The sequence below is a fragment of the Ambystoma mexicanum genome, chromosome 4q (assembly GCF_040938575.1).
Source record: "Ambystoma mexicanum isolate Mex_15411 chromosome 4q, UKY_AmexF1_1, whole genome shotgun sequence".
Taxonomy (NCBI): Eukaryota; Metazoa; Chordata; class Amphibia; order Caudata; family Ambystomatidae; genus Ambystoma; species Ambystoma mexicanum.
The window spans coordinates 1,260,387,137-1,260,963,852 of record NC_090928.1 but is presented as its reverse complement, the minus strand read 5'-3'; the positions used below and the strand labels follow the sequence as shown (position 1 = coordinate 1,260,963,852).

The window sequence follows — 576,716 nt, the reverse complement described above, 5'->3', positions numbered from 1 at the left end:
AAGTCTCACACGCGATTTCAGCAGGGTACGTGCATCACAGGGGTTCGCGTGAAGTCATTCACGCGATCGGGCCTGGGGGAGCGGGCTACGTGTATTTCAGGGGTTCGCGTGAAGTTTCTCACGCGATCGGGCCTGGGGGAGCGTGCTACGTGTATTTCAGGGGTTCGCGTGAAGTTTCACACGCGATCGGGCCTGGGGGAGCGGGCTACATGTATTACAGGGGTTCGCGTGAAGTTCCTCACGCGATCGGGCCTGGGGGAGAGTGCTACGTGTATTTCAGGGGTTCGCGTGAAGTTTCACACGCGATCGGGCCTGGGGGAGCGGGCTACGTGTATTACAGGGGTTCGCGTGAAGTTCCTCACGCGATCGGGCCTGGGGGAGCGGGCTACGTGTATCCCAGGGGTGCGTGAGAAGTTCCACACGCGAATAGCCTGGGCGCCTGTATTTGAGGGGTGCGCGGGAAGTTCCACACGCGAATAGCCTGGGCGCGTGTATTTGAGGGGTGCGCGGGAAGTTCCACACGCGAATAGCCTGGGCGCGTGTATTTCAGGGGTGCGCGGGAAGTTCCACACGCGAATAGCCTGGGCGCGTGTATTTCAGGGGTGCGCGGGAAGTTCCACACGCGAATAGCCTGGGCGCGTGTATTTCAGGGGTGCGCGTGAAGTTCCTCACGCGATCGGGCCTGGGGGAGCGGGCTACGTGTATTCCAGGGGTGCGTGAGAAGTTCCACACGCGAATAGCCTGGGCGCGTGTATTTCAGGGGTGCGCGGGAAGTTCCACACGCGAATAGCCTGGGCGCGTGTATTTCAGGTGTGCGCGGGAAGTTCCACACGCGAATAGCCTGGGCGCATGTATTTCAGGTGTGCGCGGGAAGTTCCACACGCGAATAGCCTGGGCGCGTGTATTTCAGGGGTGCGCGGGAAGTTCCACACGCGAATAGCCTGGGCGCGTGTATTTCAGGGGTGCGCGGGAAGTTCCACACGCGAATAGCCTGGGCGCGTGTATTTCAGGGGTGCGCGGGAAGTTCCACACGCGAATAGCCTGGGCGCGTGTATTTCAGGGGTGCGCGGGAAGTTTTACACGCGAATAGCCTGGGCGCGTGTATTTCAGGGGTGCGCGGGAAGTTCCACACGCGAATAGCCTGTGCGCGTGTATTTCAGGGGTGCGCGGGAAGTTTTACACGCGATTTCTGCACGGTACGTGTATTTCAGGGGTGCCGGGGAGTCCCACATGTGATTTGACAGTGTGGGTCCTCCCAGGTGTACCCTGTACACCCTCCACGGCCCCTGCAGGCAGCCCACACCACAGGGGACTACCCTGCATCCCTGGTCATGTCCCGCAGGCAGCCCACCCAACATGGGCATGCCCCCCAGCAAAGGCACATGTCTCCTTGAACTAATGAACACCAACTCATGTCCCCTTGCACCCCCACCCCCCAGCACTGTGGGGCACCTGCCAGCAGGCCCCCACCCATGTCCAACTCATGTCCCCCACCACCCCCACCCCCCAGCACTGTGGGGCACCTGCCAGCAGGCCCCCACCCATGTCCAACTCATGTCTCCCACCACCCCCACCCCCCAGCCACCAGGGTCACCCTCCACCAGGCCCCCACTCATGTCACCCACCACCCCCACCCCCCAGCCACCAGGGTCACCCTCCACCAGGCCCCCACTCATGTCTCCCACCACCCCCACACCCCAGCAGTGCAGGGGCACCCTCCACCAGGCCCCCACTCATGTCTCCCACCACCCCCACCCCCCAGCAGTGCAGGGGCAGCCTCCACCAGGCCCCCACTCATGTCACCCACCACCCCCACCCCCCAGCCACCAGGGTCACCCTCCACCAGGCTCCCACTCATGTCACCCACCCCCCAGCCACCAGGGTCACCCTCCACCAGGCCCCCACTCATGTCTCCCACCACCCCCACACCCCAGCAGTGCAGGGGCACCCTCCACCAGGCCCCCACTCATGTCTCCCACCACCCCAACCCCCCAGCAGTGCAGGGGCAGCCTCCACCAGGCCCCCACTCATGTCACCCACCACCCCCACCCCCCAGCAGTGCAGGGGCAGCCTCCACCAGGCCCCCACTCATGTCTCCCACCACCCCCACCCCCCAGCAGTGCAGGGGCAGCCTCCACCAGGCCCCCACTCATGTCACCCACCACCCCCACCCCCCAGCCACCAGGGTCACCCTCCACCAGGCCCCCACCCATGTCTCCCACCACCCCCACCCCCCAGCCACCAGGGTCACCCTCCACCAGGCCCCCACTCATGTCTCCCACCACCCCCACCCCCCAGCAGTGCAGGGGCAGCCTCCACCAGGCCCCCACTCATGTCTCCCACCCCCCCCACCCCCCAGCAGTGCAGGGGCATCCTCCACCAGGCACCCACACATGCCCCCCTGCCCCCAGGTCCTGACGATACTCAATCATGGCAGTAATGGCCAGCATACCCAGCACAAACACCCAGGCAAGGATTGCATCCACCCACATAGTGAATGCAATTACATGATACAACCCCAATGGCAAGTCTTTTATAGAACACATGTCCGTCACACACACATACACAATGGGTGCAAGTGAATGTCAAAACCCATATCATGACATGTATGAAACCAATGAGAAAATACCACAAGTGAAAGTCAAAAAAACATGTATTAAAGATGAAAAATAAGTAAAAAAATCAAACATACAACAATGGGGATAACAAAATAAATGGTCCATGTCCGAGAACAAATGTAAAAATAAAAAAAACAAAGTAATCCAAAAACAAATGTTGTCCAAAGCAAAATCATGTGGAAGTAAAATAATGAAAAACCATTTCCTCATGGTGAACACAATAATTAATAAAAAAAATGTTTCTTCAAAAAGCAAACTATATACATGAAAATTCCAGGGTCCATGAGCCCAACACCATAAATGAAACCTACTACTACCTAATGAAAATAATATATACAAAAAAGTGGCCATTGTCCGAGCGGTCCAAAAAAACAAAAATTAATAAAGGAAACCTAACACTAACTAACTAAATAACTATATACAAAGGCAGCGGGCAAGTCCTGCGGCTCACTCGGTGATGTTGCTGGCCAGGGCATCATCGAACTCCATGTCGATGTCCTGGAGGCGGGACTCTGTCCTGGCCCCGAGGTCTCGCAGGGATAACCCCATGTCCAGCTCAAACTCCCTGCGAGCTTCCTCGAGGCACTCAGCCCGCCTCAACGCCCGACGCATGGAGAACTCCGCCCTGACCATGGTGAGCCGCTCCTCTTCCGCCCGCTGCCGCTCCGCACCTATCCGCTGGACCAACTGCTCCCACACGGAAGACACCACCATCCCAGGGTTGCCCTGCCCTCCGGCCGATGCCTGCCCCTCTGATCTTGAAGGCCCCGAGCCATGATGCCTCCCACGTCGAGCCTGCTGCTGCCTCCGACACCACTGCCTCTGCCAGCACGACGGCATCCAGGCTGATGGAAACCACCGACGCCGTCGTGCAAGTGCCCTGCCTGATGCTGTCACATCTTCCATCTGCTGGGGTCCAGTTGCTGTGTTGTCCACCCCTGCTGGACCTCCGACTCCCAACTGTGGCAGGGATGGGATCCCCACCGAGCTGGCTGCATTGGTCGGGGCAGGTCCACAGGGGGCCCTGGTGGCATCTGGGCCGGAAGACGGCAAGGAGAACGACTGGTGTATAGCCTGCACAGAGGAGGAGAGGGCCGCCAGATTGGACAACACATGCAGGAAACCTGGTGGCTGGGGGGTGGGGGTGATAGGGGACATGGGTGGGGGCCTGGTGGAGGGTGCCCCGGGATGCTGGGGGGTGGGGGTGGTGGGAGACATGAGTGGGGGCCTGGTGGAGGGTGCCCCTGCACTGCTGGGGGGTGGGGGTGATAGGGGACATGGGTGGGGGCCTGGTGGAGGGTGCCCCTGCACTGCTGGGGGGTGGGGGTGATAGGGGACATGGGTGGGGGCCTGGTGGAGGGTGCCCCTGGTGGCGGGGGGGTGGGGGTGATAGGGGACATGAGTGGGGGCCTGGTGGAGGGTGCCCCTGGTGGCTGGGGGGTGGGGGTGATAGGGGACATGGGTGGGGGCCTGGTGGAGGGTGCCCCTGGATGCTGGGGGGTGGGGGTGTTGGGAGACATGGGTGGGGGCCTGGTGGAGGGTGCCCCTGCACTGCTGGGGGGTGGGGGTGATAGGGGACATGAGTGGGGGCCTGGTGGAGGGTGCCCCTGCACTGCTGGGGGGTGGGGGTGATAGGGGACATGAGTGGGGGCCTGGTGGAGGGTGCCCCTGCACTGCTGGGGGGTGGGGGTGATAGGGGACATGGGTGGGGGCCTGGTGGAGGGTGCCCCTGGTGGCGGGGGGGTGGGGGTGATAGGGGACATGAGTGGGGGCCTGGTGGAGGGTGCCCCTGCACTGCTGGGGGGTGGGGGTGACAGGGGACATCGGTGGGGGCCTGGTGGAGGGTGCCCCTGGTGGCTGGGGGGTGGGGGTGGTGGGAGACATGAGTGGGGGCCTGGTGGAGGGTGCCCCTGCACTGCTGGGGGGTGGGGGTGATAGGGGACATGGGTGGGGGCCTGGTGGAGGGTGCCCCTGGTGGCGGGGGGGTGGGGGTGATAGGGGACATGGGTGGGGGCCTGGTGGAGGGTGCCCCTGGTGGCGGGGGGGTGGGGGTGATAGGGGACATGAGTGGGGGCCTGGTGGAGGGTGCCCCTGGTGGCTGGGGGGTGGGGGTGATAGGGGACATGGGTGGGGGCCTGGTGGAGGGTGCCCCTGCACTGCTGGGGGGTGGGGGTGATAGGGGACATGGGTGGGGGCCTGGTGGAGGGTGCCCCTGGTGGCGGGGGGTGGGGGTGATAGGGGACATGAGTGGGGGCCTGGTGGAGGGTGCCCCTGCACTGCTGGGGGGTGGGGGTGATAGGGGACATCGGTGGGGGCCTGGTGGAGGGTGCCCCTGGTGGCTGGGGGGTGGGGGTGGTGGGAGACATGAGTGGGGGCCTGGTGGAGGGTGCCCCTGCACTGCTGGGGGGTGGGGGTGATAGGGGACATGGGTGGGGGCCTGGTGGAGGGTGCCCCTGGTGGCGGGGGGGTGGGGGTGATAGGGGACATGGGTGGGGGCCTGGTGGAGGGTGCCCCTGGTGGCGGGGGGGTGGGGGTGATAGGGGACATGAGTGGGGGCCTGGTGGAGGGTGCCCCTGGTGGCTGGGGGGTGGGGGTGATAGGGGACATGGGTGGGGGCCTGGTGGAGGGTGCCCCTGCACTGCTGGGGGGTGGGGGTGATAGGGGACATGGGTGGGGGCCTGGTGGAGGGTGCCCCTGGTGGCGGGGGGTGGGGGTGATAGGGGACATGAGTGGGGGCCTGGTGGAGGGTGCCCCTGGTGGCTGGGGGGTGGGGGTGGTGGGAGACATGAGTGGGGGCCTGGTGGAGGGTGCCCCTGCACTGCTGGGGGGTGGGGGTGATAGGGGACATGGGTGGGGGCCTGGTGGAGGGTGCCCCTGGTGGCGGGGGGGTGGGGGTGATAGGGGACATGAGTGGGGGCCTGGTGGAGGGTGCCCCTGGTGGCTGGGGGGTGGGGGTGGTGGGAGACATGAGTGGGGGCCTGGTGGAGGGTGCCCCTGCACTGCTGGGGGGTGGGGGTGATAGGGGACATGGGTGGGGGCCTGGTGGAGGGTGCCCCTGGTGGCGGGGGGGTGGGGGTGATAGGGGACATGAGTGGGGGCCTGGTGGAGGGTGCCCCTGGTGGCTGGGGGGTGGGGGTGGTGGGAGACATGAGTGGGGGCCTGGTGGAGGGTGCCCCTGCACTGCTGGGGGGTGGGGGTGATAGGGGACATGGGTGGGGGCCTGGTGGAGGGTGCCCCTGGATGCTGGGGGGTGGGGGTGTTGGGAGACATGGGTGGGGGCCTGGTGGAGGGTGCCCCTGGTGGCGGGGGGGTGGGTGTGATAGGGGACATGGGTGGGGGCCTGGTGGAGGGTGCCCCTGCACTGCTGGGGGGTGGGGGTGATAGGGGAAATGGGTGGGGGCCTGGTGGAGGGTGCCCCTGGTGGCGGGGGGGTGGGGGTGATAGGGGACATGAGTGGGGGCCTGGTGGAGGCTGCCCCTGCACTGCTGGGGGGTGGGGGTGCAGGGGGACATGAGCAGGTGTGCAGGGTAGTCCCCTGTTTTGTGGGCTGCCTGCAGGGGCCGTGGAGGGTGTACAGGGAACACCTGTGAGGACCCACCCAGCCTAATTGCGTGTGATAATTCCCGCACACCCCTGTAATACACGTACCTGGCCAAATCGCGTGTGATAATTCCCGCGCACCCCTGTAATACACGTACCTGGCCAAATCGCATGTGAGAATTCCCGCGCACCCCTGTAATACACGTACCCAGCCGAATCGCGTGTAGAACTTCCCGCACACCCCTGTAATACACGTACCCTGGCCAATCGCGTGTAGAACTTCCCACGCACCCCTGTAATACACGTACCAAGCCAAATCGCGTGTGATAATTCCCGCGCACCCCTGTAATTCACGTACCCTGGCCAATCGCGTGTAGAACTTCCCACGCACCCCTGTAATACACGTACCAGGCCAAATCGCGTGTGATAATTCCCGCGCACCCCTGTAATACACGTACCCAGCCGAATCGCGTGTAGAACTTCCCGCACACCCCTGTAATACACGTACCTGGCCAAATCGCATGTGAGAATTACCGCGCACCCCTGTAATACACGTACCCAGCCGAATCGCGTGTGATAATTCCCGCGCACCCCTGTAATACACGTACCTGGCCAAATCGCATGTGAGAATTACCGCGCACCCCTGTAATACACGTACCCAGCCGAATCGCGTGTAGAACTTCCCGCACACCCCTGTAATACACGTACCCTGGCCAACCGCGTGTAGAACTTCCCGCGTACCCCTGTAATACACGTACCCTGGCTAATCGCGTGTATGACTTCACGCGTACCCCTGATATGCACGTTACCCGCTTTGCGTTCCTTGTTTGGCAGCCCTGTAGACTGGTCCAGGGTTAGCGCAGCCCTTTGCGATGATTTAGCGATTTTGATGGCTTTTCCTTGCGCGAGGGCGTTCTTGGGGGCGTTACTGGCACTGCTGCAGGGTCGCTGCGATACTCTGCACCACGGCTGGTTTGGGAGCCTGAAATCCATGAATACGCTGTGCGCGGAAATCGGTTTTAGCGCACGTGCCTGGCGCAGTCAATCGCACGCGGACACTCTGCGCCAGCCGCTTGCGACACTTTTCTGCGAAATTCTATGAATTACCCTGTCAATATGGTATTTGACACTCAAACCCTATCTCGATCATGGTGTGCCGCTACAATCATTCCAATATATAAAAAGGGCCCCATTAACGATCCAAATCATTTTAGACCAATAGCTCTCACGGATGCCTCCTCAAAAGTATTCTGTCATCTTATCTTAGAGGAGCTCTTGGAGTTCATGAATGTCAATGTTACCTTATCAAAATACCAAACTGGTTTTCGTCGCTCAATGGGATGTTCTCTAAATGCGACAATAATATCTCATATTCAATGGAACACCAAACACAATCACACGGGTGATGTCTATATGGCTTCTCTCGACCTGAGTGCAGCTTTTGACTCAGTGGTGAGAGAATTATTGTGGAAAAAAATGCTACACATGGGTTTTCCTTCGTACTTGGTGTCGCTTATTGCCCTTCTGCATACATCAACTTATTATAGGGTTAGATTAAATCGAGCGGGCGCTACCACCGATGTCATCCCAACTAACATCGGACTTAAACAAGGCTGCACTCTTGCTGCAGTACTATTTAATTAATATATCTGCGATATTGAGGATTGTTGGACAGAGGTCATCAATTTCCCTGTGAATCTGGGGGTGCTGAAGCTCAATTACATGGGCTTTGCTGATGATTTACTATTAGTTGATAAAACACCCTTTGGTCTCCAAAACAAGTTGAACTCCTTTTCCTTATATGCTGCAGAGAATAACTTAAAAGTTAATGGGGGTCATTCCGAGGTTGGAGGTAAGGAATTACCGCACCGGTAAGGGTGCCGATGCCGGTAATCCCTTACCTCTGTATTCCGAGGTCCCTTTGCGGGTCCTTCCTTACCTCCTGCTTTTAGCAGGAGTAAAGTACGGGATCTGCAAAGGTACTTCAGAGGTAATTACGGTACCGTAATTTACGGTGCCTTAATTACCTCCTTCCCATTCCCATTGAGCCCTATGGGGCAGAAATGGGAGTGGGGAAGGGCAAAAGGTGAATGGGGAATTACCGGTCCCTCCAACCCTGTAATGGACCGGTAATTACTCCATTCACCATGCCGGATTTGGGACAGTTTCGGAGGCAACCATGGAGCTAATTACTCCATGGTTAGCTCCAAACCCGGAATGAGGCCCAATCAGTCCAAATCTAACATACTTGTTTTTACAGACGGTAAAAAAAGGCATACCGATTTAATTAGTCTATGAATGGTATCCTTATTGAGTCAGTAAAATCAGTTAAATATCTTGGTTACACTTTGTCCGATATGTACTCAGCGCAATGGTGGAAAAACAAACTGTATGAAAAATCTAGGCCCCTAATCTCTCAGATGAAAATTATCATGAGAAAATATTGTGGCTTTTCCTTACTACCTGTGCTACAATTTTACCTACTTAAGGTGGAACCATGTATACTATATTTTTTGGATATATGTCTTTATGAAATTGAAGATGTTCTTGATGCCTTACAAGGTGGCATATGGAAGCAAGTATTGGGTTTAGCTACCTCAATTCCAAACGACATGAAATTGGACTCCTTCCTCTGTCTGTAAAATGGCATTGGCGGATGCTTAATAACTATGTCAAGTTTCTAAAACCACCTGCCAACGGTCTCTATGAAGATCTAAGATCTAAGAAATCAGGTGCTGCTTAAATACCCACCGTCCATTTTAGCATTCGTGGAAAAAATGAAGGATATTATGTCCTTTACGCTTATCCCAGAAGATCATCTAATTTTGGGTTTACCTAGCTGCAAAGGGAAAATGCAGCTATATTGTTGGTGCTGTCAATCGGACAGAATAAGCAGATATATCACGTATCAAGAATATGCTCAGATTAGAAGGAAATGTGGTACTTGTCCGAGCTACCTTATACAATTTCCATCAGCTTCTGGTAGAAATCTATACCTCTGCTTCAGACTGAGCCAATTTCATACGAATGAAAGATTAGCCCAATGGGCAAGATGCAATGAATCAACAAAACCAGGTGCCTGTAGATTCTGTCAGAAGGTTACTATGGTTGAATCCCTACAACATCTAGTTATTTTTTGTGACTATTTTGAAATTTTAAGACTTAGTACCCTTGGATCTTATTTCGATCCCTCTTCATTGCTGGCGAGAATGACCCTATGGTCTAGGTGTATGATGGGCAATAGTATTAAATTGACTATGAAACTGACTATGCTATTGTGTGAAATAGACAAGAAATTCAAAGAAATGATTTCTTTATGTACATAGCATTAAATGACCAACAATTAAGGTCAAAAAATGATATCAGGATCTGGATAAATGCATTTCTTAGCTCTGCCATGTCCATGATTATTCTATTCTAAAAAGGAAATGTGACTTACCACATAGGAATTGCAGCAAAGGAGTTGTGTTTATTCGTAAAGGAAAACAAAAAAGGTTTTAATACTGTATGTAAAAATGTGTCTATAATTTTGTAATTTTTTACGGTTCGTTTTTGTAAATTGTAAAGGTTTGTAATCTTACCAAATACAATAAAAACATTTTTTTTTAAAAAACAACACAAGTAGCTCTTTATACATGAACTAAAATCTGCATCACGCACAAAGCGTTCAACTTTCAAGCCCCTCCATATCTCACTGACAGGTTTTCATGGAAAGTGTCTAATAGAATCACCAGATCATCCAACATACCATGTCTGGTGGTGCCCAGATACAACCTAAAAAGAGCCGGTGGCGCCAGCTTCCCGGTACTAGCCGCCCAGCTCTGGAACACTCTCCCTCAGAACATTCAATCTATTCAAGTATTTGACAAATTCAAAAGCCATGTTACTATATGGTTACTCAACAAAACATAAACGCCTCAGCTATTAGCCACCATTGACCCTATGGTGGGACTGCATATCTTGCTCATACATTGCCTGTACTATTACTATGACCCAGTGCTCTGACTGTGTAATATGTATAATATGTATATATCTCCTGTTGTAATCTCACCTTAACTGCTCATATGCCATGAAACCATTAATGTTTTTACCAGCGCCCAATTACCTTTGGGTCAGGTGCGCATTATAAATAAAATAAACAAACAAACAAACAAAGCTATAGCTGGTGTTTGCATTGGTTACCCCGAGCAGGACAGGTATGCCCTGATGTGGGTCCCAAGGCTGCTGGGCCTAGAAACCCAAGCTACTCCTCACTGATGATGCCCTACAAAGTTGAAACATGTCTGGGGATGCTTGTGGTCTCGAGTAGAAGAGATGTGACCTAGCAGTTTGGGCTGGACTTCCCCTTTTGGGGTGGGACCAAGCCTGATTTGCATATGGTCTTTCCCTTTTTGTAATGGCTTGGCAGACTGAACAATGATGGTCTGGAGGGTTGCCCAGAGCTTTGCCTGTGGTTATGATTTATTCAAAATCTTTCAGCCATAAGCTTTTGGTTTTGCTGCAGCCAGTGTTTGTGATCTGCTCTGCTCCTGCCCTGCCTCCCAGCTGCCCTCTGCACAGACGTTCGTTTTGGGGATTTCTGAGGTGACAAAAGCCATCACAAACCTCTAGTCAGTTCCCACCTGTGCAAAAATCGTGTTTCCTTTGGGTAGGGTTTTTTTCTTCGTCCCCTGCAGCTGCTTCACAAACATAGTTGCAGTTCATCGCAGTTCATCTGTGATCAGCAACAAGATGATTATCAAACTAGGTGTGTGGCTTAATCCTCCAAAACTTTAAATACATGCCAAGGAGACTGTTTATTACTCAATTACTCAATCCTGAAATGGTGGATTTCTACTATCTGAGTAGATGAACTATTGGGCAGACACAATACTAGGGGCTGGTTCTTTGCCATGGCAGGCACTACATTTAGGAAGACTATTTTGCCAAAAGGTTGGCATATGCCAGCAGGCTCTGCTTGATGCGCAGAAGGGGGCATAAGTAAGGTTTTCTCCCTTTGATGATCTGCACCTGTTGATTAAGGGGCCTCTCTGGAGGTGCCAGTGTTTCCTTATGGCACATCGTTCCATGAATCCCTGAAAGACACTCCGGAATCCACTCCATGTTTTGGATCTCTACACCTGATGCAATCTTGGGAGATGCAGTCCTAAATACCCTGTTTCTTTGGAACCTGGTAGTTGTGAGCCAGTTTCACGCTCAGGGGGTTTGGGAATAATTTAGGGCCGTCCTTTCAGTCCTACTCTCAGGCAGAGCGGGGTTTGATTGTGGTTTCTGCACTGTGACTTTCCCACACTACCCAACACATGATGTGAGTACAGTGTAGTACTGCACTCCCCTTAGATCAGAATACAAAGCTTATGAGGTGCGTACAATGCAGTAGTGCCCTCCTCTTGGATCAGAATACAAAGCATGTGATGTGAGTATAGTGCAGTACTGAACTCCTCTTGGATCAGAATACCAAGCTTGTGATGTGAGTACAGTGCAGTATTGCCCTCCACTTGGATCAGAATACCAAGCTTGTTATGTAAGTACAGTGCAGTACTGCCCTCCACTTGGATCAGAATACCAAGCTCGTGATGTAAGTACAGTGCAGTACTGAACTCCACTTGGATCAGAATGCTTCATGTGATGTGGGTACAATGCAGTTCTGCACTCTACTCGGGATCATAATACAAAGCATATAATGTGATGACACTGCAGTTTTGCACCCCACTTGGATCAAAATGTCATGCTTATGACGTGAGTACTGCACTCGGTTTAGATCAGAATACCAAGCATATGATGTGAGCACAGTGCAGTGCTGCACTCCACTTGGATCAGAATACTGCATATGAGGTGAACACAGTGCAGTACTGCACTCCACTTGGGATCAGAATACCAAGCTTATCATGTGAGTACGGCGCAGTACTGCAATCCACTTGGATGAGAATACTAAGCTTATGATGTGAGCACAGTGCAGTTCTACACTTGAATCAGAATACCAAGCTTATGATGTGAGCACAGTGTATTACTGCACGCCACCTGGATCAGAATACCATGCTTATGATATGAGCGCAGTGCAGTGCTTCACTCCACTTGGATCAGAATACTGCATATGTTGTGAGTACAGTGTAGTACTGCACTCCACTTGGGATCAGAATACCAAGCTTATGATATGTGTACACTGTAGTACTGCACTCCAATTGTATCAGATAACCAAGCTCATGATGTGAGCACAGTGCAATACTGCACTCCACTCGGATAAGAATACCAAGTTTATGATGTGAGCATAGTGCAGTACTGCACTTGGATCAGAATACCAAGCATATGATATGAGCACAGTGAAGTACTGCACTCCACTTGGGATCAGAATACCAAGTATATGATGTGAGTACAGTGTAGTACTGCACTCCACTTGGGATCAGAATACCACGTATATGATGTGAATACAGTGTAGTACTGCACTCCAGTTGGATCAGAGTACCAAGCATATGGTGTGAGGACAGTGCAGAACTGCACCCCACTTGAATTAGATTACCAAGTTTATGATGTGAGTACAGTGCCGTACTGCACTCCACTTGGATCCTCTCCCCTGCTGATGTCCCGACTGCTCCACGCACTGGTCTCATGGCCACGCTCTAAGTTTGGGCCCAGGTCCTGCATGTCCAGTTGCACCTGCCACTGCCTCTTGGCACCCCAGCACTTGTGGTCTGTATCTGCAACCCTACAGCCCCTTCTCTCTGCACTTATGAGCCACCCGTGGCTGCACTTTCTGATTTACCTGCACTGTGACACCCACTGGCTGCACTTTGAGCTGCTGCACTTCTCTGCCCCCCAAACCCCTCAGCACTTCTGCCCTTCTTCTTCCCTGCACTTGTGCGATCTGAATGACACAATGCCTAGTAAGATGGATGTTTTGCCCTCCCTCTGTTTGCCCCTCCTTGTCTTGTCACGCCTAGAAACACTTGTGTATAGGCGCATTATAAATGCCACATCATATCACATCATATCACATCATATCATATCATATCATATCATATCATATCATATCATCAGCAGGGGAGAGGAAGAGAGAAAGCGGAAGCGAAAAGGAAGGCCTTGAGTTGCTTCCGGAACCGAAGGTGGTTCTGCTCAAGTTTGAGAGAGGCCGGGAGGCTCTTCCAGAGGGAGGCCCCAGCTGAGGAGATAAATCTGCCAACAACTGTCAGCTAGGAGAAGCATCGGACCCTCAGAGAGTTGGTGGTGGATGAGTGGAGTGCTCGACAAGGAAGATGGTTTGGAAGAGAAAGTTGCAGGTAGAACGGTCCAGGCCCCAGAAAGCCTTGTGGACGATGCAGAGGGTCTTGAACTTGATCCTTGCAGTCACATGATATGATATGATATGATATGATATGGCATTAATAACACGCCTATACACAAGTGTTTCAAACTACACAGTTAGAACTCCTGACTCTTGTCCTGCAACCTGGAACTCTAAGCTGACCTTTATTGGAACCTGCTTCTATGCTCTAAAAAGTGCATTTTGAACGCTCTCCAGTACATGCACCAACCCGGACCCAACGCGACCCTCTTGCCGATCGGGTTTACCTACCTATACTAACTTCCCAGTTTGTTATTTTCTCCTGTCGTTGTATCCTAATTACTCCAGATAACTCTTACTCTGCGACTTCAGGTTAGCATCTTCTCATACTCATCTCATAGATAGTACTGAATCCTCAACCAAAGCTCACCTTGGTCTTTCGATTGTTTAGGTACAAGATTGAGTTCAGTCCCTAATTACCTCCGCCTAATTCAGGGATCTGTTGTTCCAATTAGATCTGTGGTTAAACTTGATTTCATTTGTCTAATCATCTTTATATTTCCTTACAGCATTGGGTTGGCGGTGCGAGCATTCCCCGCTCTTTTATGCGATAGACGGCTCTGACTGTATACACCTAAACAGCAGAGTGGTCCATCGCGAAGAAGAGCCCCTCACCAAGAGGAAGCCTGACTCTTTGAGATCAGGGGATCCAGGGTGGTGTTCGAGACTGATTATTGCTTCTTCGCATCCATTGCTCACCTTTGGCAGTCACAAACTATCTATCAACGTGATGAGTAACAACTGCACTCCACTTGAATCAGAATTCCAAGCTTATGATGTGAGCACAGTGCAGTCCTACACTTCACTTGGATCAGAATACTGCAGACGATGTGAGTACAGTGCAGTACTGCACTCCACTTGGGTCAGAATATCAAGCTTATGATGTGAGCACAGTGCAGTACTGCACTCCACTTGGATCAGAATACCAAGCATGTGATGTGAGCACAGTACAGTACTGCACTCCACTTGGATCAGAATACTGCAGACGATGTGAGTACAGTGCAGTACTGCACTCTACTTGGGTCAGAATACCAAGCATATGATGTCAGCACAGTGCGGTACTGCACTCCACTTGGATCAGAATATCAAGCTATGATGTGAGTATAGTGTGGTACTGCACTCCACTTGGATCAGAATATCAAGCTATGATGTGAGTATAGTGTGGTACTGCACTCCACTTGGATCAGAATATCAAGCTATGATGTGAGTACATGGATCAGAAGCAGCAGCGTATGATGTAAGTGCAGTACCACACTCCCAGTAGATCAGAATATCAAGAATGCGATAGGAGTACCCACAGAACTGCACTCTACCCAGCAATTGATCTGAGAATCCAGCATGTAATGCAATGGCACGAATTTGTTTTTTTTTTTTTACCTGGGCGTAGGATTGGAACACTTGCAATGACACATGATGCCTGCCTTTACTTGGCCTTACCTGCCATTGCCTGGCGATACCTGGCATACGGTTTGATCATCTGGACCTTTAATGGCAGTACATGCCATGTGAAATGAGTACCTGGCATACTATGGCAACACATGGCATCTCATTTCAGTTCATGGCATTGGTTGCAAAAACCTGCCTTGTGATGTTAGTATCTGGTAGTTTATGCAAATGCCTGCCAGTGTCTGGATATCTGGGCATTTGGTGGGAATACAGTCCCTGGCTTATGATACAAGGCTCTTTTACTTCATGGTAATATCTGGCATGAGGTGTGAGTAGTAAGTGCTTAGAACATGATGTACGAATATGGCATTTCCGGGCGATACCTGACATGTGACTGGAATATTTGATATCTTGTGGCTTTGTATTCAATGTGATGATATACAGGCATCTGTGCTTTCGATGGCAACCCCTCTCTTGGGATGTTAACAACTTCTCCAATCAAGAGTTGGATACTATGCTTCCAAAAACGATGCCTGCTGATTTTCCTTGGCAGCTGTGCCCAGTTAAACTGGCTAAGTCTATCTGCCTTCTTTTTGTCAAGGACCACGTCTCTCAGGTGCCACATACTAGTTTCTGGCTTGGCGGGACGTGGTAGCTGAATGGCCGTCCAGCACGAGGCAGGGTGCAGACTGGAAGCACCCCTCAAACAGGAACCTGTGTCGGCGTGGGGTCCACTTCCTGGTCTAAGCTATAAAGGTAATTTAACGTGGGACAAGGACAGTGCAATGACTGCTGACCCCATATGCATGCATTAGTATTGGCCGACCCCTAAACCACACCCGTAATAATTTGGCTCACAACTTTTGTCATGTGTTAGCAATAAAAGGCTGTAGGATTTTATTGTACAGATATGGTTATGGAGATAAACAATAATCACATATCATAATAGTATCATACTTTTGGGCACCGGGTCCTGAGGTTACCCCCTCGGGCCCGTGCCGCCACACGCGGGCAGGTTGGCGGCTGGCCGCGTTCCTCCGAAAGTATCCCCTAAAGACAACCCCTGGAGGCTAGAGTAGCTGAGATTTCTCGAAAGAAATGATCCATGCACTGGTTAGATAAATGGGTGCCATCATTGAGAAAAAGATCTGGGTCACCTACTGTAATGGCCAGGTGCTTTATGAAACCCAGTCCTCTTGCTGTACAGAAGTTTTCTAGCCCCTTGTTGAATTTTCTTCTAGAGATTTCTACAGATTTGTAGCAGTTGGCCCCTAGGAATTTCTTTCTGGGCAAGATGGCCGAGAAGTATATTTCTGTACCCCTCCAATTGTGTGAAATGCCAGCAAGTGAGGAGCAGATGTCCTCGAATAAAATTCTCCTACCAATGGAGACCAGGTCATTGCCCCCTAGATGTATGATTAAAAATTCTGGCGGGTCTCTGTATGCGACCAGCTCAGCTAGCATTTCGTGGATGTCGGCCCACCGTAGGCCTCTGTATCCCCACCATGAAGCAATGGTGTTTCTGAAGGGTGGCCCTTCTTTGGTCTGCCCATCTGCCCGTCCTGAAGACAAATGAGTGGCTGACTATCCACGCTGATCAGAGAGTGGTCCTCCCTTCGCCGATTGTTTCTGCGGGGGGGAGAAAATGAGGGAGGGTGGCTATATCAGCTGTGGTCTGATGTATCTTTTGTAGCAATCTGACTTCCATCCCCTTATGTTTTTTAGCTGTTGAGGTTCTAGGCCTCCTTGCCATGCTGAGGTGGTGGCACCTATCCTGAAAGAGTGGGTGCCGAAACCCTTGGGGTCCCACCCTGCTTTGCTGATTGCTTTCATCAGCACCCCTTTAAATTGGTAGCGGCTTAGCGCCGAGGTGCCCTTGTGGATTAGGAACCTCCCCTCTACCTTGGGCCTTTGCGTGTAATAAAGGTTGGTGATACATACCGGACAGTTAGTTGCCTCATCAATACAACAAATGTTGATGGTTCTTTTGGCCCCCGTTTTTGACTGTTGGATTTCTATGCTAACACTCTCCTGTCTAACCCTGACCTCCATGACTCCCAAGCCAACATTTGTGGCCTTGGTGCTGGAGGCAATAAGTTCTCCAACCCGGAAAGCCCCGAACTAGGCTAGAAAAAATGCTGTTTTGAATAGTATTATCTCGTACGGATGCCAGCATATGGCTTCCAGCTGGCTTGCTATTTGTACTAGTTTGCTGAAGTCAAGGGGACGGCGGGTGTCCACCTGGGGGCCCTCTATTCTGCCCCATCCTTTCATTGCATAGGAAATTAGGGCGTTCTGGGTGGGGTCTGAATCACCCTGTATTTTTGAAAAATCTGAGCTTGCAACTAGGTGTCTTTTTGCCCAGTCTCTCTTAAAGCCCTGCTCACGTGCCCATTTTAAAAATACTTCTATGTCTTTAATCGTTATTAACTCTACATGGCTTAAACCTGTGGCTCTAAATACTGTTTGTAGGCACTTACTGTACTGTGCTGCGGTAGTGCTTGCCAATGCTTTCTCTGCCATCTGTGTTAGGAAACCTGTAAGATTGTTGGCACCCGTTTTTGATGTGCCTGGTTCTTGTTGGGCATCCCGGCCTGGGCTCTCTGGCGCTGGCGTTGATGCCGATGTGTTGTTGGCAACTGTAAAGAGGGGCCTGATTTTTGTGGGACATCCCGGCCTGGGCTCTCTGGCGCTGGCGTTGATGCTGTTATTCTTGGTTTCCCATTATTGCCCAGCATTCCGCTGGTATTGGCGTCATCTGGTCTTGGGCGTGTGGTGCTAGCTCCCGCAATCTTGGCCACCTAAACCGAGATAAAGCATCTGAAATGTTATTATCCGTCCCCGAAATATGCTTTGCTTTGACCACAATGTTTTCCTGTAGTTTGACTGCTGTAATGGCTCGTAGAACTTTCAGCACTAAAGAGCATTTGGTAGACCTTCTGTTTATGGAGCCTACTACAGCCATGTTGTCGCACCAGACCAAGTGTTCTGTGTTAGCTAGCTGCCTGCTCCAGATGTGTAAAGTTAGCCAGATGGGAAATATTTCTAGGAGGGCTATGTTTTTTGTCCACCCTGCCAGTTGCCATGAGTTGGGTCAGTGACTAGCCACCCATTCTGAGTCTAGTATGGCTCCAAACCACTTGCTCCCGGCTACATCGGTGAGCAGGACCCTTTTTGTCCAAGTGTTCAAAGGCGTTCGCTAAAGTGAGGTCCCGTTGAAATCTCTAAGGAAATTCCCCCAAGTTTCCAGATCCTGTTTGACCTCCGTGCCTAGCCGGATGTGTAGGTGGGGTTTGGTGAATGATTTGAGTTTTAGCTCCAGGCTTCTGTAAAATATCCTCCCTTGGGGAATTACTCTGGATGCGAAGTTGAGACTACCTGCTAATGATTGTATTTCTTTTACTGTCCCCTTGTCTTTTGTTGTCAGGCCTTGTATTTTTTCCAAAAGTTCTGTTATTTTTGGTTTCGGGATTTTGCATAGACCCCTTGCAGAGTCTATTTCAATCCCCAGGAAAATTATGTTGGTGTCTGGTTTGGTTGTTTTTTCCATTGCCAGGGGGATGCCCCACTGTGCGTCCATCTGTTCTAATTTTTTCAGGGCCTTTCTGCATTCTTCAGAATTCGGTGGTCCCATTACCATGAAGTCATCGAGGTAATGCACTATTTTGGTCCCTGTTCTATGTTTTTGGAAAGCCCATTGGAAGAAAGAGCTGTATTCCTCGAATAGGGCACAGGATACTGCGCACCCCATTGGGAGACATCTGTCTACATAGAATTTGTTATTAAAAGTGAAACCTAGCCATTGTTGTGAATCTGGGTGGACTGGTAAGAGTCTGAAAGTGGATTCGATGTCCAGTTTGGCCATCGGGGCGTTCCTGCCACATTCCTGTATGAGTCTTACCGCCTCTTGGAAGTGTGTGTAGGATACCACGGATTCCGTGTGTGGGATGCCGTCGTTTAGCGATCGGCCTTTGGGGTAGGATAGGTGATGGATTAGCCTCATTTTCCTGGGTTCTTTTTTGGGGACCAAATCTAGTGGAGATATTATGTCGTTTTTTAGGGGCATGTGGTCCCAGGGTCCTGCAATCCTGCCCAGTAGATTTTGCTCTCCACCATCGGAGGGTTGTCCCTGGCTGATTTCAGGTTCATAGGGACATTCTGTGACCCTGTGCCCTTGAAGGGGATGATGAAACCCTTGGTGAAACCCTGCCATATCGCCTCGCTGGTTTCCTTGTCTGGGTAATTGTTGAGTGCTTCTCTAAAATTGCCTGGGTTGATGGGAGTTCTGCCTGGTGCTAAAACTGGGGTGGGTTGGGGTGGGTGTTAGACTTTTTTGGCTGGCAGTTTGGTGCAACTGCTTGCTGCATGGTCACCATTGCAGTTTGTGCAACAGTGCTTGTACCAACATTCTTTGCCCCATGTGCACAGGTTTTTTCAAAAATTCCTGCATGGAATGTTGGCCTTGGGGGAGTGGTTTTTGTTCTGCCTGTGGGCATTAAACTAAGCCACCCATGGCTGGTTCTTCCGAAAGGGCTGTTCCCCCTTTTTTAGTTTATCGTTGTCATTAAATCTGGGACCCTGTGCATTTTTGTTATTTTTGGAGGTTGTTTGTGAGGCCTCTTCATCTGATGGAGGCTCAGCGTTCAGCGTGTATAAGTCATTCTGGACCTCGTCCCACTCTATGGCTGGCCTCTCTGACATGCTTCTCCTAAATCTGATATCATATGCTAGCCAGGTCTTCCCTCTCTGGGTGATTTTCACTTCTCTTATTTTATCCATATACGCCCATAGTTTTCTGCCATCATTGGGGAATTTTTCTTCATATATTGTTGCCAGGATAGCAAAGGCCTGTAACCAGTCGTCCCAGATCTGTTCTACCTGGGCGTTTCTGGCTATGGCTTTCTCCTCTATCTTTTTGGGATCCCTAAAAGCATCTTTTCCTTTGTGTTGGGCTTCTATCAGTGAAAAGATTTCAATGAACTCTTTGGCCCATGTGGCTTCTTTGATTGTGGTGTCAATGTTCCAGGCTAGGCATCTTTTGTATCTATTTAGTATTTCGGTCTAGAAGGATTTAATTTTTAAATCTAATTGGGCATTGCAGATCATTACTATGTCTGTTGGGTTGTTGCTGCTTGCCGCTGACTGTCTGTTGGGTTGTTGCTGCTTGCCGCTGACTGGCCCAGGGGGTTGCCCGTGCTTTTGAGGTACCTGCTGGGTCTGTTGTTGCTGTTGTTGGGGCAATTGTGGTGGCTGTTGTTGGTGTTACTGGCACCTGTGGTCGTGGTGTTGCAGGGACTGGTGTTGTAGGGATGTTGGCCACCGTTATAGCGGGTTCTAGAGGTATGATAGGATTCGTGGCCCCAGGTTCCCCTGTGGGAGGTAGTTGTTTTCCCCTGATTTCGAGCAATAATTGCTGTAATTCAGACATATTTTCGCATAATTTTGTCAGTTTTTTGTTACCTTTTTTGGCGCTTTCTGTTAATTTCCTTTTTTTTGACGGTGTTGTGCCCTCGTCTTGGCTGGGTGGTATGGGTGTTCCTTCCTTTGGCAGGCCATACACGTTTTCCCTAACCCATGCCCATCCATAGGGCTCTGCTGCCTCGATGACTGCTAAAAGATGAGATTTGGGTTTTTGTGCCGGTGTTGTGGGTTCCTGTGTTTTCCGTTTGGGACCCATGTTCCTTTTTGGTCTGTTTACAGAAAAGGAAGAAAGTTTACTACAATTGGCTGGGTGTTGTAATAGTAAACAGTGAACCTCCTGTTTGTTTGGGTCCCCGTTCAGGGTCCACGAACAGATTGTGTTTTCTTAGAGCATGCTGCTCTCATTTATAAGACCCAGCGGAGCCCTGAGTCTTTGTTATGTATAGTAGTGGGGGCTGCTGTGTCACAGCCCCCGACCGGATAGCCGACTGTCTGGCCCCCTGGGGGGGCAGGTCTTTAAACCTGGGCCCTGCCTGACTGTTGGTTTCCTTAGGTGCTTAGCACCTTGCTGTTTGGAGGAAGGGTGAGGTGACTGTTCACACCTCACCCTTCCTTGGCTTTGTGTTACAGAGACTGCATGTCTCTGCAGCTGGGGGGAGGAGAGGAGCAGAACAGGGAAAGGGTTGGGCTGCCCCTCTCCCAGGCTTCTGATGGTAACAGCAGTTACCCTGCCTCGCTTTGGGCAGCCCTGCTTTATTGCCCAGCACTGAGATGGACAGCCTGGTGGGCACTGGTGCGGCACATGCTGGGCAGCGGGCGCCTTGAAGGGTCTTGCAAAGATAGCAGCCAGCAGAACTGCCTCTGTGTAAGTTCCTCTGTGCCCAGCAACAGAGGAAGGCTAGCAAGGGGGCCGCATCAGAGGAGCAAAGCCCCTCCATCACGACAATCAGGGAAGAGGAGAGCGTGTCCTGTGTGTTATATCCTGCAGGGACTTGCCTCGTCGTGTAGCCGAGGAAGTCTTCCCTGCAATGTAGCCCTCTAGCTTGGTAAGGTAAACAGACAAGCTGAGCGGTTCATTGACTGAAAGACAGGATGCGAGATGAGACACAGGAAGCGCAGGCCTGGATCACGGGATACTGAAGATCCGCTGTTCAGAAGGTAATACAAGAAACTATCAATAGACAGTTGCAGCCACGGAGTACAACAAGGCTAACAGAGATAGTATAACCACACAGTACAATGATATAGAACAGGAAAGTATCCACTGACCTGATACAAGACTGGCACACCACGGACTGTAAAACCAGGTTGATAGACAGCTCTGTGTTGATTCCTGTCAGGATTGTTTATAAGAACAAATACGGGAAACTCATTGAAGAAGGAAAAGCAAAGTCCAAAATAATACCAAGCCCTAATCACCTATTCCCGACGGCACGAGGACGCCTCTGGGTTTCAGCACATCATAAGGGAGTCTCTAGTCCATGTGCCGTAACCCGAATAATCACGGAAAGGACTTCGTAACCGGAGCTGGGATCCGTGTAACAATGTCCAAAAGGCAATCCTTTAAGAATTCCGTAGTCAGCAGGATGCGGGCAGCCAAGAAGCCAAACGTGTCCAATAACAATCCGTTAAGAGTTCCGTAGTCAGCAGGATGCAGGCAGCAGTCGAACCAGACGTGTCCGAAAACACTGCGTGAAGCAGACCGGATCACAGAGGCAACAAACACTGGAAAGGGAGGAGGCAAGGTCACAGAAGGGGAAAGGGACGGACAAAATAGGGAAACAAGGGAGCAAGGATATCCGAAGATTCAGAAGCGAGATAGGGCTAACTAATCGAGCGTGTCACGTGATGGTAAACAGGTCGCCAGCGTTGCCATGCTAACTTCCAGGCGCCTGGCTGAGACCTGATTGAAGAACGCAGGATACTTTGTTTTGTGTACACAGGAAAGTCATGATGACGGTATCTAGTGGGACAACCCCTGCATGTCATGACGCCGGAGCGGGACCTGACACTATGGGCTCCTCCTGACCATTGTAATTGTTTATTTGTAAAGCACTTATACACAAGTGAAGTGCTTCAAAGCTCTTCACGGTGGGAAGGGAACAAGGGAATACCGTCATCATTCTTAGGCTGTGAAAATTCAGAATAATCTAACAATAATAGCATACTAGTCCAGAGGCATTTCTACGAGTGTAAGTGCGTGACAGAGAGTGGGGAGAGAAGGGGGAAGGAGAGGGAAAAGGACATACAGACCAATAAACGACCGTAGTAGCCTGGTGACATTTCAGATTGATTTGTGGTTGGACGTCTAATGCACCTATGCATGACTATTTCAGGCAACAACCAAGCTACGGAGGGGAGACAGAGTCAGAACAGGACAGAAAACTTGCTGGGCCTAGTAAATTCATGGTTGTGCAAGTGCGTAGACAGGATTTGAGAGGGAGGGGGGACACAGTGCACCCAGTCCAGTAGGGGCCTGGGTTAAGTGCAGATTGGTTGCCCCTCTCATGGAAAGTAGTCCGAGTGCAGTAGTGCCAAGGAGAGTGCAGAGGCCCGTAAGCAAGTGCAGGACTGGCAGGGGAGCCTGGGACGTGTGAGGCTCTAGAGGTGCACCAGGCGACCAGTCGGCGAACTGCAGTTGGGGAAGAGAAGGAAAAAGGGAAGCCGCAGAGAAGAGAAAGGAGGTTAGCAGGGTAGAGGAAGAGAGAAAAAGGAAGAGAAGGGGAAGGTCTTGGGGAGTTTCCGAAACTTAAGGAGGTCTGGCTCAAGACAGACAAAGGCAGGGAGGCTGTTCCAGAGGGAGGCACCTACAAAGGATAAGGATCTACCCCCAAATGTCTGGAAAAACGTCTCACCCGCAGAGAGTTGGAGGAGGCCGAATGGAGGACTCTAGAAGGAGAGTATTTAGAAAAAGAGTGCTGTAGATAGTAGGCACCCGGCCTCAGAAAGCCTTGTGGACTATGCAGAGGGACTTGAACTTGATCCTTGCAGCCAAAGGGAGCCAGTGGAGGGATTTCAGTGCCAGAGAGATGTGGTCCCTGGGCATGAGGCCAAGGATAAATCTTGCAGTTCTGTTCTGGATAAGTTGAAGAGGATCTATGTGATAACTGTGCCACCCATAACTGTGACGGCTGAAATGCCGACACCAGTTACGGCGTGGCGCAGTGATCATATAGATCACTGTGCACGCTTCCCTGGCCTGCTTTTCCCTTCACACCCCCACCCCCAAATTACCTTTTATGGCGGCACACTTCTGTGTGTGCCGTCTGCACCCTGCTATACCTGCGGCGTCAGCTCCTCCCACTAACGTGGATTAGAGCTGATGCCGCAGGGTGCTTTTCTTTTTTTTCTTTCGTGTCCCTTGCTTACCAAAATGGTAAGCGAGGGACACCCCCGCAACCCCCGGCTCCTGTTATGGCACCCAAGCAGAGCGGGGGAAACCCCCGCAACACCTGCTGTGCTTGGGCGCAGTAAATGTCACCCTCATTTTGTGCGCCCCCAAAGTCACAGTAACTGCGGGGGCGAATAAATGAGGGTGACATTTTTGTACGAATCCGTTGAAGAAGTCGGAGAGTAGAAGCCGGAAGATTGAGAAAGAGACTGTTGCAGTAGTCCAGTCTGGAGAGAACCGGGGCTCAGGAGACAGTGAGCCTCTGGGGGAAGATGAGAAAAGGTAGAATACCTCTTTGGAGGTGCAGCTGGTAGTGGGGCTTTTTGGATATGTCCGAGTTGTGAGAAGAGAAGGAGAGAGTAGAGTCGAAGATAACCCCCAGATTTATTGCCTTACTGGTGGGTGAGGGCGCAGGACCAAGGGAGGCTGGCCAGAGTGAAAGTGGGAAAGCAGGAGCAGGGGTCCCAATGAGGATGATCTCTGTCTTACTGGCATTAAGGTAGAGATCATTAGCAGCACAACAGGACTGAATTGCAGACAGTCAGTAATGAGCGAGGAGGAGGAAGAGGCAGAGGGTAGCCTGACAGAGAGCTCTGTGTCATCCCCATAACAATGAAAGTTGATGGTGAAGGCAGAGACCTTGTGGGCGAAGGGGGCCATGTAGACATTGAAAAACCAGGGAAATAGATTAGATCTCTGAGGGACACCACAAGTAGAGAGAGTGATAGCGGTGAGAAAGGACGTAGGTTGCACCTGGGAAGGACAGTCAGAGAGAAAGGACACTAGCCACGCCAGGGCCTGATCTGTGATGCCCAGGGTATCTCGGAGACGGGTGATCGGGATGTTGTGGTTAACCGTATTGAAAGCAGACCCTTATTGATTGTACCAAACATGGGTCCATATGAATGTTATGAGGGCCAATAATGTACCCTTGAAAATTGAGGGAGGTAATGAGATAATATCTATGGGGCCACCCAAGCCAACGCACTGCCCATTAAATTTTTGAGTATGAATCCAATCTTTGACTTCTCACTCATAAAATGAGAGGTCCTGAACCGGAACAGGATATTACAGTGATTTTGTTGAGATTATTTGGTTGAATTCGAATTTGTCTATTATTTTGTCTATTCTTTTTTTTCTTCACACACTTTTGGCCAAATTCGATTAAAAAATGCAACAAATTTGAATTTGACAAAATCTACTATATTGTAATCTTGTAATCTTAATATCAGATCATACAGTGATTACAAAATGTGCTCATCTTGCACTGAATTTCATTGAGCGTCCATGAGTGAGGGTATATTCTGAGAGTATCCAGTGATATTAACGAAAACAATAACACTGAATCACATCGAAAGTGATTTGATCTTTTTTTAAAGGCACTATCCAACACTTTCCCCAAATATTCTAGGATTGGAGTTTGATTATATAATTGCACCAGTCCTAAAATACGTTGGGGAGGGTGTTTAGTGCCTTGCCTTTAAAAAAAATATCGAAACTTTCGATGTGATTTGGTGTTATTGTTTTCATTACTATCACATAGATTGGATTCTGAGAGGGCTCCAGGGATATCTTGGCTCAATGACTCATTTAGGCTCCTGTGTTCCTTCTTAAGCACTGTAATTTCTTGCCGCAGAGTATGGAGTTTATTCCTGTTCATTCCTGAGCTCCTGCATGGCGGACATGGCACCTGCTTATGAACCAATATATGGTTGTCTCAAACTGTCAAGCAGCGCATCTCACTGGCTTGGTGAAACGTGGCATCTGAAAGGGAAGCAAGCCTCATACAGACCTGGTAATGTACATGTGGGTATGCATGGGGTCCACTTCCTGCTCCACGCCACAAAGGTCACCCAGTATTAACATGGAACAAGTACAGTGCAATCTCTGAGATGGCTGGCCTGACGTTCACTAGTCCGGTGTGTTTGCGAGGCAGCCTCCTTGAAGGGTCTTGCGAAGCATCGAGCAGAATGCGTAGCAAGCACCGCAAAGCAGGCAGCAGGCTGTAGTAAAGTAGAAACGTGGGACCAAGTATCAGAGGAGCAAAGCCCCTCCTTCAGGACAATGAGAGAAGAGAAGAGAGGCAGAGGTAAGGAGATCTTAAATAGGAACTGGAACTGGTGGGGAAGGAATCAGGCACATGGGAAAGCGAATGAGAAGAAACGAGAAAGGAAGGCAGGACAGGAAGGTCTTTATCCAACCCTTTTAAGTTAATAAAATGTCTCATGTTAGAAATATTACAACTTTGTGCCTGCCTCTCATTTCTGACCCCACACAATTCTTTCTGAGCATTGAAAGAAGGTTCTGTACTACTGATGTATATGGGTAGCAAACATACGTTGCCAAATAAACGTGATACCAATGGTTCAGTTTAAAAACAACAGGACAATATCAGTAAATATCGTAATATTATATTTTGTACACGTGATTTGATGGTATGACAGTATAAACAGAATATTATTAAGATATTTCTCTTCTCAATAATATGATTATGCTTCAAATCTTTATACCTTAATACTAAAGGAAAGTTCCCAGGGTATTTGTTGGTCGAGATTTTGTAAGGTTGGGAGCTTTCGATGTTAAATGGCAGAATGATGGGAGATATTCTGGGGAGTGGGGGAGGCCAACATGGCCCAATGCTAAATCTTGGGCCACCTTGGTTTATTGGTTCTCCTCTGAAAGGCTTGTTGAATGAATGAGATTAAGGCACTTTCTGCAAGTTGATTGGAGTGATCACACAAGAGTTTCTTTCTCTAATTATCTCCCCAATGGCCGTGTTGCCTCCTACGGCAAAAACTGGAGATTTAGACATCAATAATGCGGGAACTCGAGTGTCTTGCACTAAGGCAAACTTGGTCAAGTTCACTAAATGTTGGCAAAGTAGTGAGATTTGGCCGCGAATTGGCCGCTGAACTCCACCACCTTAATGGAGATGAATTAGAAAATTGACTTAGATCATAGTCTGACAAATTTGGCTTGATCCCGGGTTTCTATGCTGCCCCTCATGTAAACTGTAAGGGCAACATGTTTGATAAAACCATCAGGGATGCCAAGATACAAACAAAGTGAACTCAGTAAGGCAATATGTAGCATCTCTAATAAGATCCAGTTGGCCTAAACTATCAATAAAATCAAGCTGAAATACAGAAACCGGGTGAGATGGTGGAATCCCTCTGAATAGAATATGCAATGGCAACGTATGTTCAGGACCCTAAACACTGGTTCTACCAAGTCAATTTGGCAGTATCTCAAGGGGGCTAAGTGCCAGAAGGAGTCATTAATGATAGCTCCCATTAGCTCAGCCTGTTGGTTGTCACATATTCATTCCACTTACTCTGGTGATGAATGTCCTTCATTGGGGGTAGTGACATTTGATATGGTTTGGGAGTTAGGCTGGGATCGCAATGATATTTTAGTAGCCATTGGGAAGTTCAGCAGCTCTAAAATCCCTGGCACAAATGGCCTGGCAAACCTTGTCTTAAAGAATGGTTCGGAAACCCGGGCTTCCATTTTGGAGATCTTTTTGACAAGGTCTGCCGGTCCCGCGTTATCCCAAGTCTTGATGTAGTGCTATTATGATCCCCGTCTACAAGGAAGGTCTGCGGACATTACCATCAAATTACTGCCTCCTATCTATACTAGTCGTGACTGGGAAGATATTTGCCTCCTTTGTCCTCTGTGCACTCCAGCAATGGGTTGGTTCTTGGATGGCTTTCAAACTGGTTTTGTCCGGGCTGCTGAACTTCACATAACTCACGCCTAGTTGATTGTTTAAAAAAAAGAGCTATTGGCGGCGGTGTGTGTTTATATGCTAGATATATGGATTGCCGCGCCGCCTTTGATGGAGTACATCGGGGTTGACTTTGGCAGCAAATTCGAGGGGATGAGTTGTCCCACTTACCTCCTTCAAATCATTAGGCTCCTTCATACAGGAACAAAGGTACATGTTAGACTTGATGGAGGAGGCCATTTCACAGATTGGACTCATACCTCAAGGGGGGGGGGTTAAACAAGAATGCCTTCTGGCACCCCTATTATTCAATCTGTATATGGCAGATCTACTTCAAAGATTGAGAGCTGCAGCCCCTGGCCCCCCTAAACTGGGTAATGTCCCGATACCCTCCTTAATGTACGCAGATGTTCTGGTCATATTCGACCATACATTCTCAGGTATGCTTAGATCTCTTAAAGTGCTTGGTGCGTATGCCAGTGAGAATTACCATGAGATTAATTACACCAAAACCAAAGCAATGCTATACCCTTCTCGTAAAATGTCTAAGCGTCCAATTGTGTTAGATCAGAAAGTCTTAGAATATGTTATTAGCTATATGAAATGAAGTAGCTGCACAGGGTAAGTATAAATCCGGCTTTATTTCTTTTACAGGCCCGCACGGAGCTTCTCCCTCACCTCCGTCTGCAACCGCCCACTGCTCTTCCTCGCGCCCGCCGACTCTCGAACATAAACACAGATGCGAGGCAGAGACTGGGCACGAGAACAAACATACCGCAATAATAATACCATTAACATACATCACTACATATCTCCCCCCCCTTATGGAAAAACAACAAGCTAATAACAACAAACACAGATAACTATATACATAATATTGGATAACCTTCCCACCTCAATGCACATAATCTCCCAACCATAATGGTTTTCTGGTTATTCTTCCTGTTGTAGTCACACTCTCCTCGCACACGCTAGCCTCCTCATCTATAACAAACCGATTAGCATTCTGAGATCCATTAGTAGAGTCACCACTGATGTCGACCTGTTCCTTTGTTGGTTCTTTCACCCCAATTCCATTCACTACATTGGCTTTCGCCAGCCTCCCTTTCAACCATTCTTTACCTCCCTCTAGTACAACTACTCCATTCCTTACAGCAAATATCTTTTTTGGACCTAGAAATTTGCTCTCAGTGCACTTCTCCACATATTTAGGATTTTTGATGAAGACGTCTGTGGGATGTTTTTACCCATGCATCCAAGCCCTACAATAAAACTGTGCAGTACTGGCATGGAAAACATCATGACGGCCAGAACTCCCCAGAGAGTGCACAGGGAAAACATGAAGAATAGGCTGCCACCCATGTTTGCCTATGGTGTGAGCACAGGAGGGCACTGCCTAAAACCACCATTAGGCTACACACACAGTAGCCTGAAACCATTGGGAATGGCAATGCTGATTGCCAAAAAAAAAGCAACTCAGAACTGTGGGGAATTCATTTTCTTAATACCAAAAAATGGTTGCATTACCAGTACTCACCACTATCTGAAAGCCGGCGTTTTAAAACCACCAGACTTTTGTGTAAAACTGAACAAATGAAACAAAACCAGACCAAGGAAAGACTTGCTAAGAGGTGGATACAATGTAAATCTATATTCTGAAATGACTTGAAGGAAGTAATTATTTAATGTATATGTAAAAATTGTAAGTGATTTAAACTGGGAACAAAAAGTGACATTTAGCTGAAACCTGGCTTAGTGAAACTGGATTCTGCCTGACAACTACCCCCGACAGGAGAAACCTGTTCAGCCACTCTTCCCAGGCCTAGCTGCATCCTGCTGCCCCTAGTCAAAAGGAGTTGTCACCTCTCTGATTGGATTAGGGGTGGAGCAGCTGGGGACTACAGGGAGTTGAACAAAGGCCTGTCCTGGACTCAGGCAAATGTTATATTGGGGGCGTCGTAAAAGTGGCTTCCTCTTAGGGAAAACTGGGAGGGGCAGTGCCTCTGCTAGCAGCTGAGCTTGGGGGAAGTGGATAAACCAGTTATTCCACCCTGTGATGTGGGAAGCCACAACCCTTTTTTGACCAGAGCATAATTTTAAAAAGATAGATAACTCATAGTGCGGACTTGTCAGAATTATATAAGTAATATCATTATTTTTGTGATTTTTATGTGAACATTTTAAGAGGCGTTAGGACCCTGTGGTGTATTCTGGGGGGTTGCTAGCGGAAAATAGGGGCTCACTCCAAATGTATGCATGTTAAAAATCTGACACTTTATCATCTGTAACCCATATCCCTGGTGCACATTTGTGTAAAATCTGGAAAGGTTTAGAGGTTGTTATCTGGATGAAAAGGGGAGAATTCTGTCATCAGTGGACACGACATCGTACAAAGACAGGGATCGGATGGTTTGGTGCTACAGAAAATATGTTAACTGGACCTATAATATTAGAAAAATGGTGCATAGATAAATATGTATTTGGGTCAGAAATAGATTTGTGTGCAATCTGACAAGGGGAGGTCCCTCTGACCATAAAACCTACAGCATCACTCTGACTCACATTTCCTTCCACCAATCATGGGAGAGGAGAGAATTGGGCCAATGACAAGTTAGAGGGGCAGGTTTAGTTTCCAACTTTCCAAAACACATAAAAAGAGACTGCTGGGACAAGTAGAGACATTCAATTCCATTTGCTGCGGAGCATGCTGACCGACGACTTCACATCCAAAGATCTAGACTTCAAATCCATCAATCTCCAAAGACCAGAACTTTATTTCAGAACTTAAAGCAAGGGCCTAAACCCACAAACTGAGAACTCTTCTTAGCAGGCCTCAGCAACCTTAAAATCATTTGCAACTATTCTACAGCCGGGCGAGCTGTTTGAATTCTTTTGCCAAGAACAATTGCCAGAGACCAGACCAGAGATCCAGAGTGACCTAAAGCAAGGCCTATTTCAAATTTATATTGTGAGTACCTAGCAGAACTGTGCAGAACCAATCTCTTAGTTAAAATAATCTAATCCAAACTATTTTAACCTAAGTAGAACTGCCTCCTAGAAATCGTATCATCTGTCATTTTTAAAGCTGCACAACTGTCACCTGTCAATTCTGCAGCTGCAAGCTGTCACCTGTCATTTTGAGTTTACTTTAAATCCGAAAAACTACCTTTATTTAATCGTCTTTAGCTCTGGAACCGTTTGGGCTAGGAACGAAATGTAACTTTCATCATCTGAAAGCTTAGAATGTAGGCTTTCCAACGAACCTAGAACCGACTTCCTACTCCCTATTCTTTTTCGCAATCGCGAGACACGCACTCGCGAAATTTACCGCGATTTGCGATTTTGGCTCAATTTCTCCACTTGTCAAGATAGCAGCTCCATTCTTTCTTTTGTTAAAATCTGTTTGCAACCTGGTAATAACTCATAGAGCATTGCTAAAGTGAGCCTGAACTAATACCAACACGCATCTCCCACTCACCCTGAATCTCTAGAGGGAATTAAAATCAGTTGGCACATTTTCCCATCCATTGCCATTACATTTAAAAAGCATTTTGGGCCTGTGTTTCAAACTCCTACCTGTTTCCTTTAAGCTTGCTGGGGGGGAACTGAATTTCATATTGTATTTGATTGCATTCCTGAGAACTGTGTGCTCCTCTTTTCCCTTGAAATCATAAAAGTATTTTTGCTACTTTATCCATCCTATACTAACTCCTCATTGATTGTAAAGAAGTGTGCTAGTGCCAGATTACCCATTGTTGATTAACATCATATGTCTAAGTGTACTATCAGATATTGATTTATTATAAAAGTGTGATATATATATATTGTTTAAATTCTCAAATAAACCTTTTAATTTGCAAAACAAACCTACTTCTTGGCTCAGTGGGGTCAGGGGGATTCTAAGAGGGGGGTGTTATACAAGGGTTGTCATCCAGGGTACTGAACCGAATATAGAAATACATCCCAGACTAGGCATCGACTTAGCTGTAGTGTTGAATTGAATCCTCTTACAAAGTGGGGGCTCAAGCTGGGATATTCTGGGTTAGATTTACCATTTGTGCAGATTAATACAGTGTGCCAACTGACCAGATACACATATCCGGTTAGATCACCATGCTGTTTTACACTGTGAAAGCACCCCTCAAAGGAACGCTCTAAGGAAACGGTCTGTTTTGCAAAATAAAATACAAACTTCTGTAAGTCAGGAAGGAACTCAAATTCCAGAATGACGACCTTGGTTGATATAAAAATAGCCAGAGAGCACTTCTTACATAAGCTATTTGTGAGAGGTGAGTGGACTCATCAGGACCAAACGGTCTGGCTGCAGGCAATCGCGCAACAGGTCACTGAAACTAGGGCCAGATATATGGAGAGATCAGGGTCCATTACATGTGGCCCTGAGTGAATTATACATGGCTCCTAAAGTTAAAGATGAACACGACAAGATGGTTAGGATAGCGGCATATTTGTATCTATATATGGGAGCCATGCAGGACAAATGTGCTGAAGGCTAAGATCTGGCAAGTAGGCAACAGCTGGCGTTAGAAAAGGCCCAATCTGACCTGGTCTCTTCTGAGCAGAGGCTGCAGAGGAGCCAGGAGTCAGAAAATGATAGTCGGCAGTATATCATTAAAATAAAAGAGGACATGGATAGACTGCAACAGGAGAAGGCTGACCAGGATGCCAGATTTCTGGCCTTGCAGAAGGAGTACCAAGAAGGTTTGGACTCCCTTCTGCAGAGCCAGAAAAAGCTGGAGCAACAACTGGACTTCAACAGGGCATGCACAGAGCAGGTAGCCACCCTGCAAATTCGATTAGACAGAGAGAAAGAGGAAAGCAATAAATTGATTCTGAAAGACCTGGATACCCAGGCAGAGTTTGATCAGGAGTGCCAGAAAGCTGGTGCCTTCCAAAGGCAAAGGGATGACCTGGCGGCACAGATGCAGGCTCTTAGTCAGGAAAGGGATACCTTAGGCCAGGAAGTCTGCCACTTAAAAAGGAAAATGGAAGAAAATCACCTGGCCCTCCAGGGACTGGGTGACCTCCAAAAAGAACACCAGAACTTGTTAGAGCACACCAGGAGGGTGGAGGAGGCTCTGGCAAGAAAGGAGCAGGCCAGTAGGGATGGGTCTGAGGAGGTAACCCTCCTGCAGCAGAGACTGGCCCAGTACTCTGGGACCAATCAGGAGGCACAGAGAGAAAATGAGTCTCTCTGTCAGCACAATGATAGGCTCCAGCAGCAGGTAGCGATGCAGGAGAGACTGATATGATATGATATGATATGATATGATATGGTATTTGTAACGCGCCTATACACAAGTGTTTCAAGGCGCGACGAGGCAGGGAGGGAGGGAAACAAGGGGAAAACAGACAAACGATCCTACTAGGCCAGGTGTCATTCAGATCGCGCAAGTGCAGAGGTAAGGGGAAGAGGAGGAAGTGCAGGGGGGAGGAGGTGGGGGGGGAAGTGCAGTACAAGGTAAGTAGCGTAAAAAAAAAAAATAAAATAAAATAATAATAAATAATAAATAGAAAGGGCCAGCTGGTGGCAAGTGCGAGGTAAGTGCAGAGCAAGTGCTGGGAAAGGGGCTGTAGGGATACAGTGACAGTCCCACAGTGCAGGGGGAGCCGGGGAGGCAGTGCAGGTGGAGAGTGGCTGGGCCCTGGACCGAGGTTGCTGAGAGTGGCCCAGATGCAGGTTTGAGCTGAGTTCAGTGGGGGGTTAAGCAGGATTAGCAGGGGAGAGGGAGAGAGAAGGCAGAAGCGAAGAGGAAGGTTTTGAGGTGCTTCCGGAACCGGAGATGGTTCTCCTCAAGTTTCAGGGAGGCAGGAAGGCTGTTCCAGAGGGAGGCCCCTGCTGCGGAGAGAGATCTACCCCCAGCTCGTTGCTTCGAGAAACGGCTGACCATGAGGGAGTTGGAGACGGATGAGCGAAGGGCTCGTGAAGGAAGATATTTAGGAAGAGAGAGTTGGAGGTATTTTGGTCCCAGGCCCCAGAAGGCCTTGTGGACAATGCAGAGGGTTTTGAACTTGATCCTCGCGGCCACTGGGAGCCAGTGAAGAGATTTCAGTCCTGGAGAGATACGGTCCCTGGGCTTGAGGCCAAGGACAAGTCTCGCAGTTCTGTTCTGGATAAGTTGCAGAGGGCGGAGAGTGGAGGCAGGCAGATTAAGATAGAGGCTGTTACAGTAGTCCAGCCTTGAGAGAACCAGGGCTCGAGAGACAGTGAGCTTCTGGGGGAAGGAGAGGAAGGGAAGAATACCTCTGAGGAGGTGCAGCTGGTAGTGTGACTTCTTAGAAACGTCAGATATATGAGGAGAGAAGGAGAGTGTGGAGTCGAAGATGACCCCGAGGTTTTTAGCCTTGCAGGTAGGGGCAGGAAGGGGGCCAAGGGAGGCCGGCCAGAGAGCTGCAGGGAAGGAGGGAGTGGGTGTGCGGATGAGTAGAATCTCAGTCTTACTGGCGTTGAGGCAGAGGTCATAGAGTCTAGTAAGGCCTTAACTGAGGAACTGAAAGCGCAGGCTCTTGCATTGCAACAGGGAACAGGGGCGGATAGAGATGAGGTTCGCTGGGAAAGAGAAACTCCTGAGCATAACCTCAGGAGCCCTAGTGCCAGAGGCCTTCACCTCTACCAGTCCCTGGACTCTGCCACGCCCATGTTCCCTGGCACACATGAGCACGGGGCCACAGGGATGGCAGATCACTATCCAGCTAAAAGTGTGGGGCTCATAGGCCAGTACCACCCAGGAATGGAGGGGCAGTCATCCGGGTATGGGCACCCAAGCACAGTGCAATTTAGTGGGGAACCACAGGAGAATAGGCCCACTAAGGGCATCCTGAAAACCTCTGCCCAGTTAGGTCAGTGGGGGGGATACCCAGCAAATCCTGGCAGCAAGGAGGGGTCTGAAGACTCCTCTGAGCATTACAGGACACAGGAGACCAGGTCCCCACATTCGGCCAGCCATTCCCAGGCTCGCAGAATCCGGGAAAACCTGGAAGATCAGACGGGCACCTCTGGGAGCAGCGCTTCTGAGTCGGAGGATGAATGGACCAGGGTTACCCGAACCAAAAAGGCCAATAAGGCAAAAAGGGCCTTGCTTAAGGACCCATTGAAACAAATAAAGGTAATCAGGAGTGTCATCACTCCTTATAATAAGAACGCCAAGCATTCCGTTTGGGAACACTTGGAGCTCTATGAGCAAATGATGGAGACTTTCCATTTGAAGGACAGCCAAAGCTGTATTCAATATGTAAAGTGGACCTTCTCACCAGAATACTCCAGTTTCTTTGCGGGGCTGGAGGATCAAAACCATTCAAGGTGGTCCACATACAGGGCGGCCATCTTGAAACATTTTTCTGTGCACAGAAATCCTCAAGAGGGTCGCAAGGCAGCCTACAATTTGCAATGTGGGGAGGATCAGGCCCCACAAGAGTTTGTGCAAGAATTAAAGCGTGTTTTTGTGCAGACCACCAGAAGGGTGCGCACGGATAGCAGAGAATTTATCAATACGTTTTTCCATGCCTTACCCAAATACATAATGACCCAGCTCGTGAGAGATTTTCATGAGAAAAGATCTTTAGACTGGGTCATTGAACAGGCTACCCGGATCTATGAGGTGCAGAAGCCCATACAAAAATAAAAATAATGCGCCGAAAAACCCCAAAATCAACAGCACCCCTGCTGCTGCCAAGGTGGCAGAGGTAAAGGTTGCCCCCGTTTTAGATTTGGAGATGGGGGTGGGCCTAAAAACCTGCCTGCACCGAATAATTCACAGCCCAGAAGGCCCTCGTGCCAGTCACAGACAGGGAGTCGAGGAGGTAGTCCCACAAATGGGGTCCGCCGCTCCCCTGACTATGTAAGTCCCCGCTACAAGGGAAACCGACCAATCCTGGGTTATGTGTGGACTCCTCCAGCCCAAGGGGGGGATCGAGCCAAGCACCTAACCCAGGGAACTTCCCTCCCAACTTCCCACAGGAGGGCGGAAATTCTCCAAATCCTGGGCAGAACTTTTTCCCCAGGTATCCACCCAATTTCCAGCCCCAAAATCATCCATCCTTCTTTCCCCAATTCCCTGAGCCCAGACAACCTAATCCGGGAGAGGGGAGGCCAAGGGTGGAGGGGTACCAAAATCTTCCCAATCAGGGGTACTACCAGAGAAGGGATAGCTACCCTTCCCGGGATCAGCCCAGGGGAGAAAATAGAGCCCCGTATCAGCCTGAGCGGGTTTCACAACTTGAGCGCCAGGTCCAAAATATGGCACGAGATCTGGGTCACATACTTAGGGCTCAACAGAACCCTCAGATGAGCATGCCACCGCAGAATGCCCCAAACTCTGGACCTGGTGCTCCAGAACAATGACGGGGCAGCACCCCGATAACCCACCGGTTCCCAGGGAGGAGGCACAAGGGGAAGGGGGGTGTAAAGCCTTGGAGGGAGCTCCCTTCCCAACTTGTAAAAAGCCCCTGGAAAACCAGGAACCGGAAACAAAATCTCCTACCCCTGAAAGTCTGCCACTCAAGGAGCAGAGAGGAGGTAGGAGAAACAAAGTACCCAAACAGACCCAGTTTGTGGAGGAGGTACAGATCTTCCAATTTGAGGGAGAGGGATCCTCAGAGGATCCTGGGGAAAGGATCTTCTCCTTAAGAGATGGGGGAACTCCTCCCAAGGAAAAATGGGTCCCAAGGGACGCCAATTCAGACTGGGGAGATGTGGAGACTAAGCTGTCGCCGCCCATCATCTCATCCCAGAACCCACAATACCGAAATCCCCTGGTTCAAACCCATCCTGGTGACTGCCTCCAAAAAGGGGGGGGTGGCCCAGAACCGGAACCAGGGGAACCCACAATGGCTCTGTCTCCAGTTGCCAACTTTTTCTTTCAGATTCCCAAGGCTCTCCACAGAATTCTGCCCAAACCTCTTCGCTAGAAATGTCCAAAACCAGAAAGTTAGCCCACCAGTTGTCCAAAAATGTGCATTATCTGTGCCCCCTTGAGGAGAAGGAGGGAAGATACTATGCCCCGGTACAAGTACAGGGGCAGGGTACAATTTTGGCACTGGTGGACACTGGATCCCAAGCTACCCTTCTGTCCAAAAGGGCCTTTGAGGAACTAAATGCAGGAAGGGGGGAGAATTACCGAATTCCTCTCACCTCTCTTCCTGGACAACTGCAGAACTTTGACGGGAAGGAAATTCCCGTTGAGGGGACTGCAGACTTGGACATTAAAATTGGGCGACACAAGGTGAAACACCCGGTCATAGTAGTGACTCCAGAGGGTACCCCTTGTTTACTAGGGAATGACCTCCTGAGAAGGTTGTCACCCCTAATAGACTGTGTAAACAAGGTCATCTGGACCCAGACTAGCCGACCAATAAAATTAAAACAGAGTGTCAACCATCTTAGTCTAAACGGCACATGCCACATGGTTGAACAAAAATCTGACCAAGTAGAATTTCACTTCCAGAACAACCAAACTCCAGACGTGACAGTAATAGCAGTAGGACAACAGACTGGTGATGGGGGGTCCTCTCTATTTCTGAAAATCAACCTTCCTTCCAGTTTAAGGTTGTATTCCACACTGGAAGGAAACACCCTGAAATTCTTTACTAATCCACAATCAGAAACTCCCACTCCTATAGTCCAGAAAGATGTGAAATCAGCTCAGAGCCTGGCTGATATTCAGCAAATCGGAGAGCAGTTGTTCATCCCTGTTCAGTTAAATGATGGGAAGGACTCTGTTCTCGCTCGAGTGTGTGTGAACAACGGTAAGAGCTTCATCAGCAAAGCCATGTTCCGCCAACTCCCAAAAGATCCAGCCATTCCCACATTCAAACTGATAGACACATGGGAAATGGACCTGGAAGCACCTAATTCCAAACATCTCCTGCCAAGCAGGTATATGCTCAAAATCTCCATTGGCAACAAGAGCATAGTCCATAATTGTTGGGTCGTGCGAGATGTCACTGCCGCCTTTTACTTAGGCAGTGACATTCTCAATCTCTTTGCCATTAGTTTGGACCTAATAAACTTCAAAGCTTGGTCCCGATTAGCGGATAATCCCATGGGCTTTGATGATCCAGAAAAAGCATTTAGGTCAGCTCAATTGCTACCTTATGCAGTTGCAATTCAGCTCAAAGAGGAAGTCACCATCCCAGAAAGGACCCGACAATTCTCCCTGGAAGTGAAAGTTAAAAGAGGACAAAAATTGAAAAACCCTGATGCTTATATCCATCTAAATGCTTCTCTCCAACAGCAAGGGTTAGGGGTAAACCCAACACCATTAGTCAACATAGAACATGACACCATTCCAATAGAGGTGGATAACAGCGACTTAAAGAGTATTACTCTAGCCGCAGGCACCATTATTGGAATGGCGGTTGATGACCGACATTTCTCCATTGATCTAGGAAATTAACTGTTAGGACCAATCCCCAAGGACTGTTTTGACAGTGACAGTGATGACAAAACAACACCAGACCGGATCTTCACCTGGCATGGGGGGAACTTCCTGGTGTACACTTCTTGCCTTTACGGAAAGGAAGATGTGACTTGTGACTTCAGGAGAGATGAGGTGATTTTCCAGGTCCATGAGGGCTGCCTTTCCCACCTGAAGCCTCCAGTCCAAATCAGCACTCTGACCAGGGACTTCTCCACCCAGCTGGAGGAGACCGATGAGATAGCCAAACCAGAAGTCTTTCCAGGCTTCAGGCAGATGGTGGAAGAGAGAGTCAACCTAGCTGATGCCTGTGTGACTCTGGAACAGAAGCAAAAGTTGAAACAAGTTTTCTTGGATTTCCAAGATCTCTTTGCGGTAGACTCATATGACTGTGGTCGCACCGACATCCACACCACAACAATTCCCACGGACCCTGGAATGACTCCAGTGTTTGTGAAGCAATATCGCTTCCCTCTCGCATCCATGGAGTCCCTTACTGAAATAATTAAGAACCTAGAGTCCCGGGGAATAATCCGTCCAGTCCACAGCACTTTCAATAATCCGGTGCTGGGAATATTGAAGCCAAACGGCCAGTGGAGACTCTGCGCCGACCTTAGGGAGCTCAACAAACAGGTCCATACTTCCCGATGGCCTCTGCCCTACATTGACCAAGGGCTGGCCCAGATTCAGGGGTCACAGGTATTCACAGCAATAGACCTGACCAATGGATACTGGACCGTGCCTGTCAGTATGGAGGACCAATACAAATTGGCTTTTACCTTTGGGGGCCAGCAGTACACATGGACCCGGACTCCCTTCGGATACCTCAACTCCGGCAATGAATTCAACATTTTCCTACATAAGGCCATGCCTGACCTGGGTGCAAGGGGTAACCTGGCTTATGTAGATGATGTCCTCATCAAAAGTTCATCTGTGGAGGAACACATAGCGGAGGTCTGTTATGTTCTGACACAGTTGAGGGCCGCCGGAGCAAAACTTTCCTTTCAGAAAGCACAGTGGTGTAGAACCAGTGTTAATTTCTTGGGGCATGAGATTACTCCTCAGGGTCTCTGTCCCCAAGAAAAGAAAGTGGAAGCACTCCAGAAACTGAAAGACCCCACAACTCTGCGGGAACTAAGGAGCCTCCTTGGACTGACTAATTACAGCAGAAAGTTCATTGAAGGCTACGCAGAGATCACTAGACCCATGATTCATCTCTTGAAGGGGGGGGGTCAAGTCAGAATGGGGTCCAGAACAATCCGAGGCGGTAAGACAACTCAAAAGAAGCCTCTCACAAGCGCCTTGCCTAGCTTACACTGTCAGAAACAAGGAGTTCTTCCTGGAGACGGGGTTCTCTAATACGTGCTTGACGGCAGTATTATACCAAAAGCATGATATGATATGATATGGCATTTGTAACGCGCCTATACACAAGTGTTTCAAGGCGCGACGAGGCAGGGAGGGGGGAACAGGGGGAGGACAGACAACGATCCTACTAGGCCAGGTGTCATTCAGACCGCGCAAGTGCAGGGGTAAGGGGAAGGGAAAAGTGCAGTACAAGGTAAGTAGAATAGAAATAAATAGATACATAAATAAATAGGGCCAGCTGGTGGCAAGTGCAAGGTAAGTGCAGACAAGTGCTGGGAAGGGGGGGCTGTAGGGATACAGAGACAGTCCCGCAGTGCAGGGGTTGCCAGGGAGGCAGTGCAAGTGGAGAGTGGCTGGGCCTAGGACCGAGGTCGGTGAGAGTGGCCAAGTTTCAGATTCAGTGCAGAATTTAGTGAAGAATTTAGCAGGGGAGAGGGAGAGAGAAAGCAGAAGCAAAGAGGAAGGTTTTGAGGTGCTTCCGGAACCGGAGATGGTTCTCCTCAAGTTTCAGGGAGGCAGGAAGGCTGTTCCAGAGGGAGGCTCCTGCCGCGGAGAGAGATCTACCCCTAGCTCGTTGCTTCGAGAAGCGGCTGACCCTGAGGGAGTTGGAGACGGATGAGCGAAGGGCTCGGGAAGGAAGATATTTAGGAAGAGAGAGTTGCAGGTATTTAGGCCCCAGGCCCCAGAAGGCCTTGTGGACAATGCAGAGGGTTTTGAACTTAATCCTCGCAGCCACTGGGAGCCAGTGTAGAGATTTCAGTCCTGGAGAGATACGGTCCCTGGGCTTGAGGCCAAGGACAAGTCTCGCAGTTCTGTTCTGGATGAGTTGCAGAGGGCGGAGAGTGGAGGCAGGCAGATTAAGATAGAGACTGTTACAGTAGTCCAGCTTCGAGAGAACCAGGGCTCGGGAGACAGTGAGATTCTGGGGGAAGGAGAGGAAGGGAAGAATACCTCTAAGGAGGTGCAGCTGGTAGTGTGACTTCTTAGAGACATCAGATATATGAGGAGAGAAGGAGAGTGTGGAGTCAAAGATGACCCCAAGGTTTTTTGCCTTGCAGGTAGGAGCAGGAACAGGCCCAAGAGAGGCTGGCCAGAGAGCTGCAGGGAAGGAGGGAGTGGGTGTGCCGATGAGTAGAATCTCAGTCTTACTAGCATTAAGGCGGAGGTCGTTGGCAGCACACCATTCCTGGATAGCAGACAGACAGTCAGAGATGAGGGCAGGAGAGGAGGAGGCCGAGGGTAGCCTGAAAATGAGCTGGGTATCGTCCGCATAGCACTGAAAGTTGGGGCAGAGGGCGGCGATGCGGTGGGCAAGAAGTGCCAGATACTGGTTGAAAAGCCAGGGAGAGAGATTAGATCCCTGGGGAACACCACAGGTGGAGAAAAAGATGTCAGAGAGGAAGGACCCAAGTTGGACCTGGGAGGGTTGATTGGAAAGGAAAGAGGTCAGCCACGCCAGAGCCTGACCAGTGATACCCAGGTTATCGCGGAGACGGTTGAGCAGGATGGCATGGTTGACAGTGTCAAAGGCAGAAGAGAGATCGAGCAGAATGAGAACACACGGAGTGTTGGAGTCGAGGTTCAAGAGCAGGTCATCACGGATGTTCAGGAGAGCAGTTTCCGTGCTTCTGGCCGCTCTGAAGCCGGATTGGTGGTCATGAAGTCTACCAACAGCTTCAGCATGGAGGTTAAGCTGGGAGATGGCCAGTTTCTCCAGGAGCTTGCCCAGGAAGGGAGTGATGGAGATTGGGCGATAGTTAGCCGGGCATGAGGGGTCGGCAGAGGGTTTCTTAAGAAGAGGGTGCACAAGGGAGTGCTTGAGGGGGGATGGGAAGACTCCAGAGGCGAAGGAGAGATTGCAAAAGTCAGCCAGGGCAGGAGCCAGGGAGTCGATGTGGTCCTTGATAGTTTTGGAGGAACAGGGGGGAACCTGTTTAGACGAGACTTTCATAGATCGGACTTGTCTGGAAACTTCGTCAGCAGAGAAAAGGGGAAAGGCAGAGAAGGAGGGAGGAGGGGTGGCTGCAGAAAGGCCGGAGGAAGAGCAGGGAAGCGAGGGAGGGAGGTGATAGGAGGAGAGTGAGGACAGGATGTCCTGAGTTTTAGAGATGAAGTGAGAGGCCAGTGCAGTACAGAGGGCCTGGGAGGGGACAGGAGAGGTAGAGACTGCAGCAGGGGTGGCAATCTCCTTGCAGATTTTAAAGAGTTCGGCCGAATTGTTAGATGCCGCAGAGATGCGGGCTTGGATAAGGGCTCTCTTCTTGGTGAGAACGGAGAGACGGTATTGCCTTTGGAGCAGGCGGCAGGCCAGTTTGTCAGAGGATGAACAAGAAGCACGCCATTTCCTCTCTGCCACCCTGCACTTGCGTTTTAGGGTGACGAGATCCGAATCATACCAGGAGTTACATTTGGCTTTGGGCTTCAGGCGGATTCTCATGACAGGGGCAAGGATATCAAGAGTATCAGAAATAGCAGAGTGGAGCAAGGAGAGGGCTGTGTCAGGGTGGGAGTCAGCCGAAGGGGGAGGGGGGGAGAAGGTGGCAGCGAAAGCCTCAACTGACACGCGCTTCATGGGTCGGATGACCGAGAAGGTGGGTGGCAATGATGAGGGTGGCTTGGCCTGTGGGGTAGGGAGGGTGAGGTGGGAGGATAGGAGAAAGTGATCACTCCAGGAGAAAGGAGTGGAGAGAGGGACTGAGAGGGGAAGGTCAGAAGAGATCAGAGCATCAAGAGTGTGCCCTGCAGAATGAGTAGGCCCAGATGGGTGAATAGAGAGTGAGAGAGAGTCGCAGAGATCACGAAAGAGTCCAGTGGGGGGACAGGAGGCATCTAGGTGGATGTTGAAGTCACTAAGAAGGAGGAGTTGAGTGGTAGTGGACAGGAGTGAGGAGGAGAGGTCAGCCCACTCAGAGAGGAAGGAGGAAATTTGACTAGGTGGCCGATAGATAGTAGCCACGGTAAGGGAATGGCTAGGAGAGAGAGAGTCGGCAGACAAGACATTCAAAAGAGGAGTAGGTCTGCGTAGGAGTGACAGTGGCAGGAATCCACTCAGGGAAGATAAGGGCAACACCCCCCCTGCACGGTTGGGCCTGGGCACGGAGAGGATCTTGTAACCGTCAGGTAGGAGTGTGTCAAAGCTGGTGACAGAGCTGGCTGTGAACCATGTCTCAGTGAGACCGAGGACGTCAAGGTCCAGTTCCTCAAGAAGGTGACAGATATTAGAGGAATGCTTGATGGCAGAGCGAGAGTTAAGAGTGGCAATGTGGAGAAGGTTGCCATCCTTGAAGGACTTCCGGGGAGGGGTACAGATCAGAGGTACGCCCTGCGGAGGTGTAGAAGAAGGAGGTGAAGAAGGAGCAAGAGAGGGGGCAGGGAGGGAGGGTAGAGGCAAGGTAGCCAAGGATAGAGGAGGGGGGACAGCAGGAGAGGAGAGGAAGTTGAAGAGGCGAGGGAAGCGTCTATCAAAGAGGTGAAGGTTGGCCTGAGGGCCTTGGACCAAGACGGTCCCATTAGCGTAGACATTAATGATGGCCTTAGAAGAGTGGAAGGGGGCCAAGAGGACATCCCAGCGGGTGCCACCATTAATGGGAGAAGAGGAAAAAGGAGAGAGCACAGAGACCATATGAAGGGTCCATAGATCAGGCGAAGGCACAAAAAAGAGGATGTCAGTGAGAGTTTCCTTAGAGCAGGCACTAGTGCAGGTGTCAGCGATAGGGAGGCCTGGGTTGGAGACCAGGATGTCCTTTTTAAACTTTTTCCTACTAGATTTAGTGAGGAGAGCAGGATAGTCAATAGAGAAGCAGTTAGAGAAGATAGACGAGATAGAGAGCACCATAGAGTAGGAGGGAGTGGGGGGGAAGACAGACGATGTGAGAGCCTGCAGACAGGAAGAGAGCGGCAAGCACAAGTTTACCACATTTAAGAACAGCAACAGTAATGCGTTTTAGGTACACAGTGGAGAGTCCACCTAAGTTTGAGAATCCTGCGAGGGGAGAAAAACCCTAGTTTACCACATTTAAGAACAGCAACAGGAATGCGTTTTAGGTACACAGTGGAGAGTCCACCTAAGTTTGAGAATCCTGCGAGGGGAGAAAAACCCTAGTTTACCACATTTAAGAACAGCAACAGGAATGTGTTTTAGGTACACAGTGGAGAGTCCACCTAAGTTTGAGAATCCTGCGAGGGGAGAAAAAACCCTAGTTTACCACATTTAAGAACAGCAACAGTAATGCGTTTTAGGTACACAGTGGAGAGTCCACCTAAGTTTGAGAGTCCTGCGAGGGGAGAAAAACCCTAGTTTACCACATTTAAGAATAGCAACAGTAATGCGTTTTAGGTACACAGTGGAGAGTCCACCTAAGTTTGAGAATCCTGCGAGGGGAGAAAAACCCTAGTTTACCACATTTAAGAACAGCAACAGTAATGCGTTTTAGGTACACAGTGGAGACAAGGTCAATAAAGTAATCTCCTATGCGAGCAAAACTTTATCCTCTGTGGAGGAAAAATTCAACGATTGTGAGAAGGCACTCCTGGCAACGGTGTGGGCATTGAAGAATTACCGCCCGTTTATCCAGGGGGAACACATCATAGTGGAGACTCCACACCAGCCTCTGCAATATCTCCAAAGTGACAGAATCCGGGCCGGAAATGTGAGTAATTCCCGAATTACTTCCTGGATTCTGTCAATGCAAGGCTTTCCTGTGGAGGTCAGATGTGGCCAAAACAAGAAGAGTCCCCTCGCGCAAGGTCTGGCTGACTTGCATGATTGTGCCAGAGAAAACTGTCTCGAGGACGAAAGTCTAAAAATCAAGGACAACATGGAGGCATACCTTAATTCCCCACACAAAGTCTTTGAAGAAGACAAGTGTGAGGGAATGCCCACTGTCTATGTGGATGGATGCTCTTACCATGTTGACAACGACGGGGAGAAAGAACTGGTGGCTGGCGTAGGGAATGCATGGGTGAAGGAGTTCCCAGAACCCTCCGCTGGATACAAAATTGGTCCCCGAAGTAGTCAGGTGGCAGAATTGATGGCTGTGCATCAGACCATCCTCACTGCTGTCCAGCATCAACTCCACGAACTGGTCATAATCACAGATTCAGATTATGTACGGAACGGATTCGTGGAGCACCTGGTCAACTGGAAGACCAGAGGCATGTTATGCGCTAATAACAAACCCCTGAAACATGGGAAGTTAATCCAAAACATTGATGATCTGGTCACCTCGAATGGGATGACCATCTACTGGAAGAAGATCAAGGGTCATTCCAAAGTAGAGGGACCAGACAAAACTGGAAATGACTTAGCTGATCAGCTGGCCAAAACCGGGGCCATCCAAGGGGATCTAATCGAAATAGAGTCCCTGTTGGGGGAAATCCAGGTCACCGCTATCACTAGGTCCCAGACAAATGCTCACAATGATCTTTCAACTGCACAATGGAGTAAGGAGACCCTTGATGCTGATTTTAATTACAGCTCAGAAGGGGGATCCAATTATTGGTAAGTTTTACCAACACTTTGAGGACCCTGAGAACTTTCCCCTGACGGATACCGATTACATTGGGAAAGAGGACCTAAGAGTGTTGATGAAATGTCCAAAAATGTTCCGAATCCAAGACGGTTTGCTGGTAAGGAAATCCAAAGCTGGCCACGATCAGTGGGTGGTTCCTACCTCATTCCGAAGCCTGATGTTAAGTCACGGCCATGATGCGGCCACCGCCGGTCATAGGGGGTTTCACACAACACTGGAAATCTTAAGAGAGGTTGCATACTGGCCACACATGGGGCAGGACCTCGACCAATACTTGAAGGGGTGTCTTGTGTGTGCACAATTTCAGCCATCATCCCTCACACACCGTGCGCCTTTCCAAAAGAGGGGGATGACACTGCCATGGTCAGATTTGCAAATCGACTTTGTAGGCCCTGTAATCCGCTCGTCTAGAGGAAACAAGTACATGTTGACCGTTACATGCTTGTTTACCAAGTGGGTGGAATGTCTCCCAGCCCCAAACTGCAAGGCAGAAACAGCAGCTGCCCAGATGATTAACCACATCTTTTCCCGTTTTGGTCTACCTCAAAGGATTGAGTCCGACAGGGGTAGCCACTTCACCAGTGAAGTAATGACAAAGATGTGGGAGATACTGGGGGTCAAAAGAAAGCTACATATTGCTTACCGGCCAGCTTCTTCTGGAGCAGTAGAGAGATATAACCAAACCATTGTGAGCATCTTAAAATGGTTTGTGGCAGATTCTGGGCCAAGTTGGGATATCCGATTACCTCTGGTCCTAAAGGCCATCAGATCTACCCCTTCATCTGCAACCAAAATGTCATCATTTGAGTTGATGACTGGACGCAAGATGGTGCTTCCCCAGCATTTGCTCTACAGAACCCAAGAGCAAACGTTGATAAATGCCTCCGCAACTCATGAGTATGTGGAGAATTTAAGGAAACACCTTCAGCATGCTTTTGCCTATGCTCAGCGGAATCTAGAAAGATCAGCCGAGAGCATGAAGACCCACTATGATTAAAAAACTACCCGAAAGGAATATAAGGTGGGTGATCGGGTCTATCTATACAATTTCCAAAGGAACCAGGCCAAACAGCGAAAATTCTTGCCTACATGGAAGGGACCGTTTGAAATTATAGACAAGATCTCCCCTGTTGCATACAAGATCCGCATCCCCAAAGGCAGTTTGGCGGAAGGGGAAGACAAGTGGGTACATATAAATCAGCTAAAGTGTTGCCATCCCAGGCACACTCTGCAACAACTGGAGGAATCCACTGGAATCCCAGAGGGGGCCGCTCCAGAGTAATTCAGTTCCAACCCTAAAATATTCCACATATAGCATATAAAATTCTGTGATCCATATATATATGTATATGTATATGTATATATATATATATGTTCTTGTCTCATAATTTAAAAAAGAAAATGCATATGTTCATATCTTCTGATTCATAAAATGTATATGTTCGCCACACCATCAATAGTGGTGAAGAAATGTCTACGAATAGGTATTGCCGCTTTGCTTTATCATCCTAGGAGAGATGAAACCTGGAGACTGGCCAAGGAGGACGATCCGGAGACCGGGAGCAGAGACCCAAGGGGCCCGGGGTACCGCCCAATATTCCCATCAGGACCGGCGAGGAGAACCGATCGATCCAACCGGAGGGAGGAAAAGATGCTGAACTGTGCCATCCATGGAATTGGAAGAAGAGAAGGCGAACATCCCAGATCATTCAAGTTCCATCTAAGAAAGGACAGAATGGCCATCGCAAGAGGGGGGGCTTGTGGGATGTTTATACCCATGCATCCAAGCCCTACAATAAAACTGTGCAGTACTGGCATGGAAAACATCATGATGGCCAGAACTCCCCAGAGAGTGCACAGGGAAAACATGAAGAATAGGCTGCCACCCATTTTTGCCTATGTTGTGAGCACACGAGGGCACTGCCTAAAACCACCATTGGGCTACACACAAGGTAGCCTGAAACCATTGGGAATGGCAATGCTGATTGCCAAAAAAAAAGCAACTCAGAACTGTGGGGAATTCATTTTCTTAATCCCAAAAATGGTTGCATTACCAGTACTCACCACTATCAGAAAGCCGGCGTTTTAAAACCACCAGACTTTTGTGTAAAACTGAACAAATGAAACAAAACCATACCAAGGAAAGACTTGCTAAGAGGTGGATACAATGTAAAACTATATCCTGAAATGACTTGAAGGAAGTAATTATTTAATGTATATGTAAAAATTGTAAGTGATTTAAACTGGGAACAAAAAGTAACATTTAGCTGAAACCTGGCTTAGTGAAACTGGATTCTGCCTGACAACTACCCCCGACAGGAGAAACCTGTTCAGCCACTCTTCCCAGTCCTAGCTGCATCCTGCTGCCCCTGGCCAAAAGGAGTTGTCACCTCTCTGATTAGATTAGGGGTGGAGCAGCTGGGGACTACAGGGAGTTGAACAAAGACCTGTCCTGGACTCAGGCAAATGTTATATTGGGGGCGTCGTAAAAGTGGCTTCCTCTTAGGGGAAACTGGGAGGGGCAGTGCCTCTGCTAGCAGCTGAGCTTGGGGGAAGTGGATAAACCAGTTATTCCACCCTGTGATGTGGGAAGCCACACCCCTTTTTTGACCAGAGCATAATTTTAAAAAGATAGATAACTCATAGTGCGGACTTGTCAGAATTATATAAGTAATATCATTATTTTTGTGATTTTGCTGTGAACATTTTAAGAGGCGTTAGGACCCGGTGGTGTATTCTGGGGGGTTGCTAGCGGAAAATAGGGGCTCACTCCAAATGTATGCATGTTAAAAATCTGACACTTTATCATATGTAACCCATATCCCTGGTGCACATTTGTGTAAAATCTGGAAAGGTTTAGAGGTCGTTATCTGGATGAAAAGGGGAGAATTCTGTCATCAGTGGACACAACATCGTACAAAGACAGGGATCGGATGGTTTGGTGCTACAGGAAATATGTTAACTGGACCTATAATATTAGAAAAATGGTGCATAGATAAATATGTATTTGGGTCAGAAATAGATTTGTGTGCAATCTGACAAGGGGAGGTTCCTCTGACCATAAAACCTACAGCATCACTCTGACTCACATTTCCTTCCCCCAATCATGGAAGAGGGGAGAATTGGGCCAATGACAAGTGAGAGGGGCAGGTTTAGTTATGACCAACGCACACACCCACTTTCCAAAACACATAAAGAGACTGCTGGGACAAGTAGAGACATTCAATTCCATTTGCTGCGGAGCATGCTGACCGACGACTTCACATCCACAGATCCAGACTTCAAATCCATCAATCTCCAAAGACCAGAACTTTATTTCAGAACTTAAAGCAAGGGCCTAAACCCACAAACTGAGAACTCTTCTCAGCTGGCCTCAGCAACCTTAAAATCATTTGCAACTATTCCACAGCCGGGCGAGCTGTTTGAATTCTTTTGCCAAGAACAATTGCCAGAGACCAGACCAGAGATCCAGAGTGACCCAGACCGCTGTGAGCAGAACCAGAGAGCTGACCCAGATCACTGTGAAGTGCCGAGACCAGAACCGGAGTCCAGTCCAAAACCTGACCAGATCCGTGGCGAGGCCTATTTCAAATTTATATTGTGAGTACCTAGCAGAACTGTGCAGAACCAATCTCTTAGTTAAAATAATCTAATCCAAACTATTTTAACCTAAGTAGAACTGCCTCCTAGAAATCGTATCATCTGTCATTTTTAAAGCTGCACAATTGTCACCTGTCAATTCTGCAGCTGCAAGCTGTCACCTGTCATTTTGAGTTTACTTTAAATCCGAAAAACTACCTTTATTTAATCGTCTGTATCTCTGGAACCGTTTGGGCTGGGAACGAAATTTACGAACCTAGAATCGACTTCCTACTCCCTATACTTTTTCCGCAATCGCGAGACAGACACGCACTCGCAAAATTTACCGCGATTTGTGATTTTGGCTCAATTTATCCACTTGCCAAGATAGCAGCTCCATTATTTCTTTTGTTAAAATCTGTTTGCAACCTGGTAATAACTCATAGAGCATTGCTAAAGTGAGCCTGAACTAATACCAACACGCATCTCCCACTCACCCTGAATCTCTAGAGGGAATTAAAATCAGTTGGCACATTTTCCCATCCATTGCCATTACATTTAAAAAGCATTTTGGGCCTGTGTTTCAAACTCCTACCTGTTTCCTTTAAGCTTGCTGGGGGGGAACTGAATTTCATATTGTATTTGATTGCATTCCTGAGAACTGTGTGCTCCACTTTCCATCTCCTTCCATTTCTTACATTGCATAGGGGAGGGGGGGGTGAATTGCCAGAGAAAAAGTGATTATCTTATCTTTTGCTAAAATCATATCAAGTATTTCTGTACTGCATTTTATTCCTCATTGCTTTTCCCTTGAAATCATATAAGTATTTTTGCTACTATATCCATCCTATACTAACTCCTCATTGATTGTAAAGAAGTGTGCTAGTGCCAGATTACCCATTGTTGTTCAACATCATATGTCTAAGTGTACTATCAGATATTAATTTATTATAAAAATGTGATATATATATATATATATATAGTTTAAATTCTCAAATAAACCTTTTAATTTGCAAAACAAACCTACTTCTTGGCTCAGTGGGATCAGGGGGATTCTAAGAGGGGGGTGTTATACAAGGGTTGTCATCCAGAGTACTGAACCGAATATAAAAATACATCAATAAGGGTTTTCCTCAGCATCCCAGACTAGGCATCGACTTAGCTGTAGTGTTAAATTGAATCCTCTTACACTTCTTCGCACACGCTCCATTCTCTTGCTTTTACATTTTTCCTAGAATCAAAATGTTGTTTACTCCTAACTTGCCCATCTTCAATCAACCTCATAATCTCTTTCCTATCTACATCAATTGCCTTTGCCATGCCATCCCGGGCAGAGTTTGGTACCAGGTTCTCTCCCTTTGAGAGAAACAAAAGTAGCAACTCCAGTTATGGAATGTGGAGTCGTTACGTAGCTCCAGGTAACATGTTTCAATAGCTCCCTCCATGATTGTCTCATCCGCAAAGCCATCTGTATTCCTCCCTTCAAGTACCTGTTCACCCTTTCAACCAAGCCGTTGGCCCAGGGATGTTATAAGGCTGTTCTCGTATGTTTTATCCCATAACTGGCCAAAAACGACTTCATCCTTGTAGACACAAACTGTACACCATTGTCCGACACCAGCTCATATGGAACTCCTTCTCTCATGAAAACACCCTCCAAGAACTGAATCAAATCACTAGCAGTCACTTCTCTCACCGACTCCCATTCAATTAATTTGGAATGATAATCAACTAACACAAGCAAATACTTGAAGCCATTTCCCAAGCCTGTAATGGGGCCCATTATATCTACAGCCAATTTCACCCACGGCTGTTCCGGAATGGTGTGAGGCTCAAGTGGAGTTTCACGTACTACTTTGCTTTTATCACTGGACTGACATGTCATACACTGTTTAACTTTGATCTCTGCCATCTTATCAATGCCAGGCCACCAATAACTCTGTCTGAGTTTTCTTTTCATCGCTCCTTCCCCTGGATAGCCTTGGTGTGCTAAATCCACTAACATTGTTCTAGTCCCTTCAGGTGGTACACAGAACTGTCCTCTCCATAGATTACCATTCATCAAGTACAACTCTTCTTTGACTTCCCACCATATCTGAAGGTTTCTGTCAAGCTCTCTCTTCTCTGGCCACCCTTCCACTGTCCAAAGCTTTATCATTTTCATAGTCTCATCTTTCTGTTGTTCCTGCAACCACATTTCCTGAGTTACTGAACTATCTACCTCTGCTACCACCTCTTCATCCAAAACATCCACAACAGCCTCCTCCTTCCCTCTCGGAATTCTAGATAGATAATCTGCCACAATGTTTTTCTTCCCAGGCAGGTATCTCACCTCGAAATTGTATAACTGCAACCCCAAACCTCACCTGTTGATTCTTGGTGATCCCATTGACTACCTGGAACTCTCAAACAAGTGAACCATGGGTGTGTGATCCGACCTGACCACAACTTTTCTCCCCCATAAGAAATACTTAAAATGTTGGATGGCCCAAAACATCGCTATTGTCTCCCTTTCAATAGCCGAATAGTTGACCTCAGCACCTTTCAGAGAGCGTGAGGCAAATGCAATTACCCTTTCTGCACTGTATTTGTCATACTGCAACAAGGTTGCACCTAGACCCACACCGCTTGCATCCACCACCAGAACACATATTCCATATGGCATAAACTTGCCAATAGAGGGCGCACTTATAATGGCTTCTTTAACCTTGTTAAATGCCCCTACACAAGCCACATTCCACTCAAACTTTGTTCCCTTACCAAGAAGAATTCTCAGCGGTGTTGACAAACCAGCGAAGTCTTTGACAACCTTATGATAATATTCAGCAAGTCCTAGGAACGATCTTACTTGTTCCTTATTTTCTGGTCTGGGTGCATTCTTAATCGCTTCTACTAAACTTTCTCTAGGTTTCACACCATTTCTGTCAACCACATGCCCCAGAAACTGCACACTCTCCACCTTTATCTTGCATTTTTCCCTCCTCACAGTCAGCCCAGCTTCACTCAACCTTGCTAACACTTCTACAAGAGCTATGTCATGTTCCTCTTCCAGGTTGGCATATACCAAAATATCGTCTTGAAAGACCACTACATTTTTCACCCCCTCTAATATAGTCTCCATCACTCTTTGAAACACAGCGGCCGCTGACGCCAGTCCAAACGGCATTCTGCAATACTTAAATGTTCCCAGCGGTGTGATGAATGCCATTCCCCAGGGATCTAATCTGCTCGATCTCTCTTCTGCCTTTGATACTGTCAACCATGCCATCCTGCTCAACCGTCTCCATGATAACCTGGGTATCACTGGTCAGGCTCTGGCGTGGCTGACTTCTTTCCCTTCCAATCGACCCTCCCAGGTCCAACTTGGGTCCTTCCTCTCTGACGTCTTCTTCTCCACCTGTGGTGTTCCCCAGGGATCTAATCTCTCTCCCTGGCTTTTCAACCAGTATCTCTCACTCCTTGCCCACTGCATCGCCGCCCTCTGCCCCAACTTTCAGTGCTATGCGGACGATACCCAGCTCATTTTCAGGCTACCCTCGGCCTCCTCCTCTCCTTCCCTCATCTCTGACTGTCTGTCTGCTATCCAGGAATGGTGTGCCGCCAATGACCTCTGCCTTAATGCCAGTAAGACTGAGATTCTACTCATCAGCACACCCACTCCCTCCTTCCCTGCAGCTCTCTGGCCGGCCTCTCTTGGCCCTCTTCCTGCTCCTGCAAGGCTAAAAACCTCGGGGTCATCTTCGACTCTACACTCTCCTTCTCTCCTCACATATCTGACGTCTCTAAGAAGTCACACTACCAGCTGCACCTCCTCAGAGGTATTCTTCCCTTCCTCTCCTTCCCCCAGAAGCTCACTGTCTCCCGAGCCCTGGTTCTCTCGAAGCTGGACTACTGTAACAGCCTCTATCTTAATCTGCCTGCCTCCACTCTCCGCCCTCTGCAACTCATCCAGAACAGAACTGCAAGACTTGTCCTTGGCCTCAAGCCCAGGGACCGTATCTCTCCAGGACTGAAATCTCTACACTGGCTCCCAGTGGCTGCGAGGATTAAGTTCAAAGCCCTCTGCATATCCACAAGACCTTCTGGGGCCTGGGGCCAAAATACCTTCAACTCTCTCTTCCTAAATATCTTCCTTCCCGAGCCCTTCGCTCATCCGTCTCCAACTCCCTCAGGGTCAGCCGCTTCTCAAAGCAACGAGCTGGGGGTAGATCTCTCTCGCGGCAGGGGCCTCCCTCTGGAACAGCCTTCCTGCCTCCCTGAAACTTGAGGAGAACCATCTCCGGTTCCGGAAGCACCTCAAAACCTTCCTCTTTGCTTCTGCTTTCTCTGTCCCTCTCCCCTGCTAAATTCTACACTGAAATTGCACTGAATCTGCAACTGGGCCACTCTCACCGACCTCGGTCCTGGGCCCAGCCACTCTCCACTTGCACTGCCTCCCTGGCATCCCCTGCACTGCGGGACTGTCTCTGTATCCCTACAGCCCCCCCTTCCCAGCACTTGTCTGCACTTACCTTGCACTTGCCACCAGCTGGCCCTATTTATTTATTTATTTTTATTCTACTTACTTGTACTGCACTTCCCCCTCCCCTTCCCCTTGCACTTTTCCCTTCCCCTACCCTTGCACTTGCGCGGTCTGAATGATACCTGGCCTAGTAGGATCGTTGTCTGTCTTCCCCTTGTTCCCCCCTCCCTGCCTCGTCGCGCCTTGAAACACTTGTGTATAGGCGCGTTACAAATGCCATATCATATCATCAGGGCCTGGCTCTCTTCCAACAGTCGTACCTGGTGATAAGCCTGAGACAGGTCAATCACAGAGAAAACTCTGGCCCCCTCAAGAGTTGTCAGTTTCTCTCCAATGTTTGGTAAAGGGTGTTTTTCAACCACTATGTTTCTGTTCAGATCTCTCAGGTCTACACATAGTCTGATTTCACCGTTAGACTTTGCCGCTATTACCCCACCGGTGAGAGCCATTCAGAGCTATCTATTCTTTCAATGATGCCCCCTTGTAACAACTTCTGTATCTCCTGTTTTACTCTTTCACACAATTGATGTGGCACAGGCCTGGCTTTGTGTGCCTTAGGTACTGCCCCTTTCTTGAGAACAATTTCATGCTGAAATCCTTTTAGCATGCCCACATTTTCTGAAAATACCTTGGGGTACTTCTGCTCCCATATGTCTTTTACTTCCGCGACTGATATGGGGTGTTCTGCTTTGGCATGTATTCTTATGCCCAATTTCTTCTGCTCAGCCCACCCTAGTAGGGAGGACCCTTCCTGTGTTACATGATGGACGCTTGAAACTTCCTGAGCATCTTGATTTTAACATTGCCATAGGCATACGGTTCAATCATGTGTTTCTCTAGTTGCTCAACCTTTCCTTGTACACATTTTTCAAATGTTTCTATTGATATAAGGGTCCACGGTGAGCAGCTATCTACCTTCATTGTAACAACCCTTCCTTCAATTAAGAAAACATCTGTCGGTCCTCTCCCTTTGGAACACAATTCCGCAACTTCCAACACATGCTTGTTCTGGAATTGAACAACATGACTTTCCTCTTGTTCGGGCACCCCAACTTCAACATTATTGTCTTCCCCAGCCTCCTTGCAGACTCTTGCAAAGTGTCCCCTTTTTTTGCATTTCAAGCAGTTGACGTTGCTTGCTGGACAAAACATACTTGAAGCCACATGGCGGTTGCTTCCACATTTGAAGCACTTGATTTCCTTGAAGGGATTTGGTTTCCTCGAATGTGAGCTTCTCACTGCTGCTACTTCTCCCGCTGACTTATCTGCTCTCATGTTTAACATGTATTTGCTTGTTTGCTCCATACTCTGTGCCATTTCCACCGCCGCCTCTAGCTGTAGGTCACTTGATAACAGCCGCTCTTGAATTTTGAGACTGGTGCAACGAACCAATTGATCTCGTATAAGGGAGTCAGTAAGAGAGCCAAAATCACAGGAGTGACTCTGAGTCCTCAGAGCAGCCATGAAATTCTCAACTGGCTCTTGGGGCTCTTGCACCCTCTTGAAGAATTTGTGCCTTTCAAATGTGGTGTTTTTCTTAGGCTCAAAATGGATTGCCAGTTTTCTCTCAGCTATACCATAAGCATCCATTTCACCTTGGCCCTCTTGCAGCGGTTCAGGAAGTCAATCGTACACACTGCGGCCTTCCGCACCTAGGTTGTTTTTAAAAAAAAAAATGTTTATTAATTTTATTCAAACCAAACAACAATACAAACAAACCCAACACGCAATGTAGTTTACAACAATTTCATTAAACACCATTTGTATTTCCATTTTGCCACTGCTCCCCTGGTCCCACCCTCCATTATGAGCCTATTTATACTTCGCGTTCAACATCTGCTACATGTGGCCATGTCTCACTATCATCGGATTCCGTTGTGTCCGATATAGATCCGAACAGTTCCGTTATTAATAATTTCCATGCCATCAAGGTACCCACTTCTTCCTCCCCACTCATGCTGCTCGCGTCCTGCCATACTACGTTTTCGGCCTCCGCCCATTTCTGTAAATCCTTCCACCATACCTCCACCCGTGGCTTGTGGCAATTCTTCCATCCCATGGCGATCCTCCGTTTTGCTAACACGTATGCCAAGTTTCTCAGTTTCTGAACATGTTTAAGTTTCCGTGGTCTGGGGAACCCTCCCAGCAAGCAGGCCCAGGCTGTATCTATGACAAGCGTGACCCCTTTTGTTGCTAGTTTTTGTGCCACTTCACCCCAGAAACATTCGATTACTGGGCATGACCAAAACATGTGTGTCATGTCAGCGTTTTCCATGTCGCACTTAGGGCACGCCTGTCGCTCAGCGTTTCGGAACTTTGATATCCTCAGAGGGGTCATGTATGCTCTATGCGTTATGTACAGCTGTATTTGTTTAAGTCTGGCATTTCGTGACACTTTTTTGTGATATCCCAGGGTGTGTTCCCACATCCCATCTCCCATTGGGGCCCCCACCTCCTCCTCCCAATCAAGTCTCAAATGTGTCAATTCCTTCCCCACCTTGGTCATTACCATCTCATACAATCTAGAAATCTCATGCCCCCTTCCGATATGTCATATATTGCCCCCACAGTAGCATCTGGTTCCTCTGCCAACACTATTTCAGGCCACGTTTTCCGAATTTTCTGAACCATCTTATGGTATGTAACATATTGGCCAGTATGTAATCCCACCTCCTCCCCAAGTTCTTTGAAATCTCTAATGGTCCCCTCCTGCCAGATGTCCCCTAACGTTACCAGCCCCACCGATTCCCAGTAGGTTCTGATAATCACCCTCAGCTGCTTGTCCCCTCCTGCTAAAGCGACCAGCGGTACTTGCGGGGAGCACGGGAATGGGTCCTCCATCATCCGACACGCTCGACGCCACATTTTCCACCCCAACATCATCATCCTAGGGCGCTCCTTCATATCTGTCTCAGGCAACCATATCATTTCCCTCAAGTAAAATGGGGTACAAAACCGCCCAAACAACCTATGTTCAGGGGTCACTTCGTCGGAGAGCCAACTGGCCACATATTGTAATTGACTTGCTATATAGTAGACCTCAAAATTGGGCAGCTTAATATCCCCCTTTTCGTAGAAGTTCTGCAACTTCCATAGCGCTACTCTATTCCGGGTACCGTGCCATAGGAAGTCCCTGCACACACTATTCAGTTTAGCGAAGAACTTCTTGGGTATCATATGTGGGATATTACTAAAATAATGTAAAAGCCTAGGTAGGACCACCATCTTAAGCATTGCCCCCCGTCCCATCATAGCTAGGGGCAACTTCTCCCAAAACTTCATGCATTTCCGGATTTTCTCAACAGCTACCTCGGTGTTGTGCTTATGTTCCTCTTCTGCGGTGTGATACACATCTATGCCAAGGTAACGGAAAGAACCAATCACCCATGATATCTGTAACACCGGCAACCTTTCCTCCGGGGTCCCCTTATAGCTACCTAGCGGGAATATACTAGATTTTTGAGGATTTACCACTATGCCGGACAACCCCGCGTATTTCTCCATCACTTCAAGGATATATTGAAGATTCTCTTCCGGGTATTTTAAGTATAGTAATAAATCATCCGCATATAAGGATATTAGATGCCGCTCCTCCCCAACCTCAATACCTATCGTATCGTATTGTTGCCTGAGGTATATCGCTAGGGGCTCCAAGGCTAGGATGTAAAGCATCGGGGACCAGGGGCACCCCTGCCTGGTACCTCTACTAAGCTGCCATCTCTCGGATATCACTGATCCCGTTCGAACTCTGGCTAACGGCTCACTGTATAGCATTTTCGCCCACCTGATATAACCCGGCCCTACTCCGTAAACTCCCAGGGCCGCCAGCAGCCATGGCCACTTAACGGAGTCAAAAGCTTTTACTGCATCTAGGGATACAATCACCATTTCGCCTTCATTTCTATCCGCCCATTCGATGACACGGTGGAGTCTCCTATGATTATGGGTCATATTCCTATTCGGGACATAGCCCGTTTGATCCAGGTGGATTAATTTACTAATTACTCTCTGCAATCTGTTTTCCAGGACAGCCGTCAGTATCTTGCTGTCCTGGTTCAGCATCGACAAAGTCCTGTAGGAGCTACAGCTATACCCCGGTTTGTTGGATTTAGGGAGCGGTATTATGATCGCTTCTCTGAGTGACTCCGGCAACCTTCCCATCTCAAACGCTTTAAGCATGTCTAGCATTGGGGGGAGCACTTCTTCTCTATATACTTTATAAAATTCGCTAGGGAACCCGTCTGCTCCTGGGTCTTACTGGTGGGCAACTGCCTCACAACCCCCTCCAACTCCTCCAGGGTAATTGGTGCATCAAGCTCTTCTCTATCCTCATCACTTATCTTGGACAGTCCTATATCTTCTAGTGTTTCGGTTATCTCCTCTTGACTACTCCCCTCCTTGTCCCCGTATAGCACCCTATAACAATCAGCAAATTCCTTGTTGACTCCTTCTTGAGTGTCTACTACATCGCCATCTTCTCTAGTTATTGTCCTAATCGGGGGTCTAGGGGTCTCACTCTTGTATAGCCATGCTAAAAGCCTACCCGTTTTATCTCCTTCCACGTGCTGTCTTTCTACATACTTTTTATAATTGAGGTTACAGAGCCTTTCCCAGTGTTCCTCACATTGCTGTTGTAGTTTAAATACTAGCTCAGTGTCCACACTGCCACTTTCTAATGTTCTTTCTAGTTCATCTTCAACTCTTTGTAGGTCAGCCAGAACCCCACCTTGCAGGCCCTTTGACTTAGCTATGGCTGCCCCCCGCATCACCACCTTAAAAGCTTCCCATAGTGTACCCGCTGAGTCAACACTACCAGTATTCGTTTCAAAATAGTTGATGATCTCATCTCTTACGTCCTCACGAAAGACCGGATCTTTGAGTGCCTCCGCTCGGAGGCGCCATGTCGGAATCCGCGCCCTCAGGGGCAGTATTGCCACCCGAGGACCAGGGGCGAGTGATCTGAGAGGACACTCGCCTTGTATTCTATTTGAATGCTCTCTGCAATTACATCCGGCGTGGCAAAAACATAGTCCAATCTCGTGTGTAGCTGCTGCAGGGCAGAATAATGCGAATATTGCCTGTCATTGGGATGTTTTGTTCTCCATGCATCTACCAAGCGGAAATCATCTAGTAACACCTGCAATGCTGGGGTGGGCCTGTCAATCCTGCTATCAGATCTATCCACCTTGGGGTTCATTACACAATTGAAATCCCCGCCCCAAATAACCGCGCTTCCCACACACATACCAAGGTTGGTGCACAGAGTCCTGAAGTATGCCGCTGTGTTATGGTTGGGGGCGTACGTATTCACGATGCATACCTCTTTATTCTCCAACAGCCCTCTCAATATAACCATCCTCCCGTCAGTTTCCGCCAATTCCTGTAGTAGCTAAAACGGGACATGAGGCGCCACCCAGACAAGCACTCCCCTAGCGTAAGCAGAGTACGACGAACCCACCACAATCCCTTTCCATTTTTTCCCAACTAGCTCCAGCTTCTCCCGCGTCAAATGCGTCTCCTGTATCAATGCAACATCTATCTTTTGCCTTTTCAAATACAGCATGGCCTTATTCCTCTTCATATAACTGTTAAGTCCCCTGACATTCCACGTCACTATCCTGAGATCTCCCTTAGCTCTCTGATATCTTCCTCCCTCATTTCCAACCAAACCCTCCCGGTCATGCTATGCAGATACAACCCTTCAGCTCTTCCATGTAGGCTCATGTTTAAACTTAAACTCCCCAAAACTATGTACACCCCAAACTTCCCACCTCCCTTCCCTCCCCCCACCCAACCCTTCCCCAACAACGCCCCCTCCAACTGTTGCCCAGCTCCATCCCTGGATCTCAGGCACCCCCACATCTAGCCCCGTCCAGCACAAACTTATGCTCAGGGCTCAGTAGGGTAAAGTCGCCCTAATGGCCACTTAACTATTAGTATTTCGGGGGTGGGTTGCTTCCATCCTATTGCTCCTATTTCCAAATTTATTATGCATTGTGTTAACCCTATGCAGCTTCCAATTACAATTTACCTACTATATTCCAGTCCATGACGGGCACAAGGCCCGAATGCTATCCAGTGTTCAACCAGTCTCGCTACCCCCAATGTCCGTGGCACCAGTTTTTCAGCCGTCCTGTTCCTGCCGGTCACGGTCCACTTCTTGTTCCGGGCAGCCTTGCAGATCCAGCCACGTTACCACCTCCTCGGGAGTGTCAAAAAAGAGCGCTCTGCTCTTAAGTAGCACCTTCAACTTTGCCGGGTACAGGAGCATGTACTTGATGCCTGATGCTCGCAGCCTCCTCTTGACGCCCACGTAGCTGTATCTCAGTCTCTGCACCAGCATCGTATAATCCGGGTATGCTGTAATGTTGGCGGATGCTTTCTGTATTGTCCCACATTTACGGAAATATTCCAGGATCTTCTCCCTATCTCCATAGTTCAAGATCCTCGCGATGATAGGTCTCGGCGGAGCCCCAGGCCGTGGTTTCCTCATCAAGGCTCGGTGCGCCCGCTCCACCGTGAATCCCTGCGAAAGCTTATCTGCTCCTAGTTCTTGTAGGATCATGTTTTCCATGTAGTTTGTAGGGTCTTGGCCTTCCTCCCTCTCCGGCAGGCCGACCACCCGTATGTTATTTCTCCTCGCTCTTCCCTCCGCTTCTTCCACCCGATTTTCGAGGTTAGCAACCTGCTGTTTGAGCACATGAACTTCCTTTGCATTATTTGTGCTGACATCAGTATTGGTCTTTACGGCACTCTCCAGCCCACTTGTTCTCTCTGCCAGCCCCCTGACATCTTGCCGTAACAGGGTAAGTTCAGTCCCGACCGCATCTATTTTGCCCTCCAGGGCTGTCCGTAAGTCTGCCATTTTCGCGCCCCACTTGGTGCTCAGCTCCGATATAGCCTCCAGGATTTGGTGCTTATCTCCTTCTGGAGCTTCTTCAGCAGTAGTCGTGGACGCGCTCCGCTCCAATGTTGTGGGGGTCCTCTGCGCTTTCGCGAAGACCTCCATTGTGGGTTGTTTGGTCTTGGTTCTCAGACTTTTCACCGACATGATGCAACCTTGCCCTCGTGTCTGGCTCCGGCCCGGTGTCGCTTAGTTGTTGGGGTCTCTGTATATCAACCTACACCTATTGTTACCCATGAAGTTGTTATTTGGGTGGATTGTAACTTTCCGCGTCACAATTACCTTTCACTGTCCGTGCCCGTTATCAGCAGGGTGCTGTCTTCTGCGTCTTCAATGCTTCTTCCTGGTCTCTGCACCTATCAAAGGCCGATGGTACATACAAGATGCATATACTCATTTACTGCGTCCCAACCCTTACGAGGCCGCTTCACGGTCCACCAGTGTAATCCTTTGTTCAGGATCGATCGCCATTTTGTTTTGGGCGGTACAGGTCTCGGCGCCACTTATTGTGTCCGTATTTTGCTCATCCACTCTTCGGTGTGGCTTCGGGATGTAATCCCTGCGTGCTCGACGCTTCCAACCTATTGTGGGAACGCTGTCATTCTTCTTTTCCGTTTCGTGTATACATCGTCCTGGTCTAGTGGGAGCGCCAAGGACGTGCCGCCTATCTCATGGCCCGGTGGCCCAACGCTGTGTACATCCTCTCTGGCTATTCGTGGGCTTCTCTCCTGTAGTCGGCCACTCACTGTTCCATCCGCAGCTGCACGCCTGCAGCACATTCACTGCCCGCCTGGCACCCGATTTCAAGTGCCGCTGGGGGTCCCTTTGTGTTGGCATGCTGCCATCTTAGTATCAATTGCGCCGCTCCCGGATCAGGACACAAAGTGGCCTAATTCCATCTGCTGTGTCCACTTTCTCCCGCCGATACGCTCATCTGCTGCCTGAAGTATTCACCCAGATGCAATATCTTTTTTCCGCTGAAATCAGCCATCAACACATGCGTTTTGCTTCGAATCAATAAGTCTGATCACGGAGCTCCAACGAATCGCAGCCTACTCCATGGCTGCTTGGCCACGCCCCCCCGGTATTAGAGAGCTTTATGTTCAATGCTTCAGCCGGCCAGTCTATACGGTCTGGAGGCGCTTGTACTGCCCGACTATGACTGGCTCCATGTTCTTGACGTCCGCTTTTGGAAACGAATGTTGACTCTTCCTTGGGTGGTTCCTATGGAAATATATAGGTTGGAACTTGGCTTAACGTGATTGAAAACTATGGCAGTGAAGCGTAGAGGTGAGTCATACCTGAAACGAAGAAGAAGCCCATAATAAGGGGGGGGAAACGTTGCTTTGGCAAACAGATCCCTCTTTAAAGCGATCAACTGGTCGTTGGTTACTTGTAATAGTGTAGAAATGGAGGGCTACTATGTACTCAAACGTTCCTTCGATAATAAAATGTTGCTGTGGGATTGGAACTTACATTTCCTACATCTAGAGAAATGTTCCTCATATCATATGGTGGGCGGTTATTATACACATTTCGGTCCCCGCAAAAGTACTTAATGGAGTGCCCTGATCTTGAGGTTAGAAGGTTAATATTGAGGTTAGAAGGTAACTATTGCGACAGCCTCTTTCTAAATCTTCCTGCCTCTACTCTCTGCCCTCTGCAACTCATCCAGAACAGGACTGCGAGACTTGTCCTTGGCCTCAAGCCCAGAGATCGTATCTCTCCAGGACTGAAATCTCTTCACTGGCTCCCAGTGGCTGCGAGGGTTAAGTTCAAAACCCTATGCATTGTCTACAAGGTCTTCTGGGACATGGGGCCTCAATACCTTCAACTCTCTCTTACTAAATATCTTCCTTCTCAAGCTCTTTGCTCATCCGCCTCCAACTCCCTCAGGGTCAGTCGCTTCTCCAAGCAATAAATTGGTGGTAGATCTCTTTCTTCGACTGGGGCCTCCCTCTGGAACAGCCTCCCTGCCTCCCTGAAATTTGTGTAGAACCATCTCTGGTTCCGGAAGCACCTCAAAACCTTCCTATTTGCATCTGCTTTCTCTCCTCCTCTCCGCTGCTGAATTCCTAGCTGAACTGTACTGGTTACCTGGCTATCCTCTGATCTCGGGCCTGGGTACCCTCCCCGCCAGTTGCACACCTGCACTGCCTCCCTGGCAACCCCTGCACTTGGGGACTGTTTTTGTATCCCTACAGTCCCCCCCCCCATATCTGCACTTACTCTTGCACTTGCCACCAGCTGGCCCTACTTCTCTTATTGTTTTTATTTATTCTATTATCCCATGTACTGCACTGACCCCACCCCCTGCGACTCTGCACTTTTCCTCTTCCCCTCTACCCTGCGCTTGCGCAATCTGAATGACACCTGGCCTAGTAGGATCGTTGTCTGTCTCCCCTCTGTTCCCCCTCCCTTGCCTCGCCGCGCCTTGAAACACTTGTGCATAGGCGCGTTATAAATGCCATATCATATCATATCATAAAACTGCGTACTAAGCAACTGAATCAAGTGTCCTAGACAAGGCTTACTGGTTAAAAATAGATTCTGCAGGATTTGCAAACTGTCTCACGTGTTAGAGACCCCCAGACAGGTGATGGCAAGATGCATAGAACTTGCGAAGGTTTTTATATGTAACATTTCTGATTTGACTGTCTAAATGCTCGTGTGGTACGATTGCTTTATTTCGAGTTTGGACCATAGTGAAGAAACGCTTGAACTCGGAGTTAGAATAGATACATCTGATGTCTAAGATTTAATCGGTGTTCAAGATGATTATTTTGGTTATAAATTAAATGTTATGTTAACCTGTTTTATCTTTTGTATATATGGTATTCATTGTGATATGGTTATATGTGAAAAGTTCTATTTTGAGCTAAAACACATTAAATAAAATAAATATATAAGAAAATAAGAGAAAGTTGGTTACCATGTTATCATTCTGGTCAGAACATGGGCTGCTCCCCTGATGGGGTGCACCAGGGCTATATCAGCAAGCTACCTCTCTAACAGGGACATCTCTTTAATGAATGGGGACACCAGCAGCCTTTTGTTTGTTATAGTGTATACAATCCATGAGTTATGCCTATACCAGTCACACCTCAACATATGAGTAATGAATACACCTTCTAAGGTGATGCAATGGAGACAGTTCCTGATGAATGAGGGATACCGTGTTTTTATGCATTGTCACGTTAACCTTTATTGTCAGCATGGACTCAATGTATTCAGCTCTATTACAGATTAGTACTATATTAAGAAGCCCCAACCACGACATCAAAACCTAGATCGGCAGGGTGTCCCCTAACACAGGAGCTCTAAAATGCTATAGCCAAGTTGAAGTCATTGGGTAAAACTAGTTTTATTTGTGTAAATATAGCTAGCTTTATGGTTAACCCTTACTGGCTACATGCACTTAACGTTGTATTCGTCTCCATTACCGGAGCCTACTCTTATGTACATCTCACTGCGCTAATGGGGTGATGTGCAGTAAATGCTGTGTGTTAACTCCGAAAACGGGGGAGCCCGTCACCGGTAAGCTACAAGCCGAGTGGCTGTGTTTTCCATGCCGTGCAGCACGCGCCTCTTACACACCTGTTCCAGCCCCCATCCACCACGGGCTAGAACGCAGGAAGGCCTGCAGGCAGCGATACAACACGTACTATCAGGGCCGGCCTTAGGGGCCGCAGCGCCCTGGGCGAATTGGCGCCCCCCCCTTACCCCACAGGCCCCTGGTCAACAGGGGGCGGGGCCAGGAAGTGTAATTTGTTTTTTGTTTTTAATCAATGAGTAGCCTGCCACTCACTCTGCCACTATGCCAGCTCGGGGGAGCCCCTGAAAGACTCGAGGCGTGGTGGGGGGCTAATGGCGCCTTTTGTTGTTGAAGGCGCCCGCGGCGGAGGGGCGCATTTGGTGACAATGGGATGCTGAGCACCCTATTGTTATTGAAAGCGCGCGCCTTCTCCCGCTATGCCAGCTCGGGGGAGCCCTTCAAAGACTCCCCCGAGCTGGCGTGGCAGGGGCTAATGGCACCTTGGGGGACAAGGTGCCCCGGTCGGTGGCCCGGCTCTCCCCCACCTAAGGCCAGGCCTGCCTACTATACTAAGGAGCGCGAAACACAACAGCATATTTAAACGTAGCTCTAATAACGTACCTTAATTAGGTGCTATATAACGATATGCCATTAATAGGCATTTATGACTGGTTGTGTCAATTACGGCATGGAGCTCATGACCCTCACATCATTAGCGCCCACCGAACGCTGTCACTTTAGGATTACATTGTCAGTGGTGACTCTGTAACGCCAGACCTTCATAATACACCAGGCAGATGGTAAACAAGCTATAGCGATTTGAGGAATATGCAACTTATTTTGATTAGTTTGTGTTGGGTTTCACAATTACATGGGCTCACGCCTGCTGTGAGTGACTTTTCTCCCATTAATGGCATAAAGCGTTACCAAAACAAACTTGTATGCCTGATCGTGACGAGGGGCACAAGGCCTATGTCCCGTGGTTCCAAAATATTTGAGTTAATAAATTGCAGGCCTCAGGCTGGTTTTCAAAGCGATGACCTGCGACTGAGCAGCAAGTCATTGCTCGAAATATTGTGCATTTTAACACTTTCACTCGAGGTGGTCAGCGAGCAATTGCCATGAAAGACCAATTTTGGAGCCTTCTTAGATTCCTGGATGCGATTAAATAGGTGCGGAGGACCGTACCAAAATGCTCCCTGGCTGCAGCCGGAAACGTCCGCCGGAGTATTCGCGAGTTAACAAAAAAGCATTGACTTGTATAGTTTAAGAATGTCAAATGAAAAAACGTAATGTTAAAGCGTAATCCTTTTTTTGGTACAAGTAGTTTCAGTTGGAGCCGTTTTAAATCCACATTCGCCAAACCACACATGCCTGACACACAATGAATGTTAGCAATAGGAGAAGAATTGCCACCAGGGGGCGTCAGAGGTCACCAGGGTTCCCTTCCCCTCCCTCCTTCCCCTTCCCACTCCTCCCGCTGACCTCAAATCAGACACTGAAACCCTCCTCACCTTCCTCCTCTTCCCCCCCTCTTCCCCTCCTTTTAAGTAAATTGTTCTACATACTGTATCATTGGTTTGTCTCATGTTTGTAAATATGCTTCTTTCTTTATTGTACCTTGTTGTTATACTGTAAAGCGCTTTGGATTAAAGCGCTATATAAACTCAATAAACATTAACATAAACATAAGAATTAATTAAGTGCAGCAAAGGAAAAGGATTTAGCTTTGGGGTTTATATGTTATAATGGATGTTTCCTAAGCATATGAAAACGAGTGATTTCCCTAGTTCGATAATTGAATTTACATATAATAAGCCACATTGCGAAATTCACTAATCTCAGAGGGTATTCCCTGCTCCTATACTAAAGGACATAAAATGTCCATGATTGCTTAACACCTTTCAGCAAAGTGTGTCTTTCTCCAGCAAGTAAACTAAATGCTCCGTTATGCAACGCGAGGAACAGAGACCAAGAGAGAGAGCGTGTGTATGTTCATGCTACCATCAGCCTTCATTGCTCTGTGGAATGCAGATGATCAAGGTAGTGTAGGGAAGGCCAGGTATCACAAGTATTGACACTGACACAATGGATAAAATGTGTAAAACCTTTATTGATAATGTTGGGCTTGGAGAAATTCCTATTCTGCCCTATAACTGAGACGGGAGTAGTCTCGGCCATCAAACGGTAAACAAAACAGTCCTAGTGGAGTCTGTAAACTCAAAATGGCCTATACTGATAAAAACCTAATGCCTGCCCTACCTCTTGTACAAAAAGTGTAAAAAGGAGAAAATGTACGCAAAGGAAAAGTCAGTGTTCAAATGATAATGTACCTAAACCAGCTCTCCTCCACACGTTAGGCCTCGCGAGGTAAGGTGATCCTTGTAGGCAGGATGACACACTCTGGCTCCGCTTCTTACACAGTTCACAACGTGGATCGAGGCCTGCCTGGCCTTCCATTGTTAAAGTTCCTTTATATGGCTTTCAAAATAATGTTTCAAACAAAACGTTCCCCCTCTGCTGGGCTCTGACCTTTCATCACACAGTTCTCGTAGGTCCCCTTCTGCCGGGCTCATACCTCTCATGATACACTTCACACAAAGTTGCAAGGGGGCTCCCTTTCTCAAGTTTAATATATATCGGGTGTCCCTCAGTCGCTCTCAGACCACTTTCGGATGTCGAAGTCTTTTGAATGTGCGTGGCTTTCTTTATAGACCACCGCAGCACCACTTTGATTCAACATTCACTATTTACTTTCACCCTTGCTGTTTGTTCGCCCTTTAGCACCTTTCACTGAGACTTTTGAATGGGCTACTTCCTTTCACTGGACCACTCTGTATCACTTGTCTTGCAGCTGTATCACTTTAAAGTTCATTCACGGGTCTGCCTTTCATCGTGTTTCATCCACACGCTTGCAGCCTTCACTTGTGATATGATGTTGCAACTTCATTTAGTTTAACGCCTACTGGTCTCTCAGGTCGCTTGCCAACTCACTGGCTGGGTGCGCTTCATTCTTGTATGGCGCTTTCCGATTTTCGAGTCAAGGTTAGTACCACAGGCTTGACCTCACCTCCCCAACTCTGCCGTTCCCCTCTGAGGGTCGCTGGCATCCTTGAAACACAATGCAATCTTCACTTGTTAGATCTTCAATTAGTGCTATGAGCGCTGCTGCTTGAGCCGAGTAATGCATCAGCAGTCTTTCCATAAACAGTGTCCCATGTTCACCTCCCTCTTTGGCGCCCGTATGTCTTTGGCCTGTCTCTTGGTCAATTGGTGCTGAACGGTCAACAAAAATAACCTCCTCTTCTTTCAATGGGCTGTCTTGGGAATGGCATCTTCCTCCCCTTCATACATGACACAGGCCCTCATTACGACCCTGGCGGAAATCGAAAAACGATGGCGGAAATGCAATACCGCCATCGAATAGCGCTCGGTGCGACTATGACCCGTCACCGCAAAGTACGATGCCATTAGCGACACCGTAGTGAACGCCAACGCTAACTGCACCAAGTACGCGCGCGTGCACCATGCCAAACCGTAAATACCACCATGGCGCAAGGGTACGCGAATTCCGACCCTAGCGGACATGTACCTAACGCCATCAAGCACGGCGGAAAGTACCATTCCGCCATGGTGAGAAGTACGGCATCGCGAATCAACCGTAAACGGCCCCACTGAGTGCCTGTACACCGCTCCCTGCCCACAAAGTACAACTCCCCGTAGGTGCAATGAAGTCACAATGCAACCAGTGAAATGTACAAGTCACCCATGCATGCCAACGAACAAAAGAATCACAAGAGGGGCCAATGGGAGCTGCAGGGCACAGATGGCACGAATACAGAAGCCATTCCAATGGACATGACCACAGTCCCCCACCAAGAAACGCACGCAAACACAGGCACCTGTGACCAGCAATATTCCGAAAATCACATCATTCCACCAGTCCACCTGGCTGACCGGCATCTGTTACACAAAACCTAATCCCCCGCCCCTGAGCATGACATCATTCAAACAGTCATATTGGCAGCCCTCATCCCTGACCTCACTGGGCTTCGTAGGCAAACGCGCCCAGCACAGTACCACGCAACTAAACTCCGAAGCTGGAACCCAATGCAGATCTCCTCACAATACATCGGTCCCCAAATAGGAATATGCCACATCACTTGCAAAGAAGAACGCTACACGGCCCATATCAGAATAGAAATTTAATGCACAACAAAATCACCAAGCCCATACAGCCATTAGGCCATGAACTCCAAAACACATTTCACCATTGTGGGCTGCATCCGCAAGAAATGACCAGCTACTACTTGTGTGACGCCCTGTTCCATCATGGTACACAGAGCCACATTCACGTACGAAAAGGCAACATGGAAGCGCACAGAACCGCAGGGCCGTCCCAATGGGGAGGCACTAGTCCAGCTGAAAGGCCGAAATGTTGCTCCGAGCCACTAGTACTGCGTAAGGGCATGTGGCCCATTGGCGATCGTCCCATAAGATCGTAATGCTGCTCCACTGATTAACACGAAGCAGCAGGTGTCGGGAGTAAAAGCCATCTGCAGGAGTGGCATACAGATGGCAGTGGCAAAAGGGGAGGAGATACCTGTCAACCAAAAGAAAAGAAAAAGAACAGAATGGCCATCAGAACTACATTCGAACAACTCACTTCAATGATCACACTAAATCCACAGCCATATGCATGCTAGCCCACTCCAAAGGATCATCACCACCCCAAAACCACTTGCGACTCATAACTATCTATATCGAGGTGTAAACACCATCACAAACGAGTGTACCTGTGCATGCGTCTGTGAAAACATAATCCATCTGATGGGATTGGTAACGTGCATGGACACAAGTGTCTGAAGGCGCGTCGAGACAGGGAGGGCTCAACAAGGCCAGATAGACGATGGTCCCACTATGGCAGCCCTGCATCTCATAGCGCAGGGGAGGCGGACAGATTCCAAGAAGCCCTGTACATGGCAAACTCTGTATCAAATCATCTGCCCATGCATCCATTCATCATTCCCTCATCCCGGTATAAAAACGCCTGAATATTTACTCACATAACATTAGAAATATCCATTGAGTCTGTGCGTTATGCAGCCTGCAAAATCCACAGTGCCCCAGGCCGTAATTCCAGTGTTGTGAAGTAACATGTATTTGGGAACGTCCGGCCTCATCGCCCACGTCGCTATTGCGCATCCCAAACTATTCATATCAATCATTGCATCCTCGCCATGGCCCCTGTCTCAAGGACATTGAACAATAGAACGTTATATTTGCAGTCAGACCTGTGGGCATCTCCTCGCCGCTAGCTGATAACCGAAAGCGCCGCCCTTCGAATTCCTCATTTGCAACATCACGTCGAAAAGGCATCTGTGGCCGCTTGAAATCACAAATTAATCCATCTAGTGCGGCTGTGTGTGAAAATGGCAACTGCCTTCACTCACAAATGGGACGCCCCGCCCGTCGGTGCAACTCGGTACAGTGATGCATGAGGGCCCACCGTTACTCGAGTACTACGTTCCACTGACCCTTCACAAGTCTGTTCGCGACTGCAAAGATTGTATGTGAAACAATGGGACCATAGCCAAATGAACATATCAACCAATGTTACACGGCCATCGGGTACAAATACATGATTGCAATAGCAAGATGCCATTCCTCGAATTGCAGCGTTGTGTGCGGGACGTGCTCGGCCAAAGGGGAGAGCAGCTTGCACAGGTGGAATGAATCACCACAGGTGGAGGCCATACAGCCTGAAAACACATAAATTGCACACCCAGTCTCCTCCCACAACCACACCCACTCCGAAATGCTACCGGCAGGACTTGCGATGTTGGCCCTGGGGGACCTGATAGCACTGCAAGTACTCCAACTCCAAGAAGAAGACGAACACCAACTACAACCGGCCGCACGGAGGAGACGCAGGAGGAGGAGGAGGCCAAGGCAGGGCCAGCAAGGGCCGCCAGCACAGCCACTACCACCACGCAGGCAGCCCGCAATCCCACGCCTCCGAGCACATCTGTTCAACCTCACTGATGAGCAGATCCACACCCTCTACCGTTTGGACCGGGACACCATAGCCGCCATTGTGGACATGACACAGGCTGACCTTGTCAGCATGATAGATAGCCCAACCGCCATCCCACCCCTACTGAAGGTGGTGTCTGTACTACACTTCCTGGCCACAGGCACCTACCAGCACACAGTCGGACAGTTGCATGGCATTTCTCAGCCACTGTTCTCACGGACACTATTGCAAGTGCTCGATGCCCTCCTGCAGCACGCAGACGACTACATCTCTCTACCACGCTCGGAGCAGGAAATTACCAACACAAAAGTGGGATTCCATGCACTTGCCGGCATGCCGGGTTGCCTTGGTGCCATCAACTGCACCCATGTGGAATTGGTCGTCCCACATGCCATGGAGGCCCAGTACCGCAACCGAAAACAATTTCATTCCCTGAATGTACAAATGGTGTGTGACTCCAACAGGATCATTACACATTGTTGTGCCCGATTCCCTGGATCAACCCATGATTCTATGGTCTTGAGGAACTCTACAATACCACGCTACATGGAGCGACACGCAGGGAACAGATCCTGGCTACTCGGTGAGTCTCATTTCATGCATGATGATGTGGGGTATGTGATTCGGCAATGACCTGGCAGGAAGGGGGGGGGTGTGTGCGTACGTAGCAATGGCATTCCACATCATACGTTTATCGTCCACATACAGGTGATGCTGGATATCCACTGAAGAGATGGCTCCTCACACCAGTCCGGAACCCACGGGACCAGCATGAGGAGGACTACAACCATGCCCACTCACGTACCCGTGTAGTCATTGAACAGGCATTCGGCCTACTGAAGACTCGTTTCCGCTGCCTCAGCAGGTCTGGCGGGGCACTCCTGTACCGCCATGTGAAGGTTGCAAAGATGGTCATGGCATGTGTCATGCTCCACAACATGTGCGTACGTAGAAATGTGCCCATGCCCCCTGACGCAGAACTGCAAGCACCTGAAGATGGTCATGATGAGGGTGGGGATGTGGCAGCACCTCAAGGAGTCTGCGAGGCACAGGAGGGCCGTGACATTCGTCAGCATCTCATTGATGCATGCTTCTAGCACTCACGCCTGGTGGCTGATACATGGACACGGTACTCGTGGCACTGTGTGTGTCTGGTACATGCACAATATGGACTGTACGCCTATGATGGCCTAGTACACAAAGATCATTGTCCACACATCTCATTGGTTGATCGTGCATTGTTTATGGCATATGTGATATCATGTTGAACACCCTATCGACCCGCCACCCAAGTGAGCCCAACACACCCCCTCCACCCTCCTACCTCCCCCCCGAACACCAGTGTCCAAAGATGCTCATTGTCAGTGGGCAGTCGCTATTGCAAGCCCCCTCTGCGGGTATCAGGGGCACCCCTGCCTGTGGAGCGCAGGTTCCTCCCAGATCTACGTTGGGGGCTGCCCTGGACGGAACTTGCAACGGATGATGTCTCTGCCTGCTCACGTCCATGCATGTCCCTAAGGGTTTGTGAGAGCTCAGTGAGCACACGGCGCACTGCGGCAAGTTCGGCACATACGTCTTTGGACGTCGCATGCAGTTCCCCCCTCAGGCTCTCGGTGCTTCTCTCCATTTGGACTCTCAGGCTCTCGGTGCTACTCTCCATTTGGACTCTCAGGCTCTCGGTCCTACTCTCCATTTGGACTCTCAGGCACTCGGTGCTACTCTCCATTTGTGCCCTTAGTGTCTCTGTACTTCTCTCCATTTCTGCCCTAAGTGTCTCAGTTGATGTTTCTATGTCTGCCTTAGTGCCCCCACATTCATCGGCATGGTCCTTGAGGAGCGTGGCCAGTTGCTGCTGTTGCACGATTAACTGGTCGAGGGACTGTTGCCTCTGCTGGGCCATGGCCATTTGCGGTGGTGTCACAGAGGGGCTGGTGACCTCATGTTGCCTTGCCACAGGGCTTGTGGGGGATGGCCAGTCGTCGTCTTGTGGGTGCCCCTGCGTGGTATCCTCATGTTGTACGGGATGGGACAGACAGGGGGATTGGGACAGGTCATGGATGGATCTGACTTCGACATCCCCGTCTTCTGTGTCGGAGCATGCTGCCATCAATGGGGTGTCACCTATGGTGCTGCTGCCACCAGAGGCAGTGCCTTCTGTGGCATCCATTGGGGGGACCTGTGGTGCTGCTGTTGTGGGCATGCTGGCTGCTGGGGTGCCTGTTGATGTTCCCTCCTCTGTGCTGCCACCTGATTTGTGCTGCTGCCGTGTCTTGATGCGTGCAGCTGAGGTGGAGGGTCTTTGGCCGTTGGTCTTGGCCCTCTTTGCAGGTGTGCTGGTAGGGGTGTCCTGAAGCTCGTCGTTTGGCTCGGACCCTGTGGTGGAGTAAAGGAGGGCGAGGGTTATTAATGGGTCTGTGGGAATTGGAATGGCATTGTATCACATGCATTGGGGTGGTACCTGAGGGTGATTTGGGTCGGGGCCTTGGAGGTGCTTTCATTTGTGTGTGGAGTGAGGGTGCAGTTGTTTGGCAGCCTGCAGTTAGGGTGTGCCTGCTGCACGTGTAGTGGGTGTTTTTGGTGTTTTTAATTATTTATGTATTTATTGTGAGTTTTAAAGTGCGCTATCAGGCCAATGTGTGTGGACGTTCTCCTGGACATGTGTTTCTGTTGCACTATGTGGACACATGGTACTTCACATGATTGGACATTGTGGATTTAGCTTTGTTTCATTTGGGCCACCTACCTGATTCTTCGGATGTCTGCACTCCTTTCTCCATCCCTCCGACTCCCTCTATGCTCTCCATTCCAATGGTGGAGGCACAGATTTCTTCCCACGGGGTCAACTTGATGGGTGATTCCGATCCTCCCCCGGTGGCTGTGGCAATGTTGCGGTTGGCAGAAAGTATGCTACGGACGCGTATCCGCAGGTCGTCCCATCGCTTTCTGCATTGCTGTGGGTTGCGGGGTGCGGTCCCCACCGCACTTACCCGCTGTGCCACCAGAGCCCATATGGCCTTCTTGTTCGCAAGTGCCGTCCTGGTCATTTGCGTGGAGAAGACGGCGGCGGCATTCTCCTGGAGGGTCTCTGTTAGCACGGTGAGTTCCTCACGGGAGAAGTGGACCTGCCGCTTGCGGTCGCACGCTTTCTTCGCTACTTTTCCCATTTTTCTTGGTTTTGCTAGGGTGGATGACGGGTTGGGGTGTGTCTCAGGGTAGTGTTTTTAGTGGTTGTGTGGATTTTGTGGTTTTATAGGTGTACGGCGGGATGTTTCCCGTTCCGGGCCCATGTTTTTACTTCCGTTTCCGTATATTTACGGTCACCGCACTTTCCGGTTGGCGCTCACTGCGGTGTCCGCTAAGATGGGTGGCGGTATTGCACCTAGGGCGCCGTACGGCGGCGGTGTGGGCCGTTTTGGGGTCATTTCCGCCATCGCGGACTTTGCACTTCCGCCATGCCGTGGTGCTCGTGCCCGATGGGTCGGAATGGGCCGCACTTTGCTCCATCGTGCAATGGCGGAAACGCTATTTACGCTGTGGCGGTCCGGTCAGTCACTTTCCGCCAGGGTCGTAATGAGGGCCACAGTCATGCATTGCTAAGTCCTCTTCTGTACACACTTCTGTTAAGGTGTCAGGGTGCACTGTTTTGCATCTTACAATATTGATGTTTTGGCTTGAGAGGATAATCTCATATGCTGAAGCTATCTGTGTGGTCAGGGTAGATTTCGATCTCTTCAAAATTGCGAACACTGAATGCTCCACGTACAAAGTGATGCAACACCCTATCATGACTGTAGAACTTTTCTCAATTGCAAAAGTAGCCGCGGCAAGTGCTTTCTCGCACGCAAACTGTCCTTGCATCACTGAGTCTAGCGTGCCACTATAATAGGCAATGGCTTGCGGCCCATGACATTTTTTATCATGTGATTGACTTTTTGTGCAGAGGGGTGGCGCGCACAGACGCTGTGCTGTCTGGTATGATTCTTTTGCCATTTTCTGATACTGACCTAGATATCGCACTTCCTGCTGGCAGTACTGTAGTTTGACCTTATCAACCTTGTACCCCTTCAGGGCCAGTAGTTGTAGGAGTGTGATAGAGTCCTTCCGGCAGTGCTGCTCACTGTCAATACACAAAAGCAAATAGTCCACATACTGGATGGTCGTGCTGGGTACTTGACTGTTTCCTAAATCAGCATGCAATATCTTGTTGAAAATGCTTGGGCTCACGCAGTACCTCTGGGGCAAATGAGTGTGTCCGAAGCACTTTCTGCCATGGGTAAATGCTGTAAGGTGCTGTGAATCGGGGTGCACAGGTATTGAAAAATAGGCTCTTTTCAGCTCCACTACTGTAAAGTGTGTTGCCTCCTTGGGAATACTGCATAGAATGGTGGCAGGGTCAGGGACCACCAGAAATTCTGTCTGTGCTACATTGTTTAAGGGGCGTACATCCTGGATCATTCTCCATTTGCCCCCTGTTGCCTTTTTCACAGGGTAGATCATCGTGTTACACAGTGATGTGGATGGCACTATCATGCCTTGATTGAGCAGGGCTTGTATCGTGTCTCTAATTGCCTCCTCTGCTTCTCTTGATAGTGAATACTGTTGCTGTTTCACCCGGGATAGCACTGCCCCTGCCTTTAGTGTTATGTGTACTGGGGTTGCCTCCTTTAAAATCCCAACATCATGTGGATGGTGGTCCACAACTGCTCAGGCACATATTCTAAGTCTGCTTCAATGAAGGGGGGCACTCTTCGGTACCGCACCATGATCTTGCAGGGGATGCAAATCTCTAGAATTATTTCTCCATCACTGTCATTATTCTCAATTATTTTTGCATCTGTTACCTCTTTAAGAGGTACAGTCGGGACAATGCAAAGCACTGTACGATACTCGCACCCGTACCTGTCTGTTCCTAGTACAACTACTCTCTTAGCTGATACCAACAGCCCTTACAGGTCTAGGGACAGGATTGTGCGTGCCACCAATCCCGGGGACACCACTGGGCGAAAGATGAAATCTATTGGCACTCTCCAAGAGCCCTTGGCAATCTATGACACCACTTCCACAAGTAGTGATATTCCATAGATAAACATGTCTGGGTCTACGAGTATCGCCCCGACCACTACCTCCCCTGCCATTGCATGTATCACCACCATTGCTCTCATTGGCACACATTCCTGGTGTGGCACAAACAATGCCTTGATCTGTGAATGAAATCGTCATATTCAAATTGATGAGCAGATCCCTGCCCAGAAGGTTGACAGGAGAGGTTCTGAATACAATAATGGAGTGCACACCACCTTCCCTCCACCTTACATCCAGATATTGTGTTTACAGAACCATATAAATAGCCCCAGAAAAGCCCTGTGTGTCAAGTGTTTTGTCCGATAATGGGAAGTCCCCCTCATTGCTGCATGATTTCGCAGCACCCAAATCAACCATAAAAATGAATTGCTTGTTTCCTATCTCTCTCCCCACCAAGGATTCCTCGTCAGGGTTGAGGGTCATTGACAGGACTGGACACGCAAGACTTTTCTGTGGGCTGTCCTAGTCATGATATGTATTTGTCCTGAGAAACGAAAAGGAGTTTCCCTTCACCACGGCTGCGTCTTGAAAAGGGGCAACCATACCATTTGGTGTTCCATTGAATGGGTTGTGCTAATTCCCTGTTGAAATGTGTGTGTGGGTGTGCATTGCTGTACTGCTTGCTGCTGTGCAGGTGGACCAGGTATCTGCAGGGGTAACTGTGTGTAGGCCTGGTGTATCTCGTAGGTATAGAAGTCATTCTGTCCAACACCCCTTAGGGGGGCCCCTGGTGTGATGGGCTGTAGTTATACCCCATCCCTGGTCTGCTCCTACACTCTCTTGAAAAATGCCCAATTTCCCACATTTCCAACATTGTGAAGGCCCCATTCCCCCCCTGGGTCCCATTGCCCCAAAGCCCCCCCTTGCTCCTTGAAACCCACCTCTTCCTCGCTGCTGTCCTCTTTGTTGCCACTGTGGGCCGGGTGTGCTGTGGATCCCGCCCCACTGTCATTGCCCTCCTTCTGACCAAACTTCAGCTATTCTAGCGTTTGCAAACTCTTGGGCATTTCCTGCCACCTCTGTCTGCACACCTCCACAGCGATTTTAGCTAAATTGTTTGTACTAGTTTTGCTTCCTCTACTTGCTGCCTCGGAGCCATTTCCTTATTGTGCTCCTTTATCCTCTTGCAATGGTGTTCTATTATGCTCTGTATTTTGGCCCACCCCTTTGCCTCGATGCCCACGATTTTGTCTAGTACCTTATGCACTTCATTGTGTAGGCTCTTTTTAATGAGAAAGTAGAAAAAGGATAATGACTGGTCCCACAAACTACCTGTCTCTGCTTTCCACATCTCCTTAACTTTAAAAGTAAACTGAGAGGGGTCCTTATCATCGCCCACAGTACATTGCATTATCGATTGTAGGCCAAGCGTGTCAGGGAAGGTTCATCACAGCGTGTCTCATATTTGTGCCCAGATTTTGTTAAATGATGCTCCATCGTGTGCATCATTCCCCAAAGTCACTCCTGGGTATCCTGCTTCTACCTACACAACCACAGCCTGGTCTCCAATAGTTGTTACCAATAAACATTTTACGTCACAACTGCCTGGGGTATCTCGGCTGTCTGCTTTTCGAATGCATAAATCCACTTACCTGCGCCCGCCGTAAGTGGCAGGAGCGCCTTTATCAAATTGTTTTTGTCCATCTGCGCCCATTGCACATAGTGCGGCCTGCCAGACCTCTTATGTATAAGGGCATCTGCATCTTTGCCCTATGCCCATCAACCCTTTTTCCACTTGTCTTTTTCCTTGCCACTGCCATCAGGCCAAACCTGTTCCTTAACCTACCCTCCCACAAACTGTCCACCCGGGGACTTTGTTCAGGCGCTTTCTCTGCATCCTCATCATGATCATCTTCAAATTCATCAATTGTACTCCACCCGTCTTCCTCCCTGCTCGCCCCCTTCTCCTTCCTTTTCTATATGCACATATTTTATGGCTGTGCTGTCTGTTCTGAACAAAAAGTCCACTACTTTCCACCCATCTGAGCCTTGTTCTGCTGGTTTATTAGTTGTCTCTTCACTCTGTTCTGCCCGCAATCTAGTCAATTCTGTTCTTGCTGCTGCCGTGGCACTTCTAGGTCTCTTTTATTGACATCAGCATGCGCTGGGACATCCGGAGGGGATGCATAGGGGGGTGGTGGAGCTGTCGCTGTAGTGGATACATAATTCAGGTTGGTGTAACCTACTGCTGGGTGTGCTGTCAATGGGTATATTACCCCATGTTCTGCTGGTGCCCCTCCCTCTTTTCCTGAATAGTCGGCCCTACTATCATGTTGCGCTCCCTCTCCCTCACAATCTTCTGTGTCTTAGAACATTTTCCACAATTCTAATATTTCTTTTCTCTTTTCCAACTGTTTCCCCTTATATCTGGCTGTCAGAAATATGGACATATATTCCAAAATATTCTTACTATGGGAGCCCTGCTCTGGCCATGAGCGGAGCATCCCCCTTCTCTTGTCTCTGTCACCCATTGCTTGTGGTACTTCTCAGTTTTGTCTCGGTATAGTGGCAGGGCCTTACACATATATTCTATGGGTGTTTCCCCTCCCATTATAACGGTCCTTGCGTCTTATTGCCCATACACCTTTGCTAGCGCACTGCGCACGCTGCCACTGCTTGTAAAAAAAGTCAGTCCTTCGTCCCCACCCATCAAAAAAGATCAAAAACCCCTCACCCCCACCCACTCTCACACTCGACAGACTCAAAGAACACTACTATTTAAACAATGCCCTTCCTCGGGCCTCCATCCTACACAATAAAAACACAAACAAAACAAGCTAAAATAAAACGGTAAAATAAGAACAACTTCTATTTTCGAGCCCACTAATTATGCAGGGCTCCTACTTGTTTCCCTTTTCCTCCATTACACAATACATGTGATACCACCTTCTATCCTCACTCAGAAAGGCTCCCTACCATTCCGTTTTACTTTCCCAAATATTCTCCTTATAAAGTTCATCCTAACAAATAAAACAAACCACATCCATGCCACTCCAACAATCTCACTTTCCACGTGTTCACACCCTTCACACCTTCCCATATACCCGTCCCCTACTTGTTATCACTTGCAAGTGTATACTCATGTGCGCGTGTTGACCCAAACTCCTCCATCACTGTGCCCCAATAACACCAGCCTGCACTCTAGTGGCAGCCGCGCCCGCTCCAAAGACGGCTCCAGTAAAACCACTCATGAATACGTGTTTTTCCGAACTGGTAGCTGTAGGTGGGCACGGCGCCTCCAGAGAAGCGACCTGGACACCTCCACAGGCACGGGGGCTCTGGGATCACGTCAGGGTCACCAATTGAAGGCACGCCCCTAAAAACTCACACCAGAAGAAATACAACCCACTAGGAAAAAAGGCCCAAGAACCTCTTGCAAGGATAAACAGTTTTATTTCCAAAAATAGGTGCGTCAGCACAGAACACTGCTGCCATGGAACATGCTGCCGAAAAAAGGGAACAAGCAGAATCTTAAAAGGCGACATAGAATTATAGATTATGTAATTGCATACAGTGGAAACCTGCGTGGCTGGTTGGTGCAACCCTATACATGGTCGGTCTGCTCCATGGGGGATGCCAGGCCATTGGTCCCAGCCCAGTCTGTTCGTCTTCTATCACGTGGGGTCTGCTGGGCTCATTGTCTCCAGGGAACCAAGACCAAAGAAGCAATTAGCTTCATTTGTAAATAGTGCTATTCTATAATTATACAGTGCACCAGGCATGCTCAAAGACTGGCATGGCACAGAGGGAGTCTTGAGGTCACACTAACGCACGCATACTTCACTCATCGCGATCGTGTCTCTTGGCTTCCAAGGATTCCACCCTCGCTTTTGAACTATAATGTATCCCTCCCTGTACCTCACATTACAATCATGTCAATATGAAATGAAGGTGGGACGACCATTTTCATAGATCTTTTATGGTTGATTGGTTTATGGTTGGTGGTCTGGGGTTAACTGGTATCTTAGAATTCAGGGGTCTCAGGACTGGGGCAGTTGTAGGGGCTATAAATCATAGTTGGCTTGGTGAGGGTCGGAGGCCTGCAGCCTGTCTGTGATAACATATACACCAAGGCGCCCAGTACTGTCTCATGGCCTTGCAGTGCACATTCTTTCTTAGAACAAACATTTTGGCAACAACGTTAGAACAAAGAAAAGTTTATGTGGAAGTTAGCAGCGTGGGCCTCTCTCATCAGCGCTTGGGCCTGCTCATATTTCCATTTCAGGCTTGCGGTCTGTGTCAAGAGCACTAAATATTGCATGGCCGTGCAGGCCCTACACTTTGACCATGGCTACTTAATATCTGCAAAATGGCGTCTGCTTATATGCGTGTACTAAGTTTAAACATATAAATTGCGTATAATGTTATGATCGTGTGGGGACCTTTAAGACAGCCCCCAGGGCTATTATAGGTCTTCCAATGGGAATCGCCTTACCCTAAAGCGTTTAGGCGGGTGGGATGGGTTTGCTCCCTTCCCAACAACAGGAAGGCCCTTTTCACATGACCATTCAGTTCTGTTGATTTGGGAGTCTTTAATTACACCTGCCATACCATCCTACTGCCCAGCTGAAGTCCAAGGGGGCCTGCTGTTCCTTTGCTAGAGCGCATGGTGGCTCTTTCTACCTGGGCCCATTGGAATATATTGCACTACCAGATAGCTGCTCACCATGCCCGACCATCTGGTAGTTGGCCATAGGAATGATTGGAAGGACCAGAAAGCCGGCCTACTCTGGAAATCTGGATGGTCTCCAATTTGACATTTTTCTCCAGCTGGGTCTATAAGGAGGCTGGACACTTTTGCCCAGACCTCCCCCTCTGTCACCCAGAGTATCATATTACAAGAATGCGTAATTGCCTTCCTCCGGCTTACTGTAGACAGTGTGTATTGGTGGTTCTCGCTGCCCAACCCGGGCTCTGTGGCGAAACCACACCTCCCCAAGCTGGCCAAGGGCCACACCTAATGGGGTCCCCCTCCAGGGAGGGATAAGCCCTATTGCTGCCTGGCTGACCTACAGGACAGCTGGGGGTGCTGCCCTCTCCCTTGGGAGCCTGCCTTGCATGTTGGTCGACTGTCTGCCTGCCTGCCCAGCGGCAGACCCGGTGCGCCCCAGTGGGGTCCCAATCCCTCCCTGGGGGAAAGCTCTATCACTCCCTAGCCAGAGCTCCAGGACAGCCAGGGGTGCTGCCCCCTCCCTTGGGAGCCTGCCTCGCACATGGGTCGACTGTCAGCCTGCCCAGTGGCAGACCCTGGTCGCTCCGGTGGGGTCCCAGTCCCTGCCTGGGGGGAAAAGCTCTATCGCTCCCCAGCCAGAGCTCCAGGTTGGCCAGGGTACCTACCCCCTCCCCTGGGCACCTGCATTGCACGTAGTTCGTCTGTCCCCCTGCCCAGGGGCGTTCCATGGGTGACCCCATGGGGTCCTCATCCCTCCCTGGAGTGAAAAGCTGTAATGCACCCTGGCTAGAGTTGTAGGATGGCCTGGGGTGCTGCTCACTCCGTTGGGCACCTGCTTTAAAGACTGTAGGTGGGTAGCTGTACTTCTGCCTTCTATAGTGCAGAGTATAGGCACAAAGCACCCCAGCCAAGGTTCTCTATATGGTAGTTATGAACGAGAAACCAAGGCTTGAGCTCTGAGGAGGTGATGCAGGCTGGTTCTTAAGTAAAGTGAGTCCCCAAACCCCATAAAGGAAATTCCACACACTATGTTATGTGCTAACACAGTTCTTTATATAACATATATGTTATGACAAATCTATACAATTCTATGTGGTAGTGGTACCACACTTAGGGCCTCATTCCGAGGTGGGCGGTAAGGGGTTAACGATGCCGGTAATGGTGCCGGAGCCGTCAACCCCTTACCGCCCCATTACAAGTCTAACCCCTTACCGCCCCATTACGAGTTTGCTCGCGGGAACCGCAAAGGGCACCTGGTAAAACCAGGTGCCCTTAGCGGGTCCCGCTAGCAGACCAGGGAGCTAACAACGGGCCCGTTATTAACGGGCCCGTTGTTAGCTCCCTCCCCATTCCCATTGAGCCCTATGGGGGCTCCAATGGGAATGGGGATGTACCGGGTCCGGGTTCCTCGAATGAGGAATTACCGGGTCCTCCAAGATTGGAATGGCCTGGTAATTCCTCATTTAAGGAACCCGGTACCCCATAAGGGGGTAACCATGCCGCAAATTGCGGCATGTTTACCTCCAAGGTCGTAATGACCCCCTTAGACTTTAGATTCCTTTGAAATTAGTCAACTGCTGGCAGTTATAATAGAGCATACAAATCATTTAGTGAGGTGTATGAACATAGATAATAAGGAAGGATGGCAGGTTGAGGTTAAGCAATGGCAGAATGCTTTCTTTGGATATAGATTCATAATTCTGAATGAGGATCCCTCCACCTGCGCAACCTGTAATAAATGAATTACCAAGCCCAATCCATAAATGCTCAATAAGCTTTGCTTCTTGGTTAAAAAGTTCCACCACCCCACTGTACCTGAAGTGGAAGAGTTTCTTTGACGGTTCATCAACGGGATCCTTCGAGCGTGTACTCCCTTCCAACTGGAGCTGATACAGCAGGTTCAACTTTTGCGGTGCTCTTCGACGATCGTTTACTCGATGGTGGAAGTCCTGGGTAGGTGAGGCGTGCAGTTGACCTCGATGCAAAGTGTTCGGTGCCACAAGAAAGACCCTGTGGACTTGAAAGACCTTTGGCGGTGAGGGATGCAGGCCCGGCAGCGGGCGTCAGTTGTTTGGGATCACGGCCGCCGTCCTCTGGCCTGTCGGTGCTGCAGCCGCAGCATGTACCTCGGGATAGTGTCGGCGATCGGGACTCCACCACGGGCTGGACCTCGGATCTTCACTCCGTCAGTGTCCTTGGGACGTCTTTGTTGGCTTCTGGTGGCAGGAAACCCACCGGCGGATTTTCCACAGTAGCCTGCAACCACGTCTTTCTCCAGCGGGACAAAGTGGTCGACGGTGAAGGCAAGGGAGCCCTCATTCAAATGTTCTTAGGCAAGGTGGAGCTTTCTCAGCTCCAGGCATCGAGCAGCATGGCGCCAAGGTGTCCCCGCTTCTGGGTGACATGATTCGACTGGCTTCCAGCAGTCACGCTAATGAACTTCGATGATCCTCGATGTCCAGACGCTCTCCTCAGGATTCTCTGTTGATCCTTTCTCCGGATGTCAGACTTACAGAACGGGCTTCCAGGGTGCCTCGAAGAAGAACAGCAGTTTTAGCACGATGGTCCCTCGTAGCTCGAGGAGAGGTCTCCTAGCCAGGTCCTCTCTTGGATCAGTCCTCGACAGACTTGACATCGAAGGAAATGCAGCAGCAATCTTCTCCTCCAGCTGGGCTTCAAGGATCAGCTTCAAGTTTCAACTTCAGCTTCTGATCAAATTGGTAAGTGAGAGGTCCCCAGATGTACACAACTGTCCCTCATACACTCTGGTCGAACCAGGCTCAGTCAGCCAATCACACAGAAGGGCATTCATGCAGGCAGGCAGCCAAACAGGCTCACAGGCTCTCAGGCCATTCACCTCCAACCAGAAACCCATGACAAGGAATATGGATTGGGGCAAGCACCTAGCCTTTCAGCACACCACACTGCATTCATGTCAGTTTCAGGCAGGGCTGTTTCATTCAGTGTGTCACACACACAGAAACCAGACACCCATAACATAGAATGCATTTATGTCGCATGCTCTATTCACACAGGTCCCACCCCAAGGGTGTACCGACAACATACAGTCACTGGGAAAGCTCCAGCCAGTCTGGCCTGGACTTCCTCACAATACCATATATGGTTCTTCCACCCAACAGCAAGCCAGGGTAAGGGACAGAGTAAAGGCACCCAAGGACTTTGGGAAAACAAGATAGCAGGCAATAGAAACCAAGATGCCCCAGGGGCCAAATGCTCTGATTCCTATGGCAGGGTCAGGGTATCCCGAAATGGAGGATACTCAGAGCTCATGTCATATCAGCATAAAGCTGCCAACAGCCCATACCCTGCTCTGTGGGCAACACACCCATGGGTGCCATAAGGGTATCCCAAGGGTCTCTGTAAACCATGATATGATATGATATGGCACCCAGAAGCAGAAAGAGGAAGAGCTGCACTGTCAGGGGTCCCAACTGGACTCCTGTGCAGAAAATAACACAGAACACACATGATAAGGGAAGGGAGTACAGGACAAGGACAGGGAGGCCCTGTTTCTCCAATGCATTTCTAGCATCAATGACCCCCCATCCCCCACCCCATAGACTGAGGTTAAGATGATATAATCTCCCACAAGAATGACACCCTCATCCAAGGCAGACAATGGGGAGGAGACCCTGTGAAACGACTAACCCTACTGTGACAAGTCCACACAGACCATGAATAATCCTAACCCACAACTACACACTCAACCCGAGAAGATGGAGTAATGAGGCTCAAGCCTCGGTATCTAATAATCACAGCTGATGGATAAACTCTATCAACGAGAAGAAGGCAGACAAAGGGGAGGAGACCCTGTGAAACTAACCCTACTGTGACAAGTCCACACAGACCATGAAGAATCCTAACCCACAACTACACACTCAACCCGAGAAGATGGAGTAATGAGGCTCAAGCCTCGGTATCCAATAATCGCAGCTGATGGATAAAATCTATCAACGAGAAGAAGGCAGACAAAGGGGAGGAGACCCTGTGAAACTAACCCTACTGTGACAAGTCCACACAGACCATGAAGAATCCTAACCCACAACTACACACTCAACCCGAGAAGATGGAGTAATGAGGCTCAAGCCTCGGTATCCAATATCACTGCTGATGGATAAAATCTACCAGCAGGAAGAAGATAGAGGGGAGAAGACCCTGTGAAACCAGCCCTACTGTGACAAGTCCATACAGACCATGAAGAATCCAAACCCACGACTACCCACTCAACCCGAGAAGATGGAGTAATGAGGCTCCAGCCTCGTATCCGCATGAAGAAGAAAGACAGCCGTGTGCCAGCTACTAATGGAACTCATCAGCTCCTGTGTGATAAGGGGGCACGGCCTTACCCGACTCCATAACACACTGGGGCTGTTTTCCCCGCAGGAATTGCCATGTGACAGAAACGATTCCAGCAAGAGCCACCTTGCAGGGAAAGCCCCTGCCCAGGCTGCCTGGGGCCAATGCCCCTCACTATGCCTACAGGGCACACATGATGACTGCACTCTACAAACACAGCAGGGGGCACCAGCCAAAGCTCATAGGTGGATGCCAATCACCCATGTGGCAAATGGCCAGATTTCACTCACTTTCTCTTTGCAATGAAATAGGCCTAATGTCTTGGGTGCATCTAAGGGCCAGTCTTTCTAGGGCATGACGTGTGCCAGGGTCGCAAATGGCAAGCCCCTCATCTTGCCACAGGCTGTGTGAGTAGTGCCAAAGGGAGCGTTTGTAGTAAAAAATGAGTTGCACATTGTGTTCAGTAACACGGGTGCAAATTACCAGCTGCACGTTGAAGTACCTCATAATGTAAGCCTGTGGTACAACTGTAACCTATCACCACAACCAACTAACCTGCAACCATGTTCTTAAGTAAGCGCCCAGATGCCCCAGGGCTTGTAAATAAACTAAACGGGTCCACTTAGGCCAAAACACGGGCATGCCCACCTGGGAGCTGGGCCTGCACTATAGGCGACGTCTTGTGAGACTCTGAGAGAGGCTGGCAGGTGGCCTGCCCGCCGTCCTTCCCCTAGGGCGGCCAGACGCTGGCCAGCTTCCAGCTAAATCGGGTTTTCTTGCGGCCATATTTCAAGGGCTCTGCTCGCGTGCATATGGATTTTAACAGCCCCGGCCCTGAGTTTAAGTGGGACCATGCGCCCAGTCATGATTTACGGGACCCTGGCCTTGTCCAGCTCCCCGAGGCGCCTGCTAATCCCAGGACTGTGGGCGAGCAGGAGGGGCGGCCTGGCGCTCTTCCCCGCATCCTCTGTACACGCTGAAATGGCTGACTGCGGTTGCCCTGGCAACAAGCATCTCTCGGCCGCTGCCTCCGTTTAAGGCGTCTCTGACAGATGCTGATCCCCGAGGGAAGTGTGAGGCCCGGCTGTCTGCTGCTGGTGGCACGAGACACCGCAGGGAACCGTGTACTCTCTAGACTGCCTCTTTCCTCTGGAGTGTTGCATTTTCTCTCTGTCAGGGGTGATGGGGTACTCGTGTTGAGGACAAGAATGGAATACGTGCATATGTGAGGAAAGATTCGGCCGCTGCCTCCTCCCTTGTTACTTTCGCTCTATCTCCCAAGTACATATAGGTGCACTCACAGCGAGTTGCCTTTTAAACGAAATTTGAATGAATTTGTCCTTACATCATAGATTCGTGGAGCAAATCTCGCCGTGTTGCACATGGACAATGTTTGGTTAAGCCCCCTGCATGCATCTAGGTTCATGTGCTGTTTTAGGGTTGATAGTTTAAAACAGACATCTTGTATCTGTGGCCTTTGCATACGTCTGTCACATGACTCCTACGCGCCGGAAGAACTCAACTTTCACCGTTTTTCGTCGGTGCACGCGCTACATATTTTCCAAACTGTTGGAGGCTTTTCTGAGAATTGCAGGAGGTGGTCCTAATGATGTGTTGCTGTAGGTTTTTAACATTGGCCAGTTGGGATTCCTTGTTAGGTCTGGCTAGGGGGGAGCCTTAGCTCTACCAGAGCGCTTCAGATGCATATTAGAAGGGACCCCGGTGCCAGTCCACTCTTCTTTGATACATGTCTGGATCCATTAAGATTAACATTCTGTGAAGGGTTCGGCCATTTTGTGCCAGACACGGCCGCTGTGTAAGGTGCGGGAAAGTTACTTCATGCGGCCCTTTTGTCTACCCTGCCTAGGAAATTGTATATTTCCACCATATTTATTCTTCTTATTTTGTAAAGGGAGGAGGTTGCAGCATGACGCATTGCCAAGTGCATGTTACCTCATCATGTGTATGAGTTGTGGTAGCTGTTGTGTGATATATGCATGTATAAACCACAGGGAATATCAATCGGATCAAATGGCTCTCTGAGGCACAGTTCCTTCTAATGCTGATCCCTGTGGATTATAAAATGACACATCACCCAAAAATACCCCAACTGAATAGTATCACCCCTCATAACCCGTGCATCCGTCCATTTTGGACCCATTATTCAGCAATACTCACACCCCTTTTTTCCCCCCAAAAAAGTGTTACATGAGCCTTGCTTGGTTTTTTTGGCATAAAAAGGCCGCAGATTTATTCTCCACAGGTCATAAAACACACTGCACACTTTAGTGGAGATACTTTGTAAGATGCGGCGACTGCTCCGTGTCCGAAAAACCTGCTTCCCCCTTGCTTTCCAAAAGTCCTCATAGGCCCAACTCTCCCAGCCCTTTTGCCTGAGCCTCGCCTGCCCCTGCAGATAACCTTGGGCGGGGGGAGTGCCGTTTCTTTGGGGGAAGCCGAGCCCTTGTTGTTCCCCCCCAGACGCCCCTGCCGTGTTAGGCTCCCAAGGGGTGCTGGGTCTGGAAAGGGCGAAGACCCTTCCCGCTTTCTCCTGGCTCTTCCGGTGTCTGTCTCTTGTGTTTGGTTGCCCAAACACCGCCAAGCCACCAGTGGGTTACCGCCCGCTGTGGCTCCCCCCTGCCTCCTTGCTTACAAGTCTGATAAATGCGAGCAAATGTTCCAGAAAAACAAATCCAACCCCTGTGGGGACAAATGCACCCCATCCCTCAGGAAATACTCGGGAGATTTTAAATTGATTAGGCCGTGCCTGATCTGGCCAAAGCCCCTGCCCTTACAGAATCTGGCCATAGCGCCGTTCAGCTTTCTTCTGGACCTCTCAACGGCTGTATGTTTGTCCGCCCCCCGCCATACCTGCCTCGGGATTAACTCGGACCAGATGATTTCCGTGTCCCCCAGTTGACCTGCCAGCTCCTGTAATAAGGAGGCCATCATCGCCCGCATCAGAGCCCCTCTTCCTAAACTCGTCAAATCGTTCCCCCCCAGGTGTATGATCAACAGATCCGGTCTCTGCTGCTTCGCCAGCAGCCTGTGCACCTGCCCCTGCAGCTGAGCCCACCTCATGCCCGGTTTCCCGTGCCACTCCACTCGAAACCTGCCGTCCGTCATTTCCTCGTGTTCAGCCGACCAGCATGCCCCTGCCCTTGACACAAATGAGTGCCCTATCACCCAGATCGTCCGTTTCTCTCTCGGGGCTGCCGCTGGGAAGGAGAGAAGGTGGCACGTTAATTTAAATTTTTTCAGGCCTGATATATCTCTTAAAACACCCTGACTTCCATCTGCCAATCTGTTTGATCCTCCCTTCGCCCATACCCATTACCGCGGCAGAAGTGGCTGCTCCAATCCTGAATGAGTGTGTTCCCAATCCCTTCCAGAGCCATTTCCATTACCCGTCTGAATTGAAAGCGGCTTAACGCCAACCCATCGTGATGGATGAGCAGCGGTGTCTCTTCTCTTGAGGGGGGCCTCACTTTTAGGAACTCTGCCATCGCCCTGACTGGGCAAATCGGGTCGCCCGCGATGGCTTGGAGGGTTACCGTGCACCCTCTGCCTCCTTGATCTGTTTTAGACCATCTCACCCATACTGACAGCTGCATCCCTGTGACCTGGACATCCTTTACCCTTACAAACCCAATCCCCTTCGCCTCTTTGTTTTCGGGTACTAATTCACTAATTCTGAAGGCCCCAAAAAACGCCAGTGTGAATGCTGCTTTAAAAAGGGCCACCTCGAACCCTCCCCGGCACACCTCCTGCAAATGTGCCACGATCCTTTGGAGTTTGGCCACGTCTATGGGCCTCCTATCATCAACCTTATATGGTCCTTGTTTCGCCCACCCCTTCATGGCCGTGACAATGTAGTGATCCTTGGTGGGATCCCTTTCCCCCTCGAGTTTGCAGTGGTGGGCGATGGCTGCCAGGTGGTAAGCCATCCATGACCTGGACTTCCCACCGCGCCAACCCCACCCCAAGAAGGCCCTTACTGGTTGTTCCCCTTCGCTGCCAGCCAACACTTCCTGCTTGAATTGCAAATAGTGTTCCCAGCATGCCTTGTATCTGCTCGTGGTACCCGGGGCGAGTGCCGATTGGATCAGTGCGCTCAGATTGCCCCAATCATGCCCCACCACTGTGTCTTGAATGTGGCCATCGTCTTGTCTGCTCCTGGGCAATTCCTTCGAAACTTTTCCAACTGCAAACGAGAGAGAGCATCAGCCGCTGTGTTCTGTACCCCTGGAATGTGCCTAGCTTGCACTTCAATGTTGAGTTGCAGCATGCATTTATAGAGCCCCCTTAACAACCGTAGTACCCTGGAGTTGCTAGCGGTACCCTGATTAATGACCTGGACTACTGCCAAGTTGTCAGACCATAGCACGACTCTGCTGTCTTTCATTTGTTCCCCCCATAATCTGAATGCAACTACAATGGGAAAGAGTTCTAACAGCGTGATGTCTTTGGTGACCCCTGCCCGGTGCCATTCCTCTGGCCAGGCCATGCCGCACCATTCGGTGCCCAGGATTGCCCCGAATCCCAGAGCCCCGGATGAATCTGTGAATAGCCTGAACCTGTCGTCCTTTTCCCTCTCCCGTCTCCATATTCGAACCCCATTGAAATGAACCAGAAACTTGTCCCACATGTCAAGGTCTTCCTGAACCTCCAACCCCAACCGTACGTGTTGATTAGCATGTTGTAACCCCACTGTTTTCAGTTCAATCTTCCTTGCAAACACTCTGCCTACTGGGATAACCTTCCCTGCAAAGTTGAGGTTGCCGGCCAAAACCTGGAGTTCCTTCAGAGTAGCCTTCTTCTTCCCTTTTAGCCCATGGATAATTACCTTTAGTTTGAGCACCTTCTCCGGAGGGAGCCTGCACTCCCCCTTTAAAGTATCAATTTTGATTCCCAGGAATGATAGACAGGTCACTGGCCCCACTGTCTTGTCCCCTGCTAACGGGACCCCCATCACCTTTGTCACTCTCTGGAATGTGCCCATGAGAGCCCTACACTCATCTGACCCCTTCTTTCCCACAAACAGGAAATCATCCAGGTAATGTACCACTGCCTCTTCCTTGCACTCGTGCTTGACCGTGAACTCTAGAAAGCTGCTAAATGCCTCAAAATACGCACAAGAGATGGCACAACCCATCAGTAGACATCTATCAACATAGTACTTGTCTTGAACCTTGAACCCAAACAAACGTTGGCTGTCTTTGTGGATTGGTAGTAACCGGAATGCAGACTCAATATCTGCCTTCCCCAAGACGGCTCCTTTCCCTGCCTTCCTTATTACATCTACTGCATCTTCAAAGGAGGAATACTGTACTTTGCACAGCCCCCCATCGATCCCATCATTGACTGAGTCTCCCTCGGGGAAAGAGAGGTGGTGAATCAGCCGGTACTGTCCTTCCTCCTTTTTAGGCACCAGCCCTAACGGGGATACTACCAGGTCCTTCAGCGGGGGTTTAAGGAAAGGGCCTGCCACTCTCCCCAACCTGATTTCTTTGGCGACTTTGGCTGCCACCACCTCCGCCATTGCTAATGCTGACCTGAGGTTTACCGCCTCCACTCCTTTCTTCACTCCTGCACATGGTATCTTAAAGCCCCACCTGAATCCTTCCCATAAAAGTCTGGCATCTTTGCTGTTATGATACATATTCAACCAAGGAGTCATCGCTTGTAGTTTGACCGGAGTCGGCAGCCCCTCTTTAGTGGTACTATTACACAAATGCAGTATTGGCCTGGACCTACTGCTAAACCCATCAATCCCTCTTAACCTTCTCGTTCGGTTTGGGGCTGTTCTTACACTTCCCCTCGCTGGTTGAGGAGTTGTGTTCCTTGGCCCTCCCCCCTCGGGGGTGTTTGAATCTGCATGTCTTCCCAAAGGGGCAGCCTTCCTCAGAATTGACCCTCCAGCATTCGGCTTGCTCCCCCTGGTAGCTGGTTCTACTGTTCCAGGAGGAGTGCCCGCGAAAGGACACCCTCCCCCGTTTGGTGTATCCACCCCTACCCTTCCAAACTTGGGGTTTCTCCCCCAGGGATTTCTCACCCCCCGCCCCAGGCTGGATCATCTTGTCTAAAAAACCGCCCACATCCATTTCGTCCCAAGACAAAGCTGGCCACACTTGCATTTTTAGACGAAGCGCTCGGTCATATTGCAACCATCCATCCCCCCCATGCTTCAAATGCAGGTCATGGATATACTGTTCATATGCCAACATTGATGACGCATCTTGTGGATACTTTTCAATCATAATTGATGTGTACACCTTAAAAGATTTCAGCCAATTGTGAATGGACGCCTCTGTTTTTGGTTGCTCCTTATCCCTCTTCTCTTTCTCCTTCTCTGATAGCTCTTTCAACCTGTTACCCAGAGGTTCCATCCCTACAAAATCCAGAATATCAATAAACTCTTTTCTCCACACCCTCTCTTTTACCGTCAATGGAATATGCCATGACAAGGAGTTCACTGCCACCCTTACCGGACCAAACCCTGGCATTGTCCTCCCATACTGTGTCCTCATGGGCCCCCACATCCCTTCCAGACCTCCATTACTGCTAGGCCCCGGGGTTGTGCCTGCCCCTGCCACCCCTAGGTCCCACCAGGCTGGTGCTTGACTGGCTCCTGCCACGGGCCCTCCCCCCTGCGGTGTTCCTGCCACCATAGGGCATGGCCCCCACCCAGCTGGTGCTTGTGCCACCCCTGTCCTTGGCCCTTCCACTTGTGCTGCAGCTAGGCCGTGCCCCCCCACGGAGCTAGGACTGCTCCCCGCCGTAGCTTGTGCACCCTGAAGCCCCTGCCCATGGCCATTCTGGCCTAAGGCATTCCCATTGTGCATAGCCGTCGGCCCGTACCCCTGTTGTGCCACCCCACTTGCAAACGGGGAGTTCATCCAGGCCCCGGACCACTGGTTCGCCCCCCATGGCTCCCGGCCCGCCCCCCCTGGCCACCCATTAACACTCTGATTCCCTGCCTGGAATCCCCTTGCCCCTAGGCCCTCTGGTCCCCAAGCCCCCATTGGCTGCTGCCCCATTGCCGTGCCGGCGCTCATTTGATTAAATGCATTCACATTCCCGCTTAGTACCTGCCCCGCACCCCCGCTACCCCAAGCCTGCATACATTGTATTAGCATACCTTTAACCGCCTCCAGGGATGCTGGCCCTTCCTCCCTTGCAGCCACCGGTACGGTCACAAGCATGCTGGGTGGACCTGTTTCCCTTGGTGGCGCCACAGGTGCAGGTGCCGGACTGGCTGCAACCTCCTTTGCCCGTCCCTTGTTCTTTGCCCCCACGGTCTTGGGCTTCCTTGTCTCCTGCTCCTTGCTCGCCTTGGCTCGCTGTGTTTGAATCCTCCTCCTCTTTCCTGCCGGCTCTTCTTCTTCCTCGACTTGATCTTCTTCTCCCAGCTCCTGTATTTCGTCATTGTCTGGGAAAAGCACCGGGGAGCTAGGCCCCTGGCTTGTGCCTTCCCCTTCCGGTTGGTCCGCCAAGACCTCTAACCATCTGGGCCCATGTTTTGCTGCGGCCTGTTTGGCCATGCTAAAAAATGCAGCAAGGTCCATTCTTGTTCTTGACGTTCCCCTTTCTCTGTTGGCCCGCAACCTTGATTGCTTGAGTGCCCAGCCCGACGATTTGCTGCCTGCTGATCGTCCTTGGTTCCCGGCCACGTGGGGAGCGCCGTTGTTTTGTGGGTGCCGGAGCACTCTCAAAGGCTGAGTTTGGCCCGCCGCCGGGATTCGAACCTGTGTCAGCAGGCTCTGCACGGCTATCAAAGCGGGCGCTCTACTCGCTGTGCCACTCGACGGCACCTCCAGGCTTCGATGCGGCCCCTAGGCCTCAAGATAACCGTGCGGCTTAGTCTTGCCGTGGGCGGGCCCGCTCGCTCACTGAGCCGTGGCCTCTCAGTGGTTCTGACCGCCTACCAATGTTCTGGCCCTCCGTGAGCAGCCGTGTGCTCCTTTGCGAGCGGCCGCGGCCTCCTTCGCTGCTTCCCCGCCGCTCGCTCCCTCTCGTTCCTCCTACTTCCGGGCCCGCTCGGCGGCCTCCTTCGCTGCTCCTCCGCCGATCGCTTGCCTGGCTCCTCCCTCGGCTGCAGTTTTCCCCGACGCTGGCTTCTCCCTCTGCATTGCCGCCGCTGGCCGCTCGCCGCTGACTTCCTCTTCCCGGTGCTTCCGCTGCTGGGCTGCCGCCGCTCTTCCCGGCTCTCTCCCCGTAACGACTAGCTCGGCGAGGGCTGCTTCCGCTGCTGGGCTGCTGTCGCTGGCTTTGTCCTCCCGCCGACGTCCTGGAAACGAAATAAGGAGGAAAACAAACAAGTTCCTCGGTGGGCAAGCGGGTCCCACTGCCAGGGGTGAATGAGTTCTGCAGAGGGGACCCGCCTGCTTTAAAGGGGGTAACTCCTCCCTTTCCATTGTCCCGCTTTGCGGGCTTTCTCTTCCTTTTGCCGCGCTCCACCCTTCGCGGGCTTTCTTCGCCTTTTGCCGCGCTCTGCCTCCCCCCTCTGAGGAGAGAGGGGGAGGGCGCTTTTGGAGGAGGACACCGCACGGGTTATCGGGGGTGCCTCCTCCATTTTGGGTTTCCTCGTCGACACCTGGCATGCACGCCACACAAGACAAACACATTCCCTTTCTCCTACTTACCCCACCACACTCATCAAATTCAACACTGGGACAAGGCCACTGCACCACGCGTACCCGGCATGAGAAACTGATGTCCCATAAGCTCATCACCTCCTATTTCTATTGATACATGTGGTAAATGATGCGCGCACACACACTCACACGTGCGCGCACACGCAAACACACACACACACGGATGACATATAGACAGTCCCCCGTCCTATGTACTGGAGTGCAACTTCAGGGTGATCATCCAAGAACACCTCCCTTTGTGCATCATTCACATCACAGCTAACCTCCTTGATCCTGACAACTGACACCAATGACAGCTACACACACACACACACACACACACTGGACGACTGTAACCAGCTTCCTATGGGGCCCATAGTTAAACACAAAGCCCAGCTTCATTAATACTGCTCACACTTGCCTGATGATTGACCCTTCTACATAGCACACAGCATGGAACACCAAATACTGACCTCTCCTCCACCACACAGATAACGTTCCATGATCAACACCTCAAGCCTGAAACAAGAAAAACACAGCTGACATCTTCCTCCTCTCGGCTTCCCAGATCACCCGATGAGATCTCGGCTTGCAAATCCATCCACCCTACACTCGTTGCTAGCCTTGAAACCCTTAAAAACGCACTACTTCCTAGGAAATCAAAGCAACTGTTATCCATTACTCCTCGTCCTCTTATATGGGTGGCAACACACACATAGGTTGAGGCAGCTCGAAAGACACAAGGCCAATATGGGCCCCATTGTCAGGGTTATGGGTCACCTGAAGATAAGAACGACTCTCTCTCTCTATGCCACCCTGCCAGAACAGACTGGGTAACGTCTGGAGTGAACCTACAGGTGTGTGGAAAAACTCCTAACAAGGGGAAGAAACCTCTGAGATGATGAAGGTCCCCCAAAGCTGGATAACAGGTGGTATTAGAAGCTCCAGGGAACGAATAAACTGGCAAAAAGTAAAAAGGAGGCAGTGCTGATCGTCGCAGATATCAGACACAGGATCCAGAAGAAAGGAATGGGGGGATTGGATGAGAACAAGAGCTGGAGCGAGTGGCAAGGAGGAATTAGGAGAGGAGGCACAGGAGGGTCGAGAGAACAGACCACAAGGTGTGGGTTTCAGAAACCAGGAGCAGAAACACGTTGTGTATAGGCGCTTTATAAATAAACTATAAAATATATATATAAATAAATAAACATTCAACCCTTTTTTTTTTGGTCTTTTTGGTGTCGAACAAAAGGCATTCGATCCTTTTGTTTTAGATCCTTTGGCTGGACACCATAAACTATCATATCATATCGGGGAAAACTCTGAGCGAAAGGCTAAGGAGCAACATTAGCTTAGCGTTGAGACACGTGATGCAAAGTTATCCAGTGTCTGAAATACGAAGCAGAATGGGGTCCAGCATCGTAGCCACACCGTCTCGTCAGGAATACGGGCCACCATGTTGGGAGAGGCATGTACACAGGAGCATGGCTTGTCGCAGGCGCCATCTTGGAGGCGGCACAACAGTTCTGACGAATCAACTTCTGGGGCACCAGTGGTGCAGGGATGAATATCAGTTTCTATACCATCAATCAGCTCCACACCTCTAGTAGACCAGAAGGGATCCGAACAGATTGGAAACACAAGCACATTATATACCTCCTTGTCCAATTTTGGTAACGTGGACGCAACAGCAGGCTTATCTCCGCAAGGTTGAGGATCGTTGGTTAGTTGCAACACAGCAAAAATACAATTATTACCCAATGATAAAAGAGACTGTCCAGTCAAGGTTGTGTACAAATATCTACTTTGTTATTATCACAACAGACAGTTATAGCACACTATGAAATACAACCCACCCTGTAAATGAATGCAGAGGACAGACAGTTTCAAGAAGGAAAAGGGATGCTCTCTGGATACTGACAGGAGGGTACTGTAGGGAAGCCCCTTAATATTCACACCAGAAACAATACAACCCACTAGGGAAAAAACCCCAGCAAACCTCTTGCAAGAAAAACAAAGTTGTATTTCCACGAAAATAGAAATGTGCCAGCAAAGAAATCTGCTGCCATGGAAGATTCTGGCAAAATCAGCACCCAAAACAGCTTCTAAAGACAGACAGCGACGTAACTCGCATTCAGTGCAAACCCACGTGGCTGGTTGGTCGAGACCCCATACATAGGCTCCCTGCTCCATAAGGGATGCCAGGCCATTGGTCCCAGCCCCTTCCGTCCATCGTCTTCCATGTGGGTTCCTCCTTTCGTGTCATTGGGTGTGAAGCTACCACTGCTTGGCAATTCTGTGACGGAAAACAATACAGGCTCTATCTCTAACCTGATATGCGCCTGGTACTGCAGACATGGGCTAAGAGGATACTTCAAGGCCATCGCTTCTAACAAATGATAGCTCGATTCCCGACACGATTCCGATGCTGCCCCAACCAAAGTTCCCCACCCTCGTTTTAGCTATGTTGTTTTATCCCTCCCGGCACCTCGCAGCACAAATCACACGACCTATAGCGAAGGCAACGGAATGAGAAGACCTATAAGGAAATGTTTAGCTAATTGTAGAAATAGCATAGTAAATAAGAGGCCTTCGTCATGTTTAGGTACATCATATAAAAACCAGAGGCCATTGTCAGAAAGAGAAGAAATCATTTTGAATACCTGCACGACGTCACACATATTAAGATTAAGGTTAGTGTTATGCACTATGGGTAAAAACTGAACAGACAGTTGTTCAACAGAGCAGTTCTATAGCCTTAAGTGGCCTTTTATATTTGTTTTTTTTAGTGTGTCTGCTGTGCAAAAAGTTGGGGGTACATTCGACTGTCCTTTACATCAACCAAGTCCCTTCCTGAAGAAGGCCCATAAAATAACCGCCCAAGAACATTTGGGAAAAAATCGTATTATGACATAGGGGCCAAAACACGTGTCAACAAGATCACGGAGTAATTATTACCCGTTTTCCCCTCATGTGCAAAAAGAGTTTACAAACACTGTTTTTCAATTGTTTGACTTTAATGAAACATGTTAGAATTGTACTGAAATTGCTTCAAGATGTGTGGAATAGTACAAACGTTAAAATCACCTTCTACTAACCCCAGGGCACCACAACTTGAGAATGTTCGAGTTATTTTGAATGTATTTGGGTTACATAATGGTTTAAAACCATGAAATTCATGTTTACACAAACATTTTTTAATTGCGATAAATACATTAATATATATTTTTGGGAATAACAGAGGCTCTGTTGTGACTAAATGCTGAAAGTACTTCAAACATTAAATAGTGCTGCACAAAAAAAATGTGTGTGATAAAAGGGAGTGGTAACCAGTTCTTTAGCACTTCTTGCCTCTTCCTAATCTGTAACTGGTTCCCTGATAACAACAAATTGGGAAGTACCCATTATTGACACAAATACATAGTCCAATACATGACAGGTCACTGCCCTTGATACTGAGAGGTGGGAGCTGACTTCAGGTTGACACAGTCTATATCAAAAGTTGTTGGGGTTTCCTGTCTCCTTTGTTAAACTCTAGCAGCCAGGCCCCATGTTGGCATGTTTGAAGTATACTCTATTAGTGTGTTCATTATGTTAACTGCTGCCACCATCTGCAAAGGGTAAATAAGCGGACAGGGAGGATCCATAGAGCCTTTGATAGTTAATTAGGCTGTCCATGGCAGGAGGAAGGTTTTATTAGATGCATCATGTACTCCACTTGTCATATCCCAACTAGATATGACAGGGAGGACTGTGCCTCCAGGCTGTGTCTATCCTGAGTACACAGGTCTATGTGTATGTCGTGCGGTGAGCATAGGAAGATGTGTGTGGATTAGCCCCACACATTTCCCGGGGGTTGATCTACCATTGTTCAATTTCATTTAAAATTTCAAAAAAGCCCAGGCGAGCGCACACTCACTGTGCGGATGGTCAAATTCCGCACAACGGGGAATGGAACTTGTGACTCGTGCAATACATGAAGGACGCTTCCACCATTGCCACAATGACCAGTGGCGGGCATGACAAACCGTGAAAGTATGCGCCCTTCCGAATTCCAAACCACCAAGCTTCAGATGAAAGGGTCGCAGCAAGGCGGGAATATGGATGTGAGAGCTAGGTGCCCAGGAATAAAGTTAGAGAATAACCCTTCCAGTCCACCAAGTACTGGAGACGGCCACAATGGTAACGGAGTCACACATTCTCGAGACTTCAAACTTAGAGCTTTGCTCACCCAAAACAGGTGCAGGTGGTGCCTGCCCTCCGGTGGAAGAAGGATAGAAGGGCTTCAATAAAGACACATGAAACACTCGATGAATCCTTTTCCATGAATGCAGCGGAAGTAGCCGATAGTTAACTAGGCTGATCTTGTAAAGGATGCAAAAAGGTCTAAAATACCTGGGCGACAAGTTGGAATGACATAGATGTTTCGGTAGGTATTTAGAAGAAAGACAATCTTGATCATTGACTGCATAGGGAGGTGATGTGCTTCTATGGCGATCAGAACATTTTCTATTGATTTTTCCAAATTCTCTGCTGTAGTTGTATGCACTGTCTGTAGGTCTGAGAGCCACTGGTCCAGTGAGGGGATGGCACTGACATCTGTAGTCACAGAGGGGAAATTTATTGGGATGGAAGTCATAGGTGCCAAAAAAGGACTTTGCTTGGAAGACGCATGTGAGGTGTTATTGTACGAAAATTCCTGCACTAGAAGTAGAGTGAGCCAATTATCATCAACCTGGGTAGAAACACTGCATAGAAATGGTTCCAGGGTTTGATTGACCTTTTCTGTAACTCCATTGCCCTGAGGATGATAGCTTGATAATTGGGCCCTTTTGATACCAATGATGTGACATAGGTTGGTCCAAAATCTCGATATGTTTTGGCTGCCATGGTCTGATATTATGGTAGCTGACAAACCATGACGTCTGAATATGTCCATAAAGAAGACCTTGGCCATTTCTGCAGCAGTAGGCAATTTCGACAAAGGGGAAAAATGAGCCATCCTGCTGAATAGGTCAATGGTAACCATGTTGGTGGTGCAACCCCTGGAGGAAGGTAGGTCTAAAATTAAGTCAGTTGCAATGTTCTGCCATGGGTTGGAAGGCAGTGTTGGTTGTAGCAATAATTCTGCAGGCTTATTTTTAGGTGTCTTGGTTTGGGCACAAACTAGGCAGGTCTTGATAAGATGTTTAACGGTAGAGGGCATGGAAGGCCACCAAAATTGTCTCTAGGGAGTTGTAAGGGTGGCTACAACACCCCTGTGCCCTGCCGGCAGGGAGTCATGATCAAGACGTAGAACAGTGTTTTGCAATCTCACTGTAGGCAAGAACAGACATAAATCCTTAAGAAGAAACCTTGATATTTCCGTAGGTTCCAGGGGTTGGAGTCAGATAGGTTGCGCCAAATGGAAGAGGCACTAGTGTCACATTGCACCTGAGCCAAAAAGGTGTCAAAATGAAAAATGAAGCTCTCTTGCAGGATGATACTATAAGGCACACGAGGGGTTTCCACATCTATCCGCCTGTGAGACAAGGCATCGACTATCATGTTCTGGCTTCCAGGAATGTATGTGAGAAAAAACTGGTATTGCACAAAGTAAAATGCCCAGCCGGCTTGCCAACTATTCCGACACTCTAAGGCCAGTAATGCCAGCAGGTTTCGGTGATCAGTATGTATCTGAATCGGGGTAGAAGATCCTATTAGCAGGTGTCGCCATTCCATACAGGCTTGCCGTATGGCCAGTCATTCTTTTTCCAAGACAGTGTAGTGTCTGTCACTATTGTTCAGGGTTCAGGAAAGATAGGCGATGGGATGTTCTTCCTCATCATTCTATACTTGCCTACGGACAGCTCCCAAAGCACTGTTCGACGCGTCTGTCTCTACGATGAAAGGTCTTGAAGTGTCCGGCTGACATAGGACAGGTGCCTGTGTGAAAGACTACTTTAAGGATAGAAATGCATTTTCAGCATCGGCAGACCAGAGGAATGGAACTCCTTTTTCAACAAATGGGTGATCGGCAAAACCACACGAGGAAGAAAAGCCAGGTATAAACTTCTTGTAAAAATTAGCCAATCCAAGGAAACGCAGTACTTGCTTTACTGAAATAGGGGTTGGCCAGTCCTGGATGGCAGAAATATTGTGGGGGTCCATAGAAACACCAGAGTGGGATATCACATACCTTAGGGACCCAGCAACGGATTCTCTCGCAATCTGGCAAGAGCTTGACGTACATGGTCCCTATGTTCTGCAAGGCTGAAAGAATAAACCAATGACGAAATGAAAGATTATGCTTGAAAATATGTGGTCTATAAATCTCTGGAAAACAGCCGGGGCATTCATCAAGACAAAAGTACATAACTAAATCTTCAAATTGCCCAAAAAGTGTTTGAAGGCCGTTTTCCATTCGCCACCCTGACAAATACGTATCAAATGTAGGCACCCCAGAGGTCCAACTCAGAAACGATTGCAGCACCACGTAAGGCCTTCAAAATATCCAGAATAAGTGGCGAGGGGTATTCTTCTTTGAGAGTGACTTGATTTAAACTGTGATAATCCAGGCAGGGGCATAGCTCTGCTGCCTCCTTTTTAAGTACATACAAAGGAGATGCCCCCCAGGGGATTTGGAATCTTTGATAAGGCTGTTGCAGAGGCTGACTTGCAGATATTCTTTGAGAGCCATTTTCTCAAGAGAGGAAAGGATGAACATCCTACCAAATGGGATGAGGGCATTGGGAAGAGTATCGAACAAACAGTCCTCCAACCTGTGTGGAGGTAATGTCTTTTTCCTATGGGCTCGGAAAAGACTACATGATAATCTTGATCTTCTTGAGGAACTTGTTGGATATGAGCAACCGATACGTGTGTGTCCTCTGGATGGTCACTGGAGCATTGAACTTCAAATTGAGAATGCCCCGTGGCACAATATTGAACACAAAATTTGTTCCCTAGAAACAGCGTTCAGGCAACCCAATAAATATAGAGATTATGTCGCTTCAGCCATGGGATTTCCAGGACCACTGGGAAAATGGGCAGACTTTATCAGAATTAAACCAAAGCTTCTCAGTGTACTAGGCAACGTCTATTCTCAGAGTATCCGTTTGCTCTGTTATTGGGCCATAGGACAAAGGCGGACCTTGGATTACTTCAACGGCTTGGATCATTTCTTTTAGTCGTTTGGGTATATCATGATTCTGAGGCCATGACATGTCCATAAACAAACCGGCCCGTCTACAGTCCACTAGAGCTAAGGCGCATATGGTTACTCAATTCGTCAGAATGATGGTTACCTTCAACGCCACTAGTGATGGTCGAGCAAGAGTGGCCAATGGGAAAGGTTTCTGGAGCTTTCATTGCTCTCCCGATTCCACGCCCCTTCTAGGAATAGGAGGTGGCATTTCCCGGTCTATGTGGAGGTGCAATCAGGCATTCTCTGACCAGGTGGTTGCGAGAACCACAAGACATACTGTGTCCTTGTGAAGTCTGACGACTCCTCTCTTCTTGGGTCAGTGGGCCACGGGCAACTCCCAATTGCATTGGTTCAGGATCTGGCAAAGTGCTGGCATGAGATCCCAAAGGTAAGGAAACTGATGTCAGGGGTAGTGTACATTTTTTACGCCTTTCAACGCGTATTTCCTGTATACAGAAGTCGATTGGTAAGACCATAGAAACCAAGGCACTAAAGGTGTCAGTTTGGGGAACAAGGGCCAGTTCATCCCTAATGATTTCACGCAGGCCTCTCGACCCACCCAGTATCTCTAGCAAATTTCGTAGTGTAGGTCAATAGGTCTTGCGACCCCTGGTGAAAATGGAGTAGAGAGTCTTGCGCAGTAAATGCCAAATCAGGCCGGTTGAACATGGTCTTGAATGCAGTAGGGAATGACGCATAATTATCCAGCGAAGGATCCCCTCCAGTAACCAGGACGGTGGATCGTGAGATAGCATTGCCAGATAAATGGGATACCACAAAATCCACTTTGGCTCTGTCGCATGGTTGAAAGTAAAATGTGGCGTACAAGAGTCTAAAAACTGCCAAAGCCATTTGGGGGAGCCGTTGTACTTGTCTAGGACCATACCAAGGGTAGGATTTTCTTGCGATAAAAAACATCAAAATAATTTGTTTTAAGGGCGCATTTTCAGTCTTAAGAGCCTGAACCTCAGTGGTCAATTCTTCCATAGCCCGGATGAGGTTCTGCATGGTGTACATGGGTGTAGAAATGTGTTGGCATCTCAAACTCTCAGGGTTATGGGACACCTGAGACTTGGCATATGATCGAGATGTAGGTAAGGCACTGAGTCAGCGTCTTTTCTAAAAGCGGGAGTCTTGAAGATAAGGACATCTCTATGGACGCCACCCTGCCTGAAAGGCAATACCACAAACCAGGTAACGTCTGGAGTGAACCTCCAGGTGTGTGGAAAAGCCCCAACAAGGGGAAAAAACCTCTGAGATGACGAAGGTCCCCCAAGGCTAGATAGCGGGTGGTATGAGAAGTTCCAGGGAACAAATAAACTGCCAAGCAGGAGGAAGGAGGCAGTGCTGATCGTCGTGGATATCGGACACAGGATCTAGAAAAAGGGAATGGGGAGACTGGATGAAAACAAGAGCTGGAGTGCGTAGGGCAAGGTGGAATTGAGAGAGGAGACATGGAAGGTTCAAGAGAACAGACCACAAGGTGAGTGATTCAGGAGCCAGGAGCAGGGAAAACTCAGAGCGAAAGGCTAAGGCGCAACAATACCTTGGCGCAGAGACACGAGGTTCGAGGTTAAGCAGTGTCTGAAATACAAAGCAGAGTGGGGTCCAGCGTTGTAGCCGCACTGTCTCCTCAGGAATATGTCCTCCCATGTTGGGCGAGGCACATACACAAGAGAGTGGCTTGTCTCGGGTACCATCGTGGAGGTGGCAAGACTGGGAACGGAACTTGTGACACGTGCAGTGCGTGAAGGTGACTTCCACCATTGCCACAATGACCAATGGCGAGCACAGGAAACCGTGACACCCTGTCATTAAGCCATATGAACCAACCAATCACACAATCCAAGGTTACAAAAGTAATTGGGCTATTTACAAGGATTGTGGCAAAGGTCAAATGAATGGAAAAAAGGCAGCACAAATCAAACTGGAGGATAACTTATCATCTATGGGTAAAGTCCTTACCTATGTGCGGGACAATCTGCCCACCTGTCGGGGGTTCCAATGAGTCACTCACAGTCCAGGGGTTTTCGGAGTCCCCACATTTCTTTCTTAACCTAATGATTTCGTCAGAGTGCCGTCGTCTGCTTCTCATCCTCAAGTTTGTAGGCTCCTCTCCAGCCAAGCCAAAGGTGTGCGTCAACCATGCAGCATCATGCTGGGAACTTGCCTGTAACACATGCAGAGGCTGGCTTCTCCTAAGAACACTTTGTTAACCCACAGGCTATCCTCAAGAGCAGCTGCAAACTTAAAGGGCTAGACTGTCCCCGCTTCTCTCCTTGACCACCTCCCTTTCTCAGGGTGTTGGAACACTCTCCCAACTCCCCGCTCTGTCTACCACCTCAATGGTCTGCAACAACCTCGTACCTAAGAGAGTCTACGGACTGTGTATTTTCTCACCCTCATCTACTTCTCCCTCCTCCTCCACCTCCTCTCATTCTTTCTCCCTCCTCTCCTCAATGTCCCATCATGGTTTAATTCCTAAAACCACTTTCTCTTTTCTTCCTCTTCCTACTAGGTTCTTCTCCACCTCCTCCTTTCCAGACTTATGTCCACCTCTTGTCCAGACTTTTCAAGCTTCCTCCTTATTCACCTTCCCCTCCTCTCTGATTCTTCCCACCCTCCTCCTTATTCACCTTTCCACCTCTACTCAAATTCTTCCCACTTTCCTCCTTAGTCACCTCGCCATCTCCTCTCCAGGTCTTCCCACTACCCCCCCTAATCTACCTCACCACCTCCTCTCCTGGTCTTCCCACTTTCCTCCTTAGTCACCTCTCCATGTCTTCCCACCCTCCGCCTTAGTCACCTACCTCGCCATCTCCTCTCCAGGTCTTCCCACTACCCCCCCTAATCTACCTCACCGCCTCCTCTCCTGGTCTTCCCACCCTCCTCCTTAGTCACCTCTCCAGGTCTTCCCACCCTCCTCCTTAGTCACCTCTCCAGGTCTTCCCACCCTCCTCCTTAGTCACCTAGCCATCTCCTCTCCAGGTCTTCCCACCCTCCTCCTTATTCACCTCTCCAGGTCTTCCCACCCTCCTCCTTAGTCACCTAGCCATCTCCTCCGCAGGTCTTCCCACTTGCCTGCTTATTCACCTCTCCAGGTCTTCCCACCCTCCTCCTTAGTCACCTAGCCATCTCCTCTACAGGTCTTCTCACTTTCCTCCTTATTCACCTCTCCAGGTCTTCCCACCCTCCTCCTTAGTCACCTAGCCATCTCCTCCGCAGGTCTTCCCACTTGCCTGCTTATTCACCTCTTCAGGTCTTCCCACTCTCCTCCTTATTTCACCTCTCCAGGTCTTCCCACCCTCCTCCTTAGTCACCTAGCCATCTCCTCCGCAGGTCTTCCCACTTGCCTGCTTATTCACCTCTCCAGGTCTTCCCACTCTCCTCCTTATTTCACCTCTCCAGGTCTTCCCACTCTCCTCCTTAGTCACCTAGCCATCTCCTCTACAGGTCTTCCCACTTTCCTCCTTATTCACCTCTCCAGGTCTTCCCACCCTCCTCCTTATTTCACCTCTCCAGGTCTTCCCACCCTCCACCTTATTCACCTCTCCAGGTCTTCCCACCCTCCTCCTTAGTCACCTAGCCATCTCCTCTCCAGGTCTTCCCACTTGCCTGCTTATTCACCTCTCCAGGTCTTCCCACCCTCCTCCTTAGTCACCTAGCCATCTCCTCTCCAGGTCTTCCCACTTTCCTCCTTATTTACCTCTCCAGGTCTTCCCACCCTCCACCTTAGTCACCCAGCCATCTCCTCCCCTAATCTTCCCACTTTCCTCCTTATTCCCCTCTCCAGGTCTTCCCACCCTCCTCCTTAGTCACCTAGCCATCTCCTCTCTAGGTCTTCCCACTTTCCTCCTTATTCACCTCTTCAGGTCTTCCCACCCTCCTCCTTAGTCACCTAGCCATCTCTTCTCCAGGTCTTCCCACCCTCCTCCTTAGTCACCTAGCCATCTCCTTCCCAGGTCTTCCCCCTTTCCTCCTTATTCACCTCTCCAGGTCTTCCCAACCTCCTCCTTAGTCACCTAGCCATCTTCTCTCCTGGTCTTCCCACTTTCCTCCTAATCCACCTCTCCAGGCCTTCCCACCCTCCTCCTTATTCACCTCTCCAGGTCTTCCCACCCTCCTCCTTAGTTACCTTTCCACCTTCCATCATTGTCCCTCTGTACCACTATTTTGCCTTCCTATCACCTCTTTCCCCCAAATGCTAGCACCACACCTCATCCGTCATGAGCCAATAACTAGGCTGTCAGTAGTTTCGGATTCGCTCTATGTGCAATACTGAGACAAACTGATAGCCTGTCACAACCCCCCTGTTCAGGTCCAGGGTGTCTCCCGGCTCGTGGATGCCCAGGGACCTCACCGGCCAGGAAAATATGTCTGCCTTGAGGGGAACAGTGTGTTTTTGCCCATTCAGAGGTATCGTCCGCGTAGTAATGGCACCAGAATTGTCACTGAAGCACCACAGTTAAACAGGGCTTACCCTGAAGGGCACAAGCCATGTGTAATCCTATCCTGAGGTGGGCATAGTATTGTCAAGCTAATCATGGTCTGCGGAGTGCTGTGATGGTATAAGTACCAACAAAGAGGAGGTCAGGCCATTGCTATGGATACACAGGGGTCCAGAGGCCAAGGGACACAACACAAAAAGGAGACCTTGTTTTGATCTTCAATTATTTAATGTAATGCATAATCTGACATTTGGCATCTAGAGCACAACGTGTACACATGTGTGTGTGTTACTTTCACATAATGTGATTATAAAATCAAAATAAAAAAGGAGTAACTTATGTAGAAGTCACCTGCATACATTCGTACAACAACCAACCGTTACCCATCCAAACTCACATCGATACACATAAACTAAACAGGGAAAGAACAGTTACACCTAATATAACCAACACAATATCAAAAGAAGGAGTTATTTTTATTTAATAGGAGACTGTGTAAATCAAGCCAGCTTATATTCATCTGTTTAGAATTCCAGCAAGTGCGGTTGATCAGGAACATTCTGCGCCATTAGTCTGTAGCACGTGGCTTATGCATGAATACAAAGCCTACGCCTGATATTAGTTGGTACAATGCTCGCGCACTCAAGGAAACCCTAATCATGTAGTAACAAGACTAGTTGACTATTGCCAACTCGAGAGGACCTTTCTGGCTAGCAGAATAATTACAGACCCTAAAGACACATTAGAAGCAGTAAATAAGGAGGTTAAACGTTTTAAAACCTTCAATTTGCAGAAGAAATCTGTCAAATTACAAAGAGACATCAGCCTCTTTGCTAAGGAAAGGGTATACCCCTATCTACTACCCGACTACAAACCACCCCCATTTTACAATCCTAATTACTCAGGCCCCAACAAACCTAAAAGGTGTTGCGTCATGTTCTCGAATACCAACGGTTCTTCCTCAGAGACGGGAGGGCGACCAACTACCTCTGCACAACCTTTTTTAGGATGGGGTCAGCTGTGGACTGGACGACCACCCTGGCGAGGAGACAACACAGGGTTACCAGGGAAATTGAACTATTTGGAAACCTGCAGGAGGAACTACTGAGATAACCATCCCTTTCTTCAACCTTGCTAATATTCCCCTTGACAAAGCACAGTTGAGCGTCTGTCCAAAGGCCTCCACTTTGTACCCACCCAACAGGTGCCCATAAACCAAACTGAACTAGAACTTAGAAGTTCTTTTAGGTCCATATGATTCAAGGCTTTTTTCTTTCCTTGGGAAAGAGAAGATGACAGAGACTGCCAACACTAACTTTAGACCCAAGTCTAATTTTATTCCCAACAATGCTGACATTCCAGCAGAAATTCTATCTTTTGAGGTGATGGTACTGAAAGAATCACCAGCCATCTATGAAAATTGTCACCTGGCAGCTGGCAGGACATAGCAAGCTATCCAGGGAGGATAAAGAAGCCCTCTGGACATTATCAGCCAACAACGTTCTGGTTATCAAGCCTGCTGATAAGGGTGGTGGCATTGTTCTAATGAATAACAACATGTACTGCAATATGGTCAGAACTCTTGTGGAGAATGGCGGGCACTATTCCAAAATGAGATCAGACCCGACAGAACAACTGAAGTCGGAGATAGTGGGACTCTGTGATGAAGGAATAGTAGACGGGTTTATCATCAGAAAGGAAGCTGAATTCTCGGCTCCCACAGAATGCAGAGTATCTACGATATATGCTCTTCCAAAGATGCACAAATCTACCTCCAATGCATTGATGTCTTTTTGTAACCACTAGCGACTAACACCATGTCATAATTACGAGACAAGTTGGGTAGTAATCTGGCGCAATTTCCGCCCAGCGGAAAAAGTGTTACCGCTGGGTCGTGCAGCAGTATTAGTGCCACATCACAACCTGGCGTGAATGCACCCCGACTCTGGCTGTAACGCTCTTAGCGGCCGTCGGAAACTGCAGCGAAATAAGGGTTAACTCTGAGAAACTGGTGCTAATAGCGCTGCCACCAGCTATCGCAGTGCTATTAGTGCCAGTTCTAATAGTGTCTGCGGAAATTACATCATCGCTGGAACAAGAAGCATTGCGACGGCCATTTTGAAAAACACAATCCATGACATATCTCCACTTCCTGCAGCCATCCGGTCCTGTAATGAAGCAAGAATGTCCGAGGAGACGATAAGAGGCAAGGTGGCAGAATATCACCTGCGCAAACCCAAATTTAGTGACTGAGAGCTGGTGGTCCTCACAGATCATAGCCCACTGTTCAGAACTTTATGGCAGTCAGCAGCGGAAGACCGCTGGGCAGCTCAGGACAGTCATCTGGAATGCCATCTGCCAGAATGTGACAGCAGTAGCAAGTGTACCCCGTGATGGAGAGGCCTGCCGCAAGCGGTGGAACAACCTTAGGGTCAGGGTGCAGGGACTGCTGTCCCAACACCATCGGGAGTCCATTGTGATAGGAGGAGGCATTGTCGAGCCACTGGTCCTCACTGCCTGGGAGGAGAAATGCAGCACAGTGCTGGACCTCAAGGGGATAGAGGGAGTCGACAGTGCGGAGGCGGGAGCCTGGAGGCAGGAGGTGAGAGAACTCCACCCCCAACAAATGCAGGCACAATTGACAGCCCAGCATAAGATGCCCCAGTGGACAGGGACACAAGCCAACAGACCCTGAAGCTGGGCATGCCAACAGGGCAGAATAACAGGGGTGCACATCAGTCACCCTCCACAGCAACTATGTAGGCAGTGCACAGAATCGGAAAAGGCAGGCAAGTGAACCAAGCAAACGCCATGTGCACAACACCCCTACTGGTGCACCCTGTGCCAGCGGGATTGAGGTGCCTGAGCACACGTCCCCCCACACTGACATGTGCCCAGCCTGCCAATTACTGTGCACCACAGTATAGCCCTGCTGGCTGCCCAGTAGTAGCCCATAGAGCCATGCTATTGCCATGGAAGAAGCCCCCACCATGTGAGTGCCACCCGGGGAGGGGATGTTGGGCATGAAGGACCACAAGCATGCATGTCAGACATAAGCTGCCCCAACATGGACATCCGGCCCTACCCAAACACAGGTCAATGACCAACAGGCTATGGGTCACACACCCATCGCCACAAGCAACCCCAAGACGTTGGGCCCACATGCATCCTCCCATGGCCAACCATGCCCATTTGTCCATATGTGTGGGGTCAGAGGAGGATGAGGAGGTTGCAGGCCCATCAGGGAGTGGCACTTCCAGGCCCTTAAGGTCTACCACCACCACCCTGCAAAGGCCATCACAGGCCACACCAAGGCAAATGTTCTGGTGCATAACGCTGCAGCAGGGCAGGGTCAAGGCAACGCCCAAACCACAGGCCACCATGAGCAGTACAGCTGTCCTGCAGCAGTAGGCTTGGACACTGAGGCCACATCTGCTGCCAGGGCAACTCTTGAGCAACATGGGGACTCCAGCCCAGTTTCACCACCTGCCGAAGGCCAACCATCCCCAGTAAGCCCTCTGTGCCGCCAGCACCATCAATCCCCACTAAACCCTTTGCGCCACCAGCGCATAGGTACACCAGAGCTGGATGTTCACACTGCATCATATGGCTCCTCTGCATACAGCCCTGGCCCAGTGCAGAGCCCCTCACCCAAACAACGCAGTCCAACGTGCAGTGTGCTGTTGTGAAGGCTCGAAGACATGGAGTGCAGACAGCACGAAATGGAGGAGATTGGCCACACTCACTCTGCACACCTGCAGGCCATCAGGGACAGTATACAGGGGGCACCTACAGTGTTGTGAGTGCCATGGCACGGAACAGGCCGAGACGACTGCCAACACGTCCGCCCTGACACTGTAGGAATAACAGCACTAGTGGATGGGGAGAAAGGGGGCAGGACTGTGAATTACTCTGGGACACTGACCGCCATGAGTGGCCATGCTGGGGAGTTGGTGGTGGGAGGGGGGACAGTGTGATAGGGAGTTGGTGGTGGGAGGGGGCGGGGGATAGTTGGTGCGCTTCATTCCATAAAAATCGTTGAACTTCATCAGAGCGAGGACATTCCTGATTGTGCTATTGTCGTGTTTATTGATTGAGGTGGTGTCACACAGTTGTGCATGGCTTGTGGAAGAAATTGTCTATCAGTCCCTGGCTGTGTGCTAGAGTGGCATTATGAGTGTCAGCAATGAGTCTTAATGTGTGCTTGAGAGTGAGCAATGTGTCTTAGTGTGCACTTGAGAGTCAGCAATGAGTCTTAATGTGCACCAGAGTGGCATTATGAGAGTCAGCAATGAGTCTTAATGTGCGCTTGAGCGTGAGCAATGAGTCTTAATGTGCACCAAAGTGGCATTATGAGAGTCAGCAATGAGCCTTAGTGTGCGCTTGAGAGTCAGCAATGAGTCTTAATGTGTGCTAGAGTGACAGTGTGAGAGTCAGCAATGAGTCTTAATGTGCACTAGAGTGGCATTATGAGAGTCAGCAATGAGTCTTAATGTGCGCTTGAGCGTGAGCAATGAGTCTTAATGTGCACCAAAGTGGCATTATGAGAGTCAGCAATGAGCCTTAGTGTGCGCTTGAGAGTCAGCAATGAGTCTTAATGTGTGCTAGAGTGACAGTGTGAGAGTCAGCAATGAGTCTTAATGTGCACTAGAGTGGCATTATGAGAGTCAGCAATGAGTCTTAATGTGCGCTTGAGAGTCAGCAATGAGTCTTAATGTGTGCTAGAGTGACAGTGTGAGATTCAGCAATGAATCTTAATGTGCGCTTGAGAGTCAGCAATGAGTCTTAATGTGTGCTAGAGTGACAGTGTGAGAGTCAGCAATGAATCTTAATGTGCGCTTGAGAGTCAGCAATGAGTCTTAATGTGTGCTAGAGTGACAGTGTGAGAGTCAGCAATGAATCTTAATGTGCGCTTGAGAGTCAGCAATGAGTCTTAATGTGTGCTAGAGTGACAGTGTGAGAGTCAGCAATGAATCTTAATGTGCGCTTGAGAGTCAGCAATGAGTCTTAATGTGTGCTAGAGTGGCATTAAACCAGGTGCCGTTTAAATCATTAGTCGTAATACATAGTAGTTTAGAACCACTATCAAACATTACACACACACACGCGCGCGCACACACACACACACACACGCGGGCGCGCGCAATCAGTTCTGCAACAACAGAACACGGACCTGCTCAGAAAGCACGCAAACCTGTACACGCACGCACGCGCTTCTACATAAGGAAACCTTGAGCCATGCAGACACACGGGCACGCACACTGGCAGCCACAGCAGCTTCTCGCAGCTGTGCCAGGTGGAATAACTTCCAGTGTGCAATGCAATGCAGGGGGGAGTGTGGGGGTGAGCAGGATGAAGAGTGGGGGTCGGGGGCTCACACATCTATGCGAGGCAAAGAGAGGCAGCAACAGCTTCAAGGTCAGACCCTTCTCCCCAGCAGAGGGGGGGGGGGGCTCGCTCCTCCTCATTCTCCGCCTCCTGTCATTCCCCCTCCTGTTCCCTCCCATCCACCTCCTTCTGCCCCTCCTTCCCCTCCTCCTCACAGCCCTGCTACTCCCCTCCCTCCCCACGGTCCCCTGCCTTCCCTCCCTGTCGCGCCTGCACTGCTTCCCCAGGGTTCCCCAATTCTTTGCCCTCCCTCCTGCCTCCCTGCCTTACCCGCTCTCGCCCCGACTGCCTCTTTTCTCTCTCCTTCGCCCCTGCTGCTCGCGTCCCTTTTTATTTGGTCACCCCCCTCCCTCCCCGCCTGCCTCCTGCTCCGCTCTTGTTTATAGCTGCCGCCATCCTCCAGTAGCCCCGGGGCCTCACTGTGCGCCTTGCTTCTCCCGTGGGGGCAACCAAAGTCCAGCTCCCTCGCCTTCCGTGCTTAGCATCCCCTGGCGTTAACGGTATCCACCATCATCCGCAGCGCCAGGCACGTCCGTGGGTACCACTCAGATCAGCATCCCAGCCTCCTGGCAGCATCCTCGACAGCATCCGACAGCTTCCTGTCAGCATCGTGGGTACCACTGAGATACCATTGAGATCAGCATCTCAGTCTCCTACCAGCATCCATCAGCCTCCTGTCAACATCCTCGACAGCATCCGACAGCTTCCTGTCAGCATCGTGGGTACCACTGAGATACCACTGAGATCAGCATCCCAGCTTCCTGTCAGCATCGTGAGTACCACTGAGATACCATTGCGATCAGCATCCCAGCCTTCTATCAGCATCCTCAGCTACAGACACATCCGTGGGTACCACTGAGATACCACTGAGATCAGCATCCCAGCTTCCTGTCAGCATCGTGGGTACCACTGAGATACCATTGAGATCAGCATCTCAGTCTCCTGCCAGCATCCATCAGCCTCCTGTCAACATCCTCGGCAGCATCCGCCAGCTTCCTGTCAGCATCGTGGGTACCACTGAGATCAGCATCCCAGCCTCCTGTCAGCATCCTCAGCTACAGACACATCCGTGGGTACCACTGAGATCAGCATCCCAGCCTCCTGGCAGCATTAGTAACCTCCAGACAGTTCCGTGGATACCGCTTAGTTCAGCACCCACCAGTCTCCTTTCAGCATCTTTAGCTCCAGGCCCATCCCGGGATATCACTGCATCTCTAGCCTCCCAGCATCCTGCAGCCTGTTATCAGCATTTACAACCCCAGACACGTCCTTTGGTTATTGGTGATATCAGCATCCACCATCCTCCTGTCAGTTTCATCAGCAGCATCCGCAGCTGCAGACTCGTCCCGTGGGTACCACTGGAAAGAAGGATTCTCAGCCCCCGGCCAGTTTTCGCAACCTTCTGTCAGCATCTTCAGTTCAAGAAGAATCCCCTGTGTACCACTGGAAATCAGCAACCTCCGTTATAGATATATTGCTGCATCAGCCCTTGTCAGCATCCCCTCCATAGCTCCAGGCACACCCCCGTGGATACCCGGGGAGATCACCATTATCAGCATCCTGCTGCCAGTATCTTCCAGCCTACTGTCAGCATCCTCCGTTAGTACCTCTGGAGATCAGCATCTTAAAATCCCCCTGTCAGCATCCTCGGATATATCCTGTGTGTACCATTGGAGAATAACATCTTAATATCTCACTTTCAGCATCCTCAGGCACACCCTGTGGGTACCACTGGAGTACAGAACTTAACCTCAGACACACTCTTTAGGTACCACTGGAGAAAAGCATCTTAATATCCTACTGTCAGCACCCTCACACACCCTGTTGGTATAACTGGAGAACAGAAACGTAACACCCTACTGTCAGCAACATCAGACACTCACTAGAGAAAAGCATCTTGACACCCACTGTTAGCACCCCCACACACACCTTGTGGGTACCACCGAAGAACAGCAACTTAACATCAGAGTCACCCTGTGAGTACCACTGGAAAACAACATCTTCACATCCACTGTCAGCACCCCCAGACACACCATGTTGGTACCACTGGAGAACAGAATCTAAACGCCCCACTGTCAGCATTCTCAGGCACTTCCTGTGTGTACAACTGGAGAACAGCAACTTAACATCCTACTGTCAGCAACATAAAACACTCACTGGAGAACAGCATCTAAACGCCCACTGTAAGCATCCTCAGGCACTTCCTCTGGGTGTCACTTGAGAAGAGCAACTTAACATCCTACTGTCAGCAACATAAGACACTCACTGGAGAACAGAATCTAAACGCCCCACTGTCAGAATTCTCAGGCACTTCCTGTGTGTACAACTGGAGAACAGCAACTTAACATCCTACTGTCAGCAACATAAGACACTCACTGGAGAACAGCATCTAAACGCCCACTGTAAGCATCCTCAGGCACTTCCTGTGAGTACAACTGAGTACAACTGGAGAACAGCAGTTTAACCTTCTACTGTCAGCAACATAAGACACTCACTGGAGAACAGCATCTAAACGCCCACTGTAAGCATCCTCAGGCACTTCCTGTGGGTACAACTGGAGAACAGCAGCTTAACCTTCTACTGTCAGCAACATAAGACACTCACTGGAGAACAGCATCTAAACGCCCACTGTAAGCATCCTCAGGCACTTCCTGTGAGTACAACTGAGTACAACTGGAGAACAGCAGTTTAACCTTCTACTGTCAGCAACATGAGACACTCACTGGAGAACAGCATCTAAACGCCCACTGTAAGCATCCTCAGGCACTTCCTGTGGATACAACTGGAGAACAGCAGCTTAACCTTCTACTGTCAGCAACATAAGACACTCACTGGAGAACAGAATCTAAACGCCCCACTGTCAGCATTCTCAGTGGGCCACTGTCAGGCACTTCCTGTGGGTACAACTGGAGAACAGCAACTTAACATCCTACTGTCAGCAACATCAGGCACTCACTAGAGAACAGCATCTAAATGCCCCACTGCCAGCATCCTCGGGCACTTCCTGTGGGTACAACTGGAGAACAGGAACTTAATATCCTACTGTCAGCAACATAAGACACTCACTGGAGAACAGCATCTAAACGCCCCACTGTCAGCATTTTCGGGCACTTCCTGTGGGTACAACTGGGAACAGCAATTTAGCATCCTACTGTCAGCAACATAAGACAATCACTGGAGAACAGCATCTAAACGCCCCACTGTCAGCATCCTCGGGCACTTCCTGTGGGTACAACTGGAGAACAGCAGCTTAACCTTCTACTGTCAGCAACATAAGACACTCACTGGAGAACAGAATCTAAACGCCCCACTGTCAGCATTCTCAGTGGGCCACTGTCAGGCACTTCCTGTGGGTACAACTGGAGAACAGCAACTTAACATCCTACTGTCAGCAACATCAGGCACTCACTAGAGAACAGCATCTAAACGCCCCACTGCCAGCATCCTCGGGCACTTCCTGTGGGTACAACTGGAGAACAGGAACTTAACATCCTACTGTCAGCAACATAAGACACTCACTAGAGAACAGCATCTAAACGCCCCACTGCCAGCATCCTCGGGCACTTCCTGTGGGTACAACTGGAGAACAGCAACTTAACATCCTACTGTCAGCAACATAAGACACTCACTGGAGAACAGCATCTAAACGCCCCACTGTCAGCATCTTTGGGCACTTCCTGTGGGTACAACTGGAGGACAGCAACTTAACATCCTACTGTCAGCAACATAAGACACTCACTGGAGAACAGCATCTAAACGCCCCACTGTCAGCATCCTCGGGCACTTCCTGTGGGTACAACTGGAGGACAGCAACTTAACCTCCTACTGTCAGCAACATAAGACACTCACTGGAGAACAGCATCTAAACGCCCACTGTAAGCATCCTCGGGCACTTCCTGTGGGTACAACTGGAGAACAGCAGCTTAACCTTCTACTGTCAGCAACATAAGGCACTCACTGGAGAACAGCATCTAAACGCCCCGCTGTCAGCATCCTCAGGCACTTCCTGTGGGTACAACTGGAGAAAAGCAACTTAACATCCTAGTGTCAGTAACATAAGGCACTCACTGGAGAACAGCATCTAAACGCCCCGCTGTCAGCATCCTCAGGCACTTCCTGTGGGTACAACTGGAGAAAAGCAACTTAACATCCTAGTGTCAGCAACATCAGACACTCACTGGAGAAAAGCATCTTGGCACCACACTGTCGGCATCCCTCTACACTTCCTGTGGGTACAACTGAAGAACAGCATCTTGACACCACACTGGCAGCGTCCTCTGGCACTTCCTGTGGATACAACTGGAGAAAAGCAACTTAACATCCTAGTGTCAGCAACATCAACATCAGACACTCACTGGAGAACAGCATCTTGATACCACACTGGCAGCGTCCTCTGGAACACATTGCAAGCCTCCTTTCAGAATTCCCAGACCTCTGTCATCAACCTTAGCCCGTTGCCAGCCCCCCCCCCCCCCCATACGCCCTGTCAGCACCTAGGTGCCACAGCCTCATGCCAGCAAACACCAAGATTTCTTGCCAGAATTCCCAGACTCCTGGCAGTGCCTGTACCCGCTCTCAGCACTAGAAACTGTCCTGTGAGCACACTCGGAGCCTCCTGCCAGTACCCGGACCCTGTCCAGTGAGCACCCCCGGATCCCCACAGCCTCCTGTCAGTACCCGGACCCTTTCATGTCAGCTCCTCGCACCCTCATAGCCCCCTGTCAGTACCCGGACCCTGTCCTGTGAGCGCCCTCCTGCCCTCACAGGCTCCTGCCTTTACACGGAACCCCAGACCCCCACCCCTTCCTGTCAGTATCCGTACCCCGTGAGCACCCCCAGAGTCCCTCTCCCCCTGCCTGCACCCTATCCTTCCAAAGCCCCCCTCCCCGTGTCACCCCAGGGCATTCCGTGGGGGCCCAGTCTGAGTGCATTTTCGGGGTCCTGTTCAGCGGTGGAGTGTGGCCTGAACAAGGACTGGTTACTGCTATTCCTGGCCCCTGGTTTCCGGTGAGAGCTGGAGCCCCCGCGTGGCCCCCGCCGGAGGATGCCCTCTGCTGTCCGGTGCTGGGGAGACGCCGGCCCGGGGGGGCCGCTGCCCCACCACCATGTCACCCCCGGCCTCGGCGGCCAGTGAGAGCAGCAGCGCCTCGGTGCCCCGCGGCGAGGAGGAGAGCGTGCGGGAGGAGGTGAGTGCGGAGCGGAGAGGGGGGGGGCAAGACTGGGGGTCGGGGAGGGGGAGGGACGAGGGGCATAGGACGAGCTTTGGGGGAGAGAAGGGGCGGAAAGAGCAGAAATGAGCTGTGGTGCGAAGACGAGGGGCAGACATAGAGGGGTCCGGGGCAAGAGATGAGGGGTGGCGGGGAGGGGGGGTAGAAGGGGATGGGGGAAAGAAATGAAGGGCTAGGGGGCAAATAAATAGAATGATCCTGTGAACGGGAAAAGAGGGTAAGAGAGGTGCGGTCTTGAAGGGTCCAGTGGCAGGTTAGAGGTGAGAAGTAAAGGGGCAGTGGAGCGGCGCAGAATCCCTCAGGAGTTGGGAGGGTAGAGGCGAGAAGGGGCAGTGAAGCGGCGCAGGATCCCTCAGGAGTTGGGAGGGTAGAGGCGAGAAGGGGCAGTGAAGCGGCGCAGGAGCCCTCAGGAGTTGGGAGGGTAGAGGTGAGAAGGGGCAGTGAAGCGGCGCAGGATCCCTCAGGAGTTGGGAGGGTAGAGGCGAGAAGGGGCAGTGAAGCAGCGCAGGAGCCCTCAGGAGTTGGGAGGGTAGAGGCGAGAAGGGGCAGTGAAGCAGCGCAGGAGCCCTCAGGAGTTGGGAGCGTAGAGGCGAGAAGGTGCAGTGAAGAGGTGCAGGAGCCCTCAGGAGCTGGGAGGGTAGAGGCGAGAAGGGGCAGTGGAGCGGCGCAGGAGCCCTCAGGAGTTGGGAGGGTAGAGGCGAGAAGGGGCAGTGAAGCGGCGCAGGAGCCCTCAGGAGTTGGGAGGGTAGAGGTGAGAAGGGGCAGTGAAGCGGCGCAGGATCCCTCAGGAGTTGGGAGGGTAGAGGCGAGAAGGGGCAGTGAAGCAGCGCAGGAGCCCTCAGGAGTTGGGAGGGTAGAGGCGAGAAGGGGCAGTGAAGCAGCGCAGGAGCCCTCAGGAGTTGGGAGCGTAGAGGCGAGAAGGTGCAGTGAAGAGGTGCAGGAGCCCTCAGGAGCTGGGAGGGTAGAGGCGAGAAGGGGCAGTGGAGCGGCGCAGGAGCCCTCAGGAGTTGAAAGGGTAGAGGCGAGAAGGGGCGGTGGAACGGCGCAGGAGCCCTCAGGAGTTGAAAGGGTAGAGGCGAGAAGGGGCAGGGAAGCGGTGCAGGAGCCCTCAGGAGTTGGGAGGGTAGAGGCGAGAAGGGGCAGTGGAGCAGCGCAGGAGCCCTCAGGAGTTGGGAGGGTAGAGGCGAGAAGGGGCAGTGAAGCGGCGCAGGAGCCTTCAGGAGTTGAAAGGGTAGAGGCGAGAAGGGGCGGTGGAACAGTGCAGGAGCCCTCAGGAGTTGGGAGGGTAGAGGCGAGAAGGGGCAGTGGAGCGGCGCAAGAGCCCTCAGGAGTTGAGAGGGTAGAGGTGAGAAGGGGCAGTGGAGCAGCGCAGGAGCCCTCAGGAGTTGGGAGGGTAGAGATGAGAAGGGGCAGTGAAGCGGTACAGGAACCCTCAGGAGTTGGGAGGGTAGAGGCGAGAAGGGGCAGTGAAGCGGCGCAGGAGCACTCAGGAGTTGGGAGGGTAGAGATGAGAAGGGGCAGTGAAGCGGTACAGGAACCCTCAGGAGTTGGGAGGGTAGAGGCGAAAAGGGGCAGTGAAGCGGCGCAGGAGCACTCAGGAGTTGGGAGGGTAGAGATGAGAAGGGGCAGTGAAGCGGTACAGGAACCCTCAGGAGTTGGGAGGGTAGAGGCGAGAAGGGGCAGTGAAGCGGCGCAGGAGCCCTCAGGAGTTGGGAGGGTAGAGGCGAGAAGGGGCAGTGAAGCGATGCAGGGGCCTTCAGGAGTTGGGAGGGTAGAGGCGAGAAGGGGCAGTGAAGCGGCGCAGGATCCCTCAGGAGTTGGGAGGGTAGAGGCGAGAAGGGGCAGGGAAGCGGTGCAGGAGCCTTCAGGAGTTGGGAGGGTAGAGGCGGGAAGGTGCAGTGAAACGGTGCAGGAGCCCTCAGGAGTTGGGAGGGTAGAGGCTAGAAGGGGCAGTGAAGCGGTGCAGGATCCCTCAGGAGTTGGGAGCGTAGAGGCGAGAAGGGGCAGTGAAGCTGTGCAGGAGCCCTCAGGAGTTGGGAGGGTAGAGGTGAGAAGGGGCAGTGGAGCGGTGCAGGAGCCCTCAGGAGTTGAGAGGGTAGAGGCGAGAAGGGGCAGGGAAGCAGTGCAGGAGCCCTCAGAAGTTGGGAGGGTAGAGGTGAAAAGGGGCAGTGGAACGGCGCAGGAACCCTCAGGAGTTGGGAGGGTAGAGGCGAGAAGGGGCAGTGGAGCAGTGCAGGAGCACTCAGGAGTTGGGAGGGTAGAGGTGAGAAGGGGCAGTGAAGCGGCGCAGGAGCCTTCAGGAGTTGGGAGGGTAGAGGTGAGAAGGGGCAGTGGAGTGGCGCAGGAGCACTCAGGAGTTGAGAGGGTAGAGGCGAGAAGGGGCAGTGAAGCAGTGCAGGAGCCCTCAGGAGTTGGGAGGGTAGAGGCGAGAAGGGGCAGTGGAGCGGTGCAGGAGCCCTCAGGAGTTCGGAGGGTAGAGGTGAGAAGTAAAGGGGCAGTGAATCGGTGCAGGAGCCCTCAGGAGTTGGGAGGGTAGAGACGAGAAGGGGCAGTGAAGCGGCGCAGGACCGCTCAGGAGTTGGAAGGGTAGAGGGGAGAAGGTGCAGTGAAGCGGTGTAGGAGCCCTCAGGAGTTGGGGGGGTAGAGGCGAGAACGGGCAGTGAAGCAGCGCAGGAGCCCTCAGGAGTTGGGAGGGTAGAGGTGAGAAGGGGCAGTGAAGTGGCGCAGGAGCCCTCAGGAGTTGGGCGTGTAGAGGCGAGAAGGGGCAATGGAGTGGCGCAGGAGCCCTCAGGAGTTGAGAGGGTAGAGGCGAGAAGCGGCAGTGAAGCGGTACAAGAGCCCTCAGGAGTTGGGAGGGTAGAGGCGAGAAGGGGCAGTGAAGTGGCGCAGGAGCCCTCAGGAGTTGGGAGGGTAGAGGCGAGAAGGGGCAGTGAAGCGGTGCAGGAGCCCTCAGGGGTTGGGAGGGTAGAGGCGAGAAGGGGCAGTGAAGTGGTGCAGGGGCCCTCAGGAGTTGGGAGGGTAGAGGCGAGAAGGGGCAGTGAAGCAGTGCAGGAGCCTTCAGGAGTTGGGAGGGTAGAGGCAAGAAGGGGCAGTGAAGCGGCGCAGGAGCCCTCAGGAGTTGGGAGGGTAGAGGCGAGAATGGGCAGTAAAGCGGTGCAGGAGCCTTCGGGAGTTGGGAGGGTAGAGGCGAGAAGGGGCAGTAAAGCGGTGCAGGAGCCTTCAGGAGTTGGGAGGGTAGAGGCGAGAAGGGGGAGGGTAGAGGCGAGAAGAGGCAGTGAAGCGGTGCAGGGGTCCTCAGGAGTTGGGAGGGTAGAGGTGAGAAGTAAAGGGGCAGTGAAGCGGTGCAGGAGCCCTCAGGAGTTGGGAGGGTAGAGGAGAGAAGGGGCAGTTTAGCAGTGCAGGAGCCCTCAGGAGTTGGGAGGGTAGAGGGGAGAAGGGTCAGTGAAGCAGTGCAGGAGCCCTCAGGAGTTGGGAGGGTAGAGGCGAGAAGGGGCAGTGAAGCGGTGCAGGAGCCCTCAGGAGTTGGGAGGGTAGAGGTGAGAAGGTGCAGTGAAGCGGTGCAGGAGCCTTCAGGAGTTGGGAGGGTAGAGGTGAGAAGGGGCAGGGAAGTGGTGCAGGAGCCCTCAGGAGTTGGGAGGGTAGAGGCGAGAAGGGGCAGTGGAGCGGCGCAGGAGCCCTTAGAAGTTGGGAGGGTAGAGGCAAGAAGGGGCAGTGGAGCGGTGCTGGAGCCCTCATGAGTAGGGAGGATAGAGGCAAGAAGGGGCAGTGGAGCGGTGCAGGAGCCTTCTGGAGTTGGGAGGGTAGAGGTGAGAAGGGGCAGGGAAGCGGTGCAGGAGCCTTCAGGAGTTGGGAGGGTAGAGGCAAGAAGGGGCAGTGGAGCGGTGCAGGAGCCCTCAGGAGTTGGGAGGGAAGAGGCGAGAATGGGCAGGGAAGTGGTGCAGGAGCCCTCAGGAGTTGGGAGGGTAGAGGCGAGAAGGGGCAGTGGAGCAGCGCAGGAGCCCTTAGAAGTTGGGAGGGTAGAGGCAAGAAGGGGCAGTGGAGCGGTGCTGGAGCCCTCATGAGTTGGGAGGGTAGAGGTGAGAAGGGGCAGTGGAGCAGCGCACGAGCCCTCAGGAGTTGGGAGGGTAGAGGCGTGAAGGGGCAGGGAAGCGATGCAGGAGCCTTCAGGAGTTGGGAGGGTAGAGGCAAGAAGGGGCAGTGGAGCGGTGCTGGAGCCCTCATGAGTAGGGAGGATAGAGGCAAGAAGGGGCAGTGGAGCGGTGCAGGAGCCTTCTGGAGTTGGGAGGGTAGAGGTGAGAAGGGGCAGGGAAGCGGTGCAGGAGCCTTCAGGAGTTGGGAGGGTAGAGGCAAGAAGGGGCAGTGGAGCGGTGCAGGAGCCCTCAGGAGTTGGGAGGGAAGAGGCGAGAATGGGCAGGGAAGTGGTGCAGGAGCCCTCAGGAGTTGGGAGGGTAGAGGCGAGAAGGGGCAGTTGAGCAGCGCAGGAGCCCTTAGAAGTTGGGAGGGTAGAGGCAAGAAGGGGCAGTGGAGCGGTGCTGGAGCCCTCATGAGTTGGGAGGGTAGAGGTGAGAAGGGGCAGTGGAGCAGCGCACGAGCCCTCAGGAGTTGGGAGGGTAGAGGCGTGAAGGGGCAGGGAAGCGATGCAGGAGCCTTCAGGAGTTGGGAGGGTAGAGGTGAGAAGGGGCAGTGGAGCAGCGCAGGAGCCCTCAGGAGTTGAGAGGGTAGAGGCGAGAAGGGGCAGTGAAGCGGTGCAGGAGCCCTCATGAGTTGGGAGGGTAGAGGCGAGAAGGGGCAGTGGAGCGGCGCAGGAGCCCTTAGAAGTTGGGAGGGTAGAGGCAAGAAGGGGCAGTGGAGCGGTGCTGGAGCCCTCATGAGTTGGGAGGGTAGAGGTGAGAAGGGGCAGTGGAGCAGCGCAGGAGCCCTCAGGAGTTGAGAGGGTAGAGGCGAGAAGGGGCAGTGAAGCGGTGCAGGAGCCCTCATGAGTAGGGAGGATAGAGGCGAGAAGGGGCAGTGGAGCGGTGCAGGAGCCTTCTGGAGTTGGGAGGGTAGAGGCGAGATGGGGCAGTGAAGCGGTGCAGGAGCCCTCAGGAGTTGGGAGGGTATTGGTGAGAAGGGGCAGTGAAGTGGCGCAGGAGCCCCAGGAGTTGGGAGGGTAGAGACGAGAAGGGGCAGTGAAGCGGCGCAGGAGCCCTCAGGAGTTGAGAGGGTAGAGGCGAGAGGGGCAGTGAAGCGGCGCAGGAGCCTTCTGGAGTTGGGAGGGTAGAGGTGAGAAGGGGCAGTGGAGCAGTGCAGGAGCCCTCAGGAGTTGAGAGGGTCGAGGCGAGAATGGGCAGGGAAGTGGTGCAGGAGCCCTCAGGAGTTGGGAGGGTAGAGGCGAGAAGGGGCAGTGGAGCGGCGCAGGAGCCCTCAGGAGTTGGGAGGGTAGAGGCAAGAAGGGGCAGGGAAGCGGTGCAGGAGCCGTCAGGAGTTGGGAGGGTAGAGGTGAGAAGGTGCAGTGAAGCGGTGCAGAGGCCCTCAGGAGTTGGGAGGGTAGAGGCATGAATGGGCAGGGAAGCGATGCAGGAGCCTTCAGGAGTTGGGACAGTAGAGGTGAGAAGGGGCAGTGGAGCAGCGCAGGAGCCCTCAGGAGTTGAGAGGCGAGAAGGGGCAGTGAAGCGGTGCAGGAGCCCTCATGAGTTGGGAGGGTAGAGGCGAGAAGGGGCAGTGGAGCAGTGCAGGAGCCCTCCAGAGTTGGGAGGGTAGAGGTGAGAAGGGGCAGTGAAGCGGTGCAGGAGCCCTCAGGAGTTGGGAGGGTATTGGCGAGAAGGGGCAGTGAAGTGGCACAGGAGCCCCAGGAGTAGTGAGGGTAGAGACGAGAAGGGGCAGTCAAGCGGCGCAGGAGCCCTCAGGAGTTGGGAGGGTAGAGGCGAGAAGGGGCAGTGCAGCGGCGCAGGAGCCCTCAGGAGTTGAGAGGGTAGTGGTGAGAAGGGGCAGTGAAGCGGCACAGGATCCCTCAGGAGTTGGGAGGGTATTGGCGAGAAGGGGCAGTGGAGCGGCGCAGAAGCCCTCAGGAGATGGAAGGGTAGAGGCGAGAAGGGGCAGTGAAGTGGCGCAGGAGCCCCCAGGAGTTGGGCGTGTAGAGGCGAGAGGGGGCAGTGGAGCGGCGCAGGAGCCCTCAGGAGTTGGGAGGGTAGAGGCGAGAAGGGGAAGGGAAGCGGCGCAGGAGCCCTCGGGAGTTGGGAGGGTATTGGCGAGAAGGGGCAGTGAAGTGGCGCAGGAGCCCCAGGAGTTGGGAGGGTAGAGATGAGAAGGGGCAGTGAAGCGGCGCAGGAGCCCTCAGGAGTTGGGAGGGTAGAGGCGAGAAGGGGCAGTGGAGCGGCACAGGAGCCCTCAGGAGTTGAGAGGGTAGAGGTGAGAAGGGGCAGGGAAGCGGTGCAGGAGCCCTCAGGAGTTGGGAGGGTACAGGCGAGAAGGGGCAGTGAAGAGGTGCAGGAGCCCTCTGGAGTTGGGAGGGTAGAGCCGAGAAGGGGCAGTGAAGCGGCGCAGGATCCCTCAGGAGTTGGAAGAGTATTGGCGAGAAGGGGCAGTGGAGCCACGCAGAAGCCCTCAGGAGTTGGAAGGGTAGAGGTGAGAAGGGACAGTGAAGTGGTGCAGGAGCCCCCAGGAGTTGGGCGTGTAGAGGCGAGAAGGGACAGTGGAGCGGCGCAGGAGCCCTCAGGAGTTGGGAGGGTATAGGCGAAAAGGGAAAGGGAAGCGGCGCAGGAGCCCTCAGGAGTTGGGAGGGTAGAGGTGAGAAGGGACAGTGAAGTGGTGCAGGAGCCCCCAGGAGTTGGGAGGGTAGAGGCGAGAAGGGGCAGTGAAGCGGCACAGGAGCCCTCAGGAGTTGGGAGGGTAGAGGCAAGGAGGGACAGCGAAGCGGTGCAGGAGCCCTCAGGAGTTGGGAGGGTATAGGCGAGAAGGGGCAATGAAGCGGCGCAGGAGCCCTCAGGAGTTTGGAGGGTAGAGGCGAGAAGGGGCAGTGAAGTGCCGCAGGAGCTCCCAGGAGTTGGGCGTGTAGAGGTGAGAAGGGGCAGTGAAGCGGCGCAGGAGCCCTCAGGAGTTGGGAGGGTAGAGGCGAGAAGGGGCAGTGAAGCGGCGCAGGAGCCCTCAGGAGTTGGGAGGGTAGAGGCGAGAAGGGGCAGTGAAGCGGTGCAGGAGCCCTCAGGAGTTGGGAGGGTAGAGGCGAGAAGGGGCAGTGAAGCGGTGCAGGAGCCCTCAGGAGTTGGGAGGGTAGAGGCGAGAAGGGGCAGTGAAGCAGTGCAGGAGCCCTCAGGAGTTGGGAGGGTTCAGGGGTATGAGGGAGTCAGGCGTGTAGGGGGTTAAGCAAGCTTTAGAGAAGTCAAGGGGTGGGTCAGAGGGCTGAAAGGTGAAGAGGGGTTGAGGGGATTGGCCAGATGGTGGGTAGAAGAGGGCATGGGCCGCACCCGAGTTTGTGGCTCAGTGGAAGAATTGCGTCCACCACAGGGGCCTGTGTTTGACCTCATGGGCACGGGTTCGAATCCGGGCAGGTCTACTCAGCCCTTCATCCTTCAGAGGTCGATACAATGAGTCCCATTGAGTTATGCAACTATAAACACCTGTCATCTGTCAACAGTGTCAAGGTGCCCCTCCAGGGGGCGCACATGCACTCTACAAACACACCTGTTATGCTATCAGAGGGATTAAGGTGTGTATGAGCGGGGTGTGGAGAGTGGGCAGACGAGGTCACTGGAATGGTTGGGGGAGTGAGGGCATCATCAGAGGGGGATGACAAAGGGAAGGGATCTAAGAGGGTTGAGGGGGTGCTGGAGTGCTGAGGGGCTGGGTCAGGAGGGTGAAGGCTGTAAGAGTGCCAGCGGCAGTTTACAGGGGTGCCGGGTGTAAGATGGATGTAACAGTGCCAGGAGCAGTTTGCTGGGGTGTAAGATGGGCATAAGAGTGTCAGCAGCGGTTTACAGTGGTGCTGGGGTGTAAGACGGGTGTAAGAGTGTGAGGGGCGTTCTACCGGGGTGCCGGGTGTAAGACGGATGTAAGAGTGCCAGGAGCTGTTTGCTGGGGTGTAAGATGGGCGTAAGGGTGCAGGGGCGGTTTGCTGGGGTGTAAGATGGGCGTAAGAGTGCCAGGGGCGGTTTGCTGGGGTGCTGGGCATTAAGAGTGCCAGGGGCGGTCTACAGGTGTGCTGGGTGTAAGACGGATGTAAGAGTGCCAGGAGCAGTTTGCTGGGGTGTAATGTAATGTCTGAAGAGTGGACCTCATCACGCACCCGCTCAGCCACCCTCATATACACAAGGATACGCCGACACAGGAGCTGCGGTGCAACACCTCTTTACTCAACAGATATCTATCTCGAACTGCCCTGTGGGCGGTAACCCCGCCCTCATGCACACATGGGTCGCAGCCCACTGATTATTTAACACAGACAGAAGACTCATCCTCTAAACATGTAAATAGTGACGACACCACAACCTCCCGTTACTAAACATTTAGTGGTGTCCTCAATTCATTTCTTCGATGAGGCTTCTTCCTCGTTCTTTGGGGTCGACAATCCGCTCTTGCCGCCATGTCAGTCCAGGTTTCTACTGCCATGTCATTTTCAGTGTCTTCTCGATCTCCTTCATAAGGCGTGTCCCATTGAAAGTGTCATTCATGTTGGTGACACCAGAGGATGGGGTGTCAGGCATCCGCCTAAAATGAGACGAATTTCTTGTGACGGACCGGCGATCCCCCTCAGCGTGATGAGTGATCCCTTTTTCTTGACAATGATGAGTTTCTCTTCACTGAATGGAGCTATGTTTTTCCGCTGTTGATGTTGTCTGACCACTACCAGGTCTCATGGTGCTAAGTCACTTCCCTTGGCCCGGCGAGTGGCATCGGCACTTCGCTTCATGTTCTCTTTCATGAGCGTGTCCTTCTTCCTCATTTCGGTGTCATTCTCGTATTGATCCTCGTTGGCTATTACGTGGGGTAGTCGCGTTCTGATCGCTCGCCCAAACATCACCTCCGATGGTGACTTTCCTATGGTGCTGTGTGGGGTGTTTCTGTAGTCTCGCATCAGTTGGTATAGTAGTTTTTCAACAGGTTCTCCTGTGAGTCGTGCAATTTGTGTCGTGCGTTTGATGTTACTCATGAACCTTTCAACAGTCCCGTTTGCTTGTGGCCACAAAGGAACCCCATGCATTCTGCAAATCTTTGGAAGTCTTTTCCAGTGAATGGAGGCCCGTTGTCGGACTTGACTACCTTGGGTATTCCGTATATTGCGAACATTCGATCCAGTGCTAGTATGGTGTGATGGGCTGAGGTGGACGGGACTATCTGCAGGTCAGGATACCTTGAGTATTCGTCCACAGCTACCAATATATATTCACCCCCTTCCATGGGCCCAAAATGGTCGATGGCTATTTCTTCCCATGTTCCTTCGGGTAGTGCGGTCATGCTTAGCGGTTCAGGGACTGTATGTGGCTTCACGATTGGCACAGGTGGGGCAATTTTGCAGTAGTTCCTCCACGGATGTGTCTAGTTGGGGAAACCAAAGTTTTTGTCTTAGCATCCTTTTAGTGGATACAATGCCCCTGTGTCCTTCGTGGACTAGTTCTAGCACCTTCTGTCGTAAGCTTCTCGGTATTACAAGTTTTGTCCCTTTCAGTAGTAGTCCTTCCTCTGATTTTGCGAGTTCTTCTTTCACAGCTAAGAGGCATGTGATGTCTTGTTTGGTGTCATCATTCATGGTTTCGCGGAGCTGCTTTGCATGCTTCCATCGCCCTGTTTCTCGGCATCTTAGGATGGTTTGTATCCCCTGGTCTGTATTGGATTCCCGTGTTATTTGCTCCATGTCAAGTCCTTGTGGTGTGCTGCTGTGGATAACATATCTTATACATTGATCCGCGATGGATGTTTCTGGTCCACTCTTTTCTCTTGGGTGGCGGGAGAGAAAATCCGCAGGGTTTTGTTCCTTCCCTGGCCTGTGTATGATCGTGAATTGGTAGTCCTGCAACCGAAGAGCCCACCTGGCTATTCTTGGTGGCATTTTTGCTTGAGGATTGCCATAATGAACGTCAGTGCCTGGTGGTCTGTTACGACTATGAAAGGTTTTCCATATAAGAAGAGGTGAAAATGATTGCAGGCCCAGACGACCGCCAGCCCTTCCTTCTCTGCTTGAGAGTAGGCTTGTTCAGTTTTGGAGAGGCTTCGACTGGCATAGGATACTATGTGCTTTCCTCCTCCCTTCTTGTCGTCCAATTGCGTGAGAATTGCGCCTAATCCAACGGGACTGGCGTCAACGATGAGTTCTGCAGTCTTTCTGGGGTCGAAATATGCCATGTTTCGGGCATCAGATATGCAGTCTTTAATTATTTGGAATGCTTCTTGGCATTTGGGTGACCAGACAAACTCGGTGTTAAGTTTGGTGAGAGCTCTGAGAGGTTCGCTGATGGACGCAAAGTCTCGTATGTACCTTGTGCAATAGCTTGCAAGTCCTAAGAAAAATCTGAGGTCGTCGTGGGTGGTTCAGCTTCATGGAGTGCGCTAACTTTTTCGGGATCAGGCGTCATGCCCTTCTCCGAAAATATGTGTCCAAAGAATCTGAGTGTCTTCTTGCGAAATTCACACTTTTCTTTGTTGAGTGTTAGCTGGGCATCTTCCAGGGCCATGCAGACTCTCATTAGCGTGTTGTCGTGTTGCTCTCGATTTTGACCGAAGACTAAGATGTCGTCGCTATAGTTCAAACAGTTGGGCACGTGTTTGATTACATTGTGAATTTCTGCTTGAAAGATTTCTGCCGCAGAGGATATTCGAAAACTAAGCCGCTTGTAGCGGAATAGACCTAGATGAGTGGCACACGTTGTTATATATCGGGAATTCTTGCTGAGCTCTAGCTGGTGGTAGCCTTTATTTAGGTCTAACTTAGAGAATATTGTCGCTCCATTCAGCAGGTGCACCATGTCTGTTATTCGAGGAGCTTGGTGTCGTTCTCTCAGGATGGCTTCATTTGGTCTTCTCATGTCCACACATATCCGGATATCGGGCGGTCTCTCTTGGGCACCGGCACTATGGGGGAGACCCATGGTGTGGGGCCTTCCGCTGGCTCAATGATGTCTGCCTCAAGTAGTTTGGTTAGTTCATTCTCAACTTGCTGTTGAATGTTGATGGGGATACCCATGTAATGCTGGGCTATTGGCGTGATGCTGGTGTCGATGTGGCGTTCAATCTGTTTGTCCTTCAGTTTTCTGAGGCCTTTGAATAGTGCTGGGAAAACTTGGTCGATGCTTGCCGATGGGTCTAAGTATTTGCGCACCATGATGCGGTACAATATGTGAATGAGTCCCATCTCTATGGCTGACCGGTAGCTTGGATGCATCCGCTCTCGGTGGCAGCCTCTAGCATGTGCATGGGGATGTTTTTCTCATGTTCCTTGTATTTGCATGATGCCATGAAGAACCCTTTGCATGCCAGTGGTGTTTTTGAGCCATATGGATAGATGAGGGCTCGTGCTGGCTGTAGATGAGGAGCGTTTGGTATGCTTTCATATACTTTCTCACTGATCACGTTCACGGTTGCTCCCGTGTCTATCAAGAATTCGGCGGCTATTTGATTGATTTGCATTCTTAGTATTGGGCTGTGTTCTTTTGCCGTGTTATTTCCAAGGGCGTATAGATATCCCTTTCTCTGCTGTGTTTCTTGGTGTTACTCCTGTCTGTGGGATGTCTCTTCCGATGATGCACTTGACACGCTGTCTGACTGTGACTGTTCTATGAGGCACTGTACATATCTCCTGGGCCTTCTCCTTGTTTTGGATGAGGTGGTTTTGTTCTCCCTCCAGTCTCTCTTCTCTTGCCTTCTTTCGGGTTGTTCATCGCGGTTTCGGTGCCGCCCTTGTTCATGGAGTTGGTGCGCTGCTCTGTGGTGTTGTGCGGGCTGGTTCTGCTCCAGTTCCATTGTGGTTCTTCCACTTCTCCCGGCTCCTTTCATTTTGCTGCGAAATATCAAGCATACAGACTTGTAGTGGTTGTCGCCGTCACATGCGGAGCAGGTCTGTCCCATAGCGGGGCACGTTCCTTCATGCGGGTACTCGTGTCCGCATCTGTAGCAGAAGGGGTCACTGTTGGTTCTCATTGTCCCTTCCAACTTGTTGATACTTTCGTGCTTCCCGTGCGTGATCTTTATGTCGTCCAGTCCTTCCACTTGCGCCGCGAGTGAAGCATCTGACCTTGCCAACCGCAGGATTTCCTCCAGGTTTCTTGGCTGCTGTAGTAGCCTCTTCCGAAAATCTGCGCTTTCACAGCCCACTATGATCTGCGACCTGAGGGCCTCCTCATTGGAGTAATTGTTGAAATCACAGTGTTTCATTTTCGATCTTAGTCTCATGACAAATGCGTCTATGGTTTCTCCTCTGATCTGCTTGGTAGTGTGGAATATGTGGCGTTCCTAGTCAACATTTGTGTGGGGCGTAAAGTATTCCGTGAGTGTTGTTTTTAGTTTTGCATAGGTGTCTATGGTGTCTTCTGGTATTTCGTCGAGGATGTCTTTCACATTTGATCCTACTGCATGGTTTAGGAGGTTTAATTTTTGTTCATCCTCTAGTGGTCCAGCCGCTTTTAAGCATACTTCCAAATCTCTCAGCCATCTTTTCTATCTTGATCCGAGGGTGCCGGTGTCATTGAGGTCAAAGTTAGCTGGTAATTGAGCTAGGAGGCTGTCTGTCATTTTCCTGTGCTCTCTTCTGGCTGGAGTCAGTGGGACCGTTAGTGACTCTTCTTCCGAACCACTCTCTCTGGCTGGGATCCCTGGGGCCGTTGAAGATACTCCTCCTGCCCCGCTCATGGGCTGATTTTGGTAGCCCCTCTTGCGGCTTTGTCGTGCTGCAGTGACACTTGTGTCCTAGGCGTGGTGAGGCCCTAGTGACTGGCGGGGCGCTGCGCAAGATGTGCGTGGCTGGGGCCTTGCTTTGTGGTGCAGATTTGGGGCTTATGAGGCCTGGGGCCTAGGAGGCGCGTGTTGTGACTTGTTGGCGCCTTTTCATGCGTTGCGTTAAAGACACGTGACCTTACCCTTGTTGGGGATAGGTGGGAGGGTCGTGCCCTTACTGTTGCTCCAGGAGTTTCTTTCGGGCCGTTGCCGCCGGCGGGAGGCCAGTGCTCCTCGACCGCCCGGAATTCTGTGCAGGGAGCCGCTGCTCCACCTGCGGATGATAGGATGCCTGCCGGCGTTACCGTTGGCGGGAGCGAGTTTCTTCCTCCACGCCCGGGGAAAGATACGCGGGGAGCTGCTGCGGTTGCTCCACCCACGTGGTGCGTGCGTCGGAGCCCGTCCGGATCACACGCAGGGCTCTTTTAGATGATGGGGAGCCTTCCCGCTCTGACCCACTGTCTCTGCGAGTCCGAACCGGGAGATGTTCCGCCGTTCCAGTGGTGCTTGATTGCACGCCACGAGTGCTTGGAACTCGAGATGGCGGGCACGGTGGGAGACAGGTGTCCGCCTCGTCGCCAGTGTAATGTCTGAAGAGTGGCCCTCCTCACGCACCCGCTCAGCCACCCTCATACACACAAGGATACGCCGACACAGGAGATGGGGTGCAACACCTCTTTACTCAACAGATATCTATCTCGAACTGCCCTGTGGGCGGTAACCCCACCCTCATGTACACGTGGGTCGCAGCCCACTGATTATTAAACACAGACAGAGGACTCATCCTCTAAACATGTAAATAGTGACGAAACCACATGTAAGTTGGGCGTAAGAGTGCCAGGGGGCGTCTACAGGTGTGCTTGGTGTAAGACGGAGTGCCAGGAGTGGTTTGCTGGGGTGTAAGATGGGTGGAAGAGTGCCAGGGGTAGTTTGCTAGGGTGCTGGGGTGTAAGAGTGCCAGGGGCAGTCTACAGGTGTGCCGGGTGTAAGTCGGTTGTGTAAGAGTGCCAGGGGCGGTCTACAGGGGTGCCTGGTGTAAGACAGATGTAAGAGAGCCAGGAGCGGTTTGCTGGGGTGTAAGTTGGGCGTAAGAGTGCCAGGGGCTGTCTACAGGTGTGCTGGGTGTAAGACGTATGTAAGAGTGCCAGGAGCGGTTTGCTGGGGTGTAAGATGGGCATAAGAGTGCCAGGGGTGGTTTACAGGGGTGCTGGGGTGTAAGACAGGTGTAAGAGTGTCAGGGGCGTTTTGCTGGGGTGCTGGGGTGTAAGAGGGCCAGGGGCGGTTTACAGGGGGGCTGGGGTGTAAAACGGATGTAAGAGTGCCAGGAGCGGTTTGCTGGGGTGTAAGATGGGTGTAAGAGTGCCAGGGGCGTTTTGCTGGGGTGCTGGGGTGTAAGAGTGCCAGGGGCGGTTTACAGGGGGGCTGGGGTGTAAGACAGGTGTAAGAGTGCCAGGGGCAGTTTACAGGGGTGCCGGGTGTAAGATGGATGTAACAGTGCCAGGAGCGGTTTGCTGGGGTGTAAAATGGGCATAAGAGTGCCAGGGGTGGTTTACAGGGGTGCAGGGGTGCTCGGGTGTAAGACAGGTGTAAGAGTGTCAGGGGCGTACTACCAGGGTGCCGGGTGTAAGAAGGATGTAAGAGTGCCAGGAGCGGTTTGCTGGGGTGTAAGATGGGTGTAAGAGTGCCAGGGGCGTTTTGCTGGGGTGCTGGGGTGTAAGAGTGCCAGGGGCGGTTTACAGGGGGGCTGGGGTGTAAGACAGGTGGAAGAGTGCCAGGGGCAGTTTACAGGGGTGCCGGGTGTAAGATGGATGTAACAGTGCCAGGAGCGGTTTGCTGGGGTGTAAAATGGGCATAAGAGTGCCAGGGGTGGTTTACAGGGGTGCAGGGGTGCTCGGGTGTAAGACAGGTGTAAGAGTGTCAGGGGCGTACTACCAGGGTGCCGGGTGTAAGACGGATGTAAGAGTGCCAGGAGCGGTTTGCTGGGGTGTAAGATGGGCGTAAGAGAGCCAGGGACGGTTTGCTGGGGTGTAAAATGGGCGTAAGAGTGCCATGGGCGGTTTGCTGGGGTGCTGGGGATTAAGAGTGCCAGGGGCGGTCTACAGGTGTGCCGGGTGTAAAACAGATGTAAGAGTGCCAGGGGCGGTTTGCTGGGGTGTAAGAGTGCCAGGGCCGGATAACAGGGGTGCTGGGATGAAGATGGGTGTAAGAGTGCCAGGGCGGTTTACAGGGCTTCTGGGGTGCAAGACTGATGTAAGGTTTCCCAGGGGCAGTCTAGAGGGGTGCCAGGTGTAAGACGTATGTAAGAGTGCCAGGAGCGGTTTGCTGGGGTGTAAAATGGGTGTAAGAGTGCCATGGGCGGTTTGCTGGGGTGTAAGAGTGCCAGGGCGGTTTACAGGGCTGCTGGGGTGCAAGACTGATGTAAGGTTTCCCAGGGGCAGTCTACAGGGGTGCCGGGTGTAAGAGTGTCAAGAGCGGTTTTCTGGGGTGTAAGATGGGTGTCAGAGTGCCAGGGGGGGTTTACAGGGGTGGTGCGGTGTAATACGGAGGTAAGAGTGCCAGGGGCAGTATGCAGGGGTGCTGGGGTGTCAGACGGGTGTAAGAGTGCTAGGGGCAGTTTACAGGGGTGTAAGACGAGAGTGGTTTGCTGCAGTGTAAGATGGGCGTAAGAGTGCCAGGAGCGGTTTGCTGGGGTGTAAAATGGGTGTAAGAGTGCCAGGAGCGGTTTGCTGGGGCTTAAGATGGGCGTAAGAATACCAGGGGCGGTTTTCTGGGGTGTAAAATGGGTGTAAGAGTGCCAGGAGCGGTTTGCTGGGGCTTAAAATGGGCGTAAGAATACCAGGGGCGTTTTTCTGGGGCTTAAGATGGGTGTAAGAATACCAGGGGCGGTTTTCTGGGGTGTAAGACGGATGTAAGAGTGCCCGGAGCGGTTTGCTGGGGTGTAAGATGGGTGTAAGAGTGCCAGGGGCGGTTTGCTGGGGTGTAGTATGGGTGTAAGAGTGCCAGGGGTGGTTTGCTGGGGTGTAATATGGGTGTAAAAGTGCCAGGGGCGGTTTTCTGGGGTGGAAGATGGGCGTAAGAGTGCCAGGGCAGTTTGGAGGTGGCAGTCAGGGGGTACAGCTCTCATGCCCATCGGTTCATGATAGTGAGCAGTAGTGGTGCTCGGCCAAGAAATGAAGTTTAACACAAAGGGAAAAGTATGTCATATAATGTGTGGTTTTTGTGGAGTGCTAAATGCATCACATGATAGCTTCATAGCACTATGCAGAGAAATACTCTAGTGGGGGGATAAGAAGAGGAGAAAAAATTATTAGGAACCATTGTTGCAGAGAAGTAGATTTTGAAGGCACTCCTGAACTTTAGACAGGGTTCTCAATGGCAATACCGGCCCCAGGTCTACCATACCCTGTGCTAGATTGCCCCCTAACCCCTGCTGCTGAGAGGCAGGCGCGCCGCTAATAAAGGGGCAGCCATCTCACACAATGTAAAGTGTCAGTCAATGAGTGACAGAGGCGTGCCGGGTGCAGCCCTAAGCCCACTACCACTCACTCATAGAAAGTCATTGGGTGACATCGTGTGAGCTGGCGGCGCCCTTTATTTGCCACGCCCCTGTGTGAGCTGGCGGTGCCCTTTATTTGCCACACCCTTTTGTGATCAAGCGGCGCCCTTTATTTGCCACACCCCTTTGTGATCAAGCGGCGCCCTTTAATTGCCACACCCCTTTGTGATCAAGTAGCGCTCTTTATTTGCCACACCCCTTTGTGATCAAGCGGCGCCCTTTATTTGCCACGCCCCTGTGTGATCAAGCAGCGCCCTTTATTTGCCACGGCCCTGCGTGATCAAGTGGCGCCCTTTATTTGCCACGCCCCTGTGTGATCAAGCGACGCCCTTTATTTGCCACGCCCCTGTGTGATCAAGTGGTGCCCTTTATTTGCCACGCCCCTGTGTGATCAAGTGGTCTCCTTTATTTGCCACGCCCCTGTGTGATCAAGTGGCGCCCTTTATTTGCCACGCCCCTGTGTGAGCTGGAAGCGCCCTTTATTTGCCACGCCCCTGTGTGATCAAGCGGCGTCCTTTATTTGCCACGCCCCTGTGTGATCAAGTGGCGCCCTTTATTTGCCACGCCCCTGTGTGAGCTGGTGACGCCCTTTATTTGCCACGCCCCTGTGTGATCAAGCGGCGTCCTTTATTTGCCACGCCCCTGTGTGATCAAGCGGCGTCCTTTATTTGCTACGCCCCTGTGTGATCAAGTGGCGCCCTTTATTTGCCACGCCCCTGTGTGATCAAGCGGCGTCCTTTATTTGCTACGCCCCTGTGTGATCAAGTGGCGCCCTTTATTTGTCACGCCCCTGTGTGATCGCACCACTTGATCCCCCCCTTGATCCGGCTCTGTCATTGGTGGTGCAGCGGCGAAGGTTCCAATGGGAAGGCAAGAAATTATGAATCACAGACCGCCTGGAAAGGGTTGGTATTTAATGTAATGTAAGGGGTCTTATATAGTGCCCTTGTGCCACTGCCAGTAGCCTTTCAGCACATGGCTCCCTACGAAAGAAGGGAGTGGGGTTCATGAGTGGGGAGGCATGTGCGAAACCTGTGGTGGAAGCACCCGGTCCCTGTGGGCTAATCTGCTTTCTATGGCTCTGGCAGAGAATCCTCCCAGTATGTTATCCATACGGGAGACCCTAAGATCTTATAGGCCATAGTAGTGCTTTGTGTCTGGTTAGCCGCTGATGTGGGAGAGGGGTGCAGCTTAGTCGTGGTTCGGATTAGTGTTGATGTGCAAGGCCTGTGGCGGCCGTCTGCGGGGGGGGGGGGTGGTTTGTGTGGTGTGGAAGGTGCTAGGAGATCCCAGAGGGGAGTTGGATAGTGGTGGAAGGGAGGAAACCTACAACCCGGACATTTTCAGTCGCCCCGTTTCTCGGCTCGCCATGCCACCTGTGATCCCCACTCTCTCTTTCTCAAATGGATACACTGCACCCATAAGAACTAAAAACAAACATCAGCGAGTTGGCAGAGGCGGGAACAGGACAGTGTGGAAACTCCAGGCATTACCACGTGCTACCTGCATAGGGTTATGGGAGGGAAGAACCTTTGGTTCAGAGGAAGAGATGCAGGAAATGTGAGGGCCGCAGGCACCCATTTCACCTTCCCTCATATGCTGGTTGGCAGGCTCAGAGAGGCATCAAACCTCCCTCTAACATGCCCAGATGCTGTGCTCAGTGGCCGCCAGGGCAGGACAGGGGTTTGCCAGGCGTTCGCAAGACATTGATCGGTATTACCCAAATTGACCTTTTACAATTGACCTTTTACAATTGACCTTTTGCACAATTGACCCAACTATAGTGGTCCTAATTGACCTTCTACACAATTGACCTTTATATTATTTTAGTTATTTTATATATGTATTGGTTTGGTTTTGGATTAAAAATAATATAAGGGGATTGGGTGGGGGATTGCGTGGGGTTTTTGGATTGGATGGAGGTTGCGGGGGTTTCCCCCCGCATATATGTCCTAATTGACCTTCTAAATTAGGTAAATTCTCCCAAGGTCAATTGCGAAAAGGTCAATTAGTATACAACCCATTGAGCGGGGCGGGAGCCAGAATTCTTGCTCGTTTCTCACAGAGACCAACCCCACAAGCCCCAAACTCTTCTCACATACTTCAAAATGAAAATGAACTAGACCCAACTCGCATGGTTTTGAAGCAGCGCCATGCCTTCGGCATCAGAGTGATGCTGCAAGGCTTCCGGGGTTCTTCAGCAACAAAAGGAGGAGCAGAAAAGATAAAAGCTGGAGAGTGGATTACTCAGAAAATATGCAGTACCTTGGCCTAAAAAAGGGAAGGCAGCTCGGGTTTGGACTCTTTCTGACTAGGTATGGGTCTCTGGGGTTTGGGGGAAAAAGGGTTTCCTAACAAAGCTATGTGCAACACCTAAATGGTTCATGTGAACTTCAAGCAGTAGCATTCTCAACAATGATGCAGCAGTAAGGGGTTCAAATAATTATTATCTATTATTTGCAAAAGCCCCGCACGCACATGGGCCTCAGAGCTCTATGAGCTAGGCAGGTGATTGGGAACATTAGGCTGCCTGGAAGATGCGGCTCTCAACTCCAGGTGGTTGGGTTTTCATTCATGGTGCAGCAGCAGATGGTTGGGTTTCGTTGATGGTGCAGCAGTGGCTGCCTGGAAGATGCTGCTCTGAACTCCAGGTGGTTGGGTTTTTGTTGATGGTGCAGCAGCGATGGGTGGCTGCCTGGAAGATTCTGCTCTGAACTCCTGGTGGTTGGGTTTTCATTCATGGTGCAGCAGCAGATGGTTGGGTTTTCGTTGATGGTGCAGCAGTGGCTGCCTGGAAGATGCTGCTCTGAACTCCAGGTGGTTGGGTTTTTGTTGATGGTGCAGCAGCGATGGGTGGCTGCCTGGAAGATTCTGCTCTGAACTCCAGGTGGTTGGGTTTTCATTCATGGTGCAGCAGCAGATGGTTGGGTTTTCGTTGATGGTGCAGCAGTGGCTGCCTGGAAGATGCTGCTCTGAACTCCAGGTGGTTGGGTTTTCATTGATGGTGCAGCAGCAGGTGGTTAGGTTTTCGTTGATGGTTCAGCAGTGATGGGTGGCTGCCTGGAAGCTGCTGCTCTGAACTCCAGTTGGTTGGGTTTTTGTTGATGCTTCAGCAGCGATGGGTGGCTGCATGGAAGTTGCTGCTCTAAACCTCAGGTGGTTTGGTTTTTGTTGATGGTGCAGCAGCGATGGATGGCTGCCTGGAAGATGCTACTCTGAACTCCAGTTGGTTGGGTTTTTGTTGATGCTTCAGCAGCGATGGGTGGCTGCATGGAAGATGCTGCTCTAAACCTCAGGTGGTTGGGTTTTTGTTGATGGTGCAGCAGCAATGGGTGGCTGCCTGGAAAATGCTGCTTTGAACTCCAGGTGTTTGGGCTTTCATTCATGGTGCAGCAGGTGGTTGGGTTTTCGTTGATGGTGCAGCAGTGATGGGTGGCTGCCTGGAAGATGTTGTCCTGAACCCCAGGTGGTTGGGTTTTGGTTGATGGTGCAGTAGTGATGGGTGGATGCCTGGAAGATTCTGCTCTGAACTCCAGGTGGTTGGGTTTTCGTTGATGGTGCAGCAGCAGGTGGTTGGGTTTTTGTTGATGGTGCAGCAGTGGCTGCCTGGAAGATGCTGCTCTCTGAACTCCAGGTGGTTGGGTTTTCGTTGATGGTACAGCAGTGGCTACCTGGAAGATGCGGCTCTGATCTCCAGGTGGTTGGGTTTTTGTTGATGGTGTAGCAGCGATGGGTTCCAAAGGGAAGGGTAGTGATTATCAAACACAGGCTGCCTGGAAGATGCTTCTCTGAACTCCAGCTAGTTGGGTTTTCGTTGTTGGGCTTTCATTGATGGCGCAGCAGCAGGTGGTTGCGTTTTCGTTGATGGTGGAGAAGCAGGTGGTTGGGTTTTCAATTATGGTGCAGCAACAGATGGTTGGGTTTTCGTTGATGGTGCAGCAGCAGGGGGTTGGGTTTTCCTTGATGGTGCAGCAGCGATGGGTGGATGTCTGGAAGATGTTGCTCTGAACTCCAGTTGGTTGGGTTTCAGGTGATGGTTCAGCAGCGATGGGTGGCTGCCTGGAAGATGTTGCTCTAAACCCAAGGTGTTTGGGTTATTGTTGATGGTGCAGCAGCGATGGGTGGCTGCCTGGAAGATGCTGCTCCGAACTCAAGTTGGTTGGGTTTTCGTTGATGGTTCAGCAACAATGGGTGGCTGCCTGGAAGATGCTGATCTGAACTCCAGGTGGTTGGTCTTTCGTTGATGGTGCAGTAGAAGGTGGTTGGGTTTTGTTGATGGTGCTGCAGCGATGGGTGGCTGCCTGGAAATGCAGCTCTGAACTCCAGGTGGTTGGGTTTTCATTGATGGTGCAGCAGCGATGGGTGGCTGCCTGGAGGATGCTGCTCTGAACTCCAGGTGGTTGGGTTTTTGTTGATGGTGCAGCAGCAGGTGGATGGATTTTCGTTGATGGTGCAGCAGTGGCTGCCTGGACGATGCTGTTCTGAACTCCATGTGATTGGGTTTTCATTGATGGTGCAGCAGTGGCTACCTGGCAGATGCGGCTCTGAGGTCCAGGTGGTTGGGTTTTCGTTGATGGTGCAACGATGGGTGGTTGCCTGGCAGATGCAGCTCTGAACTCCAGGTGGTTGGGTTTTCGTTGATGGTGCAGCAGCGATGGGTGGCAGCCTGGAAGATGCAGCTCTGAACTCCAGGTGGTTGGGTTTTTGTTGATGGTGCAGCAGCGATGGGTGGCTGCCCGGAAGATGCAGCTCTGAACCCCAGGTGGTTGGGTTTTTGTTGATGGTGCAACGATGGGTGGTTGCCTGGCTGATGCAGCTCTGAACTCCAGGTGGTTGGGTTTTCGTTGATGGTGCAGCAGCGATGGGTGGCAGCCTGGAAGATGCAGCTCTGAACTCCAGGTAGTTGGTTTTTTGTTGATGGTGCAGCAGCGATGGGTGGCTGCCTGGAAGCTGCTGCTCTGAACTCCAGGTGGTTGGGCTTTCATTTATGGTGCAGCAGCAGGGGGTTAGGTTTTTGTTGATGGTGCAGCAGCGATGGGTGGATGCCTGGAAGATGTTGCTCTGAACTCCAGGTGGTTGGGTTTTCGTTGCTGATTCATTAGCGATGGGTGGCTGCCTGGAATATGCTGCTCTGAACTCCAGGTGGTTGGGTTTTTGTTGATGGTGCAGCAGCGATGGGTGGCTGCTTGGAAGATGCTGCTCTGAACTCTAGGTGGTTGGATTTTCATTGATGGTGCAGCAGCAGGTGGTTGGGTTTTTGTTGATGTTGCAGCAGGAATGGGTTCCAAAGGGAAGGGTACTGATTAAGAAACACAGGCTGCCTGGAAGATGCTTCTCTGAACCTCAGGTGGTTGGGTTTTTGTTGATGGTGCAGCAGCGATGGGTGGCTGCCTGGAAGATGCTGCTCTGAACTCCAGGTGGCTGGGTTTTCGTTGATGGTGCAGCAGTGATGGGTGGTTGCCTGGAAGATGCTGCTCTGAACCCCAGGTGGTTGGGTTTTTGTTGATGGTGCAGCAGCGATGGGTGGCTGCTTGGAAGATGCTGCTCTGAACTCTAGGTGGTTGGATTTTCATTGATGGTGCAGCAGCAGGTGGTTGGGTTTTTGTTGATGGTGCAGCAGTGGCTGCCTGGAAGATGCTGCTCTGAACTCCAGGTGGTTGGATTTTTGTTGATGGTGCAGCAGCGATGGGTGGCTGCCTGGAAGATGCTGCTCTGAACTTCAGATCGTTAGGTTTTCGTTGATGGTGCAGCAGTGACGGGTGGCTGCCTGGAAGATGCTGCTCTGAACCCCAGGTGGTTGGGTTTTTGTTGATGGTGCAGCAGCGATGGGTGGCTGCTTGGAAGATGCTGCTCTGAACCCCAGGTGGTTGGGTTTTTGTTGATGGTGCAGCAGTGATGGGTGGCTGCTTGGAAGATGCTGCTCTGAACTCTAGGTGGTTGGATTTTCATTGATGGTGCAGCAGCAGGTGGTTGGGTTTTTGTTGATGGTGCAGCAGTGGCTGCCTGGAAGATGCTGCTCTGAACTCCAGGTGGTTGGGTTTTCGTTGATGTTGCAGCAGGAATGGGTTCCAAAGGGAAGGGTACTGATTAAGAAACACAGGCTGCCTGGAAGATGCTGCTCTGAACTCCATGTGGTTGTGTTTTTTTTGATGGTATAGCAGCAGGTGGTTGAGTTTTCATTGATGGTGCAGCAGCAGGCGGTTGGGTTTTCGTTGATAGTGCAGCAGTGGCTGCCCGGAAGATGCTGCTCTGGACTCCAGATGGTTGGGTTTTCGTTGATGGTGTAGCAGCAGGTGGTTGGGGTGTCGTTGATGGTGCAGCAGCAGGTGGTTGGGTTTTCGTTCATGGTGCAGCAGCAGGGGGTTGGGTTTTCATTGATGGTGCAGCAGCGATGGGTGGCTGCCTGGAAGATGCTGCTCTGAACTCCAGGTGGTTGGGTTTTCGTTGATGGTGCAGCAGCGATGGGTGGATGCCTGGAAGATGCTGCTCTGAACCCCAGGTGGTTGGGTTTTTGTTGATGGTGCAGCAGCGATGGGTGGCTGCCTGGAAGATGCTGCTCTGAACTCCAGGTGGTTGGGTTTTCGTTGATGGTGCTGCAGCAATGGGTGGCTGCCTGGAAATGTAGCTCTGAACTCCAGGTGGTTGGGTTTTCATTGATGGTGCAGCAGCGATGGGTGGCTGCTTGGAAGATTCTGCTCTGAACTCCAGGTGGTTGGGTTTTCGTTTATGGTACAGCAGCAGGTGGATGGGTTTTCGTTGATGGTGCAGCAGTGGCTACCTGGCAGATGCGGCTCTGAACTCCAGGTGGTTGGGTTTTCGTTGATGGTGCTGCAGCGATGGGTGGCTGCTGGAAATGCAGCTCTGAACTCCAGGTGGTTGGGTTTTCACTGATGGTGCAGCAGCGATGGGTGGCTGCCTGGAAGATGCTGCTCTGAACTCCAGGTGGTTGGGTTTTCGTTGATGGAGCAGCAGCGATGGGTGGCTGCCTGGAAGATGCTGCTCTGAACTCCAGGTGGTTGGGTTTTCGTTGATGGTGCAGCCGCAGGTGGTTGGGTTTTCGTTGATGGTGCAGCAGTGGCTGCCTGCAAGATGCGGCTCTGAACTCCAGGTGGTTGGGTTTTCATTGATGGTGTGTTAGGCAGAATCCTGTGCAGTGCCCTTAGGGACCACTACACACAATTAAGACCACAAGTTGTAGTACAATTTCACCTTTGGTACAAGCCTGCACTACACAGAAAAAGTGGTAGCAATGGCTGAGCAGCCAGACTTATCTCAAGAGCAAATGAGCAGTAGCAGAGATTACACAAAGGACTACAATTACTGTGACTCAAGCAAACACTGACTCAAGGTTTCTGGTTAAAAAGTAAAAGTACATTTATTTTTAGACCATCTGTTCACAAAACACTTCACTTCTATTAAATTAAAACCACACTTTAAATATACTACACACAACCAATTCCCCTTGTGCATATCAATTCAAGGTAAGTACCTTTGGATTTGACTGACCAGTGTTGTGAAACAAAGACGTTACCGTGGGTGAATACACAATCACTTTTTGGCAGTAATGACAGTTCGGTCTTACCAAAGAAAGGCGTACCCACAAGAAGAAATGTTACCATAGTCAAACACACTTAGCACATGAATTAACACAAGAGAATAGGGGATAAAAGTCATAGGCAATACTTTTGTCAAGACAGCTAGAATCTGAGGCCACTTTCTAAAACGTAGATAAAAGTCAATAGGCCTTCGCCAGTGTCAAATGGGAGAGGGTCCTGTTGTCAAGGATCGCAAGGTTAGAACAGTTCACGATTCGAGATAGCCAGGAGTACTTGGATATTGTCACAAGGGAAGCAAAAGTTATAAGAGGGAAGGAAGACAAGGACAAGCCTTGAGTGAGGAGAAAGGGTTCACCCCAATTCTTCGAAGTTGGACACAGTACCTTATTCGTTTGAAGAAAAGCTGGTGCTACAGCAGTTGTTCCTGGTAGTTCCTGCACACTCACGGTTCCTAGAGCTTCAGTCGTGGGGACAAGAAGGAAGACGTCTCGAGCGATCTGCACTACCCAGGGATGAGGCCAGCAGCAGCGAAGCAACGGTGAATAAAAGGTGCGCTCCTTTAAAACAGGAGAGGCTCTTCCGATGGCTATCCGATCTACTACAGCGGTGTGAAGCGATTTCGACGAAGAAGAGGATCCGCTGGTTGATCCCACCAGGCTGAAGACAAGAAGACTCCGGACTGGGTCTTCTCTTGTCATTGAAGGATAGATAGCTCAGGACTGCAGCAGGGCTTCACCGGGACTCGGGAGTTGCAGCAGCCATCTTCTTCTCCGCTTCTCTTCGGTTCTTTGCAGTTGCAGTGGCGACTCTGACTTCCAGCCCAAGAGTCCTGCCTTTTATGCCAAAATCCCCCATTCACACAGCCTGGCTGTCAATCACTCAGCAGGGGGTTTGTCCGGCCCAGACAACCACCTCAGCCAATCGACATAAAGTGCGACTTGGGTCTCCAAGGAGACCCTGTGCAGGGGGTGACTAAACCCCTCCATCACATTCAGCCCACCTAGAAACCCAGACCCCACAGGAGGACTTCTGGACAGAAGCCCGCAAAAGGTCGGCGAACAAAGAAGGCAAACTTGGTTTGCCACGCAAAGTAAAATTCAAGAAGATTTTAACAAAAAGAAATGGCGGTAAAACCCAACCGGAGCCAAAATAAAAAGTATTTGGTCAGGCGGGCTTAAGTTCTAGGCTAATACAATAGCCTAAAACAGCACCACGTTTATATACTATAATCGCGGTAGAAAAGATAGGGTAGGTACCACTGCCACCAGCCAAGTCTTAGTGTTAAGGGAGCGAAACAAAGCTCCAAGAGGCGCAGACAAAAAGGAGTAGGAATTAACCCTTTCCAATACTCCATGAAAGATGGGGTGTATTGGGTCTGCAGTTTATATGACTATATAAAGTAAATGGCAACTTTACCTGTTTCTGGGGGACAGTAGTCAGCCCCAGAAAAATGGAGTCAGTGGGAAGTCTTAGAGATAACCCTGTGTCACTGCACTGAAGGTGCTGGGTAACACCCACAAAATGTTGGGCTCATGGAGTGGTGTGGCTCCAGAGCCCAAGATCACACAAACAGTAGAAATACACATGGCAAAACACATGTAAGAGTGAAAAAAAGGTTTACACTCTTACCAGGTGGAAAAAATAAACCCCAGCAATCCAGCAAAGCTGCTGAGGGACACACTAGGTAAAGGAAATTAGCCTTAAATGAGAATTGTCCTTATCATGGTGCAGCAGCGATGGTTTGCAAAGGGAAGGGTAGTGATTAAGAAGCACAGACTGCCCAGAAGTTGCAGCTCTGAACTCCAGGTGGTTGGCTTTTTGTTGATGGTGCAGCAGTGATTGGTGGCTGCCTCAAAGCTGCTGCTCTGAACTCCAGGTGGTTGGGCTTTCGTTGATTGTGCAGCAGCGATGGGTGGCTACCTGGAAGATGCTGCTCTGAAGCCCAGGTGGTTGGGTTTTTGTTGATGGTGCAGCAGCAATGGGTGGCTGCCTGGAAGATGCTGCTCTGAACTCCAGGTGGTTGGGTTTTCGTTGATGGTGCAGCAGCAGATGGTTGGGTTTTTGTTGATGGTGCAGCAGAGGCTGCCTGGAAGATGCTGCTCTGAACTCCAGGTGGTTGGATTTTCGTTGATGGTGCAGCAGCAGGGGTTGGGGTTTGCTTGATGGTGCAGCAGCGATTGGTGGCTGCCTGGAAGATGCAGCTCTGAACTCCAGGTGGTTGGGTTTTCATTGATGGTGCAGCAGCGATGGGTGGCTGCCTGGAAGATGCTGCTCTGAACTGCAGGTGGTTGGGTTTTCGTTGATGGTGCAGCAGCAGGTGGTTGGGTTTTTGTTGATGGTGCAGCAGTGGCTGCCTGGAAGATGCTGCTCTGAACTCCAGGTAGTTAGGTTTTCGTTGATGGTGCAGCAGTGATGGGTTCCAAAGGGAAGGGTAGTGATTGAGAAACACAGGCTGCCTGGAAGATGCTGTTCTGAACTCCAGGTGGTTGGGTTTTTGTTGATGGTGTAGCAGCAGGTGGTTGGGTTTCATTGATGGTGCAGCAGCAGGTGGTTGGGTTTTCGTTGATGGTGCAGTAGCAGGTGGTTGGGTTTTTGTTGATGGTGCAGCAGCAGGTGGTTGGGTTTTAATTCATGGTGCAGCAGCAGGGGTTGGGTTTTCATTGATGGTGCAGCAGTGATGGGTGGATTTCTGGAAGATGCTGCTTTGAACTCCAGGTGGTTGGGATTTCGTTGATGGTGCAGCAGCATATGGTTGTGTTTTCGTTGATGGTTCAGCAGCGATGGGTAGCTGCCTGGAAGATGCTGCTCTGAACTCCAGGTGGTTGGGTTTTCGTTGATGGTGCAGCAGCGACGGGTGGCAGCCTGGAAGATGCTGCTCTGAACTCCAGGTGGTTGGGTTTTCGTTGATGGTGCAGCAGCGATGGGTGGCTGCCTGGAAGATGCTGCTCTGAACTCCAGGTGGTTGGGTTTTCGTTGATGGTACAGCAGCGATGGGTGGCAGCCTGGAAGATGCTGCTCTGAACTCCAGGTGGTTGGGTTTTCGTTGATGGTGCAACAGCAGGTGGTTGGGTTTTCGTTGATGGTGCAGCAGCAGGTGGTTGGGTTTTCGTTCATGGTGCAGCAGTGGCTGCCTGGAAGATGCTGCTCTGAACTCCAGGTGGTTGGGTTTTTGTTGATGGTGCAACAGCGATGTGTTCCAAGGGGAAGTGTAGTGATTAAGAAACACTGGCTGCCTGGAAGATTCTGCTCTGAACTCCAGGTGGTTGGGTTTTCGTTGATGCTCAGCAGCAATGGGTTCCAAAGGGAAGGGTAGTGATTAAGAAACACAGGCTGCCTGGAAGATTCTGTTCTGAACTCCATGTGGTTGGGTTTTCATTGATGGTGCAGCAGTGGCTACCTGGAAGATGCGGCTCTGAACTCCAGGTGGTTGGGTTTTTGTTGATGGTGCAGCATTGATGAGTTCCAAAGGGAAGGGTAGTGATTAAGAAACACAGGCTGCCTGGAAGATGATGCTCTGAACTCCAGGTGGTTGGGTTTTCTTTGATACTGCAGCAGTGATGGGTTCCAAAGGGAAGGGTCATGATTAAGAAACACAGGCTGCCTGTAAGATGCTGCTCTCAACTCCAGGTGGTTGGGATTTCGTTGATGGCTTTTCGTTGATGGTGCAGCAGTGGCTGCCTGGAAGATGCTGCTCTGGACTCCAGGTGGTTGGGTTTTTGTTGATGGTGCAGCAGCAGGTGGTTGGGTTTTCGTTGATGGTGCATTAGTGAAGGGTGGTTTGGTTTTCAATGATGGTGCAGCAGCGATGGGTTCCAAAGGAAAGGGTAGTGATTAAGAAACACAGGCTGCCTGGAAGATGCTGCTCTGAACTCCAGGTGGTTGGGTTTTCGTTGATGGTGCAGCAGCGAAGGGGTGCTGCCTGGAAGATTCTGCTCTGAACTCCAGGTGGTTGGGTTTTCGTTCATGGTGCAGCAGCAGGTGGTTGGGTTTTTGTTGATGGTGCAGCAGTGGCTTACTGGAAGATGCTGTTCTGAACTCCAGGTGGTTGGTTTTTTTTTGATGGTCAGCGGTGATGTGTTCCAAAGGGAAGGGTAGTGATTAAGAAACACAGGCTGCCTGGAAGATTCTGCTATGAACACCAGGTCGTTGCGTTTTCGTTGTTGGGTTTTCATTGATGGTGCAGCAGCAGGTGGTTGCATTTTCGTTGATGGTGCAGCAGCAGGTGGTTGTGTTTTCATTGATGGTGTAGCAACAGGTGGTTGGGTTTCCGTTGATGGTGTAGCAGTGGTGGGTGGATGCCTGGAAGATGCTGCTCTGAACTCCAGTTGGTTGGGCTTTCGTTGATGGTGCAGCAACAGGTGGTTGGGTTTTCGTTGATGGTGCAGCAGTGATGGGTGGCTGCCTGGAATATTCTGCTCTGAACTTCAGGTGGTTGGGTTTTCGTTGATGGTGCAGCAGCGATGGGTGGCTGCCTGGAAGATGCAGCTCTCAACTCCAGGTGGTTGGGTTTTTGTTGATGGTGCAGCAGCGATGGGTGGCTGCCTGAAAGATGATGCGCTGAACCCCAGGTGGTTGGGTTTTTGTTGATGGAGCTGCAGCGATGGGTGGCTGCCTGGAAGATGCTGCTCTGAACTCCAGGTGGTTGGGTTTTCGTAAATGTGCAGCAGCAGGTGGTTGGGTTTTCATTCATGGTGCAGCAGTTGCTACCTGGAAGATGCGGCCCTGAACTCCAGGTGGTTCAGTTTTCATTGATGGTTCAGCAGCGATGGGTTCCAAAGGGAAGGGTAGTGATTAAGAAACATAGGCTGTCTGGAAGAGGCTGCTCTGAACTCCAGGTGGTTGCATTTTTGTTGATGGTGCAGCAGCAGGTGGTTGTATTTTCATTGATGGTGTAGCAACATGTGGTTGCGTTTTCGTTGATGGTACAGAAGCAGGTGGTTGGGTTTTCTTTGATGGTGTAGCAGCGATGGGTGGCTGCCTGGAAGATGCTGCTCTGCACTCCGGGGGGTTGGGTTCTCATTGATGGTGCAGCAGTGGCTGCCTGGAGGATGCGGCTCTGAACTCCAGGTGGTTGGTTTTCGTTGATGGTGCAGCCGCGATGTGTTCCAAAGGGAAGGGTAGTGATTAAGAAACACAGGCTGTGGGGAGGTGAACGTAGGGATGGTACATATGTTTTGGGGGTGCCCAGAGATTAGTAAATTCTGGAGTGAAATCATGAACCGACTACCTGAGAAGGAAATTAAGCTAGATGTGGAATCCGTATGGGCCTGTATGATGGCGGGTTTTGTAAGACCTTGCGACCTGGGACATGTGAGTAAATTGAAAGACCTGACCTATATACTGGCCAAGCGCAGAATTGCCATGGGGTGCAAGGCAACCCACAGACCTAGATTAGAGGTATGGTGGCATGACTTACGGAAATGGGCAGAAGCCGAGACAGTGGCATGGTATGAGGCAGCTAGTAGGGGAGGTGAGGATGAAATGGAAACCCTAATGGCTGGTAGCTACTCTGCAGACGTCCACCCAAGGCCACCCAAACGATCAGAACTCCTCGGCAAATACTGATGAACAAATACCCTCAGCAGACACTGAAGCTGGGAAAGTGGGTGAATAAGCTCGAGTTAAGGGGGGAGGGTAATGGGAAAACAGTGACCATCTGCAACTTTGAGTCTGATGCTGAATAACTGAGACATGCACTGTTAAGTTTGTTTTTGGTTTTGTTGGTTGTTGTTTGGAATATAAAAAAAGAAAAAAAAAGAAACACAGACTGCCTGAAAGATCCTGCTCTGAACTCCAGGTGGTTGGATTTTTGTTGATGGTGCAGCAGCGATGGGTGGCTGCTTGGAAGATGCTGCTCTGAACTCTAGGTGGTTGGATTTTCATTGATGGTGCAGCAGCAGGTGGTTGGGTTTTTGTTGATGGTGCAGCAGTGGCTGCCTGAAAGGTGCTGCTCTGAACTCCAGGTGGTTGGGTTTTCGTTGATGTTGCAGCAGGAATGGGTTCCAAAGGGAAGGGTACTGATTAAGAAACACAGGCTGCCTGGAAGATGCTGCTCTGAACTCCAGGTAGTTGGGTTTTAGTTGATGGCGCAGCAGTGGCTACTTGGAAGCTGCGGCTCTGAATTCCAGGTAGTTGAGTTTTCTTTGATGGTGCAGCAGTGATGGGTTCCAAAGGGAAGGGTAGTGATTAAGAAACACAGGCTGCCTGGAAGATGCTGCTCTGAACTCCAGGTGGTTGTGTTTATTTTGATTGTATAGCAGCAGGTGGTTGAGTTTTCATTGATGGTGCAGCAGCAGGTGGTTGGGTTTTTGTTGATAGTGGAGCAGTGGCTGCCCGGAAGATGCTGCTCTGGACTCCAGATGGTTGGGTTTTCGTTGATGGTGTAGCAGCAGGTGGTTGGGGTGTCGTTGATGGTGCAGCAGCAGGTGGTTGGGTTTTCGTTCATGGTGCAGCAGCAGGGGGTTGGGTTTTCATTGATGGTGCAGCAGCGATGGGTGGCTGCCTGGAAGATGCTGCTCTGAACTCCAGGTGGTTGGGTTTTCGTTGATGGTGCAGCAGCGATGGGTGGATGCCTGGAAGATGCTGCTCTGAACCCCAGGTGGTTGGGCTTTTGTTGATGGTGCAGCAGCGATGGGTGGCTGCCTGGAAGATGCTGCTCTGAACTCCAGGTGGTTGGGTTTTCGTTGATGGTGCTGCAGCAATGGGTGGCTGCCTGGAAATGCAGCTCTGAACTCCAGGTGGTTGGGTTTTCATTGATGGTGCAGCAGCGATGGGTGGCTGCTTGGAAGATGCTGCTCTGAACTCCAGGTGGTTGGGTTTTCGTTTATGGTACAGCAGCAGGTGGATGGGTTTTCGTTGATGGTGCAGCAGTGGCTACCTGGCAGATGCGGCTCTGAACTCCAGGTGGTTGGGTTTTCGTTGATGGTGATGCAGCGATGGGTGGCTGCCTGGAAATGCAGCTCTGAACTCCAGGTGGTTGGGTTTTCATTGATGGTGCAGCAGCGATGGGTGGCTGCCTGGAAGATGCTGCTCTGAACTCCAGGTGGTTGGGTTTTCGTTGATGGAGCAGCAGCGATGGGTGGCTGCCTGGAAGATGCTGCTCTGAACTCCAGGTGGTTGGGTTTTTCATTGATGGTGCAGCCGCAGGTGTTTGGGTTTTCGTTGATGGTGCAGCAGTGGCTGCCTGCAAGATGCGGCTCTGAACTCCAGGTGGTTGGGTTTTCATTGATGGTGTGTTAGGCAGAATCCTGTGCAGTGCCCTTAGGGACCACTACACACAATTAAGACCACAAGTGGTAGTACAATTTCACCTTTGGTACAAGCCTGCACTACACAGAAAAAGTGGTAGCAATGGCTGAGCAGCCAGACTTATCTCAAGAGCAAATGAGCAGTAGCAGAGATTACACAAAGGACTACAATTAGTGTGACTCAAGCAAACACTGACTCAAGGTTTCTGGTTAAAAAGTAAAAGTACATTTATTTTTAGACCATCTGTTCACAAAACACTTCACTTCTATTAAATTAAAACCACACTTTAAATATACTACACACAACCAATTCCCCTTGTGCATATCAATTCAAGGTAAGTACCTTTGGATTTGACAGACCAGTGTTGTGAAACAAAGACGTTACCGTGGGTTAATACACAATCACTTTTTGACAGAAATGACAGTTCGGTCTTACCAAAGAAAGGCGTACCCACAAGAAGAAATGTTACCATAGTCAAACACACTTAGCACATGAATTAACACAAGAGAATAGGGGATAAAAGTCATAGGCAATACTTTTGTCAAGACAGCTAGAATCTGAGGCCACTTTCTAAAACGTAGATAAAAGTCAATAGGCCTTCGCCAGTGTCAAATGGGAGAGGGTCCTGTTGTCAAGGATCGCAAGGTTAGAACAGTTCACGATTCGAGATAGCCAGGAGTACTTGGATATTGTCACAAGGGAAGCAAAAGTTATAAGAGGGAAGGAAGACAAGGACAAGCCTTGAGTGAGGAGAAAGGGTTCACCCCAATTCTTCGAAGTTGGACACAGTACCTTATTCGTTTGAAGAAAAGCTGGTGCTACAGCAGTTGTTCCTGGTAGTTCCTGCACACTCACGGTTCCTAGAGCTTCAGTCGTGGGGATAAGAAGGAGGACGTCTCGAGCGATCTGCACTACCCAGGGATGAGGCCAGCTGCAGCGAAGCAACGGTGAATAAAAGGTGCGCTCCTTTAAAACAGGAGAGGCTCTTCCGATGGCTATCCGATCTACTACAGCGGTGTGAAGCGATTTCGACGAAGAAGAGGATCCGCTGGCTGTGGGAGGTGAGCTGGTTGATCCCACCAGGCTGAAGGGAAGAAGACTCCGGACTGGATCTTCTCTTGTCATTGAAGGATAGATAGCTCAGGACTGCAGCAGGGCTTCACCTGGACTCGGGAGTTGCAGCAGCCATCTTCTTCTCCGCTTCTCTTCGGTTCTTTGCAGTTGCAGTGGCGACTCTGACTTCCAGCCCAAGAGTCCTGCCTTTTATGCCAAAATCCCCCATTCACACAGCCTGGCTGTCAATCACTCAGCAGGGGGTTTGTCCGGCCCAGACAACCACCTCAGCCAATCGACATAAAGTGCGACTTGGGTCTCCAAGGAGACCCTGTGCAGGGGGTGACTAAACCCCTCCCTCACATTCAGCCCACCTAGAAACCCAGACCCCACAGGAGGACTTCTGGACAGAAGCCCGCCAAAGGTCGGCGAACAAAGAAGGCAAACTTGGTTTGCCACGCAAAGTAAAATTCAAGAAGATTTTAACAAAAAGAAATGGCGATAAAACCCAACCGGAGCCAAAATAAAAAGTATTTGGTCAGGGGGGTTTAAGTTCTAGGCTAATACAATAGCCTAAAACAGTACCACATTTATATACTATAATCGCGGTAGAAAAGATAGGGTAGGTACCACTGCCACCAGCCAAGTCTTAGTGTTAAGGGAGCGAAACAAAGCTCCAAGAGGCGCAGACAAAAAGGAGTAGGAATTAACCCTTTCCAATACTCCATGAAAGATGGGGTGTATTGGGTCTGCAGTTTATATGACTATATAAAGTAAATGGCAACTTTACCTGTTTCTGGGGGACAGTAGTCAGCCCCAGAAAAATGGAGTTAGTGGGAAGTCTTAGAGGCAACCCTGTGTCACTGCACTGAAGGTGCTGGGTAACACCCACAAAATGTTGGTCTAACGGATTGGTGTGGCTCCAGAGCCCAAGATCACACAAACAGTAGAAATACACATGGCAAAACACATGTAAGAGTGAAAAAAAGGTTTACACTCTTACCAGGTGGAAAAAATAAACCCCAGCAATCCAGCAAAGCTGCTGAGGGACACACTAGGTAAAGGAAATTAGCCTTAAATGAGAATTCTCCTTATCATGGTGCAGCAGCGATGGGTTGCAAAGGGAAGGGTAGTGATTAAGAAGCACAGACTGCCCGGAAGTTGCAGCTCTGAACTGCAGGTGGTTGGCTTTTTGTTGATGGTGGCTGCCTCGAAGCTGCTGCTCTGAACTCCAGGTGGTTGGGCTTTCGTTGATTGTGCAGCAGCGATGGGTGGCTGCCTGGAAGATGCTGCTCTGAACCCCAGGAGGTTGGGTTTTTGTTGATGGTGCAGCAGCGATGGGTGGCTGCCTGGAAGATGCTGCTCTGAACCCCAGGTGGTTGGGTTTTCGATGATGGTGCAGCAGCAGATGGTTGGGTTTTTGTTGATGGTGCAGCAGAGGCTGCCTGGAAGATGCTGCTCTGAACTCCAGGTGGTTGGATTTTCGTTGATGGTGCAGCAGCAGGGGGTTGGGGTTTCCTTGATGGTGCAGCAGCGATGGGTGGCTGCCTGGAAGATGCAGCTCTGAACTCCGGGTGGTTGGGTTTTCATTGATGGTGCAGCAGCGATGGGTGGCTGCCTGGAAGATGCTGCTCTGAACTCCAGGTGGTTGGGTTTTCGTTGATGGTGCAGCAGCAAGTGGTTGGGTTTTTGTTGATGGTGCAGCAGTGGCTGCCTGGAAGATGCTGCTCTGAACTCCAGGTAGTTAGGTTTTCGTTGATGGTGCAGCAGTGATGGGTTCCAAAGGGAAGGGTAGTGATTGAGAAACACAGGCTGCCTGGAAGATGCTGCTCTGAACTCCAGGTGGTTGGGTTTTTGTTGATGGTGTAGCAGCAGGTGGTTGGGTTTCATTGATGGTGCAGCAGCAGGTGGTTGGGTTTTCGTTGATGGTGCAGTAGCAGGTGGTTGGGTTTTTGTTGATGGTGCAGCAGCAGGTGGTTGGGTTTTCGTTCATGGTGCAGCAGCAGGGGTTGGGTTTTCATTGATGGTGCAGCAGTGATGGGTGGATGTCTGGAAGATGCTGCTTTGAACTCCAGGTGGTTGGGATTTCGTTGATGGTGCAGCAGCATATGGTTGTGTTTTCGTTGATGGTTCAGCAGCGATGGGTAGCTGCCTGGAAGATGCTGCTCTGAACTCGAGGTGGTTGGGTTTTCGTTGTTGCATTTTCGTTGATGGTGCAGCAGCAGGTGTTTGCATTTTCGTTGATGGTGCAGCCGCATGTGGTTGCATTTTCATTGATGGTGTAGCAACAGGTGGTTGGGTTTTCGTTGATGGTGCAGCAGCGACGGGTCGCAGCCTGGAAGATGCTGCTCTGAACTCCAGGTGGTTGGGTTTTCGTTGATGGTGCAGCAGCGATGGGTGGCTGCCTGGAAGATGCTGCGCTGAACTCCAGGTGGTTGGGTTTTCGTTGATGGTACAGCAGCGATGGGTGGCAGCCTGGATGATGCTGCTCTGAACTCCAGGTGGTTGGGTTTTCGTTGATGGTGCAGCAGCAGGTGGTTGGGTTTTCGTTGATGGTGCAGCAGCAGGTGGTTGGGTTTTCGTTCATGGTGCAGCAGTGGCTGCCTGGAAGATGCTGCTCTGAACTCCAGGTGGTTGGGTTTTTGTTGATGGTGCAACAGCGATGTGTTCCAAGGGGAAGTGTAGTGATTAAGAAACACTGGCTGCCTGGAAGATTCTGTTCTGAACTCCAGGTGGTTGGGTTTTCGTTGATGCTCAGCAGCAATGGGTTCCAAAGGGAAGGGTAGTGATTAAGAAACACAGGCTGCCTGGAAGATTCTGCTCTGAACTCCATGTGGTTGGGTTTTCATTGATGGTGCAGCAGTGGCTGCCTGGAAGATGCTGCTCTGAACTCCAGGTGGTTGGGTTTTTGTTGATGGTGCAGCATTGATGAGTTCCAAAGGGAAGGGTAGTGATTAAGAAACACAGGCTGCCTGGAAGATGATGCTCTGAACTCCAGGTGGTTGGGTTTTCTTTGATACTGCAGCAGTGATGGGTTCCAAAGGGAAGGGTCATGATTAAGAAACACAGGCTGCCTGTAAGATGCTGCTCTCAACTCCAGGTAGTTTGGTTTTCGTTGATGGCTTTTCGTTGAAGGTGCAGCAGTGGCTGCCTGGAAGATGCTGCTCTGGACTCCAGGTGGTTGGGTTTTTGTTGATGGTGCAGCAGCAGGTGGTTGGGTTTTCATTGATGGTGCATCAGTGAAGGGTGGTTTGGTTTTCATTGATGGTGCAGCAGCGATGGGTTCCAAAGGAAAGGGTAGTGATTAAGAAACACAGGCTGCCTGGAAGATGCTGCTCTGAACACCAGGTGGTTGGGTTTTGGTTGATGGTGCAGCAGCGATGGGGTGCTGTCTGGAAGATTCTGCTCTGAACTCCAGGTGGTTGGGTTTTCGTTCATGGTGCAGCAGCAGGTGGTTGGGTTTTCGTTGATGGCTTTTCGTTGAAGGTGCAGCAGTGGCTGCCTGGAAGATGCTGCTCTGGACTCCAGGTGGTTGGGTTTTTGTTGATGGTGCAGCAGCAGGTGGTTGGGTTTTCATTGATGGTGCATCAGTGAAGGGTGGTTTGGTTTTCATTGATGGTGCAGCAGCGATGGGTTCCAAAGGAAAGGGTAGTGATTAAGAAACACAGGCTGCCTGTAAGATGCTGCTCTCAACTCCAGGTGGTTGGGTTTTCGTTGATGGCTTTTCGTTGAGGGTGCAGCAGTGGCTGCCTGGAAGATGCTGCTCTGGACTCCAGGTGGTTGGGTTTTTGTTGATAGTACAGCAGTGGCTTACTGGAAGATGCTGTTCTGAACTCCAGGTGGTTGGGTTTTTGTTGATGGTCAGCAGCGATGTGTTCCAGAGGGAAGGGTAGTGATTAAGAAACACAGGCTGCCTGGAAGATTCTGCTATGAACTCCAGGTGGTTGGGTTTTCGTTGTTGGGTTTTCACTGATGGTGCAGCAGCAGGTGGTTGCATTTTCGTTGATGGTGCAGCAGCAGGTGGTTGTGTTTTCATTGATGGTGTAGCAACAGGTGGTTGGGTTTCCGTTGATGGTGTAGCAGTGGTGGGTGGATGCCTGGAAGATGCTGCTCTGAACTCCAGGTGGTTGGGCTTTCGTTGATGGTGCAGCAACAGGTGGTTGGGTTTTCGTTGATGGTGCAGCAGCGATGGGTGGCTGCCTGGAAGATGCAGCTCTGAACTCCAGTTGGTTGGGTTTTTGTTGATGGTGCAGCAGCGATGGGTGGCTGCCTGAAAGATGATGCGCTGAACTCCAGGTGGTTGGGTTTTTGTTGATGGAGCTGCAGCGATGGGTGGCTGCCTGGAAGATGCTGCTCTGAACTCCAGGTGGTTGGGTTTTCGTGAATGTGCAGCAGCAGGTGGTTGGGTTTTCAATCATGGTGCAGCAGTTGCTACCTCGAAGATGCGGCCCTGAACTCCAGGTGGTTCTGTTTTCATTGATGGTTCAGCAGCCATGGGTTCCAAAGGGAAGGGTAGTGATTAAGAAACATAGGCTGTCTGGAAGAGGCTGCCCTGAACTCCAGGTGGTTGCATTTTTGTTGATGGTGCAGCAGCAGGTGGTTGTATTTTCATTGATGGTGTAGCAACATGTGGTTGCGTTTTCGTTGATGGTACAGAAGCAGGTGGTTGGGTTTTCTTTGATGGTGTAGCAGCGATGGGTGGCTGCCTGGAAGATGCTGCTCTGCACTCCGGGTGGTTGGGTTCTCGTTGATGGTGCAGCAGTGGCTGCCTGGAGGATGCGGCTCTGAACTCCAGGTGGTTGGTTTTCGTTGATGGTGCAGCCGCGATGTGTTCAAAAGGGAAGGGTAGTGATTAAGAAACACAGGCTGTGGGGACGTGAACGCAGGGATGGTACATATGTTTTGGGGGTGCCCAGAGATTAGTAAATTCTGGAGTGAAATCATGAACCGACTACCTGAGAAGGAAATTAAGCTAGATGTGGAATCCGTATGGGCCTGTATGATGGCGGGTTTTGTAAGACCTTGCGACCTGGGACATGTGAGTAAATTGAAAGACCTGGCCTATATACTGGCCAAGCGCAGAATTGCCATGGGGTGCAAGGCAACCCACAGACCTAGATTAGAGGTATGGTGGCATGACTTACGGAAATGGGCAGAAGCCGAGACAGTGGCATGGTATGAGGCAGCTACTAGGGGAGGTGAGGATGAAATGGAAACCCTAATGGCTGGTAGCTACTCTGCAGACGTCCACCCAAGGCCACCCAAACGATCAGAACTCCTCGACAAATACTGATGAACAAATACCCTCGGCAGACACTGAAGCTGGGAAAGTGGGTGAATAAGCTCGAGTTAAGGGGGGAGGGTAATGGGAAAACAGTGACCATCTGCAACTTTGAGTCTGATGCTGAATAACTGAGACATGCACTGTTAAGTTTGTTTTTGGTTTTGTTGGTTGTTGTTTGGAATAAAAAAAAAGAAAAAAAAAAGAAACACAGGCTGCCTGAAAGATGCTGCTCTGAACTCCAGGTGGTTGGGTTTTCGTTGATGGTGCAGCAGTGAGGGGTGGTTGGGTTTTCGTTGCTGGTGCAGCAGCAGGTGGTTGGGTTTTTGTTGATGGTGCAGCAGCAGGTGGTTGGGTTTTCCTTGATGCTGCACCAGCAGGTGGCTGTGTTTTCGTTGATGGTGCACCAGCAGGTGGCTTCGTTTTCGCTGATGGTACAGCAGCAGGTGGTTGCGTTTTCATTGATGGTGCATCAGCGATGGGTGGCTGCCTGGAAGATGCTGCTCTAAACTCCAGGTGGTTGGGCTTTCGTTGATGGTGCAGCAACAGGTGGTTGGGTTTTTGTTGATGGTGCAGCAGTGAAGGGTGGTTGGGTTTTCCTTGATGGTGCAGCAGCGATGGGTTCCAAAGGAAAGGGTAGTGATTAAGAAACACAGGCTGCCTGGAAGATGATGCTCTGAACTCCAGTGGTTGGGTTTTCATTGATGGTGCAGTAGCGATGCATGGTGGTCTGGAAGATGCTGCTCTGGACTCCAGGTGGTTGGGTTTTCATTGATGGTGCATCAGCAGGTGGTTGAGTATTCGTTGATGGTGCAGCAGTAGGTGGTTGTGTTTTCATTGATGGTGTAGCAGCAGGTGGTTGGGTTTTTGTTGATGGTGCAGTAGCAGGTGGTTGGGTTTTCGTTCATGGTGCATTAGTGGCTGCCTGGAAGATGCTGCTCTGAACTGTAGGTGGTTAGGTTTTTGTTGATGGTTCAGCAGCGATGGGTTCCAAAGGGAAGGGTAGTGATTAAGAAACAGAGGCTGCCTGGAAGATGCGGCTCTGAAGTCCAGGTGGTTGGGTTTTTGTTGATGGTTCAGCAGCAATTGGTGGCTGCCTGGAAGATGCTGCTCTATACTCCAGGTGGTTGGGTTTTCGTTGTTGGCTTTTCGTTGATGGTGCAGCAGTGGCTGCCTGGAAGATGCTGATCTGGACTGCAGGTGGTTGGGTTTTCTTTGATGATGCAGCAGCAGGGTGTTGGATTTTCGTTGATGGTGCAGCAGTGTCTGCTTGAAGATGCTGCTCTGAACTCCAAGTGGTTGGGTTTTCGTTGATGGTGCAGCAGCGGCTACCTGGAAGATGCGGCTCTGAACTCCAGGTGGTTGGGTTTTTGTTGATGGTGCAGCATTGATGAGTTCCAAAGGGAAGGGTAGTGATTAAGAAATACAGGCTGCCTGGAAGATGATGCTCTGAACTCCAGGTGGTTGGGTTTTCTTTGATACTGCAGCAGTGATGGGTTCCAAAGGGAAGGGTCATGATTAAGAAACACAGGCTGCTGTAAGATGCTGCTCTCAACTCCAGGTGGTTGGGTTTTCGTTGATGGCTTTTTGTTGATGGTGCAGCAGTGGCTGCCTGGAAGATGCTGCTCTGGACTCCAGGTGGTTGGGTTTTTGTTGATGGTGCAGCAGCAGGTGGTTGGGTTTTCATTGATGGTGCATCAGTGAAGGGTGGTTTGGTTTTCATTGATGGTGCAGCAGCGATGGGTTCCAAAGGAAAGGGTAGTGATTAAGAAACACAGGCTGCCTGGAAGATGCTGCTCTGAACTCCAGGTGGTTGGGTTTTCGTTGATGATACAGCAGCGATGGGGTGCTGCCTGGAAGATTCTGCTCTGAACTCCAGGTGGTTGGGTTTTCGTTCATGGTGCAGCAGCAGGTGGTTGGGTTTTTGTTGATGGTGCAGCAGTGGCTTACTGGAAGATGCTGTTCTGAACTCCAGGTGGTTGGGTTTTTGTTGATGTTCAGCAGCGATGTGTTCCAAAAGGAAGGGTAGTGATTAAGAAACACAGGCTGCCTGGAAGATTCTGCTATGAACTCCAGGTGGTTGGGTTTTCGTTGTTGGGTTTTCATTGATGGTGCAGCAGCAGGTGGTTGCATTTTTGTTGATGGTGCAGCAGCAGGTGGTTGTGTTTTCATTGATGGTGTAGCAACAGGTGGTTGGGTTTCCGTTGATGGTGTAGCAGTGGTGGGTGGATGCCTGGAAGATGCTGCTCTGAACTCCAGGTGTTTGGGCTTTCGTTGATGGTGCAGCAACAGGTGGTTGGGTTTTCGTTGATGGTGCAGCAGTGATGGGTGGCTGCCTGGAAGATTCTGCTCTGAACTCCAGGTGGTTGGGTTTTCGTTGATGGTGCAGCAGCGATGGGTGGCTGCCTGGAAGATGCAGCTCTGAACTCCAGGTGGTTGGGTTTTTGTTGATGGTGCAGCAGCGATGGGTGGCTGCCTGGAAGATGCTGCTCTGAACTCCAGGTGGTTGGGTTTTCGTAAATGTGCAGCAGCAGGTGGTTGGGTTTTCATTCATGGTGCAGCAGTTGCTACCTGGAAGATGCGGCCCTGAACTCCAGGTGGTTCTGTTTTCATTGATGGTTCAGCAGCCATGGGTTCCAAAGGGAAGGGTAGTGATTAAGAAACATAGGCTGTCTGGAAGAGGCTGCTCTGAACTCCAGGTGGTTGCATTTTTGTTGATGCGGCAGCAGCAGGTGGTTGTATTTTCATTGATGGTGTAGCAACATGTGGTTGCGTTTTCGTTGATGGTACAGAAGCAGGTGGTTGGGTTTTCTTTGATGGTGTAGCAGCGATGGGTGGCTGCCTGGAAGATGCTGCTCTGCACTCCGGGTGGTTGGGTTCTCGTTGATGGTGCAGCAGTGGCTGCCTGGAGGATGCGGCTCTGAACTCCAGGTGGTTGGTTTTCGTTGATGGTGCAGCCGCGATGTGTTCCAAAGGGAAGGGTAGTGATTAAGAAACACAGGCTGTGGGGAGGTGAACGCAGGGATGGTACATATGTTTTGGGGGTGCCCAGAGATTAGTAAATTCTGGAGTGAAATCATGAACCGACTACCTGAGAAGGAAATTAAGCTAGATGTCGAATCCGTATGGGCCTGTATGATGGCGGGTTTTGTAAGACCTTGCGACCTGGGACATGTGAGTAAATTGAAAGACCTGGCCTATATACTGGCCAAGCGCAGAATTGCCATGGGGTGCAAGGCAACCCACAGACCTAGATTAGAGGTATGGTGGCATGACTTACGGAAATGGGCAGAAGCCGAGACAGTGGCATGGTATGAGGCAGCTAGTAGGGCAGGTGAGGATGAAATGGAAACCCTAATGGCTGGTAGCTACTCTGCAGACGTCCACCCAAGGCCACCCAAACGATCAGAACTCCTCGACAAATACTGATGAACAAATACCCTCAGCAGACACTGAAGCTGGGAAAGTGGGTGAATAAGCTCGAGTTAAGGGGGGAGGGTAATGGGAAAACAGTGACCATCTGCAACTTTGAGTCTGATGCTGAATAACTGAGACATGCACTGGTAAGTTTGTTTTTGGTTTTGTTGGTTGTTGTTTGGAATAAAAAAAAAGAAAAAAAAAGAAACACAGGCTGCCTGAAAGATGCTGCTCTGAACTCCAGGTGGTTGGGTTTTCGTTGATGGTGCAGCAGTGAGGGGTGGTTGGGTTTTCGTTGCTGGTGCAGCAGCAGGTGGTTGGGTTTTTGTTGATGGTGCAGCAGCAGGTGGTTGGGTTTTCCTTGATGCTGCACCAGCAGGTGGCTGCGTTTTCGTTGATGGTGCACCAGCAGGTGGCTTCGTTTTCGCTGATGGTACAGCAGCAGGTGGTTGCGTTTTCATTGATGGTGCATCAGCGATGGGTGGCTGCCTGGAAGATGCTGCTCTAAACTCCAGGTGGTTGGGCTTTCGTTGATGGTGCAGCAACAGGTGGTTGGGTTTTTGTTGATGGTGCAGCAGTGAAGGGTGGTTGGGTTTTCCTTGATGGTGCAGCACCGATGGGTTCCAAAGGAAAGGGTAGTGATTAAGAAACACAGGCTGCCTGGAAGATGATGCTCTGAACTCCAGTGGTTGGGTTTTCATTGATGGTGCAGTAGCGATGCATGGTGGTCTGGAAGATGCTGCTCTGGACTCCAGGTGGTTGGGTTTTCATTGATGGTGCAGCAGCAGGTGGTTGAGTATTCGTTGATGGTGCAGCAGTAGGTGGTTGTGTTTTCATTGATGGTGTAGCAACAGGTGGTTGGGTTTTTGTTGATGGTGCAGTAGCAGGTGGTTGGGTTTTCGTTCATGGTGCATCAGTGGCTGCCTGGAAGATGCTGCTCTGAACTCCAGGTGGTTGGGTTTTTGTTGATGGTTCAGCAGCAATTGGTGGCTGCCTGGAAGATGCTGCTCTATACTCCAGGTGGTTGGGTTTTCGTTGTTGGCTTTTCGTTGATGGTGCAGCAGTGGCTGCCTGGAAGATGCTGATCTGGACTGCAGGTGGTTGGGTTTTCTTTGATGATGCAGCAGCAGGGTGTTGGATTTTCGTTGATGGTGCAGCAGTGGCTGCCTGGAAGATGCTGCTCTGAACTCCAGGTGGTTGGGTTTTCGTTGATGGTGCAGCGATGGGTTCCAAAGGGAAGGGTAGTATTTAAGAAACACAGGCTGCCCGGAAGATGCTGCTCTGAACTCCAGGTGGTTGGGTTTTCGTTGTTGGCTTTTTGTTGATGGTGCAGCAGTGGCTGCCTGGAAGATGCTGCTCTGGACTCCAGGTGGTTGGGTTTTCGTTGATGGTGCAGCAGCAGGTGGTTCTGTTTTCATTGATGGTGCAGCAGCAGGTGGTTGCGTTTTCATTGATGACTTTAGCAACAGCTGGTTGGGTTTTCATTGATGGTGTAGCAGCAGGTGGTTGCGTTTTCATTGATGGTGTAGCAGCAGGTGGTTGGGTTTTCGATGATGCCCTGCTGCAGGTGGTTGCGTTTCCATTGATGGTGCAGCAGCAGGTGGTTGGATTTTCGTTGATGGTGTAGCAGCAGTTGGTTGGGTTTCTTTGATGGTGCAGCAGCTGGTGGTTGCATTTTCATTGATGGTGCAGCAGCTGGTGGTTGCGTTTTCGTTGATGGTGCAGCAGCAGGTGGTTGGGTTTTCATTGAGGGTGCAGCAGCGATGGGTAGCTGCCTGGAAGATGCTGCTCTGGACTCCAGGTGGTTGGGTTTTCGTTGATGGTGCAGCAGCAGGTGGTTGGGTTTTTTCGTTGATGGTGTAGCAGCAGGTGGTTGCGTTTTCATTTATGGTGTAGCAGCAGGGGGTTGGGTTGTCCTTGAGGGCGCAGCAGTGAGGGGTTCAAAGCTGAAGGCAAGGGATTTTGAGCCACAGCTGCCTATACAGCTTTTCTTTAGACTGGTTGCAGGCCCATCAAGTGCAACAGTGAAAAGTTCTACTCTGTGCTTCAGTGTTTTTTAAGGGTGTCCTCACGTGACTGCTGGTCCTCACACCCGGGGACACGCGTCAAGTGCACACATCTGCATGTGACCTCGTGCCCCAAGCGTGAGGTTGCACCTCTTGATTGGTCACAGCTCAATCTCAGTAGAGAAATAGTTGGGGTGACCTCGAGTCAGTGTTTGCCTGGATGGGATTTTCATGAAGGACACCTGAGCATGGGTTGGGGGTCCTGTAATCTGACTGCATACAATGATCTACACGACGGGCTACGTGGGCGCGGCGGTGGAAAACAGCGCATATCATCGTGTTGATATGATTTTGCAAATGAGCCTCTAAGATGCCCTGAGAGGGCCGGGGTGGGGGCATGTATTTATTTATTTATTTATAGTTCATTTGTTAGGTGCTTATGCAATTAGCAAAAACTGTTTCAAAGCGCCCACAGGGCAAAGGGTGGGGGCAGGGGAATGTAGACAATGAATTACAATAAAGATAAATAATGTAATTAATAGTGCTACAAATAATGAGAATAGCAGGGAGAGTAGACAAACCTACTATGCCTTGGGAGAGTTCAGAACGTGCAAGTGCCGAAGGGATAGGTGCTGTGGTGCTCATGGAGAAGTGCTCGGGATTAAGTGCATAAGAAGAGAAGAACGTAAGTGCAACCTCCCTTGGGGAGGGTGAGCCCTAAGTAAGTGCAGTAAAAAATAGACAGCGGCTGAGATGAGAGATGTGGGTTGTCAGGGCCCTGAGGATACATAAGGGCCCTGCACATCAGTCATGCTACTGTATGATTAGCAGGGAAAATAGGAGGAGAAGGAAGAGGTAAAGAGAAAGGTATTGAGGATTTTTCAGAACTTAAGGAGGCCCGGCTCAAGTCGCAAAGAGAGAGGGAGGCTATTCCACAGGCGGGAGCCTGCTGAGGAAAGTGATGGACCACCAGCTCGCTGTTTAGCAAACCACTTCACATGCAGGGAGGTGGTGCCAGAGGAATGCAGGAGTCCAGCAGGGGAGTATTTTGTCAGGAAACATTGAAGATAGAGTGGCCCCAGCCCCAGATAGCCTTGCAGATGATACAGAGGGATTTGAATTTAGTATGTGCTGCGACCGGGAGCCAGTGAAAGCTTTGTAGGGCAGGAGGGATGCGGTCCCTAAGCTTGAGGCCAAGGATAAATCTAACCACCCTATTCTCGGTTAGCTGGAGGGGTCGCAGAGTGGAGGAAGGAAGATTAAGGAGGAGGCTGTTGCAGTAGTCTTGCCTGGAGAGGACCAGAGCACGGGTAACATTGAGGCTATGGGGAAAGGTGAGGAAGGGTAGAGTTCCTTTAAGAAGGAAGAGCTGAAAGTGGGACTTCTTGGCGATGTCCTGAATATGAGGGATGAAGGAAAGGGAGGAGTCGAAGATGACTTCAAGTTTCCTGTACCTTCTCCGGTGAACGAAGTGAGCAGTAACAGTCGGGAGCGGTGTTCCACCACTTTTATTTATTTCTATTTACCATTCCTCTACCTCTTACGACCATATTCACCATTCTGTCCCTGTGCAAGTGTAAAGTTGTAATAGGCGCCATAGTTACTCCTCACTTAGACTATAGCAATGCCCCGGCCGCAACACTTGTCGCATGTTGCACTATTCTTCCGCCAACCCCAGTGCTCTTCTTTTTTCGGCACCCTTCTACCACTGACCTTCTCCACCAAGATAACGCTTCGTCCTCCAGGAACCTCCTCTTGGACAGGCCTTTGTACTGTGTTATATTCTGGCAGAACAGCTGGGCTATTGTTCATATGCTACTGGAAAGTACTTGAAAAGTAGCAGATCTGGGCTGTTTGGTATCTTATCCTTGCCAGAGCAGCAGCTTCCAGCCCCCTAGTGTTCCCAGGACCTCAGACTAGCAGCACCTCCTGTCCAACAGAGATGGGTGGCTCCTTTGCAGGTTGTCTGCTGGGTATGATCTCCTAACCAAACTATCTGGGGCATATTGTCAAAGCTTACTTTTGTATTATGGTGTTTTATGGGTTTTTAAAAATCCTTTAAGACTGCTCAAATAACAATTTACAAAACAGAGATCAAAATCATAAAACGCATCCCCAACCAGCACACACTTGGGCACATTCTCAAATCCTTTTTTTCTGCAAGGGTGAGAAAACCCTCTCCTCCTCCACCAACAGCACTATGTTACTGTATAAAATACCAAGACCAATGCTAGCACAATCCTGTGGTAAAGCGCTCCGCTGCCCTTGAGTTAGGTTTGCGCTATAAGCAATGAAATAAAATCGATAAAATAAAAGTGAGGAGTTGCGCTAGTGCATCCCCTCACTTGCTCCAAAAGAAGGTGCGCCTGAATCCATAAAGGGCATAGGAAAGTGTGCATCGTAGATGCGTGCATTCTGAGGCCCTTTTCACTCCTTTAGCACAAATAAGGGGGCTTTATGCACATTGCAGTACACATCCTGAACCCAGGAATGGCATGCACTTTGAAATGCCAAAGCTCAAAGCCCTTGCCATGCACCGTTTGGACCAGGCACAGGGGGGTGTGCAATGCAGGAGAGATTTATTTCTGAACCTTATGTGCATTTTCTTTACAGTGGGAGAGCAGTGGCGTAAACCACAGCACTTCTTAACCCTTCGGCCGAATTTTATGCTGAGGGATGGGTGAGGTCTCGCTGGGAGGTGTTACGAGGGAGGAGGAAAGGAGCACAGAGGGTTTAGGAATGGGAGGCGGGAGCAGGAAGGGGAGGAGCTGGCCAGGATTGTGAAAGTTAGTTAGTAAAATAAAGGTTGAAAGCAGAAGACGTGTCCTGTCATCCTTCTATCCCGCATGAGGGATAGAATCCCTCCCCCTTGTAACAAACCTTGCCGGTCAGATAGCACCGCGAGTAGAGCGTTCGCTTTGACATTGGTGCAGAGCCTGCTGATGCAGGTTCGAATCCCAGCAGGGCCAAACTCAGCCTTTCATCCTTCTGAGGTCGATAAATGAGCACTGCACACCGTGGGAAATAAGCAGCGCTCAGATGCCTGAGGGGTCGTAGCGGTACATAAAATGAAAAAAAAAATAAACAACTGGTGACAAGGATAAAAACGAAGAAATCCTTGTTTCCTTGCATGTGGCCTGCTGCCATCCATCGTTCTACTGTCCTTGTGGCAGAGCCCGTGCTGGCACCCCCTTGCACCCACGAAGGAGAAAAGGGAAACAAAAGACCAGCGCTGCTCCCACACAGTGAGTGAGTAGGCAGCTCGCGAGGGCCTGCGCAGCACAGCTGCAATCCCCAGGAACCCGCGGATGGAACACCGGCACTTTTAGCAGTACGATACTTTCCACAAAAAAAAAACATACATTAAAGGGGAAGTCTCTTGAACGCAGAACTGCCAGCGCTAGTGACTGAGGTGTTACGTCCGTAATGCATGTGCGCATGCGCGAGCCTCGTTATGGCCGCGCATGCGCGTAAAGAATAAAGACGGTCTGTGGGGCAGATGCCGCCGGGACCCTGGAACGATCAGATGTGCGTGTGCGAGTCTTATTGTGTGCGTATGCTTTGATGCTAGTACAGGGGGGCCCGAGGCATGGAAAGCCCCATCACACTGGCGACGAGGCGGGATACGGGGAGAGAAACGCTCGGCACGTACAAATGTGTCGTTATGGGCATTTCATCTCATGTGTGTCAATCCTCACAGGAGTGACGGTGGCCATTTTGTTTATGGTGTTTAAGGCGGTTGCGGCCCGCGAGGGTGCTCGTGCGCTGTCTAAACACTGAGGTAGACAATCCCTAACTTTTTGAACACTCTGCAGTCTTCCTATGAAGGAAGACTGCCCTTTCTGCCAAGTCAGGTACGTCGGACACGGATATAGCCAGGTTTGCGGCCTCTAACATGGTCTGAGGTGCCTGTGCGACCTGTGAACATGACGGAGAGCGACAGAGAGGCCTCTGGAACGGTGAGGGTGGTGAGAAGGCAGCATGGCTCATTCCAACCAATGCAAGAATTTGACACCTCGGGTCCCACCTCGAAACTGGGCCTGAGATGGCTCCTCTGGAGAAAAAAACTTGACATGTTTTTCGCCGCCACCAGAGAAACAGATGATGACGCCAAAGTGGCGACGCTGTTGTACTCGGCGGGCACAGAGGTACTGCGCATTTATGAGTCTCTCACCTTACCTGTGGTAAACTACGATGCGGTCAAAACCGCACTAAGAGATCTTTTTATCCCCTTATCCAACGTGGATTTTGACAGGTTTGTCATGTGTGGAGAAATGCAGCATGATGAGGAGTCATTAGATCAATTCTGTGCACGTTTGAGACAGCTAGCCACCACGTGCAGGTGGACAGATGCTGAGTTAATGGTCCGCCACCAACTGATCCAAGGGTGCAGCTCAGGGAAGCTGCGGAGGCAGGTCTTGAGAGAGCCAGGTATGTCGCTGGCGCAGATTTTGGACAGCGGAAGAGTATATGAACTTGCCGAGAGTAGAGGGGCTAAGATGGATGCTGCTGCACACCCAGGCAAGCTCGAGGAAGCTTTTGCTGTTGGGAGACAGTCCCAGAGAAAGTCGAGGTGGAGCCAGAAGAGGCAGGAACCTACATCTCCACAAGGCAATGCGGTCATTTGTCAGTATTGTGGATACGATTTGCCGCATTCGGAGGACTGTCCAGCCAAATCGAGGACCTGCGGAAGATGCAACACGCCAGGGCACTATGCAGAATGTGCAGAGCTACTGCCCCAGTTGCCACACAGCGGGGACCCGCGAGGTTAAGCGGCGGATATAGAAAACAACTCAGTGTCGCTACAGTGGAACAGGATGTCCAAAGACTCAACATCGCAGAGGAGGAGGAAGAGGATGAAGAGGTCTTTTTCATCTCAAACTTGGCTACAGGGGCGAGGAAATGCAGACAACCGATGTGTGTTGTTAACATTCAAGGGGTCCCTACGCAGGTACTAATGGACACTGGTGCCTCAGTATGTGTGTTGGCCACTGAACATTACGAAGCCATCCCAGGCCCCCCTCCGTTGGACCAATCGAGGGCGAAGATCTTCACATTCGGGGGTGACACTCACCTGCCAATCAAAGGGGTGTTTGTAACTCCTGTAGCACGTGAAGGAAAGATGATTAAGGCAAGGTTTTTCGTCACGGATGTGAGCCTGCGGTCCCTGTTGAGTTGTGCGGCCTCGGAAGCGCTAGATTTGGTCCACTTTGCGTGTGCAGTTTACCAAGGGGACATAGACTCACTCTTGGAGAAATTTGAGAGTACGTTTCACAGGATTGGCCGACTGAAAGCAGAACCAGTGAGACTGTACATAAATAAAACGATCCACCCAACGGCATTGAAACACTGACGAATTCCATTCCATCTTTGGTCCCAGGTCGAGGAGGAACTCTAAGCACTGATCAGTATGGATATCATTGAAAGGGTGGAAGGGCCGACTCCATGGGTCTCGCCAATCATGGTGGCACCTAAGCCCAAACAACCGGGCAAGGTTCGCATCTGCGTGGACATGCGGTTACCCAATGCTGCTATTTACATAGCACGCCACTTAACCCCCACTATATATGATATCATCAATGAACTGCAGGGTGCCAAGATATTCTCTAAACTAGATTTAAGAGCGGGATATCACCAGCTGGAGTTGCATGCAGACTCAAGGTATATTACTACTTTTGCAACGCACAAGGGTCTGTACAAATTTAAGCGCCTCAGCTTCGGGATATCCTCAGCAGCGGAGGTGTATCAGAATGCCATTAGGGGTGCTTTGGCAGGTCTAAGGGGAGTAATAAATATGAGTGACGATATTTTGGTCTTTGCCACTGCACACGCCGAGCACTTGAAGCGTCTAGAAGCAACCCTACAGAGACTGAAAGATTTTGGACTCACCTTACATCGGGAGAAATGTGAGTTTTTCAGGGATCGCATTGGGTTTTTTGGCTTTGTGTTTCATGGCAACGGTGCATCCCCGGATCCGGAAAAGGTCAGAGACATCCGCGAAGCTGTACACCCCCAATCGCCGACAGAAGTCCGCAGTTTTCTGGGGATGGTGAATTACTGCGGCCGATTCATCAAGGGGCTGGCGTCTCACTCTGAACCCCTCTGGGTTCTCACGAAAAATTACGCTATTTGGGTCTGGGGTACCAAAGAACAAGATGCGTTCGATGAGATCAAGAAGGCATTGTCAGATCAGGACACAGTGGTGTATTTTGATCCCGCAGCCGAATCTGAGGTGGTTGTAGATGCAAGTCCGGTGGGTTTAGGAGCTGTGCTGATGCAGAGGCGAAATGCTACCGATCGCATATGCGAGTAAAGCCCTCACGGAGACTGAATGTCGCTACTCCCAGATAGAGAGGGAGACCCTGGCCATCTTATGGGGCTCCAGACATTTCAGGTTGTACATTCTTGGGAAACCGGTAACTGTCATCACGGATCACAAACCGCTTCTTCCAATCCTAGCGGGTGTATCCTCGAAACCTCCTCCCAGGATTGAACGGTGGATGCTCGCCCTCAATGAATACGGGGTCAAGTTGGTGTACCGACAGGGACGAACAATCCGGCAGACTACTTGTCCCGTCATCCCAATATGGAGAGGGAAGGTGATCAGGGAGATGTGGCAGAGTGCAAAGAGTTCATACACAATGTCATGGCAGTTTCCATGCCGGTGGCGTTGGACAGAAATCAGATGGCACAATAGTCGGCAAACGACGAGGTGTTCAAAATCATCAGAGCTGCAATTCAGAATGGTGACTGGAGAAGTATTCTGCAGAATAACACAAGGAGGGAGGAAAGAGCCCAGAGGGATCTTCAAGCACTATGGAAAATCTGCGATGAACTCTCCACTTCGGAGGATGGGTTGCTACTAAGAGGTCGGCAGATAGTGGTACCTCGGTCGCTAAGGGCCCGAGTCATGGAACTGGCTCAAACCGGACATCAGGGAGTGGCAAAGACGAAGGCGAGGCTGCGCACAAAAGTTTGGTTCCCAGATCTGGAGGCCCTAGTTGAGCTACATGTGAAAGGATGTTTGTCGTGCCAGGCTACCAGCCCCGTAGAAAGAGCACCCCTGATCAATTGTATGGAACGGAGCGAGAAGCCGTGGGGCACAGTCCACACTGACTTTGGGTCAACTGGAAGGGGCATGTACTTTTTAGTGGCAGTAGACCAATGGTCGAGGTATCTGGAGGTGGAACTTGTTGACTCACATGCCACAGATCATACAATCCTTGCGTTGGAAAATATGTTTGCCACGCATGGCCTCCCTGAAATCCTCTGCTCGGACAATGGGCCGCCATTCACTGGGAACCAATTTGCACAATATCTGAGAGAAAGGGGCATACAACATCGGAAGGTGTCGCCACTGTGGCCCAGGGCGAACGGAGAGGCCGAAAGGCTCATGAGAACACTTAACAAGGCATTCCGCATAGCGGCCAACAGTGGGGTGGAACTAAAGAGGACCCTATTTGAGTTTCTTCGAGAATATAGATCGACACTGCATCAATCTACAGGTGTGGCTCCGGCCGAGGCTCTGTTTGGGAGATGCCTAAGAGGACTCCTCCCGGAAGTGGAAGGTCGTGAGCCGGGGATCATAGACAATGACCGGGTGAGAAGGGAACGAGAGGCCCACAATGCCAAGGAGAACGAAAGGAGAGGACTGCGAGAAAAGGAGATAGCGGTTGGAGACTCAGTACTGGTACGCAACCGCAGGCCAGAGGGAAAACTGTCACTGCCATATGAACCCCAACCGTGGGTCGTCACCCATGTCAAAGGATCTATGATTACCGCGGCGAATGCAAGGGGAACCATCACCCGCAACCAGTCCTTTTTCAAAAAATTTGACAGCCGGCCACCAGACGCTGATCCGACGAGGCCTACACAGCAGGAGAACGATGCAGAGGTTCCAGAAGATGACCCTCCATGGGTCCACCACCGACAGTCGGGACCCCACCGCTCAGCTCGCAGGTGGAACGGCGGTAACCGGCGCGACAAGGCTGCGCCATACCTGTTCGGCTCAAGGACTACATTCTAGACTCAGGAGACTGAACAGGTGACTGTCCTTGGTCAATGATTCACTATTCAGAAATTTAATGTTGGTAACGTTCATGGTTGATATGTCAATATGTTGTAGTTGTAACTTGTTGTTTCTTTTGTTTAAAGAAAAAAAGGGGTGTTACGTCCGTAATGCATGTGCGCATGCGCAAGCCTTGTTATGGCCGCGCATGCGCGTAAAGAATAAAGACGGTCCGTGGGGCAGATGCCGCCGGGACCCTGGAACGATCAGACGTGCGTGTGCGAATCTTATTGTGTGCGTATGCTTTGATGCTAGTACAGGGTGGCCCGAGGCACGGGAAGCCCCATCACATGAGGGACAACACCTCCCCAGCGCTGAGCAAAAAACAAACAACTAACCATGTCCGAGCAATGACCCAACGACAGGGGACACACACTACCCTAACGGAGTACACCAGGCAAGGGGCCAAGCACCCCAGACACGACATGAGGGCACAGCCAGAAGGCACCTGACCTACGCCCCTAGACATCAGGGGGCATGGTGGAACAAGCAGATGGACAAGACGCACCGCAAGCAGAGTAGCCTTCCTAAGGAAACCTGCCACATTCAGCCTCCAACCACAGGCAGACAGAGGGCCAAGATGGACGGTATGGGTTGAGGACTTCGCCAGTTTCATCTAGGCAGTGGGAGAAGAGAATTCTCCAGTATTAAAAGACATCTTCAGAAATCTGGCTACACCAGAGATAAACGGCATCATCAAGACCATCCCGCCCAAAGATAGAAGCACCTACGAGGCACTTGTAGCCGCGTTGGACAGGAAACTTGTCATACAACCAAACCGGGACTATGAACGATATGTCTTCAACCAGTGCCACCAGGCCTCCTATGAAACGGTGGAGGAATTCGATACGGGACTCTGCCAGAAACTCGTCCATTGCTAATTCTCTGCCTTCTCAGACGATGAGGCGATCCGGCTCAGCATGATAGAATGATATCTGTCATTGGTAAAAAAAACACCTCCTGAAGAAATCCCTATCGATTGACGAGGTGATAGGAACAGCGAGAGTACACGAGAGAGTGGAAATACAGGCCTCCGCCATCGAGATGCCGAAAAAGAAAAGAGACAGAGAAGAGACAACAGAGACAGTGGTGGCATTTGCCAGTGGCAGAGAAGGGGAGAGAAATACTGCAGGCCACCAGACTCCGCTCAGAACGCTGCATAGAGACGGATACGCCTACCCAAGGCCAGGACCCTTGGGAGTCGTCCAGAGGTCATGCTACTGTCGCGGCCAACCTTTCCCACACACGGTACCATGTCCGGCAATGACACAGAGGTGCCCCAGATGCGGGAGAGAAGGGCACTTCCAGACAGTACGCTGGGAAGGGAGACCATTCCCGCTGACGTGCTAGCCACAGACAACACAACCCAGCTGGAGGATGCCGTACAGGCCAACTCAACCGTTCCCACAGTGGAGACAAGGCCAGTCTTACTCACAACCACCGAGGAGAATGATAAGATCAATGGAACTAGGCGGGGAATACAGTGAACCCCCGGGTCCAAAGCACCATTTCAACCCGACTACTAGGAAGACACACATGGCTACCCTGAGGACCGATTCGCCAACTGGGATGAGCTCTCATATGGACTAGACCCGGAAATCCCGAATGAGTTTGTGAACCTCATCCAGGGGACACAAAGGCAGTGAGGCACCCAAAGTGCAAGTAATGATGGACACGGTCATGCACACATTCCTCATTGATACCGGGGCAACAGTTAACATCATGGGGTACAAGAATTCAAACTTACAAGAAACGCACTAGAACTGCTACCATCAAAAGGAAGAATTTTTCAGTGGGGAGCCAGTGTACCACTCCAGTCAATAGGATAATTTGAGAAATCATTCTCTTTCAAAGGAAAAAGGATCAACGCAATCATTCACGTTCTATGTAGCCCCGTCCAAGAAAAATGCCTCCTCAGCTACCGCACCACAGAAGCGCTTGGCCTGATCGACATCCCTTTCAACGAGAGGACATGGTGATGTGCACTGGTAGCCAACCCAGCCGTGGGTCAATCTACCACCTAGCAGGACCCCCGCTCACCAAAGAATTGATCAAAGGAATGTTTCCAGAACTCTTTCAAGGGCTGGGCTAACTAAAAGGGATGATAATAAGCCTCCACATCAACGACCAAATCAAGCCTGTCCCACAACACCCTCGCAGAGAACTAGAATGCATGTTGAAAGTCAGCACTTAACTAGCAGTGTCAAAACAAGGAATACAGCTGAGAGGATGCCAGATAGTAATCCCGTCATCGCTCCGCAGAGGACTAGTACACTTGGCGCACAAAGGACACGACGGGATAGAGGCGACCAAGAACCTACTAAGACAATCAGCATGGCTTCCGTGGATGGACGACATGGTAAAAGAGACGGTGAGAAGCTGCCTTCCATGTCAATGAACTGCCAGGAGCAACTCCCTCTACAGCCGACTGGCATCTCTGAGGAGGTGTGGAAGGGGGTCGCAATGGACTTTTATGGGCCACTTGAAACTGGGGGCATTCTCCTAGTACTCATCAATGAGTTCTCCAGATTCCCCATTGTCAAACACACTCAGTCCACAGCCTTCACCCAAGTCGTCGGCATCCTGGATGAGGTATTCAGCGATTGGGACATCCCCACCACGGTAAAGACAGACAATGGGCTGCCTTTCAGTGGTCACGAATTCCAGAGTTTTGCAAGACATCTAGGATTTAACCATCAGCGGATAACACCGCTATGGCCACAGGCCAACGGGATGGCACAGCGGGTCATGTCGTCAATCAAAAGAACCATCCAAAAGGCAGCCATTGAGGAGATGCCAATCCAACAGGCCCTATACCGCATGCTCCGCCACAACCGAAACACACCACACTCCGTGACCGGAGTGCCACCCGGGGGTCTCATGAGGACATACCATGCCAAGACGCCCCAACCCCAAGGGGTCACCATGACCAGGAAGAGGCCGGAAGACCGAGCAGCACTGGAAGACGAAGTAAGAGAACTGGATGCAGCGGCTAAGAAAGCAGCCAAAGAATGGACAGACTTGCCATAACTGAAAAACTGGCAAGGGGAAAATACAGCCCGCCAGAGTTACTGGCAGTGGTAACATTGCTGCCAGTGGCAACAATATTGTCTTTTTTAAGGGTAATGCCCTTCACAGAAAACCTTTCTGCGAATAGGCAGCTGTAAAGAAAACCAAAAATAATATCAGCTCTGGGCTGGTTTTAGAAAACCTGCCGTCCTACTTGAAGTGTGTGCCGGAGGTGCCCCCAAATATTCAAGACACTGACCAGTCTAGTTGTTTGAGCTGCCGCGACCCGCTCCACTCCCCGGCCCCAGCCCATTACTTTTCATCTCTTATGCTCTAATGCAGGACTAGACCACCTGCCTCTCTCCAGATGTTTTGGACTACGATTCCCATGATGCCTCACCATTCACTGTACTGGCTGGGACGGATGATGGCTGTAGGCTAAAATACCTGGTGAGCTGCAGGTTGCATACCACTGCCTTACCAACATTCTTTACCACTGGCAATCTGGAGCTTATCCACTCTGCTAGCCGTGCGTTTGCATCCGTTGTGGGAAATAAGGTGTTCTGCGTTTTTTACCCATTAGTGATGCCATCCTTCCAGTGGCAGATAGCTGCGACAGGGAAGCAGGAGTGGAGTGTGACAGAGCTCTTGTAATTCTGTGTGACTCGACGCCCGGGTGTAAGAGCACAAGAGGAACCAGGTACTTTCTACTAGGCAAGCAATCACCGGTCAGAGAATGTACCCTCCTTAGGAACAGTGCTGGGTGCAAAACGGAGTACAATAAGCCTGTGCAGGAGCACAGAGAGGGACAACACTTCCTGAAGAAGGATTTCAGGGAGTACAACGGCCTAGCCAATCCCCAGGACTGAGAGGAAAGACAGGTTTTGGGTTTCTTTGTTAATCTGTAGAAAGAGGGGGCTTGTCGGGCCTCCAGGGGAAGGGAGGTCAGTTTTTTGGCTCCGAAGACTGACACTATTGTACCCATGAGGGGTTTCTTTTTGTACAGGCTGCACAGACGCGTGTTGCGTGACACGGGGCGGAGCTCCTTTCTAGGGATGCGTTTGGTGATGCTTGGGTTGAGATATGATGGGCCTGTACTTGTTAAGTTATTGTAAGTAACCACCCCAGCAGGCATCAGAGTCAACCAACCCTCTTGCATACATCTTAGCAGTGGTATTCTTGGTGGATTGCTACTACATCAGCGGTTCGATTGCTTCTCCACTGCCACTGTCTCTGACTCTCAGGGTCCACCTCTAAGGTCCAACCAGAAATCCTAAAACACCAGTGTGCTGTTGTAAAGGGGCTTTCCTTCACACTCCAAGTCAACATGGTCATCAAAAAAGAGGTAGACTAGATGGCCTAGACAAGTCCTTCTTCTACTAAACTCCCAAATAGCCCTCCTGATTCTCACAATAGTCTAATCTCGGCTTGAATGCCTCAACAGCATCTTCACAGATTTTTCCCGCCCAAACTCCAAAACTGTGCTGCTTGTATCATCTTTGGTCTATAGCCTTTGACCCCATTGGGCCAGTGCTGGAAGCCATTTGCTGGTTCCCAAAAAGGAAAGGGACACTTTCACGACCCTAAACTTGGTCCACAGAGTCGTGTGCGGCCACACTCCAGGCTTTCCGTCTCAGATTTTTCAGCCTCACGATTCTTTCACATGCCTAATATTGTCCGAGGTGAACCTGCTCTTCTTCCATGTGATGAGGTTCAAGAGGTTTGGCAGCAGATCAGAGATGGACGTCCTTAAATTATAGAGGCTTGAAGACTTATCTCTTCGGCTCCGCCTATTTCGATCATCATCACACACAGGCAGCCTCCGAACTCTTTGACCATTGGATTAATCTTTTACTCATTGGTTGACATTGGTATTTTTCTAACAGTCAGATGCATACGACTTTCTTCATCTCTCGCGTGCGTTGTCAAGCGTGGCTCTTTGTGGGTTCTTCTCACACAAGGCTTTGGAGCTACGCTATTGGTCATTTATGCAACAGCACCATGAGATTAGGTATAGCATTTAGCATGGAGTCTTTGCCTCTCTGCACTGTTGTATCACACCATTGGCATACCACTAGGTAGTAATAGCTCCAGGAAAGGAGGACTTTCATTAAACATCAAAAGACAATTCTGCCATCGAACCTCAAAACATACAATACAACTCATGCTTGCTTTACTATGTAATTGGCTAGGTTTTTGTGTTTTCAGCATTTAAATATATACAGGAGAGATCAAATGGCCAGACCGTATAGAAATAATGAAAAGTGTATTCTGTCACAATGCAGAAAGCTGCCACATGTGATTTCCATACAGTTGTTGCACACATTGGCTGTATGTCACAAATATTTTACTCTCTTGCAAAGGAGAAAAGTTATTTTTACTCTCTCGAAATCACATTTACTCTCAAAGTTTAAAAATCGGGAGTAAAATACTCCCACCTAAAAATATTATCTGGAGCACTGAATACCCCTCTTACTTTGAGAAAGTAATACCACATACTGCAGATGTATTGTCTAAGATGATTATGGCATTGTTTATCAATTGGCATAATGCACATCTATTTTGATTTTCATGTCGTTATCACCACATTGCAGGGCCTGCGGTAGCGGCCCTGTAGTTATGGTTAAGTTGCCCAACCCATAGGAAGAACACTTTTTGGGTGGCTTATAACTTTGCCCCCTTGGACGAATCCTTACCAATCTGTGCAGCAAATGTATATGGCCCTGTCAGATTGATTCTGCAAAGTTCAGCGAGGTTTCGTTAAGGGGGGCCCAAAATTTCAGTTTTTTTCCATAGATGCAATGAAAAATAAATTTTGCTCACGTCTACAGCCCCAACTGCAGGACCAATTTTGCCCAAATTTGCAGCAGGAGCGGCGGCTTAGTCCTGAAAGAGTGCTTTTGTAAATTTGGTGTAAATTCCATCCAGTAGTTTTTTTTAAAACAGCTCAAAAGTAGGTACAAAAAAATGAGTGATATCTGGGTTCGGTCTGCAGACTCACTTTCCTGTTTGCTCAGTGGACAGGTCCTGGATTTGTCCAGGGAATGACATGATGTCCACTTATCAGCGCCTGCTGATTGGATGATGAAAAATGTGAGGTGCATTATATTTTCCGACACGCCCGCCATTTGGTGTTGGAAAGAGGGGCTGGTAAGTGTGGGGGAGTAAGAAAAAAGATGGTATGGGGCTCTTTGTTTAGGTGGAAGAAGAGGGTACGGGTGGCGCAGTAGTCCGCGGACACCACAGTAGTCCACAGGCAGAGTCTTGGCCGGACAGCTTGAGACACACATTTGGGGTCATTTGGTGACTGAAAGAGGGTTTGGGCGCACAGCTTGGGTAATTTGGTGACTGAAAGAGGGCTTGGGGGGACAGCTTGAGACACACATTTGGGGTTATTTGGTGACTGAAAGAGGGCTTGGGCAGACAGCGTGGACTTTTGGGTGACTGAAAGAGGGCTTGGGTGGACAGCTTGAAACACACATTTGGGGTTATTTTGCGACTGCAAGTGGGCTTGGTCAGGGTAGGGGAGTGGAATCTAGATGATATGGGGATATTTTCATAGGTGGGCGGACAGTGTGGTGGTTGTGGCCAGTGGCTAGATTCTTGGGTGCATGGCCGTAGGCTGTAGGGCATGGACCCAAGAGTCTAGCCACTGGCCACAACCACTAGAGCATAATACGGCCATGTACCCAAGAATCTGGCCACTTGCCACAACCATTATAATATGTCTACAGAAATTGAATCCGGTCATTGAATACAACCATTATAATAATACATGTATAGTAATCATAGATATTGTGTGGGCAGTATACAATATTTGTAGCATGGTGACATAATACAACTGAAGTGCAATAGTACTTATGATTGCTGTACCATTGGGGGTACAGGTTGAGTTTGTTGTACATGGTAATGAAGGAGAAATATTTGCTTCTTTTTCTGTGAAAAAGAACACAGTATAATATGATAGGTAGGATCGTTTACAATGTCTCATTGCATACAATCTCACATATTCATGTACTTTTTAGACCCTCATAATCAGTACATTCTAAGTACTATGTTTGAAATAACATTACTGTGTTTTCTGCTTGCATAATCATTGGAAAAAAAAATCCATACAGGATAAAAAAAAACCTACTACATTTATTTGACTTTAGGTTTTACAGTATGTTTGTTTGAAGTGTGCAGTACTAAAGGGAATGTTTAAGGTGCACAAATAAGTGTATTTGTTGTTACAAGCAGTGTTGCAGTAGGAAGAATCGTAATGGTGTTTTTGCAATGAAGTGTAATGAAGGGTATTTATGAAGTAGTTAGATACCTGTTGATGTATTCTAACTGTTTTGCGTTTCAAAAGTGCTGTTGTAATCCTTTTCTTAAAGGTATTTTTGATGTACTTAGATATCTGTTGGCTTATTGAAACTGTTTTGCATTTCAAAAGCAGCATTGCAGTACTATAGATGTAGTTAGATACCAGTTGGCGTATTCTAACTGTTGATAGTTTTATAGTTCTGATGGGTATTTTTTATAAGCAGTTGGATACCTGTTGGTGTACTCTAACTATTTTGCTATTCAAAAGTAACATTGCAGTACTTTGGGTACAGTTAGATACCAGTTGGCGTATTCTAACTGTCGATAGTTCTATAGGTCAGTGACTAAACTTTGCAGACCCTCATAATCAGTACATTCTAAATACTATGTGTGAAACAACATTACTGTGTGTTCTGCACAGTTGTTTTTTCTGTTTGTATAATCATTGGGTCGTTGGGAAAGAAATCTATACAGCATTAAAAAAACGTACTACATTTATGTGAGTTTAACTTTCAAAGTATGTTTGTTTTAAGTGTGCAGTACTTAAGGGCATGTCTAAAGTGCACTAACTGTTCATAGTTTCACAGGTCAGTGACTACATGCAGGTTTAAGGGATATTAAGCAGGCATTTGTTAGATTTGCTGGTAATCTCTGTTTTAGAGTAATGGAAGTGTTGTTGCATTCAAACAAACCATATTTTTTTTAATTGAATGCAGTATAGTGACCTGCATTGGTTGTGGCATCAGTGTGACAGATCATGCCTACTGTTGTGAAGGTTTTCTTGCCAAGACATACTTGCCCGTGTGTGAAGCTAGTAAGCATGCAGTTGTTTTTGGCACCATCTGCTTTGTATCCTAAAAGCATTAGTATTACATATTAGCTATGTGAGTTTATGTGCAAGGTGGAACGATTGTCTGAAGTGCAAAAAGTGCATAATATGGCATGATCATGGCAGAGTTGGCTGCTGAGTTGCAGTCTGCAGCAATCCCTGGAACTTTGCTACGGTGCTATTCAGACTTTTCCAGTCTTTCTACTATCTCCACACACCAGAGGAGGGGATTGTTTAAAAGCCTCATTCAGCTGCGGAGCGGCCGTGGAGTTGGCTGCTGAGTTACAGTCTGCAGCAGTCTATGGCAGCTAGGGCAGCTGCGGGCCGAAAGGGGAGTATGGAAGAAGAAGGTTGGCGCCTCCCGAGTCACCGCCCTCGCCGTGATGTTCTAGGCAGGGAACTCCAGAGCCCCCTGAAAACGTCCCCCCGGACAACAAAGTCCTTATTGTCATCAATGGACTTGAGAATTTCCCTCAGATCAGGTAGGAACGCATTAAATAATGTTGTTACTCCCCCCACACCTGATCTCAACAAACCCTCCCATTCCCCCCTCTACAAATGTCCGGGTGCACGTCAAAAACCCTCCCCTGTGTCCCGCTTCCAAGTCCACCACAAGTAACAACACTAGTGAAGACTCACCAGACCGCTTGCGATTAACCGGTGGGGGGCTGGGCAGGGGATCGGGTTCTGTGGACGTGACGAGTGACGAGACGGGGGAGCTTGTGTCACCGGGTCCGCGACACAGCTAGCCTCTGATACCGAAAAGAGAGGGGGTGGTGGGCTAACTGACATATTGGCCCCACCCTCTCTTCTCCTCGCACAGATTCCAGTTCAGTGAAACCCAGAGCCTGGAGGGACGGTAATGAACGCGATAGAGGAGGCTCGGGCCGCTGATCCCATCTCCACTGAAGAGCTTGGCCGAATTGTCGTGGGATCCCCTGATCACACACTGAGTATAGACAGTAGAGATATATGGATTGAAACAAGAAATAGCCAAGGCCCAGACGTGGGAAAACGAAAAGGAATATTAAATCAATCTAAAATGAGACCAAAGAAACCAACAAGTACTTTGGAGCATTCCCTAACTCGATCACCTCTCCTAAATAGAAGATCAACAGAACTACTCTCACGAGGGGCAAGGAGACTCCAACAAAAAAAACGGATCTCTTTGCCATTATGTCGGCTGTAACTATTGATCTGGCTCCCTTCAGAAAACTTTACAAATCTTTAAATAATACACTGTTGGATCATATAACACTCGCAGCCATGATGCATACGAAAATTATATATTTAGAAGGCTACATCACAGCTTTGGAAGCAAAAATGGGGTTGGAATCAAATACAGGAAACCTCCAACAAACTTTGGAAGCAGTGGAGCCCTCTTCTCAACAACCGACCATAGCTCCAAGAGCACTGATTGTAGCCACGATACCTACTCAGACAGGCTGACCCGAGTAAATCTAGGAAAGACTTCAAATTAAATTCTAAAACACATACGTCCATAGGAACTGTAATTCAACTGAAACCTCTCGCAAGTAACACACATTGGGTTCGTGATTCTTCCCAACTACTGAGATCTAGAAAACCAGAAAATGGGCGTGTGGTTCTGAAACTGAACGAACAGCCATCTAGTCCGGGCACCCCAATAACTGGGTGTGCAAGTGAGGCATTGAACAAGAAAAAGGTAAATACAAACCCCCAGCCCTCCCTCTCTAAGTGTGAAGGAAATAATATTCACAGAGACTCTGAAAACTACCCTCTATTTTCACAAGGGAGAGGGAATAAACAAGCAGAAGCAAGACATGCAGATCTTTTGATGATACCAGGAATGGAAATGGGACTGTGCAGGCCAGGGGATTAGCCAATCAGGTTTCCTGGGAGTGGTACAAAAGAGAGACTCTGGCAGAGGCTTTGTTTGCTGAGAGGACTGCAGATGGCTATGGCTATTTATTTCAGGAGGCAGAGTGTTTGGATTTTGGGTGACTGGTGGATCCATTGGCAGAAGGTGTATGCACAGCACTGTGGAGTAGCTGAAGAAGTTGGATTTGATGATGTCCATGTGCAATGGTATGGAGTGCGCCCCATGAAGTGGGTGGACTTGCTCCCATTTTGTGTAAATATGGTCACACTGCAGCATCCGGACATTATCATGGTTCATTGTGGAGGGAACAGTTTAGGGTATGTCACTGGAATTTCACTGCAGTTTGCAATGAAGGAGACATTTGGCAAATTGAAAGAAATGTTCCCGAATTCTAGACTGATTTTTCCTCACATTGCTCAGAGACAGATGTGGATGCGCTCTAGATCATTTGGTCCACAAATGGATAAAGCAAGGCGCAATATCAACTAGGCTGTGTGTGCATTTTTGGGTGCTGTTGGCATGACGTCTTTCCATAATGAAATTATAAAATTTGACATTGCCAATATTTTCCGCAGAGATGAGGTACATCTTACTGATGCCGGTAATCAACTTTTTCTGCAAAACATTCAAAATGCTTTGAAGCATTTTTTGTAAATATAGAAAGCATTTTCCAGTAGGTGAAAAAAATACATGGAAACAAAGGGAAAACAAAATGCCTACTTTTTTGCAGGTTTGAAGAAAAAGTTCAGGTTAATAGAATGTTGTTTTAGTTTACTTTAAAAATTGAAAAAAATGTTTAAAAACAAAAAATACAAAAAAAGGTTCTTTTCAGAGCTACCGCTTTCCTACGCAAAAAAGTTAAATGGTTTTGATGCCACCACCATACACTTTTTTTTTGATGTCCGTGGACTCCCGCGCTGTCCGCAGACTCCACAGACTGCATAGGGGCTTGTAACATTTTGGTGTGCTTTTAGTTTTCAACTGTGGCTCTGAAAATAACCTTTTTTTTGTATTTTTAGTGTTTTATATTTTTTGGGCATTTTTTTCACAGGAGAGACAAGGGAGGGGAGGGAAGCGAGGGAAGGGTCACCAACCACAGGGACGAAGGGGCAGGTGATGAGAGGAAGATTTTGGGTGGGCCTTAAACAGGTAGGGAACAGTGTTTCTCATGCTCTTTGACCGCGGCATCGAAAACCCTTCCGAAATTGCTTCCCCATACAGAGCGGTGTGTCACAGTACATGCACAGCACTGTCACCCCTGAAAGGTAAGGGCCGACAGTGTTATGGATGGCCTGTGAGGCTTCCGCTGGGATCCTCTGCCCCACAGGAGTGTCCCTTGTGGTGACAGGAGTGGATGATGAGGATGAGGTAGTGGCCGTCAGCCTACTCGTCCCTTCAAAAGGTACGACCTGTGCCTTGTGATTGGACCTGAGGTGGGGCCGCATGGAGGTGGTCCCGTAGGAGTACAGACCTGGTTTTCCGCGACTGAGTACAACCTTGCACTCAGTGCATCAAACCTTGCCTGCCCAAGCCCTTGGTACACCCCCAACAGTGGTAAAAAGCTGGCCACACCCAGGATTCATGATGGGAGCTGGAGAGAGGCACTTCCAGTACCTCATCATCATCTTCCTCTTGATCCACTTCTGTGTCACCACGCGAGCTCCCCTCTCCAGGCCCTCCAGATGGTGGTGGGGCAGCTGCAGTGGCCATGGTGGTCTCCAACAATCATAGAAAAACCAGCAGGTGCTCTCTCCTGAACAGCCAGATACACAATGAGGAGCTGTAATGGGTGGGTCCCTTTAGAGGGGCTGTCTGCAGAAGGCGCAACTGTTCGGGGACTATCGAGCTGCACATAGGGCTTAAAAAGTTATAAAAAGTTGCCAGATCAACTAAGACACGGTTTAGGAGCTCTGCAAGGTTAAGGTTTCAGCTTGAAACACCCTAGATTGGCTCAAAATGCAGTTTTAAACTGTCCAGGGGTACAGACACTGCCTGCGGATACTTTCAATGCACAGCATGGGTGCGGTGACATGATGACATCCGTGGATATGACGGCTGTCCTGCGGACACCTATTGGGTGGGAGACAATGTGTGCATGTGTGGCAGTGTCCGCAGGACAGGGGCAGAGTCCCCGAACTAATTAAAAGTGCGACACGTGTGAGCGGACATGTCCGGACAGGCGCAGTGTCCTGGGGCACAGTGAGATCAGGAGCACATGCGTGCCAGTGTCCGCAGGACAGGGATGGAGTCCCAGAACAAATTAAAAGTGCGACACGTGTGAGCGGACATGTCCGGACAGACGCAGTGTCCCGGGGCACAGTGAGATCAGGAGCGCATGCGTGCCAGTGTTCGCAGGACAGGAATGGAGTCCCTGAACTAATTAAAAGTGCAACACAACAGAGCGGCCATGTCCGGACAGGCGCGGTGTCCCGGGGCACCTCCATTTTGGTTATGGAAAGCCTGGACAGTCGTGCAGTCCGCAGACTCCAAATTGGGCTTTTTAAGAAAGAAATGCAGCAACAGTACACACACTTGGAATGTTGTGGTGTTAGTCTTAGCAGTGCACAGTGGTGGTGCGAGTTATGGTTGCTTACCTTACTGTAACTGGTGAATTTCTGGGGGTTTTCGATTTTACTTGAAACCATAATATCCCTTTAACAAAGTTTTCCCACTGAATTTGTTAGGTTGTTATTAGTGCAACTTAACCATAACGTCTCTTTAACAAAGTTAGTGCAACTGCTGTCATATGCAACCTATGCAACACACTGGTGAAATGGTTACACCAGAAAAGGGTCGCTCCTTGCAAAGCACCGCAATACACAAGAACATGACTACAGGGACGTCAATTGGGGGTCGCCTCATTTTTTTTACGAAACCTCCTGGGCTGTGGCCAGCGCCATGTGGCTCTTTGTTTCTGGAGTGGCTGGCCTTATTGTCCATGCCTCTTGACAAAACAGGGGATTCCACAGTGTAACACTTTGAGCAGTGACCCTAAATAAGAAAGAATAGGAATAACAAATAAATTGCCTTTCTGGAATTCTATACAATAATTACTAGACTAATTAAACAGACCCTCCATTTTATAGTGATTTTGCGATCCAGCAAAATGCAGCGAAAATGGCATTTTTTAAAAAGTGCAAAAACGACAGTTTTTGCAAAAACACCTGTGAAAATGGCAGTTTTTGTAAAAACGACAATTAAAAAAAAGACCGTTTAAACAAAAAAAAACATTTAAAAAAAAGACAATCGGCAAGGTTCTCCCAAAAAAAATTGATGCAAGAAATGGAATGCGCAAGCACATCCCATCACTTGTGCCAAAATAAGAGCAGGCCAATCCACTATGGCATCTGAATGGGCGCATATAAGTTGCGCCCATTCAGATGGCCTTTTTCACCCCTCTGCGCAAATCAGGGTCTGTTTCTGCACATTTAAAAGCGCATCCCAAATTTACAAACAATGTGCAGAAATGATAGTGAACCGTATGCGTCTGCTTCGAGTAAGCACACGTAGGGTGCCACTGCATGATAAGGTCTTCCTGACCCGGTCATACTCTTTTTTTTTTGTGACAGCAGAGTTATTAACCGCTGTTATCTCACTTGCATTTCTGTTCCTGAAATAGGATTAAAATGCTTTTTTTGGACGCATTTTACAGGGGCAGGCCCTTAAATGCCGTCACAGAGAAATGTGCTGGGAGCCTGTAGAAAATTGTCGGGAGAGCACGACCGACACAAAAGGCGGATGGCCAGCGGCCAGAACATCATTTGTGCTACAGCACAACCCTGTGGAAATGCGCAGGTCACCTTTGAGAATAAGGTGACCTGCTCATTTCCAAAAAATGGGTTATCTAAAAATTGCATATTCGCCACTCTTTTTTAGATGCCCCATTTTTTGAGGATCTGGGCCTAAATCTACATTTAACAAAAATATAACAATGGTCACAATATGAGAGGGACAGGAAAGAGAGGAGGGGGTGATCGGTGAGATGTGGAGTGGTAGGCAAAAAAGCAGAGGGAGAGCAGTGGATCAGAGGGGGAAGCGGTGGACAAGAGAGCAGAGAGGAATCAATGTGGCGGTGGGCCAGACATCAGAGAGGGAGTGTAGGTACAGAAACTAGAGGTGAGTGTGGGCTCAGGGGGAGCAGTGGGCCAAAAAGCAGAGAGGGAGCGGTCGGCCAGAGAGAGGCAGGTTGTTGCAGATTGGGAGAAAGGATGAGGGAAGAGTGCGATAGAATGGGATAAAGAATACAAGAGGCAGAAGTAGCATGAAAGAATGAAGCACTGTATACTGCGGGAGGAATTGGGGAGCGTAAGGTGTGAGTTGGGAGTATGATTTGGAGTATGACAGGGACTGGGAAGTGCAAATTGTAACTTGGCAGTGTGACAGAGCACATGAGCATGTGTATGACAGATTGAGAGGCTCGGGAACCGAAGTTGTGATGAGGAATTGGTGAGACGTGGGCGGTCTGTTGGTGAGCAAAAAAGGGGGTGGACCGGAGTAGAAGTGCATTTGTGTAGGTAATGCATGTGAACACAAATCTCAGCCACTGTTACAAAATTCAATCCACACTGATATACAGAGCTTAGAAAACTACTTTTTGGAGGGGAAAAAATTCAATTCACATCCAGCTCTTCACATAATCCTAATTTTATTATACTAAAATGAATCGATCAATGGAATGCTAAAAAACCAATATAACAATGAAATATTAAAAAAAATATTGATGCAATAGTACTATTAAAATGTATCTATAACAACCATCAAAAGAAATACAAAAAATATTATTGAAAATTCACCACAATTCATAAGTGATGAACATACCAAACAAGATTACCTTCACCTAAATTAAACATAAACTAAACACACCTAAACACGTGTATCACAAAATTAAACATACATGAAACCAAAAATAACAAATTCAAATGCACCAATTCCCACCAAGAAAAAAAGGGCAAAGACAATAATGAGTAATAAAGTAAAAAGCTGTTAAATATAATGGCTACCTAACTAGCACTGTCTAGCTGGTATACACAATTTAGGTCATATTGATTAGAACCCATAAGATCCCAACATGTTTCTTTCCATTTAGACCAAACCTCTCTGTTGTATGGAAATTCTTCAGGGGTTTAATGCTGTTGGCGGTCTTGTTGGTATGACTCTTCACAACAGTGATTCAGTGGTAGAGCTGTGCTCCTTGAATTTACCTACACAAAGAAATGCACAAAATTACTGAACTTGTATCATTCATAGTTCAAGCTACTAGACGTGTCAAGGTCAATAAGTCACGTACAGGTCAAGACAAGAAAGACCTAGTAAAAAAGGGGGAAACTCACACTTGCCCTATCAATAATCAAATAATCAATCAGGGCAATTTAGTAGAATGTCAATTTCCTCAATGGGCTGAAACTGCATCACAAGAACTAAGGGACAAGAGAGACACAACGACACAAAAACAGGACAAAACAGGCAAAAAAGGCAAGAGGAGGAAATCATTAGAAAGTTCAAAAAAGCAAATAGATTTAATAAAGCCTCAAGTCAACAGGACATGCCAAAATCATGTCTTCCAACTCGGTACTTATATCTAAAGTGCACCAAAAATGCATTTATTGATTCGTATCCCATGACGTTGAGCGTACACACACCGAAACATAAACTGGTGAGGTCATCAACCAGCACAAATGCGTATCTTTATTCAACCCGTCCTACAGAACTAGGAAAATTGAACATCGCTCTCACGGATCAAATCCATCAAGCACTATCGCACTCAATCATGAGAATTTAGAGAATGCTTACTTATTGTGAAGTCTGCTGGGGGGCAACACAGTGTATTGGCAGCTCCCATTTCTCTCAGGGAAGACCAAACATAACCTCGTCTGGATTCAATTCCACTACAGAATCATCGAAACTGCAAGAGTAAATAGAAATGTTATAGCTGCCAACGAGGTGTCAAACAACAGTTATATGTGCAGTAGGTAAACCGCATCGCATAAACTAACAACGCGAGAGTGATTCCTGATCAGTCCTGTTCATAGTGGTTGCATTGTTAATACTCGTGCCCCACTCGCTGACACACAGTGACCCGGAACGCCAGTGTTGTAACTGTTCTGCATTCATGTTGTAAAAAACGGCTGTCGGTGAGACACGAGTGTGGGTGGTTGGGGTTTAGAGAGCTGTTAAATAGGCGGGCACATTAAACCGAAAACATAGCCAAAAAAACATGGTTCTGCCAAGCCGATATATCTGGGACTCTTCCTTTTAAATTGATACACAAGGTGAACATAATGACGCACTGGCTCTCTTGTAGCCTTGGACACTGCCTCTTTCTTGCAATGTGCCAGTCTTACACCCTCCAGTCAATAAAAAATGTGCCGCAAAAATGCAGCAATACAGATTTGTGCCGCAAAATTTGCCATTTCATGCTGCAATATCCTGAAGGGTATGATGAAAGGTTTGTGTCAGGCAACTTCAGGGGCTGATTTATTGATTTAGTCTGTTCATAAACACCTCAAATTTACCACGCAGACAAAAACTTCCAAAAAGCATTTTGAGTAGAATAAGCAGCCATTTTGGACTAAGTATTTTGCTTTTTGCAAATTGCAGTTATAGCCTGTTCTTTCTGCCATTGTCTCTACTAAGATCATCACACAACATCTCGGTGTCCTCGGTCACTTGACAACATCCTTGTGCCTTAAAGCTTCTGTACAGTGTATAAATGTTTCACCATAGCACATAAAGTGTCCCTTGATTTCATTGTGCCACAATTAATGCTTTGTGGCAATGTGTCTATCTTTCCCATCTCCCTGGCATGCTGTTCAGGATGTTTGTTTGCATGTATGAGGTAACGAGTGCCCAGAGTACGGAATGTCATGTGAGTGCGCTGCTTTTCCTATTTTGCCAACCTCAAAAGCCTGAAAAGTAGATCAACGCAGGCTTGACCTGTGGCCAACTTTGCACTATACCTGCAGATGAACTGGCCTGTTACATCTCAGTTACCAGTTTAATGGTATCCACTACAGAGAGTAATTTGGTTTCTGACTTTGAGAACATTCAGACATGTACTTGCTCATTTTACTATAGCCAGTAAGATAGCTATAGCCGGTAAGATAGCTCAGTGGGTTGAGCGCTCACTGCTGCAATGTGTGTCTGATCTGCAGGTTGCAGGTTTGAATCCCGACAAGGCCAACTCAGCCTTTAATTCTTATAGGGTCGATAAATGAGTACCAATACAGTACTATGTATATTTGTTCTATACGAAGCGTTAAAGCGTAAGTGCTACATAATAACACATCATTATCATTTGCCCTTGGACGTCTGCTTCCATTCACAGTAATTTGGTAATATGGCCTATACACACGGATGTTAATGATACATATGGTGATCCATTCTTGTTAGAAATGTATATCACCTTGGTGATATCGTAACCATATTTTTCATAGTGTACTTAGGAACAATGCTATGTGATGCCACTTCCTGTTTTGTCATGGGGTGAAAGGTTATGTTTTGTCACTTCCCATGATGTCACTTCAGGGTGGGGTCAAATGACATCACTTCCTGTGATGTCAACAGAGGTCAAGGGTTGTGTGATGTCACTTCTGCCACCCCTGGCATTTTGGTGAAATGACGTCCCTGCATGACTAGTCCCACAGGCATATCAACTTGCGTTGATCCTTCTACCACTACACGCTCCAGCAATGGGGACATCAATGAGGTAGTGTCCTCACAGAAGGACACACCTGCCTGTGCCAGCCCTGGACACTCTGGCACACGCAGCTCTCAAGTCCCCGGCCCCTCTGTCTACTGCGCCAGTGGCACCATCCACCATTAAGGCCTAGTTGACTGTGCCAGCATGATCACTGCAGCTTGCTGTTAATGGCCACCCTACAGGCATGCAACTGTTTGGGCAGGCTTGGAGGGAGAAAATGATGCTTCTCGCCTGTATTGCCAGAGGAGTGTCAGTCGGGAGGGAGCCAATGTTGTGGAGTTGTAGTTTCTTGTGATGTTGTGATGGAACAAAAACATTGAATGTTTGCAATTACCAATTTCTTTTGGAGACTTAATGGTGAAAAATTACATATTGGTTGAATATAAATGCAAGTGATTGACGGGGTAAGAGGGTAAGAAACGGGCAGACGGAGTGACTACCTTGTACTCATCACCAGAAGGATAGTCTTGACATATTGCAGGTGTGTCTCTCCAAGCATTGGTGTGGGGGTCACAATGAGTTGCAGAAGTCACTTGGTTGCACCGCGGTCTTTGGGGTTGAAAGGAGAGTAAAAACAGTTGAGAGATGAGTTAAGGAGTTAATTGGAGTGAAGGCAGCTATTCCAGACTGGAGTGAAGTTAATGGACCACATATTGTCCCGAAGGGTTGTAATCTGCAAATGTATGTAACTGGAACACTGTGATAATCTCTGCAGATTGGGGCGCAGCTTTCTCCTTCCCGCCTATCTGCGGAACTGTGTCATTATGTCAAATCTTCTCCTCCTCTGTAGTACAGATTGCCAAAATAAGGGTTTGCAAGGGTTACAACTCAGATGGGTCACGGCCTTTATCTTGGGTGTCGGTCTCTCCATGATCATCATCACTGTAATCAGTATCCTGGAACTCTTGATGATGCTGATGGTGATGGAGGAAACCAGGAACATCCCACGGCCCGCACGGCAGCACTTACTTCTCTCGGCTCTTCATTGGATATAAGCTCAATCTCTGCTCCCCCGTCTGCACCAGAGACAGACAGTGGGTTGACCCTCTTCCGCATGGCTCCCTCTTCCCTGGGCTATTTTCCTGCGATTTGAACCCATAGGCACGCACAATGGTTACTCCTCCATAGTCAAACGAATAGTCAAACGAATATGGCATGTTGCAGATTCACGTACAGCCACTAAAATCTCCTCCTGCCTACCAAGATCATAAGACTTTTCTTTGCAACTAGTATTTGGTATGGCTGTTAAAAGATGACACACTCAGGTATAGACACTATATACAATCTCATCCTACGTACCAAGAAATGTAAGATTTCTGCTTGTCAACTGGTATTTTATGTTACCACTAAAAAGGCAACATTCTCATTTACCTACACCGAATGCACTCAAACTTCACAACTTGTGACAAGTATTTGTTTTGGCCGCTAATACAATGGCACAATCACCTATTGACATTAAATATAACCTCCTCCTGCCTACCAAGAAATATAAGACTTTTCTTTGCAACTAGTATTTGGTATGGCTGTTAAAAGATGACACACTAAATATAATCTCATCCTATGGACCAAGAAATGTAAGAGTTCTGCGTGTCAGCGAGTATTTTATATTACCACTAAAAGGAAACATCCTCATTTACCTACACTGAATGCACTCAAACTTGACAACTAGTATTTGTTTTGGCCACCAACAAATGGCACAATCACTTATTGACATTGGCCCTCATTACGACCCTGGCGGAAATCGAAAAACGATGGCGGAAATGCAATACCGCCATCGAATACCGCCCGTTGCGATTATGACCCGTCACCGTAAAGTACGATGCCATTAGCGACACCGTAGTGAACGCCAACGCTAACTGCACCAAGTACGCGCACGCGCGCACTGCGAAACCGTAATTACCACCATGGCGCAACGGTACGGGAATTCTGACCCTAGCGGACATGTACCTAACGCCATCAAGCATGGCGGAAAGTACCATTCCGCCATGGTGAGAAGTACGGCATCGCAAACCAACCGTAAAAGGCCTTACTGAGTGCCTGTACACCACTCCCTGGCCACATTGCACAACTCCTCGTAGGTGCAATGAAGTCAAACAATGCAACCAGTGAAATGTACAAGTCACCCATGCATGCCAACGAACAAATGAATGTAGGGGCTCCAAGTGCCTTGTGAGTGGCCATCCATATTAGCCATGGCACCATTGCCGTACTGATGCAGCACAGGCATGTGAAGCTCCAAGTACAGCAACATGAACTGAAAACTGAGACAAACAAAAACAGGCCCCCCATCGCTTGACACCAGTGCAAGGCAACATACAAAGCAGTATCCTGAGTGAGACTGCACCAGCCCTGTACTCCTGCCAGTAAACAAACCAACCAGCAGCATAAGCATGTACCACACAAGTTGGCAGAGTGACTGAGCAGCCAGGCACATCTCAAGAGGGGCCAATGGGAGCAGCAGGGCACAGATGGCACGAATACAGAAGCCATTCCAATGGACATGACCTCAGTCTCCCTCAAAGAAACGCACGCAAACACAGGCACCTGTGACCAGCCATATTCTGAAAATCACATCATTCCACCAATCCACCTGGCTGACCGGCATCTGTTACACAAAAGCCAATCCCCCTCCCATGAGCATGACATCATTAAAACAGTCATAATGGCAGCCCCTATCCCTGACCTTACTGGCCTTCGTAGGCAAACGCGCCCAGTACAGTACCACGCAACTATGCTCAGAAGGCCGAACCCAAAGCAGATCTCCTCACAATACATCGCTCCACAAATAGGAATATGCTACATAACTTGCAAAGAATAACGCTACAAGGTCAATATCATAATCAAAATTTAATGCACAACAAAATCACCCGGGCCATACAGCTATTAGGTCATGAACTCCAAATCATATCTCATAATTGTGGGCTGCATCCGCAATAAATGACCAGCTTCTTCTTGTGTGACGCCCTGTTCCTCCATGGTACACAGGGGCTACATCCACGTTCAAAAAGGCAACATGGAAGCGCCTAGAACCGCAGGGCCGTCCCATTAGGTAGGCACTAGTCCAGCTGAAAGCTCGAAATGTTGCTCCTAGCCACTAGTACTGCGTAAGGGCATGTGGGCCATTGGCGATCGTCCCATAAGATCGTAATGGTGCTCCACTGATTAACACGAAGCAGCAGGTGTCGGGAGTAAAAGCCATCTGCAGGAGTGGCATACAGATGGCAGCGGCAAAAGGGGAGGAGATACCTGTCACCCAAATGAAACGAAAAAGAATAGTATGGGCATCTGAACTCCATTTGAATTACTCACTTCAAAGATCACACTAAATCCACAGCCATATGCATGCTAGCCCACTCAAAAGGATTATTCGCACCCAATAATCACTTGTGAATCATAACCATATAAATCGAGGTGAAAACACTATTACAAACGAGTGTTTGTGTGCATGCGTCTGTTAAAACAGAATCCATTAGATAGGATTAGTAACGTGCATAGACACAAGTGTTTGAAGGCGCGTCGAGACAGGGAGGGTTCAACAAGGACAGATAGACGATGGTCCCACTATGGCAGCCCTGCATCACATAGCGCAGAGGAAGTTGATAGATTCCAAAAAGCCATGTACATGGCAGACTCTCTATTAAATCATCTGTCCATGCATCCATACATCATTCCCTCATCCCGGTATAAAAACGCCTGATTATTTACTCACATAACATTAGAAATTTCCATTGAATCTGTGCTAAATGCAGTCTGCAAAATCCACTGTGCTCCAGGCCGGAATTCTAGTGTTGTGAAGTAACATGTATTTGGGAACGTCCTGCCTTATCCTCCACTACGCTATTGCGCATCCCATACTATTCATATCAATCATTGCATTCTCGGCATGGCCCCTGTCCCAAGGACATTAAACAATAGAACTTTCTATCTGCAGTCAGACCTGTGGGCGTCTCCTCGCCGCTAGCTGGAAACCGAAAGCGCTGTCCTTCGAATTCCTCATTTGCAACATCACGTCGAAAAGGCATCTGTGACCGCTTGAAATCACAAATCCATCGATTTAGTGCGGCAGTGTGTGAAAATGGCAACTGGCTACACTCACAAATGGGACGCCCCGCCCGTCGGTGAACCGCGGTACAGCGCTGCATGAGGGTCCACCGTTAATCGAGTACTACATTCCACGGACCCTTCACAAGTATGTTCCCGACTGCAAAGATAGTATGTGAAACAATGGGAGCATAGCAGATTTAACATATGAAGCAAGATCTCACTGCCATCGGGATGAAATACATGATTGTAATAGCAAGATGCCATGCGTCGATTTGCAGCGTTGTGTGCGGGACGTGCTCGCCCAAAGGGGATTGCAGCTTGCACAGGTGGAATGAATCACCACAGGTGGAGGCTATGCAGCTTGGAAACACATAAATTGCACACCCAACCCCCTCCCACAACCACACCCACTCCAAAATGCTACCGGCAGGACTTGCGATGTTGGCCCTGGGGGACCTGATAGCACTGCAAGTACTCCAACTACAAGAAGAAGACGAACACCAACTACTACAACAACCGGCCGCACAGAGGAGACGCAGGAGGAGGAGGAGGGCAAGGCAGGGCCAGCAAGGCCCACCAGCACAGCCACTACCACCACGCAGGCAGCCCGCAATCCCACGCCTCCGAGCACATCCGTTCAACCTCACTGATGAGCAGATCCACACCCTCTACCGTTTGGACCGGGACACCATAACCGCCATTGTGGACATGACACACGCTGACCTTGTCAGCATGATAGATAGCCCAACCGCCATCCCACCCCTACTGAAGGTGGTGTCTGTACTCCACTTCCTGGCCACAGGCACCTACCAGCACACAGTCGGACAGTTGCATGGCATTTCACAGCCACTGTTGTCACGGACACTATTGCAAGTGCTCGATGCCCTCCTGAAGCACGCAGACGACTACATCTCTCTACCACGCTCGGACCAGGAAATTACGAACACAAAAGTGGGATTCCATGCACTTGCCGGCATACCGGGTTGCATTGGTGCCATCGACTGCACCCATGTGGAATTGGTTGTCCCACATGCCATGGAGGCCCAGTACCGCAACCGAAAACAATATCATTCTCTTAATGTACAAATGGTGTGTGACTCAAACAGGATCATTACACATTGTTGTGCCCGATTTCCTGGATCAACCCATGATTCCATGGTCTTACGGAACTCTACAATACCACGCTACATGGAGCGACATGCAGGGAACAGATCCTGGCTACTCGGTGAGTCTCATTTCATGCATGATAATGTGGGGTATGTGATGCGGCAATGACCTGCCAGGAAGGGGGGGGGGTGCTTACGTAGCAATGTCATTCCTCAAACATCCTTTATTGTCCACATACAGGTGATGCCGGGTATCCACTGAAGAGATGGCTCCTTACACCACTCCGGAACCCACAGGACCAGCATGAGGAGGACTACAACCATGCCCACTCACGTACCCGTGTAGTCATAGAACAGGCATTCGGCCTACTGAAGGGTCGTTTCCGCTGCCTCAGCAGGTCTGGCGGGGCACTCCTGTACCGCCATGAGAAGGTTGCTAAGATGGTCATGGCATGTGTCATGCTACACAACATGTGCATACGTAGAAATGTGCCCATGCCCCCTGAAGCAGAACTGCAAGCACCAGAATATGGTCATGATGTGGGTGGGGATGTGGCAGAACCTCAAGGAGTCCGCGAGGCACAGGAGGGCCGTGAAATTCGTCAGATTATCATAGATTCATGCTTCTAGCACTCACGCCTGGTGGTTGATACATGGACACGGGAGTTGTGGCACTGTGTGTGTCTGGAACATGCACAATATGAACTGTACGCCTATGATGGCCTCGTACACAAAGATCAATGTCCACACATCTCATTGGATGATTGTGAAATGTTTATAGCAAATGTGAAATTGTGTTACACACCCCATCGACCCGCCACCCAAGTAAGCCCAACACACCCCCTCCACCCTCCTACCTCCCCCCCGAACACCAGTGTCCAAGGATGCTCATTGTCAGTGGGCAGACGCTATTGCAAGCCCCCTCTCCGGGTATCAGGGGCACCCCTGCCTGTGGAGCGCAGGTTCCTCCCAGATCTACGTTGGGGGCTGCCCTGGACGGAACTTGCAACGGATGATGTCTCTGCCTGCTCACGTCCATGCATGTCCCTAAGGGTTTGTGAGAGCTCAGTGAGCACACGGCGCACAGCGGCAAGTTCAGCACATACGTCTTTGGACGTCACATGCAGTTCCCCCCTCAGGCTCTCGGTGCTTCTCTCCATTTGTACTCTCAGGCTCTCGGTGCTTCTCTCCATTTGTTCTCTCAGGCTCTCGGTGCTTCTCTCCATTTGTTCTCTCAGGCTCTCGGTGCTTCTCTCCATTTCTGCCCTTAGTGTCTCTGTACATGTTTCTATGGCTGCCTTGGTACCCCCACATTCATCAGCATGGTCCTTGAGGAGCGTGGCCAGTTGCTGCTGTTGCACGATCACCTGGTCGAGGGACTGTTGCCTCTGCTGGGCCATGGCCATTTGCGGTGGTGTCACAGAGGGGCTGATCACCTCATGTTGCCTTGACACAGGGCTTGTGGGGGATGGCCAGTCGTCGTCTTGTGAGTGCCCCTGCGTGGTATCCTCATGTTGTACGGGATGAAACAAACAGTGGGATTGAGACAGGTCATGGATGGATCGTACATCGACATCACCGTTTTCTGTGTCGGAGCATGCTGCCATTAATGCAGTGTCACCTATGGTGCTGCTGCCACCAGAAGCAGTGCCTTCTGTGGCATCCATTGGGGGGGCCTGTGGTGGTGGTGTTGTGGCCATGCTGGCTGCTGGGGTGCCTGTTGAAGTCCCCTCCTGTGTGCTGCCACTTGATTTGTGCTGCTGCCGTGTCTTGATGCGTGCAGCTGAGGTGGAGGGTCTTTGGCCGTTGGTCTTGGCCCTCTTTGCAGGTGTGCTGGTAGGGGTGTCCTGGAGCTCGTCGTTTGAATCGGACCCTGTGGTGGAGTAAAGGAGGGCGAGCGTTATTAATGGGTCTGTGGAAATTGGAATGGCAATGTATCACATGCATTGGGGTGGTACCTGAGGGTGATTTGGGTCAGGGCCTTGGAGGTGGTTTCATTTTTGTGTGGATTGAGGGTGCAGTTGTATTGCAGCCTGCAGTTAGGGGGTGCCTGCTGCACGTGTAGAGGGTGTTTTTAGGAATTTTAATTATTTATTTATTTAATTTGACTTTTAATGTCCGCTATCAGGCCAATGTGAGTGGACGTTCTCCTGGACATGTGTTTCTGTTGCACTATGTGGACACATGGTACTTCACATGATTGAACATTGTGGTTTTAGCATAGTTTTATTTGGGCCACCTACCTGATTCTTCGGATGTCTGCACTCCTTTCTCCATCCCTCCGACTCCCTCTATGGTCTCCATTCCAATGGTGGAGGCACAGATTTCTTCCCAGGGGGTCAGCTTGATGGGTGATTCCGATCCTCCCCCGGTAGCTGTGGCAATGTTACGGTTGGCGGATAGTATGCTCCGTACGCGTATCCGCAAGTCGTCCCATCGCTTTCTGCATTGCTGTGGGTTGCGGGGTGCGGTCCCCACCGCACTTACCCTCTGTGCCACCAGGGCCCATATGGCCTTCTTGTTCGCAAGTGCCGTCCTGGTCATTTGCGTCGAGAAGACGACGGCAGCATTCTCCTGGAGGGTCTCTGTGAGCACCGTGAGTTCCTCACGTGAGAAGTGGACCTGCCGCTTGCGGTCGCACGCTTTTTTCGCTACTTTTCCCATTGTTTTGGTTTCACTAGGGTGGATGACGGGTTGGGATGTCTCTCAGGGTAGTGTTTTTAATGGTTGTGTGAATGTTCTGATTTTATAGGTGTACGGCGTGCTGTTTCCCGTTCCGGGACCATGTTTTTGCTTCCGTTTCCGTATATTTACGGTCACCGTATTTTCCGATTGCCGCTCTTTACGGTGACCGCTATGTCCGGTGGCGGAATTGCACCTAGGTCGCCGTACGACGGCGGTGAGGGGCGTTTTGGGGACATTTCCGCCATCGCGGACTTTGCACTTCCGCCAAGGTGTAGTGCTCGTGCCCGATGGGTCAGAATTAGCCGCACTTTACTCTGTCGTGCCATGGCGGAAACGCTATTTACGCTATGGCGGTCAGGTCAGTTGCTTTCCGCCAGGGTCGTAATGAGGGCCATTGAATATAACCTCCTCCTGCCTACCAAGCAATCTAAGACTTTTTCTGGGCAACTAAAATATGGTGGAGCAACTAGATGACAAAGTCCCTTTACAGCTACTGAATATAATCTTGTCTACCGCCTGCCTGCAAACAATTCCACGGTGTTCTGCTCTTCACATTGACGAGGAATGTCATGGGGACGACCCACAACGGTAAGGAGCCACAGTGGCAGCTCGCTTGCATGTACTTGATTAAAGACTTCAGTAAACACCAGCGGTCATACATGGTGACTCCTTACAGCTGGTTGTAAGCAAGAAGACGATTATGTCTGCACCGATGGTCTTAGGGGGAGTTGATACAATGCTCCTGTGTACTTAAGCGCCATGGAGATGTGGGCTCATGACTTATTGGTCGGGTTATGAGGCCATGTGGGGTCAGGTGAGGGGTTTGCAATTTTGAAATAATTGCTCAAATAAGGGTCACAGGTGCAAATGGACCTCCAGTGGCAGGAGGTCTGAGGGGTCATGTGTCGAGAAAAAGGGGGGGCTAGATTGTTTTTTAAACCGAAATCAAGAGGCTCAGGGGAGAGGGCAAAGAATGCCCAGCACCTCCTCTGACCTAAGATTGGAGAATATATAGGTGGGGACTGTAAGTGAAATGGCTGGATGGGGGAGAGGAATTCTCTAAGCCCACCCCCTGCCGGGCGACACTTCCAAATCCTCACCTTTCTGGATGTGGAGGGACCAAGGAGGATGGAGGGTGTTATGGGTCATCGGATAAGGCTGGGCCCCCTCCGGCATACATGCTGGGCACAGACACAGGAGCTCTGGAGTTCAGTCAGCATGTGGACCCGTGCGGCCCTTTTATTGTGCAAATGACATCACGTGTCACTGCACACGTGGCACTGCACAATCCTTGGTGGGGGGCGGGGGTACAGGTATAACATCGGGGATAGCCAAGCCCTGCCACCTATGTTCTCAGCCTATGCCCACCCCCTCCAATAGAGGCACAGAGGTGAAAGAGACCACAAACAACATGAGAGAGAGACAGATCAGAAGAACAGAGATGGAAAAAATGGAGCAAATATGAGTGAGAGATATAGAGATGGCGAGGAAGAGAGAGCGAGAGAAATAGAAAGCAAGGAAGAGAAAGAAAGCGAGTGAGAGAGAATAGGCACAGAGCTGAAAAGATAGTAGGTGACCTATGAGAGAGAACTGAAGAGTGAGAGATAGATAGATATAGAGAGTGAGAGATAGAGAAAGCTCTATTCGGTCTTTTTCGGTAGATGGCTTTGTTGCGCCATTGCCCCGCACTTCCCAGCTTGGTCCTCTGGTTTCTTTCTCTGTTCCTTGTGTGTGTTGTTTCTGCTTTGCACTGTGGCTCTTTCCACTTTCTCAAGCTTCTGGTGTTTCTCTCTCTCTTATACCCTCTGATAGACTCTCTCTGTTAGGGATCTTCCATATTGCATGATCTTGACTGCTTGGAAAACACCACTCCCCCTCGCTCGCGCCAGCAGTAGCAGTGGTACGTGAGCTGAAGATTGCCTTCTATTTTGTGGGAATATCGTTTTCTTCTGACAGTGTACTTAGGTGGGGGGGAGGGTGGTGAGGGGTCCCACATGGAGCCAACTACTACCTTTCTGGGTTCTTTGGTCCTGCTCGGGATCTGTGGAAGTGGACGTTGCGTTTCAGCCTCTACAATCCCTTTCTTGCTTCTTCTTGCTGACAGATTTTATCCATCAGTGGTGATAATTGGGTACTGAGGCTTGAGCCTCATTACTCCATCTTCTCGGGTTGAGTATGTAGTCGTGGGTTGGGTTTCTTCATGGTCTGTGTGGGTTTGTCACAGTAGGGCTGGTTCCACTGGGTCTTTGATGTGACGGTCCACGGGTAGCAGTCAAAAAGGTTTGCAGTGGTTGCAGTCAGTTTTCTAATCACAGGGTTCGGGTTCTGATCCAGTCCTTGGCAGAAGTTCTTACTCAGCTTCGCTAGATGGTCGTCCAACATCTCGATGTCCAGTTCTCTGTGAAGGTCAGCTATCCTTGTGAAGAGTGGAGCTCCAGACGCTATCCGCAGGGCTTTGTTCTGGACTATCTGAAGACTCTTCCGGTGTCGCTCATGGCAGGTCTTCCATGCTGGGGAGGCATACGTCAGGGTAGGTATGATGATCGCCTTGTAGACTTTGATCTTTGTCGGGAGTGGCAGGGACTTGGTCTTCAGGAGTGGGTACAGCGCTGCCACCCAATGCATTTTTATAGGTCTTATAGGCCCGTCTGCGGGTCGGGTCACATGATGAGTAACATGGAAAACAGACTTATCATGATACCAACATAGCTTCCCAGAAAAGTGCTATTCATCACAATATACACACAAAGAGAAATGCATACTTTACTGTACAAACAAGAGGGAATTGTATAATTAACAGGTTTAGATAAGAGGCTGAGATGTATGTATTGTTTTTCTTTTTCTATAGAAAAAAGAGAACTGGCTACCCCTCTCTCAGTGCTGCCACCTAGGGCCAAGTGAACTACAGTGTATTAATGAGCAGAAGAAATCACTTCTCAATTAGTGCAATTAGGCAAAAGGAACAGAGTGTCGGAACATGGAACCATCTTATATCAGGTTAAAAACAACACACAATGTCATCTTTTATATTAATTTATTCAAAGTATCAAAGTATCAAAAATGCTCACCAATAGTTAAAACAGATAGAGAAACACAGCGAGGAGTACAACACACGTATTACAAATACTATTGCATAATCCTACATCCTTCTCGTTTATAAAAATGAGCAAAAAACAACAACAGGCACAGTCTATACACTGTAGTTCACTTGGCCCTAGGTGGCAGCACTGAGAGAGGGGTAGCCAGTTCTCTTTTTTCTATAGAATCTTTAATATACCTCCCGTTGGAGCCATTGGCCCCCCGAGAACAAAAATTGAGGGAGTTTACCGTTACTGATATAACGTTGTTTTTCTTTTTTACATACCAGCAGTTGGCGCCTTATGCCATATTCTGTACACCCGTTTACAAGTCATACATTTATTTAAAAAGTTGTTTAGTGGCAAGCAGTTGCAGCTCATCCATAATGGGCAATGGGACGCCAAACCACCAATTCTCGAGGAATCACTGAGCCAGTCAAAGAAAAGCTTGGAAACATGTTTTACATTTTCCCCAGCGCGGATGTTCAGAGGGCCATGCAAGGGTGGGGGTGTTTTGCTTCCCTAACATTGCATAGACCCGTGGGAAAGCAGCCTGAAGAACTGCAAGGCCAAATGGGCACAAGGAATACTCCTACACCTCCTCACATATTCAGAGGTCTTGAGGTGACGGTTCCTGCTGCTCCGGGTCCACCGTAGATGTCGGGGAACCAGGAAGGTCCTCCCCCAGTTTCCTGGTTCCTGTCTATGTTACGTGTGCTAGTTGGAGGGCTGAGTTCAGCTTGTGAGAAGGCGGCGTTGAGTCCAGAGGTGGAGCAGTTCAGAAACAAAGCTTTTTTTATGTGTATGTACGCATGTATGAGAGGGGTTGTGTGTGTAACAGTGCTTGTGAATGATAGTGCACTCTGAATGTTGTGTATGTGTTCATGTGATAATGATAGAGCATTGTGTATGATGTAAGGTGCGTATGTGAATGGGTAGGACGGTGTGTGAATGCGGAAAGGGGCAAGGCTCGGGGGGTACATTGGGGCAGCCAACATGGACTTTTTTTTACAATTGCATGGCATATCTTACTGACATGGGAAAAGCCAACTTGATGAGTAATCCTACGTGGGAGTGATGGGAGGCTACATTGGGGCAGCCAACATTGAAATTCCCTTACAGTGGAATGGCATGTTTTACTGACATTATTGACAGAGCCAACTTAATGAGTGTTCTCACATGGGGGAGAAGGGAGGACTACATTGGGGTAGCCAATGTGGATGTTTTGTCAGTGGAAATTGCGTTCTACTGGGATTATGGGCAAAGCCATCTTGATGAGTGTTCTTATGTGGAGGTGGGTTGAAGGGACTACATTCGGGCAGCCAGTAAGGATGTTTTGTACAGTGGCATGGTATATTGTACTGGCATTATGGGCAACACCAACATAATGAATGTTCTTATATAGAATGCTGGCCTACATTTGTGCATCCAGTGTGGATGTTTTTTTTACAGTGGCATGGCATGTTTTACTGGCATTATGAGCAAAGCCAATAAAATATTCTTGCTGGAATAGTAGCCTTTATTGGTGCAGCCAGTATAGACATTTTCTAATAGTTGCATGGCATGTTTTAGTGGCTTTAAGGGCAAAGCCAACTTGATGCGTGTACTTACGCAGAGCTACTGGCGAATGTTGTTGCAGTGGCATACATGTTTGGGCACAGCCAGCATGAACATTATTTTATTTTTGCTTATATTGTGGGCAACTGCATCATGAAAATACCCCTGTGCACTTTCGGTGATCTGGCATCTATTGGATTTTTTCTTTTGCTATTCTACGAACTTGATAGTAAACTCTGCTTTTTACCCAATTATTTACGGAAAGTAAAATACACCATTGTAATCCATTATTTTGACAAATACTTGGTGGGGGAGAAACCCCTTCCACTTGTCTTAGTCGGACGGGGCTCCCTGGCTATGCACGGTCGCTCACACAAACTCATAGGAAATGTTTACGCCGGCCCGTCCAATTAAACGATTCACCAGCTGCCACGGAGGACAAGACAGGTGGATGGCTGGGAAATGGTATGCATGAATGGTATGCATGTGTGTGGCTTACTTCTATTTCTTTTTTCTTTCTATTTCTTTTTTTTATTATTATTATTTATTTGTTTTGGTTTTAAATGAAAAACCTTTACAAAACCACAGTGATAACTAAAGACAAAACAACTAGATATGATACATACAAAATGAAGATAAAAAGAAAAGATGGCAAGAAAACCAGGGGCTACAAGGGGGACCGATCGAGGCCCTGTTATGCTCATCTAGGTGGCAAATGTCTTACACTTATAATAGTATAGAGAATTTTCCCAAAACTTTTACTATTGAGGCCGTGAGCATAATCTCTTGACCAGCGATCAGCCTATCCCAAAAAAAGTCATGCGTTAGGCTCTCTTCTTTAGCCACAAATCTCCTAAGTAACAACAGTCTTGTTTCCAAGTGCCTTCGCACTCCATTAGCAAGTGTCTTAGGGATTGTTGGCTTGGAGAGACACATGGTCTTCATAGTTTTTTTGCTTGGTCCCCCTGATTTCTTCTAGCCAAGATTTCCCCAGTGTGAGCTAAATTGAGTCTCAATCTCAAGAAATGATTTCTTACTCCCTTCTCAGGAAACATTTGGAGATAGCGAGGGAGAGAACCAAGCTTTTTGTCCACCTTTAGAAAAAGGTTTGGAGGATTCAGGTTCCTTACTCCGTCGATACTAGTGATCCAGAGTCTTATTTCTAATGACTTTTTCACTTTCATGGGATTGGTAGCTAGGGTTTCTGATGTCAAGTCGAGCCTGAGCAGGATATCTTTCACTTTCTTCTCCAGACCAAGGAGTAGTTTGGAATTTTGCATTTTTGAGATGTTCTTTTACATCAAAGTATAGAGAGGACTGGCCTGCTGTTATTTCACGATATAATGATATGAGTTTCCACTCAGCTCGACACCCCAAGGAGGTCCAACCCAGTTCAAACCTTAGGCTCACAAGAGAGGTGCACAGTGGGGGGGCTAAAGATTTTTTCCACAGGAGACCTTCTCGCTTGTTCCATTCGAAGTGCCAAAGCAAAGGCTTCGCTTCCAGACCGTACAGAAGGACTAGAACTGCTTTGCCCATGTAATACTTGATAAGCGGGAGTGATGAGAATTTACAAAATTTTCCATTCAATTTTTTCATTTGAGGGATGATCTTGATGTGCTTCACGATATATTATTTTTGTAGCTTCCTGAACAAGACTTCTCTTAGGCCATGGTACTTTGTGTGCTAGGGCTGGGGTCCCTTTGCCTGGAGTGAGCTACAGCCACATATGGACAATTTCCATCTTTTATTTTATTGTTGGACAATGACAATCTCAGCCTTCTAGCCACAGTGTAGCGGCAAGCCCTGTATCACACAAAGCCGTCTGCATCATTCACACAGTTTTCAACCTGATTCTGTATTTTTTTGGGAAGCTACACTACCCAGACTGCTGTCCCGGGAGGATAGCTCAGCGGCAACGTGCTCACCTTGGAAACAAGATTACACGAAACAACACAGATGTGATCCCCGGGTCCACGCTTAGAGACCTCCGGGTATTAAGCGTGTTATATATATGCAACTAAGAGACATATTCCTGTAACAGCGCATTGATGCCCCCGGGCTGTGTGAGCGCTTTAAAAAGGCAAATAAATAAAATAAATATATAGTAGTTTTAGCAACATTGCTGGCACTTGGTGCTGTAGCTTTTTGAAGTTTGGTGAGTAGGTGTTTCTAAGACCTATGCAAAGTAGATCCCGTAGTCCCTAGATGTCATGGCTTGGCTAGTGCTTTTGTCAAATTCATTGGATGGTTGGGTTAAAGTTGGTGTCATATCTGTGGGTGGAGGATTCAGTTGATGTCTTCCCTTGACTGATGTATTTGCCTGCGGTGAGAATGAGTGATTGTAGCTGATATCGTACCCATGTTTCTAGGTTTTCCGGCTGGGACTGAAGCATTGGCAATTATTGGGGATATATGAAAAGGAGTGTACTAACAGAGATTATGGGGTAGATCCTTATCCTCTGCAGGTCCCTCCGTCTGGAACAGCCTCCCTGCCTCTCTCCATCTTGAGCCGAACCTCCTTAAGTTCTGGAAACCCCTCAAGACCTTCCTCTTCTCTTCCTCTTTCTCTCTCCCTCAACCCTGCTAACCTCCTTCTCTTTCTCTTTCTCTCCTGCATCCCTCTTTTTTTCTCTTCCCCCGCCTACCCAGTTCACTGACTGGTCGCCTGGTGCACCTCCATAGCCTCACCGGTTGTAGGCCCCCCCCCCACTCCTGCACTTGCCTCCGGGTCTCTGCACTCTGCTTGGCACTACTGCACTTGGAATATGTTCCATGAGAGGGGCAACCACTCTGCACTTAACCCAGAGCTCTGCTGGACTGGGCGCACTTGTTCCCTCTCCCCCTCCCTCACACTTCCTGTCTGTGCACTTGCACATGCTAGTACGGTAGTTTATTGTTCTGTATGTCCTTTTCCCACCCCCTCCCCCACTCTTTGTCACACACTTACACTAGTAGGTATGCCTCTGGACTAGTACGCTAGTTATTGTTGATCATTCGGAATCTTCAAGGCCTAAGAATGACGACTGTATTCCATTGTTCCCTTCCTGCTGTGAAGCACTTTGAAGCACTTAACTTGTGTATAAGCGCTTTACAAAAAAAAAAAAATTACAATTACAAGATCCTTATTAAAACATGCTACTGACATCGCCTCCTATTTAACTGAACATGATTTAGACATATGTGCTATTACTGAGACCTGGCTATTTAAGGCAGCTGGACGCATCCTATCCCTCTCAATCCCTGATGGATGCAAACTTTTGAGACAGGATAGAGAAGAAGGTAAAGGCGGTGGCGTAGCTGCCATCTTTAAGGCAGACATGGACGGTATTGCTGGTTGTGAAACAATCCACTTCAAAATCAGGACGAACCCTGAAACTACCATTAATATAATGTTGCTGTATAGACTTCCCAATCCCATGAGGGACTTTTCATTACACCTGAGTAACCGACTACTTTAATTTCTTAAACCTAACCCTAAAGATGTCTTAATGGGAGATATGAATCTTTGGCTGGCCTGCAAAAAAAGATCTAGCAGCCAAAAGTATAGAAAAATCCCTCAGCAATCTTGTTTTCTTACAGCATGTCAAAGAGCCAACACATATTAAAGGAGATGTTCTCGACTGGATCGCCACACATAACGTATCCAGGAGTGATCCAGTGCCCATGGCCAGATCATTCCTTCATTCATCTGAACATCATATGCGCAACTCAGAGAAAACAATGCAAACCTACACGTAATACTAAAAAACTCACACCAGAAGCTATGAAGAAATGGTTGTTGCCATTAATTACAAAGATTGAAATGGCAGATAGTGCTAATACAACGAGTAAAGGAATCCAAAGTACTTTACAAATAGCGTTAGATACCCTTGCACCTAGAACAAACTATAACCTATTAGTAAATGTAATAGCTAGTTCACACTAGAACTACAATGCCTCCAATCAAAGAGAAATACATATTTTTACAAATGGAAACATTATAACCTGGAGAATAATAGGCAAGCCTTTCAGGAAGATTCTCAAGTTTTTAAAAAGGCTATGATAGAAACAAAATCAAAACATGTTAGACTACAGAATTCACAGAGTACAACATGAATCCGAAGAATTGTTAAAAATTCTGAAAGAACTAGAAACACTGTGCCCACCCCCGGAATATCTGGCAATTAAGAACGCATATTGGGGTACATCCATTGAAAAAGCTATGTTAAACAAATTGGATACTATTAAAAATAATATTGAGGTCAAGAGAACAGAAGCAATCCCTGCACAAGCACACACTATGATGCATTTGGATAAAATGGAAGGACCTGCTTCCAACTTCCATTCAGTCACGCAGATAGAATTAACTGAAATTATTGAGAAACTTAGACCGACCAATCGTAAGGGGGATTCTTGTCCGGCTGTAAGAGTGTTCCGCAAAAATGATCTACCCCCTTACCAAATTTGTCAACACCTCGTTCCTGGAAAGCCATGTTCTGGATCACCTAAAAACAGCATGGATTTCGCAATTATTGAAGAAGACCTGTCTGTGCCCCTTTAATGCTCTTAATTATAGACCCATCACGAACACGCCCTTCTTGCTATACATTTTGGAACGCGTTGAGTATATCCAGAATTCAGAATTTCTTAACAATCACAAGATTCTACATGACAGGCAATCTGGATTTAGACTGGGTCATGGCATGAAGACAGCACTGCTGGACCTTAAGTCTAATCTATTGCATATCATGGACAGGGGTGGGACATCTGTCCTGTTGTTGGTGGATCTGTCGGCCGCTTTTGACCTGGTGGACCACCATTTATTGGTTGCCAGGTTGAAGGAGGTAGCTAACTGTTCTGATACTGCCTCCGCTTGGATACAATCCTTCCTGAGTAACAGAACGCTTAACGTATGCAGTGACCTAGCGGACGCTCCACCAAATCTCCTGAAGTTTGTAGTCCCTCAGTGTGCTTGCCTTTCACCCTCTCTTTATAACACGTTTACTATTCCCCTGTTCAAGCTCCTGGATAGAAATGGTATCAAATTCACTAACTATGCGGATGACACGCAATGTGTCATCCCGTTGTCAGGAAATTATGAGCAAGACACCATCAGACTGAATGAAGTCTACGATATCATTCAAGCATGGATGGTAGAGAACGCCTTTGCACTTAACAAGGAAACAACGGAATTTATGGTTGTAGCTACACCCATCAAAATAAAAAACCTTGGTGATAACTATAAAAACTTCACACTTGCAGGGCACCATTTGGAGACCAAAACAAAGGTTAAAACCCTAGGTATTGTCTTAGACCAACACCTCAATATGAAGGCGCAAGTGAGTCATCTGGTATCTTCATCAGCATATTGCTTAAAACTTCTCACACAATACGCGTGTTAATCTCAAAAGCCAACTGTGAAATAATAGCAAGAGCAATCATTGGGTCTAAGATAGACTATTGTAGTAGCCTACTCAGAGTATAGTAGATTTCAGATTATATAGAACAGTGCAGTTAGTGCTATCGTGGGGCTGAGGACGTTTGATCATGTAACCTTAGCAAGAAGAGCCCTGCATTAGCTGCTGATTGAATAGAGGATTACATTCTGCTTACTGGTCATGGTGCATAAATGTATCATGCACGTGGGGCCTGTATATCTATCCAATGCCCTGACTGTTAAATCCAACATAAGAATGCCCAGGTGAAATGACACACTACCGCTAAAATAGTCTAGATGCTCACTCACACAAGTGAAGCATGCTGCTTTTTATGCAGTAGCTCCCATGGTCTGGAACTATCTCCCGGAAGAACTGAGAAAAATTAACCTGATCGAAAACTTCAAGAAAAAGTGAAAACACACTTGTCTAGATAACGAGTTGTCACATTTTTCCTGGGTATCGCCTCCCTAGCCCCTTCAGCTGAGCTTCTTGTTACATGTCTCGGTTCTTCGTCTGCATTGTTGCGCCCATAAGCCTCTGTGTCCAGAGGTGCGCAGTATAAATTATTAAAGTAAAGTACGTTTATGGTTATTTCCCAAAAGCAGTATATCAGTTTTTGTTTTGTGTAGGCAAAAGCATTGCTCTTCTTTGCTAAATAGGAATAGATGTGGTTGAGAGCAGCTGCCATGTTGGAATCGGTGCCCTTATCTGGGATGCTTTTCAACGTCGTCGACGTAGATTTGGAAAACTTTTAGTTGCATTTCCTTTCCTTAGGGCCTGATGTTTATGTTAAAAAGCAGTGAAGGCAGCAATGATTCTGCCACTGAACTGTACTTTACCGAACATTTGGTGGACTGGTACTTGCCTTTTAGATTGGTTGGCTCCGGTTAAACAATGAACACATAAGCAATCCAAGTGCTCTCCCAAGAGGCTGCCTTCCTCCCAAATCTAAGTCTTTTAATGGGCAAGTCACGGTCTACTTTGCAGTTTATATTATACTGCATTTAGAATGCCCATGCTATCTCTAGCACTGACATTGGGATACATTGTTTGTCAATCAGGGTGGCTGTGGTGATCCCCTGTGCTTGTTTAATCAACTCTCCTTAATTTTGGTGATTACTGAGGACTGAAGTGTGATTGATTGGGTCGCAACAGAAAGAGGTGTCCTTGTTGTTGATAATGACATATAATTGTCAAAGTGTTCTGATTAAAAAAAGATCAGCAATTGAGAGTGTTGACAACATTTCGGGCACTCACAAAACATGTTTCAACAGTTTGCTTTAGTTTCTTTTCTATACCTTCTTCAGGACAGTACTTCTTTAAGACTGTTTTCTTACTTTGTGCATATGCATGGTACAGATCCAATGATATGTTAACGGTCTTGAATGACATTGATGAGACAGAAGAAATAGAAAGATGTTTTGCCAGCAGTTGCTTCTTGGGTGCACTGAAAAAGAATATTTCGGAAGAATAATCTGAAATGTCTCTATTGTTGTTTTCCTATATTCCATTTGATCTCTATTGGATAAACATGTGCCTTATCAACGTGGCCTTTCTATATACTTGATATAAATGTGTTTGTTTTGTGTCTCCTAACTGTTGTAATTTACTCCATTATAGTCTGTCTAGCGCTCTGACACACTTTGGGCCTGGTTTGTACTTTATAATGAACCCCCCCAAATTAAGACGTATGGCATATTTTTTGGGAGAGGAAGTATTGAAAATGCTCTTATAGCAGCATCAGGGGTGGGAATGTAGAGGCTTGAATTTACTGTAAAGGCAATTGTGCCAGCGACAACTTTGCATCAGAGAACAAGAACAATAATAATAATATCAGGTTCTATGTAGCCCTTCATGCCAGATTACTCCCTCTTTGAAGTACTTCAATGATTACTGTTACTAGTACTAATTAATTGCATTCAATGTACTAACCTTAAAAAGAATAAAGGTCAGAGTCGGCCCTCTTGGGATTTCAGCTTGCAATGTGCCAGCCTTGCCAGGGTCACACACTCCACCTGTGCACTATCCACACAATGGACCTAAGAGATGGAGGAGAAGGATGGGGTCTTATTTGCTTTCTTGGGGGTCCAGTGAGAGGGTACGCTCAAAGGATCTTGAGTTGTAAGAATGGCCAATGAGTTGATTGATTCTTTGGGATACCCGGGGGTCAGGTTAGGCTGTCCAGTGACTCCATGTGCACAACAAGGTTGGTGAAAAGTACTGACAGTAGAGCCACATGCTCAGAACATACGCCAATGCCTTATAAAATATGTACTTCTGTCACTTTAGCATGGCATGCATCATTGACTAGTTTGTGTGACGCTTATGTTGCAAATAGATTTTTACAATGTGCTCCTCTATGTATGATATTAACTCTCTTCTCTTTTTTCTCCCTGTGTTTTCTTCTTATCTTTCCATTTTTCTGTACTCTTGTTTTGCTCTTTGTTCTCCTTCCTTGACCCTGTTCTGTCTACCAATTTTGTCCTACCAATGTATTTCCCCTGCTTTTGTCCTTTTTTGTCTCTTTCCACGCTACCTCTTTAATTTGTTTGTCTCTTCTCTACTTTCTTTCCATTTTGCTTCTAACCTGCAATAATGCTTACATTTCCTTTCACCGATCGCCCTCCCATCCTTCCTGTACATTACTGTTGTCAATATTTTCCTTCCTTCTCCTATCTATACTTTTTGTTGGTTTCTTTCTCTCTGGTTCTCTACATCTCCATTACCACGTGGACACCGAACAGCAAAGGCCTGTGAAGCAGTCGTTCAGCAAATCTCTCTGCCGAGAGTCCCACTGGAAATGCCTTCTGCTCTCGCTCCTCATATATGGCTGCATGGGAGCCATGACCTGGTGTCAGATGACCAAGGTTACCAGGCTGACCTTTGACAGTGCCTACAAGGGCAAGTCCATGATGTACCATGACAGCCCTTGCTCCAACGGCTACGTGTACATCCCTCTCGCTTTCCTAGTGATGCTGTACGTGGTCTACCTTGTGGAGTGCTGGCACTGCTACACCCGCAATGAGCTGCAGTACAAGGTGGACCTGGATAGCGTGCATGAGCGCGTGCAGAAGATGCAGCAGGCCACGCCGTGCATCTGGTGGAAAGCTATCAGCTACCACTATGTGAGAAGAACCAGACAAGTCACTCGCTACAGGAACGGTGATGCCTACACAACCACTCAAGTGTACCACGAGAGGGTGAACACTCATGTGGCCGAAGCAGAGTTCGACTATGCCAACTGTGGGGTAAAAGACATCTCCAAGGATTTGATGGACCTCGACAGCTATCCTGCAACCAGGCTCCGGTTCACCAAGTGTTTCAGCTTTGCTAACGTAGAGTCAGAGAACTCCTACTTGACGCAGAGGGCCAGATTCTTCACAGAGAATGAAGGACTGGATGATTACATGGAGGCCAGGGAAGGGATGCACCTAAAAAATGTGGACTTCAAAGAATACATGGTGGCCTTCACAGACCCTGACCATCTGCCATGGTATGTTTCACACTCTGTCTTTTGGGTGGCGGCCATCTTTACACTGTCTTGGCCGCTGAGAGTCTTGAATGAATACCACACATCATATGTCCATTACCATGTTGAGAAGCTTTTTGGGTTTGACTTTGTGCCAGTAACGCCTGCGGAAGAACGTTCCTTCTGTCGGAGGATGCCACGGGTCAACACAGTGGACAGCACAGAACTAGAGTGGCACATCCGTTCCAACCAGCAGCTGGTTCCCAGCTATTCAGAGGCTGTGTTGATGGATTTGGTGGGCCTGACAAACAGCTGTACCGGTTACTCAAGCTGCAGGTACACAGGAAGTTACAGGCAGAACTGTGAGCGATGCCATGGGACGATAAGCAGCTCGTCAATCTTTTCTAGGAGCGCCTTAAGCATCTGCAATGGCAGTCCCAGGATCCCCTTCAGCAGCAGCCGCTTCTCTCTGGGGCGGCTTTACGGCTCCCGGCGTAGCTGCTTGTGGCAGAGCCAGAGCGAGAGCCTCAACGAACAAAGTTGTCCCAATGAACAGACCCACCTTTCCAGCCACATCACTGTGGAAGAGGAGCCTCCACCCTATCAGGACGCCCTTTATTTCCCTGTGCTCATTGTCCACCGCAATGAGGGCTGCCTGAACCACGACCACCGACGTATCCACCGCAATGGCTCCTGTGTGGAGACCTCACTGTGACACTGAAGGGAACTGAAAACTCTTTGTGAAATCCAAAAAAGGCAACTCAGAGCTGTGGATCATTCCAAGCGTAGAGTTGCTCATGGATCAATGAGACCCACCAGTGGGAAACCACTGTGGGGGAAAGCACAGCGTCTCCTCCACATGAGGTGAGAGTCAGTCCCAATCTGAGGTCCAGCTCAACCACTTTCACTCTAAGCCAAGGGTTTAATACCTGCGTTATCTCAGCAATATACGGCGTGTTACTGAAGCTGCACTCTGTCTTCAGAAAAGGCATCTGGAGACAGGTGGTCCATGAAACACTAGAGTCTGCCTTCCGCCCGCTTCAGTGCAACATCACAAGAACAGTGCTGGTGGCAGTGGTGTCCAAACTCTTCCACTAAAAGCTGAAGCAAAGACCAAGAGATATGCATTCACAGGTCCTGAGCAAACAGGGCTGCTTCCTACCTCTGAGCATTCAACACGAGAGCTGGGGAATGCTTCGCCAGATGGCTTCACCAAGGCGGGTGGCATTGAGGAGATATCACACCTGTCTACTAAGGACCAGGGGACACCTGGATAACATCTGCTAAACCTAGCCTCGTTTCACCACGAAGGAGGTTTCAGAATGGATCTCCAGTGGAGCGCAAAAACTCAATTAGTAGTCCTGAAGACTCCTGTGTGTTCACGAGAGGGTGGGAATCTCTTACAATGATGGCGCAGAAGAATAAGTGGAGAAAGTCACTGGAATTAAACTCTGTTTTTTAATAATGAAAGTACATTATGTTGTTTAGCTGTTCATATTTTGTGTAATAATAAGTACATGGGGTGGGAGGGTTGCAGGATTTCTCGCTCTATATCTGAAGGTGGGTTGACCCTTGATGTCCAGTTTATGTGGATAGTGACACCGGTGTGGTGGAAGGGCGTATGGGAACGGCAGGCTTCCAGAGGATGAAACCTGTCAATGATGGTGCCCGTTGCACAGAGATGAAGGATTTGGCCATGGGCCATGCCAGGTGCTGTGTGGATGTCAGGGGGTGCAGGTCCTGCCCATTGGAACCCTTCATAGCCGGAGTTTCTCAGAACAAAGGGTAAAGACCAGCGGGTGGTTCTGCATCCATGTAATGGGAGGCGAAATACTGGAGGCACGGAGCAACAGGTGGAATCTGGGCAGATGGAGTGAGCCAAGGAGCTTGGAAGTCTAGGCTCTTCACATCGGATAGATCTGGGAGCGTCGGATGCTGAGTGGCTGAGTAGAAGCAAAGCTATCAGAAAGCTCACCATGTTTTATAGTTCTTAGAAGTAGAGTTCCTGCACCGGGCATGTCTGAACAAGAGAAATGCCCGCTCATGCACATGATTCTGCCTTGAGCGCAGTGCGGTACCTGATATGGATAGAGGACCATCTGGAAGCACCCGTACGATGCAGGAGCTCTCAGGAAAGTACGGTTCATGCCATGAGGATCGATACATGCTCCCACACACCAACCTTTTTCCTCACTAAAGACAGCAGAGGGGCATGGCTCATGGTGGCATTAGCAACAGGGGTACGTGGAAAATGTTGACCACACCAAAGTGGGAATTCTGGATATCTTGGGAAGCATGAGGATTTACAATGCTGCCATTCGCTCAGCGACTCACATGCATGGGCCATGTACCACTCTGCCATCCCCTCAGTGGGTTGCATGGCTTGTGCCATGAGGAAGTACCACCCGGCCACCCTCTCTGTGAGTCGCATGACATGTGCCCATTGAAACTGAATCTAGTTGAGAGGAGGCCTTAAAATGCTAGATTGAGAACTGCCTTTACTATTGGGGGTCCTGTGCAGCAAATGTTTCCGGGAAAAAAACGAAACGACAAAAATGTCGGCACTGGAAAAATTACCGAATTACCATAATCTCGATCAAGAGGATCTGGGGTGCCGGGGGTGTCCATCGCTCTCCTTGATCGACATTATGGGACTTTGAGGGCGGCAGGGGTGTCCCCTGCGTCCATAAAAAGGAAAGCGGGCTCCCAATCATGGCATACGAAATAAGACGGGTTTCTCAGGAGCACAATATAAGGCCAAGTGTGAGGTTGGGATAAAAGCTCTGATATTCTGGTTTCACCATTGCCACCTTTGACACTGTAGGATATCTGGTCATGTTTCATAAGTCAGCCTAAGCATATTCATTATTATTGCATGATCATAAGGCCGGGGCATCACAATGAAGAACCTTCAAAATGTACCCAATGCTCTGCAAAGTACATACATGCAGTATATTACTTGCTGGCTCAATCACTGCCTTCCTCTGCATGCATTGGAAACGATGGAGGGTAACCATGTCTCCCGGATAGTTCTGCTGCAACCGGCGCCATCCAGCAGACCTGAAGTTGTTTTCTGGGATGCATGGCTTGTTTTCCCTGCAGCCTTGGTAGGAGGTACATCTGTGCCATATTGATATCTCCAAATTCGTGATGGTTAAAGGTTTGGTTCTTCTTTGGTCTTTTATGCCTCTACCCCTGAGGAGTCTTGTCAATAGGGGATTTTGTAAACAGATTCCAGGCTATAGAAGTGTGTGAAGCTGTTGGTGAGATGGCCATCACCTTCTACTGTTATTTGCCTGTGCAGTTCGGAGACTGGAACTAGGAAGAGACCCAATGCCATCACCTCTTCTATTGTCCAGAGTAAGATCAGACAGGAAGAGAACTACTTGCCAGAAGTAGATCATTGAAAACTCAATTTCTGTAATACGAGTGGTGGGAGCGGGTGGCATCTGGTCGCACGTCACGCTACCAATGGCAAGCATGGTCTGGCACAAGGTCCAGATGTCTGTGGGCATCTTTGCTGCAGTGCCAGTGCTCCCAATAGATTTTAGAACTTCACTAAACAGAAGACTGAGCATGATACAGGAGAGACCCCCGGCTCCCAGTTCATGGGCGACAGCATGCACACGGGAAACACGGTTGGGTGTCACGCGGTCTGGTGGCCACATCTCGGAGAAGTGGTAGCCAAGCAGCCGTCATGTGCTATGGCTTTCCCCTGGCTATAGAGCGATCAGGCTCGGGCAGCGCTCAATTCCTCCGTGACTCACTTTTGAATTTCGTACTCTACTACAGTTGATTTTCATTTGCAAAGCACTGTTTTAGAGGAGGAATGAAGTATGCACTACTGTGCACGCTGCAGTAAACTATAGCCATGCATCTTTGCTGTGGGGAATGTCAGATTTTATAGGATGTTCACAGACCTACCCACATAACTGCTTCATAATGTGCGCCTGAAAGCAGAAGGATAGAGGGATTCTGGATGATTGATGGGTAGGGTATTTCCGCCCACTTGGATCTATCCAACAAACATATTCTATTTTCAGGAAAGATAAAAGAGTATTTTCTGTAAGAAGTGTGTATTTTGTACATGTAGATATTCTGAACAGTGTACAGTATGAATTGTGTTATGATGTCTGGGTGCTTGGGGGAGACACAAGATAAAGCAATACAAGGCAAGGAAGAGGAAGACAAGAGTAGCAAAGAGAAACAGGATCTGGATTAGGGAAACAGGATGAGAGAGTGGAGTTGAGAAAGAGGGTGGATAAAGAAAATCAAAGAAGGGTGAGAGCAAAAAGGTGCTGAGGGGGGTCAATGAAAGAGAGGTGTTGGTAGCAGTGTGAGAGAAGATTGGATGATAGACGTTTCATGGTAGAGGTGATGGATTTACCATGCTATAGTGGAATATGACTTAGCCTGACCCATCTTGAGCAAGTGGCTTAGCTCTTTGCATGCATGGACCCTCATGAGCTATACCATCCCGCTATGCACCAGTAAATGATGACGGGTAAACCGCTCACCCATTTTGAATAATATGTCTGTCCTCAGGGAAGACCTTGACAATGCCCACCATTTTATCTGAGTGGCTTGTCCAACAGCTTAGGTCTTCCAGGTTTAGCCCATGGCACTGGGCAAAAGAATTCCTGGTGCTAGCCTACAGATAACTTTGTGGATGCAAACCCAACAAAACCTGGTCCCTAGGGAGCAGATGGCATGGAGACTGAGGGTACCCTCGGATAATAGAAGCTTGACACTGTGCCATTTTGTGTCGGAGCTGCATCTCTGGATAGATGCAAATTCCAAATTGGCCAGTCCCGGGTTTACATCCATTTCACGTTCTTTCAGAATGATCAAGCTTCTCCCAGATCCTGCTCCACGCGTACCTTCTCTCTGTTGCGGGAACTCCTGCCACATTGTGTAATCATCGCAGTTCAATCGGGTCAGCCCAAATGACCCCACTATAGACTAGACTGCAAGGGAGGCACACAAACCTGAGCAATCACTGGTTCATCTAACCACAATGGCTTGAGGATTTGACATAAACGTTGGCATGTCCCTAAATCCTTGCATATGTTTTCATTGGCTTGTCAAGGCACATGGCATTGCCAATCTCCTTCAAGTATCGCACAAATGCTCTTTGTATAAAGGGCAAGTCGATGGGCGGAGAATTGTTTCTTGAGATGTCTGAAGAGTGGGCTTTGGTCACTATGCAGGTGTCAACTCGTAGGTTAACATGCATGATGCTCCACTGAATAAGAAAACAAGAGTAATGACCCTACATATGTCAGCAGAAGCGTGTGAGTAGTAGTGTAACACGTACATTGCCTTAGTATCCAGTTTTTGTAATGGGCGGGCTGACATGCGGGTGGGTGTGCAGGCTCTTTTGGTCTTGGGTGAAGGCCGAGATGGGGCTGGTTCCTGGAGAGACTACAAACATATACATGATATCATGGGTCTTAGGACTTACACATAGATCTAGTCTTGTGTTCACAGAATCTACGTCGGACTCCTGTGCTATGAATTTCTATACGTGTACATAGACTGTGTCACACTGTTGCCTTTTTAGTTGGAACTTCGGAAGATTGTAAACCAAATGCGTGTAATAAAGTTGCCAACAAGTCACTTATTCCATCACTCAAGCCCTGTTGCTGTGTCAATCTTTGGATATGTTATCACCGAGTACACCTAGATGCGGGCGTGTGTCTATTTGAGAGCGTAAATCATAAAGGAATAAATCCCCCCATCACTTGCTAAGTATCAGCCATCCATACTGCTTTTACTGGTACAGATAAGAACACCAGCCAAAACAAGCCAAAGTACGATGGAGGCAAGGACAATTAAGTTAGTTCTCTGCCCTTACCAATGGCACTAGTCTTGACATCACCCTAGCCACTCTGCTGCCTCCAGAATGCTTCCTCTGGCCCACAGGGTAGGATATGATATGGCATTTATAGCACGCCTGTACACAAGTGTTTCTAGATGCGAACCATGACCCAAGTCAGTCATTGTGCACACACAATGTGTTACCAAGCAACCAAACGTCAAAGAAATATCTGTATATCTACACCTTGCAGGTCACTCTGGAGATGGTATCATGTCTGCCACCTCAACATAAGGGTCTGCCAACAAGAGTCCCTTGGTAACAGCATTAGTCAAGTTTACCTAACATCCTTGTGCATCCCAGGTTGTCAAGCCTTAGCAATCCCACCCTGTTTTGCCATCCTCCTGTGACACAAGACAAATGAGTTCAACAAGAGGAAAGTAAAGAACCAAGAAAATCAGCGCAACTTGAGAGTGCTCAACGGTAACCTTAATAACCACAAAACTGCATCGTCTCCACCATGCCGTCAGGTTCACATGTCAACTCCACCTAGGCAGGATTCATTTGTCCTTGAAAATTCCACACATCAACCAATGGGCAACACTGTTGCAGGCCAATTCGACTACCAGGCTCAACAAAACTGTCTCTCTCCAATGCTGTGAACAACTCCACTGTACGATTGCCCTATAGTCTCCACATTACAGCAACACAAGCATCCCCACCGATTCAGGTATGTGATCTCACATATGCTCAGCCCCATCAACAGAGATCACTCATCGCGTCCGCGTCTTATCTGCTGGGCACTGCAAATAATCTACTCGACTCCCTGCTCGCGAGATGAAATGACACAGATGACCTACAGAACCCATCGTTCCGCGATACCGTCTTGTTGCACTGGTCATGTGCCACTCCAAATTACACTTTCTCGAGCAACGCCAGTCTACCTGTGGCAGCATCTATAGTGAGCTTGCAGGGGAGGGGGTGGGGGGCATTTGTAAATGCTCAGTTAGCAGTGAACAAGATACACCGCTAAATGTCCCCTTGAACAACCACTTCTTCAACTTTATAGCATTTTTATGAAATTTGGTTAGCTGACTACTCTCTTCTCCTACTCCTACTCCATGACCTCCTGCTAACCACCTACATGGCAAGAACAGGCAGCCCAAGAGAGGAGATGGCATTTCACTCATCTCATCTGACTTATCTCGTGCATGGACCTCAACATGACCTGCCAGGATCTACAAATACATTGCTGTTAAAGGGCTAAAAAACCATCGCCCTCCTGCATCATGCAGTCATATACCACCCACACAAGAATCAGCCAGCCTTCCGAGGGTAAGGACTCACCACACCCAACACTTCATTGCCCTCCCTTACAGAGCCTGCCTGAAGAGGACGCCCTTAACTCTTAAAGCCAGGCACTGAAATGGACAGCCAAGGGCAGATACAATTGGACGCGTCCACCCACATCCAAGATCACACTACAGAATCCCTCTTCAAAATAAGTGCATCTAGGAACATCAGAAATATCTGCCCCTGTCGAAGTCCATCCTCGCAGTAATACTATTTACGAAGACACACAAAATAAAAAGGACTTACACACTTCCAGGAATCCCATTGCCCTGTTGCAGAACATGAACTAGAGTTAAAGAAGACCGGAATCAATCCTTTCCTCAGCATTGTGACTCCCCCAGGGTTCTCCCCTTCAAGATATTAGACATGCTGGGACAGTAGAGATTCAAGCACTGGACCTTCTGGCCTATCTCCAAATTCCCTGGTCCAAGCCTGGACAGATTGTGTCCAATAACGGGAACAAGAAAGACCTTCATGCTCGGCAGAGGCCGAGAGGGCTCTCCAGATATGCTGGCAACAGCCCACGTTGCTTGACAACTGCACTCGCTGCTAAATCTAAAATAGAGACTATGCTCTGTAACTCAGAGAAATCCTCATCATACCTCCAGAATCCCAAGAAGTCAGCCCACAACTCTTCTGAATAATTATTTCAATCAGGAAATGTCTCTTACTTTTCCCTAGGTTTCCCTAGTCTCCTTGACCAACTCTGTGATCCCATAATTGCTTCTTTACAGTCCAACATGATGACCCAGTGGGCAGGCGCCATGCACTCTCTTCGCTGAAGACACCTTTCTACACTTCTGATGGACCTGGGATAAGGTCTGGACTTGGCTTGTCCTGGTCACCGACTGCCATTCCTACCTCTCGGCATCAGCACAGGCTCCACAGGGAAGAGGATTCCCTCACCAGCAGTCACATGACCAGCTCTTACAAACCTCCCGACATTGAGATGGTCAGAGTGTCTAGTCTGGGTGCCGGAGAGAGAACGAAATAATAAAACATCAGACACTCTTCTGCGTGGAGTGAAGGCTTTATGGTATCTGGAGAGAAAGAAATGATACAACAGACTAAAGCTGCACTAGTCTCGAGCCTTGATGTTCCTCTTCCCCATCACTCTTTTCTTCCATACCTGAGAAGCCTCCTCAAAAGCTGTGGGTCTAGAATTACTTGTGCTGCCGGATTTTTCTTTTGTGTTTTGCTTGTCGTTTTCTCACTAGCTATATTAATTTATTCCTTGTTAGAACATTATAACCTTCTGTGAAGATCTCCTTAAAACATTGACTAGGTTGCTGCACCTTGCTTAAGTGTTTTATGCTGTCCTGAGTTCAACTCCTAGATCACTTGAAAAATCCCTTGGCCTTTTGTCATTGCAATATTTACAGAGCACTGACTAAGGCCCCTCTAATCTCATTTCAGTGTTACGTAACTTCCTTTTGTCTCAGAGTAATGAGTGTGTTTACTTGCTGCGCGTAGCACTGGGAAATTCCTTTCCTTCTAGCCGATCAGTACGCGGCTCACTCTGCATCAGTGTAACGGCGAGTACCACTTCTGGGCTATGCTGCACTATGCTGAAGAGTCTCGTTGGACGGGATAGATGGGTCCTGCCAGATCACTGCTAGGTCTGCCATCTATTCTGGCTGGCCCTTCTTCTTACTCAAGAGGAGTTTGTTTAGCGCTATTTGAAGCCCTCCCTGCTTCTTCTCACTTTCTCACCCAACAAACCTCAAACAAGTGTCCCAACAGTTTTTCTCTTGTATCTTTTTCAATGTCTTAACTGTTCATAGACTTCTAAATCTCTGCAACGCCGCTCTTCCACCTTCCCACACGTAATCAGTCTAGTTCATGGGAATTTCTTACTCTTTCACATTTCTTTTATCAACCTATCAGGAGAACTTACAAATGGCTCCTACCCCCACAGTAAACAAGCGAAAGTCAGTTTAGAATCCTAGCTCAGGTTCCAGAGTCCTGCCTAGCTTTACAATCAATCAGGTCTCAGCTTCTACATCTCCATTTTGGCTTTGGAGCAGTCTAGTCATTTCAAAAGAAGAAAGTCCAGGAATAGCTAAGTAAAACACGTTCCACACACACCTACATACACATACTTCCATTCCCCACTAGTCCTCTTCCTAAAACTACCTACCGTAGGATGATACCAGGCAGGTGCTTTCCTTTTTACTCTCCCTTCTGCTAGGATGTGGAATGCAGCCTACGATCTTAGCTGTAAATGACTGTGACCCTGCCCTCTCTACCTCCTTGTCTGTACTGGCCCCCCTGTTGGGATCTGGCACGTGGCCTTTGGGCTTAGGTGTAAATGACCGAGACCCTGCCTTCTCTACCTCATTGTCTGTACTCTCCCTGTGCTGGGATCTGGAATGTGGCCTTTGGGCTTTGCTGTAAATGACTGTGACCCTGCCCTCTCTACCTCCTTGTCTGTACTCTCCCCTGTGCTGGGATCTGGAATGTGTCCTTTGGGCTAAACTGTAAATGACTGTAACCAATGCCCTCTCTACATCCTTGTCTGCACTTTTCCCCCGTGCTAGGATCTGGAATGTGGCCTTTGGGCTTAGTTGTAACTGAATGTGACCCTGCCCTCTCTACCTCCTTGTCTGTACTCTCCCTGTGCTGGGATCTGGAATGTGGCCTTTGGGCTTTGCTGTAAATGACCGTGACCCTGCCCTCTCTACCTCCTTGTCTGTACTCTCCCCTGTGCTGGGATCTGGAATGTGTCCTTTGGGCTTAGTTGTAACTGAATGTGACCCTGCCCTCTCTACCTCCTTGTCTGTGCTCTCCCCGTGCAGAGATGTGCAGTGTGGCCTTTGGGCTTAGCTGTAAATGACTGTGACCCTGCCCTCTCTACCCCCTTGTCTGTACTCTCCCTGTGCTGGGATCTGGAATGTGGCCTTTGGGCTTTGCTGTAAATGACTGTGGCCCTGCTCTCTCCACCTCCTTGTCTCTGCTATCCCCCGTGCTGGGATCTGGAATGTGGCCTTTGGTCTTAGTTATGAATGGAATTGACCTCTGTGTCCTTCCTGGCCACTCGTCTGTCCTCTCCCTCTTCATGTTAAGATGTGTAATGCATCATGCAGGCTTAGCTGAAAATGAGCCTGACCCTTGATGTATTCTCTCTGCACACTCCTCTTTACTTTCTCTCCTGTTAGGATCGGGAGTGCTTTGAACTGATTATTGAATGCATTGTAATTAAGGAAACTAAAGAATCTAATTAAAAAAACCTCATTCCTTTCACGCAGACAGACAAAGCATTTCTCTGACTTTCCCACCGTTTACATACAGTCCACCTCAAAAGCACAGACAGCCTTCAAGGCTTCCTCCTTTATATTAGATATCTACAATGCCAGAGTAGCTAAACTCAGCTTCTCAGTCGTCGCATCCCTCCAAGCAGAGTACATCAATGCCTCCATTAGCACAGGCACAGTGACCTCGAAGCACAAGCATCAACCCCCAAGCTCAAAAACAAAACGGCTGCAAAAGACACCCAGCCCATCTTGGACCTCCCCGTCATTACTAAAGTTCCCGAAACATTTGCCACCACCCAGTACTCACCACACACCATATTATACGCCCTTCTACAAGACTACAAATTGGGACTCGGCCAAGGCAGAAGCATTAAAAGTGCCTTGATGGATGTCGGAGATGTTCTCCTGAACACCAAAGATCAGGGACTGGCTAGTGCCTTCACCTTTATTGATATACTAGAAGGCGTGCCCGTGCTTCGCACAGTAATTCCTACTTCAGTCCAAGTTTGAAGTTTAAGGAACTGAACCATTGCTTCTTTGTTGACAATATTGTTAGTCTTTCCTGTAGAAGCTTGTGTGAAAAAAAATGTCATGTTTACAACTCCGGAGCAAGCCACATAAAGCGGACCATGAGAAAAGCATGAATCCTGTAAATCGGTTCCAGCTAGTTTGAGTTGGACCGTTGAGATTACACAGCAACATTATTGGTGTCCAGATCTACAGCCGAGGCAGCAGCATCCTCAACATAAGTGGTCTACGTGTAGGGCTGAAGCGTGTAAACTTGAAGTGCCGTACCTGTACGCGTACAGCTGCAGCATGCAAGCTTTGTACTGTTGCGATGGCATACATTCATCAACTTCGGTGGGAAATTAAGTTTTTGTAATTATCGTGAGAGACTTGCCACGATTTGACGGACAACGTCAATGCGGATACTATAATGAGACATGCACCCTTTCCTGTCCCCCACATTACTACAAAAGCACTGTACTGTGTCACCTGCATGACTTCAAAAATGGGTGCAACTAATGTTAGCTAGAATGCTGACAGTGTGGAACGTTTAAGAATAATGAACTGCTGAAGTTTTCATGAACTGCTGAACTGTAGGAACAATGAACGTAGAACTATGGCAGAACTACAGCGTGAAGAGCCATATGGCAGGGGTAAGCATTGCAGACCGTTTAAAACATAAAATCTGAAAAGGGTATATTTTATACTTTTTACATTCTCTATACCATGGAACCTACCCACTTGCCAGATTTCAGGTTTGTAGCATGTTTAGAAGTATGCTGAACATTTCGAATAGACACACACACATATCCACAAATTTACCTTTTATATATATATATATATATATATATAGATATTATTCCATTTCTCCAAAATGTTGTACAGAAATTACAGATAATCAGTGCAAAAAGCAATTATGAACATACAATTGCACAGATAAGAGTAAATACCATGAACCTAAATAGCACTAAAATAAGCACCTATATAGTCACACTAAAAGCAAGAGAAAAATGTTAAGTTTAGACTTAAAGCAAGTCCAAGTACCAGCGAGTCAGATCGACAATGAAACTATAATTTAGATGCAAGCAGAGAGAACAAACAGAAACCAGGAGTGGTACAAGGTGATGACGGAAGACTGGGGGGTTATTAAAGATTCCCCGCTCCGGTAAAATTCCTGGTAATTCCGGCACTGGCAATTTTACCAGACCGGGTAAACACAAGTTTACCAGTGGGGGCACTGACTTAACTCCAGGCTTGAACTGCCGGTAATGTCACAAGTCTCTCCCCTTCTCACCTGTTTTTCTTTACTTGCAACCTTCTTGGAAGTGACTTCCTTCTTTCGCACGGCCCGGGATTTATACAGGCCCGTGTGCGAGTCTTCGGATTCCAGAGTGAGGTTTGCAATGTCCTGCGCTGGGTAACGTTCAAACATCCAGGATCTGGAACCAGGAAGGAAACAATGTCCTGACTCGGACGTACAGAAGTATTGTAGGACCGAGTACAGAAAGGATCCAGGAAGGAAGCACGGAAGTAGGTAGGGCAAGGAGAGGATACAAATGGGAGATATAATCAGGGAATTGGGAACAAGGACTAGAAAGGAAGCACAGAGCGGACTCCGGCAACACATGTCTGACTACTCCAAGCAGTAACGTTGAGACGCGCAGAGCCGCGCAGAGCCGCGGGGGTGTGGCTGTATAGTAGGAAGTTGCACGTAACACGCAAAGGCTGGTAAGCAGTGTTTCGAAAGTGACGGCCATGTTGGAAGGAACACGGAGTTCAGACCTTGGTGCATCATGGACCACGAAGTCCAGAATGGACGTAATCGGCAGTTCATGACAGCTAAATCAGGCTGATATAAGTAAAGGGGTGTACCTGCAATTCAGTCTCTGGTCCTTCAGGTAAAGTACATATATATATAACGGAAGGTGGACCAGTAGAACGGGATGACACCAATTTCTCAAAAAATCTTCATTTTAATCAATATTCATATAATAACAATAACTTCATGTATAGTTTAAAAACCATCAATTCATTTAGTCAGCATCTCTCTCAGACATTAATTCTCAAACCCATACTTCCTAATACAAACCTCTTCAGCAATAAAACCAATTTGGCATTTCATATACTGTGTATTCATACTCTTACACTGAAATCTCCATAGGTTACAATCATGTATTAGTGACCCAGTCCTTAATATCAGGTGTCATATCAAAATCTGGTTTTTGATTTCCAGATTATTCAAATAGTCATCAACACGTGTTTCGGTCCACTTAGAGATGATTATCTCTCTTCTTATAAAGACCTTCTTCAGGACGTAGGGCAGGATATGGTTGATTCACCCTTCTGGAATGGTATAGGCCAAATTCAAATCTAATAAAACATACATAAAACATCCATCAGGATATGGTGTCATCCCTGTTTCTTATTCAAGGTGACTGATATTGTCACATGTGTAGTGATTAATCAATACAAAGGAGCATAGGAACCTACTCACCCCCGTTATAAACTCTAGGAAAAGCGGGTCAGTAGACGGAATCAATCCTCCACCAAGAACTAGCAGAAAACCTGTGATGGCAGGTTATGGAGCAGCCCACCTCGAGAATACTAGAAGATGTAAACAGAGACTAAGGTCCACACAAATATCATTGTAAGGGTTTTTCAAACGTAGAGAGATAATGTTAAAGAGAGGGAGAGGGAGAGAAGAGATTGATCAGGGAACACACTCATGACTCCCTCACACTAGGTGCGCATCTGCCTCAGTTGATAACACACCGCCGTCATTTCAACACGACTTTAACAATGCACGGTAACCTAGGTTACCATAGGACGAATTGTTCCCGGTACAATGGAAGTCCCGTTTACGGAGGTAGTCCGCTTATTTTCTTGATTCTCCATTATCGCCTCTCTAAAATTTGTACATTTGCCGACTGCCTTTTTATGTGTTGCGCAGGCTCCCTATTGTTTATGTTAACCGTTGCTTGAGTTTTGAGATTTCTTGACTCGTCCAGGACCCATTGAGCTTCAGATTTTCCATAAGTCTTTCATAACATTACAAAAATATTTTTGTGCACAATGAGATGATTAACATCATTCTACAATTGTTCGCTGGTATTTACAAGTTGTTCTCTATATTTTTCATTTATACATTTTTGGCATATAACTAAGTGGCGGGTAGACATGGACGACCTACTCATGATCTTAACTGTTTTGTCAATTGATGTTTATTAACCCCGCTGAGACCCTTAGTGTATTTTGATTCTATTTTTTTACAGTATTCGCTGCTCATGGATGTCGCATCATTTTGAATCTACGTCCACATGGACGCGCTTCCACACCGTTTAGGCGTGGATCCATCTCTCGTATTTAAGCGAGTTGATTACTTACCTTTAGTCTACCCTTACTGCACTTCTTCCCCCACCCTGGTCACCTTCGTGATATTTGAACACCAATATGCCACTGAAGCCTCACGCCACAGTATTATGTATTTACTTAACATCACAGAGACCTCCTGTCTCTAACCTACCTAGGCTCACGTGGATAAGTTGGGTCAGTTGTGACTTTGTTCTGGCTTGCAGCCAACAGGAGCAATGGTGTCCGATGAGTTTGAGCACTATATGGTGTACCATGAGTTTTCTTTTATGGGTTTCACTTCTTTTTCCTGACACCCGGGCTCTACTTGTTCACTGTTTACCATCTTCCTAGCATCCCAATATATATACAGCTGTAGTACAATTTCTATCACATTGAATTATATGTGATTTTTCTCCCCCTTTTCTGTCTCCTCAAATTGCTAACAAGAGTCCAATTAGGCCCTTTTAAAGAAGAGGGACTCCTCGAAACGCTTCGGCCACCACATAATTAGTGTGCAGGGGACGGTAGGGTCCCAAATTTGGGTCCTCTTTTTCCTCCTACTAGTTTCTACCCTCCATATTTAATACACCATGCGTATGCACTGTATATATAAGCTTACCCTCAACACACTCCTGTGTGGGAACAAACGAAAATTGTTGGTCCGTCTGATGTCGGGTACTCGAGCCAATAATTTGGCAATGGATTCCCTAAAAACAACAACATTACAAAAAGGGTGTCAGCCACTATATAGGTATTGACCCTTCATGTGTTAAAATAGTAAATGCTGTCCCATGCCTGGGTGGGCATATTCATAGGTATGTGTCTGTATTAAAGACCCATTCGTAGGTTAGCGACATAAGACATCTACATAGGTCTATGTCTATATTTAAATCCTGTTCGCATCTTAGTAACAGGTAACACATATTTAAATGTAGTATGGTGTTGCCCACTCGACCAACTCTCTCAGCGTATATGCGAAATATTTGAGTATTACATAACAGCCCAATCGGTAAGCAGCCGTCTAATATACAGCCTCAGTTTTAAACCTGCTCGTATCGCATTCATAACGGCATCTTTTTAATACACTTAACAGTGTTTTTAACTTGCTGCCTTACCTCGCCACTCGTACACACGCCGTTCGTGGGGGTAGTAATAGAGAAAGGACTCTCTATTTAACCTCTGGGTCTGCACGAGACACAAAAAATTGACCATTATGTTTTACCGTGGGTCTCAACCAGACATAAAAAATGGACTGCTCAGGCAGCACTCGTAGTCAATATCGTTTCGAGAGAAAGTGCAAAAGAGGTCCGTGTCAACCAAATAAACGCATTAGGCCAGCCTCTATTTAATATATGACAAATACCACATCACGAGGAGGCAGAAGTGTATATTATAGCAGTTATGTTATTATGGCATAAACATACGGATGGGCCATAAATAAACACTATTATTTTTTGGCGTAATCATGCATATCGATACAGATATTAAAGATATTACAAAGTGGGCCTTAGTCATAATGAAAAAACTATCAAGGCAGAAACCACTTGGATGGAAAAAATGTGAGATTTAGGAGTCAGATTGACTAGACTTCCAAGCCTAAGATCTAGGTCACTACCACGTCATTTCCTAAAGTACATGGGATGTCTCAGATGTTAGTTTCATACACAAAAATTATATACTGGGTACATAATAAATATCATTGTCGTATCAGTACATAGGGTAATTCCACCTCATATGTGGTTCAAGAAGACATATTTAACAAGCTATTTATATTCTATTGCTTATGATGTTATCAAAACCCTTTTGGCAGATATGTCATTTCATCAGTTTTATTTTTACTTCTTTCTTTATGTAACATCAGCCCTATCCGGAAAGGCAACATATATTAACATGTACCGATACATTGTATGTTCCTACACATTGGTCATCTTCTGGTTTGGGAATCAACAACATATTTTAGTCGTGTATGCATTTATTCAATTCCTTGTAATGAGGGTGTGCCATTCAACCGAGACATTAGGCCCGTTCCTGACTGTATCTAGAGTATGGATCCAACGTTTTTCGATTCAAAGCAATATTGTCCCCATGTCACCGCCTCTCCTATTCTTTTTAATATGTTGGAGCACAAATCATCTCAAATCAATATCTTTGTGTTGTAGTCTTACAAAGTGTTCAACGAGCGGTTTATCATCTATTTTGTTCCTTATGCAACTCCTGTGTTCAGATATTTGTTGCCTAACCTCTCTTGTAGTTTTACCCACATAAAGCAGTTGACAGGGACAGCTAATCACATACATTACATTTTTTGTCAAACAATTCGTATGATGTCGCATTTTCCATACTCTATTTCTGTAGGTAAATTCACGTTTTGTCTCGGTCAATGGACACACCACACATTTACCACACTTATAGTGTCCCAAAATCGGGGGCAAAACCCACTGGTTATTAATAGTTTGTTCTTTTATAGGATCTCTGTAAGTGTGGACCAACCTTTGTCTAAGGTTTTGGTTTCTTTTAAATGCAAACATCGGTTTTTGTCTTAATGAACCAGGCTGTTTTACAAGATTCTAATGTTTGTTGATAATTCTCTTAACATCTCCACTTTTTGGATTAAATGTGGTTACACATACCAGACGTTCATTCTTAGGTTTTTTTCTGGGTGGTTAGACATATCTCTCGATTGGTATATGCTGCTCTTTTCATATGGTCTTCCACTAGTCCTCTAGGATAGCCTCTGTTAATCAGCCTCTCTTTCAATTGTTCAGCATGAATTTAAAATTCATCTTTCTCTGTACAATTCCTCCTGATATGCAAGAATTGTCCATATGGTAAATTCTAGCGTAAACTGGATGCATGAAAACTATTGAAGTGAAGGAGTGAGTTCTTATCCGTCGTTATTTTTAAAAAAGAGTAGTAGTGAGCAGATTTGCACTTTCTTTGATCATAAGGCCAAGAAAACTAACCTGTCTGTGACTGTGGTGAACTTTATATTCGTGTCACATTGGTTTAACCACTCGTGGAATTCTTCCAAAGATTTTACAGACCCCCTCCAAATTAGAAAGACATTGTCAATATACCGACGCCATAATTGGAGATGGAATTTTAGCGTCGGATGAGTCATAAGGTGATTATCAACCCCAAGAGTATATTTGTTCTCATGATCGGCCATGTACAAATTTGCAACATCGGGGGCAAAAGTAGCCCTTCTCCTGTTTGAAAAGCTGTCTCTTGAAGAGGAGGAAGTTTTCGGTCATTGCCAACCTTATACATTCCTGAATAAATTCAGTAGGGGGTTGATGAGGTCTAGTTCTAGTATTTAGATATTCACCTAGAACTTGAAGACATTCCATCTGTGGAATGGCCGTATACAACAACTCGACATCCATAGTTACTAAGATGTCATCTTCCTCTATTTGAATTTCACTAATAATCTTAATCATATTTGTAGAATCTCTCACATATGATGGCATCCTAAGAACTAGTGGCTTGAGAAAAAACTCTGCATGCACAGACAGGGGTTCAAGCAGATAATCGATCGCAGACACAATAGGCCTGCATGATGGATTTGTTTGGTTTTTATGAATTTTGGGCAGCATATAAAATGCTACCTTCTTAGGTCCCGTTTTATTTAGAAAACACCCTTCTTCATCACTAATCCACTTCTCCTGTATTGCGTGGTTGGTCAGGCTTTTTATCTCATCTTGCAGTCTTAGCGTAGGGTCCCTATCCAGCTTTTTATATGATTGTCGGTCTATATGATTGTCTGTCACCCAGTAGACACATGCATTCGGTTTCATAGGCATTTGTGTCTAGAACAACAATACCACCCCCCTTATCAGCTGGTTTTATGGTAATTGATTCTTCCTCACACAATCTGGCCAAACTGCTTCTCTCATCTCTTGTGAGGTTGTCCGGTTTGGGGTTGTTTTTCTTAATGGCATCGAGAATTTCTCGAGTCACAATATTTTCGAATGCCAATATTTCAGGTGTGCATATGTGGGGGTGGGGGAATAAATGTGGAATTCACCTTTAGCCCACTGACATTAGGGACCAGCTCAGGGTTTGTGCTTTTTTCACATTGATGTGCTGGAAGATAAAGCTCAAAAAAGTGAAATCAGGCCACCACCAGCAAAACAATGCTGCAATTATAGTATCCAGTCATTTTATTGCAAACAAAACGGAGTGGTACCTAACAGAGTGGACAAAAACACTGAAAACACAGAAAAGATTAAATACATATATAAAGGGTAGTGGGGTAATGGGCTAAAATGGGCCGGGATGGGGTGGCTTGGGGGAACCCCCCAAATTAAAAAAAACCAAAAAGAATCAGTGCTTTTCGGTGATTTGTCTGCGATGAAATTTACCACTTTGTAATTGTGGTCCGTAAAATGACATATAACAGCAATTACCACCATGGAATCCTCTTTGGCTCCATGGAATGGGGATTTACCAGTCTTTCCAGCATCTGTATTATCCCAGTAAGACTGGAATATCAGGTGGCTCGAATGGTAGGGTCACTTTGCCGGTATCCCAACAGAATTACTGTTGGGATACCGACAAACTCACATTGACCCCCTCCCCCCAAGGGGGATGAATCAAAAATCAGAGTTGGTTGATAGGATGCAATGAGATCAGACCAATAAAGTAGGCCAAGATTTTTGATAAGCCTTAAAAACAACACAGACAATGACACTGAAAATAAGAAGTAATCCAGAGTCAATATAGCACTTCAAACTAGGGTGCAAATGAGCAGAATAGGGAAGCAAAGGCTGAATATTGTACATAGGAAAACCAACATCCAGAGAAAAACAGAAGTCCATTCATTCTAGAAAGATCAAGTGCTAGAAGGAACAGAAAAACGGAATACAAGGGCCCTCATTATGAGGTTTCTGGTAGGCCGCTGGTAGTACATGTGCCTGACCGGCAACCTCAGCGTACCATCTCCGTCACCCGATATCCCAGTAATACTGGAATATTCCGGGCGGCAGCAGAACGGTAAATTCTCATTCCCACACCATAGGAACAAGAACACTGAAGCACTGCCACCGTTGTTCACATTGCTGGTGTTTCAGTGATTTATACATCGGTAAGGGCCTGAACTACCAGCAGGTCAGGCCTGCCGGTTATTCACAGCCACTAGGGGGCCATCACCTGCGGTCAATAAAAGTCTGCTGACCACATCAGTGAGACAAGGCAAAACCTCTGGTAAGTTTGTGGAATCAATTACCAGGTTTTGCTACGGTTGATGAGTCAAGGGTAACGATCCATAAAAATTGTTCCGTTATCTATTTATGACTTATAAGGCACCAAAAAGGGAAGTAGGAGGTGGGCCTGTCTGATCTTGCAGATCAGAATACTGCACTGGAGGGGAAAAGGATAAGTGCAAGGGGAATGGAATAAGGGGGAGTGTGCTTTGAGTGCATGCAAGACAGTTCAATGTACAACAATTCAACAGGTTCGGTGAGTTCAATAGGCATCGAGAGAAAGGTACAGTGACGATGTGCAGCAGAAGGCCCTGGAGGTTCGGGAGTCCAGCCAAGTATAGTAAAGGAAGATGAGTAATCAAGGGACTACCATAGACATGGCATATCCAGCATGTCAATGCTTTTTTGGCCGTTGGTTTATCATTCTACAGACTAGTCCCAAAAGCGCTGTTTTGAGTTGGCATAATTCCCAATCTTCATATGCGACGAAGCATACCACAAAGGATGGGGCTAGTCTGGCCGCTACACTATATGCTTCCCAGAGCGTGGAAGGTGTGGGATCACACAGTCTCACCACCCCCGTCAAGGCGTGGTACTATTCCCCAGTCAAGGCATGGTACTAATCCCCCAAGGATGTCCAAAACTACAACTTCCAATCAAAAATATAACTTGCAGACCACCAAGAAGTGCTCTACGGCCTTAACAAACCCATGGACTTTGCAGGTGCTCACAGCAGCAGTCTGCCAAAGTATTTGCGAAGAATAGCTGGGAAACAACGCAGAGAATCTCCCTTCTGATCCTGGAACACCACAGACTGAAGACCTGCTATAGGCGATAATGCAATATGGTAACAATGTTGTGCCAAGCGTATAAAGCTGCAAAACCACCAGCTGAGGCAAATATTGCAATGTGGAGAGACTTATTATTACAGATTTAAAGATCACAATACAATAACTTAGCTGCTCCAGTAAATCTCAGGGGCTGATACAAATAACGAAGCCAGGTAAGTGCAGAAAAGGGTGATGATGCGCCTTATTACCAATGATAAAAAAACACATGATCAATTCACTAAGGAAATAAAACAAACAAAAGAAGATATAGAAAAACGTAATCTTCCGGAAGCAACGTTTTAAAAATTACCAAATACTAGACGACTACATCCAATGGTTCACAAAAGAACTTAAAATCAAAAAACAAAAGAAATTTATAAGAGATTAAATGGACTATAAATTTAAGAGGGTATGTACATTTCAGAAATAGACACCATCCAAAAACGATGTGCCAAGTCAAAAAAGTAAACCTCCTCCTGAAATACCAATACTTACCTCACCACCGTCCTCTGAAGCCGAATCTCAAAGTGACACTGAACAAGAACAAACCATACCCACAACATTTTTAGAGCCTGAAACAGACAAAGGTACCTCTACAGCTTTTTTAGAAGAATACAAAAAATTCAAAAATATGCGAACCACTCAATTCTTCTCCAGAACCAAAACAACTCAGGGCCCAGTCAATACACAAACAAGACAAGGATAAAGAGGGATAGGAGGGGCAGGGGCAATAGTACCAATTCTATCTTCAACAAGCGAAGGAGTGCAAACAAGATCAAAGAATCTAAAGAATTACAACAAAAAAACATACTAGACAACCTTACAGATTTGGACCCTTCACCTAACCTTGTACGGGTTCTCAAAAAGGGGCTAACCTTTTGTCCATCTAGACCACTGGACTACTGCACACGAAATGCAGATCTCTACTGATTTTGCAGAAGGCTAAAAATCAGAAAACAAGCAGAGACTGAAATCCCTTCTGAACTAACAGTATCCCATATTGAAAACATAGTCCAACTACTAAACATTGGAGAAGAAGAACATTCATACTCTGGACACAGTAACAGCAGAAATGGATATAAACATAGATCTAAGTGAAACAACAATCTTAAGACCCAAATCTAACTTCACACCCCACCTGACACAAGAAAATGAAATAGATCTATTCTTCAAAGCAACTACTCAAGAATTACGTAAGAACTACCTAACAGGAAAACCCCCAAAAATCAAACGCAATTTGACCTTGAAAGAAAAAAGAGAAATTGAAAATCTAAGTAAGAGTGGAGAAATCACTGTCAAAAAAGCAGATAAAGGCGGTAACATTGTTTTGATGAAAACAAATCACTACACCTACAGGATCCAGCGCCCTCAAGCGCTTTATTTGGGTGAAATCGCACCCTAACCTCCATTGCGTACCATGAGGGAGGCACCACTTCCAAGATGGCTGCCCGCCGAGCAGCCATGCCTAAACTCAGCCCAATCTACACTGCTGAGCCCTGATTGGCCTTCTGTGCCATTTCATTGCCCTATCACGCTGATACCTGTCCCGAGCCTGTCCACAGCTGTACACGCCATCAGCCAGACCCCCTGCCCAGGTTGGCCCGGCTGCGGCTGACCCCAGCTGCACCATCACACGCTTCGAAGGTAACATTCATTTCCTGTTGTCCCACCGGCACAAACTTCTTCCGCCAAAGTTGGTACTTATTAATGTCCATTCCACATTGCATATAACTCATTGAAGCCCGTGCACATCTTATCTATCATCAAGAATTGCCTCAAGATGCCAATAACTTGTACGGCAACCGAAGCACTCTGCTCCGCCTCCATACTCACTAAGACACACCATCACCTTGTTATGGACGCCACTTGCTGCTCTCCCAACACAAGTCAAATGTGCTCACTACAAGACCTAGCCCACTACACTGCAAACGACAATCTGCATCTGTATTCCTGCTTGTCCTGATGATTGTGCTATACATCAAGTAATTTGCCTCCTTTCAATGCGCCTCCATATAACCTTACCATGTTACTACAAATGTAGCCATACCCATCTGATTAATGCCAGCATAACTTATGTCACATAGTATATTGCATAACTTTGCGCCCACTCACCTCACATCCTTGCTCGCTGCTCTTATTTACCAAGTGATTGTGTCCATTCGCCCAGTACCATTTGAACCTTGCTCATACTGCCCAGGGGCGCCAGCCCAAGCCCTAAACTGATACTAGCCTACTCCCGAAAGTGATCTTAGACTATTCTGAAATTGATTTTAGCCTGTTTCTGTTGGAATCTGTTTTTGTGCAATTTGATACTAGCCTAGTCCTGAAAGTGATTTTAGCCTATTCTGATGCAAGTGACATTTGCCCATACCCGAAAATACATCAGCCTACCTTGTGATAAACTTCACCTCTACTGGAAATAGCCCCTCTGTGGCTATCCAAACAGTCTACCTCACGATAATTCGTCCCAGTCAAGTCCATGAATATAAGCAAAATCCTGAGGACCCAGATATCCCAACTTATATTAGGCCTCCTCACCATAATGGCCTTTGCCTCATTGGCCACATGCCCACCTAAAGATAGAAACTTGAGACTGAGATCAAGATTGCCCCTCCTCTACGAACCTAAAACAAATTGTACCAGCAGACACCCTATACGCAATGCTACCCAACCCACCGAACTATCTACTAAAATTGCACAGCAGAACAGCTCCAACAATCTAAACACTGCACTTCCTACCACCACATTGAAAACTCCCCTAAGGATGAAGACACCCACAACTAAACATCCTCCTACCACCAAACCTAATATCACCCTATCACTATCAGGGTAACTTATCAATGCCAGATCCCTGGTGGCCCATGCCGCTGATATCGCAGACACCCTAACTAATGAGAACCTGGACCTACTTGCCATAACTGAAACCTGGCTACACGAGGCTGCAGGACCCGCCCTTATGGCAGCTGTACCAGATGGTTACCAGATACTCAGAGCTGATAGACCAAACACCAGAGGCGGTGGATTAGCCATTATCTCTAAAACCAATCTACCTATCAGACTTGCTACCTCTCCTTTTTACCAATCCTGTGAGATACTTACAGCTAAACTTCCCCTACCTAATAACCGCACTCTTACTATCCACCTTGTATACAGACCTCCAGGACCATTAGGAACCTTTGAGGACGACCTCACCTGTCTCCTTGCCAATAAAACCAAAGGCCATGAACAAATCCTGTTGCTGGGAGACTTGAATCTTGGCTTTAACGACCTTGATGACAAATATGCCCAATCAGTCGCTGCACTACTGAAGGATCACGGGCTGAGACAAAAAGTCATCACCCCTACCCACATTAAAGGAAGGACCCTAGATTGGGTTGCCGTCTTGAACTGTAATATTACCATCACTAACATTACCCTACAATCCTGGACAGACCATTATCTAGTTACCTTCACTGCTACTCTAGACCTCATCTGCCCTAAAACTATAGCTATGGCACCTCTACTCCCGACTAGAAACAAAAAGGATATTGCAGCGGAAAAGTTACTCCCACATCTTCTTCCCGCTATTAACAATATAGCCAGTAATACAAACCCCACCTTACTAGTGGAGGTCTTCAACAGTGCCATGACCAAGGTCTTGGACACTATTGCACCTGTCAAACTCCGTAAAGGTAGACAAAAGTCTCACCTTAACGCCTGGTTCACGCCCCAACTTAAGGAATTAAGACTCCAAAAAAGAAAGCTTCAATCAGTTTGGCGCCACTCGCCCACTGACGAGAATAAAGCCAAGCTAACAAACCTCTCCAAACTATACAAGAATGAAATAATTAGCACAAAAAAGAATATATTCAATGTCATAATTTCTAAGGGGAAATCGGACACCAAGGAACTATTTTCTATCCTTCAGGAAATGGAATCACCGATACCACAGGCTGACAACACCCCAAAGGATAAGCCCTGGTCTACTGACATACAAAATGCACTATCGAAACAAAATCACCACCCTCCAACTTAAAATAGCTAAAAAGAAAGCCTCACTGCTCTTACCTGAGCAGCAACCCCCTCTAGTCACACCGGTCAGTACTACCCCACCCTTAAGCTTCAAGAAAATTTCTATTTCTGAGACAGAAAAAATCATGCTCTCGTTAAAACCCTCAAACTGCAAAGGAGACAACTGCCCAGCCCAAATCATAAAGGATGGAGCTAGAGACCTAGCCCCTTTCATCTCGAAGCTCATCAACGCCTCATTCAATACGAACTCAGTGCCTAATAATCTCAAAGAATCTTGGGTGCTCCCACTGCTTAAAAAACAAACTTTAGACCCCTCTATCCCGGCCAACTACAGACCTATCACTACAGTCCCCTTCTTACTTAAAATGATCGATAGAGTAGCTTACCTGCAAATATAGGACTACCTGGAAGCCAACCACCTATTAGGATCACGTCAGTCCAGCTTCCGCCCTCTCCATGGCACGGAAACAGCCTTAATAGACCTTAAGACCCAAATTGATGAGTTGAAGGACAATGGGAAATAAGCCATGCTACTCCTGCTTGACCTATCTGCAGCCTTTGACTTGGTGGATCACGCAGTCTTATGCAACCACCTTAGGTCGGCTACCCATTTCTGAAGTGACGCTATAACCTGGGTTCAGTCCTTCCTAGCTAACCGTACAATGAGAGTCTTATCCCCTTCAACAGCTGCTGATCCCATACAAGTCTCCTGCGGCGTACCTTAGGGATCTTGTGTGTCTCCCACCATGTATAACATCTTTACTAAGCCCTTGTTTGACAAGTTGGACAGACTGGGTGTCACCTACACTAATTACACAGATGACGTCCAGATCCTCATTCCCCTTTCGGGCAACTTCCTGGAGGACTTGGCCCTAGTAAACAAGATAAACCTCCTCATTCAGGCATGGATGGCATCCCACGGCCTATGCCTGAATGACGACAAAGAACAAGTTACTTCTTACCTTGTAACGTTCTTTCGACGGGAGTGGCACACGTGATTTAGTTGGATCTGAGCTTGTTCCTCCGACGTATTCCTCATCTTAGATATCTCCTTCCAGCTCTGCTGGCCTCGGAAATTTTTTCTCTAGAGGGCACTGCGCGTCGACGTCCTCCGAGTCGATGTCCCTCGACAGCCGCCATATCGACGTCGACGTCATCCTGCCTATAAAGGCCGCGTGCAGCGTCCGTTGCTCAGTTCCGTTTTGCAGCCCACAATAATACTTTCTGGACTAGACTAATCACCCTGAAGGAGCGTAAACTGCAACAACACGGGAAGTAGAACTGCGGGGATGGATGGGAGGGCCGATGAGGAATACGTCGGAGGAACATCCCGTCGAAAGAACGTTACAAGGTAAGAAGTAACTTGTTCTTCGAAGGGATTGTGTCCTCCGACGTATTCCTCATCTTAGATAGGCTCCCATAGCAGTATTCTATTATTGGAGGAGGGAGTACTGACTTCACGCTGTCTTCTATTGATGAATAGAATGCAGTACAGCCCTTCCAAACCTAGTCTCTTGACTGGAGGAGGAATCCAAATTGTAAAAACGTGTAAAGGTATGGACAGACGACCATGTAGCGGCCGCACAGATGTCTTTAACCGGCACGCCTCTTTTGAGGGCCGATGAAGCTGCAATACCTCTGGTCGAATGAGCCCTAAGGTTTTGAGGGGGCTCTTTCCCTGCCAGTTTATAACATTCCAGAATGGCTAGAATGATCCATCTGGAAATGGTCTGCTTAGTTATTGGTAACCCCAGCTTGTGACCTGCGTAACCTACAAACAGCTGGTCTGCCTGTCTTATCCTGGCTAGTCTACTGATGTAAAAACTTAAAGCCCTTCTAGGGTCTAGCCTGTGTAACCTCTCTTCCTCTTTCCCCGGGTGAGGAGGAGGATAGAAAGATGGTAGGGTAATCTTCTGAGTGATATGGAATTCAGAAACCACCTTTGGGAGGAAATTAGGCTTCACTTGCAGGACAACTTTGTCTTTGTGAAATATTGTGTGAGGGGGCTTACAAGAAAGAGCTTGTAATTCGCTCACCCTTCTATCAGATGTAAGTGCTATTAATAAAACAGTTTTAAGGGTAAGGAATCTTAACGAACAAGAATGGAGTGGTTCGAAAGGTCTGCCCATCAGGAAAGTTAGTACTAAGTTTAAATCCAATAGGGGAACTTGGAATGGTCTTGGGGGATAAACATTGGTTAACCCCTTTAGAAACTGTATTACCAAGGGTAATTTGAAATAGGATGGTTCTTCCGCAGTGCGCTTAAAGATGGATAGCGCTGCGAGATAGCCCTTAATGGTGCCAACTTGAAGGCCTGAATTCGCCAAATATAGAAGGAAGGACAAAACCATTGGTGTACCACATGAAAAAGGGTCGATATTCTGCTCTCTACACCAGCTGCAAAATCTGTTCCAACGGCAGCGGTATAAAGACTTTGTTGCTGGCCTCCTTGCCGAAAGCAACACCTCCATAACATCATCGGGGAGGTCCCAATCCTTGTACCTCAACCTTTCAGAAGCCAAGCGTGAAGGTTGAGGGTTTTGATGTCTGGATGGAGAACCTGACCTCCCTTCTGTGAGAGTAGGTTCTCTCTGAGTGGAAGTCGAATTGGAGGGCAGATGGACAAGTCTAGAAGGTCCGGGTACCACGTTCTCCTGGCCCAATCCGGGGCAATTAGGATCATGGTTCTCCAGAATCTTCTCAACCTCCTGATCATTTGAGGAATGACAGGGACCGGTGGGAACACGTACAGAAGCGGAAACTCCCAGTCCACTATGAACGCGTCTCCCAGAGCTCCTCTCGGGGGAAATTCCCTTGAGCAGAACAGATCGCATTTCCTGTTGACGCTGGTGGCGAACAGATCCACCTGAGGGGTTCCCCAAAGGGCGAAGATCTCTTGAAGGACTTCCTGAGCTAGTTCCCACTCGTGGGAGACTGTGCTCTGCCTGCTCAGAGCGTCCGCTGTCAAGTTCTTCTCTCCGGCTAGGTGAACTGCCGATAGAGAGATTCCTTCTTGGATTGCCCAAAACCAGAGCTGCATCGCCTCTCTGCACAGGGGTAGTGATCCTATGCCTCCTCTTTTGTTGAGGTAATGCATGGCCACTGTGTTGTCCGTCATTATCAGGACGTTTTTTTCCTTGTACAGCTGGCAGGAACGCCTTCAGCGCAAGTCTGATGGCTCTCAGCTCTAACAGGTTGATATGTAGTCTGGACTCCGATGGAGACCAACGACCGCTGATGGTCAAGTCGTTGGCGTGGGCTCCCCACTACGTGAGTGAGGCATCCGTGACTACTGTTATCTCCGGCCATGGTTGCCAAAAATGTTCTCCTTTCATAATGTTCTCCTGACAGGCCCACCACTGAAGGTCTCGAGCCACCCTGTCGGGAACCTGAAGAAGGTCTGTCATTCTCCCTGAGAATTGTGACCACTGAGTCCTCAGTGCCCACTGGAGGGATCTCATTCTCAGGCGAGCCTCTGGCACTAGGAAAATGCAGGATGCCATGAGGCCTAGCAACCTCAAAAAGTCGAAGGCTGGGAGACGTTGGGCATCTTGGAACTTGGTAACCATCTGTAGAATATCTTGAGCCCTCACCTCTGGTGGCGAGGCTTTTCCCAGGGAAGTGTCCAGGATCGCTCCTATGAACTGGAGTCTCTGCGATGGTATCATTTGTGACTTCTTTAAATTGAGGGAGAAGCCCAGTCTGTGAAGGGAGTGGCACACGTGATTTAGTTGTATCTGAGCTTGTTCCGAAGAGACAGCCCTGATCAACCAATCGTCCAGGTAGGGGTAGACATGAATCCCTTCCCTCCTTAGACTTGCCGCCACTACCGACATTAACTTGGTGAAGACCCTCGGGGCGGAGGTCAGCCCAAATGGCAGCACTCGAAATTGATAGTGAGAGTTGCCAATTGCGAACCTCAGGTATTTCCTGTGTTTGAGATGGATAGGCACATGGAAATAAGCGTCCTGAAGGTCAAGAGATACCAACCAGTCCTGGAACTGAAGGGCCTGGAGGATCTGAGAAAGAGTGACCATCTTGAATTTGTCTTTTCTGAGGAATTTGTTCAATTCTCGCAAGTCCAAGATGGGTCTCAGTCCTCCGTCTTTCTTTGGAATGAGAAAGTAAGGGGAGTACCAGCCCTTGTTCCTCTCCGCTACAGATACCGGTTCTATGGCACCTTTCTTTAGCAGGTCCAAAATTTCCTGCAAGAGGAGCGGATCTGGAGCTTTCTGAGAGCTGATCCCCGGTGGATGACTCTGAGGTATGCGTAGGAGAGGCAGGCAGTAACCTTGGGCAACTGTTTCCAATGCCCAAGCATCTGACGTGATAGCCTGCCATTCCGCCAGATGTTGAGTCAACCTGCCTCCTACAGGTGTCCTGTGCGGGAAGTCCTCAGAGTGGTTTTGGGGCGGCTGATGCAGATGCCGATGGTAAAGAGGCACCTGCTGTTGCTGCGGCCTTTGAATATCTACCCCGTCCACCTCGGGTAGTTCTTCTTTGTCCCCTTTGAGTCGGTCGTCCTCTACCTCTTCCGAATGCGGAGTAGAAGCGAAAGGACTTGCCTCTCGCAGAGGTTCCTGTGGGACGAAAAGGTGTCTGACGGATTGCAGCGCCTAGGGATTTTGCTGCTGCTTTTGAAGTTTGCAGTTTTTCTAAACTGTCATCCGCCTTTTTCCCAAACAAAGAAGAGCCATCGAATGGCATGTTCAAGAGCCTGGCTTGCACATCTGGGGCAAAACCAGACTTTCTCAACCAAGCAAATCTCCTGGTTGTTGTACTTGCCGCCATTGCTCTGCTGATACTGTCAGCCGAATCAATGCCCGTCTGGAGGGATTCGCACATAGCGTCTTTACCGTCCTGTATGATATTCAGGAACGCCTCCCTTTCTTCTCCCTCCGGGATGCAGTCAGCCGCTGTAGAAGCACACTCCCAAAGTGTATGGCTGAATCTAGCAAGGGTGCAAGTAGCATTCACAGATTTTAACGCCATGCTACATGCCGAAAAAAACTTTCCTTGCCATAGCATCATATTTTTTATCGTCCCTGTCCTGTGGGACGGTAGGATAAGCCGTCTTGACATCGGTAGAAGATGCTGCCTGTACCACCAGACTTTCTGGGGATGGGTGTTTTGACAAAAACTCCGGGTCTGTAGAGGATACCCTGTATTTTGTAGACAGTTTTTTATTTACTGCCGGGACGACATCTGGGGTTTCCCAGTTCGTCATAATCTTCCTCTGAAGAGCTTTATGGAAAGGCACCACAGGATCCTCTTGTGGGCCTTTATCAAGAATATCCGTGAGGTCATCTTGTTGGAAAGATTGTGAAGGTGCAGACCACCCCATAAACTCTGTGATCCTGGCCATTAAGGCTCTATAGGGGGTTTCAGCATGCTCCCCCGGGTCTGGCCTAGCAAACTCCACCTCAGGGGAAGTGTCTAACCCACTTGCCTCATGTAAGGAATCATGAAGATCCTTTAACCTGCGTTCTTCAGAGGAAAATTCCTCTCTAATTGGGGTTACAGGTCCCTGCAACTCAAATGTGTCTTCCTGTTCAGACAATTCACCCTCTTCCAAAATTGAGGACATAGTTCTCAATTGTTCTGAACTCATAAAGGGTGTAAATCCCATTTCCAAGACAGAGGGTGCCGAACTTGTCATTATCGGCCTCGAAAACGTCGATGTCGTCGACGGCTTCGAGCGTGGCGTTGAAAACAAAGGCGGAAGCTTCGATGACCTCGACAGAATTGGGATTCTACTCGAGAATCTCGAAGCCATCGTCATCGAGGACCTGGGGATAGTCACTGGGTGTGTCGTGACCGTGACTTTTCTTGGCGTCCACGCCGGTGTCGAAGCTGGCGTCGAGTCGACAGACCCGTGTGTCGAAGGTCCCTTCGACAACGGCGTCGAAGACACCGACCTCGGCGTCGACGGACCCCTCGTCGACGGCGTCGACGGAACCTTCAAGGAAGGTTTGGAGGTCATAGTCCTACTCGAGGGTTCGAGACGCGCTCGCGAGGTTTCCTTCGCCGGGTACTGCGACTCGCGGCGTTTTTGACCTTCGGGTCTTTCGACCAGAGCATCGCTCTCGGCAGTCTTCGAGGGGGTCGAGGCCGCTTTCTCGAAGACGCTCATCATATTTTTGCGGAATTCCTCCCATTCAGCCCGGGAACTATGTTTCGTGGGGCAAGGGATTCTTTTTGGCGAAACAGAGGAAGAGGAAGACGGAGAAGGGGATCTTCGACGTCTCCTCTTCGAGTGCTTCGATCTCGAGGAGTGATGGGACCCACTCCGAGACCTGGAGCGCGAATGGTGACGAGGAGACGAATGTCTCGACTTCGTCAACGAAGAAGAAGCTTTAAAAGTCTTACCTTTCTCCAGCTTCCCCCTACGCTCCTTCAGGGCCTTAGCTGTCATGGACATACAGTCCTCGCACTCCGAACAATGGTGTTCAGCTCCCAAACACCACAGACAAACTCTGTGAGGGTCAGTCAGCGACATCTTTTTTCCACAATCTCGGCATTTTTTGAAGCCGGATCGAGGAGTTGTTGGTTCCGATGAGGAAGCCATAGAGTACGGATCGAATAACTCAAGGTAAATAGGTTTAATCTGACAAGAACTGAGCAACGGTATTCCGAGGCACTGAGTAAGCGCGGGAAAACGGAACTGAGCAACGGACGCTGCGCGCGGCCTTTATAGGCAGGATGACGTCGACATCGATACGGCGGCTGTCGAGGGACATCGACTCGGAGGACGTCGACGCGCAGCCCCCTCTAGAGAAAAATTTTTCCGAGGCCAGCAGAGCTGGAAGGAGATATCTAAGATGAGTAATACGTCGGAGGACACAATTCCTTCGAAACAGAGCTACTAGGTTCTGAGACGGCCATTAAAAAACTCAACCCCAGCTATGCCTCCTTCAACATTGACAATAATGTCATCAAAGTGATGCCCGCAGTTAAAACCCTAGGCTTCTATTTTGACTCTGCACTTACCCTTAAGAAGCAAGTTAACTCACTAGCATCCTCAACAGCATATACTTGCAAACTGATCTGAGCATGTAGACCATACCTTAGAGGTCCCTATAGTTAAACGTACCACAGCTGGCGGTTCTGCTTCCCGGTCATAGCCGTACAATCCTGTAATGCACTCCTTCTAGATCTCAGAACAGACCAACCTTATGCCAGATTTAGACGGAAAGTCCTCACCTGGATACGAACTAACGATTCCTGGATCTGTTACTATTGTACCACTTGATTGTAATCATGCAACAGCCATATGGGACTACTAGTCTCTTTGTAAACTATGTGGCAGTAATTCTGTCTATTTCCAGTATGTACGTACCTATTTTCTCTGTAACTAAGCTTCAAGTATAATTGTAATGTTGCGCCCAGCTACCTAAAGGTTTGGTGCGCTCTATCAAATAAACAAGCAAACAAAAGTAACAACCAAATTCAACAACTGGTAGAAGATTAGAACCTTATGACAATGTATTGGACAGATCTCAATTTACTAACGGATGATGAGCAGAGTTTTCTGACAAACCAATATCCAATTTTAGGCACAATATACTTTATACCAAAGATCCATAAGCCCCATGTCTCATTTCCAATATTTAGACCAATAATCAACAGTATTGGTTCTTTAACAGAGCCAATGTAAAAAATATATAGACACTCACTTACAACCCATTGTGTCAGGCCTTGCATCATATATTAAAGACACCTTATTCCGGAAATCATTTAAACAATTACACCGCCTTCTTGATAATGTCTATCCTTCCAAGAGACAACCAACAATTTCTGTATAATGCCATATTGCCTTCGCAACACAAGTCACTGTTTCACCCAAGCATTGTGTGAAAATAATGTGCAAGCACGCAATACATTAACACACAGTTTACATGTCACCAAGTTAGACCCATCATAAACTGGTCGGCATTGGCGAGTTAGCGAGGTAGGGGTATTCACATTGAAGTATAATGCATGTTCCCAGTCCGCTGTGACTTCACAGCGCAGGGGGACATTTGCACTCTCCATTTAGCACTTGTCTGCCTCGTCCATTAATAAGACACCCCGGCAGGCTCCGACAGGGACCGGGCCTTGCTGGGACTCCCTAATGTCACCTGCTGACCTCAGCCTACTGGAAGCCAAAGCTTTTTTTCTAAAGCTTGAAGCTCTCGCGAATAAACGAGAGCTTTAGAGAAAAATCCTCGCCTGCCTTTTCATTGCGGCACAGACCCCCCCCCCTTTGTCATTAGAAATGCAGGGATCCTCACCCTCGCACCCCAAGTGCAAGGGTGATGGTCGCTGCAAGCGGTGCCTGGCAATAGGTGGGTTCCGCAGTTGGGCACAGCTGGAGATTGTGCCCCTGCAGTGACTGTAAATACTGCATGATACAAGCCATATGTAGGCCGTGTTGCATCTGTTTAGGTAAAGTGTCCGTGCACTGTAGCATTTCCACAATACTCTGCTGCTGGGACTCGCTCATGCAACACTTTCCGAAGACCATGAGCGTCATTACGACTTTTGCGTAATGGGTTAACGGGCTCCGCTAATGGTGGCGGGCCCGTTAACACCATTAGGCAAAATTACGAGGTCCCCTCGCGGGACCCGGTATGACGCCTGGTAAAACGAGGGGAAGAGGGAGCTAACAACGGGCCGGTCATAATCGGCCCGTTGTTGGCTCCCTCTCCCATTCCCATTGAGCCCTATGGGGGCTTGGATGGGAATGGGGAAGGTCCGGGCCCGGGTTCCCAGAGGGAGGAATTACCGGGCCCTCCGAACTCGGAATGGCCCGGTAATTCCCCATTCTGGGAACCCGGTAAAAGAGCCCGGTTTGTCGGCAGCCATGGAGCTAATAGCTCCATAGCTGCCGCCAAACTCGTTATGAGGTCCCATGAGTGTTCTCCATTAGTGGCGTCGTTAGGGGGTGCTGGGGGGGGGCTGAAATCCTGCCTGGCTACTTTCTCTGTTCCGTCTACAGTGCTGTCTGCCCGCACAGCACACACAGAGGGCCACAATCCATGCTGCCACACAATAATGCAGAGCTGTTAAATTCCCCCTGCAGCCAAGAGTAGCCCCTCCAATCAGAATGTAGAGCAGGAAATCGCTAATGTGTTATTTTTTATTTATTTTTTTTATTATTACTTGTATATAATCAGAAATCAGATTTTTACAAGAACTGGTTCCACTCGAAGCGAATCCCCTTTGCATTGCGGATAGTTTGACAGTAGTATGAACCACAGTCTCAAGTTTCTGTAGGTGAGGAATCAACGTCCGTGCTAATTTTTATCTTTTCAATTGCAAATTCCAGAAGTTTAGCGGCTGCCGTGTGCCATCGAGTCTTTTCGCCGTTGATAATGCGGTTCCACCAGATGTCTTCATTACCCGCAAAAGAGGTGGCTGCCAGAGAGCTGAAGTAGGCGATTCTGGGTTGGTGCAAAGCAGGGCAGCACATCAGTAGATGCCTTATCGATTCAGTCTGTTCAGAGTTTTGGCAAAGTCTGCAGGTTTTTTCCTTTGATCTCGTTCTGATAGCTAGAATTTCTTGCGTCGGTAACACATTCAAACAGGCTTTCAAAAAGATTCTCATAAGAGATTTACTGGGGTATCTTTTACAGTAGGCCATTGGTTCTTTTAGCTTATTCGTATTCATTGGCAGATGGACTAGAAGTTTATTAGAAGTTGCTTTATCAATGGTTGTGATCCAGTCCCAGCAATCCAGTTTGGTTTTGATCCTGGTTGGGTTGTTCTTCAGTTCCTCTTCCGTACAGGCAATTAGGTGGAGTTTTTGTTTTTGTTCCATGGCCCACTTATTCATAAAGTGGTTTTTGCCTTTTCCAATTTCTTCAGCTATCATGTGGTAAATTTTCAGGCTATCTGGATGGATGACTTTCCTGTATAGCTGTAGAGTACTGTGGTCCACCACTGCTTTCAGGGATATGAGGCCGAGTTCTCGTCTGATCGGCGCTACCGATGTAGAATTAGGAAGTCCTAGAACTGCTCTCCAGATTAACCCTTCAAGTCTTGGCCAGAGATGTAAGGGAATTGAGGGTGTGGCGTCCATGCCGTACGTCAAAGAAGGGATGATTTTTGACTTGTAGAAACTGATTGCTGGCTGAAGTGAAAATTTACCATATTTTCAATCAACAGCTCTTAATTGGGCGGCTAGGTTCTTTGCCTTGGCCCAAAGGGTAGCTTGCATGTTCCGGGAATTCTTTGTGGTATCGAGTTGGACTCCTTGGTATTTAAATGAGTCGACCACTTTGATTTTTGTTTCGCTTAGGTGCCATCGAAAAAGATCTTTCTTTTTGCTCCCTGGTTTTTGCAAGATCATTATTTTTGTTTTCGATTTGTTGATCTCCAGGTTATTGTCAGTGATGTAAGTTGAAAGGTTATTTAGTTGACGTTGCAGACCGACCTGAGTTTGATCAAGTAGGATCAGGTCGTCCGCGTACAGAAGTCTGGGAACTCTTATAGAGCCTATTTTTGGAGGAAAAGACCTTATTTGTTCCTGACTATCTTTGAAGTCTCAGAGGAAGGATATAAACAGGGCGGGGGCCAAGGGGCAACCTTGCTTCACTCCACGAGAGGTCGGTATGGACTTCGAGATGAGACCTTGATTGTTTAGCCGAACCTTTATGTTGGTGTTCGTGTGGAGACTGATTATAGGTTCCAAAATGCTTTCCGGGCAATGCCATGTCCTCAATTTCGACCACAGTTTTGACCTGTCCACTCTATCAAAAGCTTGGGACAGGTCGACGAATGCTAGAAAAATCCGAGGAGCACCTGTCAAAACTCTTTCCTTCAGTATGTTCAAACACATTATGTTGACGCTAGTGCTCGCATTTTTTTGAAATCCTGTTTGCAGGAAATCAAAGCACATAGAGGCAGAAGTCCATTTCTGGAAATGTAGCAGAAGGAGTGAGGCGAACACCTTCCCGATAACGTCGAGAAGGGCTATTGGCCGATAGTTCAGGGGGTCCTCTCTTGCACCTTTCTTAAAGATCGGGACGATCACAGCGTTGGTCCATGAGTCCGGAATCGTTCTTCTATCCTGGCAGACTTTGAAAATTGAGCTGATAAGAATCGACCATTCGTCCGGATGTTGTTTTAGGTCACAGTTCGCTAGGCCGTCGGGCCCATGCGCTCTTGATGACTTCAATTTCAGAATTATGGACTTGATGTCGCTAATATCAGTATGGTCCACCCAGGTAGAGACCTCTGTACGCTTTGTATCTTCGTCGTTACCTTCTGCTGAGTGGAATAAGTTCAAGAAATGGGTGGCCCATTTTTCTTCCGGTACTGGATTTATCATGTGCGAATTTGAGAACTTATTAGATTTATTGATAAGTGACCAGAAGTCGCGCGATTTTTTGTTTGAGAGGGCCTTCAGCATCTCTTCGGCGTCCAGTTGGTATAACGCACTTCTTTCGTTTCTCAGCCATTGCTTGAAGTTTCGTGTTTCTACTTTGAGGGCTTCCCAGTGTATTGGTAGGTTCAATGATACTGCCACTCTTTTCAATTTTCGGAGGAGTTTCTGTTTAGCAACCAGAGTCGCATTGTACTTATGGGTGAATTGTGTACTTCGGGTGTTGGAGGTCTTCCTGGGTTTTTTGAAGGCCAGCAGAAGGGGAATATAGCTCGATCTGGCCACTCCGTTTTGTAATGCGGGATCTGATGTCAAACTGACAAATTCATCTGTTAGCTTACGAATAACTGGAGCGATCAGTCGAAGACAAGTTTGTTGCGAATTTGTCTCGATTTGAGGTTCGTAAATTTGCAAAGTGGTCTCTTTATTTCTGCAGATCAGGTTCAATAGATTATGATCACTGTATTTTGTTTTAATGACGTTAAATGAGACTAGGTTCAAATACACAGGATCAGAGACAAAGATATAATCCAGGGTAGCTGATGACGAGCCACGTTCCCAAGTTGGTAACAAGGTTTCAGGATCTGTTATAGTAGCTGAGTTGAGGAGATTTCGGGATTTCATAGCAGCACTCCATGCGAAACCCCTGTCCAAAGCTGAGCCATTACAGAGAACTTGTCTTTCTGGAGCATTAACTGTGAGGCAGTTCGCGTTAAGGTCACCGCAAATCACAATATTAGAGGATTTATATTTGATGGTGATTTCGTCAATTATGCTAGACACTTTCTCACACATGTTCACAATAGAGGTCTTTTGGGGGTTCAAGTAGACGTTGATAATTGCTACCGAGTCCTGTGTTAAGGGCTTATGTAATGGAGTTTCAGTGTTCCATGTGGTCAGAATAGCCAGGATTTCATAGCAACGGGTGATGACTTTTGAGATGGTTATACCGGATCCAATGTGGGTTGCTGTTAATAGACCCGACGAAGGACGACCCAATGGTCCTTTAAAAGCTGGAGATATTTCTACGCAATAACCGTCAAGGGCCGGTTTTTCACATAACCACGTTTCTTGAAAGCATATGATATCGTAGAGACTCAAATCCTGGCTATCAGACTGAGTAAGATGAACGTAGCCTCTAGTGTTCCATGAAGCTATACTTATGTTTGTTCTCGAGGGTAATTGCTGAGATGGTTTGGATGTGGGTGACGTCACCTTAACGTCCCCCGGTGGTTGCTATCTCTTCACCCCTGGAGTCAGGACACTGCGGAACCAATTCCATTTGTTTGACTTGGCTGGTTTTTCGGGCTCTATCGGGGGCTGCTTTGTGGTTTTACTTGAAGTTCTGTCGTTCGGCAGAGCTTCTTTGCTGGCTTGATTTCTCGGTCGTGAAGTTGGAGAATGTCCATGGTGCCGTTCGGAATTGTATTTTTGTCTGTGGTCTTCACTGTTCTCTACTCTCTCAGCTCTCCTTGAAGTTAATCTTCGGCGTCTTGTTGTAAAGCGTCCTTCTGCTGGTGATCTGTTGTTCGTCGAGCGTTTTTTGGGTGGTGATATTGGACTTCTGCCCCTTCTCACTGATCGATAAAGGTCTTCTGTTTGTGACTTAAATCTATAGTTTTTTTTCAGGGATGCTCTGTGGCCGACTTTTGAGGGTTCTTTAAAGTTTGAGGAGGCCAACTCGTAAAGGTTAAAGCCCAGTAGGGCTAGTTCACCAAAGATGTCATGCTAGTTCACATTCGTCCAGTGCAGATTTTTTGATATGTAGATAGGCCTTCGCTTGATTCTTTCTGTGGTATGGTTCGATCAGAGTAAAATCGTCCGATTGTAAGTTCTGTAGAGTTTTCACCTTTTTGAGTGTTCTCAAAACCGTGTTTCGGTTTAAGATCATGTAACGATCATTGGTGGTTTTTTGTTCGATTTTGAACAGACGGGTCGAAGGAGAGGACTCCCTGCTTACATTGACACGGTTCTCCAGTCCGCGTCTCGATGCACTCGGATTTCGGTTGGTATGGCTTAATACTGGTGATGAAGCTGTTTGTTGATTCGAGGTCATTGACACCAAAGAAGATTTGGTGAGTTTATGGTCAGTTGTAATTGGCGTGGTGGATGAAATCATGTCAGTTCTAAAGTCTTGGTTCAGTGGTGGTCCTTCAGTTAGGTCCAGGTGTTGAGTTATGTTCATCAGCGAACTCTGAGCCAAGAATTCGTCAGTAGATTTTGGGGAGGAAGAGATGCAAATAACCAAGTTATTTGGGCTTGGTTTTAGCTGTGATGTGGTTGGTTTTTCTTTTGATGACTCTTTTTGTTTTGTTCTCACTGCCATCAGAGGGTCAAGAGCCGACACTGTTTGTGCATCGTCGGTGGACATTGCATTAGCCGTAGAGATTTTCAGCAGTGGTTTACTATTAGTGCTCAGTATTGTCTTTTGTTGGTTTTCCTCTGATCTCTGATGTTTAGCTACTACTCGATTTGATTGGGTGGACTTTTCCATTTGGCTTTTAAAAATCGGGGCTGGGTGAGGAGCATACGCCGCAGCTTCTGTTTGAGTCTCTTTATCCAGTGCTGCTGGTGAAGTTGCTTTAAGACAGTTTAAGAGCTCTTCTAGTCTGCTCAGCTTTGAGTCCCACGTCGCGCTCTGCTCTCTATTTCTTTGTTCAAGGGCTGTAATAAAACCTTCCACAAATATCATTTTGCTATGCATCATTGCAGTGAGAACATTGCTGTCCTTCAGCGAGTCATTGATAGCTTCGTATAGCTTTCCGAATGGGGCTAAAGCTATTGTGATTGCGGACATGATTATTGGTAAATCAGGTTTTTTCGAGGGCGATAACTTGGATTCCGCAGTTGTGATTTCACTCAATCTTCTATTTTTTGGCGGGGATCTGGGCCGTGGGGTGGATTGGGGCGATGGGTCTGATGATGGTAAATGAACATCTGTTTGAGATGAAACCTCGTCAGGAATGAGGTGATCAACCGAAGGCCGAATTGGACAGGACTTCAGCGGTGTACTGTCTCCCAAATTACGCACTCGTATGGGAGTAGAGAAAATTTGATTGTCATATGGTAGTCCAAGATCTTTAAGGGATGTAGACTTGCTTACTTCAGGGGTGCTGGTTTCCAAAGCTGAGATGTAGTGGGGGCCCCTTGAGTTCGTGCTCTTTGGATCGGCTATCACTCCCTGTAATTCGAGGGCTTTGTTCACGGGATCGCCCGAGGGCACTACCTTAGTGCAGTTTACTACTTTCTTTTGTGGGTCGGGAGTCGCTCTCTGTGGTTCAAGATCTACATTCACTTCTTTACACCGGGACATCTCATTGTTTAGAATTGTCGAAACTTTTATTGGTACCGGTTCAGATCTGGGCGGACTAAGAGGCTCTCTTAAACCCATTGGTTGGTTTTGAGATGGTGTTTGGGTCCGGGCTTTAATCGAAGTCCCCGGCATTAATTTTCTTGCTTTGCTCATGGGCGGGAGGTCCTGGATAGCCTCCAAAATTTCAGCGTCTGAAAATTCTTTCGTCTGGTCCAATTTTCTTTTATATTGTTTGTTTATGAAGTCTTTCAGGGCAGTGGACAGAAGAGGGGCTGGTAGAGTTGGCTTCCCTGCTTTCTTTGCTTTATTTAGTTTTTTACTTGTATTTGTTTTGGACTTTTTGTTTCTTTTATTGGTTTGTTTGAAAGCTTTTTTAGGGTCTAAGGTTTGTGAATCCGGCGTGAGGTCGGCCTCTAAGTGGATGTTGGATTGATCTGACCACTTTTCCGTAGAGAGAAGGATAGAAGTGTTCCCCGATGTCAAAAGGGGGGACTTGGGGGTGACATTCGACGCTGCGTCTGCTGTTTCAGCATAAATCTGTATGGGTATATGATCCCAGTCCGATGGTGGGGGGGGCCCAAGGGGCCAAGTGAGAGGCGCTGTTGCTTTGCCCTTGGTGTGAGGCATGGACTTGTGCCGCCACCGCAATTGTCGTTGTGTTCGTAGCTAAAACTACGTCCGTTGGAGAGACCTTCGTAGGGCCCTCCAAATCGGGCCGCGTAGTTGGAGCGGTGATTTGGTTTGAGTGTGCGTGTGGAACCAGCGCCGTACTGATGCTCGGGCACGGCCCCGTAAGCGCCAGCGTCGAGGAGCAGCCACTCTCGTTGAATGGCCCGCCTTTGCTGGAGTCGACTCGCTCCTGGAGAAGGAAGCCCCATAGCCCTCGCCGCAGGCGGGCGGCACAGGAGCCAGGGCCCGCCGTCCTCCGACAGCCGGGGCCGAGGTGTCCCTCGTCTCGTTGACGAGACGGTGAGGCAACGCCTGCCAGGCGGGGGATGGGCTGCAGACCGGGCTGGAGCGAGCCGCCGGGACGAAGGAGGTCTGCTGAAACGCTGCATCAGACGGCACCAGACCGTAAGTCCTTAGTGCTGGGGAGAACGCGGGAAGGATGAGGGCTGATGGTTCATCCGCGTTAGTAGTCGTTGTTATTTTCGTCAGCCCAGACTTAAACAGTTCGCTGGCTGAGGTGTATGTGGATACATCAAGAGTATTTGAGAGGTTTGGAGAATCATTAGATGGCTGATTCGAAGCACTGGGCGGTGGGCGCATGGCGCCAGAAGGGTCCGCAGAGTTTAGGTCCTTTCTGTTCGTATGGATTGTTGGCCGGCTCGGTAGAGGCGCAGAGCTAGCCATGTTCGTTGTGGGCGTAGAGCACGGGGAGATGGTGGTGGTTTCCTTCAAGGGAGGTCGGTGCTCCTTTAGTTTTTTTTAACATGGTGTTGGTTTGACGCTCTTGCCGTCAAATGATTTAGAGGAACTCCGTAGTACTCGCAAGGAGGCCTCTGAGATGTGATCTGTTTCGGACTGTGCAGGAAGAGTTTCACACGGGTCAAGGAGCTCCATGGCTCCTGCAGCAGACTGCAGACGACTGCTCACCCTCTGCTCACGCTCCGCTCACCGCTCCGCGGTGGTGTAGATGGTTTTAAACACTCCCAGTAGAAAACAGGGTGAAAAGACTGACGACTGCAGACGACTGCTCACCCTCTGCTCACGCTCACCGCTCCGCGGTGGTGTAGATGGTTTTAAACCCTCCCAGTAGAAAACAGGGTGAAAAGACTGACGACTGCAGACGACTGCTCACCCTCTGCTCACGCTCCGCTCACCGCTCCGCGGTGGTGTAGATGGTTTTAAACACTCCCAGTAGAAAACAGGGTGAAAAGACTGCCGACTGCAGACGACTGCTCACCCTCTGCTCACGCTCCGCTCACCGCTCCGCGGTGGTGTAGATGGTTTTAAACACTCCCAGTAGAAAACAGGGTAAAAAGACTGACGACTGCAGACGACTGCTTACCCTCTGCTCACGCTCCGCTCACCGCTCCGCGGTGGTGTAGATGGTTTTAAACACTCCCAGTAGAAAACAGGGTGAAAAGACTGCCGACTGCAGACGACTGCTCACCCTCTGCTCACGCTCCGCTCACTGCTCCGCGGTGGTGTAGATGGTTTTAAACACTACCAGTAGAAAACAGGGTGAAAAGACTGCCGACTGCAGACGACTGCTCACCCTCTGCTCACGCTCCGCTCACCGCTCCGCGGTGGTGTAGATGGTTTTAAACACTCCCAGTAGAAAACAGGGTGAAAAGACTGCCGACTGCAGACGACTGCTCACCCTCTGCTCACCGCTCTGCGGTGGTGTAGATGGTTTTAAACACTCCCAGTAGAAAACAGGGTGAAAAGACTGCCGACTGCAGACGACTGCTCACCCTCTGCTCACGCTCCGCTCCTGGTGTCATCTTCGACTCCTCTCTCCCCTTCTTTCCTCACATCAGAGACCTTGCCAAGAAGGCCCACTTTGAGCTGCACCTCCTCAGAGGCATTCTCCCATCCTCCAGAAACTCAATGTCTCCAGAGCTCTGGTTCTCTCTAGGCTGCAATAGTGCAACAGCCTCTTCTTTAATCTGCCTCTTTCCTCCCTCTGCCCTCTTGAACTAATCCAGAATAGGACTGCAAGACTTTTCCTTGGCCTCAAGCCCAGGGACCGCATCTCTCCAGCCCTAAAATCTCTCCACTGGCTCCCGGTTGCTGCGAGGATCAAGTTGAAGACCCTCTGCATCATCCACAAGGCTTTCTGGGGTCTGGGACCCCTCTACATCCAACTCTCTCTCGCTAAATACCTGCCTGCTAGAGCCCTTCGGTCATCTAGCTCTAACTAGCTCTAAATCTCTGCAGATCAGATGCTTTTCCGAGCATAGAGTGGGGGGTTCAATGTCTCTCCTCTGAAGTTGCCTCCCTCCACATGGTCTCCTAAAGGAGGATTCCCAGTATTTCACCTCAGTGCATACTTCTTGGACTGGAAGAAAAATTAAGCAAAATAAATGTTATCTCATCCCCATAAGATAGAAGGGGAAATACCTCTATAACCATTTTTTTGTGGGGTATCGCATATATGGCTGAGGTGGCGGAACAACCTATTTGTAAGTCCAGAGAGACCACAATTTCAACCCTCCCTGGTATCAGATAGTTTTGGGGACATCTGAGGTAATAACTATTACTTTCTACTGTTTTCCGTTCGGGTGGTATAGCGTGGGGCGTTAAAGGGTGAAAGGCAACCCCCAGTCTAAAGGTGGAGTACCTGTGAGATTGATTGATTTTCTCAGGGTCGGTTTTCTTAGAACTTGGGTCTCCATTGTGATAGGGTCCCCAATTTGTTTCAGTTGAGTCATGTCCCACTCCTGACACCATATGTAAGGAACTCATTGTGGCAACAATAAAGACAGACACAAATGATCACAGTTCAAAGGTGTTTAATAAACTGTATACGCGGGTTGGAAAAACGCCTATCTAAACCTAAATCTAAGATAGGAGCAAGCTACGACCATCAAATAATAATAAGGCCGTCCTAGTGGCATCTTGTCAAATAAAAGGGCCTATACAAAAAAAAGTTGTTGCCAATCCTTACGCTAAATACAAACAAATATTGTGGTATAAAGTCCACAAGAAAGAAGGAAGAGCTCACAAATAATAAGTCAGTATGGGTTAGTCGGGGCTCTCCCTTCCCCACGTTCTGAGCACGGGCCAAGGTGGGATCCAGAGCACAGCACATGCTTGAGCTTTCCCACCACAAGACGGCAGTTCCGGTCTTAGCTATCAGGACCCTCGGTGGTTAATTATCTTTTCTACAAAAAAAGTCTCTTGCCCCCAAGGACCTGATATGTTCCAAATAATAAACAGTTCCTTTTCGTAGGCACGTTGGGTGATGACCTTTCCCCTGGGACCCCTCTTCCGGGCTCAGATCCGCCAAAAGTTCTTTGCAATATCAGGACCTTCGGTAGTTAAGTTTCTGGCTTCCGAGGGCCTGATGGGTTCAAATTAATAAACAAAAGTTCATTCCTGATTGTACTTGGGGTGGTCCCCCTCTTCCAGGCTCAGAGCCCTCTCGAATATCAGCCTCCCTCTGTCGGGTTCACCCTGGCTTGTATTCAAAAGATCACTCTGTTGCATTCACATGTTGGTGGGGTGATGCCTTCTCACCCCTGGATCCCCCTCTTCCAGGCTCAGACCCTTCTCGAGTGCTTGCATTCCCTGCGTCAGGTTCACTACAGCCTTTTCAACACAATCTCATTTTTGGCATTTAAGAATCTTAATGTTTTTCATACAGTTCCCTGTGGACATACGTCTGCAGGGTTCACTCTTGTCAACACACTGTTTATCTGGCTTTTTCACCCCACCCCTTCTTCATCAGCATCCCTCCATCGGGTTCACTCTTGCCAACTTTGTCAATTATACAATTTCTTGAACAGTTCTTACGATGCAGGATTCACTTCCCTTAGCTTCACAATCATCTGTCGGTCAAAGACTTTCGACTGTACAGAGAATTTTACTAGACCCCTGTATGACCACTTTGATCCCTTTCTCACCTTTCCCAGGGCCTTCTGGTTACGGTAGTTTCAACAATAGGGTAGTCACCCAGAGTTTCCTGAGTGAGCACCCACGTGGTGCCTTACTCCCCCGTAGCTGGTTTTCCCCTTTTACATTAACAGTTCTTGGTATTTCTTCAATTAGCTGTTTGCTATTTCAACACAGTTCGGTTTCTTATCGGCTCTCCCCTCGACTCACCGGCTGTGATGAACCGCTTGGCTTTTTTCGTCTGTGGAGGCCCCTGTGTACCATTGACATTTGCTGCAACACACGCTGGAAATTGTTTGCGGCCCTACGATTCCTTCCGGGAAGATTTCAAGGGCCTGGCTCGGAAAGGCCAGTTTGCTTCTCTCCTTGACACCCTCTCAGTTTGCGCCGTCTTTCCCCATCTATTGAACTGCTGTGCTGTGTTAGCTCTCTCGTTGAGCAGGCTGCCCTGCTCGTATTGTGCTCTTGTGCTCAACCTTTTATCCCTGTGGTGAAGGGAAAGGGCTGTTAGGTGTGTGTGATTCTAGTCAATTGTCTGACTTTGCCTGACCCTTGTGGTGGGACATGTCAGGTAGACGGCTCTGGTATTTGTCAGTTGTCTTTCGTGGTGTGCAAAAGTGTTTGTGTCAGAAAAGTGTGGGAGTTTGGAAAACCCAAGAGGGTGAGATTGGTTATTTTGGTGAAACAAAAAGAAATTACTGGTATCATTTATCATGAAAGGAACCTGGAAAATGGTGGGAACGGTAGTATGTTGCTAATTTTGCTTGGGAGTTCAGAAAGTAATGACCAGGGGTACGTGGAAAGGAATGATCGAGAATATTTGGAGAGGACACTGGACAACAGGGATTCTGGGAGAGATAGTTTCTGGGTGTAATAGGGTTTGGGATCCTAGGGGATTGCTTATTTAAAGGAGGGGTCATTGGATGTGGGCCCGAGAAGTTCGATGGAGGGAAGAGAGGCTGATGTAATACAGCCTGCAAAGGCCTTAGGGATCTCATCCTCTTCTTCCTCTTCCCTGGTACAATACTGCATTTTACCTGGGGTATTTCCCCGAGCATAACCCTGGGTTCCCCTACCCAGGAGACTCTCCCTTGTTTGTCTACCTATAGGGTTGGGATCTGAGAGGGTAAGTTCTTCCCTGGCCACCTAACTAAGGGTTTCTCACACTACCCTCTCTTTCACATGGGCTGCACCATTTCTTCATTGACTTCACTTGCCTATTTTTTCCACCCCTTCATCATACATTTTGACTTTGCTCCATTTCTCCTTTCTTCCCCTCAAAAAGGCCTTCAGCCTCAAATGGGTCCAACTTCTGCATCACTCTCAGGCCTTCCCATCTTTCACCTCCCCCCTACACCCACACTCATCAACTCCTCAAAGAAGACACTCCCGTTCTCCCAGGATCTCCAACCTCATCTGTCCCTCTCCCCCACGTCCTGCCACTCTTTCACTTGGCCTCTGGAATGCACAGTCCCTCTGCAACAAGTCTTCTGACATCACTGACCACTTCGACTCTTATCACCCTCAACTTTCACTTCCTGATATCACAGAAACCTGGATCTTCGCTCATGACTCTGCTACATGAGCAGCTCTCCACACTGACTCTGCTACCTTCTTCCACTCTCCCCGGTATATTGGTAATGGAGGCAGTGTGGGGTTCCTTATGTTATGTTATGGGGCCTTGTATGACACCTTTTACCATTGGTATGATTCCAAAGCACTGTGGGTTTAACACCCTTGGGGATAAAGCAAAAGAGAGAAGTATAGGGGTGCACAGACAAGTTAAATAAAGGTTTGCGAGTGGAAGGATTGTGAATAAGAATGTATCAACAAGAAATAGTGTGCAAATGTTATACAAAGACTTCTGGTGCAATCAGGCTGTCGTCACAAGGCCACTTGGGACACAGAAAACCAAACAAATCCAAAGCTGTGTATTGCTACCCAGCAGGCCCAGATGCACTCAACAGGGACAATAAGTACCCTCTATTGTAAATCAAAATTCATTTAAACATTTGGCGCCAAAAGGGCGTAAATTCTACAGTGTACAAACACTGCCTAAGTTTCTCTAGTTTCCAAAAGAAAATGTCATTACACAATTTAACGGTGTTAATAAGGATAAATTGTAAACACAGGTGTAAAATGAATGGAACAATCAGAACCAAGACATTAGAGTTAGAGTTTTGGATTTTAATCCTCTTAATCCAATAGGTCGTACATGAATAAACAAAAAGTAGTACGATCAGTGTACTCTATTTACATATGGAAAGAACACTTGTGGGTGTTCCATATAACACAAGTAGGAACAAACGGCGTAGATAGAAAACAGCTTGTATAGAGCAGCACAATTGCAAATCTGTATAGCAGTTTACAGTTTACAAAGCTCTAAATGCATAGGTTCAACCATTCAACAATTTACAAATGAAGTTTCATATTTAGATATAACAAATGAGGCCGACGCGTTTCGGTTCAAAGAACCATCTTCAGGGGATAGACTTCATTTTTCATATTCATAACCATTAAGTCATAGCACAGTCTCTGTGGAGTGGTAAAAGAAAGAAGATTTTTGCGTGAAGTTTAGGGGTAGCTGCACACCAACTCCAAAAGTGTACATCAGAAACGAGCACACTAACACAGTCAGCAACTCTCTTCAGAGCGAGTAACGTGAACCTGGATATTCCGAGTGTGACAAGTAACAGAGGGAAACAGATATCTTACCTTCGGATGCGTGAGAAAACAGATCATCTCGCCGCACACAATCCAAACAAAACGGGAGATTTTGTGGATTGAACTGTTGGACTCGTTGAACCCACGTGGCTGTTTTCTATCTACGCCGTTTGTTCCTACTTGTGTTATATGGAACACCCACAAGTGTTCTTTCCATATGTAAATAGAGTACACTGATCGTACTACTTTTTGTTTATTCATGTACGACTTATTGGATTAAGAGGATTAAAATCCAAAAGTTAACTCTAATGTCTTGGTTCTGATTGTTCCATTCATTTTACACCAGTGTTTACAATTTATCCTTATTAACACTGTTAAATTGTGGAATGACATTTTCTTTTGGAAACTAGAGAAACTTAGGCGGTGTTTGTACACTGTAGAATTTACGCCCTGTTGGCGCCAAATGTTTAAATGAATTTTGATTTACAATAGAGGGTACTTATTGTCCCTGTTGAGTGCATCTGGGCTTGCTGGGTAGCAATACACAGCTTTGGATTTGTTTAACACCCTTGGGGACTGCAGTCCAGGTCAGTGGAGAGTAATGTAGTAAAATGTGCTTGGGTGCACTTGGTATATGTGCATCCAGTGTGCAATAAGTGGTGTGTTGCTGCATATTAGTGCGAGGTGAGATGCGATGGTTGTGTGAGATCAGTAGAATGTGTGCAGAAAGACCAATGGACTTGGGTATCTGCATTCTGGCGGCGCTGGTGTTTCAGAATTATACTATGTGAGCAGCTAGGCCGATTTCAAGGGGTATAGCTGCGTTCTAAAGACTGTTGAGGTTAACGTGGAGGTTTGCAAGTATGTGTGCAGCTAGGCCAAATTAATCGAAGGGGTGTAGCTGCATTCTATTGTTTGTTGGTACAGAGGAAAGAGTTAGCACAGTGGTGAGTTTGAGTGTTGATGTGCTTTCCAGCGGAACCTTGTTTCTGTTGAGCTTCCAATGCCTGTCAAGGGGGTGATATCTCCTTTGGGTTCAGGCTGTTAGGCTACTGTCCTCCCTGCGTCTTATTGGGTGAAGTTGCTTTGGCAAAGACTGACTGGTGGTAACAGGCAGATCTGTTCCAAAACTCATGTTGTTACTGTATATGTGCTAGCGATGCCTACGGTAGGTAGTTCTGCTAAGTGGATTCCCCGATAGGTAGTTCAACTAAGGCATTTCTAGATAGATGGGATTAGCAAAGAATAAGTGCTAGAACGTTCCTTGGTATACAGTTCTCCTCAGGGATTTCCAGATGTGGTGGATTAGCAAACAGGGCATCTCCTGTACTGATAGCGCATTTAATATTTGCTGGGCAATGATCAAGTTCATAAGTGCTGTTGGTGCTTGGGATTCTAGTTCTGCTAGATAGGTTACAGGTAGGTAGTTCGGCTATATACATTCATTGGTAGGTGTGATTAGCAGAATAACTCCTAGACGCCCCCGGTATCTAGTTCTGCTCTTGGATTTCCAGGTGCGTAGAGTTAGCAGCCAGGTGCCTTCTTGGACTGATTGCGTAGGGCATAATTGTATCGCCTTGATCAAGCTCATGAGTATTATTAGTGGTGTGGGTTACGAGTCTAGCACAGTCAGTCCAGATAATTGGCGATAGATAACTCTGGGCTCAGAGCGTACGGTATTCCTGCGGATGAGGTAATGAATCAATTCCGTCAAGTACATGGGTGCCAGTACGATTCGGGTTTCAAGTCTGGGGCGAAGGCTCCAGGTAATGGGGGTAGATATTGTCTGGCCTGAGAGTCTATGAAAGGGTCTGTATTGAGCAGTAAAACCACGCCAGTTGTTGGTTATGGTGGTAAGTCGAGTGATTCACTGCATTCCCTTATTGTTTTTATTTACTGTGCTGTAGTTTCTTACAGAACTTTTCACGCATAAAATCAAGTCATTATACATATATTCCGTGTCGACAGTATTCACAGCAGTACCACAAAGCTGACACACCACAGGATTGTATGCATCTATGGTCTGCGCAATGTGATCATCTTTCTGCGTCATGTCAGTTTTTCCCACCATGTTCTCAACTTGATTGCTGAATATATTGTCCAACAGATTCACCATGGCACATACTCATAACATAATGCCATTGACTACCATTCATCAGGCGCTAGTGTACTTGGTTCAGTGAGAAGAACAAGTTACTCCTTACCTGGTAACGTTCTTTCGATGGGATGTTCCTCCGACGTATTCCTTATCTATGATATTTGTATCTCCAGCTTGCTGGCCTCGGAATTTTTTTTTTCCCAGTAGAGGGCGCTGTGCGTCGACATCCGTCGAGTAGGTGTTCCTCGACAGCCACTGTATCGACGCCTACGTCATCATGCCTATAAATGGCCACGCGCAGCGTCCGTTGCTCAGTTCCGTTTTGTAGAGTAAGGTAGTTATTGCATAAATGGTTACTACCCCTGAAGGAGCGTAAGCTGCAACCACAAGGGAAATGTTACTGCGGGGATGGATGGGAGGGGCGGTAAGGAATACGTCGGAAGAACATCACATCGAAAGAACGTTACCAGGTAAGGAGTAACTTGTTCTTCGAAGGGATTGTGTCCTCCGACGTATTCCTTATCTATGATAGACTCCCATAGCAGTGGTATGTGATTGGAGGCGGGAGTAAGAGATGCCATATTACTCTTTAAGAATGAACAGAGTGTAACACAGCTTTGCCAAATCTAGTCTCTTGACTAGAGGAGCAATCCAGGCTATAAAAGTTGGTAAAGGTATGTGCGGACGACCATGTGGCAGCCGCACATATGTCTCGAATTGGTACCCCTCTTTGAAGAGCTGAGGAGGCTGCGACACCCCTGGTCGAATGAGCCCTTAGATTTTGAGGGGGCTCTTTCCCTGTCAGTTTGTAGCATTCCAGAATGGCTAAAATAATCCATCTGGAGATGGTTTGTTTGGTTATTGGTAATCCCAACTTATGTCCTGCGTAACCTACAAAGAGTTGGTCTGCTTGTCTAATTTTAGCAAGTCTACTGATATAAAAACTCAAGGCTCGCTTAGGGTCCAGCCTGTGTAGTCTCTCTTCCTCTTTCCCCGGATGGGAAGGAGGATAGAATGAAGGTAAAGTAATCTTCTGAGTAATGTGAAATTCAGAAACTACCTTTGGGAGTAAGTTAGGCTTCACCTGTAGAAAGACTTTGTCCTTGTGAAAAACTGTATGGGGAGGTTTACAAGATAGGGCTTGTATCTCGCTAACCCTTCTAGCAGATGTTAATGCTACCAATAAAACAGTTTTGAGGGTGAGAAACCTCAATGAACAAGAGTGGAGTGGTTCAAATGGAGCACCCTTTAGGAAGTTTAAAACTAGATTTAAGTCCCATAAGGGAACTTGGAATGGTCTTGGAGGGTAAACATTAGTTAGATCTTTCAGGTATTGTATTACCAATGGAATTTTGAAATATGAAGGCTCCTCTGCAGCGCGCTTAAAGATCGATAGCGCTGTGAGATAGCCCTTAATAGTGCCAACTTGAAGGCCTGAATTTGCCAAATAAAGAAGGATAACACCGCAGGTGTACCACATGAAAAGGGTTCGATATTCTTTTCTCTGCACCAGCTGCAAAATGTATTCCAACGGCAGCGGTATAGAGTTTTAGTTGCTGGCCTTCTGGCTGAAAGCAACACCTCCATGACGTCATCTGGAAGGTCCCAATCCTTGTACCTCAACCTTTCAGATACCAAGCGTGAAGGTTGAGGGTCTTGATGGCTGGATGGAGAACCTGACCTCCCTTCTGCGAGAGAAGATCCTCTCTGTACGGTAGACGAATTGGAGGATGGATGGACATGTTCAGAAGGTCCGGGTACCACGTTCTCCTGGCCCAATCCGGGGCAATTAGGATCATGGTGTTCCGAAACCTTCTCAACCTCCTGATCATTTGAGGAATGACAGGGACCGGAGGAAACGCGTACAGAAGTGGGAACTCCCAGTCCACTACGAACGCGTCTTCTAGAGCTCCTCTCGGGGGAAATTCCCTTGAGCAAAATCTGTCGCACTTCCTGTTGATACTGGTGGCAAACAGATCCACCTGAGGGGTTCCCCAAAGGGCGAAGATCTCTTGAAGGACTTCCTGAGCTATCTCCCACTCGTGGGAGACTGTGTTCTGCCTGCTCAGAGCGTCCGCTGTCAAGTTCTTCTCTCCGGCTAGGTGAATTGCCGATAGAGAGATTACTTCCTGAATTGCCCAAAACCAGAGCTGCATCGCCTCTCTGCACAGTGGCAGTAACCCTACGCCTCCTCTTTTGTTGAGGTAGTGCATTGCCACTGTATTGTCCGTCATTATCAGGACGTTTCTCCCCCGTACAGACGGCAGAAAAGCCTTCAGTGCCAGTCTGATGGCTCTCAGCTCCTACAGCTTGATGTGTAGTCTGGACTCCGAAGGAGACCAACGACCGCTGATGGTCAAGTCGTTGGCATGGGCTTCCCACCCCGTCAGTGAGGCGTCTGTGACTACTGTTATCTCCGCCCATGGTTGCCAAAACAGTTCTCCTTTCAAGATGTTCTCTGGATAGGCCCACCATTGAAGGTCATGGGCTACCTTGTCCGGAATCCGGAGGAGATCTGTCATCCTCCCTGAGATCAGTGCCCACTGAAGGGATCTCATTCTCAGGCGAGCCTCTGGCACAAGGGATATTCAGGATGCCATGAGGCCTAGCAACCTCAAAAAATCGTAGGCTGGGAGACGTTGGGCATTTTGAAACCTGCAGAATATCTTGAGCCCTCACCTCTGGTGGCGAGGCTTTTCCCAGGGACGTGTCCAGGACTGCTCCAATGAACTGGAGTCTCTGTGATGGTATCATCTGTGACTTCTTTAAATTGAGGGAGAAGCCCAGCTTGTGAAGGAAGTGGCAGACATAATCCAGTTGGATCCGAGCTTGTTCCGAAGAAACTGCTCTGATCAACCAATCGTCCAGGTAGGGGTAGACGTGAATCCCTTCCCTCCTTAGACTTGCAGCCACAACCAACATTAGCTTGGTGAAGACCCTCAGGGCGGAGGTCAGCCCAAATGGCAGAACTCGAAATTGATAATGAGAGTTGTCAATTGCGAACCTCAGGTACTTCCTGTGCTCGGGATGGATTGGCACATGGAAATAAGCATCCTGAAGGTCCAGAGATACCAACCAGTCCTGAAGCTGGAGGGCCTGAAGGATCTGAGAGAGAGTTACCATCTTGAACTTGTCCTTCCTGAGGAACTTGTTCAATTCCCGTAAGTCCAGGATGGGTCTCAGTCCTCCGTCTTTCTTTGGTATGAGAAAGTAGGGGGAGTACCAGCCCTTGTTCCTGTCCGCTACAGGTACCGGTTCTATGGCACCTTTCTCTAGCAGGTCTACAATTTCCTGCAAGAGGAGCGGATCCGGCACTTTCAGAGAGCTATTCCCCAGTGGATGGCTCTGAGGGATGCGTAGAAAAGGCAGGCAGTAACCTTGGGCAAATGTCTCCAATGCCCAAGCATCTGACGTAATAGCCTGGCATTCCGTCAGATGGTGAGTTAACCTGCCCCCTACAGGTGTCCTGTAATGGGAGACCTCAGAGTGGTTTGGGAGCGGCTGATGCAGTTGCCAAAGGTAAAGTGGCTCCTGCTCCTGCTGATGCGGCTTTCTTTCCTCTACCCCGTCCACCACGGGTACATTTTCCTTGGCGTCTTTGAGTAGGCCGTCCTCTGCCTCTTCCATATGAGGAATAATAGCGAAAGGACCTTCCTCTCCAACAGGATCCTGAGGGACGAAAATTAGTTTGGCGGATTGCAGCTCCTAGTGACTTGGCTGCTGCTTTAGATGTTTGCAGTTTTTCCAAACTGTCATCTGCCTTTTTACCAAACAGGGAAGAGCCGTCAAAGGGCATATTTAAAAGTCTGGCCTGTACGTCAGAAGCAAAGCCGGACTTTCTCAACCACGCATGCCTGCGGATTGTGGTACTTGCCGCCATGGCCCTGCTGATACTGTCAGCAGAATCAATGCCAGTTTGAAGGGACTCACACATTGCATCTTTACCATCTCTGATGATATTTAAAAATGCGTCCCTTTCTTCTCCTTCCTGGAGGCAGTCAGCCGCTGATGAAGCACACTCCAAAAGAGTGTGGCTGAACCTAGCGAGCGTACAAGTCGCATTAATAGATTTTAAAGCCATGCTACAGGCCAAGAAGACTTTCTTAGCCATGGCATCATATTTTTTATCATCCCTATCCTGTGGAGCAGTGGGGTATGCAGATGTACTGCCTGATGAAGTTGCAGCCTGGACCACCAGACTCTCTGGAGTAGGGTGTTTAGATAGGTATTCAGGGTCAGAAGCAGATACCCTATATTTCGCTGACAACTTCTTGTTAACCGCAGGGATAACTTCAGGAGTTTCCCAGTTAGTTAAAATCTTTCTCTGTAAGGCAGAGTGAAATGGAACCACAGGATCCTCCTGTGGACCTTTATCCAAAATGTCAGTGAGGTCATCCTGCTGAAAAACAGGTGAAGGTGCAGACCAACCCATGAATTCTATGATTCTTGACATTAGGGTTCTATAAGGGGTTTCAGCATATTCCCCTGGGTCTAATTTGACAAATTCCACTTCAGGGGAAGTGTCTAAACCACTTGCTTCCTTTAATACATCCTGAAGGTCTTTCAACCTTTCCTCAGGGTCAAAAGTCTCTGGTTCAGGTGATGTGGTCCTCTGCAGGTCAAAAGGCCTTTCTTGATCTGAGTCTTCCCTTTCCTCATAAATTGAGGTTAAAGGGGGGTGTTCTGAGTGAAAGGGGACAAAACTCATTTCTAAAGCAGAAGGAGCCATCATCACTGGCCTTCAAAAGGTCGATGTCGTCGACACTGATGTAAAAATCCTCAAAGGCGCCGTCAAAGGCGTCGAGAAAACTGGAAGAGTCCCCGTAGAACTCGAAAGGATTGGAACCCTGCTCGAGGATGTCGACGACGCTCTCTGCGTCGTGTCGGAGGCTCTTGGCCCAACCGTTGGCTGTGGAGTAGCCGTGGTTTTTTCTTTTATCGGCGTCGATGCCGGTGTCGACTCCTTCGACGGATGCGTCAAAGAACCCTTCGATAACTGCGTCGATGGCACCGATCTATGCTTCGAAGGGGCTTTCGACGATGGCGTCGAAGATGCTTTACTTCCCGATGGCTCATGGCGCTTTTGGGTCGACTCTTTCGCCGGGTGCTTCGACTCGCGGCGTTTAGATTTTTTGGGCTTTTCACCCGGGGTATCACCCTCAGCTGACTTCGAGGGGGTCGAGGCCGCTTTCTCGAAGACGCTTAGCATCTTTTTTCTGAATTCCTCCCACTCAGCCTGAGAGCTGTGTTTTGTGGGGCAATGTACTCTTTCAGGGGAACTAGAAGACGACGACGAAGGAGATCTTCTACGTCTCTTTTTCGAGTGTCTAGACCTCGACTCTACCGCGGAAACTTTCGAGAAAGTTAAAACTGACTTACCTCTCTCGAGCTTCCCCTTACGCTCCTTCAAGGCTTTCGCCGTCATGGATAGGCATTCCTCACACTCCGAACACTGGTGTTCGATTCCCAGACACCACAAACAGATTTCTTCCCACAGTCTCGGCATTTTTTGAAACCGGACCGAGGAGTCGTCGGGTCGGAGGAGGAAGCCATCGAGTACGAGTCGGTTTTCTCGAGGAAATATGAACATATTTCGACTGACGAACTGAGCAACGGTATTCCGAGGCACACGAAGCACGGAAAAACGGAACTGAGCAACGGACGCTGCGCGTGGCCATTTATAGGCATGATGACGTCGGCGTCGATACGGTGGCTGTAGAGGAACACCTACTCGACGGACGTCGACGCACAGCGCCCTCTACTGGGAAAAAATTGTTTCCGAGGCCAGCAAGCTGGAGATACAAATATCATAGATAAGGAATACGTCGGAGGACACAATCCCTTCGAAGTCTGTGTTAGACGTGCATCTAAAAACAGAAGAAAACAGCAGTCTTTGACACGTCGTGAAGTTATTTGGTCTTTCTGACAATATACCCCTCAAGAGTATGAAAGAACAGATTGAGGTGAGTATTGCAAATGAGTACGCCCTGGTACACCGCTGGCTGCAAGAAAAAAAATGAAACACGTGGTTAACCAAGAATACACACCAGAATTCATTAATTAGATTGACAGTAATAATACTCACTAACGTAATGTTACTGATGTCTGTCAAGGAATTACCAACAGATGAGAGGTGTACCACTGGAAGAATAACCAAGCAGAGTAAGCTAAGTGACAAAATCGAGCAGTAGAATATACTAGAGTTCAGTGCCAATCTTACCATAGGTTAATGGAGCGTTAACTCCTGGATAGAGTTCCGGTATCCTACTGGTGACGGAGGAGTTTGTGCGAGGGAGATGCAAGTCCGTGAGCAAGTCCTGCACAGACTATTCGCAACGAAATGAGTACGCCTGTTTAGAGTCCTGAACCACCTGTCACCCAACGAAACGAGGACGCCTGGAACCAAGTCCTGAAAATCCAAGAAAGTTCAAAGATAGTCCATAAAAAGTTCCGTAAATTCAAGGAAAACAGTTTAAGGGTGAGACGTAGGCAATCCAAAAGTGAAATCCGAAGTAGTAGACCAGGTGCAGAAATAACGAGCAGAAGAGGGCAAACAGTCCGTTGAACGTTCCGGGTCAAAATAACGAGAGTTCGTAGAAATGACCAGGGATGCAGAAACAGAATGTCCAAGATGCAAAGGAGGGTCGAAAAATACCAGAAATCAAGCAAGATACAACATAGATGCCACTTGAAACGAGATTCAGAAACAGTGCGCTGACTGTGCGGCGGTGTCTTAAAGGGATCATCCGACTTGACGTAAAACATCCTGCCGTACCCGGACCAATGGGCATCTATGGAAAGGCTGCCAATGTTTTATGACAACCCCTAGCGTTCCCGGAAAGAAACGCAACACGTAGGGGCTTTGCCTGCATGCAATGGAATACCACGCTGGGTACTTGAAGTCATCTGAGATCCCCTCGCACGGTTAGCAATACGGGATGAACCCATGTGTTGTTATGGTGTATTGTGCGCACGAGAGCGTGGTGTAATCCTGACAGTCTGCCCATCTGAGTGTTTCGTTTCGTTGATACTCCCAGACAATAGAGCATCAAGTGTTTGATGGTTTCAACTTGTTTCGTTTGGCGACAGAAGCAACAGTTGTTGGTTGCTGCACTTCCTTGTTTCCTCCTGCACTGTACCTCCATCATGTGGAACAAATTTAGGCTTATTCGGAGGAATTGGTTTCTGTGATATCGGCTAGGACATTTTTGCAGATATCTTGGCAATAAATTCAGTTTTCGTGAATCAATTGGAATCTCTTTGAGGGTTTTATCTTTAGTTCTTTCCTCAATAGTTTGGATCCAGTCTCTTTGCAGCAGTTTCTTCTTCATCCAAAAAGGGTTCGCTATTAAAGTCTCTGAGTCAGTGATTAAGTCTGCTAGATGTTGTTGTCAAATCTCGTTTCATTTAAGGGCCACACTCCAGGATTCGTTGTCGTGGTATTTAGTATGTGGTATGGACGTGTTGCATCAGACATTTTACCCTTCGTATAAAGACGTTATGCCCAGTTCATGTCGTAAACTGCTCATTGAGACACTTTTTGGGAGATGTAACATCGATTTCCAAAACATTCCTTCAAGTGGAGTCCAGACCTTCCAGTTTAGGCCAAGCGCTGTTTCTGCACCATAAGTTATTATTGGAACCACTTTTTGTGTATAGAACATGAAAACGGGAATTGCCGTTTATTTCCGTATCTTGCCTGTATGATTGATCCTTTTATGGCAAGCATTTTCATTCTTAATGTCTTCAGCCAGATAGTATCAGCGACTGAATTGTTGAAGTGGACTCTTAGATATCTAATTAAGTCGCAACTTTCTATAACTTCGTTGCCCATTTTCCAACAGAAAGTCGTTTTCTTTCTGATTTTGTGCATTTTACTCATGATTTTTATTGCCTCGTAAGTTGTTTTTCATCATGTATTTTTCTACTTCAGTCAGTTTTCCCTGAAGCTCTATTTGTGTGCAATCCATTAGCATCAGGTCTTCTGCATAGGCAATCTGTTGCCTGTTGATTTTGGGAGGAAAGTCTGCTGCAATCTTTATCATTGTTGGGAAGTCAGCGAGATAAAAGTTAAAAAGCGTTGCCACAAGTGGGCATCCCCGTTTTACTCCCTTATCTGTTTTTCTTTCTGGGGTCAGATCTCCAACTGTATTCAAGCGTATTCTCACAATATTGTTGCTTTAGAGTGCTGTTATTATTGTTAGCAGATGGCATGGACACCTCCAGTTTTGCAGTTTCACCCAAAGTTTTGTCCTGTCCACGATGTGAAAGGCCTGTCGCTGATCTGTAAAGGCAAGAAAAAGGTTTGTTTTGTTCTTGATTGCCTGTGTTTTCAACACGTTCAAGATGAATTAGTTGAGATCCGTTCCGGTTCCTTTGGTGAAACCTGTTTGTCGTATATCTGTAATTTGGCACTTTATACCAATGCACTAGTTGTGGTTGAAGGTTCGCTGCCAGGAGTTTCCCGATGACATCCAACAGTGCAATAGGTCTGTAATTTTTTGGCTCTTGTCAGTCCCCTTGCTTGAATATGGGGACTATAATAGCCTTTGTCCAAGGAGGATCTTGTGGTTAATGGTTTCAAATGCTCCCGAGAGGTCAAGAAGAATAAGTGATGCGCATCCTTCTGAGTCTGCTGTGACTTTGAGCTCAACCAGAAAGAGGTCAGTGTGGTTTCTGTTCCGTGGTGCGGATGGAAACCTGATTGCGCGGGGTCTAGGAGACTGTTCGATTCCACTAACCACTGACCTGTGAGTAAGCAGTGCGGTTGATGAGTTGCCAGGAATCTGGTGTTGGAGATTGTCCTGTAGTTGATTGGTAGGAGAGGGTTGAGGGATGCCTTTTTTAAGCAGACGTTAGACATGCACAGTTTTGAAGGATTCTGGGAGTTGCTAGAGGTGAGGGAGTTGTTAAGAATGGATCTCGCCAATTCTCCTGCACAGGTGGAGGTGGACAAGATGGAGAGTTTGGCATTGAGGGTGGCCGTCCTATCTAGGGTTGTTTTGTTGAAGTGTTCAGACAGGGAGTTGCAGAGCGTTTGTGAGGATGCAGTCGGGGCTGGGTTCAGGAATTCTGTGATGATTCTGTGGAGGTCTTTGCTGCCGCTATAGAAGTTCAGCATCCTTTTATTAAAATAGGCTTGTTTTGCCTTTTGGATCTCGATTTGTAATTTCTTGGGTGACGGGCGAGTACCGATTTGCTTTGCGAAGGTCTGGAAGCTCACCATTTGCACTCAAGGGAGAAGTTATCAGTTTTTAGGTAGGGTGAACCATTTGGGTGTAGGTCCTTTGTGGGAGGGAGCAGGCTTTGAGGGGTTTAGGGGAGTCAGAGAGCTCTACATCGACCCTTCGCCCTCTCATCACTCCATTGTTCACTTTAACATATCAGTCCCTCCACCTTGTTCTCCTCATATCCGCTGTTCAATGACAAAGAGGAAATTCAAGCAGGACTCTCTTGGCCATTACGTTGATGATGTGAGGACCGCTCTCACTTGTCTCTTTCCCCTATTTATGCCTCTTCTAATGACTGTGCTTTCCCTGACTTTCACTTTGAACTTCTGACTCCATTTGATCAACACTATCCTGCTCGCACATTCACACCTTCCCGTCCCTGCCCTCAGCCTTGAATCACCTCTGAAATGTAGACCCTCAAAACAAATGTATGCTGTGGCCTATAAATGCTGGCGCAAATTATGGACACCACCCTACTCTTAGCCTACAAACATTCCTTTGCTGCCCTAACTTCTGCACTGGACTCTGACAAAATCTCCTACTTCACAAACCGAATATCCTCCCTTGGCAATAACCCACACAAACCTGGGGGGCATGGCTATCTGGCCATGGAATAGGACGTGCCTAGTGAGGAGTTCCTGATGATCTGACTTTATTTTTGCTAAAGTTACCCGCTGAAACTGTAACGAGCGCCTAGAACTTTGGGGATCAGGCGTCGAAAGCTGCACGCTAAGTGGAGTTCGTGGGAGAAGTTCATGGTCCCAGGGAATCGTGAGATATATATGTTTTTGTTGGTACAGCTGTGTGGCCACTTCGGTGCCAAGATGGCGGCTAACAAAGGAGAGGCCTCCGAGGAGAAACAAAACTGATCCCCCGGAACTGCGGGACATGGCTGCGGACGATTGCCTGGAGGACGAGTACAACAGGGAAATATGGAAAAGTGTTCGAGATAACACTGAGAGAGTGCCCGGCCCGGCGTACGCTAATGGAGCCTTGGCGATCTGACTGCAGGAGGAGATAGCATTGGATACTTGGGCGACAAGGCCTACAGAAGTTGAATGAGGAGTGCGAGGCCATAGCCCACCCGTAAGACAATTCGAAGTGCCATCTTGAATGTGAGTTAGGAGACCTGGGAGCCAGACTATTGTCGGACCAAGGACAGTGCAGCAACTGCACCAAGACGGAGCCGTACAGGAGTGGAGGGCAGCGCCATGTCAGCGAAAGGGTTGAGAGTCAAGTCCAAGCAACCCACGATGGAGGTCTTTACGAAAACGCAGCGGACCCCCTCAACATCGGTGCAGAGCATGGTTGTGAATCCCGCGGAAGACGCCCCCGAAGGGGGTAAGCATCAGATCCTCGAGGCTATAACGGGACTGAGTGCTAAATGGGACTTGGCAATGGCGGCCCTACGCACAGCTCTGGAGAACAAGATTGATGCTGTGGGTACGGAACTCACCCTGTTCCGTCAAGATGTCAGGCACTTGCAGAAAGAACTAGTGGTCTGGAAAGTGGGGTGAAGGTTAACACTGACGTTAGCACGAACAATGCGAAGGAGATTCATGTCTTAAAACAACAGGTTGCCAACCTGGAAAATCGTGTGGAAGAGGCGGAAGGAAGGGCGAGGAGGAACAACAAACGTGTGGTCGGTCTGCCGGAGGGGGAGGAAGGCCAAGACCCCATAAACTATGTGGAAAACATGATCCTACAAGGGATTGGAGCAGGGAATATTTCGCAAGGATTCACGGTGGAGCGGGCGCATCGCGCCCTAATGAGGAAACCCCGGCCGGGGGCCACGCCAAGGCCGATCATCGCGAGGATCCTGAATTACAGGGACAGAGAAAAGATCCTCGAATATTTTCGTAAGGGCGGTACGATAGAGAGAGCATCCACCAACATCACAGCATACCCAGACTATGCGATGCTGGTGCAAAGGCATAGGTATAGTTACGTCGCCGTTAAAAGAAGGCTGAGGGCGGCGGGAGTCAAATATATGCTGCTGTATCCGGCACGATTGAAGGTGCTACATAAGAACAAAGCGCTATTTTTTGATACCCCGGAGGATGTTGTCACATGGCTGGACCTGCAGGGTTGCCCGGAACAAGAAGCGGATCGTGATCGGCAGGAGCATACCGAATGAAGATTTTGTAATACGGACATTATGAGGGTGAGTGGGAGGAGGATCCTGATTGTACAGGGAAATTGTAACTGGCTGAACTTTGAGCACAATCCGAGCCTGGTGCTCGACATGGACTGGAATATAGTGAGTGTAACTGCAATTGGTAACTGTCTAGCCTCTGTATGCGTAATATTTCTTAAAAGGAACAACAGAACGTGGACGACCTACCCCGATAGATTATTAGTTTTAGGGGCATTAGGGCGGCTTTACCCTACTGAGCCCCGAGTAGAAGCTTGTGCTAGGCAGGGCTAGATGTGGGGGTGCCTGAGATCCAGGAATGGAGCTGGGCAACAGTTGGGGAGGGTGTTGTTTGGGAAGGGATGGGTGGGAAGAAGGTGGGGGGATGGGAAGTTGAGTGTGTATGTGGTTATGGGAAGTTTAAGTTTTGTTTCGAGCCTATTTGGAGAATCAGCATGTCGCACTCGCGGTGCATGAGTGGGCGGAATCGGCGGAAGATCGGGGGGGTGCTAATCAACGACCTATGGGAAACCTCAGGATAATAACGTGGAATGTCAGGGCCCTTAACAGTTATTTGAAAAGAATAAAGTCATGATGTATCTGAAAAGGCAGAAAATAGATTTGCACTACTACAGGAGACGTACTTGACGCGAAAGAAGTTGGACCTGGTTAAGAGAGGGACTGTGGTGGGCTCCCCATACTCTGCATACGCTCGGGGTGTGTTAATCTGGGTGGCACCGCATGTCCCGTTCCAATCGATACAAGAGGTAGTTGAAACTGATGGAAGGATGGCTATATTGCGAGGGCTGGTGGAGAGCAGGGAGGTATGCATAGTAAACACGTATGCCCCCAACCAAAACACAGCAGCATATTTCAGAGCTCTGTGTACCAACCTTAGTGTGTGTATAGGGAGCGCGGTGATCTGGGGTGGGGACTTTAATTGTGTGTTGAATCCTGTGGTGGACAGATCTGATGGCGGGGTGGGTAAACCTAGCCCTGCGGCGAGAGCGTTGCAGACACTGCTAATTGATTTTGGCTTTACAGATGGGTGGAGGATGAAACATCCCACTGAGAGGCAATACTCGCACTATTCAGCCCCGCATCAACTGCACACTAGGCTTTATTATGTCTTTGCTACAGCAGATGTGATGTCTGAGATTACTCAAATCGAATATAAGGCTAGGGTCCTCTCAGATCACTCGCCCCTGATCCTCGGATGGCAATATTGCCCCCCGAGGGCGAGGATCCCTACATGGCGCCTCCGAGCAGAGGCGCTTAAAGATCCAGTCTTTAGGAAAGATATAAGGGAAGAGATTACTAACTTTTTTGAGGAGAATACTGGGAGTGTTGATTCCGCGGGCACATTATGGGAAGCTTTTATGGTGGTGATGCGGGGGACGGCCATTGCTAAGTCAAAGGGGTTACAGGGTGGGGTCTTGGCTGACCTACAGAGGACGGAAACTGAGCTAGAAACAGCATTGAAGAACGGTGACGTGGACACGGAGTTGGTACTCCAACTACAGCAATAATGTGCAGGGCATTGGGAAAGACTCTGCAATCTCAATTATAGGAAATATGTTGAGAGGCAGCACGCGGGGGGAGATAAGACAGGCCGCCTTTTGGCCTGGCTATACAAAAGCGAGACCCCTAGGCCTCCGATTAGGACCATTATTAGGGAGGACGGGGATGAAGTGGCCATACAAGAGGGGGTTAACAAAGAGTTTGCGGATTATTACAGAGTGCTGTACGGGGATGATGAGACGGGTGACCAAAGCAAGATAATTGAAATGTTAGAAGACATAGGGCTGCCCAAGATCAGTAAAGAGGAGAGGGAGGAGCTAGATGAGCCAATCACGTTAGAGGAGTTAGAGGCGGTTGTGAAGCAGTTGCCTACCAGTAAGACCCCGGGAGCAGATGGGTTCCCCAGCGAATTCTATAAAGTATACAGAGAGGAAGTTCTCCCCCCAATGCTGGACATGCTTAACGAAGCATTTGAGATAGGACGGTTGCCTGAGTCACTCAGAGAGACGATCATAATACCGCTGCCCAAGCCCAACAAACCGGAGCATAGATGTGGCTCCTACAGACCTTTGTCGATGCTAAATCAGGACAGCAAGATTCTAACGGCTGTCCTGGCAAATCGATTGCAGAAAGTGATTGATAGACTGATACATCCTGATCAAACGGGTTATGTCCCAAATAGGAATATAACACACAACCATCGGCGACTTCACATGGGTGGTCGAATGGGGTAGCAGGAATGAAGGTGAGATGGCGATAGGGTCTCTAGATGCAGTTAAATCTTTTGATTCGGTCAAGTGGTCATGGCTATTGGCTGCCTTGGAAGGGTATGGAATGGGGCCGGGCTATATCAGGTGGGCTAAGATGTTGCATAGTGAGCCGCTTGCCAGGGTCCGAACTGGAGCGGTGATATCCGAGAGATGGCAACTTGGTAGAGGCACCAGACAAGGGTGCCCCTGGTCCCCGATGCTTTACATTTTAGCCCTGGAGCCTCTGTCAATATGTCTTAGGGCACAGTATGATGCGATAGACATTGAGGTAGGAGGGGAACGACACTTGATATCCTTGTACGCAGATGATTTGTTACTGTACTTGCAATACCCAGAAGAAAATCTCCTATACATACTTGAAGTGATGGAAAGGTATGCAGAGTTGTCGGGCATATCGGTGAACCCCCAAAAGTCTGTCATATTCCCGCTAGGTAACTATAAGGGGACCCCTGTAGATTGACTACCGGTGCTACAAGTACCATGGGCAACTAGCTCTTTTCGTTACCTGGGCGTAGATGTATACCACACGGTGAAAGAAGAACATAGACATAATACAGAAGTAGCCGTCGAGAAAATTAGGAACAGCAGGCAGTTCTGGGCAAAGCTGCCCTTGGCGATGATGGGGCGGGGGGCTATGCTCAAGATGGTAGTTCTACCCAGGCTCCTGCATTACTTTAGTAATATCCCATACACGATACCCAAGAGGTTTTTCAGTAAATTGAACAGCATGTGTAGGGACTTCCTGTGGCATGGTACCCGAAATAGAGTGGCGTTTTGGAAATTGCAGAACTTTTATGAAAACGGAGGTATCACACTGCCTCATTTTGAGGTTTACTATTTGGCGGGACAGCTACAGTATGTGGCTAAGTGGCTCTCTGATGAAGTGACCCCTGAGCACAGGGTGCTTGGACAGGACTGCGCCCGTTTTATTTGAAAGAAATGATCTGGCTGCCTGAAACCGAAATGAGGGGGCGTCCTGCGATGTTGAGGTTTGGGTGGAAAATTTGGCGTAGGGATTGTGGTTTGATGGAAGTCCCATGCCCGTGCCTCCCGCAGATACCGCTGGTTGCTTTGACAGGAGGGGATAATCAGTTGAGGGTGATTATTAGGACCTACTGGGAATCGGTGGGGCTGGTAACGCTAGGAGATGTTTGGCAAGAGGGGTCAATTAAGGAGTTTATAGAACTCAACGAAGAGGCAGGGCTACATACGGGCCAATATGTCACGTACATTAGGTTGGTGCGGATGATTAGGAACACCTGGCCAGAGACAGTTTTGATAGAAGAACCAGATGCAGTTTTGGGAGCAATATATGATATATCCGAAGGAGGTCATGAGATCTCGAGACTGTATGAGATGGTGATGGCTAAGGTGGGGAAGGAATTGACACATCTGAGACTGGACTGGGAGGTGGAAGTGGGGGCCCCAATGGAGGATGGGGTGTGGGAATGTGCCCCGGGCTATCACAAAAAAGTGTCTAGAAATGCCAGATTAAAACAAATACAGCTGTATGTAACGCATAGGGCATACATGACCCCCTTGAGGATATCTTTCGAAACACTGGAAGACAAGCGTGTCCTAAATGTAATCTAGAAAACACTGACATGGTACATATGTTTTGGTCGTGCCCGATCATTAGGTGTTTTTGGGGAGAAGTGGCGCAGAAACTGGGTGATAAGCGGTATACTCTTGTTATAGACACGGCCTGGGCCTGCTTACTGGGCGGGTTCCCTAGGCCACGGAAACTCAAGCATATTGAGAAACTGAGAGATCTAGCGTATGTGCTTGCAAAACGTAGGATTGCCATGGGGTGGAAGAAATGCCACAAGCCTAAGGTGGATGTATGGTGGAAGGACTTGCAGAAATGGGCGGAAGCTGAAACGATGGCAAGAAGTGAGTGGCCTGGCTGGAGAAGAGGAGGCGGGCACCCTGTTGGCTTGGAAATCGCTAATAGCAGAATTGTTTGGAGTAATATCAGATCCAAAAGACTCCGAAGAGAACGAAACCCGGCCGCATGTACCAGACATTGAATGAGATTGACAAATAGGCTCATGGGGGGAGGGAGGGGTTGTGGGAGCAGTGATTAAGATACAATGATGTGTAATGGAACTATTATGATTATGCTGCTTGTTTGGCTTGTGTTGTTTTGTTTGCATAAAATCAATAAAAGAAATTAATTTTTATTTTTTTTAAAAACCCACACAAACCTTCATCGACCCTTCAATCTTTGCTCATACCTCCAAAGCCAATATCCATCGCTTCCTCCCTTTCTGCTAATTACTTTGCTCACTACATTTACTCTAAAATCATGACACTCTGACAGCCCTCTTCTCCTCCAACCCTCCTTCTGTATACCACCTCTCCCCCTACCTATTCTACTCTTGACTACTTCTCCCCTACCTCTCCTATTGAATTAGCCCCCATTCTTCAAAATGCAAACCCATCTTGCTCTCCTATCGACCCTCTTACTTCGCAAATGGTCAAAAACCTAGTCTCAATCACTTGCCCTGATCTCTGAGTTCTTTAACCTCTCTCTCTCGCCGCTGTACTCTTCCCTGCCTCCTTCATATCTGAACTGTTAAAACCCTATTGAAGAAACCCTCTGCTGATCCAAACATCCCAGCAAATGATCGCCCAGTTTCTCTCCTTCAAATGTCCATGAGCGGCAGGTCTTCGACTGGATCACTAAGTAACTTGAGCATAATGGCCTTGGAGATCCACTTCAATCTCGCTTCCGTAGCAAACTCTTCATCGATTCTGAACTCATGCATGGATCAAATGTTTATTTGCTATTTTTTCAGCACCTTCTTGAAATGGGAATGGCTTTTGTAAGGGATCAAGAGTAAGACTCGGACACAGTGGCATTATGGTGATTGTTAAAGACTTTTACTGATCAAATTAAAGAGAAGGTTGGGAAAATTCTACCTATCCCTAACTCTTAAGAGGGGTTTACCTGCCTCAACAAAAAGAAGGTACGTGTGTGTCAGAATGTCCAAAACAACAAGTGTCCAAAATCCTAACCTGACCCTCGCACACTAAACTCAATATAACGTGGAGGAGAAAATGTCTTTTAGCTGCAGCTTCTTTCCAAAGTTCCATCATAAAGTACCAAAGTGTAAAAGAACCCAGCATAGTTCTACAAGTTAAAGGGGTCTTCTCTTCCCCTGGATTTCTTCTATGTGTTCACTGTTCTTCACTTTCAATTGCCATACTCCATAATCTCAAGGGGGATGACTCTTCCACTGAGTTTCCTCCACTTTATACAGTTTATCAACTCAAGATATACGATTTCTCTCTTGATCTCCTTTTGGGTTATACCATTCCACAATCTAAAGGTGTATGACCCTTCCCTTGAGATTTTCACAGTTCCACAATTCACAGGCACAAGGAGTATGCTTCTTCCCCTGACATTTCTTTGCTTTTCCACAGCTTACAGTTTTCACAATTCACAGGCTCAGGGGGTATGCTTCGTCCCCTAAGCTTTCTCGACTTTGCCACAGCAGAAAGGGGAGGGAGACTCCCTTCCCCTAGATTCCACACATTTGGGAAAGCTTTCCCCCTTTTCCAAGTTTAGCAATCTTGATTGGGTGCGGGTCCTAGACTTTCTGTATGCCTGGTTTACTCTCCGGCAAGGACTTTTTTGTTTGGTCAGTTGGGTGCATGTCTCAGACTCGCACTTCTCATCAGTAATCACTTTCACTTTTATATAGTTCCAAGATTCTTTATTTATACTTTTCATATATTGGGTCAACAAACCCTCTTCATTCATATTAGTCTCTTTGCTCAATCGTCGCAGTATCCCAGCTCCCTTGTTTGGGCTTGCCAAGTTCATTAACGGCACGCGGCATCCGCCATGAAGCTCGCCGTTGTCCAAATCTTGCTCTCTGGGCTCACCGGTTTTCAATCGTGCTTCGGTGTCATTTGCGTCTCAATCATTCTTGCTGCAGCTTGCTTGCTGGCTGGAAGGGCGTCCTGTCTACTCTCCAGTTCCCGATTTGCCTCTTTCACCTGACAAGCTCCTTCTGTCCGTGGAACAAGCGTGGCGAACCTTCTGCTTCCAGACTTCCCCAGAGGGCACCTCCAGCAGCATCTCTGCACTGCAACCTGCTCTCCTTCGGTGTCCCGACCAACATCAGAAGAAGGGAGTCTCTCTTTCTCAGCAGGTGTGGTGTTTTTAAATGTCCCGGCACCTATTAACCTTTTTCAACAACTAGAGCATGGAGTTTGCTTTCCGGTTCTAGTGATCTTCATTATCCAGTCCTCTTCCTCGTCTCAGTGCTATCAAGCAAAGGGGAATGTAAATACAGTTAGTGATTGGCCATGACTGGAGGTTCTACACCCATACTACAGTATGCCATACAGGAATAGGGAGGCATGTGGGTGTTACCAGAGGCTAAAGAAACAGGGAAATCCCTGCCTTGACCTAGCAAGTCTACTCTGCCTCCCCAAGGGTTGTCTTCCATCATGTGGTCCTCCCATAGATAGTCACCACCAGGGTCAGAGTCAGGTAGGTTCTGCCTTTCTCTGGCCACATGAGGGGAAATTTTACCTGGTGAAGTAGTGACGACCTCGCTAGATTTGTCACACTTTGTTTTGGAGCAAGTCAGGGTAATGTTAGCCTTGTGAAATTAATGAATACATCATTATAAACAATTGTGAAGTTTATTTGAAGACATAATTATAATACAGTGTTGAAAAAAGGCAAGTATTAGCGTCCTTTTTGAACAAGGACATGCCTGCACGCGGAAATTAACCTGTACTTTCCTCATTTATATTTGAGAATAGTGATGGTCCTAATACAGAGACCTGGGGTCCACACAAAGTAAAGGAACACAACGCGAATGAGACTGAAACTGAATGGGTTGAGAGACATGACTGAAACCGTTGACGAGCCGGACCACTAACCAAGAGATTATAGAGGGAAGAAAGAAGCCTCGGGTGAGCAACAATATGAAAAGTCCCAAAACAGGTCTCAATGTAGGTACATTCAGACCTGTTTTTCTAGGATGAAAGAGGATAATTTGCCAAGACTCGATTGATAGAGAAAATCAGAGGCCCAAAGAAGAGCAGTTTCGGTGGAATGTCCAGGCAGGAAGCCTCACTCAAATGACGATTTAAGATTATGAACCTTGTGAGACAGGCATGGTATCAAGAGAGACGCAGATTAAAATGTGGTTGTTTTAAAACCTTTATTTACTACGGTTCCTTGGTTGGTGTAATGCCTGACTGGCCCCAACTCTAAAGGGTTGGTTCCCTTAATTGATGTTTCTAAAGACCGTCAATGTCTGATAGTCCAAAACAAAAGTCTGTCTGTGTCTAAACCTATGCTCGCCCTCATTCTTTACAAAAATGTGATAGCAAGTCTTTACAAAAAAGGAAAAATAGTGGTTCAATGGAAAATCGGAAACCAAGGTTGGTTTCAGGCAGTCTTCAGGGTAGTTTGATCAATGTCACAAAAATGAGTTCAATGAAAAAGGGCTGTTCGTAAGACCTTCTCCACAGAGCCCTTGCAATCTTCTCAATTACTTTCGATGTCTTAGGTTCTTTGGGGTTCCCTTTCCCAAGCTTCAACTTGTCCAAGCTCCAAACACTGCAAAAGAAATATAACACAGTTCCTTTTGCAGCTTCTAGGGTTCCCTTCTCCAAGCTTCAATCCTTTCACACTACAAAACAATAAGTCTCCAACTTGGTTAGGCCTCTCGGGGTTGCTTTCCCCAAGCTCAGGCCCCTCTCAGGTTTCAACACAAATTCAGTACTGGCAGGATTTATTATGCTTTTCGTTCAATATCATGAAGTAATAGGTCTTCTACTTTGTTAGGCCTCTCGGGGTTCCCTTCCCCAAGCTTCGGCCCCTTTTTGGTTTCAGACACAAGTCCAACTTGTCAGGATGTACCTTTCCTTTTTTACACAGTTCTTTCACACACACACTTCACTTGTGGGGTACAATCAGAGACTTTCGAAACTGCCTGTTATTTTGCTCCTCCTAGGCGTGACCACTCTGATCAGTAACCCCTCTCTTTATTCCTTGCTCTTACTTTTAAACATTTCACCTTTAGGTGCTTCCTGCACCCCTTCTTGTTTCCTTGGTGTCTTCCTCATGCACACTTGCACCTTCCTTTTTTCGTTCTTATCGTGCCTCTTGCGCACCTCACATACTTTCTTTTCCTTTAACGTGCACTCTTGAACCTGTTTGTTTCTTTCTCATGCTTCCTACACGCGTAACACACTGTCCTCTTTTTGCACTCTTTGCGCTATTCAAAATGCTTTTCTTTCACTTTACTTTTCTTACGCGCTGCTCGCGCATTTCCTTTTTTCTATTTCTCTTCTTCTGCTTATTTTTCACACTTTGGGCCTCATCAGGAGTTGGGCACTAACCCCGGCGGTATTACCGCTGGGGCTATTAGCCCTACTGCCAAACCCCCCGGCGCTATTAGCGCCGGATCACGGGTTTGGCGGAACGTTAAGTCCCCATTCCCCATTGGGCCCATTCATGAATTTCCCATTCCCCATTAGGCGCAATGGGGAATGTTCGGTAATAGCGCCGAAAATCAACCAAATCTTGGCGGATTTGGCCCCAGCTCAGAGCTGGGGGGAAATCCGTCAAGCCCATGATTTGGTGGACCCCTAAATAAAGCAGAAATAGTGTTACCGCCGAATTCAAGGGTTACCGCCAAACTCGTGATGAGGCCCTTTCTGTCTTTTGTAAACCTTTCCTTACTTTCCGCTCTGTGCCGCGTTAACACTGTGTCTTGCTCCCACTCTGTTTCAATCAAACGCACGCTCCCGAGTTTCTCCCTCTCACTCACCGGGCAGCGTTGCTTTGACAAGCGGCCCCTCCGGATACACGGGGTTGAGGTCAGGGTCTCACCACCTACCCCTTAGACATCCTTGGCTTCGGCACACGTCCCAGGGGAACAAGCAGTTCCCCACACACCACCAGCAGGATACAGACTGCCTTACCCCGGCTCCTTGGGGGCACAGCTCCGTAGCCACGCTTCAGCCCCTCAAGGCTTTAACTCCTGCGTCTCTTTGCTCCTTGGCTTCTCGTGTCTGGACAGCATCCCCAATTCGCTCTCCTCCTTGTGAAAAACCACACCTTTTATAGTTGAAAAAAACAGTCAAGTGGAGTCAGGTGTGAGTGGTCATCGTAAAATGCCTGACCGTGCCTGACTCTATTAGTGGGACAACTTGATTTCTTTCTATAGTAGGTTTCCATTACTTTCCCCATGTTGTTTCTATGGGTAATCTTTACTGCTCCCGGTTGCCTCTTCCTCGTCCCAAATGGGGAGGGGGTGGTGGAAGGGTTTTGGAGGATAGATCTGTTTCCTGCTCCTCTATCAGGGAATCTACAATGGACATAGGGAAATGGTTGATTATACAAACATGAGTTTTGATGGTATTCCCTGTGATCTAGATTGGTAGAGGATGAATGGGTATTAATATCAGACTTTTTTCTTTGTTTTAGTTGGTTTTTCTTCCTTGCCCACCGTGGGCAGTTGACTCTCTCTTTCCTTACCCATTGGTCATTGATGACAGGATTGGAATTAGGGAAAATGAGACCTGGATTAGGGTGACGGAATCAATATATCCCATGAAGGCCTCCCGGACTTCCTTCTCCACTTCTATCGCCACGTGAGAATACTGTGTCTCGCATGGGGGTTTTCCCACAAAGACAAACCCGGATTTCCCTACCCAGGTGATCCTCCTGTGTTCGTCCACCCCCAGGGTTGGTATCCAAGAGTGATGGCCCTCCCCTGGCCACCTGAATAGAGGACTCTCAGGTCTTAATGGGAGAATGAGTATTCATGAATTTATATAGTTGGAGATGCATAATTCTCTCTAAACAGTTTTGTAAATAGGTGCTAATTCAAGGGATTGAAAGGGCAAAGAGATGATTATTCTGGAGTGGAATTGCAGTGGGAAGCTCAGCGAAGACACCTGCTGAACAGGGTAAATTAAAAAAGCTAGCAAGTCATGCAGTAAGAGGTGGGGTGGGTAGGGTGATTTAATTAGCAATACTGGTAAAGGATCTGATGGTAAAGTTGGGGGGTTATCACTATAGATCAAAGCACAGCTTTAGGCACTGTTTGAAATCTGGATAAAGAAGTAGGTGGATAGGCTAAGGAAACAACGCTTATGATATCAGCAGCTTTAAAGGCTATTGATCAGAAAACCCTGTATTATCGCCTGGAACGTGGCATGGGCCTGTAATGGTTTTAATTGTTTCTCAAAGGCCAACGTTACTGCTTATGCCTGGTGCATTCTCCTTACCAACAAGCAAGATCTCATGAGTAGCACAAAGACTGGCACTCTGGCCGGTACTTTTCATTGGGAATATGGCTCATCTGGCCTTCATTGTTGATGGCTTCTTGATTAGAAACAGCATGCTCTCCAAAGGCACAAACCTGTACGTACCTGAAATTGGGAGAGCATGGCAAAGATAACCAGGCAGTGGCAGCCTCCCTGCTGCTCAACCATGCATGGATGACCACCAACCATTTGTTCCTCATTGCATCAAAAACACAAATCCTTACGAGTAGTACCATGAACCAACATTTTAAACTTGGGGCTCATCTTATCCCTTAACCCATCATTTGAACCCCAGGCCAATAGAGTATCTATACTACCTCTTACAAAGACTGAGGGTACTCCTTTCTCACTTCACAATCCCTCACAGGTTTCCAATGATCCTAGTAATTGATCGTATTTCCATATCCAGGTGCAAATACAGTAATGCGGTTTTACAAAATCAGTGATTTTAAAGACTGACAACTTGGGTGAAAGTTTAACCAAACTTTACCTTTCTTATATCATGTTCTCTCAGTAGGCTTTTGTTTTTGCCTCAAGACTGCATTCACCTTTTACGCAGGTTCTCAGTTCTTGTGTGGGCGCTAAGATTCACTCGTATAGGATGCAATGTGTATTTCAGTTCCCATCTGAAGTTAAGACTAGCTTTGCCAGTAGGTTGTTTATCAGACTAATGCCAGGACAGTCTGTTCTGAGGTTTTAGAAATTCCTCCCCCAAATGTAGTCTTTTGGATGACTGGAAATGCCATTTACCCAGGGCTTTGCGGCTCTCTTTGCCAGCATGCATCCTTTAAAATAAAGCCCAGAGAGACTCGAACTGCTGTTAAGACATTTAATCCCAGCATGTGTTGGTTTAGACAAGTGGGACTTTGAGGATGTCACTGCCAGCAGACCGTATTTTAGACAAATAGCAGTTTAATCCAATCCACTTTGGGCTTTAAGATGCTTTCCCAACAAGCAGTATTTTGGACCACTCACAGTTCAATTCAATTAGGTGTTTCAGACTTTTGTTCCCAGCATACAGCATTGTTAGACAGCTGACATTTCTGGGTTTTCCCAGCATAATACGTTTTACTCAATTAGCAGCTGTTTGTTCTGGACTTTTCAGATGTTTTTCCTGCATGCAGCAGGTAAAACAAAACTAAAACAACCGCTCCGTTCACTCTGGGCTTTAAGATTTATCTTTCCAGAGTGCAGCAATTTGGCCAAAAACAGACCAAACCCCTTGACCAAGGCTAGAGCAATCTCTTTCTAACACAGCCGAGTGGTAGGTGTTGGGGGCGCCTAGTCTGATGACCCCCAGACTCCTTGCAGAGGTTGCTCAGATCTGGACGTCAGCAGCGTCTGACATCTGGACCAGGATCCTATCAAGAATGTGAAAAAGGAGAAGACACTTGGAACTAAGTGCAGGGGACACAACTACTCTCTCCCTCCACTGGGATTGAAAACAACCACTGGATTGCCTGGGGCTGGGGGGGAGGGGATACTCATGAGCCTGTTGAAACTGAAAGAGAGGAACTTTCTTTTTTGGTTTGCTTGTTTGAGATCCGAGGAGAAGCATCCTGCAATTATCTGTCTATCTATCCATCCATCTATCTAAATGGATTTTATATCACCCCACACGCCCGTAGGCCTCAGGGCGCTCACAAGACACACAACAATAAACAGAGGGGTCATCAGGAGGAGGGCTGCGCTAAAATGATTAAGGAATTAGCCTAATCCTTTGTCAAACAGGAATGTTTTCAAGCGCTTTTTAAAGGTTGCCGTTGATGCACATTCTCTAAGGTCCAATGGTGTTGTGTTCCACAAAGCTGGTGCCCATACGTCAAAGTTTGAACCACCAATTCTTTTTTGGGTGGCTCGTGGTTGATGTAATCTGAGAGTGTTATTTGAGCGAAGGGTGTGACTAAAAGGAATCTTGTTAATTCTAGAGGAGAGATAAGGAGGCATCTCATCCTGAAGACACTTGAATACCACGGTCAATGCTTTAAATTGGATCCTTTGCTCCACCGGGAGCCAGTGGAGTTTCCTGCGCAATTCAGACACTGAATCTTGACGTTTGAGGCCACATACAGCCGTACTGCAACATTTTGTGTGACCTGCAGCTTTCTTATGTTGGTCCGAGAGGTCCCTACTAGCAGGCTGTATTACAACTTTGTGTTAATACCAGCAGCAATTAGTGCTCGATTTGCCTCCGATAGATATGGGCGGATCTGCTACAATAGATGAACATAGTAGGCACAAGAGGACTTGAGGCACGTGACATGCTTCTTAAATGAGAGATGAGAATCAAGTAAGACTCCTAATGTTTTTACGTGACTGGAAACTTCAATATTGTTGCCAGCAATGTTATTGTTGTTGTATTGGGAGTCTAGTTTTTGTTTTTTGTGAGTTGGGTCCCTAGGATAAGCAGCTCTGTTATTAAGGGCTAACAAATTCATAGCCATCCATGATTGGATTGATAAAAAGAATGTGTTGATCTTATCAGAGTGCTCTCTGTAGAATCCCGAGAGCTGCAGGACAATCTGGGTATCGCCTGCGTAATTGGCGAACAATATCCCCAGTTAGGAGAGTAGATCACATAGTGCACAGGAGTAAACGTTGAAAAGCAGAGGCGATAGGCAGGAGTCCTGAGGAACTCCACACAACAAGGAGGTTCTACGTGATTGAGTGTTTCCCATAACCATGTTTGCGGTTCGTGGTCCAGGAAAGGATTTGAATGAGGAGGTAGCAGAGGGGGTACAGTTACCAACATTAATTAGTCTGTCTGCTTAAAAAGGGCGGTCGACTAAATCGAACGCTGCAGACAGATCTAACAATAAAAGTAGCGCAATATTGCCGGCATCAATAATGTGTGCAATATTGGACTTCAAGTCCAAGAGCGCCGTCTCTGTCCCATGATTAGGGAGACTGTTCTGACGCAAGAATGTCTTGTTGCTCAATGAACTTGTGGTAGTGATTGTATACAAATCTGTCCAGTATCTTTAACACAAAGTGATTCTCGTTTTAAGTTGACGATTTTTGGTGCTTATCCAAAATATACTTTTTTGAAACCCTCAGTACTGGTACATGTGTCCCATTGATCACCATCCAACATTGTGACAGTCCGCCAATGATTAAATGACATGTACACTCAATGGGACACCTACACAAATCCTCACAGACTCACCCTACCATCTTGTGAGTAAATGGTTAGAATGTATCCAATATACTGCAAACATGTACATTTAGGAATGAATAACCATTGGTGGAATCCTAGGCACACATCTGTTTTAGAGTTCCTTGTACTGATCTATGTGCTTGGTATCCTTTATTGGAACAGCACAAACAGCATCCAATTGGATCACAGTTAGGGAGTTCTTAAATAAGCAGCATCCATGCCGTATGTTCTCACTGCTGACATGATCCGCACTTTAGGTTACTTTTGTGTGTTGTGTGTCTGCACAAGGTTGAAAGGAGGTACTCTACTTAGAGGGATGTTAATTGTAAAGCAACACAGGATCCTCCACAGAATACCTATGCATAGGTCCTTTTGAGACAAATGCCTAAAGCCTATGGTGCCCAATGCTGCTGCAGTTATGGGCCAATGGTGCACCCTTGATTGTCTGAAGAAAGGGTGCATGTCCACCGTAACTAATAGGGATTGTGTGAAAGGTGTGGGAGGTTGAATGAGAAGGATTTGCATATGCTGAGTAAGTAAAGTGTTTTTTTAATATAAATATATATCCATAGACGTTAAAATCATCCATTGAAGTGTACACGTACAATCTCACAAATTTTAGAATCATTGATGCATTACCCCAACTGCAGACTTAGAACATATGGTTACTTTTCAACACTCCCCAAAGTAGTAAGAAAGAAAATATTTAGGGATCTTGTTTGAGTCTATAGAATGGTTCCAGGTGATATAAGGACTATAATGAAAAAGTGGAATAAAAAGAAAAGGCTGGTCCACGCAATGTTCTCTGCAGCGCTGAGTCATAAATTGACTTGTGATGACTCGGATTTCATCTTGGCAAGAGAACCCAGACGGGCTCCTTCCTGATTGGCTCTCAAAATCTGGTTAATGCAGAACTCACTCTCCTGTCCGACTTCAGTTAGCCGTAAGTCGAATTCTACCACGGTCTTGTTGTCCGACATGCCTTCCATCAACTGTTTCCCACCGTCCTGGGGATAAGAAACAAAAGACAAAGTCAACTCTGACTTCGGAACATCCCACAATACAATAATAATAATGACTTTTCCCATAGCGACTGCTACCAGTTTTTGCCTTTAAGTAGCGACTGTAAGGAACAGATGTTATTATTACCCAATTTAATAGTACCCAATTTAGCGAATGAAAAAAGATGAAGGGCATAGTTAGCACTGTTGGGTTTTACACCATGGGCTAAAAGCAGCCATTAATGGACACACTGAGCTATAGAACAGTAGCAACATCTTACATCAGAATGAGGAGCGAGTGAGTTTGGAATGAAAGATATTTGCGGTAACAAGACTGTTGGACCTGTACACAAAATACAAATGATCAGAGAAGCAGGAACGGGAAACTAGAGATTGAGTGGGAGGGGGAGGGGCCCCAATAGAATACACAGGTGAGAAAAGAAGGCATAATGCAATCATATATCCTATAAATCATGCAAACCTCCCACACATAAGCATAGATGATAGCAATATACAGGGGAAGAAAATAAGGTAAAGAAGCGATAATGCAGATGGGCATTTCTAGGAGAGATTTCTCTTTACAGCACCTTTCGCTCCATTTTTATGAGCCCTCATACCCCCCAAATGTTTTGCTTTTATGTTGTAATCTGGCCTGAACATTCTGCAGTGAAGCCTTTTGCTGACTGTTCTGGGGAAACTGACATTCCCTTCAGGCTGTCAGTACTGGGAAACATTGTTTCCCTTAGTCTTGTTACATTGTTGCCACTTTTGGGAGCCTTTAGAATTGCATAATGCATCTTACAATGCAGTACAATGGGGTACACTTTTTGTTTTGCCCTAGACTCACACTCAGAGGATTTGTGCTTACTTTCGGTGTGCCTAAGGGACAAGTTGGTGGCAGCAGTTAATGTTTGCTCTTTTTTGTGTATTTTTATTTAGCCTTACCGTGTTTGGCTACCTACTGTGGCTAGTGTTCAAACATGTTTTTTTTTCATTTGCCCATTGTCTCTCTTGTCACTAACCCTTCTTCCTGACATGTAAGGACAGGAAACCCATTATATGGACTTCCTGTCCCCGGGAAAGCTGAGGGCTTTCATGGGCTACTCCAGGGCCATGTGTTTTGCTGCCAGGAAGTGGGTTGCGACTGTCTAGTCTCAACCCACAAATTGCTTTCAGTGTGTCTGAATGGTATGCATAAGCTGTGCCACCAGTGGTCCTGATTGGACCACTGCTGGGGTGTGTGTGTGAGCCAGATCATAGATTGGCTAGTGGGAGTTTCGACTCTTACCTACCTTTTGTATGAGAAGAAGACCCTTGCACCTGGTCCAGAGATATCCTGGAAGACACCTAAAGGAGCCAAGTATCCCGTCCAGCTGCAAAATGTGTGAGGAGACCATAGACCATCTGAAGAATGCCTGGCAACAAACTTCTGCTGCTTTCCTCGAAGAGCCCTGTCTTGTAGGTGATCTCCAGAAGTCCTGCGAAGTAGCGTCGACCGTTGGGGTGGTGGGACCAATCACCCTCGACATCAGCACGGTGACCTGGGAAGAAGAGCCGCAGAAAGGGCACCTGATCACACAGTGGCTGGACTGCTCTGAATTTGGGCTACTATGCTGCAGATGTCGCTGTTGCATTGCACTGCATTGAGGCCCAGAACTTTGGGGATCAACAGCATGTTCTACTGGACTCATGTCTGCCGAATTCCGTGGTTCCAGCATCAAGAGGACCCGGGATACAAGGCAAAGTCCGACCGTGACAAGTGAGACCCTCTGCATCGTTGGGCATCCATGGCCGTCATCCAAAACAGCTTTCCTGCACCCAGTCCTGTGCTGAGAGGGGTCCTGCATTCTTCGTCCTGAAGAAACTGCATCAGCAATTGTTGCAGACAGGAGAAGTGTTCGAACCTGCAACCCCTGGGTACTAAGGCCCAGAGCTGAGGATGGCAAAAGCGACCTTGGACCATCTTCTAGATTCTTGAAACCTGCTGCATCCTACAAAGAATCGGAGTATGGGGGGTGAATTGTAACAGTACTTACCTGAACCCCATAACTCTTTTTTAAAAATTTGGTAACTTTTGAAACGTTTTGTAGCAGTTTAGCATTGCCACTGCTTGCTCGCACAAGCATTCCAAAAGTGGGGGAGAATTGTATTCACTAAAACAATTTGTCCTCTATCCCTTGGAACTCTTCATTGGAACTCAGAAGCCCCCCACTAACCTTTTCCTATCTCACAAAACTATGTGGATCTTTGATGAACCTTTGGGCATAAGGTCCCATACATTTTAGGGATGGACTTCTAACATTAGGGTGGTATATCTGTGGACCTGTAGTGATGCATACTAATACTTGCCTTCCTTTGCAGGGGATTGTTGTGTATTTTGCCCTACACCAGTGATTGTATGTATGGGCCATTTATTTAATTTGTGTGATACTATGAAAAATGACTACTAGCATGTAATATTGTTATTATGGCCATCAATGCGTATTTGTATAACTGTTTGTCCAAGTGTGTTTCTTGACTTTTCACTGTGTACTCATTGAGGACCCCATACCAGGCTCACCTCGCCTGAGACTTGGCCTTGATCACTCACCTTGCTAGCTTGAACTTGTTTTGCTACAGCTCCCAGAGTAGTCTCCGTCGCTAAACTAGGTTTTCCTCCTACACATCTGTCCACCAGGCCAGAGTATAGAAATCCTGTCCTAACAGGGTTATCCTATCAATCAAGCAAACCTCCCACACATAAGTATACATTATAGCAATATACAGCGACAGAGAGTATACCATGGAATCGTAGGACGCGCCGTGGTACTCACATGGCTGTAGTAGGTAGCAGGGGAGAGATGGGGGAAGCCCCAGTAAAAGCGGGTGAAACTCTGTTTCCGTTGCTCCAGAACTGTCAGGGAAGGGCATATTATGTCCCGTGGTCACACATGAACCGGAATAATTTGATGTAGACACTCCCTTCGATCACTGCAGGGGCAGGGAAGTAGATTTATTCATTAAAACACACTGCCAGTTTCATGTTCGCCATAGGGATATGAAAATCATATACACGGCTCTAAAAGGGGAACTGTCAGACGAGCTTTGGAGGAGAGCAGCGTATCAGGGAGTTCAGTTGGAAAGAAATACCCATGATAGAGCACCTTTTAATAATTACAGGGCACAGGTATGGGGAGCCCTGCGGATTATGTATCTCTATATGCCTGATATAAATTCTATTCTAGCTAAAACAATAAAGTTGGATGATGATCCTGCCACACCCATCCAGTTAATTCAGGAGACTTGGAGGGTGGATGTGGGAGAAGCATGGGATAAGAATGCGCTGATTATTTACCACATGCTAAAGAAGGGACTTCCCAAGGAAGTCCAGCATGATCTAGATAAAGTAGAAGGGGTGGAGGCCAAGAGTTCACCAGAAATTCAAGCACATATTGTGCATTTTTGTAAAAGGAGGCAAGAGAAGGAAAAGGAGAGTATAGAACAGGCAGGTTTGCGCCTAGATACACTTTTGTACAGGCTTATATGATTTGCCATGTCACAATAGGCAGAGGGCAAGCTTGTCCAGAAAATGCTATCGCAAATGGGGAATAAGTATGGAGGGTTGTATGGGATTCAGTGTTGGTCGTGCGGAAGGATGGGCCACGTGTTACAAGATTGTCGAGGCCACAGTATTTTAATGTAGGAGCTCAGCAAATGCAGTCCCTGACTATGCCATATGCCCCAGGTTCTGTGCAATCCCAGCAGGCCTGGGTTGAATAGAACCCAGCGACTGGGGCTGCACAGACCTATGTGATTCAACCGACTATGCCAGCACAGGCACTGGTAGAGACATGGGAGAAAGATCCTTTACCCCAAGGAACGGTCACTCATTACACTGAAGTAAGTATTTTTGGGGGAATCCTTTCCCACTCCCTGCTGCTAATATGTACCAAGAGTAGGACAGCCCACAGGGATCTCTGATGTGTCCAGTCCTGTCTGTTACCACCGATCTGGAAAAGGAACCCCAAATAGGTGTGCAGGTAAGTGACCAAACGTTTTCCTTCATGGTTGATACGGGGGCTACAAAATCGTGCATCAAGGAAGGAGAGTTCCCCTTTGTCAGGTAAAACAATGGACTAACAGGGATTCTATGGGGCCATCCTGTCGGTTCCTTGCACTGAGGATCTACGTATTAAGGTAGGTATGCAAAACATTTCTGCTCCTTTGTTGTATTGCACAGGTACCCCACCAAATCTCTTGGGCAGAGATCTCCTCAGTCGACTCCACATGTCGACCGCTTTCGTGGAGGAAGGTATAGTGTGCTCGACTTCAGATTTGTAGACAGTAAGCAAAATGGCACGTTTGCATGCATGCTGTAGTGACAGCGCAATAAGGAAGGTGCCTGTACATTTGACTTTGTTTCTTTGTGGGGTAATGATTTTTGTTGAACTGGGTCCCGGGAATCAGAGATCAGCCATGGCAGGTACCGATAAGGTTTTTGTTTCGCCTTTTGTACCGCAGGAGGTAACACCAAGCATCATTGTTATGATTCTCCTAGAAGCGATAGTTATCAAGAAGAACAGGGTGGTTCTCTCAGGCACCAATGAGGAAGCCACAGAGTGGTGCACATTTTTGTGCATCAATCCGACCTTCTTGCTAAGGGATGTGTCGAACGAGCAATTGTTCAAAGACACAGAAGACACAGAAGAGATGGTTTTTGAGATTGGGGTCCCTTGCCAGATAGCGATAGAGCAAAAGCAAGTACCACAGACCATGCACATCATTAGAAATAACCCCCACATTGGAAGGATGGTTTGAAAAAAGTGTCAGTCCATTTATGGACCAGCAATCCTCATGACGTGGGGCTGTTAAACAGTGCTGGAGCAGTATGGATAGAATTGAAACCTGGTGCGATATTATCATGGGTTAAGCAGTACCCCATGTCTAGAGAGGTGGACACAGGGATTTATGAGACCATTATGGTGTTGTTGAAGCAAGGCATAATACAACCTATCTAGATCTATCTGCAGCATTCGATACTAGACCACCTTGCCCAGGCTGGTATTGCTGGCTCAGTGCTGGCCTGGTTTTCTACCTTCTTGTCCGACAGGACATAAATACTCTCTTTTCCCTTTTCATTCAGCTTCTGTCCCTCTTTCTTGTGGAGTTCCACAGGGCTCGGCATTATCTCCCATTCTCTTTAATGTATAAATGCAACCCTTAGTAAGCCTCTTTCACTCCCATGGCTTCCGTTGTTACGCATATGCAGATGGCACACATATTCTTATTCAATTGAATCTATTACATTCTGATAAGTCATCTCAGTTCAGGAGTTGCCTAGAGGCCGTGTGATGCTGGATGGCTTCGAACAGGCTCTGATTAAATGGGGGCAAGATGGAGGTCCTTGTGACAGGCCCTCTATCAGCCGCTGCCCTGTGGACCCCTTCCTTTTGGCCTTCTACTTTTGGACATTTTTCCACAGCTGTGTCCGTGGTTAGGGACCTGGGAGTGAAACTGTCATTCTCCCTCTATATGGAGGCACAAATTGGGGCCACCTGTGAGGCAGGCTACTTTCATTTGAAAATCCTATGGAGGGTTCCTCCTTTTATTCCAAAGCATTTTCATGCTCCTGTGGTTGCCTCAATGGTTATGAGTCACCTCAATTATTTAGCTCTTTATATTTGAATCAGCCTTTGTATCTAATCCATCGTCTTCCAAATCAGGCAGCCCGTGTGAATACTGCATCTCCCTTTGGTACACACAACACCTTTTTGCAGGACCCTGCATTGGCTCCCAGTGAGAAAACACATTGATTTTAATTCTCTCTGTGTAGCCCATCGGCTGTTTATCGTCAGGGCATGGAATTTCTTCTAGCCTTCTAGCCAATTTCCAGATTTATGTCCCTACTCAGGTGTTCTGCTTGCAGGATGGCTTTCTTCTGGTTGTAAGAATTTTGGAAAACCATCTTTAGGTGCATTTAGGTGTGTCCTAAAAACGCTTTTATTCTAGTGCTGCCCTGTATCTATTCCCTAATCAGACCTCCAGCACAAAGATGCCCCTGGCAAATGTGTGCTTTAGAAATCTACAACCTTCTGTGTCCCCATGTAACACGGCCATCTACCCTGTGAAGAAGGCGAAAGGGTCCAGTTGGAGGATGGTCCAGGACTTGTGCCCCCTCAGTAATATTGTTGAGGTGGAATTTCCGGTGGTACCAAATCCTGCTACCATTATCTGTAATATCCCTACTGGGTGGACTCACTTCAAGGTGATTGAGTAAAAGAATGTATTTTTCTCGGTCCCCTCACACCTTGGTTCTCTGTACCTCACTGCCTTTATGTATCGTGGTCACAGATTCGAACACACAAGGTTGCCCCAGGGGTACTGTGAATCTCCAAGTGTTTTCAACAGGGTGGTTCAGATGAATTTGGGGAATTTACATGTGTCCATTACAGTAATCCAGTATGTGGACGATTTGCCAGTCTGTAGCACTTCAGAAGAGCAGTGTCGAGGCAATTCAATAATGCTCCTCATCCTGCTTGCAGAGACGTGGTACAAAGTGGACAAAGATAAATTGCAGTACTGACAGACAGAGGTAGTATATTTGGGGCAAGTGATATCGCCCGCAGGAAGGAAGGTAATGCCAAAGAGAGTCACTGCACTTCAGAATACGCCTCACCCCGTCATGGTAAAACAAATGCAGACGTTTTTGGAACTCTAACTATTGTAGATATTATATCTTTGACTACTGTAATTATGTGAGGCCCTTACTACAGGGACTTAAGGAAGTGCAGAAGGTGAAGGGTCCGATAGAATAGTCTGAAGAAATGGTGAGGAGCCAAAGAGTTTTGGGGTATGAGGTTATTCTATTGAATGCCTCCTGTGACATTTGTAGCCAAGCCAGTGAAACCTGATGACATTGTCCACAATTGTGCAACATATGAGGGAGAAGAGGAAGAGAGGACGAATGTTAAATCAGATGCTTTGGAGGTGAGGTACTTTTCGTTGATGGGTCCTCGACAATCAATCAGGACACTGGTGAGAGGCATATGGGTACAGCTGTTGTGTGCCTTGGGGATGCGGAATAGAAGGCCAGACTGAAGAAACGTTTGCCTTTGCATTACTCTGCGGAAGCCGCGGAACTAGTGCCACTTAGAGGCGCAAGAAATTATTAAGGGGAAGGCAGTCACTATTTATTCTGACTCTTGAGTATGTAACCTCTGCTCTGCATTCAGGGTTATCAAGGTGGCAGAGAAGAGGGCTTAGGAGATCTGACGGGGCCTCTGTCTGGCATGCTGCACTGCTAGCCAGACATATTTGTCATTTACAGATTACCAGAAGCTGGATATGCCAGCTCCATACACTGCAGTCCCGTTGCTTCAAATCATAGAAATGAAAGGCAAAACACTTAAAGAGTAACAGGTGCTTTGGGCAAAGAGAGGATGTGCCCACTCTCCCACGGATATGCTTTGGAGACAGGAGCTGACAGGGAAAGTAGTAATGCCTGTATAATGGCTTCTTGTGGCTGTAGAGCAACTACATTACCCGTCCCACACTTCCCAATGGTAAATTACAGCATAGCTATAGGAGGAATGGTTTATACCAAACCTCCAGGAACAGGTAAGTAGATTTGTAGGAAACTGCATAGTTTGTAGGGAATTCAATACTGGAAACACCATGAGGTCAGTAAGAGGAGTTTTGCCTAAGCCCCCTGGGCTATTTCTGGAACTCCATATTGATTTTTCCGATATGCTTGTGCAATGTAACAATTATCGGTACCTTATGGTCAAAGTTTGCCCATTCTCCCGGGGACTTGAAGTTGGTCCTTGCGTTTACCCTGATGCTAAGTCTGCAGCAACATTTCTGATGAGGGAGGTATTTCCATGGTGGGGAATTTATGCGGTCTTGAAGTGTGACAATGTAACCCACTTTTTTAATGCCTTGTTCTCAGAAATCACTTCACTGTTAGGAATCAAGCACAGGTTGTGTTCAGTATACCACCCCAAGGCCAATGGAATCGTGGAGTGGTTAAATGATAATGAGTTATTTATATAGCACCTTAATCCAAAGCACTTTACAGAGCACATATTTACATACAATATCACACAACCCAAATTGGTACTCATTTAAATGGAATTCTTAAGGTCTGTTTGGGAAAAATGTGTAGTGATTTAAGTAAAAGGTGGTTGTACTGTCTGCCTTTGGTTTTGTTTTATTTAAGGAATCAGCCAGGTAAAGAGCATTACCTAAGCCCTCACGAGATCATGAGGGAACGCAGATTACACACACCGCTCACACCTGCACACACCGCATCAGATGCACACAAGTCAGCAGAGGTCCTGGGCGAGGAGTCTTGGGAGTAAGAAATGTTGATGCTGATTTCTTGGACAGTGAGGACAAAGTAAATGTAAACCTGATAGTAGATGCACATGGTTTTGCTGCAGCAGATAATGTATGGTATAGCCATATGAGGAGGGTTTGGACAGAGAGAGATCTGTAGGATTTTGCTACATTTGTTCTCTCATGCTCCATGCTTCTGGTGTCCCTATTCTATTTACCTCGAATGAAACAGAGTTAGCAGATGCACTGTGTCTAGTGCCCCTAGCTTTGTGCTGGGTCCAAGGGCAGTTCCAAGTGCAATCAGGCACAGCATCTATTTTACCTGTTGATGAATAGATGTTCAGCTACAGATCATAAAGAGCAGAAAATGTCTGGTGGATGCAAAGAGTCCAGTTGAGTTTAAAAGGGGCTATTATCCCCAATAATATCAAAGGGTGAAGAGTTGCAGAGCTGGAGGGATGAGGGGATTATTTGGACAAGGGATGGCACGTGAAAACAAAGAATGTGGAAATGTGTCACACAAATATTTAAAACATCCGACATGGCTCAAGTAGCCAGAATACCTGTTAAGATACAGACACGTACCCATTTTTCACTGTGTTTTGAGGGGGATGGCAGTGTCTATTGGCACAAATGGGAACTACAGCTGCATGCTTCGCATCATTGACTTAGTTGGAGGTACAGTTGCACTTCTGGAAATGTTTTGAACTTGGGGACCTTACGGCTACAGGCAGTTACCTCCAGCCTGGCGAGGTGTGTGCAGTTTAACCACGTTACATGTGCCTGTCCTTATTATTCCTGAGGAACATTTGACCCTTGGCTTCCTGATGCTCAAAGATACATCCGTGCCCCTTGTCCCCTGTAACCCTTGCATCCTTTGTATTATGACACATGGACACATCAATGACTCTGTCTGATCATTGAAAGGATGGACTATTGCGATGGACCAAGTGGTCCAATTACCTTTTAGTGTCATCTTCTAAAGCTTTAATGGATATTCCGGAACAGTATTGGTTGTTTAGTTGTATGGAAGAACAATTTACTTACCCCTGGTAACATTCTTTCGACTGGATGTTCCTCCCAAGTATTCCTCATCTTTAGATATCTTCCCTTCCAGCTTTAGTGGATACAGAATTTGTTTTCAGCAGTGGGTGCTGCGCGTCGATGCGGTCTACTCGAGTACCCTCCAGGGCTTCCATCCCTGGGTCGGTATATATAGCATGTGCAGCGCCCATTGGGTCAGTTCTGTTTTTACGCCTTCCTTTTGTAGAAATACTGGCATCAGTGAGTCCCAGACAGTACCAGACTTTGAAAGAGTGTAAAGTGTAATAACTGGAAATTCTACAGTGGGGTAGGCTGGGGGGACGATGAGGAATACGTGGGAGGAACATCCAGTTGAAACAACGTTACCAGTGGTAAGTAAATTGTTCTTCAAATGGATTATGTCCTCCCACGTATTTCTCATCTTTGGATAGACATCCAAAGCAATGTTAGGTCTTAGAGGAGGGAGTAAGAGTGTTCAGATTCAGGATTTGTCATGGACAGCTTTCCCAAATCCTCCAACCTGGCTAGAGAATGAGTCCAGACAGTAATGTTTTGTAAATGTATGAATGGTAGACCAAGTGGCTGCCGCACCCCTCTTTGCAGAGCAGAAGATTTCACCATATCACAGAAGCCAAAACAAGGATTGGCACAGCTGAAGACGCAATAGAAGCATTGCAAAATACAGTGACAAACATGGCTAAAGATCTAGGCACTGTCAAACTGAAATGTAAAGATTAAGAGGCGGCATCACGCCCGAACAACATACGCATCATAGGGGTACCTGAGGATGCCTTGAAGGAACCTATGTGGCTAGCAGTTAAGGAACTACTTAATGACCTGCTGGGAAACCCTGGCTGGTCCTCAATGTTCGTTGTCGAACGGGTGCACAGATCTCTAGCAGCGAGGCCCAAGCCGGGCACCTTTCCCTGCCTTATCATAGCACGGCTCATGAACTATAGAGACCGAGACATGGTTCTGAGAACAGCAAGGAAGAAACAGGATCTGAAGATGGGGTCCAGCGTCATCCGTATCTTCCCAGACTATACCTTGGCAGTACAGCAGGAACAACGTACATTTATCGGAGTAAAGAGACTGCTTAGGTAGCGCAGGATACCGTATGCAATGTTATATGCAGCCAGACTACGCATGCAATGAAAGAAAAAAACATACTTCTTTACATTTCCTGAGGAAGCTGCACCCTTTGTTGAAGCTAACATTCTGCTACCTGATAAGCAGCCATCGGAAGAAGAAGTAAATTGAATGTAAGGCAACAATAGCATTATAGAAAACATTGAACTTGCTGTACAAGCTGACTATTACTGTAGATACTTGGCAATCGATGGGATAGATAGATGTGCGAATTGAGGCTGCATCGCTTAGAGCATGGGTATAAATCCTAGGCACATGAACAGCAAGATTCATCATGATGGTTTGAATTGGTCTGCGGGAGGCACTGGGCAAGAAGATATGTGGGATTGGGTGGCTAATGAGCAGTGACCATATAGCCGCAACACCCACTGACGCACTCTGCTCGTGATTGAGCGCTCACTGTTCCAAGTACAATGGGGACAACCTTTTGATCTGTAGATTGTATGAGGCTTGGAGAACAGTGGTACACATAGATGGGGTGTCAGATAAAGACACGTCTGCCCTGTGGACTATGCAATTTATAATGAGTGTTGGCAACGTTAGTTAGCGGTTTGGAAGGGACTCCGACAGACAAGGCTTAAACATTATGCACCGAACCCGGGCCGCCAAGGCAGCGGTCTCCCCCCCAATGCAAGTGCATAGTTTCGTTGGGGAAGGGATGGGTGGGGTAGGGGGGTTTCAGTGGCCCAGCATAATCGAAGTTTGGGGTACTATGAGGGTGCGGGTTGTCAAGGGTAGTTGGGTTGAAAAAGTTAAAAAAATGCACAGACTAATTGCAACATATTACTACCATGCTAGAAGACTGCAAGGAACTGTGACGGTGGCATAGGAATGCATAAGAGATAATGGTTGATAAAGGAGTGAAAGGAATAAAAATGTTTAGCTGGAATGTAAGTGGCCTGGGTGCACCTGTGAAGATGAGGAAAGTTATGGCGTACGTCAACAGACAAGGCGCACAGATACTATTCCTACAAGAAACACATTTGCTAGTCCACCAGGCCCGCAAGTTTGCTCCCTGGTGGGGAAAACATTTTTACACCTCCTACTCTACAAGAGCTAGGGGGGCCATGATACTGATTCCCAGGTCACTCCTGTTTACTCATTACGTAACAGAAAGTGACCCCTGCGGTAGATACGTGGTAGTGCACAGGAAATTTGGCAGCATAGAAACGCTTATGATCAATGTGTACGGCCCCAATATCGATGGTCCAGAGTATAACACAGAGGTCTTTCGTAAATGCGGCAAATACCCGACTACCCAGGTAATATGTGGCAGTGATTTTAACACCATTTTAGATGTGGACTTAGACAGAACATCAAACATTCCTAGATCACTGACAAATGCAGCACGGACGATACACACACATTGCACAGATATGGGACTGAGGGATGTCTGGCACACATTGTATGGAACTAATAAGACCTTTACCTTTTATTCATTAGTCCACGACATGCACTCTAGAATAGACCTGTGGCTAGTTTCTCAAACAGTGATGGGCTGGGTGTCGGAGGCCAAGATATTGCCTAGGACGCGGTCAGATCATTCCCCTGTATCTCATCTATTAGATATCCCAGAAGGGTCCCCAGAGAAAGCGCCATGGAGATTCAAGGCTGCGGCACTACTAGACCCTGTCTTTAAAACTAGTATGGCACAGCATGTTACCGAGTTCTTTGAAAACAACGAAGGATCAGTGACCTAAAAGGCTGCATTATGGCAAGCGTTCAAGGTCTACATACGGGGAATGACCAAGTCTACAGAACTTTGGGTACTCCGGGACATAAGAAGGGAACTCAAAAGGAGAGAAGAGACACTGGCCAGACTACTAGCAGTGCACGCTCATAGCCCAGCACCACAGATTGCCGTGGATATTAAAACACAACTAGATAAGTATTGGCGGATAGGGAATTGCGTTATTTGGATAGGCCAGCAGCTGCACGTAGATACGGAGAACAAGATAGACCGGGCAAACTCTTGGCATACATGGTGCATAACGAGAGGGGCAATACAAACATCCTGTGCATCACTAAGTCAGACGGGATGGTGGTCACTAAACCTGAGGTAATCCATGAGGTATTCTATGATTTTTAAGCCAACTTATATTCTCCCCAAAGCGTAGCCATAGATGGAGATATTGATGACTATTCGGCAAACATACATACCACACTACTGTTCGGGGAAGCCCGTAGTGCCTTGGAAGCGCCGATAGCACTCAGTGAGATAAAGGAAGCCATAAAGAGCCTCCCGGGTGGCAAGGCACCGGGCTCAGACGGGTTCAGTGCAGAATTCTATAAGGAATTTGCAGTAAAGCTAGCCCCCCGTCTCTTGAGACTATGGGCAGAAGCGCTGGAGTTCAGTGTACTACCAGACACAACACGAGAAGCGATTATCACCCTACTATAAAAACCTGGGAAGCCACCTGAGGATTGTGGGTCATATCGTCCGCTGTCCCTTATAAATACCTATGTGAAAATATTTGCAAAGATACTTGCTACCCGATTGAACCCATTGATGCCATATATGGTGGAAGATTGGGTGAATGATATGTCCTGGACGAATGATAATGAAGAGGTTTATTCTAGCTTGCTACCTTTGACAAATCGTCCGAAAGACATATGGGGAGGATTCCAGCAATATTTACTTAACAGAAACAAAGAGGAAACTGGTCATGACGAAATGGCATGATGCTTGAACTGTAATTCCATTGAATATATGAGCCAATGTACCACATAAATCAATTATATGGAATGTATTGTGGCAACTCTGTGCTATGTTAAATAAAGTTTGAAACAAAAAAATAGATGTCGCCATGCCCCTTGTGGAATGAGCTCTCAGGCCTTCTGGGGGATCTTTGCCGGCCAATCTGTAGCATTCCAGAATGGCAAGAATTATCCATCTGGACAATGTTTGTTTTGCAACTGGAAGTGCCAATTAGTGTCCACTATAACCGATGAAAAGTTTGTCATGTTGATGTATCTTTGCCATCCGTGCTATGTAAAAGCTCAGGGCACTTCTGGGTTTAAGCTTATGTAGCCTTTCCTCTTCCTTGACAGGATCAGGGGGTGGGTAAAAAGTTGGTAGTACAATTTTCTGGGATAAGTGAAAATCTGATACGATTTTTGGCAAAAAGGAAGATTTAACTTTAAGGAAAACCATGTCCTTGTAGAAAATAGTACATGGAGGCTTACTAGATAAAGCCTGCAACTCACTCACCCTGTGGACTGACGTCAAGACTACTAACAGAATGGTAGTCTCAATGCACATGAATGTAGAGGCTCAAAGGAGCACACATTAGACATTTTAAGACAAGATTCAGGTCACAAATAGGCACTTGAAAAGGCGTAGGAGGGAACATGTTAGTAAGCTCTTTAAAAAATTGTTTTGTAAATGGCAACTTAAAATATGATATCTCCTCTGATGTGCGTTTGAAGATTGAAAGCACTGCCAAATAGCCTTTAATAGTTCCAATCTGGAGCCCCAGGTTTGCTAAATGCACCAAAAAAGATAACACTATAGGTGTATTGCACTGAAAAGGGTCCACATCCTTTTCCCTACACCAGTTGCAGAATGTATTCCAATGGCAGTGGTACAAGGATTTTGTTGCTGTCCTTCGGGCCGAAAGCAAAATCTCCATAACGTCATCTGGGAGGTCCCAATCCTTATATCTCAACCTCTCAGAAACCATGCGTGAAGGTTGAGTGTCTTGACCTCTGGATGGAGAATCCGACCCTCCTCTCGTGAGAAAAGGGCCTCTCTTTGTGGAAGATGCATTGGCGGGCAAATGGACATGTCCAGAAGGTCCAGGTACCTTGTCCTCCTAGCCCAATCCAGAGCAATTAGGATCATGGGTTTCCCAACTTACTGATCACGTGAGGGATGACAGGAACTGGAAGAAACGCGCATAGGAGTGGAAACTCCCAATCCACCACAATCGTGTCTTCTAGAGCGCCTCTTGGGGGAAATTCTTTGGAGCAGAGAAGTTTGCACTTCCGGTTGACACTGGTCACAAACAGATCCACTTGAGGGGTTCCCCAAAAGTGTGAAGATCTTTTGAAGGACTTCCTGAGCTAGTTCATACTCGTGGGAGACTGTGCTCTGCCTGCTCAGAGCGTCTGCTGCCATGTTCTCCTCTCTGGCTAGATGAACCGCTGATATAGAGATTCCCTCTTGAATTGCCTAGAACCAGAGCTGCATCGCCTCTTTGCACAGTGGTAGTGAACCTATGTCTCCTCTTTTGTTGAGGTAGTACATGGCCACTGTGTTGTCTGTCATTATTAGGACATTCTTTCCCCGTAGAGAGGACAGAAAGGCCTTCAGCGCTAGTCTGATTGCCCTCAGCTCCAAAAGATTGATGTGTAGTTTGGGCTCCGATTGAGACCAACTACCGCTGACTGTTAGATCGTTGGCATGACCTCTCCACCTCGTGAGCGAGGCATCCGTCACTACTGTTATCTCTGGCCATGGTTGCCAAAAAGTTTCTCCCTTCAGAATATTGTCCTTGCAGGCCCACCACAGGGGATGCTGCGCAACTCTACTCTGAACCTGAAAAAGGTCTGACATCTTGTCTGGGAATTGAGACCATTGAGTCCTGAGGGCCCATTGGAGGGATATCATTCTCAGACAAGCCTCTGGCACCAGAAAAATGCTGGATGCCATGAGGTCAAACAACCTCAAAAAGTCAAAGGCCGGAAGACGCTCGCACTCTTGAATTTGGAGACCATCTGCAGAATGTATTGAGCCCTGAACCTCGGATGGCGAGTATTTTCCCAAGGATGCATCCAGGACTGCTCCGATGAACTGGAGTCTTTGAGATGATATCATGTGGGACTTCTTGGAATTGAGGGAGAAGCCCATTCTGTGGAGTGAGTGGCAGGTTACGCTGAGATGTTCCAGGGCCTTTTCGGGAGAGCAAGCCCTGATCAGCCAATTGTCCAGGTAGGGGTAGATGTGAATACTCCCTCTCCTGAGACTCGCTGCCACCACCGCCATTAACTTGGTGAAAACCCTTTGGGGCGGAGGTCAGCCCGAATGGCAGAACTCGAAACTGATACTGAGAACCGCCAACGGCGAGCCTCAGGTACTTTATGTGCTTGTGATGGATTGACTAATTAACATACAGAGAGAAAATCCACATTTAGAACAATATTCATTTCATTGTTAGTTGTTTAAAAAAAATGATGTACTTAAGGAGAAGGGCTTGGATTAGTGCTTGAAAAGTCACTAAAGGAACAACAAAGTGAGAGTATACTCTAGTAGAGCTGAAATTTAATATTAATATACTTGAATTAAGAAAAAGAAAAACCTAAAAACAACCAAAATAATATAACATAGTTCAAAATCATACAACGTAGTTTGTTGAAGGCATTTATACACAAAAAATACATATATACAAAACTGAATTCATAAGACTAACAAATCACAGGTGAAAGAAAACAACAGTTGATTTGAAGTAATCATAGCAATTATCTAACAAGGTTAACTGATTTGCAACAAAAGTGGAACAATTCCTGCTGTGAAGACAAAGAGTCAGGATATTGTTTTGTATTAATCCTAATAGGATGTAGTCATTTATTCTAGACTGTAGACCTGTTCAATATTTGGACAGGTCTCTTAATTTGTCAACTGCCAATGTGTGAAGATGTGTTGAATCTTTTTGAAAAAGTAGCCAGTGCTGATGTAGAGAGTACTGAAGACGTAGTCCAATGTTGGACTATTAAGCACTGAAAAACACTTTTCGGCTATGCCACTGGTTGATGGCATCTATGTACAACCTTGTGATGGATTGACACATAAAAGTAAGCTTCCTGAATGCCCAATTACACCATCTAATCCTGGAGCTGGGGGGCCTGAAGCATCTGAGAAAGGGCAACAATCTTGAACTTGCCCTTCCTGAAGAGCTTGTTCAAGCATCTCAAGTCTAAGATGGGTCTCAATCCTCCGTCCTTCTTGGGGATTAGGAAATAAGGAGAGTACCACCCTTTGTTCCGCTCTGTTACAGGTTCTATACCACCTTTCTTTAGCAGGCTCAAAATCTCCTGCACAAGGAACAGATCCAGAAGTTTGAACGAGTGGCTCCCCGGTGAATGCTTCTGAGGCATTTTTAGAAAAGGGAGGCAGTAACCCTGGGCTACTGTTTCCAATGCCTATGCATCTGAAGTAATATCCTGCCATTCTTGAAGATGCTGTGCGAGTCTGCCATCCTCCGGGGTCTTGTGGGTTAAGGCCTCCGAGAAGTTTTGAGCCAGCTGAAGCAGCGCTGATGGTAAAGTAGCTGTTATTTGGGCGGACTTGGCACCCCTCCCTCGTCCACCACAAAGGAATCTTCTTTGGTCTGTTTGACTATCCAGTCATCTGGCCCTTCCAACTGAGGAGTAGACGCCAAAGGACATACCTCTCGAAGATCTTCAACAGGGGTGAGATGGTTGTGGCCGTCTGATAGTGGCACCAAGGGATTTGGCTGCTGCCTTTTGTGGTCTGCAGCTTCTCCAGACTTTCATCAGCCTTGCTGCCAAAAAGGTGAGTGCCGTCAAAGGGCATGTTGAGGAGTCTAGACTGTACGTCCGGCGCAAATTCCGACTTCCTCAACCACGCAAACCTGCCATGGCTCTACTGATGCTATTGGCAGAGTCCAGTCCTGATTGCAGAGACTCACACATAGCCTCCTTTCCGTCTCTTACAATATTCAGGAAGCCGTCTCTTCCTTCCCATTCGGGAATTTGATCAGCCGCCATAGCTATGCAGTCCCATTTGCAGACTTAAGTGCCATGCTCTTGCCAGATAAAACCTTCCTTGCCCAAGTTTCACAATTCTTATTGTCCCTGTCAGGTGGGATGGTTGGGTATGCAGCCTGTTTGGATGCAGACGTTGCTGCCTGAACTACCAGGCTTTCTGGTGTAGGGTGCTTCGACAAGTAGTCAGGGTCACTACTTTTTGGTGAGATTCTTATTCACTGCAGGACATGACTCAGGAGCCTCCCAATTTGCCTTAACCCTTTTTCGGAAGGTGACATGAAAAGGAAGTACAGCATCCTTCTGTTGACCTTTGTTGAGAATGTCTGTCAGGTCGTCTTGCTCGAATGGAGGAGCAGGTCTGCCCCGTCCCAGAAAATCAATAACTCTCGTCATAAGTTGCCTGTAAGAGGCATCTGCATGGACTGCCAGGTCTGATCTGCCAAACTCAAGTTCTCGAGAGGTGTCAATACCACTTGCAGACTGAAGGTTTTCATATAAGTCTCTTACACTAGAGTCTTCTGAAATAAGGGCTTTGGGGACATTGAGAGTGCCAAACTCCAAACCAAAAGGTGGGGTGTCTTGGTCCGATGGCTCGTGCACCTCAGAGGATAAATATTTTAAGAAATCTTTTCTAGGCAATGGTTTATAGGACACCTAAGGCATCAGTGGCTTTGACGCCGACAGTGTCAATTACTTTGACGTCGATGGTGCCAATTTCTTCCACGACTTATGCACTGCCTGAGCCCTCAAATGACTTGAACCTCGACTGGATGGCGTTGTCAACATTTTTTCATCGAGTCGAGACCTCAAAGGTTCTCAATGGTCCTCCAGTTTGCATCCCAAGCTTGAGGGTGTGAAGGATTTAGCCATTTATGCAGCGCAACATGAGCATGGTTTTCTTCTTTTTCTTTTGAGTGGGAAGTGGCCTCCTTTGCAAAAACATTTAGCATTTTCTGCCTGAACTCCTCCCATTGTGCAGGAGTCGAAATGTTGTTGGACAAGCTACACTTCTCTCTGGAGAAGAATAGGAGGAACTCGAAAGAGACCTATAGTGCCTTTGCTTCACCTTCTTGGAAGAAGATGCAGAATGGTGAGACCCACTCCTAAAGCAGAACCACTTTTCCTTCAAGGAGAGTCGCCTCTCGACATGGGCGTAATTTGACATGGCCTATAATTTGGAGGGAGGGCAGGGGGGCTGCAATCAACAAATTATGTAATTGGACAACACGAGCCCGGCTGGGGTGCCCAGCAAGGCTTGCGCTGTCTCATAACATAATGCTGAGATGCCTGGCAGCCACGCTGCAACACATTTAGGGCTGGGATGCCCTGCATGGCTCATTCCCTCACCATGGCTGGCCTGACAAAGTCAGCAGCCCGGGTGCTGAACTGGGTGTTGCAGGGCCTGGCCCCTGTGCTGCCACGCTAGCAGCAGCACTTGCAGGGGCCGCGGCTCAGAGAATCACTTTCCGGCTTTGCGTTTGTGCGACACACAGACAGGAACTAGGAAGCTCATTCAGTTTGCTGGTTTCCATTTGGAGGTGCGTGAGTGCGAAGAGCTTAGGTCGGTGTAACATGAGACGTGGCCCGGGCAGCATTTGAAAGCAGAGCAGAGATACTTATTTTTTAAAATAATTTTTTATTGTATTTGCGTATGTTTGTTGGTGGGATGGGCTGCGGGCTCACCCTAGTGAGGGCACGTATCACATTTGGACAATGTGAGCAGAGCTCACAGTACACATTAAGGCCCCGGGTATGAAGACACACTAACAATAACAAATGGTGCATTCTCTGTGGCAAGCCACAGCTCTGCAACGCCTCTAAAATTAGTCTTTCCACTACTAAAGCTGCACTATCCAAATTTCAAAATGAAGTTGGCGGAAGGTGCACCCTCCCCAAGTAGAGTGGAAAGCGTCAAGCTGAGAAAACCTGTCACCTAAAACTGTCATCCTGTGCAAATTCTGTGAAATGAAGCTGAGTGCTATAAGCCTTCCAAACATGGTGAACTTTTGTTAAGCAGTTTTTGCTATAGGCACGCAGAAGGAACCGTATACATTTTCCCCCTGCCGCCATAAATAATCTTCACCAATCTGGCAAAAAATATTTCGAGTTTTGCAGATGCCTATTCAGGTGGTTTGGTGCAAATTACTAAATGGGTGTCATGGTTCAGGTTACAGGCCACCAAAAACTGCTTCACTTACCAAACTAAGCAGGGGAGTACGCAGCATTGTAAGAGTGTGGGGGGAGGGGTGTGAGCAACAAACTGCAGTGTGTGGAATGCCACATGGTCTCATTGGCGCCCCCAAACCGCCCACATTCAAGCTTGTGTCTCTGTGGCATCTAACAACTCGGCCAAACTCTTTAAAATCTGCAAGGAGCTGGCCATCCCTGCTGCAGTTACTACCCCTCCTGTTGCCTCCCAGGCTCTTTGCAATGCCCTTGCCTCTCACTTCATTTCAAAAACCCAGGACATCCTGTCCACCCTCTCCACCCACACCCCTCCTCTCCCCTCTCCATCTGTGCTGGCTGACCCTCCTTTAGCCACCCTCCCACCATCCTTCTCGTCCTTTCCTCTTCACCCCTGATGAGGTCACCAGAAAAGTTTGATCTATGAAAGCCTTGTCAAAACAGGTTCATCCCTGTTCCTCTAAAACCATCAAGGACCACATTGACACCCTTGCTCCGGCCCTTGCTGATTTTTGCAACCACTCCTTTGCCTCGGGATCCTTCTCCTCCCCTCTGAAGCACTTCTTTGTGCATGCTCTTCTCAAGAAACCCACAGCTGATCCTTCTTGTCCAGCTAACTATCGCCCAATATCCCTTACTCCCTTTCTTGGAAAACTCATGGAAAAGTTGGCCATCTCTCAGCTTAACCTTCATTCCAATTCTGTTGGCTGTCTCCATGACCACCAGTCTGGCTTCAGAGCTGCCAGAAGCACGGAAACTGCTCTCCTGAACATCCGTGAAGATCTGCTCTCCAACCCTGACTCTAACACTCCCTCTGTCCTCATCCTCCTCGATCTCTCTTCTGCCTTCGACACGGTCAACCATACCATCCTGCTCAACCGTCGCCGTAAAAACCTAGGTATCACTGATCAGGCTCTGGCCTGGCTGACCTCTTTCCTCCCAGGTCCAACTTGGGTCCTCCCTTTCATCTATCTTCCTCTCTACCTATTGTGTTCCCCAGGGGTCTAACCTCTCGCCCTAGCTTTTCAACCAATACCTGGCAACTCTCGCCCACTGCATTGCCACTTTCTGCTCAAATTTCCAGTGCTACGCTGACGACACACAACTCATTTTCAGGCTGCTCTCTGTCACTCCCTCTCCCTCCCTCATCTCTGATTGCCTAACTGCCATTCAAGATTGGTGTTCCGCCAATGATCTTTGTCTGAATGCCAGCAAGACAGAGATCCTCCTCATCGGCACACCTTCATCATTCTTTCCCCTCACTCTCTGGCCGGCCTCCCTTGGCTCTCCTCCTACCCCCACCTGCGAGGCTAAGAACCTCGGGGTCATCTTTGACTCCACTCTTTCCTTCTCCGCCCACATCTCTGAGGTCACTAAAAAGTGAAATTTCCGACTGCACCTCCTCAGAGGTACTCTTCCTTTCCTCTCCTTCCCCCAGAAGCTCATGGTATCCCAAGCTCTGGTTCTCTCTAGCTTGGACTATTGTAACAGCCTCTTTGTAAATCTACCTGCCTCCACTCTCTGCCCTCTGCAACTAATCCAGAACAGGACTGCAAGACTTGTCCTTGGCCTCAAGCCCTGGGATCGTATCTCTCCAGCTCTGAAATTTCTCCACTGGCTCCCAGTGGATGCAAGGATTAAATTCAAAACCCTCTGCATTGTCAACAGGGCTTTCTGGGGCCTGGGTCCAAACTACCTTCAGCTATCCCTCCGAAAATACCTCCCCTCTCGAGCTCTTCGCTCCTCTACCTCCAACTCCCTCAGGGTCAGTCTTTTTTCAAAGAAACGAGCTGGGGGTAGATCTCTGTCTTCGGCTGGGGCCTCCCTCTGGAACAGCCTCCCTGTCACTCTAAAACTTGAGGAGAACCATCTCTGGTTCCGGAAGCACCTCAAGACCTTCCTCTTTTCTTCTGCCTTCGCTCCCCCTCTCCCATGCTGATCTGTTCTCTCTTGGCATTGTGCACCTGGCAACCCTCTGTCCTTCGGGCCCAGGTACCTGCTCACCCTGCCACCCTCCTGCACTGCCTCCGGGCCACCCCTTGCACTGGGGTCTGTATCTGTACCCATATAGCCCCCCCTTTTCTTCCTGCACTTATCAGACCTACCCTGTCTGCTGCCTTAAATCTAGCACTTGCAAATTACTGGCTGCATTACCACTGTTTGTTTCCTTTATTATTTATTTATTGTTATTTATCTGTTTCTCCTCTGCTTCTCACTTTCCACTTCTCCCTCCTTCCATGCACTTTTCGTCTCCCCCTCTCCCATGCACTTGCACGTTCTCAATGTCGCTGGGCCTAGTAAGATTGCTGTTTTGTTCTCCCCTGTTCCCCTCCCTTGCCTTGTCGCACTTTGAAACACTTGTGTACGAGCGCGATAGAAATAAAATATCAATCAATCACCCCTGCCCCAATCTACTTTTTTGAGAACATTAGTGGAAGATGGCATTTTAAAACACAACAAAAAAAATAAGCAGGATCATTCCAGATGTAGGAAACCCATCTATTAGAGCTCTGTATAAGCCCTCTGAGGCAAAATACATGCATACTTCCTAATTATTATATGGATTAGACCAACAGACGTGACTTCACAGAAAAGCACATGGCAAGGCGCATCATCAGTCTGTTACTTGGAGGCACCATTGAAATGACTTCAGAACAAGTTGCCATAAATAAGCCAAGTGACAAATAACTCTGTGGTGCAAAATACCTAAATTGCACTATTGTAATATGTGGAGAAACTCTATAGTCATTAGGCTTTTCCATTATAATACCACGATACATTAACATATGCTTGAAAGTGAATCAGAGTCACTAACAGAGCTACAGATAAGGCACAATGGGCCTCATTACGACCCTGGCGGAAATCGGAAAACGATGGCGGAAATGCAATACCGCCATCGAATAGCGCTCGGTGCGACTATGACCCGTCACCGCAAAGTACGAAGCCATTAGCGACACCGTAGTGAACGCCAACGCTAACTGCGCCAAGTACGCGCGCGCGCGCCATGCCAAACCGTAAATACCACCATGGCGCAAGGGTACGCGAATTCCGACCCTAGCGGACATGTACCTAACGCCATCAAGCATGGCGGAAAGTACCATTCCGCCATGGTGAGAAGTACGGCATCGCGAATCAACCGTAAACGGCCCCACTGAGTGCCTGTACACCGCTCCCTGGCCACAAAGTACAACTCCCCGTAGGTGCAATGAAGTCACAATGCAACCAGTGAAATGTACAAGTCACCCATGCATGCCAACGAACAAAAGAATCACAAGAGGGGCCAATGGGAGCTGCAGGGCACAGATGGCACGAATACAGAAGCCATTCCAATGGACATGACCACAGTCCCCCCCCCCAGAAACGCACGCAAACACAGGCACCTGTGACCAGCAATATTCCGAAAATCACATCATTCCACCAGTCCACCTGGCTGACCGGCATCTGTTACACAAAACCCAATCCCCCGCCCCTGAGCATGACAACATTCAAACAGTCATATTGGCAGCCCCCATCCCTGACCTCACTGGGCTTCGTAGGCAAACGCGCCCAGCACAGTACCACGCAACTAAACTCCGAAGCTGGAACCCAATGCAGATCTCCTCACAATACATCGCTCCCCAAATAGGAATATGCCACATCACTCGCAAAGAAGAACGCTACACGGCCCATATCAGAATAGAAATGTAATGCACAACAAAATCACCAAGCCCATACAGCCATTAGTCCATGAACTCCAAAACACATATCACCATTGTGGGCTGCATCCGCAAGGAATGACCAGCTACTACTTGTGTGACGCCCTGTTCCATCATGGTACACAGAGCCACATTCACGTACGAAAAGGCAACATGGAAGCGCACAGAACCGCAGGGCCGTCCCAATGGGGTGGCACTAGTCCAGCTGAAAGGCCGAAATGTTGCTCCGAGCCACTAGTACTGCGTAAGGGCATGTGGCCCATTGGCGATCGTCCCATAAGATTGTAATGCTGCTCCACTGATTAACACGAAGCAGCAGGTGTCGGGAGTAAAAGCCATCTGCAGGAGTGGCATACAGATGGCAGTGGCAAAAGGGGAGGAGATACCTGTCAACCAAAAGAAAAGAAAAAGAACAGAATGGCCATCAGAACTACATTCGAACAACTCACTTCAATGATCACACTAAATCCACAGCCATATGCATGCTAGCCCACTCCAAAGGATCATCACCACCCCAAAACCACTTGCGACTCATAACCATCTATATCGAGGTGTAAACACCATCACAAACGAGTGTACCTGTGCATGCGTCTGTCAAAACAGAATCCATCAGATGGGAATGTTAACGTGCATGGACACAAGTGTCTGAAGGCGCGTCGAGACAGGGAGGGCTCAACAAGGCCAGATAGACGATGGTCCCACTATGGCAGCCCTGCATCACATAGCGCAGGGGAGGCGGATAGATTCCAAGAAGCCCTGTACATGGCAAACTCTGTATCAAATCACCTGCCCATGCATCCATTCATCATTCCCTCATCCCGGTATAAAAACGCCTGAATATTTACTCACATAACATTAGAAATTTCCATTGAGTCTGTGCGTTATGCAGCCTGCAAAATCCACAGTGCCCCAGCCCGTAATTCCAGTGTTGTGAAGTAACATGTATTTGGGAACGTCCGGCCTCATCGCCCACGTCGCTATTGCGCATCCCAAACTATTCATATCAATCATTGCATCCTCGCCATGGCCCCTGTCTCAAGGACATTGAACAATAGAACGTTATATTTGCAGTCAGACCTGTGGGCATCTCCTCGCCGCTAGCTGAAAACCGAAAGCGCCGCCCTTCGAATTCCTCATTTGCAACATCACGTCGAAAAGGCATCTGTGGCCGTTTGAAATCACTAATTAATCCATCTAGTGCGGCTGTGTGTGAAAATGGCAACTGCCTTCACCCACTAATGGGACGCCCCGCCCGTCGTTGCAACTCAGTACAGTGATGCATGAGGGCCCACCGTTACTCGAGTACTACGTTCCACTGACCCATCACAAGTCTGTTCGCGACTGCAAAGATTGTATGTGAAACAATGGGACCATAGCCGAATGTACATATCAACAAATGTTACACGGCCATCGGGTACAAATACATGATTGCAATAGCAAGATGCCATTCCTCGAATTGCAGCGTTGTGTGCGGGACGTGCTCGGCCAAAGGGGAGAGCAGCTTGGACAGGTGGAATGAATCACCACAGGTGGAGGCCATACAGCCTGAAAACACATAAATTGCACACCCAGTCTCCTCCCACAACCACACCCACTCCGAAATGCTACCGGCAGGACTCGCGATGTTGGCCCTGGGGGACCTGATAGCACTGCAAGTACTCCAACTCCAAGAAGAAGACGAACACCAACTACAACCGGCCGCACGGAGGAGACGCAGGAGGAGGAGGAGGCCAAGGCAGGGCCAGCAAGGGCCGCCAGCACAGCCACTACCACCAAGCAGGCAGCCCGCAATCCCACGCCTCCGAGCACATCCGTTCAACCTCACTGATGAGCAGATCCACACCCTCTACCGTTTGGACCGGGACACCATAGCCGCCATTGTGGACATGACACAGGCTGACCTTGTCAGCATGATAGATAGCCCAACCGCCATCCCACCCCTACTGAAGGTGGTGTCTGTACTCCACTTCCTGGCCACAGGCACCTACCAGCACACAGTCGGACAGTTGCATGGCATTTCTCAGCCACTGTTCTCACGGACACTATTGCAAGTGCTCGATGCCCTCCTGCAGCACGCAGACGACTACATCTCTCTACCACGCTCGGAGCAGGAAATTACCAACACAAAAGTGGGATTCCATGCACTTGCCGGCATACCGGGTTGCATTGGTGCCATCGACTGCACCCATGTGGAATTGGTCGTCCCACATGCCATGGAGGCCCAGTACCGCAACCGAAAACAATTTCATTCCCTGAATGTACAAATGGTGTGTGACTCCGACAGGATCATTACACATTGTTGTGCCAGATTCCCTGGATCAACCCATGATTCTATGGTCTTGAGGAACTCTACTATACCACGCTACATGGAGCGACACGCAGGGAACAGATCTTGGCTACTCGGTGAGTCTCATTTCATGCATGATGATGTGGGGTATGTGATGCGGCAATGACCTGGCAGGAAGGGGGGGGGGGGGTGTGCGTATGTAGCAATGGCATTCCACATCATACGTTTATCGTCCACATACAGGTGATGCTGGGTATCCACTGAAGAGATGGCTCCTCACACCAGTCCGGAACCCACGGGACCAGCATGAGGAGGACTACAACCATGCCCACTCACGTACCCGTGTAGTCATTGAACAGGCATTCGGCCTACTGAAGACTCGTTTCCGCTGCCTCAGCAGGTCTGGCGGGGCACTCCTGTACCGCCATGTGAAGGTTGCAAAGATGGTCATGGCATGTGTCATGCTCCACAACATGTGCGTACGTAGAAATGTGCCCATGCCCCCTGACGCAGAACTGCAAGCACCTGATGATGGTCATGATGAGGGTGGGGATGTGGCAGCACCTCAAGGAGTCTGCGAGGCACCGGAGGCCCGTGACATTCGTCAGCATCTCATTGATGCATGCTTCTAGCACTCACGCCTGGTGGCTGATACATGGACACGGGACTCGTGGCACTGTGTGTGTCTGGTACATGCACAATATGGACTGTACGCCTATGATGGCCTAGTACACAAAGATCATTGTCCACACATCTCATTGGTTGATCGTGCACTGTTTATGGCATATGTGATATCATGTTGAACACCCTATCGACCCACCACCCAAGTGAGCCCAACACACCCCCTCCACCCTCCTACCTCCCCCCCGAACACCAGTGTCCAAAGATGCTCATTGTCAGTGGGCTGTCGCTATTGCAAGCCCCCTCTGCGGGTATCAGGGGCACCCCTGCCTGTGGAGCGCAGGTTCCTCCCAGATCTACGTTGGGGGCTGCCCTGGACGGAACTTGCAACGGATGATGTCTCTGCCTGCTCACGTCCATGCATGTCCCTAAGGGTTTGTGAGAGCTCAGTGAGCACACGGCGCACTGCGGCAAGTTCGGCACATACGTCTTTGGACGTCGCATGCAGTTCCCCCCTCAGGCTCTCGGTGCTTCTCTCCATTTGGACTCTCAGGCTCTCGGTGCTACTCTCCATTTGTGCCCTTAGTGTCTCTGTACTTCTCTCCATTTCTGCCCTAAGTGTCTCAGTTGATGTTTCTATGTCTGCCTTAGTGCGCCCACATTCATCGGCATGGTCCTTGAGGAGCGTGGCCAGTTGCTGCTGTTGCACGATTAACTGGTCGAGGGACTGTTGCCTCTGCTGGGCCATGGCCATTTGCGGGGGTGTCACAGAGGGGCTCTTGACCTCATGTTGCCTTGCCACAGGGCTTGTGGGGGATGGCCAGTCGTCGTCTTGTGGGTGCCCCTGCGTGGTATCCTCATGTTGTACGGGATGGGACAGACAGGGGGATTGGGACAGGTCATGGATGGATCTGACTTCGACATCCCCGTCTTCTGTGTCGGAGCATGCTGCCATCAATGGGGTGTCACCTATGGTGCTGCTGCCACCAGAGGCAGTGCCTTCTGTGGCATCCGTTGGGGGGACCTGTGGTGGTGGTGTTGTGGGCATGCTGGCTGCTGGGGTGCCTGTTGATGTTCCCTCCTCTGTGCTGCCACCTGATTTGTGCTGCTGCCGTGTCTTGATGCGTGCAGCTGAGGTGGAGGGTCTTTGGCCGTTGGTCTTGGCCCTCTTTGCAGGTGTGCTGGTAGGGGTGTCCTGATGCTCGTCGTTTGGATCGGACCCTGTGGTGGAGTAAAGGAGGGCGAGGGTTATTAATGGGTCTGTGGGTATTGGAATGGCATTGTATCACATGCATTGGGGTGGTACCTGAGGGTGATTTGGGTCGGGGCCTTGGAGGTGCTTTCATTTGTGTGTGGAGTGAGGGTGCAGTTGTTTGGCAGCCTGCAGTTAGGGTGTGCCTGCTGCACGTGTAGTGGGTGTTTTAGGGGTTTTTAATTATTTATGTATTTATTGTGAGTTTTAAAGTGCGCTATCAGGCCGATGTGTGTGGACGTTCTCCTGGACATGTGTTTCTGTTGCACTATGTGGACACATGGTACTTCACATGATTGGACATTGTGGATTTAGCATTGTTTTATCTGGCCCACCTACCTGAATCTTCGGATGTCTGCACTCCTTTCTCCATCCCTCCGACTCCCTCTATGCTCTCCATTTCGATGGTGGAGGCACAGATTTCTTCCCAGGGGGTCAACTTGATGGGTGATTCAGGACCTCCCCCGGTGGCTGTGGCAATGTTGCGGTTGGCAGAGAGTATGCTGCGGACGCGTATCCGCAGGTCGTCCCATCGCTTTCTGCATTGCTGTGGGTTGCGGGGTGCGGTCCCCACCGCACTTACCCGCTGTGCCACCAGAGCCCATATGGCCTTCTTGTTCGCAAGTGCCGTCCTGGTCATTTGCGTGGAGAAGACGACGGCAGCATTCTCCTGGAGGGTCTCTGTTAGCACGGTGAGTTCCTCACGGGAGAAGTGGACCTGCCGCTTGCGGTCGCACGCTTTCTTCGCTACTTTTCCCATTTTTCTTGGTTTCGCTAGGGTGGATGACGGGTTGGGGTGTGTCTCGGGGTAGTGTTTTTAGTGGTTGTGTGGTTTTTGTGGTTTTATAGGTGTACGGCGGGATGTTTCCCGTTCCGGGCCCATGTTTTTACTTCCGTTTCCGTATATTTACGGTCACCGTACTTTCCGGTAGGCGCACACTGCGGTGTCCGCTGTGATGGGTGGCGGTATTGCACCTAGGGCGCCGTACGGCGGCGGTGTGGGCCGTTTTGGGGTCATTTCCGCCATCGCGGACTTTGCACTTCCGCCATGCCGTGGTGCTCGTGCCCGATGGGTCGGAATGGGCCGCACTTTGCTCCTTCGTGCAATGGCGGAAACGCTATTTACGCTGTGGCGGTCCGGTCAGTCACTTTCCGCCAGGGTCGTAATGAGGGCCAATGTGATTAAATGATTTGCTCAGGATCACACACTTGGTTAAATGGTGAAACTGGGAAGTGAACAACTTAAGCAACCGCGCACATCTTTCCAGGTTTAGTTGATATATATATATTTATTAAGGTTTTGCTTTACATTTCATGTGCTTAAATAATTATAGCAATGCCTTGGAAGCAAACCACATTACATAATAAACTAGCATTTCATAGTAAACTAACCATTCACTATATACATTGTCATAGAAATATGTTGAGCAATGTGAGTATGGCTTTAGTTTTATTCTCCCCATTCTGCATGCAAAGTCTCAATAGCATCATGTAGATAAATGTAAGCCTAACAAATCCCCCTTGGGTTTTAAAGCCATAGTCATTATTTCATAAAGCATGCAACATTATGCACCCTTCTCACTTCTGATCACTCCCTCCCATTCCCATTTCTAAAGGGAATCGGAGGGAGTGGTCCCTGTTAATAAATAGTACCCCCTTCCCTCCCATCAGTCCCTAATGGCTGACATTGTAATTCTCTGTTGATACAGAGCAACGTGAGGACCCTCTGCTGCCCGGAGCTCCTTGGGACATTGTCCTGGTAACGGGACACCTCTTCCATTCGGAATGGGTAAGGTGTTCTGCTGCCAGTACAAGTGCACTGAGCAGGAAGTGCTCAGCACATATTGTCCTGCCAGCGGGACACCTTTGCCGTTGGGCGCCCTCTTTGAGGTGCCGAATGGGTGAGGTGACCCAGTGACAAATGTCCCGGTCTGGCTCTTAAAAAAGCCAGCTTGCCCTCCCTGCCTCTCCCACTCGGTACTCCACTGCTTCGAGCCATTTGAACGCAGGAAAACATACCTTAATTTTAATCAGTCAGAATCTTGTAGAAAAAATCTATCAGCATGTACTCGTATAGGGTGCTGTGCATAACCCAAATCTGGAGATATATGGCATTTAAAAATGGATACCAAGTATACTTGGTCATCCACTGCATTACATTAACCGATGGCTTCTGCCTTTGAATGAAAGGAAAAATCAAGGCAATTGCTGACATTCCAGTGAATCTGTTCCTTTCAGCCATGGCTTTATAGTTCAGCTAGGTCAAATCAATTTAGCCCAAAATGTCAGAGATCAGGGGGTGATAATGCCTGGTCTGCTCAATGGACGTTGCACCACTGTTTCCATGTGTTATTGTATAAGTACATATAAATGTTGTGTGCACACAGTGTATGTCAATGGAGGTGCTGGGTGCATTTGTGTATGAGTGAGAGTGTATGCAAGCATATGTGTGTGTTGGCTTTTGTGTCTGAATGAATGATAAATAATGCATTCTTTGTATGTTCTATTGGAATTAAGTTTGTGAATGTTATCTTGCGTCGCTGGGAGCATGGCAGGCCGGCTAAAGATGTGTGGGGGCCCAATTGAATTTTAAAGATACGCCACCAGTCTTATGAAAGGTATAACAGAGCCTCAGCAATGGACCCTTGTGGTGTAGTAGTCTAGTGTTATCCCTCAGGGATTTAGGTTATTTGACTTGGGTACAAAATAATGGCGGAATTGACCATAGTCCTTTTAGCTGAAAATACATTTTTTACCTTGGTACAAAAACCAAACCCATGTCCCCCCAAACCGCCAGTACACCCATAAACCCCCCACCCCTACTTACCTTTTCTCCATCCATCTAACGCAGGTTGGATCTGACGCTGCTGGGCCCCGTTTTCGTCTTTTTTTTGTTGGGTCCGCTGCCACCAATGCTGAGGAAGTGGGGGGCACCCCCGCAGCCGTCAAAGCCAAGAATATCAAATATGGGGAGCGGAGGACACCGCCGCAACCCCAGCTCTTCGGGTTTGGTATCTTCGGCTTCGAACTAATGGTGGTGACCGAATTCAGCCAAATCTACCATTCAGCCACATTTCTTCTAACAATTTTCCCAAAATGATCCCTAAGAGCCACCATCCGCCCTCCCTCCACCTCACTTCTGCCCCCCCAAAAATTTTCAGCAAAGTTACTCCACTGCTCCCCCAATGCGATCCTCCCTCATATAGTCACCCCCAGGGTTAGGATCAGGTAGTGGCTGCTGTCCTCTGGCCACATGGGAGGATACCACCGCTGGGAAAACAGCGATGACTCCATCAGATTCATCTCACCTGTCAGCACCCGAAAGAGTAGTCTGGGTTGGAGGGGCGAGAGGGAGAACACCAGCATCACCCTATTAGCGGAAAAGGTATGTTTAATAAAAAAGAAGAATGACTGTGTGAGTTAATGTTGGGAGTGAAATAGTGTGTGTGTGAGACAGATTTCAAAGGCCTGTGTAGGTCAGTGTGTTTTTTCATGCGTGTGTGGGTGCTTGTTTTGTAGTGGCCAGCTGGCATATATTTGGGCACAAGTAGGATTAACATATGCTTTGCAATAGCAGAATGAACATATGCTCTACAGTGGCAGCACCGACATATTTTGGGACAACATCAGTATTTTACAGTGGCAATGATGGCATAGATTCAGACACAGATATGGAAAGGTATTTTGTAGGGCAACGCTGGCCTACTAGACACATGCATCATAAACCAATCATTGACTGTGGCAGTGCTTGCATAAACTGCTTATCATAATCATAAAGTGCTTTACAGTGGCAATGCTGGCATATATTTGGGCCAAGGAATCATTGAAAGGTGCTTTCCAAAGCAATGCTGGGATATGTTGTTGAGAGAGTCAACATGAACCTGTACTTTACAGAGGACATGCTGGGATGTACTGTGAACACAGGCTTTATGAAAATGTTGAGCAATACTCATGTTTACTGTTGGTGATGTGTCCTCCATCTTTTTATTTTTTATGCGTTACCCTAAAGAACTGATTGTACATTGTATGGCTTTTTACACTGTTTCCCCCAAAAAATGTGTTTTAAAAGGCACCCTTTTAAACCATTATTGTAAATTTTCTTTTGGGCGGAGCACCATACGCAGGCCTCCAACATTCCTTTGAGCTCTCTTACTAAGCTTGGTCGTTTCAACTAATTCATTAGAAAGAATAACACTCCTGTAATTAAACAAAATTAAACTACTACTTACCTTTAATAATATTGAATTGATATTTCATTTCTATTGTGCTCGTACAAGAGTGTTTCAGAGCATGACAAGGCAAGGGAGGGGCACAGGGGAGCACAAAAACAACCTTACTAGGCCCATTGAAATTGAGAACGTGCAAGTGCATTGGAGAGGGGGAGGGGAAAAGTGCATGGAAGGGGGAGAAGTGGAAAGTGTGGAGCAAAGGAGAAACAGATACATAAATAAATAAATACATAAATAATAAAGGCAACAAACAGTGGTAGTGCAGCCATCAAGTGTCAAGTCTTGGGTGTAAGGCAGCAGACGGCATAGGTCTGATAAGTGCAGGAAGAAATAGGGAGTGGGGCACTGTGTGGGTACAAATACAGACCCCAGAGCAATGGGTGGCCCAGAGGCAGTATGGGAGGGTGGCAGGGTGAGCAGGTACCTGGGCCCAGAGGACAGAGGGTGGCCAGGTGCACGGTGCCAAGAGAGTACAGATCCGCAGGAAAGAGGGGGAGCCAAGGCAGAAGCAAAGAGGAAGGTCTTGAGGTGCTTCCAGAACCGGAGAGGGTTCTCCTCAAGTTTTAGAGTGGCAGGGAGGCTGTTCCAGAGGGAGGCACCAGCCGAAGACAGAGATCTACGTCCAGCTCGTTTCTTCGAAAAATAATGGACTCTGAGGGAGTTAGAGGTAGAGGAACAAAGAGCTCGAGAGGGGAGGTGTTTGCGGAGGGATAGCTGAAGGTAGTTTGGACCCAGGCCACAGAAATCCTTCTGGACAATGCAGAGAGTTTTGAATGTAATCCTTGCATCCACTGGGAGCCAATGGAGAGATTTCAGAGCTGGACAGATGCGATCCCAGGGGTTGAGGCCAAGGACAAGTCTTGCAGTCCTGTTCTGGATTAGTTGCAGAGGGCAGAGAGTAGAGGCAGGTAGATTTAGAAAGAGGCTGTTACAATAGTCCTACCTGGAGAGAACCAGAGCTTGGGAGACAGTGAGCTTCTGGGGGAAGGAGAGGAAAGGCAGAGTACCTCTGAGGAGGTGCAGTAGGAAGTTTGACTTTTTAGAGACATCAGAGATGAGTGTGGAAAAGGAAAGTGTGGAGTCAAAGATGACCCTGAGGTCCTTAGCCTCGCAGGTGGGGGTAGGAGGAGGGCCAAGGGAGCTGGCCAGAGAGTGAGGCGAAAGGCTGGTGGTGGTGTGCCGATGAGGAGGATCTCCGTCTTGCTGGTATTCTGACAAAGATTATTGGTGGCACATCAATCTTGAATGGCAGTTAGGCAATCAGAGATGAGAGAGGGAGAGGAGGTTTTGTTATGTTAGGTTAGGTTAATTTCTTAAGCGCACGGTCGCCCGAGAGCATCATGGCGCTGGAGAGGGAGAACATGTTTAAGCCAGATAGCAGGAAAAAAGGAACATACCTAGCAGAGTGCAGTTTTAAGAGCTTTCTTAAATGCCAGGTGGTTCGATAGTTTCCTAATCGGGAGTGGTAGTCCATTCCAAAGGTTGGCCGTAGCGATGGAAAAGGCACGGCCACCTATCCTAGTAGGCCGAAACCTGTGTACTGTCAGGAGATCTGCAGTAGAGGAGCACAGAGGGCGCCCAGGTTGATATCGGGAAAATTTAGATTGGAGAAATTCAGTGCCTTGAGAATGAAAAGCTCAGTGAACTATACACAGGGCCTTGAATCTAATGTGCTGGCTGACCAACAGCCAGTGAAGAGAGCGCAGCACCAGGGTAATATGGGCTCCATAAGGAGTGCCAGTTGCCAACTGGGCTGCTAGGTTTTGTAGACGCTGCAACCGCTGAATAAGGCCAATCGGCTGGGCCAAATACAGCGAATTTCAGTAGTTTAGTTGAGATAGAACTAAAGCTGCAACTACTGGCGGGCAGAGATTATCCGGAATCATGGGGAGGACCCTCTTCAGGACCTTGAGTTGGTAATGGCCTGCCTGGCAGTCTGCCGTGACTTGATTTGCCATAGACGAGGAGGCAGAGAAAATAACCCCCACATTTTTCCCCTTACCAAACGGGATAGGGAGAAGACCATGAGTGGAAGGCCAGAAGGCAGAAACCCAAAGTGATGGGCCAGGGGGGGACCCAACCACCAAGACCTCCGTCTTGTCTCCGTTCAGTTTGAGCCAATTGTGGTCCATCCACTCTCCAATGGCTGTCAAGCAACTCCGAAGGCACGACAACACCTCAGTTTGATCTTGGTCTAACGGGATCTGAATCTGGTGAGTCGTCGGCATACGAGTAGCAATTAAGGCCATGGGAGCGGATGAGACACACCAAGGACCAGATGTAGATATTAAATAGAATCAGAGACAAAGATGAGCCCTGTGGGACACCGCAAGTGAGGTGACAAGGAGTGGAAAGGAAAGGTGGCATAGAGAGAGTCTGTGTACGATCCGCCAGGAATGAGGTGAACCAGGCTAGTACCGTCCAGATATGCCTATCTGGGCAAGGCGGGATACCAGGATGGGGTGGTCGACAGTGTTGAATGCCGTAGATCTAATAAAATCTATCAATAGGTGGCCGAGAGCAGTGAGCAGTGAGTGGAGTGTCGTCAGCACAGCACTGGAAATTTTAGCAGAAAATGGCAATGCAGTGGGCGAGAGTTGCCAGGTATTGGTTGAAAAGCCAGGGCGAGAGGTTAGACCCCTGGGGAATACCACAGGTAGAGAGGGAGATAGATGACAGGAAGGAGCCAAGTTGGACCTGAGAGGGTCGATCAGAGAGGAAAAAGGCCAGCCAGGCCAGAGCCTGATCAGTGATACCCAGGTTATCATGGAGACGGTTGGCAGGATGGTATATATGCGGTTGCCCTCAGGATTTGCTGCCTGCCCGGCAACAAAAGTTGGTTTTGCCACTGATTGACATCTTGCCCCATGTTCCCTCTGGAATATGCAAAATGATCTACTGCCATAAGACAGGGGGCACTCAAATTTCAAAATCCCAAGTACCTCAGACCATTCACAGTGACACGCTGCTCCTTTCTTTCATAAAGCCAGAGACCCCCATGCTACCCCAGCACCTGCTGGAAGCAACCTCCAGTCTTGACTGCATTGAATACTCCAACCGCTATTTCTGGGTGCCATTAATTAGGTATTCAGATAAGCCAGACATTGTTAGAGAATTAAACAAGCAATGGAGTGCACAGGGGAAAATGCATGAGCATGCCCATTAAAAATGCTCCTGACCTGAGACATGTAGTGAATGCCAGCCTGGAAAGGCAACAGTCACTGGAAGCTAAATCAGTTTCACAAGCAGAGGTACAACATGTCATTGCCATGTGTAATAAACATTTCATGGCAAAGCTAACACAACAGCAAACTGACCATGTTCCATCTCAGAACACATACAGAATCTGAATGTTTACGAAGCACTGTCTCCTGGCCATTAATATCCTCTGCTGGGAAACCACTTTGAACAACTACCACTCTACACCCAGCCGACTGGCTAGATTGCCTGGAATCTCTGTACTGTCATATGTATTCATGGTTGCTGTCTTTGTACTATAACTGTTTGAATTATATTTGTACGATGTCTGTAACTACGCCGTGATACCTAAGGGTTTGGACGTATTATAAATGCAATAAATAAATATATAAACATTGTGTCAAACCAACAAGCAGATAGCATTTTCCTTATCTTCTAAAGCTTTGCAGGCACAGGGGGAAGCTTTCCCATTGGGAACAAAACCACAATGTTCCTGTGAATGGACGAGACCTTTGCATGCAGAAGGAGCTGGAAAGGACTCCAAGATGATGGCCATCCTTTAAATAGAGTCAGGCCAGACCTCTGTACCACCATATTGTCCAGGTCCCATTAACCCATAGGAAAAGTGAAAAGCCAAGATTTCACAGGTGCAAACCCTGGAGGGAAAGCCAGCCCAGGAGGATGGGGTTACAGGCCTCTATCATCCTAGCCCAGCATGCATACAGCGGTTGGTAGAGAAGGAGATGGAAGACAGTTGGAGAATTGAAAGACCTTGGACAGCAGGAATTGGAGGAGTTTGGATGTAGAGAGCAAAAGAAGCAAGATCGCAGAAATAACTCTGACGTGTGGCTGCATGAGGTGCTCTGTAACTTAGAGGTGATGGAAGAATCAGAAGGCTGGGTACAGGCAGGACCTACAGATTCTAAGCAAGGGACACAGGAGATGCTCAGAATGAAGGGGTGCAGAAGATATCTAGTGATTCCGAGGAGCAGAAAGGACTGCAGGAAGTATCCACTGAATAAGAGAAATAAGCTGAATATAACAAAGGGGTAATGACGGTGCCAGGGACTTGTATGGTGAATGTCATAGAGGACCGCAAGGGGGGTCCCGTCACTTAGAGGCAGGATCTGGTGAACCTCAGCTGGAGGTAGAGAATGATAACCTGTTCTGTGGTTTTTTCCCACTTTGTTCAGAAGGGAATTGCCATAGCATTTCGGTGTTGGACTGCCCATGTGGGCGGGACAAAGACTGGTATGCAAATGGCTAGTTCTTATCTGTGAAAGGTACAGTGAGCAAAAAGCGATGGCTGCAAACTCTCAAAGTGGGAAAAAACTACAGAACAGGTTATCATGCCATGTTCTTTCTGGAGAGGGGCGCCTGCTACCTTTTTGAATAAATGTTGCAAGGAACTTGGGGTTGGTCCCGCTGAGTTACCTGGGGGAACCCAGGCGTGAACTCCCTGCTCACTATGCTCGGAGAGGCACAGCTCCACCTCACTGATGAGGCCCAACAAGGCTGAAACACGTGTATGGGGTTGCTTTTGGTACTTTTGTTCAGAAGAGAATTGCCATAGCAGCTCGGTGCTGGATGGACTGCCCATGTGGGCGGGACAACGACTGATATGCAAATGGTTGTTTCCCATCTGTGAAAGGTACAGTGAGCAAAAAGCGATGGCTGCGAACTCTCAAAGTGGAAAACCCACTGAACAAGTTATCATGCCATGTTCTTTCTGGAGAGGGGCGCCTGCTACCTTTTTGAAAAAATGTTGCACGTGCCAAGGACAATGTACCCAAAGCCTGTACTAATAGAGGGCAGCATTAGACATCACAATAGACCACGGTCTGGGCTAAAAGCACAGATTGCTCTAGTGATATTTCCAATCTTGTCCTACATGATTGCTGTCTAGTGGATGAGAGGTGGATGGAGTATGCGGCCTAATTCCACCTACAGTGTTGCATTCCATGTACTTGTGCTTTACTATTGCTCTGAGGAATGAGACAATGAAACCATGTTTTCTTTTCCCTTCATCTTGTGCTTTGGTTTTAAATCACATGTTGTATATGTTCTACAGATTTAATGTTTTATTGCCTTCATGTTTATGTAATGTTTTATTTTGTGTTGATCAGCTGATCAATGTAGTTTTTACGTGATTGCAGGAAGGAGGTTTCACTATTAGCACGAGCGAGTACCCCTCCCTCCCTCTAAAAAGCTTTACAAGGAAGTTGCTTACCAGGCCGATGTGATTGCAAGACAGGTTGATGTCCCTCAGCACAGTGTTATGTGAGAGGACTTGCGACAGGACTGTGGCGGTGGGCTCAGACATCTCGTTGCTGCCCAAGTGGAGGTTGACCAGACTGGTGTTCTGCAGAAGGGCCAGGCAGATAGCCTGGCCTCCTTCGTCCCCGATGCGATTGAGCCGCAGATTCAAAGATATCAGAGTGGAATTCTTGGACAGAGCGTGGCCAATGGCTTGTCCCCCATGTGCCCGGATCTTGTTATCACACAGGTTCAGGTGCTCAAGTTTGCTGGAGTTGATCAATCTTCCAACAGCCCGAGCGCCTCGGTCTCCTATGTGGTTGTAGGAGAAGTCCAGTGTTGTAAGACTTGGGTGATCTAGCAAGCTTGTGATTAGCACCCTCGACATTTCATCGTCCACCTTACTTTTATGCAGCCTGAAGACCTACAAAGATAAGAACAGCCATGATGAAAGATAAAACCAAGGTCCTGGTTGAAAAATGTTGGCAGTATTCCCATCTCTATCCCCATTCAGCTTCACCTACCATCACTACAGGTACAGCATCAAAAAATACAATGCAATGTCAAATGTAAACAGAAACCTACGTTCATGGGCGGGCAGCTCCAATCTAAATCGCATGTGACCTGGCATGGAGCAGAATGAAATAGACGTAACATATTGGCTCTGTTACTAATCCAGTCTGCTCTTTCTGATCCTATTAATAAGATATAAAAAGCTAACTGAAAGCTCTTAATCATGCATTAAAAAGGTTAAGCTGTGCAAGTAAATGGCTTTGCAGGAAAGCTGGGCACCATGCCCATTCACATCATGCTCGTCAAAATGAGCCGCAAGTGAGTGAATCAGAGGGAACATCTCCCTGCATGCCTCCATGCTTCAATCAGAACGGCGGAGCCCCGGGTGACCACCACCACCACCAAAGAACTGGCGACAAGACTAGCCATTTACCTGGACCATCAGTGGGCCCACTTACAGATCCAGCCTATACCACCCAATACAAACTACAGAACAATCTTCCCATTTGTGCACAGTGATCAACACACCCTTCACAGTGGCACAGTCACTGCTTTAGTCGTCACTGTCTCCAGACACAAGCTCTAGTAACTACATGTTGCTTGGAATAGAACATATTAAGGACATACATCCTCCGACACCAGAACTCTCGAAGGGCAGCATTTGTTGGCTTAGTAATTCTTCAGTGGTGCTAGAGCTGTGCTGATGTCTTGGGTTGGGATGGGATGTGAACGGTCTAGCGATCGCCACACCTCGTGTGTTTCAGCAATGCCTCTTTTGATAATAAGCCATTAGTTAAGTGCAAATTCTGCATTGGTGGCAGAATTCCTGAATTCCCCCAATTTTATTTTGTTACCGTCCTTATTTCATTTGGAATCTGGTGGGTACCTATAATACAATAGAGAGGCAATCATAACCCAGTTTCCAATTTAAATCTAAAAGTGGTATTTTTAAGTTTCATTATAAAATTTGCTTTAAACGTAACCCTGGAGCAGGTACTATGATCACAATCTAATTGTTCGACCAAGACACTGTTGCTTGATTAAATTCCTCACAATTGAGGAAATCTATGGAGCACCTTCCGCCTTAATTGAGGTAAAAGCTATCACCCTTAGGAAAGGAGCAAGTAATGAGTATTTGGGTAAGACCAGTCTGAGGATCTATGGCTTTACCGTGGCAATTATTGGGGTTGATTGTCCTTCGGTACATTGTCTTGTGGCACCTTACACATCCGAAGTACCATACTGATTGTTTGTAGAGATGTGGCAGTATCACATTCAAAGTCCATACGGACTGAGATTTGACCGCAATGTATAATCCTATAGATGGCTGGCCATCTGAATATCCAGCTCAGTGGAAAATATATCGTCAATGAGGGCATTAGTGATAGTAGTTTCGGAAGTAGCTATAGGAGATGTATTTGCTCTGGTTGGCTTCTGCCACACGACTCTCAGACCCTGGGAATGCTGTTCACTCATCTATATTGTTTCCTATGTGGTTTTACCATATATTAAAGATTTAGATTCCTATTTTGTTTCTTTATTGTAGGAGTCACATGTTCCGAATTGTATCTGCTGCCAGAGTCAGTAATTAACCTAAATGAACTGATGTGAACGGCAGCATTAGGTTTCGTAGGGCTTTACGGTGCCTTTTGTTATTCACTTTACATTTACTTTGTTTATAAGAGCATCTAACCCTAGTTGTCTCAATCATATAAGAACAGGGGCTTCCACTTTGACGACCTCTAGACGTGTAGAGGGCTGCGTCTCAATGAGCAGAACTTGTTCACCTCCCATTTCAACAAAACTGGTAATACAGTCTATTAATTCCTCAGTCTCTGTTTACACATGCATTTCAAGTTATTCAAAATTTCCCTGAGTTGCCTGTTCAACACCCATGTCAGCACATTGTAAGGAACTCATGGTGGCAACATTAAAGACAGACACAAGGGATTCCAGCTCAAGGGTGTTTATTAAACTGTATAATGGGTAAGAAAAATGCCTAATCTAAACCTAAATCTGAGATGGGAGCAAGGTACGACCATCAAATAATAATAATGCAGTCCTAGTGGTGTCTTGTCAAATAAAAAGGGCCTATACAAAAAAAAAAACGCTTGCCAATCCTTACCACGAAGTTACAAAATAGTGTGGGATAATGTTCACCAGAAAAGAAAGAAGTGTTCACCAAATGATAAGTCAGGATGGTCAGGATGGTATGGCTGGGGTCTCCCTTCTCCACGTTTTTAGCACGGGACAAGGCTGGTCTCCTGAGCACAGCACACTCCTGGGCCTCGCCAGCATGAGTTTACAGTTCCTTTCAACGATGCCAGGACGTTCTGGGGTAAAGTCTCTTTTCTGCAAAGTCTCTTGCCTTAGTGCTGGACCATAAACAATAAACAAACAAAAGGTTCCTTTGGTAAGCTTTCACATTGGGCTATTGCTCTTTGCCCTTGGATCCGCCTCAGCTGGGCTCTGATCCTTCTTGTAATGTTAGCCTCCCTCAGTCAGGTTAACTACGGCCTTTCACTCAAAACGTAACATTCAAAAGTCTCAATGTTTTTTTTAAACAACTATTCACTGTGGACATCCCTCAGCCGGGTTCACAATGGTATATCACTGTTCACCCCCAATTCGCAGGCATCCCTCCGTCGGGTTCACATTTGCCAATTTCACAGTTCACTCAGTTTTCTTCAATGTGTCAAAGACTTTGGAGTGTACGAGGGGTTTTGCTCAACCCTCGTAGGACCCGACACTTCACGCCAGCCTCTCCTAAGGCCTCTTGGTTCTCGTAGTTTCAACAAAACACAACAAGGTTCCAGTCAGAGTCCTTCAAATGAGCGCCCCCACGGTTCGGGACCACTCTGCTTTTGGAACTTTTACTATGGTTTCTTTAAAGTTCAATTACACAAGTTTTTTGTTCAACAATGTTGCTGCTTGCAACCGTGGGCCCAGTAAAGTTTGGTTTACTATCAGTCTTCTCCGACTCATCAGCTGTGCTGAACTGTTGGATCTTCTTGTCTCGGGAGTCATGGACTGCACCACGGCAGCAAGCGCTTCTCCCTGCTTTGGCTATCAGCGCAGGAGGGCCCTGTGTGCCGTTGACACCTGTCACACCACATGCCAGATGAACTTCCCAGTCTTATGATTTCCCTTTCGGAAGCTTCGTGGGTCGGATTTGAAAAGTGCAAGGGCAATTCCCTTCTCGTCATCCCTCCAGGTCTGGTCGCCTTTCTCTGTTTGAACTGCCGGTCCGGAATAGCCGTTTCCTCATGCGTTTGGCCTTGCTGAAAGTGTGCTATCTGTTTTTTAACCATGTGGGGAAGGGAAAGGGCTGTCAGGTGTTCGTAGTTATTGTCAATTGCCTGATTCTGCCTAACCCTTGTGTTGGGACATGTCAGGTAAACGGCTCTGGTGTTAGTCCGTTGTCTTTCACAATGTAAGAAATTGTTTGTGTCGGAAAAGGGGTGGGGGTAGAACTTTTGAATATCCTACGGGATAGGATGGGGAAAAGGTGTTATAGGGAAGGGGGGTACCGTGTCCCACTTCCACTCCGAGAGGACCCCTCATCCAGGTGATCCTCCCGCACTGGTCCACCCCCAGGAACTGGATCCAATAGCGATGGCAGTGTCCTGCCCGCCTGGATGACAGATCCCCGGGGACTAGTAAGTGAGACATCTTCAGGTTTCTCACAACATGCGGAGTCAATGGATTCCTCATAGGCCTTGCCGGCTTAACTCATGTTGGTGTAAGAGTGCAGAAGTATGAGTCTGACACAGTGGTGGTATGCTTGTTGGCAAATACCTTTATTATAAAAGGTAAAGAAAAGGAAAAATCTATCTTGCCCTATTTCTATGCGGGCCTGCCCTGCCTCAATTAAAACAGTAAGGACTCTGTCAGGATGTCTTGTAACGTATAAAGTTCACTGTCCTGCGTCCAAACCTATTTCCGCCTCTTACACTAAACTAAGGAAAAACTGGGTTTCTTCTTGATCCAGAAGAATGCTTCTCTCGTTCTGGATATGGACCTTTTTAGAGTTCAGTTTGTAGTGTGAAAATATAATTAATGTTTCTTTAAACACAGTTCCAAGCATCAAAAAGGGGGAAAGCCTCATCCCCTGATATCTTCTCGGACACAACACTGTAGTGTCAAGTCTGGTGCACTATCCTCTCAGACATGGCTTCGGCCTTTGAAAATGTCTCTTCCTTTGGCAGTGGGTCCTTCATCCTTGGTTTTAGCTTTTTTACAGTTACTTTTCTCTTTTCCACTGTTATGTTTGAACTAAAATGGCGCTAGTGCACAATGCATTCTGGGAGCACTCGGATATTTACTTCATGCCGCAGTGAAAAGCTGCACACATTTTGCTGAGTGTTAGATTCACGATGCTGAGAAAAACATGCTTTCCAAACCTGGTATGCGGTCAAGGACATTTCTGCTGGGAAAGCCAAGTTTGTTATGGTTTGCTACTGTTCTCCGTGGAGCGTGTTTTTAGAGAAGGGAGGCACTGCGCTTCTTGGCGGGAGCTCTCGATTGACCCAGCTGGCAACCGACGGCTGTTCCTCAACTGTGCAAGTGCAATTTCCAGAAGGTTCGAGAATTGACTCCCCTTTGTGGAGTGTGTATATATGCGGAAGCCCGGAGGTGGTCAGGTGAGACTTCAGCCGGAGAAGGACGCTTATGTCCGGCCCACCTGTGAGCTGTGGTGCTCTCGGCCTGGCTGTTCCCGGGGTCTTCCAGCCGCTTCTGGGCGAGATGAGGAATTCTGTTACGTTCACGGTGATGTATTTCCTTTTGACCTCTTTACCTCTTCTGTGATTTATGTCCATATTATTTTTTGTGAGTTATTTCTATGTACTTCTAAGCTTTGAATAAATAGCTGTATAAGAGCTGATTATCTTCTAAGAATGCGTGGCTGTGAGTTATTGCGTCTGTCTACGTTTAAAGTATTTGCTCTGTAATTGCATTGGTGATTTATGTTTGTTCCGTGCACTTTGGGGAGAGCAATACACCCACATGGATTCCAAATCTCTCTTGGATGTCTCTGACTTACTCTGGGTCTCCGCCCTTTGGTTATATATTTCTTCGCTATTGTTTGGTTCCCAGAGACCTTCGTGCCTTGCTTTTGTGTGCCTCCGCCAGCATCATATGGGTCCCAGACCCCGATGGATTGCTGATGTGGGTAATTTCCACTCAATACCCAACTGAACAGACCTGGTGTACTCTCCTGCATGGCACTGTTCCACGTAGGATGCGTTCTAATATCGATTCCAGCTTTTCTTATGTGTTTGTTATCCCTTACCTTCCCCCGGGATATTGGCCTCTGCCAGGAGTCTGCTGAGTTTTCTCTCTGTCTGATACCTGCGTGTGTCGGTTTTGTGCTTTATTACTCTCTGGTCTTTCCAACTTGATTTTTATTAGCATTTCATATAAACAGAAACCACTCAATTAGGAAAACAAGGTCAAACAAAACCCCTAACCCAACGCCCCACCTCCCCCCCCCGTACACCTCACCCCACCCAGGTGCAGCAAAACTAACTTTGTCCTCTTCCTAGTTTCCACGAAAATTTTTCCCCCTCAAATAAACCGATCCGGAGAGCCCATAGTCAGTTCAGGATTCCTCAGGCTCCATGTTCAGAGTCCTCCTGGGGGGGTATGATGCCTAGTAATGTCATGCTCCTGGGGCACCAGGATCTACGGGACCCTCCCTTCAAGAACGCTAGCAGAGCTGCCCAGTCCATAACAAACTTCTTGTGGTGACCCTGGATGGAATATGTAAGCCATTTCACTGCAATGACTGACCAAAGTTTTCCTACCCACTCCCAATCATAGGGGGGTTCCTTCGACTTCCATTTGCGGGCCAGAAACATTGTTGCCGACAACATCATGAAGACATAGATCTTGCGGGCTAATTTCGTTGGGAGGTCCGCCAGGTCCCGGTCCAAGCCTATCATATCAATCCCCCTGCTCCCCCTCGCCCTGAGGCCCAAGACTTGACCCACGGCCTGTTGAATATATTCCCAGAAGGTGTCCAGTTTCGGGCATTCCCACCATATATGCGCCCAGGTCCCCTTCCCCCACACCCCCTCCAGCAAAGTTGTGAGGTGCGCCCAAACATCTTATTCAGCTTGACCGGAGTTAGGTGCCATTGATACATTAACTTAAGCCACATCTCCGGGATCTGGAGAGATCTAGTGAGCTTCGGGATCCGAGCCCATAGACCTTGTCACTCGCTGGTCTCTATTTCTGTGCCCGTGTCTTCCTCCCATTTCCTCATAAATCTTCTAGTCGGAGGATTCTCCCCTTCCTTGATATACTTATATATGGAAGCCATGAGACCTCTGTCACCCTCATGAGAGTCTAGGTATTTTTCAAATGGGGTTAAAGGGCGTGTACCCGCCAGCCGTTGATCTGGGTGGGATAACCAGTGCCTCAGTTGTACGTAACCGAATCTGTGGGTCTCTCTCAGCCCAAAGTCTGCTTTACACTGTTCGAAGTCTTTTACCCTACCATCTACAAACATGTCTCGCAACATTCTGCATCCCCCTTCCGACCAGTCATCAAAGGCCAGATTTTTGTATCCAGGGGAAAACTGTGGATTCCCAAACAGGGGTGTGAAGGGGGATGGAAAGGTAGTGATGTATGCCCGCCGGATCGCTGCGTTCCAGGCTTCCCCAGTGGCCGAAGTGATACGGCTCAAGTACATCTGTGGTGGTCCGTCCACCTTCGGGAGCCAAAGCGCAGCCTCCAGCGGCACAGCCACCACCACCCTGTCCATAGATCTCCAGGGTTTATGCTGGTCATCTCTCTGCCAGTCTCTAAGCACCCTTATCTGGGCCGCGATGTAGTAGGCTTTAAAGTCCGGCTCCCCATTGCCCCCCGTGAAGATGGGGTCTTCATAAGAGTTGAAGCTATTCTGGGGCGTTTGCGATTCCAGACAAAGGGAGTAGTGGCTTTAAGCAGGGCCCTAAAAAAGGAGCTCGGGACTTCTACTGGGAGAGCCGCAAAATAGTATAGAAGTTGCGGAAGCACCACCATCTTGAGGACATTGATGCGGCCCATCCAGGAGATATACAGGGGACCCCAATCTACATGTTTAGACCTGATTCTTTCCAGAAGAGGAATATAATTTGCTCTATACAGGTCCCCCATTGTACTGATGAAGTAGACACCCAAATACCTGATTCCCCTACTTGCCCACTTGAATGTAAATTCCCTCTGAACATATTGTACAGAGTCATCCAGCAAGTTAAGATTGAATACCTCAGACTTGTTTGTGTTTACTGTCAGACCAGCCACCCCCCGAACCTACTCAGTTCCTCACTTAGCGCTGCTAATGAAGTCTCAGGGTCGGTCAGTGCCAGAAGCATATCGTCCACAAAGGCGATAACCTTGTGTATCCGACCCCCAAACATGATGCCCCTTATATCCTCAGCCATTCTTACCGCCTCCAGAAAGGGCTCCAGATGGAGAGCATAGAGCAGCGGGGAGAGAGGGCACCCCTGCTTCGTGCCCCTCTCCACCCTGACTGGTTCTGAGATCTGGGCATTAATAGCTGGACGAAGGGACGGGTTTTGATAGCTAGCGCGTACTTGATCTACTATCTGGATCCAAAGCTCATTTTAGTGAATGTGGTAAAAAGGAACCCCCACTCAACACGATCAAAAGCCTTTTCGGCATCGATCGCCAAGAGGAGGGCGGGAATCCCCTTAATCTGTGACTTCTCTATCAGGTGGACCACCCTGCGCACATTGTCCGCTGCCTGACGCCCTCTGATAAAACCCGCTTGATCCAAACGCACCAGCTTAGGCATGAGGGGGTCCAGTCTGGCTGCCAGTATCTTGGTGCGAATCTTCGCCTCTACATTTATGAGTGCTATTGGGAAATATGACCCACACTCCTCCGGGTCTTTACCTCTTTTATGTATAAGAACTACCTTTGCCTCATCCATAGACCCAGGAAGGGCTCCAGGCGAGCCTATATTATTAAAGAGTCTAGTGAGTAGGGGGACTAGGGAGTCTTTGTGCAGCTTATAGAACTCGCCCGAAAATCCGTCCGGCCCTGGGGCCTTGTTCGGGGAGAGGGCAAGGATCGCCCTTCTAACCTCGTCGGGCGAAATTTCGGCCTCAAGCTGTTCCCGCTCCTCCCTGGAGAGGGTCAGCAGCTCAATTCTATTGAGATACTCTATTTGTGCACCCAGGTTTGGGTAGTTTGACGAATACAAGGTGGTATAAAACTGATGGAATTCTCTCACAATCTCCCGGTATCAGTAAACCTCTGCCCTCCCACCCCTCTGATTCTAAGTATGGTTTTGTCCCTCTCCTCCTTTCGCAGCATCCGAGCGAGTAATCTGTCAGATTTGATCCCCCTGATGTATTGCGATTGACGCAGGCGCAGCAGAGAGCGCTCTGCCGCTCTGGTCTGGATGAGGTTCAACTGGCCCCTTAGCATCCGGACTTCCTTTGCCATGGCCGGCGGGTGACTAATCGCCAATCGCTCCAGTGCCTCCTGAAGCTTTTTTCCCAGATTTACTTCCTCCAATTTTATTTCCCTCTCCCTTCTGGCCTTAATGGCGATTATCTTCCCCCTAATCGTGGCTTTGAGGGCGTCCCACCAAGATTGCGGACTAGAGTCTTCCCATTCATTCTTCTCTACATATTCCTCTAGACCCCTCCCCACCTCCTGAGTCAGAACCGGGTCCTTAAAGAGCTGGGATGGATAACGCCATTTCCACAACCCTGGGGGGCCTACGCAGTGTCACGTCGATGTGGGCGTGATCTGAAACCGCAGGAGGCCCAAGGGAGACACTAGTTACTAACTGGGCGTGCGAGTAAAATGTGTACCCACAGTCCTCACCCTGGATCTCCCTCCAAACATCCACCAGGGCCAAATCTCGAAACTTCCTTTTGAGTTCCCTGGAGGGGACACCCTGCGATCCCCATAGGGATCTGCTTCTGTCTCTAGCTGGATACCAGGCTATGTTGAAGTCCCCCATAAGGATAATACGGCCCCTAGCAACACTGTTGAGCCTCACCAGTGATTTCTGCAGGAAGGCATCTTGCCCAGTGTTAGGTGCATAAATCGTGGTAATTGTGTAAATCTCACCTCTGCCCTCCAGTGTCACTGCTAGAAATCTCCCATGATCCCCTTTATGTACTGACGTAACCAAGAGACCCAGGCCATCCCTCAATGCAATAGCCACCCCCCCCCTTCTTACACACTTGGGTGGCCTGAAATAGCCTGGCATATCCCCACATTTCAAATCTCCAGGTGTCTTGTGTTTGAATGTGGGTCTTCTGCAATGTGACTATATATGGCTTTTCTTTGCGAATGTACAGCTCAATCTTTTTCCTTTTAACTGGCGAGTTCAGCCCATTGACATTCAGCGACAACGTCTTTAAGAAGTCCATGAGCTCGGGAAATGTAAGTATTTAAGTATTTTATGGTCAGGCCCTCTGAACCGCAGGTCTAATTGAAGAAGACTTAACATCACAACTGCACCCGAGTCAACCCCCGCCCTCCCCCCCATGCCCCTCCTGGGTGGGCTCAACTGGCTTCTCGCCCCCCTCGTGTCTACCGACCGAGAGTTGAACCTCTTCCTCACCCCAGGTCTTACCAACGCAGGATCTCCCAATCCCATTCCAAGTGCCTCTTCCCCTCCCTTCCCCGCAATAAACCTTTGTAGCTACATTCGCCACCCTGCACCAATACCACCAGCTTAATTGATGAGTGCCCTCCCCGGTCACACCATGTTGGTCCCCCTATGAGGAAGGAGGGGTGACTGCTGTTGATGGTTCGGGCGAGCCGCGCCGGGTGTCAGAGCTGCCCTCCCCGGGAGCATCGCCGCCCGTCCTTCGAGGGGTCCCCTTCCTAGATCGTCTGCGCCCAACTGTGGACCACTCCCACGTTTTGTGCAGCTCTCGCCGGTTCTGGGGTATCCCTGGGAATCCCAATGGTTGGCCTTTCAAGCCTAACAAGTCCATGCCTTGTTCACACGTTGAGATCTTGTGTTGGTTACCCTGCCACATGAAGATTAAACCAAATGGGTGGGACCATCTATATTTTATTTGTTTTTCACACAGATGTTTCAGAACCGGGAGCATCTGCCTCCTTTTGTTCAGAGTCATCCAGGACAAATCCTGGTATAAAAAAATCTCCGCCCCATTACAAGACACAGAGCCAGCCTTTCTCGCCTTCCCTAGGATCTTCTCTTTCGCTGCATAATTGTGTCCTCTTCCCGAAGGTCCCTGAAGACCGCCATAAGGGTCTGTGCAAGATCCTGGGGCTGCATGGTCTCCGGGAGAGCTTTAATCCGGATGTTACTTCTTCTGGACCGGTTTTCCAGGTCCTCGACTTGTAGCTCCAAGTTCTGAGTGGCCTGCGCCAGGGTTTCCAAAAGATTATCGGCCTTTCGTGCATCATCAGTCAATTCTTGGATAGCCCGCTCGCTGGTATACACCCTTTCTTCGATGTTGCGGTTATCTCGTTTAATATCCTTTAGCCCCTCTGCCAGCTCTTCTCTGAGGGTATCTATCTGCTTCTGGCTCGCCGACGTGAACCTATGGAAAAAGTTACTTACCTGTAACTGTTGTTCTCCAGCATGGGTCTGGCATGGATTCACATGCTCATGAATATTCCCCATCATCAGGCTGGGAATCCTTGGTAAAGAAAAATCAGTATCAGTTTTGTTTCTGATCTGTCTTTCGTAGTAGTAACCAATCACTGATCTCTGCGTCATACTGACCACAGCCAATGACTGCCATCTCCCAAAGCCCCGCCTCTGGCAGCCATCTTCAGATATTTGGTAGCACGTGAAGTGGCAGTATGACCAAGTGAAGAGCCGCAGAGGGGTAGGCGGGAGGGTTCACATGTGAATCCATGCCAGACCCATGCTGGAGAACAACAGTTACAGGTAAGTAACTTGTTCCTTCTCCAGCATGGGGTCTGGCAAGGATTCACATGCTCATGAATAAAAGAATACACAGCAGTAGACACATGCACAACCACGGGAGGTGGAAAAGGCTCAACATTAAGCATTACATCCAAAACTCAACATTAAGCAATTCTTACCTCCTCACCAGGCTCACCTTAGGCGAACAGGTTGCACAGCACTGCTTGGCCGACCCTGGACTCCTCCCTGGAATCCCGATCAACGCAGTAGAATTTCGTGAAGGTGTGCGTCGACCTCCACGTAGCAGCCCTGCAGATGTCCAGCAAGGGCACACCAGATAGGAACGCCGTGGTAGCTGCAATCGCTCTGGTGGAATGGGCTCTCGGACAGCCAGGCAGCGGTCGGTTTGCCAACCGATGACAGTACATGATACAGCCGGAGAGCCATCTAGAAATGGAAGCCTTCGAGAGAGCCTTCCCCTGATTGACAGGTCCAAAGTTCACAAAAAGTTGTGACGTCTTCCGAAAACTCTTTGTGCGGTCCACGTAGAACTTCAGCGCTCTAGCCACATCCAGCGAGTGCAAAGTCCTTTCAGCCGGCGACGAAGGCGACGGGAAGAAAACAGGCAACACCAATGGTTCGTTGAGGTGGAAGTCCGACGGCACCTTGGGCATGAAGGAGGGGTGCGTCCTGAGCACTACACTCGTGTCATGAAAAGTCAAGTACGGGGGCTTGCAGGAAAGGGCCTGGATCTCTCCCACCCGTCGTGCGGAGGTGATGGCCACAAGAAACGCTGTTTTCCACGACAAGAACTTCAACGGAGCTGAGTGCAGAGGCTCGAACGGAGGTCCCATGAGCTTGGTCAGCACCACGTTGAGCTCCCATGCCGGGGACGGGGCCTTCACCGGCGGGAACGATCTGAACAGTCCCTTCATGAATTCTTTCACCAGACGATGAGACCACAAATACGTCCGTCCCGTGGTTCTGGTGTATCGGGAGATCGCAGCAAGATGAATCTTGATGGAAGCGTGCGCCAGTCCAGGCTTGGCCAGCGTCAGTAGGTACGGCAGTACTTGAGGAACCGTAATCCGTAGAGGGTTAATCTTCTGTGCGTGGCACCAGACAGAGAACCTCTTCCATTTGTGTCCGTAGCATTTAAGAGTTGAGGACGCCCTGGCCTTTGCAAGAACCTCTCTGCAGTCGGCCGGTATGTCATAGCCTCCAAACTCTAACGCTGCAGGAGCCAGGCCTGCAAGTTCAGCGACTTCGGGTCGTGATGGAGGATGGCGCCTCCTTCCCTGGAGAGAAGATCCACTGGCAGCTTGAATGACGGGGACGCTGACAAGTCCAGAAGGTCCGGGAACCATATCTGCCTCGGCCACGCAGGTGCCACGAGGATCATCCTGCACCGTGACCTCTTGAGCTGGTTGATGAGCCGGATCAGCAGCGGCAAGGGGGGGAACGCATATAGGAACAGGCCCTCCCAGGGGAACGAGAAAGCATCGCCCATGCTCCTCGGCTGGGGAAACCTGCTGGCGAACCTCCGGCACTTGGAGTTCGTCGCCGTCGCGAACAGATTGATCTGGGGTGTGCCCCACCGTCAGAAGTGGCGGTCCACTAGTTCCTGTCGTAGTTCCCACTCGTGGCACGAGCGCAGCTCTCTGCTGAGCGAGTCAGCGATGGTGTTTTTTATTCCTGCCAGATGAAACGGCACCAGAAACATCCCTTGGGCGACGGCCCAATGCCACAGATCCTGCGCCTCCTTGGACAGGGCTGGGGAGCTGGTACCGCCCTGCTTCCTGATGTAGAACATGGTGGTGGTGTTGTCAGTGAAGATCCTCACCACCTTGCCCTTGAGGGACGGAAGAAAGGACCTGAGGGCCGAAAACACTGCACAGAGTTCCAGGACGTTGATATCGAGGGACTTCTCTGTCGGCAGCCAAAGGCCCCTCCTGTGCAGATTTTCGGTGTGCACTCCCCACCCTTCCAGGGAGGCATCCGTGGTCACTGTCTTCTGGTAGCCCGGGGTCTGGAAGTCCATGCCCGCCGTCAGATGCGCGCGGGTGCCCCACCACCGGATCGCTCGTCGGAAGCTCTCATCGAGTGTGATCCTGTCCTCGAAGCTGCCCGAACATCTGGATCCAGCAAGCGTCCAGGAACTCCTGTAACGGGCGCATCTGAAGCATGCACAGGCGGTTGTGATAAATGCAAGAAGACATCATTCCGAGGAGGGACTTGATGGACTTCACCCTGGCCGCGTCCGCAACCAGCATCCGCTGCACCTTGCCCAAGATGGCCCTCGTCCTTTCCTCCGACGGAGGGGCCAGAAGCGCCACTGTGTGGAGCTTCGCTCCCAGAAACAGTGCGTCTTGCGCGGGTACCAGGTGGGACGTGGCGTAGTTTATGGAGAATCCCAGGTCCATGAGTAGTTGGACGGTCCTCGCCATGTGCTCCGCGGCAAGCTCCTTTGTCTTTGCTCGGATGAGCCAGTCCTCCAGGTAGGGGTAGACGTGGATCCCCTCCAGGCGCAGCCGCGCCGCCACCGGTGCGAGGCACTTGGTGAACACCCTGGGTGCCGACCTCAATCCGAAGGGAAGGGCTCTGAATTGGTAGGGACACCCTTGGACCACAAATCTGAGAAACTTTCGGTGTCCCTTTAGGATGGGGATATGGAAGTAGGCATCCTCCAAATCCAACGACGACAGGAAATCGCCCTCCTCCAGTTGACCCAGGACGTGCTGGAGGGTGACCATCTGGAACTTCTGTGCCTTGATGAATTTGTTCAGTCGTCGTAGGTCCAGGATGGGACGCCATCCTCCCCTCTTCTTCATCACGAGGAAGTATTTTGAGTAAACTCCGGAGCCCCAAAGCCTCTTTGGGACAAGCTCGATGGCGCCTTTCTTGAGCATCGCCTTTACCTCCAAGAGAAGTTGAGGGACGTGATGTTCCTTCCTGGCCATGGGGGGGACGCGCGGGCACTTCTTTAGAAACTCGAGCGCGTGACCCTGGGCCAGGGCGTCCAGCACCCAACAGTCGGTGGAGATAGACTCCCACACGCTGACGAAGCTCGCCAGCCGGCCTCCCACTGGGGTGCTTCGGTGGGGGCCCGACCCCACGGCCGGTTCAGTTCTGCTTCGACGAGGCTTTGCCGCCTTGTCCTCCTTGGCGACGACGGCGGGGTCCGCCCGACTTGCCTCGTCCCCTGTAGGCTTTCTGTGACGACGAACGGGCCGCTTGACGATAGGTGGAAAATCCACCGCCGGAACCTTTGGAGGCACCCTGCTTGCCTCCGCCGCTCCGAAAGGGCGGCTGTCGTTGCTGGAGAACACCAAGAGCCCGGGCCGTCTCCGTGTCCGTCTTGATGGCTTGTAGGGAATCATCCACTGTTTTCCCAAACAGGTTGCTCCCGTCGAACGTCATGTACAAGACTCTGGTCTGCACGTCCTGACGGAAGTCAGTTGCCTTGAGCCATCCACGCCGTCTAAGACACACGCCGTTGCCCAACTGGCGAAATCCAGTGTCAGCGATGTCCGTCGCTATCGTAATGGCGTGGTCTGACGCCACTTCTCCTTCCTGCAAGATCTCTAGGGCTTCCGCCCTCTGGTCATCTGGTAAGAAGTCCAGCAGTGGGGCGATTTTGTACCACAACTCCCTGTTGTAGCGGGCTACGATAGCCAAGGCGTTGGCAGCCTTAATCGTCGTCGCTGCCGATGAGATGACTCTGCGTCCCATCGTGTCCAATTTCTTTCCCTCGCCGTACGGCGGGGAGGTTGACGTAGAGGCCGAGGCCCCCCCGCTTTCTTCCTGGCCGCCGCGGAGACGACCGAGTCCGGGGTCGGCTGTGCCCGAAGGCACAAGGGGGCCGCTTCCGGGACCCGGTACTTCTTCTCGTACCGATCCCTCCTCGCAGGCGTCGTGGATGGGTTCTTGAGGAGGGCAAGACCCTCATCCCAGATATCGTCCAGTAGAGGTACAGCGAGGACCGTCTTCCTCTTGGCCTCATGCCGTTGATAAAGGAAACCTTCCTTCTTCTTCTCTTCTGGGCAGAGCTGGAAAAGCTTGGATGCCCTGGCGATCATGGCATGAAACGATCCAATCTCATCGGCGGGGAAGCCCGGGGAGGAGGTGACGACGGGAGATCCTCGTTGTAAACCTCATCGTCTGTGCCCGTCGCGGCCGTGTCAGTCCCCGTATCATCCCCACGGGTCGTGGACGGGGAGGAGGGCTGAGCAGGGGGCGGGATGGTTGAAAAGGAGGTGGAGGATGAATCCTTCTTCTCTTAGGAGGAGGGCTCCCAGAAGGGCCTGGCTCCGGGTCTCCCATCGGGAGAGGTTCCTCCGTTGGTGGTAACAGCAATCTCGTCCTTATCTCCGAGCATAACAACTGTATAGCCAACAAAATGGCCGCCGAGTTGTCTTGCGGCACTGGTTGAGGGGAGTCCGACGGGCGGTCAGGAGCCCCATCGGCACCCTCGACGTTCTCGTCGTCTCCTACGTCGGGGTCCCTCCCGACGGGCTGGTCTTCTTCCATGCCAACACCGTGGCTTAAGACTTCGACCAGCTTCTCCTCAGAGGTTGAGGCCGAATCCACGATGACCTCCTGCCCCCCCTTTTTCTTCTCAGTCGGAGGTTTCACGGGGGTCCTGTCGATGGGCATGAAAGAGGACTCCCTCCGCGGTGGCAGGGAGACTCTGGGCCCCGAGGTCGCCACCACTGGTGTAGCTTCCATAGGCTGAGTCAGGGCCGCCGCGACTGTCTCGATAGAGGCCTTGGCCGGGTGGATTAAGGCTTTCACCACCTTAGGTGCGCTCACCGCCTTCTCCTTGGGGGGAGGGTCACCGCCTCGCTCCCCCTCCGATGGGGCCTTCGAGCTCGACCGGGGTCTCTCCAGGAGCTTCGCCGGGTGCTCGGCCTTCCTCTTACCCGAGCCAGAGCGTTGGCTCGTGGTTTATGGCGCTGGGGAGGATGCGCCCTGCCTGGCGCCCGTAGAGCCCGACCGTTCGGCGCTCCCGGTGCCAGCGGACTCACGGTGCTTGGCCTTCTGTTGGACCCCCGTCTCCGGGGCGCCCTCAAAGGTCTTAGAAGACCGCTCGGACTTCTTCTTCTTCTTCTCGCCTGACGGGCACTTCCCCTCCAGCCAGTTGGCGAGACGCAGATGGCGGTCCTTCATGGTCCGCTCTGACATATTGCCGCAAAACGCACAGTCCTTCTCCACGTGCGTCTTGTCCTCATGCAGGCAGTAGAGGCAAAGGGAGTGTTCGTCCTCCTTAAAGACATTCTGAAGCTGGCATCCAGGGCAGACCCTGAACAGCTTTCCGGGCGTCGAGCTTCCCTTCTTCTGGGCCATGATCGAGATGGGCCTGAGAAACTTCTGGAGTCCTCCAAAAGCGTAGCTCGACGAAATCTTCACCCTTGAGGGGCGTAGAAGAATCCGACACGGGTCCCCGTTGATCGGATAAAGAAACGGTGGAGCTTGAGGCTCTTTTGACCGAAAAAGAGAACATTTTCCTAGAAAAAAAGCGCGAAAAAAGCACTAAAGCTCGAGACCAATAGCACGAGGATCCCAACACTTGAACGTGCGGTAAAAATCTGAAGATGGCTGCCAGAGGCCGGGCTTTGGGAGATGGCAGTCATTGGCTGTGGTCAGTATGACGCAGAGATCAGTGATTGGTTACTACTACGAAAGACAGATCAGAAACGAAACTGATACTGATTTTTCTTTACCGATAATTCCCAGCCTGACGACGGGGAATATTCATGAGCATGTGAATCCATGCCAGACCCCATGCTGGAGAAGTAGAGGAATAATGGGGACGGTGGGGAGTATTCTGTTTGTGTTTATGTTCTCTGTCGTCTTTGTGAAATGTTAAACGTCTATTTCTGTATGTGAAATGATTATTTGTGGTGCATAAGGGGGAAAGCAGACCAGGTGATTTATGAGGGAAAGTTGTCTATTAAAATACACAGCTTACAAATGTTGAAAGATGTCTAAACAGTAAAGTCCGGTTCATGAAAATTGTAACACAGGTCAAATTGGATATATGAGAAGTGAATAGGTACAGAACAGAACCATGAGGTAAGGTGTGGTGAGAGGGAAATACAATAGGTGCAGAGACACCCCTCGCTCATATTTGCAAAACTCTACCAGGATATGCAGAAAAAATAATGAAATACCACAAGCAGTGGGTCACAGAGTTGAAGGAGTGCCCCAGGTATGGCCTGAAGGGGGGTCCTTCGACAAGGAAGTGTTAGATATGGTTGCCACTTGTTTCTATATTAAGTACAAGGGGAAGCAGCTGCACAATAGGAGAGAAATACTGGATCTGTGGCGCCTGTTCGAGGAGGTGCCCCCAGGGCCAACACAGGGCCACCCACTCAAGATGAAAATAACATAGAGGTCACACGTGTCTTTGTCAAAACCAGTGCCTGCAGAAGGGTATAGTGACCCCGTGTATGTAGCACAGCCCACCGCCTATACACATGCCATCCGCCACTGCACCACCCCCATAGGAGAGCCAAAGTATAACAAGACCCCTAGACACGTCAACTGTTGATATTGGAAAACTAGCCCAAGATTTGGAATCACAGCTCACAATGGCCCGAACAACACTGGGCCTCATTCCGAGGTTGGAGGTAACCATGGAGTAAATAGCTCCATGGTAAGCAACCATAGAGCTATTTACTCCATGGAAATCCGGCATGGTGAATGGAGTAATTACCGGTCCATTCCAAGGTTGGAGGGACCGTTAAGTCCCCATTCACCATACCGGTTCCCCATCCCCATTCCTGCCCCCACAGGGCTCAATGGGAATGGGGAAGGAGTAAATTACGGCACCGTAAATTACGGTGCCGTAATTTACTCCAAGGTCACTTTGCGGGTCCCGTAATTTACTCCTGCTAAAAGCAGGAGGTAAAGTGGGACCCGCAAAGGGAACTCGGAATATGGTGGTAAGTGTTAACGGTCACCGTTGCCATTAACGGTGACCGTTAACCCTTACCTCCAACCTCGGAATGAGGCCCACTGTCTCGTATAAGGGCACTGGAGGAAGGAGAAGGGGCGTCCACCCCACGGCAGATCGAGACGATACTCCCCCACTGAGTGTGGGAGCAGGGGAAGAGGGATGGAAGAAGGGAGAATAAATGTTTAGAATAAATGTTTAGAATAAATGACACCCCTATACGAATAATAGAAGTGAATACTGCAGGCAGCGAACGGGAGGCAGAGGAAGGAGGGGCAATGTCAGACAGAGAGGAAGAGTGCTGGAGCGACATAAAAGAACAGGAGGAAGAGGGCAGAAGGTTAGGAATTGCTGCTGGCGGTGCCTCATTTGGAGAAGGGTTGTCTCCTATAGAAGAATGGACAGGGAGGCTGAGAAACAGGGCAGGGCGTATGGCAGTGGTCGGAAAGAAAGGAAAGAAGGTGAGTACTAAAAAGGGGGAGAAAAATCTACAGCTGCCTCTGATACACCGGGGGGTGGGAAGGCCAAACTACATACCATGGGCTCAAATGGTTAAGGCCAACTTGCTTAAACAGCTACCCCTACTTTCCGGAGGCGCCAGCAAGTGGATATATGCATTCGAAAAGCACACAGCAGGAGTGCCCTTGTCAGTGGGGAATGTTAAAAGCTTGCTGGTGTCTGCAGTGGGAGATCAGCCCAACCGGGTCTGGGCAAAGGCGGGGTTCCCAGGACATCGTTCAACACAGTGCGAGCGTGCGTGTGGGATGCGTTGAGGGAAACATTCCCAGACACTCCCGACTTGCAGTCAGTGATGCAATGCACCATGAATGATGAGGAAGATGCGATTGCTTTCATTCTCCGGGTGCAGGACATGTGGAGAGCGGAAACGGGTACGGCCTGGGACCAATAAACGTCCCTGTTTTACGTCATTATAAAAAGGGGACTCCCAAAGGAAGTGCAGCAGGCCCTTTATAAAATAGCTGGGATAGAAGCCAAGGGGTGGCCTGAAATTCAAAGCATCATAGTGCACCACTGCAAGAGGATCAAAGAGAGGAGAAGGAGATAGCGCAGCGGCGGCTGCCAGACAAAGCTAAATTAGTACAGAGCAAGTTATTGAAGGTCAGTGCAGTGGTAGCTACCAACGCGGCAGGAAAGGAGCGGGAGGAAGAAGACGGACAGATGGGAATACCAATGCAGGACAGGTAACGGTCAGGAGCTGTGGGCAGGGGAAAACAAGTAGGAGGGACAGCAGTGGCCATCGAGAGGGGGGCGGGGCAACAGAGGAGGATTTAGGGGGTCGAGAGGAGGAGGTGCGGGGTATGGAGGGCCACGAGGGGGAATGCAAGGACAATGTTGGCAGTGTGGGAAGTGAGGCCACTTTATGCGAGAGTGTCAAAGCAGGCCAAACAATTCATACACAAACGGACATCCGCACCCGGGAAGCCCTTACGGGCTGCCGATGGACAGCGGCAGGAGAGATAGCCAACCCGACCCTAGGTACATGAACGAGCATCCAATGCCCCTTCAGGACACGTCCTCACATCCCCAGTGTCATAATAATGCCGCCCACGTGCGTAACCAGACTTATGCCACTGCTGCCAACGGGGCCCCAGCGCCACCATGCAGGGGAACCGCAGTAGTAACGGGGAATGTTTTTGACGTAGATGAACTCCCGTGGCATTCAGCATAGGACAGCCCACAGAGAGCAATTTTGTGTCCAGTACTATCGATAACCCGCGATGCAGCAGAGGAACCACTCGTGGGGGCAGCGATAGGAAACTAACAATTTATTTTCATGGTAGATTCGGAAGCGGAAAAATCTTGCCTCAAGGAAGGCAGATTCCCGCTTTCTAATCAGACTTTGGAAACGCAGGGGTTCTCTGGGGCGGTGGTCGAGGTTCCATATACTGAAGAGCTAGATGTAACGGTGGGGGGGAAAGACAGTACGTGCCCCCCTACTATATTACGAGGAATCACCCATCAACCTGCTGGGAAGAGACCTTCTCAGCAAAATCAATATGTCCATCTCGTTTACAGAGAGTGGGATAGTGTGCTCCATGCCAGGCATATGTACAGTTCGAGCAATGTTAGTGATACACACACAGGCAGACTTCCAGCAAACACGAGGCATACCTGTGAATCCTGACATGTTCATACAGGGGCAGAAAATAATAACACGAGTAGTGCCAGAATTGAAGAATAACAAATGGAGAGTGCCTTCAGAGTTCATCTTCCGCCCAGTAGCAGACCCAGAAATAGTGCCAGAATCCATCGTGTCCCTTGACATACACGCCGTGCAGGTGTCAGCCCAGAGGATAGCAGTGATAGCAATGGACATGCAGGGATGTCAGTGGAGAACAGTACTGTGCATCGATGCCAATAAGGCCCTGCAAGATTTAACTGATGAAGAACTTTTTTGTGATACAGAAGACGCCAGGAAATAGTAATGGAAATTGCAATCCCTTGTGACGTCATGATTCAAAGAAGAGAGGTACAGTTGCCTCTTGTAGCAGTAATCAAAGCCCCACCAGCATACTTTGAAGAAGACATGTCCCTAGTGCCTCAACAACTGTGGACCACAGGCCCACACAATGTAGGCCTACTACATGAAGTGACACCAGTGAAGATCAAACTCAAACCTGGGGCTATTCTACCCCGGGTGAAACAATACCCCATATCCAGGGAAGCTAAGGAGGGAATAAAAGATACAATTTATGCCCTAATAGTACAGGGCATACTAGTCCCATCAAGCTCACCTTGTAACACCTGCATTTACCCGATTAAAAAAGCAAATGGAGGGGCATGGAGGATGATCCAAGATCTACGCCCCCTCAATGACGTAGTACAAAAAGAGTTCCCTCTTGTTCCAAATCCTGCCTCAACACTGTGCAGCATTCCAACGGAAACCACCCACTTCACAGTGGTGGACCCAAAGAATGCGTTCTTTTCAATTCCACTTGATAGAGGCTCTTGGTACTTAACAGCATTCACGTTAGGGGGAAAAATGTATGAACATTGCAGGCTTCCCCAAGGATATTGCGAGAGCCCTAGTATTTTTAACAGAATAGTACACGAAGACCTCGGGAACATACGCACAGGGAGCCCCATAATTCAGTACGTAGACGATCTGTTGGTCTGCGGGAAAAATGAGAATGAATGCAAAGAAGATTCAATTATCCAGCTGACGCATCTTGCACAGATGGGATACAAAGTAGACAGTCAGAAGCTGCAATATTGTCTACCAGAAGTACTGTATCTAGGACAACTGATTTCCAAAGATGGTAAAAGGATCATCCCAGACAGTAAATAGACAATAAAAGCAGTAAAAAAGCCTAGTACGGTAAAGGAAATGCAAAAATTACTCGGCATGTGTAATTACTGCCACGCATGGATACTAGACTACGCATCATACACAAGGCCCCTGCTACAAGCACTCAAAGAAGGGAGAACACGAAGTTACAATGGACACAAGAAATGCACACAGCTTTTAGCACACTCAAAGAACTGATATCCACTGCACCAGTCCTCACGACCCCAAATTATGCGCAGGAATTTTATCTATTTTCACACTGCAACAGCACACTCATGAGAGCCGTACTGACACAAAAGACATCCCTGGGCCACAAACCTTTGGCATTTTATAGTGAAATACTTGACACAGTGATGCAATGACACTTTGCTTGCGAACAGGCTCTCGCAGTCGCCGTGTTCGCAATAGAAAAAAGCTCTACTATCGTGATGGGATGCTCCATCACGTTCTACGTAGAACACTCCCTGTTCGCTATACATGAGAGATCAAAAAGTATGTTGACCACCTGTAATGCTCACTTGCTATCCACGGGGACGTCACTCAGCCTGTTCTGACCTCTTGCGACCTCGAACCCTTCCCTGGAGGCTATTCGACTGGAGACTGGGCCTGAAACACAGGATTGGTAATGATTGGTAGAGTTTAACTCCCTATTGTCTGTGTGCTTGAACCCCTTCTTCCCCGGGGTCCAACCCCTCCCTTTGATCCACAGCTCACCTCGTTTTCTTGGATAGTGTGTTCTCCGTCCTGCTTTCAGCACAGGGGCGTGTTGATTGATGTGGGCTCGTTGCTGCCTAGTTACTTCACTGGCAAGAGTCTGACAGGTATGTATAATGAGTCTTTTGAACAGTTCTCTAACTTCGTTCCTTTCCTTCCTTAGATGATGGCTGGCGTCCGGGGATGGCGGCGTGCTGCTGAGATGAGTAGCACTGAAGGCTGAAGGTGAGTGAGAGCGCGATGCGTGATGCACCCCTTTCGTATTTGCATTGAACTGAGTTCTTTTTCTGTGTCTTTTAGGTGCCGCGACATTTACAGCGTGGATGCCGGTTATGAAGAACAAATGCAGTGGGTAAGCGCAGTATGCGGTGCCTCTAGATGTTTCCACGCTAACCTGGAGTGTCTTTTCCCTCTTGCAGATGGATGAGAAGTTCCGGAGACAGAGTTCCCCCAGAGCGGCTGGGATTCAGGTAAGCGTTTGAAGCTTGTACAGTTTTAAAAACAAGCGAGCGAAGATTTGCAGAATGCTTACTAATGCCTTTTTTCCTGTTCTTTTCCCTTTTTCCTTAGGAAGTGGCGTGCTGGGAATGACAACGCCGAAAATGCCCGCAGAACAGAAGGAGCGATGAATGATGGGCAGACGCCGCAAGGTAAGGCTGTTCCTAACGGTGTTCTTGTTCTTGCAGGAGCTGTGCGCAGAAGAAAGATGCAGGCCTACTGGAGACCGATCCGAACACGGTGAGTGTCACGCTGCAGGTGCTGAAAACGCAAAGCATGTTTCTCAGCCTGGGTGTGGCTTAAATAGTCTCTGGATATCCCAGGTGTCTCTGGGCTGAACCACACCCAAAAGACTAGACCGCACATGCAGTTCTGGGAACCGAAATATGTGGGAGCATCCATCTTGTCCCCATCAATGGACTACAAGTCCAATCCCCAATGTTATTCTATGGGAGTGAGTGAGTCTGGTGCCACAAGCGCCAAGTCTGACTCCAAGTGGGTCTTTGGAGGGATGGAGAGGCCCTTGAGGGCCATGTAGGTGATTGTGGCCTGGCTCCAGCCTGACATCTTGGAGGGCTGGGGACATGAGGGGCAGGAATCATGACACCACCCAGTGAGCCACAGCATATGAACTAATAATTTCCAGCGCCAAAATTCACATAGTGCGGTGTAAAAGTGTAACCCCAGCCACGTTCATTACTGAAGCATGCACGGTAGAAGACATGCAGCAGCACAATTGTGCCACATACACTGGGAATGACGAAGACACACAGAAGGCACATGAAACTGCATTGTCAGAAGGAGAAGTTTACTTCGTGGATGGGTCCGCCTGCATAGATTGTGAAACAGGAGAAAAGCACGTCGGAGCAGCAGTAGTGCGGGTAGAAGATGGGGAGTTTGAAGTAATAGTGCAAAAAAGTTGCCCCCACATTTTTCAGCCAAAGGAGCTGAGTTAGTAGCACTGATAGAAGCACTCCACGCAGCAAAAGGATGTATGGTCAACATTTACACAGATTACGCATACATGGCAACCACGGTACACAGAGGACTAGCACAATGGGGGAGAAGGGGATTCCGGAGAACTGATGGGTCGCCAGTACAACACGCAGCATTACTAGGAGATTTGAGCGATGCCCTGAAAGAATCCACACTCGTCGCGGTTGTAAAATTGCAGGCCCATACTCGTGGTGATGACGTCATCTCATTAGGAAATGCGGCAGTGGACGCTGCTGCCAAAGAAGCCTCCTACCTACCTAAGAGCCCGACAGGTGAGTACATATTGCAAAAGGCAGTAGAAGAGACGCAGCCCGAGGGCTTTAACTCACTGCCAGTTTCCAAAATAATTGAGCTCCAACATGATGCACCTGGCGAGGAAAAGGAAATGTGGGTAAAAAGGGGGTGCAGTCAGTCACCCACTGATTTACTATGGAGGCAAAACGTCACAAGTAGTAATGCCAACAGAATTGCTAGAAGTAGCATTTAAGCAGTTGCATTTTCCAGCCCACAAAGCAAAGCAACACATCATTGCAGACATCCAGGAAAATTGGTTCGCCCCTGGACTACAGGAACACGACACAAAGCTAATAGTAGAGTGTATTACCTGTCAAACATATAATTCTGGTATGACTCTACAAACACTTAGAGGAACATAACCAAAACCTGAAGGGCCCTTTAGATCGCTGCATATAGATTATGCCAACATGGGAGAGTGATGTAATGGGGCCAGATACTTGATCGTTGTTGTGTGCCCATTCTCCCGGTGGGTGGAGGCGGCACCCTGCGCCCACCAAGATGCACGATGTGCAGCTAGGTTCCTAGTAAGGGAGGCGTTTCCCCGCTGGGGCATTTGTGATGTCATACGTTCCGACAACGGAACTCACTTTGTAAATGACATTACCGCAATGTTGGGCATAACCCACAAGCTCTGCACGATTTATCATCTGCAACTGAACGGCATTGTGGAAAAAATGAACGGATTGCTCAAGAGTAGACTGTCTAAACTGTGCCACACACTCAAGAAGAACTGGGTGTATTGCTTACCCCTTGCGCTTTTTGAAATGAGGAACCAACCCAACAAGGACCACCACCTGTCACCACATGAAATTGTAAGAGGTAGGAGAATGCATAAAGCCCACTCACCCCTGCGCAGACAGTCAGGCGCTCATCAGAGTGCCACTGTTCTAGGTGAAGAATTTCATGAATACCTCAGAAACCAGATAAAAGCAGCATGCGCAATAGCAAAACAAATGGCACCCCTTTCACACAAAATATGCCATCAGACACAGCAACCCCCACAGCAGCGAGCACAGACTGCCAGTTGATGACAAGTGACATGGTATACGTCAGGAGTTTTGTGAGACGATGGAACGGGCCAAGATTCCATGGTCCAAATAAGGTGATCTTTTGTACACCCACAGCAGTTAAAGTAGAAGGACTGAGGTACTGGGTGCATTTAACAGATGTGCGCAGGGCCCATGGAAACATGAACAGTCAGGACACCCAAGAAAGTGTAGGAGAGGGTAGCACACAAATGTAATATTTGGGTGGGATAAGAAACTGGTATCACATTGAATATTAAAGGAAACTCAGGGATGATGCGATATGTAAATAATTGTGTAAGTGTGGTAAACATTTTTGAGGATGAAACAACGAGAAAAGGGTTAATGAAAACGACCTCATTGCACATCTCGTGGCCTTATTTTTTTTTTTAAATGTGTTTATTATTTTCAAATGCAAACAGTACATTCAACAGTATGCAACACCCCTCCCAAACTCCCCCCCCCATCCTCCTGGGGCATATCGTCTGTCTGTGGGGGATCCATCTATCCATTGAATATATCAGTTATTTTGATATTATGGGGACACCACTGTTCCATAAAGTCTGACTGTAAGTAGTCTTGGACTGTTCCCCATTCCTTTGCAAATGCGTCACCTGTGCCTTGGATTGTGTGCGTCACTTTTTCCATTGCCATTTTAGCCCATACCTTCTGAAGCCATATGTATTTCATAGCGGTGTCTATCTTTTTCTAATATTGGGCAATTGCTGTCCATGCCGCTATGAGCTGGCCCATGAAGCTTCTCCATTGTGGCCTTTTGTAGTTCTTGGCTGTTTTGTCTTTCATTCCACATAGCCATACCCTTACCCCAGTTGCTCCACCTCCGGAAACATTTTCCCCATCTCCACCTTTACCTCCTCCTAGAATGGTTTGATCCCCTTGCAGTCCCACCACGTATGGCTCCATGTTCCCTCCTCATCGCACCTTCTCCAGCAACGATTTGATGTTTGGGGGAAAATTGTGTGCACCCTTTCAGGGGTATAGTGCCATTGGGTTACTATTTTGATCCACATTTCCCTTGTCTGTGCTGAACGGGTCATTTTGGGAATCTGTGTCCACAAGTCCCTCCACTGTTTTGTTGGCTCCTCCCCCAGGGTGTTCCCCCATTTAATCATATATGTCCATTTTATTTCTTCGTCATGGGAGTTTATGAAGGAGTATAGTGTTGAGACCCATTTCTTTGCCCCTGAGTTAGAGGTGTCTGTCTCGAACAGTGTGAGGTTTCTCGTAGCTGCCCTGGTTATTTCCGGTGACCTTAGTGTCTGAGTTGATCATAATTATATGTATCTCCCTTATTGAGGCGTAGTAGGGACTTGCAAGCCTGAAATGATCTGATTTCTTTCTCCATGAACATTTCCCCAATTTTTTGCGTATCCCACCTCCTCCCATTTCTCATAAGCCCCTCGTTCCATTCCTGGTGGGAATTGGGGGTTCCTGCAGATGGGTGTAAAAGGGCCTACCTCTGTGGTCATTATACCCTTACGTGTTTGGTTGTCCCAGGCCTCCAGTGTGGTCTTCAAAATTTTGCTTATCCCCAGATTGGGGTTGTCTATGTTGTTTCGGTTTCCAAAGCAGGTCCACCAGAGGAGTTCTAGCAACTGCCCTGTCTTGTTTCGCCCATATTGGTTGAGGATCTTCCCCCATCCAGTCCCGTAGCAACCTTAGTTGCGCCGCCTGATAGTATTTTTGAAAGTGGGGAAGGGAAACACCCCCCTGCCAGTTCGGTGCTGTAAGGATCACCCTGGCTCCCCTCAGGGGGTTTTCTTTTCCATATGAAGGATGATACAGCCTTGGACAATGCTTTGAAGAAGGATCTGGGCACCCCTACAGGGACCGCCTGAAAGTAATACAGTATCTTCGGGAGGCTGGTCATCTTGACTGACAGAATTATATTCTGTCACACCAAGATATCAACAATGGGTTCCATCTTTCCAGGTCTCTATTTATGTGTGTTAGTAGCTGGGGGTAATTCTTTTCATACAGCTGCCCTACCTTTTGTGTCAACGTTATTCCCAGGTACCCAATCCCATTTTCTGCTATCTTCAGGTCAAGTGTTGTTGCTTCCCTTTCTATTGCTTCTTGATCTCCCGCCAGTATCAGAATTTCTGATTTTCTTCTATTAATATTAATTTTAAGTCCGGAGATAGCCCCGTACATTTCTAACTCCCCGACCATTGCCGCCAGTGTCCTCCCCGGGTCTTCAAGGGCTATTAACATGTTGTCCGTGTAGGCAATTACCTTGTGTTGCATTCCCGCCATTTTGATCCCCTTAATATGGTTGGACTCCCTTATCTTCATTAGGAGAGGTTCTAGGAAAATAGCATATAATAGCGGAGAGAGCGGGCATCCCTGTTTTGTTCCCCTTGAGATTGCTACCCTTCCTGTGACTTTGCCGTTGATGGCTATTCTGCTTGTCGGAGAGTTATGGTTGGCTCTAATCATTGCTATAAACTGTTCCACAAATCCCATGCGTTTTAAGATCTTAAATAGCATTGACCACTCCACCCGGTCAAATGTTTTCTTAGCATCTACCGATAGCAGGATCGCAGGAGTGTGTGTGATACTCGTTTTTTCCACTAGGTGTGTGAGTCGCCTAATATTGTTGTGTGTTCGTCTACCTGGAATAAAGCCTGATTGATCGAGGTTTATCAGGCTGGGGAGAAGTGGAGATAGTCTCGCTGCTAGGACCTTTGTGTTAATCTTTGCATCTACGTTTTTCAGGGATATTGCCCGGTAAGACGCAGGGGATGTCGGGTCTTTCCCTGCTTTGTGGAAAACTAGCACCTTCGCCTCGTTCATTGTTGGGGTCACGTTGTCGCTCTCCTTAAAGATGTTTAAGGGCCTGGTTATAAAGGGGATTAGAATGTCTGCATACTTTTTATAGAAAGGGGCCGTGAAGCCATCGGGGCCAGGTGCTTTATTCAGCGGGATGTCCAGTATTGCCTTTTTCACTTCCTCTTCTCTGATCGGGCTCTCTGGGGCTATTCTGTCTTCCTCTGATATTTGTGGGATGGGTAGGATCTGTAGGTAGGTGTCTTGTGCGCCCCCATCCGAGGTGTCCGTAGAGTATAGTTTTTGGTAGAATTCCCTAAATGCCTCCCCCATGTCTTGTGTGCGCATCAGTAGCTCCCTCTGCGTGTTTCGAATGCTTTTAATCGTCATCTCCTTTTGTTTTGCTTGGAGTTTTCTGGCTAACAGTCTATCTGCTTTATTGGCCTTAATATAACATCTTTGTTTGAGATATAGCAGTGATCTCGCTGCGCCTTTGGTGTGCAGCATTTCTAATTGACCCTGTGTATGTCTTAATGATTTTTTTAATGCCCTCGTGGGTTGGATCAAGATTTTCTCTTGGATGTCTGCTATTTTGGTTTCTAGCTCCCTTTCCCAGCTGTACCTCTGTTTGTCCTTTGAGGTCTTCAATGTTATCAGTTTCCCGCAGATTACCACTTTAAACACCTCCCACACTGTCCCCAGAGATACATCCCCTGTGTCATTTTGCTCCAAATAGTCTTCTACCATCTCCCTAATTGACTTTCCTGTTACTGGATCTTGGATTAAGTCATGGGGTAGCCTCCACCTCCAGAGCCTGTTTGTCTTCCCAGGTAGATTCACCTCCAGCCACAAGGGAGTATGGTCGACAATGATATCGACCCCTTGTCCATCCCCTGAATCTTTCCCGTTATTCCCACTGATGGCCAGAAGTAGTCTATTCTTGACATGGAATTATGAACGTGCGAGAAGTACGTATATCCCCTCTGATCCCCATTGAGCTCCCCCCACACATCACATAGGGCCATCTGTTCCATCTGCTGCTTGAGGCGTTTCGATGGTGCCCCTTGACCATGCAGGTCCCCCGTGCTTCTATCTAGTTGTGTGTGCCATGCCACATTGAGATCCCCCCAGGATCACCTCTCCCCTTGCGAAGTCTTCAAGTTTCCCTAGCGTATCCCTTAGAAAACCATCTTGTCCTACATTGGGGGCCTATATTGATGCCAGGGTAATGCGATGTCCCTCTATTACTGCGTTGGCGAATGCGTATCTCCCATCTTTATCTGTGTTCTTGTCTACTAGTCGGGCATCTCCCCCCTATTTTATTGCTATTAGCACTCCTGCTCTTTTTTCAGTTGCGTTCGCCTGCACCCATATCTTGTAACCCCTTATGAGTGTCTTCTGCTTGTCCCGGACTCTGATATGTGTTTCTTGCAGTAGCAATACGTCTGCTTTTTCCCTCTTGAGCAGCTTCTTGAATTTTACCCTCTTCGTTGGGTGGTTAAGGCCCCTGAGATTATATGTTAGGATGCGTATCTTCCCCGTGGTATCCTGTCCAGGTCCAATGCCCTAAATTCCTCCTCCTTACTGCATTAGCCCTCTTCCATGCCCTCCCTCCCGACCCCCTCCCCTGAATGCTCCCCATCAACGAACAACAATGAACCAAATAACTTTCCCATGAGCGGGGCGCAGGTTCCTAAGGATGCTAGGGCGTTGCGCCTATCGCTCCCTGCCCTCCTTAAACTCGAGGGATACTTCGCGGGGAATCCTAAACCCCACATTTTGGACTGTTCTTACTGGGTTCCAAGGCCAGGGTTTCTCCCCGGGCCACCTTCTCCAATGTCTCGCGCTGTCTCTGAGTTCCGTCCTCCCGGACCCCCGGATGGTTGTCTTTGCTGGGTGCCCACAGAGTATCTATGATGCCGGCCATGACCTCCCACTTCCGGTTATGGCGACATCCTGCGGCCCTCCTTCCCTGTGTTTTTCTTCCTTTGTTGAACCGTCTCCCATCCCCTCAACCTTTTCGGTTGTTCTCCCCTTGCTTTTGGATCCCCTTCCTCCTATTCTTCTGCCTGGATTTCCATTATGCTGAGGTCTTCTTCCCACGTGGTCGCTCTTCTCTGTTTTCCCTCCCATGTGAACAGCAGCCCAAAGGGGAAGGTCCACTTGTAGCGGATTAGTCTTGCCACAAATGCCTTTACCAGGGGGGCCACCGCTCTCCTCTTTTGCAGTGTCACCAAGGCTAAATCTTGATATAATTGAATGTCTTGTCCGTTCATCCTTATGTGGTCCATCTCTCTTGCCCTCCTTAGGATTTGTTCTTTTTGTGGGTATGATGAGAGGGCTACCAGGACGTCCCGCATCCTGTGCCTCCAGGACATCCCTGAAGACCTCTTTCACTACTATCTTGAGATCCTTGTCTAGAACGGTCTCAGTCATATTTTTAATGCGTATATTAGATGTTCGAGAGCGATTCTCCAGGTCTTCGCATTGGATTTCTAGATTGTGTGTCAGTCTCACTAGGCGTTCCTGTGCTTCGCTGATCTGTTGTGCATCCTCTGCAATGCTTTGGACCGATCTTTCGAGCATATCCGTTCGTTCTAGCTTGGACACATCAACTTTCAGGTCTTGGACCACCTGTTTCATGTCAGCCTTCATTGTTGCGAATTGTTCCTGTATCGTTGACATGAACTTTTCTTGTAGTTCCGTGAACCACGTTTACATGTCATCTCTTGATGGTAGCTGTTGATGAGGCATAGAGCCAGTGCTTTCGCCTTGCCGGTCCTCCTGGCCCTTTCCTCTAGTTTGTATTGCAGTGTCTGCAGACCACATCTGTAGGATATCAGTGTCTTGCTTTGTGTTCTGTGGGGTCTGTTGTGCTGTGCTTCCTTTCCCTCTGGCCTTTGGTATGACTGCTTGGTCTTCTGAGGATGTCCCTGGGTACTCCGGAGGTATCCTGCCATGTGGATGCTCTCCTTTGGCACAACCGCCGATATCCTCTCTTTGATGAGCGGAGGGGGGAATTGCCAAGATCAAGTCCGTGGACCGGTTGTTCGGGTCGATAAGTGCGCTCCGCAGTGACCCACCTCCTGCTAACAGTGTGTCTGCTCTGGGTCGCCTTTTCTCACTTGCTTTCCCCTTCTACTATTCCCAGAGGTAGTCTCTCGTCTTGGTCTCCTTTTCACCTTCCCCAATACCTCTGTGTGAAGCTCTGCTGGAGGCGGAGCCTGCCCGCCTTTCTTTTTCAGCTGGTCCTGCTTGGTGCGGGGAATATGTGCCTTGCCTGCGGGTGTCCGCTCGTCAGCTGTGGTGTGGTGGCTGATGGAGCCCTCCTTCTTTGTCCCCTGACTTTCCTCTTCTCTGCCGGTGGGTTATTCCTTCCTATTCGCCGCTCCTCCTCTGCCTCTCATTGGGAGGGGGCCTGTGTCCCTTTGCTTCGCAATCTGTGGTTTTGCGTAGACTGGGGGTTGGGGGGGACCCACCCTCCCAGGACCCACCCCCCCCCACCTCTGTGGAAGCTGTTAAGTTGTCCTTCTCCTGCCCCACGTGGGGCTGCCTGTAGGATGTGGCCTCTATTGCCAGCGCTTCTGCCTGGCTTTATTTCCCTTCTCCGTTAGTGTGTGGAATAGGCTGGGGAGGCCCCTTGCGGGCTTGCGACGCCTCACGTCACAGCCTGTGTCCCGCGGTAGCTTCCTCCTACGGCCCTTCTCCTGCCGTCTTCGGTGGGGGGAGGGGCCGCCTGGCGCTCTCTGCTGTATGTGCACTCGCTGAACCAGGGTCTGTCTGCCTCTTTCCCCGGGGGGCACTCCACCCCCTGTATCCCACCTCTCAATCGGCCTTCATTGCGGGCCACAATGAAGTATCCCCTATCTCTGCCAGCCGGCAGCCGTTGTTTTCAAGCCCGATGGGGGAGGGGCTGTCGCGCGCTCCGGCGTCTCTCCATGGCCCTGACCGTGGGTCTAAAGACCCGATTTGGTCACGCCGGGAGTCGCAGGGGTGTTGAGGTTGCTCCAACCTCCTGGCTTCTAGTTTTGCTGCATTATATGTGCTTCTGCCGGCGCCCCGGGCGGAGAGCGTATAATTTGTGACTCATCGCCCCGGCGGCCATCTTGGAACCCAGTGGCCTTAATTTTGACATAAAGTAATGATGAATAACTAACACTTTCTTTTCCTTAGCAATAAAATGGCACAGGTATCCCATGCACCTCCCTCAGTTTCCCCTCCCCAAACGTAAGATATGAGGAGGAGAGATGGATGGACACGGTATGGACAATGAATGTATAAATGTAATTATAATGAGGAGGAAAATTATATGCAAAATAATGACACTAGAGAAGAGACTCGAAATGACCAACCTATGGTTGTGAATAACGTATAATAATGCTATGCATGATTAACAAGTGCTTGTGTCTCATTTATTAGGAATATCTCTGGGCATGGACGAGCCTCCAACAACAACTAGTAGTAGTGTAGATGGGGGTAGACTGAGGAGAGAGGCGTATCCTAGCTATTCGTATGAATGTGTCTTGTTTTTGTGTGCAGTGGTGTTCTTTTCAGTATTATTTGGTCTATTTTTGTATTGGGTCATAGTGTATATTTCAATGACCCAAGTGTGCTGTAAGGTAAGTTACATTGCACACTTGTTACATGTTGCACAAAAGTTGCAACATGAGGAAAGGACTAAGGGAAGCAAAGTCTCCCAGTGCTGACTGTCTTGAGGGCATGTCAGTTTCCCCATAAGAAGTGAGCGAAAGCCCAGAGAAGTGCAGCTGAGGGCTGTGCTTCTCTGGCAAAGTCAGTCATTGGTGTTACAATAGCAGCAAAAAGTTTACATACAATTATGAAATCTTTCCTAACAGGCACGGGCATGGAGACAATAAGGAAAGGGACCCACCTGATTTGGGATGGGGCACGGTTAATATGGGGTCAGTGGACCCCAGAAAATGAACAAAACAATATGATTAATACAAATGTAACACATAACACAACATTGCCCCAAAAGGTGAATGATTCCCATTTTAGCATATACACAATGAACGATAAAACACCCTCAGAACTCACATGGGTGCAGAATCATCCATATCCCACCAATGTGGCGATACAAGAAATAGACAGACACCCTGGCCCAACCACTGGAGGAGGGGGTAATGAAGACAGAGCGATGTCAAGTAATGATGACAACTTTCATGTTGTTGTGAAAAAGAAACAAGGGTGGGAGGCTGAAGGGGAAAAGTTAAAGAGGAAACGGAGGGAAGCATAGATAGATGGTTGGGAATAAGAATACAAATTTGGCATAGATACAGTTGAAAACCCTCAGCACCCCCATCAAACAAACAAATGGTATGCCAACACGAGCCACAAGGCCCAGCAAACAACTAATGAGAGCTGCTATGTCTGCTCCCTCATAACCCACGCCTCAGGCACCCCCAAGGTGTTATTGCCACAAGAAATACCAGTTGCAGAGGCCCAATGTCTTGTACATCTTATGCTGTGCCAAATCAAAAATACGTTACAAGCACACACAGTCTCTTTTGAACTATTACAGAATGAACAGACATGCTAAACCCGGCCACAAGGAATAATCTGCGTGAAGGAACCTTTTTTGGTAATAAAGGGTACGTTGCATGCTGATAACAAGTGGCAGAAGGAAGAGATCCTGTGCAAAGCAGAAGCACTCAGAGGCCTCTCTGAGGAGAAACCCTCATGGGTGCAGAGGACATGCACTCACATATGGACTGAACACATAGGCAAACTCAAATGGGTCACCACCATCGAGAAGCCCTTCAAGTTACAGAAAACATGTTCTTATGAACTATGCTTCCATGGAGAAGGTATGAGGGACATGGGAAGAAACGAAAACTGCAGCAAATCACTCATAATCCCTGACATGAAGAAAGGCACTGCAGCTTTAATGGACACGTACTGGGTTTGCGGCAACATGGTTTACCTGCATCTCCCGCAGTACTGGAAGGAAACATGCTCTCTGGCAACACTGCACTCCGCACAAATGGTAATACCAGAGAGCCACATTAACGGGAAGCATAAACTTGCAATAAGCGAAGATGCACCTTCCCCAGCACTACTCGAGACGGCCCCTGCAGATACCTTAGACGAGGAAGGAGTGCAAGGCACATACAGGAGAAGGAGAAGGTTGTCCAATTATATCTCCACCAAGTCATCCGAACTGCTGGCTCAGATCCCGGATAAATACAGACTATTCAGCTCAGTAGAGAAATTTTTTGCATCCCTCGTTCCCAGAATCCAGGCACGAGCAAATGCCAAGTGGCTGCAAAGTACCAGGTGGGATCTTATCCAGTTGGCCAACGAAACTGAAGAAGGGTTCAACGTCATCAAGATAGAACTCCGAGCCTTGCGATTGATGACGATGCAGAATCGATATGTATTGGATTTACTGACAGCAATCAATGGAGGTGTTTGCAAAAAATTGGGAGTGCATGTTGCACATTTGTACCTTCTGCAGACGCTGAGAATGGCTCCCTCTCACACGTGATAGCCCTGGTACACAACCTCAATGAGCGAATGAAGGACGAAGGAGGGGCACAGCCCAGCACATGGTTCGACAATCTGTTCTCGTGAGTGCCCTCCTGGCTTGGAATGACTGTAAAACTTCTTATACCTCTCATCGTCTTTTTACTCCTAATTTTTTGTGTGTGCCAATTAGGACTTCGATGCTGCGCAAATGCAGTACCAAATGGTGCGCTAATGATGGTGACAATGGGATGTGCAAATGGTGTGGCACAGATTACACATGAGGCGGAAGTACAAACAGGTGATGCCCCAGGTCCCAAATATAGAACGACTGCAATATATAACACATGGCATATAGTTGATAGCTTATACCACACAACTGTAAAAGAACCCCACGAGTTGTGTTGGTACAAGGAGGTACGGGTGGACTTAGAAGGCGATGGGGGGTGTATATATATGAGCTGCACCCCCGATGAGTATGCTAGAAGGGGACACAGCCTCCGGGCGGTATGCAGAGCATGGAAGCCAATCAAGGGGACCCTTGCATGGGACGAGGCAGTGGCAGAGGAGGAAGAATGTAAAAGGCTGGGACAGTGGCATTATTTGTTACTTAAGTAACGAAAGACAACTTACTTAAGTAACGAAAGGGGGGAAATGAGTGGAGGGAGGGGACGCTTAAACCCCCCCCCTTATTCCTATGCTTCCCGAGTGAGATCAGTCATGGCTGCTTCAGGTCCAGGGCCCCGGCCCTGGGGCACTCATGCGGGAACACCTCTGGGAACCATCACCCCTTTCGTACAAGTACGTCCATGGGTACTGCCATATCCCTGTGCATACCCTTGTACAGCAAAAACCAGGACTCCATTTTGTAACATACAGACTCCATTTGCAAATAGCAAAAGGCCATTTAGACTTCACCCCCAGTCTGCAGCCATCTCCATCAAGCGCACAGCCAGCGCAATACTATCCCCCCCCCCCCTTACCGCCTCCTCTCTGCCGTCCACATAACCGCCTGGTTCCCATGAGAAGGCTGGCCGCAGGAATGCAACAAAATCCACACTGTATCACTTGCTGTGCAGCTCCCTCCATTGATTCAGATGCAGCCCAGGGGGAGAAGGCTAGAGCCAGGGCTATCTGTCTCTGTAAACCTGCCCTGCACTCCACAGACCCTGGCCATAAAAACCTAATCCCTGTGTACCCCAAAGCAAAGTCAACAACCAAGAGAGACCCTTAAATCGGTGGACGTACTTTCCCTCCTGACCTACATGAATGAAAGAACGTCCCCTCCTTGTGTGTGAAATTATATAAACCTGCTGATACCTTAAAAAAGCTAATGAGTAAGCAATGTAAATACATATACGTGTGCCACTGAAAGTTCCATGCTAACCTATTCTATTGAAGATAGAATATATGTTGACTCATAATGTTGAAATGTGTGCACGACTAATTGTAATTTCATAACAAGTAATGAACCGTAGATCTGTGCAAGCTCACACAATGCTACCTCACTGTTGATAATGCAGAATGTAATTGTAAGCATGTCGTTAGAAAACCTCACATGAAACTTAGTCGCTTTTAACTGCCCTTGTTGTATGATTATTTGTCAGCAATCTCTCTCTTACCATCCCCTGTTTTAGTGTTACGATATTGCCCACATTTTATGGAGTTAGAAGATATCATAAGTGTATTTCACTCAAGTAATAAACCAGCTAAATGTATATGAGACAGTAACCTGTTACGTGTAAATATAAAGGCCTCTAGTCATCTTGTGGTGTGAAACTAAAAAGCCATGAAAGGGGGGCCTCCCTGATCGCCCAGGCCTCATACAGAGTTATGTTTGGACACCTAGTCACTGAAGCCCCTCCAAGGAAGTATACGTCTAAGATGAAATGTATTTTTTGTAACCCAGTCACAGCAACCAAATACCCCAGCCTTCCTCTTGTCAATATTTAATGAATACCCCCCGACCATACATTCACCCCACAACTCCCCACCCCAAACTCAGTATTAAAACATGTTTGGACAAAGAAAGTGATATCCTTGATAGAAACATATAATTGATGTTCAGGAATGAATAAGCATGGCTTGTTTTTACACGATCAAACTGCTGGCCTTGCTGCCGGACGAGACGGTCAGACGTATGAATGGATGACAATATGTGGCCATAAGGGCAAATGTTACAGAAGTAGGATAGCGATGTGTCAACCCTTCGGATGGCGGACAGATGACCCCAGCTGAACGTTTGACCCCACGTATCACATCATCTCGTCACGTGCCTGTGGACCAATCCGCCATCACCGACCTTATAGCACCCATAGGTGCCTCCTCTTAGTGACAATCCCGATCAAACATATGCCCCTTAGGCCTTCCCCTTGCTGATGACCCAACATTTGTATAAAAAGCGCTCTCGGCATGAGCAGAGTAGATTCTGTTTGCCCTAACTTTAGATAAACAGCCTTTAATCATACTCCCACTTGGTCTTGGTCTTATTCCCTCCTGGGATGTACCTTTATTGACTCTGTTGGGCAATTGACCAGCAGGCCTTGGAGGCCTCTCACCTTCACAGGTAAGTAACTTGTTCCTTCTCCAGCATGGGGTCTGGCATGGATTCACATGCTCATGAATACAAGAATACATAGCAGTACACACATGCACAACCACGGGAGGTGGCAAGGCTCAACGTTAAGCATTTCAACAACTCAACATTAAGCATCTCTTACCTCCTCACCAGGCCCACCTTCAGGCGAACAGGTTGCGCAGCACTGCCTGGCCAACTCTGGACTCCTCCTTGGAATCACGGTCAATGCAGTAGAATCTCGTGAAGGTGTGCGCTGACCTCCACGTAGCAGCCCTGCAGATGTCCAGCAGGGGCACACCAGGCAAGAACGCCGTGGTAGCATCTATCGCTCTGGTCGAATGGGCGCTCGGACGGCCGGGCAAGGGTCGGTTTGCTAACCAGTGACAGTGCGTAATGCAGCCAGAGAGCCATCTGGAAATGGCAGCCTTCGAGAGGGCCTTCCCTTGGTTCACAGGTCCAAAGTTCACAAACAACTGTGATGTTTTCCGAAGACTCCTCGTGCAATCCACGTAGAACTTCAGCGCTCTAGCCACATCCAGCGAGTGCAGAGTCCTCGCAGCCGGCGACAGGAAGAAAAAAGGTAACACCAAGGGCTTGTTTAGATGGAAGTCCTACGGCACGTTAGGCATGAAGGAGGGATGCGTCCTCAGCACCACCCTCGTCGCGTGGAATGTCAGGTATGGAGGTTTACAGGAGAGGGCCTGGATCTCTCCCACTCTTCGTGCGGAGGTGATGGCCACGAGGAACGCTGTCTTCCACGACAGGAACTTCAATGGTGCCAAATGCAGAGGCTTGAATGGCGGCCCCATGAGCCTGGTCAGCACCAGGTTGAGCTCCCACGCCGGGGCCGGGCCTTCACAGGCGGGAACGATCGGAACAAGACCATAGGGATGACCGCCCCGGAGTTCTGGTGTAGCGGGAGATAGCCGCCAGATGGATCTTGATGAAGGCATGTACCAGCCCCGCCTTGGCCAGCGACAACAAGTACGGCAGCACTTGAGGGGCTGTAATCCGCAAAGGGTTAATCTTCTGTGCACGGCACCAGACAGAGAACCTCTTCCATTTATGTCCATAGCACTTGAGAGTCGAGGATGCCCTGGCCTTTGCAAGCACCTCCTTGCAGTCCGCAGGGATATCGTACCCTCCAAACTCTAGTGCTGCAGGAGCCAGGCCTGCAGGTTCAGCGACCCCGAGTAGTGGTGGAGGATGACGCCTCCTTCTCTGGCGGGAAGATCTGCGTCCGTCAGCAGTTTGACTGGGGGGAGGGACGCTGACATGTCCAGGAGGTCCAGGAACCAAATCTGCCTCGGCCACGCTGGTGCGACGAGGATCATCCTGCACCGGGACCGTCTGAGTTGACTGATGAGTCGCAGCAGCAACGGCAACGGTGGGAACGCATACAGGAACAGGCCGTCCCAGGGGAATGAGAAGGCATCGCCCATGCTCCCTGGCTGGGGTAGCCTGCTGGCGAACCTCCGGCACTTGGCGTTCGTCGCTGTCGCTAATAGCTCGATCTGGGCATTGCCCTATTGTCGGAATAGGAGATCCACTTCATCCTGCCGCAGCTCCCACTGGTGGCACGAGCGCAGCTCCCTGCTGAGTGAGTCAGCGATGGTGTTCTTGATTCCTGCCAGATGGAAGGGTACCAGAAACATCCCTTGGGCTATGGTCCAGTTCCACAGATCCTGCGCTTCCTTGGATAGGGCTGGAGATCTGGTGCCCCCCTGCTTCCGGATGTAGAACATTGTGGTGGTGTTGTCGGTGAAGACCCTTATCACCTTGCCCTTGAGGGACAGAAGGAACGACCTGAGGGCCCAGAACATGGCTCGGAGCTCCAGGACATTGATGTGTAGTGACCTCTCCTCCGGGAGCTCTCTTGCGTGAAGATCTTCCGTCGTCACCGTTTCCTGATGTGCCGGGGTCTGGAAGTCCATACCCGCCGCCAGATGCGCGCGGGTGCCCCACCACCGGATCGCTTGGCAGAAAGTCTGGTTGAGTGAGATCCTGTCTTCGGAGCTGCCCGCTGCTTATATCCAACGGGCATCGAGAAACTCCTGCAGTGGTGGCACCCCCAGTCTGCACAGGCGCATGAGGTAGATGCACGAGGACATCATGCCGAGCAGGGACTTGATGGACCTCACCCTGGCCACGTCCATGGTCAACAGCCGTTGTACCTTGCCCAGGATGGCCTTGTCCTTTCCTCCGACGGCGAAGCCAATCGCGCCACTGTGTCGAGCCTGGCTCCCAGGAACAGGGCGACTTGTGACGGTACCAAGTGGGATTTCGCGAAGTTGATTGAGAATCCCAGATCCGTGAGCAGTTGGACGGTCTTCGCTGTATGATCGACAGCGAGATCTCTTGACTTTGCTTGGATGAGCCAATCGTCCAGGTAGGGGTAGACGTGGATCCCTTGCAGGCGCAGCCGCGCCACCACTGGTGCTAGGCACTTGGTGAACACCCTGGGAGCCGACTTCAATCCGAAGGGAAGGGCCTTGAACCGATAGTGTCGCCCTTGGACCACAAATCGCAGGAATTTTCTATGTCCTTTTAGAATGGGGATGTGAAAGTAGGCTCCTCCAAGTCCAGTGACGATAGGAAATCGCCTTCCTCCAGCTGTCCCAGAACGTGCTGGTGGGTGACCATCCGGAACTTCTGGGACTTGATGTACTTGTTTAGATGACGAAGGTCCAGGTCGGGTCGCCAACCGCCGGTCTTCTTCCGGACGAGGAAGTATCGCGAGTACACTCCAGAGCCCCGGAGCCTCTTTGGGACAAGCTCGATGGCTCCCTTTCTTAGCATCGCCTGTACCTCCAGCAGCAGTTGAGGGACGTGGTTTTCCTTCCTGGCCACGGGTGGAATACGGGGACACCTCTTTTAAAATTCTAGAATGTGCCCGCGGGCCAGGGCATCCAGCACCCAAGGGTCGGTGGAGATGGACTCCCACATGCTGATGAATTTCAGCTTCCGGTCTCACACCGGGGTGCTCAGGTGGGGGCCCGACGCCACGGCCGGTTCAATCCTGCTTCGGCGCGGCCTTGCCGCCGTGGCCTCCTTGGCAATGACGACGGGATCCTCCTGTCTTGCCGCGTCCTCTATAGGCCTCCTGAGACGAGGAGCGGGCCACTTGGAGGCACCTTGCTTGCCTCCGGAGTTCTGAAAGGACGGCTGTCGTCGTTGAACACACAAAGCCGCCTTGATGGCCTGTAGTGACTCGTCCACTGTCTTGCTGAACAGGTTGTCCACGTCGAAGGGCATTTCCAGAACCCTGGTCTGCACGTCCTGGCGGAAGTCGTTGGCCTTGAGCCAACCGCACCGGCGAAGACAAACGATGTTGCCCATCTGACGAAAACCGCTGTCTGCGATGTCCGTGGCCACCGTAATGGCATGGTCTGATGCCACCTCGCCTTCCTGTAGGATTTCCAGGGCCTCAGCCCTCTTGTCATCCGGGAGGAAGTCCACCAAGAGAGCGATCTTGAACCACAGCTCCCTGAAATAGCGTGCCATGATCGCGAGTGCGTTGGCCGCTTTAACCGTCGTCGCCACCAACAAGATAACCCGTCGTCCCTTGGCATCCAGCTTCTTCCCCTTGCTGTCAGGCGGGGATGTTGAAGTCGAAGCCGTCGCCACCGCCGCTTTCTTCTTGGCCGCCGCGAAGACCACTGAATCCGGGGACAGCTGTGCCTGAGGCACATAGGGGCACAGTCCGGGATCCAGTACTTCTTCGTACCGGTCTCTCTTAGCAGGAGCAGTGGACAGGTTCTTCAGCAGCGCCAGCCCCTCGTCCCAGATGTTTTGTTTGTTTGTTTATTATTTGTAATGCGCCGGAATACCCTAGGGTAACAGGGCGCAACAGATACAGGAATATGCGAAGCTTAGTTGCAGACAATAAAATATATACAAGGCATAAACACAATAATAATGAAAGTAAGCAGGAACATATACATATATACAGTTAACAGTTCTGTGTCCAGTATGTCCAAGTGACAAGAGGGGGAGGCGGAGCCTGGCTCAGTATGTTTAGACCATGGCTGTCTTCAGCCAAGACATCATCTTGGGACGGAAGTTTTGGTAGGGTAAGTCCCTTCTGAGGGTGGGTGGTAGGGAGTTCCACAGTTTAGCCGCTTTCACTGGGAAGCTGTTACCTCCTATGGTAGAGCGTTTGTAGTTAGGGACGGAGAGGCAGTCTCTATATGCTGTCCTTGTCGGTCTCAAGGATGTCAGTCTGTGAAATCTGTTGATCAGGTAGATGGGGGGTGCGTTGTTGAGGGACTTGTGGGTGAGTGAGGCAGTTTTTAGGGAGATTTTGTCTATGATAGGGGTCCAGTTGTTCTGCTGGCTGTGTGCTGTGATGTGGTCTCTTCTTGAGATGCCCATGGCCGCTCTGAGTGCTTTGTTCTGGAGGGTTTGTAACTTGCTAGTAGTGGTTTTGGAGGACCCAAGATAAAGGGCGTTACAGTAGTCTAAACGGGATAGTATGAGGGCTCTGGCCAGGGTCAGGCAACTGGTGTCAGATAGAAAAGGTTTGTCTGTACGGATCAATTTGCACGTGTAAGCCTTGGAGGAGGCTAGTGAGTTCACCTGTCTGTTAAAGGTGAAATTGGAGTCCAGGTAGAAGCCCAATGTTTTGACTTCGTGTCCCACTCTGATCGTATTGCCATCAATTATGAAGGATGAGTAAGCTGGGCTTAATTTCTTTAGGCTGGCAGTGGTACTCAAGGTGATGAGTTCAGTTTTATCATCATTCAGGCATAGACCGTGAGTGGCCATCCATGCCTGGATGATGATGTAAACCCTATTCACCAAGGCTAAATCCTTTCCATAATCTCCAGAAAGTGGAAGGAGGATCTGGGTATCATCTGCATAGTTAGTGTAGGTGATACCAAAATGATCCAGATCATCGAAAAGGGGCTTGGTAAATATGTTATACAGTGTGGGGGAGACACAGGAGCCCTGGGGTACGCCACAGGTGATGGGTATGGGGTCTGCAGCATCTGTAGGCGAAAAAACCCTCATGGTTCTGCCATCGAGGAAAGATCTAATCCATGTAATGGCCTCGGGGGAGAAGTGGGCGGCCGTGTGTAGGTGAGTGCAGAGGGCCGAGTGGTCGACCAGGTCAAATGCTGCAGAGAGGTCGAGGAGGAGGAGTAGTGCTGCTTGGCCATTGTGTTTAAGCAGATCGATCTGTGTTTTAAGGTCGATGAGAGCTGTCTCAGTCCATTTTGGGATCGGAAGCCTGATTGTCTGGCTCCTAACAGGTGGTGTTCTTCCAAATACTTCTGTATTTGAAGATAGGCAACCTTGTCCAGAATTTTCAAGAGGAATGGTACCGTTGTTATGGGTCTGTAATTAGTGGGGGTAGCTGGGTCAAGAGTAGGTTTTTTTAGTAGAGGTAATACCCGGGATTGTTTTAGGTTGGTTGGGATGGACCCAGTGGAGAAGGAGGCATTGATAAGCTTTGTGATAAATGGGGAGAGGTCGCGGGCAGCGTCTTTTATGAGCTGTGGTGGACATAGGTCTCCCTGGCAGTTAGAGGGCTTCAATGACAAGATGATTTTTTCGACGTCGAGTATGGTCACTTTGGTAAAATTGAATTGTGTAGATTCACTTGTAGTCTGCTTCACGGGTGGCTTGGACAAGGCAGGGTTGTTCAAGGATGCATTTTTACAAGATATTTTATTTTGTAACGTAGCGATTTTGTTGGCTAAGGCATTTTGGATATCGGTACACCAATTCTTATCTTTAATGCAGGTGCTATGGGGGTTTCTACTTCTTTTAGAATAGAGAATAGTTCCTTCATGTTTGAACTGGCTTGGGAGATACAGGAGTCAAAGGAGGTACGTTTTGCTAGGATGATTTCTTTTTTGTACAGGACCGCTAGTTTGGTGAATTTGATTTTATTGGCTACTGATGGGTCTCTTTTCCAGATGGTTTCACAATTTCTTTTTTGCTGTCTTACGTTTTTGAGGAATGGTGTATACCAATTGTTCAGGTGTGTTTTGGGCTTGCTTGGCCTTAGTTTGAGAGGGGAGATTAGGTCCAGGGAAGTGGACATAATTTTATTGTATTCCTCAACCAGGGTCTCAGGATCCAAGTTGTCAGGGAGTGAGTTGAGTGTGGGGAGTAGGTTGGGGATAAGTCTCTCCACCGTGATACTCTTTTTGTTTCTCTTGAGTGTGGGTGGGGCCCTACTGGGCTGCATAGGAGGAGGTCTAGTGGTGGACAGCAAGAATGATACCAGGTGGTGGTCAGTCCAGGCTAGTGGTGAGATATCAGTAATGTTAGCTAGGCAGTTGTAGTCAGCCACCCAGTCAAGTATTCTGCCCTTGTCATGGGTGGGTTTAAGGCTTCTTTGAGTAAATCCTAATTCAGTGAGGGTGTTAAGCGTGGTGATGTCAGCTTGGTCTTCGGGGTCGTTGAAACTCATGTTGAAGTCTCCAAGGGTGAGTACCTGTGTGGCGTTTTTTAGGTTAGTGGATAGGATAGTGTTAAGATCCTCATCGAATGTGCCGAATGGGCCTGGAGGGCGATAGATCACATGGATGTTAAGGGTTTGGGTATTGGTAATGGGAACTTTGGCTGAGAGTAGTTCGTAAGAAGGGACACTGATGGTGGTAGCTGCTCTTATTGGAAGGCTACATTTATGAATGATGGCAACACCGCCTCCTCTAGAGTTAGGTCGGTCTTGTCTCAGGATGGTGTAGTTATCAGGGACAGCTAACATAAGCATGGGGCCTGCTGCCGGATGGAGCCAGGTCTCTGTGATAGCAAGGAGGTCCAGGTCTTCATTGATAATTAGGTCTGCAATTTCAGTTGCGTGAGCTACTAATGATCTAGCGTTGATTAGAGCTCCCTTGATTTCGGGGCTCACTACAGGGGTAGTGGTAGTAGAGGCCGACAATTTCTGTGTGGATTTAGTACTTCTCTGGTTGGTGGGATGCGGTGGATATTTAGTAAGGTGGTTCAAAGATAGTTTAGGTTTGTGGTTGTTAGGGCTGGTGGGAGTGGAGCGGAGTGTCTTAGTGGTGGGCATGGAACGGGCGAGTGGCTCGTAGATTTTGGCTAATCTAGCTCTGAGTTTTGTGTTCCTGTCTATAGTGGGGCAAGGGATGCTAGTCGGTAGCGCTGGAGGTGCCTCAATTATCATTAGCGGTGAGCTGTTGGATGAAATGGAGTTGGGTAAGGTTGCGCACATGGTAGTTGGATGTTGAGGCGGCATGTTGTACAGTATTATGGTGATTAAGAGGAGCAGGGAGCAGGCAAGGCAATTACTGAGCCGGGGAGGCATGCTAGTTAGTTAGCAGGATGCAAAATGCATATGCAAACAGGGTTCACCTAGATACAGGGTTCACACTAGGGCTAAAAATACATGTGCAGACAGGGTTCACCTAGATACAGAATTCACACTAGGGCTAAAAATGCATGTGCAGACAGGGTTCACCTAGATACAGAATTTGTCCAGTAATGTGACTGAGAGGACAGTCTTCCTCTTGGCCTCCCGCCGTTGGTAGAGGAAACCTTCCTTCTGTTCTTCGGGGCAGAGCTGGAAGAGCTTAGATGCCCTGGCGATCATGGCGTGGAAGGAGCCAATTTCGTTGGGGGGGGGGGGGAGAGGCCCGAGGAGGTGGTGAAGGGAGGTCCATTCTGTCGTCACCACCGTCGTCGTCAGTCCCCATCGTTGCCGTCTCCGTTCCCGTCTCATTCCTCGGAGGAGGGGATGGGGGTGAAAGCTGGAGGGGGGAGGATGGACTCATCTCCTCTTGCTAGGCAGGCTCCCCTTAGGACCAGGCCCCGCTGGGTCGTCGGTGGGGGGCCAGGGGGGGGGGGCAAAGGCATCCTTGTCCTTATCTACGCACACAGGGTCTGTATAGCCATCAAGATAGCTCCTGAATTGTCCTGTGGAATGGTTACCGGCTGCACCGGGACCGACTGTGGGGGCGCAGGGTCCTCCGCGGCCCTATCTTCCTCGTCGCCCCCCGTTTCTCTCCTTGTCGGACTCATCGGGATCCTTCCTGTGGGCCCTGGATTCCTCCAACGTCTTGTCCAGAATCAGTTAGACGCTCGCCAACTCATCCTCAGGGGTGGTATCCGTGTCCGTTATGGCTACTGTGCCCCCCCTCTTTCTCCTGCTGGGGTTTCATGGGGGTCTTCTCGATAGGCAGAAAAGAGGATTCCCTCCTGGGTGGCAGGGAAACTCTAGCCCCTGAAGTCGCCTCCACTGGGGAAACCTCCGTAGGTATCGCCAGTGCCGCCACGACTACCTTCAATCGAGGCTTTAGCCGGGTGAATCAGGGCCTTCACGACCTTGGGCGTGCCTGAGGCCTTCACTTTGGGGGGAGGGTCACCGCCTCGCTCCCCCTCGGCTATCTCCGTCAGGATCGACCGTGGCTTCTCCCGGCGCTTACCCGGGTTCTCCGACTTCCTCTTCACCGAGCCAGAGGGTTGGCTCGTGGTTGATGGCGTTGGTGATACTGCGCCCTGCCTGGCAGCCGAGGAGCTCGACCGATCGGCACTCCCGGTGCCCTTGAACTCGCAGTGCTTTGCCTTTTGTTGGGCCCCCGTTGCCAGAGCACCCTCAAAGGTCTTAGAAGACCGCTCGGATTTCTTCCTCTTCTCACCTGCTGCTGGGCTCTTACCCTCCAGCCAGTTGGTGAGTCGAATACGACGATCCTTCATTGTCCGTTCGGACATGTTCTTACAAAACGCTGTCCTTCTCCACGTGCGATTTGTCGTCGTGAAGGCAGTAGAGGCGCCGAGAGTGCTCATCCTCCTTAAAGACATTCTGAAGCCTGCATCCAGGGCAGTTCCTGAACAGCTTGGATCCAACAGGCGTCATGCTTCCCTTGTACTGGGCCATGTCCACGCAGGGTAGGCCTCAAAGATCTTCTGGAATCCTCCGAGAAGTGGAAAACACGATGAAAGGATGCCCTTGAGGGGCATAGAAAATTCCGAAAACTGGTCCCCGTTAATCGGAAGTGAAGTCGGTGGAGCTTGATTGACCGAAAATTAAAGAGTAAACTCTTCGGAAAACGCAAAACGCAATAAAAGCTCGAGAGCTACAGCACGAGGACTCCCAACACTTGAACATGCGGTAAAAATCTGAAGATGGCTGCCAGAGGAGGGGCTTAGGTAGAGGGCAGTATGACAGATTTTTTCTTTACCGAGGATTCCCAGCCTGACGACGGGGAATATTCATGAGCATGTGAATCCATGCCAGATCCCATGCTGGAGAAACATAGAAATGCAGATGGCCCGCTTATTACACAATGCCAGATACAACACACCATTGGCAGAGTCCACTAGCATACGGATAGGAAACCAGGATGACATACATAGAATGCAGGTGGCACACTTATTACACAGTGCTAGATACAACACACCATTGAAGAGTCCACTAGCATCCATATAGGTAACCATGGTGACACATATGGAATGCAGGTAGCCCACGTATTAGATAGTGCCAGATACAACACACCACAGGATGAGTCCATTAACATCCGGATAGGAAACCAGGATGACAAACATGGAATGCAGGTGGCCCACTTATTACACAATCCCCGATACAACACACCATTGGCCGAGTCCACTAGCATGCGGATAGGAACCCAGGATGACATACATGGAATGAAGATGGGCCACTTATTGGCAGAGTCCACTAGCATCTGGATAGGTAATCAGGGTGACAAACATGGAATGCAGGTGTCCCACTTATTACACAGTTCAGATACAATACACCATTCTTCCCCTTATAAATTCATCAAAACAAACATGACATGGTGTACGAAGAATATTACTGGTAGTCAGTTTGGTCCCGATGATGAGCCTGAGTCAACGATGTTCATTTCTCATCACCCAAGACGTTCTCATAAAATGTCATGTAGGTATTAGGATTATCAAATGCACCCACTAGTCTGATTATTACCTGCATTGTTTTTGTCAATTAGTTCTCACTGTCACGTTTGTTTTGTTGAATTTATAAGGGGAAGGATGGTGTGTAGTATCTTGCATTGTGTAATAAGTTGGCCACCTTGCTTCCACCGCAAGCCACCACCCGCAGTGTGATGCTGGGATTGGAAAAGGCACGTGGAGGATAGTCTGTCAAGCATCAATTGAAGCATGAGAACTGAGGATTGAACCTTCTGTAGTACCCGGCCAGACTGAGGAAGGCTCACATTTCTTTGATATTTGGCAGCAACTAAATCTTCTGCACTGCTTTGAGATTCCCACTTTTAGCTGGACGAGGCCTTTTCCGACCTGGATTCCATGGTGCTTATCAGTGTGACACTTTTCCAGGCTGGCCCTTAGTTCCATCTTCCATAGAGCCTTGTTCATCAGGTACAAATGTTGTATGTGATGACTCCAGGTATTGCTATGCATTACAATGTCATCCAGCTCCTGTATAGACCGGGTACGGCAGTAAAATATGATCCTTTAGACGTTGGAAAGTCATGGGTGCAACGTGCAGCACAAAAGTTAGTACTCTGTGGTGGAAAAGGCCAGTTTTGCCTTATCTTCCAGTGCACAAGGGATCTTACAATAACCTTTAGTTAGTTCTGGGGTTCAGATGTATGCAGAACTGCCTAGGCTTTCAATGAACTCAAAGATCCTTGGTATGGGGGGCACTGTTAAGCGCCGACAGGAATGGCTGCCTAACTGGTGAGCTCCGCACTCGCCAATATCCTGCGTACATAATCCTGCCAATAAAGGACTGATAAAACTGAAAACCTGCATACCGGCGGATGGTGGAACACACAGGCACAGCTTTCAGCACATCCCGTCCCCCGGAACGAAGTGAAACTTGCCTCAACCTCCTTCCTGCGCGGTGGCTGCTCGGAGATGCTGAACGGCCTGGAGGTGGAGTGGATTTGAGGTGGCAGCAGTGCTGAGCGCCACGCTGAGACAGCAACCTCATTGCCCGGAGCGGGAGGACGACTCGCTGTGGAATCCCTGGGTCGAAGGAGCGCATCGGTTTGGCAGCACTGGGCCCCACCTCCACCCTTATCCGATGATCGGCCAAAACATCACGCTAACCGCCGCCTGAAAACGGAGGTTCATTGAAGGCACATCAGCATAGCACACGCGGTCTCCGGCCCGGAACATAAAACCACTGGGCCTGTGTATTAGAACACCAGCTGCTCACCACTGTGCCCGCTGATAAGACACTGTTAATGTGCATCCCTGGGACAACATTCAGATCCATAACATGCATACCACCCCCCGAAGCAAGTTGCAACCTGCTGGATCAACTACCCGCTCGCTGAGATATGACCGCCGAGGCAATAAGGGCGGAAAGAAGGGCCCCATGGACACATTTGCAAACATGCCATGGCCAGATGAGGACCCTGCCTGCTCGCAAGACCCTTCCCCGAATTCAACAGGCACCACAGATACTATCATGGACCCCTATATGACCGCGATGCAGGCTGGATTTGCTGCAGTAAACAACAAGCTGGACGACATTGGCACCACCATATCCTCGTTGAGAGCAGACCTTGAGAAAGAAAGCAGCTGGATCACCATTACCGAGAGCCGAGTGGGGGACCTCGAAGACACACAGATTTTGGGTGACCAGAATACTTGGAGGACAAGTTTCTTCCCTATGTCCCTGGCAGATCTCTGCAGTCAGGAAATGTAAACCTTGTGGTTGTTCCAAAAATACACAGGGTCCGTATGGGAGGTCGGGCTTTCTCATATGCAGCCAGCAAACTCTAGAACGGGCTGCCCGTTGGTCTGAGAGCCATGGCAAATCATTTTCATTTTAGGAAATCCCTGAAGATGCTCCTGTTCTAGGGTTACCGTCTTTGGTCGAGATCTTTTTTCAGTCCTCGCGCCAAGATGCCTTTGGGTGGTAGCGCACGCTATACATTGTTTTAACATAACAAAACATAACAGTCACCACGCACAGTAAAGACATGGAGGATATCCAAAAAGACCTAAAAGCTGTCTGTGTAAAGTGCAAGGACTTGGAGTAATGTTCACGCCATAACAACATTAGGGTGGTGGGCGTGGCAGAGAGATCTCTAAATGTTCCCATGGAAGCCTTTATCTAGGACGTCTTAGGCTCTATATTTACAGACACACAGTTTTCAGCCCAGTTTCTAGAGGAAAGGGCACACAGATCCTAAGCCCCACTACCCAAGCCGGGTGCTCCCACGTACGGTCATAGCCCGTCTACTCAACTACCGAGACCAAGCCCTGACCCTTTGGCTGTCCCATGAAAAAGGCCCCATACACTATGACTTGGCCAGAATCCATATATATCCAGACTTCGCAACTAGAATCCAAGCAGCCAGGCGCACTTTCGGGCAAATCAAGCGGGATCTACGAGAGAGAAAAATCCCATATGCCATGATGTTCCCGGCCAAGCTCAGGATACAGCACGCTGGTAATGCCCACTTCTTTGAATCATGGGACGACTCAGCAACTACATCAGGCAGAACATCCCGATTCCACCCGGCAATGACTGACTCTGAAGCTCCAAGTAACATGCATGTCCACCACATTTTCCCCTTTTGAACCTTTGTGCCAAGTTTTGAAGGCATACCTAAGGAAGATCCTTTATGTTTGATTTACCTGCAAAGTGCAGATCACGACATTCAAATGTTCCAATGTTCTTGGTTGGGTTCGCACATTGCCTCCGACTGCTTAAGAAGGGGTTATTCAGGGAAGGGTATACACTGTCAAGATTCAGGGATGGTGAGGGTGGGGGCTGGAGTGAGGGAGATGGGTGGTTGAAAACTATAAAAACTGATGGTCGGTCATGGATTATTCCTCTTTCTTGGCTATCACATGGAACTGCTGGTCATGGCAATCTTTACTATGAGTGATAGGTCAGGCTGGACAGCCGACTAGACTGCTTGCCTGGACTTTTTGGGGACTGAGCAACCCCACCAAGGGGCGGAAAATTCTATCATATGTCAAAAGGCACAATATTCAGAGCTTGATGCTACAAGAGACCCATGCGCTAGCTAGGGTAATTGACTTATTTGCCCATTGTTGGGGCCCTCAAAGGATAGGTACAGACTATTTGTCACAATCCAGGGGAATTGTTACTCTTATCCATCAAACCCATGACTTCCAGATCACCAACTCAACTGTTGACCCAATGGGCAGGTATGTTATTGTCTGGGGAAACCTGAACGTACTTCCCACTGTCCTCATCAATAGTTGTGGTCCAACTATTGATGACCCTGATTTCTACCTCAAGATTGGATAACACCAGGGTACTATGGGGCAGGGATTTTAATACTATACTCAATCCACTGGTGGACATAACCTCTAAGACTCCCAGAGCCCAGACCAAGTCAGCTCACACCATTCTTCAGTGCATGACCTACCTGCCCCTTATAGACGCCTGGTGTGAGCTACACCGCCAAGGCAAGGATTATACATTCTACTCCTCGGTTCATGACTCCGGCTCATGCATAGACTACTGGCTATACACCCCCAACTATGTCCCACTTATAACGGACTGCTCTATCTTCCCCCGCACTGTCTCGGATCACTTCCCCGTACTACTTGAGATTCAACTGACACAGCAAGATCTCCGTCCCTGATTGGGGAGAATGCCTCCCGCTCTTCTACATGACACTACATTACTTGACCCCCTCCGAGTTGAGATACGAGAGTTCTTCAAGCGTAATGAGGGCTTGGTGGGTTCCCCGTCCATGATATGGCAAACCTTTAAGATTTGGATACGTGGCCACATACAGTTCCGACGCATGGTTCCCTCTGCACCATATGCCACGACCTCTCTCGGACCAAGACCCAACTACGAACACTTGAGAACACATATGCCCTAACATCAGAAGGGGCGACACTAGCCCTAATTCCTTCAAAACTGGACAAATTTCACAAGCTAGCAGATCGCAAGATCCTATATATTCCCACTCCCGCCAGGGCCAACAGGTACGGGGAGGGAGACAAAAGCATTAAATCGCTTGCCAGATTGGTTAAAACTGAAAACTATATGCAACCTATTACCAGTGTATGCGGCCGGGGGTGGAGGGGGCGACGTGTGGGGGAAAATGCAATGAATGAAGTGTTTACCGAATTTTATTCATCATTGTATGCTAACGCTGACACTGTGACATAGATCTACCTTATCTGATATATATACTCAGTCCCACTCCCTAGGCTCTCTTCCACGTCCTGTGCTGTGCTAGAAAACCCACTGACCATCGAAAGAAATTGGGCAAGCGGTCAAAGACTTTACTGCAGGGAAGGCCCCGGGACCGGATATCCTACCCATTGTTCTCTACAAAAGTTACCTAACATAACTTGCCCCTAGATTTCTGACATTATGGGAGGAGGCTATCTCGGTGGGGACTCTCCCTCCGTCATTGCGGGAGGCAGTCATCTCTGTACTTCTCAAACCCAACAAACCCCTGCAAGAGGCCTCGTCTTACCGCCCGCTCTCCTTAATCAACTCAGAAACCAAAATATTTGCTAAGGCCATTGCGATTCCACTGATGCCCCACATGAACCATCTGGTACACCCCGACCAATCAGGCTTAATCCCCTCTAGATCCACCTCCTTAAATGTGCGCAGGCTATTCACCATCATTTCCCAATTAGACCCCAATGCCAAAGTAATCGCAGCTTCTCTCGACGCTGAGAAAGCGTTTGATTCGGTATCCTGGAAGTATAGGTTTACTGTTCTTGGTCGGTTTGGGTTTAGTTGCCGGTTCCTGAGCTACATTCAACTATTATACAACAACTCGAGCGCCATGGTCAGGACTAATCATGCCCTCTCCCCTAAATTCCCCTTACGCAGAGGCACACAACAGGGATGCCCCCTTTCTCCCCTTCACTAATGAATTCCTGGCGGCACCGATAACACAGAACCACTCAAATCGGGGCGTGTGGATAAGAGGCCCACCCCAACTGATATCATTCTATGCCAATTATACCCTATTGTACATTAGGGATCAGGAGGTCAATCTGGCCGCATCATGAAAGATATAACACATTTTCTAAGTATTCCGGCTACAAGATCGACACCTCCAAATCCGAAATGATACCACTTACCCGCTGACATTGGTTCGGTATTCGGTTTTCGCTGGTCCCCTATTTCGGCCTGTTACTTTGGGGTGGTAATAGCAACTGACCATCAGTAATTTTATTCGTCCAACTATGAACCATACTTGCTGCAACTGGAAACTAAGCTTAAACTCTGGAGGACCCTCCCAATATCAACATATCCATATAACTACTGAAAATGGTTGTATTACCTAAACTGTTGTACCTATTCAGCAACATACCTATATGGCTGGGGAGGGTTTTCTTCACTAAACTACGCTCCATGGTTTTGGCATTTGTATGGAATAATGGTGCAACACGGAGCAACACAGGTTCGATCCGCGGGTCCGTGCTTAGAAACCTCTGGGTATTAAACGCGTTATAAATAACCTATCATATCATACTGTCAACTCACCTGTCAACCTAAGGCTAATCCAACTCAAAATCTTGAAACACCTGCACCTTACCACAAAACAATTGGTGAGATTTTACCGCAACCAATCGCCTAGCTGCCCCAAATGCCACACTGATGTGGCAGATTCATTCCACATGTATTGGGCATGCCCGCCGATATTCGATTTCTGGGTACAGATAGCAAGCTCCTTGAGTGATATATTAGACATCCCCATTCCTCCTACACCCCAGAAATATCTATTTGGTGATATCGGGAAAGTACCCGCCAGGACAGGAAGGCTATTTAACGTAGATTGTGTAGTGGCAAAACAAAACATCCTCAGATGCTGGAAATCCAGGTCAGCTCCTACCCTACAATCATGGCTCAAAGACTTGACCTACACAAACAAATGTTAAGAGGGCTTTATTACTCTCATGTCTCCCACGAGCAGACCCAAAGATATATGGGCCCTATTTCGCTCCTACCGGGAACGAACATCACAACAGCCCCCAGGTACACCTCGAAGTTTGTGATATTTGATCCATGTGCATGTGGTCTGGTGAAGACGAATATGTGTGAAAACTATATCATGTGTTTTGTGAATTGCAAATGTGCTCCATGTATGTGACCGCCATTTAAATAAAGTCAAATAAAAAAAGATCCTTGGTATGAGATAGGCATCAAAGCTTTTTTTAAATCTTGTTGACATTCTTAAAGTCAATGCAATAGTGCCATCTCTGACCCCAGCCTTGACCTTGAGAACAATTGGAGACACCCTCTAGCTTCTGGAGGCCTCTATGATTTTAAAGCATTATGCTCTGGATCTCTTACTTAACCACTTGTTGTCGTATCTCGGGGAAGCGGTATGCCCATAGCTGTATTTTCTTTACAGGTGGTCTTCTTCTGGCAAGGAAGAATCGGTCCCTCTTTCCGATTTCTCTGGCAATATATCCGGGATGTGATCAAGGAAGTCCTGAAGGTTGTGGGGTAAATATAGCGCCAAGACCAATGAACTGCCCTGGCAACGTTGGGCCTAAAAGTGCAGAAATACTTTCTTGAAAGCACACTGTGGAATGAAAGGACTGGCGCGCAGTGGGCTAAGATGGCCGCCTGAGTGCCTTCTGCCTGAGCTGGGAGAAATATGCCCCGAATAAGCTTTCTTTAGCCACATTTCGCCACCTTACTTGCAAAGCAAGCCTAGGATCACCAGCCAAGACCCTGTGTGAATCTCAGTCTAAAGGATTACAGATGTATGGTGCCGCTGACCAGGCCTTGACGCAGCCTTCCTCCCGCATTTGCCGGGGACTCCCTGGCATTGGAGTCTGCCGACGGGAACCTCACTGGAGCAGGGACGGTGCCTTGCTTCTTGCACTTTGCAGAACTGTCACCTGTCTGCCCCTCCGCCACGGTCTCATGCGACCTGGGACCCTCTCAGTGGGACTCCCCCTGCCCGGGAGTTAGGCTGCAGCTTCAGTGTATCTGGCTGCCTGGGCCCGAAGTGGGCCTTGCAGGGAAGGAGGCGTCCTCCCTGATCCTCGGTCTTGGTGGCTGTACTGCTGGGGACTGCAGCCTTGACCTCTGTGGGTCCCGGGAGGGGCACGCAGGTGCTGGTTTCTTTGCTGCTTGTGACGGTGTCTGGAGAGTGCTGCTTCTACTGCCCTTCCACAACAAGGCCTCCCCAGCATGCTCTTGTGTACTGTTGGCCCACTCAGAGGCAGGGCTCGCCATCTGCGGTTCTACTCGGTTGCCTGCGCTGAGGAGCCCCACTGTCTTCTACAAATCACACAGGTCAGTGTATTAGAGCTTGCTAGAAAGCACCTGCACCGAGGGGGCCCACTGTAAAACGCAGACTGCACAAGCCAGTTCATCAGTGTGCACCTCCCCTGCTGCCCACTCACAGGTGGGACCTCTCCAATTTCTAGCTGTGGGCCCACCTTTGGCTTAGTTCCTGTGTTGTGGGGTCTACTGCAAATTATACTGCGAGGGAACTTGGGGCTGAAGTCTGCGACTTAATTTAACTGATGTCGCCCCTGGTCCTGTGGGCCCCAACGTACTACATCTCTGCAGTCTTGTTCATCTATTAGCTGGCGTTTGGAGGCGGACCCGGGGCCGGGTATTCTAGTTTACTTCCTCAGCAGCTATCCGCAGGTCCCTGTTCGGCATACTAGCGAATTGCACCGCGACCTAGCGCTCCCGCTTGAACCGCTGCCTGGACCTTTTGCCTTCGCACCATGGCTAAATCTGGGAAACTCCAAAAATCTGCAGATATTGCATCTCTTTTACAGATCCAGGACCGCGGAAGGAAGGAGCTCACTACTGTGGTCCAGGTCCACAGCGCCTCGAGATCGGCTTCACAGATGACAACGAAGGAGGACTTATTGCAATGGTGCACCGAAATTCAGGAGGACATAAAAGGCAGCCTGGCTGAGATGGCAGGGAAGGCTGTTGCTATTGACAAGTGCTTAGATGAAGCTGAAAGCAGGGTTGAGGTCGTCGAAATCACCCTGTGCGAACAATCGTATGAGACAAACAAATGGGCCTAATGGATAGAAATCCTTGAAGACAAAGTGGCCTTTCTTGGGGATAAATATGAAGCCTCAGAACCACGCTCGTTGCAACAATATCCGTATCAGAGGAGTCCTGATCGACTTACCTGACCGCAATCTGGTGACCTACATCTCTGACCTTTTCAGCCAAATTTTGGACTCTCCAGCAGATGACCCAATCAAGCTAGACCTGACGTACGACATCCGCTTGACGGGCTCTGAACAGAGCGACTACACTCCAAATGTTCACGCACGGGTCCACTTCTACAGTTGAAAGAAAATATTCTGGCCTGAACCAGAGATCTGCTTTCGAGGCTCTACCCTGACCCTCTATCAAAACCTGGTGGGATTAACCTTATTCAAGCGTAAATTGCTTCACTCACTCACAGAATGGATTCACGAAAAGGATATCCGATACAGATGGGGGTTTCCTATGGCTCTCCACTTTACTTACCAGAACTGGTCTTGGTCGATTTCCACAATGAAAAATGCTGAACAGTTTCTGTCCCCTGACACGGCTTGGTCATCTACAGCAGCGGACCCACTGCCGGATCTACCGTCTCAACCCGGCTCCAGAGTGGGCCCATAGACCAAAGTGGAAAAGGGCCGGAAGAAGAAGAAAGGGTCGAACCCTCCTGACTGATCTGCTATGACTGTGACTTGGGGTCTAATTTCTCTGATTGCTCTTGATACTTCGCGGTACCTCGCTCTGGAGGTCTCACTGGTTCACTGGGCTGAAGAACATTTATTATCTACTTAGTCGGAGGCATCTGTGGTTCCGACTTTCAGTTTTATTTCAGGCTACTCCCAGCGGTAGGTTGCCCTGTACTTAGTTTTGGTCACTTATCGACCTGAATTGTTGGTTGTTATACATGTTTGAAAAGCGGTGTCGCCTATGCAAAGAGGACTCATCCATTGAAACGCTGAAACACCTTGTGATTGATTGCGAAATTACAAAGAAAAATAGAAACATCTACCTCACCCTGCTGGGGGAAAATCTTTGGATTTTTTAACCAGATGAACTATGGAAGAGACTGTTCTCTGGCGAAAATACGAGATGGACCCAAGCTCTGGCAAAACTTATTGAACTCGCTTTTGACCAGATAAACCGTAATAGATCAGACGGTAAATCCGTTATGGGACCGGAAACGGATTGAAGCGAGTGGAAAGTAAAAGGTGTTCAAGGTTCTTGACTTGGCGGGCTAGTCGGGGGGAGGTTCTGGACTTTAAGTCTCCAACTTCGAGTTTCGGTCTTCTGTATGCTGGAAAATGTATGTGTTGCACTGTTTGGCAGCACTCTGAAAATGATCTGAAAATTTGACAAAACTTAGTTAACTGAGTAAAGTTCAATAAAAAAAAAAATACATATTTGCTGAAGGTATTCTCGTTTGTTGGAGGGGTGGTGGGTGTATCTGTTGGGAGGGATACAAATTGGGATGGATGGCAGACAGCACTTAGCACAGTTCACTTGGGGGCAGTTGTAGCGGTCACTGGTTTTATGCTACAGCATCACATATCTAATGACTAGCAATATCCACATTTCACAGGATCTTACACTGTCCATGCTTACCTGTAAAGTCCAGGGCTTAAACTCGCCTATCAAACGCAAGGCTCTCATGGCAAGGCTCATTCTCCCCATCGGTGCTCTTTCTACAAGAGACTCACCTTATGAGACATGATGAAAAAAGGTTCACACATTCGCATTTCTCACCCAGGCTCTTTGCTACTAGTGGGACAAAGAGGAGAGGGTTAGCTATCCCATTTCCAAAATCCCTTCACTAAGTCTGGGGTCCTGTGCGATACCAATGGCAGGTATCTGGGGGTCAAGGGGTCATACATGGGTAACATTTTTTTCATTTGTTGCGGCCTACATTCTCAATGACCAACAGGACCTATTCTTACAGGATCTCCGGAGTAAGCTACTCATATTCACCGAAGGCTCCCTGGTCATGGGTGGTAAGGGGGGAACTTTAATGTCACGCTTGACCCGAGCATAGACAAGACCCTACCGGCTACCAGGATCGATTTCAGAAATTCCTTAGCCCTCATGAAGCTCCTTCGGGAGCTACGACTGGTGGATATCCGGTGGACGAGAAATCCGGTTTAAGGATTACACGCACTACTCTCGTGTGCACTTGGGATATTCGCGGATCGACATGGTTTTGGTGTCTTCTTCCTTGGCCACTTCTATTCCGGAGAGCATGATCCATGTCGTCGCTCTCTCAGTCCATGCCCCGGTTTCCTTCTCTCTTTTGGTTTCGGGACTCTACCCCCAACTCGCAGACCATGGAAATGTATAATCCGTTACTTAAAGACAATGTCATCCGCCGAGAGATTGGGACACGCATCCCCACCTACTTTGACAATAACCTTACGGGTAATGTAATGCTTAGCACAGTTTGGGATGCCATGAAGGCAATTATCAGGGGGGAGGTCAAGAATCTAATCTCATTTTACTTGAAAATAGAGCTTTCTTGCGGAGCGACTTGGAAGAGGAGGTTCGATTGAAAGAAATGGCACACACAAGTGTCCCTCAGATCGTAGCGTCACTTGAACGTGGCGAGTGCGTGCACTTCCCAAGCTCTACTCAAGGTTAAGCAATATTACAATACTAAGGGAAATGAGGCTAATAAGATCCTGGTTCGCAAATTGGCTCAACACAGAACCCGCAACAATGTCTAGGCCTTACTTGATGATACCGGTGTACTTCATCTTACCGAAGACGATAAACTTGCTTGGGCTCACAAATATCACATGGAGGCGGCCTTGGCCTCCACTCCGGGCGCAGATAGTCTGAGGGACTACCTGTACCCGGTCCCCTTCCTTCCCGGTTCTTCAACCTGCTAAGATCACCCAACTCGAACAGCTAATATTGGTCATAGTGGCAATTAAATCCCTTAAAAATACGACCCCGGGGCCAGATGGATTTACTTCTGAATTCTAAAGGTCTTATTGCGAACTTCTTGGCCCTCACCAGACCTGATTGTTTAACTTATTATTAGAGACTAGTATGACAACACCGACCATGCTTGAAACCTCCACGATCCTGATCCTGAAACCGAATAAGGTTCCTAAGCTGCTTGACTCATACCGGCCAATTACACTCATTAACAATGATGCTAGATATACTCGAAAATCCTTGCCACCCGATTAATGACGGTTTTGCCCATCCTGGTCCATCTGGACAGGGCAGGCTTCATCAGTCAACGCTCCATCCACGACAACTCCATTGATATAGCAGGCAAGTCAAACATGCAAGCTGGTCTCTTAGCCCTTGATGCCCATAAGGCTTTCGAGCGCTTGGATTGCACTTACCTCTCAGCGGTTCTCCAGTGCTCAGGCCTAGGACCGAGATTTCAACGGGTAATTCTAGCTATATATTCGGATCCTCAGACCTGTGTTATACTCAATGGCAGGGTCTCCCCCTCAATCAGTGTTCTCAGAGGCACAAGGCAGGGCTGCCCATTGTCTACCCTCCTTTTTGCACTCTCTGTGGAACCCCTGGTGATCCACATCCGTAGCTGCCGTGACATTCGGAGTATCCCGTTTCACTGTCGGGAGCATAAAATGTCCCTCTATGCTGATGACGTCCTGCTCTCCTTAACAGAGGTTAGGCAATCAGTTCCGCCGTTGATGTCTGAGCTCAGAGACTTTGGCCTGGTCTCTGGGTTTGCTATCAACTACACTAAATCACTAGGACTAGCAATCGGTCCGATATCCGACAACCTCGTGATGCTTAACGACATTTCCCCGATCAAATGGAAGCAAGACTAGATCTGGGTGTCAAAATCCCTAACACTATTAAATCGCTTTACTCTGCTAATTTCTCCTCATTATTTGCAAACATGGAGTCGGATCTCAAATGATGGTATAAGCAAATAATCTCGTGGTATAATTAGATAACGGCTGTAAAAATGAACACCATTCCAAAACTGATCTACCACTTCTCAGCGCTTCCATGGCCCTTTTTACGGAAAATACATGCACTGCAAGGGAAGATCCAAGCATTTATTTGGCAGCACCGCAAACCGCGACTGGCAAAAAGGGTCCTGCTGCGTAAAGAAAGCTTGGGGGGTTTGGGAGTCCCTGATATATACCGCTATTACCTAGCTTCTCAACTATCACATGTTTTCACTTGGGGGCAATCGGGAGAAGTTCCTATGTGGGCACAAATCGAACATGCAGCTTGCCTGTCCCCCTGAGGCAACTGCCATTTGTGAAGTTGGCTGTTAACTGTACAGGGTGCACCCTCCTCTCTTTGACATGCCAGCAACTAAAAGGTGGGGTACCTCTAGTGGTCTTGGCCCGTTGTCACCCGTCTTTGGCAACCCTTATTTTACCCCAGGCAAACATGTAACAGCATTCTCCGCTTGGACCATGGGGGGCCTGCGTGAACTCATACAGCTTTTTAGGGACGCTTCTTCTCTTACATTTGAAGAATGCAAACAACTCATTTCACTCCAGGAAAGGAAACGGTTCCATTATCTACAACTGCGTCACAGCTCATCTCACTCCAGGAAGGGAATGGCTACATTGTCTACTACTGCGTCACAGCTCATATCACTTCAGGAAGGGAATGGTTACATTATCTACAACTGCGTCCCTGAACTCTCATCCAGTGCTCCGACAGAGGGGTACTAGGGATATCAATGCATTGGAACTCACTTATCTAGCAGCAATACCTAAGTGCAGGATCTCCGGGCTTTACAACTTGCTGGACCACTTTGCCCCTCAGGAACGCTTACCATATATGCTGAGCTAGGAGAGGGACCTGGCTGGTAAACAAAAAGGATATGCGCGGCTCCAGAATCAAAGGTGCATGGCCGCACAGCCGCGCACCTTACAGGGAACATTGGTCGCCATTGGGGATGTTTATTGGCGGCACATGTGGGAACGCAATCATAAGGTCAATAGATGCACCACAGATAAGGAATGCCAGCTTACGCTATGCTAGAGATGGTATTATGCCCCAGATAGGCTTCACCACATGGTCCACTCTTACCCTGAGACCTGCTGGAGAGGCTGTAAGGAAAGAGGCACAGATTTCCACATGTAGTGGGAAAGCCCCAAAACCCAGGTCTACTGGAAAGAGGTCCTCTCACACATTAAGGCAATGCTGAAAATCACTCTCCCCTTGGACCCTTTTCTTATTCTATTAGGGGGATTGTGGCAATGGGCTCTACTCACTTACTGGCCATATATCTAAACTTCTCTCCTACCTTCTCTTTGCAGCTAAGATCTCCTTGGCCCACAATTGGAAATCGACAGACGGCCCTGTTCTGGCCATGTGGTGGGGAAAACACTGGGAGATCTTGGCCTCTGAGAAAATCACAGTCCTAGCTGAGGGGTGGTACACCTGTTACATTGCAACTTGGCTCCACTTTATCAATTAAATGCAAGATTCTTACCTTAGGGCATACAAACTGAGGTTGTATGAATATTTAGCTTTGCTTTGATTGCTGCGAGGGTTCTGAATGCCTCAAGCTAACGTGGTTTGGACAGTATATGCAGCCTCATTCTAAGTCCTTTGTTCCACAGTATGCCACTACTTCAACCACCTTCAATGTAACATCCACGGACAGTATTATAGACAACCACAGCTCTGGTATTTCCGCTTAAACTTTGCACTTTATGATTATTAGGCAATTTAAAGACAAGACTCTTCGACCTCCAGAGGTAGGCAAGGCACTCTTCTTTCCTATGCTGTAAGAAAAGGGCGGCCTCTTTGCCTCTTCTGTCTCTCTTACTGCCACCAGTATAATCGGCCTTTGCTTCCGGACTGCTTTTCTCTAAACTTCACCAGTCTCAGCATTACAGATTGTTGACTTCATCTTCTTACAAGCACCCAGCTCCCTTCCACAGCTTCATTCACACCTTCCTGGTTCCAGTAGCTACCCTGAAGCTGTATTGCCACACTTCCAGCTTGGGGTAACAATGACACACTTGTATCAGAGGACACTGGAGTTTTAACAACTTTAACAACCTCAGAATTCAGGTGGATAGGTTTTAACAGGGCTGGTTTCACTTTACAAAGGGTTTGCCTCTTGGCTTGGGTAATGTTTGTTCTTCTCGTCAGATTAATAAATTCTACATTTAATTAATACTTGATCTTGATGTTACAAGGTTCAATCTTCAAAAGAGAATCAGATTTAGGTACATGCAACCACTATTTAAGAAAGATCTTTGACTTTAAACAAGTGTCATTAATTGTATTCCCTCTCATTAACACAGAGATAGGGTTTGACTCCGGTCGCGAACTACACATGCTCACACACAACCTCTCCTTGATGTAATACGTCTTGTAACAATGCGTGAAAGTCAGCTTTAGAGTTTCCGAGTGATTTGGAAAGCATTCCCCTTCTTAATTGGTGACACGCAACCACTCTGGTAACGTTTAACAGTTTAACAATGGGAAAGGAAAAGCTTTTTGTTATACGTGAGCACTCCGACTTGCATTACAAGTGCGCGTGATACGTTTCCATTGTTCGTAAGACACTTCACAATGACAAACAGTTTCTACTCACTCCTACTCTTACACAAGTTAATATAGAGCTTGTAACAGCTACCGGCAAGGTTTTCAGAGTGAACCTGATATGATAGGATATGACATTTATAACGCGCCTATACACAAGTGTTTCAAGGCATGACAAAGATGCACACAGAGCTTCACTCACCAGCTCCAGGAACACTGCGGTTGCGGGCTGCTTCCACTTCCCGACTTCTGCTCTTTCTGCTACTACTTTAGGCACACTTGGGACCCACACCCCTCTGTAGAATGGGTGTCTCTGGTCCGGCCTTGTCAAAGGGGAGTCTACTTCACCCTTCTGTCCCTCGGCTGGCTTCTTTACACAGGCCTCGAGTTGCAGCACAATCATGGCTCTGCAATTACAGCCACTAGGTGCACCTGGGAAGACCTTCACTTTCAGCGCATCTCTCTCAGCGCAGCCACAGCAAGGCAGGGTTTGTGAACACAGGACCCTCTCAGAACCTGCAGCGGAAATCCGCTTGCCTCTTGTCCCGGCATCCCTTAAGTGATCACACTTCCTTGTGAACTTCCAGCCTCATGCTCTTCTCCTTCTGCTACTACTGCCAGCCTTCCCGCTCCTGATCCAGCTCCACCTATCCCTCCTCCTGCTGGAGCCTTTTAGACCCCTTAGGTGGCACTATTGATTTCAGGTGTAGGTCATTATTGTCAATTGCTGACCTTGGCAAGAGCTGTTAGGCGTACTTGCCTGTCCTATGCTTCTACATGCCTCTTCAGCCATCTTCTTCGTCTGAGTCCCTATTGGATTCTGGGACATGTCATTCAATTTCCTTAGTATTTTCTAAAGGAAGGATTGGAGGTTTCATCCATACTAGAGGAAGAAGGTGTAGAGAAGGCAACATTTCCACCATTACTTGCAGTATCCCTTTGGTATTGAGGAGGGTATTTGTTTTCAGGGATACAAAAGATTTGTTCTTGTGGTATAATAGGTTTGGATGTGTGAAAAACCAGAGGGTGTTTCACTACTGAGACCCCGAGGATCCCGTCGTCAGGTGGCTAGGTCACAGCCACCGCCTTTTGATCCAGACCCTGGGGATGGATAAGTGCGGGAGATCACCTGGGTGACGGGTCCTCAGGGAGTAGGGGAAAGACACCTGATGGCGTGACGTGGTATCCCTCCTTTCCCAATACCACTATCCAATTCTATTTTATAGGATATTCCATCTTCCCAAATCCCCCCTCCCTTTTCTACACAAACACTGAGCCGCGGAAGAGGAGGTCTAAGGCTGAAAGGATTACCACCCATGCAATACACTGGACATGTCCCCCTAGCGAGATCAGGCAGGGCCAGACTTTAATCACGCACACCTAATACCTATTTACTCTCCCCACATGGTTAAAAAGTTGGAACACAACACTGAGACACACTTTGAGCAAGGTGGCGTACAAGAAGGAGCAATTCCTCAAGGGCTATGGCAGACCAGGCGAAGGAGAGCGACAAACCAAGTGGTTGAACCGAAGGGGCAGGAAGCCAGAGATCACCCCCCACCAACACCCTTGACTCCTACATCAAAGGCGTGAAAGACATAAAGCATCTTAAAATGACCAGTGAGTTGAGGGAAGCAAAGAAAGCCTGATCTGTGCTTAATTGAAATGCTTGCGACAATATCCGAGGAACGAAGGTTATGCGAGCGCCGATAAGCTGTGAGAGAAAGTGAATCCATTGTTAAGAACGGTGAATACGAAATACAAAATAGAGTGGTCCGGCAAAGTGAGATTGCCCAATCGAAAGTCTCTATGAAATGTTTTAAAGCTGCAGAGACAGCAGGAAGCGAGAGAAAGAAAGTAACCACACAACTGCATGAAAGAAAAGTTTGAAAGACTTGATCTAGAAGCAATTGATATGAAAGCAAGTCATACGTAGTACATTTTCCAAGAGACTTTGGAACTGAAGGAAAATATGTAAAGTGAAAGTAAAATAAGAAAGGAGGGTCAAAGTGGTCATGTGGAGGTGAAAGCAAAAATCCTTTCAGTTTCGAAAGTCTTCGACAGCGAAATCAAAACACGAAAGGTGGCTCAAACCTGACGAAGGGAAGCCCATGTGTGGAATGTGAAGAAAGCTTGGGGAAGGGAACCGCACTAAGGGGAAATGGTTTCAGCCCAATTCAGGGGAACCTATAGTGAACTGCGACCAAATACTATACTTAGACACTTTTTGTTGAAACTGTGTAGAAGCTTGAAGGGTGACCTGGACTTGAGTGATGGGAACCCGAGAGGTTACACCTGTGAACTTGTTACTTAGACTGGAACAGCCACGAAGGCTCTGGAGGGCAGAGCAAGCCACCTAACTGTGTTTGCAAGCCAGAGTGTGTTCATCCATCAAGTGTTCCATCTAACCCTCAGCTATACAATGTGGGAACGAGAATGAATACTGATTTATATTGCCATTATGACATTTTGTTTTACCACTGATTTTTTCTTTTTTAGATATATATCCCTATGTCACATTCGTTTGTATAGAGTGAGGGCTTGCATTAGGTTTCTGTGTTTTTCCATCCCCCTTGAATCTAACAATAAAGGTTTTGAAACTTACAACTCGTGTCAGTGTCTAATTGTGATACCATACCTCCCTTACAGATGGTACAACTTTAGAATTTACCACCTTAGTTTTAACAGGAGGTTGAGAGATATTAAAATGACAGTAAGCCATTACCTCTTCTGGTATGGTGGTAAAAATGTCCCCTTCAGAGGAAAAATACCATGTCTCATCCCATGGGATTTCCTCACCACCCTGTCTCCACCCTGGTGATCCTCCCGCAGCACACCACCTACAGGAGTGAGATCAGGAAGCGTCTGCCCTCTCCTGGCCACCTGGGAGGAGACTTTAGGCAGGGTTTTAGTGAGGGATCTGTAGGATTCTTCACACCTGGGAAGGAATTTATTGGGGTGAGATGGTCACAACTGTGTAAACAGAGAGGCATCCCTTAATGGGTTGAACTTTGGAAGATAGTTGGATTTGAAAACTCAATTTGTGTTCTCTTTCCCTGAGCTTATAACACGTGACATGTTATAGGAGACTGCCACATGAGTGAGTGGGTGGAGTTATATCTTCTGCTCAAGGAAGATAAGGACAGATGGGCATTAGCCCTGGGAGAACAAAATGTTAAGTGCTTTTATGGCAAGCTGGGGTCAACGAAGGCCAGAGGCCAGGCCTGCTTACAGATCTCGGGAACACAAATATGCCAGTAAGTTGAAGGAAAAAATATGCATGTCATTATTGTTACATACATGCTCTGTGGAAATCCTAATTGTTGATCATCTCGGGAACATTGGGCACTAAAGTTATAAGCTGAAATGTGATGATAGCTTCCCAGAAAATAAATGTCACGAAGCGGAGATTCAGGGAGAATGATAGATACCTGTAAATAACATCTTGTCAACTTGACTTTTCCCCTGTTTGAATAAATCAAGAAAATCTGTCATTCGAACTGGCAACATCATGCCACAATTCAACACATTTCATTAAGTCCTGCATGATTAGTCCATTTCAGAAACATTTCGTTTGTGACTCTTACTTGTAAATTGAAAACCTTCGCGCCTAGTATCTATAGGAACTAATTATTACAATCGGGGTGGACAATAGATGTCCAACCAGAATAGTTAGTGAATCAGCTGGCACATCCTAATTTAGATAATTTGGGGAATGGTTAAAGGTTTATAAGGCGATGCACAATAGGAAAGGGGAGAGCGGTCTGATATCATCTGAGTGGGAACTGCTGGCAACAGTTGCTGGAGAACCAACATTGCCTTGTAGGTGGATTTGGCCAGGAGAAAGACTAAAATATGTAGGGAACTTGGGGAGGAAAATAAAGGGATGGATTCTGGAGGTATCTCTAACTAAACCTGGAGAGGCCATCTAACGAAGTCCCTATGCGGCCAATGAGATGATTCAGGAGCCATGATGACTTTTCCTGAGCACAAAACCCAGAGATGATCTATGTAAGTAGCCTGTCCAACCACACCAAGGGCCTCATTACGAGGTTGGAGGTAGCCATGGAGCTATTAGCTCCATGGCTGCCTCCAAAACCCTTCCAACTCCGCTCGGGTGAATGCAGCAATTACCGGTCCATTCCGAGGTCGGAGGGACCAGTAATTCCCCATTCACCAGGGCCATTCCCCATTTCCATTTCAGCCCCCATAGGGCTCAATGGGAATGGGGAAGGCGCAAATAACGGTACCGCAAATTGCGGTACCGTTATCAGCTCTAGAGTCCCTTTGCAGGTCCCGCCCTTAACGCCTGCAAAAACCAGGCGTTAGGGAAGGACCCGTAAAGGGAACTCGTAGTAGGGAGTTAAGGGATTACCGGCACTGCTGCCCTTACAGGTGCCGGTAATCCCTTACCTCCCACCTCGTAATGAGGCCCCAAATCTTGTGGGGATCTGTTTGATTTAATATCTTAAGTGAACCATAGGGCCTTGCTATTTAACTAAGCCGCCCATGTTATCTATACACTATTCAGTCAGCAGCCTCATCTACCTCCACCATACTGTCTTAATATACGTCCTACTGTCATGTACAGCTTTTGCAATACTGTTCACTCATGTAACCAGCGCCCAGATGCCTGCATGCTTGAGTGCAATTTACAAATGAAAAAATAGATACAATTAAATATCTTCCCATTATTGATTGGGTGGGCATACCAAGTAGAGGTATAGTCATTTAAAATAAGTGGGTATCCCTTACCTTATTGTGGCCAACTTCAAAATCCCCTAAAGGGAAGTGGTGTATTTATAACTGTTCACCATTCCCAAGACCCTGCCTTAAAGCACAGGGGTTTCCATAATGATGATATGATTTGATATGATAGGTTATTTATGATGTGCTTAATACCCAGAGGTTTCTAAACGCGGACCCGGGGATCGAACCTGTGTGGCTCTGTGTTGTCTTGCTTCAAGGCGAGCACGTTGGCCATAAGTTATCCTCCTAAGCCAAGTAAACTGAATATCTGGGTTTGTGCTTGGGCAGAAATGTGTCTTGCCAAATCAAATAGAATGAAGTCCCCGATTTCAAGGCACACTCTCTGCGGAGAGTGAGAAATTGACTCCTGGTAGAAGAGCGATTCTTCATTGCATAGTGATGGATGAGGAAGGATTCCATATATATAAAAAAGTGTTTTGTTTTTAAAAGTCTTGTGTGCTCCAACACTATTAGTATTACCAAGTGTGCGGGGAGATAACAAATAAAGAACGCTGCATGCGTGAAATTGCCTTTGTCAATAGAAGAACAAGTTACTTTCTGAGCTGGTAACTTTCTTTCGATGGGATGGTCCGACGATGTATTCAATATCTATGACAGGTAATCACCACAGCTGTGCTACTTCTGAAAATTGTCGGCGTCTGCGTCCTGCATCGATGATGTCGATACGCTGTCCTCGAGGGCCTCCATCGAGCCGATGTCACCGGATGTTATAAGTAGGACGCACGACGCCCGTAGCCTCAGTTATAGTTTTTTCCCAGAACGTGTGGCACCAATCTTCTGCCAGTATAACCACAGAAAGCCTTGTAGAAACTTAAGCTGCAATTGCATAAGAAATTCTGTAGCGGGGCAGGTAGAGAGGGAGCGATATGGAATACGTCGGCGGAGCATCCCATCGAAAGAACATTACCAGGTAAGAAAGTAACTTGTTCTTCGAGGGGATTGGGTCCTCCGACGTATTCCATATCTATGACAGACTCCCAAAGCAGTACCAACGTATGGAGGAGGGAAAAGAATTTAGAATATAGAAATTTAGAATGCCCAATTAAACTGCAGAGTAAAGGACCGCCTTGCCAAAGGCCAGATCCTGCCCATGGATAGAATCTAGGGAGTAGTGTCTTACAAAAGTATGGACCGAGGCCCATGTGGCTGCTTCACAGAAGTTACGGATAGGAACACCCCTCTGCAGAGCAGTAGAGGCAGCCATACCCCTAGTAGAATGGGCCCGTATGCCTACCGGAGAGTCCTTACCCGCCAAGCGGTAACATTCAGAAATTGCAAAGATTATCCATCAAGACAAAGTCTTCTTAGTAACAGCTTGTCCCAAACGCCTTCCAGCGTAACCTATGAAGAGCTGATTGTCCACTATGACCCGGGACATGCGTGAAATATAGAAACTTAAAGCTCTCCTAGGATCCAACCTATGGAGCCTCTCCTCTTCCTTACCAGGATGCGGAGGAGGATAAAATGCCAGAAGAATGACCTTCTGGCTTAAATGAAATTCCGACCCCACTTTCGGAAGAAAGGAAGGACGAACCCCAAGGACAACCCTGTCCTTATGAAACACTGTGAAGGATGGCTTAACAGAAAGTGCCTGCAACTCACTCACTAAGCGAGCGGAAGTAACCGCAACTAAAAATACAGTTTTAAGGGTTAACAGTCTCAAAGGACAAGAATGTAAAGGCTCAAATGGAGAACCCATAAGGAATTTTAGAACAAGGTTCAAATCCCAACCGGGCACCTGGAAAGGTGACGGTGGAAACACATTAGTGAGCCCTTTCAGAAACTGAGAAATTAAAGGAAATTTGAAATAAGAACACTCCTCAGACAAGCGCTTAAATATGGACAGCGCCGCCAGGTAGCCTTTAATGGTACCCACTTGCAGGCCCTTGTGGGCTAAAGAAAGCTAAAAAGACAGAACCACAGGAATGTCACATGAAAAAGGATCCACATTCTTAACCATGCACCAGTCGCAGAACTTTCTCCAACGGCAACGGTACAGGGACTTTGTTGCAGGCCGTCTGGCCGAAAGCAACACCTCCATCACGTCTTCAGGGAGGACCCATCCTTATACCTCAACCTTTCAGAAGCCAAGCGTGAAGGTTAGGGATATGACCTCTGGTTCGAGAACCAGACCCCCCTCCCGTGAGAGCAGATTGTCTCGGTAGGGAAGACGGCGTGGAGGGCAGATGGACATGTCGAGAAGGTCCGGGTACCATGTTCTCCGGGCCCATGCCGGAGCAATGAGGATCATCCGGGAACCGAACCTCCGTAACCTCCGCAGCACTTGCGGGATGACGGGGACTGGAGGAAACGCGTACAGTAGTGGGAAGGACCACTCCACCACAAACGCGTCCCCTAAGGCTCCTCTTGGAGGAAATTCCTGTGAGCAAAACCTTTCGCACTTCCGGTTGACATTGGAGGCGAAGAGATCCACTTGTGGGGTCGCCCAAAGGGCAAAGATCTCCAGGAGAATCTCCTGAGCCAGCGGCCACTCGTGAGAGATCGCGCTCTGCCTGCTCAGAGCATCCACCGTCTCGTTTTCGTCTCCGGCCAGATGAACTGACGAGATCGAAATTTCCCGCTGGATGGCCCAGAACCAGAGCTGCATCGCCTCCCTGCACAGAGGAAGTGACCCTGCCTTCCCCGTTTTGTTGAGGTAGTGCATGGCCACTGTGTTGTCCGTCAGAATCAGGACATTCTTCCCTCGCACAGTCGGCAGAAAAGCCTTCAGGGCAAGCCTGACGGCCCTCAGCTCCAACAGATTTATATGGAGTCTGGACTCCGACAGAGACCAACGATTGCTGACTGTCAACTCGTTGGCATGAGTTCCCCATCCTGTGAGAGATGCGTCCGTCACGATCGTCACCTCCGGGCAGGGTAGCCAAAATGGAGCCCCCCCTCATCAGATTGCCTTTGACGGCCCAGCACAGAAAGTCCTGGGTGACCGAGGGCGGCACCTGAACGGTGTCCGACATCCTGCCGGGGGACTGTGACTCTTGAGAGCCCATTGCAGAGATCTCATCCGCAACCTGGTCTCTGGCACCAGAAGAATGCAGGATGCCATGTGGCCGAGCAACCTCAAGAACTCGAACGCCAGGAGACTCTGGGCATGTTGAAACTTGTGCACCATCTGCAGAATGTGATGAGCCCTCACCTGGGGAGGGAAACACTGCCCCAGGGATGTGTCAAGCACTGCTCCGATGTACTGGAGCCGCTGAGTTGGCGTCAAGTGGGACTTCTTTAAGTTGAGGGAGAAGCCCAGCCTGTGAAGGGAGTGGCAGGTGACTGACAAGATGATCCAGGACTTGCTCGGGAGAGCGCACCCTGATCAACCAATCGTCCAGGTAGGGGTAGACGTGAATCCCCCTTTCCTGAGATACACTGCCACCACCACCATGAGCTTGGTAAAAACCCTCGGGCCGGAGGTCAATCCGAACGGCAGGACCCGAAACTGAAAGTGCGAGTCGCCAACCGCGAACCTTAGGTACTTCTAGTGCTTGGGATGGATCGGCACATGAAAGTAAGTGTCCTCGAGGTCGAGAGACACCAACCGGTCCTGAAGTTGAAGGGCCTGGAGGACTTGAGAGAGAGTAACCATCTTGAACTTGTTCTTCCCGAGGAGCTTGTTCAAACCACGCGAGTCCATGGTGGTTCTCAATCCCCCCGTCTTTCTTCGAAATCAAAAAATAAGGGGAATACCATCCCTCATTCCTCTCTGCTACAGGCACCAGTTCTATGGCGCCTTTCTCCAGCAGGGATTTGATTTCCTGTGCAAGGAGCAGATCCAGACTCTTCAAAGAGAGATTTCCTGGTGGATTGTCATGAGGCCTCTGCCGGAAAGAAGACAGTAGCCGTGGGCTATGATCTCCAGAACCCACACATCTTAAGTAATGGCACGCCATTCTACAAGATGCTGCGCCAGCCTTCCCCCAACCGGCGAACCATGGGACATGTCCTCATGACTGAGCTGAAGCGGCTGCAGCAGTGCCTGAGGGTAAAGATGCAACTGCCCGAGCGGCTCTGGCACCTCGAGTACCTTGTTTTCCACCTCTGGCACTCCTACGGTGGCCCCTTTGACTTGCAGCCCCTCTCGATCTACCAAAGGAAGAGTAGTACCGAAAGGAACCTCCCCTCCATTGCTGTCCCCTAGGACAAAAAGGCGGAGGTTGGCGAACTGCAGCGCTCAACGACTTCGCTGCAGCTTTGGAGGTCTGCAACCTCTCAAGACTCTCATCAGCCTTGCTGCCAAAAAGATGTTCACCATCAAAGGGCATGTTGAGAAGCTGGGCTTGCACATCAGGAGCAAAACCCTACTTCCACAACCACGCAAATCTGCGCATTACGGTGCTCGCTGCCATGGACCGGCTGACACAATCTGCCACGTCCAGACCCGACTGAACGGATTCACACATCGCATCCTTGCCATCCTGAACAAGTGCAAGAAAGCCATCCCGTTCCTCCCCTTTGGGAATATTGCCAGCCGCCAAAGAGACACAATTCCACAGAGTATGAGTGAAACGTGCTAAGGCACACACGGAGTTGGCTGCCTGTAAAGCCATACCCCGTGAAGAAAACACTTTCTTCGCCCAGTCATCAAAACGTTTGTCGTCCCTATCAGGAGGGATGGTAGGGTACGACGCCTGTTTTGCCAGAGCCCCCTGCACCACCAAACTCTCCGGAGTGGGGTCCGTAGTCAAGTAGCTGGGGTCGCTACTGGCAGGACGATATTTTTTTGGCAAAGACTTGCCCACTGCCGGGAGACTCTCCGGAGCAGTCGAAGCCGCAGCCACCCTTCTTTGCAGGGCCATGTTGAATGGCAGTACCGGGTCAGTTGGTGGACCTTGGTCCAAGATGTCTGTCAGGTCATCCTGCAGAAAATCTCCTGGTGACGCAGACCACCCCAAGTATTCCATGACTCTCGACATGAGGCGCAGGTATGAGGATTCAGCATGCTTACCCGGCTCAGGCCTGCCAAACTCAACTCCGGGGAGGTGTCCAGACCATTGGCGTTGTGCAAAGACTGATGCTAGTCTTCTAACTGGCTATGACCAGATAATAGGTCATCAGGAACCTCCTCAGGAACCATAACATCATCAGACCCTTCATCCACCTCAGAAATATAGTCAAGAGGCTGGAATAAATCCATGGATGAGGGCACGTGTTTGGACTTGGCCAGAGCCTTCCTCTGGGTTTCCACCGGTCTCTGGGGCACATCCGAGAAATCCTCCTCGAAAGACGTCTACGGAATCGGTATCGACGTCGAGCGTGGCGCTGATGGCTTCGACACAGGCCTCGAGGGCAGAGTCCCGAGCGTGTCCTTCGACATCCTCGGCGCCAATGGCGTCGATGGCTTCCTCGGAGGCGGCGCCTCGAGAGAGTCCTTCGATGGTCTCGGAGCGGAAGGCATCGACGTCTTCTTCGAAGACCTCACAGGCTCCGACGATCTCGATGGCGTCGAGCACCGGGACCAGGAGCGGGCATGGCTAGAGCGATCCACCTTGTCCAACCAGGACCTCGAAGGATCCCGGTGATCGCGATGACCGCTCGAGCCCGAAGGCGTGCGAACAGTGTCTCTAGCACCTTCCCTGCCGGCGTCTTTCGACGGCACGGACGGAACGGAGCCCTGCGACTGAAAAATCGCCATCATCTCCTTACGGAATGAATCCCATTCCGCAGAAGTGGAATGCTTGGTGGGACAAGCAACCCGCCAACGGGCAGAGTCCTCGGAAGAGGACAGGGAAGGCGACCGATGACGGCGCTTCCGTGAGTGCCTCGAAGAGGCAGAGGAATGGCGGGACCCACTCCGGGATCGAGACCCCCTGGACTTACACCGACAATGCGGAGAGTCGCCCCTCGAATCGTCAGTTGAATGTCCAGTGGATTTCGACTTCCGGGGCTTGGACACCTTACCGACAGAAAGCTTCTCCTTACTCTCCCACAAGGCCTTCGAAGTTAACGACTGGCAATCATCACAATCGTTTGTGGCGTGGTCCTCACCGAGGCACCAGAGACAGGCGTCGTGCGGGACCGTCAGCGACATCTTGGAACCGCAGTCCCGACACTTCTTGAAACCCGGCCGCGGGGTAGAAGAAGACGAAGACATCATGAAAATCTTCACAAACAAACTGGTTCGAAGAACCGATAGAACAACTCAGAAGAACCGAGGCGCGCCGAGATCTCCGAAGCGAACACGTTCGCGGAAAAAACAGAACTGAGGCTACGTGCGTCGTGCGTCCTACTTATAACATCCGGTGACGTCGGCTCGACGGAGGCCCTCGAGGACAGCGTATCGACGTCATCGAAGCAGGACGCAGACGCCGAACATTTTCCAAAGCAGCACAGCTGTGGTGATTACCTTTCATAGATATGGAATACGTCGGAGGATCCAATCCCCTCGAAAGGTTTTGCATGTTATTTAAATAAAACTTCAGGTAAAGTGTATTGCCAAGTGTATGATCGAGTCAGGTTTCACAGTGTTACATGTTATAAAGTAAACCCCATGTAAAGTATCTGGTGAAATTACATTGTTTTGTCATGTCCAGGCAGCTGCACAATTCTGCACATTAAGAGTAGTTTGTGAGTGACCCAAGTATCTGAAGTATTATATAGACCTGTGTTTCTATTTAACCAGGGTGGAAATAACCAAAGAAGGAAACTGTACATGTTGTGCGGTTAATGAGTATGTAATCTGTGGAATTCTAAACCAACTGGTGTTTCCAATTTGTGCAAAAAGTGAATTGTTAGGAGAGAAAAGCAGTTGGGCCATGGAGAGGTGGCGTGTCTTGTGATTTGTGCAAATATTAATTTGACATATTAATTAATACATATATATTTGTTCTTCACACCGGCCTGGTTCTTGGCTTATCTAGTGCACAGGGGTGAAGGATCTACGTGGTATGATAAAGTTCATAGGCAGGGCTTGATTGCATTATAACAGGTACATTGGTGTGGTGATTTGATTGGGGGGAGAAACAAACTCCCTGCATTAATTGTTGCCTGATAAATATACCCCACATAAATGGGGGCTTGGTCGGGATCTAGCTTTCTGTTTTTGATTTATGACAAGTGCATCATTAAAAGGCTATTCGTCGTTAAAAGGCAACGTCAGTGAGATGCATGGCAGGTTGTTTATGCATTGTGAAAGTACCACTGTCGGCTTGACCCATAAGAATCAGGGAGGTGTGCAGATTAATAAGATTGTGCAGAGGAATGCGAAAGAAATCTGATTTGGTATTGATGTCAAAGTCTACCAGGAAAAAAAGAGCAAGGTTTTTGTTCCTGTATAGAGAGAGTTCATAAGGGTGCAAAGAGACACTTTTAAAATGAGGGCCATTGAAATGCAAAAGGCCAGAAAACAGCTCCAAGCCTTGCTGTTCGTTTGGGGAGACTGTCATGAGCAGGAGGCTGCGTGTTGGCAGACTAGAATGGTACAAGACGTTACATCTCCTGTGGGCAGATGATATAATTTGGGTAACACTCAAACTTAAATCCATGTCCCCTTTGGATCCTATTCCTCTTTCTATCTTGAAACTAATGATAATGACATTGTACCTTTGGTTACGGCATCTGTAAATCACTCATTTTCTTTCCCGTTCGATCCCTGTCACTTAAACACGCTTTGGTGATCCCTCTTTTGAAAGAGGTTACACTTGATCCTCTGCGTCCCTCAAACTACTGTCCTATTTCTCTGCTCTCGTACCTGAGGAAGCTGTTGGAATCCTTGATCACACCTATGTTAAGTTCCTTCCTAGAAAACTCCTCTTTTTTAAATCCATTCCAGTCAGGTTTCAGGCCAGGTCGAGGTACTGAGTCGATTTTCTTGTCGGTCATGGACGATCTGGAAAGGCTGGAGGATCTCGGTGGCGGAGGCGTGTAGATTCTCGTGATCTGTTGGCCGCCTTTGACATCATAGATCATGCCATTTTGCTTTGCAGACTGTCCGAGGCGATCCTGGACTGGTTTGGCTCCTTTCTTGCTGATCGTTCCCAAACTCTTTCTCTCTGTCCCCTTCACTTCAAGTTCTCGGTTTGTAACTTGTCGGGCATCAGTCGGGTAGCCAGAATTTTCGCAAACACCTTCACATCTGTGTTAATTAATGACAGGGGCCGATAGGATCCTCATTGGTGAGCCGGTTTATCAGGTTTCAGCAAAACCCTGATAACTTCATTGTGCATATTGTCGGGGAGTATTGAGGATATGAGGGATTCTTGCCAGACCTGCAGGAGGTATGGAGCAAGGGTTCCTTTGTAACACTTGTAAAAATCAGCAGAAAGACCATCAGTGCCTGGGGCTGTCCCGGCAGGCAGACGGTCTATCGCCTGAGTGAGGTGCGAGACAGAGATGGAAGGTCCATATCTGACTAAGTGGGAGGGCATCAAGGAATGTATCGATTTCGACCTGTGCGCAGGTGTCCTTATTAGCATATAACTCCTTATAAAACCCAGCAAATAACCTGTTAATCGCAGCAGGAGTGTGAACTGATATCCCCAAGGTGTTCATTATAAGGGGATTCACCGGAAGCCAGCCTCATGCCTTGCCATACGGGCAAGCCGTCTGCTTGGTCTGTTCCCTTCCCTATATCTTCTAGCGGCCATCAGGGAATCTGAAAATGTTACCTCTCGATCAGCGTGTGTCCAGGGTCCAGGGCTTCTTTGATCCGTACTAGTACGGCTATTAGCTAGTTCAGATTCCAATCCCTGCAACTTATTTTTGCTTTCAACTATGTTACGATGGGTGTTTTTCAGGACGCTGAACTCCCATCCCTATTCCCCGAATATATGCCTAAAGGCTTCACAGAGCACACACCGGACAATGATACAGAGCCCAAGTTTTTATAAAAAAATAACTGCACATGCTCATCCATGCTGCCGCCTAGTATGCGATGGCAACTCCAAGGATAGGGTGATTGGGGAATGATCAGAATAGGTACGAGGTAGTATGCTAGCATCTTTGACTCCCCCTAGTAACGTGTCAGCGATAAGCCACATGTCAATACGGGAGAGAGTCATAAAAGGCGCCGGAGCGTTCATTGTTGTGAAGTACCCTCCATGCATCTACCAGCCCCAGATTATGCATGCCCTTGTTAATCACGGAAGCTGCTCGAGTAGGTGCTCTATGGACATGCAATGATCTGCCCTGTTTCAAAACTAGTATAGTGTTAAAGGCCCCCACCCAAAGTATAGGGATTAAAGGGTATTGGGCCAGTTCCTCCAGGATTTATGTCAAAAATTGGGGGTCATCTATGTTAGGGCCATAAACATTAGGCAGCAGTATTTCTTTACCTGCAAGGGCTCCATACACTAAAACATATCTGCCCAGGGGGACAGCCCTGGCATGTTTGCATTGAAATTGGAAAGACCTGTGTATCATGGTCATGACCCCTCTAGCTTGCGAAGAGTATGTAGTGTAGAAACTGACCCCCTCCCAATCTTTTGCGAATCCATTGCATGTTGCTACCAAAGCGTGGGTTTCCTGTAAATATATTATCTGGACTTCGTGTCTTTCAATGTATAATTGTATCTTACGCCGCTTGTTAAGTTTCCCCATGCACCGGACATTCCAGCTAAGGCAGGTTATGTGGCAGGTTATGTCTCCCATTTGGCTGTGGGGTGAACCATAGTGCATCGATTAGTGTGTAGATCAGGTCCTCCTGGAGCGATTCCGGCCCTGATTGTACTTCCAAGTGTCCCCATTGTAGGTGGTGTGTGTATCAAGTGTTTTTTAAACAAATGTAACACCCTCCCACACGCATCATCCCCGGAACTAGAGAGATGGTACCCCCCAGAAAACACCCCAAACTGTAAACGCAACATTGCATGGGGGAGCTGAAGCATGGGGACACCTGGGCCAGCACCAGACTTAGATACAGATAAAGAGGATAAGTGTACACATACTTCTCACTGAACCTCCCAGACAGTGGGCAACGCATTCTCAATTATATGTCAGTTTGCAAATGTGAGGGCTACTATTCGCAACAGCATAGTAGGCTATATCACTTCGGCACTACGAGCGCTCCACTGGGTGCACAATAGTTCACAAGAGCAGGCTGGCCAGAGCAGTTAGGGTGCCTACGACCAGATAAGCCTCAGGGGGCACACCTGTAGGGTCAGGATAGCGGAAGCGTGTTATCCAGAAACGTCATGGCCTCGTCAGGTAGCATGTCAAAGAAGGTCTTGTTGTTCCATTCAATGCGAAGCTTGCTGGGGAACAGCATTGCGTACTATTGTGGTCTCATAGCCGCTTCTTGACCGCCACAAAGGATTTCCTCTCTTGTTGGACAGCCATTGTAAAGTCAGGGTAGACATGTATTCTTTTGGACCCCAGCATCAAATTTCCCAGTTCGCGGGCTGCACAGAGGATCATGTTGCAGTCACGGTAGTTAAGAACCCAAGCGATAATTGGTCTCGTAGGTGCATTTGGGTTTGGGAGCCAGGGATATGTGTGCCCGCTCAATTGCGAATTGCGGAGACAATACAGGGTTTCCCAGGAGTGGTAGTAAGGTACTCTCTATCCACTGCTCCAGGTCCCTTTCAGAGCAACTCTCGGGTACTCCTATGACTCGAATGTTATTACGTCGTGAGCGCAACTCCAAATCCACATTCTTCCTTTCGACTTGGAGTACGTGCCTGGATAGAGTAACAAGTTCATTTCTCATCGTAGACATATCATCCTCCACTGTGCCTACTCTAGTTTCCGCCTCAGCCAGGCGTTGATCGGTGTTGTCTATCTGTGTTCTGATGGAGTCTATGGTAGTAATCATATCGTCTAGCTTACTATGAACCTTGGCAAATCCTTCCTGCATGCAAGCCATCATTCGCTGAGATTCAGTAAACTCCATTGGCGCTGCTTCGGGTTCCATGACTGTGGACGATCTGCCAACGGGCAGTTGTTTAGTGGTAGATTTAGTATACTGGCTCATGGAGCATTGATTTTTAGCGCTTCCCTTGGTCATGCTGCACAGGGGTATGGGTTAAGCTCCCTCTTCTCGATCGGCCCCAAGCAGACCTCTGCACTGGATTAGTAGTCAGGAAATTCTGCGTGGCGGCCGATCTGTGAATTCCTGCCTTGTGTGAGGTCATGTGTAGTGGAACTTACCTCCAGGCTGTAAAATGGTTGTAGAGTAGGGTATGGGAGGCCCTCCGGATTTCAATAAAGCACTTACGCAGTATAAGGTGTCAGGGGTGTAGGGCTGCATCAGTGCAATGCGAGGTGCCAATCTTTCACCCTGGATATCTAATGTCTGACACCACTTAGTTATTGGCAGACAGGCCATGTCAACTGGTCCCAACAACGCTGCCTACATGTTTCCCAGGGGTCCTACCCCAGCACCACTGCACTCACACCTTCGAAAGCAGATATGTCACTGTAGGGCACTCTGTCCCAGCCTCAATACGCCGGATTCCACGAAGTAACAACAGGACAGAAGAGTCACTGGGATCCCCCAGATGCTGCCCCAGAAAAACTGGGTGAGTGGTGGTAGGGCACACTCAGCAGGGGGCACACCCGCGGTCCTGCTCGCACTGCACAGCAAGCAAGCACGTAAAGTGCTCAAGGCCTCTGCCTCACAGGCGCCAGATGCTAAGGGAGACAGTGATGGGGGAGACCAGGCTTTGGCCATAGAGCGCCTCCACTCACGCTGCACCGCACACAACCCCCTTGGTCAGGGGCTTGAAGAAAGGGCCATTCCCTACTGGGGTATGGGCAGCAGTGCTGACTCGCCGTGTCGGAGAGACCCAGCAAAGGTGATGGTGTCCGGGTCAATACAGGAGAAATACAGGTCTTCAGGTGCCCAACAAATATGAGAAGAGGAGGGAGCCACTAATACATTCAGTTTGAAATATTAAACACTTTAAATTAAAAAGTTTGATTTGTTACTAATAACTTATTACTTATGTAACATAAATCCCCGCTATGAATAGGGACCCACCATAACCAACACAGAATGAGGCATACCTGCCCCCTACTCATTTGATTGCATATAGGGTGAGAGGGTATCCTCTATTAATGGTTGCTTATCATGACACTTTAAGGTTTGTTACCTATATAAAGGGGACCAGCAATATGTTCTTACATGCATAGTCGTTTTTATCCATGAATAAACTATACCCATATCAAATGCAGTATTATACTCATCTGCATGTTCCTGTATAAATACCCATTTTTTCTCATATCCACCCGTGGATAGATCATCAGTATTGTACTGATCTGCATTTACAGTCGAAGAGGCCAACAGAAAGATATACGCATGCGTGTTAAAGATACACCTCCTTCCTAAATTGGAACTTCAGTCAATGCATATGCGCATGCACGGGAGAGCAGCGGCCCGAGCCCAGGGTCTGCGCTACTCAACTCGTGCATGCGCGGGTGAGTATCGGCCCGATCCCAGGGTCCGCGCTGCTCGCCTTGTGCATGCGCGAATGGACGTAAGCAACGTAAAATCACAACACATGGGCTGGAGTGGATTACTCTCATGCTGGACGGCAGAAGTTTTGCCAGTCGTGCTTGTCTCTCGTGTAGAGGTAAGAGACATCCTTTTAACTGTCTCTTAGCTCCGACTGCAGAGGAGTTTCAGCTGCAACAGCAGAAAAAGTTGTTGCATAACTGCTTCACAGTCATGTGTTTTATTTACTGGTTCACTTTAACTTCTTAAGCTTATCCACCTGATACTCTTTCTTATGAGATCATATAAGATTATATAAGATTAATTTCACTATTTGACACGCTGGACACAGGTGATTTATTTACTAAGTACGGTGAAATGGATGACTTTGGACATCCATAGACACAAGTGTTAATACAAGATACAAGTCACCGGGTGCTATGTTGAGTGCCTAAATTCTCCTAAAAGTAGCAACTAAATCTACACTTCTTCCTGTCTGGTTTCCGAGTGGTTCTGCTTGAGGTGGAGATTGTCACACAGCAGTGTGTACGTGCGCAGTTACAATCGAATACAAGGGTGTGCCCAAAGACTAGAAGTAGAGATCCCACCAGTACAAATACGAGGTGGGTCATGTGGAATTATCTAAATTTTAATTTTTAACGTTAAGTTTGAAAAACAGCAATAATAGCTAGCTATTTTCTACATTCTGCTTTAGGGATTGAAGGTGTGGACATATAGATACCTACATTCTGGAACCAGTAGTATCATTTGCCCTGAAGATGGACCGTTGTATAGTCCGAAACGCGTTGGCAACACATAAAAAAAATTGGTGCTATTTGGGATTGGTGATTTTCAACAAAAGAACTGTATTTTCTTATTTCTTACTTCAAAAGTAGACAGTGTAAATATATGCCAAGTGTGGAAAGAGAACTCTTTACGTTTATGCCTATAATGAACTTCCTGTTGATACAGGACTCTACATTGTTTCTGAGCCGAAGAAAGGCGACTTTTATGTCCTAGATGGAAGTTCTGCAAGGTAAAGTCTGTGATTTTGACTTACTTTACTTTTTCCTTCTTGTTTGAAAAACATTCACAAAGAATATAGTAATCTAATGGATTAAAATAACCCATAGATGGTATTTTTTCCTTTCATAAAAGTTTGTGTCACAAAATTCGTTTCATTGACAGCATTGGAAAAAAATGTGTTGATTTGAGAAATTCTAAATTACTAAACTGAAACGTGCATAAGGACGATATACATTAACATTTGGTAAAACTATCATCAAGTCTGGGAGTGGCCATTAACCCCCCTAGACTTCAGTACTCTAACTCCCTAAAATAAGAAACTGTACGACATACAAATCTATAACCGCAAGTAGCAGGGCTCATTTGGAACCCTACTAACTTACCACACTAATACATTCGGGATCTAATTCCCTTTGGAGTTCACCGAGGGCTGGCATGTAGCAATACATGTCTTTTTTTTCCACTTCAGGTGCCCGACCCCAACCCCCAGTTGCTCTTCATGTTGATATGCACAATTCCGGCCCCAGCAGGGAAGCGGGCTTCGTGGCGAAGTCAGTCCTTCACGGCTCCTCCTCCACACTGGAGCACGCAGAGACACTGTCCCTCATCACAGCACCAGGTGGAATGCTTGATACACGCTCTCCGGCGACTGATCCGGGTCGGAAGAAGGACCGCAGGCTGCACCGGGTGCTGGGGTTACTGCTCAGTTAATATGAGTGCCGGAGAAGGGAGGTTTCATCCGGGTCGGCCCATGGCGTTGACGTACTACATGGACGCGGCCATCTTGTCCACAACAGCACCCCCCTAGGAATGCATTTCTAAAATTTACAGGAATGTAAAATGATCTTTGCAGACAATGGGCCTCATTACGGGTCTGGCGGTAACCATGCGGGTGATACCAGCAGGTTGCCGTCAGACCCGTAATGATTTACTAGTGCCTGGATTCCCGGTAACACCAGGGGATTACACAGTCTGGGTGGTCAGATGCCGGTAAATTGTAATTCCCCATTCCCATAGAGTCTATGGGAACGGAGAACATGGAAGCACTAGCACCGTTATTAACAGTGCCGGTGCTTCCGTGATGGTCTGCCTACCGTGGCTGCTGTGCCCGGCAGGGTCAGACCTGCCGGGCACAGTGACTCCGGCAGGCAGACCTGTAATATGCCGGTCTGGAAACAACGGTGCCAGTAAGCTTACCGGCACCGTTGTTTCCTGACCGGCATAGTTGTAATGAGGCCCAATATCTGGACATCCAGAATAGGTTTGAGAGCTTGGTTCCAGCAAACATTTATGAACTTAGAGTGTAAATGCGGGGTGAACAAAGTGAGCAGTGTTTGTCTGCAGAACTAGCTACTCGGCTATAAAAAAACAACCCCTATATCCAAAACGTAATGAGCCTAGCACTGAAGACTGGATGTTTTCCAAAAACATAGAAATCTGCCTATATTAAACCACTTATAAAAAATGAGGCAGAAAAAAACAGGCAAACCCACCAACTACAGGCTGATATCAAGCACGAAAATCCTGGAGAACCATCTGTACAAAGAAATGCTCCACCTTGTCGAGACCAGTGGACTGCTAGACCAATCCCAAGCAGGATTTAGACCCAGGAGAGGAACCAAATCTGCATTCCATTCCAAATGGGACGACCTAACTAGTAATGCTGACAACACCACCCGTATACATATCAGCAGCTTTTGACACAATCAGACACACAACCTTAATCAAAAGACTGGAAGAATTGGGCATTCAAAATTCTGCACTACAAAGGCTAATATTATTTTTCACTGATGGAACCGAGAGAACCAACCTACCCTCTTTCACCTCAAAAACAAGAAGTACTGCCTGCGTCGTATCATCAGATGTCACACAGCTTATCTTTAGGATGACAACTAACAATGACCCCGACAATGCGTCTCAATAATAACCTGAAACTAAATCCAACGAAACGGAAATAATGATCACCGCACGAAACGGCAACCAAACACGGACACCGCTGCCTGGCCCCAAGGAATGGGAACACAACCTGAAAAGTCAACTGTGGCATGCTTCTGGGCAGTGGTCTGCCCCTGGAATCTCTGGTTAATGCTACAGTAAGAACATGCTTCTACGTCCTATGCTTAATGAAAGCCATCCTCCCATACCTAAACTTCCCACACCAAACCCTCACGATTATCTTCCTGGTATCATCGAGACTAGACAATACAAACAGCTTATACCTAGGAATGTCTGACCAACTCACCATGAAATTACAACGCATCCAAAACACAGTGACAAGACACAGACTAAACCGGAGAGGACAGTGCTACACGGACAGGGAGTTGAATTCCTACAATCAAAAGTCACCAAACACCAACCAAGAAGAACTCTGAGATCAACCACTGCCTTGCACATAGAAACAAGCTATTCTGAGAAACCTAAATTCAGAGGAACAGATTTCTCTATTCTCATAGCCACACTATGGAACTCGACTCCTAAAGAAATCCGGACGACTGAGGACATATGACTTTTCGGAAACAGTTATAAGCAGACCTACAACAACCAGATATTGATCACCCTTCTAAGGGTGCACCATATATTTTTAATACAATGCACAAGCCAGTCGCAGAGGCTTGGGCATTATATGGAGTGTGTCAAGATAAACGCATTGAAACATTTCTGGATATCCCAAACAATACATCTGCAATATCAGCTTTCCAGTACCCTATTTTCTAACCCAGACAAGCCCGACATTACCACACCATGTTCTGAAGCTATGCACTCATCATGCTTGTGAGAAGGTGGGTACCTCAACAAAGACAAATCGCATAGTTGCACTGTGCCCAGTGGCTACCCGCAACTAGATAACTCAAAACCAAAAATGTCCAACTCAACCCCCCTCAGTCACCACACACTGACCGAACAAATCTCAGACGTCTAAAAATAACCAACTTAACTAAAACTCTCCAAACCACACACCTCTCAAACCAACTAACAAACCACCGTCGCCCCCCCAACTGGCTCAAACACAACAATAGGCCTCCGTTGTGCACAACAATACACACCCAGCAAACAACCCTGCATAGAGGCCAGTTGCTCCTAGTTCTACACAGCTCAGCGCAAAGCCTGTCTTTTCCCTGTTTCTCCCCTAACCAACCTCACTTTCCTTTTCACAAACACGAGAGCGTCTGGAAACAAAAAAAATGGAAGCGGTTCACGGTATAACTCAACATAACATAACTCCGCAGTTGTTTTGCATGCAGATTACTGCTGTGCAGTCGAAGAGAAACCATGTACGTATATAGATCTTTAGGTGTGTGTAGATTGTATAGAGCACACACATAGATAACACGAATTGGAGTGCTGTACAAAAAGGGGGTGCATGCAGTGATAGAACACTGGAGATAGTGAAGTATGGGGGTTTTCACATATATGCTCTTTGTAGAACGTCCATGCATATGTTCAAATTCTGGCAGGGTCCTTCCTGCCTTTCGTCCTTACACAATTGATGAAATGAGTACCACCAAGTTGTGTAATAGGGACCTCTTATATTTGCAATGCAATGAGGATAGCCTACAAAAATTCAAACTTTGCACCGGTCATTCCCACAAAAATAACACTCCAATTAAATACAGATTTCTCACATAGTTTATGGGGACTCTTGCCCTAGGCCCACGTGTATATGATGCAAACCGACACTGTAGCAAAGTTCTGACTACACCACCATTCTAGCTTAAGTTGAACTTTCACAGTGCCCTCAAGGTGCAGAACTAGCTGAAATTTCACAGTGCCCTGAAGGTGCAGAACTTTGTTAGCCGATCACATGGTGGATTTGGAATCAACAAAGTGCTCTGCTTGAAAATGCACATATTGCCTCGTTAAAGCTAAATGTCATAGTGTATACACCTTTGCCATGGATCGCTGCTGCCAGAATGCATGGATCAGTCAATGTAAAATTGCCAAATCTAAGATAGGGATCATGAGATGCCCTGGAACTCTATGTTCAGTCCATTCCCATGTAGTCAAGTTAGCATGGTGACATGGAACTTCGCGATGATCTCGTTTCCAATCCTACATTAACAATAGAACAGTGCGCTACTTGCATGGGTCGCAACGGTCACACTATTACCATATCTGAAAAGTGAGTAACATGGTAGCATGGTGGTATGGAATTCTACTGGCCGTCAGTTCCCTTGTGAGTCGAAGGAGACACAGATGCATCTGTGGAAACCACCACCAAGAACTGCTTTTCATGAAATCTACAAATGTTCACAAACCACGACATGCAGCGATTAGAAATTACCTTCAATGATTTGAACATCTTCAGTGCTCTAGCCAAAGAGTAACAGTCCCGAGAGGTGAACTCAAAGAGGTGCCATTCAAAGTTCATGCCGCAGCCCTTCACCCCATAGACCAGGTGCAGTTCTTCGAGGTATTGGAGTGAGCTGGCAATCACTCCAAAGTCAAAGTGGTCAATTGAGGCAAGCTCTATGCCAATGTCACTCTCTGCCTCAGACAAATCATCCTCTCCATCTTTTTTGAGGTTCATCTTGACTGGTGGCAAGAGCTGTTGGAGGTCCAGCTTCTTTACGTAGTCCTGGCAGAGTGGAATGGCCTCCAGGATGGGACCAATGTCTGTGACATCGGGGATGAAGCGCTCTATGAGGTTCTCTAGGTAGCGCTCAAAGTAGAGCCTTTTCCAGCAACCTCCGTACTGGGAGACATCGCAGATCTCCCACTTCTTCAAGCAGCATCTCTTCCAGTAGCCCTCATCGCTGACCAGGTTGGCTGTCACTTTCAGGGCCATGGTGGTGGGCAGCTTCTCCAAAACCATCAATTTATCCTTGGGCAGCAGCTCCTCAAGGATGGGCTTGTCTGTAGACAAAAGAGACAAAGAGGTGATGCCCCAAGTAACACCCAAACCTATGTCAAAATACAGAAAAACATCATGAACCGACATTAAGGTCTATGAAGCGAGACGTTTGCTACCATCTGAGAGCAAGACACCAAAGTGTGTGGCTCGTATTGGGCTAGACAGACATGAAAGGAGGGCCTTATTATTAGAAAACATTCTGATGCAACTCAGGATCAGACCAGTGGTTTATTCAATGTTGAAAATAAAATAAATGATAATGTCAAAAATGGCCCTTGCTGCTACAAAGTAGAAACCCTTCTGCCACATTTGTATCCTTATCCAGCCATTTTCTCTTAACACAGCCCACACATTAACATGGTCTGGCTGGGCTTTGCTGAATGAAACCCTGAAAATTATACATTTTAACTGAGTGGATTTAGACCGGTTTTCCCTATACACTGGTCCTATAGACGAGAAAGTGCATCGCTCACACTCAGAGTAGGGTTGGAGAGAAAGGGGCGAAAATACAATCTTGATTTTGTAACTCACCGTCTGTCAAATTCGGGACAGAACATTATGCAGTGTGTGTTTTCAGTTATAGAAAAGGTCCTAATGAACATCTATTAAACAAAGACTGACATGTCCATTAGCACTCGGTGGGGGGAGCCAGCTAATCAGGTTGCTAGGAACGCGGTCTTGAACCGTCGGTGTAAGCCTGCGTTCCAAGCCGTCACCTTTTTAAAATGTTTTATCCCCCACCCACAACTTACATTATTGCGGCTGCAGCGGCAAGTGCTGCCGCTGCCGCACCTGCCTCTCTGCGCAAACGGCCACCATGGAAAGAGAAGAGAGGCTCCATATGGACCCTGCTTCCCTTTCGATGGCGGCAATGTTGGTAAAGGATTTTCCTTCGTACAACAGGACGCTTTTGTTTAGCTCCCCGGGTTGCCGTTTTGGTATCCCGGGGTGCTAATGGCCTTAACACCGTCTCCGGGTGTCCGGCTCAGAGCTGAAACCTCCATCCATGCATTCTGCAAAAATCTCAAAACCTCCTTCCTCAACTAACCTGTTTCCATCCTACGCCACTCTCATTCCTGCTTCTACTGCCTCCAACTGCTACTGTATACTGTAACGTAATTTTTTAAATTGTGTACCATAATGTAAATGTCATAAAATGCAAAGTATAACTGTATAACTCTGTAACTAAGATTGTTCATTCTCTGTAACAAGTGCCACAATGCCTTAGGGCTGCTGTGCGCTATACAAATATGAATAAAATAAAAGAGATGTGGACAAAATGGATCCTCAGTGCCTTTGGAATCTTAGGAAGGGAAGAAGAAGGAAGTCCAGGAAAACCGTGTGTACCTGTTCCAGTCAGGATGTGATCACTGTATGGATCAGTGCAATTCTGTGAGGTAGAGGATCTCCTGTAGGTCAAATGGTAGTGTACATTCTTTGCCACTGCATTTACTTGAGTTGTGAGAACTGAAAAGAACACCCAGGTACCAAACATTCGATACAGGTTGTGACGAGCTCAATGACAATGCAAACGAATGAAGGGTGAACTAATACAGTTTAAATGGGTTTTCATTAAAGAAAAGATGAAGGTGTTGGGTGGCAACTGGCTTTGTGATCATTGTTGAGTTGTCAGCCTCAAGTGTTTTGAGAGTTTCTTGCTTCGTCTGGCTAATTTGGCTTCACTCTCACAGCACACATTTGTTCTTTGATCAGAGCAGTCAACAGGGAATTGCTTCCTGACCTTCTTTGTGATTCAGTTGCCCCATCATTCCAAAATGGGTTGGTAATGCAAAAGGAAACCCATTTTATTTTTATTTCGGAGTGGAGAGATTTCATGCTTTAGCAACTGCAGGACTGTTCCGTTATTGTGGGATGTATTGACGAATTATAAGACTTTAAAATCCCATAAATAATCAGGGAGTCAGGATGATAAGATTTTAATGTTCTATAGATGACCACACCGGACGGGATAATAAGACTTTAATGTCCCATAGACTAACACAGAGGTGGTATAAGACTTTAATATCTCAGAATATCTGGAAGGCAGGATCATAATGTCCCATATACTATCAGAGAGGCGGGATGATAAGACGTTAATATCCTATAGACTATCACAGAAGTGGAATAAGACTTTAATATTTCAGACTCTCATAGAGGCACGTTGTTATGACTTAAGTGCCTCATACACTAACACAGTGATATTTGAAATCTCAGACTATCAAAGAGGTGTGGTTGCAAGACTTTAATTTTCCATACACTAGCAGAAAGACAGGCTAAGACTTTAATTCCCCATAGACTATCAGAGGTGGAATCAGACCTTAATATCTTGGTCTATCAGAGAGGCGGGATGATAGGAATTAATGCCCTATAGCCTACAACAGAGACTTCAATATCTCAGACTAACCGAGAGGGAGGATGATAAGAGTTTAATGTCCTATAGAATATCAGAGAGGTGGAATAAGCCTTTATTATATCAGACAATAAAGGTGGTGAGATTCAAAGGTTATCAGAAAGGCGGGATGATAAGACCTTAATGTCCCATAGACTAAGACAAGACTTTAACATCACAAACTATCAGAGAGCTAGAATGAACAGACTTTAATGTCCCATAGACTATTCGAGACAGGATAATAAGACTATATTGTTTGATAGACTATCAAAGAGATGGAATGAGACCTTAGACGCTCAAGACGGGATGATAAGACCTTAGAGCCCAATAGACTATCGGGGAGGCGGGATGATAAAACTATATTGTTCCATAGACTATCAAAGAGGTTGAAAGAGACCTTGATTGCTCAGACCATCAGAAAAACGGGATGATAAGACCTTAATGTCCCATTGTCACATTCATCTGGTCTCCACGGGGGTGTGCTCGTGTGTGAAGGATGATGTCTGCACTGGTGTTGTTCTGCTTAATAAGGGCCTGCTTGCGTCTTCCCTTCTGTCTTGCCTCAGGAGATGTTTGTCTGCAAGTTGAAACAAGATATTAGCCAACTGTGTGGAGCTGGTTTTGGTTTTCACCTCCTTCCGTGTTATCCTTCTCTTTCCCTGGCTCACCTTGTCTATTCTATGGGTGAGCTCTCCATCCTGCACACTCTCTGGCAGGAGCGCGGTTACTCTGTAGTTCCTGGATCGAGTTACTTCACTGATCCGATGGAGGTTGCTGAAGTGGATGGACCGAGTAAGCAGGTAAGTCTCTATTCCAATAACTCCTTGAAATAGCTGCCTTAAATCCTTGCATGCAAGATATCTAATGTTCGTTTTCTTGTCTTTCAGGTGCGGCAAAAAAACGGTTTTCGGATGATGGATGACTCTCCTGACAATGATGTGCAGGATTCTTGCCGGTAAGTAGAGCGTTGTGCGAGATGCGCTAATAGTTTGCTTTATTTTAGCCTTCTTGTTGTGTGCGACTAACCTGCTTTGTCTTTTCTGTACGGCAGGTGCGGCGCATTTCCAGGAAGAAGATGGAAGGTCCGACTGATGGTGTCGAGATGCGGCGTGAAGCAGAATGATGGAGAACTGCTCGTTGGAGTTCCTGGAGGAGGCCGAGTCAGGTGCATCGCTACCCAAGAGGGTACCTTCTGTTCTGATCTGCTACAGATGTGGCGGCCCTTGGATAAGCGTAAAGGTGAGGCCCGGATGTTCTGCAGGTAAGGCCTTCAATGCGTGAATAACTCTTGTTCTTCTATTTTCACAGGTGCCGATGGATAGAAGACTCTGGACGGGCGTGGCAGAAAGGAAGCAATAACTGACACAGTGAGCGTTACGCTGCAGGAGTGCAGATTAACGCAAAGCGTGTTCAGTTTGCAAGGTGCGGTTTAAATAGCCTTGCAAGTAGTTCCAGGAAAATAGTCCCCTTCATCGTATCATGTCTCTCTGGTAAAGTAGTCCCAAGCCACACCCTGTACTGAATGGGCTCAGCATCTCAGAGCCAAATAAATGTACCATGTATTTAGCACTTACCATGAGCCTGGCGCCAGCGGCGCCATGACTGAGCCCAGGTGAGCCTAGCTAGGGCCTGGGAAGTCCCAAAGTTTGGGGATGGTGACTGGTGGAAAGTCTTACGTCGATTTGAGCTAACTCGCAACATTTCTTCCAGAAGCGTGAGATAAACTGGCTGCCACGGTCTGAGATATGGATGGAAGGAAATCCATGAATTCAAACAATCTGCTCCAGAAATTCTTTAGCCAGAATTGAAGCTGAAGGCAATCCTTTTAGTGGGAATAAATGGGCCATTTTCGAAAATAAATCCTCCACTACTAGAATTGTGTTGAACCCATCACAAGGAGGAAGGTCCGTTATAAAATCAAGAGATAGGGTGTGCCAAGGTGTAGGTGGGATGTCTAATGGCTGAAGCAGGCCCGGTGATTTCGTTTTCTGGACTTTGTTTTGAGCGCAAACTTCACAGGATAGTACAAACTGCTTGATGTCTTTACGCCATGTCGGCCACGAAAAATGCCGCTTGACCTTGGCCTCAGTTTTTGCAATTCCGGGATGACCATCTACTAATGAGTCATGGGAATGTGAGATGACCTTTTCCTGAAGTTCTTTGCTGGGTAGGTAGAGACGTCCTCGAAAATAGGGTAATTGGTTAGTGACTGAATGGTGAGAACTTTTGGTCGGCCAATTCTTTAGGGCGTTGGAATCCATGAGATGAGGGATTTCTTCTTGAATATCTTCTAAAGTTAGAGACGTAGTAATTCCAAGAATCTTTTCACCAGGAATGATGGACAAAGGGTCGGGATTGGCGTATTCCTCGTCTACTCCTATACGGGACAGTGCATCTGCCTTGCCATTTCGACAGCCAGGTCGGTAAGTAATTACAAAGTCAAACCCCGCGAAAAATAATGCCCATCGGAGTTGACGCGATTATTGAGCTTTTGCCACCTTCAGGTACTGTAAATTGCGATGGTCTGTAATTACTGTGATGGTATTCCTAGCTCCTAAGAGGTAATGCCGCCAGGCTTTGAAGGCCGTCTTGATGGCTAACAGTTCCTTATCCGTAATAGCATAATTCAACTCAGGAGCCGTAAACTTCCGTGACCAAAAGGCTACTGGGTGTAGTTGACCAGTTTCAGGGTCCCTTTGGGAAAGGACCGCTCCCATTGCCAGACTGGAAGCATCTGTTTCAACCACGTATGGAAGATTTGGACGAGGGTGTTTCAGGATCGGGGCTGAGATGAATCTTTGTTTTAGCTTCTGGAAGGCTTTCTCAGCCTCTTCGGACCATTGAAATCGCTTGTTTTTGCGCAGCATAGTGGTGATGGGGTGCACTAGTTGCGAAAATCCTGGAATGAAACGACGATAGAAGTTTGCAAATACGAGCATGCTCTGAACTCCTTTAATCGAAGCTGGAGATGGCCAGTTGAGAATGGTTTCAACCTTCCGTGAATCCATGCACACACCATGAGGGGTTAATACAAATCCAAGCAACTCGACCTCGGTGACATGGAAAAAACATTTTTCCAGCTTTGCAAACAGTTTGTGTTGTCGAAGTTTGTCCAAAACGGCCCGGACATGTTTCACGTGTTCTTGATCTGAACGAGAGTATACCAGAATGTCGTCGATGTATACTACGACACACACATCAATCATTTCTTGCAAAACATCGTTCATGAAATACTGGAACGCCGCTGGGGCGTTGCAAAGGCCAAAAGGCATCACCTGGTATTCAAATAGCCGGTATTTGGTGCGGAAAGCGGTCTTCCATTCGTCCCCTTTCCAGATCCGTACCAGGTGGTATGCTCCGCGAAGGTCTAACTTGGTGTAAATTTGGGCATCTTTAACTTGATCCAATAGGTCAGGAATCAAAGGCAAAGGGTAACGGTTTTTAACAGTGACCTGATTCAATGCGCGGTAGTCGGTGCAAGTCCTAAGGTCACCTTCCTTTTTAGGCACGAAGAACAAGGGTGATGCCGCCGGGGACTTGGATGGGCGAATGAAACCGTTCGCCAGGTACTGGTCAAAATATTTTCTCAAATGCAGGTTTTCGGGCTCTGTGAGAGCATAGATTCGACCGCACGGAATCTGTGCTCCTGGTACAAGATCGATCTGGCAGTCATACGACCTATGAGGGGGCAGTGTGTTGGCTTGATCCTTTTGGAATACGTCCTGGTAGTCTTGATATTCCAGAGGGAGGGAATTGGTTGGTTTCATGATCGTCGTCGCTCCAGTGACCAAAGGTCCTTTAGTTGGATAACAAGTTTGAGCGCAGTCGACTGAGAAGGTCCACCTCTTGGCACGCCAGTCTATGCAAGGATTATGTGATACTAACCATGGCATTCCCAGAATTATTTGAAATTGTGGAGCTTTGATTATATCAAACACTATGGTTTCCTGATGACCGTCTTGGCACAAAAGAGTCATCTCTGTCGTAGAATGCGTTACTGGACCAGAAGCGATTTCAGTTCCGTCGACTGTGGTGACTAAGTCTGTTGTTGCCTTTTTGCAAAGGGAAAGGTTCATCCTCGAAGCCAACTCTTGATCCATATAATTTCCAATGGCTCCACTGTCAATGTATGCTCTGACTGCATGCATTTGAGATGGCTGTTGGTGGTTTATAAGGACCGTAGGCAAAACTAGGTGCAAGGTCTAGGAGTCCTTCTTTTCGCTCGGCAAGCAGACCTCTACGCCTGCCAGGCGGAGAAGTTTTCCGGCTCAGACTCTGTTTCAACCTTACCAGCGACTCCCACTGCCTTTTTAGGTGGCTTTACTGTGCACTTCCGAAGGAAATGGCTGGCTGACCCGCAATACAAACACAATTGTTGTTGTCTTCTCCTATTTCTTTCAGCCTTGGATAATGGCCCACGCACTCCTCCGATTTGCATGGGTTCTGACACGTCGGTGGTCTTGGAGGCGTTTTCCTTGGGGCGTACAAATACCCTTGAATCGATTCTAGCACGATCAGCCTTACGATTCTGCAGTCTGTGATCAAGCTGGACCACCAAGTCTATATACTCAGCACAGTCTCTGGGTTGGTTAACCACTTGAGCTAAAACGTCCTTTAACTCCCCTCTCAGGCCGCGTTGTTCGCTTGTCGTTAGGCCAATCAGTTTCCGCAACCAGTCTGTTGAAGGTCGCAATGTAAGATCCTGGTTGCCTTGACGCAAAGACAAAAGCTCATTGTCCAATGCCTGACCTTGGCAGCGCTGGGCAAACAGCTTTTCCATATCCAATTGGAATCTTTGAAAGTCTCTCAAGATGGGATCATCCCGACTGACCAGCGGTACCAACCTGTCAGCAGCACTGCCACTAAGATATGAAAGTACAAAGGCCACTTTGGACTGGTCGTTTGGAAAGGCTCCTGGCCTGCATAGGAAGTGTAGACGGCACTGATTCATAAAAACCGCATACCTTTTTGGATCTCCAGCGAATCGTTCTGGGGGTGCCAAAGGTACAGCTCCTGGGAGGACCACCTGAACTGGGTTGCTTGATGCAGTGGGTACCGTTGACCCCACTCCAGGTAGCAGCGTTTGCCCCGCCTGTGACTGGAGCAACTGTCTGGCCAGATCATTGGTGCAGTCCTTTGCTACAATCAGTTCCCTTCGTAAGGCATTGGTTTCCTGTCTAGCCGAATGTACCTCGGCCCTAAGTTCCCCCAAAAGCTGAGCTAGCTGATCCGTTTCCGAGGTTTCCATGGTGCCCAGGTAGAGAATTTGTGTAACTCTTCACGTTCTGTCACGCTCACCTGGTCTCCACAGGGCGTGCTCGTGTGCGAAGGATGATGTCTGCACTGGTGTTGTTCTGCTTAATGAGGGCCTGCTTGCGTCTTCCCTTCTGTCTTGCCTCAGGAGATGTTCGTCTGCAAGTTGAAACAAGATATTAGCCAACTGTGTGGAGCTGGTTTTGGTTTTCACCTCCTTCCATGCTATCCTTCTCTTTCCCTGGCTCACCTTGTCTATTATATGGGTGAGCTCTCCGTCCTGAACACTCTCTGGCAGGAGCGCGGTTACTCTGTAGTTCCTGGATCAGGTTACTTCACTGGTCCGATGGAGGTGGATGAAGTGGATGGACCGGAGTAAGCAGGTAAGCCTCTATTCCAATAACTCCTTGAAATAGCTGCCTTAAATCCTTGCATGCAAGATATCTAATGTTTGTTTTCTTGTCTTTCAGGTGCGACACAAAAGCGGTTTTCGGATGATGGATGACTCTCCTGACAATGATGTGCAGGATTCTTGCCGGTAAGTAGAGCGCTGTGCGAGATGCGCTAATAGTTCGCTTTATTTTAGCCTTCTTGTTGTGTGCGACTAACCTGCTTTGTCTTTTCTGTTCGGCAGGTGCGGCGCTTTTCCAGGAAGAAGATGGAAGGTCGGACTGATGGTGTCGAGATGCGGCGCGAAGCAGAATGATGGAGAACTGCTCGTTGGAGTTCCTGGAGGAGGCCGAGTCAGGTGCGTCGCTACACGAGAGGGTACCTTCTGTTCTGATCTTCTACAGATGCGGTGGCCCTTGGATAAGAGTAAAGGCAAGGCCCGGATGTTCTGCAGGTAAGGCCTTCAATGCGTGAATAACTCTTGTTCTTCTATTTTCACAGGTGCCGATGGATAGAAGACTCTGGACAGGCGTGGCAGAAAGGAAGCAAGCACTGACACGGTGAGCGTTACGCTGCAGGAGTGCAGATTAACGCGAAGCGTGTTCAGTTTGCAAGGTGCGGTTTAAATAGCCTTGCAAGTAGTTCCAGGAAAATAGTCCCCTTCATTGTATACTGTCTCTCTGGTAAAGTAGTCCCAAGCCACACCCTGTACTGAATGGGCTCAGCATCTCAGAGCCAAATAAATGGACCATGTATTTAGCACTTACCATGAGCCTGGCGCCAGCGGCGCCATGACTGAGCCCAGGTGAGCCTAGCTGGGGCCTGGGAAGCCCCGAAGGAAGCCAGAATCTGGGCTGGGCTCGCGGGTTTCAGGATTTTTTGGGGCATGTACCATGAAACCCATAGACTATCAGAGAGACAGAATGAGAATACTGATACGTGCTGAAACACTGACCTGCGCAATTCAGACTTACAGAATCCTTAATGTGGGCTTTTTTTTATTGATTCGTTTTTAAATTGGGGTTGGGGGCATAAGCTTCTTTACCCCTCATTTATCCCCTCCTTCCTACCCCCTACAATTTCCCATATCCTAGCCCTATTATATGGGCTCACCTGCATTTTGAGGCGCGCAGCAGATACTTTATATGAGAATCCAATTTTTAAAATTCTGTCAATATGATCCATATTTGTGATTCTGCAGGTCGAGGAAATTGCAGAATACCAATAAGACGTTAATGTCCCATAGACTATTATTGAAGGTGATTGACATGATGATATGACTATTATTAAGACAAAATGATACTATTGTAAGGACAAGATTTGAATGACTATCATTGAGGCACAATGATAAGACATTACTATCTCAGACCATCGTTTGGGCAGAATGATAACATTTTATTTATTTTTTATTGTTATTGATTAAAACAAACCTTTAACAAGTGTCAAGTTCTAGAGAGAATAATTTACAACATTCCCATGCAAGTTACAGTACAAGATAAAATAAGAAAGTAAAGCAACACACAATAATACATAAGCATTTATGTAATAAAAGACTTTCAAAAAGATAACATTTCTTTCGAAAAGTGGAATGCTGCCGAATTCCAACCATAGTTACCAGTAGAAATCATGATATATTGCCACACAATGCTGCTTGAAACAGTTCTAAAATCTTCTAAAAGGTGCTGAAAATAAAACATTTGCTGTTCCGTTAGAGCCTGACATTCTAATAACAAGTGAAACAGTGACTCAATATTTGCCAGAAACAGAAAATTCTTTGGTCCCACCCCACCTTTTATCTAGCACCCATGATTTCCCTGGTTGGTAACAAATGTAATCTTAAAGGGAAAGGGCGCTCTAAAATGTTATTGTCCCCATCATTCGGGCATGTTTGTTTAAGGATACTGTAATCGTCATTAAAAACAATTCCTATACACCTTACCTTAGTTTCCTCACTTTTACACATGCAGAAACAACGTGCGGTACGTGGCCTTCTTGTGCTAATCTTATCTGTGGATTCATCGCATTAAACACGAGGGCGCCCGCAGCAAGAATAGAAATCGCCCACCCCTGAAGCTGACATTGGATGGAACTGGTGTAGTATGTGGATGAAACGGGTGAAGTGGATGGAACGAGTTTAAGTGGATAGAATGTGTGAAGATGACGTATGTGGATGGATGATGCATGGAGAAAGGATAACGTGGGTAGAACGAACGAAAGGAGCAGTGCATAAAATGGCTACACTGCATAAAATGGTTGCAGTGCATAAAATGGTTGCAGTGCATGGAACGGATTGGAATGCATGGAACGGATTGGAGTGCACAGAATAGCGTGACGTACATGGAATGGTTTGGAGGACATGGAACATCTGAAAGAGCATTGAAAGGAATGGTCTGAGTGCACGGAACAACCGGACTAATGCACGGAACAGTCAGAGTACATGGAACAGATGGAGTTGATGGAACTACTGGAGTGAGCTTGATCTCAAGCACCTAAAGTAAACCACCATATTCACACCTACACGCTTACTCTCTTCCTTACACCACCACTCAAATAGAACACAGCGATACTATGACACCATTCGGTATAGCTGTTCTCATACCATCATCTGCCTCATACTCCCCATCACCCTAACTAAACACTGCTGGTTACACACCCTCCAGCCTAGGCGTTCTCCTCAGGCCTAACGCAGCCAGAATCGGTCTGGATTACAACCTGCCAGAACGAACACATACTCCTGATCTCCCAACCACCACACCTACCGCTAAGAAGCAGCTATCACACGAATGCCAATCCAGCTGCACACATATCCGGTGCTCATGCGCACCTTTTTGACTCTCTCTACTCTCTCTACTGACTTGAACTTCAGTTCCCGAGGAATAACTCCATTGAGACTATACCAATGGTACATAAGGTGCTATATAAATGCAAAATAACATAACATAACATTACCAGACGCGTACAGCCCTTTTCTCAACACCAACGCAAGTCTTATGTCAACGTTCTCTGTGTGCAAGCTATTGACTTGTCTCCATGGAAATGGCAGGACGCCTCATTCCTCAATAAGTATAAACAGACCCCTTCTCATCAGACAACATTGGAGTTGCTTTTTGAATCGTTTTACTGTGGGGTTTTTCGATCGCCTGTGACTAATTTATGCTCTGTTCAGCTACCTCAGTAGTACGAAGCCACTGTGAACAGATACTTGCACTATAAGAACTGATTACAATTGTTAATCGCGTTCTAGATAAAGCTTTTTCTTACAATGTAAACAATACAGCCCTGCCAATACGAGCCAGAGTATTCCGCGGATGAAAGAGAACGATGCCGAATCGAGGGGGAATCTAACGATAGCTTGGACGATGAATCACCGGAACATGACAAGTCACATGGCATACGTTTCCACCTGGTGTACCTGCAATCTTTGCGAGGTCATGCAAACGAGGTGGAGAACTGCTGCTGCCAAGAAAACTCTGGATGCTTGGCCTACATATCAGAAGAAGAGACACCACCGCTATGCGTCACTGAGCTCCACGACTTCAGGGCAGCCTGCCTCACAAGGTCCGTGTTGAGGATCATGATGGTGCTTATGCACGAACTTCGTGCAACAGTTCACCCTCTAAATCAAAGTAACGAGTAAGTATACTCAAGAAGCGATGTTATTTTGACCACTAAGACGACTAGCACTTCATGTTTGTCTCATACATTGTCGTAACTTTGATCGATCAATGACAAATGAAGTTAGTCTTAAAATGGAATACATTTATCTAATTTTTTTGAAAATCAGAGTGTTAATCGCTTACGTACCTTTCCCTTTCAACCCAAAGCGAATATTTTTCAGTGGCCCAAAGCGTTATCGGTTGAATGGATGCTCACTTTTGCTATGTGTCAAGACTTCAAAGTCAAAAATAAATTAACCATGAAGTAGCTTATGTAAGGACAAGTACGTTATATAATTTAGGGTGATTTTTAAAAGGTAGGGTGTCACATGTATCTGGTTCATTCATTTACAGTATGTATCTTTCTCTTCCACAGGTGGTACAGGCTGGTGGCCTACCATTCGTTTACATGGTGGCTTTATGGGAGGCTTGGATTCCGCGTTCGACAAGTAATACCCGCCTGTGTCGTTGAAGCCATTCTCGCCATATTCCCCGGTGACAGTGGACAGTACAGGGGATTTAAACACAATGTGATGCAACCTCAAGTATACAATTTGTAGTTTGTTCGTGCCATCAACATCACCAACTAAATAAAATACCAATTAGTGTATACAAATCGTTGTTTCAATTTTTCAGTGAATCAAGAAAACCTTCACTTGTCTATGAGGGACATGAAAGAATGGTTGGTGCCCTTTTACGCTCACCTCCTCCACTACAATCCATCCCCCCTCCATTATAACTCACTCCAGTACTGGGTGGGTGTGAACACCCAAGGTGCCAAACACCATGTACACTTCAAAAGGATCTTCTGCACAGGGACCATTGTTCACATGGCCTACCCAGACTCAGGGTCTCCAGACTCCCCTCTTCAAGACCCTGCCCCTGCAAATCACATAAGTGTGTCCCCCTCCAGCAGTGTTCTGTGCCTTTTGCGCCCGCCTCATGCCCATCCATCCCCCCTCCAGTATCAATAGCAGTTCGCACACCTGTGTCCATGCGCTCACAAGGGGGCTGGGAGGATGGGATCCGCCGAAGTGCCAAACACCAACTTTACTCTCATGGCCTCCCCGGACCCAGTGTCTCCAGGCTCAGCTCCCCAAGACCCAGCAACAAACATGTCACACATTCACATACACACCAACTTTTCTAATACTTTATAAACACCATGACATTTAACCGGAGAACATTTCTGAACTCCGCTAGGAATCTTCTAATCGTGCTACCTGTTCCCCGGCCACTTGATCCCCTGCTTGCTGAATTGGCTTGTTTGTTCGTCCAGGTAAGGGTAGGTACACTATTTATTGCTCTATATTCATCGCTCGCTGATCTAATGTTTTCTATAGATTTCCACCTAATGTACCAAGTATTGTAATGTTTGTTTATCTCAATGACTTCACCATTGTCTAATAAATCAAGTATTTTGATCTCGCTAAATAGCACTTTGCATCACTGTCCATTATAATCGAATGGAATCTTTTGTGGTCCTTGTTTGCAAGCATGTTTCCTTTTCATGCATGGAAGTACATTCAACGGGTGTGTAACGCTTTACGATTTGCTGTATACCAATCAATTCTGTAATAAAGTCATCACTGTGTTCATTCTACTAGGTTACGCAGATTTTATTTGTTTGACTAAAAGAATTACAGTATTATTTCTTTTCATCATTTATATTTTTGGTACAGATATTACAGAATTTTCAAGAATGCCTTCATGTACGGTTAACGGTTGCCCTTCTGCGAGCATGGAAAAAGTCCTGGCACAATCCTGCATACATTCCCGAAGGATATTGATTTAATAAGAAGATGGATTCAGAATTGCGGTTATCCATCGGACGAGATTGAAAGTAGAGCACAGAATGTCTTGAAGGACATGAGGGCCAATCGATTCTGCATCTGCCGCCTGCACTTTAGCGACGACATGTACGATCAATCGAAGTACACAAAGAAGCATCGACCCAGAGTTCTTCGTAAATTGATTCCAAATGCAATTCCAACTCAATTAATGCACCCACTGCCTCAGGTGAGTCCTGGATGATGATTTAGCTATGTTTGTTTGTATGTGGGACGATGATCTGCATAAATAAGTATTCTCTATGATCTCTCGATTTAATTAGGGTAGGGTAACTTCTTGAATGGATTGGAGCTTTTGGTATATTTTTACTTAAAATGTGTACAAATAAAGTTTCCATAGTAACCAGATTCACTGAATTTTTACTATACCACATTTTAGTATACTACATCTGTTCACGCTTCCTGGAGCCTCTAATACAGCCAGGATTTATGACCCTTAGTAAACAATGCCATAGTGCCCTCTAACCTCATTAGTGCCAAGGATGGGGTATCTCGTCCTTGGAATTCCTCTGGGTTGCCAAGGACGAGATAGCTTGTCCTTTCAGACACTTCGTTTTGTGTGATCCCTGTGCGTAATGCACGCCGACATAAAACTGAAAGTAAATTCACTGCGGCATCCATTTTCGGCTGCCGCAGTGAATCGTGAAGGTAACAGCCCTTCTGTCATGATGCCTACCTCCAAGGAGCCAGGTCCGACCCAGCAACCCCAGAGGCAGGCATCATTTCCCCCAGGGAAGTGCCAGCGGGCCCAAGCTGGGGCCCTTTGGACACAGTCCTGGCGCCTTAGGCGCCAGGCTCATGTTGGACCCCTGTCCTGGCGCCTTAGGCGCCAGGCTCATAAAGTTAGACATGTGTTCAAGTGTTTTAAGGTGCACTTACCTGATGCAGACCATGCTGCTACATCCAGGCCCTCTTGAGGCCTGAATGGAACTACTTTACCTGTGGACCTACTTTCCCCTGGGTGTGGTCGGGGAAGGATACATACCTGATCGGTGGAAGGATACATACCTGGAACTTCTTCCAAAGCTATTTAAACCACGCCCGATCAGCAACTCACGCTTCGCGTTGTTCTGCTCCTCGCAGCTGGACGCTCACCGTGTCAGCTCCTGCATCTGGACTTCAGCCACGCCTGTCAGCATCCTGGGTCACCTGCTAAGAGAGAATTGGAGAGAAAGAAGACCTTACCTGCTAAAGCTGCATCACGGAGACTTCACACCGACGATCCTGAAAGGGAAGACATCATTTTAAAAGCATTTCGCTTCGATCGCTGCAGCGCTGCATTTCACTCACCTTTCCTGGGCACCTCCATCTTCAGCAGCGATCATCCGGATCCGCAGCCACTTCCCAGAGCCTAGAGAGAAAAAGACAAGAACACAAGGTGAGAGAAGGAAGGGAATAGGAAAAGCTCAGTTATCTTCTAAGACTTACCTGTTGGGTCATTCCCATTTCATTTCGGGTCCTGCCGCTTCCTGGCATTCCGGACCCCGGCCCCTATGGGGAAAAAAGACAAAGACATTGAATGAGCGAATGCAAAGACATTACCTGAACGCTCATCCAGAACTTACCTGTGATTTACTGGAACTGCACGTTTCACTTCGGGTCGGCGCCATATCTCCGGCATTACGAACCCCGGCCCCTAAGGGGAAAAAAGACATAAGCGATTAGCGCTTGCTGCAATAAGACAATGAACATTATTATAAGGCTTGAACTTTTGAACTTGCCACAGAACTCTTACAGCGCCTTACCTGAATAGTCAAGCTTATTTGAACTCCCATCAAACCTCAATCCAGTGAAGTAACTGGGTTTCAACGCGCCCCTGCATCAGAAGCAGGATGGAGAACTCATCCTTCCAGACCCTAAGGTGAGACTTCACGGGGAATCGAGGAAGGGTATCGTGGAGGGCTGGAAGGGAGTGGGAGGCTTGAGCATTATTCCGTCAGTAGGTAATACTCCCTTTTCACGCACAGGGGAATATTCCTGCGAGCCAGTGAGTCCATCTTCAGAGTCCTGCGCTTCACCATAGAAGAAGCATCAGCACTCGAAGCCAGACCTGCGCCTCCGTGGGAATCAGGTGAGCATGACAGAACGCGAAGCCTACCCATAATTTCCCACCCGGGCGCTATGGAGACTTCCGAGACAGATCAGCTGGCCCAGCTTTTGGGGGAATTACGGGCAGAAGTGCACTCAGCCCGCCAGGAGACTAACGCTCTCAAAAGAGAACTGATCCTATCTAAGGAAAGAACAGATGACCTGGCCAAAAGGTTATTGCAGGCCCAGGCAGGGCACACTCCTTTACCTAATTCCGGAGATACTTCCACATCAATGGGTTTGAATAACCCGGTACAAATCAATCTACCTGGACACATGCCTTTGGCCCCGCCTGAACGTTTTGCGGGGGATCCCAAGAAATTTGCCGTCTTTATGAACCAATGTTGTTTACACTTTCTATGCAGACCCGGGGCCTTCCCCAACGACCAGACCAAGGTAGCCTTTATACTATCTTACCTCAGTGGCAGTGCTGCCGATTGGTCTATTCCATTGGTAAATCAGGATGATCCCATTCTCCAGAATTTTCAGGGTTTCCAGGCCAGCATGGAAAGATTGTTTGCTCGACACTCTCAAGGACAGCCCCTTGATAACGAACTGCTATCCTTACGACAAGGTAATCAGGATCTTCTGTCCTACGTTGCCACCTTTAATAGACTGGTTGTGGAAACTGGATGGCCAGAAAACAAAAGGATCACATTGTTTCATCGAGGCCTGCGCGGAGAGCTTAAGGATGTTCTAGCTCAGATAGTAGATCCACCCCAGGTCTGCGCAGACTACATAGACTTGGTGGTTCAACTTGATCACAGACTTCAAAATAGAAAAGCAGATCGGTTCAAGTACGAAACCCGAGTACCGATCAAAACCCACGCTAACTCCAAGAGTACCGACGTATCCGAACCTATGCAAATCGGCGGTGTTAAAGGACCATTAACACAGAAGGAACGAGAGAGAAGGCGGCAAATGCAACTTTGCATGTATTGCGGGACTTCCGGTCACTTTCTTCGAAATTGTCCGGTTAAACCACCCAAGAAGGTGGTTGGAGCCACTGATAACGATTTATTGACACCTGATTCGGGAAACGACCTAGCCCGACAAGCGTAGGGGTCCGCTTGCCGAGCTTGAAAACAAACTCTTTGACCTCGCATTTTGTCATGCCAATGGTGCTAGTGGACCCAAAACAGCCTCAGCTGTTGCATACTATAAAAGCATACATCGACAGTGGAGCTATTGGAAATTACATAGACCGTGAATTGGCTTCCAGGATTAAGCTCCCTCTCCGCCCGAAAGTAACCCAAGATGTCATTACTACAGTAGATGGAACCGAAATTGCCTCAGGGCCTGTAACGCATTCCACTGTTGAAATGACACTGGTGGGTCAGGATGGACATCGGGAAGCAATCGTGTTTGATGTGATCAAGGCCCCACAATTTCAAGTAATTCTTGGAATTCCTTGGTGAGAAACACATAATCCCAGAATCGACTGGCGAGCAAAGAAGATAAGTTTTCCTGATTGTGAACCAACTTGTTACCCAAGAAATCCAGTTATGGGTCTAGCCTCAGCAACTTCCACCCCTGTACAGCTACCGTCTGAATACCAAGAATTCCAAGACGTTTTTCAGAAGGAACAGGCTAACACGTTACCTCCCCATCGGTCTTACGATTGCCAAATCGATCTGGTACCCAATGCTCAACTACCTTGTAGTAGGATTTATGCTCTTACGGAACCTGAGAACCTACATTTGCGTCAGTATTTAGATCAGTACCTAGCCAATGGTTTTATTCGCCCGTCCAAGTCTCCTGTCTCCTCAGCTCTGTTCTTCGTGCCGAAAAAAGAGGGCGACCTTAGAACATGTATAGACTATCGCGTCCTAAATCAAATAACGATCCTCTGCCCCTGATCCCTGAGCTTATCGACCAGGTGAAAGACGCTTGTGTGTACACCAAGTTAGATCTCCGAGGAGCTTATCACCTGGTGCGTATAAAAGAAGGCGACGAGTGGAAGACTGCATTCCGCACCAAATTTGGGCTCTTCGAATATCAGGTGATGCCCTTCGGTTTGTGCAATGCACCTGCTGCCTTTCAGTACTTTATGAATGATGTTCTTCGGGAACTTATCGACGTCTGTGTCATTGTTCATATTGACGACATCCTGGTGTACTCCTCTTCAGAATCCGATCACAGAAAACATGTTAGGGCAGTTCTTGAGAAATTGCGCCAGCACAGACTATTTGCAAAGCTCGAAAAATGCGTTTTTCATACCACAGAAGTGGAGTTTCTAGGATTTATCCTGACACCTCAAGGAGTCCGAATGGACTCGCGAAAGGTGGACGCCATCCTCAAATGGCCATCTCCTAGCTCGGTGAAAGGAGTTCAGAGCATGCTCGGCTTCGCCAATTTCTATCGAAGATTCATCCCGGAATTTTCCCGAACAGTCCAACCCATCACAGCTCTCCTAAAGAAAAACAAACGCTTTGAATGGACTCTTGAGGCTGAACAAGCCTTTCAGGACCTGAAAACCAAATTCACCTCTGCACCTATATTGAAGCACCCGCACCCAGATCTCCCTTACATTGTGGAAACCGACGCATCCAGTTCGGCCATGGGAGCTGTCCTGTCGCAAAGAGACCCAGAAACTAACCAACTACACCCTGTGGCCTTTTGGTCCAGGAAATTTTCTCCTCCTGAAATCAACTACGCAATTACCGACAAAGAGTTACTGGCTATTAAATCTGCTTTCAAGGCTTGGCGTCACTACCTTCTCGGGGCAAGACACACCATCACCGTAATTACGGACCACAGAAATTTACAGTATTTAAAGACGGCCAAGGCTCAATCTTCACGACAACTCCGATGGGCTCTATTCTTTGCAGAATTTGATTTTGTAATTACCTATCGCCCTGGCTGCAAGAATGGTAAAGCGGACTCCTTATCCCGGATTGGCATGGAAGAACCCAATTCGAGTTTAGAACCTGTGCCAATCATACCAGAACAAAGAATCTTAGGCCTAACTTCATTGCAAACTATTGAGGCCATCCAAACGCAAGTAAAACAACTTCTAGACTCTTCAGCCTTACTGGAATGGAGTCAAAAGGGTCCTCATTACACCGTTAAGGATGACTTACCCTACTTCCAGGAGCGGTTGTTTCTGCCTAGTAAAGAATTGCAAGAACTTGTTATTGCCCATCATGAATCATTAATGGAAGGACACCCTGGTATCGCTAAAACGGAGGAAAAAATCAAACGCCACTTCTGGTGGCCTTCTTGGAGAAAAGACATAAAGTCTTTTGTTTTGTCTTGCGGAATTTGCGCCCAAAACAAGGGTCAAAAGAAAAGGCCAGCCGGCCTACTTCAACCCTTGGATATTCCACCGGCACCATGGCACACCTTGTCAATGGACTTTATAACTGACCTGCCTCCTTGTGCTGGTTACAACACTATCCTTGTAATTGTGGATCTGTTCTCCAAAATGGCCCACTTTATCCCTTTAAAAGGTTTGCCTTCAGCTTCCACCTTGGCCAAGGAATTTCTAGAGAATATAGTTTGCATACATGGTTTCCCTTCCATATTAGTCTCGGATCGTGGAAGTCAATTTATCTCCCATTTTTGGAAGACGTGTTGCCAACTAGCACAAATAGATGTGCGGTGTAACGCTCACCTGGTTCCCCCGGAGGCGCAGGTCTTGATCTGGCGAGGATACTGTCTTCAGTGTTAGGCGCAGGGTTCGTTTTGCTCCCGGACTGGGCCCCCTTCCCACCGACAGTTTCAGCTGAAGAGTGAGATGTCTGCAAGGGTAAACCAAGGTATTAGTGTTTAAAAGGTTGGGAAAGTTCCTTGCCCCTCTCGCCCTTTCTTTCCCCGTGGAACTGGGTTGATATTGCGCTTACCTTATATAGGTAATTGCCGGGCTCTCCATCCTGCGTCTTGTGCAGGGGCGCTGGGTCCAGTTGCTTCACTGGATGCGAGCTCTGCCTCTTGATAGCAGAGGATTTGCTGAGAGCGAAGACGCCGTTAATGCACGAGCGTGCCTTGTAAGTACTAAAGTTCCTTTTAGATTGTTCTCTTCTCTTTCAAAAGTCTTAAGTCTTTAAAGTCTATGTCTTTTCCCTTTTCAGATGCTGTGGCGATGAAGATTATCCTTCTAATGGCACGTAAGTAGAAAGACTGTTCTAGCGCTGTAGAATACACCGTAATGTCTCTTTTGTCTTTGCAGGTGCCGTTGAGCCGCGCGAACAGCTTGGAAGCAAACGTAACACAGGTGAGCAGTCTTGTAACTAAGCGTTACTAACCGAAGTATCTTGCCTTGCAGGTGCCGGAATGCAGCGCGAGCTGAGTTGGTATGGGCGTAACACAGGTAATCAGGCTCTGTAGTTAAATATTACTGACCGATGTTCTATCTCTTTGCAGATGTCGGATGCCGGAAGAGAAAGGCAGAAAAAGGCGCTTCGGATGCTGCCGTTGGATTAGGTAAGTAGATTCGCTGCCTTTGCTTTAGCCTAACCTGTGCCCTTGTCTTGGAGGAGCTGCAGAAGACTGAAGAAGACTGAAGGTTGGATCCCAGCAGGTTATTTCGTATTCACAGGATCTGGAGCTGGAGGTTTCCTGGAGCTGACACGGTGAGCGTCCTGCTGCAGATGCAGAATAACGCGAAGCACGTGAAACCAATCGGGTGTGGTTTAAATAGCCTTCTGTAGTGCTTAGGCGTCTTCTTCCATGGCCCCACCCAGGTAAGAAAAGAGTTCCAGATTTCTAGAAGAGTTCCTGTGTTCTACTTCCAGGGAGTGGCTCCTGCTCCACCCAGACAGAAAAGTAGTCCCAGGCAGAGAAGGATCAGGAGACCAGTTAGCTGGTAAGTAAGCAGCATGGTCTGCTACAGGTAGGTCCACCAAGCACACTTACCTAATATGAGATATGAGCCCGGCGCTTCCAGTGCCGGGACCGGTCACCATCATGAGCCTGGCGCCACTGACGCCAGGACAAGGTCCAAAAGGTCCCAATCGGGACTGGCTGGTTCCTGGGATCAGAGTTATGGGCCTGATTCCAAGGTCGTGGGGCAAGTCCTGACCCCTTGGAAGCAGGGATCATGACAGCACCCCCCCTCAAGGCCCCTCCCAAGGTTGACTTCTCCGGAGGTCTTGGTTTGTTAGGAAATGTCCGATGAAATTTCTTGATTAGTCGGGGTGCATGTACATGTTCTGCAGGTTCCCAAGATCTTTCTTGGGGGCCGTAGCCTTTCCAGTCAATCAGGTAGTGTAGTTTTGATTTGGAGATCTTGGAATCCAGGATATTTTTGATTTCAAACTCAAGTTCTCCGTCGACTAGGATAGGTTCAGGAGATTTAGTCAATCGGGTTTCTGGTTGAACAGGTTTTAGTAGTGAAACATGGAAGACTGGGTGCATTTTCATGCGAGGGGGTAAATCCAACTTGACCGCTACTGGATTTATTATGGCAGTGACAGAGTAGGGTCCCAGGTATCTTGGGTTAAAGGTGCGTGGTCCCTTTAGGGGTAAATATTTGGTGGATAACCAGACTTGATCTCCTATTTGGTATTGAGGGGCTTCCTTTCGATGTTGATCTGCTCCTTTCTTGTATTGTTCCTTGGCCCTTTGAAGGTGGGTAGTAGCTTCCTTGAAGGCTTGGGTGATGGTTGAATGTAGGTGGTCAACTGCTGGTGTTCCAAGATCCTGAGGTGGATCCAGGTTAGAGGTTCGAGGATGATTACCATACAAAAGAAAAAACGGGGTCTTTCCGGTTCCAGAGTGGACTGAGTTATTGTAAGCGTACTCGGCTATCCAAAGGATGTCCTTCCAAGTTCCTCCTGTCTGTTGCAACATGCAGCGTAGGTACTGTTCCAAAGTCTGATTGGTCCTTTCGGTCTGACCATCGGTTTGTGGGTGGTGACTGGTGGAAAGCCTCACATCAATTTGAGCCAACCGACAGCAACTCCGCCAGAAGTGGGAGATGAATTGACTTCCTCTGTCTGAGATTAAAACTGAAGGAAAGCCATGCAACCGAGCGATGTTTTCAAGAAATTCTCGAGCCAGGATTGCTGCTGACGGTAACCCCTTTAGTGGGATGAAATGTGCCATTTTTGAAAATAAGTCTACGATTACCAGGATTGTATTGTATCCGGAACAGGGAGGTAAGTCGGTGATAAAGTCCATGGAAAGGGTATGCCAGGGATGAGGTGGGATTTCAATTGGTTGTAAGAGGCCTGCTGGTTTTTCCTTAGGACTCTTGTTCTGGGCGCACACTCCACAGGACATGACAAAGTTTCTGATGTCTTTTCTCCAAGATGGCCACCAAAAGTGACGCTTGACCTTTTCCGAGGTCTTGGCCATACCGGGGTGTCCTTCCATTAAGGAGTCGTGATAACAAGAGATGACTTGATTTTGTAAGCTGGTACAGGGTAGATAAAGTCGTTCCTTGAAGTATAATAAGTCGTTCTTTACTGTGAAGTCTTCCCCCTGAAGCTGCCATTTTTGTATGTCTGTTGGAGTTACAAGTTGTTTCACCTGGGCTTCAATTTCTTCAATGGATTGCATGCCGATCAGACCTAGAATTCTTTGTTCAGGAATAATAGGTACGAGCTCAGGGTTAACCATGTGTTCATCTACTCCAATTCGAGAGAGGGCATCCGCTTTACCATTCTTATTGCCTGGTCGGTAGGTGATTATAAAATCAAATTCGGCAAAAAATAATGCCCAGCGAAGTTGTCTGGAGGATTGAGCTTTGGCTGATTTAAGATACTGTAGATTACGATGATCAGTAATGACAGTGACTGTGTGTCGGGCTCCTAGGAGATAATGCCGCCAGGCCTTAAAGGCGGACTTAATAGCCAACAGTTCCTTATCGGTAATGGTGTAATTGATTTCTGGGGCTGATAATTTGCGAGACCAAAACGCCACGGGGTGCAACTGGTTGGTTTCTGGATCTCTTTGTGAAAGCACTGCTCCCATAGCAAGGCTGGAGGCATCGGTCTCGACGATGTAAGGTAGTTCCGGGCGGGGATGTTTTAAAATCGGGGCGGAGGTAAATTTAGTCTTTAGCTCCTGAAAGGCTTGTTCTGCCTCGGTAGACCATTCAAAACGTTTGTTTTTTCTGAGGAGAGCTGTAATGGGTTGGACTACCCGAGAGAAGTCTGGAATAAACCTGCGATAGAAGTTGGCGAAGCCCAACATACTTTGAACCCCTTTTACAGATGTTGGTGAGGGCCACTTGATGATTGCGTCTACTTTCCTCGAGTCCATGTGAACTCCGTTAGGTGACAAAATAAATCCCAAAAATTCGACCTCAGTGACATGAAAGACGCATTTCTCTAATTTTGCAAAAAGTTTGTGTTTGCGGAGCCTCTCCAGTACTGCGGTGACGTGTTTTTGGTGTTCTGCCTCAGAGGACGAATAAACCAGAATGTCGTCAATATATACAACTACACACACATCAATGAGTTCACGGAGCACGTCATTCATAAAGAACTGGAATGCGGCCGGTGCGTTACACAACCCGAAAGGCATCACTTGATACTCGAACGGTCCATACTTGGTACGAAAGGCCGTCTTCCATTCATCGCCCTCCTTTATTCGCACCAAATGGTAGGCTCCTCTGAGGTCCAACTTAGTATATATGCAGGCGTTTTTGACTTGGTCAAGTAGTTCAGGGATCAATGGCAATGGATACCTGTTCTTAATTGTAATCTGGTTCAGGGCACGGTAGTCTATACACGTTCTTAAGTCTCCCTCCTTTTTAGGTACGAAGAACAGAGCTGAGGAGGCCGGGGACTTCGAAGGACGGATGAATCCATTAGCCAGGTACTGGTCCAAATATTGCCTTAGGTGGCGATTTTCAGGTTCAGTAAGGGCATAAATCCGACTGCACGGAGGAGTGGATCCGGGAATCAGGTCTATCCGACAGTCGTATGATCTGTGGGGAGGCAAAGAATTAGCTTGGTCTTTCCGACAGACATCTTGGAATTCCTGGTATTCAGGAGGCAGTTGTGGACTCTCAGAAACAGTTGCTGTTAGTTTGGTGGAGGGCTGAGGGTAGCAGGTAGAAGCGCATTCTGGAAACCGGATTGTCTTTGCTCGCCAATCAATTTGAGGATTGTGTTTCTCCAACCAAGGAACTCCCAAGATGACTTGAAACTGCGGGGCCTTGATCACATCAAACACGATCTTTTCTTGATGCCCATCTTGGCTTACTAACGTTACTTCCATGGTGGTGTGAGTTACGGGTCCGGAAGCTATTTCCGTCCCATCCACGGCGGTAATGACGTCTTTCACCGTCTTTGGACAAAGAGATAGATTCATCCTGGCGGCCAGTTCACAGTCCAAGTAATTCCCGATTGCGCCACTATCAATGTATGCTTTAATGGCATGCATACGATTAGGTTGTTCAGGACTCACGAGGACCATGGGCATGATGAAATGCGAGGTCAAAGAACTGGTTTTAACGCTCGGCGAGCGGACCTCTACACTTGCCGGGCGAGGTCGTTTCCCGGCTCAGAATTCTCGGTACCTTTATCAGACGCCCCTACTATCTTCTTCTTGGGCTTCACTGGACAATCTCGAAGAAAGTGCCCTGAGTTTCCGCAATAGAGGCATAATTGCAGTTGTCTCCTCCTTTCTCTCTCCTTTTGGGTTAAAGGTCCTTTTACACCCCCTATTTGCATGGGTTCCACAGAATCAGTTCCTTTCGTAGAACTTTGTGGCCTTGAAAAAAGTCGGGTTTCAAATCTGGATCGATCGGCTTTCCGATTCTGTAGACGATGATCCAATTGCACTACCAGATCGATATATTCGGAACAGTCTTGTGGAGGATTTACCACTTGAGCCAGAACGTCTTTTAATTCCCCACGCAGACCTCTGTAAAACAGTGTGATCCTCTTATCCTCCGGCCATCCGGTTTCCACCACTAGTCTGTTAAATGATGCAATATAAGTCAGAAGATCTTGATTGCCCTGTCGTAGTGAAAGAAGTTCATTGTCCAAGGCCTGTCCCTGATAGTGCCTTGCGAACAGTTTCTCCATACTGGCTTGGAAGTCCTGGAAGTTATGGAGAATGGGGTCATCTTGAGACACTAAAGGAACAGACCAATCTGCGGCACTGCCACTGAGATAAGAGAGCACGAAGGCCACTTTAGCCTGGTCCGTTGGAAAAGCGGCGGGTCTGCACAAAAAGTGCAAGCGACATTGATTGAAGAACACAGCAAACCTTTTCGGATCACCTGAAAAGCGTTCGGGCGGAGCCAAAGGTATATTTCCTGGTAGATTGATTTGCACCGGATTCGAGGAAGCTGGAGGAGCGTGGCCCCCACTTGGGGTTGGTAGAGGAGTTTGTCCAGCTTGGGCTTGCAGCAATTGTCTAGCCAAATCGTCTGTTCGCTCTTTGGAGACCACTAACTCCCTCCTTAGGGCATTTGTTTCCTGACGTGCAGCGTGTACTTCCGCCCTCAACTCCCCGAGTAATTGGGCCAACTGGTCTGTGTCTGAGGTTTCCATTGCGCCTGGGCGGGAATTATGTGGTAAGGCTTTGCGTTCTGTAACGCTCACCTGGTTCCCCCGGAGGCGCAGGTCTTGATCTGGCGAGGATACTGTCTTCAGTGTTAGGCGCAGGGTTCGTTTTGCTCCCGGACTGGGCCCCCTTCCCACCGACAGTTTCAGCTGAAGAGTGAGATGTCTGCAAGGGTAAACCAAGGTATTAGTGTTTAGAAGGTTGGGAAAGTTCCTTGCCCCTCTCGCCCTTTCTTTCCCCGTGGAACTGGGTTGATATTGCGCTTACCTTATATAGGTAATTGCCGGGCTCTCCATCCTGCGTCTTGTGCAGGGGCGCTGGGTCCAGTTGCTTAACTGGATGCGAGCTCTGCCTCTTGATAGCAGAGGATTTGCTGAGAGCGAAGACGCCGTTAATGCACGAGCGTGCCTTGTAAGTACTAAAGTTCCTTTTAGATTGTTCTCTTCTCTTTCAAAAGTCTTAAGTCTTTAAAGTCTATGTCTTTTCCCTTTTCAGATGCTGTGGCGATGAAGATTATCCTTCTAATGGCACGTAAGTAGAAAGACTGTTCTAGCGCTGTAGAATGCACCGTAATGTCTCTTTTGTCTTTGCAGGTGCCGAGGAGCCGCGCGAACAGCTTGGAAGCAAACGTAACACAGGTGAGCAGTCTTGTAACTAAGCGTTACTAACCGAAGTATCTTGCCTTGCAGGTGCCGGAATGCAGCGCGAGCTGAGTTGGTATGGGCGTAACACAGGTAATCAGGCTCTGTAGTTAAATATTACTGACCGATGTTCTTTCTCTTTGCAGATGTCGGATGCCGGAAGAGAAAGGCAGAAAAAGGCGCTTCGGATGCTGCCGTTGGATTAGGTAAGTAGATTCGCTGCCTTTGCTTTAGCCTAACCTGTGCCCTTGTCTTGCAGGAGCTGCAGAAGACTGAAGAAGACTGAAGGTTGGATCCCAGCAGGTTATTTCGTATTCACAGGATCTGGAGCTGGAGGTTTCCTGGAGCTGACACGGTGAGCGTCCTGCTGCAGATGCAGAATAACGCGAAGCACGTGAAACCAATCGGGTGTGGTTTAAATAGCCTTCTGTAGTGCTTAGGTGTCTTCTTCCACGGCCCCACCCAGGTAAGAAAAGAGTTCCAGATTTCTAGAAGAGTTCCTGTGTTCTACTTCCAGGGAGTGGCTCCTGCTCCACCCAGACAGAAAAGTAGTCCCAGGCAGAGAAGGATCAGGAGACCAGTTAGCTGGTAAGTAAGCAGCATGGTCTGCTACAGGTAGGTCCACCAAGCACTCTTACCTAATATGAGATATGAGCCCGGCGCTTCCAGTGCCGGGACCGGTCACCATCATGAGCCTGGCGCCACTGACGCCAGGACAAGGTCCAAAAGTTCCCAATCGGGACTGGCTGGTTCCTGGGATCAGAGTTATGGGCCTGCTTCCAAGGTCGTGGGGCAAGTCCTGACCCCTTGGAAGCAGGGATCATGACATGCGGCTATCCACCAGCCACCACCCCCAGACCGACGGACAAACCGAGAGAACCAATCAGACTCTCGAGCAATATCTTCGGTGCATGTTACACCAATCCGAGTTAAATTGGAAAGACATCCTTTGGATCGCAGAATATGCATACAACAATTCAGTGCATTCTGGAACCGGACAAACTCCTTTTTATACTTTGTATGGTCACCATCCTCGGACCTCTGATCTAGATCCACCTCTGACCCTGGAAATGCCCGCAGTAAATCATCTGCATTCCACAATAACCCAAGCCTTCAAAGAAGCTGCAACTCATTTACAGCAAGCCAAGAAAAAGTATAAAGAAAATGCTGATTTGCACCGAAGTAAAACTCCTCCTTACCAAGTAGGAGATCAGGTATGGCTAGCAACGAAACATTTACCCCTCAAGGGCCCGCAAACTTTCAATCCCAGATTCATAGGACCTTATCCCATCAAGGCTATAATCAATCCTGTGGCCTTTAAACTGGATTTACCGTCTAACATGCGTATTCATCCAGTTTTTTATGCATCACTTTTGAAGCCAGTACAACCAGGGACCCGACTGTGCAAGCCTCCAGACCCAGTTCAAATTGAAGGGGAATTAGAATTCGAAGTTAAAGACATTTTAGACTCCAAGGTGTTAAAGTCCAAACTCTTCTATCTTGTTGACTGGAAGGGATATGGACCTCAGGAGAGATCGTGGGAGCCTAGTAACCATGTTCACGCACCTCGATTAATACAAAGGTTCAACCGGAGATTTCCGAACAAGCCAAAACCCCCGGTGCGAACAACCTTGGGAGGGGCCTTGAGGGGGGGGGGTATTGTCATGATGCCTACCTCCAAGGAGCCAGGTCCGACTCAGCAACCCCAGAGGCAGGCATTTCCCCCAGGGAAGTGCCAGCGGGCCCAAGCGGGGGCCCTTTGGACACAGTCCTGGCGCCTTAGGCGCCAGGCTCATGTTGGACCCCTGTCCTGGCGCCTTAGGCGCCAGGCTCATAAAGCTAGACATGTGTTCAAGTGTTTTAAGGTGCACTTACCTGATGCAGACTATGCTGCTACATCCAGGCCCTCTTGAGGCCTGAATGGAATTACTTTACCTGTGGACCTACTTTCCCCTGGGTGTGGTCGGGGAAGGATACATACCTGATCGGTGGAAGGATACATACCTGGAACTTCTTCCAAAGCTATTTAAACCACGCCCGATCAGCAACTCACTCTTCGCGTTGTTCTGCTCCTCGCAGCTGGACGCTCACCGTGTCAGCTCCTGCATCTGGACTTCAGCCACGCCTGTCAGCATCCTGGGTCACCTGCTAAGAGAGAATTGGAGAGAAAGAAGACCTTACCTGCTAAAGCTGCATCACAGAGACTTCACACCGATGATCCTGAAAGGGAAGACATCATTTTAAAAGCATTTCGCTTTGATCGCTGCAGCGCTGCATTTCACTCACCTTTCCTGGGCACCTCCATCTTCAGCAGCGATCATCCGGATCCGCAGCCACTTCCCAGAGCCTAGAGAGAAAAAGATAAGAACACAAGGTGAGAGAAGGAAGGGAATAGGAAAAGCTCAGTTTCCTTCTAAGACTTACCTGTTGGGTCATTCCCATTTCATTTCGGGTCCTGCCACTTCCTGGCATTCTGGACCCCGGCCCCTATGGGGAAAAAAGACAAAGACATTGAATGAGCGAATGCAAAGACATTACCCGAACGCTCATCCAGAACTTACCTGTCATTTACTGGAACTGCACGTTTCACTTCGGGTCGGCGCCATATCTCCGGCATTCTGACCCCGGCCCCTAAGGGGAAAAAAGACATAAGCGATTAGCGCTTGCTGCAATAAGACAATGAACATAATTATAAGGCTTGAACTTTTGAACTTGCTACAGAACTCTTACAGCACCTTACCTGAATAGTCAAGCTTATTTGAACTCCCATCAAACCTCAATCCAGTGAAGTAACTGGGTTTCAACGCGCCCCTGCATCAGAAGCAGGATGGAGAACTCGTCCTTCCAGACCCTAAGGTGAGACTTCACGGGGAATCGAGGAAGGGTATCGTGGAGGGCTGGAAGGGAGTGGGAGGCTTGAGCATTATTCCGTCAGTAGGTAATACTCCCTTTTCACGCACAGGGGAATATTCCTGCGAGCCAGTGAGTCCATCTTCAGAGTCCTGCGCTTCACCATAGAAGAAGCATCAGCACTCGAAGCCAGACCTGCGCCTCCGTGGGAATCAGGTGAGCGTGACACCTTCTCCCTCTCGATCGAGGGAGGTGTTGTTTGAAAGAGGAGACTCTTCCCTTTCCAACGACACCTTTTTTTAAAGCATTGCTGGTCACGGATTGGGCGCAGAGCACTCAATCCTTGGCCAGCAATGCTACTAGACCACCAAGATCTGTTTGTGATGTGGGGGGAGGGGCTGCTTACTAGGTAAGCGGGCCCCCTCCCCCCCGAAGCCCCAAATGATGGGGCAGTAAATTTGGGCCCTCCTGGGGGCCATCTGCCCCCCAGGGAAGGGCCCAAAGCCCTAAAAAAATGTTCATTTCTTTTCTTTTTTTAAATTTTTTTATTGTTGTTTTGGTCACAAAAATTAATCAGACCTTTCAACATATTTATAGAAAAAAGCATTAAAAATAGAAAAAGAATAGAAAACAGATTATTCTCATAAAAGTTGAATTATACATAGAATAACTCCATTTCAATCATATATACATTCATTCAATTAATCTAAAAGAAAGATTTGAAACCAGCAATATGAATCACCGTAGTATCACTGTCAACTTCTACATTATTGCCATGGACCTTCATTTTTAAATGATTCAAATAATTCACAACTGCATATCTTATAGACTTTAAATTCCCATTAAACATTTCGACCATAGTTCTTCAGTACATAACCGTTAATCAGCTTCAAACAGAGGCTTAAAATAAAACATTTGCAAAGGCAACAAAATTTGACACTCTGCCATAAGATGTTTCAAGGTCTCAAGCATTTGATTACAAAATCGACATGTATTATCATTTTCAGAGATTTTTTCCCCATTTATACATTATTTCCTTAGTAGGCCATATGTTTAGTCTAAACCTCATGAAATCCTGACGATGACTCGGATTGGGAGATTGCTGTAAGTATTTTTCAACCTGACCATAAACTTTATGTACAAATGGATTTCGATTAAATTTCTGTATATTCATACATGCTGCTCTTGTCTTTATCCAATCCGATTGCCATAATTTGATTTTAGCCTTGTTTGGGTTTTGTATCAACAAAGATTCAGGTATGTCTGCGCCTTTGAAAAAATAATTTTGCAAACGCACACCAAGATCTTGCAAATGTTTTGTTAGATGTTAGTAGATAATTGGCTAGAATTAACAGTAAGCCATTATTGTTTTCTCTCAGAATACATTTTCTATACAATGTACATATCTTCCATTTGTAAATTGCAAATGCTGAGGTGAGACCCAACTCGTGCCTAATTACCGGCATGGATTCAGACAATGGAAGTAGTAAAGACTTCTTCCAGTATTGATTTTCGTATTTCACCCAATAGGTATAATTTTGACATTTTTTCCATTCAGAACCATACAGGATAGTTGGAATGTACTTCTGTTTATGATATGCAATTAGTGGTTCAATGGAGAATTTGCAGTATTTGGCTCGAATAAGTCTCATTTAGGATAAAGCTGTATTCTGTTTCAGGTGAAGATAATCTTCATATGGCTTATCCAGTTTGCAATTATTCACACATATTCCCAGATAGATATAGGAGTGAACAACTTTCAAATTGGTATTTTGCAATCTCCACTGATTGCATTTTTGTCTGTTTTTTAAATCAAATTGCAATATTTGTTTTTTTTTTAGATTAATGCTAATGCAATTTTTAATGGCATACACATCCAGTGCATTCAGCATGTTCCGCAATCCAATTGGAGTTTTTGATATGAGAACCATATCATCTGCATAAAGAAGCCAATTAATTGCTGACACTTTTAATTTAGTTGGATCTGTTATGAGGTTACGAAAGCCAAGGCCAATGTCAAGAATGAAGAAATTAAACAAGGCACAGGCCAACAAACATCCTTGTTTAAGACCACGTGTGGTTTCAATCGGGTCTGTTAAATGTCCATCATTACTCAGGCGAATTTGGATAGAAGTATTAGAATGAAATTCCAAAATCCATTTTAGAATGTACGAGGGGCAAGCCAAATCAGTTCGTTTTTTTAATAGGAGTTCCCTCGGGACCAGGTCAAACGCTGCCCTAAAATCAACAAAAGCCATGTATATAGGTTGCTTAGTTTGTCGGCTCTGAGCAATAATCACATTCAGAGCAGTTAAATTGATCGCCGTACCCAGCTCTGGAATAAAACCCGTTTGAAACGGGTCACGATGATTTGATTTATTAAGCCAATTATTCGATTAATTTAGAATCAAACGCGCAAAGATCTTTCCCGGACAATCCAGGAGGGCGATAGATCTATAAGAAGTTGGATTGGCACGGTCCCCTTTCTTGAAAATCGGAACAATCACAGATGTTTTCCAAGATTCAGGCAATTTCCTAGATCTCATAATTTCAGAAAAAATGATATATAATATCTCTTCCCATCGAACTGAATCCTGCTTGATTAATGCATTATGAAGCCCATCCGGGCCAGAGGCGCGACAGGTACTTAATTTAGCTATACAATGAATGATGTCATCATCAAAATTAACGATATGATCGGCAACAATACCATTCCAATCAAGGCTCAGATCTGGAAAAGGGGTGCGGTAGATGTTATCAAAGTGAATTATCCAATCGCGCTCCAAAACGGGATTAATCTGAGCAGATGACTGATATTTGCAACATGCAGAATTCAAAAGCGCCCAGATACCCCCTGATGATTTGACAAGGATCTGTTTCAGCATGGCTTTGCCATCACGCTGATAATATAAGGCGCGTCGACCCAAAAGCCATCTTTTGTACGTATACTTTAGCTGTTTTATCTGATCATAATTATCACTCAAATTCGTGGGATGCCTAGAGAACATCTTTATATTTCGTCTTAAATCACGCTTTTTGTTTTTTACCTCCAGGTCAAAACAGTGAAGGTGATTAGGGCAACTACCAACAGCTTTCATACCTCCAGAAGAAAACATTTGCATTGCATGTATATAGCAAGGGCTGTCAGAGACATTGGCTCTCCCGTGACTATCACTCAAAACTTGCTTATAATAGAGTAGTTTAGCCCTCGACCATTTTATACGATTACCCGCATTATTTGAGTGATAATTTACAGGTCTCGGTTGAGACAGGTGCCAATGACAGGTCAAAGTTACTTGACTGTGGTCACTCATTACTGTGGATTTTACATTAAAAGATAAAATCTTTGAGAAATAGTGGCTATTGACATAAATGTAGTCCAACGTAGAACGACAGCCCTCGCTATCCCATGTACATCTAGGGGGAACATCTCCCTGAATCGCCCCATTCAACATCACATAATCTCTGTTAGCCATTAGCTTAATCCAGCGATGTTCGTCCATGGTTCTAGAAGACACATATTCAGACAATAAATGTAGATTCAGGTCACCCATAATGAAGGAGTCCACAATAGTTTTGTCCAGTAAAAGCTGATCCAGTATACCATTGAATTGATCAAAAAAGTCAACTGAGGTTAGATGTTTCTTACCCCAATAAACATTTACAATGGCACAACAAGTTACACCTCTTCGTATTTTTATAATTTGAAAACAAGGCGATGGAGATTTATGTCAAACCACATCGAAATTTTTATCCCTGCGGAATGCCATCATTAGGCCTACCATTGGCCTCCCTGTACAAAATACGATGGCAGGAACTAAGTATATATCGTAGGCATCCCATACTGGGGTAGTACGCAGCCACGTCTCCTGGAAGACTATAATGTCATACTGTAGAAGGTCTCTACTTTCCGTGTTAATAAGGTGTTTGAAGCCCCTAGTGTTCCAGGAGATGAGGCTGATAGAGGTAGCTACCCGGGATTGTTACAAACTACCACCATAATTATGGTGCATCCAAGAATCGTTGCTGTTTGAACCAACATTTGAAAGTAAGCCATTTTTGTCCCCAAAAACTCTAGATTGAGATACGCTGGATTTTTCCACCAATTGTTCTGTCTCATGCGCATCTTAACTTAAAATAAAGCCCAGATTGTAAAAAGCAGTATGCGCTAGCCATAATGTATTGAGTATCACCCCAGATTGAATATACAACCTCGCCTCAGATAAATCAGGTGGGTTAACAAATTCCACTAAGTCAATGTCCGTGGAGGTTAGATCTTCTAAGGCCGTTGTTTCGGCACAGATGTTAAGCACACTAGCACGATTCATATCATATCTGGCAAAGGGGTGACCACGACATTTAATCAACAATCAATGCCTTTTATATTGTGCATGGCTCTTGATGGTGGAGGGAAAGGAACTAGGTTCACTGTTTTGTGGTAGGATTGACCTACCTTCAAATTTTTGAAGAGCAGGTCTAGTAGCACTCATTAATGACAAGGCGTCATTATCACCACTACGCAGCCCCGGACCTTTCAAAAGCAAATTGACTTTTGGATAGGAGCATCTGACTGACTTCATTGGATGTTTCTTTCTTAGAGACCAACATCAACTGTTTTATTTTTTCGTTCTCCTTGTTGTAATTTATAAAGGAGGCACAAATCTCATCACGTAACTCTTGTAGCGTGCAGTCTTTAGATGTCACCGAACCTTCAACTACATGAAGACTCTCAGCACGCACGTTACATTGCGATGGCTCAATTGCAGCCATGACCATAGGTATTGTTTGTTTGCCTGGGGCCATTTGTACTTGTGGATATTTCATTAGGTTTGAGGCTAGAATACAGTCTAACGACTTTGACATAGGAACAGATTTTGCTAGCGATGTTGAGGCTGCTGTCGCTACTAGGTCATCAAGAGGTTGATATACTAAAGATGCCTTATTTTGAGACTGAGATTCATGATTTGAAGACAAACGCCTTTTTTTCTTTACTGCTGTAAGTAGTCTGGTTGCTTTTTTTTTTACATTAGACCTGTTGTTCACTTCACTAGAAAGCTGATTTACAGTGATAGGGTTAGACTGACCTGTAACACTAAAAGAGGCTATTTTAATGTTAGTAAACAGCGGGGCTAAAGTTGTTATCGGATCTTTCTCAGGTGGTTCTTTGGTCATAGAAGAAGCCTCCATCGGACACACTTGTGGAACTACAGCAGCACCGTCATCAACAACAAGGTTAGAACAGGTAAATGATTTGGGCGCATCTGTAGCAGGCTGAATGGAGATAACCTTATCAGATAAACAAGTCTGAGTCCCTTGAATAAAGGTATTAGTCGAGAGTTTAGGTTGTTGATAAGACTTTGTACTAATCTCATGCATGATGTTCGCATGGGATTGCTGAGTAATTTCAATCTGATATTTTATTTTGTCGTCCAACATCTCATATAACTTAGCCAAGGAAAGAAGCACTGTATTCATTGCTGTAAGCGTGTTATTAAGAGCCGGCGCTTCAGGAAAGGAAAATCTATTGTTATTAAAAGTCGCCTGGGGGTCCCGAATGAAATATGGATGATTATCCATGGGTGCCTGAAATTGTGTGCGCCTAGGTGTAGGTGCTACAAAAGAGAGGGACCTATTAGACATATTGGGCGAAGATTTGTCAAAAAGAACGGGCGATTTATACAGCTCTTGCTTATCTTGATCCTTGTGCTTATGCTGTTGAGCAGAGGTGCCTTCACTAATTGGCAAACTCTGCTCCCTAGTTCCATCATTGAGGTGTATAAGATCGCCTGAGTTGGAACAAATATATTGTACCTCAGCGGCAATATGTTCATGATCACTTGATGAGTTCATGAACTCAATTGCTTCATCATCAATTTCACCCATCAATGTCAATTTGTCATGGGCCATTCTTAGCAAATGCTGAGCCTGAACTGAACATAAGGGCGGATTTCCAGGCTCTATGCTGTTTTAGCCTGACAGTAAGTCAATCGTGGCTTCAGGTATTTGAGTTATGCATATATCACCTGATCCGCAAGCTAAAGCAATAGAGGCATCAGCTATTTCTTTATTAAGAATGGTTGCTGGTGTTTTGTTCTGCTCTGGTGTGTTCCCCTTCACCCGAGCTTCTTGTGTCTGAGCGGCAACTGACAGAGAGCACAATAATTTTGAATCTGGCACACTGGTTGTATCCTTAATAGGAACATTTTTCATATTGGAGCCGTCTACTTTACAAAAATTACGAATGTCAACATTTAAAGAAATAGAGCGTTGTTTTTTCTTTTCAAGATTCTCTTTAACTCTCTTTGCTAAGAATACCTTTCGAGATTCCAAAGGAAAGACATTATATAAATCAGCATTAATTTTTGGCATACCAGCTTTTAAAGACATACTGGATTTAGACATAATATGCAGTACTACTTTATCAAAATGAAGAGAATAAGAGTCAGGTTATCAGTAATCAGATTAGAATGCCACCACTGGAGCGTTGATGAAGTAAATAGCACTTTTACCTCTAGTCTTACCCGTGTACATCAAAAGCAAGGGGCACGCTAAGAAGATTATTTTGTAGAGCACACCCCACTCCCCGTTCACCGTTAACAGTGAGCAGTGTACTTAAATGTACTTCGATGTGCGCGCGCATGTGCGCTGCATACTGGGTAAAAGTACATGATGGGAGGAGGGACAGGAATTACTCACACACCAATCACTACGGCTCTACACAAAGAAAAAGAGAAGGGAGTGTCAGTTTAAACTCACGAGAGTCAAATATGCAAATTTCAATTCAAAAGACTACAGCTACGGAGTAAGACATAAATAAGGCACACGTGGACGTAATAAAATAAAAAAATTGTCCGTGATGAGGAGGTGGCCGTAATGAGGAGGTAGTCACAATGAAAGAGTTCTCCAGTTCAAAGTTACCTAGGTCAGGCAAACACCGGTGCAGCACTTAATGACGTCCTCCTTCAGTGTAGCAATCCTCTGCTTGTTGCAAGTTCACGGGAAAACACACAGAAGTCCTCTTTTCAGAAATGCATGGGGTTACGAGTTTTCCTTGGTAGCTTGGACACCATAAGCCCAAATCTGTGTAGTGTGCACATGAGCCAAATTCCTGAATATATGCTGTGCGAAAAGACTTAGGGTTACCTGTGTTTTAGGCTTTCCCCTTTGCGCCCAGGTAGGTGCACCCACACATGTGAGGTACCGTTTTCATTGGGACACCTGTGGGAACATGGGAAGGTATGACATTTGTTGTGTTTGGGTGGTTTTCATAACGTTTCGACCCATTTGCTGCTGCCCTTTGTCACACAACCCTTTAATTTCCCAAATGTGACCTACATTTAGTCGCTACTTTAGGCAATATACACTTTTGTAACCTGCACAAGTCATCTACCCTTCAAAAGGTCTGCCTGTGCTTTCACAAAATGCTTGCCCGTCCTCACCACATTTGTTTTCCTTATTTACACATGCTAGGTACGTCTGTTCAGACAGTAAGCATAAAACTCCTGTGTACCATGGCTCCGTTTTTGGCTTGTGGTATTGCTTGTTTTGTGAAACATTACAAAAAATGTGCAATTTCCTAACAGTAAGAGTCGGGGGAATGTAGCGGAGCATTTTTTTTTCTCAAAATTCATATAAGCCATTGCCGTACCAGGCCAGCCATCTCCACCACATACCTTTTTTTCTGTCATTTTCCTGCTTTTTCCCCAAACTATGGAATTTTTCCCTAAATAGTTGTTGCCTGACCTGCGCAAATCACCCCTTCCTAAACTTGGAATTTTGTCTACTTTTCAGAAATGTATGCCTTTCTGTCCTTCCATTCAGCTTTCCTACCCTTTTCTTCCATTCCATCCACCCATGTACTTTTGGAAAAAAAGGCCAAAATCGCCTTTCTCTCACAAAATCAAATAACATTTTTTTTGTTTCCACTGAACCTGTTCTTGAAAGCCAGGAAAATGTGGAATTCAGCACAGCAAACCATCTGTTCCTAGCTATTACAAGGAAAAAACCACAGGCTTCTTTGTACATCATTTCTTTTGCATTTTCTGAAAAAAACTCCTTTTTGGATATTTTCTCTCACACCCCTACAGCAAACTAGGATTCCTGGGTGGCGTTATGACCGCCTACATGTGGGACAAAAAGGGGCCACATTAGGCCGAGATATCTCTTCTAACAAAAAAAGTTACAAGGGATTAAATGGCAACATACCGAAAGGCCTTATCACTGGGGGGGGGGACAATCGCATGGCACTTAAGGGGTTACTGTGTGCATAATGTTTTCATAATCTGTTGCTTGACATATCCCTTTTTCAGATTTTACATTTTTTAATTTTACATAAACAACCATGAACATGAATAATCCAATAAACACACAGCCAATCAATACAATGTAAATAAGCAACATATCACAACCAATTTAAAAATAACCATCAGTGTACTAAAAATAGAACCGGTTGAAGAAGAAGAGAGGAAAAAAAAGGAAAGGAAAGAGAGAGGAAAAAAGAGAGCAAATGCAGGAGAGAAGGACTAAGAAAACTAATTACATGAACCATATAACAAATTCAATTATAAAATAACCAATGCACGTCCTATAGATAACATACACACAGTAGTGTACAAGGATGTGTATATATTGTCCCAGATCAAAGTTCTGTTTTACCCATAGGTGTCAAGAAAGCAGCCCCAGATGTCCCAAAACTTGTCAATGTCATCAGAAAGTTTGTAAATAGCTCTTTCATATGTCGAAATTGTAAGAAGCTCCTCCACCCAATCATCAATGTTGAAAGAATTACTCGATTTCCAGGACCTCAAAATGAATTTTTTAGCAACCATACATGCACGTAGCAGCCAAACCTTCTTACCAAAGTCAATTTCCTCCAGAAGAGAATCATCGCCTAAAATCAACAATGAGGCATTCATGGGGATTGCAATGTCTAAGACCAAACTTAATCTCTCACATACCTTTTCCCAGAACTGCATCGTTTTAGGACAGGACCAAATCAAGTGGCTCAGAGATCCTCTAGAACACTTACATTTCCAGCAAAGATTATTGTCCAAAAGTTGTCTCCTGAATAGTTTCTCCGGCGTCCAATAGGCCCTAAACAACAACTTTGTTTGAGAAGCTCTGAGGGACCAATCCAAACTCACCAAACGAGTGTTTCCACAGCACCTTCGCCAACACCTGAAGTTCACATCTTCCCCAAGTTCCTCCGCCCACAGAGCAGGTAATCTCGGATCGCCCTTCCGAGTAGCTTTTATGATACTATACATAGTAGAAGCAGGGTGAGATGCACCGAGGCATACAGTTAAAGCTGCCCAGGCTGGACTCTGAGCAGTTAATTGTGGCTCCTCAATACAAGCCGAAATAATAATCTTCAACTTACGATATTCGGCAAATGAGCATTCCGTCATATCATACCTCTGGCCAAGCTGAGCGAACGTTAACCAGTTTTCCCCATCAAACAAATCTCCAATGTATTTGATACCAGCCACAAACCATTCCATCCAAAACAGAGTTTTGCCCTGATACATCAAGGCTGGATTATTCCATAAGGAAGCATCTGGATGTAAATATGGATCTGCACTCAAACGGGTTGAGAGTTCACACCAGCAGTCTTGTAAGAAGGAAGTAAGGGCGCTGATTTTTCAAAGAGCACACTGATGGAAGCGCAACCTCCGACAAGTGACAAAACCACGACACGTCCAGTATTGCAATGGTGAGCACTACTGACATGCACAAAGTGATATTTTCGAGCGTTTTATCTGCAGACATATCTAATACAAATGTGATTATCCCTTGTACTACTTTATGACAATGTCCTGAAAATGAAGGAGCAAGATTCTGCATCAATTACTTTTCCAGAGTCAACATCAAGCTTGCTCGCCTATCAAGTAATTTTTATTGTACTTGTTCTTCACCGGAATGTATCATGCTTGGAATTTCAAATGAAATGTAAATGTTTATGCATGCTATTGGTTATTTACACTAAGTTGCATGTATGGCTGTGTCTCTATATGTACCATTGTCTGCATCTCATTGTCTCAGTTCCATTTCGCTGTTTTCATCCGTACTAAAACAAGTACTGTGTCATAGGTGGATGCTGGAACCACGACTACAATCACTTCCTCCTTTGCAAATGGTTCAGAGTATCAGGTATGCGAACTTAGTTCCCTACAGCGACATTTTAATCTGTTTGTTTAGCATGTTGACCTCAGATCAATTACATGTTTCATCTCGGAAGGTTATCAGGTGTAATCTGAAATGTATATTGTGACCAAATCACGTACACTGTTTTCGAATGTATGTTTATACTATTGTTTGATTTGTGTGGTTACAACAAATGTTATAGTATATGGATCATAATCATTTCATAGTACTTTGTGTGCAAGTGGTCTGTGTGATGAAAGAATGTAATTTCTACTATGATTGACATTTTTTTTATAATGATTATTCTATTCAAGGAATGTCCCCATGGTGTGGAATTAGAAGAGGAGGCACATGGTCCTGAGGTGAACATAACCTAATATTTAATATAATTGGACATCACATTGCATTTGGAATACATTTGTATGTTGTCATGTTTTCAAGTCACTGTCATTTGTTCTATATGTAGATATGTACATAAGTTTAATTGTGTAGAAATGAATTGTGCTTGATTTGAACCATATAAAAACTATACGTTTTACAGCTTGATAGTGCGGTGTGCAAAGAGAAGCCCACGGTGCCGAAGAAAATTAAGAAAACTTGGGTAAATAAAAAACTTCTTTCTTTTGTAGAGGTTTTTAGGCTGATGTTTTTATTCATATAATGTTTTTTTTAAAATGTTATCTGCGGTATGTGTGCTATAGATTGTGCATGTTTTTGAACACATCTCTTAGAGGCCCAGAAGGAAGAGAAGTATAAAGACACAGACAACAAATGAAACCAAAGATGTTGCTTGCCAAACAGACTTCACATTGGATCAACTACTATTTGGGGCGGAGCATGGTCAAGTCAATAAGAAGACTTGCGATGCTTAGGCCCAGTGGCCGGAAAATGAATGGAATATCACCAGCGACCCGTGCAAAGTGTCCAGGGACCATTGATACCATGTGACAACTCCAAACTGAATACAATGAAAATGCATTGCAATTCCTCGCAGACCCCTTCACACAATCTACACCAGCAAAAAACGTTCCACCCAAGAAACATTCCATGGTACCTGTTTCTCCAATTCATGTGAAAATATCACAAGCTGAACTAACGGAAACTGACGCTTCAACACAATTGACCGAGAAAAGATCTTGATTTCAGTTTGCCTAGTTTGGCCGATTTGTCCACCACAGTCGAGTCACAAAACACATTCATGCAGGACGATTGGCTATTAAAGGAGCCAAAATACATTGTATTCAACAGCTGCCTGCTAGAGATTGTACAGATGCTGAAATGTGTCCATACGCTTAGGGGGAACATATGCAGAGAGCCATTGGTGAATGTGTCTCGTGTATTGCTAGGCACTAACCTGAAAATCCAAGCCAGCTGTGCCCATCTCCATACTACATTTTCATGGTCCGCTCAATTGATGCTGGTTAAAATGCCTGCTGGAAATCTACTATGTTCAGCCGCTTTACTTTTCAGCGGGTCGACTATTGGAAATATTTCAAGCTTCTTTTGATTTTTGGGAGTCGAGTTCCTTGCTAAAACCCAGTACTACAAATAAAGGGAATTCTTATTCCCCGCTATTAGTCAAGCCTGAAAAATTGAAAAGATGTCAATCGAAAGTACATTCTCTGGCAAATGTTTCAGGCTAGCTGGTGACGGACAGTGTGACAACCTCGGATTTTCAGCAAAGTACTGCACATACCACTTTCGGGTCTATGCTCTGCTAGACACGAACCACACATGCATAGCATGGCACATGCATTAATGGCCGATAAGATGTATATATTTCTCTGAACTATATAGGGTAGAGGGGGCCATGGTATGGGACTTGGAGGATATCACTAATTTGATAAAGAAAAGTAAGCGCTCCAATGTGCCGGGGCCTGATGGCCTTTCAAACCTGACCTACAAAGACAATCTGACAGTCTGGTCAAGAATGCTTTCAGATTTATTTACTAATATTCTTGCAAACAAAATGTTTCACTATACCTGGTCTGCAGCCACTATAATTTTGATTTTTAAAGGTGGCGATAGGTCTTCACCCCTATATTATAGACCAATCTCCTTGCTGGACGCCTCGAATAAGATTTTTGCGAAAATGCTCCTGAAAGCCTTGCAAAGAAGGGCACTGGAAACTAGTCTCTAGATGCCTTTCAATCGGGCTTCCAGCAGGGTTTGAGCACTGCCACAAATTGTTTTGTTTTAGATTTAATATCACACCAAGCCAAGACCCAATCTCGGCCTGTATTTTTAGCCTTTCTGGATATCAGTAAGGCATTTGATTTGGTGAATAGGTCTCTTTTGTGGAAAAAGTTAAATGATCAGGGGTGCCCGGCTGCTTTGCTGGGTATCCTGGAGGCCTTACACACAGACACAAGGATTAGGGTTAGGCTTGATGCTTTAGGAAATTATTCGCCCTGGATACAGACAAATAGGGGCCTAAAACAGGGTTGTGTACTGGCCGCATTTCTTTTTTGCTTTTACTTGTTGGGGTTGGGAGGTCATTTAGGTTTAGTAAATACCTTCCCCCCAAGATTGGCCTTCGTGGTAATTCAGTATCTACTGTATGTGGACAATATCGTTTTATGCGATTTAACAGCTATTGGTCTGCAGAGAGCATTAACAGCTGTGGAAGATTTTCTGGGGAGTCTGGACTTATCACTAAATACAACAAAATCAAAGGTCCTTGTTTTAAAAGGGGGAACAAGAAATTGTAAAACAGTACCCTGGCATCTGAAAATGGTAAGCTAGAAGTAGTAAATAAGTTTGTTTATCTTGGTGTTGTAATATACGATAAGGTTACAGGCACAGAGTATCAAGAAGACCTTAAGGATAAATTCTCAGGGGCGCTGGTGAAGCTGCGTGTCTTAGATGGCAAATTCGGAAGATACTCGCTTTTGCCAGTTTTGAAACTGTTGGAGCATTGTGGAGAGGTCTTCTGCAACTACCACAATCAGTACCACTTGTAGGGATTTTGTATGAGCTGGTTCAGCTCCCCATTATGCCATTGATAGATTGGGGAAGTTACAGCTCTTCATGAACATTCTGAACCCCCCAGTGGCCTCGGTTTTGGAGCAGTTAAACCTGGTAAGGCTGCAGGGTCCTCACGGAGTGGGTCATGAGTTGCGAATCAATGCTCCAAGGTGTAGACATATCAGTAGAAGAATTGGGCCTCACACCAAAAGTAGCTAAGCTAAGATGGTGCAGGTATATTTGGACACATTTGAGAGGAATGATTATGGATTATAAATGTTTTGGTGATCATTTTGTGTGGTCTTGTAAAAGCTTCAATGTACCAGCACCTTATTTGAAAAAACATCAGTCGAGAAGCTTTAGGTCTCAAGTATTAAGACTTAGGTTGAACTTGGTACCAACTAATGAAATATTGGGTCGGCGTCATAACATTCCACGAGACCAGAGGTTGTGTCGTCCTTGTAAACTCCAGACAGAGACTCTTAGGCATCTATGTGTTGAGTGTCCAAATTTGGAAATCCTGCGACTAAAATCTTTACATGGAATTGGGTATTTCTCGGAAGACGAGTTGTGGAGGAGGATCATGAATTGCAATGAACTAAGCCTGAGTATTCATGTTTTAGAGTTTTTAAAGAACGCTGCAGTATTTCTATAATAGGTTGGAATGTTTTCTTAATCCTTGTATTGTGAATTTGTATTATATTTGTATTATATTTGTACTTCTAGAGGTTAACTGTGTTAAAAGTACTTTTGTACTGTGGAACACAATAAAATAAAAAAAATAAAAATAAGATGTATATAGTAATGAAAAATCTCCTGACCTGGGTCAAATCCATTACCTGAAGAACTTTTTATTTCCCTGGTGTATTACTTTTTCTTACAAAGTGAAGGCGCACTCCCCAGATAAACATGTGTGCTCATGCAATATGGACATAAAATAGACAGCCCAAGTGCGAATAAGAATAAGAGATGAGTTACAAGGATCAACACACTTTCTGTAAAATAAAGTATGCACGCACAGGACTGACTAAACTAAACAACAGGAACTGATGATGAGAGAATAATGATGACCATAAAACCATTGCATGAATGGGGATTTCTTAGAGAGGACAAACTAATATACTGACATTCCAACCTTTGCATTTGGGGTATCATCTGCACCGGGACACCACTCCCAGATGTCTCCCAAGCGGGCTTGATCTACCTAAGGGCTCATAATACAGGCAGATATGCGTTAGTCTGGTGGGTGAATATACTGCAGCACGGGATTAGTTATACCATGAAGGTTCTGGAATGGTCAGTGCGAAGGGGTCAGAAGTTAGATGGGTATCAAAATGAAAGAGAATCGAGGGCTGGGGAACCAGTATGCCGTGGCCTGGCATGGTGGGGATCATGGGGGCATGGCCAGGTTAGTGGATATGGATGGGCAGCCAGGACTGGGCCTGTTCTGGTCTCACGGTCGGCAGAGAGCATAGCCATTGGAAATTATACTAAACAATTGCAAAAGTGAACGGCTGAACATCCGTGAGGATCTGCTCTCCAACCTTGACTCTAACATTCCCTCTCTCCTCATCCTACTCGACCTCTCATCTGCCTTTGACATGGTCAACCATACCATCCTGCTCAACTGCTCTTTCCTCTCTGATCGAACCTCCCAGGTCCAACTTGGGTCCTTTCTATTATCTATCTCCCTCTCTACTTGTGGTGTTCCCCAGGGATCTAACCTCTCGCCCTGGCTTTTCAACATATACTTGGCAACTCTCGCCCACTGCATTGCCATTTTCTGCTGAAATTTCCAGTGCTACGCTGATGATACTCAACTAATCTTCAGGCTGCCCTCCGCCACCTCCTCTGCTTCTCTCATCTCTGACTGTCTTACTGCCATTCAAGATTGGTGTTCTGCTCATGATCTCGGTCTGAACGCCAGCAAGACTGAAATCCTCCTCATCAGGACACCCTCTCCATCTTTTCCCCTCACTCTCTGGCCGGCCTCCCTTGGCTCTCCTCCTACCCCCACACACGAGGCTATGAACCTCAGGGTCATCTTTAATTCTACACTTTCCTTCTATGCCCATATCTCTAAGGTCTCGAAAAAGTCAAACATCCTACTGCACCTCCTCAGAGGTACTTTAACTTTCCTCTCCTTCCCCCAGAAGCTCAGTGTCTATCAAGCTCTGGTTCTCTTTAGGTTGGACTATTTTAACAGCCTCTTTCTAAATCTACCGACTTCTTCTCTCCGCCCTCTGCAACTAATCGAGAACAGAACTGCGAGACTGTCCTTGGCCTCAAGCCCTGGGATCTATCTCTACAGCTCTGAAATCTCTCCATTGGCTCCCAGTGGATGCAAGGACTAAATGTAAAACCCTCTGCATTGTCCACAAGGCTTTCCGGGGCCTGGGTCCAAAATACCTTCAGCTATCCCTCCGTAAATACCTCTCCTCTCGAGCTCTTCGCTCCTCTTCCTCCAACTCCCTCTGGGTCAGTCGTTTTTCTAAGAAACGAGCTGGGGGTAGATCTCTGTCTTCGGCTGGGGTCTCCCTATGGAACAGCCTTCCTGCCACTCTAAAAGTCCTTGGACAGAGTAAGACTCCGTAATACAGGCAGCGATCCATCTGGAGATAGTTGCCTTAGAGGCCTGCTTACCTTGTGGATTACCAAAGGTCACCAACAGTTGAGAAGAGCTCCTAAATTCGGATGTTCTGTCCAGATAGAATTTAAGATCCCTTCTAACATCTAAGCAATGCAGAACCCTTTCTGCTTCTAAAGCAGGGTTCGGAAAAAAGACCGACAGGGAGATTGATTGGTTCAGATGGAAATCAGAGACCACCTTCGGCGGGAAAGAAGGGTTGTCCGTAGGACCACCTTATCCTTGTGAAAAACCAAGAAGGGATTCTCCACCGACAAAGCCTGGAGCTCACTCACATGCCTTGCTGAAGTAACGGCAACCAAAAAGGACACCTTCCACGACAGCTGCTTGAGGTCCACCGCGGCCATTGGTTCAAAGGGTTTATGGCACAAAGCCGTAAGGACCATGTTCAGATCCCACGCCGGGTGCGGTTTACGAACCGGGGGATAAAGGCGTGTCAAACCTGTGAAATGTCTCTTACATTTGACAGAACGTGAATTACCGACTCTGCTAGGTGGGATACCAAGGACAGTACCGTGTCAATCGTAGCTGCCCTTGGGTCCAGTTGTTTGTCTAAGCACCAATGACAGAACCTAAGCCATTTGCTTCTGTTCTGAGACCTAGTCGAGGGTTTCCTGGCTGCTTCAATAATGCGCATGTTATCCGCAGACAGGTTGAGATGTTCTAAAGACCTGAACTGAGGCACCATGCCGCCAAGCTGAACGATTGTGGGGAGGGGTCCCACAGCTGTTGATCCCCCTGGTGAAGCAGATCGGGACTCACCGGTAGCCTGATCGGTGGACACACCGACAGGTGTTGAAGTTCGGAGAACCAAAACCTGGCCGGCACCTCGGGTCTATGAGCAGAAGAGAAAAGTTCATTGTGTTCTTCAGCTTGCAAATCATCCGATGAATCAGAGGCAGAGGCGGGAAAGCATAGGCCCTCATGTTGTGCCATGGAATCTCGAGAGCTTCCCCCAGAGAGGAGGCTCGCAGACCATTTCTGGAGATATACAGAGGAAGTTTCTTGTTTGCCGCTGTTGCGAAGAGGTCCACCTCCGGAGTGCCCCCACCGCAGGAAAATCCATGAGAGGATCTCCGCCTTCAATTCCCACTCGTAGCTGACCATCGTCTGCCGACTGAGGGCATCTGCCGTGATATTCAGCTGGTACGGAATGTGTACTGCAACTAGCCAGACACCATGACGAACCGCGCATCATAGGGGCTGGGTCCTGAAAACCCGCACCCACCGACAAGTTGCTGAGATACGACCACCACTCCAGGTCTGCTCTCATGGAAGCCGTAATCAATATCAACTTGGAGTCGGGATCCACAGCCTGACACCAAGAACTCCAAAGAGCCATCTGAGTCCGCCTCATCTGGAGACGAGCGAGAGGTAGAGCCAAAACACACGAGGCCTCTGGAAACACCAGGCTGACATGCTCTCTGACTGCACAAACATCTGACACGTGGCCAACAGATCTGCCATTCTGTCCCGGTCAGGTACACTCTGCAGTCGATCGTGTTCCAGCGAAAACCCAGGAAAATCAAGTCCTGCGAGACCGTCATGGAAGATTTCCGCCAGTTCACCGACAGCCCAAGATGGAGCTGAAGGAGAGACTGAAGATTGCACGCAGCTTTCAAGGGGCAAGGGCTGCGTAAGAGCCAGTCGTCCAAATACGGATACACATGGATACCCTGCAGACGAAGATAGACCGCAGTCACCGACATCATCTTCGTGAAGACACGCGGCGCCGAGCTGAGGCCAAAAGGAAGCACTTGAAACTGGAAGTGCTCCTCTCCCACAGAGAAACTGAGATATCTCCTGTGTGGATTCCAGATCAGAATGTGCATGTAAGCATCCTGAAGGTCCACCACGCTGAGCCAATCGCCCATCTGCAAAGAGGAACGTATCTGGCCGGGCGTGATCATCTTGAATTTCTCTTGGGGTAGGAAAAGATTGAACTGGGAAAGGTCTAGGATGGTGTGCAGGCCAGCCTGGTTGGGTTTGGGCACCATAAACAGTCGGGAGTAGAAGCCCTCCCCTCGTTCCCCAAGGGGAACGGGCTCCACAGCTCTGAGTCCAGCAGTTTCTGAACCTCAGCTTTTAGGGAGGACGACCCCGACTGCTGGAAAGGAGGGTTGAAGGGTGGGGTAGCGGGTAAGGGTAAGTGGAAGCCCGCCCGAGCTACTGACAACACCCACCGGTCCTCAGTGATGGTCTGCCACGCCTCCCAATGAGACGCAATGCATCCTCCCACCGGGGTCTCGTGCAAGCGCGGAGAACCCTCATTTGGCGGGTTTTTCGGTGCTGTTACCAACTGAACCTGAGGAGGAGACTGAGGAGCGGGAGAAAAACCGAGTCTGTTGCTGTCTCCGGCGGGAATTACCCAAAGGGGTATCCACTCTGCGGGATTTACAATCTAGAAACCCTCTGAAACCAGAGGAGGGCAGGCTTTGCGACAACGGTCTCTGGGTTCTAAAAGGAGTTTTAACCAGGACGGACAAGGACTTAGCTGTCTGGGTGCTGTCCTTCGTTTTGGTCAGCTCCACATCCGTTGAGGAATGGAAAAGCTCCTTACCGTCAAACGGTCCAACACCTTGTCCTGCACCTCCTTTGAGAACTTGGTGGCATGCAACCAAGCCTGTCGAGAGGTATCAACTCCCAGCATAAGGCCCCGAGCCGAAGTATCGACGTGATGAGCCACGGCCTCCAGCAGATCCTGGCCCAAGACCCTGGCATCGGACAATCCTGCCTTAAAGTACTCCAGCTTCTCGACCGGAATGAATTCCTCAAACTCTGACAGACCTTTCCACATTTTCATATTCGCCCCCCGCTAACACCAGTTCTGCATTGGCCTGCCGGAGCTGCAGGGCCGAGTTAGCAAAAATCTTCCTCCCAAGGGAGTCGAGGAGCTTGTCCTCTTTCCCCAGGACCTGAGTAGCCGTCGTAGAAGAGGATGCTGCAAGCCTGGACTGTAAAGTGGCCGCAGCCACCACTGTGGAGGAGGGGGGGAGGACAAGATGCTAGGGTCACCTCTTCCGAAGAATGCAGCCTGTATCGTGCGTCAATTTTCTTATTGACGAAAAGTCCTGAGTGTGGCTTCTCCCAGACTCTAGGGACCTCGGCCAAAACATCCTTCTGCAGGAACAGGCCGGTACGCTCCAAAGGAGATAGGGTGAACGCCCCCGAAAGCATACCCTCCTGCGGAGCGGGTGCCTCGCGCACTGGAACATCCAATAGACACATCATGTCCAGCACCCGGTCGTGGAAAGGTCGAATAGAGCGGGGCTGGTCTTCGCTGTCCCGATCGCCCTGCGCATCATCCGACAGGTCAGGGTCTTGCTGAACTATGTTGGGCACCGCCTTGTCCACCGGGGGCAACGGGGGCAAGACCGGAAGGGTAGAAGGAGGCACGCAGGCAAAGGCGGCGCCGGCAGAACCACCGGAGGCGCGGGTGGAGTCGGAGGCGCAAGCAGGCATATCTCCCTAAAAAGACCCTTGAAATACTCCCTCATGGGGTCAGTATGCATGAGCGTCTGAAACTTGCCGAAAACGGCATCCTCCGGAGAAGGCTTTGGAGCTGCCAGAGGAGGCCGCCTATGAGGAGGATAATTCCAGGGACGCAGAGGGGAGGGTTGCCAAATAGGCCCATCCCCAGAGGTGTCCACATAAATCAAGGGTGCTGAACCCACAAGCAGCGGGATGGCGGGATGTTGTGCGGAAGGGACATCTGAGCATTCCAGTCGTAAAGTGGACGAAATGGATGCGCACAAGGAACCTTATGTTCACCCACAGAACCAATCCCTACACCAGGGGCCGATGGCGTAATTGTAGGGGAAGCTCCCAAAAAGGCCGCCCTGGTAGTGGCAGGAACGGCCGCCATTTTGCCGTCACCTGAGGGGAACTGCGGCACGTGTGGAAGAGAGGCTGGGGTCCCCACTGGTGGATCAGGGGTCTTCATTTTAGCCTTTACACAAGAAACCTCGACAGAGCCGGTACTATGCGGCCTGGAATGTTTCTAAGACATACCAATAGCCAAACTAGCCTTCGCAGGAAGGACCTCGGCCCTGCCGGTAAAGGAGGAACTTCGGTTCAAACTCTCGCTCCTTGCCCCCTCAACAGTTCTGGTGTCACCACAAGACCGGGAACTGTGAGAAACACCCTTCACCGATAAGGCCTTCTCAGGCCTCTCAGAACTGTTGGTTTCCTTAGCCTCTGTACGAGGGACCTCGGACCCAAGTCCGGTAGCAGCCTTGTCACAGCAGGCCTCGAACATACGTTCGGTATCACCAAGCCCAGCCGAGGCCTTGGGGCGCTCCCCGGTACTTTTGAGGGAAGCCGATGAAGAACCATCGGAGCGAGCTCCGGTACCCCAGGGCTCAGTAGAACTAGGTCTACAAGCAGCCCCCACAGGAGGGGCCTCGGAGCGTACTCCGGTATCCACAGGCCCCTTACGCAGACGCTCGGAGAAAACTCCGGTACACTTCTTAGGCCCTGAAGGCACCTCGGGGCAAGCCCAGTGACAAAGAGGTCAACGCTCCTCCCGGACCAGGAAGACCCCGGGAAGGTGTCTCCCGGCCAGGGTGCTCTGAAAAGTAAAGTACTTACCGGGCGTTTATTCTTTTCTTCAATGAAGGATTGAAAATGCGTAGGAGGAGTACGCTGGAACACCTCCTCCCACCGCTCTAACCGACGTTGAAGCGCCCAGACCGAAAGAAATCACAATAGAAACAGGAGTCCCAACGGTGATCAGGACCTAAACACTCTAAACAAAGAAGATGGGGATCCGCCCTCGCAAAGTGTCGCTGACACGAGGAACAATTTGGAAAGTCTAGTTTAAACGACATAGACAGACCAGTACGCGATTGCTAGCGAGCGCCAGAGAGGAGGAAAAGAAGAAATTCTTCCGCAGATCCAAGTCCATCCAATCCCGAACGAGCAGCAAAAAGGACTGTTGGGCGGTGCGCAGGCCAGAGCCGAGATGGGCGGGGTTACGGCTGCGTGCTGTACCCCACACAGAAAGAGAGGAAGGACTAAACATTTTGCACAATTTTTGATGCTTTTTCAAAGTGCTCCGGTCCCGTCCCACAGGACGGAGGAATGTCCCATAAGTATGGAGGAAAGGGGATGGGACGTAGGAGTAAATAGAGTACCATTATTTAATTACAGCGAGCCACCCATTTGTTTAGAGGTAAACAGGTTTTCCTGTCCATTTGCTGCTTTAGCTCCCAGCAAATTGTGTTGTCTTCAGTTGAAATAGTTTTTGTCATCTGTCATCATAGTCAGGTGTTTCCAATGAACATGAACTTCTTTAGAGGATTGGGGCAGTTTATAACTGATAACTGCGGCTGGCACTCTCATAGGGAGGTTCAGAACTTTTCTCCAGCAGAAGCCCTCAAGTCTGGTCCATCTAGTTGATAAAAGCATGAAGAATGTCTCTGAGCCATAAGTGACCGCCAGCAGCAGCTTGTTATTATACAATTCTAAAACAGGGATCAATGAAAAGTCACCATATTTCTTATTCAATTGTGCTGCACCAAGGCTATTATTTTAGACCTTTGATATGAGTAAAATTAATTATGATTAACCTCTTAAGTGCCAAGGACGAGTATGCTCGTCCTTTTTGCATAGACTTCAATAATAGCCTGGCACTTAGTGTAAATAAAATCCAAAGATATATAAAATAGGTGACAGGTTCCAGTTTGGTACAGGCCAGAGCCCACTTAAAATTAGTGTAAGGTGCTTGCCTTCCTGGGCGAAACTGAAATATTTACGTTAATGTTTAAGTTATTGTCATTGGTATATGCTTCCAGGCCCATTAATTCACGTTGCAGGCCGATAGGCGTGAAGTCTAACAAAACCATAGCGTCTGCATACAGAAGGTAGTTCATAGGTCTATCTACCAGACAGGGAGGAAAGCAGTGAATTCCTTCAAAGGCCAATGAAATATCAAAGACTAAAAAGAAGTGGGGTTAAAGCGCAGCCTTTTTTAAGTCTGCGCCTAGTTTGAATTGGTCTAGAAAGTAAACCTTGTTGATTTAGCCTACTCTATACCCCTCGCCTTTAAAGCTGCTGTTGCCACACCTCTCCTTAAAAAGTCCTTGTTTAATCCAGCTGACCCATACCATTGTTTTACTATTTGCTGCCTGCCCCTTCCGAATTTCTGAAAGTCCTTGTAACCACCCAGCTTCAAGCCTTCTTTGAAGAGTATCAATGCCTATATCCATTTTAGGCAGGCATTTGCTGAGGCCGGGCCATTGAATCGATGCGTGTTACAGTAATCGGCCATCTCTGCACATCCACTGTTAATGGGAAAGGTTGGGCCAAGACCTTTGAGACCTCTCTGCAACCTTCGATACAGTTGGTCACAGGATTCTCGTCAAGCGTCACCATTCCGCAGGCATCAGAAACACAGCTCTTTCCTGCCTTCATTCTTTTGTTTCAGACCATCTTCATTTCACCCCGTTCAATTCCTCTTTCCACCCCCTCACGTGTGGTGTTAACATGTCTCAGAGAGTGCCCTCTTCTGTTCAAGCTCTATGTGCAATCTCTCAAGTCACTCATCAAACCTCATGGCTTCTCATTCTTTACATATGCTGACCACTAGTTCAACTGAACAGCAACACTAACTTCTCCCTCATCTGCATTGAAATTGCATGGCCAATATCTCCTTGTGTGTGAATAACAACTCTCTGACACGAAGCTCAAATAAGACCAAAGTCACAATCTTAGGAGGCCCTTCTGCTCTCTGAACCCATGTCACGTCCACTGTGCCTTCTGGTTGTGCCTGCCATCACAACTGAGGATTTACTCTTGATGACCAACTCCTTTTCCACACAAATCAGCAGCATTGCATCCTCTTGCTTTCTTCAACTCAGAGTGGTTTAGCAGATCCTCCCTTTACTTGCTCCCTTTGCACAATCTTCCTCCCTCACCATACTTGTGCAATATCCGTTAGATTATTGATATGATATTCTCTTTATATCTGTCTAACCGAGAAAAAAAAGCCACTGTATCCAACTGATCCAGAATGCGGCCGTTTGACTGATCTCTAAGACCAAGTCTCCAATGTGTATAGTAGCACACCTAATTAGAAGGAATGTAAATATAGTAATGGCAAGCTTGGGTGCAGAGGAGGCAACACAACCCTGACACGTACTTGGAGAAAATGAAAGCAAAGAAGATGGTGTCCGAAAAGTATCGGACACTCCTGTCCCCAGCACACCTTATTACTGAAAATCATCCAATATTATGTTGAGAAAGTATTACATTTTATATACAGGAATGCATAACAAGTTTTCTCCAAATTAAATGAATAACACTGTTCTGAAAAAATGTTTTTATCTAAATCTTTTATGTTTAAAGGTGGAAAGCGCAACTTATTTCGGGATTCAAAATTCCCTTGACCAGGTGCAGTTTAAAGAATCTAAAAGATAATACATATGATAAATTAATGTCAAATCATCGTTGTTCAAGGTCATTATATTATATAAACAACAACTCATCAAATACTAAAGGGATTGACTGTTTACCAAGAATGCTATTGGCAACCATATGTAGAGTTCAAATGGTAATATTTGGAATTACCAGAAGTGGTTACTATGCTTTAGAGTACCAGTCGATCAAATCTAGTGATTTTAACAGATTAACCCGAGTTAGTGTCGATTCCACGGTAAGGACCATAAAGAACAGCTAAGTGCATGTGCAAGAATGCAGAAATAGGGTAAATTCAGTGTAAAAATTACCACTGCAATCACCAACTGGTAAACTCATGTAAGTAATGAAGTAGATAAAACGTATGAAGAGTATTACCTGTTGCATCTGTAGTGCATGGCACAGTGAATGAAAGGTGTGTGAAAGCCAACACTTAATGGAATACAGCTAGAGGATCAAGGGAAATAAATATAAATATCCCTCAGTAAACAAGTTGGTAAACCTATGGGTAGATGAGAAAGTGGCTCAGACAGAAAAAAAGTCAGACTTACTACGGGGAAATGAGAATTCCCAAGATCAATATACTTGTGTTCAGAAAGAACGTGTGTTCATAGAATAACTAGTTACATCTGATTCAACGTGGTAACTGACTCCCCGTAAAGTGTCTTTCCTGTGTCATGTGGTTAACAAGATGTCAAAGAAGACCATGTAGTATGAGTCTATACAATCCTGTATCATAAAATGCACAACTTATAGTGTTTCTCAAAGAAGAGTCATAATGTAAGCAAGGTGTCATGTGAGCCGGAGAACATGCAACGTCCATCGCATTCGGAGACGCGATCGCTACTGCTGTATAAATGTATCCATGGTAATAATTGTGAAACTAAAAGAGGGAGTATGCGTGGTGATAAGAAAAATAAATAGGACTACGGGTAACCCGATGCCAGAGGAATAATCAGGAAAAATGAATGAAACCGAAACGAAGGAACTAGTGTAGTGTAGAATTCTCATAAGAATTATACCACAATTGTTTCGCATCATACATAAAATGATCCATAAAGAATAGGAATCAATACAGTTGTGAGTAGCTGTTCTTACGAGTTCAATATTGATAATCCGGGTATCATATGACTCCAATACTCAGTATAGGTGGGTAATATCTAATAATGGGCAATGATAATATTGTATGCCTAAACATGTGCTATCTATATAATACTTAAGCACAAGAACAAGTTACTTACCCATTGTAACGTTCTTTCGACTGGATGTTCCTCCTACGTATTCCTTATCTTTGATATTTCCCAATATCCAGCTTGCTGCCTCAATCTTTTTTTCATTAGAGGGCGCTGTGCGTCGAGGTTTGGTCAAGTCGATGTCCGCTGGAGGCCTCCGTCTCGATGTCGACATAGCCACAGGTATAAGTAGCACGCGCAGCGCCGGTTGGGCTCAGTTCCATTTTGATGAGAGGAGTACTGCCTTGTGTTCAAAGGTTACTCCCCCTGAGAGAACATTGACTGCAACCGCAAGAGACGTTTTACTGCGGGGAAGGTTGGGAGGGGCGATAAGGAATACGTGGGAGGAACATCCATTCGAAAGACCATTACCATGGATAAGTAACTTGTTCTTCGAATGGATTGTGTTCTCCCACATATTCCTTATCTTTAATACACTCCCAAAGCAGTTTACCTAATTTGGAGGAGGCAGTAAAAATTAACATGGTAATGTATTCACAGAGTGCAATACTGCTTTTTCAAAAGCAGACTCATGACTCATGGAGGAATCTAGACTGTAGTTTTTTGTAAAGGTGTGCACAGACGACCGTGTGGCAGCTGCACATATGTCTTTTATTGAAACTCCCCTCTGCAATGTAGACAAAGTTGCAACACCCCTGGTCGAACGAGCCCTCAGATGTTCTGGAGGGGCTTTACCCACCAGCCTGTAACATTCCGATATAGTTAAAAGATCCATCTGGAGATAGTCTGCTTGGTGATGGCTAGACCCAATTTATGCCCTGTATAGCCCACGAATAACTGGTCATCCTGTCGCAGTTTAGCCAATTTGGAAATGTAGAAGCTCAGTGCACGTCTAGGGTCGAGCCTGTGAAGCCTCTTTTCCTCTTTCCCCGGATGAGGAGGAGGATAAAAAGAAGGTAATGTTATCTTCTGAGTAATGTGAAACTCAGAAACGACCTTGGGAAGAAAGGTAGGCTTCACCTTTAGTACCACTCTGTCTTTATGTATGAGGAGGCTTGCAGGTTAAAGCCTGTAGTTCACTCACCCTTCAGGCTGATGTAATTGCCACTAAGAATACGGTTTTCAAGGTAAAACGTCTTAATGGGCAAGAATGTAGAGGCTCGAAAAGAGCATCCATCAAAAAGTTCAAAACCAAATTGAGATCCCACAGCGGGACTTGAAAAGGTGTCGGAGGGTAAACATTAGTTAAACCCTTTAAGAATTGAATTGTAAGAGGAATCTTAAAATAGGAAACTTCCTCTGAAGTGCGCTTAAAAATAGAACGCGCTGCTAGATATCCCTTGATGATACCAATCTGGAGCCCCAGATTTGCTAGGTGTAATAGAAAAGAGAACACCATCGGTGCATAGCATGAAAAAGGGTCAACATTATTATGTCTACACCAGCTGCAGAACTTATTCCAGAGGCAGCGGTATAACGATTTGGTTGCTGGCCTTCTGGCCAAAAGCAACACCTCCATTACGTCGTCCAGGAGGTCCGAATCTTTTTATCTCAGCCTCTCAGAAACCAAGCGTGAAGGCTGAGAGTCCTTATATCCGGATAGAGAACCCGACCCTCCTCTCGCGAGAGAGGTTTCTCTCTTTGTGGAAGACGAATCGGAGGGCAGATGGACATATCCAGAAGGTCCGGGTACCACATCCTCCTGGCCCAGTCCGGGGAAATTAGGATCATGATTTCCTGAATCTTCTCAACCTCCTGATGACATGAGGAATGACGGGGATTGGAGGAAACGCGTACAGAAGTGGAAATTCCCAGTCCACTACGAACGCGTCCCCTAGAGCTCCTCTCGGGGGAAATTCCCTTGAGCAGTACAGTTCACACTACCTGTTGGCACTGGTCGCGAACAGACCCACTTGAGGGGTTCCCCAAAGGGTGAAGATCTCTTGAAGGACTTCTGAGCTAGTTCCCACTCGTGGGAGACTGTGCTCTGCCTGCTCAGAGCGTCCGCCGTCGTGTACTTCTCTCCGGCGAGGTGAACTGCCGACAGAGAGATTCCTTCTTGTATTGCCCAGAACCAGAGCTGCATTGCCTCTCTGCACAGTGGTAGGGACCCTACACCTCCTCTCTTGTTGAGGTAGTACATGGCCATTGTGTTGTCCGTCAATATCAGGACATAATTTCCCTGTACAGATGGCAGGAAGGCCTTCAGCACTAGTCTGATTGCCCTCAGCTCTAAAAGGTTGATATGTAGTTTGGACTCTGATGGAGACCAACGACCGCTGATGGTCAAATCGTTGGTATGGGTTCTCCACTCCGTAAGTGAGGCGTCTGTCACTACTGTGATCTCCGGCCATGGTTGCCAAAACAGTTCTCCTGACATCCTTCTTGAGAACTGTGACCATTGGGTCCTGAGAGCCCACTGGAGAGATCTCATTCTCAGGCGAGCCCCTGGCACCAGAAAAATGCAGGATGCCATGACACTGAGCAACCTCAGAAAATCGAAGGCCGGTAGACGCTGGGCATTCTGGAATTTGGTCACCATCTGCAGAATGTCTTTAGCCCTCACCTCTGGTGGTGAGGCTTTTACCAGGGATGCATCCAGAATTGCTCCGATTAATTGGGAGTCTTTGTGAGGGTATCATGTGGGACTTCTTGAAGTAGAGGGAGAAGCCCAGCCTGCGAAGGGAGTGACAGGTGGAGTTGAGATGTTCCAGGGCTTGTTCTGGGGAACTGGCCCTGATCATCCAATCGTCCAGGCAGGGGTATACACAAATCCCCCCCTCTCCTGAAACTCGCTGCCACTACCGCCATTAGATTGGTGAAAACCCTCAGGGGGAAGTCAGCCCAAATAGCAGAACCCAAAACTGATAATGACAACTGCCAACGGTGAACCTCAGGTACTGTCTATGCTTGTGATGGATCGTGTAAGTAAGCATCTGTAACGCTTACCTGTTATCCACGGGGACGTCACTCAGCCTGTTCTGACTTCTTACGACCTCGAACCCTTCCCTGGAGGCTATTCGACTGGAGACTGGGCCTGAAACACAGGATTGGTAGAGTTTAACTCCCTATTGTCTCTGTGTGCTCGAACCCCTTCTTCCCCGGGGTCCAACCCTTCCCTTTGATCCACAGCTCACCTTGTTTTCTTGAATAGTGTGCTCTCTGTCCTGCTTTCAGCGCCGGGGCGCGTTGATTGATGCGGGCTCGTTGCTGCCTAGTTACTTCACTGGCAAGAGTCCAACAGGTAAGTATAATGAGTCTTTTGAACAGTTCTCCAACTTCGTTTCTTTCCTTCCTTAGATGATGGCCGGCGTCTGGGGATGGCGGCGTGCTGCTGAGATGAGTAGCGCTGAAGGTGAGTGAGAGCGCGATGCGCGATGCACCCCTTTGGTATTTGTATTGAACTGAGTTCTTTTCCTGTGTCTTTTAGGTGCTGCAACGTTTTAGCGTGGATGCCGGTTATGAAGAACAAATGCGGTGAGTAAGTGCGGTATGCAGCGCCTCTAGATGTTTCCACGCTAACCTGGAGTGTCTTTTCCCTCTTGTAGATGGATGAGAAGTTCCGGAGACAGAGTTCCCCCAGAGCGGCTGGGATTCAGGTAAGCGATTGAAGCTCGTACAGTATTTAAAAATAAGCAAAGATTTGCAGAATGCTTACTAATGCCTTTTTTCTGTTCTTTTCCCTTTTCCTTAGGAAGCGGCGTGCCGGGATGGGAATGACACCGCCGAAGATGCCCGCAGAACAAAAGGAGCAATGAATGATGGGCAGAAGCGCCGCAAGGTAAGGCTATTCCTAATGGTGTTCTTGTTCTTGCAGGAGCTGAGCGCAGAAGAAAGATGCAGGCCTACTGGAGACAGATCCGAACATGGCGAGTGTCACGCTGCAGGTGCAGAAAACACAAAGCATGTTTCTCAGCCTGGGCGTGGCTTAAATAGTCTCTGGGTATCCCAGGTGTCTCTGGGCTGAACCACACCCAAAAGACTAGACTGCACATGCAGTTCTGGGAACCGAAATATGTGGGGGCATCCATCTTGTCCCCATCAATGCACTACAAGTCCAATCCCCAATGTTATCCTATGGGAGTGAGTGAGTCTGGTGCTACAATCGCCAAGTCTGACTCCAAGTGGGTCTTTGGAGGGATGGAGAGGCCCTTGAGGGCCATGTAGGTGATCGTGGCCTGGCACCTGCCTGACATCTTGGAGGGCTGGGGACATGAGGGTCAGGAATCATGACAGCACTCCCCTCCTCCCCCCCACCCCTCCAAAGGCCCCTCTCAAGGTGGCTCTTCTGTCTGGTCCTGGTTTGGTTGGATGGTTTTGATGAAATTGTCTAAGCAAGCGAGGTGCATGGATGTACTCACAAGGCTCCCATGTCCTGTCTTGTGGACCATACCCCTTCCAGTCTACTAAGTAGTATAATGTGGATCTGACGTACTTTGAATCTAGGATGTCCTTGACTTCGAATTTGGCTCCCCGGCAACTACTACTGGCTGCGGTGGCATTGCTACCCAGGTCCCAGGTTGAACAGGTTTAAGGAGAGACACGTGGAACACAGGATGAATCTGCATGTTTGACGGCAAAGCTAGTCTGACCGCCACAGGATTTATTACAGAGGTGACAGTGAATGGACCCAGGTATCTTGGACGGAAAGTTTGGGTTCCTTTAATGGACACGTGTTTAGACGCCAGCCAGATTTTGTCTCCCACTTGGTAGTTGGGGGCCTTTGCTCGGTGTTGATCAGCAAACTTCTTTTGGCGATTTTTAGCTTGAAGTAGGTGTTCAGCTGCCCTTTTAAAGGTTTGAGAAATGGTTGTGTGCAAGGTTTTGACTGCTGCCATTTCCAGGGTTGTAGGAACGTCCAACTCAGAAGTACATGGGTGCCTGCCATACATGGTGTAAAAGGGTGTCTGCCCAGTGCTGGTGTGTAGGGAATTATTATAAGCATATTCAGCTATCCATAACAGGTCAAACCAGCTTCCTTCAGTTTGGTGTAACATGCAATGCAGATACTGCTCGAGCATCTGATTTGTTCTCTCAGTTTCACCATCCGTTTGGGGATGGTGACTGGTGGATAGCCGGATGTCGATCTGGGCCATAGAGCAGCATTTTCTCCAGAAGTTAGATACGAATTGAGTACCTCGGTCTGAGACCAAAACTGAAGGAAACCCATGGAGCCTTACGATGCCTTCAAGAAATACCTTTGCCAGAGTGGAAGCATTTGGGAGCCCCTTAAGAGGAATGAAATGTGCCATTTTTGAAAATAGGTCCACGACCACAAGAATAGTGTTAAACCCTTGACTGGGTGGTAAGTCAGTAATAAAATGGAGGGCCAACGTGTGCCAGGGTGCTGGTGGGATTTCCAATGGTTGTAATAGCCCAGACGGTTTCTGCTTGGATGACTTGTTTTGAGCACACACTCCACAAGATAGGATGAATTGGATAATGTCTTTACGCCACGTGGGCCACCAATAATTTCGTTTTTACCTTGGCTAGGGTTTTAGCGATTTCGGGGTGATCCTCGATCAAGGAATCATGATAACCGGACATTACTTTTTCTCGTAGTTCTTGGTTTGGTAAGAATAAACGATTCCTGAAGTAGGGCAACTGATCTTTTCTCATGTAATATTTTCCTTGTGCACTCCACGCTTGTAATTGCTCCGGACTCATCAGGTTTTGGATTTCTTCATGTAATTCTTTCCGAGTTATGGTTGCTGTGATTCCTGGGAGCTTGTCACTCGGGATGATTGCTATTGGGTCAGGGGTCTGATACCCTTGCTCTTCCACCCCCATACGGGAAAGGGCATCGGCCTTCCCGTTTTTCACCCCTGGTCGAAATGTAATCACGTAGTCATATTCAGCAAAAAAAAAGAGCCCAACTTAGTTGTCGCGAGGATTGGGCCTTTGTCGATTTTAGGTACCAGAGGTTCCGGTGGTCAGTTATTACGGTGATTGTGTGTCTGGCGCCCAAGAGGTAGGGCCGCCATGCCTTAAAAGGCTGACTTAATGGCCAGGAGTTCTTTGTCTGTGATAGCGTAATTGAGTTCAGGGGGTGTGAATTTACGCGACCAGAAGGCAACAGGGTGTAACTGGCCAGTTTCAGGGTCCTTTTGTGAGAGGATGGCTCCCATAGCCATGTTTGAGGCGTCCGTTTCCACCAGGTATGGGAGATCAGGGCGAGGGTGGCGTTCTTACAATCTGTTTCAACACCACACTTTTTGATAAGCCAAGAATGGTACTCACGAATCTTCGGGCTTTATCAGGATGTTTGAAGAGTAGAGAGACGTCCCCCCGGGCGTCCAGAGACCGTGAGTAGTACTCTGTGCACCCAGGGGGCCACCCCCTGGGAAACCCTCGAGGGGAAGAAAACCCAGATCCAGACAGGTCCCGATTGATTGGAACGGAAGTTCGTATGATAATTGAAGATGTAGAAAATTAACTTGCTGTACACTTGACGTCAGGAAGCGGAGCACGAATAATCCAAGGTAAGATGCCGGGGAAACCCTGTTAATACCAGGAGAAGGAGAGCAGACTCACGAGAGACGTGACTCAGAGGAAGACGAGGAGAAGCACAAAGTGACAGCAGGAGGAGAGGAGCCGCGGTTGCGAGAGGCCGACGGCGGAAGGAGGAAAGAGGCTGAGAGATGTAAGTGAACCAGAAACGGTGAGTACCGAAGCGGCCGCAGCCGAAGCGGAGTAAAGGAAGCCGAGCAGGGCTAGGATTAGTTAGCACGGCAAGCCGTGTGGAAAAAAGAAACAGCGAACTGTCAAGGTTGGCAGCCTCTGAGCGGAGAAAAAGGTGCTGCGAGCAGCTAGTACGGCAAGCCGTGTGGAAAAAAGAAACAGCGAACTGTCAGGGTTGGCAGCCGCTGAGCGGGAAAAAAGGTGCTGCGAGCAGCTAGTACGGCAAAAGCCGATCGAGGAAACAGAAACAGCGAACGGCCAAGATTGGCAGACGCTATAAAGAGAAAGGTGCTGCGAGCAGCTAGCACGGCTAAAGCCGAGCGGTGAAAGGTAGGGAAACACAGATGGAAAGCAATGCATACACGGGAGCGAGTAGCAACGCAGAGTGTTTTAGTGATTCAGGGTTTAAGTAGGAGTGATCAGGTGGAACTGAGTGCGAAACTAGACCTGCACCGTTAGGTAGTAGAAACGTGATCCAACAGACACCATCTTGAATTCCACTGTGTGCGCCGATGATGGTGAATCTTCCAATGTTTCCAAAGAGTTCTAGGGGTTTTCCTAACAGTATGCCCTTCCCGTGGGGTGGAAGGTCCGGGTTTCCACGGTTGAGACCTGTGGAATCGGCGCACCAGTGTAGGTGCATGAACTGCAGATGCTGGTTCCCAAGTCCTGTCAGATGGTCCATAACCTTTCCAATCTATAAGATATTGAAGACTTCCCCGATGATATCTGGAGTCCGCTATGGCCGATACTTCATATTCTTGTCCTTTAGAGGAGTCAATAGGCAATGGTTTGTTTCTTTCTTGTCTTTGGAACCTGTCTGAAACATTCGCCTTTAGTTGAGAGACGTGGAAAACATTATGTATCCTAGACCAAGAAGGAGGTAACTGAAGGCGATAGGCCACCTTCCCTACTGCCCCGGAAACTGTAAATGGACCAAAATATTTGGGGGACAGTTTATTAGGTATCAGTCTTTTTGGGAGGTATCGAGAGGACAACCATACCAAATCCCCTTGATGGTAAGTAGGTTCTTGGGATCTTCGCTTGTCCGCCTGTTTTTTAGTCTTTTCTTGAGTTTCCTTGAGAGCTGTTCTAGCCAGGGCATGTCCAGACTGAATGTTGGCCACCAATTCTTCTACTGCAGGAGAGTTGGTAATTCTGGGAGGAGTGGTAGGGATTATTACAGGATGATATCCGTAGGTACAGTAGAAAGGAGACATTTTGGTAGCAGAATGTTGAGAATTATTGTATGCTATTTCCGCATAGGGTAGGAAGTCGTCCCAGTTGTCTTGGGTAGCAGAAATGAAGCATCTAAGGTATTGTTCCAAAGATTGGTTCAGCCTCTCTGTCTGACCGTTAGATTGTGGATGATATCCCGAGGTCAGATCTCGTTGTATTCCTAAGGATTGGCATAAATTCTTCCAAAATGTCGATATATATTGTGGTCCTCTATCGGAGATGATGTTTTTGGGGAGTCCATGCAATCGGAATATTGTCCTTAAGAAACAGGATGCCATCTGAGCTGCTGTTGGGAGTTTTTTCATGGGTATAAAGTGTGCCATCTTGGTCATTGAATCCACCGTCACCATTATAGTGGTATTATTATTTGAAGGTGGTAGATCTACAATGAAATCTGTAGAAATCTTTTCCCAAGGTTGGTCGGGTAGAGCGGGTTGGACCAGTTTTCCTACTGGGAGCCTTCTTGGTGTCTTTTCTTGCAGACATATGACGCACGACGAAACGTAGTCTTTAACGTCTGCAGATAAGGTGGGCCACCAAAAATGACGGCTGATTAGTTCTTGAGTGTTGGCTATTCCTCTGTGACCTGCTACTTTGTGATCGTGGCACATGTGTAATACTTGCTGTCTTAGGTTTCCTGTAGGTACAAACAGACTAGAGCCATAGTAATATAGACCATCTTCTTTCTGGAGCTGGTGGATCTGGATATCACTATCTTTTATGTCTTTTATTTGACTGCGGACATCTTGGAGAAATGAAGAGACTACAAAAACAAAAGTTGTGTGCGGAAATATCTTCTCCTTAATTGTACATTCTTCTGTTTGTAGACTGCGAGACAAGGCATCAGCCATTTGGTTACAGGTGCCAGGAATGTGAGTAATTTGAAAGTCAAAAGAAGAGAAGAAATATGCCCATCGGGCTTGACGGCTGTTCTGGCATTCGAAATTCTGAAGGACTTTAAGGTTCCTGTGGTCAGTTCTGATAGTTACTGGATGTCTTGCTCCTACTAGAAGATGTCTCCATTCTTGGCATGCCTTCTTAATGGCGAGTAATTCTTTTTCCAGAACCGTGTAGTTTTGTTCTGAGGACGTCAAGGTTTTTGACATATAGGCAATAGGATGTTCTTTGCCGCTAAGAGAAGTCTGTTTCAAGACTGCTCCTATTGCAGAATGAGAAGCATCTGTCTCTAGAAGGAATGGTTTGGTTTGGTCCGGCAATCTAAGGATGGGAGCAGATGAAAATGCAGACTTTAATTCGTCGAAGGCTTGTTGTGTTTCCTTAGTCCACACATATTTCCTTCCTTTCTGTAGAAGTGTAGTCATTGGTTTGATGACTTTGGAGAAGTTGGGTATATATTTCCTGTAGAAATTCGCAAAGCCAACAAACCTTTGGATTTCTTTGACTCCTTGTGGAGCTTTCCAATGCAAAATGGCTTGTACCTTGTGGGGGTCCATGGAAGCCCCTTCTTTGGAAAGAATAAAGCCCAAATAAGGAATCTTTTCTTGATGAAACGAGCATTTCTCTAATTTGGCGAAAAGGTGATTGTCTTGTAGGCGGTGTAGTACCTCTGAAACATGAGAAATGTGCTCCTGTAGATTGGTAGAAAAGATCAATATATCGTCAAGATATACGATCAGTGAATGAAGTAATAAATCCGAAAACAAGTGGTCTACGAATCTTTGGAATACTGATGGAGCATTAGCCAGGCCGAAAGGCATAACATGATATTCGTAATGCCCAAAAGGGGTGCGGAATGCCGTCTTCCACTCGTCTCCGCTTTTGATCCGAATTAAATGATAAGCGCCTCTCAGGTCCAGTTTGGTGTAAATGGAGGCACCCCTTACCGCTTCTAAAATATCCTGAATCAAAGGCAAAGGATATCGATCCTTGTAGGTGACCCTATTCAATCCCCTATAATCAATGCACGGTCTCAGTTCTTTGCAGTCTTTTTTCGGGATGAAAAACAAGGATGCTCCAGCTGGACTTTTTGATTCAGTGATAAGTCCGTTGCGTAGGTTTGTCTGAAGATATTCCTTCAGGGCCTCCTTTTCAGGATTAGATAGGGTGTACATCCTTCCAAATGGGATCTGGGCGTCTGGCAGGAGATCTATACTGCAATCGTCTCTCCGGTGAGGAGGCAGTTCCTTGAATTCCTCATTAGAGAATACTTTACTGTACTTGTGGTAACATTCCGGTAACAATTTCAGATTTAGCACTACTGCATTAGAGTTCTGAGAGATCTCAGGTGCCTGGGAGGTGTGTATTCCAGTAGTACCGTTATGCTGGCATGTGGAGGTACAGTATTCTGATCCCAAAAACATGGTTCCAGCTTTCCAATTGATATAGGGATTGTGTTTAGCCAACCAAGGTATTCCCAGGATTATCGGGTAGTGAGCTGCCTTAATGAGATCAAAGATCACTTCCTCTTCATGGGTAGATATCCTCATTGTGAGGACGGAGGTATTGGCTTGTATGGGTCCAGAGGATAAGGATTTTCCATCCACTCCTTCGACTGGGATTGGTAGTTCTTTAGCTATATGGGGTATCTTGTTCTTGTAAGCCCATTCGGTATCCATAAAAAGACCCGCTGCTCCGCAATCTACAAGAGCTGGAACGTTTTGGAGTGAAACATCATTAAATCGGAGTGTTACTGGTAAAACCACCATTTGAGTGGAATTAGCCACTCCGTTGAGGGAACTCGGAGTTCCATGCCCGTTCATGGTTCCCTTTATGAACGGGTGAAGGCGTTTCCCGAACGCCGGGGAGGGACTAGATTACAGTCTTTCAAAACATGTTTGTCCGAACCACAGTACATACAGAGACCCAGAGAGCGTCTTCTGTTTCTCTCTTCTGAGGTAAGAGGACCTCTAGTGATTCCTATTTGCATGGGTTCTTCCTCATGGGTTCGTGAGGTCTTGGTAAATTCGCTTCGTACATTTGGAGGAGGTCCTTTGGCTTTTCCCTTCTTCCTTTCTAGATTCCTTTCTTGGATTCTATAATCCATCTGTAGAACGAGCGTAATCATCTCTGCAAGGTTATGCGGGCGAGGTACTCGAGACAGTTCGTCCTTCAAGTCTTCGTTTACGTTTCTCCTAAAAATAGTAATGAGAGCGTCATCTGCCCAGGCTGTTTCATGTGCCAGTTGCTTGAACTGAGTGATGTACGCCAGAATTTCCATTGTTCCTTGTTTCAGGTCTAAGAGGTTTTCTTGTGCAGATACCACTATTTCTCTGCGTCCAAACATGGCTTGTATGCTATTGGAGAATCCAGCAATAGAATCTAAGAGTTGATTGTTAGTGGTCACCAGGGGTGTGGCCCAAGCCAGAGCGCTCCCTGATAGGTTGGATATCATGAAGCTGACCTTGGACCGGTCGTTAGGAAAAAAGGCCGGTTTCAATGTAAATTGTACCGTACAAGAGTCGATGAATTCTTTTAGTTTTTTGGGATTGCCATCATATTTCCCCATAGGGAGGGGACCTGGAGGCAGTTCGATTCTTGAGTGTACTACTTGACGAAGCATGGTGTTTTCATTGCGCAGGGTTTGCATCTCGGTATTGAGATTTTGTACAGCTGCTACCAGCTGCTGTATCTGTTGCTCCATGGCGTTGCTATCTCTTACAATCTGTTTCAACACCACACTTTTTGATAAGCCAAGAATGGTACTCACGAATCTTCGGGCTTTATCAGGATGTTTGAAGAGTAGAGAGACGTCCCCCCGGGCGTCCAGAGACCGTGAGTAGTACTCTGTGCACCCAGGGGGCCACCCCCTGGGAAACCCTCGAGGGGAAGAAAACCCAGATCCAGACAGGTCCCGATTGATTGGAACGGAAGTTCGTATGATAATTGAAGATGTAGAAAATTAACTTGCTGTACACTTGACGTCAGGAAGCGGAGCACGAATAATCCAAGGTAAGATGCCGGGGAAACCCTGTTAATACCAGGAGAAGGAGAGCAGACTCACGAGAGACGTGACTCAGAGGAAGACGAGGAGAAGCACAAAGTGACAGCAGGAGGAGAGGAGCCGCGGTTGCGAGAGGCCGACGGCGGAAGGAGGAAAGAGGCTGAGAGATGTAAGTGAACCAGAAACGGTGAGTACCGAAGCGGCCGCAGCCGAAGCGGAGTAAAGGAAGCCGAGCAGGGCTAGGATTAGTTAGCACGGCAAGCCGTGTGGAAAAAAGAAACAGCGAACTGTCAAGGTTGGCAGCCTCTGAGCGGAGAAAAAGGTGCTGCGAGCAGCTAGTACGGCAAGCCGTGTGGAAAAAAGAAACAGCGAACTGTCAGGGTTGGCAGCCGCTGAGCGGGAAAAAAGGTGCTGCGAGCAGCTAGTACGGCAAAAGCCGATCGAGGAAACAGAAACAGCGAACGGCCAAGATTGGCAGACGCTATAAAGAGAAAGGTGCTGCGAGCAGCTAGCACGGCTAAAGCCGAGCGGTGAAAGGTAGGGAAACACAGATGGAAAGCAATGCATACACGGGAGCGAGTAGCAACGCAGAGTGTTTTAGTGATTCAGGGTTTAAGTAGGAGTGATCAGGTGGAACTGAGTGCGAAACTAGACCTGCACCGTTAGGTAGTAGAAACGTGATCCAACAGACGCCATCTTGAATTCCACTGTGTGCGCCGATGATGGTGAATCTTCCAATGTTTCCAAAGAGTTCTAGGGGTTTTCCTAACAGGCGTAAGGTTGGGGCAGATGTGAATCTTGCTTTGAGTTCCTGGAAAGCCTCCTCGGCTTCTGTTGTCCACTGGAACGTTTTGTTGCTTTTCCTTATTAATGACGTGATGGGATGCACGATTTGTGAAAAATCCTGGGATGAACCGGCGGTAGAAGTTTGCAAAACCCAGCATACTTTGAACCCCCTTGAATGAATTTGGGGATGGCCAGTTCAGGATAGCATCTACCTTGTGTCTATCCATTCGGATTCCATTCGGGCTGAGAATAAAGCCCAGGAATTCCACCTCAGAGATGTGGAATGAGCACTTTTCGAGCTTGGCGTAGAGCTGGTGTTGATGGAGTTTCTCCAATATGGATCGGATGTGTTTAACGTGGTCCGGCTTTGATGCGGAATATACTAGGATATCGTCGATGTACACTAGAGCACAGACATCAATCAATTCCTGTAGGACATCGTTAATGAAGTATTGAAATGCAGCAGGCGCGTTGCAAAGGCCAAAGGGCATTACTTGATATTCGTACAAGCCGTATTTGATGCAAAAAGCGGTTTTCCATTCGTCCCCCTGTTTTACGCGAACAAGGTGATATGCCCCCCTCAGGTCTAGTTTTGTGTAGATTTGGGCATCTTTGACTTGATCAAGCAATTCAGGGATCAGTTGCAGGGGGTAGAGGTTTTTTACGGTAATCTGGTTCAGTGCGCGATATTCGATGCAGGTTGTCAAGTACCCCTCCTTTTTCGGTACGAAGAATAGAGGACTGGCTGCTGGAGACTTCGAGGGACGGATGAACCCGTTGGCCAGGTATTGGTCAAGATAGGCCTTCAGGTGCTGGTTTTCTGGTTCTGTGAGTGCGTAAATTCGCCCACAAGGGATTTGTGCGCCGGGTATCAGGTCGATTTGGCAATCGTATGGTCTATGTGGTGGCAGGGTATTAGCCTGTTCTTTCTGAAAGACATCTTGAAAGTCCTGGTATTCACTTGGTAGGGTGCCGATTGCCACAGTCGCGAGCGTGGAGGTTCTGGTGTCTATTGGTTGTTTCTCTTGGCGATAACATGTGTGGGCGCAAGTCTCAGGAAAGGCCAATTCTTTTCGCTTGCCAATCGATTCGAGGATTGTGAGCTACCAACCATGGCATTCCCAAAATCAACCGGAACTGTGGTGCCTTAATGAGGTCGAAAACGACAGATTCTTGGTGTCCATCCTGGCACAGAAGGGTTAAAGCTGCAGTGCATTGGGATACTGGACCAGAAGCTAATTCCGTGCCGTCGACAGTGGTAACAGTGTCAGTGGTTGATTTAGGGCGTAACGGAAGCCCCATCTTTGCTGCAAGATCCTGGTCAATGTAATTCCCAACGGCTCCACTGTCTATGTACGCTCTTACTGCGTGCATCCGAGATGGTTGTTGGTGATTGATCAAGACCACAGATAGTGCAAAATGGGAGGTCTGTAGTTCACTTTCTTCGCTCGACAAGTGGACCCCTACACTTGCCGGGCTGGGGAGTTTTCCGATTCCTTGATGGTATCTTCCTTGTCCGTGGCCCCTACCGTCCTCCTCGGTGGCTTCACAGGGCACTCTTTAAGGAAATGACCTGACCTTCCACAGTCCTGACATAACTGCTGCGGTCTCCTTTTATCCCTTTCTGCTTTAGTCAAGGGGGGATCTGACCCCCCCGATTTGCATTGGTTCTCCTGAACCTTCCGTTGTTCGGGCAGTATTGTCCTTTGAACGCACATACATAGGGCGAGGGTCCGGTCTGGCTCGATCTGCTCTTCAGTCCTGCAACCTATGATCCAGTTCAACAACAAGGTCAATGAATTCTGAGCAGTCTTTCGGGGGGTTCACTACTTGTGCGAGAACATCCTTGAGCTCCCCCGGCAACCCCTGATGAAATAACGTGGTTTTCTTCTCCACTGGCCATTCCGCTTCAACTACGAGTCTATTGAATGTGGCTATGTATGTTAATAGGTCTTGATTCCCTTGGCGTAGGGACAGAAGTTCGTTGTCTAATGCCTGCCCATGAGTACGACGGGCGAACAGCTTTTCCATCTCCTGCTAAAAGCCCCTGAAGTCATGCAGCAAAGGATCGTCTTGGGCCACAAAGGGTACAGACCAGTCCGTGGCGCTACCACTCAGGTAGGATAGCACAAAAGCGACCCGTGTTGGTCATTCGGAAAGGCCCCTGACCTACAAAGGAAGTGCAGGCGGCACTGGTTCATGAACGTTGCAAACCTCTTGGGATCCCCCGTAAATCGTTCGGGTGGGGCCAAGGGAACTGCCCCAGGAAAGGTTATCTGAACGGGATTGGCTGATGGCGCTGGCATCGAGGGCATGCTTCCCGGCAATGGTGCATTCCCTGCTTGTGACTGGAGAAGTTGCCGGCTTAAATCATCAGTGCGTTCTTTGGCTACTATCAGCTCTCTCCTCAGGGTGTTGGTCTCCTGCCTGGCCGCATTTACTTCGGAACGTAGTTGCCCCAACATGTGGGCTAACTGGTCGGTTTCTGATGTTTCCATGACGCCCAGGTGGATTTTGATGTGAGGCTTTGTGTTCTGTAACGCTCACCTGGTATCCACGGGGACGTCACTCAGCCTGTTCTGACCTCTTACGACCTCAAACCCTTCCCTGGAGGCTATTCGACTGGAGACTGGGCCTGAAACACAGGATTGGTAGAGTTTAACTCCCTATTGTCTCTGTGTGCTTGAACCCCTTCTTTCCCGGGGTCCAACTCTTCCCTTTGATCCACAGCTCACCTTGTTTTCTTGGATAGTGTGCACTCCGTCCTGCTTTCAGCGCAGGGGCGCGTTGATTGATGCGGTCTCGTTGCTGCCTAGTTACTTCACTGGCAAGAGTCCGACAGGTAAGTATAATGAGTCTTTTGAAGAGTTCTCCAACTTCGTTCCTTTCCTTCCTTATATGATGACCGGCGTCTCGGGATGACGGCGTGCTGCTGAGATGAGTAGCGCTGTATGTGAGTGAGAGCGCGAGGCGCGATGCACCCCTTTCGTATTTGTAGTGAACTGAGTTCTTTTCCTGTGTCTTTTAGGTGCCGCAACGTTTTCAGCGTGGGTGCCGGTTATCAAGAACAAATGCAGTGAGTAAGCGTGGTATGCAGCGCCTCTAGATGTTTCCACGCTAACCTGGAGTGTCTTTTCCCTCTTGCAGATGGATGAGAAGTTCCAGAGACAGAGTTCCCCCAGAGCGGCTGGGATTCAGGTAAGCGTTTGAAGCTCGTACAGTATTTATAAATAAGCGAAGATTTGCAGAATGCTTACTAATGCCATTTTTCTGTTCTTTTCCCTTAGGAAGCTGCGTGCCGGGATGGGAATGATCCCGCCAAAGATGCCCGCAGAACAGAAGGAGCGATGAATGATGGGCAGAAGCGCCGCAAGTTAAGGCTGTTCCTAACGGTGTTCTTGTTCTTGCAGGAGCTGAGCGCAGAAGAAAGATGCAGGCCTACTGGAGACCGATCCGAACACGGTGAGTGTCACGCTGCAGGTGCAGAAAACACAAAGCATGTTTCTCAGCCTGGGCGTGGCTTCAATAGTCTCTGGGTATCCCAGGTGTTTCTGGGCTGAACCACACCCAAAAGACTAAACTGCACATGCAGTTCTGGGAACCGAAATATGTGGGGGCATCCATCTTGTCCCCATCAATGCACTACAAGTCCAATCCCCAATGTTATCCTATGGGGGTGAGTGAGTCTGGTGCCACAAGCGCCAAGTCTGACTCCACGTGGGTCTTTGAAGGGATGGAGAGGCCATTGAGGGCTATGTAGGTGATCGTGGCCTGGCTCCAGCCTGACATCTTGGAGGGCTGGGGACATGAGGGGCAGGAATCATGACAGCATCATGAAGGTCCAATGATAACATCCAATCCTGAAGCTGGAGGGCCTGAAGGATTTGTTAAAGAGTTACCATCTTGAACTTGTCCTTCCTGAGGAACTTGTTCAAGTATAAGTCCAAGATGGTTCTCAATCCTCTGTCCTTCTTTGGAATTAGAAAATATGGGGACTACCAACCCTTGTTCCTCTCAGCTACAGGTAATGGTTCTATAGAACCTTTCTCTAGCAGGGTTAAAATCTCCTGCATAAGGAGCGGATCTGGAACTTTCAAAGAGTTGTTCCCCGGTGGATGTCTCTCAGGTTTTTGCAAGAAAGGTAGACAGTAAGCTTGGGCAGCTGCTTCCAATGCCCAAACATCTGAAGTAATAGCCTGCCATTCTGTCAGATGCTGTGATAACCTGCCTCCTACTGCACTCTTGTGTGTGAAGACCTCAGAGAGGTTGTGGGGCAGCTGACGCAATGGCTGAAGGTAAGACAGCCGCTGTGGTCTTAGTACCTCTCCCCCATCCACCACAGGGGAATTGTCTATGTCATCTTTGAGCTGGCTGTCCTCTGCCCCTTCCGAATGCAGAATAATAGCGAAAGGACCTACCACTCCAGTGCGCACCTGTGTAGGGGGGGGCGGGGTTGGAGTTTGCCTTATTGCAGCTCCAAGGGATTTGGCAGTCGCCTTGGAAGTTTACAGCTTCTCCAATCTCTCATCAGCTTTATTCCCAAATAGATGTGTGCCATTAAAGGGCATGTTGAGAAGTCTGGACTGTACGTCTGGGGCAAATCCTAACTTCTGCAGCCAAGCAAATCTGCGGAATACTGTACTAGCTGCCATAGCTCTGCTGATGCTATCAACAGAGTCGAGACCAGTCTGGAGGGACTCGCACATAGCGTCTTTCCCATCTTTGACCAGGTTAAGGAACCCGTCTTGCTCCTCCCTTCGGGGATATGGTTAGCCACCATAGAAACGCATTCACAAAGGGTGTGGGTAAATCTCGCTAGCGTGCACGTAGCATTGGTAGATTTGACGAGAAAACCTTCTTGGCCCTGGCATCATAGCGTTTATCATCCCTATCCTGCAGTATCGAGGGATGTGCATTCTGTTTTCCTGAAGAAGTGGGTGCCTGCACTACCAGGCTTTCTGGTGTAGGATGCTTTGAGAGGTACAGAGGGTCAGAACTAGAAGCTCTGTATTTCGCTGTAAGCTTCTTACTAACGGCCGGGACAACCTTGGGTGTTTCCCAATTGGAAGTCACTCTTCTCTGTAAAGCCTGATGAAAAGGGACAATTGGGTCCTCCTGTGGCCTTTTGTCCAATATATCTGCTAAATTGTACTGTTCAAAAACAGGCGTGGGTCTGGACCATCCCATATACTCCATGACCCTTTTCATCAGTTCTCTATATGTTACATCGGCATGGTCTCCTGGATCTGCCTTACCAAAATCAATTTCAGGAGAAGTGTCAATACCAATCGCATCATGGAGACATTCCTGCAAGTTTTTCATGCGAGAATCTTTGGATACGAGTTCATCCGGTACAGAAGGTGTCCCATATTGGAGGCCAGATCGCCTTTCTTCTTCAGAGGACTCCTCTGCGTCTTCATACATTGAAGAGAGTGTTTTAAAATACTCTGTGCGAGGTTGAGTTGTATATGTCACCTCAAAGGAAGAAGGTGTGATAGAATTCATGATAGGAGCCGACAACGTTGAAATCGTCGATGTTGACGTTGATGGCCTCGACACAATTGTCGATGATTTCGAAGGTTTTGAAGATGTCGTTGATGGCTTTGACGTTATCATCTAAGTCATTGAAGAAAGCGTCAAAGTTATTGACATATACAGCGTCGTGGAGGTCGGCATTTGAGGCGTCTATGGCTTCTCCTTCGAACTTGCCGCCGACAGCGTCGAAGACACGCTTTTCGGGCTTGCCGTATGGGTTTCCTTAGGTGTCGATTTTTTGTGTTTGGAGGCTTTCTCTCGACTCGAGGGATGAGATTGCTCTCGAGGAGGATCAATGGCCAGGTCCAAAGACACACCGCTCTTATGCTTCCTAGGCCTTTTGACTGGAGCATCGCCTCTAGGTGTTGTCGAGGGGGCAAGGCCACGTTCTCGAACACCTTCATCATACAGAGTCTAAATTCCTCCCATTGAGCTGGGGTACTGGATTTAGAAGGGCAAGTGACCCGTTTAGGTGAACTAGATGACGAAGTGGACGGCAATCTATAGCGCCTCTTCTTCCTATGCTTCGAGGACGAGGAATTGTGCGAGCCACTTCTGGAACGGGAACATTTTGATCTTTTTTGTCGCAGAGACGTCGGTCTTGACTCGTCTGACGATTTACGTTTAGACAGGGTAGAAGGGGATTTTAAAGGCTTACCTTTCTCCAACTTCCCTCTACGTTCTCTTAAGGCCTTTGCCGTCGTTGACAAGCAGTCCTCGCACTCTGAAGACGGATGGTTTGACCCTAAACACCACAGGCAGATACTGTGTGGGTCCGTCACTGACATTTTAGCACCGCAGTCCCGGCACTTTTTAAATCCGGACCGAGGAGTAGACGACACCGATGAAGATGCCATATCGTGTCAAAAACTCGAAGATTTTTCAAAGAAATATCGAAGAATTTACTGTCTAGAACTAAGGCGTTACGTTACTGAAGCTGTGAAGCGTCGAAAAACAGAACTGAGGCAAACGGGCACTGCGCGTGCTACTTATACCTGTGGTGACGTCGACGTTGAGACTTAGGCCTCTGGGGGACATCGACTCGACCAGACCTCGACACACAGCACCCTCTACTGAAAACTACACTTCCGAGGCAGCAAGCTGGATATTGGGAAATATCAAAGATAAGGAATACATGGGAGGACACAATTCATTAGAAGTATATGTTTAGTGAACACAATCAGAATACATGATCACGTGCATTTCAAGTTAATCATGACAGACTTACAATATATTTTGACATCAATATTTGATCTAGATAACAAGGGATAAACATCAAGGAAAATTGATTAAATTGAACAGTACAGATATAGAGCTGGTCACTACAGATGGCAGTTGACCAAAATAAACATAAGAACATATCATGTCTTCTGTATCTAGTTTGAATAACCAAGAGTCAACCTCCTGGGAAATTAAGAAGACTAAACAGCATAGATTAAAAAAAAGTGCTACACAGCATAAATAATAAAGTGAGTAGCGTCAAATGCCTGGCCGATTGCTGGCAATTGGTAATCCAAGATGACTTATCTTACTCCATAGATTATTACAGATTGTTTTGTGTGATAGTATTGAACTCCTCATTCATACCTCTTGGATGAACTGTATCCAATAAATGGATCCAGTACATTTCTTTCTGTAAAAGTCTCTTGACTTTATTGCCTCCTCTATGAGGTGTCTGTACCACTTCCAATATTACAAACCTGATCTGGGCTAGGTTGTGCCTATAATATATAAAATGTCTCGCTATTGGTGACTTTGGATTTTGAGTGAGGATGTTAGACTTATGTTCTAGCCATCTTTCTCGGGCTGATCTACTGGTCTGTCCCACATATAACAGGACACATGGGCATTTTATGGCATAATTTATTCCATTTCTATAGCAAGTGGCAAAATTTCTGTAAGCAATTTTCTGTCCAGTATGTGGGTGTTGGATGGTATTGCCTTTGATGTTACTGCAGTTACTACATTGTAGGCATGGGTATGTACACTTCTTGCGTGAGGTCAATGTGCTTTGTTTGTCTGGGGGACATTGCTCTGCTTTCACCAATCTGTCCCTAAGATTTCTGCCTCTCTTGTACACCATCATAGGTGTTTGGGAAAGAGCTTTTGAAGAAGTGGCTCATGGTGTAAGTATTTCCAATTGTTAGTGATGATTCTCCGTAAATGGAGACTCGGTCTGGAGAATTCAGAAATGTAAAGTAATGGAATACCTTTATCTTTTGGGACCGGGTGAAGTAAGGACTCTCTACCAATGGCTTCTTCCTTATCTTTGGCTTGTTCCACTATCTCAACAGGATACCCTCTATTTATGAATTTGGTTGCCTGGTCCGAATGTTCTTTCTCAAGTGCCACTGTATTGATTGTTATTCTTTTAATGCGTGGGAATTGGCTGTAGGGTGAGCTCTGTATCATTTGTCTAGGATGGAAGCTGGCATAATGTAATACATTATTAACATCTGTTGGTTTGTGGTAAACACTGGTTTCTAGTCCCATGTCTGTGATTTTTAAGTTCTACTTCCAAAAAATAAAAGCATGGATCTTTTCCTTCTATGGCGAATTTGATCCGAGGGTGTTCTGTGTTTAAGAATTCATAGGAACTGGTTAGTTGAGATCTAGTACCTGGCCATATTCCAAAAATGTAATCTGTATATCGTCTCCAAACTACCAGATAGGTGTTCCAATATGCATTTTAAAGATTATGCTGCTTTTCAAGGTAATACATAAATAATGTTAGCATATACTGGAGCCATAGCAGAGCCCACTGCAGTGCCTGAGATTTGAACTTAATATTTGTTGTTGTACCTGAAATAGTTGTTGTGTAGAATTATGTAAAATAATTCTGTATGTAGGCCACGCTCCCTAAAGGCCTACATACGCAAGGCCACCTACAGAAGGCTACCTCCAGTACAAAGGTCTGAAGGGGGTGCAACCTGCAAGGGAGCTGGAAGAATGCGCCGGAGCACTGAAAGTGGAGGGACGGGGGGCTGTGAACCAGCAGGGGTTCATAGGGGAGGGGGAAGCCCCTGAAAATAACAGGGGTGAGACAAAAGACCAACATTGCAGGGGTGGCCTTAGCGGCTGCCTTATGCAAAGTCAGTCTTTTTTTTTTTCTACGTGTCATGATGCCTACCCCCGGAGCACCAGGCCAGGCCCAGCACCCCCGGGAGCAGGCATCACGCCCCCGGATAAAAGCCCAGCGGCCCTTTATAGGGGCTCTTTGGACTCTGCCCTGGCGCCGTTGGCGCCAGGCTCATGTTGGACATCAGTCCTGGCGCCATAGGCGCCAGGCTCATAAGGGGAAGTGTTTGGTGCACTTACCTGAAGCAGACCATGCTGCACACTCACCTGATGCAGACCATGCTGCATGAAGAACCAAGCCAAATGAGGCTTAGGAGGGACTATTTTTCTGAAGGAACTATTTTGTTACTTGGGTGGGGCTGTGGAAGAATACTCACCTGGAACTTCTTCGAAGGCTATTTAAGCCACGCCCGGACAGCCACACGTGCTTCGCGTTGTTCTGCATCCCAGCAGCTGAACGCTCACCGTGTCTGCTCCTGCACCTGGACTCCAGCCATGCCCGCCTCGAACCTGGAACACCTGAAAGGAAAGAAGAGAAGAGAAAGGTGAAAACCAAGAACTTATTCAACCTTCTTACCTGCATCCGGAATCTTCACGCCAGCATTCCTGAAGGAAGACTTCCATTTAAAAGCACTGCGTTGCTTGCTGCAGCGCCGCGCTTCACTCACCTGTTCCCGAGACGCCGCCCGGCTCCATCGCGGCTCTCAGCACCGGTCGCCACATCTCTGCACCTAGGGGAGAGAAGAAGAGACAAAAGGTGAGCAAGGAAACACAAGAGGAAAGGCGAATTTTCAGCCATGTTATTTACCGGCTTTTCTTGGTGAACCATTCCACATCTCGGGTCGGCGCCGCATCTTTGGCAGGTACCGCATCCCGGCCCCTATGGGGAAAGAACAAAAGACATTACTGGGGAATTATAAAGACATTTTGAGGGGTCGCCCTCAGCACTAACTCACCTGATTTTACCACCGGCAATTTAACCCCTCAACGCATCGCCTTTGTTCTGCACCTGAAATAAAGGACAGATCACAGGTTAGGAAAAACAACATAAAAGGAGGCTCACACTTGAACTTTTGCATCTTCATACTTACGGCGTATCGCTCAGAAAAGTCAAGTGGATTTGCCAGCGCCATTCTGAAAACCAGTGAAGTAACTGGACGAACGCGCGCCCCTGCACCAGAAGCAGGATGGAGAGTTCATCCTTCCAAACCATAAGGTGAGCTTAAACCGGGGGTTTTGGAGGAAGTCAGAGAAGAACGAAGGGGGCAAGAGGGGAGCAAGCACACTATTCAGCAGACAGTTAATCCCCTTTCTCATCTGCAGAAGGATATTCCTACGGGCCAGACAAGCAAGATTTGGGGGTCCTGTCCAATCGGTGGTCCGAATTCTGCGCATCACGCTTGAAGAGGCCACAGCAACCCAGACCAGCGCCTCCGTGGGGAGCCAGGTGAGCGTTACAGAATGCAAAGCCTTCCTACAAATTCCCACCCAGGCGCTATGGAAACTTCTGAGACTGACCAGTTGGCCCAACTACTGGGGGAATTACGGGCCGAAGTACACGCCACTCGTCAAGAGACTAATGCTCTCAGGAGGGAAGTTATTGTAACAAAGGAAAGAGCTGATGACCTGGCTAGACAGCTTTTGCAAGGTCAAGCTGGACAAACTTCTTTACCCGGTTCCGGAGGGAACCCCGCTCCTGTGCTTTCCAGTAACCGGGTGCAGATTAATCTACCTGGAAACATGCCGCTGGCCCCACCCGAACGCTTTGCTGGGGACCCCAAACGATTCGCCGTATTCATGAATCAGTGTCGTTTGCATTTCCTGTGCAGACCTGGGGCCTTCCCTAATGACCAGACCAAGGTAGCCTTTGTATTGTCATATCTTAGCGGCAGTGCTGCCGATTGGTCAGTTCCACTGGTAACTCAAGATGACCCGATTCTTCGAGATTTTCAAGGATTTCAAGCAAGCATGGAAAGGTTATTTGCTCGTCACTCCCAGGGGCAGGCTCTAGATGACGAACTTCTATCTCTGCGACAGGGCAATCAAGACCTCCTTTCCTACATTGCAACCTTTAATAGACTAATTGTGGAAACTGGGTGGCCAGAGGTTAATAGAATCACGTTATTTTATCGAGGTCTAGGCGGAGAACTTAAAGATGTCCTGGCCCAAGTTGTAAATCCGCCCCAAGAATGCTCAGAATATATAGATTTAGTGGTCCAATTGGATCACAGACTGCAAAACAGAAAAGCAGATCGGTCCAAGTTTGAGACCCGGGTGTTAGTCAAGACCCACGCTAACCTCAAGGGGGCTGAAGCCTCTGAGCCAATGCAAATCGGAGGAGTTAAAGGACCTTTAACTCAAAAGGAACGTGAAAGAAGACGGCAGATGCACTTATGTCTTTATTGTGGTTCCTCTGTACACTTTCTACGAGATTGCCTGGCAAGGACGCCCAGGAAGGTGGTAGGAGCCGCTGATAAAATCCATGAACCTCTGTATCGGGAAACGACCCCGCCCGACAAGCGTAGGGGTCCGCTTGTCGAGCTTGAAAACGAACTCTCAGAACCCGCATTTCATTGTGCCAATGGTCCTCATAGATCCGGAACAGCCTAAGCGGTTGCATGCAATAAAGGCATACATCGATAGTGGGGCTATAGGAAACTACGTGGATCGTGAATTGGTCTCCAGGATTAACCTCCCTCTGCGTCCTAAAACCAGCAAAGATGTCATCACCACAGTTGATGGTACCGAAATTGCCTCGGGACCGGTAACACATTCCACAGCTGAGGTGAAACTTGTAGGTCCGGACGGCCATCGGGAGGCAGTTGTGTTTGATGTAATCAAGGCTCCACAGTTTCAGGTTATTCTCGGAATCCCTTGGTTAGAGACACATAATCCTCGAATTGATTGGCGAGCGAAAGAGAATAACCTTTCCGGAGTGTGCACGAACCTGCTTCCCAGAAAATCTGAAGATCAGTCTAGCATCAGTAACCTCCGTCTCCATGCAACTACCTCCGGAATACCAAGACTTTCAGGACGTCTTCCAAAAGGAACAGGCCAACACGTTACCTCCTCACAGATCGTACGATTGCCAAATCGATGTGGTGCCCGGTGCACAACCCCCTTGTAGCAGGATTTATGCCCTTACTGAGCCGGAGAATCTGCATTTGAGACAATATTTAGATCAATACCTAGCCAATGGTTTCATTCACCCGTCAAAGTCTCCGGCATCCTCGGCTTTGTTCTTCTTGCCAAAAAAAGAAGGCGACCTTAGAACTTGTATCGATTACCGCGCATTGAACCAGATAACTGTTAAAAATCGTTACCCTCTGCCTTTGATCCCTGAACTCCTTGACCAGGTGAAGGACGCTTGCATATACACCAAGTTAGATCTCCGGGGGGCTTATCATCTGGTACGAGTAAAAGAAGGCGACAAATGGAAAACGGCCTTCCGTACAAAATATGGACTATTCGAATACCAGGTGATGCCTTTCGGGTTGTGCAACGCGCCTGCTGCCTTCCAATTCTTCATGAACGATGTCCTTCGGGAACTCATCGATGTCTGTGTTGTCGTGTATATCGATGACATTCTGGTGTACTCCTCTTCGGAATCAGATCACAGAAAACATGTCAGGGCCGTCCTTGAGAAATTGCGCCAGCACAAACTGTTTGCAAAACTGGAAAAATGCGTTTTCCATACCACCGAGGTTGAGTTTCTTGGATTCATCCTCACACCTAAAGGGGTCCGAATGGACTCACGGAAAGTGGATGCCATGCTCAAATGGCCATCACCTAGTTCGGTGAAAGGTGTCCAAAGCATGCTTGGTTTTGCCAATTTTTATCGCAGGTTTATCCCGGAATTTTCACGGGTGGTGCAACCCATCACTGCACTCTTGCGGAAGAATAAATGTTTTGAATGGACCGAGGAAGCTGAACAGGCCTTTCAGGAATTAAAAGCTAAATTTACGTCTGCACCTATTTTGAAACACCCGCGTCCTGATCTTCCATATATAGTCGAAACCGACGCATCCAGCTTAGCCATGGGAGCTGTCCTGTCTCAGAGAGACCCCGAAACCAACCAACTGCACCCCGTAGCATTTTGGTCCAGAAAGTTCTCGCCGCCGGAGATAAATTATGCAATCACCGATAAGGAATTATTAGCCATTAAGTCCGCCTTTAAGGCTTGGCAGCATTATCTTCTTGGCGCCAGGCATACCATCACCGTGATCACTGATCACCGAAATTTACAATATTTAAAAACTGCCAAGGCTCAGTCTTCACGACAGCTCCGATGGGCTTTATTCTTTGCTGAGTTCGATTTTGTAATCACTTACCGTCCCAGCTGTAAGAATGGCAAAGCGGACGCGCTATCTCGAATTGGAATGGGAGAAATGGGCACAAACTCAGAACCTGTGCCGATAATTCCCGAACAAAGAATCTTGGGGATAACCACTTTACAAACCCTTGAAGACATTCAAGCACGGGTAAAACGATTCCTAGACTCTTCAGCCTTGCAGGATTGGATCAAAAGGGGGTCTGACTTTTGAATCAACGATGGCTTACCTTACTTCCAAGGACGTTTATTTTTGCCAGAAAAGGAATTGCAAGAACTGGTTATTTCCCGTCATCACGATACTCTGATGGAAGGACATCCTGGCATTGCCAAAACAGAGGAAAAAATTAAACGACAATTCTGGTGGCCGTCCTGGCGAAAGGATATTAAATCTTTCGTGATGTCCTGTGGAGTTTGCGCCCAAAACAAAGGTCAAAAAACAAAACCCGCCGGTCTTCTTCAACCCTTAGACATTCCACCAGCACCTTGGCACACCTTGTCACTAGATTTTATCACGGACCTGCCCTCTTGTAATGGATACAATACTATTCTGGTTGTGGTGGATTTATTTTCCAAGATGGCCCATTTTATTCCGTTGAAAGGATTACCTTCAGCTTTTGTTCTTGCCAAGGAATTCCTCGAAAATATCATCCGTCTGCATGGATTCCCGTCCATACTAATCTCCGATCGGGGAAGCCAGTTTATTTCTCATTTTTCGAAAAAGTGTTGTCAACTGGCACAAATCGACATAAGACTCTCAACCAGCCACCACCCACAGACTGATGGTCAGACGGAGAGAACGAACCAGACCCTTGAACAATATCTACGATGTATGTTGCACCAATCGGAGGGTAATTGGAAGGATATTTTATGGGTGGCTGAATATGCATACAATAACTCGATACACTCTGGAACTGGTCAGAGCCCCTTTTATACCCTATATGGACATCACCCTCGTACTTCAGACTTGGACTCACCTTTGAGCCTCGAAATGCCCGCAGTGGACCATTTGCATTCTACGATTACTCAAGCCTTCAAGGATGCTACTGCACACTTACAACATGCGAAAGGGAAATACAAAAAGAATGCGGATCTGCATCGAAAGGAGGCGCATCCATACCAAATAGGGGATCAAGTATGGTTGGCTACCAAACACTTATCGCTCAAGGGACCTCGGACTTTTAATCCAAGGTATTTAGGCCCTTACTCGATCAAAGCTATAATTAACCCAGTGGCAGTCAAGCTAGATCTACCAGCTAACATGCGGATTCACCCCGTTTTTCATGTGTCGCTTTTGAAACCAGTGCAACCAGGAACCAGATTAATAAAGCCACCAGAACCAATCCAGATAGATGGGGAGCCTGAATTCGAGGTGAAGAACATTTTGGACTCTAAGATCTCAAAATCAAAACGTTTCTATCTAATTGATTGGAAGGGGTACGGGCCTCAGGAAAGATCTTGGGAACCCAGCGACCACGTACATGCACCTCGGCTAGTAAAAAGGTTCCATCGGAATTTCCCGAACAAACCGAAACCTCCTGAGGGAACGACCTTCGGAGGGGCCTTGGGGGGGGGGGAGTGCTGTCATGATGCCTACCCCCGGAGCACCAGGCCAGGCCCAGCACCCCCAGGAGCAGGCATCACGCCCCCGGGTAAAAGTCCAGCGGCCCTTTATAGGGGCTCTTTGGACTCTGTCCTGGCGCCGTTGGCGCCAGGCTCTTAAGGGGAAGTGTTTGGTGCACTTACCTGAAGCAGACCATGCTGCACACTCACCTGATGCAGACCATGCTGCATGAAGAACCAAGCCAAATGAGTCTTAGTAGGGACTATTTTTCTGAAGGAACTATTTTGTTACTTGGGTGGGGCTGTGGAAGAATACTCACCTGGAGCTTCTTCTGAGGCTATTTAAGCCACGACCGGACAGCCACACGTGCTTCGCGTTGTTCTGCATCCCAGCAGCTGAACGCTCACCGTGTCTGCTCCTGCACATGGACTCCAGCCACGCCCGCCTCGAACCTGGAACACCTGTAAGGAAACAAGAGAAGAGAAAGGTGAAAACCAAGAACTTATTCAACCTTCTTACCTGCATCCGGAATCTTCACGCCAGCAATCCTGAAGGAAGACTTCCATTTAAAAGCACTGCGTTGCTCGCTGCAGCGCCGCGCTTCACTCCCCTGTTCCCGAGACGCCGCCGGGCTCCATCGCGGCTCTCAGCACCGGTCGCCACATCTCTGCACCTAGGCGAGAGAAGAAGAGACAAAAGGTGAGCAAGGGAACACAAGAGGAAAGTCGAATTTTCAGCCATATTACTTACTGGCTTTTCTTGGTGAACCATTCCACATCTCGGGTCGCCGCCGCATCTTTGGCAGGTACCGCACCCCGGCCCCTATGGGGAAAGGACAAAAGACATTACTGGGGAATTATAAAGACATTTAGAGGGGTCGCCCTCAGCACTAACTCACCTGATTTTACCACCAGCAATTTAACCCCTCAACGCATCGCCTTTGTTCTGCACCTGAAATAAAGGACAGATCACAGGTTAGGAAAAACAACATAAAAGGAGGCTCACACTTGAACTTTTGCATCTTCATACTTACGGCGTATCGCTCAGAAAAGTCAAGTGGATTTGCCAGCGCCATTCTGAAAACCAGAGTAGTAACTGGACGAACGTGAGCCCCTGCACCAGAAGCAGGATGGAGAGTTCATCCTTCCAAACCATAAGGTGAGCTTAAACCGGGGGTTTTGGAGGAAGTCAGAGAAGAACGAGGGGGGTAGGGGGGAGCAAGCACACTATTCAGCAGACAGTTAATCCCCTTTCTCATCTGCAGAAGGATATTCCTACGGGCCAGACAAGCAAGATTTGGGGGTCCTGTTCAATCGGTGGTCCGAATTCTGCGCATCACGCTTGAAGAGGCCACAGCAACCCAGACCAGACCAGCGCCTCCGTGGGAGCCAGGTGAGCGTTACACTACGCAGGGGTTAGACACTGAACAGTTTTGAACAAGGGATGAGTGAAATTTGTTGAAAGGTGGCGCTGGAAGAGTGAGAGGGATACAAGGAGGAGTGGAGATGACAGCAAAACGAAGGAGTGGTTGGCATTGGAGGCGAGAGGGGGGGAAGATGGAGAACAGCATGTGGAGGAAGGTGAACAATATCATAAGGTGAAAGGTAGGATACTGAAGGAGGGAATCCAAAGGCCAGGTGAAGACCAAAGCATATCAGGCAGTAGTAATCGGGAATGGTGAATGAGTAAACCAAGGAGGAGAGAACTAGTGAGAGCCGACATAGCCAGAAGAGGAAGGTATGATAGAGCATGCATTGCCAAAGCAGGGTGTAAAGGTAAACCCTCAAGGTGTAGGCGTGAGCCCCTGGTGGGAGGTGGAACAAGCATGTGACGGGCGACGAGGAGGGCCAACACCAGTGCAGAGGCCTTGTTTGGTTGTTCAGCTTGGCACGCCCTGGAGGGAGAGACTTTTATTAACTTTCAGTTACTGAAGCCAAGCCACAGAGTTGTTATCATTTTATTTGTGTTGACTTGAATTAATCTAATTCAGGAGAGACTATAATTAAACTAGACTAGAGGAGATATGTTTGGGATATTAACTCCCTTTCCCAGAGAGGAGCAAGATCTATATTTGAATCACGTCCAAGGTATATTCAGTTTGTCTTTTCTGAAAGTTTGTGCTGAAGGTTTTAGGAAAGATAGAAATGGAGAAGAAAATACTTTTGACACCTTTACCCCAGTGTAGTCCATTCTGTTGGTTCATGTCCAGCTTGTTCGTTCACGTCCAGTTGGGACATTGGTTTCAGGAGACTAAGGAGCCCAAAAAGATTTGGACTTGAAACCCCAAAGTTCAAGAGATCTACTAGGTAGAAATTATTTTTCTCTGGGGTTGTTGTCATATGTTGGAATAAACCTGTGTGTGATAAATAGCAAAAACGCTTGCTTGGGAGTACCAGCTTTGGCTAATCCCTGCCAGAAGGGCCAGTCTTCTGATCTAGTGCGAGCATGGAGTGGCTGTTTTATTTTTTGCAATGGCGTTTAATGCTACAGTTATACATGCTTGATGTGCATGCCCTGGATTGCAAAGCCTGGTTCACCCGATATTTAATGTATACAAAATAAAACATCCGTTTTGGAAAGGAGACATTATCAGTGAAAGAGGAGAGAAAATGCCATCTGTTTCCGATACGGGAGGAGATATCATTAGTGTCAGAAGGTAGAAGAAACAGTCTGTGTCAGGGGGGAGCAAAGGTCACTGTCAGAGAAGACAACAAAGATCAGCAATGTCCAAGAGGAAATGCCATCTTTTTCTGATAGGGGAGGAGATATCATTAGTGTCAGAAGGTAGAAGAAACAGTCTGTGTCAGGGGAGAGCAAATGTCACTGCCAGAGAAGACAACAAAGATCAGCAATGGCCAAGAGGAAATTCCATCTATTTCTGATAGGGGAGGAGATATCATTAGTGTCAGAAGGTAGAAGAAACAGTCTGTGTCAGGGGAGAGCAAATGTCACTGCCAGAGAAGACAACAAAGATCAGCAATGGCCAAGAGGAAATTCCATCTATTTCTGATAGGGGAGGAGATATCATTAGTGTCAGAAGGTGGTGATACATTATTAGAGTGAGAGAGGAGAGGAAGAGGGGAAATATAATTAGGGTTCATAATGAGAGACAGTGCCACTGATTCAGAGGTGATGTCAACTGTGACAGATAGAAGATAAGTCACTAGTGTCAGAGCTGCAAAGAAATGTAGTCCATGTGAGAGAGGAGCAAACATCAACACTGTCGGAGAAGAGAACAAAGGTCACCAGTGTCCGAGAGGAGAACAAAGGTCACCAGTGTCCGAGAGGAGAACAAAGGTCACCAGTGTCAGAGATGAGAGCAAACGTCATCAGTGTGGCAAGAGCAGTGAGGTCATAAGTGTGAGAAGAGAAATGAGACATCAGTGCCTGAGCACCCAGTGGTGTTCTACACGGTTGGTGTGAAGGACTGCCCTGTTGTAAAGAACACCGGTGGATGTGCGATATCATTAGCTCAACCAACAGGACAAGGTCTTCTTACTCTCAAAGTTATTGATGATATGCTGGATGCAGAGCTCCCTCAGCTGTGGAACAATGGCCAGTGACCACTCCGGGTCTTCTGCGATGATGCGCCGCATGTGCCGGGGGTCGGCCGCTGGGTTCAAGGTCTCTGGCTCTGCCAGAGGAGAGATTGAAGCCGTCATGGCCACAGTGGGCTCTGACATATTGCTCTCTGGCATAGCAGGATCCGGCACAACGGGCTCTGGCGCTGTGGGCTCCGGCATGGTCCGCTGCTCTCACTGCACGGTAAAATGATGTTCAGTTTGTATGGATCATCTACACTGGTCAGGTGTGGGTTTCTAGAGAATGAGAACAAAGAAAAAGAAAATGAGCCACAGTGAGAATATTATATGTCAAGAAAGCAACCATGAGGTTTAGCTAAAACAGTAACAAGAGGCACAGTTCTCTAACTGTAAGGACACATATTCTGGGATACATTACGCAAAGCACAGTATCCATTGCATACAATGCTCTGCTCTTTTTAGCCTAACCAGCAACATTAATGCAGAATAAATGTGCTACATTTTACCCTAGCGTGAGAGCCTCCTCTAGTAGGCAAATACATCTGCTTAATTTCTTAATTATGTAAACAGCTAAAATTGTGACAAATAAATTGACTGCATCTTTGTCCTAATGCAAAATATATATGATATAATCCTCTGAGCTCCACAAGAAATCCCATTACACTTTTCTATGGCTCGTTCAGACCCCAAGACAACTATGGGCGACCAGGCAGTATTACAATGATTGCATCAGTCAGATTCGTTGCAGGAAAGAGCACATCATGAAAGTGGCATGAATTCCTCAAAAATATAGGGGTAGAGGAAGTAATATAATATAACATGCATACTGAACACAAATGGAATCATACTACTGCATGCCTTTTGACCCCAAACCACATGCAGTGAAAGGCAAACTAAGACAAAGGCCAGTTCCTGTATTGACATGTTCAGACTCAGGAACAGACCCCTAATCCTCAATCATCAGGTACGCTCACTCGCAAATGCGTTTTAATCCTCTCTCCCAACAGTCCATTCCCACTATCACCACTCATCGTCAACCATGCCAGCCACCAGCAACATCATGGACACTACATCGCAGCAACCTCACCCATGCCACCATAGACTTCATCAGCTCTGCATCAGCCATCAATACACGAAAACTGATGCTCACCAACATCCACTCAGCAATCAACCATGCAGCAGACATCTTTGACCTCATCACCACTCATAACTTGGACACTATCTTCCTTACAGAGACCTGATGACATCCACCTCCACCAATATCCTAGACGTCCTCATCCCCAAACTATAAGGCATTTTACTAAGAGATCGTCCAAACAAGATGGGCAGAGGCCTCATCATCATTCACGAGCATCATGACTATGCACCCAATTAGACGTCACCACCATCCATTCTTTTGAAAACCTCCCCTGCCGCTTCGCAATCTTCGCAGTGGTCCCAGTCACCTTCCATCTCATCTACAGACCACCCAAGCCCTACATCTGCTTCATCAGAGATTTCATGGAAATGGTCACCACCATGTCTCACACACGCCAACATTCATCTTCCTTGTGCGACTTCAACATGCCTGGCAACCCAGCAAACTAATTAATTATTAATTAATCTTCTTTTATAACACGCTTCAAATCGGAGACTAGTCTCCAAGTGTGGGATTGGAATTCAAACATGTGTCGCTCTGCATTATCTTGCTTGCAAGACAAACGCAGTGCCCCTGAGCTATCCTTCTGGCCCAACTAAGTCGAAAAAGGAAGATCTCGAAATGTCCTTCTCAACACTCTGAACCTCGACAGCTCACGAAAGACACAAAGCCCAGGAAACGTAATATATTCGACATCATCATCACCGCCATGCCCACCCTCTGCCTCAGCTCTTCAATCCTGCTTCACTTATTGGACCATGGGGCAATCCACTTTGACATTGGTCAAACCACTCCAGATAAGCACACCCATCAGAAACCCAGCAACTAGCGTCCAGATTAATCAAGAACTTTCCAGTTTTTAACTCTTATGGATGATCTCACCAAACTCCACCACACATGGGCTGATCTTCCTTAGATGGACCAGGACTGTGACTTGCTCCTCCAACAACTCAACACATCCTTTGCAACAATATCAACTGAAATGCTCAGGTGAAACAATCTCTCTCAGGTCTAAACATTCCACACTGTGGTGCGCTCAAGAAATGAACCTCGGGGGCGTGGCAAGGAGTGCTGATGATGCAGGTGCTCTTCTGATAGCATCTGTGCAGAGCCCATTGAAAACGGCATGCAACGCCAGTAACTGACCCAGGACGGGGTCCCAATGCACCTCAGATAAGGCAGTGGGGTCTGGGGGGAACCCAGGCAGCTGGCAGAGGCCGGGGACAAAGGAATCACTGCGCAGGAATGATGGAGGTCCCGGCGTGAGGGTCCCCATAATCATCCAAGATGGCACCCATCCTCTGTGGAGATTTTTTGCCCACGGCCTAGCCCCGATCCTGCCTAAGACCTGGGAGGGTCCGGGTGGATGGCGGGGCGCCCCGATGGGAGTGAGGGAGTCCGTTGGCAGCCCTGCTAGCCCTGGTGGCGAGGTGGGCCAAAAACCGCGATGGAGGGAGCCAGAGCGAGCCCGCACAGGGGCTCTGAGGCAGCAGAGATGCTGGTTGGCTGCACGCAGCGGCTGCCAGTAGGATGCAGCCTCTGAGGTGGCCCAGCTAGCAGCAGCACCAGCGGCGGTGTGGAGATGCCCCCGGTGAGGAATTGTGTCCGGAAGCCCGGGGCCTGAGGCGAGTCCCCAGAGAAAGGGGCTGTGAAGGGTAAGCTGCAAAGGGGCCGCAGGTGATGTCGGAGTTTGAGGCGGCCCCCAGCAGAAGAGGAGTGTAAGGCCCAGAAGTGGCCACAGAGTGGGAGGGCAATGGAGAGGCCTGCATACTGCCCTGCTGACTGGGGGTATGAAGAGGAGGACCCGGCCACACATTCTCCGAGGCGGCAGAGAGCGGGCCCTGCAGCCCTTTGGCAGGAGCGGCACATTGCACCAGCCGGGGAAAGTTGCAAATCGGAGTCAGAGGCTTCTGTGAGGCCTTGAAGTGGGGTGCACTGGCAGGAACATATTGCCCCCACCGCCGGTGAAGGAGAGGCCCAGTCCTTGAGGACCCAGAAGCCCCTCAGAGCATTAAGTGGAGCCGATTCGGGGGGGCCCCCAGCTGGCACCACCGAGCACCACCAAACGCAGCGCTGAAGATGGGCGGCTGGCCCCGCCAGGGCCATCTGCCCCTTCCCCCCTGTTTGCAGGGGAGGAGGGTCAATAGGCGCCCAAGACAGTGGGGCTCAGAGGGTGGCCTAAACTTGCCGAAATAGTAGCATCTGAATCAACAAACATGGGCAAGCAACAGAAGATGCAGAAAAGTGCAGATACAGCTTCCTGCAACTGCAAGAGAAAGGGAAGAAGACAGAAACCGTGTGAGCTATGGTCCACTCTCCGGAATGACCCCTGGCACAACTGGCAATGAAGGAGGACATCCAGTCCTTCATGTATGAAATTAAGGCTGAATTCCGGAATTGCATGGTGGAGATATTGACAAAAAAGGAATGTCTGGACAACTGAGTGCTGGATGTGGAGCAAAGGCTCTGGAAGGTCGACAACCAGACGACGGAGAAGCGTAAGTAATTACGGACCTACACCGCCGAGTTCAGTCACTAGAGGAGAAAAGCGAGACCATGGCATCCAAGCAAGAAGACCTGGAGAACAGGGCCCATAGAAACACCCTGCGTATTAAAGGGATCCATTCCTCAATACCAGATAAGGCCCTAGGCGAGTAAGTAGGCAAGGCATTCCAAATTCTTTTGCTTCATCACAACAAATCTGTGCTGCTGCTGGACCTTACTCACAGGACGCGAGGCAGAAAAGATATTCGTCGGACCCCCCAGACGTGTTCACGCGGGTCCACTTCTTCACGGCCAAGCAAGGTATCATGACAGCGAGCAGGGTGCAAGCAGAGATAACTTATCAGGGAGCTTCCCTCCAAATCTACCAGGACTTAGCGATGGCCACGATTCAGAAAAAGAGGGCGCTCAGGCCGCTAACGACCATCCTGCAAGACAAGAAGATCAGATACCATTGGCTCTTCCCAGCAAGGCTACAGTTCACCTTTGAGGGCTTGATGCAGACCATTAGCTCGCTGGAGGAGGCAGCGGACATTTGGATGGAGACCCGCTCTGGCACAAATGGAGGATCCCCATCGAAGCTTCCCACACCAATGAAAGAGGATGACCCTAAACCCTGGCGTAACACGTGGTTGAAAGTGGGGAAATTGCAGAAGCCAAGAGCCCTCTGGCAACAGACATGAGTCCTAGCCAGAAGGCTGCCCTACGGGGCAATGATTAATGGACTGCCGGAAACTAACCGACTGTCAGTACTAGCAAAAGAAACTTGACCTGGGCCCCACATGGACTTCGGCAGACCAGTGCGATGCCACTCAGAGGTCACTTTGGCGGCAGACCCATTTATGTTTATGCACTGTTTGCAAAGTTTCAGTTCCGGGTCTTAATTACTAAAACCCGGTTGCACCGATGATGCACAGAGACACGTGAGCCAGGCAGCAGATGAGTCCTGCAATCTATCCCCCACCTCGATACAGGACTCGGAAGTTCCATTGACACCCCCTCCCCACCAAAAGCTGCGATATGACATTCAACATGAAAGGCCTGAACTCCCCAGCCAAGCGCAAGTCCATCCTGCGACGCCTTGAGGACTTCAACCGATCTATCGCTTATACAGGAGTCTCATCTGGCTCCGCTGGACTATGCAAGAATGCAGAGCTGACAGTACCCCCAACAGGTCATGGCATCTGATGGGTCGAAAAAATCGGGCACAGCCATCTTCCCGAGGAAGGACATCCCGTTTGGCAAACTGGAACCCCAACAGGGCTTGCAGGGCAGATATGTGGGAATGTAAGGGACACTATTTGGGCATCTCTACTCCTTTGTGTCGGTATATGGCCGTATGATGGGCAGGAGTCCTTCCTACAAAAGCTTGAGTCAGAACTGGCCCCCGTCATGGGGGACCAAGTGGTGATATCAGGGGACTTTAACGGAGTCCCGAACCCCAACGTAAACAGATCCCATCAGCCAACGGAAAGGGACTTTAAGTAGCAATGGGGATACTCCACCTATTTAAAATGCTGAGGGTGCGGGATGTTTGGAGGCTAGTGCATCCAGAGGAGCGGGACTACTCGTACTTTGCAAGTACACTGCATCTCATCCCGCATAGATCTGTTTCTTGCTTCCACCCAGCTGATGTCATATGTAGATAGCATAGCCATTGGATCTAGAATCCTCTCAGACCATGTGCCCATTTTGTTAACATCCTGAGTGCATGACCCAACCCCTCCCCAAAGGGCCCTCTGGAAGTTATATGACCCCCCCATCTTGCACGATATGGCCCTGCGAGAGAGCATTGCACAGCCCATTAAGAACTACTTTAGGGACAACAAATAAAACCTGCAGAGAGTTGGAGGAGGCCGAGCGGAGGGCTCTAGAAGGAGAGTATTTAGGAAGAGAGTGTTGTAGATAGTACGGGCCCCGGCCCCAGAAAGCTTTGTGGACTATGCAGAGGGACTTGAACTTGATCCTTGCAGCCACGGGGAGCCAGAAGAGGGTTTTCAGCGCAGAGAGATGCGGTCCCTGGGCTTGAGGCCAAGGATAAGTGTTGTGGTACAATACGTTATGCTAGGCACAATATCATGTGTCTAGATTCATAGATTCATAGCACCAAGTGCAGCCTCTGCATGATGTGCACTGAATGCACGAAGGCGGCCCCTTCGAAACACTGCTTACTGCGCTTATATCCTACATACGTAGATATTGATGGCGGATAACCACTGGCAGGCCCAACCAGACATCAGCTGACAGGCCCAAATAGACATCAGCTTAGTTCCCAATCCGGTCTCCCTCCGCTGCTGTGCTTGGGACTAGTCTCTCGTGTCAGCATCTTGGTCCTCAGCTGTAGTTATACCCCACCCCTTCTACCTCCTCAGCTATTGTTATACCACAGAGGCATTTAAATGTCCCAAACCTCTCCCTCAGTCCTTTGCTGTATTTATAACCATAGGGTATATAAAATCTGCCTCTCATTTCTGTCCTCCCCCTACTCTGCTATAATTAGACCCCTGAGGTATTTGAATATCTTACTCTCACATCTCCCCTCACCCACTGTTGCTGTATTTATACCGCGAGGACATTTAAATCCCTTTCTCTCTTATCTCCCACTCACCCTTCTCTGCTGTATTATTGCCACTGGGGTATTTAAATCGTTCTGTTATATCTCCCCTCTCTCTCCCGCCGCTGCTGTATTTATGCCACAAGGACATTTAAATCTCTCTCATATCTCCCCCTCACCATCCTCCGCTTTATTTTTGACACAAGGACATTTAAATCTTTTTCTCTCATATCTCCCGTCACCCTCCTCTGCTGTATTTTTTCCATTGGGGTATTTAAATCCCTTTCTCTCACATCTACCTCCCACTCACCAATGCTGTATTTATATCACTAACGTTTTTAAATCTTCCTCGTATATCATCCCCTCATTAAACTCTGATGGATATGTACCACTGAGATATGTAAATGCCCCCTCACATCTGCCTTCTCCCACCTATGTTGTACTTTTGCAATTGAGGTATTTCAATCTCCCTCGCATGCCCCCACCTCTGCTGTGTTTATCCCACTCAGGTATTTAAATGCTCCTCTCAAATCTCCCCACTCACACCTTTGCTCCATTTAGAACACTACGTAGGTATTTAAATCCTACTCTCATATCTTCACTCTTCCACCTCAGTTGTATTTATACCACCGAGATGTTACATCTCCCTTGCACGTCTCCCCGGTCTCACCTCGGCTGTGTTTATGCAACTGGGGTATTCAAATCTCCACCTCAAACCTTCCCTCTTTCACCTCTGCTGTATTTATGTCACAGGGGTATTTAAATATCTGTCTCATTTCACTCACCTCCCACCTAAGCTGTAATTATACCACCGAATGCTGTTTATACCACTGTGATATTTAAATCTTCCCACACATCTTCGCTCTTCCACATATGCTGTATTTGTACCACAGAGGTAGTTTAATCGCCCTCTCATATCTTCCCTCTGCCACATTTGCTGTATTTACACACTGAGGTTTTAAATCGCACCCTCATGCCTTCCCTCTGCCAGCTGTACTGTATTTATACCACTGTGGTATTTAAATATCTATCTCATTCCACGCACCTCCCACCTCAGCTGTGTTTTTACCACGAAGATATTTATATCTGCCTCTCATATCTTTCCTCTCTCATATCTGCTATGTTTATACCACTGCGATATTTAAATCTTCCCACATCTCTTTCCTCTTCCACATATGCTGTATTTGTACCACAGAGGTATTTGAATTGCTCTCTCATAACTTCTCTCTCCCAATACCAGTGGTGTATTTAAATATCTGTCTCATTTCACTCACCTCCCACCTCTGCTGTATTTATAACCAGTGATATATTTACATATCCCTTTCAGGTCTCCAGTCTCACCTGTGCTGCATTTATGCAACTCAGTGATTTAGATCTCCCCCTCATAGCTGGCATTTCCTACCTCTGCTGTTTTTATAAGCAGTGATCTATTTACATATCCCTTTCAGGTCTCCAGTCTCACCTGTGCTGCATTTATGCAACTCGGTGATTTAGATCACCCCCTCATAGCTGGCCTTTCCTACCTCTGCTGTATTTATAAGCAGTGATATATTTACATATCCCTTTCAGGTCTCCAGTCTCACCTATGCTGCATTTATGCAACTCGGTGATTTAGATCTCCCCCTCATAGCTGGCCTTTCCTACCTCTGCTGTATTTATAACCAGTGATATATTTACATATCCCTTTCAGGTCTCCAGTCTCACCTGTGCTGCATTTATGCAACTTGGGTATTTACATCTCCTCCTCATAGCTGGCCTTGCCTACCTCTGCTGTATCTTTCCCATGGGGTATTTAAATATCTGTCTTTTTACTCACCTCCCACCTCTGCTGTATTTATACTACAGAGATATTTAAATCGCCCTCTCATAGTGCCCCGTCTCACCTCTGCTGCATTTTTGCCACTGTGTTATTTATATCTGCCTCTCATATCGTCCTTCTCCCTTCTCTACTCTGTTGATACCACTGAGATATGCACATCTCCGTCTCCTGTCTGCTGCCTCCCACATTCGCTGTATTTATGCCACTGGGGCATTTAAAACACTTCCGGCAGCATTCTTCTTCTTGCTGACAGATCTTATCCAGCAGTGATTATTGGATACCGAGGCTTGAGCCTCATACTCCATCTTATCGGGTTGTTTGGATTCTTCTTGGTCTGTGTGGACTTTTCACAGTAGAGCTGGTTTCACAGGGTCTTCTCCCCTTCGTCTGCCTTCTTCTTGCTGATAGATTTTAGCCATCAGCAGGGGAGGGGCATGGGGGCAAGAGCAGTGGTCGAAGTGTACGAAAAGAAAGTAGTGGAGCTATGTTCCCTGCTGGCCTGCACCCACTCCCCACAAACCCTATCATCACGTCCCCTCCCACACACAATACACACCCCCAAACACTTGCACCTGCTGTTTAAGGGAACGTTCAGTGCAATGCACTGAAAGGGCAAGTTTCAACTTCTTCCTACACTTTTATTTTAAAACGAAACCTTTTCAAATAAAAGTATAGGAGCTGTAAAAGGTAATTTAAAAAAGTAGAGGAGCACCGCTCCCGATCTCTCCTGCTCACTTCGACCACTGGGCACGAGAGAGAAAGAACGTGAGGGAGATCAACAACTGCACCAAACTTTAGGAGCAACTGCCCCCGGAGAGCAGGCCGAGAGTGGCGGATGTTTGGGGGTGTCCATGTGAAATAATGTACTCGCCTGTAATGTAGAGATTCATTTATATCTAAATGTTTATATAAAGACTATATTTTTAACCAAGATCTATTGTGTGGGCAATCTTTTGTTGTGTACTTGTTGTGGTGGTTGACATGTTTCATCTCTTGAAGTAATCAGTAGGTCATCCCTGAATCAACCCCCAAATCATCAGGGACAAACATGTTTTTGCTCTTCAAGTAATCAGCTACTCATCCCAGAATCATCAAGGGCAACCTGTTGATACTCTTGAAGTAATCGGCAGATCATCCCGGAATCATCCCCAAATCATCATGGTGATGCTCTTGAAGTAATCGGCAAGTCATCCTAAAACCATCAGGAACAAAGAGTTTTCCATACATGCCAACCCTCCCGATTTAGGCGGGAGACTCCCGATTTTTCACTGTCTCCCGCCTGAAATAGCTGTAGCCCCAATGCATTCCTATGGGGAAAGGTTGGTCTCCCGATTTCTCTTTGGAAATCTCCCTCCCAGCTGTGTTTGAATGTTGGCATGTATGGTTTTCTAAAATAGAGATGATGTTGGCATCATCATCAAGTCAACCTAAGCTCATCCCCAAATCATCGCCCACCATTCTGAGACATTTGCTGATGACTGTAACAGCATGATGACTTCTGAGGATGTGGGAATGACTTCTAATGTAGTTCAATGATCCTAGGATGACTGACTCCAGGATGGTCTCTTAAGTCATCCTTTTAGACCTGGGCTCCCCTATGCCTTCTTGTTGCTGATAGATTTTAGCTATCAGCAGTGTTTTTTGGATACCAAGGCTTGAGCCTCATTACTCCATCCTCTCGGGTTGTTTGGATTCTTCTTGGTCGGTGTGGACTTGTCACAGTAGGGCTGGTTTCACAGGGTCTTCGTGCGATGGCCCTGCCTACCTATGGTGTTTTAACCCTCCCTCGTATGCCTCCCGCCTGGCTTCTGCTGCGTGTAGCCCGTTACCCATGCGTTTAATACCTTCCCTGTCTTGCAGTGTATACAGGACATCCTGCCCCATCTTGGGAGCTCCCCTGTGGGCTCAGGGAGGCGCGCGGCAATCCACTGAAGGCGGCCAGGCCTTTGGGGCGGCTGAGACACTTCCAGGCCAAGATTATCCCCTGGCGGGAGGGAGAGAAGCTGCCTGTGTGTGTGTGTGTGGGGGGGGGGGGGGGTCAGCTTCGGAATCATTCACTAATGCCGGGGGCTCGGTGTGCAGCAATTCTGACTCGAAGCTCCGCTTTCCGTGTACATCTCGCTGTGCTCACAGACACCCGCCCCCTGCCCTCTAATCCCGGCCCTGCTGCCCGCTGTATTCAAGCCCATGGGGGTACCAGGCTGCTCGCCCCTCAGAGCTGGGTCTGATTACGAAATAATCTGGCGCAGCACGGGGATTTGCACGGCTATTACACAGGTTATTGCTGCTGAATGCAGTCTTCGTAATCCACAGCCCACTGCTGTTTAGGAAAACATTGCTTTAAAATGCAAGCAAGGGTTGACCCTATAAAACGAGCGCTGGCACACACACACGCTTAGCTTTTCATATAAAGAAACGTTTTCTGGTTTTCGATGTGTGCCCCCAATCGACATAGGGTTTGCGCCACGACAGGCAGCATTGGCCTGGCCTCTATCGCGACATATACAAGGACGTCATTGCTATCCCTTGCTATCCCTGTGGTCTTCCCAACTACCCCTAAAAAAAGCTTCTGGGCTGTGGGCTCTTTGTTTCTGGAGAAGCTGGCTTTCTTGTTCAGGACGTTAAAAAAGGGGGTGAAGGGGGGGGCGGGTGTTCCACAAGTGTAACACTTTGCACCAGACCTGCAGATGAACTGGCCTGCTGTAAAATCTCAGTTACCAGTTTGACGGTGTCCACAACAGAGCGTCATGTGCTTTCTGACTTTGAGAACATTCAGACATGCAATTGCTCATGTTACTATATCTGGTGAGATAGCATAGCTGGTAACATAGCTCAGTGGGTTGAGCGCTTGCTGCTGCAATGGGTGTGTGGTCTGCAGGTTGCAGGATCGAATCCACGGCAAGGTCAACTCAGCCTTTCAATCTTCTGGGGTTGATAAATGAGTACCAACACAGGTTGTGTGATATGTATGCATATTTGTTGTATAGTAAGTGCTATATAATATTATCATTTAGCCTTGGACGTCCGCTTGCATTCACAGTAATTTGGTAAAATGGGCCTATACACACGGATATTTACAATACATATGGTGATCCATTCTTGTATGAAATGTATATCACATTACAGTGATATCGTAACCATATGTTTCATAGTGTACTTGGGCACAATGCTATGTGATGCCACTTCCTGTTTTGTCAAGGGTGAAAGCAAGGCTCAAGTCGAGCCGTCCACCCACTTTTTTTCAGAGGGTGGACTTAGTCTCCCCCCAGCTAAAATGCGAAACACTGAATGTCTACTTTGAATTTAGAATTAAAGCCGACCTCGGGAATCAAACCACAGTCCTCACGTTTGTAGGCTGACACTTCACCACTGCACTATGTAACCTGATGAAAATAACAAACTAAAAGGTGAAATGACCCATTTCAATAGTGCAAGTTCCAGGGAAAGCATTTATATTGGTTCTTTGTAGTTTTTAAACATGCACACCTTTTAACGCTTTCTAAAACACTGTTAGAAGAAAATATCCTCTCTTGGTTTTGAGTGGATGTTGAATTTTTGAAAGGCAAATGCCATTCGTCCTGTGCAATTTGTGCGGTTATGCAAAGCCAATTTAATGAAATGTGCATATTTCACCTTGATATGCTCATTTCTGGTGGCGTCACATCCGATTACGTTTATTGATGAGTCCCCCCCACTTTTATTTTTAGGAGTGGACCCCTGGGTGAAAGGGTGTGTTACATCACATCCCGTGATGTCACTTTGTGTGTGGGGTCAAATGACATCACTGCCTGTGATGTCATCAGAGGTCAAGGGTAATGTGATGTCACTTACGCTACCCCTGGCATTTTGGTGAAATGACGTCCCTGAGCATATAGCCACGACTACGGTACGGGAATGACTGCTGAGCCTGTGTGGTAGCCTGGACCGCTACACACCCCTGCCAGGCAGCAGCCGGTTGACTCCCCCTAGAGACAATATCGGAATGCCCCCTGTAAGGCAACAGAGCAATGTCACACACCAAGCAGCACAAAATGGCCACTGCACACTGTGCCTCCTTTCAGCGTCCACAGGGTATGGCTATTGCTGGGCATGAACATAAACAGGCAATATGCACATGTTAATCCTGAGCACAATATCCACTGGGCATAGCGACAGGCCTGTAGAGGTATGTTGACTGTGCCCGGGGCCGCAGGCAGGTTGTAGGCCATTTCTAGAGGGCACTGTCGGTGAGTTCACTGTGCCCGGGGCCGCAGGCAGGTTGTAGGCCATTTATTTTCAGAGGGCACTGTCGGTATGTTCACTATGCCTGGGGCCGCAGGCAGGTTGTAGGCCATTTCCAGAGGGCACTGTGGGTGAGTTCACTGTGCCCGGGGCCGCAGGCAGGTTGTAGGCCATTTATTTTCAGGGGACACTGTCGGTATGTTCACTGTGCCCGGGGCCGCAGGCAGGTTGTAGGCCATTTCCAGAGGGCACTGTCAGTGAGATCACTGTGCCCGCGGACGCAGTCAGGTTGTAGGCCATTTCCAGAGGGCACTGTTGGTGAGTTCACTGTGCCCGCGGACGCAGTCAGGTTGTAGGCCATTTCCAGAGGGCACTGTTGGTGAGTTCACTGTGCCCGGGGCCGCAGGCAGGTTGTGGGCCATTTATTTTCAGGGGACGCGGTCGGTGAGTTCACTGTGCCCGGGGCCGCAGGCAGGTTGTAGGCCATTTCCAGAGGGCACTATTGGTGAGTTCACTGTACCCGCAGGCAGGTTGTGGGCCATTTATTTTCAGAGGACACTGTCGGTGAGTTCACAGTGCCCGGGGCCGCGGGCAAGTTGTAGGCCATATCCAGATGGCACTGTCGGTGAGATCACTGTGCCCGCGGGCGCAGTCAGGTTGTAGGCCATTTCCAGAGGGCACTATTGGTGAGTTCACTGTACCCGCAGGCAGGTTGTGGGCCATTTATTTTCAAAGGACACTGTCAGTGAGTTCACAGTGCCCGGGGCCGCAGGCAGGTTGTAGGCCATATCCAGATGGCACTGTCGGTGAGATCACTGTGCCCGTGGCCGCAGGCAGGTTGGAGGCCATTTCCAGAGGGCACTATTGGTGAGTTCACTGTACCCGCAGGCAGGTTGTGGGCCATTTATTTTCAGAGGACACTGTCGGTGAGTTCACAGTGCCCGGGGCCGCGGGCAAGTTGTAGGCCATATCCAGATGGCACTGTCGGTGAGATCACTGTGCCCGCGGGCGCAGTCAGATTGTAGGCCATTTCCAGAGGGCACTATTGGTGAGTTCACTGTACCCACAGGCAGGTTGTGGGCCATTTATTTTCAGAGGACACTGTCGGTGAGTTCACAGTGCCCGGGGCCGCAGGCAGGTTGTAGGCCATATCTAGAGGCCACTGTCGGCGAGTTCACTGTGCCCTTGGCCGCAGGCAGACTGTAGGCAATTTTCAGAGGGCACTGTAGGTATGTTCACTGTTCCAGGGGCCACAGCCAGGTTGTAGGACATTTCCAGAGGGCACTGTAGGTATGTTCACTGTGCCCGGGGCCGCAGGCAGGTTGTAGGCCAATTCCAGAGGGCACTATAAAATTTGCACAGGGTGCCTGGTTTCTAAAAGCGTCTCCCCTGTGTTAGTGTGCATAATATTAGCAAACTCAAGGGCTATGCTAACTGGGCCCACCATTAAGAAGGACGCACAGTGGGGAAATCGGAGTCTGTTGGATCAATCGTTATGTCAGGGGCCACAGTCAGAAGCCCTCTTCAAGCCAATCTTCAAGCCAATCTTGAAACCAACCTTGAAACCAACCTTCACTTTTGATTATCAAACTCCAAAAAACGCACCGGGCTGGGGCAATTTTAATACTCTCCCGAACATCGATTCGCTGGGCCCCCCATGCCCATTTCTGCTCTTCATTTGGTTCTGCAGTCTATCCTGCGCCTGTACGACAACATCAAAGACAGTGTTCAGGACAATGCAGAAACACGTTCTTCTAGGTGGGAACCTAAGCTCTTTGAAGGATTCTGTTGTCAACCTCCAAGGGGAAATACGAAATCCGGTGAGGCCACTGAAACCTGCTAAGGAACACGAGGAGCATTCTGAGGAGCTCTCCTTAAGTGAGGCAGGGGTGGTACTAGAAGAGCATTTTTGGACGAACAGACACCGGATACTCCATCTGGTTTGTTGGTTTATGTATCACCTCCTGAAATCCCCCCTTGCTCCCTTGGACCTTAACGAATACCTAATTGAAGACTCACCTGAGACAACATCTGAGAATCAGGTTTTGGAGTCTTCATTGAATCAAGTTGCTGTTGAGGATTCAAGGCCACAACAACAGTGGGAGACGTACAGAGGAAGGAATAGGAAGGGACGCACGGCAAAACAGATCAAGGAGACAAAGAATCAACCAGCGGCGAATAACAGGTCCCACTCATCAAGAAAATTCTTGAACGAGATATGTGATGCGGATGAAATCATGCGCTACTCCACCTAGACAGGGTGGGGGTAGGGGCTCAAAGAAGTAAAATGGGCCTCAGTTGGGGCCTGGGGTCTTGTCAGAGCAGACTCTGGCCTTGCGACGTTGTACAAACTCGAAGGAAAGTACCTGGTGAAAAATGAACTTTTTACTACCAGCTATGTGTCAGAGGCTACAGTTTTGCAAATGCAAAAAGATGTAGATGTTGATGAGGAAGGGCATGGTGGTGAGGGCGGGGGAATGTTGGGGTCCCATGGTGAAGGCGCTCCATCATCCCAATTTCCTACGGTGCAGTCTTTGGAAGCTTGCCCAGTGATGACCGATGTTAACGGTCAGCGTGCCACCCAGACTGTTACCTCTAAGTGTGTCTACCTTAGCAGCATCTTAACCTCTTGGCCCCTCGTCACTATATTGGGCTGGGGGTCCATACCAAACATCTGTGGAGACTCTGTCCTGAATAGAGGGAAACTCTTGGGGATCTTTTCGCTCATTCCAGCCCTTTGTTTGCTACACACATGAGACATGGGCCACGTGGCTTTCCCGGATTTTGGTGCGGACCGTTTGGTCAGCCACTTTCACTCTAATCTGGTTGTCCGTTTGGTCTGGGCAAAGAGGGAGCTCTGCGTTCACTGGGCTACGATCTTTATGAATTAGCTGGTCCAGCGGAGGTGGAGGCCTTCCTATCCGTCCCTAATGCCAATAGTGTGGGATCAATTGAGAACTGACAAAAGAAATGGGGGGTGCCCTTCTGGTTTACCAGCTGCCTCTTCTATTGCCCAGGACCAGGACTGGTCATGGTTAGAGGCGGCTATCACAATGTTCAGCAAAGCTAAAGAGGTCTCAAAGACTTGTTAACTCAATCCACCAGCTGCACATTTCTTCCAGCAACGTGTGTGGTTTCAAAACATTTGCAGGGCAATGTACAGTGAAACTTTATTCCCCAACACCCACATTCAAATGCTGCAGGAAACTATGGCGATGCAATCTTTACACATTGATGGGTTTGATACCTACTCTAAGTTGGTAAAATAGGTAGACCTAGCGGTGGACTGCTTATTGCTGTGGACTTGAGTTTAAATGTTAAATGTTCAGAGATTACCACTGCTTCTGACTACATCCTGGCCATCCAAGTGACTATGGTGCCTTGCGGAAAAACTTTCTTATTCATCAGTGTGTACTGGGACCCAATTTCAACCAAAAGATCTGTAATCTTGATGGAATTGAGTTCTGCGATAGGTGATTGGTTAGAGGCAGGTCTCCCCATATTATCATAGTTGAGGGAGACTTTAATTCGGACTGTCAGTTGGGGACAGGCTTGGGGAAATGTTTGATGCTGAAGGAACCTGTGGGGTTATCTACAACCCACCACTTTTGTGGTTATAGTTTGCCTCACTATGTGAGAGAGAGTATGCCCAGACGTGGGTCCCTTGCTCGCTGCACCATAAGGAACCAACCTGCACCTCACTGAGGAGGCCCAACAAGGCCGAAACATGTCTGGGGTTGCTTGTGTTTCCGTGCAGAGGGGACCTGGCCCAGCAGTCTGGGCTGGGCTGCTACCATTGGTGGCAGTACCTGACTGATTTGCATATGGCTGGACCCCTTGTGCAATGGCGCAGACGGGCTAAAAAATGGTGGTGTGGAAGGTTACCCAGAGCAATGCCAGTGGTTCAGATTCATTCAAAACCTTCCACCCATCACTTTTGTGGTCACAGTTTGTCTCACTATGTGAGAGAGGGTATGCCCAGACGTGGTCCCTTGCTCGCTGCACCATAGGGAACCAATTGCACCTCACTGAGGAGGTCCAACAAGGCCGAAACATGTCTGGGGTTGCTTGTGTTTCCGTGCAGAGGGGACCTGGCCCAGCAGTTCGGGCTAGGCTGCTACCATTGGTGGCAGTACCTGACTGATTTGCATATGGCTGGACCCCTTTTGCAATGGCGCAGACGGGCTAAAAAACGGTGGTGTGGAAGGTTTCCCAGAGCAATGCCAGTGGCTCAGATTTATTCAAAACCTTCCACCCATCACTTTTGTGGTTCTAGTTATGCAGAGCACTCCTTCCGGAGCCAATAGTGGTTGCCCATATGTGTTCAACGGGCCTAAGGGAGGGTGTGATACCCTATAGTTGGCATAGGGTGGTTGGGGGTGCTGGTTCATGGATTGACTACATTTATGTTTCCCAGGATCTTGAGGCTTCTTGTTCGGCATTGACCTTTGCTGATCTACACATTGGGGATCTCCTAATACTGAACATTAGTGTTAACTTCTCGGCAAACTTCCACATGTTTTATCCCAACTTAGCATTTCTTGAAGTTGATCGGGGGTCTCACAGTTAAATGGAAAACCTTGTCCTGATTGAAATTTGTAAAGGCATTACAGAGAGAAATGGATATGGGGGACCGTCTGCATTATGCAATATCATTCACATTTTTTAACACTCTGATATTGCGGTGTCCAAGGGTGTCTTCTGGTGCCAAAAAACTACTTCAGTCTGCAACTCCATCTCACGTCTCAGACCTTAGGATAAGGGACACCAAACGCCTCAAAAGACAACAATTGAGGGGGTTGGACAAGGAAAAACTTCCAGCTGAAGCCCATCAGAAGGCAAGAAGATGTTCCTATCTTGTTATAGGCATTTTCTTAAATCTATTAGGCTCAGCAGGCTCAACAATGATAACTGGGGTATGTTGAAGACCCTTGGGTCCCGTAATTGTGTAACATTTCGGTCTACCATTAAGAAAAGACGTTTACTTCAGTGCCCGACTTGCCTTGTTTAATAACAGGAAACATGGGTGGAGTTTTTTTACTAATAAGTTTGCAAGACCTGACAGGTATTTGACTCGGGAGATGTTTGTTCTGGAGACAGAGCCTTTTACACCATTGCCATGGGTAGGGGATGCCGTAGTATCGGCCATTAATAAAGCTAACGCCTCTAGCGTGCCAGGCACGGATGGTCTGGTGCCTGTGGTTATTAAAAGCAATGCTCTCCTAAGGGCAGGGGTTCTGTGTCCTTTGTTTAGAACTATCTGGGAATCCAACTTGGTCCCTACATCTTTGTGGAAATCGTTGATCTTTCCGATATGTGAAAAGGGAGATGGTAGCGACCCTAACACTAAAGACTGATAGCACTGCTTGATGCTTTGAGTAAAATCTTTGGCACTCTCCTATTGGTGATCTCACGCAGCAAGTTGAATTCAGGTCGGGCATGGGAACCACGCTGAACGCTACTATCATGGCCCATCTTAGGGCAATGATTAGAGGTCGAGGTCATGGTCTAGCATACATGGCTTCTCTGGATATGAGCCCTGCTTTTGATAGAGTCAATCGCAGTGCTCTTTGGAGAAAACTGTTCAGCTGGCAGATTCCTATAAAACTGGTTTCACTAGTGGTGCAATTACATGCTGACACATCCTTGAAAGGGAGGCTAAAAAGAGAGGGGGCATGCACGGGACCAATACCAGCCCATGTGGGTGTTAAGCAGGACTGTGTCCTGGCCTCCTTACTTTTTTTTTTTTTTAAACTTTGGTTTTATTAGCATTTTCTTATTATAAAATGCCGGGCAAACAGAGTGGTACATATAATGCAATTGACTGGCCCGTTTAACCCTAAGTCCCCCCACTCCCTCTACCCCCCCTCCCCAACACTGGCCCACCCCACCCTACTATCCTACTAGAACTTCAGGTTTGCGAGACAGTTCGTGTTCTCTTCCCTTCTTGTGCTTAGGAGAAGATGTGGTAGGCGACCAATTTTTACTGACTGAGGTAGAGTTGCCGTTCCCCCAGGCCGTGGGCACTCCGTCCAGACCCCACTTAGATCTGAACCCCCTTCCCCGGGCATGGGGGAGTGTTTTGTGTCAATGGACGTCCCATCCCCAGGACTGTTGTACTCCGTACCAGTTGGCCAGGAAAGTACCTGAGTCATTGTTCACCATTGCCGTGAGTTTGTCCATCAAGAACATGTTCTTTACCTTCTGCTGCCATTCCTCCTTGGAGGGGGTTTCCGGGCTCTTCCACCTCTGTGCCAGGGCCACCCTCCACGCCCGCAACATTGTTTCCATCATCCTTGAAAATCTGTGTATTTCCATGTCCTCCGGGGGAAGACCCAGCAGCATCGACAGCGGGTCCTGGGGGAGAGGTTCATCTGAAACCTCTGCAATCCAAGCTCGAACCCTTCCCCAAAAGCCCTGGACCCTTGGACAAAGCCACCACATATGTTTCCTAGATCCCCTCTGGCCGCATCCCCTAGGGCACATTGGAGATAAGCCCGGGAACATTTTAGATAGTTTCACTGGGTCCCTGTGCCACCCCTGCAGTATCTTGAAATTATGCTCCATGTCTGCAGTGAATAAATTTCCGTAGAAGGCGATCTTAAAGATCCTAGACCAGGCGTCCTCTGAAAGGGCTCCCCCCGCCAATTCCTCCCAGTATAAGCGGAAACTTCGTCTCCCGGGGAGGTTAATGGTGTTCAAAATTTTGTAGATGCTCGATACCGCGCCCTTTCTCAAGGTCGCCGTGTCCAGAAACTTTTCAAAGGGAGTCAACTGCCTCCTCAAATTCTGGCCCCATGCTTGGTCACACAGTATGCCCTTGAGACGAAGGTACTCAAAGATGGAAAGGGACCCTTGACCAAGTGCTTCTCTCAGATCATCGTAAGCTAGGAATTCTCCCTCCCTGAACATCTGCCCTGCCCATTCCATCCCCAAGTCTGACCAGATCTGAGAGTTCCGGAACCCTCTATTGCCCAGGTTGAGGGGGAGACTCCAAAGGGAGGACATCGGGGAAGGCCATGAAGTGAGATGGGCTGTCTGTGGGCCCTCCTTCCAAATTTCCCAGAGGACTCCCAGGGTCGGATGGGCTCTTAACTTTCTCGGGATAGTTTTGCGCGGGGCCCATAGGAGATCCCTGACCTTCAAGGGGTGGGTGTCCATGTCCTCTAGGTATGACCAGTACGTCCTCATCCCTTCTCTCATATGTTCTAAGAGGACCCTCAACTGGGCTGCTCGGAAGTAGAGGCGGAAGTCAGGAAGCCCAAACCCCCCCCTCCTCCCTCGGCAGTGTCAGAGTTGACCTCCCTGTCCTTGGGGTTTTCCCCTGCCAGATGAATTCTCGGACTGCGTTCTGTAAATCCCTAAAGGTATGCTCTGGGACGATGGTGGGGAGCGCTGTAAACAGGTATAGAAGCCTTGGTAAAACATTCATCTTAACCGCTGTCATCCGACCATACCATGACAGGATCATCTTGCCCCATCTCCGCAGGTCCAATGTGATCCCTGCCATTATGGGATCATAGTTGATGGGGGCTAGTTTAGACAGATCCCTGGTAAGTATGACACCCAGGTATCGTATGGAGGCCCTACCCACTGCAACCCCTTCCAGCCTATCCAACAGGTCTAACTCGGGGTCTCGTTCTCTCATTGGGAGCAGGACTGATTTCGTAGCATTGATTTTTAGCCCAGAGAAGCGGCCGAAGGTGGCCACCAGGGACAAGAGGGGGGGAGCGAGGAGGCGGGACTCACCATGTAGGCCAGGATGTCGTCTGCAAATAGGGATAATTTGAATTCCATTTCCCCTCTGCTAATTCCCCTGATGCCTGGGTGTGCTATGATCGCTATGGCCAATGGTTCCATCGTGAGGACGTATATCAAAGGGGAGAGGGGGCAACTCTGCATGGTTCCCCGTGAGAGAGGGAAGGACCCGGACAATGACCCGTTCACTTGGACCCTTGCCGTGGGGGCTCTATAAAGTGCCGACACCCAACTCCTGATGTGAGGTCCGAAACCCATTTTTCGGAGGAGGAGTTCCATGTATCTCCACTCCACCCTGTCGAAAGCTTTTTCGGAGTCTAGGGAGAGGACACATGCGTCCAACTCAGATTCCTGTGCATAGTGGAACAGGTCTATCGTTTTGCGGATATTGTCCGACCCCTGGCTCCCCCTTATAAAACCTACCTGTTCATCTTGGACCAGCCTCGGCATTATCTCCTCCATCCGCTTTCCCACTACTTTGGCCAGGATCTTCACGTCCGTATTAAGTAACGAAATCGTCCGGTACGAGGAGCACACCTCGGGGTCCTTTCCTTCCTTGGGCAGTACTGCTATAATAGCCCGCATCATAGAGTCGGGGAGAATGCCCCCCTCTAGCACAGAATTGAAAACCCTCGCCAGGTGTGGGGCCAGGGCGGAGAGGAACCTCTTGTAAAAGTACACCGTGAAACCATCTTCCCCCGGGGAGGTCCCCACTTTCATCCCGCTGATTACGTTGTCTATCTCCTCCTCGCTAACCGGACCCTCCAGCCTCCTTACTTTTTAATGCCTACTTATCTGACTTAGATATGCTGTGGATGGAAGCTATCACCTACCCAATTAGAATAGACCATCTGAAGCTTGATTGGTTGGCATGTGCAGACGACTTAGTTCTTTTCGATCGAACAGCAATCGGTCTGCAGAGGAAGCTCAATCGTTTTTCCACCTACGCAGCAAAAAACAACTTGCTAGTCAACGGCTCTAAGTCTAAGGTGGTCATATTTTCAAATGGCCGGAGACCAAAGACTATGTGTTGGGTCGTTGGTGAGCAAAGACTAGAGAAAGACTTGACGACACGCTATTTGGCTATAATTTAACTAACTTCAATTCATTTGGCAGAAATGAGGGAAACGTTGAGAACTAAAGTAAAACCGCTGGTTTCTCAACTAAAACAGATTCACAATCTTCTCTGTAGATTCTCTCTTCTGTCGCTTATAAAAAATTCTATTTAGCCAAGGTAGAGCCAGTTGTCGTTTATGGTTTGGACTTATCATTACTGGACCTGGGAGACATCCTTGACTCGATCCAAGGGATGGTGTGGAAAAAGATTCTGAGCTTGCCGCTGGGGCTTCCAAACGTAATAATACGCCGCAAGCTCTGTCTGGTTTCTTTGAGTTTAAAGGTACTCATGGAGACAGCTGGGTTGTTAGGCAAAGATTGTCAAACCATCTTCGCACTCACTATATGAGGACTTGGGGGTAATCTGTAAGCATGAGACGGTTCCTTTGTTGGATATCTTCAAAAAGGCGGTGTGCACTCTTTTGTGAAAAATGTATTCATCTGAAGATGAGTTGGTGAACAGGCCAGCCATGACTAAACAAAACTATTCATGCATAATTGGGGTAGAACAATTGAAAAACTGGGTTCTTACTCAACGTATGGGGAGTACACAAACTTTCCTAGAAAAAGATCTAACTTGCCCATGTCTATTTGCTTGTTTGCATCACCAGTTGTGCGACGTTTGTACTTGCGATTTAAATTAAACTTACTTCCAACATTGAATCGTACTGGTAAATGGGGGAGCAATCGGGCATTGTCTTTACCGTGTCGCTCTGTCAAGAGACTACATGTACAGAGAGTCTGAAACATCTTGCGCTTTTCTGCTCCAACCTGGCTGAACATAGAACTTTTTCTTTGGGGCCTTTTTGGGACTGGAGGGCGAGTCCTCGGGAGAACTATTCTGGGCCTGGTTAATGTGGGGGGGGGTGTAACATCTCGCCTCACTAACTCTAGCACTTTATAACTTCTTAAACGAAATAATGGGACAACTTAAAAGAATGCTGAGAATGTATATTTTCATTCCTGTGATGTTATATTATTATGTAGTATGTAAAACTGTGGTAAAATTGTTTTCCATTATTTTATTTTTTCTTACTTTTTTGTGAAAGGCTTGCTTTGTACTTTTGCTCATTGTCAAGTTGTAACAAAATAAAAATATAAAAAGTGGGGGCCAAGTTATATGACTGTTGTTTGTACGTATATATTAACACTTTTCAAAAAATAAAACATGCATGGATTTGCAGTAAACACGAGCAAGGTGCATTGGCAAGGACCTGAAAGCAAGCTTTTGGAAATCTGTCCTGTGTTTAACTTTTTTGAAAGTGTCAAAAAGTAAGTATAAAACATAGTGATCACTGTGTCTGGGCAGTGACCCCGGCTCTTGGCAAGGACACATGTCTACTCTGATTTGCTTATTGAGGTATGTGGCATGGCCAAAGACCATGCCCCATGGATTGTGGAGACTGGCCATGGCTGGAAGCTATGAGCACTGGCCATTGGTCACATTATGAGGGTATAGTGGACAGTGAACTAGGATACAGGGTAGGTACACTGGATAACGGAGGTGGTTTTGTGGGGCTGGGGTCATGGTCGAGCCTCATGCCCTAGGCAATTCAACCACGACTTGCATGCCCAACATGCACTGTGGATAACAACACACATCAGTATGCGTTGCAAAAAATATGTTTGTTAAAGGAGGTTTACAGTTCTTTCATATATGTTAAAAGAGGAATTATTAATAACTTATATACAGTGATGTAATATCATGAAATATTTTCACTCATAAAAACCTATAAAATTCACAGAAAAACATTGGTAAAGGGACGGTTACAAATAAAACCAAAACCCCCCAGAAATTTGCCAGTTATGGTAAGCTAAGCAACCACAACTCGCGCCACCAGCGTGCACTTTTGATGAAAAGACCCTACGAGCAGTTGTATTTATAATGTTGGTAACAAGATGTCAGGAGTGATCGGGAGACCTATTGTGAACTGCTTAATGTATTAAAGAATGTACTCATCTAAACCAAACATTATATTGGAGTCTTGTTAATACAGGAACTAAATCATACATACACATAGACAATGGCTGCAGCACGCACCATAGAAGTACAATATTTTTGATCTGGTAATTTTGGATAGTAAAATAATGAATGCTACCTTATTAGAGTTTTGAGTAATGTTAAACATGGAATAAATAGCTAACAATTCAAGACTTACTATGCACTTGTGTTAATACAAACAATACATATGAAGGCCCACAATGCATACAAATGAGAGGCACATACAGGGAAACTAAAGTAAGGAAGAAAGAAATAACATCACCAGAAAATGTCAATCACAATAAAGTTCATCTTCATGTGTACAAATGAATTGTGCGTTTGAGGCCTGCTTATTTCCACGTGTATGAGCACCATGAGCTGAGCCCAAACCCTAAGGAACGTATTTTAAGAAAATATGTCAAGGTTACCGTCTAGATATATAGCACCTTTTGAATTTTCATATTCTGACTGTCAATGAACAAAAATATCTGGAGTAGATATGTCAGTGAACAAAAACAAGAGTCCTAGATATGTGATGTCATCAGTGATGTCATCTTTAATGTCCTGGTTGTTAGGTTTAGCAGTGCACAGTGGTGGCGTGAGTTATGGTGCTTAGCTTACCAGAACTGCTTAATTTCTAGGGATTTTCAGTTTTACTTGTAATCATAACGTTGCTTTAACAACGTTTTTCACTGAATATATACGTGTAGAATAGTCCCCAAGTCTCATATATATATATATATATATATATATATATATATATATATATATATATATATATATATATATATATACACAAACACATACATGTGTGTTGTGTGTGTGCGTGTCTGCCTATATAGTGACTTTTTAAAAAGGAGTTAAGGTTACTCTAACAAAACAAAGTCTACAAACAATATAAAATAACAATGTTAACGTACAAACACTCACTCAGTGCTACTACAAATTCAACCATGAAACTCACATTGCATACTAGACAATTTACATCAGTACCATGGTTGATGTGAGTGTTCAGGTTATATTTGTGGTGGTATGCAGTTAGTGTTTATTGAGTTTCATGGTTGAATTTGTAGTGGTATAGAGTGAGTATTTGTACCTTAACATTGTTATTTCTACTGTTTGGAAAGACTGTTTTGTTACAGTAACCTTATCTGTTATATTAAAGTATGTTTTTTCAATTTAATGTAAGTGTTTTCTGAGGAGAATATGTTGTGTACATTATGGCATATGAGTGTATTAGCATAAGATATATATGTCATATGAATGCATTGCGTATGGATGTATCGTCCACAAATGTATGCAGAGATGGACAGACAAGGGAACAGATCTTCCCCCATGCAGAAGAAAACCGCATTCAACCAGGACAGCCTGTTCAACCATTGCCCCATCACACATCTTCCTTCCTCAGAAAAGTGATTGAGAAGACCATCGCTATCAATTTGCAAGAATGGATCACTTAGCACAATCTCCTACAGGACTTCCATTCTGGATTTTGAATGCAGTGCAACACAGACACCACCATCACTCAAGCTATCGGTGATGCTTTCCCTGTCATGGAGAAGGTGGACCTGTGTGTTCTTGTCCCACTCAATCTCTCTGCCTCCTTCAATACCATTAACCATGAAGCCCTCCTCGACGTTCCTACCACACGCATGGTTCTGCAGTGGTTCATCTCTGCCCTCTGCAACCAAGACCAACGTTTCCAGCTGGTCCCCAAGAGATCCCAGCACCACCCAGTAACCTGCAGAGCTTCATATGGCTGAATACTGTCCCCCATCATCTTCAGCCTGTACATAAAACCTCTGGGGAGGAACTCCTTGCAAATACCGACATCAAGATACACCAATAGGCAGATGACATGCAGCTTTACCTAAAGATCCATTGCATCAACAGCAATTGACTGAAGGTCAACCTGAGAAAGACAAACTGCATCCTCCTAAGAAAATTCACCAAGCATGCCCAGGACCAAAATTGACTGCCATTAATCTTGACAAATTCACACCTCAACTCTCACCCAGGGCTAAACCTCTTGTCTTTACCATCAACTCTGAATTTCATTCAAAACACACATTGCCAAGAAGCCCACATTGCCTCCTGCGTTCCTCTGCAAAGTCAAGCCTTATATCCTCCAAATTTCAGAACAGTTGTCCAAGCTTCACATCTCCCATCTGGAAGCCCTACGTGCAAGAGTTCCATGGTCTTAAGAAACAGGGTGTTTACTCTAAGCAATGAGTTATGGGTGCACGAATATTCGCACAGGGTAACGTGGCAGTCGACGGGTTTAGGCACGGAGACTTGGTATCTTGGGTCCCAGGACATCACGCTAGAAGTGAATGTTTCCTTTGAATCTATTATGATTAACCATAACATGCAACCACCCGAGACTTCTGCCTTTCAAGATCTGGCACTAATCCTTCGGGGTCCAAACAGAGAGGTGCTGTACACACGGTCCATTCTTGGGCCAGGAGGACAGTTCAGGAGCAACGCGTTTGTCTTGGAAACAAGACAATGCATAGCAATACAGGTTTGAATCCCATGCTCGCGCTTAGGATCTGGTCCCTGGTATTAAGCTGGTTATAAAAGAACAATTATTATAACATCTCACACAAACCGGGCAAGATTTGTCATATAAGTACTTCACATTACATGGTCATACATACAAACAGTAGAACATGTGCCAACTGGTGCAATGTTCAATCTCTCATGAGCCAACCCTCTTGAAAACAGTTAACAACACATTTGATCAAAGCAGAAAGATCGATGGAACATAATAGAAGTGGGCAGCAACCCACATACCACTGTAAGGTTCAGTAATCACACGCTTAAACACATGAACCAGTGGTGAAGTAGCTCCATAAAAGCCACTTAGTTCTACTAAGTTGTGACAACAACGTGGATGCACTGCACACTATAACACGCAGGAGCTCCTGGATTCATTCTTGTCCCATAGTGGATAAAGAGCTCTCTGGTGAAAAAGCAGACCTGAGCCTTTCTCATTATTGCAGTGTAGTGTGGGATAGGGCCACATTGAGATTTCAATAAGGGGCTGTACTATATGGATTATCCCTTCCTGGTGGCCTTGTTTACTGTGTGCATGCTTGTAGCACAGCAGTGACACAATATTTGATTTGAATGACAGTAGATGGTGTACACCTGAAACTGTGTGTCTCTAAATCCATGCAGAAACTTGGCATGGCCCACGCTGCACGGATCCTTTAACCGGCAGAGTCGTCCAACTCGAGGGCCGGAATCCTGACTGGTTTTCAGGATATCCCTCATTAATATTCATGAGATACATTTGCATACATGGATTCTAAATGTATGCACATTATTGCTCATGAATACTCATGAGGGATATCCTAAAAACCTCTCAGGATTCCGTCCCTCGAGGCCTGCGTAGGCGAACCCTGCATGAAACACCTGTGGATAAATTACCAACATGCAAGATCTCCATCCATTGTAGGTTGAAATATATAATGCGCTGGGCTTACTAAGCACATGTTCATGCGCAAAAGCTGCGTAATGTCACCAGTGCAGACTGCATGAGCACTCGTGTAGGCTGTGACACCATCCATTCACTTCCTTCTTGCGCCTGTCATGTGTGTGGGAAAGTGGGATGTGCAGACATATGCACTATTGCCAGAGGATCTGCACACCGGCAAAGTCTTGGGGAAAGGATGAGTAACTTTATAGCAAATGTATCTTTAATCATTGCAGTAGTAATGCTCACACACGAGGCTCAGAGCCCAGGAATGTGGAATCCGCGGGATTTAGACGCAGCCAACAGCAAGCACTTGCAATGCCAACCTCTGCGTGGTCCAAATAGAAAGAGCATTGCATACTTCCCATGTCAACATTGACAGCATCTTAAAGGTTTGCAATGAAGAGAGAAGCGCACAGCCAGAGATTCCAACATTCACCAACTGCGCCCACCCTTCCGCCATCAAACTCCCGAGTGGCAACACCTTGGAAAGTGCCCACCTTGTCACAAGTCTCCCCCCTTCTCACCTGTTTTTCTTGTTTGCTTGTGACCTTCTTTGGTGACTTCTTTCACACGGTCCGGGATTTATATAAACCTGTGTGCTGGTCTTCGGATTCCAGCGTGAGAAAGATGTTTCAACTCCAGGATACGCTCAGAAGTCCAGGACGGAACCAGGAAGGAATAGTGTCCGGGCACGGAGAACCAGGGAGGAATAGTGTCCGGGCACGGAGGCACGGGACGCCGTGACTCGAGCGCGGGTGAAAATCCAGGAAGTTCGGAGGTAAGTTAGAGGAAAGGAAGGAAGGAGGAGGATTCAAGGTACTGGGAAACAGGAGTGAGGAAAAAGCCCCGAGTGAACTCCGGCAACACACGTCCAACTACAGCGAGCGGTAGTGTTGAGACTCAGAGAGCCGCGGGGCGTGTCTGTTTAGTAGTGCGCAAAGCGTGGAGCGCAAAGACTGGCAGGCTGCATTCCGTATCAGGCGGCCATGTTGGGAGGATTACTGCATTCAGTCCTCTATGGGTCAGGGACCACTAGTTCCAGAATGGACGCAGGCGATGGTTCATGACAGTATGCCTCCTCTGAAGCCCAGCTCCTCCGGGTTTGCCTGGATGGATAAAATGGTATCTTCGAATCAGTCTGGGGGCATTGATGTTTGACATGGGTTCCCAGGTACATTCACTAGGAGGATACCCTTTCCATTCAACCAAATATTGTAGTTGACCGCGTCGGTACCTAGAGTCACAAATTCTCGAGACCTCGTATTCGAGTTGGTCATTGACAGTCACTGGGGTAGATCTTGGAGCAGTTCGAGAGGGCTGAACATTTGGTTTCAACAGAGAAGTGTGGAAGACTGGATAGATCCTCTTCCATGATTCTGGTAGTCGGAGTTGAAAGGCCACTGTATTGACGATTTCCTTTATAGAAAAGGGTCCGTAAAACTTGGGAGCCAATTTATTTGGCCGTAGGTGACGTGGTAGGAGTTTTGAGGATAACCAGACCTTATCGCCTATTGAATAGGAAGGTCCTGGTCTTCTTTTGGAGTCGGCATAATGTTTAACGTTTCTTTGGGCCTTTTCTAGGTGTTCCTTAGCTTCCTTGTGCACATTGATTAATGTCTCAATCCAGGAATCAACTGCGGGAACTGGTGAGGAAGAATGGACGGCAGGACTGAAGGATGAAATCCTTGACTACAGAAGAAAGGACTAGTCTTGACTCTTGATAGCTGAATGATCCGAATTGTTGTATGCAAACTCGGCCACAGGTATTAGGAGTGACCAATCGTCCTGGACCTTGGTGGCGAAGCAACGAAGATATTGCTCCAGGGTTTGGTTTACTCGTTCAGTAACTCCATTGGTCTGTGGGTGATAACCCGAAGACAAAGCACGTTGGATTCCCAGTATACGACATCACTGTTTCCAGAACTGGGATATGTACTGGGGTCCTCGGTCAGAAATAATCTTGGAAGGTAGTCCATGAAACCGGAATATGTGTTGTAGGAAAATTCCGGCAAGTTCGGATGAGGATGATAGCTTGTTTAAAGACGTAAAATTAGCCATATGTGTGAACAGATCAATGGTAACCATTATGGTTGTGTAGCTTCTGGAAGACGGTAGTTCCACGATGAAATACTTGGCAATGATTTCCCAAGGTCTTGTTGGTATTGCCGGTTGTACAGGAGACCTGCTGGTCTTTTATTGTCTTGTTTGTTCTGATTGCAGACTGCACAAGTCTGGACGTGGATCTTGATATCGTCCTTCATCCTTGGCCACCAAAACTGTCTTTGTATTAGATGAAGGGTGTTGGTGATGCCACGGTGTCCTGAATGGAAGGTATCATGACATAAGCTTGTGATCTTTTGTCTCAATCCAGGAGTAGGGATAACCAATTGATTATCCTCAAATAGATATCCGTCTTTTGTTTTGAGTTTCCATTGGTTGTTTCTCCTAAACTCCTTACAAGGTTCCGAGGACTGAGTTTGGATTCGGATATCCTCCAGGAGAGTAATTGCTTGAGCAACAAATATAGTGTTGGGAAACATCTTAGGAAAGGTCCGGTCTTCAAGGGTTTCATAATCAGGACGTCTGGACAAGGCATCGGCTATAATGTTATGTGTTCCAGGGAAATGGAGGATTTGAAATTGGTATTGGGCAAAAAAGAAAGCCCAACGGGCTTGACGACTGTTTCTACATTCTAGGGATTGTAGGACTTGAAGGTTCCGATGGTCAGTGCGGACTTGTACCGGATGTTTGGCTCCTAGAAGGAGATGACGCCAATCAGTGAAGGCCTGACGGATGGCTAACAATTCCTTCTCCAGGACGGAATAATGATTTTCACTGGGAGTCAAGGTGCGGGAAAGATAGGCAATGGGGTGTTCTAACTTGTCAGCAAGTTCCTGTTTCAGCACTGCCCCAATGGCATAGTTGAAGGTATCAGTTTCAACAATGAAGGGTCGGTCAGTGTCAGGTTGAGCAAGGATGGGAACTTGTGTGAACTCTGACTTCAACAGTTGAAACGCCGAATCTTGGGCTGGGGTCCACTGAAAAGGAGTGGCTTTCTTTAGTAATGTAACTATAGGATGCACGATCTCAGGAAAAGCTGGAATGAATTTTCTGTAGAAGTTAGCAAGCCCCAGGAAGGATTGAATTTGTTTTACAGTAGTGGAACAGGCCAAGAAAGAATGAAATCAACCTTCAAAGAGTCCATTCCAATCCCCTTTTGGCTAAGGACGAATCCGAGGTAGTGAACAGTAGATACATGGAAAAGGCACTTCTTGGGTTTGGCCAGGAGTTTGTGTTCACGCAGACGCTGTAAAACTGCCCTTACGTGCTCTTCATGTTTTGTATGGTCCTTGGAGTAGATTAGTATGTTGTCTAGATATACAATGACGAAGAGGAACAGCATGTCAGAAAATACCCGATCCATAAAACGTTGGAAGACTGCTGGGGCATTAGCAAGTCCAAAGGGCATAACCAGGTATTCAAAATGGCCGAAGGGTGTTCTAAAGGCTGTTTTCCATTTGTTACCCTCCTTTATACGAATCAGATGGTAGGCGCCCCCGAGATCTAATTTTGTGAAGATGACTGCACCTCTGACCGCTTCCAGGATGTCCGAGATGAGAGGCAATGGATAACGGTCCTTGAGAGTGCATTGGTTAAGGCCGTGGTAATCTAGACATGGCCTAAGCTCCTTGGAATCCTTCTTGGGAACAAAAAACAGAGAAGCGCCCACTGGGGATTTGGATGGGCGAATAGTTCAATTTTCCAAATTGGTATCCAGGTATTCCCAGAGGGCCCTTTTTTCAGGTTCTGACAAAATAAACATTCTTCCGAAAGGAATAACTGCCGAAGGTTCAGTATCGATGGCACAATCCTCAGGTCTGTGGGGTGGTAAGGCTTGAACAATGGCTGTGGAGAATACATCTGTGTAAGCCTGGTAGGCCCTGGGAATCTGGATGATGTTAGAGACGGTGACTGGTGCTTGTTGAGTTTCTTGGAAGTCATCAGGGGGCTTTGATAAGGTGTTTAGGGACAAACAGTGGGACATGCAATGTTCCAAACCAAGAAAAAAAGAGCCTGCTGCCCAATTGATGTACAGGTTGTGCTTCAGTAACCAGGGCATGCCTAGAACCATAAGATAGTGGGCAGATCTTATAATATTAAATTTAATCCTCTCTTGGTGGTGGTTAATGTAAAGAAGAAGCTCCTTGGTTTTAAGGGTTATGGGTCCTGAAGACAGCGGTCTCACATCAATAGCTTCAACAGGCTGCATAGTCTCTCATGTTTCGTATGGAATGTGATGAGTAGTGACCCAATCATGATCTATGAATATGCCCATGGCTCCACAATCCACTAATGCCATGATGGGGTAGGATTCTCTCTTGGAAGGCGATAGGAATGTCTGTAGAATCACAAGGTTGTTTTGCCCAGGAGAGTTCAAGGAAGGAATTGATGTGGAGCAGACACCACTCTCCCGAAACTGTGCCCCATCTAGGATCGGGAGCTGGCGTTTCCCAAACGCCATGGGGGAGCGATAGGGCACTCTCTCACAAGATGTTTATCGGAGGCGCAATACATGCAGAGACCAGTGTGAATACGGCACATCCTTTCTTGTGGGGTAATGGGTCCACGGAAGGCCCCCAGTTGCATGGGTTCTGGATCCGAGGTCGGAGAGACTGCAGGCTCTGGTCTGGAAGGATGGTCTATGGCAGTTTTTTGGAATGAAGATTTAGACTTCTTTTTCTCTGACCTTCTTTCCTGGATTTCAAAGTCGATTTGCAGGGAAAGGTCCAAAAGGGCCTGGAAGGAATTTGGGCGAGCTACCCTGGCTAACTCGTCCTTTATTTCTTCATTCAGGCCTCTTCGAAAGAGGGTGAAGCTTGCCTCTTGGGACCAATCAGATTCCTTCATAAGTTTTTTGAAACGAGTCACATAGGTAAGCATATCCTGGGATCCTTGTCGAAAATCGAGTAGGACGTTCTTGAGCGCTGTAAACCTGTTCAGGACGATCAAAGATGGCTTTTAGGGCTTCCACGAACCCATTGTAATCATCCAGGAGGGCGTCGCCCGAATTGACTAGGGGGGTTGCCCAGGTCAAGGCGTTACCAGTGAGGTGTGATATCATAAACCCCACTTTTGCTCTAGGGGTGGAAAAGTAGTAGGGCTTGAAGGTGAAATGTACCAAACATGAATCAAGGAAGGCACGAAGGGTCTTTGGAGAACCATCATATTTGTCCACTACTCCACTCAACAACACACTTTCCTTAGTAGCAGAATCACGAGACATTCTCTGCCTTAGGATTCTGAACTTCTGTGGTGAGTTCCTGCATGCCTTGCATGAGATCTTGGACAGCGGCTTCCATCTCTGTATCTGTATAATTCTTTAGGCGTCTCAATCTGTCACAAGTCTCTCCCCTTCTCACCTGTTTTTCTTGTTTGCTTGTGACCTTCTTTGGGGACTTCTTTCGCAAGCTCCGGGATTTATATAAGCCTCTGTGCTGGTCTTCGGATTCCAGCGTGAGACAGATGTTTCAACTCCAGGATACGTTCAGAAGTCCAGGACGGAACCAGGAAAGAATAGTGTCTGGGCTCGGAGGCACGGGACGCCATGACTCGAGCGAAAATCCCGGACGTTTGGAGGTAAGTTAGAGGAAAGGAAGGAAGGAAGGAGGAGGATTCAAGGTACTGGGAAATAGGAGTGAGGAAAAAGCCCTGAGCGAACTCCGTCAACACGCTTCCAAATACAGCGAGGGGTAGCGTTGAGACGCGGAGAGCCGCGGGGGCGTGTCTGTTTAGTAGTCCGCAAAGCGTGGAGCGCAAAGACTGGCAGGCTGCGTTCCGTATCAGGTGGCCATGTTGGGAGGATAACTGCATTCAGTCCTCTATGGGTCAGGGACCACAAAGTCCAGAATGGACGCAGGCGACGGTTCATGACACACCTTCCCTTCCTTCATGAGCTTGAGATAATGACAGGGCTGCACAAGATATGATATGATATGGCATTTATAACGCGCCTATACACAAGTGTTTCAAGGCGCGACAAGAAAGCAGGAGGTGCTTGTTTCCCGCCACCCGGGACACTTGCAATATATTCCAATGGCACCTCACACACTGGCACATTCAACAATCATGTCTGTGTGGGCAGTACCAGTGGCCGAGGAAAGGAGAACACAGCCCATCCTCCAGCGCACCCAACTTCACAAAGACCAATTAGGAAACAAGTCCTATATTGGAGAACGCAGAAATAATGTAAAAAGGTTTTCTGCAAACCACTGCTCAATGCTCATCGCCGAGTTCTGAATGTACGCAAACATATAGTAGTGCTCTGTTGTGACTTTAAAAGGAAGCATCCCATTTGGATATATTTCACAAAACTCTAGTTACCAGTTCCACCAGTGGAAGAGCCTATGGAACATAACATCATCCTACATGTCCGTCTTCCAGTGTGGTTTATGCGAGTCAGCACCAAGAGTAGAACTGTAATAACAATATGTGGGCCAAACTACCAATTAGCATCCAGATATGACTAAACAGAGAGCCAATCAGTGTAAATATTCAGACCCTGTCAGGCACGAGAATGTTCCCAGTGGAGCATGTCATGAGAACAGAGCTGTTGGACCCAGTCTTCTGGATTCACCTTGAAGGTCACTGCATCTGGATGGACTCTCCACCAGCTGATGTAGGCCCCCTGGGCTACATTCATTCTACATCCCAAATGGAACCTGGCCTGATCATGCTTCTAATGAGCAGGTCTACGAAGCCTCTGGAGCCAATGCCCTGTACAGCCTTAGCATCTCATTTTCAGTTAGTCCAATAAAAGGTAGCTACACTTGGATCTTGTATTATTTTAAATTTGGACTAACATGGTATCAACCCTTTCTTTGTACTTACTTTTTGGAAAAACACTGCGAGCGGGGTGAACTGAGCAGTTTCTGATAGACACAATTTATACGACCCGAGGAATCCAGAGAAAGAAACATTGCAGCGTAAATGCATTCCTTGTTTGACAGTTGATTTATCTGTTTGAGTCATTACTTTATTGGCTATATGGGAGGCTGTGTAGGTTAATTTGGGGATGAGGCATTGAACGTCTTCTTTAGATGAGGGAAATTAGTTGAGCTGCTGCATTCTGTACTCACTGAAGGTTTGTAACTCTAGTCGCCTGTATAGAGCATTTGCGTAATCCGGGTGCAAATTGAGCGGTGCCCCGTTTTCATCCCTCGCTCCTCACTGAGGATGTTCGGGGGAGGAATATTCTCAATACTTTTGTTTGGAAGAATAAGCACTGAACTACTGTGCTGATCTGCATGTTAAGGCTGGAAGTGTATATACACTGTCACAAAGTCCATTGAGGAGGCTGGGAAGTCATCTGGGCGGGGCAGGCCCCCCTTTCCATGACGCTAACTCCGCCGGCAGTATGCATAGCATACCCATGGGCCTTTTGCCCACTCGTAACCTTGTGTCTGGGGCATACAATAGACACTTTTTACATGGGGTGAACAGAACTTGCATAGAGTTGAGGGATGCATGGGTGCTCATGGAGATCAGAAAGGCAGCCGAAAGGTTCGTCCAGGGTTGATAAAACGCGTACACAGTTCACAGACTGCCCAGTGACTGCACGCATAGTCCCAATAAAGTCTCGCCTGAGGCAGAATTGTGAACCACTACCCTTAATAAAAAGAGGAGGAGGAGAGACCCAATGCTGGGGAGGAACTATGACAGTCAATCAGCTGCCATGCACAGGCCACCTGAACCCAATGTGGCAGGCCACCTGTTTAAGACCTTGGCTCATGAGCCACCAAGAAATCAATCTACCATTAGAGATTGCACCGGGGGAAGGTTCTTGAAAAGCATCCCTCACCCAATGCCACGTCCCGCATAAAAAGGATACATAGTGACCCTGATACAGCGATTACAATCCCAACTACCACAAATCCCTGTGTGAGAATGGGAGCAGTTTTGACAAGAGGTGAGGGAGGTTGCAGACCAGTAGACAGCCATGCAGAGAGAGAGAGCAAACAGGTGAGTGGAGGAGGGAGGCATCAAGAGGAAGGCAAAGGGCCTTGGTGGAGGTGAATGTGTAGAGGTAGAACCTTTAAGAGTTACAAACAATGGGCAAGTTAAGAGGACCAATGAGTAAGAGAAAGGAAAGGCGGAGTCCATGGGGTCAAAGATGGGGAGCAGCTAGGAAATCAAGAGTGAGAAGCTTGCAAGGTCTGTAGAGCTGGGCCAAACGACCCGAGCACATTTAAGAGCAGACCCAAGCTTAGCAGAAGCCATAATCGGAAAGCAAGCCCGTCAAGGATACCACGTAAGATCTGCTGACCATGAAATTGGAGCCTGAAGATTAGCATTGGGGAACTTGTGCCCGGGGGCTCCCTGGTACCCAGACACCAGAGCTGGGGAATAAGGGGGCTCACTTACACAGACATCAGAGCCAGAAGGGCTCAGAGAGACAGAAATCTAAGCCTGAGGCTTAACGGCCATGGGAAGCCTCATCCAGAAAGGCTCCAGTAGAAGAGCTTGTGGCAGGCTCCAACAGCATTGCCTGAAGCCAGCAACCAGCCCATGCGTGGATACTGCACTTGGTTGGGGGCCTTAAATTACAGCAGCCTGAAAATGGAGGCCGTGCAGACAGGGATGAACTGGACTGCCACTGGCAAGGTACAGGCCTACTACCCTGTAGGAGGGCCACCATACATTCCAGGATGAATTCCTGAAATTCTTACTTGGACCAGAGTTCCTGCTCGAAACCTGTAGTCAGAAGTCCTTATCCTGACTAAGGCTTTGTAGAACTTTAGACTCTGTCCTATCCTGAGGGTTGTCCTGCAATCCACAAAGGCTCTTTTAGTGACAGTGTCATACAACAAACTGCCCAATGTGGCCCCCGGCATTTACTGAAGGGATATAAAACACAGTGGAAATGGCATCTTTCCAGCTTTCTGCACTGCTAATAAATTCTTGCTACTGCGGGTGGGCGGGGCAGAGAGCAAAACAAGGAATGGGTTACATTTGGTGGTATTCCTATGACAAGACCTTTGCTTTTATTTCTCCTTTGCCAGCTGGCGTCCTTCATTCAATGAACGCGGATGTCATTGGAAGCCTACTGCGGTGGCGTAACCACAGCCAAGATCTGCAGCGAAAGTGATCCCAAGACTGCCTTACTAATTCAACAGCGCTTCAGGTGTCACTTTCCACTTCAACGCTGTCCTTGGCAGGTCAGGACACAGCTGAAAAGACTGCATTCACTAAGTGGTTGGAATAAGATTTCCCGGTGTCTCTGGCTCAGGAACGCGAAACCTGCAGAGGCCCCAATGTGGTTCTGTCATCATCCTTAATCTGGATGTCTTAGCAAAGGTGAACCCGGGCCAACTCCAAGGGTTAAGGAGAAGATGGAAAGAGCAACTGTATATCTGTATACCATGGGGTCTACAATGACTATCCTACAGTATTCAGGAATACCAAAGGACTCGATGCCTCTGGATTCCAGCCCTGTGCTTTCATTTAACATCTCATTGCATTTGGAGAGTTCTATTCTTCGTTCATGACATTTTAAATAAACTGGACCTACTCCACATTTACCTTCTAGAGGCCCCCCTCAACCATCACACTCAAGTTGGCTTTCCTTTGGCCAAAAACGGCAATAAAAGATGCCGTGCTCTTGTCAAAATATTTTCATGCTCCAATGGCCCTCCCAGGTCCCAGCGTGCATCCACACAGATACACACCCGATCATGAGTTGGCAGGTAGCCCTTAAATGTAGCGGTAACGTTGTTACTGCCGCATTTAAGGGTCCGCTCAATATCGAGTCTGCCATGTGTACCCCCAGCTAAGAGCTGGGAGTAAACACGCCAGGAAAATGCCAATTTTTGGCATTATTACCGCACAGTAATTGCACAGAAAATTCCCCAATGGACCCAATGGGGATTAACAGTTGGCGCCCAACCCATGATGACGGGTGGGCGCTAACGCTAATAAAGTTGACTGGTATCCCAGCCGGTATACCGACCCACTCTCGTGATCAGGGATTGTGCGCTCATTAACACGTGCAGTGTACACCATTCACACTGCATTCATTTATAGTTGTGTACTTGCAGACACCTCCTAGCATACAAACATACACCCACTTACACACTCCCATGTATGCATCACACATACATTTATACATGCATGCATACATACAATACCCGCATGCACACAAATACACTTACCTTTAGTTAACGATAATTATTGAAAGCATGCACCATGCAAAAGCTGAGCCAGCAGTTAAGCCTTTCACTGCTAAATGGGGACGGCGGGGGGCTGGGTGGGGGTCTACTGATATCCCCATGGCAGGCTTTTGTCCTCTGCCTCTACCTTCACTTCAATGCATGTTTTCTGACCTTGGAGAGTGGTGTATTTGCTTTATTAAATACACTGCTCTCAGAGGTCAGAAATGTGACAGATTCTAGCTCCAGGCTGGGCTTAACAGCAGAGTGATGCCTGCTGAGTCAAAGTGGGGGTGGGGAGGGGTGGGGAGGGTTTTGCTAGTACTGTAACGAGGAAGAGTAGGGCTAGGAGTAGTGAAGATTACAGTACGACGTCCCGAGTATTACCTCCTTGTCGCAATTCTTACCTTTGAAGCATACCCAAGATAGCAATGGATAGGGCCTATTTTATAATACATACAAACCCCCACAGCTACTGCTACAGACCCCATCACCCAATATATTTACATCTAAAAAGCCATCAGCCCGCTTCCTTTAGTGAGTGACAGTGTGAGGACGCTAGCTTCAGACTGACACCCGACTGTCCACGTTCAAGCGACACTCGTACAAATGTGTTTGGGTGCGACCAAATTGCCAAGGAAATGAAGGGTCTGATCTATCTGTTGATTAACACAACAAAATCTGGCCTTCCAACCCCTGAAGCCCCAAAAGGGTTCCATGTGTTAAAATCGAGGCAAAAATGGTCGTTTACACAATAAATAGCAGAAGAAAGGCAGTGGTTTTGCCGCCGCCATCCATGTAAAGGATGCGGGGGACACCCCCCACCTCCAGACCCATTACACCATTTAAGGGGAGCGGGGGACACACCCCCCACCCCCATTACACCATTTAAGGGGAGCGGGGGACACCCCCCCGCATCCCCCGGACCCATTATACCATTTAAGGGGAGCGGGGCACCCCCCAGACCCATTACACCCTTTAAGGGGAGCGGGACACACCCCCCGCAACCCCCAGACCCATTACACCATTTAAGTGGAGCGGGGGACACCCCCACAACCCCTGCAGCTCTTAAATGGTATAATGGGGTACACCTTTACCAAGTCAAACCACTGCATTTTTTGCCATGATTGTATTACTTCATACCCCCAAAAGTTGCAAGGCAGGTGGATTAGGGAAGAAGAAAGTTAAATTGTCCTGAAATTGGTGGAATTTTTATAATACTTTAGGGCGAAAACATCGGTCCCAGCCAGTATGGTTGTATGTGATATTACCATTCCAAAAACCCGGTTTCTAAAATATAAAGGACAAACAATAATGTAAATATGTACATGGATGTGCACCGATATACAAGCGGGGTGCGACATTTTCACTCGCCACTGGCCTTTGTCTACTGATATTGGACTCTTGGAAAGTAAGAAATTATGTGCTTTCTGTATGTATAGAATTGAGGTGGTGAGAGACTTTTTAAAAATTTTTTAAGGCTGGCTAGTAGCTTGCAACTTTAATTTTTACTCCACACTACTTGCCGCATCAGACCTGCTGCCCCAGCCTGCCGGCAGTGCCGGGATTCTACCGGGACAACCCATGTCTGTTTTTTGGGAAGGGCATACTTACTTCCTGGTCTTGCCTTTCTTCCTGGTCCTGCCTTTTTGTCCATGAACAACAGGGGATTGCCCTGTGGTGTCTTCGGTGCCCTTTGCCCGTCATGCTAATCCCGCTTTTGGGCATTACACAGCTTGCTTTTTCCTTCTTACTCCCCTTCTCTTTGCACTCACATGGAGTCGTCCGTGGCCAGAGGCGCTTAGCTTGCTTTTTACTCCTTACTCCCTTTCTCTTTGCACTCACATGGAGTCGTCCGTGGCCAGAGACGCTTAGCTTGCTTTTTACTCCTTACTCCCCTTCTCTTTGCACTCACATGGAGTCACACGTGGCAAGAAGCGCTTAGCTTGCTTTTTCCTTCTTACTCCTCTTCTCTTTGCACTCACATGGAGTCGTCTGTGGCCAGAAGCGCTTAGCTTGCTTTTTCCTTCTTACTCCCCTTCTCTTTTCACTCACATGGAGTCGTCCGTGGCCAGAGGCGCTTAGCTTGCTTTTTCCTCCTTACTCCCTTTCTCTTTGCACTCACATGGAGTCGTCCGTGGCCAGAGGCGCTTAGCTTGCTTTTTACTCCTTACTCCCTTTCTCTTTGCACTCACATGGAGTCGTCCGTGGCCAGAGACGCTTAGCTTGCTTTTTACTCCTTACTCCCCTTCTCTTTGCACTCACATGGAGTCACACGTGGCAAGAAGCGCTTAGCTTGCTTTTTCCTTCTTACTCCTCTTCTCTTTGCACTCACATGGAGTCGTCTGTGGCCAGAAGCGCTTAGCTTGCTTTTTCCTTCTTACTCCCCTTCTCTTTTCACTCACATGGAGTCGTCCGTGGCCAGAAGCGCTTAGCTTGCTTTTTCCTTCTTACTCCCCTTCTCTTTTCACTCACATGGAGTCGTCCGTGGCCAGAAGCGCTTAGCTTGCTTTTTACTCCTTACTCCCCTTCTCTTTGCACTCACATGGAGTCACACGTGGCAAGAAGCGCTTAGCTTGCTTTTTCCTTCTTACTCCTCTTCTCTTTGCACTCAAATGGAGTCGTCTGTGGCCAGAAGCGCTTAGCTTGCTTTTTACTCCTTACTCCCCTTCTCTTTGCACTCACATGGAGTCACACGTGGCAAGAAGCGCTTAGCTTGCTTTTTCCTTCTTACTCCCCTTCTCTTTTCACTCACATGGAGTCGTCCGTGGCCAGAAGCGCTTAGCTTGCTTTTTACTCCTTACTCCCCTTCTCTTTGCACTCACATGGAGTCACACGTGGCAAGAAGCGCTTAGCTTGCTTTTTCCTTCTTACTCCTCTTCTCTTTGCACTCACATGGAGTCGTCTGTGGCCAGAAGCGCTTAGCTTGCTTTTTCCTTCTTACTCCCCTTCTCTTTTCACTCACATGGAGTCGTCCGTGGCCAGAGGCGCTTAGCTTGCTTTTTCCTCCTTACTCCCTTTCTCTTTGCACTCACATGGAGTCGTCCGTGGCCAGAGGCGCTTAGCTTGCTTTTTACTCCTTACTCCCTTTCTCTTTGCACTCACATGGAGTCGTCCGTGGCCAGAGACGCTTAGCTTGCTTTTTACTCCTTACTCCCCTTCTCTTTGCACTCACATGGAGTCACACGTGGCAAGAAGCGCTTAGCTTGCTTTTTCCTTCTTACTCCTCTTCTCTTTGCACTCACATGGAGTCGTCTGTGGCCAGAAGCGCTTAGCTTGCTTTTTCCTTCTTACTCCCCTTCTCTTTTCACTCACATGGAGTCGTCCGTGGCCAGAAGCGCTTAGCTTGCTTTTTCCTTCTTACTCCCCTTCTCTTTTCACTCACATGGAGTCGTCCGTGGCCAGAAGCGCTTAGCTTGCTTTTTACTCCTTACTCCCCTTCTCTTTGCACTCACATGGAGTCACACGTGGCAAGAAGCGCTTAGCTTGCTTTTTCCTTCTTACTCCTCTTCTCTTTGCACTCACATGGAGTCGTCTGTGGCCAGAAGCGCTTAGCTTGCTTTTTACTCCTTACTCCCCTTCTCTTTGCACTCACATGGAGTCACACGTGGCAAGAAGCGCTTAGCTTGCTTTTTCCTTCTTACTCCCCTTCTCTTTTCACTCACATGGAGTCGTCCGTGGCCAGAAGCGCTTAGCTTGCTTTTTACTCCTTACTCCCCTTCTCTTTGCACTCACATGGAGTCACACGTGGCAAGAAGCGCTTAGCTTGCTTTTTCCTTCTTACTCCTCTTCTCTTTGCACTCACATGGAGTCGTCTGTGGCCAGAAGTGCTTAGCTTGCTATTTCCTCCTTACCCCCCTTCTCTTTGCACTCACATGGAGTTACACGTGGCAAGAAGCGCTTAGCTTGCTTTTTCCTCCTTACTCCCTTTCTCTTTGCACTCACATGGATTCATCTGTGGCCAGAAGCATTTAGCTTGTTTCCCCTGACTGCCTGGCACTTCTTGGCCCATCCATGACTCATTAGAGGGGTGCTCTGCAGCCTTATCTGAAAGAACAGTGCTGAAGAAAACACATTCTGTTCCACGGACTGCAAAGGCGAACACCCAAAGGAGTAGTGAAAAATTGAACCGCTATTCTGTTGGCAATTTTATAGCTGTTTTTCAAGACCGCTTATATCAAGGTATACCATACTAGTTCACTGTATCCCTTATTTAGCACCAACATAAATATAGGTTAGGTCATAACTAAAGTCGTTTTAGTGCATTTTTAACTCAATCCATGTTGCTCCAGGGTTGTGCTCCTGTCAGACATCCCCTAAATATGCTTCACCTCCTTAGCGGTAAACAGTCCGTCACAGTCACTGGGATTTAATTTAACCCAAATTTCTTTCGTGGCCTCGTAGATTCTTTCTTGATTGTCTCAGTACGTGTGTCAGGATGACACGTTGGTCCCCAAGAACTTGCAATGTGCAGGCAGACTCTAAATCACGGGTCTGCAACCTTTGGCTCTCCAGATGTTTTGGACTACAACTCCCAGTACCCATTTCCAACATATTCAATGAAGAATCATGGGACTTGTAGTCCAAGTCATCTGGAGAGCCAGAGGTTGTAGACCCCTACGACACTAGGAAGTTGCCAAGCTTCCCCTCTTGTCTGTGATGGGCAGCATAGACTCACTGGCCTTTCTGTCCTTTGGTCTCTCTACCAGTGTAGGATCCTTACTAGGACCAAGCTTCAGGGGTCTCAATTCCGTCATTGTTCTCCTTTCAAGCCTTTGTGTCTTTTTTAGCCTCACGTCCCCGTTCTCCCCGTGCTCTCTTTTCCTTCTCTCCAGTTCTGTCCATTGCTACATTTCTGCTGCATACTCTCTTCTCTCCTCCTTTCCTCTCTCTCCCGATTCCCTCCACTTCTCTTCCTCTCCTCTCAACCACACTTTCTTTCCTTTCACTTTTCACCTCCTTACCCCTCCCCCATGCTCTATCTTGTTCATCCCCCCCTCTGCTCCATGCTCTCTTCTTCCCTTCTCTGTTCCCAGCTCTCTCTCCTTACCTGTCTCCTCATTCTCCTTTCCCCCCCCCCATCTCCTCTGCTCCTCTCTCCGTTGGCCACCTCCTCCATTCCTCTCTCCACTCTATCTTCGCCTTCCCTGCTCTATGCTCTCCTCTTCCCTTCTCTGTCCAAGCTCCCTCTCCTTTCCTTTCTCTGTTTCCCACCTCGTCTCTCCTTTGGCCACCTCCTCCATTCCACTCTATCTCTACCTCATTGATGCACTTCCTTGCTCTACTCTGCACTGGCACCTGTGCACACTGTTTCCCAACTCCACGCTACTCATCCGCTGCCTCAAGCACTGCCATCTTTTGGTATTAAGATCGCCAAACTCCTTTGCACTCAGCCTGGCCTGACTTGGGAAGAAAAGACACAGGGGCAGACTTCTGAACACTACAGGCAAATCCTAAGAACTATCGCCCCACCTCCATGGGAGCACTTCGTTCCAGAAAACTGATAAAGACACTCCTTTTGCAAGCTCTGATTTAACAGTTGTTAGATGTGTTGCCGTCTGTTCTTGAAGAGCTGTATGTGTGGATTAATCAGTTGGAAATATGTATTTGTTTATTCGTATTTTTAAAGCGCACGCTCAGCCCGTGGGCATCATGGCGCTGTTACATATAAGCATTTGGCTGGTTAAAGTAGGAAGGTTATTAGTTTACAGGCCTTTTGATTTACGGTATCATGTTTTAGATATATACGTTTACAAGGCATTTAGATTTACAGTATACAAGGCGTTTAGAATTCACAGAATCATATTTTTTGTAACATACATACGCAGTGCAGACATCAGGGCGTTTAGGATATGTGTCGTTCATGTCGGTAGGGAAGGTGGGAGGTGATTAGGTGAAGAGCATGGTTTTGAGGGATTTCCGAAAGGAAAGCAGCGAGGGTTCCACTCTGAGAGAGTTCGGGAGGTTGTTCCAAAGCTTAGGTGCAATGTGTGGGAAGCCAATGCCTCCAGCTTTAGCTCTTCTTATGGTGGGAACTCTGAGTTGGTTGTCATGGGGGGTTCTTATAGGACGAGGGGAAGAATTCCTGATGATGGTTTCTGCTAGGTAGGAGATGTGATTGATGCATTTGTGTGTAAGGGAGAGTACTTTGAAGTTAATTCTTTCTTTAACTGGGAGCCAGTGAGCATTTCTTCTGGCCTGCAACACATGGTCGAATTTGGGGATGTGCAGGGCAGCGCGGAGCGCAATGTTTTGCACTGTTTGGAGCTTGTTTAGATTTTTTGTTGAAGTGCGCTAAGAGGACGTTGCAATAGTCTAGCCTGGCTCCTATGGTGGCTGTAGCGATGGAGAGGCAGTTGGGAGAGGCAAGATAGGGTTTTATGGCGAAGATGAGTTTGGCGGTCAGTGCGGAGATGGAGGAGATGGCGTTGTCTTGTCACCGAGAGAGTAGCGTCTAAGTATACTCCTAGGGTCTTCACAGCCGTGGAGGCAGGTATGTTGGTGTTGTCGATGGTTATGTGTGAGTATTCTTGGCTGAGCTTGGATAGGATTTCGCTGGGGGCCAGTATGATGATCTCTGTTTTGTCTCCGTTAAGGCAGAGGCCATTGATCGCCATCCATGCTTGGATCGTGGAGTAAATGTTAAGGAGGGCTTCTGTGTCTCGGGCATAGTGTCCAGAGAGGGGGAAGAGGACTTGTGTGTCATCGGCATAGTTTGTGTAGGCTATGCCGAGGGAGTCCAGTAGGTCGAAGAGGGGTTTAGTGAAGAGATTGTAAAGAGTCGGTGCAGTGCAAGACCCTTGTGGGACTCCACAGCTTATGGTGGTCGGAGGGGCATTGGCCTGGTCAGAATACACCTTCATGGCTCGACCTTCTAGAAAGGAGGTGATCCAAGAGCATTCTTTGTGGGAGAAGTGGGCTGCATTGAAAAGGTGAGATGTGAGGATGCCATGGTCCACTAAGTCAAATGCTGCAGAGAGGTCGAGAAGCAGGAAGAGAGCAGGTTTGCCTGTGTCCATTATTTTGGTGATTTGATTTTTTAGATCTAGTAGGGCAGTTTCGGTCCCATGGCCTTTGCGAAAGCCCGACTGTCTTCTGCCTAGGATAGCATGGGTCTCTATGTATTGCTGAATTTGGTTGTGGGCTGCTTTATCAAGGATTTTGAGGAGGAAGGGGATGGTAGTGATGGGGCGATAGTTGTTGGGGGGAGGTGGGATCTAAGGAGGGTTTTTTTTAAGCGTGGGCGAACCCAGGCTTCTTTTAGGCAATGAGGTACGGTTCCTGAGGAGAAGGAGGCATTGATGAAAGCTGTGATAATGGGGGTGAGGGCTTGTGAGCACTCTTTGATGATAGTGGGAGGGCATATGTCTCCCTTGCATGTGGAAGGTTTGATGTTTTTGAGTAGGGCAGCGGTTTCTAGTTCTGTGATTTCTCTGAAGGTAAAGAGGGGTATTTGCGGGTGAGGGTTGTGAGGGGGGAGAGAGGGAGGCGTGGCGGAGGTATCGAGTGCTTTACGTTGGGCTGCAATTTTGTCTTGAAGCGTTTTGACTGTTTAGGAGGGCTGTCTGGATGCCTGTGCACCAAGCTTCATCCTTGATGATTTTGTTAGGGCTGGACTCGGGAGTGGTGAGATCTTTGAAAATAGAGAATATTTCTCTGGTTTTGGTTATTCTTTGATTGTATGATTCAGATTTAGCTTTGAAGATGGCATTTTTGTAGGTCCGTGAGATTTTTTTGAACTCGTTGAGAGAGGACTGGTTGGGTGAGGAATGCCAGTTGGATAGGGCTTTGCGCTTCAAGGTGAGCAAGACAGATAGTTCTTCTGAGAACCAAGAGTTGGAGTGCATCGATTTTTTCCCTTTTTTGTCTTCCAGCGGGGCAATCGAGTCAATGGCTTGGGTGAGGGCGTTGTTGTAAATGTTGGCGATAGAGGTGGGATCTTGGATAAAGGGATGCTTGAGTTCAGGGATATCAAAAAGAGGAACGAGATTGGTCGCTGTGAGCTTTCTGGAGCTTCTGACTTTGGCGGGGGGTGCATAAGTAAGGGTTTTACGGGTGGGTGTGCTGGGGATGGAGAATTGGATGAGATGGTGATCCGTTCAAGGGAGGAGAACCACCTCCGGTTCCGGAAGCACCTCAAAACCTTCCTCTTTGCTTCTGCTTTCTCTCTCCCTCTCCCCTGCTGAACAGCTAATTAATTCTTCACTAAACTGCACTGATCCTGCAACTGGACCACTCTAAACTGCCTTCGGTCCTGGTCCCAGTCACTGATCCCCTGGAACCCCTCTGCACTACGGGACTGTCTCTGTATCCCTACAGCCCCCCCCTTCCCCAGCACTTGCTCTGCACTTACCTTGCACTTGCCACTAGCTGGCCCTTTTTTATTTATTACTTACGCCACTTACCTTTACTGCACTTCCCCCCCTCCCCTTCCCCTTGCACTTTTCCCCCCTCCTCCACCCCTGCACTTGCGCGATCTGAATGACACCTGGCCCAGTAGGATCGTTTGTTTTGTCTGCCCTTGTTCCTCCCCTCCCTGCCTCGTCGCGCCTTGAAACACCTGTGTATAGGCGCGTTACAAATACCATATCATATCATATCAAGGCTGAGATGGAGGTGATGGATAATGAACAGTTATGGTATGCTACCCAGTCGATGGACCGGCCTTTGCAGTGAGTAGGTTTGGTGATTTTGTGGATGAAACCCATGTTGGAGAGATCGTTGGCCAGGTGTGCAGCAGATTTGTCCTTAGGGTCATCTAAGCCAAGGTTAAGGTCGCCAAGTAGAATGGTTTTGGTGGAGGTTTTCAGGTAGACCTTCCTAGTTGACATCCCTGGACTTGCAGGATTGTTTTGCTGTCGGACTTCTGCCTTATTGTTACTGGCTGCCACAGTTTGTACTTCTCCCAACTACTTCTCACTTGCACTCTGTGTCATAGGAGTGTGTGCCATAGGGGTGCGTGCTGTAAGAGTGTGTGACATAGGAGAGCATGCTGTTCAAGGGTCTGTCGTAGGATCATGTGTTGTGGGACCGTGTGTCATAGGAGCGTGTCATGAGAGCGTGTGTCCTGGGAGCATGTGATCTAGGGGCACATGTCATAGGAGTGTGTGCAATTGTAGGGTCTGTCATAGGAGCGTGTGTTGGAAGAGTGTGTGTTGTAGGACTGTGTATCATAGAAGCATGTGTCATAGGAGCATGCTAAGTAAGAGTGTGCATAGTAGAAGCGTGTGTCGTGAGACCATGTGGCATCGGAGCGTATGTAATTGGAGTATCTGTTGGAGGAGCATGTGTCAGAGGAGTGTGTGTTGCAGGAGAATGCGTAGTAAGAGTGTGTGTGAGAGCATGTGGTATGGGAGTATGTGTCGTAGGAGCGTATGTGGTAGGAGTGTGTGTCTGCACAGTGTGTGTATTAGGAACACTTGTCGAAAGAGTGTGTGCCATAGGAGCATGTGTTGTAAGAGTGTGTGTGGTTGGAGGGTCTGTTGTAGGAGCATGGTTGTTGTAGTGTGGAGGAGCAGGTGGGTGAATTTTCCTTAGCTACTGCCCCCTCCCCGTAATCATACTGGAACAGCAGAAGAGCTCTATGTGGAACCCCATGTATTGCCCTTGTTCTGCATTGAGTGTATGAGATACGATATGCACTCAGGCAACCATACCGAATGTTCCCTCGTAATGAAAAAGTGGAAGGATGTTAGTCAGCATGCACCATCATGTAGTGCTGAGTGAAATCTGACGAGGGCAGAGCGATGTCATGAAGAAGATATACAAAGACATACATAAACGATATGAGAATACTTAAGAGTGAAGATATATTTATTTTGTATTTATTTGCATTTATAAAGAGCACAAGCAGCACAGAGGCACTGTGGTGCTGTTACATGGGATAGGCTAAGTTACAGGCAGACGAGGAGCATACTTAGGTACACAATGTGCTACATGAATGGCAGTAAGGTTACATAATGTAGAGGGTACAGTGGCATGGCATATTACATTATGCCGTTACACGGTGTGGACTTAGTTGCAGTAGGGAGAAGCATACATAGGTATATGATCATTTCTAAAAGGTAGCGATATGGTTGCACAGGGGTTACATCGTATAAGGCATATCGCAGCATCACTCTTAACAAATAGCTCAAATGACATGTGTGCAGTCAGGAAGTGACCTGGCAGACAGCGGGCTAAATTAGAGGGAATAGCCATGTTTTGATGGCTTTACAGAAGGCGAGGTGTGAGGGTCCAGATCTGAGGGTGAACGGAAGGGAGTTCCATTGACTGGCCACAATGAAAGGGAAGCTGACCCCACCTCCTCTGGCACGCTTGACAAGAGGTACAGGAAGCAGATTCGTGTAAGTAGTTCTGGCAGGTCTGGAGGAGGGGGCGGATGTTAACTCTCTGAGGCAACGTGGGGCTGTGTGGTGAATGCACTTGTGGGTTAGGGAGAGTGTCTTAAAAAGGATACATTCGTGGACGGGCAGCCAGTGGGCTAGTTTGGCAGAGGAGATATGTTCCCTTTTAGGGATGCCAATGGTGGCGTGGAGGGTATTATTTTGGATGGTTTGCATTTTGTCAAGGTTTCTTTTTGAGGTGCCTGTGAACAGGACACTGTAGTACTCCATCTAGAGACAATAATGGCTTTGGCAATAGTTAGGCAGTTCGCAGTGGTGAGGAATGGCCTGGCCGCGTTAAGCAGTTTGGTGTGGTAGGCTGCGGAGGAGGCAATCACGCTGACTTGTCTGGGCATGGATAGATTGACGTCTAGATAGACCTGAAGCATTTTTTACGGCCTGGGGTACTGAGATAGTAGAGTTCTCAATGGTGAAGGAGGAACATCGGGGGTCAAGTTTAGTCAGAGTGTCGTTGGGTCCTAGCAGTAGTAGCTCTGTCTTCTCACCATTAAGGCACAGCCAGTTTTCAGCCATCCAGGGCTGTATTGTGGCGCTGAGGGTCTTGGTGTCAGCCTCATAGTCACCTGATAAGGGGGGAGGACTTGAGCATCGTCGGCGTAGTTAGTGTACACAATGCCGAGTGAGTCAATATGTTAAAGAGAGGTCTGGTGAATATGTTGTAGAGCATGGGGGATATGCAAGAGCCCTGTGGAACTCCACATTGGATGATGGCTGGTTTTGCAGACACTTTGTCGGATAATGCTTGCATGGCTCTGCCTTGGAGGAATGACGATATCAGGTGATAGCTTTAGCAGAGAAGTGTGCTGAGGAAGAGAGATGTTGACAGGAGGAGCCTATGGTCGACCAGGTCAATTGCGACTGACAGGTCTAGGAGGAGTAGTAAGGTGGGTTTCCCTGTGTCTCTGATGTCATCCATCTGGTGTTTTAGGTCAAGCAGGGCCGGTTCGGCTCTGTGGCCAGGGCGGAAGCCAGACTGTCGCATGCCAAGAATGGTGTTGGATTCAAGGAAGTGTTGGACTTGTACGCAAGCTGCTTTGCCCAGGATTTTTAGTAGGAAGGGGACTGGGGTAATGGGTCTGTAGTTGTTCGGGGTGTTGGCGGTTGAGTGCTTTTCTTTTTAGGAGGGGGTGTACCCAGGCTTCCTTCAGAATTGATGGGATGGAGCCTGACACGAAGGAGGTGTTAATGAACACAGTGAGGAAAAGTGCGAGAGTGCACATTCTTTGATGAGTGTATCAGGACAGATATTCCCTTTGCACTTGGAAGGTTTGATGTTCTTCATGAGGGTGATGACTTCTGTTTCGTTGACATCTCTAAATGCGAAGAGAGGGGTGTCCGGAGCCTTGAGGTTGGGGAGGGGCGTGTGTGATTGTTTGTGAGGGCCTAGTTAGCTAGTATTTTGTTGTGGAGGGAATCACGTTGTTGAGATAGCGGATTGTATGTCGTGACACCAGGCTTCATTTTTGGTTATGTCCTGGGGTAGGGAGGTAGGAGTTTCCAGTTCCCTGAAGATGGGCGAAGATTTCTTTGGAATCAGAGTTGGCTTTAGCAATTCTGGAGTTAAAAGAAGTAGCTTTAGCCTGGATGATAGAACTTCTAAGGAATATAAAAAAGCTATTAAACTTGAGTTTGGATGCTTCTAGGTGATTGGATTGCCAGGTGGAGAGGGCTGCGCGTTTTTTGGAGCATAGCTCTAGGAGCTCTGGGGAGAACCAACCGTTGGAGTGTTTGGCGCGTTTGCATTTTCGTGTGGTTAGAGGCGCGATGGCTTCGACTGCCTCAGATAGAGTGGCAGTGAAGGTCTGGGCCAGCACGTTGGGGTAGTTGGAAAACAGGGGCCTGAGGGCTGTGACTAGTGGGTGTGGTAAGAGTCTCTCTTTAGTGAGTAGGCGTGAACTTCTGGCAACCGCAGGGGGAAAAGGGCATGGTGGGCTGTTTCTGGTATTTAGGGGACAGGGTGAACTGTATGAGGTAGCTGACTGCCTCAGATAGAGAGGCAGTGAAGGTCTGGGTCAGTGTGTTGGGGTCGTTTGAAAACAGGACCCTGAGGGCAGCGACTAGTAGGTGTGGTAGGAGTCTCTCTTTAGTGAGTATGCGTGAACTTCTGGCCACTGCAGGGGGGGGGGGGCACAGCGGGCGGGTTTGGGGATGGGAGTGTTGGCAGTGATAACTGGTGGGCAGCTGTGGTGTGCTAGCAAGTCTATGGTGCGACTTTTGATGTGAGTGGGATCTGAGATTGAGTGTTTGAAGCCTAGGGTTTCCAAAGCCTTAGCCAGGGATTTGGCTGGAGGGTCTTTGGGGTCGTTGAGCCCTAGATTCAGGTCGACTGCCAGGATGACCTTAGTGGGTGTCTTCAAGTTGCCTGAGAGGAGGTCTGTGAGGGTTGCATGGGAGTTTGCTAGAAGGCCAGGGGGAGGGTATATGATGTGAAGTGTGATAGTGCAGTTGTGGGAGGTGTTAAGTTTGAGGACAAGAGAGTCACAGTTGCTTAAGAGTTGTTTCTGATGGAGATAGACTATTTGGCTATGATGGCTACCCATCACCTTTAGAGTGCAAAGTCTTGTCGGAAGATAGTGTAGCCGGTGCGAAGGGCGAGCGCTAATGCTGGTCCGGATGCTTCATGGAGCCAGGTTTCCATGATAGTAAGGTGGTCGATGTTGTGGTCGGTGATGAGGTCATGTATATATCTAGGGCGTGAGCCGGGAGGGCGCGTGCGTTGATGAGGGCACAGCTAAGTGTGGCGTGCTGAGGGTAGGAGGGGTTTATGAGGAGAGGAGGAATATTTGCAGTGGGGTGAGGAAGGGAGGTGGTGTGTGTGGTGGCCGTAGGGGAGGCATTCGATTTGTAAAAAATGGTAATAGAGGCGGCAGTCGGTAACATGGAGGAAATAGGGTCTGTAGTAGTGGACACGTCCTTACAGATGGACCCTATGGCAACACTGGGGAGTGACGAGAGAAACATGTATGAAACAATAACATAATCATATACAAAAAGGGAGATAAAGTAACTTGCTGACCAATAAGTGTAAATACGCAGTAACGCAAGGTACATAAGACAGAAGCTTGCTACAGAGGAAAATATATTGTGGCTAGTACAGCCATGATAGGAAGATAGATGTCAGCTTGTGTTAAGACTCCATCCAGTTACCTCAGAAACAGACCAGGGATGCAGAGTCAGGAGACGGAGAAATAGCATTGTGTGCAGAATAAAGAGGAGTATATGTTGACCTGGGATCAAGGGAGCTATTTTGAAGGAATAATTGCAAGGCATAAAAGGGAGGCAGATGGCTAGACCATGGACGCAAGACATATTTCTCTGAGATGAAAGAAGAAAACATTTGCAAGAGCCAAGTATTGGACAATTAACAGTGAATAAGGTCTATACAAGAAGGATTGAGAAAGTCTCTAGAGGCCAAGAGGAGCAAGAACAACCAGTATAATTAAATCAAATAGCAGTAAATAGGAGGTCAAAATTGACAAATGTGCAGTCTCCTCACACGTGATCCAGAAGTCGAAAACAAGGGCTATTCATTAAGCTCTGGATAAAGAGACTCCCTCGAATGTCCCAGAACAGAGAGCAGGCTAAAAGTTCAACTACAGACGAAAAACTTTGGCTTATGGTTGTACTGATGGGAGATGGACTAATTGGGAAAGTGGGGAGTAATCTGACGTTACTCGAGCAACTGGGTTTCGTTTTGCTTACGTGCTTGTTAACGAGCTGAAAGTCCTTGGTTGGGTGGTCATTCCAACCAATTCGAGGGTCTATGTGGTAACGTGCTATACAATGTTGCGTAGACCAATCCAATGCCATTTTCTCTGCTATAATCAGTATTATAAGTATTTAGAGGTAGTTTGAGGTGTGTTCTACAGATAAGGGGCAGGCAATGAAGTACTTACCCCTATATTTGCCAAAGGTACATATGTTTCCCTAAACAATCCTTCCCTTCAATAGGTTTTGCAGTTTGCTATGTAGGATGACATCATAGATGACGCATATTGGGGATTTAAAGCCTCTGTATAATCAGTTTTGTGCGTGATAACAGTCTGATTGTTTGTGAGTTTGCCCTGCTTCATTGAACTGAGAATAAGGTAGTATTTTGCTATATTTTCTGAATCTGTCTGGTTATTTGGTACGAGATCTTTATTGGTAATTCCACCTAGCACAAGAGACACTTCAACGTGCTAGAGCACAGTAGTGTGTGTGGTTAGACTTGTGGTGTAACACGTATGAGTGCATGGTATGCAAGTGTCTGGCACACGAGTGTATGGCCCAATAAGTAGCATATGAGTGTTTACTATAAAGTTATCAAATGCATTTGTTCTATATGCCCCTTATACATATGAAAACATACATTGAAGTCATAAAAGCATAAAAACATTATTTTCAACGTTCATAGTAAAAAAGCATACATGTTATTGTCATTATAAAAGACATGGTATTTAGGAAAAAGTCCTCATCCTTTTCTCAGTTATTTGGGCTTTGTTTGTTACGTTTCAGAGGGCTACTATATTCCACTGGTTGCATAACCGAGAATGTCATATGGTTAAGAAATGTAATACGTATTTCTAAGGGTCATGTTTAAAGTGCATAGTGCATTTAAAAAGCTATTTCCTTTTCTAAAACATATTCCCAGACCATGGAAATGTAGTATGAATATAAGGCTCCTTGTTCGACTAAAAAAGTATTTAACTGCACTGGAACAGATTACCACAATATTCAATAAGCATATGCATATATAGCGTGATGCTATGTATTGTGTCACAGTTACTTTGCCAGTGCAAATTTCCAGACTATAAAGTGCTAGTGCATTGTGCATTTCAATACTAAGGAGAACCATGGCTGGGTTCATGAACGCATTCTAATACAGTGCAAGATACATTCCTATGATACATGAATGTTACCTATTCGTAAAGCAGCATTAACATGATATAAAGTGCATAGTGCCTTCCTATGATCAATGATACATACATGACCCATGAGGGAAACCCAAGTATAGAACACAGCAACAAATATTTGCAATAAATATATCCTACTAGATGTACAAAACACAATTTAAAAAATATTCTATACAATGCCATATATGTTATGCAACAGTTGATAAATATCCAGATAGTTTACAAATCTGTATATTGCCCTATTAACCAATTAAACGTACAAATAGCCTTTGATCATTATCAACCATATATTGCAAGTTACCATAAAAAGGTGAATAGAAAAAGAAACCATACACCAAGAATTAAAAATGTTATAAACATTGAACATATATCCTCTCTCGTGTTCCTACAGTAGGCAGTGTTTTTCTTGTCTCCTCGTTTCTGGTGCTATTCAGATTTAAACTTTATACTTGGACACTCTGCTGAAAGCCAAGCCCCATGGAAATAAATACTAGTGGCGAGCGCAAAGGTCGCGAGAAGTGTCCAACAAGTGTTCTTGCAGTGAGTAGTCAGTCAGCCAGTGGACATAGAAGTATGGTCCCGCCTGATACACTGAAGATTTGAAGGTGAGGGCTCACAAACTCCTTGTAAAGTAGCACATGGTTAGTTAACTTGTCTGTCAAATTCTTTCACTATGTATGAACTGAGGAGTACGTCGGTTCCAGGGGACATGATGCTGGTCATACCCGCAAAACACAAGGGAGGGTCAGATTGTGAGGAGGTTTTTTTCGTCTCGATTCCAGAGCTGTAAAGCAATCATCCGCCCCTGCCATTGCAGGGCGTTGGCGGCTTGACTACATTATCAGCTACGGCTTTTTACATTGGGCCCTCCTCCCCTCCAATTGAGCTGGCGGCTGTTGGTTCTGCCAGAGATATAGGCCAAAGTGCCCCTATCAGCCCCCATTTCCAGGGGGTGATAGTGGTCGGGGCTATTGCTACGCACGTACTGCCTCCCACCTACCAAAAATCACAAACATTCCACCATTCAGAAATAAATTAAGGACGTCTACGCCTCAGCGGGCACTAGTACGGAAGTACGATCAAATATGAAACCTAGGCTACACTCAAACGAAGAAAGCTATTTTATCAACAATGTTAGCATTCTAGAGCTTGATCTCTCAGAAACCCAACTTGAGAAATCTCTAATTAATAACTTAGTGGAGAGAGGCAGCACTAATCAGCGTTCAATTAGCTCGATAAACCTGGAAGATATGCTGTCATTTATGACAGAGCACCATTCTACAGCGGATAGCCACTTAATTTGAACAGGATCTTCTGCTATGCAACACGGTCTTCATAACACCCTATGCGACCTAGAAAATAATGTAAAATGAACTGCCCCTTCTAGAAAATAATGTAAAATGAACTGCCCCTTCTATTTCAGCACTAAACATGGTGCTTAGTTCATTTGTGTATTTGTATGACAATATCAAATTGAAACTGTCAGCTCACACAATGCAGCTTAGCGACAATTGACAAGTGACATTGGAAGTACTAAAGTCCCTGCTGCAACCACCGAAGTGTGCTCTTATTGCACCTTGTTCAGACCCTTCAATAAACCCTTGTTTGGGGACTACAGCACAGCTCATAATTCCTTTGGAACTGAGGGCTGGTACAAAGGTTGTTTCGACTATTATTCCGCAAAAAGCGACGAATCGATAAAATAAAATGGTCGTAAATCAAAATTAAATACGCAGAGTTCGAGAAACTTTTTAAGGAGTCTAGATTCAACAGAGGAATTAGCAGTAGCGGCCAAGAAAAAAGAGGCATACCACTCTAGAACGAAGAGCCCTGCTCCACTTCCTATTATCAACATGGAGTGATCACAATCCAGGGGGGAAAAAAGATAGTCAACCCAAATTATTCCCGGGAGCATGGATTTAGCAGTAGGGCGGATTCAGGGATCAAGTCAGCACATTATTGCAAAATATCCAGTTGTAGTAAAAATGTGTGAAGCCTGGGGAGTATCAAAATTTCAAGAGCTGCATACTATGGCAGGACCTTCCCAGGCAGAATCAAAAACTCATTTTTGAAAGCGGTTAAATTCCCCTTGCCACCTAAAAAATAAATTAGGAAACCAGAAAAGAACATGTTTTTGCAGAAACGGCAGGTTGGATGGTGTCTTCATTTTGATATTATGGCTACTGAATGAATTATAAACACATTCTCTAGTTCTCGAGCCCAGGGCCCAAATTAGCTTAGTAATTATAATATTAAGCAAGATGCAGATCTATGAGTAAAGATGTGATATTTACTTTTTCTGAATATTTTGTTTTCTGCCCTATGATTCCTAGTCATCCATCATCATTCCAAGTTATAAAAAGGAGATTGTGCAAATGCCACCCAATTGTAATACTAAAGAAAGGTTTTTGCCAATTTGATCTTAAAGGCGGTAAGCTTGGGCACTTTCTGTAGGACGATTACAGAAACATCAGACAGGCTTTCGGGGTGGGGGTATGGGTACTATTTTAAATGGCTTTGCCATGAGCTGGCCGCCGCAAAAAGCTTGGGGTAGTGAGCCCCTGCCTCTATATGTAGCAGTGGTTGACTTTACACAGGCTTTAGATACAGTGAATAGAAGTCAGTTATGGGCAAAATTGAAAGAATGGAAGATGCCAAACCACTTATTATCCATATTGATCTATTTACATGAAGATACTTTCTTACAGATAAGGATGAACAGGCAGGATACCCTAACAAAAAAATTCCCCAACTTTTAGAGGTCTAAGAGAGGGTTGCGTTTAGACACCCTGCCTGTTCAACCTTTGACGGATTTGGGGGATCATCTGGTCGGGGCCTTGTTTGCCACTCCTAGAATTCATACTCTGCCTGTCTGTTGGTTAACATATCCTCACGATGTTGTACTGCTACACCATACACAAACTGGTCTCCAGCGTCTTTTGACTGCCATTAAGAATTATGCTAATCTTAATGAATTGATTATAAATGAAAGTAAAACTAACATTATTTGATTTTCTAATAATGCAAGAAAAATGTTTGTTACACATGGAGAATTGCTAAGACAAAAATAGTAGCAACTGAACATGCTACTTATCTGGGCTTTGAGCTTGATGCCACTCCTATAAAAAGCTGCATACCAAGATGAAAAAAAGTATGTAATGCAGATTTTCAATCACACCCCTTACTGAATTTTACATGGTGAAAGTTGTTCCCACCTTATTATACGGTCAAGGAGTAAATCACCTACTCAGGAAGATGGAGGGGGACAAATCAAAGAGTGTGCCTGGAAAAGAGCTTTAAATTTACTGGACGTCCTACCAACATCTGTCTTAAGGTATGAATTAGTGAGGGGTTGGTCCCCAAAACGGACTCACTTTACGCAGATCTGAGACACATCATGATGGCATATATGCTGGGACCTGTACATAATTTTAAGAACTATGAAGATTCAATCTTGAAAGATAGCCAGTAAATTAAATAAGTGCTGGTGCAAAATTTGATTCTATCCAAACGGATGTTGTTTCGTGCAGACTGGATCAGTACCATCGGGAAAATGTACTCGTAGAAATTGTATAAATCTTTCTCTAAAGGGGCTGAACCTCCTTGCACACTCCCCTCATATCTAAAAACAATCCTGTGTGTATTGGCAAACACATTTTTTATGATTTTGCTTAATTTGTTGCACACTGTAAGATTCAGATGACTTGCTCTAAAAACATAATTCTTTTTAAGGGCTGTGAACAATGCCATAAGAAAGAAGCGATTTAATCTAAGGAACATTTACTAATCCAGTGTCCTGCACTAAACGACATGAGACTTTTGCTGTTTGGAAGATTTGTACAGGATGCTGTGTGGTTGACTAACTGCAAATTCTGGGAAAGACTTGTGGCTGGGCATGAGATTTCTTTAACCATTGCTGTACTAATATTTCTTAGTTTCTTTATTGTGTTTAGTTCTTACGAAATGTTCAGAAATACATAAATAACATCACATTATCTACTATCCAATAAAAATGTCTAAGTCACATTGGTCAAATGAAGCTTAGATAGTAAAAAGTATTCCAAGAATTAGAGATTTTGATACGATTTAGCACTTTGCATTTTATTAGCTTTAATTTTAGTTATAGGATGTAATAACTCATGTTTAGGTGGTGGTTTTATTATTGAAAAGTGTTTGGTGATGTGTGATGAAATAGTTGGCGTTTTAAAGGTTTGTAAGTTTTAGGGATATGTAACTTTTTCCTTATTTATTGATGTCTGAAATGCTTAAAAATGTCTACGAATGGTTTTTAAAGAATGTATTTATGTATTGGTCATTTGTAAAAATAGCTGTGTGTAAAATTGATTGGATTAACCATATCACAATAAATTAAATGAATTAAAAAATGCACACACTTTAGACCCATTATGTGTGTCATTGCTATGTGAAGTAAAGCGGTTCTTCTCTGTCACTCACCACGCTGGAATCAAGAGGTAAGTTGTAAGGGAAGTTTATTAGATAAGAGTAATACTGGAACATCCACCCCACCCAGTACATCAACTCCAACTGTCACTGCGGAATCTTCCCCAGAACCATCACACACCAACACTCCATATTCCATATGACCTCTCCGCCTTGCATCACACCCACAGGTGCCCATAAAGCATCCCTTCACCAAACAAACTGCATCTATCACCAGATGCCAGTATAACACTTCTCTTCCCTACTAAACAACACATGGAGAGAATTCCCCACACCACCAAGAACATCTTGCAACCACCCACGTGTGGCCAGCATGTAGTCCCATTAAAACCCACACACACAGCCTCCACCTTATGCATGCCCATGAACACCACCACAATACCAACACTGTAAAATGTCACAACCACACACAAGATGATCGCCTGAAACCCTGCAGTGAACATGACCTAGATAACAAAATTAAAAAAAAACAAAAAACGCAACTAGGGACAACAGAACCAAGCCCAAGCTGAGCAACACAACCGGGACACGTCCAACCTCCGGAGGGAAAACATTTCAACCAGAACCAGCATGCCTAGTTAGAAAACCAACATAACAATCAAGCAAACCTGCAAAAGGAACAAGCTCCAGGGAAAATGGAAAACCAGAACTGGTGCGTAACAGATGAAACCAACACATCAAAGGAAGTATCATAATGAAACCAGAACCCAACTCCAGCTACCACCCACTGGAAACGTGAAACCCAAAATCCACCTCCAAGACCAAGCAATAGAACCAACAACTCCCCAATGGCACCAAACATTTGATCTACTCCACTCCCTCCTTCAAAAACCATCACCCTACAACCGCAACCCCTCAATGCAACTCCCAGAAAGCAAGCACACCGCGGATCATGACAAATGCTAAAGTTCACACAACCCCAACAAATCCATGACCTGAGCCCAACGTCTGGCAAGAAAGCAAGAAATAACTGCTTGGTGAAAAGCACACAGCAAATGACAAGAACCGGGCAGCACCTGACTGCAACACCGAAATCTGGCAACGCCTAACTGCAACCCTGCAGCACCTCACAGCACCATACCCAGGTCCCTCCCGGCCAACCTGACGCCACAGCACCTCACTGCAAAAATACCCAGAACCCACCCGGCCATCCTGCAGCACCTCATTGTGAAAATACCCAGGACCCACACGGCCATCCTGCACCCCGCAGCACCTCACTGCGAAAATACCCAGGACCACCCGGCCACCCTGACACAACAGCACCTAACTGCACACCACACAAAACCAACACCAAACTGGCAGCCCCACTGTTAAAACACACTGTGATTAACCGCGCCAACCTGGCGGCCCCTCACCGCCCCCAACACTCAGGACCAGCCCGGCCATCAAGAGACACAACCACTAGAGGAGAATACCCTACAAACAATACGAAACATAACAATAACGAAAACATTCAACTACTTAATGTGCCAACCCCACGCATGGAATCGAAACTCAACCCCAGGTTTCAGCACCAGAGTCACTGCGCTTGAGTCCCAGCACCTGCCCCACACCCTCATGTCCATGGTGAATTAAAGAAAAGTTAAAATCGGACCCACCGCGCTTAAGTCTCAGGGCTGGCCACCCCCCACCCTCATGTCCAAATGACACCCTACAAAAGAAAAACAATGTCACAGTAAAAATAACACAAAATAAACCCATGAACCACCTGCACCCACGAGTCCGATAAAAACCCGAAAGCCTGTCCTAAACAAGAAAGGGCCACAACATGAACACATCATAATACCAGTGGCAGACCTTACACATTCTAAGGAAAACCCACAGCCCAGTCCACTGAATAGGTACTACCCCCGAAGCCACAACACCAAGAAACAAACAAAATGCAAAAATAAACAGGCCTCCCCACACAGCTAATCCTCATCTGCAGCGATAAGACTCTTTAGTAACTAGAAACCCCACAAATCGGGGTCAAACTCCTCAAGACTCCCTATGGACGTCTTGCACAGTGAACAAACTTGCCCCCCGTGCAACACCCCCACCGCACAAACAACACACTTCTGACCTGTATCCACGAGGCCCTCCACACAGCGAGTCTTAGCGGCACTAGGACAGCCCATCTCGGAACAAGTCATTTTTCCCGTAACTGCCGACGCTGCCATGCCTTCCATAGAGAGCTCAAACTTAGGAAAGACCTCTGTATCCTCAATTGCCTCCATACTTCTGGTGAAGCACGCACTCTTTGACTCCTTGGCATGCCTCCCCGGCTCTTCCGTAGTGACAGTAGAACACCGTTCCAGCTTCTTGCAACAACGTTGATCCTCCGCAACGTAAACTGTGTCCGGCCCTCTGCTCACCTGACCGGAACATTGGCTGTGCGCTGAGATTAAGGCAGCAGCCAACGTCATCATTTCGTTTCCACCTACGCCCCCGGCAACATCTCCAGAGTCGCCCACCTTCTCTCCGTTTCTCACCAGTTCCGGCAGGAGCACTGATGTGTCCGCAATGGGCAAACCTCTCTCGGACCCCGTGGCGGCCACGATATACTCTGCTGCCGCCTCTTGGACCATAGTTAACAACACCTGCACTCTGATGCTCACGTCGTCCGCTGCTCCACACGGCGTTATTACTCTGATGATCACCACCCTTGAGCCTTACAGCAGAGCGGCAAACACTCCGCAGCCAAGTTCCTGCGCCGCCCGGCGCAAATGCCAAATAAGCAAAACCCCCAAAATGCAGCGTCACACGGCTTGCTGCTCCTCCTGCTAGTGCCGTCCGGCCACCAGCCACACAGGCCGCCCTAACACAGCCGGATACACTTCTGAAGGCTTGCGCTGACACCTCCTGAACTGCCTGCTCGTACTGCATGCACAGGCCACTGTGGCGTTGCCCCGTAAGGGCTGCGTACGCGGCGGCGTGACGTTGCACGTCGCCGCGTGCGGCATAAATAAACGGGGCGTTCCCGGAACCGCAGAGCGACCGGGGAGCCCGAACCTAACGGACGTGTGAGTCTGAGCTCTGTAAGGTTGGGGGCTCATGGGCACGCATGGGGGGGCCAACGACAGACCCCCAACAGTGGCGACGAGTGATGTCGGATGCCCGGGCCCGGCGGTGAAAGGCGTCCGAAATTTTTCTGAAACGATCGGAACGTTCACGGACGTTTCGTTTCATGCCGTGGCTGCGGAACACACACGCGGCTGGCGGCCATTTTGCAGACGAGGCCGCGGAACTTCTCGGATCTCCGGTTCGGACCGAGAAGGTGATCCGGGTCTAATTTTTGGATCTTGTGGGTGCTGAGGACATGATCCACACGCCCATGCCCATTTTGTGAATTTTCATTAAATTTTGGGATTGTTACGTCGAGTGTTAGCCAGGACAAGGGTTAAGATGGCAGGGCCTGCTTAGCCTAGTTCATCCACGTGGCTAAATTTTTGGGACCTCTACACAGCAGTGCTTTGCTGCAAGGTGGCGACAAGGCATTTCTTCACCCCCTTCATCATCAGGACACTCTTTTTGATCCTCTTCATCATCACAAGGTGGTGGCAGTTTCAGAGGTCTTCTGCATCTGGCTGAGTTGCGGCCTCGGGTCTGGTAGTGGGGTGCCTGTGCGCTCAGTCCCATGTCCGACAGTGACCAGGACGGTGGCTCCGCGGATCCTGGGGAGGAATCTCAGGAAGAAGGTCAGGCGGCCCAGCCGGCAGCTCTGCAACCGCTGCCACCGGGACATCACGGGCCTGCACCACAGGCACCACGAGGGGCACAGCCGGTCGGCCCCATCATGGCTCAAGCTAGAGCCCAGGCGGCCCTGCAACCGATACCAGAATTCGATCCTACGGGCCCTCCATCCAGTTTGGGGCCCCGATGGAGGAGGTGGGTGGCCCGTCTGGACATGTACTTCAGGGCTGCTCGAGTGGATGATAATGACAGCATGGTAGCCACCATGCTGTATTCGGCGGGAGCCGCGGTTCAGGAGATCTTCGAGTCACTGACTCCGGTGGACCAGTCCTATGATGCGGCGAAAGCGGCTCTCCTTGCGCACTTCCTTCCACTTGCCAACGTGGATTTCGAGAGATTTGTGATGCTGTCGGCCAAGCAGAAGGATGATGAGACTTTGGACACGTTTTACGGCCGCCTACGCCGCCTCTCCCAAGGGTGCGCGTGGGGGGACGCGGAGGACATGATACGGACAATGCTGATCCAAGCATGCTCCTCCGGCAAACTGAGGAGACAGGTCCTCAGGGAGCCGGGAATCACTCTGCACCGTATACTAGAGCTCGGTCGATGTCACGAAGTGGCTGAGGCACGGGCGAGCAAGATGGAAGCAGGATCACGCTCGATCAAAGCCGAAGAGGTGTGCGCTGTGTGGCGGGGCGGCAGAGGAGCGAGAAGGCCTGGCGGAGCCCCCCGAGACAGGGCAGGAAGGTCGGGGGAATCATGCCAGAAATGTGGCTATGACCTCCCCCACTCCACAGAGTGCCCAGCCGCAGGAAGAACATGTGGCCGATGTGGCCTGCCGGACCACTTCGCGAGAGTGTGCAAGTCGGTGCTACCTGTCATGGTACCCAGAGGTCCTGCCCGGGTCTGGAATCCGCGTCAAAACCGGCCATCCAACGTGGCCCAGGTGGATCAAGCGGAAGAGGAGGCTCAGGCAGAGGAGGCTGAAGCAGAGGAGGAGGAAAACATCTTCTTCGTCTCAAGCATGGGGGTACTAAAAGGCAAAAGCAGGAGGCAGCCAAGATGCATAGTGGAGGTGAACCGCTCGCCTGTCCCCGTGCTGGTCGACACAGGGGCATCGGTCAATGTCATGGCCAGGGGACATTATGACGCTCTTGACCCATTGCCGAACCTGGCTGCGCCAAGAGCTCGCATCTTCGCCTTCGGTGGACTCGAGCCCATACCGCTGGATGGTGCGTTTGTGGCGAAGGTGGAGCATGAAGGATCGAAGATCAGATCACGATTCTATGTCACCCCCATAAGCAACAACACCCTGCTAAGCTGCGCGGCTGCGGAGGCACTCGGGATAGTGAGTTTTGCGTACTCGGTATACCTGGAAGACATCAACGACCTACTGGACAAGTAGGCAGCCCTGTTCAATGGCATTGGGAGAATGACCGGTGATCCAGTCCGGCTACACATTGACGACTCAGTGCAACCTATCGCCCTGAAACACTGGAGAGTTCCTTTTCATCTGAGAGAGCAAGTCGATAAGGAACTGGACAACCTGGTGGCCTTGGACATCATCGAGAAGGTGGAAGGCCCAACACCATGGGTGTCCCCCATTGTCGTGGCCAGGAAACCAAAACAGCCGGACTCCGTTCGCATCTGCGTAGACATGAGGCTGCCCAACAAGGCCATAAAAAGGGAGCGACACCTGACCCCGACCATCAATGACATAATTGCTGAGGTACAGGGGGCCAGATTCTTCTCCAAACTCGACCTCAGAGCAGGGTACCATCAAGTTGTCCTCCATCCGGAGTCCCGGTACATAACGACATTCACCACACACCGGGGACTCTACAGGTACAAGAGGTTGAGTTTTGGGGTTTCGTCGGCTGCCGAAGTGTTTCAGAACATTATCCGGGGTGCACTTGCTGATCTTGAAGGGGTGCTCAACATCAGTGATGACATTTTGGTGTTTGCCAACACGGAGGTGATCCATCTAAAGCGCCTGGCCAAAACCTTCGAGAGACTGCAGTCATTGGGCCTCACCCTCCATAGGGAAAAATGCGAATTCCTGCGCCCATCAATAGAATTCTTTGGGTTCATGTTCAAGGAGGGTGGGGTGTCACCCGACCCACGGAAGGTTCAGGACATTAAGAGTGCACAGCCCCCGGAATCCGTGTCGGAAGTAAGGAGTTTTCTGGGCATGGTGACCTACTGTGGTCGGTTTATCCAAAACATGGCCTCGAGGTCTGAGCCGCTCAGAGCTCTCACCAAGAAAGATACTGCCTGGCACTGGGGTCCACTGGAACAGTCGGCGTTCGAGGACATCAAAGGCGCCCTAACGACGGAGGACACCATGGCGTTCTTCGACCCGGCGCTACCCTCGGAGATCGTGGTCGACGCCAGCCCGTTTGGCCATAGGGGCGGTCCTGACCCAGGTGGACCGTAAAGGTAACCTCCGGCCCGTTGCATACGCCAGTAAGGCGCTCTCGGAAACGGAGCAGCGGTACTCCCAGATCGAGAGGGAGGCCCTGGCGGTCTTGTGGGGATGCCGACACTTTCGCCTATATGTGCTAGGACGTCCGGTGACTGTGGTGACTGACCATAAACCCCTGCTCCCGATTCTGGCGGGCTCATCATCTAAGCCCCCGGCCAGAATTGAAAGGTGGATGCTTGCATTGCTTGAATACGGGGTCACGCTGGTATACCGGCCAGGGGCCAACAATGCAGCGGACTTCCTTTCCCGGCATCCCGGAGTGCGTGGGGGAGTGGCAGCAGAAGAAGCGGACAACCATGTCCGGATGGTGGTGGAGGGAGCAACACCAAACTCACTGCCCCTGTCGGTGCTGGAGGCCGCGGCGGCCGAGGATGGGTGCTTCCAGATACTGAAGCAGTCGATGCAGAGCGGGTCCTGGAAGCTTGTCTTGGAAGCTCTCGCAGGGCGGACCCATGAGGCGAAGACCGCCCTTGAACAGCTATGGAAGGTGAAAGATGAGCTGTCCTTCTCTGAGTCGGGGCTCCTGCTCCGGGGGGATCGCATAGTGGTCCCCCACTCCAAAGTGGGCGAGGTGATCGCTTTGGCCCATCATGGACATCAGGGTGCTGCCAAGACGAAGGCGAGGCTGCGGATGAAGGTCTGGTTCCCGGAGCTAGAGAAAAGGGTCGATGACTTTGTGGCGGCCTGTGTATGGTGCCAGGCAGCCTCCCCGGTGCAGAGGGAACCGGCTATCGAAGCAATGCCTCGGGGGACCAGGCCCTGGGAGGTCGTACATGCCGATTTTGGGTCCACGTCCGTGGGCACCCATTTTCTGGCCATAGTCGATGAGTACTCCCGGTACCCTGAGGTGGAGTTCGTGGAATCGGTGGCATTCGAGCATGTGGTGGTCGGCGTGGAAAAGATCTTTTCAACCCATGGGTTTCCCCTGACGCTGTGCTCGGACAATGGGTCGCCATTTCAAAGCGAACGCCTCTCTGAGTTCCTGGCCAGCTCTGGAGTTCAACATCGAAAGATATCCCCACTGTGGCCGAGGGCCAACGGCGATGCAGAAAGGCTGATGCGAACACTAAACAAGACATTTCGGATTGCGCAAGGACAAGGCCAGCCCCTCCAACGGGCCTTGTATCAATTCCTGCGAGTGTATCGCACCACCCCTCATGCCTCCACTGGTGTCGCTCCGGCGGAAGTGCTGTTCCGGCGATGCCCCCGGGGTCTACTGCCGGAGGTACAGGAGAGAGAACCTGGGGTTATCAACGATCAGCAGGTGGAGGCCGACCGACTGACCAGGATCAGCCAAGAGAACGTGCGACGGGGCCTGCGGCCCCAGCGGCTGGAACCCGGGGATGAGGTGCTCATCCGGAACCGCCATCCTCACGGGAAGTTGTCACTGCCTTATGAACCGGCGCCCCTGGATGTGGTCGCTGTAAAGGGGTCAATGGTGACAGCCTCCGATGGGCGGACGGCTGTCACCCGCAACGTCAGCTTCTTCAAGAAGCTGGGGGACTCGAGAACTGAACCCCCTCTGGACCCTGGTGTCGCAGAGACCCCGGAGGAAGATGGACCCCCTCTCGGTGCCCCGGTCTCTCCGTGTCGGGAGGCTGCTGTTGATGGACTGCCAGTGCCGGAGGTGAGCGGGAGGTACCCCCAGAGGACTGGGCGAGGGAAACCCGCTTACCTCAGTCATTATGTGTTGGGACAGTTGGAGAGTCATCCGGGGTGAGGAGGCTGACATTAAAGAGGCATGGGTCCAGGATGGGCAAGTTGTTTGCTGTGTGATATGTTGTGTTTAACTAATAAAGTAATTGTGTGTCCTCCTGAAAAAGGAGGAGTGTGGCGTTGCTCCGTAAGGGCTGCGTACGCGGCGGCGTGACGTTGCACGTCGCCGCGTGCGGCATAAATAAACGGGGCGTTCCCGGAACCGCAGAGCGACCGGGGAGCCCGAACCTAACGGACGTGTGAGTCTGAGCTCTGTAAGGTTGGGGGCTCACGGGCACGCATGGGGGGGCCAAGGACAGACCCCCAACAGCCACCATCACTGACAATAGGCCACCTCAGACCCTGTCAGACCTGTGTCCGCCTGGTATCACGGACAACAACAGCCCCAACACAGCACCAACCCGACAGCACCACAAATTTCACCTACTCCACTTCCTCCTTCAAAAACCATCACCCTACAACTGCAACCAGCAAGCAACCCCTCAATGCAACTCCCATAAAGCATCACATCACCAAACAAACTGCATCTATCACCGGATGCATTATAACACTATGCTTAATAACTAACAAAAACAAACAAGAAAATGACATACAGTGATAGAAGGAAATAAATAAAGAGCAGGTTTTTACAATGCATTTTTAAATGATATGCGATATTCAGCTAAAGATTGAAACGGTCTCATGAACGATGTTTGAAAAAAATCGATTCTAAGACTTGCTAAAGCTCTTGGTATTTAGATTCAAAGGTTTCATTTTGAATTGACTGTACAATAAAAGGCCCCTCTCGGCGACAAAACGTGGTAGGTACTTGCAGGAATAAAAGAAGGCGCAGGAGAGGCCGGGCGGGGAAGATGTGTAGAGGGGCGATAGGCACTTGAGAGTAGACTGGGGCACGGAATGTGATGGGGCAGTGTAGGAGAGGAGGTAGGCAAGAAAGGGGGACAGTCGGGGAATGGGTAAGGCAGGGGGCGGGGGAAATCGCCAGGTTGGAAGTTGAACGAGAGCCACAGGCGGAGTAGTGCAAGAATAAACAGGTGCCAAAATCTCTCACCCTCCTTCAGGCTGCTTTGATGACACCCGTCTCCATGGAGACCAAAGCGGAAGTCATCACCCGGAAGTAGTCCTCGGGTTTGTTGCTATGGGCGATTGTTATGTGGCCCGATTTCCGCGCGACTCTCCATAACACGAGGAAGCGCGTGGCCGCGGCGCACGTGCGCACAGACGCACGCTCGCGCGACCCTCGTGGCTCCCTAAGCACCGTCGCAACTAGTTCCCATCCGAGAAACGGACCACAGCAACGGCCCGCCCACTCTTCATCACGTGGCTTTGCACGCCATGACTGTGATTTCCCCGCAGCAATGAAGCGGTTCCGGAGGCTGGAGCACTGTCAGTGAGTGCTGTCCGGAAGGCACGGGGTGCCACCCTGAAAGAGCAGCAGCTATCCGTGTGCTCTTGGCCGGCTGAGCATACACTTTGCATTTTCTTCGGTATACCGTGAACGTTCCTGCAAGACACCAGGTTGAGATGGGGTGCAGAAAACTACATTTACTTTAAAAATCATGTTCAGCTTGTGCCTGGGGGAGGGATAGGGACACAGTGGTGTGGGTCTGTAGAGAGGGATTGGGACACAGTGATGTGGGCCTGGAGGGATAGAGACACAGTGGTGCAGGTCTGTAGAGAGGAATAGGGACACAGTGGTGCGGGTCTGTAGAGAGGGATAGGGACACAGTGGTGCAGGTTTGTAGAGAGGAATAGGGACACAGTGGTGCGGGTCTGTAGAGAGGAATAGGGACACGGTGGTGTGGGCCTGGAGGGAAGGATAGGCACACAGAGGCCAGGACTGTAGAGAGGAATAGGGACACACTGATGTGGGCCTGGAGGGAGGGATAGGGACACAGTGGTGCAGGTCTGTAGAGAGGAATAGGGACACCGTGGGGTGGGTCTGTATAGGGATAGGGACACAGTGGTGCGGGTCTGTAGAGAGGGATAGGGACACAGTGTTATGGGCCTGGAGGGAGGGATAGGGACACAGTTGTGCAGGTCTGGAGACAGGGATAGGGACACAGTGGGGTGGCAGTGGAGGGACGGATAGGGACACAGTGGTGCGGGTCTGTAGAGAGGAATAGGGACACTGGTGCGGGTCTGGAGGGAGGAATAGGGACACAGTGGTGCAGGTCTGTAGAGGAATAGGGACACAGTGGTGTAGGCCTGGAGGGAGGGCTAGGGACAGTGGTGCGGGTCTGTAGAGAGGGATAGGGACACAGTGGTGTGGGCCTGGAGGGAGGGATAGGGACACAGTGCTGTGGGTCGGGAGGGATAGGGACACAGTGGTGTGGGTCTGGAGGGAGGGATAAGGACACAGTGGTATGGGTCTGGAGGGAGGGATAGGGTGGTGGCATCTTGGGGTCTGCAGGGGATGGGGGCACATTGGTGTCGGTCTGGAACAGGTATGGGGCATCTGTTGGTCTGGGGGTGGCATGGGGCAAAGTGGTGTGGGTTTGATGGGAGGGATGGGGACATTGGTCTGTGTCTGGGGGATAGGTAGTTCATCTAGGTTTGGGTCTGGAGGGCGGGATGGGGCATCTTGCTGCGTGGATAGAAGATGGTGGGATCTTGGTGGGGTCTGCAATGGATGGTGGCACATTGGTGCTGGTCTGGAACAGGATGGGGACATTGTTGTGGGTGTGAAGGGAGGCATAGGACACGTTGGTGTGGGTCTAGAGGGGAGGGATGGGTGCTCATTGGTCGGGGGAGGGATAGGGTATTTTGTTGTGTGGGGGAGAGAAGGGAATCATGGTGTGGTTCTTGAGGAAGGGATTGGGCATCTTGGTGGAGCCTGGGGGCATCGTTGATCTAGAATGGAGGGACAGGGCATATGATGGGGGCATGTCAGGGAATGATGGAGCATGTGGGTCTGAGTGAAGGCTGGAGCATTCTGTTGGGAAGGAAGGGGGGCATCTGGGTGTGAATGAAGGGATGGGGTATGGATGTATGTCTAGAGAGAAGGATGTTGGTTTATGGGAGGGGTGGGAGCATGTTGTCGAAGGGATGGGGTAATCGAGTGTGGGTATAGAGGTGAAGCAAATGGGTGTGGCTCTGAGAGGTGGAGCTTCATGGTGTAGGTATGGAGGGATGGATTTTGGTGTCTTTGTGTGGGTTTGGAGGGAGGGATGGTGGCATTTGAATCTGGAACATGTGTTTGGAAGGAGAAATGGGCCATTTGAGTGTGAATTGGGACATGTTGGGCCGGGGTATCTGAGTGGGGGCATGAAGGATCATTAACAGCGGAGCAGCTGGAGGGAGACCGCAGGCCCGACCTCGGTTGCATCCCAGACATGCACACCCACAGTCCAGGGCACCTCTCGCAGAGCGGTCCGGGGTGCGTGGGCAATGAGGCGCCGGGGAGCAAGGATTCCCTTCCACCGTAGGGTGGTCCACGACCCAGCAGATGGACGGGTGCCTAGCAGGGTTGGGTTAACCTGCTGGGTACATCCCCAAACACGCACCGGAAAGGAAGCCCCTCACTGAGCCGGCCGGTTCGCTGGCCGGGGGCGTGCACTCTTCTCTCTGACCCGCCAGCGGGTGGCATTGATGAGCGCACCCCAGTCAGCAGGGAAGCCCAGAGTGAAGCCCCTCACTGAGCCGGCCGGTGCGCTGGCCGGGGGCGTGCACTCTTCTCTCTGACCCACCAGTGTGTGGCATTGCTGAGCGCACCCCAGTCGGCAGGGAATCCCAGAGTGGTGGCAGCTGGGTACCCGAGGAAAACTTAACTGCTCCCTGAACCATGGCGCAGCAGGCTTCCTCGACGGGTGGGCGTCGAGGTTCCAGCTGCCCACATCTGTGGGCGAGCGATGGCCAGGCCCGCTGGTGCAGGGGGTGACCTTCCCTCTTGCCCAGGTACCTGGAGCTCGGGCCTGTGCAGCCAGGCTGGGCTTTGAAGACTCTAGTGGTCCCACCCGACCCCCTGCCTGTGCTGTCTCTGGCCCGCCTCGCTGTCTGGCCCCCAGCACCCCCCCAAAAGGGGAGTGGAGGTCGTAGTGGAAGGATGAGTGGATTGGGCCAGGTGGGCCGGTGGCAGAGTGGCCTGCCTCCATCCCCTTGGGAAGCGCCGTGCTGCTGCAGCGGCGGGCAGATTTCCACAATGATCTCAGCCGAGCTAGACAGGGCGCTGGACTCTCTCGCCACAGGCTGCGCATCCCCCCCGCATCCCTGCCCCCCGGCCTCTCCTGCACCGGCAGGGTCAGGCTGATGTCTGGAACAAAAATAAGTTGCCTGTGACTCTTGGTGGTGGGTCACCCGGCTCGCGTGTCGATGAAGAACTCGGCTAGCTGCGAGTATTAGTGTGAATTGCAGGACACATTGATCAACACTTCAAACGCACCATGCGGCCCCAGGTTCCTCCCGGAACTATGCTTGTCTAAGGGTAGCTTGTACATCAATCGCCCCTGGGTTCTCTCCAGGGGCGTGGCTGCGGCTGTCGCACGGACCCAGTTCCCTTTGGCCCCCTAAGGTCAGACCCCAATCAGCACCGTTGCAGGATCCCCAGTTTCCCCGCCTCATGCGGGTTTCGGGGGGAGCTGGGTGGCCGGCGCGCCCCGCATGTGGTGGCAGCGGGCCTTAAAAAACCCGGGCGCATTTTCACCCTACCCTGGGGCACCCGGCCATGTTGTGTGGTGTCCCGTGGCTGCCGGCGCACGATGGCCATGGAGCGAAGGCCTCGCAACCTCTAACCCCCCCTACGGGCCTGAGGCCAGCTGCCCGAGCTTTGTGCTCCCCCGACTACAGCCTCAGATCAAACGTGGTGACCCGCTGAATTTAAGCATTTTACTAAGTGGAGGAAAAGAAACTAACCAGGATTCCCTCGGTAACGGCCAGTGAAGAGGGAAGAGCCCAGCGGCGAATCCCCGTTCAGCGGCAGGCGTGGGAAATGGGGCATACAGAAGACCGACTCCCCGGCTTGCTCATGGGGCTCAAATCCTTCTCAGGTCAGGCTGATGTCTGGAACAAAAATAAGTTGCCTGTGACTCTTGGTGGTGGGTCACCCGGCTCGCGTGTCGATGAAGAACTCGGCTAGCTGCGAGTATTAGTGTGAATTGCAGGACACATTGATCAACACTTCAAACGCACCATGCGGCCCCGGGTTCCTCCCGGGACTATGCCTGTCTGAGGGTAGCTTGTACATCAATCGCCCCAGGGTTCCCTTCAGGATCGTGGCTGCGGCTGTCGCAGGGACCCCGTTCCCTTTGGCCTCTTAAGGTCAGACCCCAATCAGCACCGTTGCAGGATCCCCAGTTTCCACGCCTCATGCGGGTTTCGGGGGGAGCTTGGTGGCCGGCCGCAGGCCTTAAAAAACCTGGCGCATGATGGCCATGGAGCGAAGGCTTCGCAACCTCTAACCCCCCCTACGGGCCTGAGGCCAGCTGCCCGAGCTTTGTGCTCCCCCGACTACAGCCTCAGATCAAACGCGGTGACCCGCTGAATTTAAGCATTTTACTAAGTGGAGGAAAATAAACTAACCAGGATTCCCTCGGTAACGGCCAGTGAAGAGAGAAGAGCCCAGCGGCGAATCCCTGTTCAGCGGCAGGTGTGGGAAATGGGGCGTACAGAAGACCGACTCCCCGGCTTGCTCATGGGGCTCAAGTCCTTCTGATCAAGTCTCACAGCACGGACGGTGTTGGGCCGGTAGCAGCCTCTGGCACGCCGGGATCAGGTCGTCTTGGATTCTGGTTGCTTGAGACTGCATCCCAAAGCATGTGGTAAACTCCATCTAAAGCTAAATACCGGCGCGAGACAGATGGCTAACAAGTACCGTAAGGGAAGGTTGAAAAGAAATTTGAAGAGAGAGTTCAAGATGGTGTGATACCGTTGAGAGGTAAACTGGTGGGGTGCATGCAGGATTTTGCCGAGAGGTCCTACTCTGTCACTCTGGGTACACAGATTACAAGAAAGCTTAGTCACCTTCCTCTGGATTACTATAGACTGGGTGAGAGGGATCTGTCTGCGCTCCTCTTGGTTCTCGCAGGCCGACCTGGCTCTGTGGCGAAAGCACTGCACCTCCCCGGGCCGGCAAGGGGGGGGTGTGCCCCACGTGATGCCCCAGCAGAGACTGGCCTGCTGGGGGTGCTCTTCTGAGCACCCCATGGGATCGATTTGGTGCATTTGGTCCGTCTAGGGTTGGACTGCTTGGCCAGCCTCGGCTGTTTCAAGCAATTCGCTTCCACCCACCATTGGACCGTGTCAATGGAATTCCCACCTCGGGTGGGGCTCCCTGGTGTGTGCGGCTCTCCCCTCTGAGCAGAGCAAAGGCCAAGCAGCCCAGAAGCTCCCCAGTGGCCACTGCAAGCCACGACGCGGCCCCTCCGTCACCAAGCACGTTTCTCCAGCAGTTCGGAACGCACGTTCCGTGGGGTGCTGACCCCCTCTGTCGCTACACCGGTGCTGGCGTGCGGCCGAACCCCCTACTGCTTTGAATTGTGCTTGGACCCAGCCTCTCCCACCCACCCCATGGGTGGGCTGGGCCGCTGGGGCCCTTGTGACCAACCTGTCCAACCAACGTGCATGCGTAGGGGGACGCTCTTTGACGCTCGGGTCACACAGGTGGACCCAGAGGGTGCGAAGGTCGGTGGGCGCGTGGCTCCCCCCATTGCCACCCTCCAGCAGGTGTGGCTACCTGGTTGATCCTGCCAATAACATATGCTTTTTTCAAAGATTAAGCCATGCACGTGTAAATACACATAGCCGGTACAGTGAAACCGCGAATGCTTCATTAAATCAGTTATCGTTCCTTTGATCACTCCATTGGATAATTGTGATAATTCTAGAGCCAATACATGCCGATGAGCACGGACCTCCTGGGGTGCATGCGTTTATCAGACCAAGACCAATCCGGGGCTGATCGCACGTCCCAATGACAGCAACAATGCATTTGGCTGTCTGCACTATCAACCTTCGATGGTACTTTCTGTGCCTACCATGGTGACCACAGGTAATGGGGAATCAGGGTTTGATTCCGGAGAGGGAGCCTGAGAACCGTTTTCCCACTGCTGACTCCGGGAGGTAGGGACAAAAAATACAGGACTCTTTCGAGGCACTGTAATTGGAATGAGTACACTTTAAATCCTTTTAAGAGTACCCATCGGAGGGCAAGTCTGGTGCCAGCAGCCTTGGTAATTCCAGCTCCAATATCGTATATTAAAGTTGCTGCAGTTAAAAAGCTTGTAGTTGGTGTTCAAAGCAGGCTGGTCACCTGAATACTTAAGCTAGGAATAATGGAATAGGACTCTGGGTCTGTTTTGTTGGTTTTCGGAACTGGGGACATGATTAAGAGGGACTGCCAGGGGCATTCGTATTGTGCCGCTACAAGTGAAATTCTTGGACCGGGGCAAGACGAACCAAAGCAAAAGCATTACCCAAGAATGTTTTCATTAATCGAAAATGAAAGTCTGAAGTTCGAAGACAATCCGATACAGTCGTAGTTCCGACCATAAACATTGCCGACTAGCGATCTGGCAGCGTTATTCCCATGGTCCGCCGATCAGCTTCCGGGAAACCACAGTCTTTGGGTTCCGGGGGGAGTATGGTTGCAAAGCTGAAACTTAAAGGAATTTACAGAAGGGCACCAGGAGTGGAGCCTACGGCTTGGTTATAGGTCAAAGGATCGAATCCAAAGGACCGAAATGCAATAGGGTCGAATCAAAAGGACCGAAAACCAAAGGGTCGATTTATTTATTTATTTTTTATTTATTATACGAAAACCAAAAAAATATATATATTTAAAAAAAAAAATCGACCTTTTGGTTTTCGGTCCTATTGCCTCGACCCTATTGCATTCGATCTTTTTGGTGTTAAACCTTTGACCGGACACCGTATGGCTTAATTTGACTCAACACCGGAAACCTCACCCGGCCCGGACACGGAAAGGATAGACAGATTGATCGCTCTTTCTCGATTCTGTGGGTGGTGGTGCATGGCCGTTCTTAGTTGGTGAAGCGATTTGTCTGGTTAATTCTGATAACGAAAGAGACTCCTCCATGCTAACTAGTTACGCGAGCCCCCCCTTGCACCTCAGCGGTCAGCGTTCAACTTCTTAGAGGGACAAGTGGTGTTTAGTCACACCAGATCGAGCAATAACAGGTCAGTGATGCCCTTAGATGTCCGGGGCTGTACGTGTGCTACACTGAACGGATCAGCGCATGTCTACCCTTCGCCGATAGGTGCGGCTAACCCGTTGAATCCTGTTCGTGCTAGGGATTGGGCATTGCAATTACTTCCCATGAATGAGGAATTCTCAGTAAGTGCGGGTCATAAGCTTGCATTGATTAAGTCCCTGCCCTTTGTACACACCGCCCATCGCTACTACCGATTGGATGGTTAAGTGAGGTCCTCTGATCGTCCCTGGTGGAGCGGCGGAAGACGATCAAACCTGACTATCTAGACGAAGTAAAAGTCATACAGGTTGGGTTCACCTGCCAGGGATGCACCCCCTGCCCGCCATTGGAGAGATGGAGCCCTGAGCAGCTCCTCTCCTCACTGAGCTAGCTCCTGAGCTGCCGGACGGGGCGCACACCTCCATCCTGACCGGCCAGCGAGCGGGCATTGGTGAGCGCACCCCGGTCGGCAGGGAAGTCCCGAGTTGGAGTAGCCCGAAGCTGAGATAAGCCTGGCCGTTCTCAAGGGACGCCTTCCCAGGCGGACAGGGGCCAGGTGAGCCCTGAGCAATGGTTTGTGGGCGAGCGATGGCCAGGCCCGCCGGTGCAGCGTGTGACCTTCCCTCTTGCCCAGGTACCTAGAGCTCAGCCGCTGCGGCCGGGCTGGGGTTTGAAGACTCTAGTGACCCCACCCGACCCCTCTAACTCCCCCACCTGCCTATGCTGTCTCTGGGCTACCTCACCGTCCGGCCCCTGAAAGTAGAGCGGTGAAGGAATCGGGCCGGGTGGGCCGGCAGCTGCGGTGCTGCAGCGGGCAGGCTTCCCGGACTGAGCGCCAGATTTTTTTTGTTTTTTTAAAACCCTGATGGTCTCGGCTGACTCCCAAGTGGGGAAGCTAGACAGGGCACTGCATTTTCGTCACATTTTGCTTCTTCATTAAACTTTTTTTTGTTTAACATTATTTTTATTCGCATTTTAAAGTTTTGAACATTAATAATCCCCTTCCCCGACAACCTTTCCTCTGCATCACTGCGCTGCATGTCTTCTGAGGCGAATGGACAGGGTATAACGGGCCGTAGTCATATATCCAATAATATTAGTCTCTGAAGGCAGCATTGTTCACGATAGTCTTTGTGCAGAAGTTCAGGACGGCGTCCCACTCATTGTTGAATTTAGCGTAATCCCCCTGTATAGTGTATGTCACTCTTTCCAGTGAAGTGTAATGCCAAATTTTTGCTATCCATTACTGTTCGCTGGGGTTCGTGGTTTGTTTCCACTTTTGCGCAATTAGGGAGAGGGCTTTCACGCTTAGGACCATACATGCTTTCCTCTGTGGTTTAGTCAGCAGTCTGTCCAGCACGTCACACGGGCCCAGCATAGCTTCTCCATAGTCTCTCTGTATTTGGGGACCAAAGATGGCTTTCATTTCTTTGTTGACCACTTCCCAGAAGGGTTTTAGGATGGGGCAGGACCACCAGACATGGAGCCACGTGCCTACTTCTTTGCAGCCCCGCCAACACATCTGTGATACTGAGGGTTATATTTTATGCAGCTTCTCTGGTGTTAGGTGCCACTGCACCAGTATCCTGGTCCACATTTCCTTGATCTGCATCCCTCATCAATTTGGGGATTCGCTGCCACATGCCCACCACTGTTCCACGGAGATCGGGAGGGGCAGCATGGCTGTTCATTGTTTTATATAGGGCCACTAGACCTGTGCCTCTGGCATGGTGAATAATTTGTACATTTTACTAATCATTTGTCTATCACCGGAATCTGTTAGCAAGTACCTTTCTAGCGGAGTGAATTCTCTGGTGGTGGATGTTTCATATCTCGAGAAGAGAGCTAGTGCCGCAGTTGAGCATAGCGGTACCTGTCCTCCCGCAAACCCATGGTTTGTTTGCAGAGCTGGAATGACTTAACCTCCTGTTCCTCCATCATGTCCCTTGCGCGAATGCTGCCTGCCTCTTCCCACCTGGCATATGCTCCTTTCTCCAGCCCCCAGGTAAACTGCGGGTTGCAGAATAGGGGAGAACGGAGTTGGGTAGGACGCAATCTTTGCTTTTTTAACCATAGCATCCCATGTATCCCCCACCAGGGCTGTAATTTGGCTTCTGTACTTGTTGGGGGGGGGGGGCGTGCTGTCTGCTCTTGGGCACCACAGGACCTCGTCCAGGGGCCTTCCCACCACTGCCTTATCCACCCTTCACCAGATGCTGTCCGGATTCCCATTGAACCATTCTCGAATGACCCTCAGTTGGTCTGCTCGTTGGTACATTTGAAAGTTCAGAACTCCCATTCCCACCGCCCCCGTGGGAGTGACCATGACCCTCCAGGCCCCCCTTGGTCTTTGCCTTTGCTATATGTAGTTACGTACTTATTTATTCATGGTTTTGAAGAATTTTTTGGGGGCTGCCAGGAGGAGAGCCTGAAGTAATATAGCGCTCAGTGGAGCATTATCATTTTAATGACATTGATGCGGCCCATCCATGATATGTTAAGGAGCCTCCTCTTCTGCCAGCAGGGTCTGGATAGGTTGCTTGGTACATATCCTCAAGGGTACTGGTTATTGTCACCCCCAGGTATTGAAGGGATCCCCCTGCTCGTGCAAATTGTCCTGTGTCTGATGTTTCTGAGGGCGTGCTTCTTGTAGCACCATTAGTTACGATTTTTGGTTGTTGGTCTTCAGGCCTGGCACTCTGCCAAATTCCCCTAGGAGTGCCGTTAGCCAAGGGAAGTGTCCATGTCGGTTAGCACAACCAGGGAGGTTGTCGGCAAAGGCCATTGCCTTATGGTTGGTCTTCCGCACCTAATTTAATCCCTTTTGTTCCCCTCTCCTGTCTAATTCTAGCTAGGAAGGGTTTGAAAAAGATTGCGTAGAGGACTGGTGACATGGGGGCAGCTCTGCTTAGAACCCCTAGTGACCCTTATCGCCTGGGAGATATGCCCATTGATAGCTAGCCTGATAAGTGGAGCTCTATGGTTGGCTTTGACCAGGCGGAGAAAGCCTGGGCCAAACCCTATAACCTCCATGGTAGCAAACAAGAATGACCATTCAATTTGGTTGAATGCCTTCTCGGCATCTAGCGCCAACACCCCTGCCCTCAGGCCCGCCTTGTTTGACTTCTCTATCAGGTGGGATATTCGCCTAATGTTGTCAAATGTTTGTCTCCCCTTAACAAAGCCCCCTTGATCCGGGTGGATCAGGTCGGGGATTACTTTATCCATTCTAGATGTTAGAATTTTTGTAAAGATTTTGGCCTCAAGGTTTATTAGGGAAATAGGGCGGTAGGAGCTACAGAGGGTTTTTCTTGTTTGGCTTAGGGAAGAGGACTACCTTGGCCTCCTCCATGGTCTGGGAGATGCACCCTCTATCGGAGAAGGAGTTGAACAGGGATGTCAGTAACTGGAGTAATGTGGTCTGGAATGCTTTATAGAATGTGGCAGGGTACCCGCCCGGGCCTGGGGCTTTATTTGGTGGTAGTGATTGGATCACTGTGCGTACCTAGTCTTCGGGTATCGTCCCTGTTAGGCAGAATTATATGCAGTACCCTTTGGGAGCACTACACACAATTAAGACTACAAGTGGCAGTACAATTTCACCTTTGGTACAAGCCTGTACTACAAAGTTATAGTGGTAGCAGTAGCGGAGCAGCCAGGCCTATCTCAAGAGTAAGGGAGAAGTCCTAATAGTTACACAAAGGACAGCAATTGCTATGATTCAGGCAAACACTGACTCAAAGTTTCTAAGTAAAAGAATATATATTTATTTACTCAACAGTTGTATAACATTTCACTATTTTTTAGCAAGTTAAAAAATCACAGTCATAAATACACCACACCACTTCCTTTAAATTCCAGACAAGTTAAGCTCACAAAATGAAGTGGGAGCAAAATGGCCCTCCAGCAATTTAAAAAGGAGGTAAAGATAAAGTTATTAGAACTTAGGTGCCACCAACAGGTAAGTAATCAGAGCAAGTGAACAAGAGAGACTACAAGGTTAAAATCAGAAAGAAAAGTCTTAGGGCCAAAGTCAATGGTTCAAAAGTCTTTTGCTCAAGATAATAGGTTAAATGTAGTTTGCGGTAAAGTTTGTGGCACAGATTCCGGACGAGGTTGGTTGGTAGAAAAGTTAGTTCAAAGAGAAGAAAAGGACAAGCTCTCGGATTGGGGAAAGATTGCAAACACTTTCACCGCGGCTGACCGAAACGGACAACCGGATTTGTACAGTACCTTAAAATGGAGAGGGAGCTGTAGCTGAGGCGGACGTTCCTGGTGGTTCCTGCAGGCTCGCGGTTCCTGAAACGACTGTCGGACTGATCAGAGGTAGGAAGAGTGGAGGGTCCTGCGCCACCTAGGGAAGAAACCAGCAGCAGAGCAAAACAACAAATAAAATGTGCGCTCCTTAAAACCTAAGCAGGGTCCAACCTTCCTGGCTATCTGGCCCACTGTAGCTCTTTACAGCGAATTCGACCAGAGGTGGGGTCCTGGCTTGGAGTTTGGGCGAACTGGTTGGTCCCACCAACTCAATGGAAGAAGTTTCCTGGAGGATCTTCTCTGTCGTCGGATTTGGAGATTCAGACCTGCAGCAGGGCTTCACCGGGCGGTTCAGTCGTTGTAGGGGTCCTCTTCTTCCAGTTCCTCGTTGGTTCTTTCGTTCCAGTGGCAACTCTGCTCTTCCAGTTCCTGAGACCTGCTTTTTATGCAGTTTTCCCCCATTCATAATGCCTGTCTGTCAATCACACAGCAGGGTGGCTGGCCTGGCAAGGCCAGTCCACTTAGCCAATCAGCCGAGAGCGACTTGGGTTACTAAGGCAACCCATGGCAGGGGTCCGAAGATCCCTCCCTCACATCCTGCCCACCTAGACTATCAGGCGCCTTAAGGATGGCTTCTTTGCAGAAGCCTGCGAAAAGACAGCGAACAAAGGAATTGTTCCCGGTTTGGCGCGCAGAGAAAAACACGAGAACGACTTTAACAAAAAGAAATGGCGAATAAACCCAGCGGGAACCAAAATAAAATGTATTTGGTCAAGCGGGTTTATGTTCGAGGCTATTATCATAGCCTGGAACAATACCACGTTTATATAATATAATCGTTGTAGGAAAGTTAGGGTAGATACCACTGCCACCAGCCAAGTCTTAGTGTTAAGGGAACGAAATAAGGCTACAAGAAGCACAGACAAAAATGGATAAGAATTAACCCTTTCCAGTACTCCATGTAAGATGGGGTGCACTGGGTCTGCAGTTTAAAGCGACTATATAAAGTTAATGGCAACTGTACCTGTTTCTGGGGGACAATAGTCAGCCCCAGAAAAATGGAGTAAGTGGGAAGTCTCAAAGACAACCCTGTGTCACTGCACTGAAGGTACTGTGTAACGCACACAAAAAGTGGTGCACATGGAGTAGGTGAGATCCAGTGCCCAAGATCAAACAAAAAGTGAAAAACGCACACAGCAAAACACATGTAAGAGTGGGAAAAAGGCTCACACTCTTACCAGGTGAAAAAAATAAATCCTAGAAATCCAGCAAAGCTGGTGGGGGACTTTCTAGGTAAGGGAAATCAGCCATTTATGAGAATTCTCCCTAACAGTCCCTTCTAAAGTGCTACGATGGCTCTGTTCTAATCCTTTTAGCTGGCAAAATTTTAAGAAGACCTTTAGGAGGTCACTGGAGGTAATACTTCTGCCTCAAGAATAGGAGCGATTTTACTGCTTGTTTAGCTAGAAGGATATTGATGTGCCTTTTGCTCTGCCTATACTCCCTCCTGCTCGTTAACCCCCTATCGGTCTCCATTCTCTCCATTACCCCTTTTAAGCGCTGTTCTAGGTCCACCTGGAGGACCTTCTCCTGTTTGGGTTGAGATGCCTGCTTTGCTGTGAGCACCGCCCGAATGGTTGCCTTAAAGGTGTTTTATACTACATTTTCCTACACCTCCGGGGTCTTATTTTCCCCAAAGAAGAGGCGGGTGGACTCTCGTATCTCATTGCAAATTACTGCGTCTCAGCAGATGGCAGGGGAACCACCACCTTTCCTATTGGATTTCCTATTGGATTTCTAGATGCAGGGGAGCCTGGTCGAACAGGGCTATGGGTCCCACGCCACACCATGTTAAAATCCCCTGTCAGTATTAGCTGGCCTGTTGTGAATTGGTCTAGCTTCTCTAAACCCCCACAAGTATCTGTCCTGCCCTGAGTTGGGGGCATACACCGTGGCAATTGTGAAAGGTCCCCCCCCCATTGTAGCTGGACAGAGAGGAATCTATCTTCCTTGTCAGCTTTTGTGCCTATTATTTGGACGTCAGGTAGGTGCCTAAACACTATGAGGAGCCCTCAAGCTTTGCTCTTGGCCTGCAGAACCTGGGGGTACCTCTCAAGTTAATTCTGTGTTTGTCTTGCTTACGGATATGGGTCTCCTGGAACGTCACAATGTCGTGCTTGGTATCCTGGAGGAGGTTCTCCAGTTTCTGTCTCTTAGCCGGTGTGTTTAGTCCTCTAACATTGAGTGTTAGTATTTTGATCCCTTTTCTGCTACACATACCCCGCTACGCCCTGAGAGTAACCATGTTGCAGCGATCCTTCTCGCCCCCGCCCCCCGGCTGGACTCTACTCAACTTCCCCGGGCCGTAACGTCATCCTATGGTCTCGTTCCCATCCCGGAGAATAACTGTGCGAGGAGAGCCATTCATCTGCTCTCCCCAGTTTCCAAGATCTGTCGCCATCCCCCCCCATCTCCCCGAGCCGACACTTAGGCTTACGTTCCTCTTGTACTCCTGACCCTGTCTTAACCCTTGTCTCGTGATTCCCCGCTGCTGCTGTTAAGTGGACGGCCTATTTAGCCTGGGGGCTTCGGTTGCTTCCACCCTGGGCCCCACAATTATTTGCATCTTGTCATTGACCCCTCTACTCTTCTCCACTCCCATGGCTTCTCTTGGTGGCTTTCATGTTCTGGCCTCGGATTATGTCATCCTCCTACATCCTCTTCTTCAATATTCAGGATCTTGAGTCCCTCACCCATTGTGGTGATGCAGTGTTGGCGCCCTTCCCACTTGAAGACAATTCCAAAGGGGAGTGTCTACCTGTATCTTATCTGAGCTTTGGTAAAGGCTTTGGTCACCGGGCCCATTTGCCTGCTCTTTGTTAGTGTGTATTTGGCCAGGTCCTGAAAAGGTTCCATGATGGTGCCGTTCACCTTTATCAGGGTTGCTTTCCTCGCTGCTTGGAGGATCGATTCTTTTTGGTCATATCGCTGTAAAGCCATCACCACTTCTCTTGACCTGGCCCCGGGTTCTTCTCGCTGTGGACCCACGCAGTGAATTCTATGTCCAGCAAATCTTTCAACATGGGCTGCATTGTTTCCTTGAGGTCGGCATCGCTCACACTTTCTGGCAGCCCCATCACCCTGATGTTGGACCTTCTGGAGCGGTTCCCCAAGTCCTCTACTTGGAGCTCCACATTGTGTGTCGCTACCGCCAGCTGCTCCGCTAATACATCCATCTTCTGGGTTCTTCTGTGAGTTCATTTGTATCAACTCTGTCACCCAATTCAACCATGTTGCCTTTGATTTTCTGCAGGGATTGTACAAGTTCTGTGCGTATAAGGCTTAATTGTGTCTTAAGGATAGCCGTCATGTGGTCACTTAATGCCTTCAAGCACTGTTGTAGCACCTCGCTTGTGACCTCTTGCCCCTGTGGCAGCATTGGGGGGGTTCCTCCGACCCCTGTCTCTGTCGCCGCTGGATCCTCTTCCTTCGGGGCTTCCCCCTCCTTTCTCTATAGCTTTTGGAGGGTCCCTTTCCGTTTTTTTGAGATCTTGGCCCCTGGGGGCCCGCTTTGGCCTCCTTGGGCTTGTTGCGTGACATTGCCGGATGTTGGTGAGTGCCTGCCTGCACCTTACTGTGGGGGCTTGAGGTCCCTCTTGACCCCGGGATATTGGCCAGTTGTTCTGTAGGAAGGGGATGCTCCTCTCTCCCTCCTGTTTGCCGCGGGGGTCTAGCTCCCCTTTAGAGCCTGAGTTAGTTGCCCCCTGGGCGCTGTGGGTCTAGTACACTCAAAGGAGACCTTGATGTGGTCAAGGTCGCGGTGTCAAAGTGGCATGGAGCCCAGGAGTTTCTTGAATTGCTCCTGGTACTATAAGTACACTCTTGCCTCCCCACTCCCCGGAGGTTCCTTCACGGTTAATCTTGCATGGCACAGTTAGTTTTCATGAGGGTGGGCAGTGGAGCTTAGCAGCGCTCACCTGCAGAGTCCAATGCTGGGGGTTGGGTGCACGTGCTGGTCCTTCCACCCCCCCATCCCCTTCGGGTACCTTCCCTGGCCATTGGCCGGGGGGGTGCTGCAGGAGACTTAGTGCTGTCACCCTTCTATTACTGCAGTTTGCCTCTGATGTCGCTGAATGGTATGGGTTTGGGCCTTTGCCTGGGTCTGAGTATGCTGCAGGTCTCCTGCCATAGGGGGGTCCCCTTCAAAGTGTAGGTTATGGTGCATTGGGGCAGATGCTTTCAGAAACCTCCATGTCCGTTGTTTGGGAGGGGAGCGGCCTGCGTGTGCCCGCTTTGTGGCTGCCGACTCGCTTAATTATGCCTGCTTACCCACCGCCAGCCGGGGCGCATCACAGCTCATGGGGGCCTTGAGCCGCATGGTTCGTGGAGGCCCTGCGCGGCACATAGCCAGGCTTGCGGTATGGAGCCAAGGCGGGCGCAGGATTTCAGGGAAATACTACCAGCTCCCCCTCCTTTTGTAGCTGGGTGTCCGGGCCGGCTCTGCTGGATTGCCGCGGTGCGTGCGCCATCGTGTTCCGGCCCCAGTGGGCGCACTGGTCTGGCAGCCTAGTCTCTCCCGGACGGCCGCCGGGGATCCATGGTGGTCCCCTCACACTCCCCAGTCTCGCCTATGTTGCCGTTGCTGAATGGGCGCCCTGCGTCTTCTGCGCCACCCGCAGGGGTTCTCTCTGATCTCCGGCTTGGCTGCCAGTCTCCACGCAGGTATCGCTGCTGGCGGTCTAAGGTCCCCTCACTCTGCCCATCTCTGCATTCAAACGCTCCGGTTCGAGTTTTCTTGGGGACCTCTCGGGTCGTCCCCTTTGCTTTTGCTGCAGTTGGGTCTTGTTTTTAATGCTGCTTATGGCTCTTTTTTTGGATCGCCGGGAAGGAGCGCACTCCTCGCGGTGGAGTGGTTGCGGCGGCCATCTTGGAGTCTTCTCATGAAGCTTTTTGAAGCCTACTTGAGTAATCTTTCTTCTTCCATACTTCCCAATCCGGTTTTCGTCCAGGACGTGGCACAGAGGGGGTGCTGGTCTCCAACATTGATGATGTGGTTTGGCTGCACGACCCGGGCGGCGTAGGTGCTTTGTTGTTACTTGACTTATCTGCTGCCTTTGATCCCATTTACCATGCCGTCTTGCTCGTCCGGGCGGGCCTTTCTGGTGCCATTCTTTCCTGGTTTTCTTTTTTTCCCTCTGACCGAACAATAAATTTCCCTCCCCCTTTTTCACTCTGTGCCCACTGCCTTGACATGTGGAGTCCCTCAGGTTTCCCCCATCTTCCAGGTTTTGTTTAGCATGTACATGCAACCTCTTACCAAGCTTATCTGCTCTCACGGCTTCCAATGTTATTCTTAACAGATGACACAGATCCTGGTCCATTTAGATTCAGGTCAATGTCTAGTTCATCATGCCTTTTATGGAACTGGGGCAGAATATCTACAGGCTAAATTCTGTCTGTAAATTCCTGCTCGGCCACTCCGCCTAATGTTAAATACTGACAGAACTGCCTTGTACATACAAATCCATTATACATCCCGATAAAAGTGCTGAGTGCAAAATGCGTCATAAAGTCAACACAGAACCATCTTTACCAAGGCAAATCGTCAATATTGGAAATGCCCGACTAAAGTGCAAAGAGTATAATGGATTCAAAAAGTGCTAGGTGCGCTTCAGAAGAGTGTCAGGTGTTTCTGATTTCCTTCCACTCTAATCACATTTTTTATTTTAGGCAGTGTGAGTTGCTTTTCATGTTATTTTAATTCACTGTCCTATAAATCCATATTTCAACTGACATTTTTAACTTGGAAATGTTCTTTCTAAGATCTTTAGGTTACCCGTACTTGTTCAAACTACAGCATCATTTATAGATCGATAATAGTGTCAGAAACATCTGGCACTGTGTATCAGCGTGCCCCTGCTGAAAGTGTGAAGTCGTCATATCTGTTGAGCTCTTACAGGAAATATTGTGACGAAAGATTGTGAACATTTGCAATAATAAAGTTTACTTTTTCTGTTATCAAATTCTTGCAGCTTTTCATGTGCAGTTATGACAAATGTTTCAATATTCAACTTATTTTTCTTCCAATCCCCTCAGGTAAAGCAGGTTCACTCCATATGGCTCCACCAATTCGATCTTTGGTTTTAAAAAGGCAATTGCCAAATATTCTGTGTAATGTATAGTATGCATCCAGTCTACACATGTATATGTACTATTTGTTGCTTTATAGTGTAAGCACTTGTCATAACAAAAACGCTTCCATTACCCAATTGTCAATTTATTTCCTTAAGCCAATGTGTCATTCATTTTTAACCCCTTTACTGCCAATGGTCATCAAGGCCTTGTTTGGTGGTTTCGGTGTGTCGCCATTCAATCCCTTGTAACCTTTTTGTTACATGTGATATCTTGGCCACATTTGGCCCCCTTTCTTCCCACATGTAGGCAGTCATAACGCCACCAAGGAATCCTAGTTTGCTCTATGGGGGTGAGAGAAAATAACCAAAAGGAGCACATTTTGTGTTTTTTCTGAAAATGCCAATAAAATGATGTACAAAGAAGCCTGTGTTTTTTTCCTTGTAAGAGCTAGGAACAAATGGTTTGCTGTGCTGAATTCGCCATTTTCCAGGCTTTCAAAAACCGGTTGAGTGGAAACCAAAAATTTTGCGAGAGGTAGGCGATTTCCTTTACCCTTTTTTCCCAATAGTCCATGCGTGGACGGAATGGAAGAGGAGGGTAGGATGCTGAATGGGAAGACAGAAAGGCATACATTTCTGAAAAGTTGACAAAATTCGAAGTTTAGGAAAGGGTGATTTGTGCACGTCAGGCAACATCTATGTAGGGAAAATGGCCATAGTTTGGGGATAAATTGGAAAAATGACATAGAAAAGGTATGTGCTGTACATGGTTGGACCTGTAGGGTAATGTCTTCTGTGAATATTGAGAAAAGCAATGCCCCGCTACTTTCTCCTGACTCTTCCAGTTAGGAAATCACATTTTTTGTATTGTTTCACAAAACAAGCCAAAAATTGAGCCATGGTACACAAGATGTTTATGCTGCCGGTCTAAACAGACGTACTTAGCATGTGTAAATAAGGAAAGTAAATGTGAGTTATTGCAAGCACACAATTTTTGAAAGAGCACAGGCAAACCTGTATAAGGGTAGGTGACTTGTGCAGGTTACAAAAGCATTCAGTGCCTAAATCAGCAACTAAATATAGGTCACCTTTGGGAAATGAAAAAGGGTTGTGTCACAAATTGCAGTAGCAAATGTATGAAAACCAAGAGAAAACAAATGTCCTACATTCCCAAAGGTGTCCCAATGCAAATGGTACCTCACATGTGGGGGTCCACCTACATGGGCGTAAAGGGAAAAGGCTATACCACTGGTAACACCAAGTTTTTGGGCAGAGCAGATTTTGCAGGAATTTGCTCTTGTGGATAACCTACAGATTTGGGCCTAGGGGTATCGCAGCCACCAAGGAAAACGGAACCCAATGCATTTCTGAAAAGAAGGCACCCATGGGAATCCACAGAGGTCTGACCCGTGCGAATTGCCCCGGAATGTATTACTCACAAGCCCTGGTAAAATCCAAAATATAGGGGAAAAAACTCAATTTTCAGACATTTCCTACCTCCAATCCACCAAAACACACTGCCAACACCACATGTAGCTTCCCGTGATCCCGGAGGTGTCCCGACGAAAACTGTACCTTGTGTGGGTGCACCTACCTGAGCGCAAAGGGAAAAGGCTAAATCACTGGTAACCCAAGTGTTTCGGGAGGGCAGACTCGCGTGGGAACCCACAAAGGTCTGACTTGCGCGAATCGTCCTAGAATTTATTAGCCAAAAGCCCGGCAAAGTCTGCAATTTAGGGGAAAAAAATAAATGTTCAGACATTTCCCACCTGGAAACTACTGAAACATACCGCCAACACATGTCCTACCTTCCCACATTCCCACATGTGTCCGGATGAAAACAGTATCTCATGTGTGGGTGCACCTACCTGGGTGAAAAAGAAAAAGTGGCGACCTTCCCCAAGTCCAACGGCAGTCCCAAGGAGCCTCGGTAGGCTCCCTATCCGTTCCCCAAGGTAAAATCTGTAATGCTGCCTAGCCAGAGCTCCAGGATGGTTGGGGCGATGCCTCCGGCCTTGGACAACTCTACCTTGTGGCTCCACCATCCTTAAGCGCGGCGGCACTCCCAGGGAGCCCTGGCAGGGTCACCGACCTTTCCCAGGGGAGAAGCTGTGATAAAGCCCAGCCAATGTTCCTGGCCCTGTGCAGTTGTCTCCCATATGGGGCTGTAACGGAATTTACTACACGGCACACTCCAGACCAGGACTCTTTCCTCTGGTAAGAGATGTGGCGCACAATAAAAACGCTTTTAACTTTGATTTCGGATTCTGCTTTGACAAGGCACCAATCCGTCTCACACCCTCTGTCAAACGGGAAATTATATCGTGCCTCCTATTGTAATGAATATATGTATATTGGCCTATGCCAAGCTGCTTATAAGTCACTTGCGAAGAAATCCGTGTTACAAGGTCCTGACCTTAGAATCAATGTAAGCCGCCATTTTAGGTCAATCCGCCATTTTAGGTTCTCTCTGTAAAGTCACCCTGTGAGTTAAAATGGTGGACGATATCATTCCGAAATACAACATGGCCGTCTTGACCTCTGTGTGCAATTAATATGTAACTTGCCTGCAGGCCACTTGTTGGGGTTGTGAACTGAGACCTTGTCCTTCGCTGACCTGTGTGTAAAGGATTACTCGTGCCAATGAAACTAATCTGTGAGCATATGTTAAGAACAATGTATCCAAATACGGAACTGAGAACACTTGTTTAACTACATTGTATTAATGTATGAGAAGACTTTTATGAGAAATCCTAAAATACACTGTTACCGTGTAGGCTTGTTGGCGAATGTATTAAAGGCAAACCCTATTCATATAGATGTGTGAATTCGGCATGAACCCTAGATCAATAATGTATTAGAGGAATATTAACCCGCAGTAGGGTTGGATATCATGTTAGCAAATTATATAAAAGTGCGACTAATTCTAATGTACAGTCCCACTCACTGAGCACACTGAACCACGCTGGAGTTCGTTGTGTTGGACTGCAGGCCGATAGCTATCCGTTACTTTTGTCCTTTGAAACTGTTCAGTATAAAATAAAGATCTTTGTATGTTCCTTTGTAACCCGTGTTTGGTGCATTTCCTTTTGGGGTAAGAAACAAGATACGTTCCCAATTAAGGAACTCACGTCCCCTGCACACTTTCCAATGTCTGGAAAACCAGACCAACAATTAGTTTGTATACTAAACAGTGTTTCTAATAATATCTTTTGAAACCATTGCATTAAACCAAACGTAAGAAGGTGATTTATTAAAGAAATCAACATTCAGGCAAAGTAGGTCACAAGAACCAAAATTAATATTTATTCTTGATGTTGAAACTGTGGATGGCCCAACGCGTTTCGAGTGGTACAACACTCTTCATCAGGGGCAAATCAAAAATTCTAAGGAAAGATATGTACAAAATTTACATTAGAGTGATATTTTCCATTAACAACAATTTTGCAAAACAAGTCGTTTCTACAAACTTCAACTGGTATACAGGCTAATTGAATGAGCATATTAAACAGTAGATATCCAAAGTTCTGGGTACATTGACCAACAAATTAACATGTTTTAACTGGACAGCTATCAGAACATTTCTATTAGAATAAAAGCAGTAGATCGGTGTCGTGGGATTACTTTACAGATTTTGTTGTGCACAAGGGTGACTATATGATCATGGAATAGATATAACCAGTGTAGACTAAAGAATAACAGCAGATAGAAGTAGCTCTAACCTTGTGAATTTAGTAAAATATCTTCAAGCGAAGAGGTAGTAGGTCCGGGAGAGTATCCCAGGTAATCGATGAGACAGTACAAGATGAGTATTGTCAACGGACTCATATCTGTAAAAGAGGAGTGAGTATCAGAAGCTAGTAAGAGGGTGCAGGAAGAGAAAACTAAGGCTAAAAAAATAATAATCAACTTACAACTGATGGCGATCTATCTGGACACTGAATAATACGTATAGCCATGGTATAGTTCCCAACGTTCTTAGTGGTCCAAGGAAGTGGCTTGAAAAACCCAGATTGTAGCCAATATTTTTTTCAAATGTTCAGCAGGTATCCACTGTCACTAAAATAAATAACAATGGGAAGAGTGGAAAAAATCTTAGCGGGAAAAAAAAATGGGAAGAGTGTAACTAAAGAGGTGCAGGACTTAGTGGGAAGGAGGTACTGCACAGAGAGGGCTCCTGTGCATATCAAGAATACCTTTGGTAGGGAAGATCTTACCTGTTTAACAATAGCGCTGCCAACTGGAGACCGGAGCCCAGAAGGAAAGCCGACGCCATTTGCAACACTGCGTGTTTATATTGTGTTCTAAGGCGTGACGTCATCACGCGGATGCGTGTGACGCGGCGTGCTCAAATTGGAGTATAATTAGAAGATATGCCATAAGTATTATCTGGGGAAGACATCACAATAGTGGAACTATTGTCACTGTCACAAAGTGAGTAATTGTTGCGGAAAAGTGCGAGGCAGAGTAACGGAGGCCCGGGATGTTGATAACATGACGTCATCACGTTAGCGCGTGCATGATGTAATGTGTAAACAAACCCGAGATGGCGAACTTGCGATCCCTACAAGGCACATGGGAACTCATAGAGTTGAGTATAAAGGCCCGTGAAAAAGATGCAGAAAAGCAAAGTACTTCTAGATCGGCTGGAGACAAGGCCAATCATGCTAATGGTGTGAACGGCGCCAAAACATGGCATCCGTGTCACGGAGAGTTAATGTAATCAGAGGAACATAAAAACACTATTTGAGCAGCCTAGAAAAGGCCCCAAAAGAAACAACCTAATAATAATATCCGGGAGAGGGATATCAAAATCGAGGTATGGTAAAAAACAGCTTGCTGTTATGTTAACCAGCTAAAAAAAGGCCCCTGTAGGGGGAAGAAGGTGGTACTCGTTGCTCAGAATGAATGTACCAGAGGATATCCAGTGCACAGAACACAAGAGTGTTCTGTTAGAATAGTGAGGACTTTGTAGTGTAGGACCGCTGTAATTGGTCAATAAAGCAACCATTATGTAATTATTAGAGTAGTATATAGTGATTAGCACTGCATGCATGAATGATGTGACTGGAATTTATTAGAGTCCATATTGGATCTGGTGGCACATAAAAGAGGGGCGAAGGATCAACGATATTAATCTAAAAAAAGGCTCATATATCAAGCGTCACAAGGTCTATTATTTATACCCCTTCAAGATATAGTCATTTCCATAATTATGATGTATATGCCACACAACTTCACTGCCCATAAATGGTTCACAATTTGCTTGTAAATCAAGTGTCATAGAACATATGATCAATGACATATAAATAACACTTGGCCGGTCATGCAGACAGACTATAATTTGTGTATAACCAAATTAAGAGGCGCTCATCTGCCCATTGGCATGGTGCACAATCTAAAGGTGGTCATACAGTCATTTAATCAGTTACATCTCTAGCCAGAATATATCATGTGTGACTACAGGTGGTAATCAGGACAGAAAAAAGAGTAATATGTTGGTGAATCTTTTAAATAAATGGACCCAAGTAGTAGTCTTCGTTAAGCTCTAGGGGGACATTGCATCAAGTCTATGTATCCAATATAGTTCTTTTTGTGCAAGTAGTTTTGGTAAGTCTCCTCCCCTTTGTAGGGGGTGCAATACTTCTAGTATCGCAAATCCCATCTGTGAAATACTGTGATTGTTGTCCCTAAAATGCCGGAAACACAGGTGATTTGAGATTTTTGGTTCTGATCTGTGACTTATGCTCGGTCCATCTTTCCTTAACTTTTCTACTGGTCTTCCCCACGTAGTATTTGCCACAAGGGCATCTGATGGTATAGACTACATTTTTAGAATCACAAGTTGCATAGCTTTTCAAAAGAATCTTCTTGCCGTTGTTAGGATGCCTAATGTGATTGCCTTTTATGATGTTCGAACAATGTTGGCAATTTAGGCAGGGGAATGTGCCGTTTTTTGTCTTAGTAAGTGTCCTCTGAGTGGAAGTTTTAGATCTTTCTGCTTTTATTAGCATATCTCTGAAATTCCTTCCTCTTTTATACGCTAACATTGGAGGAGATGGAAAGAGACGGTTAAGGTTGGGATCTGATTTAATAAGGTCCCAATTTTTAGTGATGATCTTTTTGACCTGGAAACTCTGTGCTGAGTATCTCAATGTGTAGATCAAGTTGGATTTAGTCTGTGTTGGTTGTTTATTCAGTAACCTGTCCCGAGGTTGAGATTCCGTTCTGGTGATGGCTTGCGTCACTACTTGTTCTGGAAATCCTCTTTCCAGAAATCTCGATCTCATAGTGTCAAATTCTGTTTGTAGCTTTTCTGTGTTGGAAGTGATACGTTTGGCTCGTAAGAGTTGACTGTAGGGAAGATTGTTCTTAAGATGTCTTGGGTGGAAACTCGTGAAATGTAAGGAGCTATTAACATCAGTTGGTTTCCTGTACATTGTTGTTACCAATTCCGTGTTTTTCCATTCTACTGTTACATCCAGAAAATTCACATGTGGTCTTCCAATCTCTATTGTAAATTTGATCCGCGGGTTACATTGATTGATGTAATGCCAGAATTCAGTCAATTCCTGTTCTGTGCCCTTCCAAATTCCAAAGACATCATCGATGTATCTTGTCCAACAGTGTAATTTGTTTTTCCAGTGTGGGTGATCCAAAACGTGGGTTTTCTCGAAATAGAACATGAAAATGTTTGCATATGAAGGGGCTACAGCTGAGCCCATAGAGGTACCTGAGATCTGTAGGTAATATTGGCCATTAAATCTGAAATAGTTATTGTATAGTATTAGATAAATCAGTTCGATAGCGAAAGTTTTTTGGATTTGAACTTCATCATGTCTTAAAAGAAACCATTCCAAGGCAGCTATACCTTCGTCATGGGGAATCGAAGTGTATAGACTAGTAGCGTCCATGGAAAATATTAGGGGATCCGGAAAGTTAATCTGCAAGTTGTTAATTTTCTGCAGAAAATGTCTAGTGTCCTTTAGGTAAGTAGGTATTTTCTGTACCAGTGGTTGCAATGCGGTATCTAAATAAAGGAGGATCTTTGGAATCTTTATGTATTTTACGGGTTACCTTTTACCATACCTCGATTTTGATCTCCCTGTAACGCTCACCTGGCTCCCACGGAGGCGCTGGTCTGGTCTGGGTTGCTGTGGCCTCTTCAAGCGTGATGCGCAGAATTCGGACCACCGATTGAACAGGACCCCCAAATCTTGCTTGTCTGGCCCGTAGGAATATCCTTCTGCAGATGAGAAAGGGGATTAACTGTCTGCTGAATAGTGTGCTTGCTCCCCCCTTTCCCCCTTCGTTCTTCTCTGACTTCCTCCAAAACCCCCGGTTTAAGCTCACCTTATGGTTTGGAAGGATGAACTCTCCATCCTGCTTCTGGTGCAGGGGCGCGCGTTCGTCCAGTTACTTCACTGGTTTTCAGAATGGCGCTGGCAAATCCACTTGACTTTTCTGAGCGATACGCCGTAAGTATGAAGATGCAAAAGTTCAAGTGTGAGCTTCCTTTTATGTTGTTTTTTCCTAACCTGATCTGTCCTTTATTTCAGGTGCAGAACGAAGGCGATGCGTTGAGGGGTTAAATTGCCGGTGGTAAAATCAGGTGAGTTAGTGCTGAGGGCGACCCCTCAAAATGTCTTTATAATTCCCCAGTAATGTCTTTTGTCCTTTCCCCATAGGGGCCGGGGTGCGGTACCTGCCAAAGATGCGGCGCCGACCCGAGATGTTGAATGGTTCACCAAGAAAAGCCGGTAAGTAATATGGCTGAAAATTCGTCTTTCCTCTTGTGTTCCCTTGCTCACCTTTTGTCTCTTCTTCTCTCCCCTAGGTGCAGGGATGTGGCGACCGGTGCTGAGAGCCGCGATGGAGCCGGACGGCATCTCGGGAACAGGTGAGTGAAGCGCAGCGCTGCAGCGAGCAACGCAGTGCTTTTAAATGGAAGTCTTCCTTCAGGAATGCTGGCGTGAAGATTCCGGATGCAGGTAAGAAGGTTGAATAAGTTCTTGGTTTTCACCTTTCTCTTCTCTTCTTTCCTTACAGGTGTTCCAGGTTCGAGGTGGGCGTGGCTGGAGTCCAGGTGCAGGAGCTGACACGGTGGGCGTTCAGCTGCTGGGATGCAGAACAACGCGAAGCACGTGTGGCTGTCCGGGCGTGGCTTAAATAGCCTTGGAAGAAGTTCCAGGTGAGTATTCTTCCACAGCCGCACCCAAGTAACAAAATAGTTCCTTCAGAAAAATAGTCCCTCCTAAGCCTCATTTGGCTTAGTTCTTCATGCAGCATGGTCTGCATCAGGTGAGTATGCAGCATGGTCTGCTTCAGGTAAGTGCACCAAACACTTCCCCTTATGAGCCTGGCGCCTATGGCGCCAGGACTGATGTCCAACATGAGCCTGGCGCCAACGGCGCCAGGACAGAGTCCAAAGAGCCCCTATAAAGGGCCGCTGGGCTTTTACCCGGGGGCGTGATGCCTGCTCCCGGGGGTGCTGGGCCTGGCCTGGTGCTCCGGGGGTAGGCATCATGACAGCACTCCCCCCCAAGACCCCTCCCAAGGTCGTTCCCTCAGGAGGTTTCGGTTTGTTCGGGAAATTCCGATGGAACCTTTTTACTAGCCGGGGTGCATGTACGTGGTCGCTGGGTTCCCAAGATCTTTCCTGAGGCCCGTACCCCTTCCAATCAATTAGATAGAAAAGTTTTGATTTCGAGATCTTAGTCCAAAATGTTCTTTACCTCGAATTCAGGCTCCCCATCTATCTGGATTGGTTCTGGTGGCTTTATTAATCTGGTTCCTGGTTGCACTGGTTTCAAAAGCGACACATGAAAAACGGGGTGAATCCACATGTTAGCTGGTAGATCTAGCTTGACTGCCACTGGGTTAATTATAGCTTTGATCGAGTAAGGGCCTAAATACCTTGGATTAAAAGTCTGAGGTCCCTTGAGCGATAAGTGTATGGTAGCCAACCATACTTGATCCCCTATTTGGTATAGAGGCGCCTCCTTTCGATGCAGATCCGCATTCTTTTTGTATTTCCCTTTCGCATGTTGTAAGTGTGCAGTAGCATCCTTGAAGGCTTGAGTAATCGTAGAATGCAAATGGTCCACTGCGGGCATTCCGAGGCTCAAAGCTGAGTCCAAGTCTGAAGCACGTGGGTGATGTCCATATAGGGTATAAAAGGGGCTCTGACCAGTTCCAGAGTGTATCGAGTTATTGTATGCATATTCAGCCACCCATAAAATATCCTTCCAATTACCCTCCGATTGGTGCAACATACATCGTAGATATTGTTCAAGGGTCTGGTTCGTTCTCTCCGTCTGACCATCGGTCTGTGGGTGGTGGCTGGTTGAGAGTCTTACGTCGATTTGTGCCAGATGTCAACACTTTTTCCAAAAATGAGAAATAAACTGGCTTCCCCGATCGGAGATTAGTATGGACGGGAATCCATGCAGACGGATGATATTTTCGAGGAATTCCTTGGCAAGAACAAAAGCTGAAGGTAATCCTTTCGACGGAATAAAATGGGCCATCTTGGAAAATAAATCCACCACAACCAGAATAGTATTGTATCCATTACAAGAGGGCAGGTCCGTGATAAAATCTAGTGACAAGGTGTGCCAAGGTGCTGGTGGAATGTCTAAGGGTTGAAGAAGACCGGCGGGTTTTGTTTTTTGACCTTTGTTTTGGGCGCAAACTCCACAGGACATCACAAAAGATTTAATATCCTTTCGCCAGGACGGCCACCAGAATTGTCGTTTAATTTTTTCCTCTGTTTTGGCAATGCCAGGATGTCCTTCCATCAGAGT

At 48.3% G+C, this 576,716-nt stretch overlaps 2 protein-coding genes and 1 pseudogene across 2 annotated transcripts; 2 read left to right on the top strand and 1 right to left on the bottom strand.

Annotated features, from left to right (window-relative positions):
• The first annotated feature begins 109,157 nt into the window (after positions 1-109,157).
• On the top strand, positions 109,158-210,067 carry TMEM151B (transmembrane protein 151B). Its single transcript, XM_069608867.1, has 2 exons — positions 109,158-114,249; positions 203,707-210,067. Exons 1-2 carry the CDS (start codon positions 114,169-114,171, stop codon positions 205,144-205,146), a joined length of 1,521 nt encoding a protein of 506 aa, XP_069464968.1. The 5' UTR covers positions 109,158-114,168; the 3' UTR covers positions 205,147-210,067.
• A 68,348-nt stretch (positions 210,068-278,415) lies between these two features.
• On the bottom strand, positions 278,416-549,540 carry TCTE1 (t-complex-associated-testis-expressed 1). Its single transcript, XM_069608866.1, has 5 exons — positions 549,424-549,540; positions 483,917-484,235; positions 399,783-400,354; positions 315,823-316,272; positions 278,416-278,894 (listed from the first exon to the last, which is right to left on the bottom strand). The coding sequence occupies exons 2-5, from the start codon at positions 484,158-484,160 to the stop codon at positions 278,706-278,708; spliced, it is 1,455 nt and encodes a 484-aa protein (XP_069464967.1). The 5' UTR covers positions 484,161-484,235; positions 549,424-549,540; the 3' UTR covers positions 278,416-278,705.
• Positions 549,541-553,394: 3,854 nt separating this feature from the next.
• Positions 553,395-553,545, top strand: LOC138468742 (5.8S ribosomal RNA; annotated as a pseudogene).
• The last annotated feature ends 23,171 nt before the right edge of the window (positions 553,546-576,716 follow it).

Coding starts and splice junctions, on each gene's coding strand:
- TCTE1 (XM_069608866.1), bottom strand. CDS start 484,160: ATGCCGGAGCCCACAGCGCCAGAGCCCGTTGTGCCGGATCCTGCTATG. Junction 400,355..483,916: donor TATCATCAATAACTTTGAGA/GTAAGAAGACCT, acceptor TTTTGTCTACAG/ACAAGCCCATCCTTGAGGAG. Junction 316,273..399,782: donor AGATGTTCAAATCATTGAAG/GTAATTTCTAAT, acceptor TTATCTTTGTAG/GTCTTCAGGCTGCATAAAAG.
- TMEM151B (XM_069608867.1), top strand. CDS start 114,169: ATGTCACCCCCGGCCTCGGCGGCCAGTGAGAGCAGCAGCGCCTCGGTG. Junction 114,250..203,706: donor AGGAGAGCGTGCGGGAGGAG/GTGAGTGCGGAG, acceptor GACACCGAACAG/CAAAGGCCTGTGAAGCAGTC.